Source organism: Columba livia, chromosome 2, assembly GCF_036013475.1.
Source record: "Columba livia isolate bColLiv1 breed racing homer chromosome 2, bColLiv1.pat.W.v2, whole genome shotgun sequence".
Lineage (NCBI taxonomy): Eukaryota > Metazoa > Chordata > Aves > Columbiformes > Columbidae > Columba > Columba livia.
The window spans coordinates 65,659,918-66,176,669 of NC_088603.1; the positions used below are offsets into that span (position 1 = coordinate 65,659,918).

Sequence of the window (516,752 nt, forward strand, 5' to 3'; positions counted from 1 at the left end):
GGGTCAAAGCAATAAAATGCAGGAATGCTTTCATCTGAATACTCACATATGCTCTTATATTCTAGGCTGAAACAAATGGTCAGCAAAGGTGGGATGCAAGAGACACCTGAGGCACCTTTACTACCCACCAAAGATGCTTGAGCCACAGTTTGCTGAACCTGCAACCTCCATATGCCGCAATCCATCATGTGGAAATTATATAATATAGGTCCATGTTCTGTGAAACTTTTTTGACTCAAAAAATGTTCCAATAATATTAGTTCATCTCATCTTTTTAGTACCAGGCAATACACATGGCACCAGCTTTGTACCAGATTTGCCAGCAAATATCCCCTTGACATTCCTTTTTTGAGATTCTTCTCTACCAGACTGAGTAGGAACTATCTGCAGATAGTCGTTACCTTTAGATAAATCCTGACAGGTACCAGATATCTCCAGTCACTGTACTATTTTCATTAAATGAGAAATACAAACATCCCATTTAAAAGAAAACTAATAACTTTTGAGAAAGAGGGAAGGGCTTGATGAGATGATACCATACTATAAGCTTTTGTTGTGGGCAAACAGAATCCTATAGTTCAAAGTAATTATTTCATCAAGTTCCACCTCATTAGGATTAAAACTAGACATCATAATGAACAGTGGACTAATAATTCACCAACGAGAACCTGGGTTTAGTCCAGCTTGCTATCTTTTCATGTAATATATTTGCTGGTTTCAGCTCATCACCCCAACTTCACCGGACAAGAAGACACACCTCTTCATTTTGTATTCATCATAAGCCTATGGGTGAATTAGTAAATTAGATTAAATTTCCTTTCCCAGTGCCAGAGGGGCACTTGGAAATTTGCATGAACTCCCTTCCCAGGGCACGGCGCGTGGAGAAAAGAGAGAAGCAGGAATTGTCAGAGCAAGTTCAGTTTTGCCCCCTGGACCTTCTGCATTTTTGTGGAGGAGGGCAGAATGTATCAACACACCCTCTCTTCCACTCCAAAAAGATATAGCGCTATGATGATAAGTGGGAAATCACTTCATAAATTAAAGGTGGCTACAAAATATTTTGGTACATTAAGTACTATTTGCAGCAGGACAACTCTGTTGTAGATGGGAAATGGTGGAACAGAGATTATGGAGTCATTAGTCATGCTATCACTCAGAGGATTAAATTTTAATACTTTCTTTTCCTCACTATCCTTCTCCCTGCTGTGATTTTTTTTACCCTTGCACCTGCCCTCTAGATATTAGATAACATGAACATGAAAGAGAAGAACCTTTTTGATAGTAAAGCTGAAATCCTTCTGTTTTGTCATGCATTCAAATGGGAATCAGACCAACTGAATCCTGACCTACTTATCAGACTGAAACTCCTGCTGGGAATTATCAATAAAATGGCACACTGGGAGGTCATTCAGGCTGGTCATGGTTATTATGGGAATTGTAAAAGAGAGAGTAGCTGTCCTAAGAAAAACTCATTTTTATACAGTCTTACTTTTTAAGTATTTACCTATCCAAAGTGTGATAACCTTTCATTACAGTTTAACATAAGCTTCCAGGTCAACTTCCAGTGACAATAAATAAGTCTGCTTCACTAATCAGACTAGAGCATCTAATGGACCACTTAACAGAAATTGTTTCTCTGAGGGTGGCCGAGGGTCTTCACTGCCAGTAAACACAAAACAGTAAAGGTTTACACAGTATCCTATCATGTTTATGATACTCCTTAGAGTAAGTAAAGTAATTAGAGGATTTTTTAAAAATTGTTTTCGGCCCAGGTAAGGTAAAGCAAAATAATCCCAACAGAGCCTTCACCAGTAAAGATTTGAAGCAAAGGATAAAAAACTTGCAGCTTCAATCCATCACAGAGGCAATGGATGGCAAAGCAGGTGGCTCCACACTTGCTCTCCAGCACCCGCGTTTCTGCCCAGCCTTTCCCCACCATAAGCACAGGGGAGGGAGGATTTTTCAACTTCCCTGCAAAGGGCTGAGCACCCAGCCTGCTTCTGTCTTTTTAAAATGAGCCCCGACCCAGAAGTCTCTCTCCTACATTACATTTTTGGCAATTTCTTCAGGGTGAGGCAAGTTGTTTCTCTCTGCAGGCCTCTAATCCCTCCCTGGGCTGACTTAATATGAAGTATAAACACTTCACCAGAGAGGCCCATGATGAGTTGCATGTGGAGGTCATGCTACCTTCTGCCATCCTTTCCCTCTCCCTATTTTTCTATAAGTCTATGGATCTTTTGAAATCTGAGGTCATCTCTACGGTGGTGCCAACTACAATTATAAATGCAAACTGTTTTAAATGTGTGTCTCCACACACTGACATCTTTATACATATATATACATATATATGCATATTATGGAAACAAAACATAAATTAAAATTACACCCTCTACATTTTAACAAGGAGCCAGATTCAGGCAATTGAACACGCTGGGGAATGAAAAGAAAAAAAGAAAGTAAATATGTCAATTTTTGAAATCTAGCCCAAGGGCAGGAATCACTGACTTAAAATTCTCTGGTCTGTGCTATGTAGGTAAAACTACATGGTTGTAATGGTCTCTCTTGGCCTTATATACCTATGGAAAAATATGGCACAGATTTGCTTTTGCAGCAGATAGTAGGACATTTGCTTTACCCCTCATGTTGGGAATCTGTGCCTGAAGCCTGACAGAGCAACAGATATTTTTATTAGTAATTTCAGATTTAAAATATTAAGCACAGCAGGCAACAAATTCACAGAATCATTCAGTGTTGTTTTTAAAGCCCTCGTCTATGATTTCATCGTTGCTACTACAGCCAATACTGTTTCCATGGCATTTCTCATTAACCAGTGACCCAGCTTCTAAACCGTTTAATTTTTTATTAATATAAATTTAAATGTATTTGTGATTTTTTATTAATATAAATTTAAATGTATTTGTGATTTATACCGTTTTCACCCATTTATGCTAACTAGAGCTTATTTAAAAGAAGTATCCTTCAGTTTATGAGCTGAGGGCACCGTACATGCCTCTAAGGCACAATACAACTTCCACAGCAGGAGTCCATTCTTCATAAAACACAGGTAATGTCCTACACATCCCAGCTTCTCTGTACCCCACAATACACATCTCCTTGTGGCAAAACAGGCTTAGCTGAAAATGTCCCAATAGCATCGAATGATATTTATTTTGCCTTATAATTAAAATGGTTATTTTCTGTTATGTTCTGTTCACAAGGCTGTAGGATCTAGAAACAAGAAAGGTTTTGATAGAAAATCCAAATCCAGCATATTTTCTTCCAACAAGGCTCTGGTGATATGAAATAGCACTGCTGGCTTGTGATTTGGCAATGTGATTTCTTGATTTTGAGTGATTTTAAATATAGATTACATAAAGGTTTATCAGCATTTTATGATTTATAATTTTGCACCTAATCTTAAACATCCTCCTCCACTGCACTCTGCCCCAGAGGCGTAAGCATACCACATAAAGGTAGAACTAATCAAATAGCAAGAGAAAATACCACAAGAGCATATATAAACCACAAATATAAAAGACTTTTGTGCTCGAGGGAAAGGGGAAGAAGTGGAAATGATAAGACCTGTGCAGGGGCCAATATTTAGTTTAAAACATTTTTGGCTTTCCTTTGGATTTTTAGAATTGGGAAACAATATCCAAAGCAGGTGGGCATGGGCTGTGTTATGTGAGCAACACTTTTTAAATGCGATCACTTTTTCAAGTAATTTGTTGCAGCACAAGGTAATGGAAGACATACCAGTAGTATAGTATAATCTTGAAAGAGATGGTCAAACATACTTTTTGCCTGGATCTTGGAAGGTAACATATGAGTTGCTATTAACATTTCACTCTCAGGTCAAAATTCCTTCACAGAGAGGACACATCACTTTGAGTATCTCATAATGACACCTTTGCATGAGCTTTACTTTTTGGCTATATACATATTGTCTCCTCAATCTTCTTTGTGAAATAAAGCTGATGATCATGGCAGATATTGATGTGATTTAACACTTCATCTAGCAGTATTGCCAACTTCTGGTATTCAAATATCATGAGTCAGTCTCTCAAAAAATTGTAAGATTTCACTAAATGTAGCAGGTAATTATGTTGTGGGTTTGCACTTTTTTTTATTAGTTTACTTTAAAAGAAAGGAAAAAACTCTTACATAGACACTTCACCCGTTTTTCCACGTATTTCTTGGCAACTACGAGGCAAAGAAATTTGCTTCAAAAAAATGCAAGCTAAGATCCTCATACATTTAGTTGATAGGTACTGGGACTTGGTGAAAAAGATCCTGAAGTCATCCAAGTTTGCAAGGAAATATTGATGCAGTTACAGAAGGGAATAACTACAATACTCAGTTCCTCTAAAACACCTCATCTAGCAAAGAATTCTATTTCTTCTTCTCTTTTCGCAGTTAAGTAAACCCCTAAACCCATCCTATGGGTTATGGCACTTCTGTCCCCATACAAACACCCACAGCGCTGAGATTCAAGCAAAGGGAGATGTCCCTGTTTTGCTGTTCAGAAAGCTCACTCACATTGTTAAAACAAATTTTGCAAAAATTTCTGGGAATTAGGGGTAAAACTGCAAAACCCAACAGAACTGCAGTGGCAGGGCCAGCCCAAGCTTCCCTGGCCACCATGAAGTACTACAACATTTTTATTGAGCAAAATGACTGGAGTTGCAAAGGCAAGTACACTAAAATATCCACTTAAACTGATAGCCAAAGGTGAGGACAATACAGTACATTAAAAATGACCACTCAGCACCAGGTTAATCAATGACACCTCTAAGCTGCTTATTGAGCGTGCCATAGCAGCCTTCCCAAATGGAAAGTGCAGCACATCAGTGCACAGAGAGCATCTCCTTAAAAAAAAAAAATATATATATATATATATATATATTAAAAAGACTTACTGAATTTTCTGAAGAGCCCTTGCTGAAATACTTAATTTTTGTACCTGTTTAACCAAGTTTCAGTTGAAAAGACAGCATAACATAAAAATTAACTACTAAGTACTATTAACTACTAACAGATAGGAGCAATTATAGACTACAGTTTTTAGAAAACTGCACAGTGCAGGTAGCACTTCTCCACTCACTGATTTTTTCCACAGTCTACTAACAGTAACTGGTGGCTGGTGCAGAATTTTTCAACATCTCTGGCAGACACGGTGCCTGCAAGCAGGACTTCCTTGCTAGTGCTAGGCACCAGGAAACAGGGTGTGCAAATTCATTTTGAAGACCCAAATAGCATCAGGCTAATAAGAACATATTTTAAAATTATTTTTAAAATTTCTCTGTGAATTATTAGCTAAGGAGATGGGGGAGGAAGTAATGGTACATCTTCCTCAGATAATGGAAGGATCTGGATAAGACCAGGCTGAGGCTCAAAGGAACAAAACATGATCTACTCTGCTCTCTTGAGAAGAAGACTACAACATCGAGTCACCTTTCTTACAACATGAGGTCATATATTCCAGATGTCAGAAGAACAGGGAGTCTCTGGAGGATGAAATATGCCTTACTAAGTCTACTGTAGGTGGACTTCTCCTGGGGAAACACATGACCAGGAGTACAGCCGTAACTGCTTCCTCAGCGCCGTGCCACTGAAGTAAATAGGTGAAAGACAGTTCTCTGTAGGAAACCTCAGCATTACCATCACGATGCTTCCATTTCATGGGGGAGCTGAATGAAATGGAGGGATGATGACCAGAAAGGCCATTGTAGCACGGGGAAGTCATCTTTTCAGCAATCTGAAACTGAACCACAAACCACTGTTTCAGGCCAGCTAACAGAGTGGAGGGATAGATCAGGAAAGCAGAAAATACCTAACCCAGTTTCATAGTCAGAGAAAGCCTCAGCTTTCAGAAAGAAAAGAAACGCACATCAAATCTACTGCCAGAGTGCAGGAGCAAGAAATTGGAAGCACAAATCTTAAATATTCCAAACACTAATAAATCAAAATAAAAAATTTTTATTTTTAATGCTATTTTCTTGTGATTATTGTAAGAAAGACACCATCATCTCCAAGCAAGTTGGTTTTGAACGTAGAGCATTGGCATCAATGTAGATTTAAAAAATAAAGAGAAAGGAACAAAGGTAAATTTTTCATAAGATGGCATGTTGTGTTTCTCATATATTCAAGACTGCACCTGCTTCCCAGATCAAAATGGGCATTTGCTCTCCACACTAGCTGAATCCCTGATTTGCAAAGTGTGAAAGAAACCTCAGTGAGGGCCAAATGGATCCCTGCTGGCACCTGCCTGAACACCACCCAAAAGCCTCCACTGCTGACTCCTCGTGTCCCCAGCACAGTGATGCTCCAGGTGTGAGTACCGCGTGTACATGTCACCTGCCAGGGACAGGCCCTACAGTCACTTTAACATGGTACACCATGAAATGTTCCCATCAGACATTATTATTTCGTGTGTTTCTATTTGTGAATTTGATTTGGCCTGGCTTTCAGAGTGTAAATGAAGAGCTTTGGTGGTATAAAGCCCAGCTTTTTTAACCAGGTCTGCTTCTGTTCCCCATGCCCCCTTCCTCCCTGGTTTTTATATTTATAACCACAACACTCATTTACAGTTGCATAAGTGTAAAGCAGGGTGTCTTTCTGGGTTTTCACATATCTGCCCACATGAAATCACCACATTATTAATCACCTCAAAATGCAGCAAACAGAGATTGCTTTTGCAACCTTGTTACTTCAGAATCCCTGAAGACAGTATAAAAGGATGCACACTAGTAAAACATGTTTTCCAGAAAAGGAAACTCTTTTCCTTGCATATTTCTTGCAAGAGCTTTATCACCTCCCCCATTTAGCAAAACTTAATATAGGGTAAGCACTTTGCCAATGGCCATTTTAACCTACATTGAAATATTGCATGGCTCTCACCTTGACAATAAAAATTCTTTTTGCCAGATAAGCAAAAAAAAGTTTATGTTTATCTGTTTTATTTTTCAGAGGTTTTTTAAGATACTAAGAAGCCTAACCTTTCGCTATTGCATTTCTTCTCAGTATGGCTGCAAATAACATGCAGGCTCTGATTTCTAACTTGTTTATACATACTTAACAGAGAAGAAAACGGAGGAAGAAGAAGTAAAAAAAATGATTTTCCAGGGTCACAAAAGCTGGCCACAGAAGCACAGCTGGGTGTCAGATCAGGATCTCTTGGCAGCCAGCCACAAAAGATGCACAACAGAGAAAAAACACTTCCTGTAAGGAAGCATTTGATTTTCAAAGTTGCGTGAAATGTTCACAAGAAAACCATGTAAATGCCCACCGGACTGGGGGGGAGGAGGATTTCATTAGAAACTCTCTCTTGTTTCACCAACAGATTTTCTCGTCACAAGCATTGCCAGCTAGCCTGAGGTGATTTTCATGTTTTGTATCAAAACCAAGCAAAAATTAAGTCTCTAGCAGTTTCGATGTGCATTTGCTTTGAAGTTCATTTCAATGCGACACTAGTCAAACTCCATGGATTATGAAGGATTTTAGTTCATGCAGAAAGAAGGCAATATTTTTCCCAGTCTCTGCGAAAGGAAAGGATTACTTTTTCTGAAGCGCCAGCGAGCACAGTGGTGCTGTAGATACGGAATCACATTGCACACAGCTGTAAGGGCTGAAGACACTACAGCTGCTGCTCCTCTCCCACCCCATGGCTGTTTGCTACCACCCATTGCCAGGGTTTACTGCTCCCAGGGCACATTGGCAGGTCCGCACGTGCTCCATAATCTGCAGCAGCGCACACCCACTCCAGCCAGCTTAAGCCACCAGTAAAGTTGTTTGACATAATCTGATGAACCTGCCCTGAAATATATGAGGGAGCGCTCACATCATCCTTTCCATCAGCACAGTGGTTGAGGCAGCTGCCCAGCCCTTAACTGCACTGGTTACTTTGGAAGTGCTGCGCGGTCACAGATATCTCTCCCAACACACAGCCTGGTTAGAGGTGTCCTTCAGGTGAAGTTGGTAAAATTTGCATCCTCAGGTTCCAGCATAAGCTATGTCAGATAGGAGCAGAAAGAGAAGTGGTTTCTTTTGAGTGTGGATGAGCTGAGTGTGGGTGTAAAAATACCAGCCACTCTGCTTTTCTTCTGGATTGCTTATTTCACCAGGGGGAGGGTGGCAATTTTGCAGTGTTATTTACCATATAATTCTTTGCTTTTACAGATGCGGTCCTGTTGCATAAGTATTTATTAGTGAAGTGTGTAGGAGCCCTCTTCACAGACCACATTCCCCTTGTCCTGTGTGCTGTACCTGGGCAGAACAGCAAGACAGTGCCAATCCCAAAGCATTCATGACGTGAGCGTAAAACGCTGGGTCAGTATGGCCACAGCAGGGAGTAAAATAAGACAATATCAGCTGGCACATTAGCCATACACAAAGCCTTTTAAGAGGCAATGAAGAAAGGAAAAGTCTTATCAATGGGTGCTAAGAGCCAAAAGAAGCTGCTTTGCAGAGCTTCACAGGATGCTTCTTCCAAGTATGAAGAACATTTGAAAATGGAATGAGCACTCAGAGGAGGCCAGGACTGTGTGTTACTAGAGGTGGAAGCCACCTCTTCAGTACCCAGGAGGTGATGATAAGCAGGGAGAAGACAGACCATGATAAGCCTCGAAGAAGGCTTAATTTTCTAGAGCAAGGCAATGGGAAAGCACAGAGAATAGACAACATGGTTAAACTTAAGCGTTGGGAAAGTTATCTTTGCAGGAGCACTTGGGGATGGGTAGGGTACATCTGTCAGATTTATGACGGGATGAGTGCAGTGATTGATCCATAAGATAACAAGAGCTGAAGTTATAACAGCAAAATTGGAGTTGTCTGGGTAGAGAGAAAAGAATGTATTACATAGATGGAATGTAGAATGAACTTATTAGACTAGGTCAGGGGTGTCAAACGTATTTTCACCAGGGGCCACATCAGCCTGGCGGTTGCCTTCAAAGGGCCGAATGTAATTTTAGGACTTTATAAATGCAATCTTATGACTGCATAAATAGGCCAGGCTGATGAGGCCCACTGTGAGAATATGTTTGACACCCCTGGACTAGGTTATAAATGGAATGGGCTGTCAAAAAGAGAAAGGCTAAAAGAGGAGGGGGTAATTCAGATTCACATCTTTACTAATGAAGAAGGTGCATGGTATTCTTCATGTAAAATGATAACAAGCCTTGGTTGTGCAGGCGTGGCTGTGGCTGGCCACTGGAACACAAAAGAGGCAGTGCCAAAGCAGTTCTGTGGCTGTTGTGCTGAACAGCATCCTCTGGCTTCAGTGCCCACAGGGATGAAAGAAGGATAAGGGCAGGGAATATAATGAAATACAAGATTAGAGGCAGTGTCACACAGAGGGGCATGAAAGAAAGCAGGTCAATGACCCTGTTATGGACAGTATGAGTACGGAGTTATAGCGGAGAGGTGTGGAGGATATGCAAAGGAAGGGAGGAAGATGGCACATCTGCTCACTTGCCCTTATGAGAAATTTGCAGAATCACACATGAACAAAAGACCTGGTCAAAGGGGTCAGGGTCTAAAAGACTGTCAGTAGCAAAAAAAATGCTTTGCCTGTATAATGCGATTGCAGCCCTACACTGGTAAAGTGCTCCTAAAGTAAGCTTACTTCAGCCTCTCTGCTTAGAACTACACCTACCCCAGCACACCTTTTCTGATACAGAAGAATCAATACACAGCACAGTGTACTGTAAGATGAATGTTGCAATAAAGGCAAAACTGCATCTCTTATCAACTCAGTACTGCCCCCTCCCATACTGGCCTTCTTTACACACAACCAACACACAGCCTGGTTAAATCAGAATGCTCCTCAGAGTTTTTGTCCACTTTCTGGGTATTAGTGGTACACCAGTGTCAGTCAAAAGTGGTACCGCAACAGTCCTGTTCATCTCAGACTTCTAACAACATCACTCTGCCACAGGTTTCATCCCAGCTTACCTCAGCTGTGCTGATGCCCTCACCTCCCCACGCCTCCTGTCCCACAGCGGTGTGGCCAGGCTGTGCTCTGAGAGGGCAAACGCAGGCCCTGCCATGTCTCGTTGCCTTCAGACATCCCTGGTTCTGGATGCATTATCACCAGCTCCATCATATGTGTTCCAGCCAAGCAGCTCTATTCCCGGAGGCTTGCAGGCCCCTGCGGGAACTATATACCTCAGGAGTTCATTAGTGCTGTGATTAATCAGGATGCTATGCACATGGTAGTCAGTCACATCACTATTAAGCTGAATTCCAGGGGCCTGGTTCTCTGCTTTTAAGAAACACGGTTTTCAGCAATTTCTCCTCCTCTGCTGCAATGCTGTCCCTGTTTTCCAAATCTCCCCGCCCCATGCTTACCCAGCATCTCTAGCATCATCCCAGCTAGAAAAAAAAGGAAAGGCAAAACAACAGCTTCAATGACTAAATAGTTTGGATGCAAAATAAAGAGGTGGCACAAGATTTTACTTATCTCTTGGTTGAAAAAAAAAATAAAAGCACCGGAAAAAAAAAAAGAAGGGAAAGTTTTTACCTCTTAGAAGAATTATCTGTTGATAAACCTGAATCCACACTACTCTTGGAGAGAGCACAGGCATACCTGTGTTATCTGCACCTCGGCTCATGTTTCCCCAGCAGCCAGAACCTCATTCCCCCAAGCTCTCTTGCTACCTCCTGCAGCAAAATGGCAGCAGATGACGCCTGGTTATGCCCAAGCTCTGACTTCTGCCGTGAGGCTGAGGCATGGAGTACAGCGCCAAAGGCATCGTGCTTGTGTAGGACAAGAGATCTTTCTTTTGATTGCCTTGTGTTTTTGCTGGGGTATGAAACAGAAATCTGCCCATGCCTGTTCTGCTTCCTGCTGCTAGGAGGCTGCTCAATAATTCAGTTACCTCTCCCCAAAGGAGGCTCCGCTGGCCTGCTGCAAGCTCAAGCCACTCACTGCTGCTCAGCGATGAAGTCTGAAGTGCCACAGACTTCCAGGGGCCCCCTTGGCACCAGCTCTTTTGTATTCCAGTGGCCAGCAGCAGCTCCTTAACTCTTTGGCAGCCAAAGCTCATTATCATTTTTATATAATTAAACACTGCTGCTCGTTCTCCTCATTAGATTATCACAGCAAATTGATGGTTATTTGAAGGAACTGCCACAATAGGAGACAAAACACTGGCAACAGATAAAACAAAAGGATGCACATGAAGCTCTTTAATTAAACTCTGTGAAGGGATATGAATTCTAGCAGAGATTTTAGTTACCCTGCTGAGCCCCTTTCTGATTAGCTACAATGCATCTGCTGGCTTTCCTAGTATCCATCTGTACTGCTAAAGACAAATTTATTCGAGCTACAGAAGATGACCTCTAAGACATCAGTTGTGGATAGTCTAATAGTTTCTGTATGTCGACAAAGTGCTTCCAAATTCTTCTTGATGCGTTGACATGAAGAACCATCGTCTTTCCATATAACAACGTGCTTAATATGTGCGCACACACATATGTATGTATGTGCACACAAATAATGAGAGGCTAACATGAAAACAAAACAGGCTGGAAAATTGTGAAGGAAAGGAGTCTTTCTCCACGTTGCTAAAGCTCCTTATCCCTAGAATTACTTTTTCTTTTGACGTGCATTACCTGTTCCCTGCAGCACTCTCCTTCCCTTCCGCATCCAGGTGTAGAAGTTACAGTGAAGTGTAATGGATGGGACAAGAAAAAAAAATAATAGGATATATACCATAAGGTATGTTAATAATACATTAGGCTGTTACTTTGAAGTTTGCTTTTCTTAAAAAAAATATTTTAAAAGGAAAAAAAAAAAGAAAAGAGAGAAAGAATAAGAATTGAAAACAGATCTGTCATGGAGCATTTCTAAGAGGCAGTGCCACAAAACCTTTTGGGGCTTTCCATTCAGGTCTTAAGAGATCTTGTTAAAATCACATCGGTCCTTAATCCACAGGTAATTGACAGCACAGCTCTCAATGACTCAGTGTGGTATACTGCTGCAGCGCTACTTACTACTGCAGACCTTTAATCAGTATATTTTTAGTCACTTGTGCCCTGTTGGCTCTACATAGCCTATTGAGACAATACACAATTTACACATTTATCATAATTAATTACCTGCTGACATACTAAAAGCTGTTACCATCCAGCATCCAGTTCAGAGGAATGTATTTGATGGAACGACGCCAAACTATATGGTGCACACATATAGCCTCAAAACACTCATGAGAAACAGTTGTTCCCTATGCTAAATGCTACATGGTGCAGTTTTTTTCCTCAGAGCCTGAAGAACTTGGGTGAATGAAAGACCTCTTCCTCATCCTTTATAGACCTCTGAAAATATCCCAAGTTCTCGCTAAATTATACAACCCAGTCCTCAGGGTCCTCCGAGATTGGCAATGTCCTACTGTGAAGGCTCCATTTAATCTTTTATTTATTTGTCCATAGGGGCCACTGAAAAATGTCTCCAGGTATATTTCCTTTTCCAAAGTAGGTTAAGCTAAACATGAATGAGGTCCTAACATTATTTTATATAAGGTTGCACACTTATATTTTGTCACATTACTGACAGTCTGCAGGGAGTAAGTATTCCTTGGCCTGATTTCTGACCACCTTATATGCAAGTAGGTGCACATTTGTTACACTCGTGATTTGGCAGTATTTTACATTCATGCTTTGTAATGTCAGATGCAAACAAACACAAAGTTCAAAACACCAGAGAACAAGGCATCATACCGATTGTCCCTGCATGTACCTCAGCCTCTGCTGTCCCACTGAGCAAACTGAAGTCTATGGCCAGATTTTTTTTTAAATTGTAACTGAATAGTAATTAAAAATTGAGAGTTCCAGCACAGTGTTGGCAGTGTGATATCACTTTAGCATTAAACAGTAGGTTTACTGGTAACTCAGACAACCATCCACCTAGAAAGGTATGCATTCAGGGTATGTTTCTAAAGCTTGTCTCCCTTGCAGTTTCTGTCTCCAACTTCTTATCCTTTAGTTAACTTAATTCTTGGCACCTCCTGCCTCATTAGGTATAAAAGTCCATTGTCTGAAGGAGGGATTTAGGAACTATTACTGTAAATACCTGGAAGCCAGGACTGTAAATGCCTGGAAGCCAGTATGATGTCTGGTTACTTGTATTTACTTAAAAGTGAAACTGCATAGCATCCAAAGTCTGTTGACATGGATCAGCATTGCATTCTGCAAAATGCTGTAAAAGCAAGCAGGAAGAAAGTTTCTGTTGCTGACAGCTAAATCTTTTGAACCGGGAAAGTGATAAGCTAAGTGGTACATCTCCAGGTCACAGCAACCTTCTGCAACAGCATGAATGATGAGGATAATTTTCACACATTAGGCAGCTAGAGGAAAATGAATCTGCTGCTTTATCTATTTTCAGCATTATGAAACTATCATCTAGAAATAAGCCAATAAATGTACATAGCCCACAAACATGCTTGTAATCTGGAACAGCTGAAGTATTTGATAAAAGCATCTGATGACATATGCGTAATGGAAGCAATACACTTTCCATTATAAGCTTTAAAAGTCAGCCATGCTGCTGAAACAGATAATGATGTAGATGACATACACAAGTAGTGGCCTGGGCCTTCCTCTCAGACAAATCTCTTATTGCTGTTACATATTACAAAAATCTGTGAGCTGAGAAGGACATGAATTGTCCCCGGGACCTGAGATTCTGTGGGATGCTGTTAACAAGCTAAACACATTAGGTTTTGCAAACTCTGACAAGTGGTATTGCAATGTATTAGCCTGAGAGGATTTTCCAGAAGGAGGTTTGAGCATTGCACTCCAACAGGGTCTGTAGAAAGGGTTGGCGCTGTTGTCCTGTTGGGTTATGTATCTTTCCAAGAGTGAAAGGAAGGGAGAAATTAGTTCAGAAATTATATGAAATGGTTAGTTTCTTCCAGCTATAGCACATCTGGTCTGAGTACTTTAGCTAGGTGGAAGACTGTCTGAAAAAGCACCTTTGGGACACTTGTTCAGTAAATTGTTTTTCCATGTCTTTCTGAAGAAAAGTTCCTAGTACTTCTTAAAAGTTGGCATGCAAGTCCCCAGGTATGTTGATACCTGCAGTATGTACAGCTACAAGAGCTAAGGAAGGCTTTTTTTCTATAGAAATCTGAGTACCTGAGGTAACAGCTGCTCTCTAGTTTGGAAACTAAGCAGACACTTCTGTCTGTGTTTACTCCTGAGGGAAAGTAATGTGACCATCATAAGGCTGTGAGTTGCATCAATTTTAAAAGATACTGCTTTGAATTAACAGAAAAGTGAGTAGGAAAATTTTTCCTTCTGGAAATGTAGTTCTCAGCTGATTATTTATGTGTTGATATTCATTCTTTCCAAGTAAACAATGCAATAAGCTCTTCTTATGAGCCAAGTGAATCAACATTAGTGGAATGAAAATCATTCTCTTACATAATTGTTTTTCCCCTATCAACAGACCCTTAAAAAAAAGGCCAGAAAACCCACCTTTGAAAAAAAAATCTGGCTGCAGTGACCTTATAAATGAAAACAAAAAGAGTGATAAAATGGGGAGAGAAGGATTTAATGTACAAGGTCTTGAACATGCCTTAGAAATAATCCTATATTTGATGGATGTTTGCAAAGAAAAAAATATGCAAACATGCCCCAACTGGAGGACAAAAGAAATATGAAATCAGAAGATGTATAAAAAATATGGACAAATTAATATTTAAAAATAAATAACTTTGCATGGAGTTCTGGTGCTGTCTGCATACTCCAGGAATGTAGTCGATGTAGGAATCCTTGAGTCAAATAAATCTAACTACAAAATAAGAGGGAAGTAGGCCCTTAAATCACTTTGTACACTGGAACTGAATGAGTCCACTCAGTCCTGCCTTCATCTCATTCTAACAAACATCTCCAGCAGCAACTGCTGCCTACAGGGCCTCACACTAAGTGCAGGCATCAACAAGTCACTAAGACTCATCCAACTGTATCTTAAGTAGGTGCCAAACAACCGCCACAACATTTAAGCCTGTTTGTGAGTGATTTTTCATTGTCTGCAATATAAGGGTCAATAACGGTCCCAGATATTTTTAAAGTGTCATTTATAGTAGAGACAACAACTATGAGAAGGAGGAATTCATGCTGCACAAGATGCAGGACAGCAAAGAAAACTGTTCCTCCTCCTAAGACTAAAGGCAAGGCAATTGTCCTTCCAAAACTTTACGAGATTATACAGCATCTTAAGACGCCAAAAGTTTTAGCATGGTTCTGCTCCAGGTCTATGACAGCTCATTATGAAGGACATTACACAGTGGAAGCGTGTAATTCAGGAACATCATAGGGCTTTTTATTTCCTGTATGTGGTCAGAACAACAGGCAGTGGTATAACATACATCAGGAAGATTTTTTCTTCCTTGTTAGGAACATGAGTAACTTAGGAGTTTGCCAAAACTCTCTGATCACTGCTCTTCTATGAAGAACTGTTTCAGTCTGTGCTAATGACAGCCAAAGCAAAGGTCACCAGCTCACCAGTACTCTTGTGCTCTTCTGTAATATCTGGTCAGCCTGATGGCTACTATATTAGGCCTTATGTCTACGGCAACTCCTGTTTTTAAAATGGAAATAAAAATCACCATCTTTCTAGCACTAAAAATTAAAAAACCCTATAGGCTACACTACAGCCTATCTTCAGCCCCACCCTAGGCCCAGCCTCCTGAAGAGTTTCCATACCCAGGCAACACCAGGTCACCTACAACACATGTGCACTGTGTGCACAGGGACGTAACTGTGTTTCTGCAGAATCTGCTCAAGTAAATGGCAGAAAGCTTATGGCAGCATTAGTTTTTTTGGCTGGCTGTGGAGGGGAAAATGATACCTTATCTGGCATAAAGCCTACTGGTAGAAAGTTAACTTCTTGACATATTTTGAATGAGCAGAGTGAATAGGTTTGCACAAGCTCAGTGCTTTATGTTTTTACTGTACCACCAAAACATGGGCAGAGAACACACAAGTCTTATCACTACTGACTCCTTATCTTCAAAATCTTCCACATGCATTTGATCTGGAGTTCTTTAAGCACCCACCCAGTGCGTGCAACCCTGACCTCCCAGGACCGGTGATATTTACACACCGCAGAAACAATGGAGCCATTTGTCTCGCAAGCGGGCCTGGGCACAGGGGAGGCAGCTCCCTTGCTGGACCCAGCCGGGGCATTCGTTGCAAGAAACTGAAACGACTGGATTTCAGAGCCTCAGAACAGGACACAACATCGCTTCTTTAACCTTATTTTCCTCTCCCTAAACTGACGCAAGCCTTCCGAAGCCACTGACTACAGAATAAACAGGGGAAAGACAAAAGTATACCAGAATACATAAATAAACCGTGTATATGCTCTTAAATGACTGCAAACTAATCCATGGGAAAGACTTACAAAAAAATGCAGTGTTAGAAATAGCAGAATGCCCATAATACTCCATTAAGAATACTAATGATAAACTGCTTTTTTTCTTTGTGTTTCATGATTTAAATGTCTAGTCACTTGTTTTGTACATACTTTGCAAGCAGTGGACAGAAGGCCAAGCAAAGACCATTTCTATTCTCACATATTTCCATTCAGCTCTCACTAAAGGTCATTGTTTTCTTAAATTGCTCCCAGAAACCAAATTTGCATTTAATATCAAGCCGGTGCAAGTACAGCGTTTGCACCAATTTGTTTTTTAAAGATGTTTTCATCAAATGCATGATAGAAACTTTTGGAATGCACCCCTTCAAATGTCCTGCTGAGTTTTTGCTAACATTTGGTAACAAATCTCATGAGAGCCTTTAATGGAAGTTAAAATTTTTTGCATATGTCATTCTGCAAGTCTTCAAAGCAGAAGTTTATAACAAAGTCTTAATGTGACTTTAAAGCTCCAAGTCCTTTCTAGATATCTGCTTTATGTTTGCTGACATTGCTGACTGCCCAGAATTTGGCTGGCTCTGACCAGATCTAAGCACAAAGGCAAACTGAAATGACGCAGAACTTACTTTTTCCTCCTTTGTACTTCCTTAACAAATAGAAATTTAGCAGCATGTGCATAAGGAAAGCAATGCAACAAAAGAAAAGAATCCCCAAAACCACAACCAACCAAAACCACCCACTCACATGCCAGTTGTTTTTTAAAGTGATTTCTACAGCTAACAAAAGGGACAGATTGGGAGTTCTGAAACATGAAGTCTGTTGTACCCACATAGACAGCACTTCCTGGGAGGCAACCAGACATTGTGCTTCCATTAAAAAAATAAAATAAAAAAAAAAATCATCATATTATGTACGTACTGTTAGAGATCAAAAGAAGAGTTGCTAGCCTAAGGGAAAGGACAGGTTGACAGCAACTTTATATGGCCTTTATGATCTACAAAACCTGAGTTGATCAGAACAGGCCACTCAAGTGCTGTGAAACCCTGTATTTCAGCAACATCCTGCCTGCCCCTTGGGCCGTGACCATAGTTCTGTGGTTCCTGAGCATACCTTCCCTCTGAAGCTGTGTCGAGGTCTTCAAACAACAACATTATGGCTCCACTCTACACCGCTTGCACAACAGTACTCTGTTTTCAGTCACATATTTGTGTGGCCACAGCATGCTACTGCAGCTCCATAATTGAAATAGAATGGTAGAACAAAGACCTTTCCAAAGCTGTACCAACAAGAAGCAGTCCAGCCTATAAGACTCACGCAACCCTTGTCTTTGGCCCAAAGTGTGGCTCTCTGGCAGCTCAAGCTGATGTAAATCAGCCCTTTCTTTGCAACGATGCTCATGAAATAGCAGAGCGAGCCAGTTCAGCAACACGAGCCAGCTCAGAGCGAGCCCTGTCAAAAAATTGTTTCAGTGAGATGAGCTACCTGAACTTCTCCTGAGGCAGCCTCACAGCATTACTGCTGGTGCGAGCGAGAATTGTCGACAGAAGAAGGCAGGACAGAAAGGTCACAGCCCCAGTTTAAATCTCTTTAGGCCACTGCAGCCACTCCCTGAAGCTGCCGCATTAATCCTGGTTCCTGGGAAATGAGCTTCAGCCTGTAGAAACTACTTTGACTCAAAATTTGTTTTTGTAAGAGGACCATGTGAGCTGCAGCTATCGTATTTTGAAATTAATATGTTTAATCTGCCAGGAACTGAGGGGAAACATAAGATTAAAGAAAAAGAAAAAAGAGAAAAGTGCATAAAATACTATAATGGGCCTTTTCATGGATATAACTCTTAAAATGTAGCTTACTTTAAAATTATACTGCATGACAGAATATGGTTGCTTAGTATAAACTTTTCCTTTGCTTAGGTCTTTGCGTTATTTAAAGCATGTCCCACATTGTCAATTACAAGGTATGGAAAGAACCATCTATGCCATCCCTTCTTCATAAGGCCAAATATTTGCTTTCCAGCCAACTCTGAAGAGAACAGAAAAAGAAGTTTTATGCTTGTATTTGGCCATCACACCAGCTTGCTTTTACTGCCTGAGACATGAGTGGCATGTCTAGATAATTGAACTCTGACAATTGGAAAATCAGATTAGTTAATACACTGTCATTTTTTCTAAGCAAGGAGACCTTGTCAGTTCTAACTGTCAAGTGAGTTTGGGCCAGACCGTTAAAACATTTCAGTAAAACAGAATAAAACATGTTCCCTTCATGGAGCAGATTTCCATTTACTTTCCCTCCTCATGAGCATACCATTAGAGACCACAGCGCAAGAGTGTCCACAGGACTTGACTTTATTACTGAAACTATTCAAGGTCTTCTGTTCAAGCTACTGCTGTGAATGGGAATCACTGGGATTTCAGTTTCATGGATTTCCTGGCAGATAAGACAGTATTAACAAGTTGCCTCAGCTTTCCTACATTTGCACCAATCTGAGGTACGATTGGCAGCGACCCAGTTTCATTATTCTTAGTTAGATGAGCCAATATGTGTGGAAAGAGAAATGGAATGGGCAGCTAATCAACACACACACACACACACAATCAGATATTCTGAGCCCAAGAAAGTATTTATATGCTGATGACTCAGCTTTTACAGCATGGTATGTAGCAAGAACAGGAAATATACTATTGAACCCTCTTATGAAAACAACTTTGATGTGAAAGGCCGAAATAGCTTGTTCTCCCTGCTGTGATTCAGAAAGCTGGAACTGTAATCCTGGCTTTCTGCAGAATACACTTACAAGAGCTTCTGAGCTCATTAAAGGACATCAGAGAAGACAAGGCTCCTGCAGGAGACATGGTAAGGAAGTGTCTTTCAAAGGCATGGGAAGAAACACATGTGACCACAGGCTGACCCTGGAAGCTCTGCCGTGGTTTGACGTACAGCACATGTAAGGTGCACCCACCTCTACAGCGGCGAAGTGTTGCTGCTTCAAGGTAGGGAAACTGAAGAGTTCCTCCATCCTTCTGTAATGGCATGGAAACTTACTATGTTTGATAGTGATTTTACTTCTTGTGAAACCCATTAACCCAAACATAGAGTTTAGGTTGGAATACAGCTGACAGCTATTCTAGAACAAACTTTCTGAACTCAGAAACTACAATTTGCAGCATCCTTTCATGAATATTTGTAGAGAGGCATAAGACAGCCACTTCTTTACAATGTTTAGGAACTTCCTCTTATGCTTATTGTTTTTCTTCTTGTATAGCAGAGGCTCCACGGAGGAGCTGGTGAGAGCAATGTATAATATCGCTGTCTTGTAGACAGATGCTGGGGCAATGCTATGAAATGATCTGCATGCCTGATTTTAATATCACTATAAACTGGTAGAAACTGAAAATTTGTCAGTGGATTTAGATTAGTTAGCTTCAACAATTTTCAGCATGCAATCCTGGTAAATCTGTAGACAGAGACAGTACATTTACCAAATTGACTGGCAGCTAGGCTTGATTCTTTTGATTCCCTTAGTAGTGCTCTACAGGCCAATTGAAATCTTCCAGTTTGGGTTCAAATCAATATAAAAATTACTCCCACTCCCCTACAAGTAAGGTGCCCATTGATTCAGACTCACAGGTGAGGCATCAAAACACAAACAAGCTTCATCTTAAATATAAAAGTGAATTGTTTTGTTCAGCATTATTTCAGCGTCACAAAAAATAGGTTTTGGGAAGAAAAACGTGTTTACAGAAAAAAAATCCTAAAGAAAACCAAACCAAAACAAGGAGGTCTGTCTTTTTAGAGCTGAATGAGGAGGAGATGCGGAAGTGCAGGAGGTTCAAATTTGCACCACATATTTTTTTTTCTCACAGAGCCAAAGCTGTTAAGTGCTGTTAGGCTCTGTTTTATCCTTCTGCTGAGACTGTCACTCAAATTGCCCTTTCTGCCTACTAAATAATCCAAGCAGGACAGAAGCAAATTAAGGCTGCTGCAGCATAACCAAGCTGCTACCTGTCTTTTTTTATTTCCGTAATATTACCGTAATACTTGGAGATTAAGCTGTCCCTTGAGTGGGAACATCCTTCTGTTACTGGTTATCTGTGTGGCTGACTCGGTAACTTGCTCACTTGTTTCTCCTGCTGCTTCATACTAATACTCCGCAGACCATGACACGCATGGCCCTTTGTGATTTCTTGTATAGAGATCTGGTAGTTAATGATTGCTAGATGTTGACTTTTACGGCTCATAAAGCCACTAGTGGATAGCAAATTTAATATGATCAGCTGACATCAATGATGTATTTTATCTCTTGCTTCAAAGTACTAAGTTTCTGGGATTTGCAGGATTAAAAAAAACCACATAGCACAACAGAAGAGACCTTTTAATGCTGCTTACAAGCAAATGGGAGTTCCTAACATAACCCAAAGGCTACAACAACCAGACACTACACAGGGAGAGACACTGCAACACCACAGCTTCCAAGTGCTGATATGTCTGGCAAATCAGCTCCACTGGAGAGGCAGCATTCTTGTTGTCAGGGAAACAGCCAGACTAATACCTATCCTTCTGAAGACACATCATCTTCCATAAAACAAAATGAGGTGCTGATAGCTTGGGCAAAGCAGCTGGAAGAGCAGATAAGGGAGAACACATGCTTACAGGGAAGGAACAGAGGTACTTAAAAACAAATAGTAGAAGCTTGCAACATTAAATCGCATATATTATTTACTGAATGCCATTGGACTGAGAAAGTTTCTTTGCTGGTCACAGTTAACCTGTTTTCCCTATGCTGCAATAAGAAATGTAATGCTTTGACAGAACTGGGTGACAGGTGACAACTATCTGGGGTGCCCTCCTCCATAAAACTGCATGTGCCCTGCTCGCAGTCGGAGGCCAGGTGAGCTGGATGGCTTTTCTGCAACTGTGACACTGGTGTGCAGCAGTGGGAGTGGTGAGACGGGCCACCCCGACACAGCCCAGCAAACCCAAGAGTCAGGAGCAGCTGGGGAGGGTGTCTGTGCAGCCAGCCTTTCCGAGCAGGTTATCCTATAATGAGATCCTAACTACGCAAAGTCAAGTTTCCTGTGATGTCCTGATTTCATCACACTAATTTCTCTCAGACCCCCAGCTCACACTCTGTGCCAAACAATCATGGCCCTTTTGTGTGTGTGTTCTTTTCATCTCCAAGCTTCTCCTGTAATCTGTAAGCCATTGCCAACTAACCATTTGTACACCAGCCCCCACAAATACTGGCCAGGAAGGGAGTAGACACAGCATTTTATGCTCAGTTGAGCACAACTAGCCTGTTCTCACACTCAGTGACAGATGGGACATTAAAAGCATGCAAGTCGCAGGCACAAACCCGCATCACACTGCATGGAATTTCACTCCATTACCTGCAACCAGCATTCAGCAAACCACCCAAAGCAGATTACGCTCTATAAAACATCATGTTAACACCACTTTTCAAGAAGAACAGCTATCATTGCTAAATAGTTTCCAATAAAATAAAGATTGTTGAAAAAAATACTCAAATATAATTTTTTCTCCATTCATGGGATGTGACTCACATACCCCCTCCATGAAAAAAGTGCTAAATCACCACAATCAAACAGCAGACTTTCCCTCTCTTCATCTGGTGAGGTTTTGCCAGGGGAATCTTCATCCCTCTGGAATGCAGATTAAGTACTCAGGAAAATGAAGCAAAAGGTCCACAAAAGATCTTTGGGGTGCCACTGTGTAGTATTTAGCTTGCTTCTGAACTACTAATGCATTGCCGCGATGACGCAACTAGTAAACACCCTCATATACTTAAACATAACTAATCAAGGTGGTTTCCCCACCCCCCTCCTTCCCTTCCTCTCCTATTCAATGGTATCTCTCTGTACATGTGGCAATTCTGATATCTGGAATTTGCATTTTAATAACTAGGACTCCATGAAAACCTCCAGCTGTGAATACCAGAGGTGTGTGACGTTGCACTGGCTGCTGTTTTGTTAGGACTACATATACCTGCACATCTTAGTCTACATTACAGCTGTCCTGCAATCTGCCCTGGTACGTGTAACGTAGTCACTCCGGATTTTTCCAGCAGTACATATGAACTGCAGTTTACTCTGAGTGGTAATACAAGAGAGAGCAACTAACGATTACAGGCAGAGAAAGACAAGGATGCACAAGACAGACCTTATGATAGTTTAGTTTGAAAAAGACATTTAAGATCCCCAAGTCCAACCATTACCTAGCACTGCTAAGTCCACCTCTAAAAGATGTCCCTAAGAACCTCACCTACACAACTCTTAAACACCTCCAGGGATGGTGACTCCACCACTTCTCTATGCAGCCTGTTCCAATGCCTGACAATCCTTTCCATTAAGAATTTTTTCCTAATATCCAATCTAAACCTCTCTTGGCACAACTTGAGGCTATTTCCTCTTGTCCTATCACTTGCTACTTGGGAGAAGAGACCAACATCCTCCATGCTACAACCTCCTTTCAGGAAGTTGTAGACAGTGATCAGTTCTCCCCTCAGCCTCTTTTTCTGCAGGAGAAATGATCCATTTTAGGTGATAATGTAGCTCTCATGAGTTTCTCATGCTCTTTGCTCATCACACCACCTTCATCAACTGACTTCTTACTTTCCTAAGAGGATCACATGTAAACTTAAATACATTATCTAACTGTTTCTTAAACTCTTGACATTGATAAAGCAGAATAAGAAGTTAGGGAATGGAAAGAAGCCTATGTACAGATGGTGAAAAGGCATAAAGAGAGGTCTGGGACAGAGAAACGACGAGATTTGAAGATGTCTTCTGCCATCTGCTTGACTAGCTTTTTGCCTGGAACACAGGCACTTTCATGACTTTTCAAGCACCCAACTTATCACAACATAGCACAAGTATAAATGGTCCAAATCCATAACTACAGATTCCTAAGTGAAAGCAAACAGACTTTGGGATACCAGCAGGTGCAGAGACATGACTATTTTTTACAAGATTTTTTTTTTTGGTGATTTTTTTTTTGTTTTGTTTTTGTGTTGGGCTTCTTTAAAATTTAAATCAGACTATTCATAATTCTTCTCCCCTCCAAAAGCTACTGAAGCATCTTCATTTAAAGAAAAAAGCATTCACTTCAATGTTAAATGCATGCATCAGTGAAATATGCAATTAAAAGGCATTTAATGATATCTGCACAAATACTTCCCAGCAATCATTCTAATTTTAATTATCTAGTGGATGAACCCTGACTCTGAACAAGTCAAATGGTGTTTTGCAGCCAGTCCCTAACTCCATGGGCTGTCTCTCCTAGTTCAAACCTGCTTTGCAGCTTTTGCACTAATATATTTCATTTTGCACCCTAAGTTTACAGTCTCTCAATTTTTTCCTCTGTTTTTGGTTTCTAAATGCTCTTTGTTTCTATCTATACAATCAAACACCATGCACTCAAAATAAAATGTGGGATATAAATATGCGAAAATAAAATTCGGGAAAGTTGCAAGCAATTTTTCCAGAAAAAAAATACTACATGTTCAAAAATATATAAATAAATATTTTAATAAGCCTCGCACAAGCAGGCACATGCCTACTCATTCCTCCAAATTCTCAGAGCTCTTGCATAAACCTTCTTTTATATTTTAGTCCCTGAAGTTACAAACATCTTAAAGTTAAAAAAGATAGACTTGTTAATAACACACAAATGTTCATAGACATAACATCTTTACAGACATCCTCTGTGAGCAGATCAAGCCACTCTCCATATGTATTTAAACGTAGTGGAAGGCTGGAGTTTTTAAGCTGTCAGATCTGTGCCTGGGTAAGAGGGGCTCTATTTTCACTCTTCGAGCAGCGAGAGATTAGCAGCTTGAAATCACTTTGACAGTTTCAGTTACTCTATTGCATACCACAGGGAATTTTAATTCCAACCTGTGAAATTGTAATTGCTTCTCAAGAAGAGCGAAAGGATTGTGGGTAATGGCCACAGCCAAGCTCAATGTCAGAGTTGCCACTGCTGCCACTTCACATATTACTTGCTGTTATTCAAAAATCACTCCAGCTTTCCATATGGGAAGTTGAACTGGGGAGTGAAACTAAATTAACAGAAGCTGTCAGATGTTTGGAGATGTGCAGGCAATGATGTGACAGAGGTGGATGAACTCACCTCAAAAGGTACCTTGTCCTTCTTTCTCTCTCCTGCTTTAATAGAACAAGATTTACATAAACCACTTTTTTAATTTAATCTTCTTTTTCTAAACAAATATACCATTAATAGACAGCTACAATTAAAAGATTAAATGACAAAGTCCTCCAGCATCCCAAACCATGCACAAGTAGGACATAAGAAGTGTGCTCTTAATGTTGTTCAGAAGAGATTTAAGATGTCTTTGCTATTGAAGTCTTGTGGTTTGCAAGATTCCTCACTGAAAACAGCCAGAGAGAACTTAGAGCTACCACAGACATTTAAGAAAAATAGTTGAGGCTTCCTTGGTACCAAAAGGAAATGAGATTCTTTTTTGCTTTTAAAAAAAAAGGCATTGAATGTAGATTGCTTGTTAGCAGACACATTCTCTAGTGATGAGAGTGTTCATGCACGTGTGAGATCGACTGACAGTGGGGAGATCTCATTAACCTGGAGTGCAATAGATTTCTTACCCATCCTGATGGCTTGTAAAGAGAGAACACTCGCTGGAAAGTAAGCCTCAAACATCATGCCAACGCAAAAATTCAAAATGCCACCTGGCATGGCACTTAGAGGCATTCAGGGAGCCAAATGGGAGCAAAAATCCCAGATCAAATGTGTTTGGGCCAACCCTTTCCATGAAGTAGATATTCTTGATATACTTCCACAGTTCACCCTACACTGGCTGAGGTTTCCCTGACAGCATGCGGTTTGGGTTTTGCCTGAAGGCCGCAATGAGCTTTTTGACCAGAATTGACTTGTTCAGCTCAGTGGCTTTGAAAGCTTAATTGTAAATAAACAGAAACAAATGGCAAACACTCTACTGCTCTACAACACAAAGTGTCAAAAATCCCTCTCAAAATCTAAAGGAAGACAATAAAACACTTGATAAACAACGCTTCCTACTTATCAGATTAAATCTCAGTTTAAGAACATAAGCATTTGTAGGCATCATCATTTGCAAATGTTTCTTTGGCCTCTTTCTATATATTGCATTATTTCTAAGAAAATAAGTCAGTCCCATTAAAACCAATGATGCACAGAATCTAAATCACAAGCTTTGCAAATCTCTGTAACAGCTGATGCAATGAGTCTGTAATTGCTACGATTAGATAAGCTACAGTGGCTGACAGAGAAAGTGCTAGAGGCATAGAACATATCTGCATAGTTTATTCCCATCAAATGCCCAAATTTGGCTCAGATGTGATGATTTTGTCAACTCACAGTCTTCCTGAGAATCTTGTGATATGTGGCACATTCCTGAAAATTTCAGCTCCCAGTGGGGCTTTTTTTGAGAATGATAGATTTGTTAAATATGTAAATTATTGATTGTTACATATTCTGGGTTGTAAAGAAAAGCCTGAAAAAAACCCAAACAGAAGTAAATCAAGAGCACAGGTGTTTTCTTTACTCCTCGAGTTTTGGTTCATGACCTCCAATAGTTGTAATAAGAAATATAATATTCAAGTCATTACACACCTAATTTCCTGAAGACAGCTACATTGGTTGTCATAATTTACAGGCTGTACTGAAAGCACCATGGTGGAACTTCCTAATTGTATCTATCATGAATCCTCAGTTTATACAGTACAAAGCATCCCTCCGAGGGGATTGTTCACCTGCACAATAGAGCCACTGTACCGGTTTTGACTGGGATAGAGTTAATTTTGTTCATCTTAGCTGGCATGGGGCTGATTTGGATTTGTGAACAAACCAGTGTTGACAACATGGGGATGCTGAGCAGGGCTTGCACAGAGTCAAGGCCTTTTCTGCTCCTCACGCCACCCCACCAGTGAGGAGGCTGGGGGTGCACAAGAAGTTGGGAAGGACACAGCTGGGACCGCTGACCCCAACTGACCAAAGGGATATTCCAGACCACATGATGTCACGCTTACCCATAAAAGCTGGAGGAAGGGGGGAACTTCCAGAGTCATGGTGTTTGTCTTCCCAAGTAACCATTATGCGTGATGGAGCCCTGCTGTCCTGGAGATGGCTGAACACCCGCTTGCCTGTAGCAAATACTGAATGAATCCCTTGTTTCGCGTTGCTTGTGTGCACAGCTTTTAATTTACTCATTAAACTTTGTCTCAGTCCATGAGTTTTCTCACTTTTACCCTTCTGATTCTCTTCCCCACCCCACCAGGAGAGAATGAGTGAGCAGCTCTGTGTCAGCTGGCTATCAGGGTTAAACCCCAACAGCCACATAGGCAGCTCAGCTTCGTCTGTGCTGAGTATAACACATACTTACTAAAAAAGAACCCACAAAAAAAAACCCCAAACCAACAAGTTCCCACTCTTAAGATTTTAAACAGACTTTGTAAGTGGAAGTTTGGATAAAGATCCAGAAAGGTGACAAGGCATGAACAAATGAACAATATCATGCAGCCAGCTGCTGGCAGAACTGACCACAGAGTCCAGTCTCTGACTGACCAGCACAACACAAGATGTGTGGAGATACTGTTATGACAAAAATTACTTGTAAGAAAGTAATCAAAAATTTGAAGTGTGCAAAATTTAATGTCCCCACTCACAGAGTAATATTGTCTTATATACGGCATGATCCAATGTACAGCTAAGAGATTCAAATTTAGCCCTCTGAGAATTACACTATATCTATAGAGACTGTATTAAATCCATCTTTTAACAGAACTTTATCACCAGAACCATCTTCCCATTCACTGATAAAAACCCAAGACCTTTAAAACTTTTTCCATGTAAAAAGTAATTATTGTTGTACTAACAGAGCTTAGTAGCTCATTGTGAAGTTGAGAGAGGCAAGATGGCAGGCCAAAAATTCTTTCAGACATGACAGCAAAAGCAACAGCAACAAATTACAAACTTTAATGGCCCAGCAGTTTTTGATTCTAATGTAAAAAGACACATAATGAACCATCACACTGCATTAAACAAAAGCTTTAAATATTCTGCCCATAAAATATTACCAACATCACTCAATGGCAAGATTTCTTATAAACATCACGAGTTTCCTGCATGCAATTTTACCTGCTGCAGCAGTTATGAAAAGAGTAAGCAATGCAAACATTGCATCATTTTAGAAGAAAGAAGAGGAAAGATGCAACAAACCGTTCTCCCAACCAAGGATCTAAAATTTTGGCAAGAAGACAGGTGTCCTTAGAGCTTATTAACATTCTCTCCTATGAATGACAGGAAAGGCATAGGGTGAGTACAAAATTATTGCCCAATTTATATTAGCTTTTTTTTTTTTTGGTAAAAAAAGAATTGTTGGTAAAAGTGTTTGTTTCCTTTGAAGACTCTAAAGAGCAGTTTTATTGTTTTCATAAAAGCCTCATTCAGTTCACAGTTCTGTTTTCATTCCTCCATAGTAAAACACGACAAGAACTGCGAGCAGAGCCAGGCTGACAGACAGTATCTTCAGTCCACCTCCTTCTTGTTGCCATGGGAGCTGCAAAGCCATCCATGACTGGAGCGCTGCTTTCACTGGGCTCTTGGCAGAAGGGTGTGCTTTCCAGTTTGTGCCATTCTGTGAGGCATGTCTGAACTCCTGTGAAGAAATGCACATATTAAGACTGAAACTGTGTAATGTATTTCTGATTATACATACCAAATATAAAATAAAATCTCCTCTTTATACTGAGGTTCAAATTAATATCCCTTTTCAAGACAAACAACAACTCAACCTGCACTGTATCATCATCAGACCATCAGGTTTTCATGCACAAATCTTACCAATGCCATAAAAAGTCAATCTTTCTAATGAAATTAACTGCCAGGTCAATGAAGCTGTTAGCAATAGAAACAGATCTCCAGACCCCAATGTCACCAAAGAGGGTTGTTAGATGAATATTTATTTGTTTGTTCAGCTGCTATGTCACTACTCTCCCACTTTTAGCTTCTTCAAAAGAAATGTCTAACCTGTGATAAAGGGGAACACAGCACAACAATCCTTTGCACAGCAGGGATCTTCTGAAGTCAATCATCGTCTCCTGGTGTGGTAGCTCAGTGGTGCTTGAAAATCCTCCCACAGGGCTTTTCCTTTCCCCTGACCCTCAGAAGACAGCTGTGCTAAAACACTCACCTTCTCATTCAGCATATTGCATCTGAATTCCCTGCTGTGCCTTCCATTACCCTTCTCAACCTGAACCACAAGCACCGAGATCCCCCAGAATATCAGAACTTTTAACAACAGCACAAGTTACAGACATGGAGTTGCTATTTCAGCTGAAAATCCAACTGGAAAGAATAGGAAACTCTTCTCTCTCGCACCCTTGTTCAGTTCAGCACATTAGTGTTGTAGACACTCAAAACCAAAAACATCTATTGAAACTGTAATCCGATAACATTTGCAAGAGGCCTAAGTGGTAAAGGTGCAACTGAACAATGGTGTAATGATCCTGCATCGTAAGATTCAATATTTCTGTTCATAATTTCTTTTTTTCCTCCCCCTATTTCAATAATCTCTTAGGAGCTCAGCCCTATTTTTAATTGTTTTGAAATTTTCCAGTTTAAAAAAAAAGATTTTTGATTAATCCATTTTTATTTTTTTTTTTTCCATTCACATTTCATACAAAACAAGTCAGGGACCAGAAAGCACCTATCTGGTGCTTGTATTTCCAAGCAGCTGAAACAGGGCCACATGAAAATACAGACCAGATGCCTGACCCCCTGCTTTACCAAATGCATTTCTGGGCAAACTGGAAAATCATGAAAGCTCCAAGAAAAGTGCCTGCCCATGACAGTGTGACAGCACAATTCAGACTCTGTAACTGCCTCCTGCCTTCCATTTTGGGAATCAGCTCCATCATAATAATTGTAGAAGGAAAACAATGATTTCTACTGGTTAGATAAGTAAGCATCAAAGGGACAAATGACGGCCTGGCGTGAGTACTATTCTAACATCCGAGGTATGACTTAGATCACAGTCCGCACAGGCAAAGGGTTACTGAACAAGTGACCTATGAGACGAGGGTGGCTTCTTACATATACTGCACCCAGAAGACGATCAACTGGGTAAAGAGAGGAAAAAGAAGTAGGTAAGCAAATTGGGGTGGTAGTTCTCCACAGTGTAAGGCGCAGTCACAACACCACTCCAGGACGTCAGTCTCTAATGTAGAGAAAATGCTTCATCAAAAACTAAGGAACTGCTTCATATTGTTATTAATTACAATCAATTTCTAAGGCATATGAAGTTTTAGTAACTGGCCATAGCTATTTTAGCCCCCCAAATCAAAGCTGATTAACCTTTGCCTGCAGAATAAACTGGAAATGATACAGTATTAAGGATTTTTAATATATGAATCTCAACTCATTTGCAAATTATTCTTTCTAGACATTTATAAAGCCTTTCTTTTCCTTGTGGGTCTCACAAATCCCTGCCAATCTAAGGTGCACCATCAATGGCCATGACCTGTTTTTACATGTATCATTGTTACATTAACACTAAGGCTAAAGTGATGTATAATAACCGTTAAGGCTGTAAAAATACCAATAAAACCAAAGATTGATTACTTCTGATATTTAATTTTCACCAATTCACAACTTTTCAAGTTTCTCTGACTACAATCAGGGTCTCAACAATCAGGCTCTCAACTCCTTATTAAATATTTCCACACAGCTCAATAATCAGTAAAGTCCTGAATATTTACTTGCACAAGACTAGAAAACAGATAAAATGCCCAGTTACTCATAAATGTCTTTGTAACTTTCTCCTCAATGTTTCTTCTCTACGCTCAGCCTTAGTTCGTATATACCTGTCTCTGTGAGAGTGGGTACAGCCAGCAAAACATCCCAAAAACAAGTTACAACTTGTGAAAAGTTTTGAAGGTCTTTTCTTGGTCACCTTTACTAACAGTTAAACATTTTCGAGTTTCATGCATTCATTCATGTTCCTGTGCAGCAGTTTTCAGTAGTGAATTTTCTGGCACATAATTTCTATTTTACAGTTTTTCTGTTTTCCAGCACAAAACCAAATAGTCTTGATGGTATAATTTTGGTCATGAATAGCCTCTACAGTTTTTTGGTTACCAAACTGTTTTCTTAAACCTCTATTGCAACATGCAATGCATATGCACTAGGCAGCACTGCATACTGCTACAACAGAATGGCAAAAGTGATTTTAGATGTTTTACAAAGTTCTGGTGGTGAGGAATGCCATGGCCACTTATCCAAGTAGTATTCCATCCAAGTAAGTCAGTCTGTAAAGTTGTGAGCACCATCTTCTCCCTTACTTTTTTTTTTCCTATAAATTGGATGATCATACTGATGCACTAAACCCATTTTTAAAATTTTCCTTCTGTAGATGAGATTTTCTCTTACATTTTTTTACTAATACTGTGACTTAACTGGGTTGGAGGTACAATTCTCACAGTTTCACTATGCTTTTGTTTTACTTCTATCTTGTATTTTGAACTCTGATGCACTTGTTTGTACTGACAGTCACGTGTTCTAAAATGCTCAAAACTTCCAGATTTTCACAGTATTTCTAATCATATAAGAGACTGTCAACAATTTGCACCAAAAGCTTTTCTTCCAAGAGATATACTCCTATTACCTTGCTAATCTGAATTCTTTACAATTTTTCACATGAACTGAACTGTTCTTATATGGACAAAAAGATCACAATTTGCAAAATGAACTTTTTTTTTTTAAGATGTTCCTCACAGCTGATTACTTAAAACATAACTGCATTTCTGTTTGATAATGCATATCTCTTCAGATGATCCTGCCAAATATTTTCTTTCAAGAAAAGTAATTTACATGTTAATCCAATCCATATTTTCTAAAGAATTTATTCTCTAGTTTGCTCCAAAATTCTGCAACACTGACGTATGAGTAATACCACTGGCCTCCTTGAAATTTTCTGTTGTTATTGTCAGAGAAGATGCACTTGTAAAGAAGGGTACATCTGGTTCCCAGCCACTGAAAGGCTCCTTTAGAAAATGGCAGTCTTTTGTCCCCCCGCAATTCGTACAACAGCTTTTAAAAAGAGGATAATCTCTTAGAGACACCTGCAGGTAGATGCCTCTTCCTAAGAGCCTGTTGTGCAGCTCTGTAAGACATGGCACAAAACTCTCAGAGGGAGCAGAAGAGCTCTGCTAAGCTGAGCAGGTCCTTGCGCTCTCTTAAGCCTGAGCTAAGGGCTGAGTGGCCCCCGCTGCAGCCCAGACAACCGTGAAGTGCCTCTCTAGAAAGCAATCAGTTCTTAGCAACATGCAAGTATCATGTTACCAGCTGCGCTAGTGAAAATCACTATAATATATTTTTATTTGGGCAAAAAGTCCTTCTGTAAGCTCTGTGTGAGGAACTAGTTTTCAGGCATATAGTATATATTGTAGCATACACTGCATGCCCAGAGAAGGAGGGGAGACGATGAAGTTACAGAAAGGAAGACTAAAATTAAGCCTTGTAGAGCAGGCAAGGCAAGTGACAAGAGCTTCTCTGGGCTTTCATATGAACTTCAGAGTTTGCAATACTGTAGTGCTATATTCCGAGATGCTCCTTTATGCTTTGCCTTGAAGAGCAATCCAAGATCACTGCAGAAAAGATTTTTCGTGTTTTGTGGGGATGAGAGATCTCCACAGAAAACCAAGTTTATTAGAGGTCTTCTATGTACCTTTGGTGTAAAAAACCTGGGTGAAGGTAAAGATCTCATTTGTTGAAGTAGCAGTTACCACTGGTCCTCTCCCTGTGCTCTCACTTTATAGAAGTATTAATTCTGAAAGGCCCTTATTGGCACGTCTGGATAAAATATTTGCAGTGCATTAGATTTTCAAGGAAATCTTCCAGGCATTTCTGTAATATTCTGAACTGATGTAATTGGTGATATTTACTATATACGATCACTAGTTAGAGTGCAACAGTTTCTTCAGCTGAACTCAGGAATCACATTTTTGTAGCTGCAAGACTCAGGAAGATTAGCGTAACTATTCAGTTTAGTGGAATTTAGAACTAAATCCAAAGCCTCTTTTACCTAAAAAATATTTGGAGGAAATCCTAAGGTAAAGAAGTTCCAGAAATATGTGTTTATACTAATTTAAGTTTCGATAGGCCATAAACTCCTTGGTAGACTTGTTGTTAACAAGGAGCATTGCTCTCACTAAAAAGGACCACAATGATGGCACGGTACTTTAAGATTTAAACCCATATAGCATTAATAAAAATGAGGGGAGGAAGGGAAATTATTGAACTGAAATGCAGAGACAGACACTTTGAGCAAAGCATCTTGTATTTCCATGGAGGCAGCCTTTCATCTTGTTTTGGCAGCCACAAAGTAAACACAAGACTTTGCTAATAAGGTATAATATAAATTATTAAACCATCTAGTGTATGATCAAATGCATTTCAGATTATTTTTTGAATAATTCTGCCTTGACGACTGCCAGGAGTAATATATGTTGTGTACTCTCGCACAGACCTATTGATTGCTGTCTTTCTGAAGCTCCAGTCCCAGACTTAAACTGCCGTGCATGAAAGAAATACATAATCACATCAAAACCTAAGCTTTGGCATCTGTCGATCACAGCCTAGCTTTTCATAAGATCTCACTTCATGTTAGTCAACAAAGACATGAGAGCAACTCTTTAGCTCTGAGCTGAGGTTTTAATAGATTCAAAACATTTCTTACATGCAAATTTCTTTTATGGCTCAGGGGCACTGTTAGAGCTTGAAGTGTTAGCTAACTGCTGTGAAAAACTACTTGACTGAGCATATCTCAAGATAAATTAGACTGCTGAATTTTTTAGCCCAGCCAAGTAAATCTTACACACTTGTACTACTGGGTTTAAAAATACGGACTTTTATATAATCATCCACAAGTCTGTGTGACAAATTAAAAGAAAACATGTTAAAATATGCATTACATATCCTACTGTGCCATTTGAAACTCTGGGCTATTACACTTTGGAGGCATTTTTCAGATTTAAAAAACAAACAGTTACTGAAGGTCACATAGATTACATATCCAAAAAACATGTAAATTAAATTTTATCAAATAATTCCGGAAGACACATTTAGTTCTGTAGGTATTAAGAGAGCTCCTTTGATTTATTACTCACAAAATTCTACCAGCCTTCAGCACATGTGGAATGCTGATCTTAGAGTAGAAAATAAATGGCACACAAAATATTTTTAAATGATGGAATTAACATGCTAATTCCCATAAGAAGCATCCCTGCCACCATGTATTCCAGTGAACGCACAGTGCTATGTTGTTAAGAAAAAATGCTATCTACAAGTATGCTTGTGTCAGATGTTATCAGCTGTACACCATTCCTAGGAATGCACTGATTCCAAATATGCACGGAGTTTACTTACTCACTTTAAGAAATGGGACACCTTGAAGAGAGCAGTCAGGCACTTTTGCAAAGGTATTTCATACTGTTTCTTCTTTTTGGGTGCATATACACATATGTGTTTGTATATGAGTGTGATGTATGACTGCATGCTTTAATATATAAGTGAGGGGAAAGAACTGAGCTGAAAGTAAATATAGATTTATTATTAATTTCTCAGTAAATGGTCAGAGTCTTAACCCCAAATCATTACTACTTAAGTTATAGCAAGAAAATAATTTAATGAAAGTAAATTGTAAATATCTGTAGCCACTATGACTATCTTACTGTCTGTCATAGGATAATTCAGACTACAGCTGGTCCATACTCCTGCTCCAAGGGTCAGCTATGGCCTAGTTTGCACAAGGATTTAATTAGTCAGGCTTTGAAAACCTCTAATGATGGAGACTGAACAGCCTCTATGGGCCTTCGTTCTGCTGCTTGAACATCTTCATGGGGAAAATGTTTTTCTTCATATTTAGTCTGAATCCCTTGTTTCAACTTATGCCCACTGTCTCTCGTCCTCCCACATCTACCACTGTGAAGCACTTGGCTTGATCTTCTCAATAACCTTCCCATAGACAGTGGGGGTGATTCTGTTAGGGTCTCCTGAACAAGCCTGGTCCCTCAACCTCTCCTCACAAGCCAAGTGCTCCAGGCCCTGACCATCTCTGTGACCCCAGGCTGAACTCGTTCCAGTTACCAATTCCTAATTTATAGCAAGATCACTACAAATGACCCAGTCGAGTCAGGTCAGCAATAATCCTAGCAGCTGGACCATGGTCAAATACAAACATAAAACACATTTAATAATGGGAGGATATAGAGATTGACAGATCTTAGGCTCAGCTGCATCAAATCTGACAGTTTCTTCTAGGTTTGTCACTCCTTAGGGAGATTATCTTTAACTAGGGTCTACCCTTGACCTACAGAGCAAGTCAGCAAAATTTTCTTTCTTTCTTAGTAGCACTTGCATGATTTGTCTGATTCCTTTGGTCAGAGTAGAAAAACACATTTCCCATTATTCAACTACCTCTCACCTTGATTACTATTACAATGGTCTCCTGTCTGTCCTGTTTTCCTTCTACTTCTCCCCATTTCTGTCCTGCAACATCTGAAAACATGGCCTCTCCTAATAAACAAAAGCAGAGATGCCAATAGGAACATAAATGTGGAATGACATGCCCTATCATGACTCTCTGTCCATGTCACACAGACCCACCGCTGGAACTGCCTCATCCTACATTAACATTAGATTCAAACTTTAATATTCCCATGTAAGAGTATAAAATAAATCCGTTCTCTCTCTGTAAGCTACTGCGCCTGAGCTTAAGTCTCCACTGGTATTTGTCTTGGCAGAATTCTCTCTGCTCTCTTCATTGTTCTTACCTTAGGGTAGGCTCTTGCCTACCTACTTCTTTTCCCTGCCTCAAATAGTCTTTAAGGATTATTCTCTCAAGGAGCCCTCAAAATTTATAGTGCAGTTAAAAGCTAGACAGAAGGCTGAGTAACTTGAGATTATTTAATGACTTCTTCTTTGATGTACACTTTGAGGAGGGAAACAACCAAAGAGATCAACTAACCAAAGAAACAAAAAGACGAGAAACAAACAATCAAGAAAACACAAGCCCAAAACACCTCCAAGATGTTTAAAATACAGTCTTGTGTTGCTTTCCATTACAGTCACTTGTTTTAGCTTGTTTCTTTATATTTACCTACAAATGCTTCCAAACAGGAGTTGACTCTTTTTTAACATATTTGTATTTTGTGCTGCTATTAAACTTAGCAACTTGGTATCCTCCCATTATATAAATAATGCATTGTCAAAGTAACCTGTCATTCAAAGTCAGAAGTAACATTCTGAGAAATAGTCAGTGTGATCTGCCTTTTTTTCTCCCTCCCTCAGGTGTGTGGGGTGTCAATCACTGTTCCTGAAACAAGTGACATGCAAGCCAGCATTCCAGTTAGCACTTGCAACCACAGAAGAACTGAGAGATATTTAAGCAGAAAAAATGTTTTTGATTCAAAAATCACAGTCACACAAGTAATGACTTGAAATGAAGACTGAACCTAGCAGCACGATGTGGACAAATTCAGAATGGGGATCTGTCAGTATTTATTTCCCCGTGCACAGCACAGTTTTATGAAGGAGATGGCAGGTGCTTGCTCTGGGCATTTATCTGATAATTAGTTAGCTAACAGACAAGTCTGTTTCCTAGAGATCACCAGCCCAGGCTTCATGGTTTTGAAAATACATTACAGTGTATTACAGCATGTACATTTACTTGTAATAACACCAGATAACATTTTTCAGTGTGCATACCATGGCCTGCCTTAGCAGATATCATTCCAGAGGATTCCAGCTTGCTCCTTCTTTAAAGGAACATGGGGATATTTTTCTAATAAGTATTTTAAAGTTGTGTTTATAATACAAAAATTTTCCAAGTTTATTTTGTCATATGATGAAAGAATGACAAAGAGCATGTGAATGTTCAGAGGCCATTCTACAAGTGAGGTTATTAGATGAAATACGATAGACTTTTTTATAGCACAAGCCTTCAGAGACTACCATCTTTTTGCTTTCCTTTTACATCTTGAAAAAACGATGACAATTATATGGAGGTCAACAGCAGCTACAGGCAAAGACACAAAAGGTTTCCATCAGAAAGAGTATCCTGTTAAAATGAGCAGCTAGATCTGAAAATATATATTCACACCACAAGAACCACCAATATAACTCTCTGATATTCACATATCAACAGTGAAATTAGTAATACTGCTTTTACTTGGAAGTGAACTCTGTGAATGTATATTAAAACATTACCTTTAAGAGGAATTCTATACTCCCAAATGGTAAAAAGCATAAAATATTAAAAGCCTTTCTGACCATTGTTGTTTGCAAAGAACACTGTGATAAATATCCAAGAAATATCTCAAGGGACATTCTCTTTCAAAATCAGGAAAAGCTTTTAAAGATCTTTCACATGGAGTGAAGTAGAATAAACTGATATATGTGCATATTCTTGGCCAAAGCCTTCCCCTTAATCCTAGAATATGTCATAATACTGAATTTATAGTGTTTTCTTTCATTCCTACAGAACTAAGCATTACAAATAGAATGTTCCAAGGAGACTTCATCATTGCATGATATGACAATCACAGAGACAAAGGATACAGCTCTTCTTACACTCCAACCTCAAGGATAATAAACATGGTACAAAATAAGTAATTTTAATATTTAGGAATGGTAATACCTTTCAGAGTTTCAAATTCCATACCAGTAGGTAGCTGTGGGATCTATCTGCTGCCTCCCTCATTTTACATGTAGAGAAACAAACAAAGAAGATTGAAGTGTCTCCAGTGCCATAACACAAGCCAGCAACCAGGTCTCCACAATTCCTGTCTCAGATTCCAGTTGTCACCAGAAGCCAGCCTAACCTCTCAAAACTTTTATCTCTGGCAAGTTTAAGTTTTAAATGCATTCTATAAGCTAGGCAATGCCTTAATATGTAGTCCCCTGACAATTTCTCTTACATTCATTTTCACAGACTTTTCTGCCCAGTTTTAAACTCTTCCAGTTCCTGGGACTGTAGATGCTCACCAAGCACAGCTGGAATCAGACCCTGGCAAAAAGGTTCATTTCATGCAAGCCTGACATTTAACAGCTAATGAAGTGTGACTGATCTTGACCAACTTTGTGGGTTCAGTGATAATACGAAGGTTTTCTTTTCATATCGTCGTGGCCTTTTTCTTTTTAAGTATCCTTAGTTGTTTTAGGAGGTCTCCCACAGTGCCAGTTAGCATACTTGAGAGCACCTGAGGGAATGTCTTGAAATCTGAGTCTCCTTTTTAATTTCACACTCAGTCAAGTTCAACTGCAGTTAATGGCAGACTCTCTCATGGAAACATCAAACGAGGGTTCCTTTCTGTGATTAGCAAGCCTAACTGCTCTAACTCAGTCTCTGTATCCCCAGTCTCTACAAATGATTCACCAGCCCTTCGCTACAATAAAGATTACATGAGAAAAACCTTTCTTGGCTTGCTGTGAATTTTTATGCTAGATAATCATGATAGCACCTTGGCGCTCAGTCTAAGACATCAAAGAACAGTACGGATCCAATCTACAGGCTGTAACAAATATCTGCCCTCAGGAGAGCACTTCTATGTTTTGGAGGGTGGTCTGACTTGACAACCAATTCCTAAAGGACTGAAGTGTATAAGGGTGAACTTGCACCCTATCACGCTCAAATACTGGCAATTTGCACCTCAAATGACACCCCCAGTGAATCCACTGGACCTCAGTCTTCTCCCACGGAGGTTTTACACAGTGTGCTCTACCAGGTTATGTCTGATAATTCCTAGGATTAGCTCAGGAGGAAAATACTAGATCCTTTGGAATTGACCATGAAGTAGAAAGTACTAATTTATTATTCTTCTCTGAGACTTCATATCCCGGAGTTAGTTTTTCTTGAATGCTGACCAGTCACTGCTGCAATTTGCTTGCACACACGCTACAAAATTTTGATAATTTGTAAATATCTAGTTCCAAGCATTTTAAACTGACCGCCATGAAATTTGTTCACTACGCTAACCTTCTAGCAGATACTTTGAATATGTACCTCATCTTCAGCTGTGAAATGGGAAGACAAAAGCTGCATTTCAGGAGAATAATGTAAAAATAAACTCATTACTATTTTTGAAGTGCTCAGAAATTTAGTTATGGGGTCATGGCAAAGGTCAAAAAGAAACTAATAACTCCCTTGAGAGTGAGGCTTAAACAGTATGTAGCAAATTACACCACTATTACACAATGCACAATGAAGAGGAAAAATATCCAACAATGGCTTATTAAATGAACAGTCTCAGTTCTGTGCACAGAAGGAAACAAATCTGTCTGTGTGTGTGTGTAAACAGTGCATAAGCACATTATTAAAGGCTGAAACATAATATGGCTGGCATTTACATGGAAAAGAGGAACCGAAACTTTTGAATTTCCTTAGTTCAAAGTACTTCACTTAAGACTCCAAATACTTTGTGCACATATGTATTTCTTCTTGTTATCACATTCTATAGGTCTTCAGTGTTACTGCAGTGTTACAGTTTTTTTTTTTTAATATTTTAATAAAGCATTCTTTGTTATTTTGTTGTTGCTTTTGTCTCTAGGTGAATACATGTGTTAACCTGAACTGATTCCTAAGCAATTGGTGCCCTTGATTCCATTTCATTATCTCTGCCCATCCTAGTAACTTTTGAACCTACTCACTAACTTAGGAAATTGAAGAGCAGTCCAGTAAGCTTCATGAAAGTCAAGGGCTGGTAGAAAAAAAAGGGATCTAAATCAGTGCTCCCATCGAGGTAAAGGCCAAATCTCAACCTAAACAATGTTTTTTGCCACCACCCTGCTGACCAATTTGTACTCCTAAAACTCCAAATCCCATGCAATAGTTACACAAAACACCTATAACACATTTTTTGTCCACATGGAAGGTGCGGAGAGGAAGCTGCAGTTTTTGCTGTAGAAACATGGAAGGAATCAGAGGACACAAACTATGGGAATTCAGGCTTTGTTAGTTCAACTGCTACTCACTTGTTCAATCTCTAACTTTGTGAATGCAGCTTTCTTGTACAAAGACTGTCTCTGCTTTGTGGTGCTTCCAAACTAAGTGCAAGACCAGACGAAAACTGGACAAAACATACATATGAAGGGGAGGAAGGTGGTGCTGCTTAGCACGGGGAACAGTTTTCCAACAAACTAGCTTGCTCCTGGTCACAAAGAGTCTGCAGTTCCCACTTCTCCCCACCTTTTCACAGCCAAGGGACGTATCTGATAGGGTGCTACCATTGTATAGCAATGCAGGATATGAGAATGATTTTACATAGTAAACTGTTGCAAAGGTATTTTTTTTGATTTTCAGATTTACCATGTTAGGCCTAAATACAAATGGTAATGAGTTTCTATTAAACACAGTATCAGCAGTTCTAGGCCATTTCCTTGTGAGGAAAAGTTGAGGTTCTTATGACAGATTCACAATCTCTGAAAGGAATTTCACTCACCTCTACACCACCGAAACTTATAAAATCTTTCCTAAAATTAGGCAATACACTGCTTTCATGAAAGTAAATTAAGAAAATCTGAGATAAACACAAATAAAACAGAAGACAACCTGAAAATGGCAAACATATACAAGGTGCCTACAGGGGTGAGATATACAAGGCTACAGGGTGATAACGGTGGGACTTAACTCAGCCTTTAACAAACTGATGTGTTTGGATTTTAAAATGCTTCATGTCTCCATGCTAAAGTTTAACAGCACTATAAAAAGTTTTTTATCACACAAGATACTCTCCCCAGCATAACTCTAATTCATTCCTTTCCAGCTATTAAGAGCTCCACATCTGGCTTTCCCTGTGGTTCTGTGACAAAATCTAATTATGCTAAAGAATCTTAAGCGCTCCTCTCTGAAAAAATAATGAACTAAAGTTTGACATACATGTTGAATAGTTGAAAGAGGAAAATAATTCCTGTCATTCTAAGCACTACTTCTGTTACTTTACCAAATTGAAATTTTTGTATTCAGAAAAAACTCTCTGTGTCAGAAACAGATATTCACAGCCATCCTTTTTGTATGATAATTACGTTATCTGCACTTACCAGGGATTTTGTGTGTGAGAATTGCAAAATAGATTCCATACGGATAAAGTACAGTCAGACTGACTGAAATGACTTACAATCACATATGAAGTCACATCAAAACAAGGACAAGATTTAAAAAAAACCCCAACCCTAGTCCTGATAACAAGACTCTTTCTTGAGGACCAGAAATTCATCTGTTCAATATTATGCATAGGTAGTTTTTGTATCTATGTTGTTTTGACAAAAAGAGCTTAAATGTACTGCCTACACATCTTTGTTTCATCAAAAGTATTTTCACAAAAATTTCCAAGCCACCCCAAGCCAAAATGGAGCATTTGTGAAAGTTCTCTGTCAGCATATATACAGCTATGAAGAGGAATCCATCAATTTGAAAGTTAAGATATTTTTAAAATAATTTTCTCATGTAATATTGTTTCAAGGGCCCCGTGGTTATACTGAGACTAAAGAAAAAGAATATTAATTTCCATAGGGTTTTTCCTTCTTACTTTGCATTTGACATCTGGCTCTCCAGTGAGTCATGTTTCAATCCTTTCACAATTTATCAATCACAGATCCATCTCATGTTGTAGCACATGGGGTGGTCAATCCTTTCTGACAGGCCATGAGTCTACTGAAGGTACTACCATGCCTTGCCAATCACACAACCGGACACAAATTCATCATGTGATTAATAGCTACTAGCTCTCCTTCTCCACACACCATGTATGCTCTGACACGTATGACCCTGACCTGGTAGCCATTGGAAAAGAGGGTACCAGATAGTACCTAGTGAGGCAGGTGAACTCTTCTGGTGGCTGCAGGTTGTCCCATGCTAGAGGCTGGCCATTTCTGCACTAGTATGACAATGTGCTCATGCATCTGTGGAGAGGGCTTCTTTACAGGCCAAGTCACACAAAACAGTGTTTCTACTAGTAAGGTCACGTAAAAAGGCAAAATGAAAAGCGTCATAAAGAAGACATTGATAGCACAGTAACATCAACATTCATTATGGCATTTGCCAACCTGTGTTGAGCCAGAAGCTGGGAAATAACTCTTTTCTTATGGAATGATGAGCTATGTAGGTCAACATGGTCTACCTTCAGGCCCTTAATTATTCTGCGTGATTTTCATCACTGAAACCATCTATAAATGCACATTTCTTTTTAAGAAATGTTTATCATTGACAATTTTTTAAATCCATGTTTTTATTTTACAGCTGGTTTGTCAGCCTTTCTCTACAATGAAGACTATATGAGAAAAATCCTTATTATTTCTTGCACACCTTGAGGGCTTAGATTGCCATGTATTTCAACTGTAGTTTTGACTTTACAATAGGGTATCTTAATTAAAAACGACTTCATGCCAGTACTTGTGACCTTGACAATTAAAAGCTGCAGCACGACTGAAGTACATGTATCTTCCTCGACCATAACTCCAAAGTCTCAGGTTTTTATATTATCCAGGATGGAATAAATATTTCCTAGTTTCCCCAAGATAATAATTTTATTATTATACCAAACCTGGGTTGTGGCCCTGACTCTGGTTAAATAAATGAAAGTAAATATGCTGAAATTGTAACATCTTGTGGGCTTGAATTTCAAACATGGGAAAACTGTACTTGAAGCCCTCTGACTCTTTTGGAACCTCAAATCATGAACCGTTTCTGACGCACACCTACAAATCTGTTTAGAGCAAACACCCAGTGAAAATTATGACCAAGCTTTAGAATCTGTCCTGATGAAAAAGAAAGCCATAGTACCGAAAGGACCATGCAAGAAGACTGAGTGCTAATTCTACTTTAGTGGAATTGTATATAAGATTTGGGCAATCTACACCAACTACATCAACCCACCACCACAGCCTCTCATGCTATACTGACTAGATCATTCCGTGGAATATTCCTCCTTCCTAACACTGGATTAGACATTTACATAAGATTCAGTCATACTTTTTGGATTTTAGCTAGCATGAGTGCCTTAGCTTAGCGCTGGAATAAGTCAGTGGAAAATCTTTCTTCATCTTTGGGCAGGGTTCTGACATCTGAAATAATAAAGTAGAGGTGGGGGAATCCTTCAAGTCATTTAAATACACAATGGGAAGTAGTCAGGGGAAGGTTATCAAGATTGGTGTATTGTACACTAACCACAGGTAAAGCTGCCTTTGAACAGCTTTAATGAAGTCCCTAAACAATTAGTTACTTTTCTAAATGTTTCCTTTCCTCAATGGTCTTTGATAAAGCCCACAGGAACAGCTTGCCTTGGAACTTGTTATAAATCAGAACTGAACCTAAAGTTAAAGAAATTTAAGAGTCAGGTCTCATGAAAACATTCAGCGTAATAGGCAATGAGTTTCTTAGGGGTAGAACGCAAACTTTTGAAGTGATTATTCCTCTTGTAGTTTGAGAACTCCTTTTTTAAAAAAAAAAAACTTAGATTGGGGGACAGATTGTAGGAGGGCAAGGGTTTATTTCTGTTGTTTTCTGGTCCAGTAAATCTGCAACAACATGCTTTAATGGCTAATGGCACAATCAAGACTTTGATCTGATTACATGACAAAGGATCTAGAGTGAATGTTAAACCTCATATGGAACAGTCTGTATAAACACAAAGTTATTGTATGCAGCCTTTGCAGAAGCACTAGTTTACCAAGCTTGCTTAGATACTACAACTTTCTGTGGACTGTCTTTAAGGTTACAGTCACTGTAATGTATTCAACAGGGTCACAGTAAATTCTTTGTTATTCTGGTGTAGTTAGGACTAAATTGAAGGCTCTGAATTTCACAACCACTCCACTGAAGTATAACATTTGAATATTTATCCATTTTCTCCAGCATTGCCATCAAATAGAACGTCATCCTTATTACTCAACCGTAATTTAATTTCAGTTAAAGGTAATAACCATTGTAAATCTGCCTTTGAATTTTTATATGCAAACATTCCGATACACAAAATATAATTTAATACTGATAAAAGCATAAAAAATTAGTTTCTTTCTCCTACTGAAAAGCCTTTTCTCCTTTATCTTATTACCCTTGACGCCAGAAAAAAAATCTCTGATCTTATGTTACTGACAAGCATATTAAAAACACAAACATAAATCACCATATCCTGAGTGGGAAACTATGATTATGAATGGATCTCTGTAGTCTACAACTCACAATTAATTTTAATATTGCTGGATCAGTTCAACATTGTTTTAATAGATTTGTCATAATAAAAATATTTTTGTAATGTCTTAGTACATTCTCATAATCATAAAAAGAATCAACAACATCACAAAGGATGACTTTTAGACTATTACAAAACCATCAATCTACTGAGAATCTAATAAAATTTTTGAACATGTAATAACATTAAAGGATACAGAACACCCTAATTTGCCTTTAACGTGGCTTGCTAATTTCTTTGAAATGAGATACACTTTTTAAACAGTTTTAGGTTAAAAAAGTTGAATTTCACGAGCGTAATATTCATTTGCCCTCAAAACAATCCCAAAGCAAACAAGCCCTCTTATTTCAATGGTTTTGGCAAAAAATGTATTTCTAAGAGGTGAAAGTTCAACATTCCAATACCCTGCATGCATAAAATCAAATCTCCCACTGACCTTTCATTTGGTGATGAGGAAAGCTAAACCACTCTTCTAAACCTCTATTTCCTCTCATGAGCTTCATGTGCCTTTTTCATGCTATCTCATTTAAATATTCATGTAGAAAGACTATTACGATTAGAGCTTTGATAGACAAAGTATCTGTACGAAAATACATAAATATCTCACGCCTCTGACCGTGTGTGTGCTTGCAGGGAAAGGAGAGAGAGGGAAGGAATGGAGAGACCAATTCTGCACACCTGAGCTTTTTTCTGATCTAAAGAGTAGTAATAAAAAGAAAATGGATAATTAAATACTACACGCAAAGATACAACGTATCCATTGGCTTAATATCCTTCACATACCTTTTGTGTTAAACTTTACTGGAGAGGTATAAAAGTCAAACCTACAATGACTTTTGTTGGCATGAGTTAGAAACTGATGACCTCCAAAGCAACAGAAAAACTGAGAAAAATTGTGGCTGCTGTCTTTTTTGATTTTTCCAGAAAGTCAGTTAAAGCTTAGAGAATTTATAACCCGGTATGTTAAATAATAGAGCATTACTAAACTCAAATGCCTTTTACAAAGAGTCTGTTTGATAAAGCTCTGTTCGGAAAGAAAAAATATTTTTAAATAAACTAAATTAAAAAAACTTCCAATTTGTCCCTGTGTCAAGAGAGAACAGAACCCACTCACTCACCCTGCAGTGCAGCATCAGCAGCCCAAGTACTAGAAATGATACACAAAAATGGCAGAACTATTTTAGCACTTGGAGTTTTGCTTCTGGAGGCAGGAGGAGTAGAAAATTTCTGTTTATCTTCCCTCATTCTCCAGAAAATGACTTACAGTTGAATCATACTAGTCATTACTATTTTCATTTATTGCATGCACTGCGCAGGATTAACATAATTATGCAATTAAAAGTAATCAGACAGTGACACTCAGCCAGATAACACTGTCTGTTGAGGAAATGAAAAGTAAATAAACTAAACTTCAGATCTTTTCACCTGAAATGGACTCAAGAAAGCATTTGTTTGAAAAGAGGCTACGTAATATGTGTTGGTTCAGCTGAGCTTCAATCATTATAATCGAAATTCAGCCCTGCCGAGGGACGAGCAGAAAGACAACATGCCCATTAAATTAAAGACCTCAGGATAAAACTACTCGGTGAATGTCTTATGCTGGCTCTTGGTCTTGCTGCCTCAAATCACCTCTGTGTTTTTTAACCCTTCACATAGTGCAGAAAAATGTTGTGGATCAATGAACTACCTTCTATTCCAGTTTGCTAATCATCAAATGATTGCTGGTTAAATTAAAATGTTCATAGAATTACAGAAGATAAGGCTGGAAACAGACTTAAGAGGTCACGTAGCCCATACCCATGACCAAAGGCAGCTGACCTACATCTCAGGCATTTCTCACAGATATTTGCTAAGCATGTTCCTAAAGAACAGCATTGATTAGAATTCCCCAGCCACTACAGGTGGTCCAATGCACTGCTTATCTAAACCCAGCACCAAAAATCTATTCTGCCTGTAAGAAAGAATCCATTCCAAATTTTAGATTCTAAGCTGAGAAACGCTGGGCATTCAAGCAGAAGAAAAAAAATCAAATAAACTCAAATCCCTAAATAAACAAAGCCAACATGTTGTGTGGATAATGTGTAGATCATGAAAATCAACATCTAAGGAACAGCACGTCACAAATTTTTGTCATCTTTTCAGGGACTTTTAAGTTTAAAAAAAAAAATCCATAGGTGGCATTGAGCTCCGCTTTTAGAGAGGAAATTTCTCTTTTCCTACATTAACTTTATAGTGACCTTAGTAAAATAACTGAAGAAAACATAAGAAAAAATATTAATTAAGAAGGATTTAACACCATTTTTATGACCTCTATCTAAAATCAGCAGGGAAGATGAGTAACACACTAAATTAAACAGACTAATACAGGCAAAAGCAGTAACTATTTGTATGCCTTGTATTCCAATCAACTGTTTCAGAAAGAGATTGAGATGGAGCAACTGAGCTAACAAAAGATTATGTTCCTAAGAATGCAAGAGCACCACACACTGCACTATATTTTTATTTTATCTGAAAACCTTTTCACATTGAAAATGCCTTTTTTTTTTTTCAGTATGTTTATCTTAAACAGAAACTTTCCCAATATTTCTCAAACCGCCTCTTCTTAGACATCATGATGTAAAGATCTCTTTGCAAAGTAGCTTTCCAAGAGAGGTAAAAACGTGTATTTTATCTTTCTTCTTTGGAAATTCTGATGTTTCATTAGCATTTATCACACTTTCTATAGTTTCTATTTCTTTAATTTTATGAAAGATTCCTCTCTACAGATCTCTGTGCCATTTTTTTGGACCAAAATTTGCTTCCCTATTCTCTTTTTTTCCTAAATCTCTAATCTCTAGTTCCTGGATCAGGAACCAAGTTTTCCACCACTTTGAAACTCCAACGTATGTAAAAAGTGTGCTTAATAATTACTTCAGTTTTATGCACATCTTCCACATTTCCTTCCAAGTCCTTGAAGGAAGTTTCCAACGCAGACATCTCAATTCTGCTGTGATTTCTTTCATTTCTGTTCCAGCACGAGATACTTTCTTCCCCTTTCTCCATTTTATTTGCCTGCAAGTGAAGCACCCTTTCTACCTGAGATCAGAGAGTTCCCTTTAAGCTACACTTTGTTGACTCCTCTTTCTGGCAGGCTATAAAGAAGTGTTTGATGCATGCATCTTTCCTGTTTCCTAATGTCAGAGAAAAAGGCTAGGTAATGTTTAGAGGTCATCTTCTGCTAATGTAACTAGAAAATTCTTGTGGCTTACTGGGTGACCAGGAACATCAAGCTTCTTCAGCAGTATCCAGAACGGCAGTGCTACAATAACCTAATGCAAAAAGATGAAGGCAGGATGGAGAGAAAAAGGAACAAGCAGACTGACCAAGCGATTGCTTGCTAGCTGAACATCAGTGGGTCACTCCTAATTTCTTCTGAAGATCCCAATGACTTGAATAACTGTGAGCTTAATAGGCCAACCGTGGATGTTATTACAGCCTGGGAACCACAGAGATGTGCACCAAGATCCCAGACTCAAAAAAAGAGATGTTGCAAATGGGGACTGGCACCAGGAGTCATTTGCAGGGCAAGTGTTAGACAAGGAGAATGTTATCACATGAAACAATGGAAAACAGACAACTGAAATTTGTTTGAACAGTAAGTTAGTCTTAGACGCATTACATGAACAGGAATTATGAACATAAAATCATCATGACTACATTATTAGTATCCGGTTAAAATTATTCTTTTCTTGCCTTAACTTTCCATCTGATTAAAATTTCCCACCAAAGGCCCTCAGATTTACACAGCTTTTATTCTGGCAATGCATTACGATTCTGGCAGGTAGCCAGCCTTTTATTTTTATCCTTCAGTCCTTTGGTCTCTTCTTCATATATTTCTCATCTTGCAATATTTTTTCCTTTAGTCACAGAACATATGCAAACAACTAAAATTATTTTTGGAGTACAGAAGCATAACATATTCTATTTCCGTTTCTAACAAGAGATCATATTCTTGCAGATTTTTTTTTTTTAATGCTTAGGTTTAGACAAACCTTTGTGTGTAAACAGGATATACTCATTAGGTATCTTGCTTTGTGCTGCTAAGAAACTGTCAAGATCCCTAAACATGGCTAAATAAACTTAATAAAAAGATGAAAATATTGTTTTCAAATTTAATGACGTTCAGACCATTGACACACACTGTTGACTTTTCAAAAATCTTTATTATCCATGACAATGTACTCAGAAGCATGTGCATTGCAAACTCACCTCCAAAACCTCAAAGTCTAGTTTACCAGAGCACTTAAGAACATAAGTAGACATGTTAAATTGCTTTCCTGAATCTCAAAATGCTGAAGCACATCCTTAATGCTTTGTCAACTCTAAGCCTACCTGAGTGAAAGGATAAAACATCTGCAGCATTTAGATCTTGTTTTTTTTCTTTTCCTGTGAAACTTAGTAGAACTAATTCTTGATCACAGGTTTGAAATATTTATTCACTGTTATGTGTAATCGTAGTTAGTAACTCATTATATGCTCTTGTCTGAGTGACCATTTTTAATGCTACTGTCAACACCTTTTAATGCCCAGTCGACATATATCCTATGTTAGATTTGTTAGAACCAAATAAAAAAATGCTTTTATGCTTGTGTTCATGCTATATTGATTTCAGCTTTCACCTATATATCCTCTGCTATATATCTTCTTAACATTTTATATTATTGAATCACCAACTGCACACTTAAAACCCATATAAATCTATAGTAATTTAAATTTCCTAGTTAATTGAAATTACCAAATGCATTTGACCCCCAAAATAGCCCTCCTGTAAAATCATGCAACTTGGAGACAGCATTCACTTTTGAGTGGCTCATAGAGAAAAAAAAACTCCTGGCAAACACCTGTGCATTTTAATACCTAATATGACCACTACAATCAAGAAGTCTGATCCATTTGACAGCTTTTAACCTGAGCCACTAGCTCCAACATTCCTCTGTCCTTCCTGTCCCAACCTCTCTCACACAGCCTAATGTCACTGAATGTCACCTTATTCTAGACTTAGTCACAGCTTCTTAGAAAATACAATAACTGTTAAGAAATTCCACATCATTTATAGATTAATGGATATTAGGTGTGTTTTTCATATATTGCAAAAGCATGATAAAAAGATATCCTACAAATATCCTGAATTAATTCTATCTATATTTGTCTGCTTTTTATTTGGCGCAGATATACAATACAAAAATATTTTATGAAGTCTGCAAATTGTCCTTTGTGTGACATTCTGCATTCCCCCTTTTCTGAACAGATCTGTTGATTCTACTCAGTGATCTACTTCTTGTATTTCTTTGGACAATTTGTCACCCCAATCATGCAGTCAAAAGGGTAAGAAAAAAACAGGCCTACAACGATTCCTTCGGACACACCGCGTGCTGCTTGTGGTGCTTCCTCTGAGCTTGTAAGGAAAAACTGAGGGACATGCAGCAGATGAGAAAAAGCACACGACTGCAGTAAGCTCTGATCCTTTGGAGTTGTTCCTTAGCACAGCATTTATAGAAGTTTCTTCTCAGAATGGGTTTGTGGCTTGATTTGGCATCCTCACATTATGGTGCTTTCAAATTTTATAACACTTTTATTTTTTTTTTAACCACATGAATAATTTCCTTAAAAAACTGCAGTTTTTAAAGCTTTCACTTTCTGTGAGCATTCCTCATTAGAGAGAAGTACAGCTGTGATGTATTTTGAAACATCTTTTATCATGTCCTGCACAGGCTAATGAAAATTCTGTTAATAACAGCAAGTAATGCCTAGGATACACTACAAAACCAGCATCTTAACTGCTGCAGACTGTCTACAACCTACAGCCCTGACTCAGCAATCTCTCCCTCTTCATCATAGTAAATGCTGAACTCTAACATGTGCGCTGCAGCCCCAGGAATGTACGCAGTCATTAGGAAAGAGCAAAGTGCTTTGTTGAATGAGAATGAACTGAAGCATATAAATGTTTTACTGCAGTACAGCCCATTATCCTGTTCTTTTGATCTAGATTACCTCAATCTACATTTAAATTCCCGTGCTTCTCTGCACTAGCTCTCATGCTGGACCAGCAAACACAAAACAGTCAGAGGAAGCCATACCAGACAGGGTGAGACGAGAGGTCCAGTAGAAACCTCCTGGGCACTTCAGATACATCAGCTACAGGATGTTGGTTGGTGCCTAAAAAGAGCTTCTGCCCACAGGACAGCCACATTGAGCGACAGAAACGTGCCTGGTCTTAAAAGAGCCACCTGGCAGCTGACTACCCTTCCTTTAGAGCCTGGGAAAGTAAAACAGGCACGAATTCTTGCTCATTTTTGTGCAAAGTAGGAAGGAGAAGGTCAAAGGGCCACATGTGTTTTTGGTTTTTGCTTTTATAACCTATTTTAGGTAACTCTTAATTCTCCGCATTATATAGTTTGATAGCTTGACTTCACATAAAAGTTATCCCAGGTTTTAATCTGCATGCTGCCCTTCTGAAAATCTGGCAGAGACCTTTGGCATCTTGTTGAACACCTCAGATCTTTGGTTACTTTTGAGGAAGTATCTGAATGTGTATGTTCCAAGTTGTCTCCTTCTTTCTTCGACCTGTCATCTGTGCACATAACAAGCTATATAAAGGCACACATGATATATGTTGCCCCTTTTGTCTTGCTCATAAGCATCTTTGATCACAATTACATGTCTTGAACAGATTTAGCAGGAAACATTTCCCAGTAGTCCGACCACACAAAACAACATAAAGACAATTTTTTACCCAGCTAAAAACCAACGGTGACTTTCATGACAAACTGACTTTTTTTTTTCCTTGGAACCTACAGAAAGGTCCTGATTTGCCACTTACATTTGATTTATCAGGAGGAACTTCCCCCTAACAATTTCATTTCATGTTCTATATATTACACATTGGCCAGGCATGACAAAAAGCTTTCAGCTGTAGCTTCCCCATACAAAAGATGTCCCATTTACTGATGTATTGAGATCTAGTTTTTTCCAGAGAGCAGAAGTTCCTAGCATGTTAAGTGGGCCAAACATAAATGAGATACTCCCTTGCAGGAGCACTGCCAGCCACAAAAGTCAGAAAAAGCAATTTTCCTTATCATTCGCTTGTTGTAGCTGTTTAGGTGCAGATCTGCACATCTCAATGAGTTCCTATGGAAACTATCAGTATCCTTGAATTTAACAATATTATCTCTCATTTTTAGCATACAAAATTTCAGTCAACAGTCTGCTTGCTTGTTCCCATGCTACAAGCTTCTGGTGGCGCATACTCAGCTTAATGACACACTTGGTTCTCTTCCAGAAGATTATTAAAAAAAGTCTGATGAAAAAATCAGCTGTGTTTAAATAGCTATACAGTCCAATCAGACAGTTTGAAGGTTTTGGCTGTTTTTTTGTCTTACAGACCCTTATCAGGCAAATATACACATACACAGAGACAGTATTCAAAAGCGAGTTTAGTAATGTGTTTGTGCTTATGTTTCATGATCTGCCAAACACATTACAGTAGGTGCACTATTGTTGCTCTGTGTTATCATAACCAGATTTATTCAAGAGAACAAGTGGCTTAGCTTAACACTAGTCACATAAGGTATGCATTGATTATTTCTTTTAAGAATGACTACTTAGAACTTTAACAAGGATGCATATATTCTTTAATACTTGTCATCAATTTACTGTAAAAGCAGGAAGGTGGCTGATAAACCGCCAATTATCCTCCTTCCATGTGTTAAGTTATTGGTACATACTTTTGGGGATCCTAACAACAGTGCTGAAGAAAGGACATCAAATGATGCTTAGAAATGTGATACACATTTTCATTTCACACTCCATCAGTTTTACAACTAGAGCTCCATGAAATGTATGAGAATCTTTGGCTAACAGCCATTTCTACTGAGGTGTAAAATAAGGATCACATCTCTTTGAAAAAGTCTTCACATGACTAAATCAGATGTTGACCTTTTTCCAAAATATATTGTAAATACCCTTTTCCTCTACTCATCAATTAATTTTGAATTTCTGAACTCGGTGTTGATGTGTTTCAACAGACATGTAATCAATACACATTTTTTTTGTAGAGCAAAATAAACAGATTCATCCTTCCACTAAACTAGAACTGAAATACACTGAATTATATAAATACTGGTGTTAAATCTTTTTCAATTCTAATAAGTAATTTCCTCATCTTGCACCCTGGAACAAGAAACAAGCGTATTATTGCCTTTACAGTCATTAAAGCAAAGCTATAGGCAGCAGCAAAAACATATTTTAAATTCAGATTTCAGTAAGTCAGGAAAGATTAAAGCTTCATGCATACATAAAAGGGGACTATAAAATGCTAACACATACATAGCATGGAATCATTATGCTTGAACAGCTGCTGTTTTACCAGCGTAGTAAAGCAGAAAATGTATTTTGCTCACCTCTGTTAAACCAGAAACTTCTCCTTTTGCTAACGGTCTGGTGATGGATGCAGTGTAAACTCTGGCATCTGACACTGGTTGCCCTTTCATAAAATGTTTCCCAGCTTCATAAATATTCACTTCTACCATCTTACCCATTAACAGAGGATCCTTTGGCACAAGAACCTTTCAAATAAAGATAAAGACATAGTTACTAAATACTACAAAGGACATCTGTGTCTCCAGCTTCCACACAGAAATCAGATTGTTGATAAACATCAGAGAAAATCCTAAAACTTTAAAATTTTAGTCACCAGCACAAACTGTAGCCCCCAACACACTTGACCAGTAGTATCTCCAGCTTCCATTCTTCAAGAGCTTTGCAGTGTTAGCTCGGGCCGTTTTGACTCCAGCTGATTCTGTGAGACGTATTTTTTGACTCATGAAAAAGTTGGGCCTGAGTTGCAACATCTGAATCCAGACCCAAACAGCTCCCAAGGGCACTTGCACTACACAGTTCTAATAGGTTGCTGTAAAGATTCCTATTTTCATAACTATCCCATGACACTTTTTTTTAAAAAATGTTTTTGAGTCTGTAAATGCTTCAGGATAGAAATTATGCCCTTGTTTCTGTTTGAACAAGTCCTTACTTTGTGCAGGTCCTTTGCAGCAGAGATGCATGATTAAAAATGAATGCCTGTGGAAACACATGAGTGTGTTTCCTGGGTCAGCAAGTAATGCCACCCTTCCCTGAACTTGCACAATCATGATACCTAGACAGTCCCATAAGAACTTTACAAAAAAGGATACTATATAACAGATGTTCCTAGGTCATGCAAGTTACAAAAGAAAGAGCCCAAGGTAAAGAAAGAGCCCAATGTACATTAGCAACATTTTTTTCTGGAAGTATGAGTGGAATAAAAAGGCTCTAAAAATAGAGAAGCAGTTAAAACAGAAAAGTGAAGCCGTTTCCCAATTAAACAATGAAAAACAGAATCACGGGGATTTATTTAATCACATTTACTTGAAGCTCATCCACACAAAACTGCAAGCTTTTCAAAGGTGATGAGCACCTCAAGATACTGAAATGAAGTAATTAAGGATCACTGGGCCTGTGACCTCTGTAAATCTTGGTATCCCTGTATGCAAAATGGCAGTAACTAAACATAAATCCTCCGGGACAGATAGGAGTGTGAGACTACTACTTAAGAAAGAGGTTAAATGAAAATATCTGGGAGGTACTGTAAACAACCAAGCAGCCAGGCTTGGTGTACACTCCTACATTTTTAAGACATAAGTATTTGTTAGGAAAAAAACCCTAACCATATTTCTAAGAAACAAAGTTACACCAACAGAAACCCTCATCTTGACTGTTTTTCTGGCAAAGATCCCTTTGGTCAGCTCAGAACACTTTGTTCAATGAACTTAAACTGCATCACCAAAGCCTCCACAGGCATGAGCTGTAGGTCCACCAGGACGCCTGCCAGTGTAGCTCTCGCAATGGGGCTTTATTAGCAAACTCTTTTAATAACAAAGAGCTTAATGAAGAGAAAATAAGTTTGATAACTATTTGAGTTAATGGAACATTACACCAGGACTCTGACCTTCAGCTCCTAAAGTACAACACAATATTTAGTGACTCAAGACTGGTTTTAAATTTACTATAATTAAAATCACTGTTATTAAAGTTAGTCACAAGCACCAAGTCTTGTGTTTACCTGGGCAAACAGTAGGATATTATCTTTGTCAAACATGCCACAAGTAAAATTTTTAGGGAAAAGACATTTTAATAATGGAAAGTATTTCTTCCATAATAAAATGTAAAATTACTCCCTATGTTATTATTTGTATTTTATGTATTCTTTATCAGTCCCAATCAGGAGTTGTATTAGGTGCTGTACAAACATCCCATAAAACATCAACACTTCCTTTTGCACATATTGTTTTCCCTTTAATTAATGAAACTTTCATAAAACAAGCATTGAACACTAAAAAGTCCCAAGCAATTTCTTTTAATCTCTATACGGGAAACCATGTTCCTCAAATCTGACTGATAAGCTACAAAAGCATGGAACAGCAATATACAAGACTTAGACACACGTGAAAGACGTAATGAAAGAAAAAAAGTGATTTATCAAAAAATGAACCAGATATATAATAGAAACAGATATTTCAAGAGCACTAATGTTACTTATCACTAAGCAAAAATACATAAATAAACACTGTAACATAACACGTAGCCAGAAGAACACACTATTAGTGACTATAGAAGCACAGCTATCATTAATAGCCTTTCCAGGTTTAGACAACTGAACAACCAAATGTAGCAAAAGCAAACTATGGACAGTTCAATGAAAGAAAATGAAGAACAAGCTGAAGGAAAAAGCAGAATTAAATCAGGATGATTCAGAAAAGCCAGTTTTATTGGTTTTCATTAAGCCATCTGCTTTAGAGCAAAAATAATAACTTTGTGAAATAGATGCTGTACTTGGTTCCTAGCTCAAAGATATTGCTTCTGTGTGGAAAGAATTCATTTATAGAAAGTACATAGAAGGAAATACAACATATCAGTCTGAAGTTTCTGACCCTTCCTTTCTTTGATTTTTTTCCGCCCCCCCCCCCCACAAAGTGCATTGCCTGAAAGGATTTTCTAAAAGATGTATGGAAATCATTGAGATTCACTTATTCAGAAAAGAATGCTTTGGAGACACAGAAATGAAAATTACTGCAATAATTAACAGCTTCTTAAACCATTAAAATAATGTTATTTAGATATATAGCATGTATCCTCCTCATGCTGTATACTCGAAAGAGTTGCTGTGTATTTCTTAACATAATGTCAGGTAAATTGTATTTACAACAGAGAAACCAAATACCTTGTAAACAACTCCTGATGGTCACAGCTTTCCTGGAAAGGTTTCTGACTTCTTTAGTTTTTCTTTGCCCCCTTCCCACCCCGTGGCACACTATGTTGCTGAGACTATCAGAAAGCAGTAATAAACCAAAGATATATATATATATATTTAATCTAACCATACCTGCTCATAGAAAGGATTGTGAGCAACATAGTAATTGGAATCAAAGGATTCTTCTGTTACCAGAACTCTCTGCCTCTCACCAACCTGGAAAATAAAAGACAAGAGATATGACTCAGAAAACAAAAATAATGAATTACACCCCAAAGAGAGTTGCAACTACAAACACACACTCGAAGCAGAAATAATCGAATTCTATGTCAGCAAGAAAGTGGGGCAGAGAAAGCCCTACTTCAAACTGTTTATAATTGACAGGGTTAAGAGTTAGAATTGAGGGCTAGAACTGTGGTACTGTAATGGCTTAACATGAAAACCCAGTTCAGGAATATGAACTGGTTTTACTTATTAACACAATAACAAATAAAATGTCAGATGTGCACAGACTCTGCTACAGCTTCCTCCAACTAATGAAAAAACTCCCCTTCAGCATAAAATTCTGCAATCAATCAGAGAGTAATCACCCCCAGCCCTATGACAAACGAAACAACTAGCAGCACCTGGGAGAATCAGGAAACTGTAGCACACTGCACAACTTCTAGATGCCATCAAACTAATCTATTTGCCTTCTTTTTTAAAAAAACGCCCTTGTTATTTACAATGATAGGGCATATCTTTATCCCTTCTCAGTGATTTCACTAAGCTGTACTCAGGAGATCACATCCATTCCCATGACAGTGGAGTCAACACTGCATACTACAAATGAAGAAGAGTTTTTAACAACTCATCAACACAGTGATATTAAAAGCCAAATAAACACTGGCCTAGGAAGCCCAGTGTTTCAATTATACCTCTCAGCTTCCAAATGCCCAAAGTTTCAAGGAAGCACCAAGCTGAGAACTAGTTAGATGGAAAACCCCAAGACAAATCAGTGGCATGTAGTTGCCAAGCAGATATGAATCAAAAAACTGAATTTCCTCAAAATTCAAAATCCTCCCCACAACACCTTTGAATTTGTCCACTACCGAGTTGTATAACGAAGTTTATACATTATATTAGCTATAGCCTAACTTCTGCAAACCTTGCAGGACATTTAGTCTCAGCACATATCTTTTTTTTTTTTTTTTTTTTTTTTCCCATCTAAATGTGCCCTGGATTATTTCCAAACTATTTGACAAACGCATTCTGCAAAATACAATTATTTAGGAAGTTAAATTTACTCACTGTTTTTATTGCTGTCACTATTTTGAGAATCAAAAATGGTTTCACATTTTACTCCAAACCTTTTGCATCTGTGAGCAAAGCTGCGTTCAAGACCCTGTCCCCTCCCTGAAAGCCACCACATCCCAGTGGCAGATGGTATGTAGAAGTTTTAAGGCCTCCATCATAAGGTCCATGTGAATTAGCAAGAAGATGCAGATCAGATAATAATGTTTTGATTCTTTAAGGTACAAGCGGCAAAAGATAAGATTCGGATTTTCTCTAACACCTACATTACAATATGTATACAGGGTATATATGCACATATATATATATATACAAAACTCTCCACTTGCCAAACAGAAAGACTTAATGGAACAACTCGTCTCCCCTTCCCTGTGCATGTAGCTGGAGCATTCCCAAAGAAAGCTCTGAGAGCAGGGGAGAGAGAGCGCACCCAGCTCAACTCCCCACAGGCAGACAGTGTTAATTCCCCACTACCACAAGTGTGGGGTACGCAGCAGAAGGGGAACATGTCTCGAGTTATAGACCCAGAAACAGAATCCTAATAGTAGAAAATATGTATATTTTGGCATACTTTTAAGGGTTTTTATAACACATTTAAAATTTCCATCAATGTTTCTCCAGGAAGTTTGCAATTACAAATAGCAACGGGTACAACATACTCAAATTGTAGTAACCTAAATCCAGTGTAACTGCTTGTCATTCCCCTAAACAGTAAGGTGTTATTTTCTTTCAAGAAAACGGTTATTCAATACAAATCCCCAGAGGAATTTTGCAAATACATGTCAAGAAGGCACTGGAGATAACTGTGCCAGTAATAAGATTACAGGGAACATTTTCCCTGAATGGAGAGGGTTTGTTGTTTCTGTACCATTTCAGACCATTGCTTTTAAAATCACAACTCAGTATGACACTGTAGTGCTACAGCAGAGAGTCTCAGATGTCACACAATATTACGAAAAAGAGGAGAACAAAATGTTAGATAAGCAACACTCACCCTTGGGGAAACATGTTACCAGTAAAAGCACCAAGGCCAATCACCACATCATGCCCTCGCGTTGTGTTCATTATTTACCGATATCGTAACTTAGCAAAACTGGCCCAAAGCAATACTGGGTCCGTAACTTATTCCACAACTGTCCTGTGGTTCCCTGTTTCTCTCTAGTCATACAGTTCTGCCTCCATCATCTCTATGAATCCCGCCTCTGCAGTAGTCTAAGGTATGTGTGTTATCTTCGTACTCTCAGGTGACGGAATGGCAAGCATGATATTAAAAAAAAAAAAAAAAATCAAATCAGAAGGAAGAAGAAAACACCACCTGTGTTTGATCATTTGATATAAGCAGTGATTCCTTCAGAGACACATTGCCAGTTTTTCTTATCTTTGCTTCCACAGGCAAAACCAGCTCAGGTTTCCATGTTTCAGTAGGTCAGACAGAGCTTCTGGGCTCAGAGTTTCCCAGGAATGTGAGGAAGACAAAATTTGTCACACAGCATCAAAACTGAGGCACTAAAACTGAGTGCCAGAAGTGCAGAGGTGCTGAACAGCCCATACCAATTTAAAATACATACATACACACAGTCACAAGACTAAGATGGCACACTCTAAGGAGTGCAGGTAAACCCAGTCATAGTTCACTTGCTCAAGTTACTGGACTTGTAGCCTTGGCCAAGGCTGAGCTCAGACAGAAAAATGATATTCAGCTATTACAGACTCTTTTGCCATAACAACAGAAAGTTCCATTTAATGAGTTATGCCATTGGGTATTCATGATCTACAAGACTAATTGGCTACATGCATTTGTAAGACAGAAAATTACTATCTATCCTGCATCCAAGTACAATTAAGAAGAAATCTAAGTATGCAGAATGCAGCTTTGGTATTGAAATTTGTTCAAGAAGTGGAATATGTCATCATTTCTGCAATTATTCCCCTGAGATCTCTAAGTGCCTAAGTTTCACCTCTCTCAGAAAGAATTTAAATATGCAGAAACCAGACATGATATCTAATAACAGTCATAATTATAATAACCTTTGATGATTTTTTTCAGGCATGTGCTAGCACAAGTAATTCAGTATCTTATTTTTATTCCTATTCTTTCATCTGCTTCCATAGGTATGCATGAGTTCCAGCTCTCAGTGAACTACAATTCTGACAAAGCATTGGGAACTGAGGAACCTCAGCCCTGGCATCTCACTTTGGAAGGATTCCTATAGAGCCAGGATTTTTTTTTCTTTATGGAGGAGAGCACGAAAATAAGAATGAATGGCAACAAAATCTTGCCTGGCAACCTCCTCCCTCCCAAGACAGACTGGTCACATTATTTACACAAGGAGAATTTGGTTTTCGTTGAAAATAATGCAACAAGCACTGCAATGGTTAGTTTCTAAATCTCAGCATTAGTAACCAAGTCACTTACCAACTTTTATTTCATTTTCATTTATCCTACAGGAAATTCTGATATGATAATTCCATAACTCAGTTTTTCCTTTAACAAATACCATAAAAAAGCAGTTTTTCCAGCTGGCTGATTTTCTAAAATGAATGAACGGTAAGAAATGTCAAACATTCTTCTTGGATGAAGTCAAATTAGGTTTGTTTTTTTAAACCAAAACTGACTGAATCACACAAAAGACTCATTTTTAAATTCTACAGTAGTATGGGTGCAAAAGATCGGTTGTGTTTACATGCTTTGATAGAATATTGCTACTGGATATCAACAACGGCCTACTGTAATTATGCTCAGATAATGTATGCTCCTAATGCGTTTTGTTTTGTCTTGTTTTTTTTGTTAATGAAAACTTCAATTGTTCCAGTTTGAGTCACTACTTGTTACAGCCAGGGCATGTGGCACATGATCTTTCTCGTCATTTTCCTTATTTTTCTTTTATCTGTATTTTGCTACTTTTTTATTTAAGAGACTTTGGCTGAAAAAAAAAAAAATATATATATATATATATTAGTAACTACTGTATTTCTGTACTTCTCCCACAGAAGAAGGCACACTGCACATACATCCATTTCCACTCATTCAAAGACAGTTGCCAAAGCCTCCTTTCAGGTTGACTTTAATTCATAGTGGAATCAATGAGCACCTCTCCATTTGTACTGAAAGAGGCTTGGCTTGGATTCTGACTCCTGGAAGCCACACAAAATGCTGCTTTCCTTTACTTGTTATTTAAATACGTCATAAAGCAAGCAATAAAAAAACAGACTGTCACAATTTATGGGTGTATATTTTAGTAGATTATTCTGACGTACAGAGTATTTCTGATAAACATGCTATCTTGACCTTTACCAAGTGTAACAAAGTTCAAGCAACAGCCATTTAGAAAGTGTTCATTCTACCCCAGTTTTGGTATACTTCTCTCCTGGTCTTTCAGTTGTGGTCTAGTTATTTAAAATAAATTTTAATAATTATGTAGATAATGTGTCCTTCCCTATAAAGCAGAGAAGAACTGCTGGACCTACTTTTTATGAATCACATTAATCCTTCTGTAATTAGAACCAAGATTTCTTGAAAATGATAATTAAGCATGCTCTAAGCCTTCTATTTATACACTGTAGGTGTTTTTTTTCCCTCCTGAGAGATGAGTCTAGGTGTTCCACGACCTCCATGTTAAAAAGATAAAGTTTGTAGATACTTATGACATGGTCCCATTTTGCTAATAGCAGAACACATCTCTTTCCAAAGCCTCCTTTGTGCTGCTTTTTTTCTGCTATTCAGGGCTGCTCCTCCAACACTGAGGGTTTATACACATCTCCCTTTCTGAAGGTAATACTGGGGACAAAGAATGGACATGTCAGTTTTTTGACAGAGCTGTTAGGGTTTTAAATGCAGAGATTGGAAAGCAGCAACATTAAAACAGTTCAGTTCCTGAGCAAGGCAATTTTTATGCCAGGATAAAAATACTTTCCTTGCATACAGCATAGACAGTTCCCACTTTACTAGGGCTGTCCAATGCCAGATGGGTAAGTGCCTCCTTTTCATTATGTTATGTTTAGTACATAACCCTGTATGGAGATGCAGCAGAGTGATGTTAATATTTAGAGACCTGTATACTTTATATCATCCAAGCATCAGTCAGATAAATCTTTACGACACATGTCTGGCCCATTTTACACCCAAGGAAAGAGAGAACTTGACCACTCCAGGGGTGCGGAGTGAGCAGCAGAACTCGCCGAACGGATTTCAAGTGTTCCTGCCTCTTCCTCCCAAACCCAGACAATACCGCCTCAGTCCTACAACGTCACTAATTAGCAAGGAAAAGAAAATTCTCCAGCTCTTACACATATCACAGAGCTAAGTATGAATTACAAATAAATCTCTTAAAAGACAGTGGATATTACAAGTCCTGCTATCTGCCTCCGACTGTTTTTTACTTACATTCAGTGCGGCTAAATTTTACCACTTCACACTTGCTATGAATCAGTGCTTTTCCCATACTTGCAATGCTCAGTTTTTTTGCAGCCTTGGAAACAGCATTGGGCGGTCACCTTTGCACACAGGAAAGTACTTAGTGCTTAAGTAGAGAACTCCAGAATACCAAGTGAAAAGCAGCCAACATACATCAAGGTGACTTGTTTCACTGTCAACCAATACAGCTAACTTTGTCAAACCACCACTATTACACTGCCCATCTTTAAACAAAAATGCAGGAATTTTCCTTTAGAAGGATTACATAAATAGTGCGATTTATAAAATAATATCTAAGCAAACTGCCTTTTTTTTCTGTTTTAATCACACATGCTTCAGACATACCACTCTTTCCACAGTATCATTCAAGAATTCAGAATGGACACAGGGAACAGATGTCCACAGGACAATCGCAACCCTTTTCCAGGCTGGCTTGAGGCTGTGCAAGCAGAAAAGAAGGACTAGGTATAAATTAAAGACAGCCAGTTCTAATAGTACACAATCAGCATAACAAAAAAAAGTGCTATAGACCTTCAGCAGCAGGCAATACTGCGCGTTAAAAGCAAGTGAACACCTTCTCTTTCTGTTCCCTTATGAATTTGTTGGCACAGCTATGGGGGAGGGAAAAGGTAGGGAGAGAAGGAGGTGAGAGATGGAAGTAGACTGCTTCTGCTTTCTTGGCCCATTGCTCATGCTTCAGGGTAAATAGATCCTTTCTATTACTGTGCACCTGCATCTGACTGCTTCATTCTGATTTGGTCTCCTGCTGTGAAACTGTAGCTTCTTCCAGCACATACAAACCCTGCCATGCAGCTCAGATGAAAATTATATTCAGACGTGTGAGCGGTGACCTAAAAATGACAACTGGTGCTCAAAATATCTGATTCATTTTCTCTAAGTTTGCTTTTTGCTTGTCTCTCCTTTTCATTGCCTAGAAAAGGGGTAATAAAAATAGCATGTTGACAACTCTGTCATATTACCTTTCTGAATTTTATTAGCTGTGTACAATATTAGCAAAGGAAAATAAGTTTTCTGAAATGGGAGATATATATTGCCTCTTAAAGCAGTCTCTCTTGTTTGCATCTTTCTGTTGTAAACCTGAGCTTAAGCAGTAAAAGCCAAGAATGAAGTGGCAGAATTGGGTTTTATTCTGTGTCTGGCACAGCATTGCTAAGGCACTGTAAGGCTGTTTCCTTGTGCTCTCTGAAATTCTGTTTCCACATGCACAAAATCCAATTCTGACTGTTACACAGCTCACAGAGTAGTGACCATAAACCTGGGCCAGTTGCTATAGCAATATAAAATACTATATTCAGAGCCAGTCTTTGGGACTATCATATAGCCCAAGCACTCAGGCAAATGCCTTAAAGTAATACTGGCAAAAGCCTCTCCCCTCTTTTTTTTTCAGATGATCTAAAAAACCCCATGAAACTGTGTCAAGTATCTACAGAAAAAGTCGAAATTAAAAGATCAGTCCAAAATAGGAACAAGAAACATCTGAGTAGGTAAAGTATGTTTAAGGTCTTCCTTTCATAACCACAACAGTTCACAAACAAAACAAAAAACAGTCTGCCCTTAAAAAAACTTGACATTTAAAACGTAACTATAAGAAATTATACTATTAATGCTGATCTTCTAGAATGGAAGATGGATTTTAGAGGAATCTTTTAAAAATATTTGCAACTTCCAGCCGATTTGGCAATCACATGGCTTCTGGTGGCATGAACAAACAAATATTTGTGTTCTTTAAATTTTATTTTGCCTTTTTTTAAGGTAAGCCTGTGGTGAAGTGAGGCTACCCAGCTTAAAAATACGATGGTCTTTGTTAGGAAAGGCTATCCTTTCAGCTTCTTCTCTGAAATTATTTAAAATTACTTAAGATTGGCTGTTTTTGTTGGAAGCAATTCCTTAAGATACACTGCATATTTCCGAGTGATTTAAGCACAATATGAAGTAGCAGTTGCTAAGGCAACAATATGCAATTCCTGTTTCAATGATGTCTTTTAACAGCTACATAAGCCCAGACAAGTATCAGTTATACGAGAATTTATAAATCATCTTAGTAAATACCCTACCAAATAACTTCTCCAGAAATTACTTTAGGAACTTGCAATACCAATCTGTTTTCTCAGACTAAAGTCTTGTCTGCTCTACGGAAAGAAAACCGTTCAGCAGTGGCTCTGTCAGAAAGGTGCTGATGTAGCACAGACCCATGTCATACTGTGTTCAGCACAGATTCAGCATCACCAGCTGCTGGAGAGAATTGCCAATGATAATAAAAAGCCCTAATGCAAGTGTAACTTCAGTAAATCACAGGCAGAATGGCACGTTCCTTCCTCACAGACGGGAGAAAGTAGGAAAAACCTGGGAGTAGGCAGAAATTCTGGATGCAAGAACACAGAAGACAGAATGAAGACAGCATCGATACAGGTCAGCAGTCAATACCATCTTCCCTGACATCATACTGCAATCCTTGCGGCAAGTCTGGATGCTCTTGGAATACGTCTATAGCCTGATATTTTTTAATCTCACACACCAAAAAGACTGTTCCAAAAAGCTGGGCTTGTCTCCAAAATACAAATGTAATTTTTCTGCTCATCCTACAACTGAAGCAAATGTGCTCTGTTCATGTCATCTGGGTACAAAGGAAGAGCAGATGGGACAAAACAGAAAAAACAAAGGTCCAAAGTGACCCTGTAGGCAAACACAAACCCAACTGTCACCCAAAATCCACTAGAAGCTGTATTAATAAATTTAACAATACACAAAATATGTAATATAACATTGTTGCAAGTTAATTAACTTAGAATATAAAATGGTGGCACTAACTCAAAGAGTTAAAAACCTGGGTATAAATATGTATCAGTTTTCTTTTCAAAAGAATAATAAAACTCCATTTGCATACCTGAATCACAGGCTACTAACAAAAGCATCTGAACATTGTCAGAAGCTGATAATGTTAATGAGGATAGGATAATGATATTATTTCCTTTTATTTTGAAGATAGCCAATATATGATCAAAAATTACACACTTCAGGGGTTTTCTTCAATCCAAAGTACAGTAAGACCCTAGAACTGCTGACACTTCTGGAGGCATAGCGCAGAATGACAAATCACATCAAGGGCTTACAGAGGGACCAAAGAGAATGATTCATTAAAGAGTGATAAATGTAGTGGGACTTCATGTTGTTCAGAATTTAATAGTCACTACTGTCAAACTAGTTGTGATGCATTTTACTATTTGTAAGCAGTAGGCCAATCATTTGCATATGTAAAAGGTAACCCAAAGCTGCATCTCTTTAGTGGCATACTGCAATAATAATTCTGACCAATTCCTTATTATCTATTACAAGAATTTAACAGAGATCAGGTCAAGAAAATTGAAAGATAAATTGACTGGAGGAAAAAGAAACAAAATGCTATGGACTTTCTTATGTCTTCTTTACAACCTACTCAATTCTGAAGGCTATGTATAAAGTTACCATAGAAATCTCAATTGTGTGCGGTTGTATATGGCTCAGCACACTACCTTTTGCGTGACATCAGAAATACATCAAATTAAAGGCCTCACTACTTCCTATTTTCTCTTCAACACCTAAACTACTGTGTACAACGCTCTCCTCTATAAAAGTCCTTATCTAGCCCAGATAATAAGAAATACTTAAAAACTGGAAGACACTAGGGGATTCTACAATCTTTCAAACTGAGCAGCGACATCCTATGCTGTAGTTGAATTTTAATGAGACAAAATTGAAAGAAGCTGTACAACTTAATTGCAAGTGAAATTAGTTATTGAGATGGATCAACAAGTAAAATGTTACAATCTCTAATGCAGGTGTTAAGACCATATTATGAAGCCTTCTGAAAAAATAGCTTTTACTAAAAAACTACAGCTGATGTTGATATTGTGGCTGCAGCTCTGCACATATAACTTCACTAATCAGACTATTATGTTCTCACCTAGCAGGTTTTAAATTCCAAACCAAGTGTATCAGTTACATTATCAATAACACAAATACAATCGTTTGGATACATCCACTGAAGAATACGGTAGCTAGGCAGGCCTGAAACTTCTTATGGCACAAAGTTTTTGCTAACACAAGAGCAACAGAAAAAAAAGATTCTTCAATAACTGCGTGACAGGTCTTTTTAACCCTCTGTGTGGCTATGGCAAGAAGAACGATTAGACACAAGCTTTAAGTGCCTTCAGTGTACATGAAAGTGGGGATTCAGACGGAGCTTCACACATTGCTCAACAGCCTTGAATAGTAAAGAAAGGAGCAGCTCTGCTTGTCTTCACAGTCTCTGCTGACGATCCTCAAAGGAGGTTGATGGCTGTGAAACAGGGCTTCAAAAATAAAGGATCTTCTTTCTTATGCCTCTGTGACAAAAGCCCGCATATACAAATGAATGTGCCATGTAAATATAACAATTCTCCAAAGAAAAAGTATTATTGCAAATTTCTATTTACGGTCATTCCCTTTGGTAAGTAATCTGGAATTAATCACAGTCAAAATTCAACATAAAATCTGAGGCAGAGGAAAAAAATCACAATTCATTAAAAGAAATGTATTAATTAATGGGGCACACTAGGCAGAAGTCACTGTTGTATTCCCATAACTTCTGTCAATCCTGTATTCTAATGTTTGGGAAATTTTGTTTAAATATTTACAATTGCAGAAATTTAAAACAAAAGGAAAAGGCTTATGTAACTGCTTATCCCCCCCTTATTTTTAAGATCCTCTGTTCTTCATTAAATATTACAAAAGAATGAAAGCCATAATTTCTTCCTATTTATGTTTGGACAAAGTTGATATTGCCAGAACTGAATGTCAATATTCTAGGATATATTTTAAACATTCTATGCTCCTGACTTGATTAGTGGTTGAAATAAGAAAATGGCAATAACAGGACTGGGCACCACAAAGGCTTCACATCAGTTTTGTGGAATTAAAGGGCAAACCCCACCAACCCTCATCACCATCACCAGTGAGTTCAGCAAATCATGTAACGCCACCAGCTTCAGATGCAGGGGCAACACGTTTCCATGTTGTGAGGGATATGGTAAATTTACTGCTTTGGATACCAAAGATCAGAGACCAAATTTCAGTATTGTTTGAAGCAACGTGATCAACTATGAGCATTTTCACGGTTTCTACCACCCAGGGGCACACTCAGAGATGTTCCCCACCTGATGAGAGAGACTGGTTTTAGTGAGCTGGGCTGGGAGCCGACAGCAAGAGGGCATCACAGCCGCAGACAGGACTTCTGAGGCGAGGTGGTGAGAAGAACCCATGCCATGCTTTAGAAGCCATTGTAACAGCCCCTTGAACTCAGCAGATGTTGCTGACCACCACACGCTCCAGGATAACTTTTTGCAACTTTGGTCCATTTTATGCAATTAGGGGAGGGCGATCTCTTTCCCTAGCTCTCCTGTTTCTTGCATCATTATTTAAACTACATAGGCATAGTACTTAAGTATTTACTATTTGTGTATTTTATCATTAATAAGCATGCCTGTCACAAGTGTTAGAAAATGTAGTATCAACATGAAAATGGCTTATGGCTTGGAAAGCCTACATTTCCAGCACAGCCTTAGAATTCTATATGAGTATAAATAATAAAACGGATAACTCCTGACTCTTAATATACTTGGTTCAAAGCCTATTATTAAATGAAGAGTCTCCTTGCCTAAAGAAGTCATGTAATAACAATTTTTGCCCAAACAGAAACTCCACCCAGCCTTCAAACCAACATTATAACTGTGATTATCAGCAGGTTCATCATTAATTCAGCATAAAGTTGGGCATATCCTTATATTGCTTTTTTTTTTTTTCATTTTCAATATCATAGATTAAAACAGCTTACAGACATGTTTGCCAAAAAACCCTGACATTTTATATAGTGGATTTTGCTATATTCAATTATGCTTGAATGCCAGTAGTGCTTTTGCTATATTGTTAGAGGAATACTGTCAAACTTAATCTCTGAAGAGTGCTTCTGATAAAGGAAATAACTACCATTTCATCTGTTATATATAATCAAGGACATAATTTCTTCAGGTAGTATAACTGGTCATGTTTGTATTTGAAGCGCTTTGAATATACATTTTTTAACTTTGTCATAAAAATTTTGGCCATTTCATAAATTCATCAACTATTTCTCCAAATTCCTTTAAGCTACAATGCAGGTAGATAAGCCAGAGTATGGGCCACAAGCAACCTGAACTTCCTTCTAAAGGCAAAGAAGTGTTCGCAAACCAAGAACTCAGCGTAGGTTTGTCCCAGGTTCTTAATTTCCTTTTATCAAGGCCAGATGGCAAGGCAAGCAATAAAAAGGCTCATTACTGCTTGTACCTTGCAATCCTCATACATCAGGAGCCTGAAAGTGCCTGCTGGAGTCCAGTATTTACCAAGGGCAGTAACAAGTGGGACTCCCTAAAAGAAAACAAGGGACATAATACAGGGGCAAGGAAGGTGGGGGGACCTGGTAAGTCACATAGTAATTTCTCTGTTGTATGAAGAGTCCGTTGCTAAGAAGGGGCCTTTAGGACTCACAGGTTTACCTTTTTAGATGGTTGGTACTGGTAATAATCGCTCACAGTTGATATTCCCTCTGCTCCAGGTTTGAAGAAGAGGTAATGCGTCACTTTCTAGGAAATTATTCATGACCCGGCTTCAGTGAAGAAGAGGTTAGCCTCTCAGAGAGGCTGAGTTATGTGATCCAAACTCAAGAGAGCATGAAATAAATGCAGAACCTGGGAGACAGGATATGCCATTTCATTTGCACAAAGAGAAAGGAGATCGAACAGGGAAAGAAGGCGGCAACACCAAATCTGTTTATGAAAGAAGCACATCAAGGAGAGCAGAGTATCTGGAAGGGCTTCTTTGTAAAATACAGATCAAATAGCATTATCTGCTGATACTTCAGGTTTCTCATGCATCAAGTATAAATTATTGCATGGAAGAGAACACGCTTTCCGAATCTGTTTACTGGAGAGAGCCAGGCAGAGCTAGCTGCACAGCTCGCAGAGAGAATCAGCTTTAGGCCTTGTCACATCAATGATTTATAGGGTGACACTAGGGAAATCAATTAAGTTCTCTATGCGCCCCAGTTTTCCCATCTGTAAAATAGGGGCAATCTGTTATTCAAGCAGAGTGCTTTTCCATTTTATAGCCTTTCTTCTTGTGCTTGAGCGTTCATCATTTTGCTAGTTTCTACACTAGCAAAAATATTAACCTTATGTGGATATATTTTGTATTTTAGCATTAGAACACACCTGTTCTTCATTAATTTTAACTGTTTTGTTCTTCATAACTTCATAACTAATACTATATTTTTAGCAGCAATATGAATAACATGGCACACAATGTGAAGGGAACATCCATTTTTCCTAAAACACAGATCCTTGAAGAAGCTATTAAAGAAATCTCATAGTAGGCACCGACAGAAAATCCAAAGATAACAGAGGTAGGGAACTGTGGAAGACTGCTCTTTATTTTCACTTTAGATTGTTTAACAGTTTTGCTGCATTTCACCATTCACCACTTAAAGATTCTTTGAAAAAAACACATAGAAAAAATATAATTGCCAGAATACAATCTATTCCCTTAAAGCACCATGGAAAAAACACACAGTTGTCCTTGAGCTACTTGTTTCATAAATTTTCTTTCTGTGTTCTCTGGTGTCCAGAGATTAAGAAATTTTCAAGTCAGCAGGAACATCCGAATAAACACCTTGCTGAGGTTTTAGCTTGGAAAAGGAAAATCAGTCTGGGGCAGTGGGGTAGTCTTCCTATTCCTACAAATAGATTTAAAATACACAGGCCATTTGGATATAGGCAGACCACAGTTGCCTTCATCTTTATACTACAATACACTGCTTAAAAAATGCTAAAGATAAAAAAAAAAAGCCAAAGTAGTTCAGAAGCACAAATATCTAATTATTTATGAACATCTGTCAGGAGGGCTTATATTTATACAGTGCTTTTGCCTGTACTAGGAAATTTACCCTTTTGCCCGTAGAGGCAATAATCTATTAAACTTGTAAAGTGGGAAGAAAACAGCTAAGGAAATGTTTTAAAATAGGGTTTCTCTATCAGTATCCAATTCTGCACTGTCTTCTTAGGAGGAGGCCGGTGAGAATGAGATTGGCAGATAAGGTAATAAGGATTTTTTTCTGTCCTTGCCACCTGAGCCCTCTCTTACACTGTGACTTGCATGAAGGATAATGATATAAATGTGAGGCCATCAGAGTCCCAACTCCAGCCCTTCCATGGTTTTGAAATTTCAACAGCCAGGTTCTTCAATTGTGGGAGGACTGGGAGATTAATTTAATGTGTTTAGATACTTGTCTTACCATTGCAGTTGTAATCTTCTTTCTCAGGACACACCAGCTGCCTTGGGCATTAGAAAGAAAACGATTATTCTGCTATGCATGGAGTGGTGCACAGGACATTGGTTGAAAATAAAGAGAAATGATGGTGTAGCAAACATCAGTTTGTGGTTATGTCGAATCCTTGGCAAATGGCAGATGACTCTGAACTGGCAAATCCTTTTATCGTTGCAGTTTTTACAGTAATCTCAAATCTCTCCTTTATCTGCTTGGTTTTTTTGGCTTGTTTAACACAGAGACTGATGATCAGTGAAGCAAAAGATTTAGTTTGAAGGTGTCAGCTAATATCTACAACAGAGCTGTCATTGCTCTTCAAACTGGCTTTACAGATAAGAGTTGGCTGCTCACCGGGTGGCCACAACAATGTTATTCAAGAAAATATCTTCAAGTGTTCATATTGGCAACTGGGCTACAGTATACCATGCAAGTGTCCAAAAATGTTATCTGCAGTCAGTGAGAGGTTAACAGTAAATATGCACACTTTGTAGTATGAGATACTATTGCAGGAGAACACTGGTTGGGTGGTCTGATTTAAGCAAACTGAATCTAGTCATCTATCATGGAGCTATTTTATTTTTTTTTGTTGTTTTGCTTTTTTTGTCTTTAGCACAGATAATCCTTTTAGCTTTGTTGAATATAAGGTACTTTCTGTTTTAAATCCCATGGCACTGTATTTTCAAAGGGAAGTAACAAGTCTCTAATCTTTGTAGACTTTCATTTACTTGATTTAGCCCCCTTGACTCCAGCCCTTCTTCCACAGGTTGGTCTTTTCACAAACTTCTGTGTCTATGAAATGTGCAGCACTATGAAATGTGGCTGCAGCTCATTCACACAGTGCAGCTTTATATACGAGCAGCAGGGTAAATTACAGACAAGCCAAACGAGTCTTGAATGCAATCTGGAGACCGCAAGTATGTAGTTGACCAGGCGACACTATGTGGCTGTCACCAGCTCCTGGTTACAGTGACACCGTGTTGCACCTCCGACTGCTCCAACCGAGCACTCTCTGCTCGAAGATCTGCACTAAAAGTCACCAATTATCTCTGAGCTCACTGTTAAATTAAGTTCTTAAAGTACCGTATTCTCATTCTTGTGTGTGTTACTGAAATAACAGACCACACAGTAAACCTGAGTTCACATTAGCCATTTAAGTGCCAGTAACATTTTGTCACTTAGGTAGGATAAGATGGGATAAGATATCTCAAGTAACAACAGCCAATGTTTTCACAAAACCAGCCTGAATCAAGATCAAAGCAGCACCTACTTGTTTTCACTCTCTCATTGTTTGAAACTGATTTCTATTTCTTGTGCATTTGCTTGAGGCAGTTAAAAATAAATTATCAGTTTAAATAAACCATTTCAAAAGAAAAATAGGTAGAAAGACAGCCTCAATATTCAGAACTTAAATGCATTCTGAAAAGAATTTCAGTAAATACATAGTAAACTCCACAGAATTTAAATTCATTTTAATTTTATGATAGACTGATGAAAAATCAGCAACCTTCCTGAGAATTATTTTCTTTAGAGATCATGTTTGTTGTAAAGAAGGTGTATGATACAGACAGGAAAACGGAAAGCACATACAACATTCTCAGTAGGAAATAGTAAGATTGGAGTGGTAAGACTGTTGCCTCTTTCAGTATTTTACACTGCGTACACCTGACATTTGGACTACATAGCAAATATTCACAAGCATGAGTTTACCCAAGAGGAATCTATTTAAAAACAGAAGGACATCCTATACAATTACTTGATTTTAAGGATGTTGTATTTCTCAGTACAAGCGTCCCAGAGCCGCACATAAACTCTACACATGGACACAATGGCAATAAATCAGACACAAAAATGTGACACTCAAAACCAGACATTGCTTCTTTACAAAATGTAATACCATGTATTTCCCTGCTTTCCTAGAATTCCACTGACAACTTAAAGCTTTTAGAATAATGGGTTTCACACCTTGAACACATGCCACAGAAGGCTGAGGGAGGCACTGCATGCAATTTATTATACAGGCTGGAAACCTAAACATTTGGTTGCATCATATGAAAGAAACACATGTTCAGCAGCTCCATCTGACATTTTCACACATATTTCACAGGATTTCTTCAGCTTCCTCATGATTTCAGTCTACATTTAGTTCATTACTAAGTCCTGCAATTGCAGAACTAGAATTAATCAGAATCCCATTTAGTTTCTGAAGAGCACTCAGAAGTCTATGATTTTAAATTAATTTATGCAAAGAGAAAAGCTCTTGTCTTTGTAAGTATAATTCCAAGCCATATAAATCGAAAGTGAAGCTTTAAACCCATAATGACCCCTTTTCCATCCAGTCTTAAATGGAATAATTAAGCAATAACTTCCATTCCACTTAAGTACATGCAGCAGTGACGGGTGTCTGCTTGCTGACTAAGCTCTGAAGCATTTAATTGACCTGTGGGAGATGATTACCGCACATACAGTCACACAGCATAGAAGCTATCTCCTTTCTGCTAGAAGAAATCTTTCAAAGTAATTAATAATTTTGGTAATTTAAAAAATTATGCGTAACTATTCACTATGAAGAGACTTAAGGTGCAGTCAGCAAGCCTGCTACAGATTTTTAAAGATAGTAAAATCTGTAGGTGTACTCACTTTGGATGTAAATTCGACTATTCAGTGTAACAGGACAAAAATGAGTCATTGGCCAAGGGCTCAGCCCAGAACTCGTGAATTACCTCTGGATTTTCCTGGAGAGATGGTTGGTAAGGCATCTCACACTGCCTTTGCGACAATCTGTTATTTGCTAGTTATATCCTAGTAGCAGTGTTAAGAAACTTGCTAGCTAAATTGGGTACACAAAGTGAAATTCATAAAATTACAAACAGAATACATGCTGCTTCAGATACCCTTCATAGTTACATACAAGAACGGACCAGTGCTATTAAGAGAAAAGGCAGTCTTCTTGAAGCATGTTAAAAGTAATGAGACTGCTGAGCATACAGAGAGAATATGCTCTCTATAGATAATGTAGTATAATGTATTTGCCTTGGTCAACTTCCACTGCAAACTCAAAGTCCATATTGCTGGAAAAAAGAAAGGAAAAAAAAAAAAAGAGAGGAAAAGAGTTTTCTGCAAAAAAAGTCCTGATGTGTGAGAAGAATGAATTTAGGAGACATTTGTATTTGTTTGGAAGTTCTCTTCTGTTCAAAGGACAGCAAAATAAATTCATTTTAAGTATTGTGCCCATTGCTTCTTATTACTAGATACTGCCTCCAGTACAGGGAACAAAAGCAGTTGAATGGTCTGTGCTCTCAGTGCTCACGTGATACTGAAATCCTCCTCAGCTATAAATTTAAAAACACCCAAGAAAAATGAAAAAAAGACTGGACTGTTAGGAATAATGGAAACTTTATACAGATAATTGTCCTGTAAGAAGTACTTGAAAAATTATGACTTGTAAAAAATTCACAATTAAATATCCAGTCACAATCATGGAGTGCTTAGCATATTAGAAAACTAATACTATTTGGTTTTCTACCTAATAATCATCTAAAAATTATCAAATTCTAAAACATCTTGGAAGAGAGGTGAAAACTTGGTAGTAATTTTCAATAAAGCAAGCTGCTCCTATAAAAGTCTCCTCTAAACTAAACTTTCCTCTTAAAATAGCTGAAAAAAGATGCAAAGGTCACTGAAAACCCAGTTCAACTGTCCTCAAGGGACTGCCTATCCCTTGTCACTAATGCAGACCTGCAGATGGAAACTGATCATCACAAACAGTTGCTTAACAGGACTTGGTGGAATTCAGATTATCAGAACTCATAACCTTACAGAAATGAGTGTGCTCGACTAGAAAAGCAAGCTTAGCAGCCAATTGTTTTCTTTTGACTTAGGAGTGGGATGTGGAAGGAAGGGCTATAGTGGGTACATTTGCTTATTGTGGTTTTGTTGTTTTTTTTTAACAACTATCAAAAACTGGAGGGTAAAAGAAAAGCCATAAGTACAATAAATACTTGTTCGTAAAGCACTTTTTTATTGCATAAATTTTCCTTGAAGAAGATTTTGTATATATCATTTTGGGACAAGAATATTGGCTTGTCCTGCTAATGGAAGGAGAATTGTTTATAACAGACAAGCTGCAATATCTCAGGTTTGTTGGAAGCTTCAGATGGAAAACTTCAGCTATCAGTTACACGTCCATCTTTATTTAATATATTCATACATGGGCTGGAAAGGGGAATAAGTAATATAGTACTGAAATTCACAAAGGAATTAAAATGGGGGGGATATGCAAACGCTAACAAGAGAAAACAAATTGAACTATGTACAGAAAAACAAGATCCCTGTTCTGAAAACATCAACTAATCTATTTTGAAAAATGTAATCTGAAACACAGATGCTCTCTGGGAAACTTGGAAAGCAACAATGCTGAAGAAGATTGTTGGGAGAACAGAACACTGGACATGAATTAGGAACACGATACAGTACTGGAAAATAACACAGGCCTACATTATTTCAGAATAAATACACATAGCATTTATATAACGAGTATGGCACTGAGCCCTTGAGCCTAAACATTCCTTCAGACCCCTGGAAAAAAAAAAAAGTTGTATTTTCTTACCAAAACTACTATGACTATATCACCCCCCTTGTCTTCCTTTTTAAAAGCTTTACTAAACTAGAAAGGTCTGCAATTTCCTAAGACTTATTTTGATTGCATTGAAAATGCACAGAAAAATGGACAATCAGATGTGAGCAATGTTCTGCTTTATGGTCAATGGACCTGGACCATGCTTTCCCTTCTACACATAAAATTAAAAAACAATTTTGGAATTCTGAAAACAATTCACATGTGGAGATGACAAGCAAAGAGAGATCACAGCACTGATAAAGACAAGGAAAAAAGAGTGAGAAGTAATGAGGCTGCAGAGCACCTTTGGAATACACAGGAGGGCAAAATCACCTGTCAAGGAACCTCCGTGTACGGGTCAGGCAAAATCAGGTTAAGCAAAATATTAGAAAAAAAGGTCAGTGCCACACGAACCTTCATTATTGCATGATACACCACATAGAAATAATTTTTTTCCATCTGTAGCTTCATTGTAGGATTGTTTAGTTTGAACAGGAATGACATTTAAAAAAAAAGTTCTTCTCAGCATGCATTGTAGAATTTCCTTAAAATTACTACTTACTTTGGTTACCCCTAATGTGGGTTTCTTCTGCAGTGCATCATACCTCTGTATGCCAGGTAGTGACGATGCCCCTGACAAAAAAATGTCCAATATAATCTTGAAAATCATGTAATTGGATTATATATTTTAAAGTGAAACCTTTTTTTTTTTTCTTCTTTTCTTTCTCTGTTCAGTGCCATCAACTTAACCAAGTTGCTCAGTACCTGATGGCTGTCTACCATTCTTTCTGCTTGAATTAGAAGTCTACTTGTCTTTTTTTTTTAAACCAAAATAACTTTTCTTTTTTACACTCAAGGGACACTAGATGCAATTGTTTTCATCTCCATTGGACTCTGTGTAATAATGGAGTGAATTCTGCAGAAAATACCAGTTTGTTATCCAATCTGTATGGTGTCTGGAACCACTTACGTACAAGTGATCAGAAAAAGATCTCGGAATTCTGTCCAAAAGAAAACTGGCAAAGGCTATTTTACATAGCATTAATTTTCATCACCCTTAACTTGATTTCAAGAGTTTGTTGAAAAGAATCAAATACACTTAGCACAATTCTCAGAAGTTCATTCAGGTGAGAAATGGATGCTTAATCCCAACACATTTTGATCTCTCTTGCTTAGCTTTGCAATTTATGTGGAGTGGAAAATGTCAAAAAAACTACGCTATTATGTTTAAATAACAAGCAATATCTTTTAATAACATTGCTTCACTTTTAACCATATCTTTCAAAGAAATAATCATAAATGAGGCTTGTTCTGAGTTTGCATTGCACAAATAGTTTTTCAGGTTCATATTCTCTGATGTGCTATGAATATACTGTTGGATGACAGGAGCTTTATAAGTTGTCCATCAACCAAAATGTTCCAACTTTTAGATCATATATTCATTCAGCTGCTTAGATTATAAGAGAACCAGTGGAAGAAATACATATTCTGGCATTTCTAATGCTAATTTGCTCATCTGCAGCTGCAAAAGACAACTTTCTGGATTCTGGGGTTAAAGGGAAGATCCACTCTGGCACTGTTTTACTCTCTGACATGAGCCAGCACTCAGACAACTGAAGGTTCAAGCTCTCTAGCAGCTAGAATTGCACTTTGGATTCACTGAAAGGATATTAGAAAAACTTACAAAATTTACACAAAGTATTCTGTCTCAGCTGACAACGAAGCCACCTCCCCAAGATATAATATATATTTGTATACTTTGGGGAGTAGCTAACAGTAATCTTTAATTGGCAAAAGATAGCAGCCACTCTTGGAAAGTTATTTAAGCCACAACTGGCTGTGTTTATTCTTGCCAGCTCTGCATTCATAAACTGTACTCTAGCCCATACTACAAATAAACAAAGGAATAATATGGAACTGCAATTCTGCTTGCAATTCAAATGTCTAAAAAGGCCTTACCACTAGTAAATATCAATACTATGTTGGCATTTTTCTCATTTTACAGATGGAAAAGCTGAGACATAGGCTGAAAACAAATACCTAAGATTTAAGAAAAAGAGCCAGAATAGAGCCTCCCAAGCTTTTGACTGTATAGGTGTGTTAAGCACACACAATCTTTACACCCAAGGACATTTGCTCTGTGGTGAATGTACCCAACAGAATCATACAGTAATTTGCCGTCCTGAAACACTGAATAATTTCTGAGCCTCACTACCCAAAACTTGTGTCCCAATAAACCTTTTGAAGATAAAGAAGTTCTTTCCTAGCTTTTAATATCAGTGCTTTTAGTCCATTTAATCTCAAATTACAATTACTAAAAACATTTTTAGAATATCTGATATGCAGCTGAAATTGTACTAAAGTATCTATTTACTTTGAAGGCACTGGAAAAAAATTCCACTTTGAAAGTGACATGGTAACAAAATACAACAAAAAACTTATAAGTGCTTTGATTTCTCACAATTATGTTTCTTAATGATCAAGCCTACCCGTAACATTAGGGAGACTATCTGACTACAAAGATCTTCTAGCTATAATAACAAACCCAGCATAAATCTTCCTATATTTCTTGATCCATACCCACACACTTCAATTCAGTTTGTGTCTAAAGAAGATATGTCCCTGACAGTTTACATTCACAGTTCACCCTCCTCTTTAACCTTAAAAATCTAACCAGACCTGCTAACCTCACTTCCAAGTCAACGTGTTTTTTGCTGGATCGATCTGACCCCTCTGCCTTTGACAGAACCCAGCAGCAGCTGGTTTCAGACTGCTTGAAACCTTAGAGATCAAAGCTTGATGAACCCCTGTCATTCTCCCAAAGAATTAAGGTCTGTCCGCAGGCTCAGATTTCAGAAATATAGCAACTGAAATGAACAGAATTTGTTTATTAGAAAACCATGCCGAGAATATTCAGAATGCTAGAAAAGGCATTTTCAATTAAAAAGAAACCAATATTTTCAATGAAGACGTACAGTCGTGCTCACAACAATTTAATTTGCTAGAGTCTGCAAGGCATCCGGATTCTTCACAGATAATATTGAGGGAAATTACTACTAATAGTTTACACACATAGTGTATAGATGCGCAGAGCAATGTGACAACCCACATTAAATTCAGATTTTGTAGATATATGTGAAGTGCTCTTTTCCCTTTCTAAATTATCACTCAGTATGTGGAAAACTGACATACTGGCATAAACCACATGCAATAATTTGAGGTTTCTCTTGACAGCCAGATGCTATTTATAATGTGACCTTTCAGCAGCACTCAATATACCACAGAGTTTTCTTAATAATCACTAGGTTGCCTTTCATCATTCAACAGAAAACACCTACTACCTATTTTGATTGTAACCTAACTAACCAAAAAGTATGACTGCCAGGACCTTAAACAGTCTGATAAAATAAAGAGTGAAGCAACCCCTCATAAAAGTACTTTGAGAAAAAAAAAAAAGAATCTGTGCAAACAATTCCTGCCTCTCTTATAGGAATGTTTGTAAGCAGGGTAAACATTTGTATTTATGTGTTCAGCTAGCAACAAGATGTTCCATATTTGTTTTTGCTTTTAAATGGAAAGATTCTTTGCTTTAACCCTACAATTAAGATGTTTTTTTTCTCCATCTAAATGCACTTTTTGCTATACAATGACAACAAACACAGTCCGCAGGGATTTACTGAAGTCCAAAAAATTCTTCTAGGTGATACAGTACACAATCTAATTAAGATACATAGAAGGTGATGTCAGATTTGCATCTTTAAATGCCGGATTTATACATAACCATTTTTATAAATGTAAAGTCTTTTTGTTTTCAGCTACCTTCTTCTGTGAATTAAGACATTTGTGCATGTGTGTGTACAATGATCAGGCATGAGTTGAATTTTCTCTGCCTCATATATATGTACAAACACTCACACACAGACATGCACCCTAAATCCCAACCCGACTGTGTAATTCTTCATCACGTCCATTTATTTATGATATGGTCCTGGAAGACCAATCTCTCTCCAAGGCAATTCGCATAGCATATGCAACCTCCAGTGAGAAAAAAACAAAAAACCCAAAACAAACAAAAAACCCCAAACAAACAAAAAAACCTCACTAAGAATACAAACACAAAAGCCACAAAAAGCACAATATCCTTTAAGGATGACCTTGTAGTAAAAAGCCGCAAAAGAGGAAAATGGGTGCATCAGGTTTTTGCATGCTGAATCTTACCTGAGGCCTTACTGTCCCTCCTGCACGCTGCCCAGATTCACTCACTTTAACACAAGAACAGAGTCGATTCATTGGACTGAAGAGCACATGTGAAATACCAGTTTCCTCTTCCAATACAGCTGATCTTTACAAAAAACCTGCACATACATTAGTGGACATCTGCCCCTGAGTATCTCCTCTCCATGCAACAAGTGACACACAACTCATGAGTGAGCTGTAGGAACCTGAACATCTGCAAGAGCACATGTAGTTCGTAAACACAGCACCTGATGTGTTGGCTGCTCCGTTCACACATCAGGCAATGATCGAGGGGCCTTTAGGTTGAATTTTTACTCTTTATACGAATTCCTTCAGTTAAAAGTTGAGACCATTTGCTATGGAGCACCTAAGGTCTTGGTGTCCCTTACATGATACACAATTAATTACGTTGTTTATTTTTGTTTGGTTTATATGCTGGAAAGTATTTTTTTGTGTTGCTAGCGTGCTGTGTTTTGAATAAATTCTGGAATTGGCTTCCTTGCTAAGAATCCTCAATAGATAAAAAGCAGCAAGAGCAAATCTTATCATATAAACCTTGGCAGGAAACAATTTTTAGTTCAGCATTTTCTACTCAGAGAGACACTAACAATGAAACCCTTATTCAGAATATGAAAAGTTAACATGCTAATCACTTATACTTTTTTGTCCAGTATTATTTGAAACCACCCAAATCTTCCCACTAGAGGAAAGCAACGTTTAATTTTAATAAATGTAGAAAGAAAAAATAATTATCAGTATATGCCAAATTTACTTAGCTACTTTTTAGAGTGCCAAATCACATTAAACTGTGAAATGTAAACTTCCTCTGCATTCTCACGTCCAACTACTTAATTTTATGGAGCCCAGAATTAAGAAACAAAACATTACATTTGTTGAATTATTTTCTATAACGCATTTCCCATACTGGTGTTGTCCAAGAAGTTGTACAAAGAGCAAACATAGAAAGAAGTGCATCTTTGTCATCTCTGAAATTGCTATTCCAGTGGAATAACCTCTCAGAATTTCATAAGAGAACCTTTAACATTAAAGTCAGAGCTCAGATCTCCAACTTGAACTTGTGCAGCTAGTCAGGATCCATAACAAAACGAAAACTTTTTTGTTTGTGTTGAGCACATAAGCTCAGTATCTTCAAAAATCAGGCCTAACAGTCATACTGTAATGCTGTCATGGAAATTTTAAGCTAATTCTTCAGATTCTCATCTCCAAATATGATTTTACTTCACTATTCTACGTACATAGTGAAAATACAAGAGGGTGTGTTACAGAAAAGACTCTTAGGAAGAATCCCTTTAAAAACCTTTGTAAGAATTACATGACACGTTTCTAAATCAACCTGTGTTGAAGAATAAAGTCATTATTATCAATTCCCAGTTATTTTATGCAAAGGAATTGTCTGAAACACTTGCTAACCAGCACAGGTTCCATCCAAATTCTGTTCATACTTATCCACATACAATGTGGTCATATAAGTCTGAGTAGTATATGGAAACTCCAAATTCAGCCATGCTGTCCATATTTGCATGACCAAGAACAACTTGGTAAATCCCTCAAGTCACAGATTACTGAAGTCTAGAGAAGATAAACAAGTCATCCGTGACGTGCCTTTCTGAGACTCAAAGTATTGCAGTATTTCACAAGCAACAAACACAGACAAGTTGTTGCGTGGGGATGCAGTTCAGTTTAACACTCACTGAGGCACAGGCAGTGCCTCAACGTGCCAACATTCAGGACATAAGCTCTCTATATGGCCAGCGGAGGGAGGCTGAGTCAGAGTCTCAAAGAGAACATCTAAAGAATATGATTTAGTTGTAAACCTATAATCTTAGAAGATGCTTGAAGGCATTTGTGGCTATATTTCAGGACATTTTTATAGCATAAGACCACAGAGAAGGCTATACTGCTAAAGCTGAGCATGTGCATATAGATAAATTCTGTACAACAGTAAATCAAAGTACTTTTTTAAATACATACACCCATAGTATTTTTCATTGGGTTAAAGCTACAACAACAGAGGAACTGCAATACTGTGGATTCCCACTTCTGGGTCTCAGCTTGAAGTAGAAGACAAAATGACTGAACAGATATTCCTACTAATATAATTGAAAATTAAAAAAAAAAAAGTAAAAGGTAGAATAGAGTAATACAATAAAACTGAACACTGTAAAACTGAGAATCCTTTCATAGAACTTCCACCCCTCAAAGGTTCTCTGTAGCTCTGTTAGCACATGAAAATAGTTTATGTCATCTAGAGGAAACCACTATGTAAACCTGTAAGTGCAGAGAGAGGAAGTAATATTGGTACGAGCCCAGCAAAGCCATAAAGCTTCATGCCATCGCCCTTGGGAACATTTCAGTAAAAGATGGGCAAGAACAGTCCAGCAGAAGGTCCAGGAAACCCACCAAAATGTCTGAGCGACTGAGAGGGCAGAACATGATCTCTTAAGAGCAGGCACCACTGCAACGCAGCCCCAGAAGTTACCAGTGCCTGCAGCTGTCTGGCTCGCTGCCCTCAGCACCGTTGTCTGACGGTGGTTTCCCCCTGGGTAACGCAGAGGTAGCGTATCAGGGTCCTGCAGATGCTGAGAGCTGAAGGCAACAGAAAGAAAAGCTTTGACATTCTGTCACGGAGATGACAGGACAAAACGGCCTGCAATAAACAACAGTTTGAACGGGATACTTTGATGCATTGGGTTCTTAAGCTTTTCCAGATGCAGAACTCAGCTTGGGATGTGAGATAAGGGGACAGCAATTACTTCATTGAATGGAGTGTGGTTGTGTGAAATCAAGAAAAAGGAACCTCTCTGTGAATACAGAAGAAACAACCCACCCAGCTTTTCGTTTTTTTTTTTTTTTTTTTTTTTTTGTTTGTTTTTTAAAGGGAAAAAAAAAAAAGAAACAAAAAAAAAGAAGCAAAAAAAAGAAACAAACCTTTTCCCAGTCATCAGCTTTTAAGGGACTCATGTGCAAGCCATGTGCTCTGCAGACTGAAACAATCAATGCTTCTAATCAATTTTTAATCATTTGATGTTACACTGGTGCACTGCCACTGTAAAATCAAACAAAAACTTCAAACCAAGTAAAAACCAGCAAACCTATACAGAAAAATCTGCTTCTTCTTCTGTCTTCCAATAATTGGATTTACAAAAGTAGCTTTTTAACTTCTGTGCATGTTTTTATACATATGTAAAGCCTTGGCTGTATACATCATTGTAGCAGTTTAGCATCCCTACACTCACTAATATATGAGCAGAGTTGGGCTGCTCTGGAAATTGGCCCCTTTTATTGGCAAAGAGGCAGATTCACAGGACAACTACACTGCTGGATTATTTTCCATAAATAACAACTTGTTAACCCATGCCTGTTGTTTCCAGTCCATTCTTTCTAGCTAGTTATTTAATGATATTCCACATGCAGGGAAGCTGTCCCTCTGCAATCCCAATGACAGAAAAATTGTAAGCCCCAGATTTACAGCATGCTTGAAAACATAATGAGCATCATGGGTAATTTTAGAGGTGAAAAAATGATTTTTGTCAGTCTGACAGGATTGTCTACACTCCTGCAAATAAACACCGAAGAGGCAAGGATCATCATATTGAATAGCCGGACTGGCCTCTTTATACAGAACTCGATATCTAAAATGCTTACTGATGTTTGAGTTTTCTCTTGTAATACAGAATTTTAAAGATGGTTTCCTTCTAATGCAATATGCTAATTTTAATAATTTTAATACTTATTTTATATTGTGAGTTTAATCTCAAAGGCTCTTCACATTTTTTAAGAGAAAATTAAACACATGCAGTGCAAACCGATGTTATCACTCCCTAAAAATACAGCGATCCTCTAAAGAAGCACAGCAAACATTTAACTTGATACTGTCACATTGTATTAGAATTTCAGGAGAAGAAATGAGACAGACCACATACACTTCAACAAACTCAGGGAAATATAACTGACACTAGTTGTTGTCTAAACGGCCAAACTTGAAAAATATCGAATCATAGAGTAGTTTGGGTTGGACTGGACCTTCCAAACTCATCCAGTCCAACCCCCCTGCCATGAGCAGGGACATCTACAACTAGATCAGGTTGCTCAGAGCCCTGTCCAGCCTGGCCTTGAATGTCTCCAGGGATGGGGCATCTACCACCTCTCTGGGGAACCTGAGTGTTTCACCACCGTCATTGTAAAAAAAATGTCTTCCTCATGTCTAGCCTGAATCTCCCCTCCTTTAGTTTAACATTAACATTACCTCTTGTCCTACTGATACAGGCCCTGCTAAAAAGTCTGTCCCCATCTTTCTCATAGGCCCTTTTAAAGAATAGAATGGGTGCAATAAGGTCTCCCCAGAGCCTTTTCCAGGCTGAACAATCCCAACTGTCTCAGCCTGTCCTCAGAGGAGAGGTGTTCCAGCCCTCTGATCATTTTTGTGGCCTCCTCTGGCCGCACTCCAACAGGTCCAAGTCCTGTGCTTAGGGCTCCAGAGCTGAATGCAAGACTCCAGGTGGGTCTCAGCAGAGCAGAGGGGCAGAATCACCTCTCTTGTTGGCTTGCATTAGACATCATATGAGATAAATTTAAAAAGATAACAAAGTTTTTAAAACACAAAAATATGATTTTAAAAATACTACTTGCCTAGATCTAGAAAGTCGGAATTGGTAATACCAAAACAGACAAGAATTCCATCTTGAATGGTGTCAGAATGCACAGACTCCTAGCTTTTCAAATGCTAAATATATTGGCAATAAGCATTACAACTACTTGACAGCACAAGCACAATACCATAAATCCATTTGCAACATGTTTTCCAAAATGTATTAATAATGACTGATGCCCCACAATTACTAGTCACAGTTCTCTGCCCAAAAAACTTGTTATCCACTCTTCCCGAAAGAAGCTTGCCAGAATTTCCAAAGTTTAGCGCTTGATTTAAGGTCAAATCCAGTACTGTACTTCAGAGTACTCTGAGCACAATAGTATTTGAAAATAAATTTTGTACTTCATTTGTTGGGAACATCTTGAGATGTTTTCAACACAGGAAGAGTAATTTTCTAGAGATGTTTCTTTCATCACCTCGGTTCAAAATTTCCAGGGACGGAGAAGTTACTCACAACATGAATACTCTAGGTAAGGCTATGTCCTTGCATACTAATTATTGAAGGATAACAACAGGGTCTCTTTTCTATATGGCACATATACATTCCCATGTCTCCACAGTATCACAGTATCACAGTATGTTAGGGATTGGAAGGGACCTCAAAAGATCATCTAGTCCAATCCCCCTGCTGGAGCAGGAACGCCTAGGTGAGGTCGCACAGGAACATGTCCAGGCGGGTTTTGAATGTCTCCAGAGAAGGAGACTCCACAACCTCCCTGGGCAGCCTGTTCCAGCGCTCTGTCACCCTCACTGAGAAGAAGTTTTTTCTCAAATTTAAGCGGAACCTCTTGTGTTCAAGCTTGATCCCATTACCCCTTGTCCTATCATTGTTTGCCACTGAGAAGAGCCTGGATCCATACTCATGGCACTCACCGTTTATATATTTATAAACATTAATTAGGTTCCCCCTTAGTCTCCTCTTCTCCAAACTAAAGAGACCCAGCTCCCTCAGCCTTTCTTCATAAGGGAGGTGCTCTAATCCCTTAATCATCTTTGTAGCCCTACGCTGGACCCTTGAGGGGCCCAGAACTGGACACAATATTCCAGATGGGGTCTCACCAGGGCAGAGTAGAGGGGAAGGAGAACCTCTCTCGATCTACTAACCACCCCCCTTCTAATACACCCCAGGATGCCATTGGCCTTCCTGGCCACAAGGGCACAGTGCTGGCTCATGGTCATCCTGTTGTCCACCAGGACCCCCAGGTCCATTTCCCCTACACTGCTCTCTAATATGTAATTTCCCAACCTATACTGGAACCTGGGGTTGTTCCTGCCCAGATGCAGGACTCTACACTTGCCCTTGTTAAATTTCATTAGGTTATCCCCCGCCCAACTCTCCAGCCTGTCCAGGTCTCGCTGGATGGCAGCACAGCCTTCTGGCGTGTCAGCCACACCTCCCATCTTAGTGTCATCAGCAAACTTGCTGATAGTACACTCTATTCCCTCGTCTAAATCGTTAATGAATATATTGAATAATACTGGCCCCAGTACTGACCCCTGAGGCACTCCACTAGATACTGGCCTCCAACTAGACTCCGCACCATTGACTACCACTCTCTGGCTTCTCTCCTTAAGCCAGTTTGCAACCCACCTCACTACTCTATTGTCTAGACCACACCTCCTCAACTTAGCTGTGAGGATGCTGTGGGAGACTGTGTCAAAGGCTTTACTGAAGTCAAGGTAGACCACATCCACCGCTCTGCCATCATCCATCCACCTTGTTACATTCTCATAAAAGGCTATGAGGCTGGTCAAGCATGACTTACCCTTGGTAAAGCCATGCTGACTGCCCCTAATAACCCTCTTATCCTTGATATGCCTTGAGATGACACCAAGGATAAGCTGTTCCATTACTTTCCCAGGGACAGAAGTAAGGCTGACCGGTCTATAATTACCAGGGTCCTCCTTCTTGCCCTTTTTGAAGACTCGAGTGACATTTGCTTTCGTCCAGTCCTTGGGCACCTCTCCCGTTTCCCAAGACTTGGCAAAGATGATGAAGAGCGGTCCAGCAATGACTTCAGACAGCTCCCTCAGCACTCGCAGGTGCATCCCATCTGGACCCATAGATTTATGAATGTCCAGACTATTTAATTGCTCCCTAACCCAGTCCTCATCGATTAAAGCAAACTCCTCCATTGACCTGGCTTCATCCGGGGTCTCAGGGGTACAGGGCTCCCCAGGACAGCCTCCAGCAGAGTAGACAGAGACAAAGAAGGCATTCAGTAATTCTGTCTTCTCTGTATCTTCTGCCACCAGGGCACCCACCCCATTCATCAGTGGGTCTACATTGCCTCTGGTATTATTTTTATCTGCTATGTATTTGAAAAAGTTCTTTTTGCTGTCCTTGACCCCTCTCGCCAGCTGTAATTCTAAGGAGGCCTTGGCTATCCTAGCTGCCTTCCTACATCCTCTAACAACAGCCTTATATTCTCCCCAAGTGGCCAGCCCCTGCTTCCATGACCTGTAAACTCTCCTCTTCTGCTTGAGCATACCCAACAGATCCCTATTCAACCACGCAGGCCTCCTGGCTCCCTTCCTTGACTTCCTTCGTGTGGGGATGCTCTGATCCTGAGCGTGGAAGAAGCAATCTCTGAATGCAATCCAGCTATCTTGGGCCCCTTTTCCTTCAAGCAGTCTTGCCCATGGGATTTCCCCCAGCAATTGCTTGAAAAGGCCAAAGTTAGCCCTGCTGAAGTCCAGGGTTGCAATTCTACTTGCTATTCTGTTCCTGCCACACAAGATGTTGAACTCCACCATCTCATGGTCACTGCAACCCAGGCAGCCCTCAACCTTTACTGCTTCGACCAGACCCTCCTCGTTAGTGAGGATGAGATCCAGCAGTGCTCCTCTCCTAGTCGGCTCCTCCACCATCTGCATGAGGAAGTTATCATCAATGCACTGGAGGAACCTCCTGGACTGTGGCTGGCTGGCTGAATGGTCCTTCCAGCAAACATCAGGGAAGTTAAAATCCCCCACAACAACCAGGGCCTGTGACTGTGAGGCCACTCTCAGCTGCCCATAGAAGGCCTCATCAACTTCCTCAGCCTGATCTGGTGACCTGTAACAGATGCCCACAACAGTGTCACCCCTGCCAGCCTGCCCCTTGATCCTGACTTAAAAATGCTCGCAACTAAAGAGTTTTACTGTCATTTTGCAAAACTGGTCAACCATTTCTAATGTCTCTCCTGTACTTTTTTAAAAACAGTTAAAAATAAACAAAGTATAACCTTCACATATACTTCAGGCAGTTTATATACAACAGATTATGACATAAGCAACATGGTTTGATTTATCCCCTCAGAGATCTAACATTCTATTTCAAAGGTCCAATGCCGGTCTACAAGATCCTTACTGTGCATTCAAAATTAAGATTTGAGAAACATTTTAGAGCTTTCTTAAGTGGCACATATTCTTAAAAAAAAATACTAAAAGCTTCTTTACTGTTTGTTTTAGACAAAGAGTAGTTGGACATCAGTTCAATTCATGTCACTTTTATCACCTCACTTCTTAAAATGTACAGCACTCATGCAGCTTCCCCTGGAAATGCAACATCGACAGAGGTTGCTTGGTTACCTCACATTGCTTAATTACACTAGAGAGACAAAATCAAATATTCGGAAGTTACCTAGTCCACACCATGAACAATATTCCAGGATTTAATCAAAACAACAAAATGATTCAGGATTTTCTGCTGAACTTGCCCTTCCCTAAGATCACAGCAGAGGAAAATGGTGGTGTCATTAAGGTTTTTATTTAGTAAGTATTAAAGACCTTATTTAGATATTACTGAGGTTTAACAGATGACTAACAATCATCTCATTTTCTGCCTACTCAGCAGACAAAAGTTTTCTCTTTTCTGAATGACTGACTCCCTGCCAAATGCCATTGTGACTCACTTCTGTTTCTGTAAGGAAATAATACCATTTATGCACTTATTTTATAAGAACTCATTTGGGACTGAAGTTCTTTACATTATTTTCAATTTATGAAATAGTACTCCATATACATACGCAAATACAATCTGAAAAGCAGGCTTTGGAAACCAAAAAGAGAGTATTCTTGCTCTGAGGCAATGACCTAAGGCATTTCTGTAAGGCTTGGTCATTTGATCCCCATACCTCAGACCCCTGGTTTTAGAGCAGTGATTTTCCACTAATTCACAAGTACTTGCAAAAAACTTGTGAATGCAGATGGATATGTTCATTAGAAACAGGTAGGAGACCACATGACAATAAAAGTAATGGAACAGTTCCTCATTCATTGAACACTGTGCACCCTATGCAGTATATATGATAGCATGTGATCACGTAATCAAAATACAAGCATCACAATTGAAATGTACAAGGAAGCAGAATTAAAGATTGTCAGGCAACCGTGAACTTGGTCTTGCTGATTCAGGGAATCAGACTTTGTCTAACGTACAGAACCAGCAGAGGAGGTGAACTTGCTGTATCAGTGAACACCTGAGTTGGGCATGTGTTCTCAGCGCTTTTTTCACGCATCTCACATAAAACAGAGACACACTAAACCCTGAAGGCTGCTACCCATTCAAGTGGAAGCTTGGTGAAAGAGTGGGAAGCTGGAAAAGCTGGCAAGTCGAGCTTGCCTGAAGAGAAGGAAGTCTGGGGTATTGGACTACACTTAAAAGCAGAAAAAAGCCTACGTGCTGCAGCTGGATCCTATACCTCAAGGGGCCCAAGAGACTTAGAAAGAATGCATGAGAACCAAAAGAAATAAGCAAAGCTTAGACAAGGGAGAGAAAGAGTGGGTCATACTTTTCTTGGCAAAGGTGTCCAATCCAAATGCAGAATCAAATAAAGACAAAAGCAACTTGTTAAAATCACATGAGATAAGGAGATACTTCATGAGAGGAAGAACATGGCATGCAGGAGAAGAAATGCTGCATTCAATAATGGGACTCTTCACCCAAGTGTGGTAAAGAAAATGAAGCTGTGCAATGCAGGCAGCCATTTATTAATTTGCCTAGGCTTGTGCACTACTTACGTAAAGAGTCTGGCATTTGGAACCTTTACAATGTCCATGTGCTTGTTAGATTAAAATATTGTCCAACCCTGAAGAAACAAATTTTAACAAGAAGTTGTGCAACCTGAGTATTTCTGAGCAATTAATTTAAGGCATGACAAAAGATTGGTGACATAATTTTTAGTAAGAAATGTATGTTTGTGTTTATATATGATGTTTACATAGATGTACTGAGGAAGAGAAAGAGAAAAGGTATGTTTCTCTTGGCCAAATTTATTGTACGTATAAGAAGTTCCTTGTATTTGGTATTTTTCCTCCAACCTCTCTCGGTACTGCTGCCAGGCCTCCATTTTAGGATATTATTTATGTTACTCCTTCTTACCAGAGACAACATGTAATCTGCTTTTACCTTCACAGGCTGACACCTTTTCATCCATTCTGTGCCAAAAACTCTGCCATTCCAAGGCTTTCTGTACACCCCTATCCAAATAATTTGGTTTTAATCTTTCTCCCAGCTATTCTTTTGCTTCTTCTCTTCCAGGGAACCATCATTACAAAAACACTGAAATAAAGAACAGAACTGATCTGTGTGAATTACACTACTAGAAGATGTAAACGAGGCACAATTGGGGTGAAACCGCATCAAATGACAAACTGGGAAAAAGACAAGCTTTCCAAATTCAAGTCATGACGGTGTTAATAGCTGCTATCAACCAGGTCTTTCTTCTACAGACAACTACAGAGGCAAGATATTTATCTGCAAACTAGGTATCACTCCTTCAATATGTTCTACCTTTTCCTTTCCAATTTTTGACTGTAATAGTAGGGTTCTGTCCCCCAAAGCCTAAGAAATCCCTAGACGTGATCAGATACCACACTCAAAATTTGTTTGTGATACACCAGGGTTCGAACAGAAAAATGTCATCACATCACACATGCAGGATACGAATGCTTGGCCAGTTATGACCCCTATCAATACCACACACATGCTGGCATGTCCCTTCCTTCAACCATTTCTCTTTCACTAGATTTGTAACTACTGTATTGTAATCACTTGTTGCTCTCCTTTGATTAATCTGCCAGCTTTACATAAATAATTTTTCCTAGGATCATGATGCTTTTTTTCACAGCCAGTGAGACATTAGCTATGCTGGCACCTGAAGTGTCCCACAATAGACTTAGATGAGAATGGAAGATATATCTCGCTAAGAGGTTTACACTGCTCTTTGATCTCTTGGAATAAATCTGGAGTGGCAGTAACTCCATGATAAAACCAGCTTGTGAGTAATTAAAATTTCATTTTAATTCATTTCATTTTCACTCAGAGGGAGTATTCACCCCATCTTGTACTATAAGCACCTGGTACAGCTGTATGATAAGGTGGGAGAGTTAACCATAGCAAAGCAAACAAAAATATCCTCCCACAGTTGCTTGCTAGATCTAGATCTACTGTCAGCCACCACAGAACAAACAATTTTTGTCTGCTTATTCTGCTTGCTGCATCTGGTGTCTTTTGCCAGAATATTGTATTTTACAGTGCTGCAGAGGAGAGGACCAATCTGCTAGGGAGTAAAGCTTTGAGACAACTGGGTGATACATTAGCTGGTGAACAGATGGAATCGAGTATAATGTGGACTGTCTAATTACAAATTGAAACTGATTTATCATGCAAGTTTCACCTTTGTCACTCTCCTTGTTTCTAACAAACTTCTGCACTAGTGCAACTGCCAAGGGAAGCTTTAGCAACCCTTGTCCCACCAACCCATATACTTTTTGGAAAGGATAAAGGATTCATATGAGCCTGGCCACGACAGTTTTTGAGGCCTCCTTACTATTACTGTATATTTTGGAGGAAGAGAGCACTACCCAATTACTTCAACATGTGTCTTGATGGACAAGGAAGATTAAAAAAAAAATTTTCACAAGATGTCTTTTTCCATATAAGGTTCACTTCCACCAGGGAATACTATATTTTTAGTTGTTTTTTTTTTTTGTTACAAGATTTCCGCATTTTTTTTTAATTAAAAGTACAGAAAACATTACTTTTTGTTAAGTACGAACCTATGCTTTGTATTTTTTATTTTTATTAAGTATAATCCACTGTATTCTTCTAAAACATCTGCTTGTGCATACTTTCACCAAAAATGTCATAACACTTTGAAAGCACTGGAAGAGATTTGTATACTATCTCTGTTAGTAAGGACATCACATTTATCCTACTGCCAGTTTAACAGTCACAGATTAGTCGTGCTGCAATTGAAATGACAGTATTTATTTTTAGTTCTTGCTAGTCAGAATATATTTGCTGCTGAAAAAGCACTGCAATTTGTAACAGTTATAGCAATTTACAATTTAAAAAAAAAGGCACTTGATGTCTCAAACTCTATATTTCTTCTATAAGCATGGCTCTTCTTCCCCAAATTCCTTAATGCTACATCAATGCAGTTGTGTGTTTTTCCCCATTCACAGTAAGAAAAATCACCACAAAGTGCTTATTATGATTTAATTGCTTATGCATGTATTTAATTTATATCACCATTTACCTCCCAGCTGAAATGACACAAGTCTTTCAAAGATGTAGCTACCTAACAACAACATAATTTTTCCCTAGCTGTCAGAAACCCACTCTGAAACCTGTACTGAGTGCTTCAGAGGTGCCATTATAGAGCATCTGCAATAATACACTGGGATCCATCTCTGCACTGAGGCCTTTGTTGGGATGCCCAAAGGTACCAAGGCCTGCTCCTGTCTGCTTCCCCTCAACAGACCCAGTGGAGTTTTACCAACTGCAGCCAAGCAAAGCCTTCCTGGACAGCTTTAGACTCTGGAGGGAAATTTCCTTATCAGATCACAGCGCATTTATAGTGAGAAATCGTGTATTTTATGATCATTCCCAGTTTCACTTCACAGATTATGAAAACTACTCAATGGCACCCAGCTACCAAGCTGTCAGTTTGCCAGAGGAACCCAGACTGCAAACCTTCGGCATCTGAGCCTCTGAAGTTTTCACACGGAAACTTCCCTTCCAGAACTAGGGAGGGGAATTGGAGTCAGCAACAATGGAAAGACACACGGGTGCTTCAATTCTTAGACATGCAAGAATGAAGACTCCTGTGCTGCCACGTGGAATGAAGCTTGTAAGAGCAAAGTGACAGAAATGGAGTATTTAAGCCTGCCAATGAAAAAGAGCATGGTTCATAATCGGAAGCGCAACGGTCTGCCTCAGAATATTTACATCAAAACCTTGATCTGCCATTAAATTGCTGCTGAGGCTAAAAAACAGAAAAAAAACTTAAAAAGTTCTATCTCCCCCTGTCACGAGTAATACAATAGCTCTAATTAGGAAATAACAAAAATAGCCAGAGTGGGCAATTTAGTAAAAAGATTCTTAAAATTTTGTTTCACGTTTTCCAGAATATTTCAGATGAACCTATTACAAACCCTACCAAATTACTTATCTTGAAACAATGATCCAAGCTGCTCTATCAGATTTTGTATTTAAAGGGTTTAAAGATAACAGCCATAATGTCTTATTAGACACTATGGCATCATTTCAAGGCTGTCCTATCAGCTTCATCCTGACAGCTTTTCTATTCCCCACAGCTGCCTTGCCCACTTATTCCTTAGCACACAGAAATAAAAGTATAAATCCAAGTAATGAAAACAGTCAAGCTGCTCATAAAATGTCATATTACTCTGAGACTGCACATCACTTCCCAAATAGTATCCTGTCAGTCACATGCTTATTCTTTAAGTGACAGAAGCACTGGCCTGAAACATGCTTGGAAAAAAAAAATCCACTCCAAAACCAACAAACAAAAAGCCATCAGCAGTAAAATTTACAATTTTTCCCCTTAATTCCATGCTGTGCAAGGCAGTCAATATTACTTAAAAATAATTTTTACAACAGCCAAATACAAAATGGAGTGGAGAAAAGGTGCCAAGACATCACTGTGCTGATTGTGTCACTGACAAATCAATAACTGAGATGTGGCGATATGGAGATACAGCATTTTTTTTTAGCACTATGAAGGATGGAGAATGTGACACTTCTAACAAATGTCACTGCATTCCTTCAGTAGAAATTTATGCTGTCAACTGCAGACTTCTGAAGGTTTGTTTTTTTGGGATTTTTTTGTTTGTTTGTTTGGATTTTTTTTTTTAATCTTCAGGAAAGCAGAGTTAACAAATATATAAGCGCTGCGACTGATCTGTAAGCCAACATCCCAATTTAATATCTATGGTGTTCCTAAAAAGATTTAACTTCATCGTACTTATTCAAAGCTGGCTGCTTTACTGCGAAATATGGCCTTTAAAATATTAACTTGTGTCTCTGAAAATGACATAAATCTGGTGGCACAGAAAGGCACTCTGAAAACTTGCAATATTTATGAAGCACCCCCGAATGCACTCACTGGCCACTATATAACTCTCTTCATTTTTTTTATTAGAGAAATGTACTCATTTTAAGTAGGTTCGGGGAAGGGTGCACCTGCTGGAAAGGAAGTAGCTCAGGAACCAAAAGTTACCTCTATGCATGCCTAACACAGTCACAGTTTTACAGCAATTGGCATTGTACAGATTTTGTCTTGCTGGTTTATTTTAGAAGTTGAAAATCTTAATAAAAGTAAAAGCACCTCAAAGTGAGGACCAGTCTTCAAACTAATCTCACACAACTGAAATTCACTTTTGGAATTTACACTATTAGTGAAAGAAAAATGGAAAGGCTAAAGAGAATACAAATAATCATTTGAGAACACTGAGAAGCTTCAGAGACATAACTAGAATGATGGTTCCTTGTCTTGTCCAGCCTGTAAATCTTCAAAAATATTCCCATGGTCACTGTTTTCCATGAAGTTCTGATGTTCACAGCCTACATACACACATCTGTTACAGGGAAAATTACCACTATTCTTCTCAATATCAAATATTTCAATATGGCTACTTATGTGAACTATATAATGCATATTAGAAGACGCATAATCTACTCTCCTTAATATGGCAACAAAATCTATGCTTCTGAACTGTGCTCTTTTGCAGACTTGATTTCTCACCATTAGAACTGCATTAATTAAAATCTCTCACATCTATGCAATTAAAACAAATGCTGTTAAACTCAGCAGACTGTTCTACAGCACAGTAGCCATTCTGGAAATCCACCAGCAAAAACCCTAGATTCCACCTCAGTGCTCTGACACAATTTCACTACAAAACAATAGGATATGATCCATAACAGGATGCTTATAGCTGAGGAAACGAAATGTGCCATTGTAAAACAACTGTAATGGCTAAAATCAGTGTATGGAAAGTTGAGAATTGTGATTTTAGTAGCAACAAGTAAATCGAGGCTGTAAATGCAGCCACAGCAGATGCCACATTCCTGGAACCAATTGTTTTTCCAGACAGAGCGAGGGGGCTCAACTTGATAGCTGAAGACAACAGTCAACAACATGATTGCTTAGGAAAATCAAGAAGCAGTCTTAAAAATGAAAAGCTGTTACAGAAAATGGATAGAAGTATGTGGTGTATTTTATTCATATATCTTTTATTCATCAAATCCCAACATCATCCTCAACCGAAGTTGATGCCAAAACACGGACTCAGGAATATATTCACAAGAATATCTACATACTTAACTGTTACTTAAATGCCTTGTCTTCACTAGAGTTCAGAAAGGATGAAGAAACATAAATATTTTTTAGGGCCTTAAAATTCACATTACAGACGCTTTTCAGTTTAATCTAATGTTTCCAAGTAGTGCTCATGAACTACCAGTGAACAACAAAGCATCTCTTAGTAGTCATGTGAACAGTATTTAAGAGTCAAGTGTCTGCACATGTGGTAGAGAGGAGATCCAAATATGAAAAAATACTTTTTCCTTAAGGTCTGACTGTTATCAAGAAACCTTACAGTGGGCTTTGTATATTGTCTTGCACACGTTTAAGATGATGCTTAAATGTTCTGCAGGATTAAAAATAAATGAAAACAGAAATATTGTTCTGAGCAACACATATGACTAAAATTATCATTGTGAAAAATAATCAAATGGTTTCACAGTAGCTGAGTTACCTAATTGCCACCAAATTCTTTTATTTATGAAGATGAAAAACAGGCTTTGGTAGATGACCTTGGGCTGTTTTGTTTTCCTTCCTCAATAAAACCTTAGCACTTCTCCAAAGAATGGAGTAGTTTGTCACTGAAGCAAAATATATAAAAATGAACATTAAGAATGGAATAAATGTCTCTGATGATTTTCAAAATTATCTCCCTTTTAAGATTATTACTGTTAGACGAAAGAGTCCTTTGACAGCAATGTAAAAAAAAAAAAATCCAGAGTTAAAATTTACCATTGTTAACAACTTCTCAAGATGTTTCCTTTCTCTCTTCTCCCTTTTTTTCCAGAAACCTGACCATCTATAATACTATAAAATCCACCAGGAGATGCTGATAAAGTATTTTTATTTTAGTTTCAATCTCATTTTCTATATTAACATCACTACATTCACTGCTTTATCCAACATCAATAAAGGTCTGGCAAGGTATCAGGGTAATTGCCAGTATTCCCCAGCTAACCTGCTTGTAAACTGTGAATGTGCTAATAACTTGGACAAAGCAAAAAACCCTCAAAAAAAAATCTTGCAGAAGTGTTAATCTCTTACTAAACAATGAAATTTCTGTGTTCCCGCTGCAAGATGTTTCGTAATTCACAGGAAAAATCTCAGTTCTTCAGAATAACAATCGGATTACACTGAAACAGATAGCTTCCCGCTAAAATGTGCAGAAAAAAGACATATGAAATACACATAATCACATAAAATGAGAAGATGTAAAAGCAAAAAGCGGTATCTATATAACGAAAACTGAAGTTTGCTAACAACATTCTACAAAAGAATAAATTGGGATAGCAAAATATTAATATGCTTAAGTGATCTTAATTCTACCTGCCTGTTGGGAATCCATATTCCCAATGTCTGTCACAGAAATTAAAATAAATTCATAGATCACTCTGAAGAATGCTTAGTTAATTATTATTATCAGTGTATGATATCTATAATTCTGATTACACATACACATGTAAAATTGTCTATACATTGTACATGCTGTGCACACAGACTGCACTGTTTTTATTCTAGTTCACGCATCTGCACAGTAAAAGATTTTCCTCAACAAAAGAAATCTTTGAAGAGTGAGTTTTGCAGTCTAGCAGTTAGCCATAAGACAGCTAGCCGTTTTATTTTCATTCCCTACCCCAATGAGTTACCAATGTAGACTCCACAGGCAGCAGTCAACACATCAGTGCCCAATGCTACTTTATTAGTGGCTCTGATCTGCCTTGAACCTAAGCTCCAGTAGATGGTTAGAACTGCTAAATATCTTGTAAATGGAGTGGCAGCGCATGGATGCACTGCCAGTGGTTTCCCAACACATGCAGTAATTTACAGAAGACCAGAGGGATGGAGCTGAGCCTTCATTTGGGACAGTATTTAAATAAAAAAGAGTAAGGTGATAGTTGGAAGAAAAGCAGGTAGGGATAGGAGTAAACCGTTCCCACTGTACTCTCTTCCAGTCTACTGTAAATTTACCCAATTAGTTCAAGAATATTTCCCCCCTCAATTCAAACACCTCCCTAGATCAAAATAGAAAACATTTATTAACTGATGCTTCCAACTGTGACAGAAATAACAGTCATTTTTGTAGTACAGATGGTGTAAAAATGCAATCTAAAAAAAATGATTAAAAGCTCAAAAGATGAGTAACCCAAGTTCATCTTAGAAACGGCTGTTTGGATGCTGCTAAAGAAATATATTAGGAGTTAATTAGCTTGCTTTTTATCTGTTCCTCAATTAAGAAGTTCTTACTCTCCCTTAATCATGAAACAGCCATTTAATTTCACAGATTTGCCTAGATGACCTTATATAAGAGGAATAAATTAGTTGAACACTTTTTTCTCAATAATATGAGAATGACTTTATGAAAACAATGGTAGTAGCAATGTCCTGGTCCTTGTAGACTTTGGATCACAGCAAACCAACTCCATATATGACATTTTAAATGCTTCCTGTAACTCTCATAAAATAAGTACTTTGGAACACTGTTTATGCACATACTTCCTGAGAGTAAATTAATTCTTATTCACCCTTTATAAAAAATATGAAAACAGGTGCCAATTTCTAACAAGTGAGAGAGCACACAGGGGTAAAAATGTAGTATTTTAGTTATTAAAACCAGATTGCAAAAAAATAGCACAATAGGAAAAAAAACGCTGGAAGATGTGGTGAAGACATATTCCTATATACAAAAGAAGGACCGATCCCCTCAGTGTAGTTTCCTTGAAATCCTGCTGTGTCAGAATGTTTTTTCTGTCCCCTCACCCCCCCCAGTTTTAATGTGTCAGAGTGACCCCTTTAGGACTGTCCCCTTTAGGAAGTAATTTCATATTTCTGTGCTGCACTTTCTTCACATGTGAATATGGAAATACAGAGATACCAAATTGTCCAGTGATGTTCACAGATACATGCTGCTTTCTGATGTATTTTTTCTTTCAAAGCATAGACAAATCACAACAGTAGATCTGCTGTGCCATCCTCATCCAGCTCAGAATTAATTCATTTGATTACCAGTTGAAATATTCTACTTAAACTTCAGTATTAAATAGCAAAAATGCCATATTTCATATTTTCTCAGAACTTTTTTAAAAATACACTGTGCTGACACTCTCTAGGTTTGCCAAAAATCATGAAAATACATTGTCAAAAGCTGAGAATCATACTCCCATTTATGCTATGAGGATGGTGGCAATGGAGAAAAAAAAAAGCATAGACATCCAAAACTGAATCCAAAGGTACTTTACCCAACAGGTGGGTAAGCAAAAGCTTAGATGCAGCCCATTTAGGGTGGCTCAAACAGGTTGAGACATCCCAAACTGAAGATCGGAGAAAAACTGTTTTGCACCTATTTTGTAACAAAAACATGGGTCTTGAGCTGTCCCTTAGCCACATCTGAGATTTGGTCAGAATGAAGCTTTGTCCACCATACAGCAGTAGAAAGGGTAGTTAACACTGCTTTATAACAGCAACAAAATTAACTTTCAAACACGCAGCCTAATAAAATGCTACTTTGCACCCCAAAGAAATAAGTATTTTAGGAAGCATTGGCACCAAGCCTGGTCATAAACCCGATTCAATAGTGCTGTAAAATAAGATTATCTTTACATATCCCCTAGAAGAAACAAGGTATTAAATACACATGAGAAATGAGCTGCCCTTTTATGACTGGGGTGAAATGATATAGGAAAGCATCAAGATTTTTACTTGAGATGCCTGACCTCAAGGCTAATTGAGAGTTCCTGCCATCTGTACTGTCAGCCCCAACAAAAAAAACACTGAAAAGACAATAGTAAAAAGGCATGTTACACAGACTTACAAACTTCATCTATTAAACAACTGCCCCTATTGATGTTGCCAATAAAAAACCAAGAGCACTCTTCACCCCAAAAAAACCCACAATATCATGCAGCTGCAAATGCAACTGTGCTTGGTATCAGTTATACTGCATTTGCCAGAAGGTTAAGAAAGCACAGCTTTGACAGCTCCTTGACTTGTTTCACAGCAGTTCAGCACTGCTGACTATCAAAATAATTCCTGAAACTATATGATAAAAATGAGGTGAGATTTGACCAGCTTATTTAAACCACTTTCTTTTTCTGAACCAAGTGCAGTGTCAGAAACCTGACTTTGCTCCAGTACCACCTCACTCACCAACTCAATCAACACTATTTATTTAGAAAAGTTGTTATGATATGAAAGTTCCAGTCCTTCGCATTTGATTTATCTAATTGCTATGGCATTCTGCTCTGTATATTGACATCTATTCGCAAAGAACGTGGCTGAACTGAGTTGATGTTTTGTATTCAGGGCAAGACCTTAAGATATAAAACATCTAAATCCATCTCGGCTGTGATGGTTCATGTCATCTTGGGCAGCAGAACAGCACTGGCAACCAACAGTAGTCTGAGCTCTAAGCCAATATAACTAACTTCGAAGAAATATCATTTGAAGGAGATTAATCCCACCGCATCACCACACCACTAACAACAACTTCCATTCAAAATCCCACTATGGAGGATGTTACTGGTACTATATTAAACAAATTCACAATGCCTTGGAAACACCTGGATCCAAAGGTGTTTGCAAAAGCCAGCAATTCTACAGAATTCACCTCATTTTTCTACTGTTAGTAGGAATAACTGATAAAGTGAACAGGCATGAACAGCTAAGGTCCCCTTTGCTTCCCTCTTGTAACTTGCAAGAACTGGGAGGCTACAAAGTAATGTCTCCTTTCCTTTTCAGACGGGTATGGACAGCAACAAATACAGACTGTTAATACGGGAAGACCAGTGCTGGGGACACAAGTAAGGCTGCAGACTGCTGAGTTTCAGTTCAGAGTAGATCTGCTAACTTGAAGCCCAGCAGTAATTTTTGGAAAGCAATCTTCCGATGCAGAATTTTGCTCAGTACTCTGGTTCTTTCTTTCTACTTCTCCAATGTGTCCATCCCACTTCTTTCCTCCTCCTCTTCTTTCTTATCCTCAACTCTAGGAGGGTAAGAGTAAGTTTTTGAGGAGAGGTAGATGAAAGAGATGGGAATCGTACGGGAAGACTTTCAGCCTCCAGCAGACAGAATTGTGGGACTTGCTCTCATTGCTCCTGTGCCAGGAGTGCGGGACACAAAAAATTGAGCTATGTTAGCAGTATCGCATTTCTCCTGTGCATTATTTATGCAAATGAGGGGGAAAGGAGTATATTTCTCTTACACATATTCAAGGACAAGTCCCTCCTCCAACCTTTTTTTAACGTTTCTCATGTGAACTGCTTAAAAGTCTCTTTTGAAACAAAACTAAAGCACTGAATGTTCTAAGTAATCACCCTAAATGTTCACCTTTACAGCTTCAGAAGTTGGCAAGTATGAGAGAACACACCAAAGATAAAACATATGGTTTCTACTCCAAGAAAAAAATAAAAGGTAAATCGAGCCAAGTTGTTTCTGTATTTTTCAATATGATTTAAATAACAGACCTGTTTTCTAGCCCTGGACATATCCTCCAATGCACATGCTAGTGTCATTTCCAAACTGGGGAGAGGAAGACTGTTTAAAAACTGCATTCCCTACCACGCACCCCCCTTTTGAGAGTTTCTATCTTCTTTGACCCAATGCCAACATGATAATTTCACATAAAACAGGAGTGTAGGAGGGTATTATTGGCACTAAAGCATGGGAATAACCCGGGGGAGGAAAAGCATTTTTCTTATTCCTTCCTTAAGTATAACTTCTGAAAATAAATTAGGGAGGTTTGGACAGAAGAAATGTCTTTTTTAGCACAGAAGGCAGAAGATAAGGAGGTCAGATGAGAAATAATAAAGTATAGGAGAAGTAAAATGTTTTCAAGAGGGTACCTGGAAAATTAATGAAAAGCAGGAAGTTTATCCTAAATTTAAATAAAGCAGAGTTTAATTTTTTTCCTTCCTTACCTGTAGCACGGGAATCAGATGGCCCCCAGGGATTTACAACACATGTGCTTTATGTGCATGGTGAAGGGGAGAGAGCTGTCCGGCTGCAGGAGGCGTATGGGAATGACGATTACGGAGTGTAACCAGAAGCAGCAAGAGCAAAGAGCAGCACCGCAGGCTGCCAGCTCTGCCTGGAGAACACACGTCTTTCCAGAGCCTCCAGTCACCAACACGTGAGCGGTCCCACCAGCTCGATAACAAGAGCTCAGCCCTCCAGCTTCCATGGGCTGATAAAAGGCAAGCTGAGCTACAGGGAAAAGTCTTTAATTTTGATTCTTCATTCATACTTCCTTCTACTAATGCCCAAGAATGAAACTACTAAGGGCAGGATGATATGGTGATAAAACAGAACAAGGAAGTACGGAAGGCGATTGCTGACTTTGATCCCACGTAACACTCAGTCCCGCACTTCACAGCCTGTGTCTATCTCCCATCATGTTTCATTCTAACTACCTGCACCTATTTCTTTAACAGACACCCAGAGGAGGCCGCTGCCAGCAGCACATCAGTCAGGATTTTTCCTTGGCACAGTTAATCCCCCCTCCATGGGGGATGCAGATGCTTTTACAGAAGTCTGGAAGGAGGCTGCTAAAACCAAAGCAAGGTTTTTAGGTATCTCTTAGCTTTCAGAATACCACCTGTGTATTTATACCACCCCTTCTCATTTGAAGTATTTTCATGGGAGGAAAATTCCTTACACAGAAACACGGGGAGGCTTCCTTGCCCATGTTATGAGTTTTTCCATTTAAAGGAGTATCTGGTCTAATGCGTGGGTTTTAATTAAATGCAATCATTTGTAGTTCTGAAAAACATATACAAAAGGCCATATTGAATCAACATAACTGCAGTTGGTGACATCGATAATCCACAATAAAACAATAAATTTTCCAGAATAGTATAGTTCTAAGACTAAAAGGGGGTGGGGGGGGGAAGTAATTTCAATGAGTTATGATCTGTGGTTCCTGCTGCTATTTAAAAAAAATTATATATCCTTTGATCTTTGCTATAAAGAACAAACAATACTTGTGCTGCAGTGCAAAAAAGCCTGGAATTCTATTGAGTTGAGGCTGCATTCGTTTATTAAAGAAATAAAAGGTGACCGCATGGAAACCAGTGCCATGAATCATTCCAATATTTCAGAATTATGCCACCCAGCTGCACATATCTCTTAGAACCACTTGCAAAACATTAATGTACTCAAGCAGGCAGATTAGCTCAAATAATGCTCCAGCCTAGCAAGAGAGATCTCTTTCTGTTGGCTTCAATAAGCTCATACAACTTCAAAATATGCAAAACTGAAACCAGCTTAATTGTATTTGATTGTGGGAGATGCTATGTATGACAAGAGAGAAAGTTGCTTCTATTCAGGAAAAAAGTGCCAGTTACATCTATAAATCACATTACTAGTCAAATAAACATAATCCAAATATCGCTCTGAGAAAATACCACATTAACATGCTTTCTTTGGTTAATGTTTCTGTTTCCACTTGCTTTTAAACGTTTTCCTCTCGTTATGCCACCTTCTTTTAAACTGTCTGATCCATGGTCCACCCTCAGTGTCGTAGTTCTTCCTTTTTATTATTACAAAAAGATAAAAGCTACAAAAACCTACACAAATTTGGAAGTTGATTGTATATGCTGCAATTCGGTACTTCATAAGAAAGCAGCAAGGTAGAAATCAGAGAATCCTCCTTGTTCCTTTAAAACTCAGTTTTGTCATTTTAAGCTGTAGCATAGCTCAGGAAATCCGAGATGGCTCAGAAAATTGAAGTAAATGAAATGGGTAGCAATACCCTATCTTTCTGTTGATTTAAAACGTTGGTGCTGTAACCACAATAGTCTAAGGACAGAAGAAAAGCAAAGTCCACAGTGTGTTGTTTGTGTGTTTTGCTTTTTTTTTTAACCATAAAATGATATTAGCTGATACAGTTGGGAGAAACAGAGTTTTCAATAGCCTGATCTGTCTGTTTTTTATAACAGTAGTAATTTGTCTAATAAAGAACATTATGTCTGCATACAGACTGTCTCCATGAACTCTGAAGTCAGTCTTTATCCAGAGAGCTTTCCTGAACAGCACAAAGCATGTGGCCTGACCAGGATGAAGCTGATTTAACACCAGTTCTACATCTATCAACTTCACTGGCTTTGAGGGACTTCCCCATATTTTCCATCCAAGATTTTCTTCCTGTGGAAATGTGTGAATATTGTGGGACTATTACATGTGTCCTCTGCAGTGATCCGCAACTTCATTGTGGCATTTAGCTCGGGTTTTCAGACAACTGTGACCAAACTCAGAACTATTGCTTTGACCTGCATATTTGACATTTGATGCATCACTTCAACAAACGTCCTCTTCCACGACGCTGTGTTTGTGAGCACAATCAGGGCTGTGCTGCGTTTGCACGTTCTCTGCATGAGGTTCATGAAAGGCCAGTGAACAGCTCTGGGCTTTCTCAATGAAGCAAAGGTCTGACTGCTTATTAAAATATATAGCAGTTGAACTTGGACAAGATGGTGCAGAAGAAGAAAATGGAGTTTCATGGCAATTTTTATATAAAAAGACAAAAACTCCAAGCAATGTCTTGAAAGCTTTTCTCTTGTTCAGGAGTCCTTACAGTTAAAGCAAGAGTTCACATCATATTAGTCCTAATGCAATCTTTTATTCCGATACAAAAATAAAATCAATAATTTACTGTGCATCTACAAAAAGACTTTGATTTAACCTTGCAAATATAAAACCAAAACAATTTTACCTTGTGTACGGCAGTTAACTGGAAGTGAATTTCAATTCAGAAGATAGAAATTACAATGGATTAACTGCCTGATCAAAGCAGGAATTAAAAAAAATAGTATCGAGATTAATCGATAGAACTAAGTGTACAAACAAAGTTGAAGGGCATGACAAAAATATAAACATTTGGAAATCACTGGTATGGCTTTTAGTCGATGAATTACAAGCACAGCAGGAAGCCTCCCTTTAACAATCCAAATGTGGCATGTCAGGACATCGTTAAGTGTTTTCTATTGCTTTGCAGAGGTCTGGTGCATGTAAACACGGAGATGGTTTGGAACAACTGAAATATGCCTGTGAAAAACAGGTAGAGAGATGATGATTCAAATCACATGTAATCTTCTTGGGATTTAGGATTAGGCAGAAGCAGCCAACTAATTACACTTTCTGTTTGTTTTAGCTGAAGGAACAATGAAGGTTTTACAATTGCTACATTCATCACACATTTTTCAGTGCCATGTGGCAAACAATATTTATGTCTTTCCTCCAAGTGAAGCAGACATTGAGTCTGGTAGGACTGTTTTTTCTTTTTTCAGGCATTTGTTTTTTCACTTGCTGGTTTTCTCATATATATAAGTCTCTTGAGGTATATCTGAAGGCACATTCACCTTGGTATTCATAAACAATGTTTATATGAGTTGCACCATTTACAAGGGCATTTCCCCATTCACACCACTTTTTCAGTAGAGGGGCCAGACAGTAAAAAAAGTCATATGCGTGTTTCTTATTGACTAGAAGGGTTTAATTTTTTTTTTTTTTTTTTTTTTTTTTTTTTTAATCTGACTGCATTTGCAACACTTTTCCTTTCATCACTAGCACTTTTTCTGGGGTTCCCGTACCTGGAATATCTCATTGAGAGCAGAGAGCATCTACCATATATAGACACAAGTTCTACTCTGAAGAATACTTTAAAGGAAAAGCAGTAAAAGGTGGCAAAAGCCCTTTTGTGTTTTAATAAAACTGGAGATCTAAGTGTATTAAAGGACCAATTTTTTCTCCTTTATGGATCCCAGAGGGAACCTCTCCATGGCTGGGATGTGTGCAGCATGTTGTGGGAAAAGCCATCTGGGCTCTGTCCGATGCCACACGAGCACAGGGAATTCAGCATCTGAAGGGACGTAAGATTTACTCCCTATCTCTACCCCTAAAGTGACTATTTTATTCAGCCAGCTGTTGTCAGGCCTTTTTATGGAGATGCAGAAAGGGCCCTGGACCATCTCTGCCTCTCTCTCACCCTCCCTGCTCCAGTGGGAACAGCATCTATTGTAGATACACAACTGAGCATGCAGAGCCAGAAAATCTCAGCCAAGAACTTAACTTCTGTCATTCGAAACAGTCTGTTCCCCCAGCAATTCCTGTATGAAATTCTCAAAATATTTTTTTAAATTTTAAGGAACAATAAAGGATTTATTTCATTTGTATAAGAAAAATACTTAATTATACTGGACAGACACTTTCAAGATAAAAAAGAGTCACAAAATATTCACCGAAAAACTCTAAGTGACTGAAAATGGTAATGAAGGTAATGATGCCATAATCTTATATATTTGTGCCATTACAAAAGCTTTCTTTGCTATATGTACATGCTATCTAATTTCATAAGAGAGCTTGTGTTTAGTTCTTAGTTACAGTTTGCTGTCGAATGGTACATTAAACCAAGCACCATATAATTGGGATTCATGTCTTCACACCCCGTGCTTGCATTATGCATGCTCACTGCAAACAGTTTCAGTGTGGGTATCACTTCCTTAAAATAAAGGAGGTCACCTTTTCTCAAGGCACAATGTGGTCTTTAGTTAATGCTGGAGATCCTGTACCTCTGACAGAAAGACTATGAATGCGTAGACTTCATAAAAATGCTAAAATTAAAAAGTGAAGCAGGTGCTTCAAGTTTTTGCAGAGACATGTGAAGAATTTTGCTTACAATTTTTAAGTGCCAGTTCATTAGAATCTTCAAACGACAAAGCCGTGCACAGAGCCAGGTGGCTTTCAGGTACTTTTGCTGTTGTCTAATGTATTAAACTGTGGAAGTGGTGCAGCATAATAATTCAGGGGCTGAGACCCTAAGTACAGTTAAACACTAAGAAAACTGAAGATCAGGAAAATTTTTGAAAATGCAAAATCAGCAGTAAGACAGTCAGAAAAATATTACTTCATTGGGCATTGTGAAAAAAAGCAATCTACTCTAAATGAAGGTATTTACATGGAAGAAAACAGGAAGGTTGCATTTGAAAAACTATCCACTAATTTAAAATCTTGCTATTCTGAAATTAAAAGTACCTAAAGACATTGTCCACTACATACTACCAGCAAAGAGGAGTTCAAAACACTGAAACTAAGAAAAGTCGACCTTGATTCCCCCTTACCTCCTGTGATCATCAGAGTACCTTTAAAATCTTCAATTGTGTATATATATATATGTTAAAAATAATTACTCTACTGTGGATACAAATCACTGTGCTTGTTAAAAGGACATTTTTATATAGTATGTTCATATAGAGACTTGTGTTTATGGCATAGTACAGCGCACATAGCAATAAATCTGTAATATTTATACACACACACTTAGGTGTAAGCCCAAATTTACACCCCCAGAGACAAGGGATATCACTACTAACAGAGCCTCACTTGGAATTTATCCAGCTTTTGAACTGTAGATTAAGTACTATTTTTATTTTCTTGGAGAAATAAGGTAAAATTTATCATATTCTGTCAAGAACAGAATGGCAGGGTTCACAAGACAGATGGTGTCTGAGTACCACACCAGTTGTCACTTTGTTGTTCACTGCTGAGGAAATTCAACAGAACAATGACTTCTGACTGGTATTTGACTTAGACACACAAATACATGCCAGCCAAATCTTCTCCATACATTCCTATATCCCCACATGCCTGATATTTTTCCTATGAAATGCAAATTCCTTTTTCCCTCCAAATAAGCTGATAGTGATTTTTAATCCTGGATAATTTATAGGCTTCAGCTTCAAGAAGAAAGTAGCCTAATTTCTTACTTTACTTACTTCAAATATTCCTTACTTTAAATATTTCAGTGGAACTGGGATTTTGGCAAGATTCTGAAAAGGAGACTGTTCCTCAAAAATCACAACCACCACCACAATACACACCCATAGAGATATTCATTGGTCACTAGCATTCTCTTCTCATCGGCTCTGGTTTTTTCTTTTTCTGGACTTATATTCTCAGAACCATGGAAAACTGTAGTGAAGAAAAAAAACCACACTAAAGCACAGCAGATCTCTTTCTAAAGGTAATTTTGAGAGCATTTTCAACAGAAATGACGTGCATGCATCTGATACAATGGCATATTATCTACCACTAAAGACAAAATAGCTTTCTTGGCAATAACATTATCCGATTTCCAAGATGAATGATTGTATTACTTTGATTTAGATATAAGGCATTGCAAAGGTTTTACAGTAAGTACTTTCACTTTCCTTACTTCCATGAAATGTTTTGATGTACAGGCCCAATTTCCTAGCAAACACACAGAGCTTGCAGTGTACACCATTGCCAACCATTAACAGAGAAACGCATGCTAGATACCCACAGAATACAATCGATAAAGGGTCTCCTCTCCCCTTAAAACTACACACAAGAAAAGAATTACTCAAAGACAGTTTTATAAGTAAGTTTAAAAGCAGCAAAAACCTGTATGTAGTCTCACAGAAGTAAGAATCCTTTGAAAGAATTTTGAAAATCTTCACATGAGAAAAGGAGTTTGAGGGAAGACATAATTGCTCTCTACAACTGACAGGAGGTTGTAGCGAGGTGAAGGTTGGTCTCTTTTCCCAAGTATAACAGCAAGTGATAGGACGAGAGGAAACAGCCTCAGGTTGTTCCAGGAGAGGTTCGGATTGGATATTACAAAAAAATTTCTTCATGGAAAGGGTTGTCAGGCACTGGAACAGGCTGCCCAGGGAAGTGGTGGAGTCACCATCCCTGAAGGTGTTTAAATGACGTGTAGATGTGGTGCTGAGGGACATGGTTTAGAGGTGGACTAGGCAGTGCTAGATTAATGGTTGGACTTGATGATCTTAAAGGTCTTTTCCAACTAAATGATTCTGTAATTCTACGTATGCTCTCCCAGATTAGCATTCAAATCCTGTAGATTTCTAATTACAAATAAGATTTTCTAAAAATAACTACCAATGGTATCTTTTTCAAAATATCCTTTGATACAATGTTACTAATAAACACTTCAACAGCAAAACCAGATACCAGTAAACTAAATAGCCCTGGAAATAAGTCTCTTAAAAGATTCAGTCATCCGATTTGCTGATTTGTTATTGGAAAACTTCATAAAGAATGGAATATGCATATAGAAGCTGGTAAACCTTAACAAATTGAGAAGTATTTACTCTTTATGTTTCTTTCAACATAGTGATAATAAAACTAAAAAAGAAAGTAACAAAAATTCAACCCCAAAAATACAACCCAAAATTCAACTTCCTCTGTTCTGCCTATCAAAACAGAAACAAAAGCCAGAGTCGAGATGCGATAACATGCAGCATCACTACAGCAATGCAGGGCATATTTCTACAGAATTAATCGACTGGCATTGACTTCAGGAAGCTGTCATTAAACCTGCATGGACTAAGATAAGATTGACTGGAGTTGTTCAGCTGAAAAGCGTAGGCAGGCTTTGCATTTCAGAAAATACGGTGATATAAAGTTTCTTCATACTGAGCTGCTTACTGAAAGTCATCAGATGAAAACACCAGTAGTCTGCATCTTCTGATAAAAAGTTGTTGTGGGCAATTTTACTAAGCTGGCAGGTACAACTTTGGAAAGAGATGAAAGGAGATCCACAGTATAAATGTTTCACTTTTCAGGGATTTCTCTTAACCATCCTGCAGGCCCTGAACTCACGCTTTGACACTACATCGCAGTGTCTAAATGACAATATAAATGATTTTTCAGTTCTCAGGAAGACACTTGCAAATATATTTTACCTTTTTCCTCAACGTTTTGAAACGCAACACAGGACTTCATATATCTTGTTCATATCGCACAAAGTTGAGCAGATCCTTTGCAGAATGTTACTATAAACAACTGCTATTTTCACTGCAGATCTTTGCTACCAACAAAGTCTTGTGCTGCTCCAGCCTCCACAAGAATGTGCAGTGATGCTGCTATTCCAGGTTGGAAGCTGGCTAATGAGAACACTGGGGAGCAGGAGGGTACCGAAGGCTTCTTCCGAGCTTGAGGATCCAGGCTTTTGTGAACGGCCAACAGGGAGCTCAGCAGCTCCCTGATTATGCCTGTTGGCAAGACTTTAACTTTTTAACTTTCATAATGTCTCTAAGGTAAACTGTAATTACAATGATTCAGGCAAAATAAGGTGGAAATTCTATATCCGGGAGGTGCAAGGCAAATTTACTCAAGATCAGTTGTTGATTTACTAGAGAACTGTAATTCAAACATTTGGCACAGTCTGATCAATAGTATGACCGTGAAGAATTTTTTTAAAATCCTCCTTGGCACACAAATGAAGACTGTGCTTTTGTAATAATGATTAAGCAGGTTTTGTTTATCCTATTTTTCAGCATCTATACTTAATTTAACAGAGATTATTGTTGAATTTTGATTCTCTCAACCACAGATGTCTAGTTTAGGAAGCTGTGAGGCTGTAAACAAACAAACAAGCCTTGTCTTTAAAATAAACGTACAAGAAAACGTGAACACATTAGAGGAAGACAACAGAAAATGCAGAGTCTTGCAGAAAACTGTGGAAACAAACAACATGAGACAGGGTGCTCTCAGCACCTGTACAGTGTTAGACTTTAAGGAGCTTTACATCTTTATTAAATTTAGGGATCGAATTTTCTAAACTCTTCCTCAAGAACTGTTTCTTGCTTTAGTACGTCAAACAGCTTTCTAACACGCCATTAGTTTTGAACCCTAAGTGCAGCTTTGAGTTATAAAGAATTCAGGCCAGATGTCTCAAAATAAACGCCCTCTACTCTACAGAGAGACATCATCAAGCCTGGCAGAAATAAAATGAGAATGGGAAGTTTTGCTTTAGTTGGTGGGGTTATGGACGAATGTTGCTTCACCTTCCTGCTAAGTTATACATAGAATTCTCCTGTACCTCATTCTGAAGGTATTTTCACAAGCAAAGTAGAGAGAATGAAAAAAAAAATAGTACCTGCAAGCTCTACTAATGAATGTTGAAAAAAAAAAATGAGAGAAAATGGGGAAAAAAACCAACCAACCAAAATAAACACAAAACTCACAAAAACCCCATAACAATAATCCAGTTTGTAGCTGTCAATGGAAAATTAGTGGCTGTGACACTTCCACACCATTTGATTGGTGAGGATCACCTATGAAAGTACACCCACTGTAACAAGTCAATGCCGGACTTGGGGATATTGCAAATGCACTTACTGGATTTCTCAATAAGAGTATAAAGTGTCTGCCCACCATTTCAAGGAGTGTTATATCCACAGCAGTATGGGTGGAAGGGAATCCAGGGCAGCTTCTCATCCTGTGGTCTTCGAAAATTTAAAAGGTAAAGATTAAATAGCTTCTGAAACCTAACATCCAACTCATGGCTTCAATGTGACAGGGCATACCATAGGGCATATCTTAAGTCATATTGTAAAACGTCACAGAATGAAAGCAACCTAAGGAGAAGGAGTATAGATAACTGCTTAGCTGTAAACTAGAAACCCAAATAAAATCTGGAACACTTAACTGCATGTTGTCTGATTAATTTCTGCATACATGTTGCGAGGCTATTAATTTTGCTAATCCAACAGTAAATACCTTAAATACACTGTTGTCAAACTCTATCAGAAGCCCTCAGTATGGCTGGTTACTGACCTTTGTATATTATATGTATAATTCAGACCCTTAATTTTTCCCCAAGATGTGAATTTAATGAGTTTTAAAATGTTCTACACACATAGAATTTAGAACCTCATAACATTCTGTTTCAGAAACTGTATTTACAAAGAAGCAAGGAACTTCAGCATATCACCACAGCAGCAGCAGGAGATATTTTAAGATTTACTTAAAACAACTGAGATGCAACTCAAATACTTTAGACAAATCCATTGTTCCTCACCGAAAACAATGCCCACATAAGGCAGTGACTATAAACGGCTGTTAGAAAGCAAAATAAAATAAAGTTAAAACAGTAGCAGTAAAATCAAAATAAGGGCATTTTAAAGTAGAGATTTATTTAGAGACCTATTTATCCTAATACAAACTATATTCTGGGACTGTTGCTTTCTTTCCTATGACTGGAGAGTAGAGAAATTAAATACACAAACACATATATACACACACTTTTATGTTCCACGTACATGTACTTATTAAAAAATCCTGTCTACATTTTCTTGGTTCGGAATATGATTAATGCAGCCTATCAGAAGCCAGATGGTGTAAAACCAGAGCCATCAATCAAAATGAAAAGATCACTGAGCGCTATCCAGAGCGATGTGCTCTCAGATGGAATTTCTGGTCACAGACCCTAACATGCGATGTGCAGGGGAAGCCATAAACATCGTGGCATTGCCCCCGAGGAACGCCAGAAACACATCAGCCTTTGTTAGGCAAAAAGACCTGGAGAAGTAGGACTTGCTGCTGTAGGCTCTGACTGAGAAAGGCTCTGCAAGCCAAATACATGCGCTTTAAATTAAAAAAAATAAACGCAAGTTCTTTAATGAGTTTAATAATGTTTGCTCTGATGACGGTATCTGTCAAACTGTGCACTTGCCATTTGATTTAATATGGGATTGTGCCATACATTAACAATGCAGCTGCCACTGTCTGTCTGACACGTGAACTGGTATTTAATGTCTGTTCCTGCACAAGACTTAAAAACGGTTTGTATTTTTAGGTTTATATTACACATTTTCTGCAAATATTCCAAGGAAAACAATGTTGGGGTTTGCAACACAAAACAGTGATGGCTTGTCTTGTAAGGTTTTGTACCCAGCAGGCCTTTTATATAAAAAATAAACCTGTAGAAATAAAAGGCATGAAGGAGCACAATTTGCCATACACATGCCTCATAAATGATGCTAGCAGTATTAAAGGAGATGAGAAAATGAGTAGTAGTAAGGACGCAAAGGTATTTTTTCCTGGAAAAAGCATGACAGTATGAAATAAAAGATTTGTCATCATGACTGCTTGTATTTACAACCTGAAGGGTTTTGTCACAACAACTCTTATGTGTGCTACATATATCAAATTTCACAGCAATATATTTTGGAAGAAACATCTCATGCTGTATTTTAAAGACCTTCGTCAACTACTTGCATATTCACCTCTTTTTCTATAGGGCTAGATGACTTGGTATGGCTATCATGATTGTATGACCTAAAGCAGCATTTATATGAACTAAAATTCATTTTTAAAGATCAGCCTCTTAGTTGCTTTCAATTACATTAGAAAATGCCACATTTATCACAAATAAATTCTAATGCTCCTGTTCCTTTAAGGAGATATAACCCCCCATTTTTATCCTGATGGATCACGAGATACCAAACCTTAAATTCAGCATTGGCCCCACAAGCCTCTTATACTTCAGATACTGCAAATCAAATAGAGGCAGTCTCTAGAATTACAGGAAGAAGCTACAGCTTTTTGGAAACATGATTCTTTTGAAGTTGGAATCTCGCCAAAATTTGAAATGATGAAATAAATTCCAAAGAAGATGGTGCCATACAAGGCTCTCAAGCTGGAGCCTTTCCCTCAAAAAATGCATGGAAGAATGGATAATTTATTTTATCCATCTTTGGACAAATACAAAAAAGTCTTTTTTTTTTTTTTTTTTTTTTTGGATGAAAACTATTTCATGTTCATAAAATACCAGAATACAGGGGAAAAATAATATGAAGAACATGGCATATTTAAGGGATGAAATATGCTTTGTTAGCGTGCATTTATAACAAGATCCAGGTTTGTACATCTCTTCCTACTGACAGCACCACTCCTTCCAACAGTCTAAAGCTCAAGTACAGCTGAAATTGAATAATGCGTTTTAGATCCTTTCTTCTGCCCTGAACTGGGACCTAAACCTCCATGGTATGTCTACACTGCAGGGTGAACTCAAAATCTACTGACTCTGAGCCTCCACCCTTGAACTAGATTTGGAGGTCTTTCAAGCCTACCCTAATTTACATGAGTAGAGTATACGTTAGTATCGAGGTAATTTAACTGAATGTTGCTGGTTTTACTGTAGGCATGCATACGAAATCACTGACATCCTTCAGTGTTCATCCCACAATTCTCAAAATAGATAAGCAATTGGTAAAAACCATAGGATGTGTTTCTAGTTATATCTAAACACAAACACCCTCTCCCCCCTAAGACCATGAGCCCTTCCCTCGAACACAGGCAGACCAACAGCACATTTGCTGGAAGCCCAGATTTCATGTGCAGCTAAGAGAGATGCTTTGCTGCAGGTGACAACCACTTAGATTAATGATTCAAAATCCCTATGGTTTGCTGCCAGATTCTCAGACTCCTCCTTCAGCTGCCCTTCCAAGCAGAGCACTGGAGCTCCTGCAGGGAGCGGGACGACTGCACCACGCCCTCAGGAGAACGGGTTTCCTAGGCAGAACAACCTAAAGCCCACATACTATCTGTAGTTTTACGTGGTCACTTTACTGAGACTTGTCTTTTCAATTGTACATGTAACCTTCTTCACTCTTTTAAGTGGGCTATAGTACAGAGAGGAAATGACAACAAAATAAAAACTAAAGTAGGGTTTTTAGTTCTCAGCATTTAAATGACAGCAGAAGAGGGAATCATAGCTAGTGCTGAGTTACTATGAATTGGGCAAAATGTGATCCCATCCTTCCCTGACTTACTTGGAATACACCAGATTGTTTCTGGATGATACCAGGGAATCAATCTCAAACCAACGTTTCTGTTGATGATGGGTTTTTGTGTGTGTGTGCCTGTGTGTATATGTAAGGCTACGCAGAAGAATCTTAAAAGAGGGTAAGATCAACATTTCCATACTCTTATATCAGACACGAAGCCAGAAAAACCCCACCTGCTTCACAGCTTTATATCATAGGGTCATTAAAACAAGCTTTTAAATAGGAATAATGAAGAAGAAAAGTAAATGGAGTATATTCACTCCATGTGAGAAAGTCAAAATCTTACCCAAGATTTTCAGTACCAGAAGATTATACCAAATCGTCTGGTAGTAAAAACATTGATGCCAACATTAACATCCAGAACTTTAAATAAGATGTCAAATTAATTCAAGTACACAGAAAGACTGTAGCAATTTTACAAGCAAACCAACTATTATTCTCCAGTGAGAAGACTGGGAACAGAAGGTAAAGCTAGTTTTCACATCTGTTAGCGAAGTTCCCCAAACCTGTGTCTCCGGATATGCAATCAATTAAAAGGAAGCAAGCTCAAGAGCTTGGTCATCGGAACACTTAGGTCAAAAACAAAGTATAAATCCTTGAATCATGACGAACTCTACCACCACCTCTAGGCGTGGGCTCCCATGACACTGCGCTCATGCACCGCTACACCTGCTGCACTGATGCCTTCCCCTCCAACACCAACGTTGCTTCCCAAGGCCACAGCCAAGTACGGCTGTGGAACTAAGGGGCTCCAGAAAAATACACAGGAAAAAACCCAAGAAGAATGGAAGGGCAGGGGAATTAAAGTAAATGGAGAGAGAATATGATGTTAATACCTGAAGAAGATATTACTAGAAAAATATTTAGGTAGGAAGAAACAGAATAAAGAAGGTAGACTACACAGATAATTTTTTTTTTTTTTTGGGGGGGGGGGGAGAGAAATGCAATAGAATAAAGAAAGAGGGAGGGGAAAAATGAGAGAAGATGAAAGATAACTGAGAAATCTAATCCACTACAAACTGCACAGCCACAGAGAGACAGAGGTCAAATAAGATGCTAGGGAATTGGAGAAGGAAAGATACCTGAACTTGGTCTGAACTTGGAATGACCATAGGACTATTAGTTATACAATTCAGCACATTGCCAACGCAAGATTAAAGAGCACCTGTAAGAAAGTTTAACAGGGCCAGGCTTGTTTACTTTTTGTGATGTCAAGGTTTGCCAGTAACTAGCTTTAGAAAACCCCAAATACCTTTCTTTTTCCTACTTTTATGTCAGTACAACAGTAACAATGGGCAAGGTACATAAGTGATACAAGACATGAAGCAAACGGCAATGCCTTTCTCTGGAAAATAAAAAAAGGATTAATGTGCCTCATTTAGTTTTACCAGAGTTCACATGATACATACCTCATGTCACCATAAAACTTGTTTCTCATTTTATATTTCAGTATTTTGTGAAGGTAGAAAATACTTATTTGAGGCAATGTGCTATACCAGGTAGCATGCAGCACACCAAGGGGAAAAACTGCAAAGTAAATGGCCAGTGTTTTCATGATGATTTAACTGAAAAGAATGTAGAGATGTTTTTACAAGGAGAGATGGGTTATACATGGATTACATCAGTTTCTTTCTTAAAAGTGTTCTCAAGATCATTAATTAAGATATTTCAATGTTACATTGGTACCTGTGAAACCTTGTTAAAAATCTCAGCCCATACATCATCGTATAGCATTATCTTTGTGTATAGACGCAAACTTGATTTTACAAACTATTTTAAAATGTTTTTTAGAAAGATTATTTTTAAAAGACAGAAGAAATAGTTAAAGTAAAACATGAAAAGCCTCCCTTCTGCTTAACAACTACGGTAACATCCCCGAACAATTCGGTTAGCATAAACAGGGTTAGATGCTTTAAATATGCAACTATAGCAAAAGTTATTAGCATTGAATACAGTTTCGAACAAAGTATTAAGCATCTATACACTACCTGTTTATATATATTTTAGGTTTTGTGTAAAACAAAACCAAACCATTGGTTTTACAACAATCAATTCAAGTTTTTTTGAAACTTATTTATTTTCTGGATGCAATATACTCGTCAATTAAGATTGCAAGTCCTTCAGCCCAACACTTCATCTACAGAATTAAGACAGAGCAGATATGTCTTTTTCTATACAGCCTATTCAACAGTGAAGTAACCCCTTCCATTGCATTGTTTTCCTTGTTACTTCTCCTGTTCTCTACAAAACCCTGAAACAATTCCTAGTATTTGAACAGCCATTTCTAAACAGCCTGTGTATTAGCTCACTTTGTGTTGCAGATGTCACAAACCTCAATACAGCTAAGAGTTAAGTCAAAAAAAAGCAGCAGCTTTTCAGGCCATTAGATTTTCTTCACTATCATCAAGTAATGTTGAAGTGTGCCATTAGCACAAGGCCACTGCACTGCCAAACAGAAATTGCTTTTCTCTTTCAGCAGTCTTCTTTGAAGCCTCACATCATATCAAGAGCACAAAATAGCTTTATGTAACCTCCTCCAAAAAGCAGTTCTGAACACGAAGGAAGGGAAAAGAGAAGAATGGATGTAGGTTACAATAAGAATATTTCCATAAAACGCGGTCATATCTGACATCTGAGCTATTAAATTAAACCTGAAATCTATTTTGAGGCGGGCGATAGCAAAAGTCTCTGTCTCTTCTCAGCAATAACCTAGAAATCTTTTTCATCTTACAGAAAAACAATTCAAAGCACCTGCTTCAGGAAATTCAGACTATGGCTTATATCACAGGCATTGCAACCTCACAGTTGCCTTATGATTTAGTACAATGCTGTTCCTGGAATAAATGAAAAGCAGGTCAAAAGGCTTTTTGTCATTTTCCAGAATCATATATCCAAGTCATTACCCAAAAAATGTGAAGGGTAAGACAGTATCTCACAACTGCTTGCTGTCTCACTCAAAAGTAAAACCTACACATTCATGGTGTCTCCACTGCGCATGCACAGTTTACAAAACACAGTTAATATCTAAGAAACATTACTATCCTTGGGAAAAATAACAAGAATTGCTTGTGTTTTTCAGCGGTTCTGAAACTTCCCATTTTCAGACTCCGAAGAGCATCCAATCCTGTTTTATTTTTACTTAAACATGCTAGCTGACATGCCTCATATGTAAAACAAACTGCTTCCTAATGCCAGTGGCTATAAAAGATGGCCAGCAACAAGTACAGAAATAGAAGATGGCAAAGTCTGTGAGGTCAGGAACTACTAAGAAGGTACAAACATAGATTACTGTAAAATGCAAATCTCACCTGTCAGATATATTCAATTCTGTAACTATGATTTAGTCTGTCACCAGCTTCTTTTAAGAAACTACCCTCATAGCAACACTTCCATCTCTAGAAGCGTCCAGCATTTCAACTTATGCATCTTGTCACGTAATCACCTCATACCACAGCGCAAACACATCTTCAAAAACAGTTTCCTGGATCTAATTAACAGAGTGATGCTTGCCATTAGAAAGTTAGCCAAAATCAGGCATTTTATAGTTCTCTCTTTCAGTAGACATCAGAATTTCTTTTGTTCAGTTTTACTTATTTGTGAAGGATCCACTGAATCACAGAATGTCAGGGATTGGAAGGGACCTCGAAAGATCATCCAGTCCAATCGCCCTGCCAGAGCAGGAACACCTAGATGAGGTTACACAGGAAGGTGTCCAGGCGGGTTCTGAATGTCTTCAGAGTAGGAGACTCCACAGCCCCCCTGGGCAGCCTGTTCCAGTGTTCCGTCACCCTCACTGTAAAGAAGTTTCTTCTCATATTTAAGAGGAACCTGCTGTGGTTCCCGTTTGCACCCATTGCCCCTTGTCCTATCATTGGTTGTCACTGAGAAGAGCCTGGCTCCATCCTTGTGACACTCACCCTTTACATATTTATAAACATGAATCCACAGAAGGTCCAGCTTCCCTGAACAAGGGAGAAAAAGGAAAGGAAGTAGCTCACTGGTAGAAAAACTGGTCCCAGCAGAAACATTTAACTCCCCATCTCCTCATTTCTGCTGTTCAACTAAGCAAACCTCATCATGGTGAAGATAGTTTCACTGCCTCTCAGTGTCACCACTGCACCCTCCATTGGCCAGCCACAGCCTGTGCCCCCGGAGGCCACCAGCTCCAGCACAGGGGCTGGAGGGAGTGCAGAACTTGACAGATTTTGCTACCAGAAGCCAACTGACTCCAATCCCTCATACATTACCTGGGACTTTCCACTTGCTTTTGGATACTTCATGTTTCACACAGGTGCCCATGATGATTTTCAAACAATGCCATAGTCCTGGGCATTGCTATGATTAATATTTTGTGTTATTGCCAACAAAAACCACTCAGACCATCCAGATAGAGCTACAGAGCCCAGCAGAAGAAAGAGGTATCCTACAACCACGGTTTAAGGATGCTGACATTATTTATGTTCTTTTAAATATTAGAGCAAGAGTCTGTGCACTATTGAAATAATTGGTTGAAACAAGTTATGATGGTAAGTCTCTAAGTGACAGCAGCCACTAGCACCTTAAGGACAGCCATACATGATCTTGTTATTAATCTTCCTTAAGTCAGTTATGTACACATCTACCTTTATCAAAGCAAACAAAATACAGGATATTGTCTATGGGGTTTTAGTGTTTTGACATTTTGTTTTAACATTTCCAGAACACATTAATACAGAACATTTGAAAGCATAGGGCTTTAAGATTTTACAAGTCTTTTAGTAGTATTGTATCAATTAGAGCACATTTTGAAACTAATATATTTTTCTAATCTGGCACACTTTCAATTTGGAAAAAAATCTCTCAAAAAAACTCTTTTCAAATCACATGAACATTGACTTTATTTCTTACTCGGCTGGACACAATACATGCTAACATAAATCACTAACGCTCTAAGACATGACCTTATTTTTTCACAGATCATGCCCTATTCTTGAGCAAGAGATTCAGGCTGCAAAAGGCAGAAGCGAATCCAGAGCTGAGTTTTAAGCACAAGTCTCAGAGGATTTCTCAGTGGACCGGCACGATGCTGCCACAGGCATGTACGGACATGCCCCAAGGTCTCTCTTGGGTCATTCTCTCAACAAGGCAGAGCAGCAAAACAAATAGTACTTCTGCTATACTGTGTTTACTGTACATAAAAAACATTCCTTTGCAGAGCATAAATTGAGGATTACAGTTTTAAACAACTGCTCCAGGGCTAGACTGAATACTTAACTGATCTGACAAAAAGAGAAAGAGGAACTAGGGCTCTGTGCTGCTGAATTTGGACACTTTCAGCATATTGGATCCTGAAGCTCGTATTAAGCTTCTCAGTCCTATTGTTTTGACCAGGTAACCTGCTCTCACAGCTGCCTTAAGAGCTTTCAACAAACTGGGTCACAAGTTTTAAAGGACAAATACCACTTGGGAGAAAGATACAAACAGAGTTAAATATCCATTGCAGATAGAATAAAGTCCTTGCTGTGTGCAATGTGGAACCTCACAGTGGCACACACCAAAGATTCAGCAGAAATCACTTGTGTACAAATAGAATTGTTTATTAGAGCTAGTAAAAAAACTGGTCAGATTATAGCTAAGGGTAAAAAGAGACTTCTCAACTATCTTCTTTTGAATTTTGAATTACTAAAACTGTTGCTGGTACAGCTTTAAGAGGATGTCATTTTTATCTTTTTTTTTTCTGACGATCCTAAAAAGAGATAAACTATACATATAATTGGAAGGGTTGTTCTGTTGGTAACTAGAGAAAAGTTACACAGCAGTCAGAACTCGACTCTCAAGAAAGCCAGACTATACATATTCCTACTCTATATAAACACAGGAAAAAGCAAGTATTTCAGAATAAGGAATGGCTTCGTCTACAAATAGAGTTCTATGTATTTTCACACATGCTAACTGAAATAAATTTAAATGAATGGTAAACACCCACCTGGAACTGCTTTTCATAATCAAGACAGATCTCAGAATTTCCTAAATAATTATTCAGTTGTGGAAAGAAAGACTTTTAGAAGATATTTGTTTTAACAACAACAAAAAAAAAAAAAAGAGAGAAAAATGAGTTTTCTGCATGTGTCTGACATCAGTAATTCGATATATTCACCAGACATTCGAGACTGATGCTACTACGAGCTTTGTCAGTGGCACTGTCTCTGAAAGACCCACAGTTTCCATGGCTGGAGGCTTTGCAAGCACTACAGTGACACTGGGTGAAAACAGAACAGGATCAAATCCCCCTCGATAGGAAAAGTACACAACAAAAGGGCAATTTTTGGGATTTGCTGTTGTATGGTTTTATCAGAACAACAAGGAGGGCAGCTAGATGGTAAACTATACACATTTAGACTTTAAAGAATACAGGAGCCTAACTACTCCTCCTCAGCTATCTGCAGAGGAAGAATATCTCTGACTTTTCCATCCTTTTAGCACAGAAGAATTTAAAAGATGTGTCCCCTCTACTGCTGAATTAAGGCCTCACTAGATACAAGGTAAGACTTCACACCTGGAATTGGAAGGAAAAGAAAGTCCTTGCTTTCCCCCTCCATAAAAGAGATAGCTTTTCACCTAGAAATGTAGAACCACAAACACTGAAAATGTAGCAACTTCCACTAGATAGGTAAATACATGTTGAGGTAAAATTTCCAGGAATAGCTTCTATTTCTAATAGCTATTAGTCTTCTGACCAAGCATAAATAGTAATAATGTTAGTAAGGTTAGTGTAGTTACACCAGCAAAACATTACTTTCTGGTTTAGTGAGTATAGAGCAAGCACCTTCTGATTGATTTTCCTCTTTTCTATGTGATATCCCATCACAAAAGGATGAAGCACTATCAAATCTTGGTAGACAGTCCTGTTCCAGCTACTGTAGTTCACAAGCTTCCTTTTTACACCTGTTTGAACTACTACTACCACCAAGCTCCAACTTATCCTTTAAGGATCTCTCTTTCCTACTTTAGAAAGGTTCTCAGAGAAAAACCTTTCAATCAACCAACTAAGAATAATGAAAGCCAGTAATTCACGTCATTTGTGCCATGATCCTGTAGCACCAGCTTTTTCACAAAGCCATCATAAAATCTTTCCATGCTTACTGAAAATAATCTACAAAATAGCAAACAAGCCCCCCAAAAGCCAAGCCTTCTGCTGTGTAAATCAAACAAAGCAGAACCAGAGTAGAACTAGTACAGATCTCCACTTGAAATAACTGTATTTTAACAGGTTCTAAAACAAAGATCAAAAAGGAATATATCTTAGCATTTACATTCAATTCCACATTGCCTGATGACTAATTTGTAAAGAGTGCACAAGTCTTCACAACTGAAGCCAAAATCATTTGAGGATACTTTGATATAGGGCCACAAAGGATATGGGCAGGAAGGCAGCAGGAGTTACAAATGGCCAAGCTCCATTAAAAGTGCTAATAAAAGAATAATGGAATTTCCTTGTACTATGAATAAAAAGTGTTTGGCGCAGGAGAATTTAAGACACAGAGAGGGATATCAAAGCTTCTGGTTCATCCGTTGCTTCTGCTTATTAGATCTTAATTGACTTGCTATTACATTTAACTTAAAATGCTTCAACTCAAAAAAAGCAATGATCCCATTCCAAATCTTGTCACACTAATTTCCTTTATTCTTCATGTTTCTCAATTTTCAGAGGTCCTTACTATCTGCTTTACCAGCTCTTGTAAACAATGAAAGTCTGTCTACAAAAAAATATTTTGAAGTGATGGATTTAACTTGAAATGCTATACAATCATTAAAATTATAGAATGTACATACTGTTTGACAATTTTATTTTAAACTGTAACTTTTCAAGTTGCTGGCAACTATGGAAATCTCATAGCAATAACTTACCTGATAAATTTAATTCATTGATCTTTACACAACATATTTCCTTCTCACAGACATATGTATAGTTACACACATAGACACGTGTTCAGCCATAGAAACAGGTGCACATATATACACATACACTTCTGCCACTTTCTTTCCCCAAATATAAAACCTGGGTAATTTTTCCAACGTATAGCTACTTGGTACATGGCCAGGAAAAGAAGAGGTAGAGTTCAGAACGTTCCTTTGAAACGTCTAAACTAAAAAATGTTTCAAATCTTTGTTTTTTGAAGTGGATACTTGCAAAATAACACACACTTTGCAAAACAGAAGCAGAAAAGGCAGTCGTTCTATGGCTGACAAAGTGTTAGAGGACGTAGTACACTTGCTTAAAAAGACATGTCCACAAATGCATCCAAAATACGAGGAACTCCCTGAAAATATTTACGAATCTACTTAACTGTCCTTCAATCTGCTGCTTAATGCTCTCTTTTGCATGATGTCTACAAAGACCCCATGACATAGTTATAGCACAGAAATGCTGTGATCTGCCTCCTCGTTTTCCAAAACCATCTTGTAACAGCTTTAATTCTTTATTTCACATTGTAATGTCTCTAGGGAAGTGATCTTGTCTTCTTATCCTATACTAAGGGATATAATAAATAAAGGGATTTTTTACGAGGGTTACCAGACTTTATAAACAAGGTTCAAATTATAATGATGATGTGTATTTCTTCTTCTTCCCCCAGACAACCGCCACGCTGTTAGCAAAGCAGCCTCTTCCAACGATGCTTACAGAATCAATAGATAATTCATTAGTATCATGTATCTCAGGGCCTAATTGACACAACAGGTTAAGCCAACATACTCAAGGGTAACAGTTTCTCAACAGAGAGAAAAAAAGAAGGGAATCTGATACCACATATGGTCACTTTGCAGGATTTAGTGTCAGTCTATAAATTACACTTCTATGAGGTTAATGTGAGTCATTTGTTTCACAAATCAGAAAATGCAGCTTTTCAAGCTTGGCTTGAAGAAACAAAGGAACATTTATATGATAGCATAATTTAAGTAACATGAATTCCCTAGCACTTTCAATATTATAATTTCCTCTCATTTTTGCATTAAACATGAAATCTAATTATTGTGAATGTTTGGAATTTTTAAAGCAATAAACATAGGTAGTATTTTTCTTACCTTATGATCATATGGATTGTATGAATGAAACAGCTGGGAAAGATCCTTTGTTCTCTGTTTTTTCTGAAAAGTAATATTAATAAATAAATTGTATTAGCAAAGTTAAAGGAAAAAGAAAGAGACTACTGATTGAAAAAGCTGCATGCAGGTACAAACACATTCTCTCGCACTTTGTTAATAGAACTGTAGGTATGAAGTGCAATATTAAATATCACAGGAAATAATTACCATATATAATTAACATATATATTAACAATGTTAAAAACATATCCTTAACAAATAATAAACACTAATCTATGGAACATCAGTGGAATGTGTAAACAATTCATATTTGTTCTAATTTCTGCACAATAAATCATAAATAAAGTCTTAGAATACAGATAACAAAACTTGAAGATTAGGCTCCAGTCTTGCAAAGACTTGTCTACTATTCTAGCATGTACATGCAGTCTTGCTTTATAGCATATTAGATTTAAAGGAAGTCAGTTTAAAGAAGAATCATTTATTATTTTTCAGTTTCTTTTGATGCTAATACTCTCATAGTCTTGATTATGGAAAATTAATAGATGGTATGCCATTTAATGCTATGGCAAAGGGAAAGCAACTTCTTCTGTTAAGTGCAAAGATCAAAGACAAAACCTGCTTAATCCAGCTTCTATGGAAATCAATGAAAGAGCTTTCAGTGATTTCAGCAGATGTTAACTAGAATCTCTCAGCTGCATCCTATGGAGGGAGGGCAGAGAGAGGAGAAAAACACCCTTCATCTTCAATGCAGGGATGAGTCACAAAAAAGTTCAAAGTTCTATTATGTCAAAACTGACATTGACTTATCTCATAGCTTGGGAAGGCAAAGCATTGCCTGTTGGAAAATGTGTAAAGGGGAGACAACTACAAGAACTCTTTGCTTGTAGTCTCCACCGTTGACTTATTGTAGCCATCATTTCTGCGAAATCTGTCTTCCAACCAAACTGGTAGGATCTGTTCACATTCCCAGCATGCTGGGAATGAACTAGACAGCTGCATGACTGCAGTATTTATTTTAATTTCTCGAAATTATAGGACAACTTGGCAATTTTTGATTATGAAAAATGACCTGTGTATTTATTTTTTTTACACAGTTTTTATTTTCAGTTAAATGTCTGGATGCAGCAACTTAGTCATATAAGCTATAACTTTAGTTACTAGTACAAATCCAAGACCATTGGATATTTCTGAGTCATTAAAGCTATAAGATTAATATTACTACTTCTGTAAGGTCCCCACCTAAGTTTTAGTTACGACCACTAAAGAGTCAAGAAAATAATTTTTTACTCACTGTCGCTCTTCATACATGAGCAGTAAATTTTGTTTTCACTATGAGGTTACTTCTGTCATAGACAATTCTATTTGTTTACCATAAGTAATACCTAACATGACTTGTTTCTCTGAGTTTACTAACAGGCTTTAAAACCAACAGATGTGATATTAAAGAAGACATTTCTGTCAGTATAAACTTTCTCAGAAACTGAACATGCCTTTGCCAAAGAAAAGATCTGCCTTAGTAGAGGAACCTTGGTTCTCTAGCCCCCACTAATACATCTTTTATTTCCAATGGAAAAAAACCCACTCAAGTGAAAGCATCAGGTAGCACAACCTGAATTCCATCACCACCCTACAATGACTTATTTCCTGGGAGTACAGTTAAACACTATGAAAGTGCTTAAAATAAAATAAAAAAAAAGGATTTGGAGAAATATAATGAATTGAAAAGAGACAGCAAAATTATTAAAAAAAAGGTTGCTTAAAAAACTAGTTTAATGTCGAGTGATGCAAGAAGTAGACAAAAGCATTTTAGTTTGGAATCTGGAGACCTCCACTAATTTTTCTAGGAAAAAAACGCCATAAAATCCAGAAAAAGGCTAATTCTTGCTTTTTCTACTAAAGACTATTTATCTTGTATCATTCTGACTGCACACAAAGTGATTTTGAGTATTTGTATTGAAATAGCTTTAATAACACTTAATAAAACTATATGACAGAAACCCTCCTCCTATCCTTCACCGTCTGACTCTGACCAAAATGTTATTTACACACTCAGATGGACAAGATGAAGGATGAAGATGGCTTTCCTTACACAACACATTGACATAGTCTTCCACTTTTTATTATAGGAAATTATGATTTCCTTCCTACCTTTCCATGAAAGGTAGAAGTTTTGTTTTTTGTACAAAACCACAATACTCCTGACTGAGGAAATGCTGGAAATTCATGACAGAAAATAACATGGAATGAAGCTTCTGGAGATGCACATGAAAAAATGCTGCCTCCAAATTCACAGGATGCCCTGTATGCTTAGCTCATCTAAATCTAAACAGCATTTGACTACTTTGTGGGAACTCTGAATAGATAGGGACAAAAATGTCTTGAGCACCGAGTTAAGGTTGCTTACAGGTAATTTGTGTCTTTCTAGAAAACTGAGCTCAGCTTAACTCTGATCTCTAAAAAACAGAAAGATAAAACTTCTCAAAACACAGAAACTAAGTAAAGGACAAGGAATTCATGCTGCTATAATGGTAACCTCTTGAACTCCTACACCAGGCATTAGCCACAGGGTATTAATAATAAGTTTTTTACCTGAAGAACAGGCACAGTTCCCAGCTCACCTGCAAGAAGTGTAAAGCGCAGCGTAAAGCAGGCCTCTTCATGTTGAAATGTGACAGCGGAAAAGAAGGAGCGTGAAAGCTCCTTCTCCTTCATTGTCTCCAGCGGACTATCTCGGTCTCTAAACTGCCCTGTATCTCCCCAGAATTTCTTTCCTTGATGCAGATTCATACTCCTATTTCTCTTTCCTCTGCTTAGTCCAACATCCCTTTCAAGTATTTTCTTGACCAATATAAAAATACTTTTCTTTCACCTGTCTTTTTGCTCTCTTTTGTGTTCTGATTCTCCATTCCTTTGTTCTGTACCAATAATGCTAACAAAATCACATGGTAAAAAGACAGTGAAAAAATCCTTTTGAACTTAGGCAAATGCAGCATCCCATTGTACTGTTCCACATACAGCAGCAGTACCGCTCTCTAATATCCTCACAGATCCACACAGAATATATTTAAATCTATTGTCTTTCTGAAAAAAATTCAAGAGTCTCTCCAAAGTCACCACACAAATTAGCACAAGGAATTTCCAAAAACAGAAAGATTGACAGCAGAATCAGACTAATTTCCATATTTCTCTCAGGCCTGCTGTATATATTGATGCTGTCTATCTTCAGTGACCACAACATGTTTCCTTAAATCAGGTCATTCTTGGCAGCGGGTTACTACCAATACTCAGTCTGTAGTTACCTGCTTACTCAGCCTGGCTGTGTTTAATTTTGGTGCAAGAGCATTTGACACGTAACAAGCCAGAGATGCACGATTCTTCCACAACTTTTCCGGTACTGGTTTGCCAACAGGACAGTCAGAGTCACATATCACTTGAGATAAATATCATATGACTAACCAGACCAGTAGAGCCTCGGTCTGAGAACTGTGTGCAATTTCCCACTCATGCATCAAAGTGAGCAGCGGTGTAGGAAGTCGGGGTTCTTTAAAGCACTGATAGCAGGTCACCTGGGGAACCCCAGAGCAGCACACTATGAGTACAGAAGGAGGAGCTTCTCCTGGGTGGAGGTGCTGCCTGCAGCACTGCTGGCTACAGCCAACAGTGTTGGAGTCTGTGGGAGCCCTAAATTTACAACACACAAGACTCTGGACAGGAAGTTCCCCAATGGACAGATGTATGTACGTATGTATGTGTGTGCACATGCACACTTTACAGGGGCAGAGATTTTGTTAGGTTGAAAGATTCTAATGACTCAATCATGTGCTGATTTAAATTTTAAACCCATATTCCTTAGTTTGTAGCACTTAAAGAAACATGATTAGGGATGCGAAATAGATAAAGAGATACATTCAGAAAGTATGCTAAAGTGGGCCACTAAAAATATATGCATATGACTGTAAAAACCATTTTTCACTTTTCTGTTTCAATAAGTTTTAAAAATGGCACATGAGATGGGACATACAACAAAGACATGTTTTATTTCTATCTTTAGCTGGAAAAGCATGTGAAAGCCTGATGAAAAATGGATCAGAGTGCCGCTGCAGGACTGAGTTAAATACTGTAAAATCATATATGCATGTACACATAAGTGAATCACTAAAACTGTTTAAAATATTTCTGAACAAGTTAATAATGTAGAATTTTTTATTCACTACTTCAGAAAAATAAAGCTAAACATTTTTTCCCCAAATAATGGTGTGAAAATAAAAGGTAAGGGTATCTTAACAATACATTTTTATAAACAGAAAATACTTCAGAAAAGTAAGTTTAGAAACATTGTGGGCTCACACTTGCATATTGCACTTGTTTGGTGATCCTCTTGTCATACTCAGGTGACAACTACCTGTCTTTCAGGTGATATTAATGTAGCCTAAAACTTGTTTGTTTTCCTTTCAAGCACGCTATTGTAGGTCTAATGATGTTTATTGTGAAGGAGAATTACAATATTGCTGAGATATTTTTATTACAGATTACTTAGGAGTAGCTTATATGGAATATTCTCAGTTTTTCATGTAGGAGTAAAAGGGACTAAATTACTTCCTTTAGATTCCACTTACAGTCTTAAAGAGTCTATTTTGACCTTCAAGATTCTAAACAATTTCAGTCTAATACCACAACGGATCTGCAGATTTTACCAGTTCCACTGAAGGTGTCAGGCTCAACATATTGTCAGGAAAGTTGTCCTACTTTTGTTTTCCTGCTTCCATAATTTAAAATCCCTCTCAGTAAGAGGGACCCCTATCTGTTTCCTTTCAAATATTTATTTTCCTTTATGATCACAGTGAATAGTAATGTGTGAAGGCAACCAGATGGATATCTTTATTTCCGTTCTCTTCCCTCACCTACCATTTCTCTTTTACATATTGCTGATCAGCATTAAAATTAAATCTTATTTTACCACAGGAACCTTAATTTAGAGCTTAAAAGCACCTCGCACATGTGAGCATGCTAGCAACCAATGTTTTTCATTCAAACCACATGAAACTTTGTGAGCCTAAGCAGATTTTAGCAATAACTTTGACAAACTTTGGGAAAAGAATGAAGCAGCTTTGCGAGTATTTTCTCCATTTTCTTGGAGAAATCATGGAGGCTCCAATGTAACAGACACTTGCAAGAGCGGAAACCATGACATCCGAGCTTTCTTTCCTGAAATGGCACATCTAATGCATTTTGTGTTATGGTATCCTTCATCATCAGCGACATGCATTTTCTGAGCAATAATGAAGCTGTGTCTTTCTTTTCCCTCATGTTGTATCTGTGATCGCAAAACTGCAAAGGCCTCGAGGAGCTGCAAACTCTAAACTTTTAGAAAACAGAATGGAGTTGGGAGCATCCTACCTAAAGGCACTGACTGGCCTAACTTTACTCTCCAATGAGTTACCTGGCAAAACATCGGAGAGAGAGATGTAGTTACTACTCCAACTGAGGTATATTTAAAACCCTTGCTTGGAGATTCAATCCATAAGCCTCAAATCTGTGTGCCTACAACCACAATATAGATATGAGCCAAGCCAGTGAAACTGCCATGTTATCAAAGCTGACAGATTGCTTTTTGTTCTGCAAAACTGTTTTAAAAAAAGTGATCAGAAACCAGTGAACCGTTCTCTTTGACCTTGAGTTATTCAGTACATCACCCCCTCAGAAATGATCCTGAAAAAAATGTTGTGCCCCAGCCAGATTCCTTGATAAAATCGTAACTGGTGTTCATTATGCTCTTGTGTCCATGCCCTGTAAGGTCTGAAAGGGCAGAAGTGACAATACAGGCTTGACAAGTTTTCTACTTCCTATATGCACTCACTCCTAATGATATTATTGCTGTCCTTCTGGTCATACCTGTAACAAGACACACAAAATCATTTGGGGATCAGCTAGTCTTTTTGACTTAACCTACATGAATTACTACGTTAAAATAGATTCACTGTTGTGCATTTCATTATTTAGCTAGGTTTAAGAAATTGCTTTCTAATATTTTTTTATCCATACATAGAAAATATCACTTAGTGTACAATGTGTTATATTCAGAAGTTTAACTCAATGTTACAGGATGGTGGACATATTTTCTTGCTCTAACAACATACCTATATATTCATATTTTACATACTCTTTAGTCTTTTGTGTAATCACTGATTCCTTCTAAAAAAAAACAGAACAAAGTTTTATGAGCCCATGCAATGTGTTTTTTGTCTAAAGGAGGAAAATAAAAGTAAACACACCTTTACTAACTATATTAATCTAGCAAATGACCACAAACTTTAAAGTGATCCTGTCTTCAGGATTATGGCAACAAGAATAGTCATGGTTTAGTCAATTTTACATTTTAAGTAGAGACTAGATGATCTTCAGAGGTCTCTTCCAACTCTAAGCATTCTGTGATTCTTATTTATGGAAATATGCAAACGTTTTCAAAAAACAGCATAGGATCATTATTAGATCACCTGTCAACCTAATGGAAAATTATTTATTGAAGGAGACATTTTCAACTGAACCATTGCTACCACAATTTCTTCCTTCTCACGTCCCACATAATTTCAGCTATGTAATATAGACTCTTAAAACTTATGTATTTTACAAAAATTACTGAATTGTATTCCATCTGGTACACTTGAGTTCCCTGAATTTAGTTTAGGATTAAAGTATTAAAGTTTGTTATTCCTGTCATTTTTCATAAAAAAACCTGCCCCTTAGCAGAGGATAAATTATGCAAAATTTATTCTTAAGACTTTTACAAAGAAATCCTTACTTTCAAAAGAGGCCTTCAACACTTCATCTTGAGAGTCCTTAAATTTGGTATAATTTGTAAATGCTCTGGCTCATTTATGGTAGATTTTCATGTCTGAAATTCATACTGAAATTTCATAATCTATACATGGTGGGTATTTTCTAAGGATGTCACCATAACTGATTAGTAGGACTGTTTAACTCGAGAAGATTTTGTAGAACAAGAGTATCTGACAGAAACTTGGCCAGAAGTATCAGCCACATTTCAAATTAGATTGACACTACATCAGAAATAAAGTGATTGGTCACAAGGTACAGACTGATTTTGGATATATTTCATTATTGCGCCCAGCTATGCAATTAAATAAACCAGAATGAACTGCAAACTACATTTTAGCAAGGAACTATAATTTATATATATATATATATATGTCAAGCTCAGGATATTTATAGGCTTCTGTAGATATACTCAGGACTAGCCTGTCTGCAGTACACTCTTTTCTTTTTTATGATTCGGTAAGATATCTGTGTGCTCTATTGCACAACAGCAGTTTTGAAAGCACCAGGTTTTCCAGCATTCCAGAAAGAATAAAAAGAGCAGAAGTGCTCCAGAAGGTTCAGTGTGGTACCAACAGAGAGTGGTAAACAGTACTCAAGTGCTTGCTGTGTGGGAGGGAGCACTCATGTACCCACACCACACAAATTCACTGGATGCACAGAAATTGCCCTCTCTCTTTTACCATAATCTATTATTCAGTCCTCCACTCCACTTTTCAGACATTCCATGTTCCACATGGATTTTCAGCCCAGTGACCTGAGGTGCAGGCACGGCAATGAAAACAGTGGAAGATACAAGTTCCAAAGCCATCAGTGACCTGATCGACTGTGATGGCTTTGAAGGAGTGTACTTGGATTATCAAAGACAGATGAAGTTCAAGAAAGGGTCACCAAGAACCCACCTCAGGATATTTCAGTGTCCTTTTCTTCCAAAGCACATTTAATGGGCCATCATAAATGCCATGATTTGCAAATGATGGACAAACTTAATCACCTCCATTATATATATAAAAAAAATCAAATGCTCATTAAAAAACTTTAAATGCATGCGGGAAGGTATAAAAAAATTACAAGAATTATATTGATAAATCTATAGTGGATTTTTTTCAAAAAAAAAGAAATAAATTTTAAACCAGATTTACAGCACTGGCAAATTTTATTCCTGGAGTCTAAAATAACAGATACAGATAGCCAGAAAACACACACAAGCAGAGCCTATCTATGCCAAGCAACAAATATAGTAAAGTAGTAAAACTTAAATGATTTCAGTAACATAATATCAGACCTGGATAGGTTCTTAATTTGCTATCTGTGTTAAGTCACCAACTATTAAATCTAAACCATGTTCTCATTTGAGGAAGTCGTGAATTGCCAAAGCCAAGCGGGATTTTTCTGAAACTATTATAATAGATTTTTCTGTTCTGCTGCATACATCCAATTTCAGGGATTAAGTTAAGGGCAATACCTCCTTATGCCTACAACTGCTGGCACTATTTCCAGCTCTAAGCGCACTGGTTCATAAAGTGTATTAAAATACTGAATTAGAGAAAAATTTCCAGTATTACAGAAGTTACCTAACTGTAATTCAAGAAAAAGTTACAAAAAGACACCGTTAAAACTGCTTCCATGGTTCTTCTGCTTCATTCTGAGCCAAATGAGAAGACAGAATGACCCACAGAGGTCCCTTCCTTATGAGCCTGTGTGAATGGGTTCCATAGGCCTCTATGGATTTGGATGGAGTTGTTAACAGAAAGCAGCAGGCCAAAATCAGTAACAGTATCTGCTGAAAATGTAGCATACAAAAATTTTCCAAGGACTAATAAGCTCTGGAGAGTAGTACTCATGCCAAATCTGCAATAACTAACAAGCCCGGGACAACAACGAGCTGTTCAATCTGCTCAAGGCCATCACGATCAACACCAGACAAAGAGACCCAGACCACATCCAAGCGGGTGGTGACTCCTGTGTGCAGTTGAAGACTGCAGAATTACATTTATATTAACACCTAAAAGAACAAAGATCCCTCTGAGCGACTTCCCAAGCACCCACCTCGAAGCCACAGGCCGACCCTCCATGTCTGAGGGCACAGCCTGGACCAGCCTCCAGCTGCTGCTCCACCGGGAACCACTGGTGAGCGTGCGAGTGAACACCGGAGACTAAATGAATGTGTTGTGCAAATAGCTATCTGCTTTTAACAATAATGGTTCGGTTCTACTCATAAGAGCTTAATGAGTAAAAGGTGTTTGAAAACATCTTTGTTGCTCTCTCTGCGTCACTTCAAATCCCTATCAGGGAAGATGGAATTTACAGAACAGTCCTTACACTTGCTGTACCATTCTAAATTGAAGCCCCAGATCAGAGTACATAACTCGCAAAGGAAACAGTTGCAAAATTTCAGCTGTTTTTTTTCCCTCATGACACCTGCCTTAGTGATTCAATCCTTGTAATTAACGGCAGAGGCTTCCAATATATTCCATGCTTGTGTGTATTCATGCAGTTTGTAGTGTGATTTAAATGTAACAGAAGTAAAATAAATTTCTGCACTGAATTTATCCAGATGCCATTTTATATGAAGTTCTCTTGAAGAGCAATGTCATAACCTTGAAAATTTCAATGAACTGAGTTTATGCAGGAAATACAGAAGAATGAGATACTCTTCTGCATTTTTATAAGCAATTGCAATGGATGCTAAACCATAAAAGCCTACAAAAACACATAAACAAACAAACAAACAGCAAAACAAACCTCCATGACACCACTAAACTAATTTCACTAAATTACATTTTCATTTTTTGACTTGCCGAGAAAAAGACTGATAGTGAAAGAATAAATTTACCTGAGATGCTGATTACATACATATTTATACTGGAGGTAAAAATTGTTTTCTCCCTTAAAATCAAAGACTAATCTACCTTATCTACAGAGAGTACCTTCCTTACCCTCTACTCAGCACAGGAGTATGTGGTATACAAAACTCCTGATGCTATTTCAGCTTCCTTGCAACTAAAATCTCAGAATTCCATCAAGGTTTCCAGATGGACTCAGAGGGGAAGTAGGATGTGTAATGAATGCTCACGGACGCTACAGATCTTACAGGACTACACTTTACTAAAAGTATTTCATTTTTTTTTTTATATTGGATGGCCAACATGTGGACTATACATGGCTACAAGTATCAACCCACAAAATTATATGAGATTGGAGGTGTTTTCAGAATCTTTGCAAATTCTGTAACTATCTCTGGCTTCACAGTGAAGTTTAGTAAGAACTCTGCCTCTTCGTCCACATGTATATTGTCCACATTCTATTTTCCAGTGTCTATTAATTCTTTTTTACAACAACATGGTCTAGACTGAGCGTACAGCTCTACATTTACTTCAAGATGCTCAAATTTTCAAACTCAATTTGTATAAAGTTTATGAGGAAGCTGTTGGTAATTTTCATTCCAATCAGTTTCTGCTGTAAAAACAAAATTCAAAAAAGTAGAACACCAGCTTGGTTTCCCAAGAGTATTTCCTGTCTAGCTTTGAATTTTGACTTGCTTTCTCAAGAAAGAGAGTTGTGCTCCTTGAAAGCGTAAGATTTCCTGCAGTACACACCAGATTTAAGACTTAAGAGCCACGGCTCCAGGCTGGAGTCAAAATGTTCTTGTCCTTCTTGGGGCTCTGGCTGCACAGCCCAGCTGTGACTGTGCAATTTAACTCATTCTCCAGATTCAGCTATGAACTGAATTTTCAGCAGCTCCATAGGCAGATCAATTATAGCTTTCCAAAAGGGTATCACTTATTTAAAAACCTACTGGCTCAACTGTCTCCCACAACAACAAAAACAGATTTCCATCTCACCACCTGGTCAAATAACTTAAAATGGTTTGAAATTGAGCTGAAACTAGCTCTAAAATAAAACTGTCTTTAAGCTTTTGTAAAATTCTATTTAGCAGCTTTGTCTAACCACACACACACACATAAAAATCTATTCACAGGTAATTACCCTCCTTTGAATTCATTGCACAAACCCACAGTTCTGGCTGCACACCGAACGGTGAGCACTGTGGTAGATTTAAAGATACAGTAAAAAGAAGTCAAATGTTTTAATCATGTTTAAAACAGGGAAGAAGGAAGGATCCAGCTTCTATAAGTCATCGAGTTTATATAGTTCCTGGAAAAACAGGGAGGAAAATATGCAAAACTATCTGTAAGAATCCAGAAAGCAATACAAAGAACCAAGACTGATTAGCCTCTAACCAACAGTTATATCAATCAAAATTAATCTCATCAGAGAATAACTGGGCTTGTAGATAAGAGAAATCATAGCTATCTTGATGGTTTGTAAGGCTTTCTGCAGTACCTCACACATTCTTCTCATAAAAAACATAAGGAAACACAGTGTAAATAAAACTACTAGGGAGCAAGTACAAAACTTGCTGAAAAATATTAACTTGGAATACTTAGATGATTCAGTGACAAACACAAAGGATTATATATTGATTTTTCCTTCATTGTCTGCCTCCCCCTCCGGCTTTCACATTTTTAACTCCCTAGTTCCAAACTTGCCCTAAAAGTCTTCACTCAGGTCTTCATTCTGGCAGAGTAGCAAGCAGTAAATAAAAGCACACTGCTGAAAAAACAAAGCACAGTACAGAGGTTCAGCAGTCAAACTCAGACATTAATCAGTCTTGGCTTCTCTTACACATAAAGTACATTCTGCATGTTATACCACACATCATTGCATGTGTTGGGGGGGATGTCAGGGGCCAAGCATCTTTGATACACCAGAAGCAGTTATCACAGCTGCATCTAATTCCTGGGGCATGTAACGCCAGTTAGTCACAGAACTTAACAAGGGAGCTCAAAGGCAGTGGTGGTGGACCAGAGTAGCAGTACTGTTGAATAAGGGGTATTGTTCCTTTTCCTAATCTCTTCTCCTTTTCTCCCACCTCCTGATCTTCCCAGCTCTCTTCCTTAATTTTAAAAAAAGAATATCCCTATATATTCCCACTGTATGATCTTTGGATTGTCTGCCATTTAGCTAAGGCAAGAAGTATTACTGATTCTGCTGTGCCTGTAAGTATTAGAAACAAGGCAGATGGTCCCGACCTTTCTGGGCATTTGAATCACATTAACTAAACAACATCATCCAAAGTTGCACTCTGTCACCTGCAAATACTTAACAGTGCAATTGGTTCTCTGGCATATCAGCGAGTACACGAAACTCTACAAAGTTATTTCTAAATCCATCCCAGACAGCAGACGAATACTTTCCTTGCCCTAGCTCTGACCCTGGCTTCCCTAGGCACATTGTGCCACATCACTACCCATTAACGCCTGAAGCACATGTTCAAAGGCAAAAGCAGCCCTCAGTTGCCATCTCTCCTTACTGTCTGCTCAACAGGGAGCCTACTCACTTTTTCTTTGATGGTACAACTGCAAGGTATAGCTGTGCTCCCTTTGTGAACATGACAAAAGGTGTCCCTTGCACTAGTGATGCTATTCCAGTTGCTGTCCTGTTGCTTGGAGTTGAGAAGTGCTGATAGAAGGCAGCTGATACTGCCTGATGCAGGAATGCGGTTATTTCTCAATCAGCCAGGGCCAGCTTGGTGACAGAGACCATTAGTTATTTTGAATAGGTAAGAGCACATGTGTGGCCACAGAAGATTCAACTGTTTGTGACTGGAGATTAAGAACTACAAAACTTATATCCACCCAGCAAAGGAGGAATTAAACATCATACTGTATCTGCTGGTACTCAAGAATATCTGTTTCTAGTGCCTTGTAGAATTTTAATGGTGAAGAAAGATATGAACAATCTGCAGCCAGACATGAAAGGGTGTCAGGAAAGTTCTTAGAGACCTCTGAGAAGAAGCAAAAGCAAAGAAGCTTAAGAAAAATAAGTAACCATCATAAAGGCATAAAATATAAGGTGGTTGGTTTGCTCCCACAGTAATGGTCAAACACAACTTGTCCGGCAGACAACACTGAGAAGGTGCATATGGCATTATGCTATGCTGACAGTAAAAAGTCCTTTAGTGCATTATGTCATGCTCCTACAGTTGGTAAATACAGACCTAAGTGATGATCTGATTAAATGGAGTGGGATAAAATGTCTGATCATAGATTTATTTTTTTTCTAGTAACAATGGGTACATTTAAGAGATAAAATGCCCAGTATATAGTTGGACAAGGTTTTACACTCAGGAGGAGTTTTGCCTGGGCACAATATTGGTGGGATGGACAGCAGAGGGGCAAACCACTTGCAGTGTGGTTGGATGGACACAGCATCACAGTATCACAGTATGTTTGGGATTGGAAGGGACCTCAAAAGATCATCTAGTCCAATCCCCCTGCTGGAGCAGGAACGCCTAGGTGAGGTCGCACAGGAACATGTCCAGGCGGGTTTTGAATGTCTCCAGAGAAGGAGACTCCACAACCTCCCTGGGCAGCCTGTTCCAGTGTTCTGTCACCCTTACTGAGAAGAAGTTTTTTCCTCAAATTTAAGTGGAACCTCTTGTGTTGGGCTTGATCCCATTACCCCTTGTCCTATCATTGTTTGCCACCGAGAAGAGCCTGGCTCTATCCTCATGGCACTCACCCTTTATATATTTATAAATATTAATAAGGTCCCCCCTTAGTCTCCTCTTCTCCAAACTAAAGAGACCCAGCTCCCTCAGCCTTTCTTCATAAGGGAGGTGCTCCACTCCCTTAATCATCTTCGTTGCCCTACGCTGGACCCTCTCCAGCAGTTCCCTGTCCTTCTGGAATTGAGGGGCCCAGAACTGGACACAATATTCCAGATGTGGTCTCACCAGGGCGGAGTAGAGGGGAAGGAGGACCTCTCTCGATCTACTAACCACCCCCCTTGTAATACACCCCAGGATGCCATTGGCCTTCCTTGCCACAAGGGCACAGTGCTGGCTCATGGTCATCCTGTTGTCCATCAGGACCCCCAGGTCCCTTTCCCCTACACTGCTCTCTAATATGTAATTTCCCAACCTATACTGGAACCTGGGGTTGTTCCTGCCCAGATGCAGGACTCTACACTTGCCCTTGTTAAATTTCATTAGGTTATTCCCCGCCCAACTCTTCAGCCTGTCCAGGTCCCGCTGGATGGCAGCACAGCCTTCTGGCGTGTCAGCCACACCTCCCAGCTTAGTGTCATCAGCAAACTTGCTGATAGTACACTCTATTCCCTCGTCTAAATCGTTAATGAATATATTGAATAATATTGGCCCCAGTACTGACCCCTGAGGCACTCCACTAGATACTGGCCTCCAACTAGACTCCGCACCATTGACTACCAATAGTCATGGCTTGTACATGTTTGTACAGAATATAGGCTTGTCCATCCTTGAACCAAAACCAACTGCTACGCTAGGTCAAGTGCTGCCTAGGATGAAGGCTGCTGAAAACTGAGCTTTTGGAGACTCTGTGGACATTTCAGATATGAGACAGAGTCTCATGTCTTTGTCCACCATGGACATGGCAAGCCCACCAAGCCCTTTATGTACTGAAAGACTTCAGTAACGCCCCACCATGTACTGTAAGTGAAAATAGCCTGTACCTACTTCTATTTCCAAAGCAAATTATTTTTGAGATCAAACAGTAGTTCAGTTATGAAGTTTGTAACTTGGTTATTCACCTCAGTATAGTAAGCACAGTGCTTAATACAGCTAATGCAGAGAGAAAAATTTAAGAAGATACTCTTCAGAGGAATTAAAAGACAGGTTCAGTAGCTCACTGGCAAAATTTTATAGCTGGGAGCAAGATATTTATTTGATGATATACAGAAAGAGAGAAGGAAAGTGATTGTAAGAGAAAGTGAATATAGAGTCTTTTACCTAGACATCACTTTAAAAAAATATAATAATTACACCAATAATTGAAACTTAATTGATTACATTATTGAAAATACATATAGAAAGACTGGAATCCACACTGCAGTTTCAGGCAGTGTAATTATGAAGCTGCAGTCACATTACTGCTCTCAATTCAGCTGCCATCTCCTATTCTCAGTAGAGATGAACCTAATTGTACCTTACTACAATCCCTGTTTTCAAAATAGCTACTTCTTCATGTTGTTTCCCTGTGACAGAAATCAAGCTTGTTCTGAGATGAGATGTCCATTAACGCTTTCAGAAATTGTGATGGACCAAATCTCAAGGATGGAGAGAGAAATCTCCTCAAAAGTCCCCAGACAAGTAATAGTGACCTTGAAAAAGTGAAGGACAGAGAAATTAAAATTATCAAGAACATAAGGTACTACAGATCCTTAATTTTAGAAAAAAAAAAGTAATTTTTACACTTAGAGCATTCTGATCCTTTGCAATGAAGCTAAAGGTAAAATCCCTGCCAGACACATCTAAATAATATTCTCTTACATTGCTTATTAAAATATTTCTCTGACTAGAATCTGTAATTTGAGTTATGCAGCTATCAGTACTATCACTTTTACGATTGAATGCAATTGGGAAATTGAGAAATCCAGATTAATAATAATTACCATCATAATAATCTACAAAATAGCATTTCACACTTCAGAGTGAGAATTTTCTACAGACAGACCACTGGAAAGAAGGAGCATCCAGACTCCCCTCTGAAACAATGTATTCAGCAGTAGGTGGATAAAATGGGGGTAAAAGCCAAGAAAAACAGAATTTTGGAGTAGCATTTAACTTCTGAACAATATCTTGGCTTGTTTTTCATGTACATGAGTCAGCATCAATGCAAGTGCTTATTAAAAAGCAAAATAAAACACAAACAATACACAACAAAAAACTATGACTAGTTTTGCTTAACTGTGCTCTAACTTCTCTCTGAACCGGAGACAACATTTATGGTAAGCGTAATTGATGGCTATGAAATGATGAGACCATTTAGACAGATGTCTGATTCTCCATGGACATTTTTTCTCCAGTAGAAACAAGAAAGGCCTGCAGCTTTAACTGTCTTTTCTGAATTTATGGTGGCAGAACTGTCCATCTGGATTAGTGTCATCTGCCCTTTTAGAAAAATATCAGTGCCTGTAAGGCTTTCAAAGATAAATTATCTATGTGAAGGGAAGATTCTATGTTGACCTACTGATTTTTTTTTCTATTAAGGTAAACTCAAATGAGGGTTTTCTCCAAAAAGGCAATTCTATTTTCAACTTCTGTCAAAACTATCCACTAAAAATTTAAAAGCACTAAATGATACTATGCTGAATACTCCAGAGAATATTAATTTTGGTCCCTAAAAGTCATAAGTGCTTCCTGAAAAGAGTAACTTAGAAGGAACTCACAAGGCAAATATGTAATTATTGCAGCTGTGATATTTGGGCAGACTCACTGTGGCTGTCTCGAGCCAGAGCTGGAGAAGCAGAACTCACTAAAGTGGAACAGTTTGCAAACAGCAATAGGTCCATCCATTGCAGTACTACTGCAACCCTGAAATTACATAGCAAATCCATTCGGTCTTCAGAAAAAAAAAGACAAAACCAGAAATTGTCAACTTGCTCACTGGTTCAGCATCTGTAGTTAAATAATACAGCCAAAATTATTTTCATAGAAGTAGATCCTACCAACAGATTCACTGCAGAGGATAATGTTATGAAGATCCTCTAAAAGCACAAGCTCGCAAGTTCAGGCTGGTAATATAGTGTACCCCAGGTATACTCAGGTGCTTGCACATAACAGCTGTATGTCACCTTATGTGCTATTTCTTTCCCTATGCAAATGTACTAAAATGAATTAATTAAAAGTAAGATGACACAAATAGTATTTTATTGAAGGATGAAGGGGTAAGAGAGGATAACATTGATGGCAAGGTGCTACTTAATTGTTCTAGCAGGGAAATATACACAAGTTACTCTTGGCAAGGAATGACAAGTGAAATGCCTGTCCAGCCTTGTTAACACAGGAAAGACCATCAGCTTCTGTCTAGAAGCAATGTGAATATAAACCATAAGAGATTAGCACAAGTTCTTCCTGCTCTGTTTGACTAGTTACTCTCCATTTCTACAAAGAGATAAAAGAACAAAGGATCTCATAACACAGGATTTTTGAGGGACTACAGAGAAAAAAAAAAAAAGAAACAAAATCTATTAATTACAGATTTTCACCAGCCCTGGATTAGAGGCCCCATCTTCTTTGAAGGTTCTAATTCACTGAAAGCAATAAGTACTAGCGCTACAAATACGAAGAAAGAATGTAAAACTGGGTTAAAATGACATTACCATTTTCCAAGTAACACTCCTAACCACAGAACAGCTAATGTTCTTTTAATAATTTAGCTCTTCACATACTGTCTTCCCATGGCACTCAGTTAAACAGAGGAGGGTATATTAACTTAAGCTCTTTGCACCTCCCTCCTGTGAAAATAGCACACTTAAAAACTTGTAGCTGAAAGAATGCAAACCTGAAACATAAATCAATGCTTTGATTTTTAAGCTTACTAACTTCCAAAAATTACATTTCTAGTTTGGTGGGGTTTTTTTTTGTTTTAATTTACAAAAGTTTGCAAAAAGCATTTGAAACGAATAAAAATAATTCAACAGTGTGACTTGGTTACACTAAGTAGACTATTTCTACAGCGGCTATTTATATTTGAGAACTCAGGATTTTGCATTATGAGATAGCCTACAATAAATGAGCAATCATTGCTCAAGCTCAAGTACAATAAAATAAACTGAAGAAGTCATATCTCATTTTATGCCTTCAGCAGCTGATACATTCTATGAAATTTGTGGTATACACTGAGAATAAGCAGAAATACTTTGTTTAGCTTTCAGATGTATAAGCAAAGGGATATAAGTACTGATATGTAGTTTTGACTTTGTGTTGGTGTACTAGGATATATAAATTGAAAGAAACGGCTTTTTTATTTAAACTGATTTACATTGTAGGCCTACATTCTTATACTGAAAGGAAATATAAGTGTTATTTATGCTCACAATAATGAGATAGTAATGAATTACTGCACAGGCACCAGTCTTGTATAGTTTCTTGTTGTGAGATTCAGATTACAAAAATTACAAATTCAATTTTTTAAAAAATAAATCAAAACACGCCTTCAGATGTGTTTGCTGTTGTTATTGCTCATAAATAGCTATTTATATCAAGCAAAATACAGTCAACAGCCATCTACCATCTATATCAAACTGTGTATCAGACTGTTACCATTATGGGAATCTGAGGTAACAATGCTGGTAGTCAGGAAGGGTTACACTTCTCATTTAGAAAGAAAGAAAGAAAACCTGAAAAGTGAAAGATTAAATGCCAATTTTATCATTGGCCTTTAACATGTAGGTTGAAGAAAGCCAAGTTTATAAGCAGTGTATAAGGAGAGTCTCAAGAAGAAGTTGCCTGCAAATTTAATTTTTGACAAATCAGAGATTATCTTTGCTCTATTATTAATACTTCACATAATAATTCACAATAAGCTTGAGATTGCTGGAGTCACAAAAGTTTTAAAATGGAAAAAAAAATAATATGCATAATCAATCAGCTAACACTTTTGGTACTTATTCAGCCCCAACTTGCTAGAAAGAAGACATGACTTCAGTGTAACAATTATTTTACCCTTCCTGAAATCTGAACAGTAATTTATATATGAAAATGCATTCAGTCATCTAGGTAACCTCTAAAGGCAATTTAACAATCATTTCACTTATGGGACTGAAAAAAACACTTTAACTGAATTGTAGCATAGCTCTGCAGAAAATCTACATTTTCATTACATGCTTTATATATTTAAAGACATCTGAGTGCACCATGTACAGTGGCACAAAAAAATGGATCTTACCACTGCAGCTGGAACTTGATGTAGTTTTGCAGCTGGGGTTCCTGGGCGTGGGTAAAATTGATTAATAAACAAGCTTGGAAACCTGTACTGTTCCACAAGTTTCATTGTTTCTTGAAAATCTTCATCTGTCTCTCCTGGAAAACCACAGATGATGTCTGTAGCAATTGTTATACCAGGCACTCTGTAAAGAAAGCAGAAAGGAACACTGAACTATGGAAATGGAAGAGTCTTGCTCCCTTAAAAGCTGGTGTGTGTGGACTTATAACTCTTCAACTTTACCTACAGAAATTGAGATCTAAAATGGTGTTTGGAAAAAAAAATAATGAGAATTTAATACCATTGCTTGGTAATGAAAAATGCATTTGGTACTCAGCCGAGAGCAAACGAAACAGAAGAATGATATTGCAGAAACTATTCGATTACGATTGTGACAGAAGAGTAAAACATCTGGACCAACTCCTCTTTGATTCAAATTAGAGGTGATCAGCAGAGCTTGGCAATTTATTGAATTCTGATTGCTTAATCCACAAAACTTCTAAGACTTAGTCATTAGAATTTGTAAACTACTCTATGTTTTATAAGATGCTGGTATCGAGGTAGAACAGGATATTCAAAAGAGGGGACTGACATGCCATATAACCTAGCCATTTTGAACAAAATTGGCTTTAGAGCCAATACAACATCTCTTAGTCACAAGTTAATTTCTATAACAACTCAGTATTCCATAACATCAGCATATGCCTTGCTTTAAAATGAAAACAAAATACTTAAGGTTACAAATGCATGAGCACTGAGCTCTGTTGTTATGCAGCAAGGTCAATGTTTCCTTACTGTTCCCCTCAGACTGAAAATGCAGAACCCCACACACAGCAGCTCAGGAGAGGGCAGCAAACAGAGGCCACAGGTTGTGCCGAAGGATGCACAGCAGGAGGTGACATCAGGGGGCCTCAGCTGAAGTTGTGTCACAGTAACAGTCTTAGACATGGTCGTCACACGTCACTGAGCATTTTCCCCAGCAGATGTTGGAGTGGCTGTCCCTGCTAGGGTCGAGGCTTGCACCCAGACGGAGCTTCGGACCGTGGCTGCAGCCCTCCAAGTGCAAGGCTGCAGGGAGTCCCTGCGGGCTCCCTCTGAGGCCAGGGGAGATGGCCTTCTGTCGCACAGGAGCTGTCCCTCCAAGTGGAGGAGTTATGGGAGGATGTCAACAGCCATCACAGAAGAGAGGAGGGACATAGACAGAATCTTCTCTGCAACTCAAGAGCCTGAAGACCCTCAGCCCTCATCTATGGTAGAGAAACAGGTACTGTCCACCCCCACTACCAAGGGAAGCCAAACATCTGGAGATGGAAAGGATGGAGGCAGATGACTTCTAACACCAAGAGGAAGGATCTTGCCCCACCTAAGAGCTTACAACTGCAAAACAGGTTCCATGTCCTCAAAGTCAAAGAGAAGATGTGCCGACAAGCAAAGTATCTGTTCTACCTAACCCCTAAACCACACAAGGCTAGGAAGAGGAAGAAGCAGCAAGTCATGGTAATGGGTGACTCCCTGCTGTGGGGGACACAGGTCAACCCAAACAACCATCTTGAGAGGCCTGTTGTCTGCCAGGGACCAGGATCTGGGATGTTGTGGGGCTCACTTGGCCCTCTGACTACTACTCCCTGATGTTATTTCATGCAGGCACAAATGGTAACTGTGAGTGGAAACCTGGACAGTATCAGAAGTGACTACAGAGCTCTGGGGGGCAGCAGTGAAAGGCATGGGGGCTCAGGTGGTGTGCTCCTCATCAGGAAACACTTTTTTACTGAGGGTGACTGAGCACTGGCACATGTTGCCCAGGGAGGTGGTGGAGTCTCCCTCCTTGGAGATATTGAAAAGTTGTCTGGATATGGTCTTGGGCAGCCTGCTCTAGATGGCCCTGCTTGAGCAGAGGGGTTGGACAAGATGATCTCCAGAGGTCCCAGCCAAACTCAGCCCTCCTGTGATTCTGTGACGCTGACGAGAAAAACGAGTCCTACAACCAAGAGATTACTGCATAGTATTTACAGAGCACTCTGTGGGACTCAGGAGATGTTAACTCAGTCTTCCAAATCTGACAATAACCAGCTGGATGACCAAGTGCCCTATGAGAAACTGTGAAACCACAGAACTGGTTTGTATCCAGCCTGCTGGCATAAAGTGCAAATACCGATTTAACCTCTTCGGCAGAGGCAGAAATGTCTAGTGCTCACAAGTGCTCAGTGCTCCCTACTGACACAGATGAGACTGTTTCCACAACACAGAGTTGATTCTATACTATCAGTAACAATGCTAAACTGGAGAAAATATGATTTATGAAGAAAACTAAGAACTCTATACTGGTGGTACCTGACTTAAAGCTGGCCCTGTTTCAAATGGGGGAATAGATGAGATGACTCCAAGAGGTCCCTTCCAACCTCAATAATTCTGCAGTTCTTAAGTAGGCTACAGGCAAGGGAACTGCTGGGACAGATTTTTTCAGGGTTGAATGGCATAAAGACCACTGCCACAAGAAAAGCTCACACCTGAGTTTGAGAAGGGGTCTCCAACCTAAAGAAGTGGCTTTCCTCCATCAAGACAAGAGACAGCAAAACTGTAAATACAAACACAAGGAATCCGAATGACATTTATAAAGCATTTGAATGGCCAAAGAGAACTGTAATTTCTTACTAGAGAGTACATCACTGCAGAAAAAATAATGCCGTGGTCACAGTGGGTGAAGAAACTTGAGTTTGAATAGCTGAAAGAAAAACCTCTTGCAACAATGAGTTCTACTGGAACAGGAGAATCTGTTGGCAAAAGACCCAAGAAAGGGGAAGCAGAGAATACTGTTCTTAGTAATTTGATTAGGTGCAATATTAGAGCATCCATAGTTTATACACACCACAGCCTTCATACAAACAGTGTATGGTAGTAAATATTCTTTGTGATTATTTTTTTTTAAACTTAAGAAATCTATTTTTTATCTTTGTATCAGAAATAAGCCTGTATTAAAGCAAATGTCTTAGCCTCCTTTTTACATGTCTGTATGTATAGTTAGCTGCACAAGAATTTATTAGACATTATATTATTAGAACCTTCTTTCACTTTTTCCTTACGAAAAATCCCGACAAAAGAAAACAAATTCTTTCAATTCCTTTTTGAGCTCGTTAATTCAGACTCCATCATTTAAGATGAAGTTAAAACATGGCATTTGAATGCCAAATCAGAACTAGTATTAAACGGAACATTTTCAAGGACTTGGTCCAATAATCTTAACTGGGAAACACAAGCTGAACACTGCACAAAACAGCAAAAATCCCCAGAGCTGTTGGCTAAACAGCCTCAATTACCATTGCTTTCTTAAGACTGACAAACTGCAAGGCATGAAGTTCTGCTTGATATCAAGTAACAATAAAATTTGTTAGCTTTAAGGACTGAGTGAACAGAGGATCACTGTATTCTGCAACATGATTTTGTTCACATCGCAAATATCTTCTGCAGTAATGGAAAGCTCATGGAAGAAAAAGTACACTACTTTATAAATGAATATCACATAACATCAGCTGCTATTTCTCAGAACATGAGCAGAACATTCATTACCTTTGACAAAACCATTATAACGAAGTTATTTTAACCATTTTAATGACACCATTGGCAACAGTCAAAGCATTTATTACCAATGGTAGTAGTAATACTATCCTTCATAAGGGTTTTGTTGTTTCTATAGCAACACGAATTATAAGGTCCAATCAAGCTAGATACAATAAGATATGCTCTTTTTCTCCATAACACCAGTTGTCATTCAGTTAAAAGGAAATTACATATTTTAAAAATTCATAAACTCTACAAATGTCTGAACTCCATTTGGTGATAAGGTGTTAATTATCTTAGTAATTAGATTTCTTCCTGGATGGAATTATTACAAACAAAGAAAAACTAGAGTATGAAAAGAGAATAAGGACCACAGTGTATTCAGCAACAACAATTAATTACAGTTCAATCCAGTATGACTGTCTAAAATATGACATAGAATAGTGCATTTTTATACCACTATAGGTTATGTTGTTTTAAAAATAGTTTTAAAAGGGAGAAAAGCATGAGATTTCCACTCAGAATAAGATCCAGTTACTCACAAAAATCAAGCTCTTAGCCTTTCTCATAGCACTGATGAACAACAATAAGTACAATTGGTTCCATATGTGAAACATAATTTATTAATGAAAAAAGAGAGAAAAAAAATATAATTGCAGAAAAATATAGAACACCTATACACTTGAAAATTAAAGCGAACTTTATTCTGACAGTGTGAAGGCAAGAAGTACAAAATTCCTTATTACTGTGTACAGGCAGATTATGTTTAAAAAATTGTCCCAGCTATGAAATATGATGCAAAATTATACAAGAACAATTTTTTGTGCATCGGCAAATATAAAATTATTTTTTGAAATTAGATGCAGTTTTTCTATTCTGAAGTAAACAAAGAAAAAACTGCTGAACATCCCCAGTAAGCATTTTGTAACATTTATTACATAAATGCATTTGCAGTAAGCCTAAAAATCAAATTGCAGCAAATATTTTCTAGGGTCAGCAGGGAAGCTCCAGCTCGACAACACATTGTTTAGTGAACCAAGAACATACAGTGGTCCTTATGGAAGAGAAAATTATTTTAAAAAAGCAGGAAGTTGCTTCAAACATACAGAAATCTGGATGTTCCTTATACCTCAGCTGATGGAGGTGTTCAGTCTGTTTCAATACTTCTGAGAATAAAATGACTTAAACTTTGCCAGCCATTTTAAACCCTCATAATCCTGACAAACGCCTAGAAAGACTGTGTGCAATCATTTTTCTGGGCAAACATAAATCTTGCAGGATGTTTTCTCTGAAGGCATACTATTGTCTCCATTCACTTAAAAAAAACACCAAACAACAAGAAAAAACAGAGTCCTAAGTTGACTCTCAGTTGGGACATTTTACAATAAAATTGGGGACTTTCAGAAAAATATGAATTTGAGGAATAATTAATGCCATGTATGAGACCATACAACCCTAATACTTAGGGTTCCTCAACATTCTTTCCTTTGTGTCCCTTTACATAGATAAATCCCTTCCACCTGCTCAAGCAGATTTATGATTTGTCATCCTGAACCAGCCCAGCAATACAATCACCATCATGCTGGGCAGTTCTGACCATCCAAAACCAAGCAACTGCTTCTTCTTACGGTAGAGAAGTGTCCATTTTGGTGTGATGCTGTAAGGACCAGCACACCTGGAAATGATCATTAACAAGTGCTAACGGGACAGATACCCAAAATCTCACAGAAAGGAGGAACAAATGTGTTTCAAAAGACACAGAAGAGATGCAACATCTCACCCTCTGCCTGAAGAGGAACCAAGTCAGCCTCCTGGGTCAGAGAAAACAAAAAGTTTTTCTATCTCCCAAAGGAGTGGCTGATGCCTGGAAGTAAAGTGGTGGGTAAGTACAGAATGTGCTGTGGGTAACTGCGGCCCTGAGAATTGCCTCCTCAGAGCTCACAGTCATCTGAGTCAGCTCTAAACAAGTTCAGAAGACAAAATCAGTCCGAGGTGTTTGCTTAGGTATCTTTGTTGCATATTATTAACCAGCATGCAGGGTAGGCAGATTCTCACAGTGACACGTCTCCTGTGTCTTTCTGCCCAGGGGACTTGGTTACCAATCACAGAATTACAGAATGTCCTGAGTTGGAAGGGACCCACGAGGATCATCGAGTACAACTCCTGTCCCTGCACAGGACAACCCCACAGTTCACACCAGTATTAGAGAAAAGAGAAACTGGACTGGCAGTAACAATAAAGTACAGTGGCTATTACAGTGACAGCTACCACAGACCAATCCACCAACAGAGGGAAGCTGGAGAACTCTTGATGGAATGTAAGTTGGGAGTGAAAGGCAAAATCCCTAGTAATTTGAGATAAACGTGTCAGGCTGCTAAAAATAAAACAGTAAAAACCCACCTGTTTTCACAGAGCAAGATGTCTACGAAAACCAGCAGCAAAAGCGTGAAACTTGCGAGGATTCAGGTGTTACACAGATCATTTCATGTGGCATTAGTTAAAGAAAACATTTCCTTTAGCAATAACCATTACAAATGAAATGCAATGCTCAGGGAAGAAATTATGTAAAGAAGCTAAAACTCATCAGCACTTTCACTTATTTGACCATCTGAAATTCTTTTGCATGATCACATATTCTTCCCACTTTCCTTTCAGCAATTAACACTTAAATCAAGCAATGACTTAAAGCCATCAACTCGCTCTTAAACAGGATCACTCACCTCCACCCCTTCCAGTATAACAAAATACTGGATTAGAATAAATGGCTATGTGAATAAATTTAAAACACTGTATGTTCTTACAGAAGGGTACAAGAACTCCCTGGGAAATCTAGAGTAAGGTCAAAACAAAAAAATGCAATGATCTAGCAATCTCTTGATTCATAAATTAGAAATTCGCAATGAAAAATTTTACCAAAAAAGGCAGAATTCTCATGAAAATGAAAACAGTTTTCTTTGAAATGTTATTTCAGCCTCATGTTATATTTTAGAACCTTTCTGCAGTATACTCCCATTTAGGGAAAGTGCAAATGAAAGGAAGTTAATGGATGAAATCATTTGAAGGTACCTGAGAGCTGGTGTTTCAAGCATACTTACAGAACCAAACAGGCAGCTCAATGTGCCATTTTGTGTTGGAGCTGAAGGAGATGAGGTTAGGTCCCCATGACCACACACAGTCCTTCATAAGCCTTTCACCCTGCCTTTCTTTCTTCCCTACAAGGCCTGGTCTTGTGGGATTTCTGACTTGCACTTGAATTGGTCACCAAGGAGTCACATGAGCTGGAGCGAGCACAAGAGAAACAGAGTGCCCAGCTGGAAGCGCTGCCTCTTTCAAAGGCTGGTAACAACATGAAACTTCACCCTGCCCCTCTCCCGGCTACGTGGAGAGGAGCCTGAGAATTAAGCCACGGGAAGATGTCCACACTTTTAGAGGGGGAATCAGCCAACTTCTGATCTAAAATCCTCTGTCTCTACATGGGCTATGAATGGGCCACAGCACAACAGACTCCTAATTTAGTGTCTGGACTTGGGGGAGTAAACCTGAACATAATTTCTGAAGCAGGGGGGGTTTCCATCTTTTCTAGTTTATGATTTGCCCTAAATTATGCAATGGATGAACAGACTTCTAATAAATGGATATCTACTGACAATGTTTTCCTTAGTAATCTTTTCCATATGTGTTTAAAAGCAGTCCAGGATGTACAAGTTCAAAACCTCTGTGGCAGAAAAAAAAGAGCTCTTTTAAACTCTCATATCAATTGCTCAACTGATTTACAGATGGAGTGAAACTGGAAAGTATCTCAGTTCCATGACAATAGACATTTCATTAACATTTCTGTGTGAAGCCTTTTAAATGATAACAGACCGAGCTTTATGGCTGGATATAAACTATCATTTGGTAAGGCTGCTTATCCAAATGCAGCTATATATATATATGTCATGAACATTCATATTAAGAAAATGTCGTAAGAAAACGAGCAGTACTATCAAGATCGCCACAGATCTTGCAAGTTCTTAAATGAAATTCTATCTAACACTGCCATTTCCTTTCCCAGTGTTAGTTGCTCTAGACACAATGACACCATTGAAATGATCAGGGCAAATAGTGGGAGATCTTGCAAATGTAGGGTAAGGAAGATCCAATCACAGCCTCTCAAGAAAGATTTTTAAAATAGTACTATAAAATTTAGCAATAAAAGTATTAATGGCAAGACAGGACACACATTTCACAGACTGCAATATGATCTAAAAGAGATGACCAGATATTAGAGTGAACATGGCCAAGGAGTCAAACTTCAATAAAATAAATATAAATAATGTAAAAGTAGTATCCATATCCACTCTTCTACAGTTAGTACTACTATCAAGCTTTAAGTCTGAGGGACCTTATGTTTCCTTCTATTAAGCTGTCTATCAGACTGAGCCAATTGAAAAGATGAATTCACTGCATTTTATTTGAATTTCTATTAAATGTGTAATAAACTATTGGAAAAAAACCCAAACACCTAAATGTATACTAAATCCAATAGTGTCAGATACAATCACATACTGAGAGAAATAGGAGAAAGCAGTGGCCTCACTCTCCAAAAAACCAATCTGCTTATATTCAGTGCAAGAAAAAAGTTTATTTAACAAACTATCATGCTTAAAATTTATTATTTCTAAACTGTGTTGCATACTAGTTATTCAGACCTTCTGTTTTGATTAGTTTTACCAAATTTAGACCTGTTTGCAGTGTATATATTTCTATTAAATACAATTGCATGACACTTCACTCTGGCAGGACACCCGCTAGCATCACTTACTTATGTACGTGTTCCCACTGCAAAGCAATTATATTATTTCAAATATTTCAAAATGTTCTCTATTAATATCTAACACAACTCCAGGTTGTTTCACAAATCAGTTCTCCTTCATCTCACAGTTTGCCTGCATCAAAGTGAAGATAACTTTATGTTGTCATTGTTTGTAAAAGTCTAAAATGGCTTCATTTATAAGTCAACTTACTTGTTTACTTTCACTTGACTATTGGAACACTGAATACTAGCAGATGTTTAAGTAAGTAATATTTTGTTTATGTGTGTAAAATGCATAATTTTAAGACCTTTTTTTAAAAATTGTTTTCACAGCTTGGATCCTAGTTCTCTGAAAGTGATGCCTAAGACACAACAAACCAGACAAAGAAACTGTAATGCCATAATGTTTATATGGGGTTTTTTTACATAACAAAACAGACGAAGAAAACCCAGACATGACCACAGAAAAACCCCAAGAGTATTTCTTCAGAGTATCCATGCAGATTTCCCTGAAGAAGGGTGTGTGCACATACACACATGAGAGAATAATTGGCAAGACCATAAATCCTACCATTTAATTTGGAGGTGGTCCACAGTGAAACACTTCAGATTTCAAGGGTAGCAGAAACTGCATATTAAGCCCAGCCTGACAGCTCCAGAGTCACTGCATGCACTCTGCTTTTTGCATTACACACCTTGCAGAGCACTGAAGGCGGCTTCGGTGGTGATTCCCACAGGGAACTCATTACACCTGAGCTCTGTGATCTGCAGCAGCTTCCAACTGATTTGCAAATGCACCTTAAGAGGTTGGTTTTGAACTCTGGAGTCATTAGTGTTTTTGATGCAAGTCACCCTACAAAGGGTGTAGAATAGTAGCTGTGATCATGATGCACAATCTAACAGCTCTTGGAGTTTAACGGAGAGTGAGAATGGGTATTTTTTTTGACTATTCTTTTGCAAGCCCACCTCCTGCCCCCAAAAGAGCTCTTAGAGAAACTGGGCTGAATGATACCTGGAGGCAGCTAGAACTCAACTGGAGAAGGTACAGGTATGAAGGGCACCCTGTGAGGAAGGACTGGATCTGTCCTTGTTGTCAGGGAATAGTGACCTAGATTAAAAGTATGTTTTATAATTAGCATGGCTCACTACCTGAGGATGAAAGAGTACACACAATTTTCCTCTCTTTAAACAATTATATAGAAGGTTGCTAGAGTTCCTACTAGAGGCACCCCAAGTGTTTTATAAGAAACACTGTAATCCTTCCCATTATCATTTATTTTTTTAAAACCCAAACAGTTAAGGCTTGCAGTAACTTTCTTCAAATATAAGGCGTTCTACTGTTGCCATAAATATGAAACATTTTACAGAACTTCATTACAGATTTATAACTTCAGATCATTATTGTTTTATGATTAAAAAACGAACGAGTTAAGACAAAAAGCTCAACATCCTTAAACTTCATTTCCATTCAATCTCTAATAAATACCATCTGCTGTGTACTTTAGGGATATAATACCCGTCAAAAACTCAGCCGTATTATGAGAACCGGCACCAAGTTGATCTGAAATGCATATTTGAACAGATGTGTTTAAATTACATCTCTCTGTCTATCCACACGCATAAATTCAGAATAAGCGTGTGTTGATTTAAAATGCATAAAAAAGGGATTTGGAGATGCATCAAAAGTGAACAGCATCTCAATGGATCAAGGCTCACATTACTAAAGGTCATCACTAAAAATAAAGTTTGAATTTATTAAGGTTTGCACCAGGGAACTGTTCTTGGGAACTGACTTAATGTTTGCTGCACTAAAGCAGCCATTGAAATTACACTAATTTTCTATGACCCTTCACTGTTTAACATTAGAGCTGTCAGGAATGGTCAGAAATAACCAGGATCTAGCCATGAGTAACTTAGAATATTATACACTTTTTCTCAGTCTGACACAATGCTTTTCACCAATACTAAATGTCCCAGGCTCTGAGGACTGATCCATGTCTGTTTCAGCGACAGTCATTTAGCTCTTCACTCTGACACAGAAATCAGGCAGATTAAACAAATTGATTAACATGCCTTTTTGGCATGATGAAACCAAATGAAAAAATTGCAAGCAGAGCTCCATTAACAAATGCTAATTAAAAAAAAAAATATCTGAACTTGTGCTTTTGTCCCTCTATAGCCTACAGTTCTGTAATGTTTCAGGGACTTTGAGTGTTAAATAGACCAGCCCAAAGGTCCACCTAAGCCAGTAGCCTACTGCTCGCAATGGGCAGCAGCAGAAGCCAAGGGAAGCATTTAAAATGTGGAGTCTATCAGAGTCCCTTTCTCCTTCCAACAACTGGACTTTGTCAGAGGTGCTTTTGTGAACCAGTAGCCTCTGACAGACTTCTCCATTAACTTCTCCAGTCTCCCCTTGATTCTAAACCTCTCCATATTGTAATTAATTGAAAGAGAAAAAAATTTCTCTCTCTTTCCAGAGCCTGTCACTCCTGAGACTGCAAATTCCATTTGATGTCCTCTAATTGCTACACTGGGAGAGACCAGTAACAACTCTGCTCACCTTCCCAATACTCTTCACTATCTTACGGACCGCTGTTCTAGTTCCTCTCAATTAGCACTTTTCCAGACTGAAGAATCCTTACTTTCTTTTGTGTGACAAATCTGTCATACTTCTGATAATCTCTGTTAGTCTTCACATTAACATTTCTCATTGTACCATATCCTTTTTGAGAGGGGTGTTGACAGCATTTAACAATACAGGCACGATGAGACAAAAATCTCTGAAAGTATTTCCAGAATTTCGATAAGTGGTCTGCTTTTTTAATTTTTCTATTAGGTTTGGGTTCATAGAATCATAGAATCATGGAATCATAGAATCATTTTGGTTGGAAGAGACACTCAGGATCATCAAGTCCAACCATAACCTAACTCTGGCACTAAATCATGTCCTTGTCTAAAGGCCTTTTAAACACCTCCAGGGATGGTGACTCCACCACTTCCCTGGGCAGCCTGTTCCAATGCCTGACAACCCTTTCTGTGAAGACTTTTTTCCTAATATCCAATCTGAACCTCCCCTGGCACAACTTGAGGCCATTTCTTCTCATTCTATCGCTTGTTACTTGGGAGAAGAGACCAACACCCTCCATGCTGCAACCTCCTTTCAGGTAGTTGTAGGCAGCGATCAGGTCTCCCCTCAGCCTCCTTTTCTCCAGGCTAAACAGCCCCAGCTCCCTCAGCCGCTCCTCACAAGACTTGTGCTCCAGACCCCTCACCAGCTTCGTTGCCCTTCTCTGAACTCTCTCTAGTACTTCAATGTCCTTCTTATGATGAGGGGCCCAAAACTGAACACAGTATTCAAGGTGGGACCTCACCAGCACCAAGTTTTCTAGTAAGCAGGTAGCAAAAAAGCAATGGACCTTGCAAAAGGTAAGGGACAAGAGAGAAATGCCAATGACAGTTGTTTATTTCTAGGAAAATGCAAGTACACCATTAGTAAACATTGCACACCTAGATAAATGTTACACCCCCAAATAATTAAAATTCACTACTTTTACGACAGCCTTCTTCTGAAATTTACTTTGAGAACAGAGTCTGCAACAGGGACAACAAACTGGTAAAAATTTCTTGCCGATACAATCAGAGTGAAAATTCAGGAAAAGAGGACTCACACTACTGCTTTCCCATGCTATGGGAGAACAGAAACTGCCAAATGAAAGATGGAGGCAAATTCCCTTCTCTATATAGATACAAACATCATGCTGAATCCCACTTTACCTGCTTCATAGGAGAAGCCTGGCATTACCAGCTACCTACCTTCAGCCTCTGCTTCTTTCCAAGTTATTATTTAATAGAAATTCAGAAAAACGTAACTGTCATTAAAAGAGACTGATTGATGAAAATGTTATCTCAGAAATAAAGCTCAGCAGAGAGATCTTCTCAAAAAGTCAAGGACTGTGCAGCTGACTTCACCTGGATATTAAACAGTTGGGGAGCAATAGCCCTCTCCTTATTAAATTCTTTCCCCTTAAGGCATGAATCTGATGGAAGTGAATAACTTTTTGCAGAAACACACTGCATAGGTGAAGTTTAGAAAATAAATAAGCTAGAATTGGCAACAAAAAGGAAGGCCAAGCATGTCTCAAAGACAGGCCACAGTCAGCAATGCGGGGCGGTGGGGAACTAAAGAAGCTGTCAAAGGAGTACTAGTATGACATGCTGCAAGACTTTGCCAGAGAATTTAAGACTTATATGTGAAGTAGAATCAAGAATGGATCAAAGAAGAAAATTAAGAACTACAAAATTGCCATTGGGCCAGATGTTTTATTCCAAGGTTTTGGTTCAAAATCACTTACACTAAGAACTTCTGCAGCCAAGAGAGAGGAGGCAGGCATCAAAGCAAAGCAGATTTTGAGGAAAACGTGCTCAGCTCAAATGAGTTACCCCAAAACAGCTAACAGATTTAAAAGAGACATAATTCTCTCACATCATATGCCATACAAAAAACTTGGCTGGATTTTTTTTTTTTGTCCTACGCCTTTTTGAGAAATCGTGATATGAAAAGTGTTCCAGTCACAAACATCTAGATGGGAAGGATCAAGGTTGTGATGGAAACAGCAGTTAACAACACGTGCACAATGTTCACTAAGCTTGACATAACCTCCACTCCATTTTCAAAGTACCTAACAAGATACAACTTATACCACACTAACTGAACAACTTATACCACACTAACTGAACATCCAAAACACAGCAGCTTACATGCCACATCCTCATCAACACAGTACTTACAAAAGATGTTGTTATAATTAAAAATCTGAAGCACAGATTCGGGAGAGAGCAAATGGCAGGCAAGTCAGGTGGGGGAAGGTTTTAGCAGCTGTAAGCCATTTTCTTGTACTGTATGGTAACTAAAAAGAGCTGCAGTTTTACATCAGACAGGTTTTGCAGTACATTGCTATACATTCCTTAATGTGAATTTTTTTAGAGGTAGTATCCCTCATGAAATTCAACCATCTAATTTGCAGAGATGCTTTCCCCAAACAAGTGTAGGACATTACTACCTCTGAAAACAACAGGCTTTGAATATCTGAATATAGCAGCAAAGACAGTGTACAAAGGTAATTCGATATATAAGAGGATGGACTTCTAAGTTAATATTAAAACAGGAAAATATCAAAAGAGAGGAGCATTTTGGAGGGTGATGTTACGATAGCTACAATTCTGCATTCCTATTGAGAGATGTTCATCGCTGCAGACTGAACACCTGTGGCCCAGATAGCCTTCAGGACAAACAGCTGCACAGAACATGGACAATGTTTCTAGATAGGCTTCAGATTTATGTCTTCATAAAAGGAAGATCTAGTAGGACAAAAACTTTTCCTATCACTGCTCTAACACTTTTTTTTTCTTTAAGGAACAGTATTTGTACATGACCATACAGAAAAAAAGTTGCATAGGGAACTACTGCTTCTGTGAGCAGCATAAAAAGCAAATTTGAATAACAATAATAATAAAAATTCTCCATTCTACGAGTAAGTTTAGCATTTTGCTCAAAATTTCACATATAGACCCTCCCCACCCCTTAAAGATTCAAAGCTCCTATCATGTAACTTCAAATTTTTGCAGTTTTACTCCATGCTATACTGCCAAAGGTGACAATATGGTCTTAAAACTTCAGAATGAAGTGTGACACAAGCACTGTGATGTGCTTGAAAAACAACCCTGTACAGCTTCAGAATTAGATTTTCAGAGGTAGCATTCAGACTCACAAGCAACGCTAAGTCAAAACCCATGAGCTTAACTTCAAAGAAACCTGGTGTGCTTTACTAATGAAAGCAGAACAAGATAATGTAAATTATGCTCCAAATGAACACAATGCAATCCAACACAAGTTGCATCACTGGGAAACACAGAATTTACCTTGCAAGAATTAGTTTAAAGAAATTATGAAGGAAATTTTCCAATGTGTGTGTATAAAGAATTATTCATTTGTGTAAAAACATAATTGGAATGATATACAGAAAGACCTGGGCATGGCTGTTAATGGGCATTACTGGAGTGATAGCACACAGTCTGTACTACTGTCTGTAGATCACTGTCTCATCTAATTCATGATATGTTCTGATAGCAACCTGAATTTAAAGAAATCACAGCAGAAACAATATCAATATTTATATGCAAGCATAGTTCATTCAGCTGACTGGAAGGCAGCAGAATGACTGTGAGAAGTATCTGTTTTCTCCTCAGGTACGCCAAAACAGCAGGTGAGTTCAGAATATAAAAGACTCACTTAAATGCACAGGATCAGCCCATAACAATGAAATATTATTTTATATATCAGTTAATAATACATAACTCAGAGCAAAATATTGTAGCTTCATTTCCAAATGGAGGAATGGGCTTACTCTGCTATACAGTTGAGGACACTGGGCAGAAAAAGCCACATCACCAGGATAACAAGTTTAAAATCTCCTAGTTCACCTTTCAGAAAGACGGCCTCAATTAAACAGGTTCTCACACACTTTTTGTTCTTAACAATTTAGAAACTGTTTCCCTTGTCTAGAATTGTCAGTAATTTAAGAACATTTCTTTGTAAAAGGGAAAATAATTTTGGTACTTTGGGATCTTTGCAAGTAATCAATATTAAGTATTCCTTGAAAAGTTTTGATGAAGAATGTTCAGATGCAAACATTCACACAGAAGTACACATACAGGACATCATAGGCAATATCAGAACAAGATGATATTTTAAATGTGGACAATTAGTTTGTCAATGACAAAGTTAATACAAATTCAATAGATGCTGTTGCCTCAGGGATGCTCTTACTCATTTCTCTCTGTTCAGTTCAGTGAACTCTTTCAATATGATACTAAGTTGCAGATGCCTTAAAAATTATAGTCAGCATGGTTTACAATGTCGTTATCAGGACAACAATATATTTTGTCATGTTCAAAACCTTTAAATACAGTGAAGGATTGTTAAACATATATGTTTAGTTCAGGTGCCTTTTTTTTAAAGGACTGTGATTTCGACAAGTAGTACACTGCCACAACTCTCAAAGTTCTCAAAGTACTTTAAGCATTAGCTTTGCTGTCTAAAAGTAGACTCCCTAAACAGGACAATCCAGAACATTTCAGACAAACTTAAGAGGAATAGTGCACACCAATATAAGGAGAGATATCAGTTTATTTTATCCCACAAAACCCCAAAGTTATTCATGAACTCTAAATACAATTTAGAAGTTTGAAAAGCTAAATCAAACCACCCCAGCTATTCAAACAGAAGATTGGAAGGTGGGCGCCTGTAATATTTTGGGTTTGTATGTGTCAGATGTCCTCCATTACACAGTCGAGAAGATGCAGTGCAAAGGTTTTATTAAATTTTCAAGTAAAATAGGCAGAAAATGAATATCTTAAACTCATAATGTGGAGAAATAATTATTAAGGAAACTTGACACTGTGAGCAGTTTCATGCTTTGACCTATTGGAGAACAAATATACAACTGAAGGTTAAAAGAGAATGAGCACAAAATCAACAAAATATTGTTATCATTGAAGAAACAGCAAAAACAAAATTAAAAACATGTTTTATGAAGAATTAAAAGACACGACAGCATTCCAGTTATGGGAACAAAGCTCTTTGGCATCACTATACCATTACAATTGGAATAGGTGATGCATGAAAACTCTATTTAGAGAATAAGGTTTCGGGTAAATTTAATAGCAGTGGAAGATTATTCAGATGCAGCTGAGAAGAATAATGTATTTTCTCATACATGAATGTATGCAAATAGACAAGAGACAGGTTCACTACCAATTGAGTCTACCAACTTGATTCAAAGCACAAGAGTAGTATCTGAAGATTAAGGGAAACATATTTTCTTGTACCTTGAAATGGCAAGACTGAAAGACCTGGCACATGAAATCACAGAACCTGGAGTCTCTGAGGCTCCCACAAGCAGAAGATGAGGCAGGATGACTACTATTGAAAAGGAAATGAAAATCAGCACAAAGCAGGGCAACTGCTCGAGAACTGACACCAGTCTTGTAATGAGGAACATTATAAACTTCAGGAAATTCCCAAAGAGTTGGTAAAAGTAGAAAAAACAATATTCATGAAATTTTATAGAAGAGATGAAACAGAATAGAAAAATCTCTAAAGACATCATTATAAAAGGACAACAGTGATGTCCCCAGATAAGAATATTAAACGTAATAGTTCTGATAAAGGAAAAGAAAAACAAATTTTATTACTAAAGAGACAATTACAGAAACAAAGAGAGAGTACCTTGACAGTGAGACCGACAGAGATGGAACAAACGGCATTTTTGAGGCTCCCAATAGTCTAATCAGAGAATCATAGTATAATTTGGAGGGAGGGAAAATCTTCCCCAAAACAGATTGTGACACACTTCTCCCTGGTTACTGCTAGATCAGGCTTAAGCTGCAGAATTAAACTAAATCAATACTGAAAGACCTGAAAAATGTTTCAAAAGAATGGAATGATGTTGCAAACTGAAGACAAATTTGAATTTAATAGTTACCATGAACTCTCCTTGTTAAAGTCTACTTAAATGTAATGAACTATCATACAGAGGGAGCAGAATACAAAAATGGAATCAAATCAATTTAGTGGAAAGAGGAGTGTTTGCATTCAGACCATATAACTGAAACTGGTTTTATCAAATCACATAATGTTCCACAATGGCCTTTGGGCATCAGTTAAAGAACCTGGAAAGGCAGCCAAATGCTTGCCAGGCACAACGGTTCCTTTTTGGCTCTGCAACACCAACACGAGTCATGAACAATTCCTAGGCACAAAGGCAGACTATTCACAACCAAACACTGTAAATTTCCAAGATGAAATCAGTCATCTTGGTATAACTTGGTGGGCCTAAGATGGACACTGGCTTTTCAACTTTGAGCAGAACAGGAGATATGGTATAAAAGGAGGTTTAAAGAAAGTGGCAAATGAGGATCATTGAGGAAGAAACAAGTTGTATCACAGACAATTTAAGCTCATTTATTATGTACAAAATATTGAACTACTAATGCAAAGCTGCACCTATGCACCAGCATTCCAAAAACACTTATTTCATGTGGGTGGAAGGTACAGACATGTTTTAAGTAGATAGAAAAAACATGACTATATTTAGAAATCATTTATTGATGTAAATTTGAGTCCATTTATGGAAAATGTTTCATCCTCTGTAATCCATTATAAGCCTTTATGATTCACAAAACCTCCTTTCCCCCAGTTTCAGTGCCAGTGCTGAAATTCCAGGGATTGCAGAAGACAGAGTAGTAAAGAGCACCATTTGAAAATATTGATTTCATTTTACACTTCTTGATTTCTAGGACACTTGTGTTTTCTAGAAGTTACCTCAGTCTTCAGCCTAAAAATACGCTTAAATGTTAATATTTCACACTTTAGGGGAAAACTGAATATTCAAAACAACAACAAAAAAATCTCTTTGGCATTTGGATTGGACCTCTCACTACAAGAAAGGACACTGATGTACTGCAGTGAGTTCAGAGGAGGCAACAAAGCTGGTGAGGGGCCTGGAGCACAAGTCTAATGAGGAGCAACTGAGGGAACTGGGGCTGTTTAGCCTGGAGAAAAGGAGGCTGAGGGGAGACCTGATCACTGTCTGCAACTACCTGAAAGGAGGTTGTAGCATGGAGGGTGTTGGTCTCTTCTCCCAAGTAGCAAGTAACAGGATGAGAGGAAATGGCCTCAAGTTGTGCGAGGGGAGGTTTAGATTGGATATTAGGAAACATTTATTCATGGAAGGGGTTGTCAGGCATTGGAACAGGCTGCCCAGGAAAGCGGTGGAGTCACCATCCCTGGAGGTGTTTAAAAGAAACATACACATGTGTGGTGCTGAGGGACACGGTTTGGCAGTGGACTTTGCAGTGCTGGGTTAATGGTTGGACCCAATCATCTTAAGGGTCTTTTCCAACCTAAACGATTCTGTGAATCTGTAATAACAAAGCAACCATGTTCTAGCATGAACACAAAGATCAGTTATCTACCTATATACCACTTTGAGAAGATGAGTTATCTACATGTAATCACACAGTGGTATATGCAAGCACTCTCAAGTATGATGTTCATTACAACAGCAGTATCCAAAGGAGCACCCTTCAGGCCTGTCTCTTTCTGCCAGTAGTTCATATAGTAACAGGGGGGGCTCAGTTCCCTTCAAAGACAGCATCCACAGATCAGACTTAACTCTGAGAAACACAGCTAAATTGAAGAGTTAAATGTGTAGATATTGTACCTCAAAGTAAAAACAGTTATGGGTAAGTAAATAATCTCTCTTCTTCAGCTGGTCTACCAGCAGTCACTGTAGATAATCCAAGAATATGGAAAGTCTGAAGAAAGGCACATGGGAGTCTCTAAACCCAGGCTGAAGGAGAGCTATGGCAAATGCAGCCGTCACCTAGGCAGCCTCCTCAGTAGGGCTGCACTTAGCAAAGACGGTGAAGTGAAGCTTCTATTGTCCACTTCGTATATAAAAAAATATGAAAGTATGATGCAGAGCATAGTTGTGCAGAGGTCTAACTGAAAGAGCTCTTTAAGAAGCAGCTGATCCCTATTAGTGACTTTGTAATATTCCTTTCATCTACTGTGAGACTCTGAGGAGTCTGCCAGCCTCTCTGAACTCTTCATCACTGGATACAGGGAGTTCAGGGGTTCCTCTTTAGGGTTCTTCCATAACACACAGAAGGCAAAATGCAGGCAGGATAAAAAATAAGCATCTGTAAAGGAAAGCATGAATTTTAAGAAAAGCAAGACATACTGACTTTCTTAAAATAACTGAAAGTTGGAAATCACTTTGGAAAAGGACTTCAGAAATGCTACATGGGTGACCTTGCCTTTATGGAAACAAACAACAAAAGAAGAATCAACCATGAGAGCACATCTCCTTTTTCCTTCCAGCTAAAGGATAAGTTGTCTTCACAGACAAGGATGGTAGTGAACTCCCAAAAGATACTGAAAGGTCTAAAACCCATTGTATTTGTGGACAGGTGGATAGAAAGGTGCAAGATTTTAAAATCCTATGCACCAGATTCACAGCTAATAATTTCAGAACAAACTTGTTTTGGAGGAAAAGGTAATCTTGCATTACCCACAGAAGCTTGTATTGTCCAAAAATTCAATCTCAGTATAGCCTTGGGCTATGAGCATCTATCTAACTTGCGAATATACCATTTTCCACTGTGAAAACATTTCTTTGGGCCTTCTTCAAGTCTCAGGAACTCGGCAGAAAGCTGCATAAGGAGAACACACACTCTTGTGCCTTGGGGTTGTGCCTCACCAAACCCCTCCAGTTTGGCTTTCTGTGGAGCCAGTGTACGTGCTACTGCAGTAATTGAAAACTTGGGCTGTGATTTCTTTGATAAAAAAATACACTGAATTTAAGAAGTGAAAACTCTGAAGACGCCATTGTGAGTTTCTGGCTTAGGGCTCAATCATCAGAAAGATAGGATATTTAGATGCAATGTGTTTTCCTCTCAGAAAGTAAGGCAGTTTATTTATTTTTAAAGGACTTTTCAGAAAATGAAAAAAAAAACACGTTGAGGCAAATAGGAAAAGTCAAATCTATACCAGCTCAGAAATTACATTCTTGTTTCATGGTAAAAAAAACCCAGAACGTCAGAGGACAAACCTCAGGCTAGAAATTTAAAAATGAAAGGATAAACTAATAAAAATAATTAGAAGAGGGTTTAAAGTGAATATGAAACAAATTTTTGTGCCAGAGTTAACAAGTAAAAGCAGGATGTTCTAACTTAACTGGAATTGAAGAGAAATTGAAGGAACAATTAATGACTCCGCAAACTCTATGCAAGGGATAGGAGGCTTGGAGAATATCCCATACAGATGCTGCATTACAAAACGGAATAAAACAATCCCCAGTCACTATTGCTGCATAAATATAATCATAGTTTCAATGCACATTTAGTTCTATCAATGAAACAATTTTCTATTCTAAAGAATTTGCTGAACATTTTCTTTGGGAAAAAATGTTTATTTGTATTATTAACAAAAACGTGAAAATATTATCTCACTTAAGAGATAATTACTGTACTTCACTTTAATATTGTCAAATAAAAGATGTAATTTGTGAAAACATATGTTAAAAGACACACTTCAGCTTCTGCTATTCTCGTAATGATGAAAGCCGTCAAAATACCTCAAATAATTTTGTATTCTGTAGAAAGTATGACTAAGTAATATCAGGTAGCCAAGAGGACAAAATCATGTTATGCTTTACTAATATAAGTCCATAGAATATTGAAGACATAAACAAATCAGGAACATAAATCTTAACCCAATCATGTCTGATCTTACATTAAGTTGAAACATTTATGAAGACGAAAATCAGCCAACTCAGACATTCTTTTTGTACAGCACTCTCAAATACATTGGCAAGGAACTAAATATTCTGTTCACCAAAGTGCAAAATTATTATAAATGGCAATAAGGGCTTTTTTTTTTTTCCTGCAGAAAGGAAAAATTCTATGTCATAAATCTAGAGTGATCTGGAATGGCAAATGTACAAAAATTCAGTTACTAATGGTAGAATTAAATAATTCACTGTAACTTTTGTTTACTGTGTCCATTGGATTCTGAATTAAGCCACACATGTAAACTTCCCTTCACTATGAGTATAATTTTCCATATATCCATATTTCTTATTTTTATTGTGAATGCAAAGTTTCGGAACTGTTTCAATTTGTAAGAATTGTTTTTATATCTGTAGCTCCAATTTTTTAAATGTTTTATTTATATAAATTTACCCTGCTTCCATTTAAAAACTAAATCTAATATACAGAAAAGCTGATAGAATGCTGGTGGGTAGCTGGTAAGTATGACTTGTTACCATTTTTAGAGCAGATGGACTCAATTAGATATGTACTGAATGGAGGAAAAATCCTCTTTCTAAATGAGCTTGTGTTCAGATTTAGAACTGTCGTGCTTATTAGGACAGACAAAAAATATGGAAAATTAAACAGTAAAGTTTAATCCATATTCTGTTTACATGGCATGTGCTGAGAGTGGTTAATACAAAGTCACTTAAAAAATACATGAAAATAATCATATTTCTACAAAAAGTTTCAAAGTAGTTAACTTTCAAAAAGTGCCAACAAATCTCATAATAGTTTCTTCAGGAGTTTAACAAGTATTTAATGATCACTTACCATCATAAGGACGTAAGGAAATAATGCAAACGAGTGGCAACAAGACAGCTTCTCATTTTCTTTTATCGTAAAAATTGTGCTAAAAATGATTCTCCAGGGGAAGCACAATTGTTCCCTGCTAATTTCTAATTAATGTTAACTGTTCAGGGATCACAGGCATATACCTGTGGGAGAATACAAGGCAAAAATTACGTTCTGCTGTATAAGATATAAACCCTGACTCTCAACAGTCTCCCATGTACATGGACACAGTTATGCAGGCCCTAACATAAAAACTAAGGGAAGATGATATCTGCATGCATGGGTACATGTTCAAATGTATAATGAAAACAGACAAATAAAGAAAGTGAAAAAGCAAACTATTTTGAACTTTGTTTCCCTGTTCTACGGCATCTGTGAACAACATGGATTAGGAAGTGGAATGACTCACAGTTACTTGGCTTTAATTATACCAGGTTGTCAATGCTGAAATAGTGCTCTGCACTATAAAACAGTGCTCTGCAAATTAGGGCTAGAAAATGCCTCCTTTTGTTCGAAAGATACAGAAAATAATTTTAGGTAGTATCTATTTTAGTCATTAAAATATACTTTACCATTTTGAGTAGGCTTTTAAAGTTTTGTTATAAGAGCTTCTGCACTGAGAATCCAACCTCCAAAACATTTTACCCTTCTAGCCTTAAAGAACTTCAAGCACAGTTAGTATTACTGCTTTAAGTCGTAATTTGTGACCACAGTGAAATCATTAGATGTTTAACTAAAATTAAGTGAATCTCTAATATTGCACCCAAGTATGATGCTGATAAAAGTCACAAAGCCATGCCCAAAATTTAGAGTAGATCCTTACCCTACAGGGTTTCATTTACAAGTTATTTTAAAGATATTTCTGCTGATAACTATATTGGTTAAATAAAACTTATCTCCCACAACATTTAAATTACAATGCACTGCTGCACACCAACAACGTTTGTTCTATACAATGATGCACACAAAACTAAGGCATATCTACTGTACTTAGTATATGCAATCACAAAAAAAAAAAAATAAATCCGCTTTGGTGTATTTAACTTCCAATTTTCCCTTGACTGCGTCCTCTCTTCTATTCTAATTAGCACGTACGATCATAACATACTACAGGGGAAGTAAGCTTAAGAGTCAAATTCACATGCAGACCCCAGTAGCTGATACAATGCTGTGGCAGAACTTGCAAGCCATCGTTCTTGGCTGACGGTAAAACACATTACACTACAAAGTGGCTCCAGCCTAGTACTACAAGACCTATTTAAAGGAAGATAGCACGTAGGTAAGGAAACAGGAAAGAATGAAAGATTAAAAGAAGACTTAACAGAAACTCTATTTGCTTGCCCTGGTTTTGAAACAATAAACATCTTTAAGTATCATACCATTAAAAAAAAAAGAGGAATCTCTACTGCTGTGTTTTTTCCCAGCTGTCAGGATTTTACAATCGATGTCAACAATCACACAATTACAAACTGAGTTTAACACAACTAAGCAAAGCACAGTTGTATTACACACTAAACAACAGACATAGGTATAATGAAACAGAAATCTGTTTCTTTATGTGTTCAGTGTTATAATCAGAGTCTCTAGGTATACTGTCTAGCAGAGGTGAGGGAGGTCCATGAAAATATGCTACATGGAAAAACAGTTTGCTGGCCACAGTTCAGAGCTCAGCTGGCTGCCTTACAAATTTCTAGGATTGAGTATGTGAGTCAAGCACTCCCAAAAATTTAAGTCAACAGTGTGGGAGTGGCCATCTCACCACTGCAGAGAAATCACGCCAGTCTGCTGTTCAAACCTGAACCCATGGCCCATCTGTCTGTGTCTCTGCAGTCTCTTGGAAACAGCCAGTCCCTGACAGACAGTTGATCTCTCTCCTCTCACCAAGCACTAAGGCTAAAAAAATAACTGTGAGTAGTTACTGTGGGACATACACACACACACACACACAGAGATTCAGCAGTAGATCTATAAATGACAATGCAACTCATTTTCCAGACATGGTGTTTAGCCTTTTTGTAAGTAAGTTGAAGGCTGTCAAACCTTTACTCAACAAAAATCCTTCAACCGAGATTAAATAGTTAAAACAATCTGTATTTATTTTAATACAAAGCTTTCTGTAGGAGACTGATTCAAACCTATTTGGGTTAGTAACATGCAAAAGTTATTGCCCCAGAGCTGACTGTGAGTCTGTACAAAATGGCTTTCAGGTCTCAGAAGTTGACTCTCCTGCTAAGGGTCATGGCTCATTCAAAGGCCAAGCAGGGAGGCACCTTAGCACCTTACACAGCAAGCCAGAAGACGATTAATTTCTATGACCTCTGGGTTTTGCCAATAAATATGTTATCTAGGTTTAGGAAGAAATGTAGATGCTCTGGGTTTATATTCTCCTATGCATAAGGCGTTCAGACACAATAACTTATTTTCTGACTTGAAACTGCACCTGAATCACAATTTTCTGGTAAGTGGACTGAGAAGAATTTACTTTGCTTCTTATGCCTTTACATACAAACATATTTGCAATATTGTCTTGCTGTTATAAAGTACTTTAACAGCTGTATTGTGGCAATTTCTCCTACTAAACAAAATGACAGTTCTACATCAAGAAGATAAGCAAAATATAAAACCAAAAAAAAATGCCAAGTGCAAGAGATAAGCTACTCAGTTGTGGAAAATAAACTTACGTCTGCTATAGCCACTACTTTCATGTACAAACCTTTTAAAATCTTTGATTTGCCATTAATTTGCCATATAAGAAATGAGAAGTTCACAACTATAAATGTCATTCTCTTTCTAAAGAGATGAATCATCAACTCATGTGTACGATTTACAGACCCATATAAATTGCACATGAATAAAAAATTGAGCTTCCCTGATGTAATCCACATCACAGTCCCCAAATGAATGTACCCAAAAAACTTCTGGGTAGCAGAATTATTGTGTCTCTTGCAAGCAGTGGTGTTATAATCGTACAGCTAAACTTTTAAAGAGATTTAACAACTTTTGTGTAATTCCACATAGCAGTTTGCTTTATTTAAGTAATTTAGGGTTAAAGAAAATAATTAAAGGTACTGATCAGCTATAGAAGCACTGCACTTTTTATTTCTTCTATCATTATTTGGAACATATTTTCCCTGAAAGCTTGACACAAATGTAACTCTGTTCATTTCGTATCAGCTGGCTGACCACCACCTCAATAAAAAATTCTTTTGTGCTATATTGTTCCGTATGATCAAAATAATATGGCTTATAAAATTATTACCTAGAATTCTGCCGAAGATGAGAAAATGTGCACATATAAATGAATACTTTTTTTTTCTAATGTACCAAATCTGAAAACTTAATACCATCATCAGAATTTTCACATCTGAGCACTATAAGGTGTACGCATGGTGCGTCTTGGATTTGTGTGCATACAAGAAATACTTAAGTATCTTAACATATGTTTGGATAGACTTAAAACCTCAGGAATAAATTAAAACTGAGAATTAGATGTCAAATCAATCTGTTATTAAGCAAATAAACATGAATTAGTTATTATTGTTTTAAAAACAAATTATACTCCCCCCTTGATTCCATTCTAAGTTCTGACCCAGACATTGAAACACAATGACAAAACATACACATAAAAATCAAGGAACTGATTTCAGTTATTTTGTCTTAAAATACTAGAGTAATACGGTATCTCAGTAAGTAAAATCAAGCATTTAAAACCCATAAATATTAAATGTTTTAAGAGGACTAATTTCCAATACTGCATGACGCTTACAATTCCTTCCTTTTAACCTTACTACGGAGTTTATATCATTACTTCCAAAAAACCACATTCACATGTCCCCAGGGGGAGAAAGTAGAAGAAAAAAACACCATCTTGCTATACCTAAGAAACTGGGCATTGGGTGCACATTACTAATTTCTACTCTACCATCTAACAGTACTCCCATTAGGATTTTGCAGAAGAAAACTGCAGATAAGACTGCCCAGAAAAAAGAAAGCCTAACCATGACTACATACAGAAATTATCACTCCTAACAACCTTGCTAGTTAGTTATAGTTAGTAAAAGAAGCCAGCTTCTCTGACAAGCATAATAATAAGACTAAATGCCTTTTACATTTAATAAGAGGTCCTATCTTTTCTCTAAAGGAACCATTCAAAAAAATATTCCTCCAAACTTCAGCCAAAGCAGAATATCACAGTACTTGAAGAATATCACAGACCTTGAAGAATCTGAAGTGTGAATGCTGTGTGTGCCCATTAAGCCTGCGCTCAGCAAGCTGTGCTCATCCTGGGCACTTTATTTCCCAGGCTTCACCCTCCAGTCTGTATGTCTATCTTGGGAGGGGAACAGGAGAGTCAGAAAAAAACCCAACCTTCTCATAATGATTCTCTATCTCCAGAAAAATATTGTATTATTTAGAAGAAAATTCTGTAAAACAGAAGCACCACACATCCTGCCTAAACAGGTCAGTATGCAGAAATTAATTGCTCCAGAAGGTGAAGATCAAAACTTATGGAGCACACAGAAATTTTGACATTACAGTTTCTTAAACAGTACCTTCCCAAAAAAATAAATAGGCTGAAGTTATGTTTAGTGCCATCTAATCTTCAAAGCACTCTGTAACTTCATAATTACTTTCTGTTAACATCACATTGCATGACTCAATTTGGACTTCAGTATTTTCATATGTACACCCTCGGGCTAAATGTGAACAACATGAACAACAGTCTGACAGATGCACCAGTAACAGAGTAAGCCACAGGAAAAGGGGGATTGCAGCCATACTCTTACTGCGAATTTGGGTAACGTATGGTAGCTGTAGGATACATATACACAGAAAACAAATACTCCTTTAATACAAAGGGTACTGTTATGTCCCGCACTGAAACCCCAAATCTCCTGTTCAAACAAGGCATGATCCTCTTCAACAAAGACAGCTTCTGAAAAATAAGTACTGTGAATGACAGAATAGATACCCCATGGGCTTTTACCATTATTTTACCACACACATCAGAGGTATTTTTTTCAACCCAGTTCTATCCTTCTAATTTTTGTACTACCCCTATTTAGTTATAACCATACTACAACATGTCCTATAGTCCTCCAAGTTGACTCTTAATCACATTCCTTATGGAACAGTCCTAAGCCCATGCATTTTACAATCCTATTTAAAATAGAATCCACTTGGTTAAAAGCAGCAATTGGAAGGAAGAGGTAAGCAAGGATAAGCATAACGCTGAAACATCAGAAATTTGTTTTAAAAAAAGAATAACTGACAGGAATAAAAACTTGTCTTTTATTTTAATTACAGTTATTAAGCACAGAATCCAGCGTAAAAATACTACAGAGGATTTATTCCAAACTCTTCTTGTGGGTACATGACTAAGCAAAAAATGTAAGTAACAGTAGTTTTATGAAAATGTCCTCCAAGCTACAGAGAATATGTCACACCATTACTTGTATACTCTTTAGAGTAAATAACTCCCTGTGTAATAAGACACAAAATGGTGTTCCCAGTAGGAAAATGCCACACTATTTCAAGGTAAATATTTTCTGTTGCTCTTTAGAATTCTAAAAGAAATAAAACCTGAACTGCTAGAAATCACTGTCATTAAAACCTTTGCCATACTCTCTGTGTTTTCAGAAGACTTCTGTCAAGCTAGAATTAACATAGATGAGGCTGGGTTTTTACACTCACATAGACAGAGACTTTAGTAATTTCCTTATCTATCCACACATATTAGAAAGTGAATGCTGTAAGGTGAACGAGATAAACATTCATGTTGTTCATACATGACCCACTGGTAACTCGCTCTTAATATTTTTTCTGAAGTGCCTGTAATAAAGTTATACAAATAACAAGTCTAATGCAAATTCCACTTCACCACAACTTCAGCTGCAGCTTCTAGTTCCCCTTCCAGCAAATGATGTTTTCCCTCAGCACTGTTACAGACATAGTTCATCAGTTGCAATTCACAAGGCTTCTGTGCGGTATCTGCTGAATGTGTCTCCTCCCACCCCATTTTCACTTTTGGTGCTAATTTAAAACTTTTTACAAACACTCAATTCATTTGAAACACACAAAAAAGAGACACATTTGGTAAAGTGATTAGTTCAGACTGCAATTGCAGACAAAAGACAGAGTAAAGAGTCTAGGGACTGAGGTATAAAATTACAGGTAAGTACCAAATACATTCAGCAATTCCTCAGCAGAAAACAGCACAAGGACTTTAAAGAGATATTTGCATTTACAGCAGTTAGACTGACAGAACAGACGTACTAAAATCCATTTAAAAACCCTAAATCTGAAAGACTTGTCACAGTTTGTTAGGACCATGATTTGCACATCTGCAAAATGAGCTGAATGATGTCTCTCTCCAAGAAACAAAAATGCATTTTCAGAAAGAAAGTGAAACACATTCATGCTGCAAAAAAAAAAAAAGTGTGGGAGCTGTTATAGCCTACTTAACTACCTGCATTTTGAAAGTGGCTATAAAAATGTAGGCAAAAATAGTAAATGGTTATTTTAAAATTATTCTATTTGTTGCCTTCAAATTCTAGTTTCAGTAACTGGTATGATAATGCAATAAAGACAACACTAGTGCCACAAGGCCTGGGATAGTTTCAAAACTGCAGGTTGTCTAGAATAGCTGCAAATTTGATGATGACTCATTTGGCCCTTTATATTTCAATGTGGACTTAATAACATTCAGGAGCTTACTATATGGACATATTTCAGAAGCAAATTATTTACAGAGTTCAGAATTTTTTTGACCATCCAAATAACAGTATTTAAAGGCAAGCTTTCACAAAGGTATTTCTTCACTGTTCACTATTTTGTTCAAAAATCAGCTATTAGAAAATGGAGAAGAATTTCAAGCAGAAGACTTTTGGATGGCAACATATTCATTTGCACAAGAAATAAAGACACGGACCATGGTATACTGCCCACATAAACTTTTATAGCATGTGTTATGACGCCCAGAATAAGAACAAGGTCACAAGAGAAGACTAGAACCTGGAAAACAAATGACTGCTTATGAAATTGCTCAGAAAGGTAAGAAGAGTCACACTGGAATATACCGGACAAAATTATATGGAGAAAGTGGACTAAGAAAAGTTTCATTCAGACACTCAAATATTGCTGTAAAAAACGAGACTAACATGGACATACAGCATGATGGGGAGGAGACATTGCTCCCAGCCACACTATTTTTCCCTGAGGCCGCCTGTCTAAAAATCCAAGCAGATGCAGCCTGGCTGCCACAAGAGACACAAGTCATGGCACATCAAAAGAAACATGAGACAGTCACTGCTGAATCCCCTAAAATCCCTAAAAACAGAATGAAGAGGCGGCCTAGGTAGCTGCTGAAAGTACCATTTATTGGCTTAACTCCCTGTAAAACAACAGGGCAGAAGGGAGCCTTCCTAAAGCCAGCTGTCCCAAAGGACTCTATAATACCTTATCTCAATTTGGACAATATCTCCAGTTTCCTCAGATGTTCAGCCGTTGTCTATAATTGCTGGGTAACTGAGATCTGAGTTAACACCTGAGTGATTAATCTCCTTCCAAGCTTGTGATTTACTTTCCACTGCACACCTTTACTACCTTTACTTTTGGTCCCATACTTTTTTTTTTTTTTTTTTTTTTGCAACTGCATATAATTATGGTTCTACGTATGCCAAAAAATAAAATCTTGATTACCACTAAAAGTAATGCAAGATAGAACCAGCTTGATAGTAGATCTGATTTTAATGGACATGAGAGAAATAGTGCAAAAAGAAAAGAACAGAACTTCGTGCCTGACAGAACTGTGGCCTCTCCCCTCTGGCAGCCCGACTTTGCTGCCTTTTAGACGATACTGGAAATCTCAGATGTTTCCTGGATTAATTATGAGACCTTCTCAGGTGAACAGCAGCAGCCGCCCACAGTTAGTATTACACTTCTATCTCAAAACACAAAAAAACCAAACTGTAAGGTAATTATACTATTTTCCAAACCAGAAGGGTATAGTGTTTCAGCCTAGTTCTACATTGCCCTACTTTTATTTTTCATCTGGATTTTGGTTTTACAATTCTCTTATCAAAGGGCAGTAATGGGGCAAGATTAATACAGACTTTGATGAACATCACGACTGCTTCACAAACCAGAAAGGTAAGAGAATGTAGTATGGTCAACAACAGCAAATGAGAAATCTGGAAAACACATTACCAGTCTAAGTATTTTTTAATGGGTATATAGTCATTGCTGATTATTCAAGCAATTACAGAATATGACACTCAGAACTCAGGTTTCTTTAAAATATATTTCAATTGTTTGCTTTTATCAGCAAAAGTAAATTTCAGGGGATTAAGTTTCAAAACATCGAAATAATTAAAGCAGTTGCACGCTTCTTGCAGCTAGAACTATCACCTTTCAGAAATACAATGTATGCCACATCTTGAAAGTTGAGACCACTTGAAGAGTAACTCACATTTTGATATAATGACACCACAATTAAAAGACCTTCTGATATAATACTAAATTGGTCACTGGATTAAATTTACTTAGGAGCAATTTCTAAAGGTCCTGTATTTAGTTGCAAACACATTGAAATTAATATCTCAGCCGGGAATTAGTCTTGCAAATAGTCCCTCCAGACTACTATATTAGTCCCTAAAGTCTCCAGACTAGGGGCACTAGTCTCTACAGACTGTGTACAAGTTGACCAACTTCTAAATGAATCAGCATATCGTCATTTCCTTTATGCTGTTGCTCTCTAGAATAGGTTACAAATATATTTTCAGTAAATATATATACACACATATCTGTAGATCAGCTATGGACCTATCAACTGCCATTTTGTATTCAGTTTTCAGTCTAATGGATTTGCGTTTCTGGCTTTACATTCCATATATTTTGCTACCAGTCTTCACTATAAACTAAAAATGTTGTCACCTGGCTGGGGAGAGTGGCCCTAAAAAACAAAGTGTTGCATATAAAAAGACTGAACTAGAACATTAATATTAATTTTTAAATTATCTTCTAGGGTCCCTAACTGAAGAAAGAGTCCTCAAAGAGAAGAGAAAACTGACGTGTCTAACTTCACAGTCTCAGAGAGTCCAGAATGCTCCAATCTTTTAAAAGGTGTGTTTCAACACAAAAAGTATTAATAACTGCAGTGGAGAACTCCAGCTTCTCTGTAAGGCGTTCTGTGCTGAGCAGGCTATGAAGAAATCCCCAGTCTCAGGAGATCCCTCTGCAGTCCCTCCTGGCTCTCCAGAGGAAGGAAAGGTGTTTGCTCCTTCTGGAAGAAAAAATCCCCAAAGCGTTTTGGTGGCCTGACTGATAAAAGGAAGATTCCGGAATCACTTCATATCTTTGGGGTTCTAAAACCAAAAAGATGACATGGCTCATTCTTTTTCATCTTTTCTTAATTTTTCACTTGCTGTACTTCATCTTTATTTGCTTAGATGTTTTAACTCAAGTTATTAAGGACTTAACTGATCACCACATAATTCCTTGATGTGTGGCTTTACTTCTTCAGCAGGTCAGTCTACAGAATTATTGGTTTAATAGAGTTTTACATGAAGATACTACCGGAGCAGATGTCATGTTTTAGAGATGAAGGTGCCAATTGGAGTCTACTGATAAGACCCTGCACATTTTGCATAGGAAGCTTCTAGATGACTTTATGGCCCTAGGAATAGGGAAAGGAGATATAGGAGATTCTACTTTTGTTTTATTTTTCCTTTTTGGTAAATGGAAGATGGAAATAATCCCTTCTGGCTATTGAAGTAGTTCAAACACATATTTAATTCTAGCTATTCTGGCTCTAGGATCTGGAGTTGTCTGCAGCAATGCTAAGCCCTGGCAATCTTCATGCTGAGATCTTTATGGGAATATCTGTATGGGAATGTAATAACTGGCTGCTGCCATGAGAGGAGAGACTACAAATGAAGATGCTATGCTCTTAAGTGCAAAAGAAAAAATAATACTAGTTTTACAGATGTGCACATGTTCAAATACCCAAAACATTTTCTCTGCCTTGCATAGCTTCCCCATCCTGCTGCCATATGGCACAAAGAATTTTCCGTCTTGAATTTTGGAGACTGTTTTCTAACAGGAAATACTAGATAATTCGGTAGTTTCTTAACAAGCAGGATAAAAAAAGGTTGTTATTATTATAAATAAAGCTTATTTAAAAATAAGACATCAAGCCAATTATTTTTTCCTTCTTAAGTTCACTGCACAAAAGCCCATGGAAAAAGACGTATGTCACAGATTACTGTATATTCAATGACCAGCTGTTTTAAATTTGGATATTAAGTAATTCATTCTTCTCTGTGTGCAAGAACTGAATGATTTAATAAATTCCCATATGCACCAACATGTGCCAGCTATAGTACGTTATCGAAAATCCAGCTGCTGTTATGATAATAGCTGCCAATGTGAAAACTACTGAAGAGAATAATGAATCAGCTTCAAGTCAACTAAGACATAAACTGAAACAGTTCCCAATTAAGACACATGAGAATACAATATATCTGTTAATTAAAAACTAAGACTGACCCATAGTCATATAAAAATTAAGTGCCAAGAATTATTGTGCATTGTTCAGAGTTGAAAATTAATACCCAATCAACCTGTACAAAGAGAAGCAGCTCCATTTCCATCAGTAACCCTAGATGCATAGGAACGTCCTACAAACTACACATATAGTTTGCAAAACATATTCTCTTCTGTTGCAGTTTGATTTTCTTTCTTACAAATCAGAATTCCCATGCAGCTCTTGCATGACATATTTTACATAGCTAGACACTTGGAATTTTCAATGAAAAATTATTAAAATTATTATGAACACTCGATTCTTTTATGAGCTAGTATTAGAATGCAATTTAAGAGTTAAAGGTACAACTAGACCACCTTTAAGTCATTTAAAAAAGCTCACTAACAACAAAAAAAGCAGATAAAGAGAGAAAGGAGCCAAATGAGGTGACAGAAATAATTATCTACAGACCTATGTTTAAGACAATTTGTGCAGAAATATCCATCAAAATACATCAATACTAAAATTTAAAAGCTAATAAAATACTTTCTTGGATGTTAAACTATTACTTGTAGTTACAAGAGCTTTGCAGGTGAATCTTCATCTTCAGGCCAGTGTAAGTAAATAACACATCAGAATACACACTTTTATTTCTCACAATTAACTCTGTTGTTAAGGGAAATAATTTTGAAATTATCCTAGAAATCCTCAGTCTCATAAGCAAAATTAGAGTATTACTGTATTGATGTAAATGTACGTCAGCTGTAAGACATAAAATATTACTTATCAAAAAAAAAAATCCCAGCACATTCACATTTGCTGGAGCTGGATCATCTCCAGTACACAAAGTATACAATGCTCAAAAGCCACATCAGAGAAGACTTCAACTACTTTAACTTCAAGCAGCCTATATATAGTAGTTTAAGCATAAAAAAAAGTATTATTTGAAAAAATATTAGGAATATACTGACAAATTAAAAGCATGTCATGTAGAGACTTAAGATACTTACAAAAGCTCAAGCAAAGGGGCAAACCACATCAAGAGGCTTACAGAAAATTCAAAGACTTAAGGCAGCTCATTTTTTTTTATACCTTAATTACTAAGTTGCAAGTAATTGTGTTTCCAGCCACATGCGCTTGACATTGCAAAAAAAAGAGTACTGTTATTTTCTCAAATATTAGTAGACTTACTTTTCTTTAAGGAAATCCACTACTTGTTTGAAGTCTGCCACGCAGTATTCTCTTTTCATGTCCATGAGTACACTATCAGACGCTGACTGGACAGGTATGTGCAGAAAAGCATAGACTCTTGGATGACTGAGAATCTTCGCCATTTCCTAAGAGTTATTCAAAAGGAAAAAAAAAACAAACACAAAAATTATGAAAACAATACACAAAACTTCTTTAATATATGTGGTAGGCATCAGTAGCAGTACTTCTGAAACTCAAACAACACTGAGCTGCAGTGGCCCATTTTGAAATAGTAAGGACAGGTGAAAATAATTGGATTCAATTTTGTTTAAGACAATAAGAAGAAAGCTATGGGGTTGTATTCCCTTTGAAACAGGGATGACATTCCATACATAGTATAGATTATCCAATGAACACAAAATTTTGAGGGAAAGTATTGTGAAAGTTGGTGCTTTCAGGCAGTGTGTTTTCAATTTCAGAAGATGGCAAGGGTTACCTGCTTTCTGATCAGAGTCAAATAAGTTCTCAGATACCATTATGAAAATGTCTCTAATTGGAGTATCCATAAATTTGGCCATTTGCTAATTAAGGTATATTTGGCCATTGACAAACCTGCTCCAATACTGTTCTCAAATGTTACCCGTGTTATTTCAGAGACAAGATTCCAGGAATTAAAAGTGTTTGGCTACAAAATGGATGGAATTAATCAGGGGCCAGTCAGTAGCAGAGCGACAGCTTGAAAAGAGACAGTTATACATTTTGTACAAATACAAAAGGTCAGAAAGAAAACAAAGTAAAGGTAATAGCAAAATGCAAACAAATCCCCAATTCAAAGCCTCACTAAGGCTTGGCAGGGTAAAGGAACATGAGATGGAGAATAGAACATGGTGGTGACATTTCTTTCATTTTCATTATTTACACAATTAAGGACATACAGTCTAGCAAGGAAGTTTAAGTATTTTTAAAAGTTGAGACACAACAGCATCTAGAAGTTGTGCAATGTGGTACAATACAGCCTGTTAATCTTTACCCAGCAAAAAACAAGTGGATTTGGACAAAGAACCATACTACACATACAGAGCCATGTTTTCGCTTCAGGTTTTCCCTTTCTCTCAGTACAGCGAGCACACAGGACATGGCCTGGGACCGAGCGCCGCCCGGCTGCTCTTCTGCCATGTACGTTCTGCAGCTCCAGCCAGGCTCACTCACACCATCTCTCTTGTGTTCTTCCACAGCACAGATATTCTGTCTGACAACACATGCTGCAAGATTCAGTTGTTGCAACTATTTACAAATTCTTTCCAGACCATTAATCAGCAATATTAGTCACGCATCTACATTTTCTCTCTATTTCTACGAGAGAAGGCAAACACCCTTGTGTTTTTAAACTTTCAGGTACTCACTTTCTAAAAGCACTGATTTTTAGAGCAAGAAGAAAAAAATGCTTTCAACACAGACCTTTCATCTGACAAAGATCTGCATTAAAAACCTAAGCTCTCTGAAATCACTTTTGAAAGCAGTTTTGAAAGCTTCTGTCTAATATGCTATTACAACAATGTCTAAGAGAAGTGGTTGCATTATTCAGGGGAATATCTACGCTGTATCTCAGGTATGTAAACTAAACATTACAGTAATAACTATACCGCTAATGGAGGGCACACGATTTGATGCTCAGAAGGGCTGTGTGCAGTGAACCTGGCCCTCAGTGGAAGCTGAACGTAGCTGGCTTCATGAATAAAAGAGTAAAGAAAAGGTCGCCATGTATCTACGCAAATTTTGTGTCCATTTCAAAGAGAACCATTTGCCTGTGCCCTTAACAATTTTAGATGAAACACTGTAAAACAAGTTCTTGAAAATAAAGCAACAAAATGAAGAAAACTTTCCTTCTCTTTTAAGCTTTAGCAAATACTGTAAATGTAGTTTATATGAAGCATCCTAGTAGTTTTCTGGGATCCTTTTGCTTATCAGTAATAAAATATATTTCTAAAATACGAGAAATGGCAAAAGGGCTGGAACTTAAGCTATGTACCACAAGTCTATTGTTCTGCTTATCTCTTGGTTCAGAGCACTTAATTCAATCTTCAAAAACAGATTTATGATATAAGAAACAGATAAAAGGCAAGTTTCATAACATCTTTCTGAATCTGCCAAGTTCTTAAAAATAACTCACCCTACAACACAGAAGAAAAAGTAATTCTTTCTCACTCCTCTCAAATTTGGCATCTTCTGAATAACAGCCTCTTCTGCATGTGATCAGTTTGTGAATTCTTTTTGAAGGTAATAAACTATTTATTAGAATGTCTACTTACAGAAGTGTTACTTTCTTCCAGCTTTTGTAAGGCTGAGAATCATTTGATAGGGGGGAAAAAAAACCAAACAACCAAACAATCAGATTTCTATCCCAAACAAACACAGGGAATATTATGTTTAAAAATTTCAGATTTTGTTCTTTCCTCACTGCATTCATAATAACATCTACATTTTTAATGGTTACTTTTTAGCCTTAAAATATGGCTTGATTCTTTCCAAGATAGTAGCTACTTTCAAATTGTGTACAAAACCAGCCACACTTTGCAGGTCAGCAGGAACTAACATAGAAAAAAGGCATAACTACCTGGTATTTACCTGTGTTAAAGAAACCACACATAGTAAAGCATGAGAAACTACCCTGGTTTACCACAAAGTTTCGGGTTTTGAAGTCATAAGAGAGGAAATTCTCTAGTTATATGAAAATATTGGTTTCATTTGTCTTCCTCACTTCTTTGCCTTAAGAAATGAAACTTTTGCTGCAAAGTATGAAGAGTGAAAACCAAATCCTAAAATCTAAAAAGTGTTTTGCTATCTAGAAGATCTCAAAAAAACCCCAGCCAAACCCACTATTTGCTTATCTTACAGCAACGTGCAGAATCCCACTGGTCTCACATTTGATCTCCTTCAGCGGGATGTGGCCAAGGGGGAACTTTCAACTACACTTCTGGTAAGAGGAACTACCCTGATAGCGTTCAGCAGCCATAGTGAAGCAAGACTCCAGTCAGAACAGCTTCTTCTAGTACTCCTCCATCCAAAAGAGAGAAGGCATATGGCTTTTGCAACCTCTCTTGTCAATATCTTTCAGGATTTAGAACACAATTGTTGTTCTTTAAAGAGGACACAAAATGCCTGGTATTAATTGACTGAAATTTTTACCTGTCGTGCAGTAAGAGCCATGAAGGTAAGCTCAAAACGATTACTGATCATTCCAATGCATCATTTTGTTTAAGAAAGATGCACATCAGTCCCTTAATACCAAAGAGCATGTATTCTTTAGAAAGTAAATTGCTTGTCATTTGTACCAGAAATGCATGTACAACACACACATTACAGAATCACAGAATGTTAGGACTTGGAAGGGACCTCAAAAGATCATCTAGTCCAGTCCCCACATCGGAGCAGGAACATGTGGATCAGGTTACACAATATCTGGAAACCTTAATACAGCTTAGTTATTGGAGTCACAGGTTTCAGGAGTGTTCCAGACACTCAAAGATCCTTCTAGAGAAAAGAAGGTTGCAAATAACTCTTTCTACTGTGAAGTCCTTTCTTTGCTTAATTTATGTATCTAAAGCTACACAAAATATGCTACATGCATTTTAAGCACTGACATCTAGACCTGAATCAAAGGCCCCAATGATAAACTGATTCCCCATCAAGTACTTCAGGATCACAATTATTAACTTGGTGAATTTAACAGAATACAAATTAATAACACAAACTGAACAAACACAAGCCAGAAACACCTGACGACTTACTCTTTCTGTGTTATTAGTTTCCTTAGGTATCACTAGTGCTCTTTAATTTACCTTTTAGAATGAGAAACTCTGAGCGAGCAGTTCAGAAGACAACAGAATAATGAACTAAACAAAAATTTTGCATCATTACTTCATAAACCTAGATAAACCAATCTTCCAAACTGTAAGTGTTCAGATATAAATACTATGGTCTAACCCAGAGCTTTAAGATAAGATTGTTCCAGTCTTACCTTTTAACCTCCCTACAGCTAAATGTACACTGAAGTACTTTTACCACACAGATTTGATGAAATTACAGCTACGCACTCAACAGACATACTTACTCAATGCTGACAGATTTTCCCACACCACAGATTGCACACAGAATATGGGATTTCATCACGTAATAAAACTATTAGTTAATATCCCGGAGAGAACTTGAAGGACATCATAGGCTAATGCATAATTGTACTTTACAGTGTCTCAACATTCTAAGCTTAACATCTGTTTCTGGCTGTTTTTTATAAATATATATTTTATTTTATTTTTTTACAAATTGCTTTGCATTACTAGATATAATTACATATTTCAGTTAGAAGAAAAAAAAAACAATATAGAATTTTATTTCCATCTGGAAATAATAAAGGAACAACTTTTGAAATTATACAATTGTGAAAGAAAACTTCTGTCTTTAATCATGACTGAAACAGCTGATTGCCTTTTCCCGCTATCCCCTGGAATTCAATAATGTGTATATGAATGAAGGGAAGCACTACACAAAAATGACACTTCACGTAGGAATGAAAAGGTGAAAGAGTAGCACAATTTGTCTTAAGATGAGTCTACAAAAAATAGAAGTCATCTACATTTGGAATCTAACAATGTATATGAAATATCCTTTAGGATACTGATCACATAGGAAATATTTTTTTCCAGTTCTTAGCAGCTGGAATACATCAGAACAGAAGGCACATTGCCAGAAAGATTTTTATCTAGTCAGTATGGTTTAGCCCAGCAATTACAATACACAAATTTAACCACCTAACCAGAAAATCAGTCCTTCTGTTTATAATGACACCGCACGCAACCATAGAAAATCACAAAGACAATAAACATCAATATCTGTGCATCTTTACGTCAGTACCAGCAAGCTGTTCAGACAGTGATTCCTTTCCCCTAGCATAAAGTAGGCAAAAATCCAGTATTTGAATTCTGCTTCGTGTTTGAGTCACAATGATCTGAACAACTTGCTTCTGAGCAAAAGGACTTTGTCCTCTGCCAAGAGTGAAGCCCAAAGAAATGCTCATCCATATGGAAACATGACAAAATGGCACTCCCTCAAAACTTCTTCCTCTTGTGGCAGATGTTAGTTTGGAATTTGTCACAAGCGGTGTCCACTGACTGCTGTCTTTCAGAAGCCCAGTGGTGCCACCATCAGCACGGTCTGGATAAAAATCAAGTGGCTGTGATCCATTTTATAAATTCCTCTGCTGTAGTGCAGTTCAGAAACAGATGTGATCCAGTGATGCAGGCATGGCAAGGAAGACACAGCATGATCGAGTCTGGAAAGCCCGTAACTGTTTTGCTAAAACTAACAAACAGGGAACCTTTCCCCGGCTTCCCACCCCCTGTGAGTAATGGGGCTGTAAAAAATGAACAATGTGTGGGGATGTATAATCGCATACCTCCTCAGGGATGCTGGTAGGAAGACAGTGCCTCCCCCTCAGCTGTATATGAAGTGGGGGAAATGCAATGACGCCGTCTGACGGACAGGCTTAGTGGCAACTCATACCCCACGGAATAGGACATGAGTTATGCCCAGGTCTTTATCCCGTCATTAGGATAAAGGGATGTCACTCTGGAGCAGTGAGAAGCCCACACAACTCCAACCAATGTAATTTGAACCTTAAATGCAAATCTTTGGGTTGCCAAATGGAGGGTAAAAATCTGATTTGTCATATGGGAAAAATGCCTTCTACATCACCAAACAAAAAGCTGGTATTAGCTCAGGCCACCCTTAGAAGTGGACACAAATCAGATTGCAAGCTGTGATCTGCTGATAGGAGAACAAGCCATGAGAGCCATATGCTGGGCCCTGGCTGTTCCCAGCTGTTCTCCCCGGCGTGGGATCACTCTGTTGCTTCCAACCTCATAAACCAGAGAACCCTAGCCAGCTAACCAGTAGTTTTTGTCTCCCTCATGGCTACAGAGTAAGCCTAATCCAAACCAAGCCAAACGAAAACCCTCTACATGCCTTCAAACACTTGCCATATTTTCTTTTATTAAAAATCAGGACAGGCTAACATGAATTCCTGAGAAAAAAAGTGACATTCAGATAATACTACAACACAATACTGTATTTCATAGTTCAAAGCTTCAGTTGAGGTTTATTGCATCTCTTCCCATGAGTCAGCAGGCAAACAAGGAAACTCAAAGCATCAAATACTTACTACCTGATTTTCACTTTTAAATACAGAAATATCAAGAACTCTTCTATCCAGTTAACAAGTACATATGTTTCCCTCCAAGATATGACTCAACCTGAATATACATGGTATACCCAAGACTACAAAGAGCCTCTGCAGAGTAACATTTTTTGCATTTATCTGATAAAAACAGTAATTCCCAGTCCAGATACCCTAACCAGGGTTACCAAAATACTTCACAATAAGAAAATTGGTACGCCTATCAGGGCCTGCTTCCAATATTAAAGTAGGACTTTACACTGGGTAAAATGTAAAGCATCAGCATCTACATTGGGTAGATGCTGATTGCTTATTACTCAAGTCTGTATGGAGACGTGAGCCCAAGCACAACATCTGAATCCCTGCAAGTGTCACAAAACCACATCTGATTCAGCAACACCTTCGGCATTAACAGCACCACACCGATTTCCTTCAGGAATTGTGCACATGCAGTTCCCACACCAACTGATGGAAGTTGTGTGGTTGGAAACACGCAGTAAACGGTTCAGTGCCTGCAAAGATGAAAACTGTTGCTGCTGCAGCCATCGTTACACTCCTAACAAGACTTTGTGGAGCTTCAGAGTGCTGCTTGTCCATTTTCAATAAACAGATTTTCTTTAAGGTAAAATGTACATTTAATTAACAGCTAGAGTGATGTCTTAATGACTTAAAGCCATCCAACCAAGTAGCTAATGTCAATTCTTTGTGAAATGATTAATTTTGATGTGCAAGAAAATACACACCTTTTCATTTCCTCCATGGTGCTAATTTCTCATCATTATGTACTCCCCAAATGAAATACTTTTTTTCCAGAAGTAAATTAATACTCCTCTTTGCAGTACATATTAGAAACAGATACTGGGATGTTCCCTAAAAGGGTGATTTATTTCAACAGCACACTGCTACTTTAAATAACTCTCTGTCTCAATCATATTTTATGATAATAAAACCTTGAAAAGGGTGAAATGGATTGCTAGTTTCATCCATAATATACATTTGTTCATCACTTCAAACAGGAGAATCCTGCCTGTTATAAAATAATTTATGGTTTCTGCTCAGAAGGAAGTCATAGAATGAATGGCACAGCCCACCAGAGCTCAGCTGCACCAAGAAGGATCACTGCCAAGAAGGTCACCTATTGTTTCCCTCTATTTCAAAGCAGCAAGTACAATACCTGACGTAGCATTGGCTTTAGCAGGTTACAGTGGAAGGCAAATAGTGGAAGCTTTCCAATCAAAGACTAACATTTAGGCAAGTGCAATCACTTTCTTTTGTAGATATGCAATTTGCTGAGCTAAATTTCACAGCAAAACAATGAAAAAAACATTCAAAACCATAAAGACAGGACTGATACAATAGAATTTACATTCTTTAGCAGCTCTTGCACATTTGACATAGCTAAACTAATTGAATTCAAAAACTGGGTAGAAGAGATTTTGTGTCTTTTCCTCAACTCACAATGGTACAGAAACCCAAAGCTATTTTGATGTGCAGTTTTATTAAACTTTCTAGAGCACATTGTATTTCCTTTTTCTCATTTTTAAGGACTTATCACCTCAAAAAAAAAAAGATTTGTTTTTTAAAGACATGCCAAAGCCTAATGAAGCAAGCAGTCTTACTGAAGATTATGTAGATGATGTTGCAAAGCATAGTGAATGTGACAGCTCATCTATCAAAGAAAACAAAGGGTTTATGCATCCGAACTCAATAGAAGCTTTTGGAACAGCATGGAGAGTAGTTGGTGGAACTTTACTTATTATAATACAAATAACTACGAAAGTAAGATCTTATTTGTTTTTCAATGAAGGCAGAAATACTAGAAGAAGATGGCACAGTTATCTGACAACAGCTTCTACCCCAATGCCTTGAAGTGTGTGGCAACTGCTAAAATTCCCACTTTATTCATTAATAACGCTGTTTCCCATATATGTACTACTTGTTCTTTGAACAAACTGCTCTATTAATGGCGATTTTTATTTTCTACCAATGAAGTAAGCCACAGCTCCAGAGGTCTGCTGGGATGAGGCAGTATTATAAGTAATTGACAGACGACCTGACACTCAAACCAAGACTAAGAGTGGAGCTGTCTGCATTTTAATACTCTTCATTCTTGTGATATCTAACAAGCAAGAAAAATATTCATATGAGTGAATTATAATTAAGGTACAGTTAACATGCACAGCTTTAACTGGTCAAGCAACATGCTACTTAATGTGAAACCCTTTTTGCAACACCAATCTTTATGCACAGATTATTATTAAGTACAGCACAGTACTAGATGCATGCATAAAATATTCTGTCTTGATGGAGAACTGAATCTTGCATAAATAAAAGCAGTTCCTTCTTTTTGTTTCTCAAAGCATTTTTTTCTACTCGTGTTACAAAGAACAGGAGCTTCATTCCCAGCAGCACCAATATTCCCTTCTATACTATCTGGAAGCAAACCTTTATGGCTCCTCGAAGTTCCCAATACAATAACTTTAATACGATTTTTAAGAACACCTAGGTTTCACACATACAACATAAAACCTTCAAGAAGAGTAAGACAGTTTCTTATTTTGACATTTATTAAGCCAAATCATATTCTACCAGCTGGCAGCAAACATGTCACCAAGCATTTATAGACACTAGGACCTGCTGAGTCTGAGATCTTAAAAGTCTAGATTAGAGAGAGTGGTGTGACAAAATTTATCTCAAAGCACAGCAGAGCCCTTTCCTAACCCCGTAATATCCAAAGACACATTCACTCTGTGGTGAGTTCACCACTGAAAATGTTCTCGTGACACTACGTCTTAAGGAGTAACTTCAAGGAGGCGTGCTATTTAGAAACCTCAAAGACCAAGAACACTTTCAGAGGAACAACAAGAGACATAACAGTATTTTAGTACTAAAAGAATACAAAGCTGGAATACACAAAGTAAGCCAATATGCGTGCACAGCCTCCATATGGCAAATAAACGTTTAACATAATACCAAAGGAAACAGTAAGCATGCCTGCCAGCCTTTCTTTTTTAAAAGCACAGATGCAACTGCCCCTCTTTTCCTCCCCTTAGTATCTGAAACTTCTTTCAATTTTACTGCTAGCAAGACAAACACAGTTTGCATAGAAACAAGTATGTAATTACAGCAAATGAAAGTTGCATGGTCTACCAACTATAAAACACTACACAACTCACAGTAATAAGAGGTCAGGGGCTTAAGTATTCATTTATTTAAATGTATGCCACAGTTTTCATTTTTTCCGGTCAAATCATCAGATTTTAATTGGTGCTTTCAAATGCAGCAGTCTATGAAAATGAAAAAAAAAATACTAGAAAGAAAGCAAATACACGCCCTCAAGGCCTTTTAATTCCTGAAATCACGCCGCCCTTTTATTTCCCAATGAAAAATGTGTGCATATTATTCCCTTTCTAAATACACTTCAAATCAGCTTACACTCTAGCTTATTCAAGACTTGAGTTTATTCACAATGCTCAAAAACGTTTGGTGCACTCAGAGGAAAAGAAAAAATATTGGAAAAAAGATATGGGAAAAAAAAAGTGAATTAGTAATTTTACTGTAATATGTATCTACGTGCTGTGTCAGGGCACGTTTGAGGAAGCCATCTGTAGGGTATCAGCCTCAATGAGGTTAAGGAGCATAAACACCAAGCTGACATCAAAAATCAAAGCAAAAGAGCAAAGAAATACTACTGTGACTTGTGGTACAGTATACTTGGCACTCTTTATGCATTTAAAGACGTTGCCGCCATGCAGACTCCATCTCAATGGTTGGTGCATCACTCAAATGTCCTGAATTAATAACAGAGATAAAGCCCACAGATGGCATATGGTATGGTTTGAGACAGACTCATTTTGACAGGTGACAAAGACAACTACTCATCTAGTCATGTGAAATTAAGCACTTACGGGAATGGCAGGTGTGAACTGCCTCCTTTGTACAGATTTGGAAGCGTCCCATCACTCACAGAAAGTGCTGTACTAAAATCCCAGACAACTCTGGAAGATATAGCTAGTGTTAAATCTGCAAGGGGGGTAAGCCAAAGCTGAGATGCGAGCCCCTGCCCTTTTACAGTCCCGATGATCTGCATTCTTTCTGATTTGGACACTGATATGGATACTGAACAAGAAAATGCAGTTAAAAACCCAAAGAAAAGTGAAATAAATTCAAGGCAAAAATTAGTCTCTAACACTATGTCCCTAACATTAATTCATTTCAACCTTCTATAAACTGGGTCCCACTTTTGACTTTTCAGATTACCGCCTGTTCACCGTTTATCTACTGCTACTGCTTTAATGGATTTTTCCCAACCTTGCCTCTCCATCAGCCACTGCAAGTGGAGGTAATACGCAGTGCCATGAGAGCACTAGCCAATAACTCCATAATACGATTACAATAAATGCCTGGAGGTTACTTCCAATGCAGGATGTATACCTTATGTCTCTTTTTGTACATGTTTATACTATAGGATGATAACATCTTTGCCATCTGGCAGTCTGTGTAATTTGAATGGTAGCTCTGTGCAAATACGTATGGGTAAGAGTACACAAGGTAACTGTACACATACATGTGCATTAACTGCAGGTTTTGCTAGGACTATAAAATGGATCCTGATATTAACTTTTCCTTCAGTTTTAACATTTATAACATACAAAAAGAAAATCTGAGCTAAAACATTTTTCCCTGACCAAAGTTCATGACTAAAACTTTCTGCTGTGCAGATAAAATTCCAAGTTTTCCTTGATGCCATGTGGCATCACCATATTAAGAGAGGACAGACACTGGACAATGGCACATATATCAAAATCTTGCCTTGAGACCAAACTTAAAATAAGCAAACGATATGCTTCATGATGTATACATTCAAACAGACTGTTAGGACTGTGACAGAGCACTTTGAAAAATGCAAAAGTATTTCCATTGGTTGGCCAGATTTTCTCTGAGAGGAAAAGTGAGGATTTCTTCTGCAGCTAAACTGCAAACTCCAACTTCTCTCTGTCTTAGTACCACGATTAAGAGAAACAATGTTGGGGTCTCAGGTCCTTCAACTCTTTTAAACACACCAAACAACCTGTCATGACAACAAACCCCACGCAGGAGAAGTCACACTAGCATTGGCTGTGTTCACATTCATGTCCTGCTTGAAAGCAGCAGTGAAATTGTGAAGTGCAATTTCCCCCATGTCTTTCCCAGCTATGGGTTTGTTCAGTCTGCATGGTGACTTTTGGGTGGGCAAACTAAATTCCCTTCCAAAGAAATCAGAGCAGTGGTCACACTCCAGGTTCACAGCAAATGCGCTCCAAGCCCTTGGTGGGAACAGAAGGATTCAGACCAACAATCTGCCTCTGAAACAGCTTTGGGCATGGGTGGTGGGAAAGTTTGATATGAGGGGATTAGATTTATTTTGAAGTAAAAACTCTAAAATGCCGATAATGAAGTGGCTTCACTACCTAATTCTACAATTTCCTGATATGCTCTTATTGCTCCACATTGTTCACTAATTTAAGTGCAGACATCATCTGCAGCTGAAAAAAATAGCAGATAAAAAAATTATATTTTAGATTATACCCTGAATAATTGTGATAAAGGCTCTTTCTCTAATGACTTAGCTCAGTATGCAGCATATCAAAAAGTGTTTAATATTTTGCATGACTAGAAACCACTTTATGGTTCCAAATAATTCTTTCTTTACAAACATGAAGGCCCAGCTGAATGTAGTAGTTATCATTTGAAAGCATATGGTTGCTTCTCATCCCAAAACTGCTTATAATACATGCATCTGGAAGTACACAGGCACTATTGCCACCATATTTACTGAATAAAAAACTGAAAGTCCTAAATTATCAGACCATACCACACAAGTGTAATTATAATTTTCATGAGATTAGCAGCCTCCTCTGAAATGACAAACATCTCTACAGATAGAATGACATTTACCTGACAGTATCTGAAGGCACTGGGTATGCTCAGTGTATTAAATCATGTGAAAACTGAAACTAACTTCCTACCTATAATAAACCTGAGATTGAATGACCACTGGCCCAGACATCCCAAATCTACCAAGACTTCCAGCATGAGCACCTCAAGGCCAGTCACAAGCCCCTGCAGCTTTTCTTTGCCCCCTCCTCTGCTCTGGTCCCTCCACTCCTAACCCAAGAGAGGCGGCTCTTCTCTTCCTCCTCCTCCCGTGCCAGTCTCCAGCATCAGTGGAACAGCAGAGCCGCTGGCTGGCACTTCTTGGTGGATACTAAGAGGCTGATTCCCAGATAGGCAGGCATATGGAGCACTGCTGAGGTGAGCAGCATTTCTGTCCGTCTGTTTTTATTTCCAGGGAACCTGTGCATGGGGGCATTATATTAATGAGGCAAAAGGCTCACGGGGCCGAAGTGAAGACACAGACCTGGGTGCACAGTAGAAACGTTGCCAACAGCTTCAACAGATCTCTGGTCATAATGACATCCACTAGACACCTTCTAAGCAGACAATATCTCAGAGTATGTTTATGAAATCATTTTTTTTTGAGGAAAAAAATAAGAACCTGGTACTTGCAAGGAAATTTCAAAATACAAGCAGTTTATCAAGCAGCCGATCAAAAAGTGGGCTTAATAACTTTTAATGAAGGACAAAACTATTCCACCTATATACAGAAAATACACGTATGAAAAAGTAGCATTGTTTTAGTCAGTGGATACAATCTATCTTCCTGAGAACCAGCGAGACACTAATTAATATGTAAGTGAAGTACCTCATGTCTGGCTACATCTTAATGATCCACCTGAGCAACATAAACAATATAAGCTTAACATATTTCAGAGTACTGAGGTGTGGGGTAAGGGGAGCAAAACCCAACACTCAGGATACCTCCCCCTTCTGTGGATGACTCCACCTACTGCTAGAATAGTATGAGCAACTTAGGCTTCAAGTGTAGATAAAGTAATGCATTTTTTTTATTTTTAGTCCTTTATTCGGTCACATTACTCATAGGTGCAACTTTTCCCTCATTCATTGAGGACACTGAGGTCTGAGGAATTCTTTGCTTCTACTGAAGCTGTGCCATGTAAAACTCGTGGTATTAATCTGCACATCCCTCTTCTTTTTAGTTCCAGTGTCCTCCCACTTTGACAACTGAAAGGTACAGAATCTCCAGCAAAGCGTAAAAGAAAGCTGTGAATTTCAAGCACACAATCAAGCCAGTGACCTGATGCTTTGGATGATCAGAGATTAAAAATACATGGCTATTTGAAGGAAAACAGATATTCATGAAATGTTTTTAAAACTCGTAAGTACAAAACCAGTTCTAACGACAGAGAAGTTCATACGATACTACAAATCAGTATTTTAAAAATGTACATAATATCTTTAGGAACTGGTATTTTCAAAACATTTAAGTTAGAACTGAGCGTTATTGGGGAAAGCAAATGTATTTATATAAGCTTTTACTAGCTTTGCACGTTACAAGAATAAAACAGACATAAATCTGGTATAACCTTTTACCTGCAGATAAGCTCCAATAAATATGGCAAAAACTGTAAATTAATCAAAATCATTGCTTTTAGGCTGATTCTCTAGGGAAGCTCTGTCTAGAACTTAAAATTAATTTATGCTTTTACATGACTGCTGTTGCTCTATGTCAGTTATCAGACGTGTTCATTACTGAAGTGAAAGAAATCCTTACCCAGCAGTTACATATGGACATTTGTATGCAACTGCTGAAAAACTCTGATTTTTAAAAGAGATACATGATTGGAACAACTTTTTCCTTTTTGTTGGATGTAAAAAGTGACACACAACTAGTACATCTCCTCACATAAATTTTTTTCGCAGAAAGCCCAACATCATCCTAGTTAGCAATGTGACTCCTAACAGAATAAAGTAATAAAGTGCAGCACCTTTTAAAACAATTGATGAAAGATGTTTGCAACCAGTAACACAGCTTCATACCTTTTTGAAGAGATAGCAGAACTACATCTGGATTTTATCCTAATCAACTGACATGACGGTCAATCAACTTTTCTTTCTTTTTTTTTTTTTTTAAAAAACAAATAATATTTCTACCCTTTTCTCAACTGCCAAGTTAAAAGCACATTCCCAATTAAAAGCTTATTTTGTCTGGCAAAAATGTATACAGGAGACCGCCAGCATTCCCTAGAAATCTTTCAGGTACAAGTCTGGTAAGCTTGGAAGAGGGGACTAGATAAAAGTGTAGAAGGTAAAAAAAGTATCTACAAATATAGTCCGACAAATCATCAATATCATTTCACCAAATTACACGCTCAGAAATTCTTGTTCATATGTGAAAAACAAAAATGTGATTAAATAATCCTTAAAAAAACATAATATAAACTGGAAATTGTAAGAAACATTGAAGAGGATAAGGAACAGCAGATGTTGCTATTGTACAAAGAGGCTGGTGTACACACAATGCATGTTCTGCACAGTAACATGCAAGATACACACTTTCAACAGGCTTTCATGAAATCCTCTTACTCTGCCATTACACTTAAAGACTCATTTCGTAACGAGACAAGAGTACTTTTCCTGAACATGAGTGAGGTCAAAGAGAGTCCTACCTACAGCCTTTTTTAGAAAATTTAGAAACAGGAAAATTAGAGATCATAAATCAAAACCATTCAGAGATCTGTAACATGCTCATGCTCACAAAGATGGCTACTGATTGAAAGAAAGCAATACACCTTCCACCTTGCACAGATTATAGCAAATTAAGACTACTACAGTGACCCTTAACTGGGCAGAGCAATTTCTTATTTCTAGCAACTGATTTATTTTTTTTAATCTTTTGAGAGATCTCATAAGATGAGCAGCAGTGAAAACAGTGGCTGCCTATCCAAAAACAAGTTTAATAATGTGAGTTAAAAATGAAAGCAAAGACACTAACTGTGAAAATAATGAAAAGCTTGATTTGCTTTTGTACAAGATGCTGAAAAATGTTAAAATAAAAAAAATAATAAAAACTTGTAACAGATAAGAAAGCTCAAGATGAAATGCAAAGCTCTAAGAAACACAACAAAACCACTTCCTAAAGATTTCTATTCAAGTACGTTGTTAAGACTCTTAGTATGTTAAGCCAAAGAGTCAAATAACAGCCTGGGAAATTTCTTGCGGTTTTCTGCAGCTTGTATTCTTTAGCTGGTGAAGTGAAAAACTGCTTATTCCTATTAGGATGAGATTCCTCTAGCCCATACGCTTCACTAGGGAAAGGTGCAATTACAGCAGTCTATTGAGAAAGTACTGTTCTTGATATCTTAAGAAAACATAAGTGCAGCTATTAATTCTATAATATCTTTGGGAAACCAGCATGGACATCATCTATTTATCTGGGTATTACTGATGCACATGGTTACAAAACTTACCTTAAGCTGTATCTTTCCCCGCTTTTGCCTTCTCTTTAAAGATAGGTTCTTTCTATAAACAGTTGCTATGAATTTCAACAAATTTATCTGATGAAGGAATCTAACCAAACCGATCGACCTGAGAGACAAAACTCTCACTTCCCACCCTGCATACATGACATCCTTCCACAGTCACACTGTTGTACACTTTTTTGCTTCTAATCTCATTGAACTACTTTGTTACAATTTTTTTAATAGAGATACACATTTAGAATTCCAATTTCTTATCATGGAAGCCCTAAACTCCCTCAGAATAGCATTTGACATAGGATAATGAATACATAATTGAGTGAGACTAGCATAGTGTGTTTCTGGAAACATTTGTTTGAGGTGTAGCAGGAAGACAAATTCAAGCCCATAGTCCACTGCCTGCTAATGACATTAGCTTTAGTTCCTGAAAACACTAGACACACACAAATACAACATTGCTATAACAAAGCTCAGTGACCTCAATAATACTATCATTCCAAAATGATCCGAATATCTTATTATCTCAATAACTTGCTTTGTTAGGCAAATGGCTTAAGACTATCAGTCTAATTCTATGAATGTACTTGAAGTCCATATTTTTCTAAGCTACCGCTTAAAATAAAATGTACTATACACAAGGTTCCATGCTGACTCACTCAATGAATGTCTATGCTGGCATATAAATGATTCTCTTTTCTTCCTTACCTCCAGATGCTCTAAAATATAGGGAGGGTTTGTCATGCCAAGCCTCAGCATAGCTCCCTCAGGAATAGCTTCAACCAGCTTCCACAGAAGCGTAGGGAGGTCTGTGCCAATGTCTCTGCCATAAGCCCCTGTGTCTTCACTGGTCAGCCATATCTCACAAACACCCTCTGTGAATAAAAGGAAGAGATAATTAACAAACCTGGTTTGGAGCTGTTTATTTTATCATACAGCTGCTCACTCTTTTTAATGCAGTATTTCACAAGGCTATTATGCAGCCAGACTGGGTATTCAATGGCAAGGGGGAGGGAAGGAGGAGGAAGGCTTATCCCATGGGTAGCAGTGGGTTATTAAGTTCATTTTATGAGCACAAGAGGGCTACAACAATGCTGTAAATTATCATTGCTGTGGAGTGATTAACATTCACAGCCAATGACTAATTCTGTGCTGCCTCTACAGCAAGTCAGTCAAGTCTAGTACTCTGCTCTATTTTTTGAGCCTAATTCATTAAACACCACAAACGAACAAACGACACTACCCAAGCAAAGAGTTTGCATTAACGGTTGTTATTAGCAGTTAACTTATGAACTGGTAAGCTCCCAGTAAGCAAATATAGCTCTTATGCACAGTGATTAACATTCCTCCTGGAATAACTTTTAAAAACTTGTATTCTTTAAATAATACAATTAGTTATGCAATATTAAGGTTTTGTTGAAAAGGTTAGTCACCACTGCGTGACTGAGTTATAGAGTTGGAAAACCTGTTTCCTGGCAGTTAATACTTTATTTTCCATCAATCAGGGCCTTAGGAAGTAGTATATTTGATTTGTATCATAAAGAGTAGTGACCTTGAACACTGATATTTGGTAGTAACATCCTCCTGCTCAAAGAGGGGAAAGATTGCACCACCCTTTAATAATAGTTGAAAGCAATGAGGTTTCGTGCAGCCACTTCCATCAGTCTGCCCAGCTTTCATACTTTGGCAATGCACCCATCTCCCCCTCCTCATCACCCCAAAGCAAGAAAGAGGCCACAGAAAAGAGAGTGTCTGGGAGGAAGACTCCTCTGATTCCCACTGAGATAAGATACCATTAACTCGGCGAAGAGCTAAATTTCTAATACTGATGATGAACCAGTAAAGAAAACATCCAAACACCAGAAGGCACCTAAGTCATCAAAACACTCTTTGGAATAGCAGAGAATGTATCACAAAATGCAAAAGTTTCTATAACAAATATATATTTCAGGTGAGGAAAACACGTATACAGACTTTAACTGTATGAAAAGTAATGAAAGTAGAAAAAATGAAGGTTTACAGAAATGTGAACTCAAGACTGCCAAACTCACACTCTAAGAATAAAGGCAGGTTCTCCTGCAGCATCAAAGTTATTTCTGTTTGTTCAGAAAGGTTTTCAAGGTAACTTATTATTTAGAACTAAGAAATGTTTAAAAATTAAAGGTAAATGAAGAAACTTATGACTTCTTTAGTCTTGCTTCAAGAATAACTTAGTGAGAGAGATGCATAATTCTGTTCTTCTGAGAAGCCTGGTGGAAAGTATTCCTGAAGCACTGCTCTTTGCTCATCCAGCCTGCAGTCACGGCTTTGCAGTCACACTCAAGCTGCGCTCCCCCGCGCCCCATCAGGTATGCAGAATTTGCTGACAGTATACAATCGCACCTTGGATTTCACTGCAGTTGCTAATATTTTCAGAATTCATCTCACCACAGGCAGTACCACACGACAAAACATAATCTAGGGTTTGCCGCCTGCCCTGCATTTTTCTGAGATACGGAGAAAAGAACTGAATTATACATGTTGCATTTTAAAAAATATATCAGTCTCCAATAGCCATAAGAAAACTGCAAAACAGAGTAATTTACTTGCTGAGCTTCTACCAAAACAGAGTAATTCTCATTTTAAAACTTTCCTTACAAATAGTTGAAAATGGCTGATAGAATACTGCCTTACAGTTACCAGATGAACACTGAGGAAAAAAAATAAATCCATGGCTAGGAATGGAAATAACATTGCTGTGGAAAACAACAGTGAGCTTTCAAAACTGCATAGGTGGGGACCATTAGCCCCTGATGGGCTGAAACTTCAAATTAGATCACAAGAAGAGGAAGCAGGTGTAACAGTAAATCAGCAACAACAGGAATAACTATCTCAATCTGCTCTCTGATCAGGGTGTTGAACAACAAGCAATGTGAACAGTTCATGCTGAGAGAGCCAAGGATGTATTCTTAACATGGGGGAGGGGAAGCCAGGGAACACCTGAATTTTGGGAGAATGTTTGTTTTCCAGTTTCAGGCTGACAAAATGGATCTTCAAATACTTAAAGCTGATATGAGGGCTAGGTATTTACAAGCAGGGTAAATCAACTTAATGCATAATGGTGTGTGACAGAGGTCTGGTGTCACATGTTGTTAGGCTGGTTTTTCTAGTCCTTGGCACCCTCAGTTTAAGCAATTAAACCAGGGGTGTCAAACTCATTTTCCCCGGGGGCCACATCTGCCTCGTGGTGGCCTTCAAAGGGCCAAATGTAATTTTAGGACTGTATAAATTTAATTACTCCTACATTTATACAATCCAAAAATTACCTGGTCTAAACTTTTGCCAGGTAAGAGGAGAAATCAACAGACCTTCCAAACAGTATTAATAAAGTGAACCAACGCTTCTTATATTCACTCAACTCCCTTTCCCTCCAAACTCTAGCCCTATGTAGGCACCTATTTAAATCCACTGTTTAATCACATACAGTATTTTTTTCCCTTCTTTTGCAGAGAAGCTCACTAGATCATTTACCATCCTGTCACTGGATAATTTTGCTGCTAATAAAAGCAAGGCAATTTTGTAAACAAGAAAATTGATCCAAACTACAGAGCTTGGATGTGCAAACTCAGAGCATTTGTTACAGTATTAAGGCCAATTATCATTATATTCAAGTAATTTCCAGTCTGCCTTTGGTCACAGCTCATAGTTTATTTCTCACTCTTCCATCACTACCCAGCACAAAAGAATAACCTCAACAGCTGGCTTCTGATCCCTGCTCTGCTGTAATTGGAGATGACTGAGAATGAGAAATGTTGGGAAAAGGTTCCAGGCAAATGAAGGAGCTTCTGAGCCTATTCCTTCTCCAATGCCTCAATACAAAGAAAAGAAAACAAGAAAAAAATCCCCAAGAAATCCTACAGTTGTCACTTCTACAAGATATGCATTTCTGTTTTAGAGACCACTTGAAATGATTCTTTTCTTTAATAAAAAAAATTCTAGCATTTTTAATTTTGCTTTATTTTCATGCCAATATTGTAAATACTGTTTTCAGTGACTGCACACAGCTTTTAAATTGAAGGGAAATCTACTCCACCTGAAAAAATAACTTACTTCAATCTATGAAAATGTCTGAAGATGTTAAAATATCATACACAAATCCCGCTGAAATTCTCCTATTCATTAACCTGCTGTACTTTGTACAAATGAAATTTAATCACAACATCCCCTTACTTTTTTCTTTTCCTTCCTTTCTTCTCTTTCTTGTGAGATTTGCTAATGCAAACAGAAGCAGTTTCTCCAGCAGCTCAAGTCTCTGCAGGCTGCCTTGCTGGGAGACCCCAGTGCTGACCTTCTCAGTAGCCCACATATGCTTATCCATAACTGCCTGACCTCCCTGCTTCTCCTTCTCCAACAGTGAATTCCTACGGCAACCTGCAGTGCTGTACAGACCACAGAAATACCTCTCCCACTGCACCACAGAAATCTGAAAGACCATCTGCCAAGGGGAGGTCTGACTTAAATGTCTGTCAAAAACTGCCTGCAGACTTGAGGACAATCAATCTGATGCTGGCATTCCTAATCACACCCTTAGAATTAAATCTAAAAAAAAAAATAAAAAATCACAGCCAAAGACAGAGAAAGGCTTGGAAAAAACAGATTCACTTTAAATGTGCTCTTTGTTCAGAAAGAGTTTACCCTACATAAATTCATTTTCTCTTCAGTTATCTGAGTTTTCCCTTATTTATTCAGCATGTATTTTACAGTCACTATTTACATACTTGATGCAGGGCATGTGCCAGATTACTTCACTGAATCAGTGCCTTAAATGAGAATCTATGAAGACATCTGTGCACATATCATATCAGTGTATCAACCTGAATATAATGCAAGTTTAAACAGACATTGAGATTAGGAAGAATTAAATTCCTCCTCTACTTCTGAAGTACTCTGCAAGCATTGCTTCACCATGTAAGAGCCCAGGCCACCCCTTAGAGACAGCCAGCTCAACCACAAGGACCACCACTGAAAGATCCCATTGCAGGGATGTCCTCAAAGAGTATATCAAACTGGGAGCAACTCACCAGTTCCGAAGGAGGTTTGGAAGGGTTAGTTTCCAGTACACCAAGAATTCTTTATTTGACCTGTATACACGGGGAGCTTCTACAGGAGAAAGAGAATGGACTAACAAACCTGTACAAAGACATCCTATCCCAGACTCAAAAAGTAACTCACACCTGTCACAAACTGCAGGATATCTGGCAAACAGATGATGAAAAAAGTAGAATGAAGAAAAAAGACAGGTCTAGGTAAAGAACTGGTGAAAGAGGCAAGCTGCCAGGCTATGATCTAAGCGATCACTGTTTTTTCTATACTTCGGAAAGAATGGGTCAGCTTATCATTCAGCAATGTATCATTCAGACAAATGCAGTACCGCAGCTCTGCTCACCACATACTTCATACAAACTGGTCCCATCACAGTCTCATTTTTACTTGGAGAGATAAAGCTCTAGGTAAGTGTCTCATAACCTGACCTTCTACAGGATCTTTATTATGCCCAAACATATCTCCTCTTTTCAAAAGATCTATTTTTTACCCTTCTGGACAGTCTTAAGGAAGTGAAAAACAACTGTCCTCTCCTGAAGATCTGAATGGCATCATGATTGTTGGCTGACCTACTGGAATGCAAAGCTTGGAGAAAGCATTAGATCCCCAAAACTGTTGTCAGAAGAGAAAGCCCAGCAAAAGGATGACTGGTGTAACCAACCCTTGGCAATACAGGAGGAAGCAATTGCTGGTTGAGTGGCAAGGAAAGACCATGAGCATTAGTGCACTTCAGAATGAGGAGCAGAAAAACATTTATCTGAATTTTCTCTATTAGAGTAATAATCAGTGGGTTTTAAATATCTCTTTAACAGCATAAATTACTCCAAAGTCTTGATTAGTATTACAGAAAGACCTGCTACACACAGTGACTTAATTTAAAAGCCTGAACAAATTCCGTTTTATGTGGTCATCAGGAAAGCCAAAAGGTAAGCACAATTCTGTACACACAGTGAAAACGTCTTTTCATGCGATCACAGTATAGCTTAGGTTGCAAGGGGCCTCTGCAGGTCATCTAATCCAATCTCCTGCTGAAATTAGGTCCAATCAGACAACATTGTTCAGGCCCTTGTGCGGTTGTGTTTTGAATATTTCCAAGGACAGAAATGCCACAGCCACTTCAGGCAATCTGTTCCAGTGTTTGACCACCCTCAGGGCAAAATATTTCTCTTTACACCTAACTGCAATTTCCTATGTTCCAGCTTGTCCTATTACCTCTCATCCTGTCTCTGTCTAACTACAAGACAGTCCAGCTCTGTCTTCACTAACCCTCCCATTAGTCAGTCGCAGACAACAATAAGATCTCCTCCTAGCTTTATCTTCAAAAGCTTATTTCTCATATGCCATGTGCTCCATCTTCCTAATCATTTCAGCAGTCGTCTGCTGAATTGCTGCAGTACATCAGTCAGCCTTGTCCTGGGGCACCCAAAATTAGGCAGAGCACTCTCCATGAACTCTCACACTTGCCAAATACAAGGCCCCAGTCACTCCCATGCGCCTGAGGCTGCACTCTTGCTAAAAGCATCCAGGATGCAGCTGGCAACTGCAAAGGGGTTTCACTGCTGACTCATGTCCACCAGCTTGCCCAAAAAACCTCTTAAGTTCACACAGCTGCTCTCCAGCCAGTCAACTCTCCACACCCATCGTGCAGCATGGTGTTATTTCATCTTGGATTCAGGACATTTTACTTGCCTTTGTTGAACTTCATGAAGCTACTGCCAGTCCATTTCTCCAGATGGCTGGAATATTAGCCATTAACCTCCAGCATGTCCACTAGTCCCCCAGTTTGGTATCATCTTCCATATTGCTCAAAAAGCACTCTGTCTCACTGTCCACATTGTTAATAAGCCATGGAATATCGGCCCAATCCCTTGGCAACACCATTAATAATTGCAAGCTAGACTTCATACCATGGATCACCACCCTGTGAGCCTGGCAGTCCAGCCATTTAATTCAGCCACCCTACCATCCACTTACCCAGTCCATATCTCACCAGTCTAAGAATATGGGACACTATGCTAAAGACATAACTAAATTCAAGGTAAAAAACTGCAACCCCCCCAAAAAAAATCTACCCGAACCCCCAAAAAACAAAAGCAAAAAAACAACAAACCCTCCTCCCAGGCTTCCCAAAGCAACCCCCTCAAAACACTAAAACTCCACGGTTGTCTGGTCCACCACAAAGCCAGACACCCCCTCAGAGAAATCAGTCAGATCAGACGTATGAGTTGCCATATGCAAACCTATGCCAGCTGTTCCAAATCACCCTCTTGTTCTTCACGTGCCTAGAAGTGGCTTTCAGGAGGGTTTGCCCCATGGAGAGTGAGGTTCAGCTGTCCTGTAATTCCCTAGATGCCCTTTCTTGCCCTTCCCAAAGGGCAGTGTGACATTTCCCTTTTTCCAGTCACCAAGAGTCTCCCCTGATTGTCACAACCTCTGAATGATGGGAGAGAACAGCCTCATAGTGACATGGGCTGGCCCTCTCAGCACACTTGGCTGCTTCCCATTGCAGGACTATTTCCATTACTTCTGGATGTCAGTCTGCAGCTCCAAAACCTACAGCTATGTTTTGCATGTGCTTAGTTCAGTACAAATCTTTCAAGCAGTTGCGGTTTCTGCTACCCACAGAACGAAACATGTATTAGAGTGCTTAGGAAATGAACACATTCACTTTTACGATCTACATATTTTTGAGATCAAATGTGTTTGGAAACTAATGCAAAGTGACATATAAACCAAGTTACACTGACTCAAATTATTCCACCCATGTAGGATAACATATTATTTCAAAAGTAGAATGAACACTCAACAATACCACTTTGGAAGATTCTGTTTGGCAGTGTTGTCTACTACACTTAGTAACAATTCTTGTTTTCTTTCTCTTTGTCAAGATGCTTAAGTGAATTTTTACATACACGAATGATTAAAGCTTTCATGTATTTATATACATACTACATGTTACCATATATTCATGGTATGAAATTCCCAAACTATATGGAGCCATAGTAGGAACTTGATTTAAGGATCATTTACCACAGATATGATGCAAGTACTTACAATAAATTCCTGAGCCTACAAACTAATGGAAAAATGTTTGAACTATTGCAAAATACAAAACAGAAAAATTAATCATGCCTTGGATCCCCTTAGCTCTGAAGCAGCTTTTGAATGCTGGTTAGATTAATTTATCTTTACAAAATTAAAACATGCTACCTCACTTATATAATATGTTGTAAGCATAGTTTAAATGAACTTCAATACAGAAGAGCTCAAGAAAGAGCTCAATTCTATTTCAATGCAAATGTGTTAATATATCTTACAAATTTTATGTTTTATACATTATTTCCCACAAAGTGCATTCAGATTTTTTGTGTCATTTCATGTAACTTACAGAGTCAAATCAGAGCTGGACCACAGTAAAAAAAATAAGAATCACAAGGACTGCTCAATAAAACCTTTTCTTAATTAAAGTTACAATAACAAAACATTCTGGTTTGCACAAAATTGAAAAACAAACACTATCCCTACTCTCCAACAACAAAACTTCTACTACCAGTTTTCACATTAATTTTTAGGGTAACTTTGGAGATTCTACTGAAACAACCACACACTGAAGAGTTCTGGCTCAGCCACCTATCTACTCTTTAGTAACATCAAGCTAAATTTAATGTAGGGATACTCTTCCATCCACGTTATTATTCAGATCTAAAGTCTGATAGAAGAATCTAACAGCCATAGGACTAATGCAGCTTTCCATTTTATCTTCTGTGCTTATGAAAGTGGAAGCTACAAATTGATTTATTCAGTTTTCTTTTTCAAGAGTCATGCATCTGAAAGACGAAACTAAGGAAACTGTTTAGAACATGGGTCTGCTGACTTTGCTTATTTATCTAAATTAATTGCGTAAAAGTCTCAAACCCAAAACTGCTCCTTTTGCAGCAAATACTTCACCATAAAGGAATTTACAAATTGTGATAGCTGTAGCATTTAGCAGGTTTACAATTTTTATCCAATATTTTTTCTTTTGCTCACTTCTGTGATGTTATTCATAAGCAAAGCATTTTGATATGATGAGCATTCTGGAACAAGGTATAAGAAAGCCTGTGGACAGTAGTAAAAGTTTAATTAAAATTACTCTTTGTTTCTACAGTATTAATAAACAACAACAAAAAGTTAGTTCCCAATAAAAAGCGTGCAGCAGATAGCGTGACTGATCATTAAATACCAAAGACAGCATAAGAGGTTTCTCTCTCCCACAAAGCAAACTCTTGTCCTTGCTTATAAAAGAGGTCATTCTGCCCCTATAGGGCCCTCTGTTCCTAATAGCCTCCTGCTAGAGCATAAACCAGCAGCCCTGTCTCATTCGTTTTGTAGCTATAGTGCATTAGCAAAGGGGAGAGGAAGGGGGGGAAGGAAGGGGAACAATATAATGGGTCACTTGCTGCTGCACACAGCATGAGAGCTGAACTTCTTAGGAGTCCAGTTGCATTCTGCTACAACAAGAGACACTCAGAAGGGCCTCTCAGACAGTCGGGCCACAGAAGTTTGCTCAGTGCCAACACTGCAGCGTTATGCATCTTGCTTGCAAGGAGAATTAGTGATATCATACATCATGATGATAAATTGGGTTTTGTAGCCAGTTTGAAGAGAAAGGGGAGGAAAGGATCTAAAAAAAAAAAAAAAAAAAAAAAAAAAAATTTGAGGGGAAAAAAGGGTAGTTGAATTTCATTAGTTTGTCCTATTTCTCAGGTTGAGGGATGAGGAAGTTGTTCTTTAAGAAATAAGTCTCTGCTTTTTCTACTGGCCACCTGCCTATAACCTGCCTATTTCCAGGAATGTGTGTTACCTACACATTTGCCTGTTTTGCAGGTCAGCTCTTGCACAAAGGAAAAAAAAAAATCCCCTAATCGTTACACTGGACAGTTGAAAAAAACCTAAAACTGAAATTTGTTACTCCATGTAAAGACATGCTACAAGAGTTAAGTTGTTTTTCAGAGACGGTGGACATCTATCACCTAAGTTAGTCACTGGGTTTGTTCAGCCTTGAGCAGAGTGAGGGGAGACCTCATGGCAGCTCCAGTTTCCTCAAAGTAGCCTCATGCTGTGCAAGCAAGCTCTACCCTGTCCTCAGTTTCTCTCAGCCATTGGCTGAGTTTTTTGTTTGTTTTGCGGTGTTTTTTTCAGTTAACATTTCTAGTCTTTGGTATTTCAAGTCTTTGTCCCTCCTTCACTGGCTTCAATATCTTTTTCTGATAGTCACTTTCTGATACTTGATGTACTTGACTAAGAGGAGACCTCATCACGGTCTACAGCTTCCTCACAAGGGGAGGAGGGACAGGCGCTGATGTCTTTTCTCTGGCAACCAGTGACAGAACGCAAGGGAATGGCAGGAAGATGTACCAGGGGAGGTTTAGCTTGGACATTAGAAAAAGATTCTTTCCCCAGAGGGTGGTGGACACTGGAACAGGCTCCCCAGGGAGGTGTCACGGCCCCAAGCCTGACAGTGTTCAAGAAGAGACTGGACAATGCCCTCAGACACATGGTGTGAACTGTGCGGCTGTCATATGCAGGGACAGGAGTTGGACTCAATGATCCTTGTGGGTCCCTTCCAACTCAGGGCACTCTGTGATTCTATGATCCTAAGTTAACAGAATAAAAGTCTTATTTGTATTAATGATCACAGACAGAATTAGCTGATGTTAATTTGTTCTTTGCTGAACCAAGAACGTTATTCAAGGAGCAAATTCCAAGACAGGCCATGGTACACGCATCAAGAAAATAAAACATAAAGGACTGGGTGACCACAAGTAATGGATTTTGCAAAAATTGACTTAAACACAAAGCAAAGCTATTTCAGAAAACACAGACCAGCATGAGTTTAGAGTTGTTGCTGTGCAGTCCTGTATACAGCATACAGATACGCAGGTCCCTGAAGCGTGGAATTATTGTTCTCAGCTCTATGCCTCACAAATACACTTTGTGAACCATTGATATGCTCACGTTGTTCTTGTTCTATCAGCAGAGAGAGTACTCGACCCTCCACCAGAAGGGTCAGTCTAGCACCCTGCAGAAATACTCCTTAGCTACTGAAAAAAATTTCCGTAAACTTAAAAGCTGAAGAACTGAAATTTATTCTTTCTGTGCCTATTGTGAAAACACAAATGAGAGATCTGCTTCAAACTCTGAATTCAAAACGATGCATATGAGAAATCTTGTTTATGACTTAGGAATTCATCAGGGAAAAAAAGGGAAACGTGCCACTCATTATAACATACGCTCACTGTTTTGAAACCAAAACATAGGCTATCGGTCTGCGGTACGTGAAGTATCAGATGCAAAGGGTCACACACTGCACAAATTCAAGGAAATGGTCATGAGCTGTAGGCATATTACAGGATGCAGTGCTAATTAATGGAGGCTTTTTATTGAGTATCCATCTCTGTAGTGCTAATGACTTTGGATTAATTTAAACAACATGTTTTCACGGAAACTGATTAATTCTTGGGAAGTAACATGGCATACCAAGTTTCAGTCATGACAAACATTTGTAGCCAAGCTAAATAACTCTCTGAATCTGAGTTCAGAAAGAGAATAACTTACAAAATCTACAACAGCAGCTTTTAGATATTTGACATTGAAACTCATCCTACAGAAAGCATTCTCTTGCTCAAATTTCTTGCATTTTTGAGAGCTGAATCCTACAGCTGTTTTTCATTTTTTTTTTATTTTTTTTTTCTTTAGTGAGAGTAGAAAAAAAACACATTTTAGGTATTTACAGATGGCAATTTTAAAAACAACCTGAAAATTAATTGGAAATAATTTGTTACAGCAAATTGTTGAAATTTTAAAATGGAATAAAAGAAAGAAGATATTCTAATAGCTTATGTCTGTCCTTGACTGAAAAGCTAACAGGACTAAATAAACAATTTCTGGTCTACTACCTATCCCAGGATTTGGGGAGACATCTTTTAGAGCTTCTACAGGTTCTGATAATAAAAAACCCCTCCAGAATAAAGAAGAAAGTGCTGTCACAAGTGAAAAACATTAAAGTGTCAAATGCTTTGTTTCACACTAACTTATGAGCCAAGATATAGTGTTAACCTCTAACAGCAATCTAGAAATACTTTAATAAAAAGGGGTAAGGGGTTGCTTTTTCAGCATTTCTCCTAGATATCACAGTCATTTTACCTTAAAGTATTGAATTATAAGGAAAAGACTGATTTTATTTACAATTATTCTTTGTATAAAGCGAGAAAATAGCTCAAGAATCTGGCCAACTGCTATACCATAGAGCAAAACAAAGTAGGGAAAACATTCAGCATGTGCAAGGGCAAGGCAACTGGTCGAACACGGAATGCACTTAGGGGACTCCAATTCCGCTGGCCAGCGATACAGAGGGTTAATGTGCAAATACAGTTTCCAAGGACGATAATCCTTATCTAAAGTTATCTCCTCACAATAGCACAGGTAACACCACTCATTCATTAAGAATAATACAGCTGGTATCTGCAAGTGTGTCAACTTGTTGCTGCACCTGACTGTAAGCTAAACAGTTCAGTAGCAAGTCAATAAGTAACTTCAAAACTAGAGGTGCTGCCTCTTGGGTGTTTTTTCTTTTTTTTTGTTAAGTGAGAAACAATAATCAGGAAAATATACATTAAAATTACATAGTCTACTCATAGAAATAACATAATATACAGATTTCTGTCAAATGTTCAGTATTACTTAAAATATTTTCCCAAATGGATGGTATTTTCTCTGCAACTCTAAATGGGTCAACTTGACCAAAAAGGAGAATGCTTGTATAGCACTGGTAATGTGGCTTCCGTCATTCTAAATCATGTAATTGTTTATCTGCTGAATTCTCACTGAGAACACAGAGCCTCTTAGGTGTGTAATCACCTTACTCTACACATTTATTTAAAGTATTCAGTGGCATGCCACCAAAATATATTATAATCAGAATGCAATTAAAATCTGCTGGAGACATCCACAGGGAGGTCAAAGTGAAATCATTCAAGGGTTCTGAAGGATATTAATGTATTTTTCTCATACAGATTAATAACTATTAAGGTCTCATTCTAAACATTAATTTACCTTTAGATGAACTTACTATATATCAATATAGGAACACAAACTAAATCACAATTAAGAAAGATGAACTTCTATTCACGAATCTTTATCGAAAGACTATCCGAAGTGCAATTACTGAGTCTTTTCAAGACTAGAATTCAAACAAGAGCCTATTCACTCAGAAAACAGTTTATTATTAAATGTATTTACCAAAAAAAAACATTGAGCAGATGACACTGGGAAAAAAAAATAAATTGAGATAATGTAATATTATCCTTATCTGTTAAACAGTTTTTATTTAAACACTTGCTAGACGTCTATAAATGCTATAAAAGTTTCCCTTTGTCTTCATTTAAAATTTTCTGTAATACGTTCCTTATGCCTATTAGCAAGATCTATACATTCTATATTTAGCTCTGAAAGACACAAATCCATATTGTAACTTCGGGAAAGGAATTAGAAAGACATTGAACTTCACAAATCTTACAACAGCTGCTCAGATGAATTAACTGCTAGAAAGCCATCATTAGGGAAGTCATGACAAAAAATAATACACTTGCCTTACAGACTTCTTTAATGAGTTATCCCTAACACTAGGAGATCACATTTCCCTTCAAAACAGGCATTTGTGTATCAAATACTACTTCTCTGCACGGCAGTTTTAATGGTTGAGGAATACTGCTGTTAATACATCCTTTGTTTCTCAAAATGTCTTTTCCAGTACTTTTCATCATTTCACAAAGAGTTCAGTTTTAGTAGACTCATCCAACCCGTGATGGGCATGTCAAAGATCCAGTTCACAGGTGATAAGGATAGAGCGTGTATTTGATTTTAGAAAGGCCCGGTGCAGGGAGGGAAGGTTGGGCTCTGAAGCCTGAGTGCAGCATGTGCGCAGGTGCTCCAGGAACATGTCCCTGGGGCAGGGACACACGAACACCACAGCGCTTTGGGGGCCACTTCTCCGGGCTGGTGCTCTTGCCCATCACCTCTGCTCACCAGATGTTCCAAGGGGCACAGGAAAACCAGTTTGGAGAAAAATTCTTCCAGGCAGCAGTGGTTCAGTCAGTTTTACATAAAATCTTCACAAGTCAAGCATAAAATGCAAAATCCTTTGAACAACACAGCAGTCAGGTATGTTTTTTCTGAATGAGCATGAAAATCTTGGGAATCCTCTTACTGCTAACTGCTATTTATATGATATGATTTTGCTCAGTTTGATTACAGAAGCTGCAACTGGCAGTGATACGAGGAAAGCAATTCATTGCAAATAGGTTTCCAGGCCAAAGAGTCAGAAGTACTGAGGGAGGTTTTTCTTTTGTTGTCACTACTATTTTAATGCAGCTTCTTAAAAGCAAAGGCATGCTTAAGAAGCTGTATTAAAATTTAAATATTCATCCTTTCAACACTTACCATAATATTAGCACAACATATCCATGACTAATCCACTTAATAGTAGCACTGCAATCAAGCCATAGAAGTCTATGACTGATACATAGCTTCAAAGTTCCACAAATAAATTATCTTTAGAGGACCTTAAAGAATTATTTTCTTTCAGGATCCTATAGGCCCTGAAGATGAATTCCAACCTAAAGTTTTTAGAGGAATCACAAATCAAACACAAACATTATTCAAAAATGCTCCTCATTTTTCTGAAATAAATACAATCCAACAGCTAAAGGAGTACTTTTTTTGCATACGTTTGTATTTTCTGATAATGATAGATGGGATATATTGCAGAGCAGTTTTACTAAACGTGCCAAAATGCATTTCACTAAGTTGGATAAAGAAATAGAACAAATGCAATGCACTACAAAGTCATCAAATATCTAACCCAAAGTATGCCTCAAAACCCAAAAATGTATATTATCAACTACTCTGCACTGTCGCAGAGGAAAGATGCTATGTATACATATGCCATTTGTCTTTTCTAGATACAGAAACAAGCTTCAGCAATGCTACAAACAAGAAGAAACTTATTGAAAGGTCTGTTCTGCCCCTGTTTTAGAAATAGGAGAAATTTCATTTCCTACACAGCCAATAATTTGTTTTTAACAACATGAGCTTTAGCCCTGGGTCATGTGCTGTGATTTCCAAATAATCTAATAAAGGCTTGCAGTGACTCCTCAGTCATCACATAACACATCTTTTTGTCCCTACACAACAATAACAACCATTTGGCTGCAACTTAGAACGTTAAATACTTTTTTTTTTTTTTTTTTTTTTTACCCTAGGAAGGGAAACAGTTGGTTAATAAGGATGGGAACAAAGTAGCTTTCTGAGTTTACCATTTTTTCACAAAGATTCATTTCTAGTACTTCCTCTCTCCTATCTCTACCCTCCACTGAAACAGAGAAAGCAATGATCTATTTCAATATTTTGCCTCAAAGTAAAACTAAAAGTATGCCGTAAATTCAAAATAAGCATCACAGACTGCAGTGAAAGATGTAAGTATAGTATCAAAAATTATGCACCACATGAAAACACTTCTCTGAAACCTTCAGAGAACCTCTACATATGTATGTGCAGTATCTCAGCTCAGCCATGGGAACGAAGTTTTCTAAGAATGAGCAAGAACACATGAATGCAAACAGAAATCAGAAACAAGCAAAACTGACCGTGTTAAATAACACCACAAAGTATTAACTACAGATTGGTCCAGAAAAATAAACTGAAATCTCTTAAAAGAAAATTTTCAAAATAAATACATTCCTTTCCTCTAGTTGAACAAAATATCAAGTCATGCAATTACAATGAAGTTTTGCCCTCATTTATTTAGGTTTAGAGTTACTAGTCCAACAAGGGTTTTTGTGCGATTCTTACTTACACATTGATTTGTATGAATATAGAAGAATGGACAAGTTAAAGCTTCTATTTTTTGAAACAACTTATGTTCTACATTTACTAAGAATTGAGTTACTAGGTCCCAATTCTGTTAACTGAATCCTGCTATTCAGGTCTCCACTGTGGACTCAGATTCCTTGAACTTGTATTTAAGAAACACATCTCTTATCAGGATATGTAAGAAAACAAGGCCTGCATGATCATGGTGTGCATGTATAATTCTATTCCAGTAACTTCTGAACTCATTGGCCAATTTCCATCCAATGTGACAGAAAACTAGAAATCTCAACAATAGTAAGTTCCCATCAGTTTCACGAACACTAGTAACTGGGGAAGCACGGCCCAAACTTAGGGCCATTTAGGGGAAGGCAGGCAGGACTCTGTGACTCCCCAGGTTATCTGGCTGCAGCCACCAGGCCAGATTAGCTACAACCCCTCCAGGGCAGGGTTAACACAGGCTCCACCAGGAAGGCAGCGAGGTTCATACTGTTGGAGAAGAGTATCAGCATTACAGGGCACCAAACTTCAAGAAAGCAGGCTTCTAGCACATTACAAAAGAGATGGTCTCCAAATAAATACCGTAAACATTGCATAGGTAAAAGTACAGACTCACAAGAATTTGTAACGTGTAATTACAATTACTTGTCTGACTACTTTAGTCTACTTCTGCTTATACCTAAAGAATAGTATGCAACAATAATCAATAGTATGGGACAGTTAAATGATTCTCTGTCTTCAGGTTGTTAATATTCTTTATCACTAGGGCTCCAAGCAATTCATCATACCATATGGTTGAATGCAAGCCACTGAAGCAATAGTTTCCCTGAATATTCTCTGTGTGTATGTTTCTATGCATGAGAGAACAAATATTAAGAGTATCTGACAGTCTCCATTTTATTTTGCAGGTCTGTTCCAACACATTTAACCACAATGCTTATCTCCTCTCTTTCCTCCCCTTCAACCTGCCCTGTCAGTGACCTTAAACCCAATTTAAATGAACCACCCTCTGCTAGTAATGAGAAATAATTCAGCCTCAATGATGGTTTGTTAAAGCCTCCCTCATAAAAGAAATCACACATATCTTTTCAATCATTTTGAATCATATGAAGACTTTTTTGCTTTAAAAAATCATTCACTAGTGACGTTAGGCAGGCTGGATGTCAGTGAAAGTTCAAAGTAAAATAATTTATTTGTTCCAGACCTTAATTATAGATTTAACATAAGGGAATCATAGACTGAGAGATTTCTGTGCCACAGTTTGAGAATGACTAAGTTTTGCTGCTCTCCCAGACTGAGAGGAAGGATTTAATAATTCTCCCCACTGCATATTCATGTCTTTTTTTTCCTCTGTAGAATGGCACACAAAATACACAAAATTAACAGCAGAAGTTACACAAAAGAACCCATGAAATTCACTTGTAAATAAGTCCAATAAGGACATTATATATCAAACTTTTCTCATGCACTTTGAAATGGTTACAGACGGATCTACAAATGGATTCAGGCTCCCAGCTTCCACTGATACTCCAGAGCACTGATCCTTACGTTACAAAGGTATTTAAACACCTCTGTGCTCATTTTGGGGATATATGAACAGGGAACTGGGTTAGCACATTTTGCAGGGAGTCCAAAATGATTCTTCTGCTCTACATAGACCTTCCAATACAGAATTATATGATAGACTGAAATTCTGGATAAGAAGCAAAGACTTGCAAAAATTGATTCCACTTTAGCACAGATAAACAGTATAACATGTAGTGATCCCAATGTAAAAGTGTTATTGATATAGAGAAGAAGAATTCATATGAAAGTGTCTACCTCATTAAAAACAGGATCATAAAACAAAAAGTTCTGTGCTGCTAGACACGAACTGTATTGTGTCTTGTAGGAGTGTCAAGTCCTGGCAGACATCCAGTTGCTGAAACACTGCCAGGCACATCAGATATATATTAATGCAGGATAATCTGTAAGAAAAGCATTCTTTCATAAACATTTTTTTCTTTGTAAAACCATCAATCAACTTCCTAGCAGAGCACCATGTGGCTCAGCTTAAGAGACCCTCAGAAATGCTTCAGTGTCTATAAACCACTGACTGACTTCACCAGCCTCGGTGCCTTTCCGTGTCCATTGTCCTCAGTATTGGCTGAAGTGATTTAGCTGGTTGGCAGCAGCTAATTCTCATTTGTAACTTGGGAAACCAGCAGTGGGAGGTCGCTCAGACCTGACTGGTGACATCCTCAGCACCAATTAGCCAAGGTGCAGGCTGCCAGTAAAGAATGTTTTGAAGTTCAAATTGTTTTATAGGAAGAACGGGAACACACAGGACCACCTAAAGATCTGTCAGTAAAAGAACTAATGCAGGCATCTTATTATCTGGCCCACCTCAAACTGCACAGAGAAGCAAAATGATACATGTTTTTCTTCAAAAGTTCTATTTCCTAATAAAGACATATTCTAACAAATACAATTCCATTGGCATTTCAAGAGACAGGTACTGTAAAAATAAAATTAAGTACAAAGTTTCCAGAGAAATCTTACTACGGAACAGTAATTTTACATCAATTATAAGGACTAAGCTTGACTATCCAGAAAAAAAATACACTGAAAGAATGGTCGAAACCATTTCTACACATAAAAGAACGCTACTCACATTACGTGGAGCTTGTAGAATCCATCTCAAAATTTTAATCCCTGCCTCTCTATTCCATAGGAAAACATTATTTTACTTAAGAATCAGATCTTCAGGAGAGGAAAGGTTGCTCACTGATTTCTAATCCAAAGCATTCCAATGTCATAATTTAAAATGTGTGTTCCAATTTTGTAACATATATTAAAGATCTGTTATTTCTACATAATTTCACAAGAGTCAGGATGAGGAAATTAGTGTTGTTTGAATCAGTGGGAGAAAATATAAACAACTTCACTATAGCTGTAACAACTGGATTAATTTCTTGCAATCAGATTTATGAAACATGAGGAACTGGATGACTCCATGTAATGGCAATAATGTGTTTCATCTCAAACCCAGTAGTAACTTGAACATAATCCAATTTAGAGGTGACTAAAAACCTAAAAGATTTTTGATGGCTTGTATATCATCACTGTCCCGCCTGTGTCAAGTTCTAAGCGAAGTCTTAGTTTGAAAAAATAATACAAACTAATGCATACATAGCGCATTATTGCTTCAGCTTGGGCAAGTCCACACGAACTGGCTTGAAGCAGCTGTCCCAGGCACTTCTTTATAGGGGAACATGAACGGCACAGAACTCAGCAGAAACCTGCTAGAGAACCTCAACAAATATTCTGGTAACCTGAAGTTATAGTACTACTAATAAAGTGTCTTATTTCAAGCTACATTGTGGATGCTTACATGAGTTACAACCAGAGCTGTGCCTGTAGTGTGGTCATACTTAATTTCTCTAAAAATGGTTCTTTAGAAAGAGTCACATCACACTCTAACTTATTGATGCCTGAATTATCTCAGTAAATAAATAACATCCATCTTATGCTAGAAGGAGCACTTAATTAGCTCTCTTCTAAACTGCAAATACTCCATGGCTATGTCATCCATTGGAGATATGGTTTTTATTTCAAATAATGAATGCATTTTAGAATGAGAAAATAAAGTATTTTTTAAAAGAGTGCACTTTACCTTGTTTCTGTTTATGTACCTAAATTCAGTAGATAATCAGTTCTTAGATGGTAGGAATCAATATGAACCTACACAGTGCCAGGTACTCTGTAAACATCAACCCAATGCATCTTTTCTAAAAATCCTGCTCTTAAGTAATTAGTTTGGATATTGGAAATGAAAAGCATAAACCTGATAGCTCTCAACAGACACATCTGTCTGGAGTAGTTATTTCTTGAGAGATTTCTCCTTCATCTCTTCCTTCTAAGCTACCGTTATAGACTGAAATTATGACACATAAATTTCAGTACTGCTTCAGCCTAAAGGCAAGTCTTGGTAGACACCCCTTCATTGACCACCAAGACCCCTTTGCAGACAGTGCCTGACAATCAAATCTGCTTGCGTTGCCAAGTATGTTTTGCTTCGTCCAAGCCCTTATTTTGCTTCTAAGGGTCTTGTCCTACAAGAAACTTAAGAGAATCTCTGCTGGATCTATAATGGTCACACTCTCCTATCTGCTGCATGTTTTTCTTTCCTAACTTACATCTGCACAAAAACAGCAAGCTAAGAAGCCTGTTGTTGTTTGGTTTTCCTTCTTAATTATTAATTTTCTGTTGAAAAATCTCATCCCAAAGTGGCCTTCTGTTAGGCTGCTCAAAAAGCAATGGAATCAGAGAAGGTAGGTGGAAGGATGAGCATGTGGCAGTGGACGGACAGCCCTAACACTGACCGATGTAAACTGCAGCAGATGACCACCCTTAGAAAGAACCAGAAGATGTATGCAGAGAAAAAGAAAAACAATGACAAAAACAAACCAAAAGAGGATGGCATCTTAAATAGTCACAACTTTCCTCCAGCCACCCATTTTTCTTCCCTTTCATTCGGCAGCGAAAACGATAAAGAAGCTCATTAACGCTGGTAAGGCTACTTCTAACCCAGAGTAGGTCTCCAGATGTTCACAGAGCAGCCATATAGCTCATCGTGTTAGGGGAGAGGGCAGTATAGGAGCCAGCACAAAGTGCCAGGTGTGAGAGTAGACAGAAGCTGCCTCCTTGAGCCCACTGCTAGCTTCTCTGAGCTTTGAAAGCAAAACTTCACATTTTGCCTGTTCATTTTAAGGCTTCTTTCCTCTTAAATCAACCTCAAATTGTCCCAGACTAGGTCAGTAGCTGTCCAACAACAGAAGCAGCGACTGTGTTCCACTTACTCCAAAATTTCAGTTGTCACAAGTGCTGCAAAGTGTTTTCCATTATACATACAAAGTTGATAAAAAGGATCTAGGAAAAGTTCTGTCATAGCTACCATTACAAGTTCAAACCTAGATGGCAAAAATCAAATCAGCCCTGCACTATCATGAAGGACGTGAATGATATTTAACTTCTCAATTTCTGATGTAAAAGTACAAGACCTATAGAGTTTTAGCATAGTTTGTTTTAATAAATGATAAGCTGTAAAAACATTCTGCATAAAGAATGCAACTATTAAGTATTTAAACTAAGTATTTAAAATTAAGTATTAAAGATACTATGAAGAATTTAAAACATAAGAGATTAAATACCTTTGAGCCCAAAATTGCATGCTATATGCAGGTAAGTCTTAGAGTTCATTCTGGTACCATTATATCCACATTCTTAACGAAACTCCCTGCTGGATTTACAACAACTGGTATTTTTGTCAATGTTAACTACATCTCCTTATGCCTATGTGAATACACACAGTTTACTATACTTTTTTTTTCAAAATTCAGTCAACATAGATACGAAACAGTGCATATGGTTTTCCAAACAGTTCTCAAATGTCCTTCATCGATAACTTTTAGAGAAAGTAATGTCTCATAGGATAGAGGGGCTGATGCCTCTTGTGAATTGCCTTGCTACAGAGAGGAGGCCATTGTTAGGAATAAATTGGTGATGACATAAAATTATCCATAGGAAGTCAAAACTAAGTTCACTGTAACAACTTGAAGAAACTATACTGAATTAAGAGGTGACAATAATACAGCCAATGAAAACCTATAATAAGATAATCACAAATAAGATAATCCCAATAAGATAATCACAAAATATCACACCATTTAAGAAAAATAAATAAAAGGAAAAAAAAAGGAAAAACAAAAAAGCAAGCCCTGAAAAGCTCAAAATGATGTACCACAGCCTGGATAAGGAAGATAAATTTTTCTCTAGAGATTTTTTGAAAGCATTATCTGACTAATTAGCACCGATCAAAATTTGGCAGAATGTTAACACTGAATAAAGAAAGAATACAGAGCTAAGAAGGAAGCCGATGCTATGCCTCTTCACACATCCTTGGTATTCCAAACTTCTGAATTCTATCATGACATTTTTTTCATAAAAGTTATCATGAAGAAGACTGTAATAAAGCTGGCACAAGAAAACGGACCAAATAATCCACAACCCAGTTTGAGGAGGGCAGAGGTGAAGAAGAATTCAACAAAGAGCTACAAAACCATGAACTTGTGGAAAAGATGATCAGGAAAATGACTATGCACTTCTTTTCACTATCCAGGAATCCAAACCAAAATGCAACCAGCGAGTCTCTCAGGCAGTAGCCTTTAAGTAAAAAGAAAAGTTTTCACACGGTATGTGATTATTGGTTACAGAAACTGAAACTCACTGTTACAGGCTGCTGCAGAGATTGGAACTGTATGAGTCTATATGCAAATTTACGGAAGAAGAGGCTATTAAACATGATCTTCAGGCTGCAACCTCTGGCACGGGAGGGCCTTAGAAGCGGGGAGGCTGTGCAGGGCTTAAGCTAAGCCTCATCTTGAGCTGCCTCACTTCCTTCACTGTTCCCAAAGCATCTGGTACTGACCATCACTGGAGAAAAGCAGAACAAACTTACTGCATGTTCATGACGGTTCACTGGCACGACAGAGCGATGTGTATCGCTAGCTACTTCAGTCATTTGTTACGGTGTAAATGAGGAAGGATAAAGTGCCAAGCTAACTGACTACAGATGAATCCATGATTTTATAATAAAAGATAGTGTACTGAATAAGATGACTACAATTTTCATATGCTTGCTATTCAATGCTTTTGTCTTGATTCAAGGAAAATCTGGGCTTAGATAAGACATGCTGGGGAATCATGTATTCTAAGGCAAAAACAAGTATAGACATGGAGTGAGATTTTCCTTAGACACCTTGTCAAGCTGAAAACATAAACCAACTTGAAGCCAGACTGGAGTGTCGCATTAGGAGAAAGTCAAATTGAGAGAGCTCTATCTGAGCACATACTAACAAAGCCTTATCCAAACTACATCACTCTTCCTAACAGAAGGAAATCTTTATATTTCAAGTATTAAAATATTTGCACTTGAAAAGCTGAGGCATACACAGACATGCCATTAAGATGCATAAATGTTGGTCTTTGAATTCAGTCTAGTGACATGTATCTGAATGTCATTAGGCATCTGAACAGAATACAAACACGCAAAATCACTGAGAATGATGTGTCACAGAGCGTGACATGATGCAAGCACAGCAGACAGCAACAGTGGTCAGCGCAGACAGCTGTGCCACCTGGATTCGGGCTATCGGGTGACCACCATTTTGTTTTACCCCAAGGAAAAAGAACTGCCAAAAAAGAAGAGGTCTGGCCTTGCTTAAAAAATACTCATCCAACTGGGATGATTTTAGATGAAAGACAATGGGAACGGTGTAATTATATACAGTTACCTTGACAAATAGAAAGCAATCTGTGATTAGAACATAGTAATTAGTTACAAAATGCTTCCCATGGATTTAATTACCCATCAGTCTACACGTTTCTTAATTACTTTTATCTCATTGCATCAGTAAAAGTTTCTGCCTGGGGCAACTGCCACTCACTTATTTACACAGCTTCTAGTTTTTCACAGTGAATATATTATAGCAACATAGCCAAACAATGCTAGAATTACAGTTTAAATATCATGCATGAGGAATTTCTCCCTCAATTTTGTACGGAAATTATTTTCTTAAGTTTGAATTCAGACCTAACTTTATTATCTACGTGTTCAGGAAGTTTCAAAACACCCAATACGTCATTTCAAAGAAATTCAAAGCAAAAGCCACAAGTTCTTCAGTTAAAAAAAAACAAACCAAACCAACAAACAAACAAAAAAAAAGCCAAAACAAACAAACCAATCTACGTTCATACAACTGAAAACATGGTCGATAGGCAAATCCGTAAATCTAGTATATACTTTAAATTTTCAGAGAAATGTATGAGATTTCCACATTTGAATCAAATCATAGGACCACAGAATGGTTTGGGTTGGAAGATAATCTAGTCCAACCCCATTGCCACGTGCAGGGGCACACTAGACCATCCAACCTGGCCTTTTGAACACTTGTAGAGATGGACCACAATTTTTCTGGGCAGCATATTCAGTGCCTCACCACCCTCATGGCGAAGAGTTTCTTCCTTACACCTAATCTAAATCTTCCCCCTTTCAGTTTTAAGACCTTGCCCTGTCACTACATCTCATTGTCAAAAGTCCCTCTCCAGCTTTCGTGTAGGTCCCCTTTAGGTACTGGAAGACTACTGTAAGGTCTCCCTGGAGCCTTCTCTTCTCCAGGCTGAACAACCCCAACTCTCTCAGCCTGTCACCACAGGAGAGGTGCTCCAGCCCTCTGATCACCTGTGTGGCCTCCTCTGGACTCACTCCAACAGGTCCGCCTACTCCTTATGTTAGGGGCCTTATGAGGGGCAGAATCACCTTCCTCGACCTGCTGGCCACGCTTCTTTCGATGCAGCCCAGGATATTGTTGCCCTTCTAGGCTGCAAGCGCACATTCCTGGGTCATGTTGAGCTTCTCATCAACCAACACCCCAAGTCCTTCTCCTCAGGGCTGCTCTCAGTCCATTCTCTGTAAAGTCTGTATTTGTGCCTCAATGAAAATCTTAACTTCTGAGGGACTATAACTGACTCAAAAACTGCTTTATTACAAATAACTGCTTCCATCATGAGCACGTCCTCTTTGGCACCAGTACTAGTTAAGGTCAAGAGATACGCTTAAGACACCCAACCTGCACAGAGTATCTGTTGTGATAATTCACATGAACAAAGAATGACAGAATAATTTCTTAAAATGTATAGTTGTAGAAGTAATAAGAATATCTAATTTGTCTACATAAACCCAGGAAGAGCTGAATCATTTGCTTGCATTTTGAAGTACTTTGGGTATAGTTACTTTTCCTCAAGTGGCATGCTCTTTGCTGTAAGAACAGATTCTCTGCAGAAATAACTTTATCTTTTTGTCTACCCATGAAGTGATGGCTACAATACTCCTGATATGTAATGAATAACCACTACACCTTGCATGCATTTTTATAAGGTAATGCTTAGTGACATTTTTTCATACTTGAGCTTTTCAGAATTTACAAATAGCAAAAGCATAAACATAGTTTAAGTGTAAAATATCAAAAATACAAATGATAAAAATAAATACACTTTGCAATGGGAAAACAGGAGAATTATTTTAGCAAAGAAGGTAGGTTCCTCTAGATGGTAATACATTACTTATAATATTTTTCCCAAAAAAACTTTCCTAAATGGCATGCTATTGTCAAGTAGCTTGATTAAAACAATACCTTCTCTAATGAAGCTGTTTGTTTATTTGCTTTTAAAATGTGATGAATATATCCTAATGGACTTTATCTGTGTCTCGGTGTACTAGGTACTTCTGTTATTTCTCTTCCATCTTATTATTTCAGATACCATCAATTTCATATCACATTTGCATGTGCTTATGAATTAAGGAACATAACAAAAACATCAAAAAATCAAAAAATTGGTCATCAAATGCTATCTTGCTGCATGCTTTCCTAAATGTCTACTATTTTAACAGTTTAAATATTTTTTTTGAAAAATAAAGTTGTGATCAAAAAAACACAACGCAAAATATGCCTTTAGTCATATGAAATCAAGCGTGTGTAAAAGACTGCATTCCTTATGCTACATTTTTATTTCTAAAAAATAAATAATTTTAGATTTATTTTCTCACGTATGTAGGTAATGAAAACGGTACTATAAGAGTAAAGCCAAAGGGGCTGGAGTACAAGCTTCTAGCAAGAAACTTGGTTGTGGTTTTGCAGTCATCACTGCAAGTAGCTCATGATCAAAGGCAGTAAAAAAATCAAGGAAAAATATATACAAATGTGATTTTGACATCAAGTCATATGAATTAAAATCACCAGCTACGTACTTGATTAACTAGTGAAATTCACAAGTATTAAATGAAACGTGTTTGCAAATCAGTCTTTGCACATCAGCAGAGATGCTCACGGCATCTTTTGGAGAAAAAGCAATGTAAAGGAGTAAGGTCAGCTCGCCGAGGTGAGGCAGTCGCCACCAGTATCTGCCCTCTTTGAGGACCTGGGACACCTGCCTGCCTGACATCTCAGCATCCCTCTGCCTGGCTCCCTTCACACCTGGACAGCAAAAATCTCAGGTTACTGGTGTGGGTCTGAACATACACGTCTCAACCGGTCTGTCATCAAAAGCCAGATTTTCCACTTAGCTTTAGTAGTTAAAAACCAATGAGTAAAGTAATCTTAATGTGCAAAAGTCACAGGTCTGTTGAATTATTAATAAGCAATACAACTGTAAATGCTTTTGTTCACCATTCTTCAGTGCACTTGCAAATGATTTCAGAATGAAAGGTGCTGAAGCATGAAGATTGTAGGCAGCCATTGCTTTTTGAAATAACAGTGCAGGGAATTGGTGGAATTCTTGCCTGCCCGGGTTATAATCAGACATTGTGAACTTTCCTTGAAAGCAGACTTCGAATTCACAGGGGTCCCCAGCCTTCAATCAAGAAAATGCTTGAAACGACCTCCATCTGCCATTTTAATGTATTCTTCCCAAAGACTTCCATAAATATTTAATATAAGAAATGCACTGTTTAAATACAATGAATAGCTTGTGAAATTAAAGTTGGCTGACGGATTACAAGACATAAGACACAGTAAACAGTGGTAGAGAAACCATAGGCAGAGCCACATGCTTTTCTTCTGCTCTGCAGATAAATGAATCAGAAAGGAATGTGAAGGCGAACTTCACGATACTCTTATTTAAGATATAACAAGATAGTACAACAGCCTTAATACAGAGCATGTTCCTAATCTTGCAAGTGCATGGGCACACAACAGACACTTGCCTGTCAGCTGTAGAGAAGACATATACATAACCTTTCTCTGAATTGCTTCTTTGCAAGCCAGTACAGCGTTCCTCCCCAGCCTCTTCAAAGAGCTACAATGATAAAGCGGGGAAGACAAAGCTCTGCCCAAGATTTTAAGTTGGGGCTTAAAACAGTGTGTAATTAAATGACTCAATTTTGAAAAACGCTAGAGACCATATAACACTAAAAGCACAGCAAATGTTTTGCAGGCTGCCCAAGGTACAGCTTCAACCAACACACACTGAGACAACCGCACTAGCAAATGAGTCAGCAAAGCACATCCCAGCATTGCGGTCACAAATTTGCACCACATACAGCTGCAGTTTTCTGGAAAAGCAGTTTTATTAATTTATGAAATTCCCAAATTTAAACATTCACAACGAGTTTAGCAAGGCACTCAGCCTCCTCTGTGTGCCTGTGTTTTATATTAATATAAAGATACATATACACACCCATACAGGAAAATATGTATGTTCATGTACACTACCGCATTTACTATTTAAACCCCTTATAATATCTGAAACTTCTAAATATAAAAGCATAAGTATTACAAATACTTGTATGTTTTCACTCCAAAATAACCCCTTTTAGTTTTTTTTAAATGCATCCCTCGTATATAAGCTCAGAATGTACTTTTCCACTTCAAAACAGAGTATTGGTTTATAAGTAAATGACAAGCGAGTATTTGCTCCTGTAAAAAAAATGTTTCTTTTGTAGAAAACATTCCTGACCTTTCTTGAGGACAGAAAAAACCCCAGGACATGTATGAAAACAAGTCTTAATTCTAAATGGAAATGTAAATCTAGACAAGGCTTAAGCCTATGAAGACACAAATACTGGAATTCACTGAAGAAATCAACCTTAACATTACACTTACATATGTTCGTGTCACATGTACATACATAAATTGTTTTGAAAATGACTCAAATCCAACATCTCATAATTCTGTGAAAATACCAATAAAAACACACATACAGTAGTAAAAGACTGTAATTGCAGTCCTAATTTTTATGGTAACCTTATATATTTTTCTTTAAATGGACCAAAAATGATTTATAAAGCATATTAATTTTAGGATAACTAATTGTTGTATCAGCAATAATAATAATAATAATAATAATAATAATAATAATAATAATGCTTGCCTGCAGTATCAGAGGAGGCTCCTGTCTCATTTTTAAAACTCAGACCATGAATGCTCTATAAACAAGCAACCAAATTTTATTTAAAAAAAAAATTACAGACCAAACTGACACCTAAGCATTGCCAAACTCAGGTCTTTCCACTTAAACTATCCAGATCTAATGTCTTTAAACTATCATCCATTATAATATTTAGATACATTTCTAAATCTTAGTACAATTCATTTATTCAAAAATTCACAAAATTTGACAAAAATTCACTTTACTCTTCCCCACTCTCTCTCTGGACACATACATACCTGCTTCTAAAAAAGTTCATTTACTGAGATTATTATATCAAACCTATTTTCTGTACAGTACCCAAACAAGAGTCTTCAAAACTAGGTGGATCATCATAGATCAGGAACATAAAAACAAAACAAAAAATCCTACTAAAGATACTTTGAAAATGATTCCTGGTTTCCTTACACATACAACCCCATATACAACATTTATGCATGTAGAGATATGCATGACAATACACATCTTCAATAGCCGGCAGTTGCTCGGACACAGATGAATGTCTGACAGGGCTCAAGAAGATAATCAAGACAGCGTTTTAAATCCCTTTCCAAATTTCAGTCCAGCCTGAAGTGGCAGTAGATTCTAATACAATACAGTATGGAATACAATACAATATGGAATGATTGGAAATGTGTGTTCTTCACAGTTTTAATCACAAGCATGTATTTATGGGTTGTTGGTCATGAAAGGGAAAAGGGAAAAAGGGAGAAAATCTTATTACTCTTTGGAAGGAGGAGAATAAAAAAGAATAACCTGAACATGCAGAAAATTTGAGAAAAACAGCAGGAGGCATGCAAAAGTCACAGAATAACAAAGGTTATGATTCTGGTGTTTTGGAGTGGCTCAGAGTACTAAATCTGAATTTACTGTTGACCCTGGAAAGTAAAAATATTCCCCAGCTGTTCAGACCCATCAAACAGATCATAAAAATTAAGATCTATAGAGATGCTCCTACTTTAAAGGGCAACTGCTCTTTATCATGTTCACTGCAATTAATTCAAAATATTTAAAGAAGTCCATGAACTAGGAAATTACTGCTTTCAAGAACAGATTACAATATTAGATAGCAGTGGCTTAATTTGAATTGCTGACAAGCAAATCCAGAATACTCATTAATTTTACAACAGATCCAACTCCTCATTTCATTAACTTGTTAACATTTTTTTCTTTCTGCTTAATGTCTTCTTCTTGGAAGCAGAGTCTTGTTTTTCTCTTATCTAAACATAATGATCTGGTCTAACAAAACTATTGAGTTACATTCATTTGGGATGAGCTTCCTGCAAGCTGACAATAAATAACATATATACCTACAACTACTAATATACTGACATTCAAAAAATATACAAGTGTTTAATATCAAAGAATAACACTTATATCTTGCTTCTTTTTCAAGATATTTGTAAATCAGTCAATAATTTAAGTGCCAGAAATGATCAAATGATGTTTTATTTAAAAAGTTACACTGCCCAAATACTTGTTAACTTTTCTTTCCTTGCAAGTGATATCAATACACATCATCTTGTAAAGCCATTATATTATTTACAAAAATTAATAGGCAACCCAAACAAAGCTCCCAAATGACTGACTCACATTCAAATTGCAAAGTAGGTCTGTTCTCCTGCTGCTAGAAATCTTCCATTTTGAGAGAGATGAAGAATAATGGGCAGGGGGGCCACGAAGTTCAGCATCCTTACAGCTGGCAGCATAGGCAAGTTAGAGAAGTGGTGCTCAATAATGGCTGCTTTAAATAAGTAGTGCCTGTAGACAATGGTTTACAGAAAAAGTAATGCTTAAACACTAAGTTGCAGTTAACTTTATGCCAAGCTAGAGGAAAACAGCTGGACATTATTTCCATTAAAAAGACATAGCCATCAGAAGTGAGTACATACCATAACTGCACCCTTACGAATTCTGCCTGTTCAAAGAATTTACAAACACTATGTTCTAGATCATAAAGTGTGAATTCTTCCTTTTATAAGAAATCAGAAAAAAAACAAACAAACAAACAGATTCAGCGGTGAATCTGGGGACAGAAAGCACCTAGGTATGTAGTGCTATGCTGAAGATTGTGTACCTGTCTTCCAAGAAGCCCAAAATTCACCAAAAAAAAGTCAACAAGTCTCAAATAAATGCTTGTTTCTGAAAAATCACCAATACTGATAAAATTAAAAATGGTACTGAAGAACAAGACAGCAAAATACCAAGAATGTTAAAGGCAAAGGCCTTTGTTGGTATTCTTGACATCCAAAATGTATTACATCTATCTCTGAGTAACTAGAAAAACACATATATTCTGAAAGCATTTCTGGCCTGAATAATATAAGGTGTCTATTAAATTTTGCTGACTTATGAATCAAAGTCTATCTTTTCCCTTCAGGTCAACATCCAGTTCAGAAACGTTTTATCTGATTTGTGGAGTAGTGGGGCTCCTCAACAGACCTATAAATTCACAATACTTAGTACCATGAAATGATATATACTGTAAACGAAAGTGATGCTAATAAAATAAATTTCCCAAGACACTTGGGAATAATCATCAATAAATGAAACTGAAACACAGTAACTTAAAAAAAAAATTCTTTATTAATAAAGTTGCTACTGAATAACTTGTTGGTTTCTCCCTGATAAATTTTAAAATAGTTCTGAGCAGGGTCTCCCCTCCCTCCTTCTTTTTAATTAATGTTTTCAATTTACCACTCACTTGGAAAAGTGACCTTACTTTTACCCTGCATCTCCCTCTTCTGGTTTTCTTTTCTGTTTATTTAGAAGCAATTGTATTAAGTAGATTCTTCTTGCCTTATTCTAAAGCAAACCAGAGTCATAATTTTCAATTATTTTCATCTCCTCCTCCTTTCACTACAGCTAAACTAACTCAACTAAACTAAGGCTGCCTAACATGACTCTCCTCCCCCCAGTGCCACCGCCAAGCCTTCTTTATTGTTTCTCTGCCTCTTTTGTCTGGCCACTTCATCCTTCAGCCATACCCATGAAAATCCATCAGCTTTCTCAGACAGGGAACTAGCAGGACTACAGAAAGTGCTCTTCAGACGTACAAACACCTATGCTCTCTAAAACACTGTAAGTATTTCCTTAAATATCGACGTTACTATGGTTGCCTTCCAACGAATTTGCATTACTGGGATGTACAAACCCAGATTGCTGGCACTCCCATAAACTGGAGAGGTTGGACACTTACATACGAGGAAAAACCTCACAGATCTACAACAAAACATGCCATTTTTACTAATGCAGACAGAAGGAGAGATGTTGGAGGTAACAGCTTGTAACAGACTGAATGAGCTGCTAACAGATTTCTGAAGGATGTCAACATGTTTGCTGAACTAATCTACAGCCACACACACACACCTGTAATGCAACATGGAAACCTCAACTAGCATCGAAAACATTTTCCTACAACAAATAAAATCACCAAATTGTGCATGTGACTATCAAATTTGCTACCTGCCATGTTTCTTTACCTTGACTGTTTATGGTGTTTGTCCTTATAGTGGTCATTTTTCCACCACTATTTTTCATACATAGAATATTCTTATCAACTTCTGATGCTTTTTGAACTTCAGAGGAATAAAGCCAAAGTTTTGAACGATACAGGGTAACATTTTGAGAGGCTCTCTTGTACTTACACACTTTTAAAGTATTAATGGCGTAAGCTAATAAGCCATTACAGATGGTTCTGAAAATTTTATCCAATACCTAATTTTCCTTAACTTTGTTATACTAAGATTATTTGCTTTTCGTAACACATGTAAATAGCTCCTAGCACTGAAGAGTCACTTTAGATATGTTAAACCATCCCTCAGGGGCCTGCACAGCAGTAGGGAGCAGAAACCACTGCTGCAGCAAAAAAGGAAATATTCTAGAATGATAGATGAGGAACTAACCAAACAAGTTGTTTCAACTCAACAAAAAACATGCAGGGAAAATATTCACCCAGTGGAAAATAAGAGCTTTCCAGGCTTCAGAAAAATACGGTAAATAATGGCCGCAAAAATAAAACGCGTTGAAATGACTACACAATGTCCTTACAAATGATATGTAATATTAGCACTATCCTCCCCTCGCTTTTTTACTCCTGAGACACTCGTCAGCTTGCCAGAGAAGCATCAATCATCAGGCAAGAGAAAAACATAAAACCTATCAAACCGTAGGGTGGTCTTTTCTCAGGAAAAATGTCAGAGCATTCTGCTTTGATCTTTTATATTTTTCCCCCCTCTTTCAGAAACAGACCAGGAAAACTTCTCCACCCTATAAAAATAATAAAGCACAAAGGCACACAACTTTCCAGTACAGAAAATAATGTCCAATGAATACTGCTTCATTCCAGTGGCACCAAGTGACAAATTAACATTAAAAATGCTGGATCACAAATGTTATCTTCATAAACACATCTGAAAGCAGGAATTTCTGCTTTTATCATTGATCAGTAAGGAAAAGGAAATACTTTTCTAATAATGACACTAATAGACTGATTATACATCTAATTTTCAGTGTCTAAAACTGCTACAGACTACATTTTGTCATGTCCAGAAGCCTGTAAATTTAATATAATCAACACTATTATTAAGACTTAAAAATAATTTCTATTGTAATAGTTTGTCTTCAGTAATTAATTACTTTCCAGGAAAAATCACCTTCTGGGATTAAACGTCCTTTTCACTTGGGAAAAAAAATGCAACACACACAAGCACTCTACATATTTTTATGTGAGTGTATAGGTACCACATAGAAAATAGATTTCTCCTGAAAGTTTTTCTAAGCTGAAAAGCAGAATATGATCCAGTAATTTCTTAGCAGCATGTGAACATGTTACATTTTAGTAAGAGACTTGTCACTGTTACATTTTAGTAAGGAACTTGCCACAGTTTTCCAAAGAGAGAACACTCTGCTGAGTAGAAACCTGGAACGTCAGCACTCACTTCTGGAAAGCACAACTAAACTTAAAAAATAACTGATCAGAAATACAAGTCAGAATACACGTTTTCAACAAAGCGCCCAGGCTTGGCTGTGATGTGCAAAGTTTCAATTTTTTAACAAAAGTCAAGACTTTCCCTGAAGGTTTTTACGCAAATTAGATGATCATCAGCATTTTAGAGCAAGAAGTCAGTGCTAAAAAACAAGTGTTCCTGAATCCTTACATGCCTGCAGTGAACTGAGAGAGCAAACCTCTCACTGTGTGAGTCTATGGAACATCTGCATGCTAAGACATAGATTGAAATCCAATTATAATATTATTTCTATGTCTATATTTTGATGTAGGCATTGAAGTAAATGGGTAATAGATTTGGAGCATAAAAATGACCAAACAGAAACCGCTTTTCAAACATCTGTATGCTAACTCTAATGTTGCCTGCTAAGTACTTACAGCACCTCACAAAAATACTCTTCCCCGCCAGAGGAAAAAAAAAAACAGAAAAGAAGGAGAGAGAGAGAGAGCTTAAATCTAAAATTTGAAAAAAATTATTGTCTTCATATTAGAACACAGACAGACAAGCATAAGAATTACTTGTTATAAAAAACTGCAAGCAAAACTGTTTTCTCCCTGTTCCTTCCTTTAGCAAATAAAAATCAAAGTTAAGTAAGTAAACTGGAGCATGGGTAATGACTCAATATTGAATGAAATTTCCCTATTTGAAATACATAGTTTTTAGAAGTCCCGATACTATAGTAGTAGTAAATGTATCTGGAAAATAAATTTTCACAAGAATTAATCTTGGCATAACATTTCCTTCTATATGGAAAATACTTTTATTGTTGGGACTATTAAAAGAGCCTGTCAGTCGTGCACAACGACTGATCTATTATATAAAGGTATTCAACCACCTGGTTTCAGTGAAATTAAAAAGCAGTTGCACCTGTACAGGCATCTAAATGCCTTTGCAGGCCACGGCCTTAAGTATTTGCTTGTTACTAGACAAAGCTACGCTAATTTCTTTACACTGAAGGTGCATAAAACCTGCAAAGCAAGTAAAGGAGGCCTGAAAGGTAACTAAAAATGTTAGTCTAATTATGGATCCAATCCATATATATATTTTTTTTGCCTACCCAAGCTAAGATACAAACTGCCAACTTAAACCTCGGATCAAGGTGAATATGGACAAGAACATCCAGTTTTATTGGTTTTCCACTCTTCCTTTCCGATGGAAGGAATCCAGTTCCACACAGCTGAGGCCCTATGTTCAGGTTCAGTGGGGAGAGGGGAATCCCCTACACAATTGATATATCGGCCTCATTAGGGCTTTTTTAGAGAGCCCTTTGAAACTGCAGAACCAACTTGGCAAGAGCCGATTGGATTTAATAGCTAAACTCTGATTAAAGGAATTCTGTGCAACATAAGCAATATGAAAAGCAGCACATCAATATCCAGTCTTAAAGAAGGTTCTTGCTGAATGAGACTCAAGTCTGACATACTTTACATACAAATACGGCAGAATTATAAAAATATGTATTTTGGAAAATCTACCAGCTCAGCAGATCTGTATGAAGAAGTCTTTTATACTTATGCCTCAAGCATTTTTAATTCTAGCAGGGTGAATAATTATCAGATCCAGATGACAGAGTTTACATAGGCAGAAACAGAAAACTGCAGAAAAAAAAAAAAGTAATTTCAAGAAGTCCTTTATACTTGAACAACAAGCCCACAAAACTGCTCAGACAGCTCTACAGCCGGCCGTGCAGTCGCATGAGCTCTTGATTATTTTCTCGAAACTTAAAAAAACCCCTCTAGAATTCAGAAGGGGCAGGAGATCCATTTCTGAGCCAGGCAATCTTCAAGCAGACTCACAGCGCTTCAGTAGAAACCCTCCTGCTGCTACTCAGAAAGAAAAAGAAAAATTGCCTGAAAAGGAAAATTTAGAAACTAAAAGCCTGTGGAAATTGCAGTTGGAAAACCAGTAAACTGGACAGTGGTACAATCACCATGCATTATGTGCAGATGCAGAAAGTCCCGGACTGCACAAAAACAAGGAAAGATAGAGCAGAATCTGGGACATACGAAAATAAAAAAACTCCCACAAAAAGGAGCCACAGATCCATGTTTGAGCAGTTTATGACCATAAAAGATACAATTTTTCTGTCATCTGTTCTGTATATTCTTATCAAAGTTGCAGTTACTTTCCAAAAATCAAGATTTTACTATTTTGAACCAGCAGGGAAGGCTACAACATATAAAGCTTTTTGGAAAATTTTTGATGTTCATTGAAAAAGTTCTAAATGCCATCAGTATTTGCAATTCTGAGCAAAGAAACTCATTTATCATTGCAGTATATAAGTAAATGAAATTGACCGTGTATGTGCTCTGCCAGGACTCAGACAAATATCAGTTACCACATCAGCTGTAATCTTCACTTGTGAGAAGTCAGTCCAAGGCAAAAGCAAGTTAATTCAGTTTAGCTTTATCTGCAACAGGACAGTCTGATTCCTCTATCTGCCTATACTGCAGTGAAGTTCTAGTCTATTCACAGATGTAAAACTAATACATTTATGAAGAACCATCAAAAAAAATGCTATATCAACCCCTTCTTATGGAAACAGAAATGTTAAATCAATAGATTAAATATAAAACTTGAACACATGAATTATATCAAGTTTATAATATGGGAAAATGGAAAATACTATATATTACATACACTATGCTTTTCTTACGCTTATACAGTCTTACATTCACTGCAATTAAATCTTTCAAGGCAATAATGGTAAAATTGTGATTTACTCTAATAAGTACACTAGTGTTAGATACCTAAGAGGATCATGCAGGGCTGAAGTCTTCAATAGTAATGACTGGTTTATACTGAAGCTGAAGCTTTTTATTGCTGTTTCTATCAAAATCACATTTGTATGTTTTTGTATGAACAGGTTTGGGTTTTTTGGTGCAGCCAAAGAAATCTGGGATCGATTTGTTTTTAACAGCGTAGACAGGAGACTGACAAGGACTTTTTACATCAGTCCAAAGGACACAATAAAACCTTTAAAAGGCAGATAAAGACAGACTGCCTCTGGAGAGTCAAAATAGTACACTGAAAAACTATTAGCCATTACAAAGTCTACCCTATGACAGAAAACAGATGATGGATTTAAGTCCTATATACTCTACTTTCTCCTATAGTTTTATGCTGTTTTGTCCAAAAGCATCACTTGCCAGTAAACAGTATCAACAACTACCTTCTCATATGAAAATGTGGGGAAAAAAGACTGGCTAATGATTATTTTAAATCTAAATGTTTTCAAAATATGTTTAACATGAAGCTCACTGTATAAAATCTAAATACTTCAATTTAGTTGGTAACTTTTTAAACAAGGTATAAAGTGATGTCTTTTGCTAAAGAAGTACTACCTAAAATGTTTCTGCAAACCCCAACTGCTTTCACTGTATTAATCAGTCACTGTAAAAAGTCATACAGTAAAGAACCTTCCTATGGTATACCAATGCAACTAAAATAAAAAGGTCTGTATTGTACCACCTGCAATGGTAGCAAAGAACATAGTGTCAGGGAAAGCATGCCAATACGGGGAGGGAGGGGTTGAAAAACCCGCACAACTTTCAGTGAAACCATATTCTTAAGCCCAAGGTTCACGGGTAACAAAAAAAGCTGCCTGGACAAGAAACGCAAACCAAACCAAACCAACACAACAAACCATCAAAAAACTTGCCAACAACTTTGCAGCACCCTAAACCACGGCAATTTAAGTACTGTCACACCATAAACCAAAACAGTAAATTTTTTGCACCTGACCTGCAGCAGAGTTATTCACAATTTACCTTATGAGCAGTGAAATTTATTTATATGGCTGCTGTCTAAGACAAAAGGGAAGAGATTCAATTTTCCATATATTTTCCAGCACTTAAAGAGTTCAATTATAGATCATCTCTCTTTCTTTCTACCAGAGGGCTCATTTCTTCAGGTCTAAGGACATATGGATACAATGGAACTTCAGTATATATTTGAACAATTGCCTGTGTTTTATGTTAGACAGTGTGCATGATCCTTGGGTAGCTTAATACATTTTAAAGTTTGGATAAAATAAATTTGCACCTACAAATGGATTGTTTTAGATGCTAAGCCCTGCAGCTACGCCCCAACAAACACCTCACAATGAGTTTTAGCATTTGCACAGGGAGATTATCACAGTATGCTCCTTGACACAGCAGAGCTCACAGTGACAGAAAACAAAACGTGCCTTCCCTATCTCCCTGGGGGTGCGCTGGATTCTGAACCATTAGCAAATACAACTCCATTATATGGGAAGGAAGTGGGAAATGGTTGTGCTCTGCAGGTGTTCAAAAATACATTTTCAGTAAGGGAGCAGATGCTTAGAAACACAATTCAAGTAACCACATGGCACCATAATCAGTCTTACTACTGTACTTGAAAGCAACTGTCTTCCTCACAAATACACAAGTTACTCAGTTTTGGCATAAGACATATTTGTTGCACCTGCAAATGCTTGAATATATTACATTTCCACATTTCAATGTACATTTTTTTAAAGCAATGGGACACAACAGATCATGAACAATGATGAACAAATTACTGTCCTGGTCACAATAAACTTTGAGAATTCATGTGGCACAGGGAGTTGCCTAAAATTAATTTTAATTTTCAGTCTTTAAGACCATTAATATATACAGAATTAGATGCAATAAAATGTTGCTACCTTCATTTTCGATGTTTCTGCTACCTTACTTTGCCAGACAAAACTTGCTTACTACTATATGCTGAATATGTGAAACATCTATTGTTACAAAACATCTTGTTTCAGTTTGTCTTGAGGAACCAACTAGCCCAGATAGTGCCAAAGTGTATTTCTTCATAAATAACTCTAAGGAAAACGAAGGTCTTTCACTGCAAATGGAAACCCAGCGAAAACAGGTTCATTCAAAAGGTGTTGAGTAAAACCAATTTCCCTTAAGCAGAAAACCTGAAATAAAATCATGACTTAAGCGGATGAATTTTCTCACTAGCTTCAATTAGCAGTGTGTTTTTCTTTTACACATAGACAGGACTTAAAGTTTACAGGACAGCACTGTGCATGAGTACTGTCTTAATAGAGTTTCATTTTCTTCCGAAAACTAGAACTTCTCAATAAGGCATTGAGAACCTGTGACCAAATCCTGTTACCATTAAAGGCATCTAAAGAGCACCTAAACCTGTTGATTATTTAATGATCTAGAACTGGCGCAGGTCCAGCTGATGCACCAAGAACTGAACAGGTCAGGGACTGAACTATCGTCTCTCTGTTTCCAAACAGCCTTTGCAGGTGAAGAGAGAAGGATACAATCTGCCCCTTGTCATGGCGAACCCACGCTTAAGGAGAGACACCAATCTCCAACCGTTATTCTGATACCTCTCATTAATATCAGATTGTTATTTCTTCTTTTGTTTTGCTTTTTTAAACTGCTTAATGAATTTCATAAAAAAGCAATTTTGAACTACCTTAAAATCTGCTTATTATTTCACTCTTTGTAAGCAAAACATTTTCTGTGCTTGCATATATGTAGCTTCTTTGCACTAAAAAGCCCCACATTTTGTCCTCCTCAGACAGTACATCCTATCTGGGCATGTACATGCCTTTATGTTAATAAAAATCAATTTTAACTTGAACCGGTTCCTCCTTACTTTTCTACTTAGACTGACAAAATAACCCCAAATGGAAAGTTTAACTTCCTTATTCTTCCCTTTCTATTTTTCTCCAGGTCCTCTGGGGACTCTCTCTCTCCATCATGGCTGTTTCCTGGAGTAAAAATCAATGTATGAGCAGCTGTTTCTGTCATTTATTTGAATCTCAAACATCCTAAACCATTTTTACTATACACTGATTGTTCAGATCTATTTCCAATAGGCCTGCAAATAAGACTACCAACTTTGAGAGTGACTACAGTACTCTTTTCCAACCTGTTAGGCTACGAAATTGATATTGTGAGACCAAATCTAACTTTCAGTAAGTTCCAACCATATTACAGCAGTGACAACATTTTCATAGGTCCATACTCTAATTTCAAGAAATTCTGTTTCAAAATTCAGGATAGCTGTTGGTTTTTCCAGATCACTGTTCTAATCTGTCTAGGTTCTTTACTTGCATCAGCCACTGGCATTTACTCTACTCAGGATCACAGTCTCCCTCAGACTTTATGCATATTCTGAAGGAGATCATAACAAAGACACCACACAGGTTTAATAGGCTATTCACTGCTGGTTGCTTTAAAATTCTCCATTTACAGTGCTCTCAGAAGTTCCAGAGAGAGACAGTTTGTTTTGACTTACATTTTTTCTCATTCTAGCTGATTACAGTTATAGGTCCTTTACCATATTCATGACACACAAAAACCTGAAGAGTCCTAATGATAAAGAAAGTAAAATTAGAAAGCTGAAACATAATGAGTTCTGTGGTTTACCTGCTCTCTTTGGTTGGTTCTTCCCTAAACAGTACTATTGATGCATAAACACTTTGTACACAACTATGTTTTTTTAAAAAAAAGTTGTAAAAAGAGTATGCCCTTTAAAAGTAAACATTTACTATGCCATGGTACTGACCTACAGTGGTATTCCCAATGGTTAGTACACATAGTGCACTGATATATTTGTATCTTAAATTTTCCACTGTAAATGTTTATTATTAATGTACTTCTGTTTCATAAAAGAAGGTAACTGCAAGAAAGTCTCTTTCCGTAATTCAGTATTGATAACAGAACAATCATAGTCCTTTATAAAAATAATAAAGCAGTATTACTTTCTATTCTATTCTCTTTACCCTTCAACTTATTGCTACACTGTCGCAAGCCACACAAAGAAGTTAATGTTTTCCAAGTTAAACAACGGGCTGTCTCCTTATCTGAAAACTTAACTGTGGTGCAACTTCCAGCTACCTTAGAGCAAGCGCAATGCCTAGCAACCCTGCAAACCCTGAGAGCTCCAGATTTAGGCCCTGTCGCATGTGTTAGCGTGAATGTTTCCAGTCTGAGTAGGCATTGCCAGCACCCTTCCCCCCCACCGCCTGCTTGCACTGTCAACTGCGGTTCAAAACAGCTAATAAAGCCAAGCTGCATAAGGAAGCAAAGAAACGGGAAAAAAAAAAAGCGCACATATTTGGGCCAGGTCCAGGCCCACCTACCGGATAATCCCGGTTTACGTCCGACAGCTGTTTATACTTACCTGATGTGCAGCAGGTGCAGGACAAAAGGCTCACACAGCCCCGCACCTGCCGCCTCCACCCCGGCTCAGGCCAGAGGGCAGTGCCTGGCGCCTCAGCCGCCTCCTGGCAGCCGGCCCTGGGGAGCAGGGGCCCCGGGGAGCAGGACCCGCCACCCTGGCCCCGGGCTGCCCGGCTCTGCGCCTCCGAGGCGGGGAGGCCATGCAGGGAGCAGCCGCACGCTGTCTGTCCTCAGCTGGCCAGGTGCAGCAGCCAGCTGGAGAGGCGGCCTGCAACACCTGGCCCATGCCTGGGACACCCGGCCCACAGGGGTCAGTCAGCTGCCCTGGTTCCTGCCACCGGCCTGGGGATGAGGCACATCCCCCTCTCACCAGCAGGCGCCTCCACCCCATGGGCCAGCTCTGCACACTCTTCGCCAGCCATTGGCACACGGGAATAACCAGCCCGCCATATCCCCTCAATACACACTCTGAAACGCACTCAGAGAATCACTGCGTTTGGAGGGGCAGCCAGCTGCTGGTGCTCACGCATTTCCTTTGGCCCTGTCTTAAAAAACACAGAGTTTTTTGGTTTTCCTATGTCAGAAGTGCACAAGAGAGCGCAGTTTCCAGAGCAAGCCCTCAGGAAAAAACAATAATAATTCAGGTGCACCAGTCAGAGGGCTGGAGATGCCACCATTCCTTGTTCAAAGCCATCCATTTAATCATCATTTTGCTGTGCTCACTTTGGTGCCCCTTTAATGCACTGTCTGCCCAAACATTTATTTTTACAGTGCTGCTGGTAATGCTATTTCAGAGCCAATATTACTTTCAAATATTTTCCAGGGAGCCATGATAAAGAGCCCTTGATGTACACACTGACACGCTTTTTTACCCTTTCACAGGTAAACCAGAAATGTACAGGAAAGGGAAAAATAGTGAAACGAATGACCAGGCCTAAACACTACAAGGTGCAGGACTAAGGCAATACACAGGCCTAGGAAGGAGGAAGAAAAAGAGGGGAAAAAAAAAATTCATACCAGACATTATGGCCACAAGTGCTACTTTTATATATAGCTCCATGGGATGATGTTTTCATGTATGTCACTTAAGGAACTAAATTGACTTCACATATAGCTCTGAACATTTTCATTTGCCCGAAAGTCCAGGAGCTCATTTTTTCTGCAGGTAACTGAATAAAGCCCTCAGTTTTGATAAAGGGGAATCACAGGGCAAGTTTGTCCAGATTAAGAAAGAGAACCAGGGTCCTTTGGTGTAATGTTACACACTGCTGGTTTTAAAACAAAACACAAAGCAAAGCTCCCTAAAAATTGAGCTCCTAAGAATCCTCTCCATCCTCAGAACTATTTATGAGTTTTGCAAAAGAAGAGGGAGCATTAAGTGCTCACACCTGGAGGTTGGGCAGCACATGTCATTCTGGGAAAGTGGTAAAGACAGAGATGCTAAATCCTGCCTACTCTGCAGTGCCTTTGACCAGCTTCTCAGGTGTGTTAATACAGCCATTTTAATTAGTCTCAGACCCAAAACACACAAGGTAAATCATTCCACAATTGATATTCCAGAGAAAAAAAACACACATACCAAAAGAAAAAAAAAAAAAAGGAAAAAAACATGTGGAAGCACAAGAACACTGTGGATACCAAATAAACCTCACTTAAGTACAAAGAAAGATTTCTACTGTTAGAGAATGCTATTAATCAAAGCCTAAACAAAAACACTTGGAACACAAGGAGAGGCAGCGTCTTTATTATGGTGTTAAAAATATGACACCTACCTAGTTCAAGAACATAAATTAATCCAAACAGTGTAATCAGTAACAATACCACATTGAGTCTTCTGTGATTCCAGGAAATAAAATTCTCCTAGCTTTCACATAAGAAAATGTGACATCAGCTCAGGTGTTATTTCAATTTTGGCAGGATGCTACAAAGGTAGAACTATATATACTTTCATCTATAAGTTATGCTAGGAAATTTCCTGACTATTTTGAGGAAAACAGGTGTATTCAAATCAATTTTGAGTATCTCATTCAGGTGTGTAAATAAGGAGATTATTTCTTTATAGAGTCAGTGGAGATCGGACTTTAGTTCTTAGCTCCTGAAAATCTCAGATAGGTAAGCAAAGTATATAGTATACTAAAAGAAGATGGAAAGCAATTCTCTTCTTTCTTGGAACAAACCAGCTCATTTAAAAAAAAAATGAATCTATGGAAAACAACTTCCAAGGTGTTTGAAATCCTGTTTTCTTGTACCATTTTCTGTCAGTTTGATGAAAAGCTTAAGAAACTCTGCAAGATACAGACTTACACACATCAAGCCAAAGTTGCTCAATTACACATCTGAAGTCAAATAAATGCATCTTTAAAACTGAAGCCCACAGAATCAGATGAAGCCTATTGACATTATCTCATACTTCCAGACTCTTTTGATAGAAAGAATTTCAACTTGCATCTCTGTGTTCAGAATAAAAAAACAAACCACTATTCTCATTAGAAGAGCAAGACTCAGAGAACAGTAGAAACATTTATCTAAGCCTTGCTTGGATTTTACAGGATTTAATTAAAAGCTGCAAGACATACTTACGGATATGCCTTTTTAAAAGAATTCATGCCTTTGGCATGTAGTAATATATGAGACTTCAGCCACTCAATAGTTCCTTGTATTAGTGCCCAGTTTGTCTTACTGTGCATATATTATGGTTAATATGAAATGATTTAATCTTCAGTGGGTAGCTGGGTTGGAGGGGCTGCCCACTGGGAGGAGCTTTTGTGCCATACTGACACGTATTTCTGCCTTCTGCAGCCTTGTCTGCACCAGAAATCTGGAATCAGAAATTCCCCATAAGTAATCATGAGAACGGCTGACACAATAACCTGGCTTAGGTACTCTTAAACGATGCTGTCATCCTAACATCTTCAAAGATTTCTTGATTTCTAAATTTCCCCTTAGTCATGTCTTAGTCAAGATTGACACAGGGCTAGGACCGTCTAGCCAGGAAGAAGCACAGATAATTACACATACCCAAACAATAGAAGGCTAAGTTTGTACTTCTTTTTCTAGCGGGCATACCCAATAGCAACCTGGATGTATAGTGCTATTTAACAATGGCACATTAACATGCATTGTGCACCACATTCAGGAAACTATTAAGGATACTAATCAGCACACAGACTAGTTTAAAATTATCATATTAGGAGAAGCCCTCTGGTGTGTTCAGACAGTGAGTCAGCGTCTAAAACCAGAACAGAAGCAGCTAATACAAACAAAATGCTAATTTTTCCCCAGATGGTGAAGCAACACCCTCTGCATATTCCAGTTTTTTGTAGTGTGTGAATATTTGGGTTTATTCCCTCTGACTACAGAACAGCATGGGCCCTTGAACAGCTTTTGGCTATTTCTTTTCTGTCTGAACCAGCACCAGGAAAAAAGAAGGTTCAACCTTTACATTTCCACAAGTGTAATTGTATACAAGATGTACATTTCCCACAACTCTTAGTGCCCACACATTGCTAATGCCATAAAAATAGTTGCAGTTATTCTTCAGATGTTCTCTCAGCACCAAAATAAGCCACGCAGACTTGTTTGTCTGTCTCCTCTTCCCCCTCACTTGCAAAAACTGTATCAGCACTTCAGAGTGTCAAGAAGAAACTCTGTTCTATAATAAGAATATGTGGGACATCACCTTCCTCAACAGACCTATTTTCCTGTACATACAGAAAATGCATTGAAACTATTCCTCTCCCCTTATACTACCTCTTAGAACATGCTCCAAAAAGAAGACACCACTTTTTTCCGACAACTGATGCATTGTCAAAAAGAATCAATTATATACTCCGGTACATTTGTGCAATACATTAGTGTTTTCACAGTCACATTCTGATGACAGTAACATTGTTAAAATACAACACATGTGGCCAGCATAACTTACTGCTTACAACGTATTAATCAAAAAGTACTCAGCTTGCTGCTCAGTTCCCTGAAATGAATACGATTGTGACAACTAGGAAATTAAAGATTTTATTCTGAATCATTATTCAGACACAGTAAAGCCAAAAATTACCACAACATCTTAAAATCATTTTTTCATACTAGAAATACATGTTAAAGAGAAAAAGTCAGCAGGTCCTCTACATGTACTTCTTCAAGTTAATACCTTTTGGCAGGAAGAAGCTGTTCAAAGAAATATAACTGAAATAATAAGCACTGCAGTGCTATTACAGACTTTTTTCATGTTACTTATCTTAAAGTCTGCCCACTAAATTAGCAAAGCACATACATGTGACTTACCGGCAAAACAGCAAAAGGAAGATAATTGAGTCAAAATTATTTTTTTATAGCATTGCTGCCCTCTTCTGGTTAAATTTCTCATCCTCCATACTTCATATACTAACTAATCCACCTCAGCTAATGATACTAAATTCACATAGAACCTGTTCAGAATCAATAAATTAATTTAGTCTAATTCACAAGCAATTCTGGCATGCTAAGAGTCACACATACCTTTAAGTGTTATCATTTGAGAGTTGTGGATTAAAATCTATTATTAAAATTGATTGCTAGAATCATTAAAAAAAATTATCTGTTGATCTACAGTACAGGATTCAACTTTGACGTCGTGACAGATGTCAATGTAAGGATATCAAGAAAACAGAAAAGTAACAAAAGAATTTGAAAGTGCTTATTCACAAAGGTATAGGGAGAAGACAGAATAAAATTTTATATCTACTCAGTTTATACCAGTCCTGTTACATGAATAAATGCAACAAATTTAATTCAATATAAACGCAGTAATTCACAACTAAAAGATCATCATTTTATTGTCAACTAAGCACTTTTAATATTGCCAAGATCCAGAAAACCAAGCTGACATAAATAATAATAATACCTTTCTTTCCTGCCAAAATATCTAACATCTCAGTACAGAACTCCAAAATAAAAACAGTGAGTACAAGTTCACGTACTGTTCAAGGGCTCGAACAATTCAGCATATCCTGTCTTCATGATGCACTTAGCACTTTGCTCCTAACAGCAGGCTTAAAGAACAACATACCACAAAAGTTCATCTTGGTTTTGTGTCTAGCTCCAAACTCAAGAGAGCCCTGTGTTTCAGATTTAAAATCACCTCTTTTAGTACTTCTTTCTCCTCTAAAGTGGATGACAACGGTTTCACTCCATATTGTCAGGTTGTTTCATGAGCTTTATTTGTGGTATTCATGTAATTATTCTACTGAAGATAGAAAAATGTAAATGCATTCAAATACAAAATAAATTTATTATAGCTTCTCTACTAACACCACCAAGTATTTAGAACAATCAAACCATTGACTCACACAGAGAAGCTGTATAAGAATGGCTATTTCACGTGTGACGATGTACAGATTTTAGACAAAAATAAATCTCCTTTCTTTTGCTGCATGCAAGTTAAATCTCTCTTGTTGAACCTTTTCAATATAACAGCTGTTTCCATCCTAAGAATACAAATTATACAAGTGAAAGCCACTACTAGCATTTTGCCTAGAATCAACCGTCTTTTGAAGCTCTGCTTTTGTTTCAGTTCATTTGTTTGTTTTTGTTGGCTCTCTCATCAGCTGTTATAGAGTTAAAGGATTCATCTTGATCTTTAAAAACATAGTATATATATTTTGGAGAATGGAGAAGGGTAAGAGACATCCCCAGAGTTTGAGAGCTGCCATTTAACTTGGAAACGCCATTGCTACTGACAGTTGCCACCTTGTATCACACGCAAAGATGAGGCCAGCAGAAACTCTACCACAGGCTCATGCCTGCAAGGACAAAATAAACTTTTTTTCCAAAGACAGGCACGTGTATATAGGCAAGTATGTCAGTGAGGATTGAGGTAGAGGCAGAAACTGTGTTTAAAAGACCAAAAAAACCCCATAATAAATTCTTGCCAACTAAGGTCTTTTCTGAGATTAATACTCCTATTTTTCCTCCATCTGTCTAAAGCCGGTAGAATAAAATTGAACTTCACATGACTTAGCACAGAAACACTTAAGATATTTCTTGCCTAGTAGTAAGCACTTCACTAGTAAAGCTTTCTACCAAAAAAATCCCAAACAAACAAACCCAAACACAACCAAAACCAAACAAAACCAAAGCTTTTACATTTCAATTGCTGATTAAAAAACACAATTGCACTCCCCACCCCCAAACTACTTCTAAGCTGAAGTTCCTAAACAGAACGCACTTGGCCTTCCGCACTGGGAATGAAATTGTCAGAAAGAAGGAGGAACAACTAATTGAACACTAAGTTCACATCAGGCATCAACATTTTCTATTCTAAGGGCAGTTTATGGGGACAGTTAAAATGCCACCATTGTTCTCAGTCCCTGAAGTTATGATCAACAGCATAACAATGTAGATAAGCTCCAGAGTTCTTGTAAGAATATGCAGCATGCACTTGTACGTTACAGCATCACCAGCTCCAATGCCCACTTTAAGACATTCTTAGCAGCAGTGCATATGTCTCTTGGTTGCTGTCAGACAGAGAAACATGTTCATGAGAATCATCTCGGACACCACACCCTGAACAGAGAGAAAACATATGTGGCAGTAAGACAAACAAAACAAACCCCACGTGAATGTTCACTGCTTTCCTTGAGTGTTACAAAATGTTCCACCTTAGTAAGTTCTATGGGATAAACACTATACTCCAGTACTCTAATCAAAAGAACTATTTCAAGTATAGGAAGAGCAGCACATCCAGATTTGTACAGTGTCTGAGGTCACAGGCTGCAGAGGTAATTTATCCACTAGGCCAGGAGACATTGATGCATTCCTCCGATAAATTCCCTCTGATAAAGGACTGTGGTTAAATTAATTCTAAAAAATGGATCATTCATGTTTTCATTCTTCAAGGGTTCCCAGAAGTGACATAAAGGCCTTCATAATGTTCAGAATTGACTGGTTTTTGTCAAGGTGACAAAATTGAATGGTGTTGCCACCCATAGATACTTTTTCTATTCAAAGTTTACAGTGATTAAACTTCTGTGTTCTCTGAATATGCAGCACAGCTTATCATCCTAATTGCACACACATCTATTTGTAAGATTTCTGTCATTTCTCTAACGTATTCAGTTTATAATGTGATTTTTTTTCCTGTTTATGTCCATAAATCAACATTAGCTTCTATTAATCAGAATTAACTTCCAAAATCTGGGTTTGTTTGGTAACTTATGCTGAACAGCTACCAGGAGCCATCTCAGAAATACAGAATTGTTTTTACACCTAGACAGATCTCATAGTAATTTTTTTAAAACACTGTAACAGGGCAGGCTTCAATTAAAACTTGGATGCTTTAGTAAAAGTTGGGTGAAATTTATCCAAGGTATTACTCCATTGACTTCCCTGCAGTTACATCAAGTATGGGCCTGACCCTGAAACACACTATTAAAAAAGTCAGATTCAGCAATGTTCTTTTTTTATTAGGGAACAAACAGTGAAAATTTTATAATGACCTACATTCTCAGCAGGGAAAAAACTGAGATTAATAAAAATGTCAAAGATGTATAAAAGATGCATTATAACAGAAAAGCTATATAAATTACAAAACATTTCACAATAATACAATCTGACTACAGCCATCAGCACAGAAATTGCTTTGAAAACACTGCTTTTTGTAGCTGTGCTGGTTTGGCTGGGATGAAGTTATTTTTTTCTTTCTGGTGGCTGGGCTGTGTTTTGGAGTTGGTATGGGGGGAAAGTGGGGATTCGCTGATGGTCTGGCTGTTGCTGCAGAGACCAGGGGATTTTTGGCTTTCCAGCTGTGGGTGCATGTGGTGGCTGGGAGGGACCATGGCAGGAAAGCACCTGGACTGATGTCTGGGCTTGCCAGTGAGATATTCCCTACCACTGGCATCATGCTCCATGTACAGCTGGAGCCAGCTTTTTCAGCTTCTTCTTCTTATGGGACCGGCTGTTCTGTGTGATCGTGTTCAAGCACAAACTGTTGTCGGGGTCTCTGCTCTTCCAGTATTGGCTGTATGGGACTAGTGTTCATGATCACTGCTTAGGGGATCACTGCTCGGGAGCAGGCTGGGCACCATTTTCCCAGGTTGGTGAGCGATTGCATTGTGTATCCCTTAACTTGTATGTCCTTTTATTGTCGTTGTTTATCTCTTCCCGTGCTGTTCTGTTAAAGTGTTTTTATCCCAACCACCAAGTTTTATCTTGTTTTTCCCAATTCTCTTCCCTATCCCACCAGCGCATAGGGTAAGGAGGAGTGAGCAAGTGGCTGTGTGGTCCTAGTTGCTGGCTGGGGGGAAACCACAACCGTAGCACACTCCCAGACAAGTAAATGCACATACACAGATTAGCTATCAACAAGTAGAGATGAATACAGGCATCTGAGATACATTAAACCTACTCTACATGAGATGTGCAGCCAAACTGCCTGTGTGGTATATCTACCACATTTGAGACATTTGGTGTGCTTGTGTGAACAGTGTCCCTGGAGGCACCAGGCTCCTATTCCTTTTTTTAAATTTAAAAATACACTTTCTCATTTCATGCAGCAATTACCACAAATGAATGACAATATGTATTTCTTGTTTTTCAGTTTTCACAGTGATCCCATGGAGCAAAAGATACTTGTAGCATTTTCAACTACCAACCATTTATTCCCATTACTTAGAAGGAATGCAAGCAGCTTAAGGCTCACAGATTTCCAGTGAAGTAAACAGAAAGTACAAATACCTGTCTGGAAGAATTCTTAATATTTTTTATTACCCATTTAAGACATATCCATAAAGTATATACAACCAATACATGCAGAACATCTTAAAATATTAGTGAATGCCTTAAAATAGAACAAGAACAGATTTTACTACAAGGCATTTTGAGAGAAGATTAAAGAAAAGTATGCAGCATATGTCTCAGAGACCTCTAGTAGGGTGTATAAATATGTTCTACTCAGAAGAGCTGCCATTTTGCACCACGTCCACTCCAGTGTTTGGGGCTATCCCCAGCTAGAAGGAGAGGAGATAATGAACAGTCCAAGTGCTGATCAAAGTCAGTGCAGTCCAGGCTTGGGGTATAGAAGAATTAATGAGGAAATGAGAAAAAAGCAGATGGTGCGGCACTACTTCTTCCTGCATATCCGCTACCTCAAGTGGTTTCTATACATGCAAAGCCCTGGGGCCCCACCTGGTAGCAATATAATTACCCTAAATGTGCACTTATGTTTCATTACACCTTAACCATCACTATGCACACTGATTACAAGTATCAATCCATTTCATTTTCATACACCTCTGCAGTTGTACGGCATTCAACTGTGAAAATTCAGCACTCTCGTCACTTCTAAAACAAGGCCCATGCTGATAAACAGCAGTGGGCAAATTATTTGTCACTCTGTAGGGTGCCAGAAGGGCTTGATAAGGATGACATCACTCCCATTTTACCAATAACAATGACACTAACAAGAACATGTAATCAGCGAGCCTCAGTGCTTGGTGTAGCCGTGGCAGGTGCAACTCTTTTTATGCTAGAAGCCAGCCAGCATTAGCTTCCAGCACAAGTACGAAACTATTTCTTTTATCAGAACGTTAAGCAGAACTTGGCTTCCACAAGGCACTGCAGCTGCTGTCGCTGCTTCTACAGATGCTTTCATTAATTTTATCAAGGACATACTGAAGCAAGTGCTTGATCAGCACAATGGCTATTTAGGAACAGCTGGAGAAATGAAACAATTAACTTAAGGAGACTATGCAAGCCCAATATGCAACATAAAATAATTAAATACCAAAGAATACATTAAAACAGATGTAAGAACTGAGTACAAATCTTTGTAAAGCAAGAGTTGCAGTTCTTTACAAAGCGGGGAAGTGGCCGAGAAAGATAAGCTTCAGAGCTCTAAGTTTATCACATCTAAATAAAATTCCTTTAACCTGTAAAATTTCTGTGACATGGATAATTTTAACATTACAATCTCTACTCTATGCTCAGATACTGTCAAAATTAAGTTACAGTGAAGGATATTGCAGTTTATAATAACCAAGCATAAAAGCAACTTTAAAATTCTCATAGAACTTTTATTATTTTTTGCCACCAAATACTAGAAATGTAAAAATTTTACTTCTATTATGGCAACTTTGCTGCTTGGAATATTTAAAGGACTGAACACTGTACTTAATATATGGGATACAGATTACGTTTTATTTATCTGTCTTCAAAAAAAACCTTAATGCTGTGCACTAACAAAGCTTTAAAAAAATCCATTTGCTTACTCCTGTTTATTCAAACTCTCATGGATAAGCAAACACTGATATCTGGTTGATTAAACCTTAAAGAGAAAGTCTATCTCTATGTTTGTCAAGAACTTTCCACCTAACAGTGGAAGCTGAGCAGTTGAAGTTTCATCTCCATGCATCTTCAGGTCCATGCAGCTACCACTCCTCACAGAGTTATGAAAGAGCAGCAACAGAGAATTAATGGTAGCTTTATTAGCCTCTCTGCTTCTGCTCAGGATACTAAGGGTTTTCTGCAACGTTATTATTCTATCTTATTGTGGCAGCCTGGGAAAAATACGAGCAGATGCAGGTAACAGCATATTAACAAAGAACGAAAAAGAAACAGTCCTGGGGAACAAGAAAATAATAGAGTATCCTTCCCCTGTTCATAGTTAGTGGAAGATCTGGGGCAGTACAACAATAATTATATTTGTAAAAGTGCTCCATGTAATTTTACTGAAGTCAGCTTAGAGGGATGTGGTTTGCCCGCTGCAGGTGGGACAGACCAGCCTAGATGCTGTTTGCTGCCTTCAGTGTGGGGTACAGTGGTGGTATGCTGCAGCAGACATGCCCAAAGAAATCACTCCCATGACGTGAGTAAATTTTATCCGGACATGCCGTTCAAATATCTCTCCTTTCTATACCCAAGAACAATAAGAAGTTCCTTAATTCAAGAATTGCTTCAAAAGCTCAGTACACCAAGTACAAAACTGTCATTATTTAGGCTGTTCTCCATTACGGTTTCAGACAGCCGAGCTCATGTCCATTTCACAGTGAATTTCAGTGCTAAAGGACAGGAGTTTACACACAAACAAGACAATAATCCATGTAACTGTAACACATGGGTCTCCAGCAGCACTTCAGGGAATATATGCCCCTTACATTTGCTTAGCCCTCAAACACAGGAGCTGAACTTGTTTCCAAGACAAGCTGGATTAGCATTTTAGTATCATTTTTTCTAAGTAATTTTTGAAAGAGAAAATAAAAAATTGGAAGAGGGAAGAAAGCAATATCCATGCATGACAAACACACAATTTTTACAATAGCGACCTATAAGTAATGATAATTTTCTCACATCCTTTGCACTTAGTATATCTCTGGTATTTAAGGGACAATTATGAGGGGACTTTTTAATGTTTTTTGAGTGTTGTGTTTTTTTTTCTTTCCTTTTTTTTTTCCTTTTTTTTCTTTTTTTTTTTGGGGGGGGGGGTGGTGTTTCACCAGTAGGACAGCTTCTGAGAAACTAACTTGACAGTGAAATACTAAAATAAAGTATCTCTGCTAAGAAGTTTGCATTCAACTGATATACACTGAATTCAGAGCTGAAAAATTATGTAAAAATACATTCCAGACAATCTGAAAAAAAAAATCTATGTGTACAGAAGCACATGAAGTTCATAGTTTGCTATGTACACACAATTTTTCTAATGTTGTACAAAATCAATGCAACAATCATAAACCTTCATCACTATTATCTACTAATACAGCAGACTGAAAGAGACATAACAAAATCCCTATTTGTTTTTATGAGCATAAACTCTCCTCACATATTTTTTATTAAGAATCGAGGCTAATGAAATTAGTTCCAGTGTGGAAATAACTGAATGTATAAAACCAATTTGATTTTCACCTACAAAGCAAATAAGCTTTTGTGTATCTTAATGCAGCAAAAAGTTCATGGTTCTTGAATATTTTACATTAGATGCTCTCTCCCCTTTTGATTGGCTAAATGTTAGTTTTGTAAAAACACTGAGAAAAAAAAATCCCTGTCCAGAATGCCTAGCAGCATGGCCACAGAGTATAAACACTTTCCAATTTTGAGTACCTCTGATATTTGACAGCTATACGAGCACTTGAACATCATTTATCATGTTTATTTTTAATAGCTCTCCCTGGGCACAGCTGCCTTGGATGCCAATCTTCTTTTCTTTTGCCTCCTGTAAATATTTGAAATAGCTATTCATTAACAGTTGCAGATTTATTCAGCACTGTTGTACTGCTTGTGAACTGGAAATAGCTTTTATTTTTCTCTCCCTATCTTTTGGCTGATCTGAAAAAAGCCCGCTGTTTAAGTTCAGTCTCTCAGGATTTAAATTATGCTCCAGCTGAGAGCTAATCAAGGGTATGTGACCTGGTTTACAAATAAACTAGGAACAAGAGTGTTATTTTTCTTTTTTCTTTGGGGTATTGGGCCTATACATGAAAACAAACCATGAAGAGGTCACAAATACAAGTACCTTAAACAAAAGCAGAAACAACTGGTCTTCACAGGTAAACGAGGTATCTTCCCAAACATACTGGAGTCTCACAAACCTTCATTGACAGCTCTTAGACGTGGCTTATATGCAATATTTGAATTTCAGATTTCAGTATTTTAACACAATGTGCACATCATTAAAAAAGGCATATATTTAAGCTACCAAGACAACCTGGTGCGCACATCAGGAGTCCCGCATATCTGTACAAATCACAGCTCTTATTTTCATGGGGCGATACTTCAGAAACAATTTTTCTGCATCATCTGACATGATTACTCCTAATCTATTTCTACATAGAACCAAACTGTGTATAAAAGCCATCTCTCTAACACCTGAACTTAGCAACTTGTACAAAAGTCTTGCAACACGCACTTTAAGATCTATTTGCTTTGGATTTAGAATAGAGAGGCTACAGAACTCTCTAAAACATACAGGTGCCAATTTTACCTGAATTATCACTTCTGTAGCACTTTAATAACAAGATTAAATTTTTTTACATCAGACATTAGGTCACATGAGAGAGTTTGAAGACAAAAAAACCCCAAACCTGCAGCTGTGCCTTGTCTAATGAAAGAAAAAAGAAGTCATTAATTGGTCTATACAATATAAGTAGCTTCTCTCGGAAGGCTGTCAAAAGCTATATAATAAATTATTTTTAAATAAAGTGTTTACCAACCAGTCTGACTTTGTATTAAATGCTATGAATAACGCCAGGACAGCATGAAAGTAATGTTTTCTTCTACCTAGTCCTAAACTGTTATTTCACAAGCAATCACAGTCACCGTAGCACTGTATCTAAAGCTGACTCCAAAAATACTTTAACTTATATTAACTTTTGTCTCACCATAGTAGGAAATACTCGAGGGAAGGTGAAAAAAGCAGGGACAACAACTAACCATGAGAGAGGTCAACCAAATGTCTAGGACCAAGCATGTAAATTTCTTTTTTCGTAAGATACATTTAGTATTCTATCAGCATTTTCTTACTGTCACAACTGGGCTTGTCATCACCCAGAGTTTTCCTCTCACTATGACTTCAGTGAATACAACATGAAAGATTAGACAATTTCTTTTTATAACTTACAGATTGTTTATACTTGACATATGCTGTGAGTTGAGCTCTTTGTTGTTGAAGTCTCTTGCTTCTGTAAACGGTACCTTTTCATTTAATCCTCTAGCACTTTTAAAGGACTTTGGAAGAACATTAGCTCAGACTTGATCACGTGAGCTCTTAGTTTCCTATTGAATTAATTTTAAAAGTTTCAATCTTATAGTAGCATTAGATATGGAGGTAATACGGACTTGAAGTCACAATGGTATTGTACAACATAACAACAGGATGCAAAAAACGACCTAAACACAGAAGGTAAGCTCTCACTGCAAAAGGTGGTAGAGAGCAACACCTAAAGGATGATGCACACTTTGGATAAAGTAAAAGAGAGGGAAATTAGGTATTTGCTGAAATATAGCTTAAAAAAAAGCCATGAGTAAGACCACTAGTCAGTTAAGCCTGCTGTGCTCTCCCAAAGGATGCTTAATGAAAAGCATAAATACAGGTAGCATAAAGTATTTGCTGAGTATTGTGCAAATTGCAACACTCCCTGTAAGACTTGTTCCTATTTAAAGAAAATGGATTATTCTTCCATGCATCTGTCCTATCTCTTACAAACATGTAAACTTTCTCTGTGGCCCATGCTAGGGAGTTCCTCAGCTTTAACCACATTCTACTTTGTTCTGAACCTCACCTCTGCTAGTTTCACTGAATGCCATGAAACCTTGTATGGGATGAGATATCTAACATTACTTTTCATTTTGAGAAGGAGCTGGCACACCAGTCGGCTTGCTCTGGAAGGGGCAGTGGGGCATGCATGACATGACTTATTTTGCCCACAAAGAGAAAAAACACAGCAAAGTAGCATGCAAACTTCATGCTGAGAGATTCCAGTTCTATTAACTCTTATTCTCCAAGAAAAAGTACTCTCCTTCATATCCCCGCAGCCAAGACAGAAAGTTTAGCAGAACACACCACCTTTAGTAGCCTTGTGAGTTGGATGTTTCAGTGGCACAGAATAACTAACACTTGTTCCCCCAGAAGGCCAGACTATCCAGGAGAAGACTATTCTGATAAATTACTTCTGGACATAATAACGATGACCTATCCTGTACTTGGCAGGTGGCTGGTGCAACACAGTGCATCTGACGTGTTAAATTAACAATAAGGATTCTGGTCACTGTAACTGTTCTACAGTAGGAACTGCTCATGATATTTTCACAGGCATAATGGAAAGATCCAAGTAGCTGAGTGCTGCACAATATGAAAGGCTGCCTATCATAATACTCTTAGGATGCTTTGAAAATACTTCTAGTCCAGGTTTTACAAAACCAGCAGTAAATACAGGAGTAGAACAAGTATTACCAACAAAGAAACACAAGTTCCCATAGCTGAACAAATATTTACAAGGAGTGAAAAAAAACAGTGAAAAAACTCCAGTGCCCCTGTGGCTAAGAAGCCACATAAACCAACCGAAACATTTATTTTCAAACAAAATTAAAGATGTGATTTTTTTTTTCCTGAAAGTAAAATGATACACTGTACTTTAATTTGAACTACTTTTAAATTCAATGCTAAATACACACAAAACCAAATTAATCTGTCTGGTAAAGACTTCAACTACTGGCTGTGGCATTATTAAACCTCATGTTTTACAATCCATTTCAAGTAATGCATACTTATGAAACACATTTATAAATACAATTAACAAACAAGCAATGTCATCCAGTTTTCCCCTGCTGCTGTTCCACTTAATAAGTGTGGAAAGCATATAACATACACTACACTGGTACAAAATAAACAAGTCTTTTAAAAAAGACAATATTTTAAAGCAAACCTCAGATCGAATACCTCTTCTGAGGATGCCCTAGGCCAGCCAAATGTTCTATTAAAAAGCGTCAAGAATCTTCATCTAGTACATATTACAAGCTTTTAAGTTCTTTCCTCAGCAGGTCTACTAAACAGTGAACTACATTTTTGAGGCATTACAATTGACAACAAAAGTGAAAGTGGCACAGAACTGGCTGACAACACTTTAAAAGAAGTAAAAACTCTCCTACCTATAATCTAAGCACGAGCTCAAAGTAAAAAACCACAAGAGAAATGTATTGGCAATAGGGTGAGTTCAATTAAAACCATGGTAAGTACCGATCCATTTGCATTTGTGAGATTTTTAATACAACAGCAACCTTAGTGCTTACCCTTTGTTCTAAAAAGACACAGCTATGGATGGTAATTACCTTTCCTCTAAGAATGTACATTCTTACAATATACCATTTAATAACATGATTCAAAAGTATCTTGAAGGTGCTGTTTATAATGGTAAAATTACTAACAGTATTAAACAGCAAGAAGACAACCACAGCTAGAGTGTATATTCCTGTGTCTGCCAGAACAACACCCACCTGGTCATTACTGTCTTGCTACAGCACACACGAGCTGCATGAACTTCCTTTGCACAGATAATGTGGACTTGATACCCTTACGTTTCAAATACGTTGTGACTTGCACTTGAACTTCAATTTTGTTTCCAGTGTCCCACTACCACAGCATTTACAGGCACCAAGCAAGAATTGAAAGTTCCTTTTATTTTTTAACAATTAGAGATCAGCAGTTTTCTTCCTTTAGAATTTAGCAGCAACTTGTATTATATTGTAGTGAAAATACCATAAAACCATGGAAAAGACCTTTAAGATCACTGAGTCCAACTGTAGGTGGAAAGAAGAAATCTTATATTTCTAAGGAAGTCTGTTTCAAGACGGATGAACAAAATGTATAGATAAGCACAAATTATTTTGATATTTGAAAAGCATAAAATTTTAAGAGGCTTAGAAGATCATATTGCTTTATTCCATAGTGGACTGGCATGATATCACTGTAACTCTAACATATGCAATATCAAATGATTAAATAACCCCTGAACAGTAGTCTTGTGCCCTGCCTTCCTCTGCCTTGAGGAGTCCAATCTAGTCTTGCTAAGTGCGTTGTAACTCCCTCTTCTCCCCTTCCTGCAGTGTCTGAAAATCTTCACTTCAGAGTTTGGAAGGGTTGGAGGTGAACTCTGCTTCCCCCCTCCTTAGTGATCATCTTTTCTCTTATCTCTTCACTAAAACACCAGAAGACACTAGTGTCACAATGCACACGAGGCTCATGGAAATCTGTGCATCTCCTAGCAAGTTGTTGAAGGGAAGAGTTAAGCTGAAACAGGTATCTCATGCCCTCAGAAAATGAAAGAAGACACCCCAGCACGTATGGTATCAGCTAACGTCTTGTAGAGCCACTTGTTATCCCACAAGCTAGATAAGCTTGTGTAGGAAACGGTAGCTCAGTGATGAGAAGAGCCTGGGCAGATTGCTACATCTAAGTTTCCTGACATCTCTCCAGTCCTTTGCTCTGAAGGTCTAGTACCACTGCAGAATTGTGGTACTTCTGTGTCATCAGTACCCTGGAAGATGCAAATTGTATCACTTATTACTTTCACACTTTGACTTTTCTAAAAGCACAGAAATAGTCTCCTTCCAGCTCTCTACTGTGCAGGACATTTCATTTGAAAATACAATAAAATTATGTGCTGAAAAACAGAATTTCATGGAAACTAGAAGGACAGATTTCACAATCTCTAATCACAAAGGTGTGTGCAGGCATGTAATACTTACAAAAGGACAGGTGCACAACTCTGCACCCTTTCCCAGAAACCAAGATCTGATCATTCTCTCGGTCCAGTTTCTCTCACACTTTTCAAGCAGCATAAGCCAACAATGATGGTGAGAGAATCTTTCCCATCTTCTGTGGCCTTCAGTTGCTTATTCCCTACATCACACATACAGTTTTCTCCACATTGTGCCAACCCAAGTGTTTATGGGGTCCTGAAGTAAACCAGACAGGAGAACCAATCTAAGGTAAAATGGGGAGGTGGCTGGTTTTGGCTGGGGGGCAGAAGGGAGAGAAGTGGGGAGAAGAGCAGACATTCAGCTTTTCAGCTTTACCACAGATCAGCTCCCCAGGCTTCACACAAGAACTCATTCCCAGCAAGAAAGCAGGTGCCCTGAGGAAAGGCCAACCAACCAACCAAAAAAATGGGGGGGGGGGGGGGGGGGGGGGGGGGAATATGGCAAAGAAATGCTACTTTTAGTTGAAGTGTTTGCCTTAAGTATAGCTGAAACTATAGCTTGAGGCTGATCATCAAGTATTATTTTTAATTGCAGACATCTCTGCTTTGGATCTAATAAACTTTTATTTTAAACAAAAATAAAAACTATCTTTTTCATAAAAATGCAAAATTAAACAGTTTTGTTGTCATTCAAGGATTTAAATAGCACAAATGCAAATATTTGAGGAGGAAAATAAAAAGGAATGAGAAGACTGTACTATACAGAGCAAATGTGACCGAAACTCATGCTTTTTTCCGTTAAAGAAATAAACAGAACCTTTGTTAAGCAGACTTCTCTGGTTCCTTAAAGTGCCAAAGCTAAGAGATCAGCGGAGTCTTGCTGTCTGTAGAAGTCTTAGTCAGTCAGAAACACTTTATAAAACAGCAAACATTAACAAACTGAGTTTGATGGAGACAAAAAGGTAATCTGCTCATGCTATAAGAAATGTCGGCAATAGCGTCAATGCATCTGGCAAGTTATCCTCTGGACAATGCTTAGGTACCTCTGACAACAATTTTCAGAGAAGACAGCATCCTAAACCAACAATTGTCTGGATTTTCAGCAAATATGCACTTCATTTCATACTACAGCCTTAATGGGTTTTATATTTTGGAATGGACAACCATGACACGAACAACATTCCAAAGCATCCAAGGAATCAATTTCAAGCTATTCAAACTTACTATAATAATCCTCATTGAGAAGAAACTACTACTTTCAAAAACAAAAGCCAGCATATGCAGACTTTGACTTCTGATGAAAATCTTGAGGGGAACATAAAGTTTTGCAAACTTTAGTGGGATAGCTCCTCTCCAAATGAATGGTCATCCCTTGCTACTGTTTTCTTCCAGTCTTTCCTAAATAACAACCTTTCTTCTGTCATCCCATTCAAGACCCTGGACAATGTCTTGGTAGTAAACACAGCGAACAACCGCTTATTATCTTGAATGCAATCACACGTTATTCTACTGTATTTCTCTTCAATTGTTGACATCACAACGTTATAAGCTCTTCAGGGCCACTACTTTTTTTTTTTTCAAAGGTACACAGTATTTGAACAGTAGAACACCAGTTCTACAAACAGTAAACAGTGTCTAAGCGGTTTTCCTTGCAAGTGAAGGGCCCTCTTACAATTTTGCATGTTATACTGCATACTTGCAAAATCTAGTGTCATTCTTTTTGTGTCCTAAATGTGGCATGGACAAGATTTTTTTAGCCAATTAACTGTTATGGCCTGTTTGTTGTATAAGGTTGCAACGTGGACAATTCAACAGATTGACCAGACTAAAACCTATCAATGCAAGAAGAAGGCATTAACACAAGGAGCAAAAGAGAAAGAGGTTCCCCTTCCTCATTTCTGATGTTGAGTAACACAGCATACCTGGCAATAAGGCAAAAAAAAAACAACAGCAAAAACGACCATGAAATCAGCCGAAGGTATGGAACGTGCCTATATAATCGAACAGCCAAATTCTACTGAGCCTACATAACGCCTATGTGACTCAAGCACTTTTTATTTTTTTAAATAAAGTGACCTGAGACAACATATCTACCAGACCAAGGCACGAAGGCCTCTGTAACTTTTCAATAAGGAAAGTTTTTCTTGTTTCTAAGCTTCTCTCGAAAAATGGCTTTTCCCTAAGATAATTCTTGCAAGTAGTTAAACGACTATAACCAGAAATATTAATTAGTTTGCCATAGCAGTAAGGAATGGAATCAAGATTACAGTGCTGAAAGTTCTTTGCAACTATAAAATTAGAATATGACATGATTTACACTCTTAATGAAACCATTAACAATATTTTAAACTAAATCTGAGCCTTCTGCTCATTCTTAGCATTTCTGTGAAAAACAGTGGCATGTTGTGAATCCCAGAATCCTTTGTGGCCACAAGGCAGAAAGATGATCAGTATGTTTAATATTGTGATGACAACATCAAACACAATGCAAGTGCACTGGAGAGTCATCAGCCTTTGGCAACACATCTTAAAACACCAAATTTATTCTGCATGAGTCTATCACCTATAGAGCATATCCAATAGATTTGAAGCTTTCTGCAGCAGTGGACTGACACTACAAATGCACAAGAATGGCTCCATGGCTTTTTTATCAAAGTCAGGTCACATCTGGCCATCTCAGAAGAAGACTTCAACTCTAACCGCTAAAGACCAAGTAAAAACATGAAAAAAAACCAAAAACATGCAGAGATGTATTTCAATAATAATCAAAGGTCATAATGATATGAACGGAGGAAAGTATGTCTTCATTAAAGCTAGGTGCAGGAATACACAGAACCAGAAACTCACTGTATAGCAAACAGGACTGTAAATATACTGTCATTTTATAGGAGTAATGAGAAAATACAAAAGAGAAACTTTAAAAAAAACTTATAAATGGTATGTGTATTATTGCTAAAATATGCCTGAAATGGAGAGAAAACTCACTTCCGTAATGCAGTTTTGAGAAATTCTGGAGGGGACAGGAGGAGAAACACCTTTGATCAGACCAGAAGAAACTGTTCGGCTCAGTCATTCAATGGAATATATATGACTTTATCTTGAATCAAACTTGCCTAAAAGTTTCTATAACTATGCAGTTAGATGAATGTTTTCCCACATAGAAGGAGCAAGCGTGGATCTCTGCTCAGGGATTGTCATGCGTAAGTTCAGAATGCAGTAAGCCAAACAAGCTAGAATAGAATTGAAGAGCTGAGTTGGAAGGGACCTACAACGATCATCAAGTCCAACTACCTGACTACTTCACGACTGGCCAAAGGCTAAAGCATGGTCTTAAGGGCGTTGTTCAAAGGCCTCTTCAACAGCAACCAGCATGGGACATCGACCATCCCATCAGGAAAACTACTCCAGGGCTTGACCACCCTTTTCTCAGTCAAGAAACATTTGCTCATGTCAAGGCCAAACCTCCCCTGGCGGGCACAGCTTTGATCCATTGCTGCCCACCCTGGCACTGGGTACCAGGGAGAAGAGCGCAGCACCTCCATCTCCACTTGCCCTCCTCAGGAACCTGGAGAGAGCAGTGAGGAAAACAGGCAGACACCAATAATTTAGTTTAACTGCTACTGCATTTCTCAAGTGAAATTAAGTATAATGCAAAGGAACCTTTTATGCAACAAGACATGTTGAAGACAATAGAAAGAAGTTTAACATGTTGGTAAACTTGACCGTATAAAAGAAACACACCAACAACACTATAGGGGATTTGTTTCTGAGCCAAGAGGAAGCACTAAACTTTTTAATTTTTTTACTCAAATGAAGTTTGAAAATACCAACAATTTTGTAATTTACTACTGAAAACACATCTTTTAATCCTTTTAAATATCTCTTTGCTGCACAATGTTGGTTATGTGTGTTTAAATACATTACACAGCAGTTTTTACATACCTGAAGGCACTGCTTCTAACCACTACTGACGGCATGTAATTAGAACGTTTTTCTTTCAGGATCATTGGAAAATGTTACATGGGGCCAGGAAAAGCTAATTCATTATGCTATGTCATATAATGCTAAGAAACAACAGGCTGCTACCAAAATATTTATCTTGGCCTATGTATTCTGTGAATTAGCAAAGTCAGCAAGAAAAACTCAAAACATTCAGAAGACACAAAAGACAATACAGCAAGAACTTTAATAAACTTAATAACAAGAAAAATCTAGCTCTTTAACTATAGCCAAAAAGCACAGAAGAACACAGAGAAGTTGTTTATCAAAGTATCTCAAATATAGTAGGACAAACTCCCTGGAATGCAACTTCAAATTATACTACAGGAACAATATTAAAATAAAGTCTATTCTTGCTAAAAGTCAGTAAAAGGCTGACAAAAGAGGTTTACCTTAGAAAGACACTGTCACTATTCTCCACCTTCCCCTCAAAATAAAACAACAACCACCACCACCACCACCACCAACATAAGGAAACTATGCATAGCAAAGCTAGGTATGAATCAAGATTATCTGTGATATGGAAAATTCTGCTCTCCCAAAAAACTTTATTGGAAAGGATTTGGAAAACAGTATGGGGGTTGGGTTTTTGTTTTGTTTGTTGTTTTTGTTTTGTTGTTGTTTGAAGTTTTTTGTGTACTTTTTGTTCCCCCCTCGCCTTTGGTTGGTTGGGTTTTTAAAGCTGAAGTGCGTTTCTTAGAAAACGGTATTCCTGTCTTATATATGTTATAATTGATCCATCAAGGAAATTTTTATTCCATAAAATAGAAAATACAGAAACAAAAGCATTTTGGAAAAGAAGATTCGAAAGCACTAAATTATACAATGCTAAATGGAACACTTTTTCTACAAATTTTTGTTGTTGAGTTCAAGATATACCTTTAAAAATTCAGCATTTTGAGAATTTGTCTATTCTTATAGAAAGGTATTCCATAAGACACTTTAAAACAAATTCTAATGGGGACGGACTTCATACTTTCACAAGGTCATTCGTGCTCCTGAAGAGCAAATTGAAGCCAATATATGCTACACCTTCAACATTTCATTTTCTGATGGATATTCAGTATGGAGTTTTTTCCCTCTGCCATTTTTATGGGGCAATACATAGTGTGACTTAAGTATGGGAGAACTCAAGAAACAGCCAAGCCGCACCAAAGCCTCATGTTTCTTGATCCCATTCACCTTACAAGAAATTGTTATTTGGCTCTTGCAACACCTTTTGAAGGTGATTAAAGTGTACTAGCACTTGCTTTCTCACTCTCAAGCTTGTGGTCTGCATTTACAGGTAAAACCTGCCTTTATCTTTGCTTCCTTTTTGCTATAGAGGACAAAGAGAGAAGAAGTGCCTTGAGCCTAACTTTCTTAATTTTATACACAACTTTCTGTTATGCTGCCCTGGGCAATGACTGGTAAATAATACTAAAAGTTTTGCTTTTCTAAAGCTGTTCTTGCTCAACAGAAACAGACATTTGCCAAAGTTCGACTTACAGATTTTGGGAAACAAGCACCATTTCTGAAACTATCAAACTTTCAAACGGAAAGAAAACTTTAAAAAATTATCAGAATTTCAAAATGCTGAAGTATTTCACACGTAATAAAAGTGAAATGTTTCAGTGTAAACATTTTCCACAATAAACCATTCTCTTAAAAAAAATATCACCCCATTCACAAATGTTATATTTGCTTTCTGAGTTGACCTATATTTTGAAAGTCACGGGGCACTCTGAAAACCAAACAAAACATTCTAGTTGATCTAAATATTTATTTCAATCCAAAATGAAACAAACCCTTTTGTTCTGAGAACAGCCAAGCAAAAATATTTCAGTTCTATACAAAGCAGATTTCCTAATATTTCCAAATGACAATTAAAAAACAAAACCCACAGAAACAACACTCCCCCCCCAAAAAAAACCCCAAACCAACAAAAAAATCCCCACCAAAAAAAAACAAAACCAAAACACTCCCCCCAAAGAAAACAAAAACAAAAACAACCAAACCTCAAACTCAAGTAAACAAACAAATAAACAAACCAAACACCTTTCAAAAGAATGTCCATCTAATTCCACTAATTGGTTATCTGGGATAGAGTTGAGTTTTTCTTGGTATGTAACCATATACATATAAAGATGAGTTTTTCTTTCCCACACAAAGCATATCCCAATCTATCTTTACAATAGCATGCATAACTCCAACAGAAATGTACTGACAGACATAAAATCAACACCAAGTATCAGTTTGTACGTTGTCAGGATGTGAGTTTATATGAATGACGGAAACTCAGTTCCCAGATATCCATGGGTAACATCAGTGCACTTTTCTTTGTATTCAATTTGTTATCCAACAGGTTTCTCAACAAAGTCTCTTCAACATGTGGCTAGTACGGAAGAAGAGTTGCCTTTCTTGCAGGACCACTGCAGAAATTGCTGAATAAAATTCACAGCAAAGAAGCACAAGAAAATGCTTGACTTCTGATAATGCTGCCAGGCTACAGAAGAAAAACATCAGTGTAGGTATAATAGATACATATACTTATTTGACAGAACACTGACACTACTAGGAGGGCAAAAATATCAGTGAGCAAAAAATTAAAATTAGTTAATAAAGCTTTCCCGGGACATACTTGGGGTCATTTCCAAAGGCCACGTTGAAACAACTAAGGCAGCTTATTCACTCCTGGGCGAGACCTGCACGTACAACAACCACTCTACTATAGTCTCAGTTTCACCCCCAGAACGACCCTGAGTACACAGACCAGTTCTCCATCTGGGTGACTGGGCACTCAGCTCCTCACAGCATGTTCAAAGACCAAATCCACTACTGAGGTGACATATCCTAAGCATCCTCATTTGGTAGTCCTGCCAACTGATGGGAAACCAAAAACACTGCCAACACTATATTTGTCTTTTCATGAATGGCAGCTGCCCTCAAAACATACAGAGAACTTCCTGGTAGTGGTACAGGAAGATAAACAGTTACCAATTAATAAAGCAGAATATCTTGACAGCACTTAATCAGAACTACTAAAACCAGAGATCCTTAGCAAAGCTCACAGTGATCTGAAAAGCTCTGGAAACAAGTCACATTATATAAAATGAATCCTTATCATTATGTATAAACATCTGTTTACAGTAATACTTGTAGAGAGAGAAATATTTAACATTAATCTCTTTTAAACTCTCTACACTTCAAAATCTACAAGATTAGGGATAATTGCTAAAGACGACTAGCAAAAGTCAAGACTCAGAATCTTCTTTTAGATAGCGCCTCTGCTTTGTAATGCTACATTTTGTCCAAGATTTCCTAAACAGAAATGTTATTCAGAATTCAACACCAAGCATGCCAGTGAACCACCATGCAAATAATGGAATAAAAATAAATTATATTTTGCCACTGCAATTATTCATCCAGAAACAATTGTTCCACATAGCTTGAGGATATGAGAACAACGCTTCCCAACAGGACTTGACTTTCATTTGAGCTCCCTGGTTGCTACCATAAAATAAGCTAATATAGTGGTAATTATACAGTGTATATTTCAACAGCAGTATACTCCCTGCCATCTGCAACAGGCATGCAATGCTAAAGAAGCCTAATTTTGTATTGGTAAATGCAGAAGTTTTTCATTCTAAACTAGAAGGAAACAACAGCTAATTCCATAGAACTATACATACTTTTAAGTTAGTTTGCTGAACCGGCAAATATTGTTGGCAATATAAAGTTCTATCTTTGTCCAGGAAGTCTCTCACAACATGTAGAGTTTACATCACCAGGTAGCATTTTATATCTTTTTACGGTCACTAAAGCGCCATTAAAAGAAAAAAAAAAATCAACTTAAAGTCCTGCAATCAAGCCAAAGCAGGACATCACTTCACACAACATTCAAAGCACAGGCTTGTTTAACTTCTATGTCTCCTTGGAACACTGTTCAGCAACGGCAGTTACCTCAGCCTTCCACTTCGTATACTAAGCAGAAACACATTGTTGTACATAAAGTAGCTTTTGGAAGGGAAGAAAGAGCTCTCTCATTACTGCAAATGAGATTTCCTAAAACACAAGCATTGAACATGATACAGAAAAATTTGAAAAAAATGTACTACTAAACGGATGACACAAAGAAAGTGCTGTACTATCAGCTATAGAAAACCTCTTTGCATAAACATCCTTACAGTAGACATTTTTTCTCTACTCAAAGACCACTTTACTACATTTCGCAATATTCTGTCTTTTACTAGCTGTCTTACAGAAGTCTGCTATACAACATGATTGGACAAGGCTGTCCATGTAAAAAAAAAATGCTACAACTACTTACTAAAAGTTGCAATTTGTGAGAAAAACCCATGAAATTTAAAAAAGCAAAAACCTCAATAGCCCACTTTCAACTTCTGATAGATGATTTTGTTAAAGAAATTTTGTGAATTATTGAAGTTGATGTCAGTCATAACTTCAGAACTGCCAGGAAGGTCAGACAGGAGACATAAATCCATATAAAGCATGCAAACAAACACAGTTTCAGTGCACCTTAACAGCTGATCCAATGCGTTATGAAAGTAGGCAGCATGTACTAGAAACCTGCACCACACTTAGATTTTGTGCACATTATGTTGAAGACACTAATTGAATTTAATTAATTGAATTTAATATATCCACTATGAAGGTGGTAAGGCAGTGGAACAGGCTGCCCAGAGAAGCTGTGGATGCCCTATCCCTAGAAGTGTTCAAGGCCAGGTTGGATGGGGCTTTGAGCAACCTGGTCTGGTGGAAGGTGTCCCTGCACATGGTACGGGGGTTGGAAAAAGATGATCTTTAAGGTCCCTTCCAGTCCAAACCATTCTATGATTCCATGAAAACAAAATACAACAGACAAATTGTTTATTTCAGAGGCAAGATATAGGCTGATATCTGTTCAGTAATGATTATTTCAGCCATCTCTTTAATCAGTTGATTGAAGTAAATTTTATGCTTACACAAATAATCTGAACACACATGTAAATTATTACAGTGTTGTCATCTGCTGTCATCTAGTTACCACTCTCAGCATTGTATTAAATTTTGTTATTAAAAAAATGTAATATAGACCAAAAAGATCAAGGTTTGGACACTGAAATAAACATCTACTTATCTATACCAAGTAAGAAAAACTCTCAAAAAAACAGCAGCTCAAGTCAGTCACAGTGCTAAATTTTGACTAAAAAGTCTAAGAGTTTCAGAAATCTTCAGATGCCATCTTAGAGACAAATATAAAAAAGTAATGACTGTCAGACACCACTTTTCAGCTGCTGTCACACAGATACATTATTTTATACTATATTATTATTATATTATTATATTATTATTAGACTGCTCCACTAACTACTTAAAATGGTTTGCAGCCCAGTAATCCAGCATTGACATATTTGATATGTACAGACATCCTACCCAGGGGCTGCAGTACAGAAGTGACTCAAATAAAATTGGGGGTATCTGATCACAACACTAAAGCCTGTCCTGGCCATATACTGCTGCTAAAAATACTTTTTCTGTATGTCAACTGCAATCTTGTCAAAGTACAATTGCCTGAATAAAGCATTTTAGAGAGCTTATTTGTGCTGAGATTTAAGGACCTGTAAGAACACATCCTTCAATACAGCACTTCTAATCTAATTTTCAGTGTGCTCCACAATAGAAACAATCCACCTGTGGGGCCTATCCCATTGTGTACTGGAAAAACATACACATGCAAACCACTGCAAATGACACCAATCTCCCCTTTCTTACATGACTTGATCATGCGGTTATACAAAATCATCACGTACTGTTTTGCTGCTGTTCTTCTAAGACACCTCAGTTCTTACATGAAGTGGAAAATCTTTTCATCACACTTCTATACCTCTCTGTATTTTTCACTAGATCTTCAGCAACACATCTTCTGAGAAAACAGACGTGATTTCTGAAGAGATTTGGCTCAGTAACTCAGCAAGCACTTTAATAATGACTTCGAATTGCTTAAATCTTTCACTGGACTCATGAAGAGTTTCTGCAGCCCAGCTGCAGCAAGCTGGCAGTAATAAATTCTCCATACACTGCAAACTAAGTATCTGACTACTTCATGTCTAAGTATGTGAAAGCTGGAGGCAAAGCTTGTCATTTTACAACTCAGTACTTGTTTCTTTCCCTATGTCCTCTAACAAAGGTACTAGTGTAAGTCCAAATAAGAACACAACTCCCTGGAGATGCCTGCTGTGAGACACGTCATAGCATTTCTTCAAGAAATTTCAAAACAATGGCTTAAGGGCAAGTTTTTCCATAAGAAATCAAATTGCTATGAAAGAGCAAATTTTTATAATAGAGGCCACAGTACAACAGATGAATTGAATTACTCAATTTTCAGTCCAAATGTACAATATTTCAAATTCAAAATACTTTCCAAAATTTCACATCCATTGTCTGCAAAGACAAAACTCCAGAGTTTTCTTGTTATGTCAAGCAAATCCACCTTTATGTTAATTTAATGTGAGTTTCATGACATTTAAAAACAAACATAACAGGACAGACAGGTCTGCTATTTTTCTTTCCATACATACAATGAATCTAAATAGAATTTAAATAGTTAACCTATTTAAGTCCATAATCCTGACTGTATTGCCCATATCTTGTCTTTGCCATATTCTCTTTAAAGTCTCTGTAGAACATTTCAACTATAAGCTATATAGTGCTATCAGAATAACACTATTCCTAGACTTCTCATAATACAAGAGTTCTTCATAGTCACATCACAACGACAGGAAAAGAAGAAAAAGAATTTCTACCTACATGTCTTGCTATCACTAGGCATTTACTTGTATCTGGCAATTATTGCTTAATAATAACCATAAGTATCAAATGGCAGCTTTTTTTCTGCACAGTGACTACTTACTGATTTTAAAATCACCTGTCTTGTACAACTGAAAACTTCTAGCTTTCTGAAACATATTTTCTGAACTGCTTCTCCGCAAAAATAATAAGTGCATTTATACATCTTGTACTTCAGCTCCTGCACTTCATAAGATGCATACAGGTTTTAAAAACTTGTCCTACTGAAACAAGAAAACTGAGACACCACATCTGTCTGTCGTAACACACAATCCAATTCACAGCAACCACAGCGCTAATTATACAGACCTAAGCAGTAGGAGAAGTTTTGTTGAAATTACAGATGAGATTCATGGAATAAAAAAGCAAAAGAAAATGATATTTACAATCTTAAGTGAGAACTTTCTGTGCAGATGATGTAGAATTTGAAATTTGCCAACATGGGCTTTGATTAGGAAAAGGACTCTTCCTTTCATACTACTGATAGGAGTAGCAAGCAGCTCATCACTGACCTATATCGGGTTCATTAGGGACTCCTAACTAAGCATAGATTGAAAAACACATTGAATCATTGGAGACTTTTTACTAAAACATTTGTAATACTCAGAGTCACAAGTGAAACTCAAACCATGTACTGTTTGTACATACACAGAGGATGTGACATCACGTGTATTTACTGCTTTATTTTTGATTAAAAGTATTTGATACAAAGATGGAAGATGACACAGCTGAATTACCTCAGTATTTTTCACTACACATTTAATCATTCAACATGGCACACAGACACAAAAAACACCACCTGTGCCTTCACAGAGATTGCATTGGAAATGAATATCTGCATTATTCTATACTTTTGAAATACCAGAAAAATTTAGATATCAAGAAGAAATAGTGAGGTACAATAAAGCTATCATAACTACCAGACGCACAAGAGTTTTAGGCAGATACTGGCACAGAGTACTGTACTGCAGGAAAAACTTTTGATGTTTGATTGGATCCATATGACATTACAAATATCTACTGAACTTAAAAGCTGATAAGCTCTTAAAAGCTGATATGGCTCTCAGAAACATCCCAAATCTCCTGCAGGAAATCAATTGCCAGAAAAAGCAATGTATCTTTACACAAGGTTTTAAGAATCCTAGAGGGGTTCATGAAAGCCACTTTTATTGTTGAGTGAAAAAGTTATTGTCTTCCTCTTTAAGAAACCAGAGATAGAACAGAATGACCAAATATTACAGCTTCCTCATCATCATGAGGAAACGCTTGCACAGAACTTCAGTTGAGCGAGCCTAAAATCAACATGAAATAAATTTTGCAAATAGTGGCACACAACACAGTGAAAACATGACATTCTACTGCAAAGGTACCATCAGACACAGTTATGACTACTAAGAACACCAATTATTTTATTAGAGCCATACTGTAGGACGATCATTACACGTAAAAATAAGACCTGGTACACCTCAGAGACTGACTTTTACTGTAGTGATAAGACCCCTTACCTTGAAAAGATTGTTTGGCTCTGTCCACTAGTTCTTCAATTGGATAACTTGCTAGATCTCCTCTGGCATGCTTAGTTTTGCAATAGGTACATGCATTGAGACACCTGTTTAGAAAACGAAAATATTCAATTTCTAGCCAAGAAAGCCTTTAAATGCACAGCCATATTTATTAAATACACCTGGCAAAATAAGCTTTGATATTTACAATGAGAAAATAGTAGTATTCTGTTTTAAAATCAATAAAGTACAGGCCATTTCAAAAAGATGGACCCAATATCAAGTCCTCCTACCTTCTTAAAGTATCTTTCATATCTATACAAAAGGTTGAAAAAAAGATCAATGGAAACAACATACAAAATCCAAGAGTGGGAATTTAAGTATTTTTATAAAGCTATAATAAGGTTAATAATTGTCCATCACTAAATATCAATGTCCAGGCTTCCAATCCCACTGTTACATAATGAATTCCAACCTGATCAAGGAAATAAAGAAAAAAAAGTCCTGAAAGACTAAAAGAAGATTTTAAAGCCAGTGTGTATTCTTGAAAACACATTTGCATTAATTTTTCCTTCTTTCATTTGGCTTGTCTAAACAAAACAAATAACATAATGAAGACAGAATCACCAATTAGAAAGACAGCTTGGCAAAGGCTGGGTAGGTAATGAAACATTCCTGTAAGAAAATGAAGGAACAATGTGAATGCTTTTAATTTACCTGACAATCTAGTAAAGGCAGACAATTCAAAGTAGAAGAATGGAAAGATCAAAATAAACAAATAAAAACTACCACTTGTTGCATGTTTTTCTTGGATTAACCTTGGGATCCTGGCAGTGCCATGAATGTAATAAGCAGGACATTAACATGAGTTTGTCGCACTTTTTTTCCCTCCTCCCTCCCTTTTTAAAGCTGATGTTGCCCTATAGCTTTTTATAGGCTAAAACATTTAAACCTCTAAAAAACCCACAAAACCAAAAAAAACAAATTACAAATATTTATCTTGTTTGTGGTTACTAGAACACCTTAAATTCTGTCCATTTTCACAATCAAAAAAAAGCACAGTTTCAATACAATACAACATTTGGGTGCCAGAAAAGACTAGTGCTCAAACTACAGGAGTACTAAGATAGAGCTTTCAAAACAATAATGAAAAGGCAAAGATAGCACCAGGTGGTTCCTACAGAAGTCACCACTTAAAAGATTGTGTTTACTACTTGGATATATCTTATCTTCCATTACAATTTTTGACAGCTCCATGTCTATGTAATTACCGCTTCGCAAATTCTACAGCCTTTCCATCACAAAAGATTCCCCTCATGCTTTAATGACACCTTGTTTGCACAAGCAGTGGATCACAAGTGCAGAACATTGCACAGAATGTTTCCTCAGGTGTCCTCCTGCCCCTGCACATTATCTTGGCCCTGAGACCTTCTCCACCAACCAAACCTTAATTTCTGCCAGAGGACATCTAGAGAGTTCGTGATTCCCTCTGCTAGACTGGATGTTGAAAATTGTATATCATCTTATTTACATAAATTATTTTTCCTGCCTATCAGACCCAAGCATCGGATTTTAGCATCCATTTTAGATGAGAAAACTGAGAGATACTGCTTAACCACAGCAATGAGACTGTTCTATTAAGAACTAAAAATGTATATGAAATAAGTTGCCATTCAGTAAAATGCACAATCGTCTAATAGAAAAAAATACCTAAATTTGAACTTTTACAACCTGCTGCAAATAAGTGATTCATTTCCACCCAAAGACAGCTCATCAGATGTGAAACCATTTTTATGTATCTCATCTTTCTTCTGCAAATCAAAAGTTTTTCATTGTGCAAGATCTAAAGCATGTTTACAAGAGTAGCATTTGAAATCAAGTGAGTAGAAGCAGACAATTGGTTTATACTTTGTAACCTATTTAGCAAACTAAAATGTATTCTACTAGGTCAAGGGCTACCTAAAGTATTCTGTACAGGGCCTTCCCTCACAGCCCGGGGCGTAATCATTTCTCTCTCTGCTTCCCATCCGTGACTCTTTTAAACTCCTTCAGTTCTTACAGGGTTGCATAGCATGTATCCCTATTTTTTCCTTCTTTTTGTTGTTGTTGTTTTGTTTTTCTTTTTATTCGATTGTTTGATTTTGTTTGTTTTCAAGAACAACTATCCATTTAACTGAACATTTTATTTCCAAGCAGTCACGCTCCTTCTGTCTACATCATTTCCTAAGCCAGCTTTCTTCCACAGTTACACAAACGCAGAGTAACGGATGGGTGATGCATATTGTCACGTCCTGAAGAGCAACACCAATCCTGCCTTTGGTGTCCCGGTGTGGTGTGATGAGCGGCTAGCAGCCAGACTGCCTCTTCTCAGCAGGACGGGGGCAGCCAACAGGCAGAAGGGGAGCAAGGAGGCTCGTGGGTCTAGAGCGAGACGAGATCAGGAACTGACTTAGGTCATGGACAAAACACACTGAACTCAGTGAAAATTAACATATTGACAGCCAAAATAAAAACGTAATTGCAAATTCAGGTAGCAGTAAACAACGAGACAAACATTTAACCAGAGTCTTTCCTCCCAGCTTAACTTCACTGCTTCACTCCAGAACCTTCTACCCACATCCTGCCCACAGCCAGCCAGAGCCAGCCATGACCATCAAGAGGTAGATAAGGCCTCTCAGAGGTCCCTGCAGCATCCCCCCGCCAGAGCCCCACACACAGGTCTGCAAAGCACTGAAAGAAAATCCTGCAATGGCAAAATATCGTAGGCAAACTCCCACACCTTGACAAGGGCACCTTACAGGAAACGCGGTCAAGGCCGGTGTTACAGTGACAGGCCAACGCGTGAGATTGGCAGCGCAAGATGTGTCAGTCACTGCCCCCCAGCACCTGAGGGACATGTGAAGGGAGCATTAAAGTCAGCGGACATCACCGCTCCTCCCGTGGTGCAGATGGAAATCCTCCAGCAGATAGATAACCATGTTCATGAGAAGAGAAGAGAGAGGAGTAAAGAGAGTAAAGAAAAGTAATTACTTGTCATCGTTACTTGCACCTGGAATCCTGTGCTCAGTTTTGGGCCCCTCACCACAAGAAGCACACTGAGGTGCTGGAGCAAATTCAGAGAAGGGCAATGAAGCTGGTGAGGGGCCTGGAGCACAAGTCTGATGAGGAGCAGCTGAGGGAACCAGGGCTGTTTAGCCTGGAGAAAAGGAGGCTGAGGGGAGACCTGATCACTGTCTACAACTACCTGAAAGGAGATTGTAGCATGGAGGGTGTTGGTCTCTTCTCCCAAGTAGCAAGTGATAGGACAAGAGGAAATGGCCTCAAGTTGTGCCAGGGGATGCTTAGATTGGATATTAGGAAAAAATTCTTCACAGAAAGGGTTGTCAGACATTGGAACAGGCTGCCCAGGGAAGTGGTTGAGTCACCATCCCTGGAGGTGTTTAAAAGGCATTTAGATGAGGTTTCTTAGCGACATGGTTTAGTGTCGGAAATAGGTTAGTGGTTGGACTCAATCTTGAGGGTATCTTGCAACCAAAATGATTCTAAGATTCTATCTATAGGTTGACCCACAGATTTTGGTTTCAGTTCTGAATTTTTTTTTTTTTTTTTCAATTTTGCTTTCAAGGAAACACATGACCAGTTTCGTAGTGGATATGCCTGTTCTTTTATAACCAACATACTAGGGTGTGGTTTACATTTATGATATTCGTACTAATCTTTGTTTTCTCCAAAGAAAATATCATTACCAGCTATTTTATCAATTTTCTTAGGTCATCAAAAAGAGATTTAACTTGCAACAATCCTACCTGATGACCCCAAATTAAACTTGTTAATGTACTTTGAATTATTTACATTTTGCTTTGAACTATTAACCTTTAATCAGCTATGAGCCCAATACACAGAACTATTTCACAGCAAGGTAAAATATTATCCACAGATAAATTACTACCATGTGGCTAATTAAAAACTTTTTGAACATGTTACCAAAATGAACGCCAAATTTTGTGGCAGATATAGAAAATAGTGGTCTTCACATTTCTGAACTAGTATGTGCTCATGTTGTGCGTTAAATTTAGCAGATTCTTCATTTTCAAAACAGTAATATTCCGCATAAAACACACACTTAACATGAAAGGCTACCCCTCACAGATGGAACTAATTATGATTAAGAATAGTTACGACACAGCAGACAAATAAAGACTTCAGTGGAACTAATCAGTGGGTTTCAGCAGCAGATGAGAATGAGAGTACAGACATGAGGAGGAAAATGCTGGTTCCTCTTAACAGGACTTGTGCCACTAAGTTTAGCGAAGACAGGATTCCACCCTCAGATATGAGAAGTATAAAACATCTTTCATTCAAGGACCAGATAACAGGCCAATTTCAGACTGCAGTGTGCCATTAGTGTGCCAGTCACTCACATTTAATGTGATTGACCAAGAGCAGACATCTGTGAGCAAGATGGGAGAGCCAAAGACTGCAACAGTGTCAGCAGATCCCTAATGCTCTGCAGGTGGTTAATTTGGGGGAAGGGGGCTGGCACTGCCCCCTTAATTTCAAAAAAAATCCAGTAAATTCTTGCTTGGTATCAACATAATGAGCTGGTAAAACAACAACCAACAACAACAACCAAAACCCAGTCCTGAGGCGGTGTTCTCTCAAACTAGGTATTTGCAAAAATAAAGTAAAATATCACTAATGACAATTCAGTCTAAACACTAATATCCACCCTTGTGAGATCTAGTTATACAAATTCAAAACTTTATAAAGTTTGTCCTATTAAAACAAAACAAAACAAAAATCTGCCAGCAGTGCAGTGCCCCAAACATCACAGCAGTGCAAATATAGAAAGATTGCTCATCAGTCAGCCACACCATCTCTGCACCTATCGGACTTCCCTAGAGTGTCTCAATAATTCCAGCCCAAGAATATTTTGCATTAGTAAACTGTGGTTTTCCTGAAACGGGAGAATGATTAGCTTGTTTCAAAATACAGCATGCAGAGAGATTTAGGCTTTTGTAAGATACGTTTAGAGTTTCTGTCAAATGTAATTTTGATAAAAATGCTCTGTAGCGTGAGTATAGAGAAAACCCCCTTGAGTAAGCAAAAGAAATACCAGAAATATATAGTGCCAGCAGATGAAAAGAATATGGATACTATTCACAACTTGCTAAACAAGAGCTAGCAATATTTTACAAATATTTTTCACCTTAGGATACAAAGTTTAGTAAAACTAACAGCACTTAGGCTACTTTTATAGGTAAATACCATACTATATTTATAGATTTAAGTGCCATGAATATTTCCTAGTATTTTACCTCTCTAAATGTTACTTTTCACTTCCAAAATTTCTAAATCCTGTCAAACTGAACTGCAATGGATCAGGAAAAAAAAATAAATAAAAGGTAGTTTACAGAAAATAAAACATGTCTAATATGCCTGTTTTGTTTTCAGGAAACTGTTCTTTTGATTGAAGTTAGGACATTTTACAATAAAGCTTTTCAACCCACTATGACAGGGGAGGTAATTTCCTGTAAAAATTTGGGGCATGGGAGGTTGTTTTCGCTTCAGAAAAAGTCAGGATTTAAAATCCTTTTGGAACAGTGGCAAGCTATTTCTCATCAAGGCTAATTAGTCTAGGCAGCAAACCACATTATGACAGAAATACTGTTTCTAGTTTACCAGCTTGTTCAGACTGAGCTTGGACATCAGCCACAGGGGCTGCGCTACAGAGATGCACGCAACGTTACAACACCTTCTATACGTTATAAACACGATTTCTCTGAAATCATATTTGTAGCTGTTTTAGAAACTGCTCTGCAACTGCAACACCAACTTAAAAAGAAAAAGCTTTTCAAAAAAGTTTTAGCAGAAAATAGGATGAACCTTCAAGAAACATTATGCAGTGTATGAGACTGCATGTGTTTTTATTCAAAGCAGGATGCAACTATGGCACATCATTTGTTAATTCTGCAACTCATTCCATGCTCAGCAAAATGGGAATAAAGTGCATTAAAATTTGTTCTTCCAAAGACCTTTAAAGCCAGTGTTTTATTTTGTTATGTTTCACTAGTTACTAATAAAAAAGAATTTGCAGAGAAGGCAGCTCAGTTAGTTTGATAAGCTATAATATGATTTGATTTTGTACTTCAAATATTTGCATTTTGTGAAATTGAATTCCTATAGTCAAGTACAGGTCATTCAAAGGTCACAGCTATGCAGTTAGATCATCATATTTTCAACTTGCTCACTTTAAGGCCAATGACTTGACATCAGCAAAATCAAGTGCATCAATGGCACTTCTTAGTGTTTGTCTAAAGAACTTCTTGATTAATCATTCTGCCTACACAGTTCTGCAATTGTTTGAATTAATTCAGGCATTCTAAATTGAAGTTACAAGTTAAAAGGTTCCCTTGCTAAACTGCATAGATCTGTGTTCCCCACCCTGACCCAAAATAGTGCGCTGCTAGATGCTTGTTGGAAACTTCAATGACTTTTTTCCCCCATAATTCAAACCAAAGCTATAAGATTCACAGAAACATAAATTATTCTAGAAGCATTTCCAAATAGCTGCTTGGCTATGCAGATGGGGGACAGATCATGACAGTCATTAATATCAATAAAGTGACTCAGCTGAAATAGCACAGGTAGATAAATTAGGTTGTTTGGCAGAAAATGCCACGGCATTGTAACTACAACTAATCAAATCTTTCAACAATTCATAAAGAGCAACAATATTTGGAAGAAAATTACTCTTGGTCTCAGTGAAATAGCAGCAATGAAGGTGGTAGAAACAGAGTTGTGACAGGAAAACCCTAGAAATTTTCTGAGAAATATGCTCACATCTAATCCCAGACACGCAGTGGCAGAACACCCCACAACATCACTATTTCAGCATGCATAAGCAACAATTATTCTCAGAACCAACCTAATGAACAGTGGTGATTGGAAAACGACCTCTGAGAACAGGATTCTTGGAGGCTTGCTTTAATTTACAATGTTTTAGAGAGCTTTGAATTCGCAAATGCTTTAGTATAGTAAAATTTTATTAAGAGAATGTACTGGGGGCAGATGACTTAGCATAACATATACATAATGTGCTGCAAAACCTAATTGTGCTGGTAATGAACAATTCAATAAGCTTTAAAAATTACAGTCTTCAAAGTTTTTTAGCAAAATAGTAAGGATTAAATTAAAACTGATTTCTACATAGCAGGAGGGAGATGATGAGTGCATTTAAAGTTTCGTTTGAGGAACAAAGCACCTCAGCAGATTTCCACGAGTGGAAGGAGAAGGGTGAGAGATGTCAAGTATCTTTCTACAAGTGATCCACTTCATTTACCATGCATCTTCACAACAAGAGCAGCTCCTGAATCACCCACCCAGAAAACATGGTTGAAAAGTAGACCAACTGCCTCTGATAAGAGCTATTGTTTTTATTTCCTGAATGGCTTTTCGAACAGACCGTTTTAGAGTGGTGAAATCTCACAGGAAACATTAGGCTGCAGTTAATTCTGTAACATACAGCAGGTACCACACAGATTCTTGGGATAAAAGGTATTGTTTTTGTCCTGGTCAAAACATCCTGGGGGGGAAAAAAAAAGAAGTTACATTTCAGCAGCACTAAAACTACCAAGCTTAATTTAGAATTTATCTGACATTGCCATCAGACTAAAATGTCTGTGGGAAAGTGGATCTGAATTGTCTGGGTAAAATAATGGAAATAAGTGCATAATAAAAACAAACTCAACATTTATAACCTAGAAAGAAACCCTTCCCAGTGATTTTGCCTACACAAAGCTTTCTGTCCCAAAATGTCCAACTGGTTGTGACAGTAGAAATGTTAAAAGCTCCAATGTGGACAAGGATCTAATAAGTACTATCTACAATCAGTACTATGTTGTTGCTCTTAAATGTCATCTCTGTCTTGAGACAAATTGGTTGGTCTTGCTGAAAAAAAATGTGTTATGTGCAGCAGCAGAGACAGACACACTTCAAGTACATACTCTTCCTTGTGTATTAATTTGTCAACTTGAAATCAAAGAAGACCACACATTTCAACATAATTTCCCAATCCTAAATCTGTCTGAGATTTTCCAAGCAATTTAATGGACTGATTTACACAGTTATTCAAGAATCCAGTGGTTGATGTCGTTTAAAAATAGAAATTTAAACCAGGGGCCTTATATCTGCCTTTAAGATTCTCCAAGGGGATTTTCAGAACTACACAGTTACGGAGCTCAGTCAGTCAGATTACCTTCATGGACATATCTTCCTTACTGCCCATGTACTTCTTAAAGAAAATGAAATTTAAGGTACTTTTAAATAATTAGGGAAACTAATTTGAATAATTAGGCAAACATTTATAAACTATTTTCTTTTCATTATTTATAATGCTTTACAGAATCTAACAGCATAGTGACAGTGCAGAAAAACAGGAAGTAGTAGCCTTTTGTTACTGAACTACTGATACTCAACTTTTCCAGCTGCTTTACTTCTCTAAAATTTTCCCCTTCTAATGAATCCTCAGGTCTTTTCCTCTATTTTACTCCCCTCACACCCCCTGCCATTTTCAAAACTTTTTCCTGTTGTCTTGTCTTGAATTCAGTGACCATTGTGCTTGTAACTCTCCCGTGGTGTCCTCATGTACCAGTGACTGGAATGGTCTGACTTTCTTCCAAGCTAGTTAGCCAGTGTTTGCATGCTTTGATTTCCTTCTTAACCACTCAAGTCTGTGGTGAGTCTGAAACTTTTCCAGTTCAACTGCTGTCAGCTCTGACAGAAACCATAACTTGCTTGATTTTTTTTCTTTTTTTTTAAAAAAAAAAGCACAAAGAGAGACAACTAGTTTTCATCTGGTCAGCCTTCAGTTGATGGGTTGGTTGGTTGGTTGTTTTTGCCACCTCCATTTCAACTCAGACAGTTATGGTCAGTCATTTAAAGGAAAATTGGAAAGACCACGACTAAAGCACTTAATGCACAAATCGGAGCATTAAAAACAGAGCACAGAATCCCTTGGGGATTCAGGATCTAAACAGCCTTCTAGACATTACAGGCTGGAAAATCCACAAGAGGCAGCTCTAGTCATCAAAAGCAAGACTTAACAATAAAATAGAATGGACAGACAAAACATGAAGTAGCTCAGCATACAGGCCTTAGTCAACACTTTAACTTAAGTTTTCTTCACATTTCAACGGCTACATTTGGCCAAAACGTTATCTTTGCAATGGTTGACTTGAAAAAGTTTTTTAACGTTACAAAAGTTCTTAAAAAGACCCAACCTCTTGGACCATGGGGGTTTTGCACCACCTGCACATGGGCTGTTTCACTGCCCCAACAAGCCAATGTGCCAACAAACACCAATATTTCATTCAGCAAGCATCACATAACTTCCTGCAGAAATGCTTTCACCAATACGGTTGGTGACATCATACTATATTTCTTTGCTTTTAGAAACATGACTTAAAATGGCTGGCTCACGGTTAAGATGAGGAGATCTGACTGCTATCTACAAACATCTGATGGGAACATACAGGGAAGACACAGACAGGCTGTTCTTGGAGGTTCAAGGTCATAGGATTAGAAGCAATGGACACAAGTTGTAACACAGAAAACTGCCACAGTATCACAGCATGTTTGGGATTGGAAGGGACCTCAAAAGATCATCTAGTCCGATCCCCCTGCTGGAGCAGGAACGCCTAGGTGAGGTCGCACAGGAACATGTCCAGGCGGGTTTTGAATGTCTCCAGAGAAGGAGACTCCACAACCTCCCTGGGCAGCCTGTTCCAGAGCTCTGTCACCCTCACTGAGAAGTTTTTTCTCAAATTTAAGCGGAACCTCTTGTGTTCCAGCTTGATCCCATTACCCCTTGTCCTATCATTGTTTGCCACCGAGAAGAGCCTGGCTCCATCCTCATGGCACTCACCCTTTATATATTTATAAACATTGATAAGGTCCCCCCTTAGTCTCCTCTTTCCCAAACTAAAGAGACCCAGCTCCCTCAGCCTTTCTTCATAAGGGAGGTGCTCCACCCCTTTAATCATCTTCGTTGCTGGACCCTCTCCAGCAGTTCCCTGTCCTTCTTGAACTGAGGGGCCCAGAACTGGACACAATATTCCAGACGTGGTCTCACCAGGGCGGAGTAGAGGGGAAGGAGGACCTCTCTCGATCTACTAACCACCCCCCTTCTAATACACCCCAGGATGCCATTGGCCTTCCTGGCCACAAGGGCACAGTGCTGGCTCATGGTCATCCTGTTGTCCACCAGGACCCCCAGGTCCCTTTCCCCTACACTGCTCTCTAATATGTAATTTCCCAACCTATACTGGAACCTGGGGTTGTTCCTGCCCAGATGCAGGACTCTACACTTTCCCTTGTTAAATTTCATCAGGTTATTCCCCGCCCAACTCTCCAGCCTGTCCAGGTCCCGCTGGATGGCAGCACAGCCTTCTGGCGTGTCAGCCACACCTCCCAGCTTAGTGTCATCAGCAAACTTGCTGATAGTACACTCTATTCCCTCGTCTAAATCGTTAATGAATATATTGAATAATATTGGCCCCAGTATTGCCCTTAGACTGAAGAAATTATTTTACCATAACAGTGGTCAAGTACTAGAACAGGCTGCACCACAGCTGACTTCATCTCTCTGAGATGCTGGAACCCAACACCACCACTGTTCATTTCTAGAGCACAAAGACCTGCTCTGCTCCAGGATTACATGAGTCTACATGGATGAGTGTGCGCACACTTATGTGGACCAGAGACACACACACAGAAGCACAGCATGCTTTCAACACCACAGGATACTTAGGTTCAACTACAGGAGTAAGAAAAGCTAGAAGATGAAAAATCAATGCAGAGAAGGACCAAATCTGGCCTGCACATGGAGAACAAGAGAAGAACATTAAATGAAGATACCACAAATAGTATCAACATTTAATAATTTTATCTCAATTTGTTATCAAATACATTTAGAGTGTGATACTAATGTGATACTCACATGCTGTCCGTAAGTACACCACAGCACTTTGAGGGCTAACATCAACAGGGAAACAAGTATTGCAGATTTTTTGGAGCAGAAAACCAAAATATTAGAACATTCTGATTTTAGAGATGACAGAGAAAATCAGTTTTCTGCAGATTAGGTTTCCACTTTCACCATGCTCCTCCACAGGACAAAAAAACACCGGGAAATGGCATTGTATCCATACACTGGACATGCAGAAAGCAGATGTATGGGAATTCTTCCACATCCATGGAGCTATGAACTGCCATTTAAAATTGCACTTTGTTCCCTTTACCTTTGTGCAACATTAATCAATATGCCTTTAATTTTTATAGAGAGTCATACAAATAGTAACTGTGCAAAGCACATCGAGACCGCTGACTGGAGTACATTTGTGCTTCTCCATCTTCCTTTGAAATGTTCAAATCAGCCCAAACTGTAAACAAGTCTTACAAAAAAAAAGTGAAATTTGTCAGTTCTGTGATGAGTTACATTCGACCACATTTATACTCGTGAACTCATTTAACTTGAATTCACTTAAGTATCCTAAACTTTCTCCTAAAACACACCTCCAAAACATGTAAAAGAAACTGAAGGGGGGAAAAAAACCTGAATGTACTGTATAAACTACATAGAAAAGTCCCTCAGTGAACAGATGTGCAACAAGCTGTTATGTGTGCTCATGTCTAAGGCAGTTCACACAAAGTATAGAAACCAAGTTTCTAGTCTCTCTAGGCAAGAAGGAGATAGGTCTCTCTTCATGCTTTGGTTTTCAGAAGAGCATTTTTCCCTTTAGAAAATAAAGCCATTCAGATGATCTAGTCTAACATAAAAAAGGCACTGTATTTGTTGAGTATATATGGCATTACTTTCATAATTTCATTTCAAAAGGGACTATTACTTTTATCCACATATTGATCACATAAGAAAATAATTGAACATTTAATATTTAACAATATTCATAAAATATTCAACATAGCTCTAAGATAAACCATAGACACTCCTAAAGAAAGAAGAGCAGGAGGACAGCAGACACCAGTGTTGTAAGTGGAGTTAAGTATAGCAATATTACTTCTATAAGACATTACTAGCAGTGTTATAAAAAAAAATACATAAATTAGGTACCTATCACTTTGACAAGAATATCTTCCCATGTAAGTCTTGTAAGCATTATATATTCAATTCCTTTTATTAAAAACATGAAGAATATACATAACCACAGAATGGTTGCAGTTAGAAGGGACCTCTGGGGATCATCTAAAGCTGCTAAAGCAGGTTCACCCAGAGCAGATTGCACAGGAATGTGTCCAGGCGGGTTTTGAATGTCCCTTTTCTCCTCAGGTTTAGACAGAACCTCCTGTGCTCAAGTCTGTGCCCATTGCCTCTCATTCTATTGTTGAGAACCACTGAAAGGAGTCTGGTCCCATCCTCTTGACACCCACCCTTAAAATATTTATAAACATTTACGAGATCCCCTCTCAGACTTCCCTTCTCCAGGCTGAACAGACACAGCTCTCTCAGTCTCTCTTCATAAGAAATCTTTCCAGACCCCTAATCATCTTTGTAGCCCTCTGCTGGACTCCCTCCAGTAATTCCTTGTCCTTCTTAAACTGAGCAGCCCAGAACTAGACAGAGTGCTCCAGATGCGGCCTCACCAGGGCAGAGTAGACAGGGAGGATCACCTCTCCTGTCCTGCTGGTCACACTCTTCTTAATGCATCCCAGGATACCCTTGGGCTTATTGGCCACAAGGGCACATTGTTGACTCATGGTCGACCTGCTGTCAACCACAACTACCAAGTCCTTCTCTGTAGTGCTGCTTTCCAGCAGGTCTGCCCCTAACCTGTACTGGTGCCTGGGGTTACTCCTCCCCAGGTGCAGGACTCTACACTTGCCCTTGTTGATTTTCATCAGGTTCTTCTCTGCCCAGTCCTCCAGCCTGTCCAGGTCTCACTGAACGGCAGCACAGCCTTCTGGTATGTTGGCCCTTCGTCCCATTTTGGTATCATCAGCAAACTTGCTGAGGGTGCACTCAGTCTCTTCATTCAGGTCATTGATTAAAAGGTTGAACAGGGCTGGACCTAATACTGACCCCTGGGGAACCCCACTAGCTGCAGGCCTCCAACCAGACTCTGCACGGTTGTTCACAACCCTCTGAGCTCTGCCATCCAGCCAGTTCATGATCCATCTCACCATGCATTCATCCAGCCTATACTTCCTGAGCTTGCCTTATGAGGAGGTTGTGAGGGATGGTGTCAAAAGCCTTGCTCATGTCAAGGTAGACAACATCCACTACTCTTCCTTCATCTACCCAGCCAGTCATACCATCTCAGAAGGCTATCAGGTTGGTCAAACATGATTTCCCTTTGGTGAACCCATGCTGACTACTCTCAATAACCTTATTTTCCTCCACATGCTTGGAGATGACAACCAAAATGAGCTGTTCCATCACCTTTCCAGGGATGGAGGTGAGGCTGACTGGCCTGTAGTTTCCTGGGTGTCCTTCTTGCCCTTTTTGAAGACTGGAGTGACATTCCTTTCTTCCTGTCCACAGCCACCTCTCCTGTTCTCCAAGACCTTTCAAAGATGATGGAGAGTGGCTTAGCAATAATATCTGCCAACTCTTTCAGCACTCATGGGTGCATCCCATCAGGGTCCATGGGTCTGTGGAAGTCCAGTTTGCCTAAATTATGTCTAACAGGATCCTACTCAAACAAGTGAAAGTCTTCCTTTGTCCAGGCTTTCTCTCCTACCTCCAGGGTCTGGGATTCCTGTAAAGATGGAAGCGAAGAAGGCATACAGTAACTCTGCCTTCTCTGTATCCTCTGTCACCAGGGCAACCAACTCACTCAGCAGTGGACTTACATTTTCCTTAATCTTCCTTTTGCCGCTGATATACTTGAAGAAGCCAAATCTTATTCTTTCTTATTTTGCAGAAGTGATCAGAAACTGGACCAACCTATGCAGCTGAATATCCTAAAAGCAAAATGTCATTGTACCAAATATGAACACCCAGGAAATCTGAAATACAGCTAGAGAAACAAAACCAGTGAGCACTGAAAAATCTCAATCCTAGTATTTTCAAAACTGTCAGACAGAGCAAGTCTTATTCTCTCACAAAGATGCATTTCTCTTACACAGGAAACACACAAATCTACTTTGGCTGGTTGTGTTTCTGCACTGTTTTCATACAATGTACTGGTGAGCACTACAGCCTATGCACTATTTCACAGCAAGAATATCTTTATTTTTGTAGAATCTGAAATTCAGTTGGCAGGTTTGAGGGCATTTTTTCCAACCACAAGCAGTTTTGGAACTTTTTTCAACAATGTTATGTTCAAACAAAAGTTTTCAGCTTCAAATCCTAAGAAAAAATGCTGCTTAAAATGTGCTTCTTTTACCTTTGTTAATTGTATACGCATATGCTTATCTCATCCAGCCATTCTGCTCCTCCTAATAGATGGGATTTTTGATATTTAAGGCAGTTTAGATACAGGTTGCGTTTAAATTAACAGTATTTAGAGAAAAAGGGCCAAGAAAATTAACTCTAATCCACCACTATCATGTTCAGAAGAGACTGCGAAAGGAGAATGAAGATATCATAGTAAAACACAATCCTTCAGACCGTACCTTTTGCCATCACAGAAACATAGCATCTAAAAGGACACCTCACAGCAGGTACCACCATCTCATACCTACTTCAATTTTTCAAAATGTTTTTATAGCGTCCCACAAACTTCCTGTTCTTTTTAGCTGACTGCTATTTTATTAAGAGGTATGGCTTTACTGCTGTATTTGACTTTAACACTACAAATTATGCCTCCTCACTGTACTTTGACTCAAAGAAGAAACAGTTGTAAAGCACATAAACTGCCAGAATGAACTGGTAATATAGGAATAGGGCCTAGTTTCATGATTAAAACTTCCATTACATTCTCTGCAGTGAATTCAGCAGCTGTCTAAATCACAAAGAATGTGTATGTTAGACATCAGCTGGTTATAAAGCGTGTGCCCTATCTTGGCTATCAGTGCAGGTGCAAGGCGTGTACACCTAGTACACAAGGTGAACGTTTATACAGGAAGGGAACCTATACAAACAAGGATAGGAACTAAACACCACTTAGGGTAAGTTCTATATTACTTTGGTGCCTTTACATATACATATTTCTAAATTTGGAGTACACGACCTGTTTCCACAAAAAATTGGTAGATTAGGATTTGAACATGTCCAAGAAACACTTCTCAGATCAGCTGCTGATACAGCAAGACTCCTTTGCAAACTTACTATTTACCTGCAAACTACAGATACAAACCAATAAGTACAAAATTAGGTTAGTTTCTGTTCAAGCAAAATAGACAGGCCTAGCAGAGACATCACTACTAACCCTTTAGTCAGAATTCAAAGGCTATTTAAATGTTTATGGTGTACTTAGTGAACAGACATCACTGTACTATTGTGAATTACAGAACTGTAAGTTAATTCATTAAACAGAGCTGAACTATACAGCTGAACTTTCCTAAAGATGTTGATACTTACATAAATATTTTAAGCTGTAATAACATTTTCCCTCTATTACTTTGAACTTTCATTGATAGCATTCCTCATTTAAGAGGTAAATTAAAATCAAAACTCCAAAAGTTACTATATTTTACTTTATTGAAGAATTGTTCTGAAAACAAAATTGTATCTGACCAATTATATTAAGCAACTGATGTACTGTTTCAGAAAGAGAAAATAATAATAACAACAACAAAAATAATAATATCATCTTTTTAAAAAGCTAATTTGCATTAAAAAAACAACAACAACAACCTCTACACCAGTAGTAAATGGAGTTCTTTAAGCTCTTTAACAAATGATTTAAACCAAACTGCTGGAACACAGGAATGTGAATGACTAAACAAACCCTTCAGTAAACATTCCTAATCTGCAGTTTTCAGCCTAACACTACATTAAAATGTGGAGACTTCATCTACCTTCTGCAAAATGATTAAACTTCAGGAGCACAGCAACATTATGTGATATACATGATTCACAAACGTGCTCACTGAAAACAAAAACCACTAGACATTTATTTCTTAAAAACAAAAAAAGACACCAAGTCTGGCACCAGTCTGCAATGCAAGAAAGACCATGTGATACTTAGACACTTGTGCATTAGTTTAAAAATAAGCTAGATAAGCATGTGATGAGTGACAATTTTGTACTTGACCTTTGCTTAAATAGCTCCTTTTCACAAAGTCCACACACATAAAAATTTCTAAAAAACAAAACAAACCAAACAAATAAACAAACCCTAAACCCCTACATCTCATCCAGTGCCTTGAAAATAAGCTCTAAAAGCAAATTTTTACATTGTTACTTCAGGAAAAAATAAAAACCATTTGTTTTACAAGAGGAACTCAGAAATTTAAAAAAAAAAAAAAAAAAAAAGCATTGATGTTTTCTTGTAAATCAAGCTGATGAAATTCAACGTGCTAAGTTACTGAGACAGAAGCTTGGGGTGTATATTTCCAGTGGGAATATTTCCCTCTGCCTAGCAGGCAAGGAATTTGGAAATAGAGTTCCTCTTTCCTGAGGCTGAACAGACCTCAAGGATACCAGAGGAAATGCTTTCAAGTCAGGAAATGGGGATGCATCCTGCATGGATGGGGAGCCCTTACTTTAGGGCATTACTTTTCTAAGTGTCAAACCACAACACTTACCTCTGGAGTGACGGTCTCCACCTGTATTAAAACAACTGCACTAAGATTCATTGTGCTTGTCTCTAAATTCTTGTGGGTTTTTCTGTTTCTGTTTATATTTAAATATCAGAGAATCACAGAGTACCTGAGGTGGGGTGAAGCCTCTGGAGATCATCTAGTGCAAGACTCCACTGCTCAAAGCAGTGGCAACTAGAGCAGGTTGCTCAGTACCATGTTGAGACAGCTTTTTGAGTATCACCGAGGATGGATACTCCACACCTTCTGCGGGGAACCTGTTCCACTGTTCAATCACCTCTACTGTAAAAAAGTTTGTTCTTGTGTTTCAATACAATTTCTTGGATTTCAGTTTCTGCCCACTACCTCTTGTCCCGGGGCACCATTGAGAAGAGCCTCTCTCTGTTCTCTTCACTCCCCCCACAAACCAGGTATTTATACACATTGGGAAGCTGCCCCCAAGCTTACTCTTATCCAGGCTGAACAGTCCCAGCTCTCAGTCTCTCCTCGTATGACAGATGCTTCAAGCCATTAATCACCCTCATGGCCCTTCACTGGACCTGGCTCAGTCTCTCTATGCCTCCCTCTTATTGGGGAGCCCAGCACTGGACCCAGCACTCCAGCTGTCTCACCAGGGCTGAGCAGAGGGGCAGGATCACCTCCCTCCACCGCTGGAGATTCTCTCTGCTGGTGCAGCTGAGGACGCTGCGGGGCACATTTGCCGCAAGGGCACATCACTGGCTCGTATTCACCAGGTACTTTCATTTGTGAAAACAAGCCTCAAAAACGTGTTCTGCACATTTTTAACAGAACGTAACGAAACGTGTGCAACACCGTTTCACATTTTAGGCTTATTTCACCATAAGTTTTGTGCTTTACCTAAACACTTTTGATCATGTCAGTGGGTAATATTAGGCTCGGGGCAATGCTGTTAACCATATTCCTAGTAGCCCAAAGAATTCTTTCAGGCATTTGCCTCCCTTTCATTCAGTGTATTCAAGATGCAGAGTAAAGACTTAACATCCCCAGCCATCCCTGATATACAGACTGAATATCTCCATAAAAAGGGGCAATCAACAGTAATGCTGGAGAGAGTAACAAATCATTGTTACTAACCATGACCAAAGGAGGTTAAAAATGGAAAAAATTAATTTTTACTTCCTACCACCAACTCCTCCAAGAGTGACCATTCTTTTTCTTGAAATCAAACCCAAATATTGCAATTCTCTCTACCCCAAAAATGTCAGACAACTAAACTCAATTTGTAAGGATAAATCCCGCTTTAAGCAACACTGACACAATCCCATCAACAGCTGGGTTTCTCGACTCCTTGGCAATGATATACAAACAGGAAAGCACAGCTTTCAGATGTGCAGTTGTGTCTGTAAGAAAGGAAACAAAAAGGAATCACACACACACAGCTCCACTTTTCATCACATGAGCACATGCTGCCAGGGGGATTTCATCTGGATTCACATTCTTGCTGTACAAGACAACAAGATGAGTCCCTGAAGATCGAAATAAAGTCAAAGGAAAAAGAATAAATGGAGGTCTAAGGACCTACCTCCTTGACACAGTGATACACACGAGCTGATATACATTGTTGACTATCATGTTTAGGCTTGATCCATATAGACTTTCGATGTTTGTAGGGATGTTTAATGGAATTACAGGTCAGGAGCTCCATCGGACTTGTGATAGACAGGTACAGTACTGGAGATACTAATGGCAGTTTTTACCTTCATGAGTTTCATAGACTATTGACCGGCTTCATAGAGATACAGAGAAATACCAGATCTTATTCTTCTAGACACATCACTCGGCGCTCATTTGACGGAAGCCTTCTGCACATCTTATGCTACCACTATGCACCAGAGCAGAAGGGAATACAGAACATTTGTACAAGCCTCACTCCACACTCCTCAACACAGCTTAATGAGTACGAGCACACTGACAAAAATTATACAAGTATTCATATTTTTTGTTACAGTCTGAGCATGAATCCAAAGACCTTATTTCACCACTTCTTTATGCTTTCTCTAACTTGACTCTGGACTTAAAAACAAGGATAAATTGAATAAGGGAACTGATGGGCGAGCTCAGTAAAAAGTGAGAGAACATGTGAAAGATGGTCAGTGAATGAATCTCCTTCACTTAATCCCAAATATGACTATGCATCAGTCAGGGTGTAACTGTCTCCAGGCACTTCTCAAGTCTTCACTTCTCTATTTATATTCTTCTACTGGAAAAGAAACCATCTTTAGATAAAAACCCCAAACAGACATGGTTCTCCATGCCATCAATGGCAGGCCAATGGCGTCCTGGGGTGTATTACAAGGGGGGTGGTTAGTAGGTCGAGAGAGGTTCTCCTCCCCCTCTGCCCTGGTGAGACCACATCTGGAATATTGTGTCCTGTTGTGGGCCCCTCAGTTCAAGAAGGACAGGGAACTGCTGGAGAGAGTCCAGCACAGGGCAACAAAGATGATAAAGGGAGTGGAGCATCTCCCTTATGAGGAAAGGCTGAGGGAGCTGGGTCTCTTTAGCTTGGAGGAGACTGACGGGTGACCTCATTAATGTTTACAGATATATAAAGGGTGAGTGTCACGAGGACTGAACCAGGCTCTTCTCAGTGACAACCAATGGTAGGACAAGGGGTAATGGGTACAAACTGGAACACAAAAGGTTCCACTTAAATTTGAGAAGAAACTTCTTCTCAGTGAGGGTGCCAGAGCACTGGAACAGGCTGCCCAGGGAGGTTGTGGAGTCTCCTTCTCTGGAGACATTAAAAACCCGCCTGGACACCTTCCTGTGTAACCTCATCTGGGTGTTCCTGCTCCGGCAGGGGGATTGGACTAGATGATCCTTCGAGGTCCCTTCCAAGCCCTGACATTCTGTGATTCTGTGATCACTTAATCGGTATCCAGTTGACAGAGGAAAGAATTACCTTTTCTTTGTCATTATTCCCACCCCCCCTCCGCCCCATCTTCCCATTTAGTGAATTATTACTGCATGGTGCTCTGCAGGATAGGAATGCAGCAACACCTCAGCATTTTGTGGAATCTACTGAGTACCCTCAATTCCTATACCAGCAACATGCAGAGAAATATGCTGATCCTGAAGGGACAAGAAACTCAGGAGTACCTCATTTGTACTAGCAGATACGTAGTAAAACATACATTTGATTTATTGGATAAGATTGGTCTTGGTGCAATGGAAAAGCTAGAACAAGTAGTCAAAATAAAATGTAAAGCAAATATTTCAACAGCTTTTTGTTAAGCCACTCTGCTGGAGAAAAAGTTGTGTGGCCACAAAAATTTGCAATTTTATTGCCTAAATTCCACAACTGGGGGTAGAGGATCCTTCAAGTGCCTCTTTTAAACTTATTTATTCTTGTTATAAACACTAACTCTTCTAACATGTATCTTGTAGCAAAAGCAAAAGGAGCAGCACATAAACCTGCTCTGAGCATTTTACATTCTTTTAGACTATTTGAAGTGCAAATAAAACTATTACTCAGTTCAGTGTAACTTTTTTTTACAATTAGGAGTTTCTTTTTTTATTTTTTTTCAATTATATCACATTTCAAGAGTGCCAGTCAAGAATAATAATGCAGAAAAATAAGCAAATTGTGAGACATTTCAATAGTATCAACACAAAACTTTTCAATTTTCAATGAGGAAAATTTCAACTCACCCCAGAAACCCAAATTTCAAAATATATTTGCTATACAAACAGATAAAGGAAGATATATTGCAATTATAACACAAATAACGTAAATTATCGTAAAAATAAGGACCTTGCAAGCTAACAGGTAAAAAAAACCTCAGCTTATTATAGAGTATTAAGTTTAAAGTTTTTTCTTCCCCACACAAAGAAGCCACAAAAACAAAGGTAATACCACATACAAAACACTTGGAACGTGTTACATCGGATTTTGTGCCACCTATATTTTCTGCCAAGCACAATCTTAATACTCAACTCTCTGCTATTATTTGTTTGAGTTTTTTTAAAAGTAGCTTTACTACAGTGATTTTGCTGTTATGTCACATACTGATGGATCACAGCTAAAATGCCCTGTTCCTCCCTATTTTTCAAATCTTATGAATTCACACGAGTCAATGAGAATATTGTAAAAACATGCCTTTGTGTGCTTTGATAGATAATGCAAAATATAATTTTTTAAAGCTCACCCATCTTACTCAGGGAAAACTATTTTTCCATTAAAATTACCTCTAGGTCAAATATAAGAACAAATTTAAGTACAAGATGTTTCCCAATTCTGATTCTTCTTTTTACACATCCCTTAAACACATTTCCCTGTTAGGTCTCCAAAAAAAATTCCACCTTAACCTAAAAGGGCACAAGAGACAATCCAGTCAGAGCCTTTGACGTGTTGTTTACAGTTTTAGTCACATTTAAGAAGTCATACCAACACAAGCAGAAGAGGTTGTTATTATTATTAAGCAACTAAAAGTTATCTGATTCTGCTGATGAGTAGTAAAGACATGGGCACTTTGCTTTAAGCACTTACGTTGTATAAGACTTGAAAATAGGCCATCAAGACCTCCAGAATTATGAGTATGTAAAAGTACAGACATTTCTCAAACTAACATTCATCAAGATAGTATTTTTTCAAAACAATGGCTTCTCTTGTCTTGTTTTTCTAGTTTTGGGCTTTTTATTTGAAAAGCTGGGACTACAAGCAACACAATATCAATTATAAGTATGACATATGAGGTTATTTCTCAGTAGTTACTGTAATCTGAGAAATGAATAAAATGTTTCTCAGGATTCTGTCCAGATTTCCCTTAGGAAATACGTATGTGGGCGTTAAGAGAAGGGACGCAAATGAATGCTCTTCTCAACAAGGAGGAATTTATCTCCAACCTCAGAAAGCACATTGATGTCAGAATTACAGCTATATGAAATTGCAAACAACTTCAAAATGATCTCTTCTCGTTCAAGCAGACTAGAACATGTAGCTTGTTCTGTGATCCAAAACCACTTCTGCAAGCGAGTATCTGCCCACAAAAGGCAGGCAGGAAGTTGTCTTACAATGTTGCGTGCTAACCTGTAATTGGGTTCCAGTATTTTAAAGCTGTCTCATTTTCTGGATCAATCTATCTTCAAAATAATCAGGAATGCAGCATTGAAAGGAATCATCTGAAACCACGGGAAACTACATATCATAGTTACACAAGATGAAATCACGCTTGTTTCCCCCACACCACCTTTTCCCCACAGAGTTTAACTTGAAAACAGAGGATGGCATTAAATTCTGGTGATCTTCCTCGGGTTCACAAAGTCGCAGAACTGTGCAGTGTGGGAAGCCACCTAGTGACGAAGGAGCACAAATATGCCTGAAGCTGCCCAAAGTTTTAATAAGATGACGCAGCTGGAGCATGTGATTGCTGCTGTTTTTCTCACTGACTCGCAAGTTTTGTGGTGCACTGGAGTTCAGAGAATTGCACAGTGATTTCTGGCAACTTTCATGAGTCTTCCTGAATCTTGCAAATGAACTGTGAAATAGCAAGTTTTCTGCAGACGAGATGTACAAGAACAAACGAAAATGTACCAAAATGTATAAGGAGATGTGATAGAAAATTTAAACTCATGATGGCACTATATGCAGAAATAGCTTAAATTTGTGAGGCTGGGAGACAATAACCTAAGGGAGGCAAATGTGCAAAAATGGAAACAACCAAAACAAACTATTTTCTTCTAACTCAGTGCAGAATTTATTCAGCAGACTCAAAAGAGGAAGCTTTCATGAATCAGAAAAAAACAGCTGTAGAACTTATGTGTACTTAAACAGCATTTCTCATGTCTCAAAATCTGAGAGCTCAAAAAATAGCATGAACACAAAACACTGCACAGCAAGAATTAAAGGCCAGTAATACCTGGTGGGTACAATGTTTCGTAATGATTTTTGCCTATGGCAAAGAACTTTACCAACCTGCACCTCCTGACTCCACTAAAAAAACTCACTGCATGTGAACAGCATATGATTGAACTACATAAAGAGCCAAGTGGATGATGCAGATTAGACACCAATTTACTTGGACATGTCGGCAAACTGTACCACCGAAGAAACAGGCACAAAATACACTGTCAGAAGAACAGGGGAATGAAAAATATGTGTTGCAGTACAATTGGCAGTATTAGCAGATAGTATGGAATTGCCATTGTATGTTATTTTGAGCAGCAGAATAATGCCAAAAAAAGAACTATTTACTGGAATAATTCTTAGGTGTCATATGTCAGCAAACTTAATGAAGGACTGGCTGAGTGTTTCTTGGAATAAGTCACAACATATGCTGTTCATTAGAAACGTGCTTGTCCTAGATTCATTCAAGCGGCATTTAACACCAGCAGTGAAAAATACAATCTGAGACATGAATACTAGTCTTCAAGTCATACCACAAATGATGTCACAACTGCAGGTATCTGATGTGCTAGTGAAAAAGTCCCTTAAAGACCCTTTGAACTTTTCAAATACTTTTTCTCTCTAAATGACTCTTGGCAGAGGATCATCCTCTAATCCCTATAGGGAAAGTAAAGAAGCCCAGTTCAGGATTATTTTGTCATCAAATTAAGACTGCATGACATCAGAGAAATTCAATGTTTTAGCTAAAGGGTTTCACAAGTTCTGTACTTTAAATCCCATGGATAGAACTGAAGTTCAAAGAAGTGAATTCAAGCAGTGAAGACTCTAAAAATGAGAAAGCAGCAGAAAGGGTAAGAGTGGCAGAAATCATGAAATTGTGTGCAAATTTGAAAGACAACAGTCATAAAGCATAAAACAAAAAATAACCTTCTTTCAGACAAATACTTAGTGAAAAGTTTATACCCTAGTTATATACTGAATACAGGTAGGTAATAAACTTTTTGTGTATAAATATCTTTCTTTTTGTGAGGGATCATCTGAAATTCAAGGTTGTCTTCCTTTCAGGTTAGCACAGTAGCAAACATTTACTCTAGAAGAACCTGCAAAACATCTATATGCAAAAAGTTCAATCTTGTATAACACAGATCAGCACAAATGGCAGAACTGCCACACGTAACAGTGAGAGAAGTTGAAGACATCAACAGCTTCTACCTTCTCAGCAGCAGAAGGGAATTCATGATACCGAACTCCAGAGAGTCCAACAAAGTTGACCAGGCCTAACATAACTGAGGAAAGAAAAGGACCATAGTGGCCTCAACCAATATAACCAAAGGGGTAGCTCCTCCTGCCCTCAACTGCTGAATTCAATGATCAGCTCTCATTAATGGACACCAGAGGTTGTTTTTTTAGCACTGAAGGAAGTACAGGTCTATCCTGCAAAATCAGCTGTAGCAAGTCTTGATGTTTGGGGCAAGACAGAAATCAAGCTATTCAGGAGGGAGGAAACAGGTATTTCCTGGCCCCAACACAACTATTTTTTTTTCTGCTTTCTTAAAATTATGTTTCTACATAAGCTGCTCAAGGAAACTAACCAGTAAGATGCAACGCTTCTCACTTATTCTGCACGAGGAAGCATAGGGGAAGAGGCATATTCTCAGCAAATGTGGACAGAGAACAAGACACAGACAACAGAACAAGACACAGACAACAGAAATGACTACAAGCACAACAGTTGGGAGATGAGAATGTGAGACATAATGATATATCATCTCTTTATGATAAACAATTTTTTCCATGTTCTCAGTGGAATTGTTCTCATGTAACACCTAGAGATTTTGTAGCAGACGATTATAAATAATTTTATATTCCATTCTTCAAATGTGAATTTTTATAATTGCAAGAAATGAGTAATAACTGAAAAAAACAATCTTTCAGAGTGTCATCAATATGCTATTTAGATATCTAATTAGAAAAGAATGACCTTGGATGTGAGTTACAGTAAGTTCCAGTGGAAAGAGACCTTAGGCAAAAAAGTAGACTGTTAAAATTCTCTGCTGTAAACAACTGCTTTTTCCTTTTCCTTCTGTCACAGCAGTGTAGTTTCTGCAAGCTTTGGAATACTAGCTTTTCAGATTTCACGGTTAAACTGCCTTTCATATAGACAGACACAACTGTGCCATCTATCATTTTCCCTGTGTAAATTATTTTGTGAAGTGTACCAAAGCAGATTGATATCTGGTACATGTATGGTTGAAATACATGCTTAGTATATAGTACACCTAGAACTGAAATACATGTACGTGCAAATATTGATTAAAAATATAAACAGAAGAGCCTAATGCAGAGATTTCCTTTCAAAAACATGTATATCATCTTTCCAGACTTTCTGCTTTCTCTGATGGTATCTGACATGATAGGCTTTGGCATGTCATAGATGTTTGAGCTAAGTATTTATGAAAAGTATCCATTTAAATATTATAAGCTATGGTAGGGCCAAAATAATTGTATCACTTCATGTTCCCTGGGGAGATCACTCTAAGCCAGGGGTGTCAAACTCATTTTCACCGAGGGGGCAAATGAGCCCTGCCGTTGCCTTCAAGGGACTGAATGTAATTTTAGGACTGTATAAATGTAGCAGTCGTTACATTTTTACAGTCTGAAAATTACATTTGACCCTTTGAAGGCAGCTGCAGGGCTCATTTGCCCCCACTGGTGAAAATGAGTTTGACACCCCTGCTCTAAGCATTTAGCTTGAATTCAAGTAAAAATAAATATATGATAATATAATCTGTAATGATATAATAAGTATATTATTATAATAGAAGAAATACTATTTTGCCTCTCCAAGCATAATATTGAATGCAAATCAAAACATATATTCATCTTGTATTATAAAATAAAAATCTTATTTAAATTGCAGTAACACATGAGTAAAGCATTAAAAAACTAAAAAGTTAAACATTAAAATACAGAAAATCTGTGTTATTCATGGACAAACTAAATCAAGTAAACTGGAAAACATGGAATTAATCCTTGTAAGTATTCAGTCAATGATTTTTACAAAATATGAACAGATTTGTACTTCAGACTCACTATTCATTCAAGATAGGAACAGCAATATTTTAGGAGAAGATGGAGATGTTGAAAACATTGTGGCATAGTTGGATATAACTATATAAGCAGTTGCCAAAAAAAAAAAAGCCTATCACTGTCAAACAGTAGGTAATCTAATTTTTCACATACTGCAAAGATTTCCATTTTCCACCTCTCTCTACATTTTTATTTTTATAACATTGTACTAGGGAAGAGATTTGAGTTCACATCAGTTAACACAGAACGCCAAAGAAATAGTGGTTGTTCTGGTGAAGTGATGAAGTTATTACTGAAATATCCTACTCATTTCAGCACAGGAGGGCAAGGGCTTCATACGCTCTCAGACACTTCAACGACAACATCCTTTCCTAAGCAAAGATATTTTGATACGGTTTCAAGATGGTGCGTCCAGAAAACTCAGCCCAGTTATGAAGGAGTCAGATTATGTGAATGCACCAAGTATTTTCAAAGGTGGACTCACAGGTGTAGATGATGTAGATCATGCCACAAAAAATGTGGAAATCTTGGTCAGTCAGGTCAATTAGCTAAAAATTTGGACAGGCAACACAGGCCTGTCAAAACCAAAACAAACAAAAAAAAAAAAGGAAGACAGACCCTAAATTGCATCGTATCAGTCTCTCAACTTCATGTTCAACAGGGTTCAGTTCTATGTCATGTGCCCCTGGGACCCTGAGTCTACACCTGAGCCTGGTCAACACCAGCCTTCCTGCTGCACTGTCAGATTAATAACCAGATGCGTGTTTCACTGATAAGAACTGCAGCATCCTCAAGCGCTCTCAAGGATCTCAGTATCTCTCCCTGGAGCAAAGGAATAAACACTGTTCTAACAGGACCCTACACATCTGCCAGTGTACTGGCATCAAACAATTCCAAACCAATAACTATCCCTCCATCAGAAGAGGCAAATAAAGCCACATGCCTCTCTTCCTGATCTTTTTGTTCATAAACACCTTGTTTCTCAGATGATGCCACTGCCTCCCAACCTACTGTCATACGGCAGAAGCCACTGATATTTCTTGTTCATGAGACACCGCAATCTACCGCAGCAAAGAGACAGAATACGATCTGCTTTTATTACTGAAAACCACCTGAAATACGTGCTGATTCAATGAAGAATACCTATAGCAAAATTAAACCTTGCATACCAAAGACTATCCAGACCTCTTACCAGCGTTACTTTGCAATTTTTTGTAACCTAATACCTCACAGGTCCTTAGGTATTAACCACATAAAGGAAGCAAGGAGAAAACCATCTAGCGCTGATAAGTTTTAGAATGTGACAAAAGTTAACTAAACCAAATATTTCAGACATCCAGATTAAAAAATACAAACACACACACACACACACAAAAAACAAAAAACAAAACAAAACAAACAAACAAAAAAAAAACACACAAAAAACCAACCAAACAAACAAAAAAAAAAAAAAGGAAAACAAAAACAAAAACCAAAACAATACCCCAAAAAAAACCCAAAAACCAAAACAATACCGAAAAAAACCCACCAGCTTATAGAGTTGAATGTATTTAAGTTTCTGTCCTCTTTTTTTTTGGCACAATTTAAAAACAAAACCAGCATTACTTACACTTTCATGGACATATGACTCCAGGGTATTTTATATACTCAATCCTAAACAAATGCTGAAATGCAATATACAGAAAGACTACTATGAGACTGCACATAAAATCGAAATGCAACTCTTGAAGAAAATCCAATCCTCATGCTCCTGAATTAATTATAAAACTATTATTAAAACTCTGCTTAAAACATAAAATTATGAAAGAATAATATTTTAGCGTTTCACATTCATAACCAGGGAAACATTCCTGCCTGGTAACATCTGGACTGACAATGTAACTCTATAGCTTATTTTTTTATGGTGAATTTTTGGTTACTTGATTCGTAAAACAAACCAAGTACTATACATGGAACTACCTTTTTTAAAATTATTTTGCTAGATTCAGATCCATCAGCAGCTTACAAACATTCTTAAAAAATACCGCTACAGAACTTCAGAATATAGCCTGAAAAACCCTGAAAAATGAGCAAAAAGCAGCAAGGACTTCTAAATAAAGTCCTAAGCACTACTATTTATGTTCACTCTCAACAGAAAGCTACCAGTGACTGTTCCATTAGAAGAAAGTTCGTATTTCTTCAACACTGAGAGTACTAAGTTTGAAGTGTTATACCTTAATTAGTATTTAAGAGTCAAAAGCAGATCTGAAATTTTTGTTTCAGATAAAGTACCATACTGATCTTCTGCAAGACGCTCCAGTACTACAGAAATAATCTATCAGGCTTGGTTGGATGTGTAATTTTAATTTACTTTTCATTTTAATATAGCTTTTAAAAGCCCTTCTCCCAAAAGAAAACATACACAGATGTGCAGATTGAGAAACCGCCAGCACTTCCACTGAATTACACAGTCCTCTTGGTACAGCTCCCTCAGAACCTCAGATGCTCAGTTTGCTGGGCTGAATCTCAAACATCTGCCTGTCTTCTGAGTAGCTTAAATGTAGGATCTAGAAAAGTAACAAGAGAATGAGACTATATGGGATTCATACAGTGTCTTCACAGGAGGGAGAACAACAGGAAAACTTGGACAGAGACTTTCCCCTTTGGGTATGTTCATACTGCAAATCTAACATGATCTGCACGAGATTTCAGCTCCCAAGACAGTCTAATGCATGCATGCACACTGCTATGTTCCTTTTGGATTTGAATCCTCTGTATAATGTGTGTTTAAATTTCTCCTCTAGACAGCCACAGCAGCAGTACAATAACTTGTGCGCTCCAGAAGGAAAAAGAGAGGCAGAATCTTCAGAAAGAGTACAGAAAGCACTTCAGTGAACCTACGTGCAAACCCACCTAACAGTGAGTTCTAGTGTGGGCTGATATTCAGCTCGTACTGGGCTCCTCTCATGCTTCCCAAGGCATCCAGGCAGAGCACAAACAAAACAGTCTTCAAAATGTATGTGAGTGGTGGCAACTCAGATATAAGGGAGCTCTGGTGATGGCACAACCACAGACATGTCAGTAATACTCAAAACTACAAAGCAGAGAGTTCAGGATACAGAATTACATAATTAAAAGGTGGAAGACCAAGTCTTGATCCCATTAAAGAGAGTTAGGTGGCTACATAGGTTATGAGACTGGCACTAATGAAGATTAGACCACCAGGGTAAAAGGTTTTTCCCTAGACCAAAATGAAGCTGTAACGCAGAACAGATTTGAGAACATTTCTCTTACTTCAAACTAACAGACAGAATAATCACATCAGGAGATTAGTGAACAACTTTATGCCTTTTTTCCAAACAGCATTTAATATGCTTTTCTACTACTACTACCTCACTTGTTCTGCTAAGATGACTTGTACAATACATGCCTAGGACATAAATAAAAGTGAGAGATTTAACCAAATGCCCTTAATTCAAAAAAGAAAAATATTTTGGAGGACAGGGACAGATCTCTGTTTCTAGGTTCAGATCTACTAGTATCACTGCAGAACTTACTACAATAGATACTGAGACAACGATCCAAGTTCTGCTGGAATCACTGCTTTTTATTAAATGTCTATTCTATAGAAAAAAATAATTAATAATTGATTTGAAAAATGTTTTCTAAGTGATAACAGAGAAAGAAAACAACATAGGCAGAAATGGTCACTTATTCCTTGGGGAAAATTAGAGGTCAACCTACAGCTTGTGTGGGATACTGGGATGGTAAGGATTCCTTATGTATTTGGCACTTGGAAAAAGTAAGATTCACTAACATATCTTTGTGTGTCAGAGACATCTGCAAAGTCTCTCGTGCCCCTGCTCTGGTACTCATCATGGCCTCTGAACATACTTGGAACCTCCAAAACATGTTGCTCCTGGGATGGAAGGTTTTCTCTAGAGTCACAGTCTGTTGACAGAAAACACGAACTGCCATGGTAAATTAAACAGATAAAGATAGCTTCAATTTCTAAATGAGAAAAATGCAAACCTCATGGCAACCAATATTAATAGTACAAAGAAATTGTCCATTACTTCTGAAAAAAAGGCAAACATCGAACAAGATCCAGCTCCCTCTAAGGGCACAGCAACACCTTTTTAGGGACAAAATTGCCACCATGTGAAAGCTCTGAGGTGGCTCACAACAGCCAGAAGCAGCACTTGCCTTCACAGATATATTCCATACCCAACGGGGTTTTGTTTTGGTTTGTTTCAAATTATTACTGCATGCTGTAGTGGAGACACACTATGTTCGTCCCTGGGTAGAGCCGACTTGATTCATGCCAAGGAACAGCTGAGGAGGCTCCTGTACAGCAGCAGTCTGGGGATAACAAATGCAGAGGGATGTGTGCATAAATAGGAGTGCACTTGTGCATGGGCAAGTAGGGACAAAGTTCACGGTTATACAAAAACCAAACCCTTCAGAACAGGAAGATTTTTCTCCTCCATGTCTGAGAGAAGAGGCAATCGATCACAAGAAGCCCCAAGTCAAAATTACTGAAGAGAATGTAACACCGTCTTGTGTTAAGAAACAAATCTTATTCTACAGTGTTGCATTTCAATTGCACCTACATTCTCAGACATGGCTGTATAAGAATGAGAGATATCTTAACAACCAGCATGTCTGAAGACTCCTGAAAATAAACTGGTCATACTAATAGTTCCAGCTGGCAGGTGTTCACGTACATGAAGGTATTTGTGCTACTGGAGAGAGAAAGGGGTTAGTGTGAGCTGCCAAAGGCTCCAACAAGCCTTTTTTCTTCTCCCACAGAATCATAGAAGAGGCCAAGAGTTCATTAAGATCCCATATGTAAATATAATATCCACCACTTGTCACTGCCCTGTGGGCACCAGCAGGCCCTAAGTGACCTGATCAGCCTCAGCCGCTGTCTCCACCAGCCCCCTCTGGGCCATGAGCCCCAGCTAAGCTCAAGGCTGTGTGCCCGGTCCTGGCTTGAGCTTAAATATCATGCCTGCCTCACACCCTGTGCTCACCTCCAGGGTGGGCCTCAAAGTGGCATTATATGTGGCCTTCTCCCCAGGCCTGTCTCCAGTTCATTTCCTTTTGATCCCAAATTGAGCCCCTGGTAGACCCAGGCCCTGGTTGACCATTTGCCATGTCTAGGACTGCTGATGGGTCCCTCCTACCAGCCGCCAGCTTTGCCCACAGTGTTCAGGCCCGTGGCACCACGTGTCCCGCTGGTGCGGGCACAGTCTCTGCTGGTGGCACCCTCGGGTCCCCTCTTGTCCTCCCTCACGGAGCAGCCCTGCTCGTGCTGCTCCCAGACACTATCGCTCAACAGCATCAAAAAACCTATTTCCAAAGAGGAAATAATTATTTTTAGTGAAATATTTCTTACTATTTTGAGACCTTCCAGTCTGATCCAAACGCATCTGTCAATAAAGAGCACTGCAGTAAAAATAATCTTCAAAGTTCTCTCCAGTCTTGACAAAAAAAACCCAAAAAACAGCTCAGATCAAACGTGGTGTTAGTATAAAAACTACCATTAGCCAGACTACTAAGGCAAAGTTGATAAAATGAACACAGTCAAGTCACAGTAACACATAATGTACCTTGTTCTTCAATGATTATATTTTTAAATTTTCAGAGAGTGTTGAGCACTGCTGCCTTTGTAAAGCTATGTTTTAATTTTCAAAGCCAGAGCAGTAATTAAAAAAGTCACCTGCAATACACAGGTGGAGAGGTTGGGGAGGGGGAAGCAGAAGAGAAGGACAGGAAAACACAATAACATGTATTTCAAGAGAGACAGGATTCCTCGAGCATGAGATGTGACATAGATCGGGACCCTAGTTAATTTAGATCTTATACAACTGACTTTTTTGTCTGAGGTTTTAAGAATACTCTGGTCTTATCAAGTCATATTTGACTTTATTCTCTATGAAATAGATATATTTTTGTGGTGTCTAGTATTTTTCAGATTATCCTATGGTATAAAATACATATTTATACAGTCCTAAAATGATATTTGGCCCTTTGAAGGCAACCACGAGGCTGACGTGGCCCCCAGTGAAAATTAGTTTGGCACCCCTTCTCTAGGGAGATGTTAATTGTCTGCAATTTGATTAACTTGAGAGGATTTTTTTTTTTTTAAATCTAGTAAGAAAATACATATGTTCAAAATATTTAAAAAAATAATTCAAAGGGTTCAGCCACCTCATGTCAAGTGAATATACCCTACAGTACCCTCCTTGTATTAACCTCCATAACCTGGCGTTAGAAATAGCAATACATTTTACCATCTTAAATGCTCTACTACAAATCAAAAGACACGTAAACAAGACCATGGCTCGATTACTTTACAACCTTGACAACATTTACAACTAGAAAGGTATTATAATATTAGATTGTGATATTAATGGAGAAGAAAAATTTTTACCATCTGAAACTTAGAACAAAATGTAAAAGAATGCTTTGCTTATTTTAAGTCACAAAAAGGATTTTGATCATGTGGGCACAAACAAGATATTGACGGGAAAGACAGTAAGTGAAATAACTTAGATTGCTTAAAGTAACTGTATCAGAAGAGCTCATATCAAGACTTCAAAAACAAACAATGCATGAAACTGCAGTTTAAAAAGGTATTGTAATTCAGCAATATGACAAAATGTCACCCATTTGTTTACCATAAGTCAGAGGAAAAACAGAGTAACCACACTAAGCCGTGAACTGGTATTCTGACCTAAACAGTCCACTAGGTTTTACAGGAAATTATGAAGGCAAGATTAAAGCCTAGGAAAAGAGAAAGAGGATAGTAGTAAAACTCTTTTATGAAATGTTTATGAAATTGCTAGACTAAACTCAAAACAAAGAGAGCTAAGATCCACCACATTTTTTTTTCTCTAGGCAGTAAGTTCACACCTACCTGGGATGCCTAGAGCAATACATTTTATATTTTACCATATAGGAAATTACTATCTAAACTGGAGAAGATGGAAAGATTGGAAGAGGACTTGTGAGGGGTTCTTTTGTTTTGTTTGGGAAACTGACTAAATGGGAGATGAACAAGGAGTGCTGAGAAGTATCCAGGAAAGGAAGATTAAAATAGAATTCCTCAAAGTAGAAACACAGGACAGAAAAATGCTTGTAGTCTTATGGAGAAATGGGCATCCAGACTTGCTTCGTAGGCAGAGGGCAGCTTATTCAAACAAAGAAAAGCACAAAATATAAGCATGGTAACTCTTCACAAACGTATTAGAGGGGCAAGAACCAAATAACTATATCTAATTCAGCCATTACCACATCCAGGCTGGTCATCAGGTGCTTACAGATCTTAACAAGTTACTAATAGTGTTCTGGAGCTGCCTTCTTAGAAAATAGCACAGGAAAAACAAAAACAAAAACACAAAACAAAACCTCTAAATGTTTACTTCTGGTCCAATTTTCTTACAATTTTTTCATTTCAGAAAGTATTAGATGAACTTAAAAGAGGACTGCATGACTGTATGCATCCCTGGACCAGCAGAAGTCTTGTACCCAAATAAACAGGGATCTATTTTCCAGAAAGAATGACATCGCATTTTTTTTACTATTTAAAATCGGTCATCCTGCTTTCTTCTGCGTAACTTCGGAATAATATACCAGGCCTGCAAAAAGAGATAAATTGGATACCTCAGCAGTACTGAACATTTTATAACTTCAGAAGATTCTTACCCAGTATTGATGGAAATTATTTCTATCAGCGGATTCTTCCTAATCTTTGGCAAATCCAGTCGTGCTCCCCCCAAACGTTTTCCATTATCCTTTTTCTGACCCAGCAGTCTCACAGAATGACCTTCAAATGAAGCACAAAAAACCAGTCAATACCAAGCACAAGACCCATCACATTTGTTTTGATTTGCTCTTCTTCACAAGTAGTGTTTATACTTCAAAGATTCAAAATGAGAATGAGATGTAATAATTTATTTTCCCCAGCTGGAGCATTTAAAAAGAGACACTGACAGTTAAAATAAATCATGTTAAGATGAATAAATAATTTCATCCAATTATCTTTTCACACTTGCATTTTCTGGTTTATTCAATTAAAATTATCTAAGCACTTTCATTTTCAGATTCTCAAGCAAATATCAACATAGCAATTTTTAAATAAGTTGTATGGCAGGATTAAAATATTTTTCCCCAAAATTCCATTCAAGCCTAAATTAGTAGGTAATAAAAAACTAAATATTTTTTAGCTAATTATACTGGAGAACCAACACATTTCAGTCAAAGGTACCTGACTGTGTAAGTCTGCAGGAAAATGCTGTGAAGCACATCCTGGTATCATGTTTGTGGCTAAGCTGTCTACCAAGACTTATGTATATTCCTCCCACTCCAAGGAGGCTGCAGGTCAGAAAACAGCCTCAAAACTCCTCTCCTGAAGCCAGGAATATTCAGAGAGTAAAATACAAATACAATCATCCAACAGCCCGCAACAGTACGTCAGTCATACCACATCAACTCCTGCAATTAAAGAGCAGAAGTGACAGGGTTCGCTAATATTCAGAAGCAAGATCTAGCAATTAAGAATAAAAGCAATTAGGTGTATATTACTGCAAGAGGTAGTGTAAAATGTGCCCCAAGTTATAAACATAAGACTTACATCATCTATTTCACAAAGCCTAGAATAGGGAGGCGAGAGACATTAAGGGAAAGCTAAGGCTAGATAACTGAAAAGAGGTGGAAAGGAACCACTCTTTGGAGTGGAGGAAAGACAGAAAGCCTTAACTATTGAAGCTGGGAAAACTCTTTGATAGTACATGAAACGGCAACTACAATCTGTCAAATATTTCAGAAAAGGAAAAAAAAACTAACATAAAACAAGGAAAGGCTGGGGGGGGCAGAAGTGGCAAAAGGAAAGCATGAAACTGTAAAGTACTACCTGAGCTACAGCTCGCACGGCAAAGCAGATAACCAATTCAGATCATCACAAACCACGTTTAACCACACCTCCTAACTTACACTACCAGCAGCTATTTACAAAACTAATCCATCAGTTAAAGTCCTTCTCCACTACCTGTTTTGAAGAGTCATTAATTATGTTTTTAATAATGTAGTATTCACACTCTGGATTTATTTCTGTGATATGGCAACAACCACCTAGAAAGAAAAAACTACTTCTGGCATACCACCTTTCCCAGGTTTGCTAAGATACATAAAAATTCTCACTCAAAAATGTCATCTAATGAAGAAGTGAGCAGAACTGGCCTAATATCATAAAGGTTAATACTGAAAGAAGACGTCACCATGTCAACAGGAATTAAAAGGCATTATTTTTGCAGCTACACCTGACAAAAATTTCATTACATCCTGCTGTGAATTCAGTAATATGGTACTTGTGCTATTAACATTTGCTAAATTTTTCGCTTCTACCTTTTTTATGACAATAACAGCAATATCTTTGTCTCACAATACAATCAGTTATTTTCCAATCTAGTGTTTCACTAAGGAGTCATAAGCATGGTACCATTTTATGTACTTGTATAACAAAAGTGATTGCATAACGGTAGGCATAAAAATTAAACTAGAAGCAGACAACATTCCTTTACATATTTCCTAATACTTTGGTTTCTCTGGAATAAACCAGTGTATCAATTTTTAAAATACTCAATTTCATGACCATACTAAAAATGTATTTCAATTTATGGCTGAAAATATAGTGGAAAAATTCACAGCATTCTTAAAACAATCAGGCTTAAGAGAATAACAAGCTACCCAAAATTTAAAATTCATACCTTTAGAATTGGGGTCCAACCACCATTCTAAAATTTAAAAAACAAACCCAAAACAATAAATCACAAAAACACCTGCCCCCTGAAGTAATATCTCATAGTACAGAATCAGTGAAGTTTGATCTCCTCTGACGTCGCACAAACAGCCACCTGAATTACTGCCCTCTAGCAATAACTTAGCTCCTGCTCGCCCTTTCTCATACTGAGAGCACTAATCAAAAAGGCAAATCTTTTAGTGGAACTTATGGAAAGAGAGTACCCTTTAGACTACAGAACTTGTCACAAAGCTGAAATCTGTCAAAGGATTAAAAACTAGTAAGGATGGAGGGCAATGGCAATAATGACAGACCTGTGGAGGAGGCACAACTTAATAATCCATGTTTTCTCAGGAAAACAGGAAAAAAAAAAATCAACACCATAGTAGTCTAGAAAATCTTGTCAACCAAAGTGCTACTTCTACCTTCTTATACATCTTTGTCTTTCAGATGCCAGGCAGGTTACCTTACACATTAGAAAAAAATACTTAGGACACTTAAATGAAGAATATAACTCATATGGAATGTAAGACCCAGCCTCTCTTACCCTCACAGACTTTCTTAACTCAGAAAAAATAAACAAAACAGTGATGTGATCACCCTCCACGTGTTTACTGGACATGACCACCCACCCCAAACTCACACCTCAGCTGAGGGGATCTATGGCCTGGCAACCACATATGGCAGCTTCTTTTCACATGGCCACAGTTTTTCCCATATTCTTACCACATGACACTAAGGCTGAAGTTAATATGAGGCTTACACAACCTGTGTGGCACTCAAGAAAGGGAGCAGCCCTGTGCTTTTCACTCCAGACACCGAAGGAGAGAAGATTTAAAATCAGGAGATGAGTTTGAGCAGAAAGTTCAACACTTCAAGAAAGCAAGTAGTAAATGCATATGCAACTACTGCAATTTGTGCTGCAGGAACACTTAATTTTATATATATATTTTTTAAGAAAATAACCTCTCAATTACAGTATTCGTGACCTTAAATCCTTTTTCCCCTACTCCATACAAGGACTATTTTGTTTCATTTTAAGTAATCACTAAAGCATCTGTTTACAGCATTGTTGCTATTAATAAAACATAACTTGATAAACACTGATTCATATTTTTCACATGCTGTAGATCTTTCTTTGCCCAAACTTATTTCAAGAAAACTTAAAAATAAATATTATTGTTTTCAATAAGGAAAAGGCAAAGCAACATTTTTTAAACCGTCTAACCAGCATTATTAAGCCCACACCAATGTCAAGCATAACAGACATGGCAGTAATTTTAAATCTCATTTATGACCTCCTTTCAAAGCGGAGAATGGAGCAAAACATTGAAATCGAGTTTTACTTCTAAAGCATTTTATCTGATAAAGTTACATCTCTCTGACTTTACAGGTTGGATAGCACCTTAACTGAGCAAAACAGGTGTCCCAAGCTTAAAAGAAGTCTGAAGAAAAAAAAAAGAAAAAAGAAAGAAAAAAGCAAAGTCTGCTGCAACATTTTTTAAAACCGAGTTAATCGCACTTCCAAAACCGTGAGTGCTCTATCTCAGATACCAAACAAAAACCACTCCTTTTTGATGGCTCACTGGCAGATGCAAGCTTTGAAACACAGCTTAATGACAAAAAGATCTAGTCAGGTTGTATTTGACAGCCTAAACAGAGAATCTAGTCTTATAAACCTCTTCTGCCATACAGATAACTTCTCTACTTTCACATAGTCTACCAGCAGACAAAATTGTATTTAAAAATACTCAAAGTGTTAAGGTCATGCTTCAGAGCAGTTTTTTACTAATTAATAATTAATGCAGACTACAATGCAACAGTAGTACTAACCAAGTTCAGCGAGGAAGCTTACAGAGCAGAATCACTCACCAAAGTGTAAATGAATTCAAGCTAGAAACAATTTAAAAATTACTCAGAGCTCTCTAGTTTTCAGAACTGGCTGTTTAAAATTAAACTTGTCTTTACATACAAGTCAGTAGATGCAACTCACATTACTTGGCATTGCTCACAGAAAGTATGAGGATGGAATGAATTTATCAGGATATTAAATCATACTGTTAGTCTAAAAAAGGTCTTTTAAATGTGTCAGTGTGTACCATGTGTCAGTGTCAGTGTGTACAATGAAAGTATTTTCAAGGCATTTATTTTCATTTGTTAAAAAACAATTCAAGTGACATAATATTAATGCTATGTATATACATCTTTAATCATGTTATATGTGCTTCAGGACTGTGACAGAGAATGCCTGATCTTGAAATAAAAATGTATGAAGGGAACAGGTAACGGAATTTCTTTGCTGTAAGATTACAACAACATTAAATGTGCTGTGAACCTCAAGCTATCGTCAGACCCTGTGACCCAGACCCCCAGAAACACGCTAACAAGATTAGAGCAAACAGATGCAAATTGCACTGGTATTTTGCTAGTTTGAAACAAGGGTAAGTGAGGGCTTAGTCATAAGTTAACTTTAACAACTGCCTATCAGGATTGCAAATATCTATCAGATATCACTAGGTCTACTGCATTTCCAAAAAATAGCCGGCTTCACTCCATCCACAGGCTGGCACCTCTCAGTACCTGCTGGGAAACAACATGTGAAAAACATGTGAAAGCTGGAAGAGGGCCCCCAGTGGGGGTCCCTCCCCACCCCGGCAGAACGTGCTGCCGAAACACAGCTCCCCATAGACGCAGAGCGGTATTCCTCAGCTGTTAGCTTCAAAGTTCAGCACAGATCTCTCAAGCAGTTCTAAAACTCGAGTTGAAAGAAAATCATTAAAGATGCAGGAAGCCCCAGCCTTGGCAGCAACAATTTCTATTGTTTTCAGCTTGTTCTGTTACCCATTCTTTCCCTTTTCCAGTCACATCATTATACTTAGAGGTTATTCACCTTTTCCTGAAAGACACTTTTTTCCTCACAACAAGGCTGCCAATGCACAGTCTTGTACTTCCCAGCTGTCTCACCAATCTGCCTGATCTTCTCCAGCATCTTCAGGGAAAAGGATTAAGCACTATTTCACGTACTCTTGCGCACACTTCCTTCCACCCTTATTCGCTTCTTAATGAATACAGAGCTTCCCTTCCCGAAGGCTAACACCAGAAAAAATGGCACATGGGAGCAGTGTAGTAGCTAAGGAAGGCAAAGCCATATGAAGGGAAAACAAAGCAGTAAATTTCTCCAAAGAAAAACAAAAGGAAGAAGTGTAAAGAACCAAACGCTGTGACAAAGACTGAAAGGAGCATCAAATAAATACAAAAGGTGAAAATAATTAGAAAACTTAAGAGAAAGTAACAAAATCAGTCAAGAACATATTCAAGACAAAGAAGATCAAGCCTAAGAAGATCAAATTAAAAAAAATATGTGTAAAGGCAGAAGAGGCTAATCAGAAGCTGTTATAAAATCTTAATATTAGATTTATTTCCAGAGTTATGTTCTTCTGTGTAACTACTGGGTAAAAACAAGCGTCTAAACAAGCTATTTTGGATCTCAGAATCACAGAATAGTTCAGGTTGGAAGGGACCTTCCAAGCTCATCTAGGCCAACCCCCCTGTCATGAGAGCAGGGACATCTGTAACTGGATCAGGTTGCTCAGAGCCCTGTCCAGCCTGATCTGGAATGTTTCCAGGGATGGGGCATCTACCACCTCTCTGGGCAACCCGAGTGTTTCACCACCGTCATTGTAAAAAAATGTCTTCCTCATGTCTAGCCTCAATCTCCTCTCCTTTAAAACCACTACCCCCTGTCCCCTCACAACAAAATAGCATCTGAGATGTAAATATGCAACACAAATTGCCTAACACACTGTGCAGCAAACCTGGACTGTTCCTCATATTTAAGCCCAAACCTCTCCAATTTGGAGATGCTTCAAACCCAGAGCTGGTGAGCTCGCAGGGGACAGAGCTCCAGCCCTGGCCTATCCCTGCTGGAAACAGCCCACGTGTGGCAAGGGCAGGCCCTGAGCTCCTCTCCCACCATCTCTCCCTGCCCTGCAGCACAAACAAATTGTCCCACAGCAGACATGACTGATTGTAAAGGAATCCCTGAGCTCCCCAGAGCAATCACGTGCTGCCAGACACACCGAAGTGCAGAAACAGCAAGGACACGAATCGGCTTAGGGCTTGGCTGTGTGAGTGCTCCCCCCAAACCAACCCCAGCTGGCCAGCAGCACCTCAGCTATGCAGTGAAGGCATCCCAAGTGTCATCTGTGGGATTTCCTGGCTCAAGTAAATACAGAGAGGAAAGAAAAAACAAACCTAAGTGGAAGATACATGCCCTGCTCCTGGCCAACCAACTAATAAATTATTCTTCCTCTAGACTGGCAAAGGTGGGAATGTTGTGTAACAGTCTAACTCCTTCAATTGGTGCAAGCAGGAACTGGGTCCATTACAAGACAGGGAATAATTCAGACAAACTCTGTCAGAATTACTGATCTTTCCCTGTGTGTCACAGGAATAGGCAGGCCCTGGGTCAGGCAACGTGTCCCATCAGGTTGTTGACAGTGGGTGGTATGTTTGGCCCAGTCTCTGCAATTCAGAGCTCTCTCATAAAAAGAATGTCTTCCACCCTATACCAACTCAAAAAAAGCTTCAGACAAAGGGCAGGTATTACTATGCATACGGTATGTATTTCATTATCTTAAAATATATACCTCTACTATGCCTTGCACTTGGAATTAGCATCCAACAACAATTCTGTTTTGGAAGACTCCAGAATGTCAGTGCACATGGGTGAAGACAGGGGCTTTTTAAAGTTCCTTTTATGTAATTTCAAAAACAAGATATGCAATATAGTGAGGCAGTTCACAAACTTCAGAAAAAAGCTCTGCAGGTGGCGCAGATTGCTAAAATTCATACATCACTTTCTCTCCATTAAACATACAATACTTTATTCTTGGTATTTCTCCAATGTACCATTCAATCAAAGCAATATCTGTTAGCACTTACACAGTAGAGTACAACAAGTAAAACGGAAAAGGAGATAATTATTAACAAGGAATTACTGTTCATATAAAAATGTCATAGAGTTCTATTAAAAATATGCATATAGATATTCAAGAACATTTTTGACATATCCACAGTACTTTCCTCTCTCAGAATAAGAGCACTTGAAATGCCCTAGTAAGGCACTATTATTTTTTTCTGAATTCAATAGCTTCACCCTACTTATTTTGAGATCATGTGATGTTATTGTCTTTCTGAAAGAGTGACTAAACATTAAATCTGCTGTGAACTGAAAATGCTGGCTACAAATTGGCAGCTCAGAAGGACAATACTAAGAACTGACTACAGGAAGAGTTCCCCTGACCCTTCATCCTCACCTCTCCGTGAAGAAATTTATTTGATCAGGATCAAAAATGCTGCTCAAAACCTTGGGAGATTTTCAATAGAAACTTTCAAGGAAAATAAATTTTGAATCAGATGAAACAGGCCGTGTTCTGAGGGAAGGAAATGCTGAAGGGTGGATTGTCAGAGCCAGCTGCAGCAGTACAAGTAACTTGCCCAGTGTTTTGAGGTGTGCAGGTCGAACAGAACAAATTTAGCCTTACAGTGAAACGCTGAGCTCAACCTATCACTGTACACCAAAGCAAGCTTTTACTTCCATCTCTACTCCTCTGCCATCTATTTGTACTCTTCCTACGGATAACTAAATTGCACTGATTTGAACAAGGTGCACTGCATTTACCAGCCATGAGGATTTTCTAACAGAACTAAACCCAACTGAGTCTAGCCAATGTGAACAGGACAGAAAAATAGGGATGCTACGAGATGGTCGTTCATTGCAGGTGCGGAAAAGAGCACATATGGGTCTGGAAGAAAACTCTGTTCCATGCACATCACAGGCTCATTTAACAACAAGCAATCACAATTTTGCTACTAAGATTTTCAGTCTGTTTCCCTCCCATTGCTTGTTTCCTTTTTCTGTAGCACTATTTATCGCCCATTCAGTTTCTGTGAGGCACTTAGAAAACAAAGCTACAACAATGACAGTCATAACAGGGATAGTCAGTCCTAACAGTTGTCTAAACAAAATCAATTAAATAACTACATGGAGAAAAATAATTAGAAGACCCACCTAAAACCCTGGATTGTCTCACACACCTAATAGTCACTGCATGCGCAAAGCATTTGACCAGGTACAGCAAAAGCTGCAATAAACTTTGGTGTAAGAACAGAAAGCAGTTGATGGCAATGTAGATCTCTTGCCCCAGCAGATAGGATTTTTACATTAAGCCACGTGATTAATGACGTTTTACAAAAGCAATTAAAATCTATCTTTGCAGAAACAGTTTCTCTATAATTACTTTGTATTCCTTATTGTGCCCTACCGGTTTCTTTCAATTATAGTCTACAAAGCTAAACTCCCAGAATTGATACTGGCACAGATAAAAGAATTACTATTTTGGACTCATTACTTCAGTACATCACACTATTCCTAAGCAGTCAGGAACAGGCAATCTAATGCAGTCTGGTGCTCTTGTTAAACTGTGTTCAGCTGAATGAGAACGCCTTCATTTAAAAACTGTAAGGTGAGATACTGTCCTTCAGGGCCTTCATAAGCCAATGCTTGTTGTCAAAGTCGTTCTCAAATCAACAGAAGAAAAAGAATGGTACTGGTTTTGGTAATGATACTCTTTCCACACATAAAGCCATTTGCTTAGAAGACAACAAAAATCTGCAATTATTTTAGTTTAAACAGGAATAGCTCCAAAACTTCCAATCCAAGGACATAAGAAAGGGGCCAGGAGCGCCATGTAACACATTACGCTGTTCACCTCAGTGATTAACGCATACAAATAGGGGATGCAGAATCTTCTAAGCATGGTCATTTCACCAAGGTACTGATGAGCTGCAGTTCTGTATATTGCCTATTGAAAACCTGATCCCAATCTCCCCTTTTTTTTTTGGCCTGGCAAATCTAAATAGCCCCTTACATAATCTTTTCCAGTATTATCTTTACTTTTCAATAATCTCTGTTTAAAAGGCGACTCTGCTATCTAGAAATACTGTCAATGGAAGCAGCAGTGTGACCGGGGTGTCTGTGGTGAGTGGCTGGCAGCAGAGGCTGCATGGCAGCCCCTGTGAGGAGAGGCCGGGGCTGCCCCGCGCTGGGCACAGCCGGTTCCAACCAGCCCCAGGGCACGGCTGAGCCCCCCAGCCACTGGGGGGACCTCGGGGAAAGCCTGAGTAACGAAGGGCAAAACGCCGCGAGGAAAAAGTGTGAAGAACAGCCCTGTGAGCACCAAGTGGAAAGGGAGGAGGTGCTGCAGGCAAGCTGGGAAGAAGAGAAGGGGGAAGGTAGTTTTAGTTTTCTCTTTGTTTCTCACCATCCTACTCTATTTTTACTCGGCAATAAATTAAATTAAATTTCCCCAAGTCAAGTCTGTTTTTCCAGTGACAGTAACCGGTAAGTGATCTCCCTGTCCTTATCATGACCCACGAGCTTTTCCATCTTATTTCCTCCCCTGTCCTGTTGAGGAGGGGGAGCAAGAGAGAGGCTGGGTGGGGGTCTGGCAGCCACCACACCGTGAAATAAATAAAACAAACCACCCAAAACTGTCCCCCGTTTCTATGTCCTTTCAAAGGATGTAGAAACAGAAACAGGGACTCCGTGAGGCCACTACCCTCCCTTCGACCCCCTCAAGCTGCACTTTGACATAAACAGTTTCCTGACTGGGAGCCAAATTATAGTTTTCCTCAAAAAGAAACCCCTGACTCTTCCAATTTTTATTCTTCATTTGGCTTGTCATCAGCTTCTTAAGTCATGTCTGCTCTTCGCGCAATCACAGAAATTAAAAAGAGAGTATTTTATCTACTATTATGAGCAGATTATAATGAAATCAAGCAGCACGTACAAATACCATTTAATATGTTTACATTCACATACATTCATATAAAAACACACACTCACTCTCAGGTAGGCAAATCCAGGGTAAATTCTACATTTTACCATTAAAAAAATAATAATAATAATTAAAAATATATATATATATATATATAATATAACATAGGTACCATTTATCTTCCCACTTTCATAGAGAATGACACTGCAACTACCAGCAATCCATAATTACTAACCACATTAGGACAATTTATCACTTAGTAAATATTGGTTAATGTTTAAACTGGGAATGGATGGGCAACTTCACCAGACAGGTCAACGTGACTGAAACCAAGAAAGGTTACGTGAAGTATAAAAGGCTCAACCCTGAAGTAATTTCCTTTGGTTGTTTTTTACAATCAAGTCTAATGACCCATTGTAAAACTATGTTTTGTGAGAGCACTAGACAGGCACAATGTGGACTAAATTCAACCTGCGTCCCTCATCTCCCTAAGGTCTAAGCTAAAAGCAGATTGTACACAAATACTCTGGTTCCATGCCTCCCGCCCTCAGAAAGCTTCAGTATCATGGGATTTGAGAACTAGCATGTCTAGAAAGCGAGGAAAGACCCAAATCTCTGAAGACATGAATTCAAGAAAACAAGAATTTCTACATTAAGCAGTTACAATTTCTCCTTTAAGTTACAGAATAAATGTATTAACTTACCTACTGTAAACTGTTTATATTCAAGCTTGTACACCTACAATGTATGTTTTTTTTTTTTAAAGACAACTTTTAAAGTAGTTGATAAAATGCTGACTTGAGCAGTCACCATAAAGACATTCTGTGGTTCCCATCAAAAACAAATCATCTTATTGAGACATGCTATAACGACTGATCAGCCCAAACAGTTTTTAAATTCTGTACAGGAACTTTACTTAATGATGGAACATATATCAATTACACCCTGTTTTCTCCTATCTCACAGACACTGCAACTCCTTAGCAATACTTTCTTAACATACTAAGTCATCACAACATGATACTGGAAAACTGAGCAGGAGAGTGGAAACGGGTGCCCCAAAGATGTAAAAAATTGCTATAATCCAGTCTTACAATTTGAGTAATGTGCAGATGAAGGAAGATTTTCTACACTGTTAAAGAAGCGCCTTTGCATAATGAACCTGTTCTGTATATCAGGAAGACTGACAAACTGGCTACACGATGGTGGCTGACACTTTGAGAAACCTAGTTCTGAGACTGAGATCTAATTACTTTGCCCAGCTCCTAGCAGGGAGCACAGAGGTTTCAAATTATAAATTACAAGATCATAGTAGAAGTACCTGAAGATGCCTCTAGTTAAAATACCTCTTGGGACACAGTGTAAATATTAATCAGAGATGACCTGCATACAAACACTGTGCAGTTATTGAAGATCACTTCTGGAAATGACAGTTTACCTGATAATTAGGAAATTTCAAAGTTCCATAAAACTCATGGTAAAAGTCAGGTGATCTAAAAAATGAGACATCACAAGGTCTCTTAAAAATTCTGTCTCTCTTTTGGCTGTTATTGCGATAACAAACATAAGTATGCTTCTTTTCCATTTTCTGATTAAGAAGGATAAAAAGATAAAGTCAAATAAAAAGTGTTTATGAGAATTATCTCAATGAGAGTTGAGAACTGGCAATTACACTGTTTTCAGATGGATGAGTTGAAGGCCACCATAAAGATCTACCTGTTGAAACCATATCTTGAACCAGCAGAATGACACTGTTCTGAAGAGGGTTTCCTGACAATGCCCTTAGGATGGAGAAATAAAGCTAGAAAAAACTCCTTCATATTTTATACAAAGAGTTCTAAATAATTCCAAGACACTAGTTTTCCTTGGGAGTACAGTAAGCTTCCAACCAAATCAAACAGGGGAGCCATTTTCCTGGAAAACTAGAAAGAAGACTATTAGAGAAAACAAAAGAAAAAAAGAGAGAAGGCACATTCTTTTTACAAAGTTTCCTGTATTGTAAACTGTGCACTACAAAATTCAGGCATCCAATAAAAATCTAAGGTACCCCTTAAGAAAGGGGAACTCAAGTAAAGTCAAACTTTTAAACTTAAAACTGGCAACTAGGATAATGACCTTGCAATCTGCACAGAAAATCAAGACAACTTAGTTAAGCCAACCAATCTACAGACACAGCTGCCCTACAGAGTGCAGACACAATGCAGGTAAAACTTAATTCAATTTAAATAGTCAGTCAAAACATTTTTAAACCTTCAATATATAGTATTTTTTAAACTTTCAATATATATATATATATAGATAGCCACACTACAATAGTATACCACTCATGAAACCTTTCGATTTTCTTTTAAAAAAATAGGTGAAGAAAACTGTATCATACAACTATGGCTGATATCCAAATTAAAACTTAAAAAATATAAGCTGTCTCTGTATTCAGAATTTGTATTTAATCCCCTGTCCCATAACACTGCTGCCTCCTGAACCCATCTGGCACTTCAGAAGTTGTTACCAATGATCTATGAAGACAGAGGGTTACATTTCATCTCTTTTGCGTACATGAACTTAAGCTTCTACCATGTATCTACTTCATAGTATAAAATATTCTTAACCAACAGTCTTGTAAGCTACAGTATTTCACTTCACTTAGATAATGAAAGTTCACTGTCAGACACATAAAGCACAGTGAAAAACAGCTTCACATTCTTCTCCGTTAGTGGAAGATGATTCCCCAATACATAACTTAATGCAGTATCTTTAAACAAATTTAAATGAAAGAAACGTAATTATAAGTACAAACTCCTACTTTTCTGGTTGGCTTTTGCAAAAGTAAACCATTATTGTACGTAAGACCCCTGTCAATTCATCAATTCTCTTTCCAGTTGAAATACTATTTTCACAGAAGGGCTGAGGTTGGCAGGGACCTCTGAAAGTCACCTGGTACCACCTCCCTGCTCAAGCAGGGCCACCTAGAGCCAACTGGCCAGGACCATGTCCAGACAGATCCAGGGATGGCATTTCCACAACCTCCCTGGCAACCTATGCCAGTGTTCAGTCACACTCACAGTGAAAAAGTTTTTCCTGATGTTCAGAGGAACCTCCTGTGTTTGTGCTTGTTGCCTGCTGGCCTGTCACTGGGCACCACTGAGAAGGGCCTGGCTCTGTCCTCTTTGCATCTTCCCTTTGGGTATCTATAGACACTGATGAGATTCCCCCAGAGCCTTCTCTTCTCCAGGCTGAAATGTCCCAGCTCTCCTATGAGAGGAGACGCTTCATTCTCAGTCTCAACCATCTTCATTGAACTCTCTCCAGTATCTCCATGTGTCTCTTGCACTGAAGAGCCACTTTTGTTCATTTTTTCTAATAAAACTTCAAAAATCTTGTGTTCCATTACCTTGGAAGAAATCCCTGAAGGAGCTGGCACTACATATGGAATTCAGCAGCCCAGTTACTCCTTTTTTTTTCCTGCAGATCACTTATAGGAAGCTAGAATTAAAATCTTTCCCAAAATTCATGCTTTTTAAAGCCTAACAGTTCCTTAATGTTTCTGTGAATATTATTTTCCAGAATTACATCAATATGTAAAATCCTAGAGTCAATTCAATGAAAAGTATGACTTTAACAATTGCTAATACATCATTTGTTTTCTTCCTAGTCTTATAATATTCAGTCACAATAACCCGAGTAACTATGTTATCCAAAAAGCAGTAACGACTGCGGTCAGTATAAATATTACAAATCCCATTTTCGTAAAGGGAGGGCATGCTGACCTAGGTTACCATCTTACTCCCTTAAGAATAAACAAAATTCAGGAAAAACAGATAGAGATCTGAAATACTGGGCTGTTGTAAAAAATCAAGAAGCATCCCTTCTTCTAACGCAGTGTCATAAACACCATGATGCTTCTGGAAAAAGAGTTTGGCTTTTTTTAGTAACAAGTACGAATACATTGAGTATGTTTCTTCTTTGTATTGTACAGTAGGTTGTACAGTAGGTTGTACAGTAGGTTGTACAGTAGGTTGTACTCCCACAAAACAGACGTCACAAATTGGGAAAAGTTTTGGTTGGAAGTACATGAGCCTACAGGTTTCATTTTTGAAAGCGTTTGAAGCAATAGGAAATCTTAACGTCTTCAAACCACAAGTTCTAGAAGCCTTACACAGCACTACACTATTTCCTGGGAGAAGCTTTTTTCTTTTAAAATTTTGCACTGCTTCTACATTTTCATGCTGTATTTCAAAAGCATCATACTCCAGCATTAAAGTTACAGGCAATGTCTTGTGGACCAGACTCTTGTTTATATTGGAAGTACAACCAATTAAACTCAACCTTGTAATTTAAAGCTTCATGGAACAGTGATTTTTATGGCCTGATAAGTAATGGAGACAAACTTAGGTAACCCAGAAAGACCCAGACAAATATATTTATTCAATGGCAAATGTTTACTAGTCAGACTGCAGAAACAATACTGTCTTTTCCCCGCTTCACTGCAAAGTACTGCGTGTACACACACATGAACACAGCCAGAAAGAACAAGGGACACAGTTACCAAAGAACACTAAACTAGTGGATAATTTATCTGTCCTGCTGAGGAAGTCCAGGGAAGTGAGCAAAAACATCTGAAAAGAAAAAAGAACACCCACGAGAGGACTAAACATAAGAAAGTAAAGATATAGCACTGAATTAAGATGGTGCAGAAACTTTAAACAGTACTCTACACCCACCTACATAGATGCAACTTAAATTATTGAAGTCTCCCCTGAAGCATTTACCTATGAATCCAACAGGCCACAGAGCTCCTGCCAGAAAATATCTCTGAAATTACCACTTACATAAAGCAAAGTGTAGCACTGATCAAACATTTAGCCAGAAGACAAAGCAAGCATTAGGCTGATAAAGAACACAACAGCTGCACTTGTGCTAGGTAATGCTTATGTCTTTCAGACTAGCTGCTATTATTTCAAGTGTGATGCTTACCTTTTATAGTTTCCTCCACAACTTCTACTACACGATCTATCTGCTGAACCTAAAAAAAGTCAGAAGGTCAATATCCAAGTAGTCAACAACTGGATATACTTAATATAAACTCCTCTTTCAAAAGTGTGTTCTTCTGGATTAAGGGGGAGTAAAGAGTTTGGGGCTATATTTTTAGTCTTTTTTTTTTTTTTTCTGTGCATCTTGCTTCAGCTGCCAAATGTAACCTTAAAACTCACCACCTAACTTAAACCAAATTTTGTCCTGTATGTTTGGCAAAAATCACCAGATGATTAGAAAAGTGGGACGCTAGAAAATAGTTCAGGCCTTAACTGCTGCTTGTGGTCTCTGAAAGGCCACGGTCACCCAGGCTGTCACCACCTGGGCAGCTCAAACAGCCCCCATGGGCTCCCTCTCCCCACTCTAAACTCCAAAATAGTAGACGGTAGAGAACATAACGAGAAGCTGAGGATACTGTGAGGGTGGATATAGTGGGAAAAAATAAGGAAGTATTGCAGGGGAAAGAGACTGGAATATGGGAAGAAATTGAAAACACTGTGGTGAAATTCAAGGGAAGAAGACCTTGTCCTGGACTTACTCGTGGTACTGGTTGGAAATGGAAGGAGTTATAGCGTTACACTTGCCAAAATTCACCCATAACATGAAAAATAGTTAGTTATTTCTTACTAGAAAAAGTTACGGGTCCATACACTATAGATATTTTGGTATATTAAGTAGAAGGCATCAGCATTACCAGTCAAATTCTGAAAGCTGAGATTCTTCCTTCAACTTCCATGCAAAGTGTATATTCTATGTAATGTCTAACTATAAACATGCATATATGCTTACATATATTGCAGGAAAGCCAAATACAGAAAGTCCTACTTTGCACACATCAGTCCATAATTTTTCCACAATATTCCTTTTTAAACACTGCTTCTCTAAGCTGTACATTATATGAAATCGATTCAGTATGATTTTTGCAGTCATTTCTTTTGCGGTTTGCCTCAAGAGCAAGCACAAAAGCACAAGTTGCAGGGGCTTCAAAAGCAGAACCTGGTCTGCAACGAGGAGCCTGGAACTTGGATCTTTTGCATCAAAGCCACTAAATCTCTGTGCCCTTAAACCACCAAGTTTGTAATTTCCTGTAAACAAACCTCTGCACAATCATCTATATTTCACATTCATTTTCCAATCAGTCTAATAGCAGCTTAAAAAAACCAAAAAAAGCTCATCTGTAGTTGGTGTCTGATCTAGAGTTCCTAACTAAAGTCAGTGGGAGTCTGTTCCTTTCCTTGTCTGGATGTTGGATTAAGTCCATGTAACACAACTTCTTTTTTTCCTTAAACCTTTTGAAATACAGCCTTTTCTAAACCCAAATCTCTGCCACTTCAGGTTTCTGAATACAGCATATTACTTATGAATCCTAGAAATTATGTTATTTAAAGTATCATTACTATTGACATTTTAATAATCTTATAAATATATATATATATATTTAAATCATTTTATGCATTACAAGCATTCATATGACAGATATACGTCAGTATTTAGCAATCTACTTGTAAAGAAAGCACACATTAGCATTTGTGTGGAACACGTGTATTTAAGCACTTGCATACACATCCCTTAAAGATAGGGGTTAAAAAATAATGACTTGAGATACTTGCATATAGACTTTCTACTTATTTTTTTAAAAATAAAAAAAATGCAACTTGAAAACGGAAGTATACAAATTTACAACTATAGACAGAAAACACAGTCTGTGCCAAATATATTGCCTAAAATATCACTGCTACAAATCTCAATACTAAACTGTTTAAGTTCATCATCATTTTAAAACAAGAGAAACCTGGTTGGTTCCTAACCTGAACGACAATTACATTTTCTTGGGTATACAGAGGCCTGCAGGATTCTCTTCTCCACACCTCACTAACCTTACAGGTATTTCTGTTCTGGAGCAGTATCAAAGGCATCTGCAAACCTTCTTGACCAGAGACCCAATAATATCTCCACCAGGTATCAGGAAGCCCATGAAGCACAAAGACTTAAGAGTTCTTAGTGGTGTATGAAGGGAAAAAGACACCATTCCTCAATGTTTCTCTGGAATGAACCTGAATAAACCAAACCTTCAGGACTTACAGCACGTACACTACTGCTGGATGTAGTTTGAGCACCATACTTGGCTTCATGGATCTTGTGAGATCTTGTTTCTAGTATAAGCATGTACCATGGTGGACATTTTATCCACGACAAATCATTCTCCATTAGGGCCTGGATGGAGCAAAAGCTAAGGGCAGACTGGAGGAGGCAGCTGAGCAAGACTACAGAAAACAAACAAATAAACGAGACATGACAAATCAGGGGTGATGCAGAAATCTGGGCTGACATGGACGTAGGACAAAAGCACAAGCCAGGCCCATGGGATGGAGAAACCAAAGCAGGTAACTGGCTGGTCAAAAAGCAAGGAAAAAGAAGAGAGCTGTATCAAAGCATGAAGCCTGAGTTAAAACAAAGACCAGGAAAAAAAAATCTTTGAGCCTTCCTGGTGGGATCAGAGCTCAAATCCTGTGCATCCAGCCCTTTCACATGCAAGAAAGACATGAGGCAATCCACACCGCGGCTGAAGCTGCAGGTCACTCCTGAACACACAAGTTTCAAACCAAGCACCTCCCAGGACAGCCCAGCACTCCCCTGGGGGACAGAAGCCCTGAGCTCTCCAAATACGCACAGTAATTAGCAAGAGGATTACCAAAATGCACACATAGGTCATTTGTCATCAAAGTCCCCCAGATCCCTTTGTACTGTCACTATCATGTTCAACAGACGACTGGTGGGTGTAAACAGTCCAAAGACAGGCCTATGATGTGCTACGTCTGACGTCTCACCCAAGGTGATCTGTGAGTGCAGACAGACGTGCATGTCGAGGATGGTCACACAAATTCTTCCAAGCTCTCAGACATGATCCAAGTTGCCTCAGAATCAGTATTACCATCCTGAAAGCATTTAGCATGAGATGGACTCCAGAAAAAAACAACAACATAACCCCTAAGAGAGCTGCTATAAACTCTGAATACTCCTAGCAAGCAGTTAAGTGAGAGGGTGCACATTTATTTACCCTGAGATTTTGTACACTGTAGAAGTCAGCGAGGCTCAGACCAAAGAAAACTATCTAGAAAAATGCATCCGTGAACCTACCATGAAAATAAGAGAAACTTTCTGACATTCTCTTCAGGGAAGCACCAAGACCTCTGCAAAGACCCTGCACTGTCATCTGGGAAGACAAAACCTTGTACAAGATTCACAATTAAATAAATATACTTTCAGTTTGTTGTGTCCACTGAAATATAGAGAGAAGAATTTTGTGGGTAAAGATATTTGGACCAATCTCTTTCTGAAGTGATAGGATCAACACAAAACAAGAGAGATGGTCTTCAGATGTCCCTTACAATTAAAGCAAGGTAAAAAGTGCTAAATGTCCCAGAAGCAAACAGTTAGCTCTTTATAGTGAAGACATCAAATGACTTAATGGTCTTTTCTGAGAGAGTAGCCTCTGTGTCCTTCTCTTTGTGGCTGCAGCCATGATAAGAAAATAGAGGGTGGTTGTAAAAACAAGCAGTTCATGAACACCCAGTGTTTTCTGGAGAACACAGACTGCCTTTTAATGGAGTCTGCTATCTGAGCATCTGAGACACCCCAGAAAAGCTGTTTGGTTCAAGCTGCACCACTGAAAAGGCTGAGGAATGATCTGGCCCAACAATGTATTACAAAAAAGGTGGGAATGTGTAAGGCTTCCTGGTAGTCTATGAGATATTCACTTTCTCTCCTTTTGATACAGCCCAGCGATAATTTCTGATGGAGTCAGGGCAGGCAGCATACCAACACCAGGGGGACACGGCCCTTTGACAGCTCTGCTACAGCACTCGTGTTTTCTGGACTTATACCACTGCCTGTTAGATAATGGCTATTCTGGTCCTATTTGAAGACGATTAAATCCTATAAAGCGAGCATTTCAATTTCTTCAGAAAATACCTCCTTATACTGTGACTTGAACTTTATTCTCAGAAGACAGTGCCTCCCAGGTGATGAAAAATCACTGGAGGAGTCAGGAAACATCTTGACATTCAAATCAGCAGTTTCCTTCAAGTTACCTTTTGCTTCTTAGCACAGTGATACCTCAACACATGTGAGTGCAGAATACATCACACTCTTTGCTGTCTCCAAATCATAAGATTGCAGAATTATTCCTGCATCTGACATGCCATTTTTTTAAGTGTTCACAAGGGATCCACATCGCCTGGCTGGCAACTGTTGTTTCTGCTGGGTGACTGAGATTAACCTGGCAGAATCAGCAGCAAATAAAAACAAATCAGAGACAAAGCATGAGATCTCTGACACTTGCCACTAGTGACTGTCTTTTGGCCAAGAAGTTTGTGGTTACACCCTGTGATGAGTTTCAGCTCTCAAAACCACTGACACAGTTACCACCACTGGCTAAAAATGGCAGCCAGGTACTCCTCACAACCAGGCTTCTCAGGAACCCTCCCCAAAGCAAATGCAGTTGCTCCCCACACTCAGCTACCTTCCAGCATGGAAGGAAACATCTTTCCACCACAGAAGGTCTGAAGGTTGAAGCTTCCCTGATGCTGACAGGACAGTGACAACTCTCCCAAGGAATCACCCCCAGAGCCTCCCCGTCGGTCCTTCCCCTGGCACAATGACTGAGCTACCCAGAGACAGAAATTTCTCAGGGGGTAACACAAGCAATGTGTAAGCATAGAATCACAGAATGTCCTGAGTTGGAAGGGACCCACAAGGATCATTGAGTCCAAACTCCTGTCCCTGCGTGTGACAACCCCACAGTTCACACCATGTGTCAGAGGGTGTTGTCCAGTCTCTTCTTGAACACCGTGAGGCTTGCGGCTGTGACACCTCCCTGGGGAGCCTGTTCCAGTGTCCACCACCCTCTGGGGGAAGAACCTTTTCCTCATGTCCAAGCTAAACCTCCCCTGGCACATCTTCCTGACATTCCCACGGGTTCTGTCACTGGTCACCAGAGAGAAGAGACCAGCACCTGCCCCTCCTGCTCCCCTTGTGAGGAAGCTGTAGCCCCATGAGGTCTCCTCTTAGTCAAGTACATCAAGTATCAGAAAGTGACTATCAAAAAAAGATATTGAAGCCAGTGAAGGAGGGAAAAAACTTGAAATACCAAAGACTAGAAATGTTAACTGAAAAAAACACCGCAAAACAAACAAAAAACTCAGCCAATGCCTGAGAGAAACAGAGGACATGGTAGAGTTGCTTCCACAGCATGAGGCCACTGTCAAAGCAAATGTCAGCACTCAGCCGCTTATGAACACCCTTGTCATGAGCATACCTACACATTCATAACTACGTGAAGCAAAGCAATCTTTTTTTCTCATCTAGGGAAAATCCTACCCATCTTTGGTTTTCATTCACATACATAACAAACAAATTGGTTACTACACAGATAAATTAATCTTAGATTACTACAACCCCCTACTAGTAATCCTACAGATTATAAATCCAGTTCACTAACTCACAGTTTCATCTCACCTCCTGTAGGCAGCTCTGTCATATGTTAAAAGCCTACTCAGCCAATCCCCTCACTAAAGCCAGTAAAAGGGAAATATACGGCTTCAAAAGTCACTTCAGATCTTCTAAAAATCTAAGTTATCTTAGAGATCATTATCTTCCTTGACCATTAAGGGAGCTGAGCAAAACAGACTCTCAAATTACAGTACACTTAGGCAGCATAAATCCAGGCCTTAATACGTAACTTCAAAAGGCATGTGACTAGACACTTTGGCTTCAGAGGGATAACATCTGTGTTTAAAACCCTTGCTGACAACAGTGACCATAGTAATGGGCCATATTCTGGTTTAAGAAGGTATTCTGAGAGTAGGCTCTACACAAACTTCAAAGGGAAGGAGGCTGCCCCAGAAAAGCCCATGAACAACCGATTTTTATTGCTAAACACTGACACAGCTTTAGTATAATTCTTATCTAAATTAATTCCTACACCTTTTGATTCATAAGACAGTACATAACTGCTGTGGAAAAGAATAGTTTCTGTTCGCATGTCCAGTTTTCAGTTTAAAAGCAGGTGCTTAACTGCAATTCTTCCCCGACTTCCTAGGTTAAAGTGTCATATCTGAATATTAGCATGGCAATTCAAAAGTCGACGTCAACCGAGTGGTACTGACAGCCTGAATTTTGCACAAAAACATTCTTGGCTGTAAGTTACAGAAGAACAGTGTGCACCTGTTCCCAGGCTTTCAGCACACTTTCCAAGAAGCTCTGCTAATTCACATCATTCAAAATAAAATTCCATCAAATTTGTCTTTCATGAAGTACACACTGGATATTTGCATTTATGCAAGGCTCCAGTTCAAGGGCAGCAGAGAGGCTTGCAATCTTTAACGCAGTCTGACCTTACAAACACTGCAAGGTATGGAAGTATCATTATCTCTGTTTTGCAAACACCATTGAAACTCTTATGAATAGAACATCAGAAATATCATACATCATCCTCATTTAGGACACCAAAGCAGTAGAGATGTACAGGCGTTTGGCATGTTGCTAAGATTACACTGATTTTCTTTCACAGTGGCACTGCTAAAGCTCTGCTCACTAAATGGTTTTACAAATGCAAAACTAAGGCGCATTACATTTAAAAGCGTATACTAGTTATAGACGTACAGTTTGAGAAGTCAAATGCCTGGGGTTTTTAATGTACTTAGCATGTTTTATACTGAACCATTTACTTTACAGCAGTGCTCCTAGGGTTAACATGCTGCTACTGGGACTGCTCAGCACTTCCACTAATCACACTCCACTGTTTCAAACTGGATATAAAAAAAAAAAAAAAAAAACCTCAAGCTTGCCTCAGAGTAGAGCAGCCACAGAAAAAGGTTATTTGGAGGTCAGGGGAATGCAGGGAGCCCCTGCAGAGAGGTTTTCATGGCTATATGTTTCTCCTAGAAGCAATGATTTCAGGCCCAACTCTGGCCAAGGAATCTGCAGTAACTCTACCATGCACAGGACCTGCACCTTCTGACCTGGAGTGCAGCAGCACACAGAGGGATTACAGCCTTGGTGACACTGGATATATTTTGCTCAGATGAAAGAATGGGCTGAAATTCTTCCCTTGGGAAATGGGTGTACAGCAGAGATGACAGACAACTGGTCTTCGATGCTGTGTGTTACAACAGGAAAGACAGGGAAGGAAGGAGAATTAGGGTTGACATTCCCCTTCAGGAAGTCAAGAGATTCACTCGTCTGTAGAGCTGTTGTATGCCTTTGATGGGATACATATGTATGTCCACTAAGTCTGATGATTTCAAAGTACAGATACATGGTGCTCATGAAGCATCTTAAGGCCCACGAACCCTTAGCCAACTGGCCAGGGGTTCCAACACACAGCATCATTTGGACACCAAATACTTTAAAATGTCAGGCAAGTGTCAAAGAAACAAAACTTCTAATCTGATTCCAATGGTTCAGTTTACCAGGCGGAAAAATGGTTTTGCGTGTCTTTGTATGGAACTCAGGAAGCGAGGAAACATTACAACTACCTACATCCATTCATGAGTCCCAGAACATAACCTGTCTGCTAAATCTTTAATTCCCCCTAGTCCTTCCCTATAATCCCCTCAAAATAATCAGCACAAAGTCACATATCCTTTTTTTAGGAACTACCTACTACTTAAAGCTTCTCTCTTCCTGAAAACATCTTCTTCACCTTGCCATGTTATGTTATGGTTTGCCTCATATCCCGCCTATGGCAACCCACATTATTTTTAAAAAGTGGCAATGACTCTAAAGAAACAGAAAAGCACAGTAACATCACAAACGGTTATAGGGATATGAAGCTGCCCTTCCTGCCTTTCTGTCCAAATCAAGTAATAAATACAGAACAGTGTAAGTCCTCTGTTTCTCAAGTACGGATCAAAACAACTCGAGTTCTCTGGTAGTTGCATCACAACTTCCTCCTCTGTCATAACAAGATGAGCCGAAGAGCCCCCTGACACACTCTGACTACTTCAGAAAGCCACCCCAAGGGAGTTGTAATTACTGGTAAATAACCACATTCTCAGACAACACTGTCCTAAAGAAAAAAAAAAAGGCAAGCAGAGCTTACCTAAGCAACAGTAAATCAACTCTATCTCTCAGACAAGTTGAAGAGGAGACCAAGCTGGTGGTGAAGCAAGATTTCCAAAACTGTACTCTTAATGCTTAAAATTTTAAAGCAGAATCAATATCCTACTGCCAACAGAACATTTTCTATTTCTCAATTCTGTCAAAACTGCCTTTCAAAAATGTTTTGCAATGGTCAGATAAAAACTCTTATCCTTTAATTACAGCCACCCCGTGACATACAGTTTTTGTAAAATGAGAAGAAAATCTTAAATATACAACCTGAAAACATGGGCAATATCTGCTCTTTCCTTTGCTTCTGTTAATAGTTACGCCTAAAGTTTAGGACCTTTCTGAGCTGAAGCATCTGTTACTTAAAGAACAGTAAGTTTTACCACAGCAATGACATTTAGAAGACAGTGTCCTTGCTGCAAAGATCACATTTCAATATTTTCACATCCAATTCAAAAGTACCTGGGAACACTGCATTAACAGCCTAATTGAACTCCTAGCAGAAATCTTTCTGTAATAAATACAAAACTACAGATATTTTGACTAAACACTGGTTCTAGGTACCAAAATGAAGAGGCTAATTTTCAGAAATCACGTGTTACCTGTTTTACTTCTAAATTACTTAGAACAACTGTGTCTTGTACAATCTTCTAATGAAAGAGAAAGCTTTGGAACACTTTTGTTGATTTTGTTCCTACAAAATCTTAGTTTCAAGTTGAGTTCGTGACACTGAAGTGGAAACATGTCGACCTCTTTAGAATTTTAACGCAGCAATGATGCTGCACAGTCATCTGCTCTAACTTAAATGTCATACAGGACAGTTCACCGTAATTCTCACACACTGGATCCAGTGGCAGTGCTTCAACTCAAAGATGCCTTTTACAAATTCAACCAGTTTCACTCTAAAGGCTTGAACAAAGAAGAAACTGTCAGCTTGTGCTTTGACTCCTGGATTTTCATGATTATTTTACAAAAGTGATTCAATTATACAGCAGTACTTCATCTCAAAGGATACTGAAGGCATTTTACTAACCGAATTAAGTCAAAAACTCTCTGGTTACCGATGCAATGTAAAGCTTGGTAACTGTTTAACAACTCAGTCACTGGTGGATTTAACTCTTCAGACTCCCACAATTTAGACAAAATAATCATTGCTATTTGCCATTCTGCTTAATAGCATGAAGTAAAAAAAACACCGCTAAGCTGGGCCCGTGTAATTTATATGCTCTTGTCTTTTAACACTTCTTCCACTGATTTTAACAAAGAGTGTATTCCTTCTTTTTAAAGCAAATAAACTGTGATATTTTAAAAGAATATGGCAATGGATATCTTCATCATGATGGATGATGCCTGGATGTTTTCAGGCTACAAATGGCACTGGTACTCAGTTCCACCAACAGTATCACTTTCCTTTTCCCCTTGTACCACAATCAAACCAAATCACTCTGGATGCATGAAGTCTTAAGTGCTGTACAACGCAAGAAGACTAACAGGGGAGGTACCAAGCTTCTCTGCTGCTTTTTCCAACAGAAAGTCAATAAAGCCTATATATGGACACTGACCTACTGAAAACATTTATGAAAACCTTTGATTTCTAACTGATAAAGATACATACCCCTATAATACTCAAGCCTTTCAGGTAGTCCTGACGAGGTTGGGCTTGTGGAACACACCCTGCTAAAACCACTTTCTTCTTCCCTTCTTGGGCTTTCCTAAAGAGGGACAGACAGATGGTATGTTAGTATTTTGAAAACTGATCATTTTCAACAAGCAGTCATATTGTGCATGTGACACAGGAAAGCAACCACAATTAAAACATTCCCAGACTGGAAGCAGCTTGTAGATGTTTGAACCTCAAACAAACCAAAACACCAAAAGAAGCCACTATGAAACTCCCAGGCTACAGCACACGTGGCTCAGTATGGGGAGTGTCTACAGAGGCCATTTCCACTGTGCACCTTGGACAAAAGTACAATCTTGAAAGCCCTAATTGAGTTCAGTTAACTTTTATTTTCCACGATAGCAGAGAAGCTGGGTCCAGAAGAACGGGGCAGAGTTATTAAGTGCAGTTCAAGAAAAGTTACACCAAATGCAAGGGACAGCTGATGCAGACAGGACCTGGTAGCCTACAACATAAGCATTTATGTAGTACCAGTCAGAAACAAGCAGTTACATCAGTGTTCTGAGGTTTACTTTGGAATGTTTAATTTTAAATGTCCACTTACTTAAAAATATTTAAGTACATGTTTATTTAAAAACATATCGAGCATTTTCAAGCTTTAACTGCTTGCCTTTGGCAGAGAAACATTTGTCTGGATGCTAATTTACATGACTCCTTAGCTTTAATGCTACCTTAGCACCAAGCAGGAAACCAAAACACTAAGATTAAATGGTTAACACTGCTCGTTTCATTAGTAATATTTTTACTCACTTTGAATTCAATACTGAATACCAAGCTGTCACTGAATCTTGAAACTACAGGGAGCCCTGCACAAAACTATTAGCTCCATACAAAACTGTGAGATGCAAAACGTGCTTATGTCCATTAAACTTTGAAGATCATCCATTAACACATTAACCCAACATGACTACTGCATTATAATGTGCAAAACAGTAGAGAAGCACTGAATGACTTTAGCAGATTTGCTAGGTCTGACATATTATGGCTTGCTCTAAGAACGATATTTCACACTTGCATGGTGTATCATAACCTCCTGGCAAAACTTGTATCAAACTGGAACCTTGTAAATCCATATTTTCTCAAGCAATATATGGATTCATGAAGTGTTGCCTGTTATGTTGGAACAGGCTAAGACATGTCATAACATTTTTCAGAAAAATTATCTTATCCAAAATGCACAATTGTTTCAGCAGTTTTATACTTTTCAGCTTGCTTGAGCTGTCCACAAACTGAATTCCCTCGAGAAAGTGGCATCCAACAAGCTCAAGGATGCTGCCCTAAGTATCTGGAGATATCCAGCAAATGCAAGTTTAACAAAAAAATCCCACCAGACTGGTACCACACACAGTTCCACTACTCACAATTTTTACTTCATACGCATAATAGGGACAAATTTACTTGCAAATTATAGCTCAAATGAAATCTCACAAGAACACACAAACTGTAATATTAAAGGAGAGCACAGGCCATCTTGCCAAATACCTTGTGTTGGCTGCTGCACTAAAATGAGGTATTTGGAAAGAAAATATTAATTATCCTACACACAGACAAGTGTGAAATAACAGGAAAATGTATTGTGCCTATTACCTCATACCGAATATAAATGCAGCAAATCTCTATAAAATATTCAATTTTGTTTTAGTGGGGCTTTCAGGAAATCTTCAGGTATTCATCATACAGAGACTCATTGGTCCTCTACTTGCATGCTAAGCTGTATAATACAAATACAAATCCTTTTGTCTCTTCCTTGATAATATTTCTGTAGATAAAGAACTACAATGAAAAGCTAATTTAGTATATTTCTTAGGCAGGGAACCTAGCAACACGTCTCTTAAATCTGCAATCTTCTTTTCTTTCAGTGGTAAATATTTAAGAGTTTTGCAAAACTTCAATAGAGGTCACCTACTTCTACATAACCAGTAAAAAAAAAATTAAAAAAAAAAAAATCCTACTTCATGCGTTACCAAAAATGTCATATAGCACCATGTGAGACTCCAGTAACTCAGAGGATAAAAATCACTACTTATATAGTCTAAGAGACTCAACCTAATGCCTTGAGGCAAGACAGTAAGACCTGTCTCCAGCAAACAAAGTACACATCCCTGGGCAACTCTGCATCTGGTATAATCTGCTGCGAGCAACAGCCGTCTCTATCCATTTGAAAACCTGTGAGTACTACAGAAGAAAAGGCTTTTATTCTAGTCTTTTTATCTGAGGGGAAAAAAAAGTTTCCCTTGACACATTAAATGGCATTTTAATGTTATTTCACAGCTGTAACATTTTGCTGTATCTTCTGGGACTATGACTGGAGCTAGGGGGAAAAAAGTTAAACTGAATATTCTTCATATTAAGCATTGCGTTCACTTAACTTTTATAAAAGTTGTACAGGTCTCTACAGAATGAAGAATTTTGTACACTGAGATTGTTTTTCCTTTAAAATGCAATTAAGTGAAAATGTCAGAACTAAATTTTCAATCATAGTCAATTTTGATTACATACATAATACACTGTACAGTCTGTCGTGAAGCCCACCATACATGAAAAAACATTGTAAGGAAATTATGACATTTTTTGCCTCATTTTCAAGAAACCACTTCTCAAACTATGCATTCTAGTACTATATTGTCAGCTCCTTTTGATATTGTTTAATGAGCCCTCCTCATATTAACAAAAGCTGACAAAAATTATTCTTCAGAAATCTAGTTAGCACGGCAACGGTGTTAGAAAAGCCTTTATCCTTCAAAAACATGAACAGTAATGAGAAAAATACTTCACGGAATCCAGTAGGTAGTATGAATATATACATCTTCCTTTTTATACACCCTTTATATTGTTCAGTTACATGAACCTTATCTTGAACTTTCAATTTAATCAACTCGGGAAATATTTTCTAGAAATACACACCTTTCTAAAATCTACCTGTAAGATACACATCTGAATGGAAATGTAATTAACGCAATTCTTTTTCAAAGAGAGAAATCATTTGAGCTACTTCCTAAGTAACAGGTGGGGAATAAAAAACAAAGGAGGAACAACAGCGGCATGAACAAAAGTACTACATACAATAGAGGACTCATGCAAGATCCATAGTGAGATCACAGATTATACTCCATTGCAACGCCATTGCACAGATATAGCCAATGCAACTATAACTGCACTACCAAACTTAATAAGTTCCATGTATTCTGCTTTTTACAAAGCAAATTTGAGAATGCAACTAGGATGGGGAGAAATTTCTGCCTTGCTTATGTGCACTTTATTTTGTTAGGAACCTGCTCAAACTTGAAGATTCTGCTCACAATTTTACATGACCTGTTGTTGCACGATTCCTCTGCTTTTCTGAGCTCCAAGAAAATTTGGTCAGCAACACAACAAAGATAAAGAAATGCCCTCATCCTCCAAAAAAAGCCCCTACAGGCCTTTGCTACATCAGCCCTGTGTGTATAGCGATGCTGCCAGAACTGTGTCAGCCAGCGCAGGATGCTCTACCACTTTTTCACGACTCACACAGCTACTCAAGATGGAATCAACACAGGAAAAAAATTAGGGGGCTTTCCCAGAGGGTCAAATCTAAGGGAAGCAATTTTTTTTAAAAAAAGTGAAAGTATATAAGATGGGCTAATTCCAATGGAAGGCAGTGACCTTGAAAGTAATTGCTAACTTGCTCTTCGCTAGAAAGAGACAAGAGAAGCCAGATCACTGCTCACCCACTCACTTTGCTTTCCACAGAGCTGCCCGTGGGACTTTTATAAGCTGTGAACTCTTATGTGAATGACTCTCGGCTTTCAGAGAGCCGCTGTTACTGCTCACCGAGGTGTCCCAGCTGCACGGGAAGGCATGGAAGACATCTGAAATCAAAAGCAGTCTGTTCTGCAGTGGGCAAAGCTGGCGAACTACAGACTGGTCAGCAGGAAACACGCAATTCATAAGGTATTGCCTGAGCACCAGACATATGAAACCAACCCACTCAATTTTCTTCCTCCAAAACCAATTGCTGGTGGAATTAAATAATGAAGAAGCATTTACACAGTGAGCAAAAGGCTGTTTGCAGCAGAACGACTAAGTATCAGTCAAATATAAGTAAGAAAAGAAGCATGAGCAGAATTTTCATCAAAAGCAACAGATTAGGGGAGAAAGTGCTTTACAGTGAGCTTGTTAAGCTTTGCACTGTTTGTAGTTGGGAAATGTTCATAAAATAATAAGAGGAACTATTTCTAATGCTAAAGTAAACCAGGGAGTATCTTTCTTGTCTGAAATGAATATGCAAGTATTTCAACCAGAATCCTACTAGGTAGAACAACTGACCACACTGTCGAATAAGTTTTTACATCAATGAGTTATTTCTACCAAATACAGTTTTCATCTCCACATTGTTATACCAGCACAAACCTGGAGACTTTCACATTGAGATGTATATAGCTAAATGGAATTGAGCAATGCACCAGTGTAGTCTATTCATGCAATTCTCATGACCTTCCATTACACAAAATCCACAACACCCCATACCAGGTATTTTGGAAAGCTGTGAAGCCATAAATCAACATGTGTCTAGAAATGTTAGTGTATATGAAAAAGTTCTGCTGAGGCAGCTCTAGCTGAATATAGTATGAGCTGTGTATCTGATGAGATCAGGCTGCCAAAGGTTGTAAAAAGTAAAATTGGGGGGATACTACTTCCCAGGTTGTAGGAATGTCATCATGATGTCTCTGGGGAAAAAGAAATGTTATTTGGCTAAAGATTCAAATGTGTGAAAGACCTTTCAACTGCCTCATCTGCTGAATTAATCAGCAGGAAGCCACAAGTTTTAAAGAGAGCACACCATCCCTGGAATGAAGAGATGGTGCCTATATAGCATCTGCAATACATTCCTGAAAATCCATAAAAACACATAGCTATTCTCTGTTTGAAAAAACTACAAATGGTAACTTAAACTGTGGCTTTACAGGCCCTGAGCCAATCTAATATCTCATTACTACCTCAAAGGCTTGCTTCCCATCCTCCCTGTCTGCTATTGCTGCTCCTACTTCAACTCCAACTCCTTGATTTTCTTATTTCTGGCCACCTGGTATCACTCCTCCTCTGCTCTAAGCTCTACAGCTCACTGGACCCTTCCAGGGCCCTGTTTAACTCACTCATAAAGAAGAAACTTACTGAGCCAAATTTGGAGTTTTCATACCATTTTATTCCACTAAGTTAGCTCATGGGAGAATGGCTACAGTAGAGCCAAAACAAAGGTCAAGAGAAAACTCTTGGGAAGGAAACAGAAAGACATGGGAACTCCACATTTCATCTATAGTGAGCTCAACGAGTCTCGTGAAACCTTTGAGGTCACAGGGTTGCTCTCAGTCCCTTCATGCCCCAGCCTGTATTGATACTGGAGGTTGACCTGACCCAGGTGCAGGACTTTGCACTTGGCCTTGTTGAACCTCATGAGCTTCACATGGGCCCACTTCTCAAGCTTGTCCAGGTCCCTCTGGATGGCATCACATCCCTCAGGCGTGTCAACCATACAACTCAGCTTTGTGTCATCCGCAAACTTGCTGAGGGTGCCCTCAATCCCACTGTCTATGTCATTGATGAAGATATTAAACAATACTGGTCCCAGTACAGACCCCTGAGGGACACCACTTGTCACCAATGTCCACCCAGACATTGTGCCATTGACCACTACTCTCTGGGTGTGACCATCCAGCCAGTTCCTCATCTACCAAACAGTCCACCCATCAAATCCATATTCTACAATTTAGAGAGAAGAGTGTTGGGGGGATGGCGTCAAAGGTTTTATAGAAGCCCAGAGAGATGACATCTGTAGCCCTTTCTTTGTCCACTGATGTAGTTACTCCATCATAGAAGGCCACTAGGTTGGTCAGGCAGGACATGCCCTTGGTAAAGTTGTGCTGGCTGTTTCAAATCACCTCTGTGTCCTCCACGTGCCTTAGCACAGCTTCTAGGAGGATTTGTTCCATGACCTTCCCAGGCACAGAGGTGACACTGACAGGTCAGTAGTTCCTGGGGTCCTCCTTTCTACCCTTTGTAATAATGGGTGTGAAGTTTCTCTTTTTCCATTCACCAGGGACTTCACCTGACTGACATGACTTCTCAAATATCATGAAGAGTGGCTTGGCAACCACATCAGCCAATTCCTTCGGGACTCTGACCTGCATCTCGCCAGGTCCCATGGACTTATATATGTACAGGGTCCTCAAGTGGTCAACAACCCGATCTTCTCTTACAGTGGGAGAGACTTTGCTCCTCCAGTCCCTGTCTTGCAGTTCATTCATTCAAGAGGACTGGCAAGAGAGCCTGACAGTGAAGACTCAGGCAACAGAGTTGTTGAGTACCTCAGTCTTCTCATCCATTGTTACCAGTTTGTCAGTAGTGTTTCTTTGGGGAGGTGGGGGAGCAGGGGTGGAGTAGATGGGTACACCTTCTTTGACCATCCTTTTCTGGCTGACATACCAGTGGAAGCCCTTATTATTATTCTTTGTCCCCTGTCAAGTTCAGATGCAGTTGTGCCTTGGCCCTCCTGACCCCATCCCTACACAACTGGGCAGCAGCCCTACACTCCTCCCAGGAAACAGTGAATCAAAAAAATACCACCCTAGACTGAAGTTTTTCTTGATCAATGCATGTAGATAACTATTAAAATTAAATATACTCCATTCTTCAAATGAAATATTCACAACTCTTTAGATTCTTACCTACTCACTAAAGCTAAATCACTGAAGACCACAATTAGGCAAATGCCTAGTTACTGTCTTAGGTAAGGTTGTCTTCCTGCAGTAGGCCCTTTATTACTGAGTCTCCATTCAAAACCTTTAACATACTTCAGTAAAATCTGAAAAAAAAAAAACCCATCTCTTTCCTTGAACTTTGTTCAAGGCAAATACTAAACACCAAACATCTATCAAGACACTCCTAATCAGACATGCTAAACTAGATTATGTCTCCATTTGTGACCAAGTCAGATGTACAATTGAGTTCAGCAGGTTGATTGGTCTTCTGATAATTCCTGCAAGTTTAAGTGTAGCACAAAAATAATATCTAAGATGACAATGTTTTCCATAATTAATATTTCATTTATCTACTTGTGGGATTGAAGAAAGGAGAAATTATTAATTATTTTCCTACTACTACTAGTTTAAAGTACATGTATGAAACCCAAAGTGTGCACCAGCAAACCCCACAGAACTTCAGCCAGCCCCAGCACTGGCTGTCTTTTCTTCCCCTCCTACTTTCACTTTTGATCTTTAGCTCTCTGCTGACAGCATGAGTAACTAACTCTGAACTTCTTTGAGGCACAGAGTACCAGATATACTGAAGGTCTGGCAATGCAGCCCTGCAAAAGCAGAGGCTGCTGGTAGCCAGACCACCAGAGAAGAGCTGCAGGTGCCAAAAGCTGGAATTACCTTTAATAAAACCAAAACAAAAGAGTTTCTGCATATCCCTGAAGCTTTATGTCCTTTAGAATGGACATGACAGTTTGTAGTAAGGTTCTAAAAATATCATCCTGTCTTCCTACATCTTCAGTTTCGTGCTAGCATTTCTTCAGCAAGGATCTAAGGAAATCAGAGTGCTGAGAGAATTTTCGGAAGCAGCAGAAATAGCACCAAATCTAGAGTAGCAATTTTGTCCTTTCTCTTTACCTTCTACCACTACTTTCCTCCTTCAAGTGCAAGGAGAGGGTGGTGAAGCACTGGAACAGGCTCCTCAGGGAGGTGTCACGGCCCCAAGCCTGACAGTGTTCAAGAAGAGACTGGACAACACCCTCAGACACATGGTGTGACCTGTGGGGTTGTCCTGTGCAGGGACAGGAGTTGGACTCAGCGATCCTTGTGGGTCCCTTCCAACTCAGGACATTCTGTGATTCCTCTGTTCTTTCTACAGATACTCCTGAAGGACTCTAATATTCTATCATAGCATTTATGTCATATCGCTCCTTTATGTTTTTTTAACTGACTGTTTATTCTACTTTACCTTCCCAATCTTCACATTTGTAGTTCATCTCTTTAAACATAAAAGAAGTGTAGTTTAGACCATACTTTTATTATAATTAATATGTGAAATACTACACTGCTTCTCAGGTTCAAAGTCCTGGCAGGCTTCAAGTTATACACATGCATGGCCACTGGCTGTAATATAAAACCTGTTGATACAATGGCTAAAAAAAGAAATTAGTGTTGAACAAAAATTAAATAATCTGATTTTTTTCCCCAGATGTCTAGAGGTGTAATACGCTTCTCAGTAACAGACTAACTACAAAATTAAAAAAGGATCATCAAGTGAGACCAAGAGGCTGCTGTCCTAGAAACTATTACAAGTACTTTTCTCCTTTTTTTTTTTAACTTCCCTCTCCATAAATATAATACACCAGGTTCTACCAGGTAAGGAAGGTGAAGTCCAAAAAAAAAAGTGTGCAGAATTTACATGGACTAAACAGACAGAGCACTATGTGGTATAGACACCATTGTTCTACTGAGTCATCACAACAAAACCCCTCAAGGTTTCTATGCTGCATCTGACATGGGACATTCTGATAAAAAGTCAAGGATAACAAAGGAACCAAGAACCAACTCATTTTCTCTTGAACACTGTCAGAGCAGCTGAGGAAGAAAAGCCATAGACCTGAAAGGCAGCCAAAATTCTGACCATCAAGGCTTTTTTGTTACTCAATATCAGGTAGCTATGACTACTACATGAAAGAAAAAAAAAATAAAAAAGAAAGAAAATGAAACCACTAAAATCTTGTCAAGAGACAACAAATATAGTTTTCATCATATATGCACAGAAGACTGTCAGAAGCTATTCAACAAAGGGAACAAAATTCAATGAAGTAATTTTTCAACACAGTAAGATGTCTGTACTTTTTTCCTTTCTGGAAATGTTATGTGACCAACCACACTGTGCCTATTTATTGTCAGGAATTCTGCAATTGTTAAGGACTATAGCATGGCATGATGAAAGAGAAATGAGCAACAAAGAATGGAGCAGAAACAAAAAAGGAGGTTTAGCTCCCAAATACTAGAACCTTCATTCACTGCATCACATTCTTACTAACCTTTTACTCTGTTTTAATTCACTAAGCTCTTCCAGTAAAGCCCGGCCAACTCTTCCTAATCTAAAGAGATGAGGACTGTTGTATTTAATTCCTGTTCTTTATCATAGTATCTGAACAGTAGTAGAAGTCATAAACTATACAACACACTATCTCTTATCCTTCCTGTTTAAACTTGTCTTTACAGAATCAGGGAAATGTACGTTGGAAAGGACTTCTAGAGGTCATTTAGCCTAACCTCCCACTCTCAGGTGGACCACTGACAACCTCATTACACAGACGAGGCTGGAAATCTTCCTGCCACTTGTTACGTCTTCTGGTCCACTCAAGAGGAGCTTGGTTCCATCACCTTTGCAGTTGCCTTTCAAGCTATTACAGACTGGTGTTAGGTTATCCACTAGCCTCCTATGTGCTTGACTTATGACATTCATGTTCCTTGGTCCTCACCACACATCTCATATTCTCTGCAGCGGGCTACTTAGCCAACAACCTAATCCCAACAGATTATGAAGCTATGTTAACTAAGTCTTCATTAACATCTTTAATTTTTCATTGTTCTATACCACACCTAAAAGAACGGTAAAGATTCAAACAATTCTCCATGGACCACATTTTGGCATACACGTTTGAAGGATGGAAAAATCTTGTTTCTGTATTGGTAGAAAATCTTAGTGCTTCTACACTCACACAAATTCATCACGGCTCCTGAAAGCAACATACTCCTACACTGCTTTAACTTGACGTTTCAGAAGGGCTTTGCACCACACGCTACAATACAAACTGAAGAGAGATTACTATTTTATTTTCTTAAGAGACTAAAGCTTTGAGTCTGTGGTTACATGTACAGATTCAATAGTGTACGACAATTAGTTAAGAACCTAATCAAACTTCAAGAGAAGAAACATGATTTTGTCTTTTTCTACTCAGGCATTTTTAATCACACTATCAAAACCAAAACAAAAATGAAATTCCCAGGTGACCTGAACGATGACTGCACTTTGCTTGTGCCTGTACACTGCTGGAAAAATTCTCCACTTGGTTGTTGTCACTGATGGTTAAGCATGGGAAGGGAGAAGATGCTATTAGAAACCAAGAAGCTCAAGAGTGCATCAAGCAGGGTACGATGGTTTTAGTGCACTCCCACTGTGAAGTGGCACTGATCTGAGCAGCTATATCTGCTTGTCACTAACAATTTATGCAGCACACTTGCTTCCATTCTGGTTTAGGCTTTTTGATGTGTATGGTTGGGAAAACATTTGCAGGGAGGGTGCTGAGAGAAGGCAGAGAAAGAGACAAGCCCTAGAAGTAGCTCTGAGAGATTAATACCATTTTAGTCATGTAAATTTAGTTCAAAATGTATTATTTAAAGAGCTAAAAATTGTAACTTCTGTCAGAGTTGAAGGGGTAATTTCTCTAAGCATATTAGCTTGTCTAAGAATGCTTCCTAAAATAACCAAGACATCATTCTACAAGTTTTCACAATAGATAATATTCTAGAAGTTTAATATACTGCCAGGCATCTATGAAATGAGACAATAATAAATGCATGGGCTCATGAAAGTTTTAGGTCACATGCATATCTGAAAGGTCAGAACACTTTAAAGGATTTGAGCAACAAACGTTAGCTCTTATGTCTTAACACTAAACATTTTTAACAAAGAGCAATCCCGTGTGGCTTGGATATAAATACATGCCCATGAGAACTACTACTTTACTCCCAAAGCTCTATTTTCTTTTCCTTTTCTTCCAGATTTCCCATAAGCCTTAATTCTCATAGATTAACAGTACCATCTTCATAGCACCTCTTTACCTGCACATACATACAGAAGGAATATTCTATTTTTGAAGAATAAGCAGGGTCTAATACTACACAGTACTAAGTTCATAGCATATAATCAGTGGTAGTATCTATTTGAGCATAGTAAACCACATAAAACAATTTACCAGGATTTCACAGTTTTATTTCCCATCCCAGTTACCAGTAATGTCAGGAGAAAGGCCTCATTGCAGTATGTTATTGATCAGTGGCTCTTTAAAGATAATAATGTGTCATGAGAGTACTGAATAATTTTTAAAGGTTAATTTGCAAGTCCTGTGCAAAATGAGGTAGGTGCTTTACAGACAAAGTTTCTGTAACCTTTTTCTCAGTCCCGTTTCTGACGAGTGATCACGCACAGGTCTGTACAAGGAAACAGAGGCACATTCTGGCTGCATGTTCTGGGGCTCCCAAATCTTTGTACAATAGATTCATGCCCTTATTAATGATTTAATGAAAAAGGCCCTCAGTGTCAAAGCTCTCTTCCCTGGACTTCATACATATAGTAAATTCATGCAAAAGCTGTAAAATTCAAGTTTCTCTGTGACATATAAACAGATACTAATACTAATATCACCGACCTTTAAATACCTCTAAGTAACACTAATTGCTCAAGCTGCATTTGCTATGCAACCAGTTAATATTTCTAATTTCTTTCTATTTTTAATACAATACACATCTCTGCAGACTTCAAGACACCTTACATCAGGAAATGATACTAAATAATGCAATGCTCTGCATTAAGCCCACTTAATGCAGCCCAGAATTCTACTGAATCTCACTGGAAATTATCATCCTGTCATGAAACTTTGGAAAAGAAATCCATCTGCTCCTACTAGGAGTTTCAAAGAAATCTTGTTCTGCAGTTCTCAAACACCACAGAATAACGAGAGGATGGGAAAAATGCTAACTGCACAACTCATGCCTCTGGAATCCGCTTTAAAGATTTCTCATCCTTTTCTTCCAAATTTCCATAGTGACTCAAGTACATTTTTCAGACTGATTGCACTTAAGTATGCAATATGTTTTCTTTGAAATACTGCTTAGTTAATAAACATCATTATTTTTTCTACCATAGCCTATATACAAAGATTCAAAGTGTTAAATAGGTAATTTTTACAGTGATTGAGCCTTCATTCGTAACAGTCTACGCACAGGAAGACCTTCCCCTGTCATCAAGCAGGAATTTGCTTTTAAACAGGTGGCAGGGAGAATCAGAACTTTCTTTTTAAATAAAGCTCAGATTGGGAAATTGAGCACTGTGCTCCCTGAAGCTGCTTTCAAAATCTGAGCCCCATTCATCAACTTTTCACATCTCTTGCTATCAGACAACACATTACAGGTTTCTCAGCACTTGGAGGAGCAAAGTGCATGTTAACCCTATTTAAGATTATACAAAACTCTGTATCTGTAGGATATGGGCCTACCTGTATCAGCAGAAGGGAGGTTAAATTCTTCAGTAAGGGACAGTAAGCATGTACTTAAATACACTATATGCATACTTATCTCAAAATACACTACACAATTACAGAAGGAAAAGGTACGTTCTGCATCGCTGTTACTAGCAGCAAAACCTGATGGATTTTTTTTTTTTTTTTTTTTTAAGGAATCCTAGATTTAACAGTATAAAACACTATAGGAACAAACATCTTAGGTTGCTCAGCTGGTTTTAATAATCACTTTCCATAAAGGTAGACAGTGCCGCACTGCTTACTTTCCCTGTTATTTAATTATTTTTTTAAATCAAACTCTTCCCCTGTTCTATGCTCTGATCATGGGTCAACTGAAGGCCAGATCTACTCTGATGACCTCCAGAAGACTTGAGGGCCCTCAGTTCCAATGCACTCTCCTTAAAATGCTGTTACAGCTGCATTCTCCCTCCCTACTCCCATGAGCATACAAAAAATTACTCTTTCTGCCTCCATTCACAATATATATCAACTTACAGAATACCCACTTATTCTATGATTTCTTCCAGTATTTACTACTTCCTGAAAAAGTTTTCTGATTTTATATGCAAGAGCATCTTTCCTCAACAGGAATTGGGCAGACTCAGACAAGACCCTATGTATAAAGCAAGGTCAGCTTAAAGAGATATTGCACTACCATACTAACTTTCTTAATTATTTCCCCATGGAAACAGTTGTATCTAAAACAACACTGAGATGGATAAACTGTGTTTCCACCCAGTTTGAAATGTCTTCAGTATCAGAAAATTAGTGTCAACAGTACAGATACCAAATTAGAAAACACAAAAATACAAAAGAATCATTCGCTACAGCAAGCTTATATCAAACTGTGCCTATAACATCTTTTGCTTTAAGAAGAAACCCAGAAGACAAAGTAAGCAGATAAATATTTTACTATTCATACATTAGCTTTATCAATTTTAAAGCACAAAACCAGAGCAAGTGTGGTGTTCACAACAAGTTATAATATTCAAAAGGACTGCTCAAGCTCTAAAAGGACATGAATAATTCGAGAGTTTGCACATAACTCTCAAAAGTTATAAATTTTAAAATTCCAACTCCTTCATTTCATGTTCTGTATTCTAAACCATGTGCATTTGATCTTGACATCAAAATTGGCAAAAATGTCTCCAGATTTTTTACATACTATGCAGTTTAATTCTACAAACCATTCCCACTCTACTGGTATTCCCACTCCAGTTACTAAGAGAATTGCCAGCACATTTATTGGATTTAATATTGACCAATACAACCCAAAATGTTCTGGTTTTTATTATGAATTTTCTTTCTGCAGAACTGGATATCATAAAAGGGATGCATAACTGGAAAAGAAACTACTGAAAATGCCAGCAGTTTCCCCCGAATGGTGTTTGCTGTATGTTACTACTAAAGGAAGTCATATAGTGCTAATTTAGAGGAATTAGAGGCTATGGACTATAATCAGTATCTAATCTAACCATCTTCTTCCAGAATTTATCCAATCCATACAACAGTGGTGTTCCCCAGAGCTCAGTACTGGGGCCAGTTCTGTTTAATCTCTTTATCAATGATCTGGATCAGGGGATTGAGTGCATCCTCAGTAAATTTGCAGATGACACCAAGGTAGGAAGGCTCTACAGAGGGATCTGGACCAGCTGGATCACTGGGCTGAGGCCGATTATATGAGGTTCAACAAGGCCAAGTGCCGGGTCCTCCACTTGGGTCACAACAACCCCAGGCAGCGCTACAGGCTCAGGGAAGAGTGGCTGGAAAGCTGCCTGGCAGAAAAAGGACAGCAGCACCCTGGCTTGTGTCAGGACTAGAGAAGCGATTGTGCTCAGCACTGGTGAGGCCCCACCTTGAATCCTGTGTTCAGTTTTGAGCCCCTCATCATAAGGAAATTGAGGTGCTGGAGAGGGTTCAGAGAAGGGGAATGAAGCTGGTGAGGGGTCTGGAGCACAAGTCTGATGAGGAGCAGCTGAGGGAACTGGGGCTGTTTAACCTGGAGAAAAGGAGGCTGAGGGGAGACCTGATCGCTGTCTACAACTACCTGAAAGGAGGTTGTAGCATGGAGGGGGCTGGTCTCTTCTCCCAAGTAGCAAGTGATAGGACAAGAGGAAATTGCCTAAAGTTGTGCCAGGGGAGGTTCAGATTGGATATTAGGAAAAAAATTTTAACGGGAAGGGTTGTCAGGCATTGGAACAGGCTGCCCAGGGAAGTGGTGGAGTCACCATCCCTGAAGGTGTTTAAAAGGCGTTTAGACAAGGTTCTTAGGGACATGGTTTAGTGCCAGAGTTAGGTTATGGTTGGACTCAATGATCCTGAGTGTCTCTTCCAACCGAAACGATTCTGTGATTCTAACACACACGTCAATCTGCAACCATACCACAAAAAGCGCTTGTGAGCTGTTTTAAGTTGTATATTATCTTTCCTGTTGCTCTCAGACTTCCCAGCTGTATGTACCCTCCCTCCTGTGAATGCAGAACTCCACCTGCCACTCAACCATTGGCCAGTATTTCTGAAAGAGCATAAATAGCAGACTGGCAGTTCTGTACAAGCCCAAACAACACTGGATGCTTTTTCTGTGATTATCAACAACTCTTTCCTCTATGGACTATAAATTATGCTCTCATATCTCGTGCCTAGCATACAGTTCTCTTTAGGATAAAGAGAGCTTCTGATTAAATTAACAGGCTGGAGCATCATACTTAGTTGTTGGTATTGTTTCTTTTAGTACTGACCCAATATTAGCATTCTCTTGGTCTGATGCCATTTTCTCAGCATTCCAAGATTTGTTAAATTTGGCATCCCCAATTATTACCACAGCCTATGGCATTTTTACAAAGCTAGCAGATTTATAAGCTTTCTATAAATATGTATATTAGTGCCACTTCAAAATTGGTAGGATCTCTCTTTTCAGTTCTAAGGTACCTAGCATTCCCCTTATCCTTACAGCTCCCTACCACAGATATTCACTTGATAATGTTAGCTTCTCTTTGCTAAAAATCTAGGCTTCATTTTGTATCATTTTACACTTTTTCCCTTCATTTCCTACATATACCTGAAAAATATCTGCCCTATCATCTAATTAGGCCTTTATTCCATATTCCCCACCTTCCTTGAGAACACAATTGTGGACTATCTAAGGAACTGTTCCCACACACATCTCAATTTAGGTAAGGTTATCTGAGAAGATAAATGTGGACTGTTTGTTTAGTTCTTTTTGAATGTTAAACACATTATTTACTGATATAATCTCCACTGAAGAGAATCAGCTCTGCACAGTCACTAATCCTTATCCAACTATCCATTTGAAATCCATTTATGATTTCATCTTTACCCAACACAGTTCAAGAATAAATGTCATCTCACTTTGGGTAGAACGATGTTTATGGTTAAAATATAGACACACTTAAATGGGATGTTCAAAGTTCTCTGGAAAACACTGCTCAGTTGGGAAACCAGATGAACACTCCAAACAGGTCAGAGGGACAAACAGTTGCGTAGGAAGGCACCTTGTTACACTGAACTTCCATTTGTCAAGCAGATTTCCCTCCAGCACAAGTTGCCCATCTGTTGTGTACAAAAATAGCAAAACCAGTTTGTTTGCATTCCCAGTAAAAGCTCATCAATGGCAGGGGGGAGCAAGATACATCTCTGTTTACAAGCAGGATTCCTGGAAGAGTGAAGTAGAAGTGACTCTGGACAAGGACTCCTCGCCACCCATAGTGGGAGGGAGGCAGGGGAGAGAAGGAGAGCTCCCCAGTTCTACTGGCAGTCGCCACTGTTTGCTACGATAACAGCACAAAAATAGTGAGGGGCATACCAAATTCACTGAAAGAGCTGTATCAAAAACCAGATCATATGATATGAATTTAATAAATTCTCATCAAATCACCACAGATCATGGCTTTACTTGAAGACAGAAGAAAATCTCTCTCTCTCTAGAAGCTCAGGAAACCACTGTTTGTCCAAGGTTTTTTTTTAAAAAAAAAAAAAGTGTTCTTGGTAAAGAACAAAACTAATGGAATTACAGACTGATAGTTCGGTTGCTCTGTTTCAGTTATTTAACAAGTAATTTACTTTGCAAGAAAAACAATCAGATTTTTCCCTTAAAAATTATGTGCCTGAGAAACTAACTGGCTAAATATTCCCAGCGGCTTCCAATGCACATCTAACAAGTACTGTTTTGAAAATATTCCAAAGACACTATACCATTTCACAAGAAATACAAACACCATTTTATGGTATTAAGAATTTTTAAGCACCACCTGCAGCAACCAGAAGCAGTGGAGCAGCAAAGTTTCTAATTACCTGCTTTAAAAAAATGCACAAAACTTGAAATTGTCCCAGGTAGTAAACCCCAAAAGCTCGTCTTTTTGTTACTTCTGTTACCCCAAACCAGTTTAAATTGATGATCTAACACAGTCAAATGGCAAATACAACATTAATGACTCCGCATTCTAAAGAATCAACAACCATTCCTAGAATAGAGCAATTACCAACAATCGTCTGAACATTATTAGTTCACACTGTTCCTCTCAAAAACCTGGGGTTATTGATGCAGGATTTCAGACACCATTACCTCCACAAAGACTTCTGATAGAGCAAACTTATCTCAAGCAGGCGAAGTAAAAGCTGGAAAGTCAGTCCACATAAAACACAGAAATCTAACTCTTGTACTGGGAGCCTCTGGAAAATCTGGCCTCGTTTCTATCCAGGCAGTATTTACAATAAATTGAATGTGCTGAATAGAGCAAAGACTCCTGACAGAGATCAGATGATCTTGAACTGTGGTTATGAAGGTCAACATTTGATCTTGAACTCTGCTATTAGAAGATATCATCATCAAAACAAAAGCTCCTAAGTACCAGAACAACAGAGATTCACTAACGGGTATTGCTCTCTAAATAAGAATCAAACTGAGCTCTGAGAAATCTAAGGAAGCACGAATATACTACCACATTAAAAAAACAATTCATGGCATATGTAAAGTTTTAGTTATAAAATGTAGCAGATAACGGAAATCTTCCTTTTGCCAAGTTTATTATGTGCATGCACACTTTCATGAGCATGAAGAGTGAAAAAGAGAGAAGTAACTTCTTCATACGAACACATTATCTAATTTAGAACGAGTATAATGTTCTATGTACTCAATTAATAACTGCAAGAAACACAGCAAAAGCTGAAATAAATTTGTAGTTTGCCAGAAAGACCTTTTAAACAATGAGCAATCAATTCCCTTCTTATTCTGAATGCAAATTTTCAGCATTTTTGTTCTTCTTCCCCAAGACCTGTGATACATTAGCACTGAACTGTTGTAGAAACTAATTTATGCCAATTTGCTTTAGAACTGAGGCCTCAAAGGTGAAGCTTTCTGGGGGCGCTAACTGACTGTGTCCTGGCTGTAGAATTCACATAAGCCAGTCAGAATTCCTTACTTCACAACGAAGTGGATCTGTCAGTACTAAACAATTTCACAATTTGCAATAGTAACATGGAAGGAGGCAATCCCACACCTTGGCCGCAAGGTGGACAGCTGCTGAAACACTGCTCACCAGCTCACACCTGGAAGCATTTACATGTGAAACCCACTGTGAGCTGGGAACCCTTTCATCAGATTCATTGCCCAGAGAGGTGGTAGATGCCCCATCCTTGGAAACGTTCCAGGCCAGGCTGGATGGGGCTCTGAGCAACCTGATCTAATTGAAGATGTCCCTGCTCATTGCAGGGGATTGGACTAGATGAGCTTTAAGATCCCTTCCAACCAAACCATTCTGTGATTCTGTGATTAGACATTAAGCAAGAACTAACTTTGTACACGGAATAGAAAAGTACTTTAGGAAGTGTTATATGAAAACGAAACAAAGAATCATAGCCTCTCTTAACAGGATTGTATTAATATATATTAGCAAGCCTCAGACAAAAAAATTCTAAGATCAACTGGTAAAACTAAGTAAGAGGTCATGTCAGTCTACATTTGCATGCTTAGTATGTTCTCATGTCAAACACACTATGATCTGATTTATTATCTTAAATTTATTAGACAAATTTAAGAGACCTTGAACTCTTCCTGTACTAATTAAGAGCACCTGCTTTATCTGAATTGTGTTTTTTCTCACACGTTCTCCTTCACCTTGAAATAGGGTCTTAAGTACTCATGAGCAGCTTGAGAAAGGAATGACAAACAAAAAACCCTCAATAAGCAAGTAACACAAATAAAAGCCTTTGTAATGCTGTGTACAGAATCCACCTACAGGGACATAGCTAGTACAGCCACCAAATGCCTTCTGTAACAGTGTATTATTTTACACCTTCAACATCCTACAACTGGGGTGAGGTAAACACTATGACCATTAAAACATTACTTTTCCAGTAGCAATAGAGTATGTTTAATTAAGACCTAATACCTTTCACTTCAATTTTCAAGTGCCTTTTAAAATACAAAATCTCCTCATACCTACCTGGTTAGTTACTATCCACTTCTTACAGTAGCACATATCTAGATAAAGACCAAGTGGGCTGAAGGGGCAGTAAAAGAATTATTATACTTTAAGTCTTTACTGTGAATCCTTTAACCTTCCTAGTTAACAGCATTCTTCGTTACCACATCTGATCTGCATTCCAACCCTTCAAACATTTAATCCACTTTTACACCGAAGGAAGAAAAGAAGGAAGGAACAAAACTCCCCAGATCCAAATAAGTTGCTGTTCTAAATTAATCTAGCATTACTGATACAAAACAAAACATGTTTTTGTATAATAGGGCATATAAACATGTGCTGGTAGTTGGATGAAAGACCATCTCAAGCATTTTTCATTTTTATTCAAAAAGCTATTTGTTATGCTAACTTCAATAAAGATGATGTAACTATTAAGTAAAAGCCTAATTAATTTATTAAATGAAAGCTGAAACTCAGAGGGGACTTCTCATTCAACCATTTTTCATTAAAAAGTCCATATTTAGAAAGACTTTAGCACTTCAAGTCACTCATTCTGGGTTGCCCTTTTTCTTTGTTCCCCATTCCCAGCAGCAGAGATTGCATGAACATTTCCAAAGAACGCTTCAAAGACTAGTTCAGGCACTTTTGCTACAAGTTCAGCACTTTATTGTTTTACTTCTGAATTGCTTTACACAGCTAGAAGGCTAGTCAAACCTACCCTTGCTGTTAGTGTGCCAGGTGCGAAGACACTTAACAAAGAATCTTCAGTACTCTGTGTCAGAGTGCTGTCCTTTTAGAGCAAGATTTTTGTGCATTGTATTTTCCTGAGATTTCTTTTTTTTGAGGTGGATGAGGAAGGGAGCATCATTGAAATATAATAATAATAATAATAATAATAATAATAATAATAATAATAATAATAATAATAATAATAATAATAATAATAATAATAATAATAATAATAATAATAAACAACCATCAAATAGTATGTTGACAGAGGTTGGTCTGTCAGCCACTACCAGCACTCTGGTGCTCCAGGCGAAGAAAGGGAAAACAGAGCACACCGGGGTGAGCCAGAAGCAGCAGGTGATACAGGAACGAGTAGAGCAGAAGGGATGTGAAGAAGGATGGCCAGGAAGGCAAGGTATGGGGGGTAAACAAGATTACATGAAATGTTTAGTGATATGCCAATGTCCAGGAGATCTGGCACTCTGCCTTCAAGTCTCACAAGTGCTACTGGAACCCATTCCCAACAGGCTGCCAACCTGGGATGACTCAAGACGACTGAATTACAGTACTGTACACGCTGACTTCCTAAATGCTCTCCCAAGAGAACCTGAAGCTGGTTTCCCCCACTGCAGATCACCATCATCAGCTTTCCGCTTAACACCAAAAAACAGAGCAGGCAGTTATTACGCTGTTTTAAGAATACACGAGTGGAAAAATCACAGGTCTCCTCTGAGGAAGCAACTCATCATATTTCAACAGATGTACATAAAATCATCTACAGGCATACTGAAACACTACAAAACTCAGCCTAGGTATACGATGGATTATGACTGATTTATTATCACTGTGACATTTAGTAATGTAAAATAATTCAAAAATAAAAGAAGTTGCATAACATTATTTCCTGGAGAGCAGGACAGACACCCTCAGCACAAAGCAACAATTCCAGGGTGTATCTCACACATTCACTTAGACTACAGTGTGATAATTGTATGCAAATAATCCCCAAACTTGACATAGTTCTCGTGACACATACATTCAAACCACAGTATAACGAGTGCTCTAAATTTCCCATTTCACTAAATATAAAGAATTTAACATTCTTTGAGATTGCAGTATGCAGAACTACAACTACCACCAAAATTATTAAGACCATGTACATGTTATTTTAGAGTTGTGTATTATATGCTCCAAGCTTGATTTTAAACATTTTAATTTACAATGTTTGTGTTTTCACTAAGTGGTCATGTGGTCTAGATCTGTCAGCAATTATTTATCACTCTTTTAACCCTGCAAGTAAGTTCAATCAACAGATAGCATTTTTCCAAGTTACATATCAAACTACAAAAAAGAAGAAAAGGGTGTGATAAGTGACAATTTACATGAACTAAGGTAAACAGAGCAGGACTTCTCATGTATGTATTGAGTAAGGCACTAACATTTTACAGAACTTTATTACATAAAAGCAGTGCTGCTAGAAAAAAAAATAAGCCCTGCAAAGAAAAATTTTACAGAACAATTAAATTACTATGTATTTGTTTATCTCAAAGCATAAGGACGCTGTGCAAGTTATCAATTTCTCAAAATCCATTTTGCCTGTACCTATTAAATAAATCTAAAGGGTCTGCCCAATAGTATTCCTGCTCTAATGCCACACATTCAGCAAGGCAACCAAAAGCAGACTGTATTTCATTCCTGCAATTCATTACTGTTTCCCACAGAGCACAAACTGCCTGAATACCCTGGTCTTATTACTTCTTTCCTTCACCCCAGTTTTTTACTTCCCCTACCTGTGCCAACTGGAAGAACCGCACAGTGTTAAATGCTGTCTGCCCTTGAACAGGGAGATATATTTACTCCCATGTCTGCTTTGTGCTGGGGGTTGCTTTTCTGCACAGGAGCCGGCCCGGTCCTGAGCTACGTCTGTGGGTGCTCCACTCCATCGAGAAAACAATGCAGCTCAGTGCAAAATACAAACAAGTAGAGACTACGAACAGATGTCTAATGGGGGATTCTACTGAAAGGGGAACCATGAATTGATAAAATTCAAAGAAAGAGTGGCCAGCGTTACTCCTTTTTGAACCCATCAGCAGGCATGGTTTCATTTGTTTTTAACTTTGAGAAATGCAGATTTTTGTGCAGTCACTAACTTCTCTGTCATAAGTTCACCTCCTACCATCTCTTCACTCCCATTCGAAAGCAGCCAAAATTTATAATTATGTTGTAAGCAAGCAATTAAATATGAGTGAAGCTACACTCACCATTGTGTGAAGTCAGTGCACCACTGGAGCATATATAAACCTGAAGTTTCCAGTGGGGACAGCTGCTGAGAGTCATATGCAGCAGTGACCATTTCCAAATAGATCATGTTTGTTATTTGTGTTGCTTGAAAACAACCTATACAAGAAAGATTTCAGGTGAAGAGCATAATTACTCATCACCACCATAAAAATCTGTGCCTAACTTGGAATGTGTAAGTGCTTAAATTTTGACCTGCAAACATGAAAAGCTGGCCTCTAGAGAGCTGCATTTCTAGAGTTCATGGATTATCATTAAGGAGAAAGCGGATGGAATAAAAGAAAAAAAAAAAAAAAAAAAAAAAAAGAGGTATTTTAGATTACTCCCATGAAGTGTGAACTTCTCTTTTCATTTCCCAGAGGTCAGCTAGGCAGTAAATAGAAGACCCATCAAGCAACACACATGACGTGGAGAGATGGCACAGGCAGAACAGGGCAAAATTAATTTCTAGACCGTAAGCAAGCAACTCTGGCTTGCAAAATGGAAGGGTGACCAACAGATCAATGGTCAGTTCACATCTCTGGCTACATGTGCATGGGTCATCTTCTGGATGTATTTGCTTTTACACGCTGAAGTAACAGCCAAGCCGGAATCTTAACATCAGGTTCAACAAGGATTCAATTTTCTTATTCATTGGGTTCTCTGAAACTCTAGCTCAAACTCTACAACCTGCTAAGTGTTATTAATATCGGTGAAGAAAAGAAGTACAGTAATAGTAACAATTTAAAATTCCTATAATTGTTCACAGTGAAAGTTTTGATACAGAGTCATCATTGTAGCTGCAACTTTCACCAGACTTATTCTACATATGCAGAGAAGCCACACAGATAATCTCGATACAAAAATCCCTAATATTGATGTTCTATGCCCAGTTTAATAGTTGAGCATTACAGAATACAAGTATATTAATGAAAGTTATGAACTTTTCATTTTAAAAGAGTTAATAAATTCAAATTTCAACAGTAAGACAGATGGGGAGACTGCTAAGCTACCATAAAACTGCATATTTCAAAGGCTCTTTTCTGGCATGATAACAAAAAAAAGATAAATCTGCCAGAAACCATGCCAGAGGCAAACAGAAATATAAACAAGTCAGCACCTGAAAAGCCCACCTTCTGAAGGGTATTTGCTCTGTTCCCAAGCAAGCAGCTATAATTATCTTCTCAACTACCTAGAGCATGCTGTGAAGTTTAATGAATTCTGTTTGTAAAAGAGTTAACTGCTGCACAGTAAGAGTTACTATGTTCCTCAAGTTTAAAAACAACAACAACAACAAAACAAACAAAAAAACCCCAAACAAAACCACCACACCACACAAATATCCCTTGACCAGATACCCTCCTGACTCAGCGAGACCCCCACCAGCAGGCTTCGCGTCAAGCTGTACACAGAAGCTAACCTGGTAACCATACATAGCAGACAGATGTTTCAGCATGCCATGATATGCTAGAGCTGACTATCCCATTGCACGCTAGAATCATCTTGCTTGCTATTAAACATAAAAAAAAAAAAAAAGGCTCAGAATAATCCTGCTTTGCATTTTACCTACCACATTTCATCCAAGGATCATAAATCCTTCCTTTTGTCCAAGAACCATTTTTCTAACCCCGTATCTACAAGGTAGACGTACTTCTTTATCACAATTTTACAAACCCAGAATTAGAGTGTGACTTGTTCAAAGTCACTCAATCAGTAAAAACAAAACCATGTTCCAAAATCCAGACCACCATGCTGTTGTCAAAATTTAGCTGGCCTCACATGGCGGGAAACAAGAGACAGACTGGCTATGACTTTTTCCAGTTCAGCGGACAAAGCTCCCCCTTTAAGTGTGTTACAACACTGGAGCCACCAGAGCCAAAAAACTGCCTAAGATAAAATGAACCACATTCAGACTTTCACTCCCCGAGTGTTGCACAAACCTTCGGTCCCAGAAAGACGACTGGCAAACATTCAAAGTGATGAGTAAACCAACCTCCCTGAATACACCGCTTCTGATATGGCGCGAGGGGCAAACAAAGCTCTTTGCGTTTAAGAGCGAGCGAGTTTGATTTTAAATAACTTGGACTTCAGTTTACCTGCCTGACATGGCTGATTTAATGTTGCACGGCTAAATCAAAGAACCATTTTAGGAATTAACAGTGCCACAGAAGTTTCTCTTCCAGAGAAAATATCAGAAATCTGGAAGAGAGCAAAGGAGTTGCTAACTGTCTGGCTATAGCAAATTGGCAAATCATATCTCCAAGGCCAGACTTTAAGCTCATTAAGTCCGAGATGGAAAACTCACAACTAACCAAGGCAAAACTCAGAGAAGCACCCAGAAAACAGACAGGCATGCTCTCCTTCCCAAGTCCACGTGGCAACAACTCCATGAAGCTTATAAATGATGTTTACGCACCCAAACAGTTCAGCTGAGCCCAGCCACGCTGCTTGTGCTCTTCCCAGGGTGGTTTAGATAAATTGACCATGGACTCTCCAATAGTAAATTATCCTGAAAGATGCTGAGCATGTATCAAACATACAGTCTTCATATGCATACAGCTCCAATGAAGACTGTGGATTTAATTTCACTCAGGCATTTTGAGGACGTTGGGATCAAAAGGAAGAGCCTGCACCATTATTTCTTTTTCCTCAAAATAATCAGCTAGATATTTTTAAACTCGAGTTACAGTTCAGCCCTAGAGAACCAAGGCATGGGCCTGTGTTCTCAAATTGTTAATAATCTTTGTGTTAGCAAGTACTTGCAATTGAAGTAAAGCACTTTTTTCCAAGTCCATCCCAGTGCACTCCAAGTGCACTTTAGATATATTTCTCTGACTTAAACAATCCTTAGTGCACAGGGGGTTCTCCAACAAGTAATTTCAGAAAATTATAAATTTTTCTACTAACAGAAGTGTTAGCTGCCTGCATCTTAATATGTTAGTATCTTACTCATACGATGCTTCTACTGCACCTATCTGTACTCATGGATTACAAAACACAACTACTACCAGAAAAACTTCTTTCTTGTTTGAACATATTCGCAATTTTCATTTTAAGGAAAACTGATGAGTTCAAGCTGTGAGAAATGGAGTTCAGTTCAGATTTATTTCCACAACATTTAGCTGCTTTTAGTGCACTCAAGTTCCTAATGTGAAACTTACCATTCTTCAAATCACAGGGGCTGCAGAGGCCACGCTCTCGTGATGGTTACAAAAAGTGAGGCAAGTGATGCCTTGAAGGAGCTACAGCAGGTACTGGAAGCAGCCCAACCATACCCTCAACAGGCTCCATATGCACTAAATTATCTTGAGAAGCAGGGCAGGACTTTGCTGCAACTCCTTTTGAAACAAGCCGAGGCACCACTGGCTACACCGCCTTGTGTTACAAAAGACAGCCCTACAGAGTAATTTAGTTAGCAGCTGATGAGCTGTAATAATTCAAGGTATATCATTTCTACCGCTGAAATAGTGTAACACTGCTGACACACTGGAGTGTCAAAAGGCCATTGTCACAGATACTTATTTCACCCGCTGCTTCCGAAACCTGGGAAACAGGGTGCACAGCAGGAACACAGGCAAGGGGCAAAATCTTGATCTAACTAACAAATGTCATACTTCCAAACCTCTAATGAGCAATTTATGAAATGCCTTGACATCCTATGCAAGCCTAACACATTATTTGCTTATGTAATCCGTATCCACACGAGGGCCGAAAGCTACTTAAATGCCCACCAGTTCAGTGCAGACAGAACTGACTCAAGCAGATTCCAAGATGTGTCAGATAATGTTGAAAACAAGAATACAAGGGCCCAGAATTTGTCAGTTGACAAGCTGACACAGGAATGCATTTTTTATAGTTGCTCAACACATAATTTCTTTTTTATATTTTTTTAAGTATCTAATTTTGGTCCTTGTAAGCAAGAACTCATACCCAAAAAAAAAAAAAAAAAAACCCACACAAAACCCAAACCAAAACACCAGCACCACAATGAAAAAAAACCAACCAAACACAAAACCAAACCAAATCAAACCAAACAAACAAACAAAAAATAAAACACAAAAACCCCACACAACAACAATTAAAAAAACCCAACACACACACCACTGGTTTGCTGCTGCATTAAAATTACAGAAATCTGTCAGTAATGCACTTTTAAAAATCACAACAGTGAATAAGTTTTCAAATGGCAATAGGTATATGTATTGTTTCTGACCGCATTTCCTAGGAAAAGCATCCATAGTGAAAAATAACAATGTTTTTGTAGCCTAAAAGACAACTACATGACTCATTTCGCATTATCAGGATATGAATATAGGCTGCAAAATACTGCCAGTGTACTTCAAAACCAAAATATTAGGTTGAAATTAGTTGTGTTATTTACTGCGATTGAATGATTTCAGGTGTATATACTTTTCCTTCAGTGCTTATTTTGCAGTAAATGGTTTCACCATTCTTAATATATTTAAACTTAGCAAGCTACAAAAAAAAACCCAACCTAATTTACATCTTATTTAAAAGTTTCCAGCAAATTACATAGTGTGGTGCTTCTTCCCACCCATCCTTTGGCTTTCTAACCAGTACTCAACCTCAAAAAACAAAAAAAAATTGTGAAAAAACGGAATGTACTGTTAAAAAAAAATTAGGAATGTATTAACTTTTAAATAATTCCCACATTCATTTCCCACATTACTGGGTGCACCAAAACTTGCCTGTGAAAGAATAAAGTGAGGGTTACATCGGCAGACTGCAGCTGCCAGGTCCAGGCTGGGTTTTTCATCCAAATGACTTGATGAAGACACCTCTTGCCCTGAGCTGAGCCTAGTCCAAACACCCCAAAACAGCACCCAGATACTCCTGCACTTCCCCGTGACCCCAGCAATACAGTTCCAGAGGGTACAAGTAGCGGGTGCTGGTGCAGCATTAGGAATCACTTTACCTGAGGGTAGTACTGTCTTTTTACTTTAAAGATTAGCAAAACAAGTAAGTTACCCCATGACAAACTTATAGATTCCCCATATGTGACAGAAACACAGTGATGCATTTTTGTGATCACTGAGAACAAACAAACAAACAAACCTGAGGACTTTGGGGTTTTTTTTGCATTGAAGGGGCCAGTAGCCAAGCACCCCCTGCCTGCCCAGCCCAGCCGGTCTGCAGCTCTCCTGGCTGGTTCCTAACACACCCCACAAATAAAAGCACCGAAGCACCGCAGCCACTTGCCAGGTTGCCAGAAGAACAAAAGTACAGCAGGTGGCCATCCACGACTCCAAATTAAATCATAGGCTGCTCAGAACTTTATACCAATCCTTGTGTAGTGTTGTATCTGTTTCATGTTACTCTCCATCCTCAATTTTCAAAATGAAAAGGAAATGGGTTTTAGTGACACACTAACCATTGAAGGCGACAATGATCCAAACGGCATTATTCAGCACTCAATAAAACCAGGAAAAAACTGCTGCATCTCTTTCCCCCTCTTCTCCACTTTTTACCCTTTCAATATTTATTAAGCAAACCAGTGCTTATCTGGAATAAATCCCGAGGCTCAGTGAAACACCAGGTGGTAGACTGGGGTAGTTTTTCTAGCAACAGATGGCTCAGGCATTTTATGACAAACAGACATGGGACTATCGCTAGTCAGACCATCCTTCAGCTACTTCTTTACACAACACAATGGCAACTGACCCGGGGAGCCCTGACAGCCGCTCACCGGAGCCAGGGGGGTCCCCACCGCCCCAGCAAGGCAGCGGCAGGAGCCCCCAGCCCGGTCTCCCGGGGGGCTTTACCCCGGGAGCCGACGTGGGGCTCTGGGAGAAAACCCAATGCTTGCCACTTCAGGCAACAAACTCGGGAGACACCGGGTCTAGAGAAAAGCTACAAAGTGCAATCTAGGCCTCATATGTTAAAATACGGTATCTTTTAATTACTTTTACCTGCCCATTGTCTCATCTGTCTGCATTCAAAGCAGCTGTGATCAGCTACTTTTAACCTTAAATAGGAAAATAATTTTTTTGGCTGACACACTTTGCTGTGCACCATCAACGAAGATCACTTGGTTACCCTGAAGAAAAACATTCAGTCATGACAATTACTCTAGCCTTAATACACAGGAAGAGGGAACTAACCAGCAAAAGAAGCACTAAAATGCATTTCTCACTGTTAATGTAATTCCAATAGACTTGCACCTGAAATGCAGGCTGTAATGCTCCGTGCCATGTCACTGGAGAGGAGGCAGGGACGGTGCAGAGGCCACCGCAGCCACAGCCACACTGCAGTTGCCATCTTCTACCTCCAGGAGTTCTCAGAGAGAGACTCGGGAAAAACATCTTCCAGCCCCATGCTAGCATTATTATTTTGAAATCATGAGTTAGCATTTTGGATCTAATTTTCACAGGTTAATAGCATGCTTGTAATCTTTTTTAGTGACATGTCATCGCTGAACTGATGTGACAAGAGTCAGATATGCCTAAAAATAAGCTCAACCCCCAGTTACAAGGTACCATTTGCTCTGTGGGTTTTTTTTATTCATTTTTGTTTCTCTTATTTATTTATTTTTAAATAAAGGGCATCACCGCTTGCAAAAGCGAAAAGGCCATGATCTAAAAAGCTTACTACCTAGGAAAAAAGGCTAACGGATGGAAAACCAGAGGCAGAAGCTTGAAATCTTTTTACACCTCTAAAAAGACATTAACTTTTGGTTTTCGTGTTTTTTTTTTCTTTTCCTAATTTAGCAATCTGAAACCAGGAGAAACTTGTTTCATATGCAGAGACACTAAGAATTTGTAAAATTACATGGCATCAGAAAAAGAACATTGTTACCAGCATTTTGTATTGGTTTTGATGCCTTTAATCTGTTGCTTTCCTCTTGCAATACTACTAATTTCCTTTCCTCTTGTTGTATTAACTACCTATTTCAACAGAAGATGCATCAGCTCAGAAAGATAATTAAAATTAGTTGCATAATCTACTTGATATTTAATAAATAGAAATGTATAATACATGAGTACTGTTGAAATAATGAATCACTGTACTAAACCAGATTATGTTCTTCCTCACCTGTTGCAGATAAAATATTTATATACATTTCAGTTGTTATTTTAATTAAAAATTTGTATCCCAGTTTCATTATCCAGACCCTCGCTACAGCATTTTTAACAGTGCAGTATAGTAAAATTGAACATTATAAAATGTTTGTCACATTAAGACACCACCACACTCCTCTGATCAGATGCACAAACCAAGTCTAAAAAAGACTGTACTTACTTCAACTCAGATGGCACTTCCCTTTCTTCAAGACAAAAAATTTAAAAAGAACACCAGTTAAGGCCAAGTGGTTTTCTCTTGTCAAGCAATTAATATCTCCATGTTTCACGGGTACATCTAGGATTGTTACTTATGCAGTAGCTTCCAGGTAACTTGGAGAAATTGTACAAGAAAGTCTATAAAATAAAGGTTGCAAAAGGAATGTGGGAACAAAAAGGACATATTTCTGCTGTCCTAACTATGAATGCAGCAAAAGCCCTGGTCCTTCCTCCACAATCCTTAGTCTGGGAGCCAGGCAAGGAGGACCTAAGACAGCTGAAAGGAAGATGCTCTGAGGACACCTCACCTTCATGAACTTTTAGAGCCCACCCTTGTAATGCTGAGGTAGGAGGAAGGAGGTGACAGATGGATGCTCGTGCTTACCAGGAGTAAGTAACTCATCCCTATTTCACTGCTTCCACATATTTGATGAAAAACAGAAAAGTACCAGCTCTGTGAAGCTAATAGTAACACTGAATCACAATGTATTTACACACTGCCCAGGACCAGCCTGTAGCAGTTGTCAAAACTTAGCTGCAGGGGTAAACAATTCAATTCTTGCATTTCTTAAGCCATAGAAAGGGTCATTTTTCCCCAAGTCCACTAGTCATAGCATGACAAAACTTCAGTGGATATAGCATATGCACTAGTGTTTATTCAACATAGGTTTTCTCAATCTTATATTGAGGTGGGGTGGGCCTGCAGTTTGTTAGCTAGTTGGTCTTCCTGCCTCCCCGCCCCCGCCCCCCTCCCAAAAAGAATAAAAATCACCCTGTTTTTAACAGTGATCAGCCAGCCTACCTATTACATGATAGTTAACGTGGTGTTATACATGTTACGCTACAATGTAGTTTTCCGGGGAAAACAAATACTTTGAGTAGTGAAGGATTCAGATTGCAGCAGAGTAAGCAAACACTGTGTTTGCACACCTGTGCAGATTCAGCCCAATGTTGCCTTTGACCACCTGCAGCTGTAAGGATGGACATGCACCAGTTCGACAAAAAACAGGAGGACACTTGCTCACAAGACACAGGGCTTAAAATTGCTTGCCTAGATTGTAGCTTGAGGTGCACATAAATATCTTTATTTGATTCTGAAAAGGAATTTTTAACTGTGTTCTGTAGATATGCTTTAATAAGCCATACAAGTGCCCAGAGACATTGTAGCAAAGCATTTTCATGCACAAACATATGGGGGGTGGGGGGAAGAGAAACATCATAGTAACTTTAGCAATATTTAGTCCAGACAGGAAAAAAAAACGAGTGTCTGTCTCACATATGCTCTACATTTTCAAGTGACTCATATCCCTACACCTCTGTGAGGGACATTTGTGCAGGCTGGGGCACAGCTGCTTTCAGGTTTCAGCCTCAGGACAAGCTTGTCAGTCACTCACTGCATTTAAACCATTAAGTGCATGTCAGATCAGATCAGCCACCTGTCCTTGAGGGCTGGATACACAAATACACACCAGCTTTTTTCCTTTTAAGTCTTATTTTTTAAGCACCAAAAAATGGAGGAGGAACAGACATAAACATCTAAGTTGTTCTTGAGTAAGACCCTCTGTAGACATCACTCCACAACACAGAACCCAACGCCAAGAGCCACTAACATTCCAGACGCACAGGAGCTTTCCTTGAGGTAATGCTCAAAGACAAGGTGGCACAATCCTTGACGCAGAAAAGAGAAGGGAATGGGTATCATAAAACCCACCAACCTCACTAAGAGCTTTCATACCTGTTAAAATTTAAGGAAACAAATTCTCTAGCCATGGAGGCATAAAATTATAAAGCTAATAAAAATAAGCTTATAAAAGGCTAAAAATGTATTTAATATCTTAGAATAGTTCAGTTGGAAGGGACCTGCAGTGACCATCTAGTCCAACTGCCTCATTCAGAGCCACTACTTACTGTCTCTTCCAATACTGGGACGGAAAGTGGTTGAACATTCAAGACATAAAAATCTCACAACAGTAAACTGACAAATTATTCTCCAAAATTCCTGCTTTAAGAACTAAGTAACTTAATTTTAGAAATTGTATGTTTTGGAAGAAAATGTCCATAAACAGTTAACAATTATCTTGTTTACTGACCCTGCTCCCTTTTTTTTTTTTAATTACCTTTTTTCGTTTTTACCATCGTGCCTCCTAGCCAGCATTATAAGCACTCTGGCTTCACTCAAAAGCATTTGAAAGTGAATATGCTTCTATGCTACTACCCTCTTTTCTTAAGAAAAGGACAAAGACAGTATTTACAAATATCTGGACTTTTGCACAAAAACAAACAAGGGAACAGCAGTGCTCCAGACTGGCTGTGTGAGCAAACAAGTAGTTTGTCACTGAGAGCATTTCCATTTGTAACAGCATTGTTTTCCAAACCAGCTCTTGTTGGCTCTGCTCTTTGACATCAGAGAAGCCGAAAGAAAACAAAAAATCCCTCTCCTGTTCACAGTCAACTAAGCTCTTCCTCAAAAAAATCACTTGAAATTTTATTTATTTATATATATATATATATATATATATATATATACACGCACTCCAGAGCTAGATGGGCACAGTCTCCTAGCCTCAAAAAACATTTTTTTCTTTTTGGTGTCTTGGGATACAACAGGTTAATACAGTCATATTAAAAAAAAGTCTTCAAAGCCCCTTCATCAGCAAAGTAGCTGCATAGAACTGTAGAAACAGTCAGATGGGATCTCCAGAGAGCTCTTTAACTCCCCATCTAGTTCCAACACCTGCTCAAAGCTCATCTGATTTGAAAGTTCAATAATGCAACCCAAAGCTGCCCAGTTGAGTTTCGAGCACATCTGAGGATAGAGACTCCTAAAGATGGATACCAGCCTCTCTGAGCAACTGCCGCTGCTACTCACCTCCTCTTGCCTCGAATGCCTTTTTTATTTTCTCTTCTTTATAACCAGTCAGAGCTACAATAAAGTCATTACTCTCATTTTTCCCATTACGACCCCAAGGTCTTGCTGTCAGACCGCTGCCTCCTGTCCTACCACTGGGCTCCTCTGAAAAAAAATGGGTTCCATTTTCTTTGTAGCTACAAATTAGGCAGTTGAAGACAGCAATGAGATCTCTTCAGCCTTTCAGACATCTCAGCAGCCATTTGATAAATTCCCTCCAGCTAGTGGATATCTGTTTGTCTTCACAAGTCCCAAATTGGGCAGTTTTCCAGCTCCTTTCTCCTAAATAATAAGCAAGAATAATCACTTCCATCAGTTCGCTTGCTACACTCTTGCTAATGCAGCTGATTCTTTGGCCTTTATTATTGAAAGGGTACACTGCTGCCTCAACCTGGTGTCCACTAAGTTTATTTTCTTTTCTAAACAAACAAACAAACAAGAACAAACACAAACAAACAAAACACACACACACAAAGCTGCTCCTGTAGCAAACAGTTCCCAGCCCATGTTGTTTATTCAAGGTACACATATCTTCCTTCACTGAACCTCACAAGGTTCTGTTGGCCCACTCCTCCAGCTTCCTGAGGTCTCACCTAATCACAAGCCACTGTGCCAAACACGCTCCTTCCCTCGGTGTCATCTGCAAACCTGGTAAGGATGCTCTTCATCCCATCATCCCCATCAGTAAAAGAAATGTCAAGTAGTATTAACACCCAAGAAACCCCACTAAGACATGCACTATGACCGTGCACTTTCAAAGAACTACTTAAGAGTGACAAGGCTGTCACTATGAATTAAAAAACTAGCAAACAAAGTAAGGTTTACTGCAAGTAGTGTGTCTTTGACTAAGCACACAGAATTGAAAGGTCCGATACCGTTACAAGTATGGAAGATTAGACTAGCTGACTATGATGTTAAATTCTCTGTGTAAAAAACAGGTAGCAAACAGCCAGACATGAAGTGTTCAACACCTTAAGTTCAAAATTAATAACCTTCAACAGATATTTATTATCTGTATAATCAAAAATTGTAGTTCAGTGCAGTGAGAGTGTCAGTAGGCAAGCCAGGCTGCCCTGTTATTTCTGTAACACAGGGATGCTGCACATGGTCCTAAAACAAGGACTGGGGAGAAGAAAGCTTCACCCATATCTAACTGAAAGTATGGTCATAGATTTGGATAAACTGTTTAACACTGAAATACTAAATCTATGGAGAAGGGGTACAATTTTGACCCATGTTTGATTTCTCTAACATAACAATATTACAAGTCAACCAGGGATGATGAGGAGATTAAAGGTGATGTGGCTTCACACCTCAGAGTCTTAAAAACATGACTGGATTCAGCTGCAAGCTCTGGCATACAGAAGAGTAAAAAAACCTTAATGCTGCTGGATTAAGCATTGCAGTGGGACTTAATTAAGCTGGGTCCATTTCCCAGCTCAGCTACCAGCTGCCTATGGGTCGTCAGTTCTCCTAATTCCTGGATTCTCTTAAAACAAAATTGATGATACCTTTCTTCTTCACAGAGCAGATTAATTTCATCAATATTTGTTAGACGCTGATTATACAAAATGCAATTAAGCACATAAGCACAGTTTTCTTTCTCAAGCTCTCGCATAATTCTATCAGTATCCACATTTTTAAAACTTCTGCTAGCTTCGAATATAAACTACTCTATGGAAGATGCCCCAAGAGGTCTACCAGAAAAAGCCACAGCCAGGCACTGAGGCAGAAGACCTGTGATTCCAGAGTCTTGAACATTTTCCTTGTTCCCAAATCACCTATAGCTGGGTCTTTTGCAGCTAAAAACCCTTTAGGGAGCACAGCTGCCCTTCTCCTCATGTCCTGTCAAAACAGCCAAAACATAGTTTACTTTCTGTGTCCATCCTAGAAGTCAGGCTTTCCAAGATACAGTAAGAACTCCATGTGGAAAGCCAATATTTACTGGGCCACTTCACTTTAGGGGTCCCAGGTTTCCTCAGACCTCCTAAACAGATGTTTCATTACTTACTCAAATACTGTAATTTTCCATAGAAAAAAGGCAAGCCCTAGTGAAGGTAGGAGCAGTAACAACTTCTTTCCATGCTAAACCCTGATGCAGTTTACTACTGCCTTGTCTGGTGTGGGCACCAGATTTATCACACAATTTCACTTTTTTTGTGTCTTTAAATAATGAAAACTACAAGGATCCTAAAACTACCTGTATTGACCAAGGAAATACAAAATTAGTTACACAAGAAGCTTAACATAAAAATGAATCATCAGGATAAAGTTTAAGCTGGTGCAAACATATGCCTTAACCAAGGACTCCTGGGGGTAATTCAGCTTTCAGTCCCACCACATGTAAATTAGTATCAGTCCTACCATTTCAAGCTTTAGATTTTCTTTCACTACTAATCGGTACTGCAATTTGGCATTTGCCAACTGACATAGAAACTTCTGGAAATCACAAAACTTTTTATCTTTAAAAATCTTACAAATTAGGGCTGAACTAAACCATAAGCAGCATTCAAATTCCAGTGTCTCTATTTTTTTTTTTCTCAATTCTGAAGCACTCAGTAATGGATTTCTAGTAATGTGAAGCACCACAAGGCTAATTAATTTCAGCAAAACAAGGCAGCCAATTCACGTCTACAAAAAAAACAACACGTTACTGTGTAATTTACTCATCCCTTTTACATGAGAGTGGAGAAAAAAACCTATAATTTTCCTGACATGCCCCATGACTGTGGCAGGAGGCTGCAAGCCCTGAAGATGTACCCGAGGGAGGGTCTGTGAGGGGAGAGGCTGCCTGTTATGAGACCAGCTGAGATGGCTGGAAAATACACTTTTAGCTGTATTCACCTCCAGTTCCAGCGAGGCTTTCACCACCTCCCACTGGAGTGCCAACTCCCTCGTGACTGCTTTGGCTCTTCCCGCCCAGAGCAAACACCACACCTGTATCCCGCAGGTTCCAGATGATAAAACACGTCTCAACTTTGCACACCAAAAGCTCCGTCTTCCTCAACCCAGGTACCTGCATATACCCGACACGCTGGGCTTGGCAGCTGCTGTACAGCTTGTGTTTGGGGTTTTTTGCTTTAGAACAGCAGTTATTTGCAGCACTTGACAGGTGCAAAGCTAAGAAATGTCTTTTTTTTCCTCCGTGTCTGTAGATAGTTAACCCTCGCTGTTTAAACTTTAACTCGTGAAAGGTGAGACAGATTTTTCTTTCATTGTTCGAGCTCAGTGAGCCTTCCACACCAAAGTGCAACTGAAGCAGAAAAAGACCAAAACATATTAAATGTTGTCCATACAACTACTGAGATAAGTGTATCAAGTACTACTTAATTTTTCTGAATAAACCTGACCCGTACCTGTCAGTTTAATTCGCAAAGTGGCAGCGAAGGCACTGGGAGTGCTTCTCAATTTCAGCCTTAAAATAATATGATGGTTTTAAATGGTCAGAGTAATGCTAGAACCATTTGTTAATCTACGAGGACCATAAAATATAGCTCTGCAGGTGCACTTCAAGTCACTGTGGCTGTAGTTGCTCCTGAGCAATGTGAGTTAGCTGGCCTACTAATTAGTCATAACTGAGGCAGCACTTAAAAACGCAATCTGTTGAGCCTGAACTTATACAACTCCACTCCAGAAGGCAGAGAGTTACTTCCTTAAGAAACCATTAACGTTTGGTAAACAAAGGGTATCTCGTAACTCTTCCTCCACCTGCCGGAAAATCCCCACAGCCCTGGTAACCTCCCTCCACCCCCCACCAAGGGGTTGGGTGCCCAGTTTGCTGGGCTGGAGGTGGCGACAGGAGAGGCGGATGGAGGGACCCCGACACTTCCGCACCTTGAGGCCTCATGTCTGCAAGAACCGGTACTGGGCAGAGTGACACGGGCTTCACACCCCACCGCTTCTCGCTCCCAGGCACACCTCCTGCAATCCACCTAAATATGCTCAGAACTCACCCCCTCAGATAAGTCTACACCAACCAGTTGCAAAAGATTTACTAATTTCTGTAATTTACTCTTCAGGTCATTTTTTTTTGAGCCTGAATTGTTTAAGGCTAGTTACGTCTTGTTTATCAAAATCACCTGACATGCAGTGCTATGTACTTCAATATTTTTCGTTGTAGAAATATAAGTGGTTTATTATTTGTAATTTTAAAACAATCTAAAGTAGGCACTACTGAGCTGCTGCACTCATTAGATCGCTTGCACAAAGTCTATTCCAGCAATTGGCCAATACCTTATTTTTCAGCTCAAAACCCCTCCCATCCAGCAAGCTGAAATTAGATTCTAAAGTATCTAATTAGTTATGGAAACTTCAGCATGAAATCGTAACTCTCCAGAAACCAACCTCTCTTCCAAGAATATGACTGAAGATTCAGTCCAATGATACACAGTGTTTTGCCAAAGATTGTTAAAGTCTGGATGACTTTTTTTAATAGCGAAATTTCAAGATGGCCAACCAAACAAGTTTTCATGACAGGCATGCCTTCTGCCAACACAATGTAAAAAAGCTCATATTTGGCCACCTTACAGGCCTCTGAAAAACTGCAGGTACATTAGCTCAGCAGAAGGCACAGATTTTAACCACATCCTTCAGAGATTCTGACCGCCCCAAGCACAAGGCCAGGATGCAGCATCCCGACTACACAACCAGAAAGCAGAGAGCCTCTACCTCCTCTGCTGTCACTCAGTCAAGATGACCTTAGTCCCTCACTCTACAAACTTTAATTCCCTTTACTTTATTGGATTTTATGGAAGACTAGAGAACTGCTTAGAAGAATTGAAGAAAACTTTAAGAAAATTTAATATGGACTTTTTGACTGCTAATTCTGCTTTAAGTGCAATAATGCGCAGTTTAGAAGTAATGGCATCTTAAACATCAGAGCTGGTTTTGATGTGCTAGGAACTAACAATTTGACTGAAGCCATCAGTTCAACAGACTCCAGGCAAAATGGCCATGTTACAGTGGAACACTACAAGAATAAAACAAAATTACTTTGGTTTGTGGGTTTTTTCTCTCCTCCTCAGTCATTCTATATCTAAATAAGCAGCCATTAACATTCCTATTTCCGATTCACTCTCCTGTTTTCCTGTGTTTTTACATACTGGCTTTTGTATTGTTTCAATAGCTCTCCTATGACATAACAGAAGGCAAATAGAAAAGAAACATTTGTATTAAACTGTTTATTCACACTTCATTTTTTTTTAATCTGTTAAATATTTATCTAGAGATCATTTACTGGTAAAAACTTGCCTCTGAACAAATTTTGTGGGAACAGTTACAAGAAAAAAAATCACCTTCTCCCAATTAGAAGAATTTGTGATGACATACTTAAATAACAAAAAAAAAACAAAACCAAAACTTTTACCAATATATCAAGGGTAGGAATTGGTTCTTATTCTGATATCCATCATCTGTTTGAATGAAGAAACTGATCCTCAGAGAACTGCACAGAGGTTTAGAGATTTTACATATTCCATGTAAAGCAGAAATTCGTCCCCCTAAGCCTACTGCACATGCAAAATTTGCCAAAAAATTGTGCAATTTCTAACAAAAGGGAGTGAGGTTTCGAAAGATAATCTGATATTTCCTAAGTAATTAGTTCCACAGAAGATACTATCACGATCTCCTTAGTATTTCTGTTAAAATGCATGTTTCATAGCTGCTTTTTACACAAAAAAAGGAGAACTTTGCAGTGGAGACCCAACATTTCCCACATAAATCTGTTCCCTGGGATCATCTGACATCTGTCACCTTGGCATGAGCTAAACACTGATAAACAAGGGTGTTTGCTTCACCTTCTACAAACCAGAAATGATCTCTGCTTTTAATCTGACAAGACAGTTTACACTGGTTTTGCCAATGTTTCTAGATTACTAACACCCATGGGAACTTAGGAGTTAAGGAAAAGGTGATTTGTTAAGTTTGCACCTTTTGAGGAAATTTTACCTTGAGATCAAAGTTAAGTTCTGAACTCTGGAAATGAAGTTGTTAAATACATCAGTGATTTACACACTGAGATCACTTCATACCAAGAAGTAAGCTTGTATCAGAGGCCTATCTAGAAACAACTGAATGGGGATTTTTCAATTACTTTCTTCCAGTCTTTAGTAAGAAACATCTGTAAGCTATTTGGGATTCCTTTTCAAAGTGAGCAAACAGGATGGAGGCAGTTCAATGCCAAGAAATCTCATTAGCGGTTTTCAAACATTAAGAATATCAAATATTAAATCAACACAGAGTAACACTTCAATTCAGCATCAAGCCATGCTTGTAGTACTTTCCATTGGACTTTGTATCTACCTTATCGGTATTCCTTCCCCTCCGTATTTGTGATGCATTTTCAGCTGAGAGTTAAGCAAGGATGCAAATTTTGTCATATCTCCCCAGGTGGTAACCCCTAACAACAGAAATTGTGCACATGTTTATGGGAAAAATATTTTGAGTATTAAACTAACCTGTAATTTACGACTCATGCATGACTTCCTCTGGAAATTGCCATAACAAATAGATAATCATAACCACTGACAAAGCTACCTGTGCTTCCTACTGCTGTGGCTCTAATCACCCAAAACCTCGCTCTGTAAAGCCAGCAGGTAAGTCTGGAAGGCACAACAGGAAGTCACTTTAATTTGCTCTTCTCTAACAACTCATTAGGGTAGAGGAAGACCACATTCAAGATAATACATTGTGTTTCATGCTGACTACAGTCAGAGTTCCAGATTCATAGGAAACAGGAGCAGGGAACAGAAACCACCACTTTGCTTAAGAGTTTAATTCCTTAATCCTTCCCAATGATATAATTTTTGATAAACAAAGTAAAATTTTGCTCTCAAAGAGATATCTGACAACATCCTCAGGTGATATAAAGCTAGCATATAATCAGGAACCTTGATGTATCGATCACACTCACACACACACACACACACACACACACACACACACACGGGGCAGGAGATATATATACAATGTGTCTTTTATATCTCCAATGTTTGTAAGTTATATAAAAAGCTCCAGCACTTGATGTAGCAGTATTTATTTTGATTGCTATATTACAAGTCCAGGAAGAAGGGGTGGTTTGTTTGTTGTTTAGGTTTTTTTGGGGGTTCGGGATTTTTTTCTTGTTGTTTTGCTTTTGTTTGTGTGTTTTTTGTTTGTTTTCCAACTGCTAAATGCTGTGCACCTCTGCAGACAACCATGGACATCACAAATGCACAGACCATCACCACCAGCCTGTGCTTACATGCAGCATAAAGCAATGAATAAATGAGGCTGCTTAAACTACAGGGAATATGGATAATCAACAAAGTCCAGTACTATTATACCTAGAATTGTGCCACAGGAGGCGGATGCAGATCATTATGAGGAGGGACTGTTTGTGTCAGCCATTGCCTCACTATGGGGGCCTGCTCAGAACCCAGCTAACCCAGATAAGGAAAACAGACAAGGGACCTTAGGAATGACTGATAAAGATCCCCACTTATATGTTCCTGTTGTACTTATTTAACTCCTCAACCTGCATGGATGCTAATATCTATAAACAAAATAATTTAACATACCAACTAACAAAACTATAAACAAACATGTTTTGTTTAAGTTAATGTAAAAGGAAGATTTAAACAGCTTCAGGAATTTGATTAAAGCAATTTGTTTAAACACAGCAGAGAAAGCAATGGTCCTATGCTATTTTTGAGTATTCTCACTTTCCATCTACGATACAAATTCCCAGCAATCCAGATTTAACCTAAGCCTACCTAATACCCAGGTATTATTCAGCTTGTAAAGCTTTGAGAATCCTAGGAAACAAAGTATTAGAAACTATGTTAGGGTATTTAAAAACGCATATCATCCAAGTACAGCTGCCTCTGAACTTCAGATGTTCTCAGCTCTCCCCTCAATCACAAGGACAGGTTACACAGGATGACAGAGACCACGGCCTTGTGAAACAGCTCAGTGAGAGGTCCAGGAGCACACACAGAGCTGCTCACCTGTGGGTATAGGGGGCTGTTGGCAATGAAGATAGCTGCTTTATTTCCACAGCTGTCTCCAAATTCTTGAACAGTTACTGTGATGGACAAACACACATACACTCATCTTCACTGCTGCTGCAATTCAAGTTCACCAAACCCAGTTAATAATACTACTTTTTTTTTTCCTCTCACCTGCAGGGGAAATAGCTCAGCTGATATAGATTTAAACCAGGGATTAGAAAACTAGGACAGACACTTAAAACCATGCCTAGGTAGGCAAGACGATACCACCTGGTCACCCCTGATCAGCATGGGACCTCACAGAAATCCAGGAGGTTATTTTAATGTTGGCACTATACCAGTTTTCAGCAGACACAATATTTCAAGCAAAAACAGGCAACTAAACTTCATGATTGCAACAAAAATAAACCTAAAATGTACTGCTTTTCCTGGGTTTCTGAGTGTTACATGAGGAAGACGGTTAAGATGTTTAACAACCCATGCCTCAGAGGCAAAAGCAATGGGATTTGATTGAAGGCATTACTCATTACTCACAAACAAAAATAACAGGTTTTGCTTGTTGACATTTTTGAAAAGAATGAAAAAAATACCAGATTGTTATTCTGAAATTCATCTCATGGTAGTATCAGTAGCCTGTCACTAAAGGTAAGCAGGCGGACAGGGAAGACAGAATGTAACCTTCCAGTAACTCTTCACAAAGTTACAAGTGATGTACAGAGCTCTGATCTGAGCGGTGTGACTTGCAGGAGACATCTCGTCACTCAGTGTCAACTCCACTGAAAGAAAATTCTCTCTTATCTCATGTTACTTCCAGGAACTTGGTGCATCAGATTTCAAACATTGAGATATTGCACATATAACAACAATGGTCCTGACCAGGTAACTGCAGTGAAAGTAACTGATTTACATTTGGTGAGTTTGTTCTACCTCAGTAGCAGCCTGTATTATACAAAATATCTATTTAATTCAGAAAATACATATTTAAATTAATTGAACACAAGTTTTAAATGTGGTAATGGAAAACTCAGAATAACATTAAAACACACTCGTCCTTGGTCAAGTATCTTTTTACTGCAGTCTGTTTTTGAGATTTGTGATGAAAACATTACGACTGGTATGATTAGTGAACGAATGTGGCTGCAGAGTGGTGGAAGATTCAGAAGGGATAGTAGAAGGAGGGACACAAAAAGACCCATATTGACAGCACAGGAATTGGCAGGGGAGCCAGATCATAGCCCCTCTGTACGCAGCTTCTCAGGACACGGTGGCAGGAAAGCAAGTGGCAGCCTAGAACAACATAATAACATACAGTCGACACCCAAAGTAAAACAAAAACTTAGGCCACTAGGAGACGATGGCAGGAAGATGAAGTGAATCAGTGAAGCTTTAAGATGCCCCAGATAAGCAGCCAGAAGCAGACCAAGTGAACCCTAACACTTGCAGGCATCGCATAGGAAAGGAAAAAACAAAGATTCTAACCTGCTGGGTACACTGCAGAATATGAAAGGAACATAAAAAGCTAACTTAAGAACAAAGGAGGCATTCCTCTTGTGATCCCGTGAATACATACGCCATGGTAGCTGAATGCTGAACACAACACAGACACGTTTCGTTGCTTGTGAGCATGCAGCTATGAAACTGTAGGAATTTTATCAAAATGTAAACCTCTTCCCCTGGAAGGTCTTCCACTGGTTTTGCTGCACTATTGCTACAATACTGCACCATTAATTCCTGCAGAGGGTCCAGTGTCATAGTCAAAGATAAAGTGGAATTACTCCTCTAATGAGAGGCTCTGCAAACAACCTCAACTTCAATTTCTGGTTCATTCAACTCAGAAGCAATCCCTCCTGTCTCTTATAATAAAAGCAAAAACAAAGAGAAACATGATACAACTAACAGATCAGCTTGTAGTATCGACAAGTCATGCCCCTCTTCCATGTGCATTCACATATCAGTATATGTTTTTCCTTCTATAAGCATAACTCTAGAATTCTTATGCATACAAGCTCCACTTCATGGATAAAATTAGTGTTCTAAACACGTGGGGGCAGAATTCATATTCCCACAGTGCAAAGTGAATGAACATGATCTTTAAAAGGGAAAGCAAGCACTACATTGCCTATTCTCACAGACTAATGTAAAGTAAATCCCTTTGTAGCTTAACAAAGATGGCTTACTAGATTAGTCAGTGGCTCAGTGTGTCCACATCACTGCAGAAGATAAGATTCCTTATAAAAAAATAAAGAAAAAAAAAAAAACACAACAAAAAACACACCAACAAATTTACTGTGGCTCAGCAACAAAACACCCTATTGAGCAACTTCAGATCTCAATGCTGAGGAAAAGGTAACCTCATTAAAACTTAGTAGAAGCTTATCATTATCATTCAAGTCAGGCAAAGTAGGAAAAAAATTGTCACTCCCTATAGTAAACATATTGAAATTAGAAACCAAGGAAAAACACAGAGAAAAGCATTACAAGTCAGCACTGGAGAAGTAAACAAACTGCTTGCATACTGCTGTAATGATTTCCTAATTTTATTCAAACATCTGGATACCCCAAATCCTCAGGACAGTCAGCAAAGGTTAACAAAAGAGCACCAAAGCTGTGTTATTTCAACAGCTTGTCCCTTCTGGGGAATCATAGAATGTCCTGAGTTGGAAGGGACCCGCAAGGATCATTGAGCCCAATTCCTGCTCACACCATGTGTCTGAGGGCATTGTCCAGTCTCTTCTTGAACACTGTCAGGCTTGGGGCCGTGACACCTCCCTGGGGAGCCTGTTCCAGTGTCCACCACCCTCTGGGAGAAGAACCTTTTCCTCGTGTCCAATCTAAACCTCCTCGGCACATTTTCCTGTCATTCCCTTGGGTTCTGTCATTGGTCACCAGAGAGAAGAGACCAGCGCCTGCCCCTCCTGCTCCCCTTGTGAGGAAGCTGTAGCCCCATGAGGTCTCCCCTCAGTCTCCTCCAGGCTGAAGGTAAATGCAGGAAAGGAGTATGTCACACCAATGACAGCTAAAGTTACTTGAAACGTGTTCTGAGAAGACAAAATAGAGCTGAACCCTCTACCCTACCACCTGCCAGTTGCTCCTGAAGCCCCTAGGCATGGCCACACCTTCGGCAAGGGGTGAAGCTGGAAGCGGCTGCACCACAGGGACATTTCTAGCGGGGAGCAGGGGAAAGAGGAGGGAAACGGGGCAACTCCATCTGTTGTCTTCTCTTCCCATGGAAATACTGCATCAAGCAAGGGACTCCAGCTGGAAACATCATTATGCAAGTAATGTAATTTAGGATGTCAGAGGAAGTCAGTTACAGCCCATCTACTCAATAGAAACATACTCCCTGACAATTTTCTTATGGATGTGACAATGTAACCTTAGCATGTGGTTTCTGAGCAGTCACAAGAAATTCCAGCAAGACACACTGCATCGCAACCACAGCATCAGTAAAGAATGACAACAACAGAGTGCGCAATACCTGGCTCATTCTAATTAAATGTCCTTCCTCCAACAATCGTAAAATGCTGAGTACCATTTCACAACAGCTTAACTTAAAAATTTTGCAACAAACATATTTAACTGGTATCTTTTGTGAAACAGAAATGGAAACCACAAACTGAAGAGCATGTACTGCTTGCTGTAAAAATTATGAACTGTTGACTTAAAAAACATGTTGCTCAAGAGATATTTTAACATTGTATTTAATTCCTATTATGCTATTAACACCAAAAACCAATATATTTCAAATATGAAGCAAATAATCCTCTTCCTTATGAACACATCTGTTAGTGGAACAAAGGAATAAAGCCAGTAGGAATTGAGCTGCCATTTCAATTTCTACATTATAAAAAAAGGAGATGTGTTAATGTCATTAGACAAGAGATTAAAAAGTTTGTGAGTTTCTTTCTTAATGTCTACAATAGGCCAGCACCACCAGCAGTGTCATCTTCTAGTCCTTTGGATCCTTAGAGATCTCCATCTAAATTGCATTGGGGAGCCGCCAGCTTCATGACTGCACATCATTTCCACAGTAAATACTAGAAATTATTTTCCCATTGCAATAACATTTAGAAATTATGTTGATTTTTCCACTCAGCCCCTCATCCCAACTCCATTTCAAGGGATGTCCATGAACTACCAAACACCGTAACAAAACCAAGCATTTCACCACACCACCTGCATCTTCATTTTTTTGGAGTTATAGGTATCAATCAACAGGTATACAGAGAAAAATTTCTCATTTGACAACTAGTATAAGGTAAATACATACAAACTCAAAGGCTATTACAGAAACAGACTAGTTTAAGGGTACAGTTTTCATTTAAAAGTATGGGAAAAAAAAATCACAAAAACAAACAAACAAACTGGAGACATATTTCATTTTTATAAGAAAAATCCATGCTACCCACTATGATGAGAGATATTCACAAATTGCTCCTATAGTGAATTTCGCTATATTTTAGCCAATATTATTTAACATTCTTCTTTTGTAAAAAAACAAGCCTCTGCATCTTCACTACTAAGTTTCCCTTGAGATCATGCTAATGAACTACAACACACTCAAGAAAAACAACAGGCTTTTTCCTATCTGGAGCAAATCTGTATACAGTTGTTGGTTAGTATTTGTGCTATGTTGGTAGCTGGAGGCACTAATGAGGGTCATTTTCCATTGTGCTGCGAGCTGTAAAACAATATGTGAAAAACATTGATTATTTATCCTGTTAAGAGCAGTTATTAGATATTATCTCTATAGGAAAGTTTCAAATTCAAACACATACATGGAATGAAACAATTCCACGGTCAACTGTTTCTTGCTGTTAGCCTGTGCTTCTGCTGTTTCTTCAGGAAAGTTTCAGATGTTTACAAGTAAGAGGAAGTGTTGGATGAATAGTTAAATTCAAAAGAAATAATTGTCTATCATAAACCCTGCCAGCATTAGAGGATGTTCAAGTCCCTCACATAAGCACAGTGCACTGGGGTTCAAGACAGCAGCTGAGGTGTTCAATGCCAAATGTTAACTGCTTTTTTTCATTGGCAATATCCCAAACCTGCCTTGACTAAATACGCCAAAATAAAAACCTCAGTACCGTCACAGCCTGTGCATTACATGTGTATTAGAAAGACACATTACAACAAAACTCAGTGTGAAAAAGCAAAAGCTTTGTTGAATACAGACAAAACAGAAAACTCCCCAATGTGATTTCTGCCCTTCCTGAGTCAGTGTCTAACAGAACCACATGCCGACACCCTTGCAGAAGTATGTGAGAGGATGCTTTTTTCACTCAAGCTCACCCAAACAAGCAACCATTCTCTAGTTTAGGACAAACACGCGTTAAGTATTAGCAGATTTTTTTTGATCCAAAACCAAATAAAACCCATACTCGTCAGTAAGGACAAGTTTAGATCACGTTGACTTCTGCATTAATCCTGCTAAAGCAAGTTTCTGCATGTTTTCCTGTGCTCCCTCCCTAGGAAAAGTCAGGCCTGCTAGAACAGCAGCCAACATGCAGTTAATTAGATAAATATTCAAACCTATCAACCACCTGCTTGCAGCACTCAAGGCATTAACCTTTTCTGCTCAGTTCATCTGCCCTGAGCTGGTAAAACAAAACACCTGTTAACTTAGAGGATCATATAATATGCAAAACACTGATTTTCTAAAGCTCATATAAGCCATCTAAAAGCTAGTTAATAAATACTCTGCTTTCTGCTACTGAAACTTTTGTCACTCTAATAGTCATCACACACATTTTTAATATACACATGTGGGCAAAGATCTTTGGGTTTTTCCCCCCTCTTAAAGAGAACTCCCAATCACCATTTCTCACTAGGACTTTCATGATGAAACTTCTAAAACAGCAATGATCACTTCGTGTGGAAGTTTTATTTTCAATTTTGCCCAACACCTGTCCCACTGAAAAGTAAAAAGCCTTACTGGAACCAAAAATCCTTTTTAAAAGGGAAGCAGAATCAATTTACTCTTTTTCAGCAGCTCGTGGAAAATATTCTGATCTACTAGATACAAACTCAGAAAAGAAGTCTTCAGAATCCACTTTCTGTGTGCAGGTAAAGCAAAGTAAAGGTCTGTCCTAATCCTGTCCTACATCATTCCCATGGACCTCAATTAATAGTATGTCCTCTCTCAGCAATGCTATTACATATTTGAGGTAAATCTAAAATGTCTTAGTCTCTCCTGCACTTTTTAGTGCTGGAGCAATTGACTTGGCTACCTCCCATGAGAAAGAAGGAAGAAATCCCTCAACAGAAGGGAGATGAATGTCAGGTGGCAGAGGCAGCAAGAACCCCCACTGCACACCCCTGAATGGATTGCAAGCCAGAAAGTTCAGCTAAAGTAGCCCACTACTGGCCATGGTCTGCTTGGGTAAGTCACATCTATTTTTCTGAGGAAAAAACATCCAGCCTACTGTTTGAAGTCACAAAAACCCACACACTGCAATGTCTCAAGCTGCTTCCATTTCCAGTGGTCCTCTGCAATCTCACCACCCCACGAACCACAAGGTCTTAGCAAATTGTCTCCAGCTTTCTTTGCCTCATCAAATTCAGCAGGAGCCTTTTCCACCTGCAGCCATGCTGAATTCAATACAAACTGTTAATCTTCTAATCCCAACCCACCATCCACATTCCTTAAATTCACATAGACAGAGGCAGACTTTATTCTTTTTCACACCATAACACAAAACAGATTTTTTTAAAGTTTTTATTTAGTAGCCTGTGTTTTCAACTGCAAACAAACAGAAAACACTCTGACTAGTAAGGACAAGCTAGAGGTCAACCTGCTAACCTGACATGTGAGTTTAATCGAGGGAGGAACTTTAACCAATGCATTAGAAATTCAGCACTAATGTATTCAGAATGAGGCCTCCTCTTGTGAGAAAAGATCATTGTTCTCATCCTGTTGAAACAGGTGAGACATTTTCAAATAGCTTTTAACATGTTCTTCATGGAAATGCCCATAATGTGAGACCAAGAATAGTTTTGTCTGAATTTCTCCAATCCCTCAAAAAGGCTCTTCTGTAAAGCCTTCGATTAAGTAAGAAACCAAACGTAAAACTTCTAGCCCAAAATGGTGCCTCCATCTTCCTGATCATTTATTTCTATTGAATCTGACCCTGGTCTAGGCAAAGAGAGGGGCACTGAGAGCCCAAGGGGAACGTCACATCCCTGATGCAAGCACATGGCAGAACAGCATAAGAAACACTGAGAAAGCCCGGTACTTACTTTTGCTAATTTTATTAAACCTCATTGGTTGGAGAGGTTTCCTAAAATTAGGCAATTAGACCAAGTCTGAGAGGAGGGAGAGCTGTTTTGTCTTTCAACTAATGATAACATCAGCAATGCAGTCTAAAGAGAATGAGATCCCCTTTTCAGTGTTGCTTGTCTTCTTCAAACAGGTTTCAGAAGGTTATACGTGCATGCAAGTTCTTGTTCTAAAATGCTGACAAAAGACGAAGTGCAGCTCTGTGCCCCTTTCGGCTGAGGAGAAAGGTGCAAGTGTTACTCCATTAGCCACCTGGGCAGCTCTACTTCCCAAATCAGAAGCCTTCCTTGTTCACCCATATCACTGAAACGTCATAGTTTTGCACTAGTTTGCAAAGAAAAGTGTATCTTGTATATTTAGCAATGAAGTTAACTGCTTTTGAAATGTCTGTAAACACTGCTTGTAACACAGCAGCGCTCCAGGAGCCTACGTATCTGAGGACCTGTAACTAGAGCCCAACCAAAAAATTCAAATACAGATCTATGAAGTCATGAAACAGAATTGGCCTCTCATGCCCTAGAAATATTTTCTTATTTAAAATGGCAATCAAACCTACATCAGTTTCCAATGATCTGTCTCAAGGCTTAAAAGACTGTCTAAAAGCTAATTAGCCCCCTAAAGCATCTGAGGCTTAATAAGCTGTGTAGAACTAAGGCCACTGCGCTCTCTAACCTCTCAAAGCATCAATATCACAGAGTACTTAAAATAGTCCCAAACGTGTTCATGATAAAGTCAAAATGATACCCAGAATAGTGTTTAAAATTTGAATTTAACAGGCCCTGTTCTTGGACTTTTTTTTTTTTTAACCTTGTTAAATATTAAAGTGCACACAAGTTTATAACCCAGGCTTTTGCAAATCTCCTTTGCAAAATGCAGCCAGGTAACACACGTAATCACAAGCAGTCCATAATCCTTTTATCTTCTAAACACTATACAATGGAAAACAGTTCTATATGGTCTGCTTTTCCTCTGCTTTTTATAACATCACGTCAAGCAGCTTTTAACATTCTCTCTCATGGCAGACATGTGTACACGAAAAGGAATGCACTCAAATGCAGAAAAAAACCCTTCCACTAACAAACATAATTTAAATCACAGAATCCTTGACCAACAGCTATGTTTTCCATCAATGTAAGACAATAAAAACACAAATGACAATACTCAATAAGTTAAAAAAAAAAATAATAAAAAAAACCTTACCAGATCAGTAAGTTTTTAAATGAAGACTGCCAGTTGAATAACATTTTTGTTCTAAGCATATAACATCCTTCTGCAGCATCTCTAAGCCAGAGAGCGCAACACTATGCTTCACAGTAAAGCTTAACCATCTATTTAACTGTGAAACTGCTATTGCTCAAGCTGAGAAATGTTAACTAGTAAAATGAACATAAATATAAAAATAAAACTGATTGAAGTGTTTTGCAGTACAGATGAGCCATCACGATATGAAAACAGAAATATCAAATACTGAAGCTGAAAACCCTTCTAGGAAATTTTTCCCAGAAAAATTCTGAACTTTAAAATACACACAAGAAAAGTATTCAGTGTTTTCATCTAACTAATTTGTACACTTTATATCAAAGATTCAAGTGCTTTCTAAGAAATTTTATTTATTTATTAAACAGAATGACTCATGCTACAGAACTAATTTTAGAATTAATTCTGGTTAATGATGTGTGATTGCCGAGATCTTTACAGATCTCCCATGACTGCAGAAATGTAAGCATTGCGCACAAATCTATCCCAATAAAGGCTTTGATGAAGCCCAAGTGCAGCAGTCATATAAGGTTCTCTGGTTGTTTTTAGAACAGTGACTTAAAATTCTAGTTAACCGATTCATAGCCTCCATCGAAAACTAAGTACTCATATTATCTGAGGAAAATGTTTCTTTTGCACAGCACGTATAGTATATATCTTTTGAATACAAGCATTTCCTCAATCTGTGAGCATGTAAGCCTTTCATTGTGGCAAAATGATAGATTTTCATTGATGTTATCTAGACTAATTTAGGAGGTCTAAGCAAGAAATAATATTATTGGCAACTTCTCCTAAAAAAAAAAATAAAATAAAAAAATCAAGCGCCAAGTTTCCTTCCACCCAATGAAGCTTGTTCCACAGATACTTTTACTTCAGAGAATCCAGCTCTTCCCCAATTTTCTTCAATACAAGAGCAGCTGAAAATAGCAGTACTCCTGCCTACAGTTCCTAGAGCTGTCCTGTACTCTGACACAAAGCGAGGCAACGTAAGATTTCTATAAAATGCAATGAATAGCAAGGCTATGACACTCAGCTCAAATGCAGTAGAAGTGATCTTCTTATGCTAACAGGATCTATAAAATAAACAGCTTTGAAAGACTTACGTTTCCAGAGGTATTTCACAGCTTAAACTTTCCTGTATAAACAAGTGTAAATCAAAGTCTTCTCTTACACTGGAAATTTATTAGGAAAACCAAAAGGCTTAAAGCTTTAAAGAAAGTGATAACACTTTATTTCGTTTTAAAAGTCAGATATTGGGGTTTTTTTCATAATTTGCAAACTGCATTATATAAGTTACATTCACAAACATTAATAAACAAAGAAAAAGTCTTCCAGGGTTATTTTCACTTGCAAAAATAATAAGCAGTAGGAAGTTGTTCTTATCTCTTATCTTTGACCAAGCTTCTGTGTTTCTTAAAGAACAACCTCCAACATCAACACAACTGCACTCAGCAAACAGAAATTCTACAGCATCCAGAGGTATTTTTACTTCTTCAACTTAGTCCACTTGGTCCTGAGAGCCTTAAACAATTTGGTCTAAGATCAAAGTCCCAATAAACTACAATTTCAACAAACTCTGCCGGTTTTGATATTCCTTCCAGCATAGAAGCGAGATCCCATATACAGTGTTTATTCATGAACTGGTGCAAACTGAAGCAAGGAGAGAACTGGAAGCCACACAGTGCTACTTCAGCACTAAAAGCCCCCACATTTCTGTCACAACCCATAGCTACCACAAAGAAAAAGGTTGAATGCACACCAGAGTGTGCCTTAAAATGAATGCAGTAACAGATATGCAAGAGAGTATATGTTAATGTTATATATTAATTGTATATATTATTTTCAACGTTGAACATTATTATAGTGGGTCAAACTTAGTCCACAACCATGAGACAAACCATGAACACCTCAACAGCATAACCATTCCGTACTCCCCAAATGGCACCATCCTAGCTGTTTCAATCAGATTTTGTGTGTGTCCCTATCCATAATACTTCAATCAGCAAGAGAACTCCTTAAGTCCAAGTCCCTGAATGCACGAATGACTGTTCCCAGCACTCAGGAAAGGATCACGCAAGGGGGAAGATGGCTACCCAGAAACACGCAGCAGCCTCAGAATTGTCAGAGGTTATTAGGAAATGTGCGTTATGTATCTGAGATATAACAGTCAAAAAAAAGAGTATCAGACCACACGTGGATCAGTGAAGCGTGACACCAAAGAACAGAGTAACTTCATTTTAAAAAAAGTGAGTTCCTCTAGAACATGCTCTCATGCCTATTTCTCTTCAAACAGACTTAATAGAGTCAGAGTGGTTTATGTAAGTTGAGATCAGTAGCTTACTTATTGAATGCTTATTCTTGCTGTTGTTAACAGCCAAGTTTTAAGCAAGCTATTCTTGAACAAGATAAATGGTAGCAGAAAACATGAGTCAACAACCTTCTGCCATTGAAAAAAAAAGTCTAAGGAAACACCCCGAAGTGAACGATCATAGAACTACCCATCATCACAAAAACGTCCGAATAAATATAGTAACGTCATCTGGAAGGACATGATGATATTTTACTTATACTTTATTATTTGTACTGCTTATTTATAAAACATCTATATACATACATGAGTTGGTTACACTGACAAAAGATAAGGTCCAGAGCAAAGATATAATACCCAAACATGATCAGGAAAAAGGGTTAGAATTAAGTGTAGACTGTAAGTTACCTTTAAAAAAGTGTTTTGAAATCCTAAATTTTAAAACAACATAAAGTCAACTTCACAAAATATTATCAGCAAATATTTAAGTCCTGCCCTTGGGGAGGAATTACCCCAGTCAGCAGGCCAGGCTGGGGCTGACCCAGCTGGAAAGCAGCTTGGCAGGACAGGCCCTGGGGTCCTGGTGAACACCAAGTTGACCATGAGCCAGCAATTAGTCCATGCGGGAAAGACCACCACCAGCCTCCTGGGCTGCTCTGTGCACTGAATCTCCAGCAGATGAGGGAAGAGGATTTTTCTCCTCTGCTCAGCCATGGTGAGACACACCTAGAGAACTGGGTCCAGTGCTGGGCTCCCCAGTACAGGTGAAACAGGGACAAACTGGAAGGAGTGCAGGGAAGGGCCACAAAGGTAACCAAAGGTGCGGAGCATCTGACATACAAGCAGAGGCTGAGAGGGCTGGAACTGTTCAACCTGGAGAAGAAAGGGGTCTGAGGAACCCCATCAATGTGTACAAACACCTGATGAGGAGGAGGATGCGAGAGAGAGGGGATGACAGAGCCTGGTATTTCACAGTGGTGTCCAGTGACAGCACAAAAGGCAACAAACAATTTGAAATATGAGATATGAAGTTTAAACCTAAGACAATTCCTTTTTACTATTAATATAAGGATGGTCAAGCACTGGAACAGGTTGCCCAGAGCATTTGTGTCTCTTGAAGATGCTCAAAAATCACCTGCACACAGCCCTCAGCCACCTGCTCCAGCTTTTCCTGCTTTGAGCAGGGTTGAACAAGACAGTCTTCAGAAGTCCCCAACAAGCTTTGCCGCTCTGTGGTTCTGTGTATATAATACTGCCTATACTACACTTTTGCACTGTAGGGATATAGAAAGAGACATAATTCATTAATCTCTACATATGCCATGTGATAAGTGACTGCTCATCGACAGCAAAAGTAATACCATACACCCACACTAGCTCCTCTGCCCTTGTCTTCCTTTCTCCCCTGTACCCCTGCTCCCGCTTCCCCCTTCCCAGAAAAACATGTTCTCATTTCATAACAGCTGCAAATTGGAGCCATTTAAACCACAGACCATCTCCTGCTTCTCTTATCCTGAGGTAGGATCCTGCCAAAACCCTCCTCAGACATTCCTCTTATTTTAAGATTAACCAACTGAGAATTAAATCTGCACAGGAAAGGCTCTAAATTCCCATCCACAAGTTAATGGTCTTTAAGCAACTCTTTGCCCTCCACATCATCACCCTGGCTCAGCAGCTTCAACTTTACTGATATAGAAGAGCAGCAGACTACTTCTAAGAACTACACAAAAAGGCACAGAGACTATACTGTCAGTTGACTTGTATCAGCTCTACACATCCAATGGAAAGGTTTGGACAGTTTGGAAGTGGTTTGGTTTTGTTTTTAAAAGAACATCAGATCAAAACCAGTTGAACTTTCAGAACGTGGGTTCTGACACATTGTCTGGCACACGGTATTAGTGAGGGATCAGCTTCTCAGACAGTCATTCTTCAACCACCATTGTGAGCACACTACTGCTGGTTTGAATGTTTTGAAGTCATATATGCAAAGAAAGCATTCTGGTTTCATCTGGGATAATTTTCTTCCTAGTAGCTGGTATAGTGCTTTGGTTTGGATTTAGTATGAGAATAGTGTTGATAACACATTGATGTTTTAGCTGTTGCCACGCAGTCAAGGACTTTTCAGCTTCTTACACTGTGCCAAGTGCACAAGCTGGGAGGGGACACAGACGAGACAGCTGACTGCAACTGGCCAAAGGGATATTCCATACCATATGACGTCATGCTCAGTATTTAAAGCTGGGGCAAGAAGAAGGACGGGGGGAGGACCTTCAGAGTGACAGCATTTGTCTTCCACAGTAACCTTTATGTGTGATGGAGCCCACCTTTCCTGAACATGGCTGAACACCTGCCTGCCCGTGGGAAGGGGTGAATGAATCTCTTGTTTGGCTTTGCTTGTGTGCATGGCTTTTCCTTTACTTATTAAACTACCTTTATCTCAACCCATGAGTTTCCTCACCTTTACTCTTGTGATTCTCTCCCTCATCCCACCAGCAGTGACTGAGTGAGTGGTTGCGTGGTGCTCATTTTCCAGGTGGGGTTAAACCATGACAGAAAGTTATGCAGCAGAAACTGTTGCGGAGGGTAGAGAATAAACAAACAGAAATACTCCTCCCATGTGACATTCATGATGCTATGTAACACCTTCAGCCTGAAAAATTTTTAATTCGACAGAATCTTACTGTGCTGAGTATTAATTTTTCCATTCAGAGTATGTTTGCTTTGACAATCCACATACCACATGTTTAATTCATCACTCAACCAAGAAAAACAAAGATCCCCATAGCTACCAACAAGTTGTTATGACAGGATATAATGGCAGTTCGTTTTGTATCACCTGCACTGGGTTTGTTGCTGTAAGAAATTTAGATGTATTTGAGCAAAGTTGTGTTCTTTAGAGATATAACCTTTCTTCACTGTTTTAAAACACAAATACAGCTGTTGCTGCTCTTTTCTGAGATGGAGGAAGTTTAATCTTTCAGTTTGAAGTCCAATGAAAGAGAACTCACGTATGGTTCTCTCACCTATGTCTAATGAACATTATTAAAAATGATCAGAAACAACAAGAAAAGTTCTCCATAATTAGGAACTGCCATGATCTGAGAGAATGACTGATGCTACAGGAAAGGAGTGCTTCTCAGCACACAGGGGAAATGAAGAACAACCAGGGTACCCATGTGTCAAAACAGAAAGAGTATAGGGATAAGTAATGAAGAAGAGGAATAAACCCAGGCTACAAATAACATCAGGCTCATTAATAGAGCAGCAACAGAAACATGAAGTTCAAAGAAATATTTACAGTCATTTGCTTTTAGTTAGACCCTCTTTCTTAACCAACTCTTATTCTGCTGGTTAAAGGACACACACCACACCACATCAATTCTGGCACGGGATTAGTAAAAAAGAAAGATGACCACAACTGAACGGGAAAAAGATCTTGTCATCCGTTTTGCTGGCCAACACATTAATTGGAAGTATTCTGAAACCAGCTTTTTTTTTGTTTGGCAACAGTAAAAAAAGAGCCAAAAAAGCCAGTCTCATCACCAAGCACAACACCAGCAGTCAGGAAATGAAGCCCCTCCGAGGGGTGGAGAAACTTTCAGCTGTGCCACATCCTGCATGCAGACGGATTCTGTTCCCGGTCCCAGCCACGGGATGCTGTCAGCATCTCCAGCGCCGCAGGCAGACAGGTCATATCCAGCTTCTCTCTCCTCCCTGCCCTCCTGAGCGTGCCAACTGCTCACCATGAACTATATTTTTCTAACCAAAATGGATTTCAACAAACAGTCCGTCCCCCAAGCACCACACTAAAGGAATGACTGCATAAACAGCCACACTTGTTTACCAAAGGTACTAAAGGTGAATTCTCCAGGAACTTCACCACAATATTTATTTATATTGGGCAATGGCACCTGTAACAGTACAGGTTATCCAGATACTCTTATCACAACTACACTTCTGCAGAAGTCAGAGGTAGAAATTGCTATCATATCATTTTTTTCAAAATCATAGGAATACCAGAGAAATAAAATGCATTCTCCACAAGACTTCTATTATAGGCTAATCAGTTCATCTTTTAAGGTAATATATAGTGAAATAGGTAGTTTTAAGTATGTACCTGATACCCTTTTAATTAGAAAGGCCCGATCATGTAAAATTAAGTAGAGGAAAAAAGAAACAGCCTAATAATTCACACCTTAGAAAAAAGAAAAAATTCAACTCTTCAGAAGAATATTATAACACTGTCCTGAAAAGTGATATAGAAGCCCCTACCTAAACAGATCAGCAGTTCTCCTAAATAAGTGTATTGATAATCATTTGCCAGTTAAAGCTAGTTAAAAAAATTCACTACACCTTATAAATCCGTTCTAGGGAATTAAAGACTGTAACATTTAAACTCAGCACACTTCTTTTTGTTCTGCTAACATACAGAATTACTTCTATATTGATGAAGCTTTTAAAATTAAAACCCATGATATTCATTAATAATTAGTTATGTTTTTAGGGAAACAACTTACTTGATTGAGTTTCTGAAGTGGTCCTCAGCAGGATTTTTTACTGTACAACTGTTCAGCAACCATAAATCTGCTTCAGCAGAGTTGTCTAGAAGACACAAAGATACAAATCTGTGTTAAGAATCATTCATCAGCTCCTACTTTATATCATATATAAAAAGACTAAACTTAGCCATTATTGCTAAATTGGCTATTTAAAAACTTACTTTATATTCCACATTTAAAACACTTACATTCTTGGAAGCATTTTTTTGTTTGTTCATTCTTTGTTGGTTTGTGGTTAAAAAAACAAACGAAGAAACAACAAAAAAACCCACACCATAACACCACACACAAGAACTTCCATGGTACAAGTTTTGTTGTTGTTGTTGTTTGTTTGTTTGGGGTTTTTTTGCAAAAGAAGGATGAACAGTTCTCACGTATCAGCTGAGATGCCACTAGGTTGCAAATCACAAAAACCAAAGTTAGGAAAAAATGGTCACTACTCATAAGAATGCATAGTCCCCATAAGATCCGGCCTACACAAAGGCAGAAAGATCACCAAAATCCACAGAGGTGCTTTTTAAATGAATTAAGTGGTCAACAAAACCAGGTTACACCAATTAAAAAAAAATTTAAATCCCTGCTTCAGCTCTGTTGTGTATTACTATTACAGAAGAGACAGATCAGAATTTAAGAAGCATGAAGTCAATGTAACTAATTTGGAAAGAAACAGGCATATTTCTGGTTTAGATTACATCTTAATTATGGTATAATTATAGTTCAGCAATTTTCAGACAAAAATACTCATGCAATGAATACCTGCCTCCATTCAGATAAGTATGTAATTTTCTTCAAGAACTAAACCTTTCTGAATGTTCACAACCTACTGATATCTAAACGCATTAACAGAACTGAGTCCCAGAGTTATTTGCAGAAGCACGTATATAAACTCTAATCCTATAAAACATGACCTACAGTACAGAATTACTAGCATAGTTATTTTTCTTCTGAAGTTACAGCTTTTTTCAAATAAAGGAATGAAGATAATCCATCTCAAATATTCCAGTGCTCTAGAATTCATCAGAAAGCTTGCATCAGTTTGGATAAGAAAATTTGCATCGCTCTTGCTACTATTCAGTACATCCCGAGTGCTGAAGTATTGAATGAAGTATCTTTAAATAACATAAGCCAATGAAAAATTAATAGAGCTAAAACATAATTTTTAGAATGCTTTATTTGAATTGACATCCTGCTAAAGCAGAAGGAAGCCTGCAAAAATTTGAACAAGTTTACATATGCCCTCATCATTAATGTATCTACATTAGCATGCAAATCCTTTTCCCCTATACACATACTTAGGACTTTAAGCGCTAAAGTAGAAAAATATTTCCCATCTCCATTGCAATCTACTCCAAAGAAATGATGCTTTATAACTAACTATTAGTCACTTAACCTAGGAAGGAGGTAAAATGAAAATAACATATCAACACCAACCAAAGGACATACCTATATTAAATAAGAGAAAACATTCAAAAGGTTTCTAATCTTTGTTGACAGAGATTACACCATTAACTTGAATCAAACACTGGCCTCTTTCACGACAGGGAAAGGCTACAAAGAAGTCATCAAAAATAACCTTCAGACCTTTATCTATTTTAAATATAAAGCAAATGTACCAACATCTGACCCTGGAAACGCAACAAAGAATCTCCCCTCCAACCCAGGCTGCATGAAAACATGATTTTTAGACTAATAAACATAATATCACTGTTAGAAAGACAACTATAGATAAAATTTGGTTAGGAATTATACACAGAAAAGCAAGGGAAGGTATAGTTTCAAAAATCGGAAAAAGAGTGAACTCTTGGCCTAGTTAAATCCACAACGTATGGCAACAAACACATTTTTAAAACAGCTTTCCTATAACACTGCCAAAACTTTGTATTTCTTATTCCTTTCAGCAGCACAAAATGTTTATAAATTCCGCTCCACACCCATAACACACCCACTCAAGAATCAGAGAGTACTATATAACAGGAGGCTGACATCATAAGTATGTGGACAAGAGTTCCAGTAGCAGCCATACATCATGGCAAGGCAGAACAATTTTCAAGTAAGATAGGCAGACAAATGTCTTTATTCAGAGGAGAGGGGCCTTTATGCAGAGAACTGCAATTCTGGGCTTGGTTTCAGTCCCATGCCGTGGTCTCCACGTACGAAGGACGCGACAGCCTCGCCGTGACAATGCTTCTCTCTGAAGCTAAAGCAAAGCCCCCTCCTTCGAAAGAGCACTGGAAGAACTAACGCATTTAAGTTTAGAAAGACCTTACACACTCACCCAGCAGGAACCTTTCATACAGCAACTTGGATTCCAGGCTATTAATAGATTAGCTCCCTGCTTGAGAGTCTAAGGGACAATAACCACAACACTTGCACATATTTTACACAGAGGAAAAAAAATATATATATCCCAAGTACATTCAAATTGATTCCTCCAAGGTTTCACATTCTGCAGAACAGAGGGTGTAGAATAAAGCCTTCTGCAGAACAGAATCTTCTGAGCAGTTTCAGGATATGATGTTTCATTAATCTAGGTATTAAAAAAATCATTTAAGAAACACTGAAGTGAAGCAGAAGCTTGTGCTCTCTTCACAGCAATCAGAATCGTTGTTTTATCATATTTAGCTGTTCTCTTCTTGTATTTATTTTTTAATAATTTTTATTAACTCTCATTCTCTCTTGTACCACTATCTTATATATACATATACACATATAAAAATTATTTATGTGTTGTAGGATTTTACTAATAAGAGTTCACACCACAACCCTTCAAAACGATAGCTGAATTTTCTTAGTTTCTACTGTGATGTTCATGCATAAAGGAATTACACGCACTGGTGTAGATTCATTCTGATCTACTGTATTTTCTCAAGCAAAGTTCAGTTTAAAAAAAAACTTACACACAGGGCATTTTTGTATCAGGTTGCAGAAAATGACACAAGTTTACAACATTGTGGGGACAAGCGGTCCTTGCCTAAAGAACATCTAATGCACTGATGCTAAAGACAAGGCCTTGATGGACATGTTGAAACAAACATGGACCAAAACACCAGATGGGAGTTGGCACGTATCAACAAGATCTTGAGGCTTCATAATTACTAAATATCAAGCAACACCAAGGGGTAAGGGTTCCTTATGCAGGGTGAGGGCATTGGAGGGACTGGCTATACAGATATATATAGAGATATAAAGATATGTAGATATACAGATATATATACACATATATTAATCAGTGTTCTGGCATGAGTAGTCACTAGTAGTCAACAACAGAGTAAAACAGCTCTGACAAATAAGCTCAGGCTTCTAAGCACATGCCTGCAGGGGCAGACACACGGATGTCAAGTATTTAGGTCTGGATGGAAAACCCCATAAGAATGTAGTGCCGTCCCTACTCAGGCAGCCCATTGGAAGGTCTCCACCTGCCACCCTTTCCAACCCCAGCCTCCGCCTTGTAAGGTCACAGTGAAGCTGGGATTCATTCATTCAGCAGGCTGATGCCCATAATCCTCAGAAGCCTCCATAAGGTTTTGGAGAAACCTCCAAAATTTCAGTGAAGAACAGAGGCCTGCATGTGGGAACTCTCACAGATCTGACTGAAGAGGACAATCTAACCTTTACAGAGGACTTCGTAGCAAGGCATACATACTGTTACAGACAAAACTGCAGCAAGAACCATAAGCACAGTGAACATCAATTACAATAGCAAAAACGAGATATAGGTGCACATTTCTATATCCTGAAACAAACTTCTCTACGAAGGGGATTTTCTTTCTTTGACTTTCATTTTTCCATATATTTAGCCTAATGATAATTTTTAAATTATGATATTTTGCTGCTGACCATTTTTTGATGAGCTTCTTAAAACAGTTTCCTATATGTTAATACATTTTTTGAAAGAAAAGAAAAAAAAAAAAAAAGTCATGTCAAATAACCATTGTATTAAGTGCTCAAAAACACAACTCAAAACCATGGCCTTTTTGCATTGTGACATCTTTTCCATAAAAGAAAGGCTACACTGGAAGTAAACCACAAAGTCTATCATAGTCCCTGCAAAACAACATAGAGTACAAAGAAACCTAAAGGTCATGGAAACTTCTGAACACTTAACTTAATTGGGAAGCTCTGGAAAACATGAATTGGCTGCATTATGCAATACTAAGAGGGTAAAAAGGCAAGAGTCTGAAACATCAGTATACCTACAGAGGAAAACAATATTTACAATTCTTTTCTAACTAGCATTTTTGGGTTTGTTATCATCTTACAAATCATAAATCAGCATAACTTCTTAAGAAGACTGTAGTAATACTATCAGTTGAAAATTAAACAATTGACTTGGTTTTGCCTTGGTGTTTGAGTCTTTTTTCTTCTCTGTTTTCAAAACTTTATTTTCTTACAAACCCCTCCAAAATACATCTCTTTTAACTCCCCCCAACCTCCCCCCAAGCACTGACGAAGAAAAAACAGAGACAGTGAAGCCCTAAAAGAACAGCCCTTCTTCACTTTCTTCAGCGCATCACTTCTCTCAGCACTGAAACCACTACCAGATTTGCTCAGCACTGTCTTCCTCCTCGCCCTTCCTGATTTTCTGCTCCTTCTGACTTTCTTGCATAAGATACCCCAGTTTCTCTGTTTCCATCTGCTGTATTCTAGCCTCTGTTCCCATTTATGGACCTCTCCAGCATCGCTTCGTCCTTTGTGTTCTCACTTCCAAAACAGCTCTGCCCGCTTCCCTTGATCCCCTGCTTGGCATTTTATGTTCCAGAACCAGACCCAGTAACACCAAGTTATGCATGTGGAGCATGTGCTCACAACTGGATTCCATGTGAATCATCTCCACCCAAAAGACACAAAAATCTAAGCGTGAGGACAACTCAAAACCAATTACTAAAGTCATCCAGCATCTTGACTAGAACAAAGTTACCAAACTTCTCATTTTCTTTCAACATCCCGGTGTCACAGAAACCCACTCTTACACCCTGGGTTACTGAAATTAGGTGCTGGGTAATTTAATGATTTCTTGGGCCACTGGGCGCTGAGGGACCTCACCAAGTATTGGGAAAGAATCTCTTTCGTAAATATCAGCTCAGAAACATCACAAGTCATCAGTGCAGAAGGAAGGTACATCTTCCACTGGGGAGATCAGGTTCAGTTATTTGGTTTTAGACAACAGGCTTTGCTTGGCAGAGGAAAAACACAAAACCAGGTTGGGACGAACAGGAGAGGGCAAATTTTTCTTTTTGCTTTTTACTTTCCAGACCTTGCTTTGGCACACAAAATCCTTAAGTTACCCATGTGCTAGTTCTCAATACTTCAAATCACATACAGTTAACTATCAACCTTCATATAACACATCTTAAAGAAAAGATTCCAAACAAGTGCCTTCCCCTTGCCTGCTCCCTCAACAGCAACTACAAATCAAAACCAGAAGTTAGCATGAACTTCCAGATGGCATCGGTTTGGAATCTCAGAGCCACATTATCAGTTCCCACCTCCTAAGACCTACCACACACTTACCAATGATAGAAAACATTCAAACACACGATGAAAGTATTAACTTTGCAGATCAAAAACAGTCTCACTTGCCTGTTATCAGGAGTATTAGGATGCAAAATATAAAACTATCAACTCAATTTCAATATGACTTCTGTTTTCCCCTTGAGCTTTTGAGACACTCTGTTCACAACAAATAACTTCGTCCACAATTAATGTAAACACAACAACTTGGTTCATCCTGAGAACATTTTATTTAAAGCTCCACAAAGAAAGACAGGCTGCTTATCAAATCAGTAATACAGATAGGTCTTCATTTAAAAAAAAAAAAATAATTCTCCCATCATGCCTTTTGCCCTAATTTAAACCGCAAATATGTAAAGTTGCTGTTTTTATTCTCCATTACTATTTCCATTACTGAGCTAATTGTGCAAGTAAGCTTTTCTGTTTTTTCCTGTTTTTAAGAAACTGAGTATTTTTAGTAAATTGATTGTTGAGTGTGTAGACATCCCAACAGCAGCTACTGCTGGACTACAGACAGATTTTATAAAGCCTTCCAGACCAGGATGCTGTGGCTGCTATCACAGGACTTTTCTCTCTGTCCAGCACCAGAACAGAGATGCACAGGGGCTGTCCACTGAAGACATCAGATGAGTAGGAACTGAGCATGTTTGAACACATAAGATCTAACTAGTTCAACTAAAGGGAGGAGGGAAAAAAATAGAAACCAATAATACACTATTGACTGGATTCAAAATACTACCTATTAAATCCTCGCCTCTCCTCATTTCAGTATGACAGACTCCATTTACTTATACATGCTTTCAGGTCTGTCTATGACTTTTTACCAAAGTAGTGTTATATTTGCAGTCACCCCTGAAAGCCCGTTCCTAAATAACAACCATACAGTAACACACCCCTCTTTGCAGCTGTATAGGTGGTAGCGTGCAGCTACTGGGACAAACTACTGAAATACCAGTTGGTGTCCCATTCAGTCTATTCATGACCAGTAACCTTGCCTTATATCTCTCTCCAAACAACAAACTCCTTCAAAGTATAGAAAGTTTGTGGCTGGAGTTTTTCAAGGCCAGCAGAACAGCTTATCAAGTCTGCTGTTATCACTGGAACTAAAAGCAACTTTGAGGTTACTCAGAAGGCATCATTTAACTAGGAGCTGAAAAAATACAATAGCTGAACACTTAAACTAATGTATTTATAAAAAGTACAGACAACGTAATCTGTATTTCAGAGCATGCACATCCATGGAATCCTTCAGGCCTGTGACAGGTATACCAAACACAGGACACAGCACAGAAAAGGCACATAAAAGAACAAATTTTGCTTCAAAACATCAACTACGATGAACTTCACATTCCCCTTCTAGTGCATGACCATCAGTAACACACAGTGTTACTTACATTGGGATTTTGAAGTGAGTAATCCATTATCTACCTTCCATCTCTGCTCTACACAGCACAGGTTGCAGCCTGGGTCCCAGATGATCCTTGGAGTGAGACACCTTTTTGCCTCACTTCCTACACTCTTACAGGCTTACAGGCTACTCCAGCTGTATTCCTGCTTGGAGCAGCCCAGGGTCTGTGCTGCAGCACACAGAGCTGGATAGGAAGGCTTCAGCCCATCCACCCTTCACAACACCTAAACTGCACAAAGCCACGAACAGGAGATTTAAGCATACTTTAAAGATTTACCTCATAACAGTGTCAAGAGTCCAATCAGACTATAATTTTCATTTCAACTCCTCCTACAATGTCCAGATGATTTTTCCACCTGTTTACCCAGCACAGACAATGGGAATTGACAGTTACTTTACTATTTTGTTCATCTTCCATCAGCAACTAAATTTTCCATGCACTCAACTAAGGACACTTGAAGTTGTGAAAAGATTTAGGTTTACAAAGACTAAAGCTAGAAATGTTTATTTTTGAAAAGCTACAGGTGCTAAATTCTAAAATTTCAGTACCCATAGGGCATTTTAGTGATTTCCCCACTCAAACATTAACCTTCCTAAGCCCACAGCTGCCACCACATCTGCAGCCAGTGACCACCTCATACTTCTTCCAATCAAGAAAGAGACTGACCATTTCCACATCTTATCTCCTTGCTATCTCTATTGATCAGAACAAAACACATAGTTCAGTTACATCCATCTTCAACCTGGGTACAGTGCCATGTGCCACAAACATTGGAATTTGTGCTAGATTTTATTCTACATTGTACAGCTCTACTTGTTTTGTCAAACACCCCCCAGACACACACCTTAACGGACAAGTCCCCTCTCTATGAGTGTAGATCCATGAACATGTCCTAAACAAAGCTTCTTCCAACATGACATGAGTTTATGGGCTGCCTTTTTCCCATGGCTCTTTGTTGATATCAAGTAGTCAATAGTCTTCCTGCACATAGTGTTATACGCCAAAGGTGGAAAAGGAAGCCTGAATTTTAGCTCGTTCCTTCAAAATAAACACTTCACAGCTTTGAGAAGAGTGGATAACACAACTATTCATTGTACAAAACAAGACCTTAAAACAAGAGAGGAGAAATCTCACTGCTAGCTTAGAGGTGAGCTAGCAGAAAGCCAAAGCACAGCCAGGGTCTGTGCAGCATGAGACCACCTAATGCTGAGGCTCCCAAATTATTCTGGGTAGCAGGAGAGGCAGGTGCCATCGCACGGTGCCCTAAGGTGGACATTCCATCCTGCTCTTTAGCACAAGTGCCATCTCAGTGCATTCTAACAGTCCAGTGCTGCTTTCCCTTCACTGAAGACTTATGATCAGTGTTAATAATTTCAATATGAAGAGTACTAATGAGTGATTTATCAATGTCACAGGGAAAGTCCCACTACATTAGAAACAAGGTCAAGTAGCCTGTTTTAGCCAGGCTCCACTACAACAACATACAAATAACTCCAACGACTCATTCTGATGATTAACACGCGTAGAATTTGTTTTGTTGACAGAATTTGGAAAAATCCCAGCAACTCCTCCTCCTCCTCTAAGTTTTAAGCCTGCTTGATCTTCCAGAAATAGCACACAGTATGATTCAGTGCTTTTTTGTCTCTTTGTACTCCTCACACAGCTTCATAGGTAAAACACAAGAGTTATCCAAATGAGCAAATACAGACTGATTGCTCCTATCTTAGTCACCAAGTCTGAAGTCAACCACCAACAAAAGTCTTGCACAATACCATGCAACTAAAATTTCAAAACACATTGCAAATATTAACTGATTTACCTTCAACACACACATATTAAATATGCACCCAGCCTCACACCAATTCCTTTTAATCTTATAACTGTAGCCACGTAGTTTCAGAGTTTCTGTAATTCGATCAAACTACACTGGATATCTATGCAAATAAGCCAGGACCCTAGCCATGTTGTTTCTGACTGCAGGCCTATTCCTGAACACAAAGCCATTGCCTAGATCCATATACACATGCTATTTTAGCCTGCATAATTTACAGGCCAGATAATTAAGTTTTTTACAACAAGTTTTAAAGCATCCCCAAAAAACAGCCCTTCAGCAACTTGGGTAGCATAGCAAATCAGCAGAAAACACGGAACATCAGAATAAATAGAATATTTTCTATGGGATAAGGTTAAAAACAAACAAACAAACAAAACAATAGTTCTACAAACTCACCATGAGCACTCAAGCACAACTCTTGCAGATGTGTCTTAGAGCATCTACTTAAGTCTAACTGCCGCCTTGGAAGATGACAGCTGATGTGCCAGCCTGAGAAGAAGCTCTAGTTTTCACAGGGCTGACTGAAAAAACAACTGTGTTCTCCTTTTCTGTAAAACACTTTAGAAATCTCCACTTGCTTTATCTATAGTCTCAGAAGAAAGCTTACTTATGACTAAGTAATTAAGAGGATTTTATTATGTTTTACAGGTCAAAGTTTCTAAATAACTGGTAAAACTTAAGTGAAACTGAAGCTGTTGAGATTTGCAAGACAATGTAAAGCAGAAATGTTTCCTAAACTATTTATTTGGAAAAATCACGCACTGTAATGTATGTTAAGGTACTGAAAAACACAGTAGTCAAGCATAAACAGCTAATTTCGTATGCTGACAGCAAAAACCACAGGTGAGGGAAAAAAGAAAATTTTATGGTTTTCTGTACATGTCATATGATTCCATATGAATTTGCTGTAAACCATAATAAATATTTCAGAATCAAGGACTGACTGGAATCTGCCCCAGGAAGATCATTTTAATCTCCCTCAGGTGTCACGCTCTGACAAGCCTCACTTAAATGTTTCTATCTGCAGAGCTAATTAAATGTTAACAGCTCCCTCACTATGTCTCTGGGGAACAAAGAAGGAAATATAAATTGAGGGTTGCTTCAGTCCTATCACGCACCCACGTAACAACCTGCTGGGCTAGCCACAGCAGACAGAAACCAAAGGTCTTTAAAAATATGCAATAGCATCACTTTAATTACCTACTCGGTGAAGCTTCTTGCACTTCTAGCCCATGCAAGCCACAAGTATGTCCAACCAAAGGAAGCCCAATGCAGTGAAGAAGATGATTCTCAAGTAAAGCAAAAATCCCATGCAAATGAGAAAGAACCTTTCCTTCATTTCAGGTGTAATATAAAACAGATCTTAGGTAACTGAATCCCTTCAATGAGACCATAAATGCATAATGTTAACCTAGAGAGCAGCTTTGCTCCACATTTTCTTACTCTTTCAGTACACCTATTCCTGTTCAAGTTGGCCTACGGCACTGAACTTTCTCGCTGCTGTAACTTCCTGATCTCCATTCATTTTCACAAGAGCCAGGATTAGGGTTTTGCTGTAGTCTGCAAATTAAAGCTAAATTTTATTCCTGTATCTATTTCACAATCTTTTTTTCTCTAAACTCTGTTTGCATTAATTTGTACCTAGAAGCAATTTATTGATTGCAAATGCCTTGCTTCCACTTATTTCTCCTGATACCTAATGCCACAGGGAATATGGATTTAAGTTCCATTTATCACTTTTAAGAGAGTTAAAATATATAAGCTATTTGAGCCAGATATGTCCAAACACTTATTAAATTGTAGCTTCTGGCTATTTATTGACTTTCTCAGAACTACCTTCGCACCTCATCTATTTGCTACTTTATCAGTTTTCTGAAAAGTAGGAGATATGGGCTTAAGGTACCATGCCCAGCAGCCAGATAAGCCTTTGCTGTGGTTAATTCGCAGCCATCATCCCCAGCTCAGATTATCAACAGAATTTAGTGCTTGTGAAAGATCCAGACTGAGCACAGCGGAAATTAAAGTTCACTCTTCACACACACCATAGGCAGATGCAGCACAGCAATCAGCAGTGCAAGCTTCTTCACAAAATCCCACGAAGAGGTTTCCATTATGCTTTGCCTACAAGCCTGGAAGACAAACCAACAGTTCCACCTCTTGGCTTGTTTGTCCAGAATAGGAAGGAATCCTGTTCATGGGAGAAGAAAGCGAAGATGCACCAGGAAAAAAATGAAAGACTGAGGAGAAGCAGATGTGAGGATATGCATCCCAGCCCCTCCTGCCCTTTCTCCATGCCCTGGCTCCTACTGAACAGACACATCAGCCCATGCAGCTACTATGGTAGTTATGGGCCCCTGTGCTGTCTCACTATCCATTCACTCCATTACGTTTTACCTGCCTACGCACCTGAAGTATCTAACAACATCTAACTACATGAAGAGGTGAGGACAGACAAAAACCATGACACCAGCCACTCGGAGCAGTCCCTTAAAGAGGTTGAGTATCTCTGTACCAATACAGAGATATTCATTACAGCCTCACACATGATTTTTTTCTATACTGTCTCTCCCCAATTTTGGTTGCAAGGTTTAACTACTATTCTTGCAAGAGTGCAAGTTTTGTTAGGCTCCTAAAAAAAAAAAACAACAAAACCACACTACACAGAAGATATTCTTTCATTACTAATAAGGCTGCATAGACTGAGACAAGCCTATTTTGAAACTTTCAACAGCATTTCCAAATGCCAGCAGTTGAAGTGTACCAGTTTTGCATAGAGAATTGTAGCTTTCTGGCCCCAGAGTGGTCTGATTTCATCAAGCACAAATGAGTCAAACACTAGAGTCTGAGACACCTTGCATGTATTATCTGATGGAACAGCAGCTCCCCAAAATAAAAAAGTGATCATTTAGACAAACAAGAGAAGGTAGGTGTGTGTGAGGATCCATTTTCTCATCTTATTTGGAAGCGATAACTCAAGGTTTCAAGCACTGTCACAAGAAGCGATGGTGACGTGTTATGGCAGGGGGAGCTGCACTCTCAGAGTGCACAGTTGCTGTCCAGAAGTTCTCCATTGCCTTCAAGCAAAACGCAGGGGATGAGCTGGAAGAGCCCCATAGGCCAACACCATAAGGAGTCATTTTTTGGGGGCTGTCATCTTCTCCTCTGCCCCAGGCTCCACACTGGGAATGTTCTTCTTTTGGCTGGGTTTACCTTTATCTTTTCTACTTTGAAGGCAAGGTAAAGAATAACAGAACATCTCCATGTCACTACACAGCTCAAAATAGCAAAGATATTCAGAAGGCATTTTTATGTTTCTACTTTCAATAGACTGAGGATACTTCATTATCTTACTTTTAAGACTTCAAGGTCTGTAGTTATCCCCAATTTATTTTACATTTGTGTACTGTGAGAGGCATCTTCACACAAATTTCTCTTTTTCCATGTTGATGGCTTAAGTTTCATCTGGTATCTCCCATGATCAGTATCTTTGTATATCTTATTACTTCACTGTCTTTACAGCTGTTTTCATTTAGCACATAGTTTCTAATTTACCTTTTCTCTGCTTTCAAAAATGAATTTTAAAAATAGCATACTGAGTTCATACAAGTCACACAATCCACCCAACTCTGGCACATTATCCACTCAACTGCCTGATACTGACATCACTTTTTAGAAAGCTTTTGGTGAACCCTAGTGGTAAACCTTAAGAGAAAAAAAAAGCCAAAACCCAAAAGCAAGCAACATTTTTTTTATACTGTTAATATACAAAAGCAAAAATGTTCACGGTCATAACCACCATTTGCTAAAGAGTAATGGTCACATCCAAGAGGAGAAGACATAAGCTATTTGATCTCTTCAACATTTCAGAAGGGCAAGGCCTAATAGAAATGAATAAAACATTGCTAGATACAAAGGGAAGTGGTACAGTGGCAAGAGGACACCAGAATGTCCATAATTACATGGGAAGCTTGGACCACCTACTTCTAATTCATGAAGGTGCAGGGTATTGGTTTGTAACTAGTCTTATTTATTTCATTCGGCCTTGAAACAGTAACTCGAAGAAAACAGCACAACCTACAAGCACATTAACAGACCTCTCTGGGTGAGGAGAAGAAATAAAACATCACCTGTGAATGACACCTTGTCAGGATGTGTTCAGCAAGACACAGAAATACAGGTATTGACTCAGCTTTAGGGTCATCAGCACAGCTTAGCAGTCAGGATCTTTCTAAATTGAAATCCAGTCTGGTAATTCAGCCCACAAACACAGCACGGATCACACACCCCAGGGCCCCAGCTACAAAACACGTGGAACCACCAAGTTCCCCCACAAGCACAGGCCGAGCAGACAGCCCCCAGGCTTTCACCTACCATTTCAGGGTCATCCATACATCAACCTGTATAAAGCACAAAAGTTAACCACCAAAGCACTAAAGGTCCTGCTCTAAGCCCTTCCTACTAAAATTAAACTCAGATGAAACCATTTACTACTGTTCTACTTCCAAAACCAGGAGGACAAAGTCACGACGAGTCGACAATAAGTTCACATTTCCACCTTGCCCTCATCCCCAGTCACACCAGCCCTCTGCCAACATCTACTTAAAGCTCTGTTGACAGAGAATTTAGCCACCAAGGCTGCAATTTGAAGTGAAGCTCTATATACATAAGCTCAATACAGCTAAGTTCTTTTTTAATGTTTAGTATGTATAGCAATATAAACAGCACCCTGCCTACTGCTCAAATGGCCATTCTCTTATAGAAAATAAATGATGACAGTGAAGTTACAAGTACTTCAAATATCCAGCAGCGACTCATCTTCTAACTGTGGGGAAAAAAAGGCTGCATCCTCGTTTTCTTTTAAAGGTAAGTGCAGCAATTAACATGCTTGATGTAAAACAAAATTTAAAATTGAATTTCTTCCAAATGCCAGAGAAAAGAAACCTCACAACATCCTTTATTTTTATTTAACTCTGATTCATAAGAACACTATTACATGAAAAACCGTTACAATTACCATAGAATTTCATCTGACAGCAAGTACTCTGGGAGACATCACGATGCTTTCGGACAGATCCAGTTAAGAGAACACTCCTCCTCTCCTGGCCGAGGAATCGCAGAGGCTGGAGTGAGCTGTATGAAGTGTATGGACAACTGACTGATACCCACACAGAAAGAAGTGTCTGGTTGTACTTTAAAATATTAACCACAGACTTGCATCAATAGATATCTAGAGTCACTTTTGATAATTTATTTCACAAACCGAACAAACAGTATAAGCACTGACCTCCACAGTTAAAACTGATGCAATGACGGAGAGAGGGTACATACACGTAACAGTGAGGAAGGGGCAACTGTAATGAAGAGGGAACAAAAGCACTGACAGAAAATCCAGGAAATAAAATCACTAAAAGCACTACCACCCCAGGACTAATCCAACTGTACTTTTTCCTATTTGAGAAGCACAGTATTTGTTATATTCTGGATATAATCTGTCAATGTTTCTTGTTAAAGATAACAGGCCTTTTATCACCAAAAGAAAAAAAAAAAGTTTGTTTGAAATTCCCTAGTTTCCATGAAGTATGGATTAAAAAGAGAAAAAAGATCTGTTTCCAAACTTACATTAATTGTATATTAACAAAATAGACACCACAGCACTTCATCTGTTACAGGCTTTTAGTAGCTATTAATCATCAGTGGGCCTTGCAAACACACGGAATGTATTTTCCATTAATCATCTGGCACTTAACACACAATGCTGGAAGTGGCTTTGAAAAGATATATTTTGCCAAAATCTACTAGCTGTAAAACTGCAAAAAGCATCCAATTGACTGCAGAGGTTCCTGTACTTTTGCCACTCCAAAGCTTCCTTTATCAGGTCACCCATCTAAAACCCACGTGCTTTCAGGGCGCACCACCCCACAACAACCCAACCGTGCCAGGGCTCCCACCGTCTCCTGGTAAGAAATCCCACTTTCGGTTCCGAGAGCATCAGCAGACTTTGAGAACTTCTAGTCCAAGCTCCATGTCTGAAACTCAGATCTTGGGAGCCCTGAGATAAGCCCCAAATATTTGCAGCTCTGAGACTGCCCCAGACAAAGTGATCTCAGTTCCCCTGGACTCTCCAGACAACCCATATCCCCAGCCAGAAGGTAAAGCCACCAGCTGCCCCCAAACCCAGAAGCCTGCACAGCCTGGGACCCTCTGGGCAGCCCAGCCGCCAAGAGGGAGACTTGGGGGCCCCATCTGGTCAATGACAGCCAATTCCCAATTTCACACCAAAGCTGCCAGTCCAGTGTAACCACTAATTTGGGAACCACCCCCTAGTGGTGTTTTCTGAACAACTTCTGCTTTACTTGCAAGGGGAAAAAAAAATTGAAAATACAGCTTTTGCCCCAACTGGGTTCAAACCAAGTAGGATTTTTCTTTTACCTTTCTTACAAACAGAGAATGATCTACAGCAGATCCATTTTCACAGCACTACAAATGCTCATTCTAGTGAATTGCTATGCTTTGGTTTAAAATGAACTGAATTTTATTTGTATTCCTCATGCTGAGCCATATATATTTGCCACATTCTGTATAATCCTTAAATTCTCAATTGGTGCAGGATCATTAAAATAATTACTACAGTTGCTGTATTTTATTTTTAATCTGCACACAGTCTGAACTCCCCAATAAATGTGATTACTTACACACATGAAGCACAATTAAATCCTCCGACCAAAGCAAACACTCAAGATAACAGACATAATGTCCTGAAGAATGTCCTATCCAAAAGCATATTAATTATTCACAAGTAAGCTCATGTAATGAAGTAGAAACAAGATCATTCTACAACAGACAGATTGAAGAAATCAAGCTTTTGGACACTGGAAAAAAATGCAAAAACAGACAAACAAACAAACTACTTAAAACCAAATGTTTGCAGCTCCTAACAGAGTCAAGATTCTTATAACACACTCTTTTTCCTAAGGAACTTGAGATCCAGCATTACACTTACTTTCAAAAGCAGTACTCAGCACTTATGACAAATAAATTATTAGACTCTGAATGACTTCCTCTCTTTCTGTTCCCCACTCTATTTTTACAGCATAACATATACTTAACTTTTTTCCTTAAAAAAAAAAATCTCATATTAAAGCTAGAACCTTACTAAGTGTCAGAAAATAAACAGCTGACTTTTTTTTCACTTTCTGAACACACAGCATTTTTGAAGTTCTATCGGTAATTACTACAGATGTGCTTCTTCTGCGTTTTTAAACAATATTTCGAGACACTTAATGGCTAATCAAAAGATCTAGCTGTTTGACGAAGTTTATTGAAGGCCTCTGTTCTTTCAGACAGGCCATAACTTCAAGAAATTCTTTCAAGGTTTAAACTACTCAGAAAGTTAAGGCATGCACTAAAAAGGTACAGATCTTTCATCATTACACTCAGGCAGAAGATTTAAATTAAGTATGGGCAGTAACTGTGTGTCAAAAATACATCAAAGATGACACCAACAGCCTCTGAATTTTCGCAGGACCCCTGTTTGAAATTATGAAGGAAGAAGACTCAGCTTAAAACAAGGTTTAGGAAGCACACAATAGAACCACGGAGGGGTACACTTCTTTAATCATGTTACTATCTGCAATAAAACCTGCACAAAATTAAAGACTAGAAAAAGTGGCACTAGAATAAATAAACAGGCATGCTTACTGACCAATCCATTTGAAACAGATGATTAGTGAAACAGATAGTTAAGTGGCAGAATTTAATATTACTTAAATCCATTTACTAAAGCAAGCAAAGGTCAAGCATAATATTCCCCTTCCACTGACACACAGGAGTCTTCTGTGAAGTATGAAGGGTTGGGTATTTGCTAGCAAACTGAAGTCCATAAGATCTCTGTCAAATCCAACTATTCTGTACATCACACCCTTGGTTTCACTGGAAGATTTCAGTTTCAACATACACATAAGTGCTTTCTATTGTACTACAGAAGCAAAAGTGATACGCACTATTAGGATGACTACATCAAATAAGAAAAATTATTACATCTCTTTCAAGCAGGTGCATATTTAACACTAATGCCTCTGAAAAAACAGTGTCATTTGTTCCTTCAAAAAGTCACTATTCACGAATGTTTACTACTTAATTTTAATAATACACTGCAAATCATATGATACCAAAGTCTTCCAGTTGCTTTTGGTTCCCTATTTATTTGGTAATTGCATGTTCAGTGTCTTTTTACCATGCCTGAAAATATTAACAGAATTTTACTAAACAGAAGTAATCCTAGCCAAGTCATCAATTATTTTATATTTGTTGCCTATACATGGAAATAATAATAATATAAGCACAAATAATCAACATGACAGTGTAGATGTAAACTCCAATATAAGCTGTAGGGTCATTTTCAGTTGGGTTTGGTTATTTTGTTGTGGGGTTTTTTTTTGTTTTGGCTTGGTTTTTTATCCCTTAAAAGAAGCTGCAACTGCATTTAAAAGAAAAATTCTAGAGGAAGTCCTTAAATCCTTCCTTATTTTTATGCAAGTATTGCCACACCAGAGACAACCATTCGCCAGAGTATTGTCTTCGGTTAGTTTTATATTATTTTCCGATGCATTAAATAATTCTGCAAAAAGACTGAAAATATGTGCAGCTTATATTTTTCAGTACATTGGTTTTGCTCGAAGTGTATCCTAACACACAGCACCAAGTTTAGTGTTCCCAGCCTCCTAATACAAAGCACTACCATAAAGACTTTGCAGAACTACACTACAAATATATGGACAACTAGGGGACAACTTATGCATTATCGCTGTAGTTAAGAACTAATGATGAACAACTGAATGTGGTAGTGTTTAAAATATGCAAGACCAATGGGAAATTTCACCTAAGGAATCAATAGATGTGTACTTGCAAAAATAGTCCTGCCACTGAGGATACAGTAAGAGGGACAGAAAGATCTGCAAGAAAACGGGAAATTAATTCTTTGACCACCAGACCTCTCAAGAAATTGAATAAACACAAACGAATATAAAGCACATGGGTTTCACAAATCTAAGAAGTACCTTATATGGGGAAGTATTACGTGGAGGAATGGCAAGATACAGATTACTAAAAACAGAGTTTGCAGGAATTCCCTCAGGAAGCAAGTTTCTGAGAATTTTTTAAGAACTAAGGACTTTTAGCACCCCCAAGAATCAGCAGACTCTTCAAAAAAGTCCTAAAACTCTATTTCATCACCACATTGAGCTACCTAGCATCCAGCAATATTTCCAGAGATTTAAAACAGAACTGTTGGCCAGCAATGCCTGTCTAACAGAGTATCCTTGCACACTGCAGAAAAGCCAAACCAGCCACCCCACTGCACCTTGTAACCACACCCAGGTGGGACAGCTCATCAGCTTTGAAGCCAGATCAGACACCATCCAAGTCCCCAAGTCCTCCATTTCTATTTACCTATTTCAGAGCTTGCATCTGTATATCCAAAAGCACATCTGCTTCCTCAACTACACTTCATTGTCTAATATAACAGTATTAGCCTTACCCATAAATGTTGTACGGATTATTAAGAGTTCTACGGGGTGTATCTTCCAAATTAGCACTTCAAAGGTGATTAACCACGTTGGAACCAAAATAAAAATAGGAACAGCCACCAAGACTCCTCACAAAACAAGTAGTTTCATCTGGTCAGGGTGAACAAAAAACTCATCAAGTCAGAAAGCATCCTAAAAAGATACAGCAGCCTTTAAAAATGTACGAAATATGATTAGATTAAAACCAGTGTTTAGCTATTTATACATGAAAATGAGGAACTGTCTCAGACATAATGTTAAAACCTTATTCCTATTCTCGTTGCCATTCTGTCATTTGAAATTAATATTTAAGGTGCTAGAGAGCTGCTGAGATAGGAGTACGCGGTTCGGTTGATTAATGAACCAGCTCACAAATGTCAAGAACAGGTTGGTATTTGCTGCAGATAATCTGTCCCCTGCCCCCCAAATACATGACATCAGGTTATAATACATTACAGAATAATGTGTGACAGAAGTCAAGGATACACTTTACAAATCAAATGATATTACTTCTGACAACATAAATGGCTTCTTGAATCCCAAAACAAATATTTGCCTTTCTGTCCCCCAACAAATGGAAGAGCTAATGGGCATAAGACAAGAAACATATCCTTGGGTTTAAATGAAAAGATTTCTAAGTCATATATACCAAGCTCGTGTCACATAAGTGCATACCAACTTTAGAGCAAACTGCAAAAGTTAAACTCTTAGATTCAGACCAAAGCTATAATACACTGAATACTAAAGTTCAAGTTGCCATTTGCTAGGTAAGTATTCTTCATCAACATTCTTTCTTTCCCATAGCAATCATATACAAATAGAACATTCCTGGTTTAGATGCTTGTCAAAGATCCCAGGACAGGTGTAGCACACTAACAATACATCGAACACTTGGTAGTTAGAGTCTCTCCGCTGCCTAAGATTTTTGTAGGAAAAATACATAAATGCTTCCACATGCACCTCATTACAAACATTGCCATTTTACCCAAATATGACAGCATTCTGCCACAGTGAGACATCTAAGGGGTTAAAAGGAACCAAAACCCCTATGTCAGAAAAAACCTGATCAGTACAGGAAACAAAAGATTGTCACTGGCTGGTTACGTGATGTTGTAGCATACACTGCTCCAAAATAGAACAAGGGCTGCAAAATACACACTTCAAATCAGTTGATGAAACCATGTGTTTTTTTAAAGCATACTTAAAACATCACTAAAGAACAGAATAAAAAAAATCTAAATCTGCAGTAATGGGGGAACCTAATAAAAAATACTGATCAGTACTAAGACTTGAAAGGAAAAGGCACAATGGGAAGTTTTGCTGAAATAAAGTTTACTTTTCGCTGTAGAATATATTTGCTGTAGGATATTTTGAGCATGTTTTGCAGAACTATTTCCACTTTATTATAATACATGGCTAAAATATTCAGAGAAAATTGCTTTCATGACAAGCATGACCAGAGCTCAAAATTGACCGGGCCAAGTCTTGCACTGTTCTTCCTAAGACTATAAATACAAGGTTGTACAGACCACTCAACTACCATTAACCCAGCTACTTCAGAGGCCTGAGAAGGCTGGCCACACCATTGCATAAATCACAGGGAGCTCAATTACCACACAATACTTGGACTAGTTTACAGTGGTTACTTTGACAGAGCATAAACAGATCTTTCAATCTCAATTCCATATTATGAAGCAGCAATGTTTGAAGAACCAGCATAAGAACTTGCCCCATGGCTAAACACTAGCTAAAATCACAAAGGCCAGAGATCAGCAGGGACCTCTGGAGGTCACTTGGTGCAAGCCCCTCTCCTCAAGCAGGGCCACCTAGAACCAGTTGGCCAGGATCACATCCAGACGGCTTTTGAACATCTCCAAGAAGGGAGATTCCACAACCCCTCTGGGCAACCTGTGCCAGTGCTCAGTTCCCCTCACAGGCAAAAAGTGTTTCATGATGCTCTGATGGAACCTCTGGTGTTTCCATTTATGCCCATTGCCTCTGGTACTGTCACCAGGCACTACTGAAAAGAGCCTGGCTCTGTCTTCTTTGCACCCTCCCTTCAGGTATTTATAAACATTAACAAGATCCCCCTTGAGCCTTCTCCAGGCTGAGTCGTCCCTCCCAGCTCTCTCAGCCATTCCTCATAGGAGAAACACTCCAGTACCTTAAACATCTTTGTGGTCCATTGTGGGATTCTCTCCACTATGTCCATGTCTATCTTGTACTGGGGAGCCCAGAACTGGACACAGCACAACAGGTGAGGCCTCACTAGTGATCACCATAGGGATCACCTCCATTGACCTACTGGCAACACTTTGTCTAATACAGCCCAGGTTACCATTAGCCTTCTTTGCTGCAAAGGTCCACTGCACAGCCATTCAGCCAGTTCTAAATGCACTTCACTGCCTGCATACTTAGCCCATGCTTCCATCAGCTTCTCCATGAGGATACTATAGGAGTGTCAAAAGCCTCACTGAGGCCTGAGTAAACAATATCTACCATTCTCCCCTCATTCACCAAGCTAGTCATTTAATTGTAGAAGGTTATCAGGTTGGTCAAGCATGACTTCTCCTTTGGTGGAACCACACTGACTACTCCAAATCACCATTTTGTCCTCCATATGCCTGAAAACAGCTTCCAGGATGCTGCTCCATCACCTTCCCAGGGATCAAGGTGAGGCTGACTGGCCTGTAGTTCCCTGGGTCCCCCTTCTTGAAGACAGAAGTGGCATTTGCTTTTCTCCAGTCATTGGGCACCTCTCCCAATTGCCACAGTCTTTCAAAGATTACTGAGAGAGACCTTGCTATGACATCAGCCAGCCCCCTCAGCACTTGTGAATGCATCCCATCAGGGCCATGGGCTTATGTACATCCAGTGATCAGTGCAGGCAGGCAGTTTGCAGCTGGGGGAATGTGGGACAACTGTTTACCAAACTGAGATTGGCTTAGATTGTCATAGGCAATGAATTTTCCATGAAGACTGTATCACAGATGCAAGTTAGAAAGCAGATCTAGAAATAGATCTCCCAGTCAAGGAGATGTAAACCCAAGCAGAAAAGGATGGAGAGACACAAGTACGTAGCCTGCTGCCATCAGAAAATTGATGTGCAGCTACATTAGCCAACAGTAAAACACTGAAGTTGCAGAAACTCATTTGGCCATAGATGAAGTTGTGCTAACGTACACCATACATTATAAACCACGTAAGAAACTCTTCATTTCAAAATTAATTACCTATACGTTAGAGGGTTATAAGCATGAGCGGTTAGAGTAATACTTAAATAATACTTTCAATTACATCTCTACAATGTAAAACAAGCCTTAAAAGCTATAGAACTGATTAAAAGATAGTTGCAATCATATACCTATAATAAAAAACAGAACAGCTAGTTAGCCTCAAGGAGAAGATGGTAAACACCACTGAAAAAAGCAAATCTCAGTCACAGGGTTCTGACTCAGAGAGATAACATATACAGAGACAGCCTTCAAGGGTACTGTTACTCTCTTCCCACAGTCTGGATGTCCAAGTTGCTTGTAAAACAGATCCCAGACAGCCCAGTATTTTAAAACAAAACCACCTACAAACACAACACATGTTGCCTCTGCTCTTGCACCAGAGTCATCAGCCAGAAACCAGATATCCTTCAGTAGACTGAGGTGTCTGTAACGCTCACAAAGCCACGTTCAGCCACAGCATGACACAGGAGATGATTATTTGTATCTTTCTCACTCCACAAGAGAAATGAGCTGTAACACTAAAATACACAATACATGTTTGGTCTATGTGGTGAAGATGAAGTCACCTACCTAATTAACTTTAAAAATCCTGCTCAGTTTCTCTGCCATCAGATTTAAAATTTTACACAGTACAAGAGAGTAAAAGAGAGCTTGCCACATCTTCTAAAAGGTGAGACAACTTTTAATTCCTAGGACAGTATTCAGACAAGGAAGCAGTATACAAGGAAGATTGGTACAGGTCCTTGTCCCTCATCTTCTATCGACACTTTGCACCACCATAGTTCAAGAATGCCAAGATGACAGCATAGGTAAGGAAGCATGAACCAGCTCCCAAAACACTACCTGAGTACAGCTGTGATGTCCAGAGGCTTTAAACACAAAGCCTACAGGCACCTGAGAAGAAATTTAAAGCAAGGTCTATTCCAAAGAATACCGTCACTATTAAAGACAGAGCTTTGTGTTTATGCTGATCCTGCTGTTGTCAAATGTTGCCTTCTATGACACCATTCAATCTGCCTCTATTTAAAGATACTGTGTAAATGTATTAATAACTGTCCCAAACCAAATAAATCCACCAAACGCATAGTATCTAGCTCTTTTGGGTATGGCCCTTTTCCCGTGCTCACAGAACGGAAAAGGAAGCAGCCTGGTCATGGTTACTAACAGGAGTCACTCGAGGAAACCAGTAGAAATTATGAATTTTGGTCAGTTTTCTCATTCACTGTTGTAATTATTTTTAGTACAACCAAGACAACGAAACATTTTTCAACACTCCCTTCAGATAACATCTTTTAGACATACTGTCTTCATGTGACCAGGAACACTGCTATCCAACCACTAAAAATGGTTATCAATCTGTACAAAAGTAATTCCTAAATGTGAGCAGTTAAATTTCAGACTTATTCCCAAAGCATTTTTACTACAGATATGACACCTAATTCTGAAATCATTAATAATGACTTAGATACAGAAGTTAAAGAATTTAACTTGGAGAAAATGCATATTTATCTCTCTTGAAATAAGTTTCAAAACACATTTGCCCTTCAAGGTACACCAACAGACTACATAATATACTTTTTCCTGCATAATCAGATCTACTTTGAATTTCTGATGTTCATACAGTGTTGACATCAAATAATGTAATGAAAAAGTTATTATTTACTCCTGTTAATCACCTAAATAGGGATAATAAATTCATAAGATTTCAATAGAAGTTACTTTCTTTGAGCTTACTCTTATGAACTCTAAGTACGCTTTCAAATATAAAATATGCAAACCGCAGGCAAAACTCAGGTTTATAAGTGCAGCTTATTGTTCTGCCTAGTGCAGCGTGTTAAGCTAAAGACATATGAAGCCATCACCACCGGCAGTAAATCATTGTGAAAAAACAGCAATTTCATTCATTACAGAAGTGCTTCAGTCCTGTCCCAGCAGCACAGTGGCAGGCCAGTTCTGGCAAACAGACACAAGTTGCAGCTAATTAACACAGGGAACAGACTTAGGGCACAGCTTTATGAAGCTTCCCTTTAGTAGCAGTCCAAGCTCTAGCAGCTCTCCACTCTTTCTCTGTGATCCTCTCCCTGGAATGACACAATTGTTGGAGGCTGCACGATTAGCCAAATAACTGACCTAGGATTAAAAATATATATATATATTAAAAAAATACACCAGACAAAAAGATAACCTGTCAGTAGAGAACTGACACAGGCAGCAGGTCTGCCCTGGAACAGCTGAGGAAGGGGGCACGGGGGAAACACAACAGCAGCTGCTCATGCTGGTGTCATAGCCTGTGTTATGTGGTATTTAGTGACAGAACACCAAGTGACACAACTGGGACCATCCCTGACGTTCAGGGATGAAGAAGGAGGGTCTCCGGGTTCTTTTTCCTTAGCATTTGTCTGCTGCTATCCATATTAACAGGACCACAAAATCATTTATGTTGGAAGAGACCCTCAAGATCATCCAGTCCAACCATAACCTAACTCTGACACTAAACCATGTACCTAAGAACCTTGTCTATACATCTTTCAAACACCTCCAGGGATAGTAACTAGGTAGCCTGTTCCAATACCTGACAACCCTTTCCATTAAGAATTTTTCCTAATATCCAATCTAACCCTTACGTGGCACATCTTGAGGCCATTTTCTCTCATCTTATCACTTGTTACTTAATAAACCAACACCCTCCATGCTACAACCTCCTTTCAGGTAGTTGTAGACAGCAATCAGGTCTCCCCTCAGCCTCCTTTTCTCCAGGCTGAACAGCCCCAGTTCCCTCAGCTGCTCCTCATCAGACTTGTGCTCCAGACCCCTCACCAGCTTCATTGCCCTTCTCTGAACTTGCTCCAGCACCTCAATGTCTTTCCTGAGGTGAAGGGTCCAAAACTGAACACGGGATTCAAGGTGTGGCCTCACCAGTGCCAAATACAGGGAGAAAAAAATATTTAAATACTAAGACCCCAAAATCCATTTAATATAAAGTCCTCTCATCAAGGATGTATCAGATATTAAACTGATAAGAACAGATATGACGCTTGATTCAAACACAACTTGCAGTGTGAATCAGATGCTCCAGATTTCTGAGACAACTAAATACTTCTACTTTAGATCAGGTTTTCATACCTCCATTTTACATATGAATAGAACTATGAGGCAGTGATGAAACTTAGTAGTAGCATAAAACTATAAGGATGTCAATTTCATTTCATAAAAAATCAAGGGGAGGTATTGTAATTTCTGTTTTCAGAAACTGCAATAGATTTTATCTTTGCACAGCTCCCTTGTGTTGACCCGCTCTGATCATGGAAAAATACAAGCAGACAGAGCAGTGGAAATCACCTACTCATGCCATGAAGATGTAGGTAAGGACATTAGGACCTATGAAAATGCTTAAAAAAAAAAACAAAAACAAAACAACAACACATGAATATGCCAAAATCAGTTACTGTTTAACAAGTGTACTTGAAATTAACAAAGTAATAAAGTTACCACAACTTACAATTGACTGAAAGCAACTTCAGTTCAAAAAGTGTGACTAGTCACACACACATGTTGGATTATTTTGATGCACAGAGGTGGGAGTTTTACACACATGCTGTGGAACTACAGAGCACCTCACAGTAAAATGCGTTAGTGGCTACTGACAGTCAGGCTCAGAGTACAATTGTTGTCATATACTAGGGGAATAAGTGCAGGATTTTATTAACTTTTCAAGGATTTGATTAATCTCAATTCAAGCCTGTAGATCTTAAAGAACAATGAATATTGATTATGCTTCAGAAGGAAGCCAAAATTAATATACTAGCAAATATTCTGTACACGAATGGCAATTTACTCTCAGGAGCACAATAAATTGACAGCTCATGCTATCAATCATGAAAGCGGCAACAGATCAGTGCACCAAAAACACTAAGAAGCTTGTGCAAAAATGAATAAAAGAATTGAAGGAAGAAAAAAAAGAAAAAACACACAAATGGCACAACAAATCAATCTGTCCCCTGTATCTCTTTTTCTGCATCTGCTGTGAAGATTACTCTTCAAATGTAAGTCCTTTGTAGGGCACAAATGACATCAAATCTGGAAACACGCCACTCAGCACACATACATGTTACTGAAATGTCTTAATTGACAGAGGTACTTCACAGTCATAGTCCCCTTCTAAATCCTACATTTGTCACAAAATGCTAAGTAGTACTAGATTATTTTTTTCAAGTGCCTTCTACCCAGTAACAGGTCATTGGGAAAAAAAAAAGGTTAATACACTGAATTCTGTGTAAAACTTATTTCACTGAACAAAAAGCAAATCATATGCAAATTTCTTAACTGCAAGTATAGTGCAGAGCTAATAAGCACATGAATGCTTCACTATGCAAAATCCATGCAAATACCTGTGAAAGATTTTGACCTGGGAATAGTCAATATTCAAAATGCATGCAAATACCTCTGAAAGATTTTAACCTGGGAACACTGCCTGTCACACTACCTTTCTGTCTTTTGTGCACACTGTAATATTTTTCATATCCATAACATCTGCACTTCTGACGATACGAAACACTAAGTGATTCAAGCAGTTAGGCAAATTCTAAAAAATGCTTTGAGAAACATAAAGCAACAATAAAGGAGGTCATATTTATTTAACAAAAATTGTTTGCATATGAATATAAGTTTGCATGGGCTGGTCAACCAGAAGCACTCAGAAAAGAAGCTTCCTCCAAGAGAATGTACTCATGCTGGAACTGAGGTTTGTTAGACTGTTTGTACTGAACACATCGTTTTTCTCAAAATGAAGCACATGTAACATCCCCTCTTGAAGTCCTTGTAAACAATGTAACTTGAATACACAGTGCAATAAGAAGTACATCACCACAAGACAGCACATGAAAAAAATATATCCCTGAAATTCCGTGCAAGCCTCAAATTAGCAGGCTTACTGTGGCACCAGGTAGCATTGCAGTTACTGAAATATCAGTGTATGAATCATTTTCTCAAGTGCAATGATTTTTAGATTAAAAAAATATATAAATAGATTTAATTTATTTGGCATTTAGTATCGGAGTTCCCATATGTTAACACATATGAAAACACTGTTTCTGTTTTAAGCAATTACAAATCGGTAACCGAGACTTCTTCCGTAAATACTGACAAGGAAGGATGGAACTATCCTGAAGCAGAAGGGTTTAATGAGACTCAACATACAATAACATATTCTCACCAAAAGAGGAATAATCACCCTGTGACTAACAAAATGGCGGACTTCTTTTAATTAGCTTCCAGTAAAAAAAAAACAAAACAAACAAAAAACAACAAACTAGAATTACAGACTTTGATTTCACTAAATTTTCCTTACATTTGTCATGTCCCATCTCATCTCCTGCTTGAGAGGAATAATGCAATTGCCTTCCAGTGTTGTAAGTCAGAAAATAAGGAGATATATGTTTAATATCTAAGAGAGCAAACCAGACTGAATAAAGCTTAAAATCTGTGAAATGATGAAAATTTAAAAAAAAAAAAAAAAAAAAAAAATCAGAAGTATTAGAATATTAACCATTTAGACCAGTATTTACAGATTAATCCTGAAGTCATACATTTACTATTATGAGTTTCTTACACAATTTTGAATGCACTTCACATTTACCTTCTCCCATGACATGAGATATCTGTCATGACTGACTTCCGATTTGCCAAGATGTGCTATGCAGGCAATACGATGAACTTACAAATAATGTAGGCTGCAAGTGTATCATTGTTTTTAAAATGATGACCTACTTTTAGTCCCTGGTGTAAAGATCACAAAAGCCAGTATCAGCTATAGTACTGTGAAGTTCCAGTGACGAGGATAATATCGGCTTCTGCAAAAGCGCACTGGACTGTAAAGTTCGAAATAAAATCTGATACCAAACTGTCCTGATTCCTCAAAGGCTCTTCTGCTTTGTGTCATTCTTCACTGTATTTTGCTTAACAGTTCTTGTTAGAAGGCTGTAATTCAGCACTCCTTCCTACAAATGCATGCTGTTCCAAACACAAATGAGCAAATTTTATTTAAGGATGCTATATGCGTGTACTTTTGTTTGGCTGCATACCTACTGTTTAGTATTGACTAATTAGGAATAAAAGTACAGTTTTTCTTTATCATTAATACATCTGACGATTTGATGCATGCTTAAATGGGTTGGTTTTTTTGTCTGTCTGGTATTTTTTTTGTTTCGTTCGCTGCCTGGTTTTTTTTGTTTGTTTTTGTTTTGTTTCTTCCTCTGCTACTAAATAGTACAAAACTTAGACATCTTTGAGCCCCAACCTCCATTCAAGAGAAATTTAAGTCATTTACTAACAAACTTTTGAACTTCTTTCATTCTTTATTTTTGATATCCAAAAGGCCCAGAAATCAATACCGTACTGGCCTTTCACACTAGTCACATAAAAGTCAGTCATATCTCACGAACCCTAACAGCCTTAGAGCCACCTCACCTGCATATGAATACTTTTCTGATTTGAGAAAAAGGCGTGAGATATATAAAGGAAAACATGCCTGAGGGACACTGTCTTGGTTTTGTTAAAAACAAGACCAGTTCTCTTCTAGTGATTTTTCCTTTCGGCTAAGTTCTTCTAAGTGCCTTCTAAGTAACTGCACATTTTTTTCTTGGACACTGTGCTCGGTGCTGATAAGATGACCAATGGAATGCTGAAGAAGCTCATGTTTAGATTTATTGCTATGACAGCAAAGAATTCTGATAACGTCCCATAATTGAGAGGGGTGTGTTTGAGAAGGGGTGGACAGAACAGGTGACTAAAACTGACCAACTGAGTATTCCATCCCATAATCATCATACATTCTATAGAAGAGGGAGATAACAAGGGTCTTGCTCTCTTCGACCATGGCCGACATCTAGAGATCTAGTCTCTCTTCCTTCCTATCTAAAGAAGAGGGCGGGCAGAGGGTGAGGGGGTAACAGAGATCATCTGCCAAAGTTTAGTGTTGCCTTGCTTTAAACCTTGACAGACATCTGCATCTCTGCCAGCTATTCACATCACAATAATACAACATTTGCATCTCTGCCAGCCATGGCTGCATCACCTATTGAGGAGGCAACAACGCTCTCATAAAAAAGGCTGTTGCGCTAAGCAAGCCTAGTTTAGCCCACAGAGGGCTTTCCTCTAACAAATAAAAATAGACATACAGAGTTAAAAACAGTTGTTGTCAATGAAGTTGACAAAAAAGAATAGTATATCTTGCCCTTCTCATCATGGCCGTGCTGCCCAAACCAAGCAGGCCGGTAAGAGAGGCCCAAGAGCCACGTCCCAGAGCTGCCCCTCTCAGCCAGGCACAGCAGGGCAGGGCCAAGAGCAGGTTTATACTCCTGCTTAGAGGACAAATGACTCGCTAAGTCCAGTACCAGATTTTCCATTCACTTCAGCTCCTTTTATTAATACTTCACAAGGAGCTGTCGGTCAAGCCTCAAAGGAGGCTTTCTCACTATTGTGTAAATCTGCCTGTATTGCCCAAGACCTCCAAAACTTCAACAAATCAGTCTAGCTATGAATAACCAGGAGACTGAAATCTATGAATATGAGGAGATATTTTTATCCAGTAAACGAACTGCATTTGTGCAACGCTAAGGTAAAGAGAATAGTTTCCATTATAACAGTATGAATAGAAGCCTTTTTCTTTAGGCTGGTAACTTGCCAAGTGGAAACCATAACCCCCATGTCTTATTAAGGATTTGGAATAAAGCCAACATCTGTTATACCTTAATGTCAAAATGCAATCTCAAAACTGCACTTGAAACTTTTCAAACTTAACTATATACCCTCTCCCATTGATAACTGATTCACTGAAGGTGCCATCTCACCTTCAATGCTATTTACAAAGAATAAACGATACACAAAAACAGATTATGGGCAATAAAGCCATACGTCAATAGGCAGCACGGACACGTTCCCCAGCTTGTGCACCACTGCAGTTCAAGCCAGTGTTTTAAATATGTTTGCTGCAGGCAAGCATGCAGGAACATTACTCTAGCTCAGTTTCCAATGGTAAGTCATTAAAGCACAGGAATTCTAGCAGATCTCTGAGTACAAGAACCACCTCATCAATCAGCTGGCACAATTTCAAATTATTTTATATCAAGTCTGCACTAGCAAGTTGTTTACCTCATGGTACTGTAAGTTTAATTTCTCTTTACTTAAAAACAATGAAAAAAAATCTACTTATGCTTCAAATGGCTTCATTTTCAAATTCAGTGCTAACATATTTCAAACACATCAATACTGAAGCTCAACAGAAGGTCTATCATCTTCCATTTGACAAAAATACAGCAACCAGAACACTCACAATTTCATTAATTTCACTTCACAAAAAAGTGAAAAAGATCCTTACAGTGTTACAAACTATACTTTTAACACTTCTAAACAGATTTTTTTTTCCCCCCTTTTATGTTATAATCAATAGTAAATGTTTAAAAAAAAACTCACTAAACGTCACAATGGAAATGTTTCAAGTTACTAATTTATTTTGAAGGAAAAAAGATCAATTTTTCTCCATCATTCCTAACTGGAACTATGAACCTGACTATCTCCCATTCCAATCTTACTGTTCCATTAATTTGGAACTAATAGCTTGATTAAGCTGAAAAACGGCCCAAAACACATTAAAAAACTTAAATTAACGCTTCATTGAAGAAGAATGGATATCCCCCTTCTTTGACTAAAGCCTGTATTTCTCTTCCAGCCAAGTTGCAATATTTGACATAATGGAACATTTCAGTCAGAACAAAAAATGCTAAAAATGAAATTTTTTGGGTTTTTATTTAAAAAATGTTAATTGTAAACAGTATCTTCTGACAAAACAGTCTGAAGTAACATGCTGAAGTTTATGCCATTGCAGAAATAGCAGCAAAATCTTAATCATTTCAGTCTTTCAACAACAGTAGCCACAAAGCATGTTACGACTTCAACACTTGCAAACATTTAATGCTATCTTTAGGATAACTCTGCTGCTTTGAAGCAGCTTTGAATATCAGATTGGTTTGAAAACCAAGACAGCAAGGATCCAAGGTTAAGCAGTTACATTAAGCTACTTGCTTTCTGTTTTACTGTAGTGGAGAAGCACAACTTAAAACCAAACTTCCAACTCGTGTAATAAAATAAGAGCTCACTTTAAAATCTCAGTTTCAAAAGAAGTTATAACCTCTATACCAAAATCCTACTTTGCTCACTGTAAAACATACTTTATGTGCTTAAACAGTTGTGCAGCTTTTACACAGACTTCTGCAGATGCTTAATTTTCACATTTTCATGCATTAAGAATCATTGCTAACTATTTTTGGTTACCAACTAATTAATGGTTAACTTTTCATTTGTCATTTATGTAAATCTGTATTTTGGATTGAAACCAAAGGAGGCCACAAGGAACTATGCATGGAAAAGCCTCTACTTCCTCCTCCCTTCACCTGAGTACTTCTAGGAAGAGGACCTACCCCTGTGTTGCCATCATCTTTCATTCCTCAAGCTTCTGGTACACCAAGAAGTATCAACAGTCTCATTTGGTATTAAAAACTTATTTTTAAAAAGGTTAGAAACTATACCCAACAGTAGGGTTTTTCTTCTAGGTAGCGCAGTCCCATTTCCCTACACCAGACCACGTGGCAGTTGGAAATTACTTCTATACGAAACACAGACTACACTTAGATTCACTACCTTAAATTTTACTGAATAGTATTTTCATTCTAAGAGGTACAGGTACAAAGCATAAAATGAAAGAGATCTGCAAACCTCTTTGTCTAGCAGACTTCGGGATCAGGCCAGTGGCAATGCAAGTGCACTGTATTTTACACACAGTTACATCTTTTAGGACTAGAAAAGCCAAAAATTTTAGTCCAACACCTAGCTATGGAATGAAGAAATTAAAAACAGTAGAGCATAAAACAGGGGCTTGTGTGCAGCTTGCGAATATTAAACATTATGAAGAGCTTTAACTTCTTCTCAACAGTCATGTGTTACATTTATGGAAGTTACAGAAATAATTGTGAAACTGTCCAACAAGTACTTAGTCTCCATGAAGAAAATACATTTTCTTATGAATTTTCACACAAGAAAACATGGTATTTTGTTACTCAGTATTATCGCTCTTTATTAAAACCCTGTGATTTGATAAAATAGGCATTTCTTTGTTCTCCAAAACTGAAAACTGCAAAAATTATAAGAATATTACCATAATAACCGCCCTTACAACTCCTTCCACATAATCTCTGGACAGTTAATGGATGCCAAAAAAAAGAAAAAAAAAAAAAAAAAAAAAAGGAAAAGGAGCTTTTCCTAGTACACCGATATGCTGATCACAGCCCATCTCTCTCATCCAGCAGCGGGGCACACAGGGTTTTTTTTAGAAGGTATCAAATGCAAGAGCAAGTGTATTACAGAGGAAGCTGCTTCTAGAGACACAGGTAATGATGTCGCACCTAATTTGGGAGATCGGAAAACTTTCTGTAATTTCTCTCTTTTCAGAATTTATTTTCAGTGCCTGATACGCCACATATTTTGTTATTTATGAACACAGAAATCTATGCCTGAATCTCTGGCCTTGGAGACACATCCAGCAATAGATTTCAGGAGCTACATTTTATAGCACATACAAAAGTTTTGTATAGTACATTTTACCTTTTTGTGTTTTTATCTTAGTTGCCTGCCACAATAGTCACAACAGAATTGCATAACAAGTCATATTCCTTCCAATGCCACAGTACAAGGCAAAACCTTCATTTTTAAATATTTTCTCACTGATCATTCTCTACATCAAACCACTTCATTCTCACAACTCCCTTTATTAGCCGTGCCTGTCCAATAACTCAAAAAACACTGCTTATACCACCATTTAATAATAGGGACTTCTTTAAATTAAAAAAGAGAGCATTCACTGAACCACAAAAGCACCACAAAAGACTTAGTCATTTCTCATCAACAGTGAGCCACATGCTCTAATAACAGAAAATAATGAAATGCAATTTAACTATAAATGCAAATGACTACACACAAACCACCATACAGATGTGATTTTTAATTATTATTTTACAGGGAAGGAAAAACTAGCTTTTTAGCTTGGGTAATCCTGGTCCTTGTGATACTATAATGCAAAAGAAAAAGAAAACGAAATTTTTAAGAAGGCTTTGCTATTTTTCTTTCACCATATTTTGAGACAAAGACAGACACATTCAACAAAAACAATCATTTTCAGACACTTGATCAGTGCGAAGTGAACACTCCTCTTGAGCATGCTTCTCCCCCTACGCTCACCCAAACAATCCCATAACTTTATTCGAAACAAGACCTGACATGTTGCCTATGCAACTTCTGTCTGAATATACTAAGGACACCACCCAACAAAAACAAGAGTTGTCAAAAAAAAAAATAACTAACACTCTCTTGAGAATTTATCTAGAGTAAATTAAGATATCACTGCCTCCAACTGATCTCCCAGTCTTCACAGCAAGTCAACAGACCACATGGCATTATTTTGTGTATTCTCCCTCTCCTTTTCTTCTTACTCTGCACCATGGGAAGGCAGATGATGGCACCTAAGCCACCTTTGGTGAAGGACTATTTCAGTGCTCTTCTCACGGGCCACAAACAAACACAGCAGAGAGCTCTGGCAGAAACAGTCATCTCTGCTCAGGCAAGGCAGCAGGCTGGGTGGACAGTGCTGAAGGCCACCGCTGGACCACCTCGTCCATGGAAGCAGTTCAAGTGCTGCTCTCACAAGCCAGTTGTACGAACATGCATGGAAAATACTCTACACGTGTACACACAACAGCCATTCCCCTGCCTCTGAACGCTACAGCCAAGGGGACAGAGATGGAAAGCGCTATTTCCTTACAGCATCCCCCCTCGGGCAGGCCACCCCCTCTCTGCAGGTCATCATAAACTTCACCTATTTATACGCCTCACTCGCTGTACGTTACATGAGAAGATTCCTGCTCCACAGAAATATGCCGAGGCAGACCCCGTGTTCCTGGAGAGCATCCCAAAACACATAGGGCATGAGCCTTTCCTCCAACACCAAGCCCTGCAGCCCAGCAGCTGGCTGGCACAGCTGGCATGCAGGGAGGCCACTGCTCTCCTCTTACTACTCCCTTGTATTCGGATGCCTTAACTAGGAAGAGAAGAAATATTTCATCCTGTTACCTCAGGGCTTATTAATCCAGAAGAAAACAAATTGAGTAAAACTCTCTTGTGCTTAGGATACCTTGCAGGATAAGCCCTGCAGATAAACAGTAGCTTTGTTTAATAATTTAAAAAAATGGATAAATAATAGCAAACAAAGAGCATTTACTTACGATAGAATAAACAGTGGATTTTTTTTAAAGGCACATGAAATGAATTATTTTAGAACTCAAATGATTAAATGCAGCAAAATAAAACTGGTTTGTGACAGCCTCTAGACAGACAGTATCTCACAGTAAAATTTGTAATGTAAACAGTTAACATTCAACATTTCAGGGAATATTACCTATTTAGCAATGAAAACCTCTGTCCTACCTGACATAAAAAAAAAAAAGAAAAGCCATCTAGCCATGGAAAAACTCAGAGATGTGCACATCTCAAAAAAAAAAAAAAAAAAAAAAAAAAAAAAAAAAAAAAATCAATACTCGCTTCAAAATTCAGAGGACAGGCAGAATTGCTTCAGTAATTAATAACTTCGGTAGCCTGACAACTGAAAACCTAAGAATAGAATTTTTTTCCATTAATTGTTAGTGCATTAGGAAACTAGATTTTCAATAGTCTATTAAAATTTATTTCATTAAACCTTAGAAAATGTGTTCAAAATTCACTCAAACAGCAAATGCTTTCAGAATTGGAAACTACAAGACTGAAATTCTCATTGCAACAATCATCATCTGATTTTAGAGCCATTCATTATTTAACTTTTCAAAAAACAAAGTTCAGACAACATGCACTAAAAATGAACTCTCCAAAATGGTAAGTCTCCTGATGCTGCTTTGTTATTTAAGTAATGATTTTTTTTCATATAAGGAAGTTAGTTTATTATACATTTATTAAAAAAAACACATTTAAATCTTTGCATGGCATTGCTAAAGACAGACTCCCCACTAAGCTGCCTAAGGCATTAACTGGAAAGAAGCAAATCCTGTGGCATAATCTAAGGTTTGGTGCATAATTGATAGAAATTGTGCAATTTCAGAAGACACTTGTCATATATTATATATAAATATACAAGTAAAAGCGCTAAAATGGAAGTCTGCCCTCTTAAACATTGCTCAGCTCCCACAAAAACTGCCACTCCCAGGAAGATCTCAAATCCCAGCTACCAGTGCAGACTGTAATAACAATGGGTTTGAGTGAATCTTCTGTCTAGGTTTTTGTTTGCTCTAAATCTGCGCTTACACTATACAGAAGAAAAACACGAGACAGAGGTCTTCAAGAGTCAGAAATAAAAGTCTGAAAGATGTGTGTACACCTTATCTTTCAAAAAATGCTTAAATAGGTCCTTGTAAGCTTAGCTTTATGCAATCTACAGCTTCATGGTCAAAAGAAATCCCATCATAGATCACAGAAGTCTTTTCTTTTTGTCCCCTGTCTTTTATTTATCATTCAGGCAGACTGAGAAACGAAGACCACATTTAATTACAGTTGTCACCACCTCTGCCATCCCAGCATGGCTGGTAGGCTTGGGAGAGTCCAAGTCAATGTCCAAAAACTCAGCGAGGTTTTTGTGTGCCGGCCTTAGAAGCTCAGCTGAGGCTACAAGGCATTATAGATGGTGAGACTGGATGTATCTGGTGGATATTAACCATGGAGTTGTGACACTGCAACGGCCGTGTGGCAAGGTGAGTATGCAGGAGGTACAAGTCTTTCACGCTGTGTCATGCATCACCACATTCCGTCTGGTACTGTCGTTAATACTTGTTTACTACTTTCTAATTTCAAGTTATACAATTGGCTTTCAGAAGACACTCGCATGTCATCTGTCTTTAAAACAAGGTGCTGAATAATCTAGTTAAAAGGGCTGGGAGGGAATTCAGGCAGACAGTAACTGACTTCTCCCTCACTGATGATGTGCTGTCAAATACTTAAAGCACTTTTAAATCATTATGCAAGCACTTTTCAGAATTAAATTACAAGCATGACATATGGCATGAAATGAAGGATCCAGACCACAATGCTGTCATTACTGTTAAAATCCTGTATCATTCAAAACGTGAACAAAGGAGTTATGCCACAGCTTTTAAGAAGCGGTACATTCTGAAACCGTAACATCTAAAGTTATGCTTTTGGTATCATGCAGCCCACCGTTTAAGTGAAGTTCTTGTGCACTGGTAGGACTGTGCTGGTACAAGAGCAGGTGATGCTGGCAGTGCTGGAGCACTCCAAGGTGCATAAACCCAGCACCAGATCCTGCTCTATAGGACTGTAACTACCTGAAATACCTATTCTGGCACTCAGAAATGACAAAACTATGGTTGTCCTGTGCATATCACCAACTATAAATAGCATATATACCTTTAACAGTCTACAAAATGGTAAAGCATTTTATTTTGTCTTCAAATGGGTAAGTATACTCATATAACAACATTACATTATCTTTCCATTGAATCATATGTACCTAAAAGAAGTGGTTCAAGTGCGGCAGAAAAAAAAAAAAAATAAGGACACAATCCATATTGTGCAATTCATTCTCAGACCTCTTCCCATCCCAAGTGTGCTGTTCCTTTTTCTTTCTCCCCTCCAGAAGCCTTTTCCACATGAAAACAGCCCATATTGCCCCCCTTAGAGAAAGAACTCTTCCATTGCCCAGTCACAGCCACCTTCTTCCCCTCACCTCCTCCTGTTCCCCAAATCAGATTTGTGCCACTGCCCACACAATCTCCCACGAAAGGCTCCCACAAACAGTCTGCTCAAACTGACAGCCAGAACAGCGCTGCCCCGTTTTCAGCTGCAAACAGCAATCACCAAACTCACGCTCCCATTCCCACAAAAACAGTAAACATTTAAAAAGAAGAACCCTTCTTACCCATTTTTTTTTTACCCGTAAAATAAAACTTCTAGTCAAACATTGCTAAATTTTGGTTTAGGAAACTATCCATTGTGGTAGACCGTGGATAAAAGATTAATCACGCTCTCTGCACTGCTGTTTAATTAAGACAACGATCAGACAAATTGTTTTCCAGATACTGGGCAATGTATTCTAAAGCTCTTCTATATTTTCAAGCAAATGGGAGAAGATACTTTAAGCCTTAAAAGGAACAGCAAAACTGCTTCCGTGTGTTTCAGTCAAGATCATGGGACCTTATGTGCCCTGTTGATCCATCTACCTCACAGAACACAGAGACCTATATTCTAGAACAAAAATAGGTTTCCCAGATACTTTCTTTGTATTCTAAGAAGGCTGAAGATAACAAGACCAATGGTTAAAAATAAGCACTGCTTCCTAGCTTTTGGGGGCCTGACACCCATGAACAGTTTGATAACTGTTACTCTTTAAAATTGGTTTATCTATAAAGGCTTCTTCAGTCTGTCTTAAACCAATGAATAACATTTTGTGATATCTTTCAAACACCAATTTTTAAAGCCAGCACAAATAAACAATGACTTGAAAGAGGAAAGAATATCAATAAAAAGAGCCATCCTAAAGATTATTTCTCCATCAGTCCACATTCCTCTCTATTCATACACCACTCCATCACTCAAGTCAGGCAAAGACATGAAGTCTTTCCACACACATATGATTCAGCTTTAAGACAACTTATATTGTCAGAATATTCCAGGTATACAGCAGGTTGACAGATACCATTCACTTGGAAATTACTTTTAATGGAAACAAAATTAATTAGTTCTAACAGCAAAAACGACACTCTTTAAATTTTAATTAGGTTTATTAGTTGAAGCAGCAAATCTCAGAACAACTGAAGAAACTGTGCAAAAGAGCAAACAAAAAGCAGAACATTGAAACTACCCACAGGTCTCCAATACATTAAATAACCCTGGAAAAGTTACATTTACTGCTTCAAGTGAGAAAGAGTATACAGAAGCTTGAGTGCAGGTTTCAGCTAATACATTAGCTTCCAATACGTTGTTTCAAAATATGAAAAGAATACAACATAAATAAGACAGATGTTTTTAAGAAGAAACAAGCATCTAACATATGCTATTGCATATAAACAGACTTTCAAACCCACTACAAAAGCTTAAGAGTCCATAACAGATCAGATTGAAAAAGAAAATAGCTGCATTTGTCTGGCACTTAATGTTTTAATGCAGCAGACTACAGAGGACAGATTCAAAATACTGTTTTATCTATATGAAACAAAATCCATTGTTTCATACTACATGGAATTTCAAGAAAATAAGAAGAAAATACTAAGTGAAGATGAAGTTATAGCAAAAGAAAGTGTTACGGAACACATACAGTAGATGACACAGGCATCACCTGTAAAATAACTCCATAGTTAACTCAGCTTGTAAATGCTTTTTATCACTCAATCTAATTGTGTAAGAATTATTAAAATATCATTAATTAAAACATCAATTTATTCATATGTATGTACATGCAGTTAAGCAGAATCTCATTAATTTAAAGCATTTATATTTCTAATATCCTAAGGAGGATACCAGATGTTCACTGATGAGGAAGAATATGCTAAATTAGCATTTTAAACAAAATGTAGAAATACATCCACATAATTCATCTTGTTCATATGACAAGGAGGTACCCACTCAAGTTCTCTGGGTCACATTTCCTGCACCTGATCTAAACTTACTCTTTTTACATGGATAAGACCAGCAGTGAGCTATTTCCTACACATCCTCTACAACAAAGACAAGCTCTTTATATCTTTTTCTTGCAACATCCAAGAGGAGCTAGCAAATCCTACCACCTAGCAAGTATCCCATTAATTCCAGTCAAAGTCCTGTGTGAGGAACCTTACACAAGGAACTCTTTCAGCAAAGTACAACATTCCACCAAAATTAGAGTGGTTAAGAGTATAACTAAGCCCTGACAATAAAAAGTGAAGGTGCCTACACAAAGAAGGAAAAAGGCTGTCAGGAAAAGATGAAAATCTTCACAAATTGAGAACAGTATAAAAGAAACATCAATTGGTTTAATAAAGAGAAGGTGTTGCATTCAGAGTCTTGAAAGTTTATTTTTAAGAAGCACTTTATGCTCAGTTTGAGTCCTTTCTTGTCCCTCAATAGTATTTCACACATAAGTTATCTTTGAGCCTGAACGCAAAGAATAAAAATATTGAAGGAACTCTTCCAACTGGTATCTCATTTCTAAAGTTTTGATCATAGTTTCCATTATAGGTAATGGTAACACAACTACATTTCCCCTTACTAGTACTAGGACTTGGGCAGTTTCATTAAAAAAAAAAAAAAGGTGATAAACACAGCAGCACTAGGTTAGTACAGAACTCACCTGTGTAAGCACTACCCACAAATGAGTTAGAAACACTTTTCATTGGACAAAGGAAGGTGATGTGAATTTCTCCTCTACTTTCTCCCCCATTTCCTACAAGTGCAAGAAAACGTTCTGCCCTCCTCCACAAGAGAAGTAAAGACACCTTGTCAAACCCTAGTAAACTGAGTGCAGACCCACAGACGGAAAAACAACAGAGATACAAACACCAAACAAAACTTCGGGAAGAAGCTAACCAAAAGAAAGACAGCCATTGACTCAGCTGGCTTCATATAGCAAGAAAAAAAAGTCCTTTTTTCCCCCCTCCTCAACATCTTCCTCCTTCTTATTAAGGATAGCTTCTGAACCTTACAGGTTTTTGTAGACTCAAGAGTGGCTGAGGTGGGAAGGGACCTCTGGAGATCATCTAGTCCAACCACTACCCTCAAAGTAGGGGCAACTAGAGCAGGTTGCTCAAGGCTATGGCCAGTTGGGTTGTGAAAGTCTTTAAGGATGGAGACTCCACACCTCAACAGACATGTTACAGCATTTGATCAATCTCCCATTAAAAAAAAAAAAAAAGCCTTTCTGTATGTTTGAACAGAATTTCTTGTATTTCAATTTGTGCCCACTGCCTCTTGTTCCATCACCAGGCACCATGGAGAAGCATTAGACATAAATCTTATCATATACTGACAATATGTACTTGCATGTGCAACAGGGAAATCAGTTAGCCCAGCACAGAAATGTCTGCAATCATTCAGAGAAAGCAGCATATATATTTTAAACAGGGCTATTATAAACCTGCTGCCAGATCCCAAAGTTAGGAAAATATTATATCTATATTATTACTGGCTCACTAATAACCAATATAAATATTCACATCTTTTATAGTCACCAGAAAGTAAACTGACCCAAGGGCCAGCCATGCTTAAACATTTTTTTTAAATTTATTTGACAATTCCCTTCTTTTCCATAAAGGTCTGAGTGCCCCTGCCTCTACTTTTTCTTCCCACATACAGATCCCAGCTTCCAGCCCATTCCAAACCTCTGCACCTCAAATTCCAGGCACCAACCCTTTCACAGAGGGCAATAGTTCATAGTAACCCTTCCTCCCCAAAGGAGTAACACCACGTACCTGTTGGCCAACATCCACCCACGCTAACTCTCCCCAAATGCAGCATATCACATTCCAGCAGTTCGCAAGGTGAAGGTATTGCCACCTCTTCAGTTCCCACACGTAATCACTGACTGAAAGGAATCATTACCTCCTCCATATAGCTACTAGGGAGGAGAGTTTGTGTGATGGAAAGGGAGACAGTCCTGGACAGCTTGTCACCCTCTCTTTCCCACAGAACATTACGTGCTATCTTCCCAAAAAGGTTTGCCCCTAGTAGCTGTTAGAGATGGCTGCAGGAATCTTAGTAGCAAAAGCCTCATAACATTAACCAAGAAGACTCCAAGTTGTGCATATATTTCCTCAAAGCCAATATCGTAAGTATCCAGAAACTCACTGGTGAACAGTCTATTTTTAATGCAAACCCCCCTGCCATTTTCCAGTACTTCAGTCACCATACAAGAAAACAGTGGCCCCAATACAGAAATTTAAACTGGAACTAGCTACTTTTAGAGGGCTTTAGTAACAAATGTGTGCCTGAGTCCAAGCAGCTCTAAGGTTCTTCGGTACACGCAGCATGCTCTGCACTGCAGGCGGACTGGCAGCCAGCCACACACCCGCACCCCGCCCTGCTGGAACCAGCACCCCAGGTGTGACTCCAACAAGAGGCTCCAGAACCCTCCCCTCCCCCTCCACCCATACACACACTTCCACAGGCAATCTGTTTCTATTTCATTTCTCCAAGGGTCAAAGATATACATGTCAAATTGAGTTCTGCTACAGACACCTGTGGCCAGGTGAGTAGTCAGCAATCTTCTCCAATCATTTCTATCCATATGGGCCCGTCTATTGTGCCAGGAGACCACCTGGCTATTTCCTCCCCAAAAATCAAACACTGTATATCTATACCAGTCATTCTTCAAATCTTTGTCTGGTTTTGCTGATTAAGCACTAATTGAAACAGCTAGTGAAGGTTTCTAAAACACGAAAAAAGTGTCAGTATTACATAAATCCACCACAGCTCATGCATATTTTCTGTTTGTAGAAGTTCCAAAAAATCAGAAGAAAGCTACAGAAGTTAGTCCAAAGGCAAACTCATGCTAATAAACTGCATCTGGAGTTTCAGATTAAATACATCTCTCCCTTGCTTGACCGACTTTAAGTCCCCCGACTTTCTAAGGCTGTTATCAACCCAAATCCAAATCGTACATATGTCTCCCTGAGCAGGGCCTGCCTTTTTTTGTGGTACCTCTGTTTACACAGCTTATCCCTTATCACACTGACAACACTGGGAACCACAGCAGATGGTCCCCTCAGACACAACTCTAACAGGTTCTCTCCACTCCCCCATTCCACTTTTTTTTTTTGTGCAAACAACTGATAAGGAAGGCTGCTGCAATGATTTACTGATATCTGAAGTTGAAAATTGACAATACGCAAACGGCTTTTGTTTCCCCCCTCCCCTCCCGTGAACTGCTTAACCTCTTAACTACTAAGCAACACAGATAAAGAGTATTAATAATTGTACAAACCATACAGTCTGTTGGATTAGCATTTCAAACACAAGCAGTATTGGTTAATGTAAAGATCATTACTGCCTTTAAAAGTTATGTCAGTTACAGCAACCAGCCTCCTACTACTAAAGCAGAAAACATGAGGTGGCCTCCTTTACTATTAAAAATACACCCTCACTGGTTTGAGAAATGCCTTTAAATTATATTCAAAACCATTTCCAACAGGCTACTGAAAACAGACTCAAGCAGAATTCGGGATACAGACTGGACATTGCATATGTAAATAAACATTTACTTTCATCTAACAACCCAGACCAACCTCAAGCTCAATGACCAAAAAAAAAAAAATAAAAATGCTCTGAATATTGCTATCAGAAAGACAGAAAGATGCTTAAAACTAAACTCCACGTGAATTCTATTAAGCAAGTCAGGCTCTTACTACTGGAGAGCATGAATTTGCAAAACCGCAATACCAAAATGTTGCAAAAACCTAGAAACTGGCAAAAGCATCTCAACTAACCACCCATGAAGAAGCATGTGCAAGTAGACAGTAATGAATCAGACAGACCCAGAGGGCTTTCTTAAATGTAGGTCATGCCTGTCAGACCATAGCAAAAGGCACAGGAACATTTGCTGAAGAGAACCCCAAGTTATTATTGCACACAAAAATTTACTCTGTAGACACTAATGGTTACATGTTTGTGATGATCACTGCCTGATGCTTAAAAGGAACAGGAGTGAAAAGCTGCACCAAAGACAGTTGTATTGAATTTAAGAATAAGAGACATAAAACATTCCTTATTAACACTTCACAGCTTACACGCTTTTCTCTTCATAAAGCTGTCACACGGAAGAAAAATTTCTGTTTAAATGTGATGTTTGTTTTACACCAGAGGTTGGCAGAGGAGAAGTAGACACAAAAGGTGGTTTAGAAACAGTAATTTCTGCTGATTTATGCCATATTAAGCTGAAGACTTGAATTACCTAATTACTGAGATGAGAAACAGTTAAAACCTTGAGTATTATTACTCCAGATATCGGCAGTGTTCTGTTTCCTTGATTCATGTTTTCAGGCTGTGATTCTGGTATTTTTTTGTTAGAACAAAAATCCCATATAAAAAGATTGTCTAGTAACTTAAGATCTGGATACAGAAAGAAGAACATGAAATGGCATAATAGAAGCACTTGTATCAATAGGCTGATCCTTGGCTGTTGAGGTTTTTTAATCATTATTTTAATAATTATTTTACTATTACTAATGTAACTACTATATTAATTTAATAATTATTACCTATAAAAGTAACATAGCAAAAGACTATAAATTTTAAGAAAAATTAGTGACAGACAAGAAGGTCAGCAGATTAGAAATGCAGCTAGCTTTTCACCTGAAGACCTTAAAATTACATGGTTAAAAATAAGTATTTCAAAACATAAAACCATGAAGAAGACATTAGCCAAAAATACTTGGCTCTACAATCGCACACATGCATATTCTGACGTAAAAATCAGGGAGACAAATCAGTATTTCTTTCTTTCTAGAGGCAGGTAAGAAGAGAAAAAGTGAGAAACCTCTTTTTGCCATTCAGACTGCTTAAAAACAAGATTCACAGTCAAAAATGAACCAAGAAAAAGTGCTGTTAAGATTCACCACAGCTGAGTCTTTCTGGAAGGAAGGTATCAGATGAACCCACCAACTTTAAACAGGACACAGTAAAGGACTGGAATAGATCATTTAACAATAAATCTGCATACTCAAGAAAATCTGTGATTAGACACAGTAAAACACAAACTCAAACTAGCAAGTTATCTAATGAAGGAATGATCAAGAAGTATGAGAAATCTATTTGCTCGTTCTTTGATTACCAGCAGTCATCAATCATGAGTTCAAAAGAAGAAAAAAAAAGATTCCTCACTGGTCAACAGCTAAATGCCCCATTCAGAGCTCAGTTATTACGGGTTATCAGTGTTCACGTTTCTTTCTGTGAATCTACAAAGATAACACCAACAAAAAACAGTACTAGGACGACACCTCTTTCAGATTCAAACACAATCCACATGCGAATGCAGTTACAGCACCACAAACATTTTTATATTCATTTAAAATTCCGTCTAGATTAGGGTGTTTTTTTGGGGATGGAGTGGTCTTTTTTCAACTTGTACAAATTTATGTCCTGGATAACTTTCAGATTTAAAACCACTGTCCACTTCTCTGAACTACTTAGACCTGAACACAGCTCTACAGGTAATAACTTTGGGCCTAGGTTCATTATAGTCTTAACATGAGAAATAAGATAGATAATGTACCAATAGGCTTTTCAGTCTTATAATCAGTGAACATGACCTCCATTAATCACCAGGGTTATTTATTAATTTTTAACACACAAAAGAAAAATCACTGGGAAGATTTTCCACTATCACATTATCGAAAAAAGTAATTGACACAGTTCTATATCAAAAGTATTTATCACTTAACTTTCTTGCCAATAATTGTCATTACTGCAGACACATGTATGAATTTCAGTATGACAACATTTGAAAGTTCTTTATCCTGACTGAGCAGCACTTCAGCGCCTGAACTTTACTTGACTTACAGTCAAAAAAGAATGAGTATAAAAATGTTAGTGCTATTGCTGTCTGTAAGAGCGTGCTCTATTTTAAACATACAAGCTAAAAATCATTTTGATGTAGTGTGATCAGGTCTGGATTGAATGGCAGGATTTAGACTAATTACCTTCTTCTGGGAGCTTTAAGAATACATAGCTTAAATTAAGGGAGGGAATATTGTGGTCACAATTAAATCTCTGAAAGGTCATGATGCTGTTCATTGGAAAACATTTTTCTGAGACAGAAGAGCAGTTTTTTGGCTGACCACAAAATGTACAATGACAGACCTTCCTGTAACAAAATAATAATTTCTAAGACTAATTGCACGTATATACTCCAGTAGAAAAAACAAAGTTGAAATCCATTGTTCAAGACACACGAAAAACCACACAGTGCACACTGAACCTTATAACTGAACTGTTTTAAAGGCTTTTAATAAACACTGTTCATGAATTGGAGGAAAACAAGTCAATATAATTAACTTATCTATTAATACCACAAATTTTACCTGTACATGCTGTAAATAAAGAATAAAAAAGCACCAAGCATTTCTACTTAAACTTGTCTGAAGATAATTACAAATGCACACTCTGGCTGAAGTTCAAGCATTCAGATTTTAAACATTAATTTACTTTGACTATGTGCATGTCAAAATGAAAGACTGCTGTCTGGATCCAGACATGCAGTATTAATACTGAACACGTGCATTCATTTCAGGTCAGCAGACGTTCCAACTCCAATTCAGCAGGTGGTAGGAGCAGCACGCTAATTAAAATCTATAGTAAAAGGTTCACTATGGGCCAACAGCTCCCATACAGAAACATCACCTCAACCTAGGCACACAGACCACCTTGACTCAAGTTTGAAGAAAACTGAACTGCCCCTCACATAAACCAGTAGTTATGCCCATTTCTGAACAAGAACTACTTTTTCATCCTACCTCCAGATTTTTCAAGGCAGACCACCAAAGCTTTCATGACCTTGGCTTAGATACTAAGAGAAGTGCCAACTTACTTCTTCAAAGTAATCTCACATTTAGATATTAAAGTAATGAAAAAAGTTAAGCTAGTTCATTCCCTATTAGATTTTTGCCCCTGGTCACTTCAGAAACTGAGTGCCTTTCGTAAGTGATACATCTGAGAACAGTGTAAACAAAGTCAAGGTAGTCTCAGCCCAGATTACCTGATAAGGTAGTGATGTAGTCACGGTTTTACAGTAAACAAGAACTTGTGTGTGGTTTCAATTCAACATTTTAATATAACAGTTTCAAGAGCAGGCTTTTTCATTTCTAGTCAATATGTACTAGACTGAAGCTCAGAAATAACCTGATATTTTACAATGCAAAACATGCTTCAGGCCACAGTATTTCTTAGAAAACAGCAGGCAGCATAAGCTGTCTGTACCACCACACAGACGTACAGTTCACCTACAGGCCTCAGTACTAGTACCTCATTCCTGCTGCTCAATGAGACCATCAGGCTGAATGCAAGCAAAAGCCTGAACTTTATGGCAACCACAGCAAGTGGTTGGGAAATACTCAAGAACCCCAAAAGGCAACATTTAAAACACACTTTTCAACAGTGACTGCATTTTATTCTTCAAGTGCAACTGATAATTGCATTAAATGCTTTCCAAGAAAACAGTGATATTGGTCTTTTAACTCAGGAAAAAAAACTTCCTTTTTCTTCTTCAGATTTGAAGGAGGCTAGGGATAACGAACAGCAAGAACAGATTATTATTATCATTATTATTATCATAGAGGCACTAAACTTCACCACAAGGAACATCAAGGTCATGACACCGCAAAAATATTCTCTCTCCATATTCCAGAAACCACCTGTTTCCCCACACTCACACTGAGGCCCCAGGAAGGGAAATTTAAAGTGTGGCCTAATCCCTTCTCTCTTGAAAACCACCCACAGCAGACACCCTTAGACCTCTTTCACCCTTTTACTGGCCAACAAGGTCAGATTAAACTGATGCACATTCTACCCAAGCACAAACAAAGAATGTTACATCCCACACAGAATTTATTATATTTAATGAGCCTCCTGTGTGTATGTGGCACAAGTTTGAATTGCACACGCTCACCAAACAGTACTGGATGGCACCTTAATAACAGATGCTGCTGTAGAAGTATAAATTCAAAAACTATACACAAAGAGAAATGACACCTGAGTTTAAGCTTTTCCTATACTAGCTGCTCATTTTAGATGCCTGTAAAGTTTTCCCCACACAGAGAAATTAATCTTTGCAAGCGTAAGCAGAATTAAACAAGCATTTTGCTTCCTTGGGTTCAATATCTTGTTGTTCTCATTTGTGGCACTATGTCATTATACTTCGTTTTAACTAAACCAGCTCAGATACTCACGTTTGTCTACTGCAAAGCTAAAAACATATCTAAGTATATTCGACTTGCTTCTTTTTCCTAGTAACATAAAATCTTAGCATGCACTTTATTTTAAATCATTTTGGTTCCTAGTGAGAAAGATCCAATGCAAAACAGCAAGAAAATCTAACTACAATGGTTATTAACATATATTGCATTGAATTTTGGTTACAAAGCAGCACATTTATCATATCTATTAATTTACAGTATGAAAGCATCCTGTCAATATACCTCCAACACACAGGAACCTCATTAAGAATATTTAAAATTCACCATATTAGTGAAAAATTTTAATAGGATTTTTTTTTTTTTTCCACCAGACACAAAAAGAAAGCGTTTGTGAATTTTAACATCCTGGATTGAATTCAGTGAAATAGAGCACCAGTTTACAAGAGAAACATGTTCACAACACCATCGCACAGCAACACAATATGAGATTCGTGTCATCGCACCATGTATTTCTTGAAACTTTTCTTTTAGTTTGGGGTTTTTGTTTGTTGGGGGTTTGTTTTGTTTTGGCGGTTGGTTTGGGTGCTTGGGTTGGGTTTGTTTGGGGGGGTGTTTTGGTGCATTTTTTGTTTGTTTGGGGTTTCTGCTGTCTTAATTTTTTGGTGTTGGTTCTTTGGGCGGGGTGGTTTTGCTTTGTTGGTTTTTAGGTTCTTCTGTTTGTTTTGTTTGTGGGTTTTTTATTGTTTCGTTGGGGTTTGTTTTATTTTGGGTTTGTTTTTTTTAGCATATAGGATACTACTCAATGTAGAAATATTGTTACCAAACTGGGCTGAATCTGTGTCTTTCCAGACAAAGACAGTATTTTAACAGCAGCTGGCAAGACAGACCAATAAGTAGTTACTATCTATTATCAGAAGCACGGACAACTCTACAGCAACAAAGTTTATAGGATGTGTCAACTGTGTACCTGCTTCTCTGTTTTAATGGTGATCTACGGATCCTAAAATAAAATTACTATGTAAGGCATGTCAGAAAGGCACAGCAATTACACTTGCTAAAATAGAACTGGATCAAGAACCATTTTACCAACTAATTCATGGTTAGCTAAGTACACTGCAGAAGCACTGAACTCGAAACAAAATCCTGAGCCCTTCTAACAAATAGAGTCTCAACTAACGAGAAATACAAAACCTGAAAGTTCAGCTGAACTTGAAATTATGTTGTTAGCCTGAGCACGTGACTTTCTACTGTAACTGATTAACGCACTTCACGTGCTTACCCATACTCACAGAACCCTGAAGAACTCTAATGCTGACTAAACATTGAAGGGATTTATGCAATTTGAGGGAAGATAAGAGTAAAAAAATAAATAAATAACAATTTTTTAAAAAATGACATGGTCTTACTGCATTAGTAACTAGGGTAGAAAGAATGAAGGTATTCATAGCAATGAGACTGTACCTTTCCTAGGTGTCTGAGTTAGGACTAGAACTCCTCGTATAATCAAAGGAAAAAAAGCCTGAACTACTGAACTCCTTACCTGAGAGGGTGCTTCAGGAAAGCCCGTCTCTTTTCACTTCGCTAATTAGACTTCACTTAGGAACCCAAACTAAAGATGCATGGTAAAAACACTTTTTGAACACCTATTTGGATAAATATTTGAGCGTTCCCTAGGTAGTCCTTTGCTTATCATCACTTTGATGTGGCAGCTAAAACATATCTTTAAACAGGGACGGGAAGTCTCACTGTAACAGTTGTTTGGTTGAGTTTTTTGCCAAAGAAGCCTCTTCATTGTTTATTCCAGAATGACACTTTAAAAGACACAGTTCTTTTTTCAAGGGATAACTAGAAAAACATTTGTGAAACAATGCTTGAGAAAGTGATGCCAAAAATCAATAGACTCTAGAGGTTAAAAAAAAAAATTACTATATAGAAAGATGTCCAAGTAGCTTCATTTAAAACACATCTTAAATCTAACTCATTCATCAGGCTTTAAATCTTTCATCTTAGGAATCAGTTTATTGCGAATATGGTTTGCAACATAGATGGCACATGTGTTTCCAATACTGAAATGTGTCTAAATAATTGGGTACAACTTAGTATCAAATACCACACAGTTTGTTTCTGAAGTCACACACGCCTTGATGTTAGCAAGATATTAACTAGTTCCATGCTTTCCATACATCAAAGTGTATTCTTGATTTAGTTCCTAGTACCTGAAGTAGGTGATAACGGGAATGGAATTGCTTTTACAAAAAGCTAGACTATATTAATGAAAAGGAAAAAAATACATCTATGAAAGCTTAAAGTTTTATATTGATGAGCTACTGATTAGCAGGCATTTCTCAGTGCCTTGGATCTCACAAAAACAACATACCCAATCCGAGTTCACATGAGTTTTCAACTTTTTTTTTTCCTGAAGCTTAGAAACATGTTTCCAGTTTGTATTAGTCTTCCTTTGAGTGTCCATTAACAGCATGGATAAGAAAGGCAGACCCTTTAAATCACAAATAGCTTCTTGCATAACAATTTGTTTACAGGTCTAGAAAAAAAGAAAAAAAAGAGTCCTTCGACAGGTTGTTTTGTTGAACGAATAAGAACCTATAAATCAGCTCATACAAAAACATTATTTTCGTTATTAAACTATCTTCTTGCAGAACCAAATTATTCAAGATACGGGATGTGAGATCTCAACTTGAAACTACTACATGTTACTAATTCATCCTAGAAGCTGCCTTACTGCTTCAAACCAAAGGCTGGGAAAACCTGCAAAATAAGGAGTTATATTAAACTAATTCTTTCCCATCTTAAACTGAAACTTAACTACTTTAGAATCACTGCACAACGATCAGGGGCCAGCAGCTACGCGTACATGTAATTACAGCTATGTAGTTTTTCTAAACTGAGGAAACTTTCACTTGGGACAACAGATCTTCTTAGCTTTTCCATTGCTCTCAGATGCAAACATCTTACATTCGCTGTCCAGCCCCAGGTAACAAACTATTTCAGATTGTCGTGATTTCAGTGTCTTGAAAATTATATAAGGCTAGAAACCATTTTATGTTTCCTTCTGGTATACAGCCTTGGTAAGAACATTTCTTCAATGTGAATGGGGTTTTCTGAAAAACTCAATTAAAAAAAATGCTTTTAATAAAGTTTTACAACTAAAGAACGCAAAAGTAACTGCTAAATATTTTCCCGGAATCTTCCTATAAGAAAGTCCCTGTGCCGATATCTGTTAATATTTTTCATTTGTTTCGGTTTTTTATAAGAATCAAGTGCCATGCTAAATCTTCCCATTTTCTCTTTAGTGTGTGCCAGGTAGCACACCTGGAACTCCAAGTACAAATTTACCAAGGGATTTCAATCAGTGCCAGGAAGGTGAGTCAAACTATAAATGTTGTATACACGCAATGCAAATAATCATCAAAACACAAGTACAAATGTGAGCAAAGACAGTAAACAGCAAGATTTCAGGAAGTAAATGAAGAATATATCCTAACAATTAAATAAATCCAGTTACAGTAAGAGACAACTGCAGCATTCAGCAAACACATCTCTTCCCCCTTCCCAAAAAAAACAAGTAAAATACATTTAACAATACAAAAAAATAATCATACATGCATATGGAAAACATGCAGTCTGGTAAAATAAATGCCATTTTTGCATTTCACAGACCCTTTGGAGGTTTGTTTCGTTGTTGTTTTTTTTTAATGACATAGCATAAGCTGCAGCTGAAGCCAACTTTCTTCTTTCGTTGGAAGAATCCACATCTTAAAGAGATGCAAACTTTCCTGATGTACGTACCTGAGAACCATGCAAATCTGCCTTGCCAAAATTTCTAAAATGTTTTTAACCATTACAGTATAAGAAACGGACCACTTAGTGTATCGTACTTTCCGCACAGTGAAAACCACTTGCTAATGCTGATTACTATGGAAAAACCTTACACCGTCCTGATTGGCCACGGAAAGCCCCAGCTGCATCCCACTGCAAGCGTCTCAGCACCACACCCATCAGCTTTATTTGGACATGATTTTTTCCATGAATGAACAACTTCTGTGCCGATAATAGTATAGCACAGTCACTCGGAAGCCAAAAATCCAATTTTAGAGAGAGAAAAAAAAAAGTTACAACAAGGTTTCCTAGCTAAAAAATCTGAAAATAAAGCGTTTGTTTAACTAGCACAAACATAGACAGATGATGATCAATTAAGACAAAAATCATACAAATCCCTCTAACCTCAAAAGACTTTTATACCAATCATTGCTTCATTTCCTTTGTGACCATATTAGATCTGACAACGGATCTCATTCTTTCTGAATAATCTTCTAGGATATTTACAAAAACCTAAGGTATGCAGTGCTTCTGCATTATTAATAATTGCATGGGAAAAGCAGGAAAATGTTAACTCACTTGCTAGAGCTGCCTCTGAACTTTTGAGTCCTTTCAAATAATGCAAAATAAGTCCCTGAGCCAAGAGATGATTTGTAGTGGGATCAATTAAGTGACTAAATTGAAAATAAAATTCAATAAAATGCCATTTTTAACCTAAATGTTAATTTAAACGGTTGTCAAAAACAGGTTTCCAAGAATTATTTTGGTGAAAGCACAGTTACACAGTGCCATCTAGCAGTGACTTACAGTACAGCAGTTACTATGATACTAAGTTTGACACATTAAATAGTCTGTAAAGTCCTTACTAATTTAAGCAAACTCAAAGAAACCAGTAAAGAAACCCATAAAATTGCTATATGCAAACCTGAAGTTTAAACTTTACAGATTGTATCTACAGCAACTACTATAATTATCTTTCTATTGACCCAAACTCTGGCCTCATAAAAGACAGGGAGAGAGGTTTAAAACACCTTTCTTTGATAGACTATTACTTCTGCAAAAAAACTTTCTAAAAATGTTCTGGAGAAGGTAGGTAAGCATTAGCAGAACTCTCACCATAATGGATCCCTGTATAGCTCTTCTCACAAGACTGATACCAAGACTAAATTTTGATCCAACGTTTCTATAAAGATTTTTCTTGACTAAATTGAAGTGGTCAAGGTTTCTCTGCTTGTCATGGCTGCTGAAACATCTGAAGTTACATTCACCAATTAACTCAAATTTTCTAACATACTGAAGGGAGAAAAATAAAAAAAAAAAAAAAAAGGAAAGTGTGCTTAAAGGCCCAAAAGATTGGTATCAAAATTAATTCTTTACCACATCACGTTGTACATAATACCTGCAGAAATCAATCACTGCATGAAACACTAAAATAAAGTGTTCCAAGCTATAGTTTCACAAGCACATACTTTAACTCAGCATAAGTAAGCCATAGTGCTAAATGAAAGATGAGCTCTGACACAGTCCTTTTAACGCTCTGCCCCCTTCCTTACACCATGTCATAATACCTATGCACAGATGCTTCCAAAGATTTGTCCAACTTCGCAGTAAATCAAATCCAGGAACTAATCTGGTTTTAGACTAAAATGGCCAATAAATAAAGCAAATGTTGCCAGAGTGTTTCTGAAATTACAGCAGAAAAAAAAAAAAAATCCATGGCAAACAACAGAAATGTGATGACAATCTCTGGCTCAGCAATTCAGAGTTTATTTTAGAAAGCTAGAATAGTGTCATTATGAACAACAGCAGCATCCACTATGAGCCACAAGAGTGAATCCTTAAAAACTGTGGAGCTCTATAAATCAGTAGCTTTCAGTTCAGATACATGAAAAAAAAAAAAACCAACAGATGCAGAGAAGCAAGGTATTCTGTTCAGGATAGTATAACAAGCTCACACCAAGACTTCAACTTCCCCCTCTTGAATGGCTTTATTCTAAAACCATTCCCCAGATTTTTCTACATAAGTGTATTTCGGTATTTCTCATTTTACTTTAAAAAAGAAAAAAAAAAAATCAATTACAACAGAGTTATTCTCTTGATCCAGATTTAAGCTGTCCTGGGACTTAAATTTGAAGGTTTCATAAACGATATTTTGAATAAGGCATCAAAAATCCATCTACTACCCACTTATCAGAATTGTACAGGCTAGAAAAACAGAAAAATGCACTTGAAGATTGATGCAAATAAACTGGATGAAGTCCAGAGAAGAACAAGAAGGGTCAGAGATGTAGAGAACCTGACCTATGAGAGAAGCTTTCAGGAATTAGGTCTATTTAGCCTAGACACAAAACGCCTATGGGGAGAAGTGATAACAGTATTCAAATATGTGAAAGGTCGCTGTGAAGGAGAAAAGAATCAGATGTTCTCCATACCCACTAAAGAAAAAACAGGCAGCTATAGGCCTGGACTGTGCTAAAAGACTAAGATTACACATTTGGAAACACTTGATTACACATTTGGAAACACACTTCAACCAGAAAGGTAGTTAATTACCCAAAAGGGGTTACGAATCCTCCACCATTGGAGGTTTTCAACAACCAGCTAAAACAAATGTCAGCAAATGGCCCAGCCCTGGGAAGAAAAGCTCAGCCAGGCACATGTCTTTTGTCCCATGATCTATGATAGACCGCAGCAGTTTAAGAGAAGGCTCTGCCCATCATGAACCCAAACTTACAAGCTTCTCCTCACAGGTGGTCAGAGAAAACAATCTTAAAATTCCTCTCCCAGGTCCCCTCTGCATTGGTTTACACCCCAGAAATAAACTCCTCTCCCTGTACCCAGTGGCTGCCAGCAGGTGAGCAGCATCACATGAAGGTGCTGCTCGACTATGAGAATTTCTCCCCAGCTCCCTGAACAGCAGGGGTGATGCTCACAGCCCCCTCCGTCCCTCCGTTTAAATGTACCTCTGCCAGTCAAGTAAGGAACTACTGACAGCACTGAAAAGCTACAGCTGCAACTGAACTGTCAACACCTACAGAAGAAAATGCTGGTTTTCTGCTGTGCTGTGTTTGTAGTCGGAAAATCGTGGACAGACCCAAAGACAATTCAGAAAACACATTAGTTTTCCAACAAGGCTTTTTTTTTTTTTTTTTTTTTCCCACAAAAAGCACAAGTGTCTCACCAGAAAAACTCTAAAAGCTCTTCCATCATCCTATAAGTTTCCACCAAAAAAAACACTTTAACAATATCTTTCTCCTTTAACAAAACATTTGATTAGTGTTTTTCCCTATCCTACCATAATGTTAACAAAGAATATTTGGAACTGTTCAAAATATAACAAGGTGAGTAGCTCAGACTTAAACTCTTTTTATTTTCTAGCTAGCAGACTTCCAAAGCATATTCAATTGATATTCTCCTTTCATCACAACCAGCCATGAGGATCAAACTTCTAGATAAATAAATACTGGATGCTCAGCTTTACTCTGATGGTTCACATCTTTACATTCACAAAGGAAGACTAACATTCACCCACGTAACCGAATTTTTCAAAGCATGATAAAGTCAAACAGAAAAGTGCCAACCTGTAAACAAACAACAGAATTTCAAAAGTAAACTGTCACTTAGGGAATAAATTACAAACAAGCACACTTTTACCCTTAAAGCCCAGCCAACAAAAGCTGAGGGTCCAAAATGCCTAATAAAATCAGCAGCCAAGTGATCTGTCTTCTGTTAAGTCACAAGCCAAAAAACTCACTTCTCTATACACCAGTGTCTTGTACCAATCAACAGCAATTCAGTTTTGGCACGATTAACTCAAAGCCTATTTATAGTCACCCAAGACAAAATTTCTGCTTAGTTTCTTTCTGTAAGCAAATTCCAAAGTCAGGGATTTGACACACAAGACAAATGCTAATGTCTTCTGCTTAAACAGATGAAGCCTGTTCCTCAGCCCCAACATTTAACGTGTTAACTCCAACTGGTAGCACACAAACGCTACAAGACTCTCAGAAGCGCATACAAAATTCCCAGATGTGCATTTCTGCAAACACATCGTACCCTGGCTAAGCACGACTGCTGTAGCAACTGCACCAGCTGAGTCAATTAAGGTCCCCACAGGTGTGAGGCTGTTTGGTCACAGCATCCATCCCAGGTTCCACAAGTGTTTGAAATGAGCAAAAAACAAAAGCCACCACCCATACGCACAGAAACTGGCTAGGATGAGGTTGAAATTTCCTAAGAACTGCAGAAATAGGTTATGACAATATGAAATACTCTAAAACACAGTTTTATGATGCAATAAAGCAGTTTCTCTGCATCTCTGAGATGCAGAGTAGCTTATCATTTTGCTCAGAGTGAAAGGGATCTGTCAACAGTGTTGAAGAGCCCAAATAATTACTTACTTTCTACAAAATATTAAGAGCCTGTGTACAAGTTGCTTAATTGCAAAATAGTCTTTTGAGTATGACATAAGGACTGAAAATCCAATGGTTATTCCATACTCGCCACCAGAAGAATATAAATATCATGAGAGTCTATATGCTCACTGACAACAAATAATAAAAAAAAGTAGCCACACAAACCCTAAGCTAACTACACAAAATTCACAAGCTAATTACATAGCTAGGCCTCACCCACATTCAACTCAGGATGTTAATTCACAGCAAGTTGCACTTTAATGAAAAAAAAAAATTTAAAAAAAAAAAAAATCATATCCTGTATATTATTTAGAATTTGCTTGAAAAAGTGAAAAACCTCATTTTGGAAACTACGGATAGCACTGCACTAATGACAATAGTTACCACCTGCCTGAAATGCTAGCCTCAGTAAGCTGTAACAACTAATTATTGACGTTCAAGCTGAACACGATCTGCCTTTATACTACTAGGTAAACTCATGGTTTTACTTACGCTGTAGTTATGCATTTCAACAGATAGCATTTGTTCAGTGGTCCTTACTATTTTCAGTGTGTTGGTGTACTAGACACTGTTAGTCTAGTTAAAATTCTTAAAATTTAACAAAAATTTAAAATCATTCCTTAATGAAAATAAACAAGGGGTCATATTGAACATTGTAAGCAAAATCCTCAATTAATGTTTCAAAGAGAAGTCCTTATGTAAAATTAAACCAACCCTCCCAAAGCAACAAACATGAAGCAGAAAGGGGCTTCCAAATGGAACAGTTCATAAAAAAAAGGTTAATATAGAAATTATGATACTTCATGAATCTTAAACGCATACAACAGACTCTTTGGAAGGGAAAATAATGAGTCCAACACAAAGCCTAACTTAAGCTAAAAAGTGGTAACTGTGAGACAAAACAGAAATACAAAACATAAGATCAGAATGATGGCAAATAATTTAAATTAAAGCCATTTAAAGGCACATAACTGCACTTCAAATTTGAATAATAATCCCGTATCCCTAAATTAAATCAGTACTACGGCTCAACAGCCACGAAAAGGTTAGGGGAGGTGAGATTCTGGCTAGACATGAGGAAGAAATGTTTTACAATGAAGGTGCTGAAACACTGGCCCAGGTTGCCCAGAGAGGTGGTAGATGCCCCATCCCTGGAGACATTCCAGGCCAGGCTGGACGGGGCTCTGAGCAACCTGATCTAGTTGAAGATGTCCCTGCTCATGGCAGGAGGGTTGGGCTAGATGAGGTTTGAAGGTCCCTTCCAACCCAAACTACTCTATGATTCTAGGTGACCTCCTGACCAAGGAACAGAGGAGAGCTCCCAGGCAGGGCAGGAGCAGCACAGCCCCAGCCCAGCACTATTTAGCCAACCCTGCCACCTTTTGGCTCCCACCGACACAGCACCCAGCCTCAGCCTCAAAGCTTTGTTTAGAGCTTTTATTTATTGGAACATACACAAATTGTGAACTGTCCTCAGCTGAAAAAGTTACAACTACTTCATACATAACCATATCCAGATTTATTTTTCTGTGTCTACTGCACAACTGTAAAACATCAGAAAAATCAGAAGGGTCCATCTGAACTTGCCCATGTCAGCCTACTGGGGGAGATACAATGCTGTATTATTAAAAAGAAAAAAAAAAAGAAGAAAAAAGAGGAAAAAGGCATTAACAAAAAGCACAGACAATCTAAAAAAGCAACAGATACACTCCAAGAATGAGACAGGATTCTGGGAAGAGATTAAAAATACCTATATGCATTTTTACTTGTCTACTCAGACACAGGACCTGTTTTTACACCTGGTAGCCACTGAAACACCAGGCTTGTATGAACATAACCCACATTGGCCATGAAGAAGGAAACAGAAATTACACTCAACTCTGTTAGGGAGGGAAGGGGAAGGAAAGAAAAAAGAAAAAAAAAAAAAAAGAAAAAAAAAAGTACTTTATTTGCTCCCATCAATGAGGAAAAACACCAAAACCAATTTGTGTCTCTTATCTGTTTAGTGAATTTCTACTGTCTCCAGCCAGCCTCCATAATCACATGGCAGTCTTGTCTCTTAACATACCCTCAGGCCTGACAGAAAGAGAACAATATAGGTTAATGCTCTCTATTTGGAGACACAGCACAGTTCAAGATCAGTTGTGCTACATTTGAAATTCCCATCAGCAAAAAGCCAGGCACTCACTCAGGCTTCCATTGCCTCAGTAGAATAACATGAAGCAATAGCAGCTCACACATGCACAGGTACCCACCCTGCAACTGTCAAAAAAGCTCTCCCAAAATATATTAAAAAGCATCTTAATGCATAGTTGCATAGCAAAGACTGACCACAGCAAGCTTACAGAACTTCATCCTGATCAGCAATTTCTCAAAAAGAAGAAACTCAGAGAAAATCTCCATCTTTCCTAGCAAATGAACCTGTTGCCAAATTCTAGCAAGAGCCAGCAGCAAACATTAACCCTCCTCCACTACTCTTCAGTCACTCAGGGTATCAAGCAAGTCTTTGTCAGGTGCTACTGCAAGTGGTCTGGATCAAAATATGGTCTTCCTCCTACCTCTGAGAGCACACAGTCAAAAATCTCTTTAGGTTATAAAAATCCGGTCTATTCTCCCAATAGCTTTGATAAATCTTCTATAAATTACTTATAGCACAAAGAACCACGAGATATGTGAAAACATGTCAGTAGAGCACTCTACAAAGCTCCACATCACCTGTATGTCTATGTTGAATTCACTTTACCACTGCTATTTATGCTTCATTTACTGATTGCTTAACCACCTGCTACAGGGACACATTCCAGATATGAGAACATGCATTGCCAGAAGTTAAAATTTACCTTTAATGGTTCAATCCTTTTCAAACTCATTCTTCTGGATTACATGAAGCTCAGTGCTTCCAGAACTGAATCCTATTGCACAGCCATAAGAGCATGCAGCCAATTGCTTTGCCACTAGAATTAACCCTAAACATGTAGGCATGCTTAAATTTGCCTATGTAACCTCTCTACAAGTGTATCTGATGATGCTGTCCACGTAGGATTTATTCAGGCCTGCTCCCAACTTTCAATTGCCAGCTCTGTGACTGAAAGAAAAACACTAGAAGAAAACAAAGAAATCAATGCAATTTAGATGGACTGAAAAACAAGAGATTTTAAATGGGATAAAGAAAACAGCACATACTTGTAGATCAGGCTCTAATGGCAGTGACGTAGGAAGCCATTATGAGGGGAAAACACACACTAGTTCTTTCTAGTTGCCCCATAAACAGGGGAAATATTTCCCAGGTAAAGAATTAGAGGAGTTCTATCCTGCAACAGACACATCCTCAAAGCTAGATACTCCACTTACCAGAAAGTTGCCTAAGGGGAATAAGAAGTTGATGCTGAGGAAGCTGAGGTAGGAAAAACTCACTGCAAAGAGGTCATGTATCTTGCACTGTGCTGGAAGTCAGGGATAACAAATAACAGGACTGGAGCCACACACACACTAGGAAGTTTCACAGGGAACACAGGGGCAGTAATAATGCAATACACAGCTGCCAAAAACCACAGTTACATGTAAGTTTACAGAGACCTGGGGAACACGTGCACTGCAGATGAGTCACAGCATACTGTTGCATTAACTCCACACTGCAAGAAAGCACCCCAGCAACATGCAAACCCATCACCTCGCTCATTGCCTTACAGGACACTCCAGGCTGCACTGGGCATACCTGTATTCCTCCCAAAGAACTGTGACATCGTCAACATCTACATTCATGCAATCCCATGTATTCCATCCCATGAATATCACCTTTCATTTTTCTTCTATGTTCCATTTCACCCCCTCTCCTCATCCTTTTAACCATCTCACCAAAAAAGTTTCAGATTCTAAACAGACAACAAGAGCTCTTATATCTCCTTGGAAGATAGCTCATGATATGTCCAGGTATAACAACTATTTCAGCAACAGAGACAAAATGAGACTAAACATAACAAAAACCACCACACTCCATCCCAAGCTTTCACATCACTAACTGCGCAGGACAGAGCAGGGTTTTCAGGCCAAGGAACCAAAACACAAAGCAAACTGGCGACAAGCAGCAACTTGGACCTTCTGAAAGCAGGAGACCATATAGCGGGAATTATTAAGACAATTATCTCACTTTAACAACAGGTACAGAAATAAGTTACTGCCTCTCTCATCAACAAAAACCAAAAGCTTTCATGTCCAGATTATGCCAGTTTGAATTTGAAAAAGAAACCTGTGACATGAGTAGTTATGCAGGTGTGTAAGGTTATCAAGCAATGCAAAAATAATACAGGATTATGATTCTACAACTTATGGACAGAGGAATTCTTCAGCAAGGGTATAAAACATCACAGCATTTACACCTTGGTTCACTTTTCTCCATTGCTCAGCCACTACACAAAGAACAGCAGTTTCAAGACTGCAGTGTTGTCAGAGCAAACAGAAATGCCTCTCATCACCAGAAAAGTAGTTCAGATTATTTTGTGTATTTAACACCATCCCCCCACCTCAAAAAAAAAAAAAAAGGTTGAAAATTTATCTTTTTTTTCTAAATTGGCGATGCAATCTCAACCATTTCAAAAGCACAAATCTAAAAGCAAAGACTAAACTTGAATTCTGTAGGTGATAAGGCTAAATATCAAACACTTCATGAGCAGCTAATAAAGATTTGTCTTTCAGCTTAGAAATAAATACTAAAAATATCTCACAACGAGTATGGCTCATAGCACCACAAAATTACACAGTAATCACTACTGTTTAAGTGATATTTATGAAGCAACAAAGAAGCATCATCAGCAGGGTGGAGAGAGAAAAATGGAAAGACCAACTGCTGATTCTGAGCACCTAAAAGCATACACCAGAAGAAACTTTAGTCAAAATATTGACAAAGTTCAACCACTAGACAGGCTGCAGAGAGTTAATTTTCCAATAATAAATTGTAAAGATTACAGTAATCTATTCAGGAGACCTGTACCTTAGCACAACAAATTGAGATCTAAAATTATTAAAATTGTATTGTGCTGTGGTAAAGTACGTTTAAAATGGCACTTAAAAGAAAGCACTAGAATGTGAATTGAGATTCAGGAACTGAATCAATACATATACAACCTTAGTCGTCTTTATTTTCCACTTAGATGAATAAAACAGATGCTGCAGCACACTTTACTGTATCTCTATGGGGATGACCAAGTGTAAGGAAGCACCATTTAGGCAACACAGCACTAGGCAATACCTTGCAACACTGAAGTCTACCTTAGTTTGTAGCACCTCATCTGCTTTTTCAACAGCAGACTAAGCATGTTTTCTTCTACATCTGTCTTATTTTCAACATGAGGGCTTAGGTAGATCAAAGCTTTTGTTCTTCCTTGTCTTTTTCCTTCTTCTAGTCAAATTTACTGTTTCAGCAGATGGACAGCCTCAAGGATACCTCAGCTACATCCATGGGTAAACAAAACTGAGAAGTGTTTAGAAAATTAGTAAGTAGAAGAGGCAATATAAACCAGACCATTTCTTCAATATTATTTCAAAACATTATTTGAGATTTGCTTTATAGAAATGCACAACACACTGCACAATGAATTTTCAAAGTCATAAGACATATAACATGGACTATAAGCATCAAGTTTCAATAAAAATACAGCATCTTTCCATCCAACATACTTGCAGACAAATTGTGTGAGATAATAAAAAGGATGACTGAGCAAAGATTAAACTAAAACTGCACAATTAAAACGGAGGGTCTACAATATAACCTAGTTTCTGTGTGCTAAATCAAAGCCAAGCTCACTTAATGAACAACAAAACAATTCCACCCCGTTTTGCTTCTGGAATCCCCTACTACAGGAAGAAAAAAAGTTCCACGCTAGTATTTGTTTCTTAAAAAAATGTAGCGCAGATAAGCTGTTACTGGTTTAGTTTTGCTGAATGTTTATTAATAACAGTTTTTGCTTCCTCTTAATAAAAATATACGTTATTGTTCATTCTTCTGGTATTTTTAAGTCATTAGGAACATCTTCCCCCAGAATGTTTTACAACGACCGAGGAGGGAATGCTTTGGACCTGAACAGCTTCAAGCCAAAAGCAATTATCAAAAAATAACAAGCATTCTCAACTGCCTGATCCACCAAAATGCATTCAGGAAAGCTGGGCCAAAAACCATTCATTCTACACAATCAGAAACCTATAGATGCAAACAAATGGTCATAAAACTACCTGCTTCAGAAGCCAATTTCTTCTATGTCTGACTATACACGCTCAGTTCCATTTTTCAGAGACAAAGTCCTGTTAAGTGGCACACATACTGAATTCCCTTCCCAAACAAACATCTGGTTCCCAGCATTTGAGGGCTCCCAGCCCAGCCACTTCTTTTCCACAGTCAGGGCTACTTTTCTGTACCAGTAGAGTTCCTTCCTCCAGGGTGTATCTCAAGGGCAGCACTCTTAGTAGGTCTGCAGGCATTTCCAAACTATACAGCATGGTGTGCTGCCAAGAAACCAGTTTTAGAAACAGTAAAGCCTCCATCAGCTACACTGTTTCCTGAACTTGAACAGGTACCACGGTACAGCCCTACACTGAGAGCAGCTCAGACTAACAAAGGAGCTTTGTGTTCCCACAGGACGGCATGCAAGATTTGTTCAGAATACTGCCTACCTTCATATTGCAAAAGCAGACACAAAAATAGGTTCAGCTCTTCTGCTGCTTTCCCTTTGCCCTTTTTTAAGCTGATGCAGTTCCTGATTTTTAACGAGCATTGCTGTTATTGCAATATCTGCATATCGCCGATCCACACTGCACTCTCTCCCCAGACAGAGGTAGTCTTTGCTACGAGAAACTGCAGCACAGTCCTCGGTTTTCACCTTTGGATATACCCACTCCTGAAAGCAACAAAGGGTACTTGTACAGAAATAACATTTTTTAAACAGATGAAAGGCAGGCAGGAAGAAAAATAACAAAGAAAAAAAGACTTCTACATCTCCTGAACAGAGTTCAAATCAAGAACAGGGTGGAAACCATGCAATAAACAAGGATAAGAAATAGTACTGGAATAATATTTTTGTATTAAGTAATGAAATTTATTTCTATAAATAGAAGACATCATTATATCAATGGTCAGTTTCTGCAAGGACAACTTATAAGGCAGGTTGTATTGTTACAACATCTAGTTACCAACAAAAAGCTGTCTGATACTGCTTCTATTCCTTCTATTTTTTTCCTATCTCTCATATAGATAGAAGACACTAGAAACAGTACTTGACCATCTCCCTTATAATGAAGAAAGAAGTAGAAGTGACATTTTATTTCCTAGAACCTGAAGTTTATTCCAGCATCTCTTCAATAAGTGTTTTTGATTCAAAAACATAGGAAACAGGCTAGTCAAACACTTAAGTAATACCTGTCCAAAATGCTGCGACAATAGATAATTTTTCACCTTAGTGAATATTTCTATATTTTCCTCAAGTTCAAAACAGTTTTACATTAAACTTGTTGTTGCTGTTTTTTCTTACAATGTAAACAATATTTAATTTCAACAAATGTTTGAAATTCAGATTATGTTAAGCAATACTTACTACTACTGAGTAACTACTTCACTGTATAGCATAAAAGATTAAATCCCTTCTTGACATTTTATCTGAACTTACCAGATAACTTACTACTAAAAATAAAAAAAAAAAAAAAAGCTTATTTTAAAAAGGATTGATGAGAGATGCTCAAAAATGTCGGGAAAGTTTACAGAAACTTTACTTGCTGAAGGTACATTACATCCTGTCTTCCAAGTCCATTAAAGACATTTAAATAGACCAGTCCCAGTGTGAAACCCTGAGAGGCATTGCCAGAAATCCAAGCAGTAACACACCACTTTCATATGCACTTGTCACCAGAAGCATCACTATACTAAGCAGAAAGACAGCAGCCCTCTTCACCACCTTGTACTCTCACACACCGCTACCATACTTGTAACACTCGCATTCAGTTCCAGCTTCATTAACAGCCTATAAAGGAGAATATTCAACAGATGGATTTGTAAAAATTTACATTAGCCAGACTTTGTAGACAATATTTTTGTTCTGCTGAAAAGAAGGTCCAGAGGTCCGTTAATATATCATCTTATAGAGAAGTTACTTAAATTCACAAATAAGAAACCACATGGGGCAATTTCTGCCTACCACCTTCAGCATTGGCTGCTTTTTTGTTAAATATTCATATATACATACAAACAAAATAACTATTTTAGTTCTCAGTTTCAGATTCTAGACATAGACTTATTTCTATTCTAAAGTTATGAGCACTTCATTTTCTAAACCAAGAAGGTATCAAAAATTCCTTCTCCAACACTGCATCTTTCCTACATTTCTCGCAATAAAATTCCAAAAGCACAGGCCCACCACCCAAATCCTGACAAGCCAGAAGTAGCTTCTTAAACACTACAGAGAAATTAAGGTAAAGAGAAGTTAAACTGAAAAAAGCCAAAAGAAGAAGGCAAAAATGAGATCTCATTTGTAGTCTTAAACAAACAGCTGTCACAAATAAGGCTTTTTGGACCACTACTCCACTTGTCTGTGAAGAGAGTATACCTACTCCAGAGTTGCACTACTAATCAATCACCTGTGTTCCCTAAAATGCTAGTTCAACACTTGAATAATTCAGTATCTAGTTTCTACTTAGACAAATACAGAAAGATCAACTGAAAAAAAAGGAAAATGAGATGTAACTGTTCAACAGTATAATGAGATGTTCACAAAATGAAACAAGCATTTTGTGAAATCAGGAATTAAATACTTCTAGCAAAGTGTCAGGAAAGACAACTTTGCAGTCTTTCAGTAAGAGCAAGATGCAAGTTTTAATGCAAGACAGACCAAAACTTGAATTAACTAATCAAGCATAAATTTTTATTTTGAGTAGTCATAACCTACATAAAAGTATTCTGATAATAATTCTCCATTGAAAAACAACATCAATCAATCTTTCCAGCTTTCTATAGCTTTTCTTTCAACACGTTTTCCGGTAAGGAGATGAAATGTGATCAGTACAACCACAAGTTCAGGTTTTTTGTTTAGGGTTGGGGAGGCAGAAGATGATGAACAGGGAGTGCTTTGAAGTATTTGGAAAGAAAGGAGAATGTACAAGACACAATCCTATACCATACAACCCCCATTATACTGATGATCCCTCCTGAAACAAATGACCATTCACATGAAGCAGTTCACCTCTGCTCCACCAGCAAACACACATATCACTAAGTGACAACTCACTTCCTTTCTCTCTGTCTTTCTCACTTGGGTCCCACCAATTACAATCAGACAACCAGCTAGTTTCTGCCCAAGAATTAATATGTCTCCCTTCCACTCTTACGAAAACTTTTAATTAAGTTTAAGCAAGCAAAATGCCCACAAAAGGCAAAGTATGACATCTGTTAGATGGTTGCCCTGTCAGGAAAACCTAAGCATTCTGAAAGCACTCCTCTTGTAATCATTAATTTGCCTAATCCGAGAAAAACACTTTACCTCCTCACCTTCAAAACAGAAAGAGAGGGTTTTGTTTTTTTTAAGTGTAATTATGACTAAAAACATCTGACGTCAGTTTGACAGCTCTGAACATCCACCCCCAAAAAAAAACCTGAATTATGAGACCTGTCTGATATTGTTACCTGTAATTTTGTATCCATAGGCAGCCAGTTGTCCAGCCATATATTCACCATCTGAATTATTGTGAGAACATCCCCATGTACGAATCCAGATTTTCTGCACACCAGGAATAATGCTGTTAAGTAAAAGTGAATGAAAAAAGCAAGATAAAAGACAAGCAAGATTCCTTTTTAAGCCCACTGAACAGAGTCAAATAACTGTAATTCCCTAAATATAAAATAAGCATCACAAACAGTAACAACTCTAGAACAGCTGGGGAAAAAACATTGTAATTACATGATTTTTAGCATAGCGGGTACTAGGTCTGACTGGGATAGAGTTAACTTTCTTCATAGCAACTGGTACAGTGCTGTTTTGTATTTGTGATGAAAACAGTATTAATAACACACCTGTGTTTTAGCTATTGCTGAACAGTTCTTGAACAGCATCAAAACTTCTTTTCCCCCTGTCCACAAGCAGGCTGGGGATAGGTAACAGGCTGGGAGGGAACGCAGCTGGGATAACTGACTCAAATTGACCAAAAGGTTAATCCATACCAGATAACATCCTGCCCAGCAATATAAACTGGGGGTTTTGTCTTTCCAATGTAGCCATTGTTCTTAGACTGGCTGGGCAGTCTGCTTCTGGGAGGTGGTGAGTACTTGCTTTTGCATCACTTGGGGTTTTTTTACCCCCTACTCTTTCCCTCACTTAAACTGTCTTTATCTCAACCCACAAGTTTTCTCACTTTTGCTCTTAAAATTCTCTCCTGCAGCCTACTGGGAGGAAGGGTGAGCAACCAACAGGCTGGGTGCTCCGCTGCTGGCCAGGGTCAATACACCACAAGCAGCAAGAAAAGAGTTTTAGAATGCAGAAGGCACTGGAGCTATAGGGTAAGAAGAGATTCAGTGCACTGCAGTTATGTTAAAAAAAACAACCTAACTTTCTGAAAACTATCGTATCATTAACAAATGATCTTCAGATGAATGCAGAGATATTAGGGCACTAGCAACCGTTAGAACTAAACTGCGACCTCTTGATATTATGGCACCCGTTGGTTTCCTCCATAAAAGCCATCTTTATAAATTCTTAACTTAAGCCTGCCACCAGCCACAGTAATATCTGACCCAACCTTTCTGTGCTACAGAAGCAGCATGGGAGATCTGCGCTGTGGAGCCAGCACACACCATAGTTTCAGAACCAACAAGAAGCTTTCTGCAAGAAGCTTTCATTGAAACTCCTGGGATAACTGCCTAATGAGCTAAAAACGTCACTACAAGAATGACACACATCCTGGAACACAATCCTTTGCCTGGACCACATCATTTTGTGCCCACCTGCCCCCTGTTTTTGTTAAAGGTACTTCTGACAGCTAGAAACAATAATTTGTTGATGGAAGATTAATGATCATAAGTAGACATAACCAACACATGTTGCACATGTGCAATGTATTTAGACCTCCTACTGTCTGAACAACATTCTTCTTGAATGACAGAAAAAAAAAAAAAGTACATGGTCAATGGAAGCAAGGTCAGGTGTCATGGGAGAACTACCGAGATGCTGCTCACCACTGGAGGGAGGAAATTTGTGTGGCCAAACTTAATTTAGAATTGAAGCTGGTCAGTATTGTAAGGGACAATAAAAACAGCTTTTTCAAATGTGTTAATGGCAAAAGACTAACTAGAAATAACATTGGCCTATTACTTGATAAGCATGGTGACCTTATGAACAAGGACTCGGACAAAGCTCAGACGCTTAATGCTTTCTTCGTCTTGGTCTTCAACACCAAAGACTGGGCCCAAACACTGGGCTAGAAAACCATGGCTGTGAGAACAATAGACTCCCAATCAGTCCAGAACCTGTGAGGGATTTGCTACTCCAGCCAGATCCCTACAAGTTGATGGGGCCTGATGGGATTCATTCAAGGGTACTTAAAGAGCTGGCTGATCCTAATGATCCTAATGATCCTATGATCCTAATCATTCAATGAGCTTTCTTATGTCAAAATTGCTAAAAGCAGGCTGTTAGATAATATACAGTACCTGAATACTTAGGAGAATGGGGCGCTAGCGTGAGATATCTACAGACCACCCAGCTCAGCTGTACATAAACTTCTGGCAGAATGAACCTTTATGGTGCCTCACATAAAGATGCGTTGTTATGCCTCTAAAATCTCTTTTGAATACAAATTAAACAGGAAAACTGAATTTTCTGTGCATTCCATACATACTTTATTTTCATCTTTCTAATGCGCGTAAATTTTATCCCCCAGCTTGAAATTAATGGGGGGGGAAAAAAATCCCCAAAATCCAGATCTCTGCACTGCAATACGAACTAGAATCAATAACTGAGTTCACCTATACGTTGCTTAATTCCTCTGCAGCAGAATGTTGATTCTGTTCTCACGTGAATCACAAAAAGTAAAAGTGAAAAAATATGTTCCATAGTAATTGCATACCATTTCCACTGAAGTAAACGAGTAAGTTCTAAAGAAGTTTCACTATATCACTTGCAGCATGTACACACAAAAAGTACAGCCTTTGGACAGCCCAGGTTCCAGAAACCAGGTGGAAAGACTGAAGCAATGAAGATGTACCCATGGTGGGAGAGGATGAGGTCAAGAAATACTTCAGCAAACTAGACGTACATAAGTCCCTGGGCCCTGATGGGATGCACCCACAAGAGAGACATGAACATACTGGAGACAGTCCAACAAAGGGCCATAAAGATGATTAAAGGACTAGAGCATCTCTTACAAGAGGAAAGGATGAGCGAGCTAGGACTGTTCAGCCTGGAAAAAAAGGAGGTTCACGGCAGATCTTATCAATGTTTATAAACGCCTGAAGGGAAGGTGCTAAGAGGACAGAGCCAGGCTCCATTGGTGCCCACTGACAGGACCAGAGGCAACAGGCACAAACTGAAACACCGGAGGTTCCCTCTGAACTTCAGGAAACACTTTCAACTGTGAGGGTGACAAAACACTGGCACAGGTTGCTCAGAGAGGTTGTGGAATTTCCCTCTTCAGAGACATTCAATGAACTACCTAGGCATGATCCTGGCCAACCGGTTCTAGGTGGCCCTGCTTGAGCAGAGCAATCAGACCAGGTGACCTTCAGAGGTTACTTCCAACCTAAACCCTTTTGATTCTCAGAATTCTGTCTATATTTCTCATTCCAGATGTCAAAAGGCTACTCCCAGACCGCATTTTGAAAAGCTCAGCTTCTATTTAGGCAATTAAGGTGAAGCAGACAATTTTTGAGAAATGCTAAACACATTAAAGCTCAAGCACTATTTTTCCAGTCTGATTACTTCACTAGTCAATATCTCAGTCATAACTGATTTCTACAGAAAGCTGGTCTAGTACAACAAATTTGCTTAGGAGTTATCATTCATTATCACTACATTTTATCAACACTACTTTACTCATTTTTAACTTGTATTCTGATTTTACATTGAGATAATGAGAATTTCCACCTAATTTTTAGAAGTTGCCAGTGTACACAAGATATGAGAAAAGCAACAAGATAGGGTTGATGCAAGAATTTACCTGTCACTTGGTGGATCATCATCTGTCTGAATATTTTTTTGTGAGTTGCGTTTTCGCACTTTTGGAAAAATATTCTTTCTTACAAACTGCCGATCATGTGGCTTCAAATCTTCTGCTGACACAATATCTTCAATATCTTCAAGCACTGAATCACAGGCAGCAGGCATCTTGAAGAAGCGTTAGAGAAGACCGGTATTAGCAAGCATGTGAATACAAAACCAAGGCCTAGTATCTACTGCATATGTTCTCATAAAGAAAGGTCAGATATATTTCTGTATATGCCTGCAATATATCATACAGATGAGGGATACTGAGCACATAAAGACAATCAACTATCCAGAGATATTGAATGATGCCCTCTTCCCCCGAGATGCCTCAAACACTGGCAGTGAAAAAGTCACCAACCACATAGATTATTTTTTTGTTGTACCTTATCATCTTCTAATTCAAAAACTCCACAGTTTCTCTGATGTGACATAACCAAGACACTAGTATTCTTAATCATGTCAGGAGTCATAGCAAAATAATGAGTTCACGTTACATGATAGATATACTTCCACTCACATCACAGGAGAAGAATGAAAGATATAGCAGTCAAGTGCCTGCTTCAGAGGCTGTTCTGGCTCTTTTATTTGTGTGATGAAAACAAGTGCACAGTATTTCAATATGTCTTCATAGTCCTTTTGAAAACAAACCATACTATTCCTAGAATTCCTGATCCCACAGACCTTTCATTTACTTCATTCACCAGGAAAGAAGAATAAAAATTCCTGTCCTCAGGTAAAAGATATTAAACAACCTAGCTAGCATAAAACAGATTATCATCTGCCTCATACAATATACTAGAAGATTATTGAAACAGAACTATATTTTCCACGATAAAATATATACGCATATATCCCTCCCAGCAGATCTCAAGATCCAGACCAGTTTTTACAAACAGGAAAAAAAGCTATTTGGTAAAGGAGACTATAAAAAAAAGTTACTGCATTAATCACACACCTCAGACTGTGCTGTGTGTAATTCTTAATCAGAATAAAGTCTGATTTACCATTGGAAACTTGGTTTTATACGTGTCTCAACAGTTTACTACGGAAATCACACAAGGGCATTTCACAGAGTTTACAGGGAAAATACACCACTTTCCTAACTGACAGTGAAGAACAAAACAAACAAGACTTTAATTTCTTTTAAAACCAGACTTCAGGAACAGAAAATTCAGACTATTGGCATACAAAATACCTTCAGAGGTTGCATTTGAATTATTCAAGAACATAAGAAGATAAACACCTGTCCATTTTCCCCATATGAGTCCTTCAGTCAAAACTGTAAAGCATACTTAAAAATAAAACTTCATATAAACTGAACCATTACACGTGCATTTAAGTTAAAAAGGAATATAATGCTATCACAAAGAGGATATGTCTGTATTTAAGCTTTTAGGATTCTTCTAGATATAAAAAAAATCTCAGGATTGATAAAAAAATGCAGCAAAGGATGAACAAAAATAAAAATATGTGAAAAGTCTAATAATAAAGAATATTGTGAGGGAAGTGACATCCCTTACATTACTTCATACCACTAGTAGTATGTACAAATAGGTAAAGTTTTCAACTCAATACAGGGAAGGAAAAAAGTGTTCAATTTGTTGTTTTTTCTCTATTCCAGGAAAATATCTGATATAATGGAGCAGCTGGCAAAACAAATAAGCTTAGTTTATTTCAGTGGCCTACATAAGAACAAATACAGACAAATGAAAATTCATACCTTTTTAAGCAAAGTCTAAACCCTCTTGGATAATAAACCTGGGGGGAAAAAAAATAAAAGAAAGAAAGAAAAACCAGATGGTATTAACAAGCAGAAACAGCAGACAGAAAACCATGAGTTAATGTTACTGTCCCACAAGCTTAGTCCTCCCTTTGCAGAAACAGGCTTCTTGCTCAGTTTGACTTCATTAAGAACGGGGACACACGCTGACTGGCTGACAAGGTGGAACAGTCACTACATTTTCCCTGTCCTTCCCTGAACAGAAGCACTAGTCTTCTTGTCCTTCTTTTATGAGTTGTTTTTGTCAAAGTCTGATGTATTTAAGTTCTTTCAGACCTCCTCTAGATTTCTCTCTTCAATCGGGAGTTTAAAATTTTGAATGAAAGGAAAGAGATTAACTATAAGTTTTACCTAAAGACATTCACAACTTTTTAATTACGAACATGTAAGGTTTTTTTTAGAACAGATTACTTGATATCTGCAGTAGTTCCGCACGCATACATGAAATCTTCACAAGCAAATAAATACAGATTCCTTCAGCTATTCTGACCAACTGACTGAAATAAGAGGCAATAAGAAAATTAGAAGTTAACATATTCTTTTTATACTGTGAAGTTGTACATACAGATCTTTAGGTTTCTGTTTAAAAAATGAATGTTAGTAAATAAAAAACCAATAGCAGCATCTTCAATGTCAACACAAACAAAGCCTTCTTTGCCACAGTCTATTTCGGCTGCTACTCCTTGATTTTATTGCATGTAGGATCATAGAATAATTTGGGTTGGAAGGGACTTTCAGAGGTCATCTAGTCCAACCCCCTGTAAAGAGCAGGGACATCTTTAACTGGATAGCAAGGAGTGCTTCCTTCCACACAGAAAACTTCCATCCATGTGGAAGAGAGCTGCTCTTTCCTCTATTTACCAACAGGTGTCTCCGGTAAAGCCCCGGGCGTTTATCCCCAGGCTTACACAGAGGAGAAGAAAATCGTAGCGTTAACACGACACCAGACGGCCCCACGGCCCGGCCTGGTCCCCTCCGGGCCCCAGAACAAGCTCGTTCTGTGCCCGCGGGCGAGCGGCAGCCTGGCCGCGCCTGACCCGCCCCGCAGCCCGGCCTGGCCTCGGCCCCACACCGGGCTCCCATCCCGCCGACAGCACCCGACCTCCGAACCGCCACCCGGCCGCCTAAGCCTCCCGAGGGGCCATCTCTCCCTCCCGGCTTCAACGCGGGGCCCAGGGGAGGCCCCGCGGCGGGTGGGAGCATCGCATGGGCAGGACACCGGCAGAGTCGGGCGGGAGTGGGGGGAACTCGGCCATTCGTGCCACTATGGGGCAGGGAAAAAGGGCGGGGAGCTGAAGGGCGAGCCCCGACACTCACCTCGGCCGGGCGCCCCGCCGCCTCACCTGGGCTCCACCATCGCTGCCGCCGCGCCCCGCCCCCAGCCACCGCGCAGCGCGGCAGCGCCGCGACGGCAGCCGGCAGCGGCCAGAAGAGTCCATGGTGCTCCGCGGCGCTGCGTCGCCAGAGTGAGCGCGGCTGCGCCACCCGGCGGGGCGGGGCGGGGCCGGGACAGCGCAGCGCGGTGGCATCGGGGCCGTCGGCAGAGCAGGGCTGCTGGCCCCGCGGAGAGAACGCCCGGGTGCTTGACAGCCAGGCCGGCGCCCCCGCTCCTTTCGCCGATGGACTGCCGTACGTGGGGGAAGGGCAGAGCTGAGGCCAAGCCGAAGCTGGGGGCAGCGGCCGTTAGAGCCGTTGAAGCCGTAACGGCTCTTCACTTGGCCGCTGCTCCGGGCAGCCCTGGCTCTCAGCGGGGAGGGGCGGGAGGAACAGGTCGCAGCGTCGCTTCCTCCGCTCCGGGGAAAAAAATGGGGGGTGCAGCGGGGCGCGGCCCGGCCTTCCTACCCTGGCAGCCGGTAACGGGCTTGGCTGGGCCGGCCGCGGGGCACGGAGCCGGGAGGCAGGTGATCCGGGGTTGTCTCTTCGCCGTCCCCGCCGCCCTCACGAATAAGAGGCTGCCCCGTAGGTCCGTCAGCGCCCCCGGGCAGAGTCCCGCTGCTTTGTCCCGGGCGCTCGGGCCGGTTTTCGGAAGCTGCGCTCCAGAAACGTGGCTGTACGGACGCGGGAGCTGCGATCCGCACGGCGTCGGGTTGCCAAACTGCTGCTGCCGTTACCCCGGGAACATCAAATGCTGCGAGGCTGAAGGGGAAGTCGTGGGGCCGAAAATGGGATTTCCTCCAGCAGTGCACGGTGTCGGCGTTTGAAATGCAAATAACCAGCGGCAGGGCATCTGCTCGGCACCGGGGCCGCACGTCCTCTCCTCGAGTTTCCCAAATCCTTGGAGATTCGCCTTTATTTTAATTGAAAATTAGGTCCAGCAATACGTATCCAGTTAAAGCAGTTGGATTCTGATATATCTGGTCCAAAGGAATGATGAACTATTTATTCCTGTTATGGCCACAAAACTTTTTTATTTTTAATAATTAATTTCATCAAAATACAATGCTAGTAGCAACTTTTCTGCTTAGTCTGGAAGACATTGGTAAAAATATTTAATATTAGATGGCTAAAGTTTCTGGCATTGTTTTCCTCCAGTTTAGGGCTAGTAGCAACTTTTCTGATTTATATTTTGGAAAACATTAGTCTGGATGTTTAAACTTGGATGGCTAGAGCTAGGGCTCTAAGCAGACAGGTTGCTGAGTGTATAGCGTCATTGTTGATCAAAGTGCTGTAGAAGGTGAGCATAATGTTATTGCTTTGTTTTTAACATACACAGTTACAGTTTTAATATACACCTAAAAAGATTATTTATATTGTATCTTTAACATATTTAGAGTATAAAAATCACCCTTTCATTTTGCACATTAAGTTACTGTCTTTAAAAGGTGCCTCTGGAATAATTATTTTATCCTCCAGGTAGCATATTATAGTCTCGCTCAAACTGGAGGGAAAGTGAATGAAAGCCCTGAGTGTATTTCATAATAGGCCTATTGGTCTGCTAGCAGATAAAACTTGGCAACTTCTGCCTATGGATATCACTTCCCCTTCCTTTCCTTTTTCTTAAAAACTGGTGCTTATTTTATGTCACGGTTATCTGACAATGTTCACAGAAAGATGGGGGAAAAAAAAAAGGATAAGAATGAGAACAAAGTAACAGAAGAGGTTTGAAGAGGAGCGTTTGGACAGAAAGAAACAAGTACTTCGTTTAAATCAGTCTTTAAGAACAAATCATTTTAGGCAGGAGTAAGCACTATTAATATCACCCTGGCCTCATGATAGAGTCGTTGTTACAGCTTAAGACACATTTGCTTTGTGATTGGTCTTTTTTTAAGCACACAAGTGCTTTTTACAGAGATTCACAGTGAGGCACTGAGTGATGTGTAATTCATTATTTTTGCAGCATTTTTAACCCAGAAGAGAATGAAGGAATTTTCAAATCAGCAGTTGCATTAATCTAGTTCAGACATCCTCCTTCATAGTACAGTGTAAGTAGTCCTTAGTTTGTCAATAAGTAGTTATATATATATTACCATCAGTATTTTAACTGCTTCCTGATAAGGTTAGCAATTCTCTTCCTTTTCCGTTTCCTGTACTCAGTTTGCAGTCCTTTAATTAAACTTCTGTCTTCTGGGAGCACTGTACTTTACAACCCCACAGTTATCTTGACTAGCCAAGTGTCATCTCTCTGGTTAAACAAATGGGGCAGACATCAGTGCTGGTTTATGGTTGACTAAAAGAGCAAAGCACAGAGGGGCTGCAAGACATCTCCAAAAATCTCCAGGTGGCCAGGATTGACAAAACAGTACTCATTAAGAGGAGGCAGCGAGGACCAACAGCAGCTCCCAGGCAGGAATAACCCATGAGTCCCATGCCTGGTGATTGGTTTCAGCATGATCCAGCAGAGTCCTTACTTTGTCCCGCTGCCAAGAATTCATAATATCAAGAAGCACTTGTGCCAGCACAGTCCTATTCAGTCCTAGGTTGTAGCCACAACATGGTAGTGTACCCTTTAAGTGCTTTCGAAGCTCACAAGTCTAAATTGCTTTGTAGCATATTCATAATAACAAATAAAGCTGTACACAGACTGCTGGTAGTGCAGCAGGTAGCATGGGAAATAGGTGATTCCCCACTGCCTCTTGACTACAGGGAAAAAGCTTATCTGTGCTCACCTGGGCAAACTGGGCAGTACAAGTGCCAGTACTGGCCTTCTATGTACTGGCAATATACATGCTCCAGTTCCTTGAATGTCCAGGGAATGAGTTTCCAAGTTGCCTGCTCACCTTACTTCCTACTCTTCAGGGGTGGTAAACTCGAAGACACCAGACTCAGGCTGGCTTACCATCTTCAGTCATTACAGGTTTTGCAGGAGTAGGTAGTTGGAAGATATAAAACCTACTAGGAAAATAAAATACAAATCTCAGATATAGCTTATGGCTGGTAGAAGACCCATCCTTAGTTATTTTAGAGCATCTCAACTAACATTGTTAGGGAAGGGAAACAGCCAGGGAAGTGAGGGCCCAATTTTTACATTACAAGCTTATTTTCTGATAATTAACATGCAGTTCTGGGTGGAAAAGCAAGTGGGAAGGCATGCAGGGAAAAAATTGAGAGTCCTAAGCTTGCATACAAGAAATTAGATTTCTTCTTCTACTCCTGCTGTATAGGAGAACCTGACTGGTCATTTCTCAGCAACATTCAGTGCCATTAAGAAATGATAACAACCTGTTTTCTGTTAGATATGACACTTTCTCTCTGTTAAGTTTTAGAAAGAAACAAGTGGGTAAAGAAACTCACATGTGTAATAAAGGCAAAACATTCAGCTGATCTTTGCTTAGCTGTAGTATCCAGGCAGATCTTGCTTCAGCAAGAAAAGCACAATGAGGAGATGAGTTCTACTTGTTTATGCCTTTGTTGATATCACTCAATTGACTATGCTATACAGGCTCTTGGTTCACTTAGTCTTGAGAATTGTTAGCTCCAGGAACACTAATGGCACTGTGCATTAACTATGTTACATACAGACAAAAATTATAACATCCTGCTAAATTGGGTGCTTCTAAATGTGTAGCAATCTCATGTTACAAAAAGTACCTTACAAATCTTTCATTCTTTCTACAACAAAAATGGCCATGTCTGTATCAAGACAAAGGTGTAATTTACTCCTCTTTCAGGTATAAGCCAAAAACAGTACAAAGGGATGGTGTCTGTCATTTTTTTTTTTAAGTTCCTCTCCTAAGTGTAAAGGAGTGCATAGTTGTTGCCTATCATTCAGGCTGGTTTTGATAGATTTCTCAATCCTTTTCCATCTGCTGGCAGCCAAGGAATGCAGCACATACAGGCCCAAATAAAACCTCCCTGAAACTAGTATTTGTACACTGAATAATGGTGAGGTACACTGTGCGAGCTCAGGAGAGCAGAATTAAGTAGTTCAACTGGCTGTTGGTTTTTTTTTTCTCCTCTGCAACTCAGAATATCCCAATTTCACAAAGCAGATAGAGAAAGCAAAAGGAAAAGGAGAGAAATTTACATGAAAACTGGCAGTCAGTAGCAGATTCTAGGGGCAAATAAAATGCTTATGGCAGCTAGAGAACAGAGAGACTGAGAACAGGCTAGGGAGCTAGGAGGACAGAAAGAAGACACTGTCATCTCTGCTTCAAAGGGACATCAGAGAACACAGTCCTCTAGCCCTCCTTTATTTATTGGGAAAGACTAGTGACAGGTGCATGAAGAGATAAAACAGCCTTCTTGTGTGCAGGGAAAATGACAAGACACATATGACAAGACACATATGACTTGCTCAGAAATGTAACATTTAAGCAAACAACCATATTACCACAATTTTATTATCCTGATAGTTTTCACTTTCAGTAACTGATGACTGTGCATCTAGAAAGGTGCTGCACCAAGACCAGAAAGGGAGTACAAGTTTGTAAATGCCCATCTGGTGCAAGAGACTATTGAAGATAACATGAGTAAACAGAACTCCTTTTCAAAGCTACTATTAGGAGACCTCTGGAGAAGCATCAGTAAGGTTGAACAGATCCTCAGCAATTGCTTTCATGTCATTTAATCCTAGAATAACCCAGCTTCTGTGAAGTTTGCAATAAGTCTGCTCATCATTCATATGGAGGGGGCATAAATGAAAATGTATGCATCCCAACCTCTAGATCTACTATGTCTCTTTACATGTGCTTTTTATTCTTGCTTCACTCTGACTTAAAAAAAAAAAACCCACTGAACTTATTGTTAGCATAATAAAAAAATGGCATTGAAACATATCTGGTATCAAATGAGTCTAAGTGCTACTAATGAAAATGATAACAGCTAGGTTGCAGGAATCAGCATGACAGGCACCAAAAGTAAGAAAAATTTAAATAGCCATATACAAATCTAAACTCTTTAAAAAATCTGTTTTATTGATTCATTACCATACAAAATTTATCCAAATTACATCCATCTGAAGTGGTAAGATCAAAGCTAGGGAACAGGTCATCCTTTAATAAATCTATTTACAAAACTCACCATAAGAGCTTTTTTTGTTGTTTTTGTTGTTTGTTTTTTTACAGTATTTTACAGAGGTGTTTTTTTTTTTAAACTAGCATACAATGCAAAGCTGAATTAGATTAGTATTTTGCTCACACACATTGGGACAAGTGTTTAATTTGTACAAAAAAAAAGGTGGTCTGCTTTCGTCTATGTTCTCTTCCCCCACAAAAGTGCCCCTTTGTCTCACAAATCTTCATGCTCACAAAACTTTTACTTTCCTCTTCCACAAGATGAAAACTTTAAATACTACAATTTTATTTACAGATCCACATCTAAAAAAAACTCTTAAAAAATTACAAACCAGTTAGAAAATATTCTGGCAGTGTTTACAAATTAATTCTATTGTACAAAACTGCTAGATAACTAAAGTGTGAGTTGAGAACATCAACTTAAATACAACTGCTGAATCTATGCACACATTTGTACATATAAACACACACTTAACACTGTTTAACAGTTCTTTATGTGTTGCCCTTTATACATTTGTTATATTCCAAAACTCACACAGTCATACAGTTTTTTTATTAGTACTGTGACTTCTTGCCTTTTCATGTGTGAGCTTTCATAGCAGCAACTCAATGGTACCAGAAAACCTACATACATAATATTCTACTACAGTACAAATAGTACTAATTTTCTGAGTATGACAGAGAAGCACAACAGTAATGCAAACAAAAGGTTTATATGGGCATCATCTAATCAACATTTCATTAAGTTAGCCCAGAACATGGCAACATATTTTACACTAAAAAAAAGTTATTTAAGACTTCTTAGAATTCCTCTCACGTTCAAAAAATAAATATTGGTACTATACTATACTACCAAAGATCTTCAAAAAATAAATGCAATTCAGTTGATGTGGTACTTACAGCTATGTACTTTGGAAAATAATTAGTTCCATTTTGCTGGCGAAGAGAATTATAAAAAGCTGTAAGCAGAGGAAGCAAACCCACTGAGATAAATATGATATATTGAACAAAGCTTGGCATAAGTGTTTTCCATAGAGGGAAAAACCCACAGTGCATCTCTAGTAGGCACTTAACACAAAGCCCCACTTAGTACCACAAAAAGTCATGTACCAGTTCTAATGCACACTGGGGGCAGTAAAATTGAACTGTGCATCTTCGTTCTAGTTTAAAAAAACAATCCACAAAAACTACTTTCACACACACACACAAGCATTTTTAAAAATCTGTGATTACTACGAGAAGTGGCAGAACTTTATACTTTTCAATATTTGCAATATACACTACATTTACAGTGTATTTTTTTATTAAAAGCTTTAAGGACATAAGTATTTGACCTCACAATGAGACATTTACACAGCTCAAAATGAGCATGACAGCAATTTAAACATTCCCACAAGTAGCTGAAGAATCCCATTTCACACATTTGCATTACTTCATATTTATGATTCACCGCAGGTACAACCCATGTTGTGACACTCAAAAGACATGCATTCTCTGCAGAAGGCACGACCTGAAATACTATTATAAAATGGTTATTTAGGACTAAACCGGTTCACGGAGCCCTTCTCCATAAGCCCACTTGTCACAGTAAGCAGAGACTGGGGGAGTGTGAAGACAAAACATTTTATGGTCACCAGCTTGTACTTGCTGACTCAACAAGGTGCTGGAGCTCAGGATCAAGGAGAAGGCCTTGCTGTTAACGCCTTCACTTGTTCTTTATAGTATTTTAGCGAGTATTTCATTAAAATATCAGCACTGTTTGAGAGCCTAGTTTATTAAATAATGCTCTTCTATAGTAAGTAGGGGACAAATCTGATGGCAGGTTTTTCAATTCCATTAAAAACGATTTAGATAGGGACAGCATTTAAGAGAATCAGCTGTATATAAATTCATCCACCAGTGAAGGAAGCTTCTCTAAATCATAAGCATCAAAGAGGTCACTGATGCCTTCTTCATCCCCAAGGCTCAGCAAATAATCTTCCTGAAGCAGAGGAGGCAGCAAATTCACAAACGGTCCTTCCAAGTTTGAGGGAATTTGGTCCTCGGTCTGTTGGAGAAGGTTGGCTGGAGAAGCCAGTGGAGAGATTGTTGCCATATTTACTGAGCAGTCACCTTGTCCTGAGTTAGCAGAAGCCACTTCTGTTAGAGGAGGGAGAGAAAAAACAGATGGCACAATTAATCTAACTCAAAATGTTAGACACAGATCAAACAAAGTAACCACTGCATAAGGAGCCTTTCAAAGTTTCATTTCAACAAAAAATGGCCTCTGTGTAGTTTCCAGCTTGATTTTCATACATTACAAAGGGCTTCTCAAAAATACTCTTGTTGCTATCGCCACTGACTTTTCTACTAAAAATTATTTCACAATGTTTAAAAAACTACTGGGGCAAAAAAGACAGATCAAGATATGCCCATTTTTCTGTGGAATTCATAGTCAAAGTAAAAACTTTCTAGGCAACAGATGTCGTCAGTGACCCTGTGTAGCTGCATATACCCATATGCAGAGATTTCTGCCTCTTGTGTTCAGGTGAATCTTTGCTGCTACTGTCCTATTTGAAAACACAAAAGGAACAAAATTGTTTATTCAATACTGCATAAGCTTTAGTTACATATGATATGCAACTAGGAAACTTATTTTAAACAACTGATGTAGAGGAAAACATGTTTTCCCCTATACACACTAGAAAGCCACAGTGGAAAATGGAAAATAAAAGAATAAAGCCATAAAATAAGAGCTGGATATCTGAAGTTCAAAATGAAATCTTGAATGAGAGCATGAAGGAAGGCCATTAGCATTACGAAGAAAAAAATTACCTTTGGAAATGGTTTTGGAAATATTTCCATTGTGGTCCTGACTATAGGCTTTCATGGGACTGAGGGCATCATTTTCCTCTGGGCACAGATAAACTTCAATAGGTCCTTGAGTACTAGATAAATGGATCAATGCACTCTGCTAACAAAACACATGTCAGCAAGATGTTACACCAATGAACACAACAGAATACTGCTGATACAGAGTAAGTTCTTTTCTAGAGGTGTGAGTGTTTAAATACATTTTTTACTAATCAAAAGAACCTGAGATCTCCCCTGCCCTTTTTTTTGAAGCTGTGAAAGGCTTGGCTGATGTGTCTTGTAGACTGGCTGAAAACATAAAAGCTTTTCCCACTGTCTGTAGGGCACAAATCTCAGAAGCCCCTCATTTTATGTGTTGTATCATAGCCAGAGAGGTATAAAGGATTGAACTAACATTTTCTTACAAGCACAATAACCTGGAGCATTCTGATGGAATGGAATTATGGGATGCAAGTCACAGGTTTTGTTGTTATTCATAACAATATTAGACATATTTGTGTAAATGTTTCTGCTTTAAAAGAATGCCAAAATGTCCTTCTCACTCACCCAAAAACATTTCAGCACGAACTCACGCTGAATTCAAACAGCTGTATGTAAATTCCCATGTGTATCAGGGAAGTTTTTCCAAATAACAAAGAAAATACATATTATTGTCTTCACTCAAACTTGCTTATGTAAGTCCTTCTGCCCCCTCAAGGCAGCAGCAATAATTTTGATGGTGTTTCTGAATAACAGGAACTTTTAATTAACCTCAAGAAATAATCTGTTTTTAACCTTCACACTACTGATGCAATACAGCAAGATGACACATACAGACAGAAAATCTGCAAAGCTGCTCTTAGTGTTATGATGGAAAATCATAAATGACCCTGGTTATAAATAAACCTGCTCCAGCTGTATTGCATTAATAGTTTTAAAAGGCATGAATACAGGCATTACCTACCTCTTTGCAGACTTCTTTCAAACACATTTTATTGTGCCCTGTTCTGACTTTTATGTAGCACAATAGTGTTTACAAATATGAAGAACAACTACTGAACAGGGATAGCCCAGGGCACAGGAAACAGGAGTACTTAGGAAAGAAAGCTACAGATAATTAGAAAAAAGCAGATGGGAAGAGCAGGATTTGGGGAAGGTACTGTTGAGTGACTGAGATATGCTAAAAAGACACTGAACTGCAACTGAAAATGCAGGAAAGAAACAGGACTTCTACTGCTGAAGCTGAAAATTAAATGAGTAAGTTTGGTATAGGGGATAAGGAAGGTCTAGGCACTAGTTTGAACAGTCATGTGCATTGCCCTCTACCCACCCGATTTCACTGAATTAAAAACCAAAGCATAGTGCCTAAGGTAAAGCAACAGGAAAGCAAGCAATGATAACAGCATATATTTATGGACACTGATAAAAGATATCCCTTCCTCACTGCAGCAAAATGATTTATTCTTACAAAACCTGCACCAAGGTTCAAAGGGGAAATGGGCCACTTGATTAAGTGAAGAATGATCTTAGGAAAAGAAGTGACAGGGAATCTGGAGTCTGCTCCTGCCCACCTGACAGCAGGTAGCCCTGGGCTCAGTGGAACCAGCCCCAACAAGAGTGATGAAGGAATAATGTGGAGTATGAAAGCCTGCCCAGGAGGTTTGTGTTAGCTCTGTCCCTAATTGCTCCTTGAGAGAGGAAATCAGGTACACTTTTTAAATCTCTGAAGCACTGGCTTGTGCAAATTATTTATGTTCGCCTGATACACTTGGATCTGTTGTAGCAACTGGGAACTGTAAAGCAGCTCACTTGTACCATCACGAGATAAAAATCCCAGGAACAGCTGAACCATGTGGTTTTTGAACCAGGGGAGAAGTGAAGAACAGTAAAGCTACTCCCTAAGGATAACTTCAAAGGAAAGCCACTCAAAGCATTTTTCTCTGTAATTGTGACATAAGTTAAAGAAGCAGCTAAGTTACCTGAGACACCTACCTGAGATAAGGAAACGAAACAAAAAGAGGGTGAAGGAATGAGAGCCAGACATCTCATACACAAAAGCTAGCACTCAGAGAGAGACTGTGCCTTGAGTAGCAAGGGGCAACAGAGGAGGGACACAGATGAACACAGACAACTTCAGAAATAGAAGTACTCATAATAAAATATGAAGGGAATTCCCCATCCCCTATGGACTTCAGAAGGGCAAACTAAAAGCGCACTAGCAGAATGTACGAAGTTTTACATATATATGTACAATCAGTGTCAATGAGGCAAAGAAGATGACAGGAGAAGGAAGGGTGAGAATGGATTCCAGGAGTAAAACACAGGTTTCTACAATAACTTTAATACTTGAGCAAAGAAAATCCTCCATGAAAACACATGTCTCAATAAATTAGGATATCAGTAATAGGAGTCATCAGGATGCTTAAAGCATTGAGTTATCCATGAACTTTATGACAAAAACTACATAAAGCTAAAAAAATGAAGAGCTGAGTATTTTAAGAGAAAGATTTTACATGGTTTCTAATGGGAAATTTCAACTGTCAAAGAAGAGCTGTCCTTTACATGTATGACAAAAGAGGATAGTGTGGATTACTCTGAAGTACTGCTAGAATTGAGAGAAAAGTAACAAATAATTATTGCCCTGTGAAAATTGATTTTTAAATTTTCTCTTTCCTTTAAAAAACTCTCTAAAGTTCATAAGACAGATAAATATAGGACTGTATGCCAATATAATCCTACTTGGGCATCAGTTTACCACAGTAAGACTCAACAACACACTTGCTTCATCTATAGAAAAATCGTATATAACCTGGAAGGAAAAGCCAGGCTCTCCTTACCTCCACTGGGTCAGGCACTTCAAGTCTTGTTTCTGGAGGAGCTTTCACAACTATAACAGTTTGGTCTTTAAGGCCACTAATTTTTCGAATATCTTGATATGTCACATAAGCTAATGTAATCGCTGTCAAGGACTTCTCCAACTCAGGTTACAATATATTCAGACAATCAGAAGAGGCAGATGTCTTTGAATTATTTTTCCATTTTCTCATGGCTATGTTGCTCTTAGCCCAAAGTTTCCCATTCTCTACACTGGTTGCGATTGCAGTGAAACTGTGTGAGAATTTGCCTTTGATCTCAGAGCTGGGACCGCTACTAAGTGACAAACAGGATTCTCCGTGCTGAGTCCTCCTATTCTTCTTTACATGCATAGGGCTACATAAGCTAAAGCTCAACAACTCGCCATCACTCACGGACTGCAGGAAGAAATGTTTTTAGACACTTGCAATCAAAATGCAAAGAACTGAAATCCTAGAAAAAGTGTAAAAGGAATTTACAGATGAATATTATTTCCAGTATAACATCATAAATACAACAATAATTTCAGGGTTTGTAAACTTTTATATATTCATATATGTATATTTTAATTTATATTATATAAAATAATATAAAACCTGTTTAAGCAACTACTTTAAACAGCATTGCAGAAAGTTGATTTCTGTATAAGCACAGAATGAAGATGAATATTTTGCTGTTCAACCTGAATCTGTCTAAATCAACACGTGTGTTTTGGTGGGTTATTGCACAGTGGTGTTTCACGTACTGACCTGCATAACCAAGGTGTCACAGAGCTTGTGGTCATGACCTGCAAAACAGCCACGATTGCATGCAAATGGCTCCAGCTCTCTAGTTTTGTCATCTGTGAGCTAACTAGCATAATATTAATGCCATACAAATAAAGAGCCTAATTTATTATTATACCTTATTCTATATTATTATACTCTTGGGAGGATATAAATGTGAACAATTTTGGTAAACGTCTACTGTTACCACACAGTAAAACAAACTGCCCAAGCTCAAAATGCCAATACAAAGAACATATGACTTGGACAAAATGCAAAGTAACAAGTCGGGGGCAAAATGACAGGTCAGCTTTCAGGCAAATAGCTTTTATCAAGGCTTCTACCACTCCTTTAGTGAGGTTTAGTAAGGTTTGCAGAGTGCCAATTACAGCAACAGCAGCTGTCATGGTACCAACCAAGGAAAGGATTGCATGGTTTTCAAATAAAACAACATTCTTCATTGCTGTAGCTGAAGGCTCCCTGCATTAATGCTGGGCATATTTCAAAACGTTCAAGGTAGCAATCAGTTACTATCTGATTCTATTTAAGGGAAAGGAGGAAGCACACAACTGGGGCACAAACAATGTTTTGGCACTACCTAATCATGAGGGAAAAGAAAAACATTTTCAAAAGCAGAAGCTTTGCCTTCAGAGGCGAAGCAAAAGAAGAAAGAGGCTTCTCAGTTCTGTGAGTGTTGAGTGGGTCACCTCATGTCAGACTTCAGTGAGGTGAGTGAAACACCACACTGGGATGGATTCAGATTCATCCCCAGGCTTCACACTTCTAGATTCCTTCCTCAGTAATCACCAGTACTTGCTGTCACGGAAGGATTTGAGGAATATACTCTGCTAAATCCAAAAACATGAGGCCAACACGATGCTAATGCTGATCCCTCCTCACCCATATCCCCATAGGAGCCAGCAACAGCAGGGCTGGGATCTCCACCACAGCACTAGAAAAACAGAATTGTCATGCTCAGTTTTGCTTTGCTTAAAATCTCTTCGTGGATCAAGGCAGCACTGATCCTACTTCCTATGCCACTCAGGGGTCTTGCTTTAACACACATTTTGAAATGCAAGCAAACTCAAAAGACAATATTGACACAGTTCACACTACTTTTTGCTGACACTCCCATAGTTATTTCCTATCCTTCAAAACAAGTCCTCCTTATTCGATGCTCTTTAAGAATTACTTACTATTTAAAGTAACAGAAGTTTTCACATCGGCATTTTATAAAATGCTTTCTTCTGTTGCTAATAGGTAGGAAATCCAGTGAAAATGGGAACTGGTTACTTACAAGGAGTAGTAGCAGCAAAAATACCACACGTCATATGAACCTTATGCAATTGAGTGTTGTTACATTAAATAATTTGAGAGCTCATAAAACCTTTATCTGTGATATTCTATTATACATTCCCTAACCAGAGAAATCTAAAAATTTGTTGCAAGTTTCAGAGTAAACTGACTCCAAAATTAATTTTCCTCTGGGTATCTATAATTTATATATGCATCACTTTAATGTAAAAAAAAAAAAAAAAAAAAAAAAAAAGTACGTACACAATTCTTTGTTACCTTAGCAAAGACTTTGTCTGCTTGCCTTTATGTTCTCCGCAGACATAAAAATGGGGTTTGCTCTGGGGTCAAAATAGTTGAAAAAGCAGAGAGTTTAAGATGTTGTCACTCATTAACCACCTGAATTCTTGGTTCTACTCTATGTGAACATGGATGCTAGTGGGCTCCTTCACACACCACCTTCTTTTTTTTTGTTTTTGACATTCCAGAAGCATTACAGGTGCAAGTAGCTTAAGTAACTTCTACGTAGAACTATGTTAAAACCCATTATCCAGCTTCTGGAAATTTCTGACACTTCATATCACATTACTTAGAGAAATTCTCCTAATATTATGAGGCACAGCAAGGAGCCTGACCACCTTTGAGATTCTGGCAAAAAGGATATCTCTGATTCTCCGAGTCCTCTGTCAGTAGCTTGAGGTCCAGGGTGCAGTTTTGGATTAGCTCATCCAGTTTCTTCTCTTCCTGAGTCAGTTCGGTCACCTCCTTCGTGAGGCCTTGACGCTGTGCCAGCATGCCACCATCCTCTGATAGGCTGCAGCCCCTACGCGTACAGAGGAGGAAGATGCTCTTTCAGCATTTGTAAAACTAGACACCGTGCTATGGGAAAGGGAAGAGGCAGGCTTTTACAGAGCAGATCAAGTCCTCAGCTCCTTCTCCCTAAACCTGCCCATAGCAAGTCACCATAAACTAAGTTTTCCAGAAAAAAAAGCATCTTTTTATCATGACAACACATTTTGGATCTACCACCAAAATAGAGAAGATGAACATTTCTAAGTTCTTCCAAAATTTTGTTTGTAATTCCCCTTCTGACCACACCCTGGAAAAGACTGAGGAAGGCAGTAGGTAGCGATGTATACCTCAAAGCTTACTCCGCTTGCAAAAGAGTTAATCCAGTCTTCAGACAAAATGCTTGTTTCTAATTCCCCTGACAAATGCTGTTTATACACTGAAAACTTGTCTTAACAGAAGAAGAAAGCTTTATTGTGATAGAAGGCGTTTTGGATGATTGCTTGGAGCAAAGCGTCAGAATGGGGAAGGTGAAAGAAAAAAAAACACTGCTGCTCTGTGACAGTGAAATCAGCCAACAGGAATGGAAAAGGATAATGAATACTCACATCCACTGAATGTTGTTTTTGGATTTTTTCTTAATGAGATGGATGCCTTCCAGTACATTGGTGATATCATAAATCCTCCTTTTTTGTACCTTGAGGACCTCTGCCGCTCTATTCAAATCTAAGACCCCATCAGGAGACTGACTCAGCAACTGAATGAACTTCTTTGTAAGAAGGCCAAGTGATGTATCATACCGAGTCTTTTCTGAAGGAGACTTTGGAGCTTGGTAAGAAAAGGGAAAAAAACAAACAAACAAACAGACAAAAAAAACCACAAAATAGATAAATGAGAAAACTGATTTAGGTTCCAAAAGCAGGATACACATTACAAATATTTATTTCATTTTTACTGAAGAAACCTCTCAAACCTCTGCATTAAGACACAGTTTACCAGTGGGTATTTATTTGTATTTCAAGATGTACTTTTCCAAAAGTCACAGGTACATGAGCAAATATGTTCTTTTTTTTAATGCAAATATTTCCATTAGCCTGATGGATACATATAGCAATATTCTACTTAGGCTTTCACTATGTGATTTTTTTAACAGTATTTTTAGCATCTATTTATCCTGGCAGCAATACCAAAAATTCCCCTGACTTTCCTTCAATAGGCTGATAGCCAGCTTTCAGCAGGGTTTGATTTTCCCCTCTTGTAAGATAAGTGTTTCACATGCAATGAAGCAGGACTTAGGTGTACTTCAGTGGGTGAACACAATGACGGATTCCATCAGCGTCAGACTCCACGGCTTACAGAAAACTCAAGTGAATTAGAGGAGATTGACGCAAGATACAATTTACAATCATCATTTCTCCATAACCAAACAATGCTCAAACTGGGCAAGAGTATCCACTTATTTTAAATTAGAAGTCAGCAAACAGCTTGGATTTAACTAGACAACTCGCTGTTTTAACGCACAAAGGTAGCATCTATACACTTAATAGATGTACTTTTAAGAATTTTAATACATAGATTAGAACAATTTCTAATTCTAAACATTCAAGGCCTTCGTGTCAAGGAAAACAAGCCAGCCATTATTAGAAGTCTGCTAGGCTGGAACATCTCAAACCTTACATTTGCTTTAAGTATTATTATGCAGGATGGATCTTAGGCTGATCTGGTGGTCATTTGCATGTTTTCAAGGTTCACAATCCCTGCTTAATGGCAGAAATCAGTTAAAATTTAAATTCTACCTGAAAGCAAACCTTTAGACTACCCTGAAATGTTTTGAAGGATATGATGGCTTTTTAATAAAAAACAATTAATTGCTAGCTGGCAAAGAGAACCTGCTGTATCTCATTCTTTGGTAGATTCAGAGCCTGTCTGCACTGGGAAATGGAAGGAAATTCATATCAATTAGGTAACCTTGTGAATTTAGAACAGGGTGGGGTTTTTTTGTTTTTGTTTGTTTGTTTTTTGCTTTTATTTGGGATTTGGAAAAGAATAAGATCTGAGTGAGAAGGGCAAGAAGCTATTTGCCCCCCACCTAAAATGGCATGCACTCCTGATCACGCAGAAAGGAACAGCCCCATCACAGCAGCAGCATCCTATGCTCTGAATGGTAGTGAACTTCTGGGAGAATGCACTTCAATCTAAAATGGACTTAATTTATCTTAATGAAGTTTAGTTTAATTAAAACAACTGTAGTAGTTTAACTTGTCTGCTTTCAGTTCATATCTTCAGCTAATTTAACTTTTCCCATCTGCCTCAGTAGAAACAAGACCTAGTGAGGAGGGACAAGTACCCTTTCACATCTCTTGCTCTCCCTTCACTACCACTGCTGCCCCAGTCCTCCTTTTTCCCCCATTTCCCTCCCTCTGAAAGCCTAATTTTCCTGCTGAAATCCCCCAAACAAGATGGCAAGGCTACATCCCACAACTCCTGTTGCAAGAAACCTACTGCCCAAGGCAATACAGATGTGCAAAAATAAATACCTGCAGCAAATAAGCAGTGGCAGTAATAATCCAGCCATATTGCAGGGAGAGAAGGCAGCCCACAAAAAGCATTTAGCGTGCAATGCTACTGGGGCACAGCTACCATGCTGTGCAAACCCCTGCCTGGGGGATAGAGGCCTGACAATCATCTGCTGAAGCTTCAGCAGGGAAGGAGGAATGCTGGCCTGATTAGCCTTTCCTAATAACTGAGCATCTGAACACATCGTAATATCTTGATTCCTCAGCCTCCCCAGCTGCTAGAGCAATGAAGATGAAGGGAGTGGAGCATCTCCCTTATGAGGAAAGGTTGAGGGAGCTGGGTCTCTTTAGCTTGGAGGAGACTGAGGGGCGACCTCTTTAGTGTTTATAAATATGTAAAGGGTGAGTGTCACAAGGATGGAACCAGACTCTTCTCTGTGACAACCAATGATAGGACAAGGGGCAACGGATACAAACTGGAACACAGAAGGTTCCACTTAAATATGAGCAGCTTCTGCAACCCATCAGCAGCTCTGCACCAAAGCCACGCATGCTGTAAACACCTTGTGTGCTGCCTGGCTGCAGGGCTGAGTATCTTAACACATACATCCAGGTGAGGACAGTAATAAACACAGTTTTTTAGCTAGGTAACACAGCCTGTTGTATGGGTTCACTCCGATCTCCAGACAGTAAAATCAAAAACTCTGTGCCATACAGGGTATTAGAAGTTTCCTTACTTTTTGGGCTATCTGGACTTCTCGTTGCAGCTCTTCCTTTCCCCTTTGGAGTCTTTAGCCCTTCAGCAAGATACTGGTGGCCACTTTCGCCTAGCTCGAGCCTTCGTTTTGCCTGTTAAAAAAAAAAAAAAAAAAAAGTTGAGGTGTTTGGTTTTTTTTTAAACTGATGGATTGTTAGGAAGCGTATTTCACTTAATTGAACACGATACTGGGGTTCCAGGAAAGCCAGGCAGCAGTGAACTTTCCACAGCAAGGCTCTGTATCAGTACAGGTTCATACTCTGTATTCATCACAAGGGCATCTGGATATTTATAGGAATCCTAAGGTGGACTTCAATATTTCATTCTCTAAGACTAGGTTGATGGTTTTGTTTGGAAAATTCAGCCTTTTTTTTTTCATTTGAAACGCTAGATGATAGTCACCTGACCTGCTTCAGTTTAGTCTGGACCTTCTTAAAATATATATGAAAGATTGCTACCTCCACTTGAGTTGAGAACATTTCAGTTAAAAAAAAAAAAAAACAAACAGTCAATCACACAGGCATGCACCCATAAAAGTACATTTCTTTTGAAAAATTCCTTATAAGTTCGTGCACAGGTAGTACCAGTGCAAGTCTCATTTTTCCTTTGCCATTTGAAAGGATGGTTTTGAAAGGACCAGTAACTGCCACTACTATAAGCTTTTCTTCAATGAAATCGGAGACACTACATCAAGAGCAGCATTGGACAACTCTTCTCCTCTGCTTGTCAACAATTTTTGTCCTCATTGAATATACAACCACTACATCTATTTCACATTAACTAGCATGTTTGCATTAAAGCTGTTGCATTCAGCTCAAAGGAAGGATGTTTACATCTTGAAAAATAAAAATAAATCAATGACATTGTTAAACTATGCAACACACAGACAAACTGCAATGGAAACCACCGCCAATATGATTTTTGTTCCTTGACAGAAACACAATCTACTGTCTTTGGAAATAATTCTATACCCTGGCATGCTACTCAGGTTACTGAAATTAAATCGGGGGATACTTGTTATCCTAACAATAGAAAGAACATTACCTGGAAAGACACAGGAAAAAGAAGATAAAGAAGTTTTACATCTAATGAAGCTTAGCCCAACAACTTTTTCCAAAGAATGTTGTTTATGTAATTAGGTAGAATAATTCAGAGTATTTTATTTGCTTGCACTTTAGACTTGCCCCAAAGGGGTTGGATCATATTCTGCTCTTCAGTGAACCAAGATAAAATAATGCATTCTGCTATGGAGTTGTAGGCAGATATTTCTGTATTATGGATTTAGTTTATGCGTTTTACTTGGGGTCTGTGACCAACAGAAGGCTTTAAATAAATGAATATATATGCATTTATGTATGGATAGCTAACTAACATCTTTGTACTGGACTCTGAGTGCTAAAGCCACTCTTTTCTATATTTTGTAAAAAGGAGCAAGGCACTAATTCACCAATGACAGAGCAAAACTGAATTAACTGCACCTGCAGCTTCTGATGACATGAATACCTCTGCTCCTCTCCCTGAGAAATCAGCTCTGTAATCCAAGGACACAGACTTTAAAAAGGTCAACTGTTAACAACAGCATCCAGCTAATGTGTTTAGCCAATGTAATTGGATTAAATTATGATTACAGCTATTCCACAAGGAGAAATACATTTCGCACTTGTTCTAAGTAAGCGTTTTTCCACCCTGAGAACTGTAAGAGAAAAGGAAGGAGGGGTGAAAAGGGAACAATCCAGGGCGTGGGAAGACTAGGCTAAAGGGATACAATTAAAGATAAAAGAGAATCTCAAAACCAGGTGTGAGAAGGAGGAGGAATGCTAAAGACCTAAAATCCAGAGATTTGCAGCAGCTCCTCCATCAGAAGACAAACTCCGGTTTGGACTACACATCAAAACTTTGTCTCAACTTGTTTGCAAGACACAAACAATGGTATTTTGCCCCTGCTTCTGTGGTTAAACACTTACAACTTTCTCCTGTGAACTTCAAATAATCAGGATTGGTAGTGAGAGAACATAAATAGTGTCCTTTGGCTGTACCCAGCAGCACAAGCCCCTCCACGTGTGCTGGTGGGTGTCACAAAGAACACGATCTTGTGGGTCTCACCAGCTTGCCCCATACCCAGGGGCAGCACAGGAGTATTGACTGGCTTCTGGGAAAACACCAAACAGCAAAGACAGCACTATAAGATAGTTATTTTGTAGGGCGCGAAGCACACAGAAAACCAGAGAAAGATAGGGAGGAAAATATTTTAGAAGAATTTAAAAGATCTTGGTGGAGTCACTGAGGCAATTTTAGAGCAAACCCTGGGGAATGTTGAGTTTCTGGCCAGATGTTACATGTCACTCAGCAAATGCTTTCTTCCCCTTCCTGTTTTACAAACTTCATAACTGATAAAATGCAGCACTGAAGTGGTATATTCTCTCAATTTCTTCTTCCCTGACTTATAAACCAAGGATTTTCTAGTGCACTAGAGATTTTCCTTTGCACTAGAGATTCCAAGTGACTCTCAGTTTCTCTCTCTCATCTCCAAAATTATTCACAGTGCTTTCTGATATCAGACTTCCCTTGAGAAATCACAGGATCTGTGTTCAGCAATCAACAATCAGTTGATATTTGCATATTTGTTTCTGCAATATTTGCATAACTTGTTTCTGCTACTGTGCTACATTTATTGTTTGCAGTATTTGTACATGGTTTTCTACAAATTTTGTATTGTCTTTATTTACATTATGTGATCAATCACAGCATGCAGAATCTGCTGGGATCTGCTAAGAAATACAAAGCCAAAGGAACACCAGCACAAAGCATCCCAGTGACAGGGAAAGGTAGGAAGCATAGAGACAAAGAAACATGAAACTTTAGTGCAATATATGAAAGTCAGATTCCTCAGATAGATGGTGAAAGAATCATAAAGCACATTGGGCTATGAGACATGTAAAGTCACAAATTGATACATCCAGCAAGAGGCAGAAAAGTCACACGACAGCATCCTGTTGATCTGAACCAGACACCTATCTAGCCCCTTACTGGAGAGATAGAAAATTGTGGCATCAACTGGTCTTATTCAATTTTTTCTTCCAATACTATAAGCAATTCCTGACATAGATACAACTGTGGATCCACTGTTCAAGGCAGACCACTAAAAACAGGTGGCACCTCAACTCCTGTTTAGTTTGTCCTTTTAGCTTCAATTCCACCCCCCCCCCCCTTTTTTTAAAATAAAATAAAATAAACCCACATGGCTACAACAGTCAACATCGGAGCAAACTTGCAAGAATGTCTTCATAAGGACGTTTATCTCTATAGGAAAATAGTTTAAAAACTACTAGGATAAGCTAAGTATTTTCAAGTAGGCAGAATCTGATGCAATTCACTTTCAAATACCCAGTCTCAGAGTTTAACTTTCAATAACAGGTTGAAGGCACACTACAGAAGGCTGGAAAAAGAGCAAATGTAGCTTATTACAGATTGAAAAAAAGAGGTGGAAGAAGTGCAATCAGGAAATTACAGCCCATTCCCCTTAATGGACTGTTTTGACTTCACAGCTGCCTGGGTCTAACAGGTCGCTGCCACCACTGCTTCTGTGTCCTCCCTCCACCCCTGTGCTCTCCCTGCTCCTCTGGTGTGGGCAGCATCTGACCAATGGGTCCTCATCAGACCCTGCAGGGAGGTGGCTCAAGGGATCACAATCAGCAGAAACCTAACCCTCCTCCAAAACAGAAGTGAGGAGTTTTCTGCCAGGTTCTCTCTTGTGGGTGACTTATCTGCACCCAGAGCTGTGGAACACCCCTCGTGCCCCTTGCAGCATCAGCTTGGCATTGGAGTGGCTTTGCTTTCATGTCACAAAGCAACCTACTTCAGTTCTTGAGGAAAGAAACTGGCACCAATTAAAAAGAAAAAAAATAAAAAAGTGTTACCTTGTATGAGCTGAACAGAGTGCATTAGGCAACAGCCAGCACTGGGTTTTGTCAAGACAGAGAGGGAAGTGCCATGGTGGAGGATGGCCAGCATCGGTTTTTGAAAACTGCACAGAGTCCAACCAAAGCCTCATTTTTGATGAGGCTCGTATTTTTAAGTTTGAGGGAAGAAGCAATAAAACATCCTTTCATTCTTTCCAGTGATAGAATCATGGAGCATAACTTTGCCAAACTATGTGCATTAAAATTTTTCCTGCTAGATGTCTCCCTCAGCTTTATGACTGGGCACAAGACAGTTGCACTGTTTGCAAGAGACAGATCTAAGAAAAATTATGTTACCTGTGCTACCTTCTGAAAAACCTTTGTCTGAATTATTCCTGCACACCTTATGCTTTAGGAGATACATAAAATTTACCAGAAGGATGATCTGAGTTGGCCATATTCTATTTCCTCAAAATCTCAAATTTAAAAACGCTTGGAAAAGCACAGCTGGTACATTTTCAATATAAACATTAACAGCCAAACTCCATTTTAAACTGCAAGCGCCACAGCTCTTGGGGCCTGCCCAGGCTATGCATGTGCCACCTCCTGGGAGGTCTCGTCCAGGATGAGATGTATCTATGACCCCCACTCCCCTAGCAGGAATTCAGAGTATATGAGAGCAGCAGCAGCAGCCTGATTTAAATACTAAGGGACAAAAGTTGAACTCTGAATGAGAACGAAAGCAACTTGGGACAAAGCCTGCTGAGATGGGGACAGAAGATAAAATAATCTATTCCAAAAAACTGGCATGAGAGGCTGGAAAAGAAACTCCAGCTTAAGGTTGACTGGGCAGGAAAAATAGGAAGACTGGAAATGACCAAGCATAGCAAGGAATAAATTGTGTGTATTAAGTGATAGTTGACAGCAAACCAAGAAGCCAGAGAAATGTGCCATTGGGCTCAGCTGTGTCTCCATCCATGTCTCAGAGGGAGGACTAAGTTGAGCAAGTTAAGCCAGGGCAGATGACTAAGCCCAGCATAGTCTCTTGAAGATATCAAAATTGCTAGGGGCAGATAAAAAAACAGCTTTTCTCTGTGACACCACAATACTGATATTACTGGGGAGGGGATGCAACCCTGTGCAGGGAGCACAGATAAATTTTGGCTGCAGCAAGGAAGCCATAGCACAGACTCTTCAACAATCCCCAGATACTTTCCACAGGCTTTCCTCCATGTTTTCAAAATTAAGCAGCCACTTAAAAACACAATTTAAAAGCTGAGGTTCTGAGGCATGACCTCCAGAAAGCTGCAGAGTCAAGAAGAAAGCAAAACACCTTACATGAAAGCGTAAATTAAGCTGGAGCTTGATGAGGGAGGAATACAAGAGAAGCGGCAAAGAAAAATAGACACCTTGAGGTGAATGCACGGAAATATTCATACGCTAAGGAAATTCTTCCACTGAATGAGGTGATCCAGGTTGAGCCTTTTGAACATGCTCAACTGAACAAGCTCTGGTATGCAGAGAGCCCTAAGTGCCTGCCAGAGGGCTGTACCCAGCTGAGGGCATGGCAAACACTACGGCCAACACCAAGAGAGACCAAAAAATGGGGAGAGGTGCAGAGAGGAAGGTGGAGGAGCTCTCCGCAGGGAAGGGGTTGAGCTCTGCAGCTCAGCTCACAAGTGAGGAAACACTTGAGGTCAGAAAAAAGATGCAAGAGGACAAGCATAGTTCCTGTCTTTGGACTCCTAGTGAGAACTCTTTTCATACCTATTTCTGCTGAGAAATTAGGAGATAAATTTGCAGTCCAGACTCTTGAAGGGAGAGAGATTCCAGTATTCCATGAAGAAATATTTACCCCAGAGGTCTAAACACAGATACCAAAAGAATAGGAAGATAAAGAAAAAACTGGGAATTAAACTACTTGCACGTACAAGACAATAAACTAAGTATGTTCTTAAAAGGGGGGGTTCCACAAGTCCTCTCAACTCTTCTCAAAATATGACTTCTCTGTCAAAAGTATGCATGCCCCACCACCCTCCACAGAGGAACAATACCAGGAATCACACTTTAATGAAAACATGACCTCAAAATTAAGTTTTACGTGTAGCTCATTCATTAGACTGCTGTAAAAGCATATAAAAAAAGATACACAAACAAGAGTGTCTTGAAAATGAAATAAACTGTAAAACCAACAATGAGAAGAACAGGAGTCTGAAATATCACTGCTTACTAGTTAGGATTGTTAGTTCAATGGTATTTAAAAATAACCTTCAAAGAAGTATTTTAAAGCAAATGAAAACACAGCTTACAGAAATCATCCTGATCAACCTACTCTAACACAAAAGCCCCGAATTTTCTTCTCAGAAAATGGCAACTGTAGTAAAATAACTGAATAAAAAAAAAAATCCTTTCCACCATACCAATTTGTATTTTCTAAACTATTGGCTTATTTTTCAGCTTATCAGGTATCATCTTATTATAGTTTCACCTGAGGGAATTTCTTTTCTGGCTCCTATATTGAAATTATTCATTCAGCTACAGTCGAATTGCTGAATAAATGAATATTAAAAAAATCTCCTTTGTATGTCTTCAATCAGGTTTATCATTCAATAAAAGGCACCTCACAATTATAAAATTAAATTACATTCTAATCATCTGCAGCCCCTCCTCATTAGACACTTGATCAGGAGAGTTAAAGGCTGATACTGCTACTCTGGTGAAGTTTCTTTCAAGGCCAAATAAAACCATTTTATTTCCATCGATTTTCCATTTTCACAATTCCCTCAGAAGTACTGCGAGAGTCAAGGAAGCCACAAACTGTAAGCGCTTAAACATCAAACAGTAAGACTTACATTTAGCTCAAGAAAGTTAAAATGTGGGTGGCCAAGTTTCACCAGCAGGTTCTTGTTTGAAAGTATGACCCAAGCTAGAAGAACCTAGTGATGGCTTCTCTTTCTCAGATTGAATATGCAGAAAGAAGTAATGCAAGTGTCATGAGTGGCTCTCAGTCACGACTGCAGAAGTATCACAAAATGCCATTTTTAACACCCGCTGAAAGGTATACAATGGCTTCCAAGTACACTCAACAGCTGGAGCGCAGATACCTTGCTCCCGTGTTAGTGGTGCTGAGCATTGATGCCCTGTGTCTCACCCCCAACTGGCAGCTCACACTTCTCTCATCTCAGTCCTGTCTGAACAGACGAACATTTTCAACTGCTTTTAAATGAAACACAATGACCTGAACCAAAACAAGAAAGTAGCAAAACACAGCAATGAAAAATGGTGGTTTCTTCCTAGACCTATGGCAGGTCATTTTTTCTGAGGGAGGATCATAATCTCAAGGTACTAATTCCTTCTGTTTTTCATCCTGATATCTTGTAGAAAGCTGACTTGTCAGAAGGTCAGAGTACCCAGGGTCACCCACCATTGCCAATGTAACCCAGGCACTGAGGCAAGTGGACAACCCATTTTCTGCTCATCGTTCTACTTAGATGTGATGGGATCAGCCCATGCCCTATCAGGCTTGCACTCTGTGTAGCAGCCACTGCTAAAATGTGCAGCTTATCTTGGTCTCCTACACTGGTACAGTACTTCACATTTCCTTTGCACTAGAAGGGGAAGGACATTACAACAGTTGTGCAAGAAATCAACCAAAGCGTAAGCCTCAAACCAAAAGAATTACACCTATGCTGCATAGGAAATGAATCATCTGAGATCTTTCAATTGCAATTTTTTCCAACCAAATATGAAACAATTACTTCTTACGGGAAGCAATGGTTTTGCACTGTCCTAAGCTTGAAGGCTCCAGTTACCACTTCATGTTGAAATACTAAAAGTTATTTTCAGGAAACTGCATCCACTTTTTATCTCAACTGTTAAACTGCCCAAGGTGAGGAGCACACGTGTCTCTCAGCAGTCCTGAAAACGGCTTCACGTAACAGCTGCTCCCTCATCCCAACAGCTGCTGGAGGCTGAGCTGCACCTGCCCATTCCAGGTGCAAGCACTGGAGACAAAACTGCCAGACAAGGTACTGACAAAACAGCAAGGACTCCACGCAGACACACAAGCAAGATCAACCAGCATCTATGGGGGAATCCTGACTGCAGGTTCACAGGGTGGCTGGGTGCAGCAGGACAGTTTCCCTTGCTGGTTAGCATGGCCAAGGCCATGGTGGCCAGGCTAGCCCTGCCACCAGCAAGCTTAACCACCAGCCTGGTCCTACAAACCCATGTCAAAGCTACTGGCCGTTCACCTATCCCCGTTCCCAAAGATAGCACTTCAGCAAGGCTGCTGCCTCCAGAGCAAAGCTTGAGGGTTTTCACTCGCAGTTCATGTCAGTAATTTCTCACCACAGACATCCTTTGAAGAAAACAAGACTGTCATAAAACGGGCCTGATGCTGAACTTTCAAACTGATGGCAAGCGGGTGAGGAGGCAGGACATGATGACAGACTGGTCACATAAGAGACTTCTTGGTGCAATTTCTATGTATGGCATATACATGTAACAATTACACTGACACAGGTCCACTTTTAACATTACCCACCAAGATCAGTGCAAACCAAATAAGAAAGCGATAGTTTAAATTCATACAGTGTGTTATAGAGTAGCAAATCTTTACATCAGAGCTGCTTGTGATGCTTCAGCCCTCCAGGGAGCTTCCAGGCTCCTGACTGGTGAGGCTAAAACTCAACTGGAGAGAGGGAAATAAAACTTCCCTATCTTTTTAAGGTTGTCCCCAAGGAAAAAAACATTGTAAAGCAGTCAGTCTCAAAATATATCCAAGCGATTATTTTGTCTTTTGTATTTAAGGGCTATTTTTAAAAGCACTCTTTAATATGATCGTGATTGGATTAGTTCCAGTGAGTGGCTTCCACTCTATGTGTAGAAACTGGCACAGCTACTCAAAGAAAAACTTTCAAACGCTGTCAGTTGTCTGCCAAATTGTCTACTAAACAAACGAGCCCTGGGAGGGGGGAGGAAGGACCTTAAAAAGGAGTTGGAGAATAGGAAAGGATGAACTTCCTTGGAGGAAATGCCAGTAAATGCCGAAGTATAAGATACACGGGTTAAAAGCTAAAGTAGTAGTATACTGGGCACATACAGCAACATAGGAATCGGGAGGAGAGTTACTCCTTTACTTACAGAACACGTAGAACAGATTCAGAAAAATCTCTAGGAAGATGCAATAAATACGATCTGCTATGTACGAAGCGAAAAGGGAGGAGGAGCACTCGCAAAGCCACACCAGCGCTCTCTCAGTGTATGTGCACTGCAATGATGCAAGACTGGGCTTGCATCACAAAGTTTGCTCACTAAATTGCCAGCCTAAGCCACAGCATCTTGAGCTTTGTTTTCCTTGGATATGGGACACCTACAAGAAAGGATGGCATCTGTGGAATTACACCCATGAAGTTTCTGGAGTGCAAGTTTTCTTGTCTGCACAGGTCTGTGGTTTGAGATTTCCCACCCTGACACCCCAAACCTTCCTGCACTCCATTTAAAACACCCATAACCGAGTCATACCAGAGCAATGCCAAGGGACCGCATCGTTTCACTTGCTGATGGGTGATTCACGCATCAGCACACAGGGAAACAAGTAACTTGTATATTCTTTCAAAAATTATTGACAAAGAGGATCCATATGCAAACATTTCAAAAACTACGTCACAGACCTACAAACTAGCAGGCAGTAAGTTTTAAATACTCAGGCGTTCATGAATGTTAGGGTTGGATATTCGTGCTCCCAAAGGAGGAGAAATCATTCTTAAGAAAAAATTCAACACCAATCTCAATGCTGTATTTTTAATTCACTGCCTGAGGCATAATGGTTCTTACATCTAACTACTTGTTTAATTCATGTAATTAGTTTTGAGAAGTCAGATCTAAAGTAGTAAACCTTTTATTTTTTAAATACTTCCTTAACCTAGTTTCATACAAGTATAAAAACATACAGCTGGATTTCTCCGAAGTAATAAATGTACTTTGAATCCATTTAGAGTGATAAAAATATTATATAGATTCCAAAGGACATTATGAAAGTTGACAAAAAACTTTCAGGAGACAACCAGACCCATTTGAGATGCAATGATTTGCACTTATAGAGCCAGATGATGAAAAATAACATAGGGTCCTAAGCATTTACTGTAATACAGGGTAGTTCTGTGAGTTTTGTAAACAGTGTTTTTGTTTGTTTGTTTGTTTTTTAGTTGTGTTTTTTTTTTTTTTTTTTTAGTTTTTGCACCTACAAGTTACTAAAATGTTGACTTTGCATAGAGAGATCAATGTAACATTTGCAAGCAGTTAATTAGGTATGGTTTTGAAAATTGAACTACTAGCATAACATTAAAAAAAATACTTACTAACCTTGAAGAAGTTAACACAATAACCTCCACATACCAAACCTCAGAGTAACAAAAATAAATAACAAGTGCCCAAGAAACAGGAAACATAGTTTACATATCCAAAAGCAACTATTCCCAGAAGCAGTAGGAAAGGAGGCTCCAAATCAGCAGAAACAGATAAAGAACATGTAAGAAAAGAGAGAGGTAGAGAGCCACAGAGAGCCAGGGCCTAGAGACACCATGTATGGCTGACAGCCCCCTCCATCCTTGATGAGGAGCTGGTTCTGCCATCAGAAGGTTTCTTCACAGCATGTTTCTTTGACTACAAACTGAACCTGATTTCCACCTAACCTGGGTTGCTAAACTCTAAGGACCAATTATTTCCTCCCTCCCCACATCAAGGTAGGCAGCTGTTGGACATACTCTTATTTCACCAGTCAGTTTGGCAGCACACAGCTTATGTGGCTGAAGTGGCACAAAGATAGCCAAGTTCTTAGTGTTTTAAATTCTGTGTAATTTCACAAAGAACAACTAATCCACTGAGTTTTTGCTGTGCATCCTGCCTGGTCAGTATTTTATCACTCCATCAGCCACATCATGGAGCAGAACAACCTGAGAGTGCTGGCAAAATGAAGATGAATTACTTGTTTCAAATGGCAAGATTTACTTATTCTCAGTGACAGAATGCCAATGAAAACTAGACAAAAAGACAAACAACAGTTCATGAAAAAAAGCTAATGGGCCTTGGTAGACTAAATAATTTTCTTTTTCACATGTAAGTAAGTTCTGTCATCCCACACAGTAATCTAAAAAGCTGATGTGATAGCCTAATTTACAAGACAACATCCAAAGTAGATGTGTCATCTCAGAGAATAAATTTTTAGGGGAAAAGAGAAGAAAGTTGTTGGTCTCTCTCATGTTATGAGGTGTATTTTGGAAAAGTATCCATTTTGGCTCTGGTGAAGTAGAACATCTCAGGTCACAGAGTCAAGTAAGGACTTTACTATGTCAAAATTGACTCACACTGGACACAATCTCTCCATTTCGCTTTATGTTCTTTATTATGTATTCCCTTAACTAAATACTTTGAGATGAGTTCTTCATAAAAATGAATACTACCTTCAAGTCCCAAATTTTAAAATTATATAAATTCACATTTTTCCTCTCTAACCCACCCTTTGATCAAATAAAAGAATCTGACTTTCTAATATGACTTCCTACCTACCACAGACTTCCACATTTCCCCTAGTTGTTATGCAATTAGTAACATTAAACTATCTTGTAGCCAAGGATTGGAAAACATTGCCATGCAATTTTAGAATGTCTGTTATGAGAAAGTTAAACGAGCAAGCACCTGTCACAAAGGACCATAAACACTGTTGCTCCCACCCACCAAAAAACAGGCAGATGGACTTGCTGACCTCAAGGCTGTTCAGAGGTGAAATTAGAGAGCATAACTCCGCAAAGAAATTACAGAGCAAAACATTCATTCTGTCAAAACTTGAAAGTATCAACTCATTATTACTTTACTCTCACTTAAAAAAAAAAAAAAAACATACAACAACACACCAAAACACAAACTCTAATTTCCACTTTGAGTTTACATTGTTTCAGCTTTCAACAGTAAACTCTTGATATGCTCAAATTCAACAAAGTCCTTGAACACCAGAATAATCTCACAGAGAGCTGAGGTAGGAAAGAACCACTGGAGATCATCTACTCCACCCCCCACTGCTCACAGCAGGGACAACTAGAGCAGGATGCTTATGGCTGTGTCCAGTTGGGTTTTTAACATCTCAGATTAAGGAAATTCCACAACCTAAGTCACCTTTTCCAGTATTTGATCATCCTCACTGTAAAATCCTATGTTTAAATGGGATTTCTTGCATCTTAATTTTCACTGATTGCCTTTTGTCCTCAGCCACCACTGAGAAGAGTCTGGCTCCATCTTCAATCCCTCCCATCAGGTGTTTATTCACCTTCTCTCCTCCAGGCTCAACAGTCCCAGCTCTCTCAGCTTCTGCTTGTATATCAGATGGTCCAAGGTCTTAACCACCTTCATGACCCTTCACTGGACCTATTCCAGTATGTCCATGTCTCTCATACTGGATAGCCCACAACAGGACCCAGCACACCAGATGTGTCTCACCAGGGCTGAACAGAGAGGAAGGATCATCTCCTTGGACCTGCTGGCAACACCTAATGCAGCCAGGCAGGTCACAGGTGGGCTTTGCCATAAGAGTGTGCTGCTGGCTCATGGTCAATTTGATGTTCACCAGGACCCTCAGGTCTCTTTTCACAGATCTGCTTTCCAGCAGGTTGGCTCCAGCGTGACCTGGCGCACAGAGTTGTTCCTCCCCAGGGGCAGGACTTTGCACTTCCCTTCGCTGAACTTCATGAGGTTCTTGTCAGCCCACTTCTCTGGCCCATCAAGGTCTCTCTGGATGGCAGTGCAACCATCAGTTATATCAACTACCCCTCTCAATTCTGTATCTTGCATATCAATCAAGCCATCCCTTAAATAAGCAAAATATTGCTTAAGTCATGCTGTAGGGCATTTCCTTCAGACCTTGTGTAATTTTTGCTGCCCTATTTAACATCATCTTCCATTTTCGACATTTTCCCTTTACAAGCACTAGCAGTGAATTATCTATGTTATTTTGAGTATCAGCTGCACCAAAACTGTTCACTGAAGCAAAAGTATCCCCTCTCCTATTCCTTTTTTTGTACATGCCAGGATGCAAGCCGCAGAGCCAATGCTCCTTGGCATCACGCTGGAAGCTGGTTTGCAGTTGCTTGTCCACTACAGACTTCTTAGAAGTGCTGCTTTCCAGGATACAGGCTTTCTTTCATAAGGCATAGCTTGCATTCCCTGTTCTCTGGCATACAACTTTGCCTTTGGCTGTATTAAAGACGCAGTGTGTTTGAATGTGCCCACAGAGCACGTTGTAAGAGCTCCATTATCATTTGCTATTCTGCTAGCAATTACTATCAGTAACAGTTTTTTTGTTTACTTCTGGGACAACTATGAAAGTGATGAAAGATGCATAGTATTTGGATTGGTGCAAATAGTCACGGGAATCAAGAGGACCCTTTTCCCATTACTTAACCAATTTTTAATCCAATGCTATACTGACAGTTGGAGGCTTTTTTTAATCAAGATGCTTTATGAAATCAAACATCTTTTCTATCAGCCTTATTCACATGTTGGACAGCTACACCTTATCTTTTAGCTTTTAGTTGGTGGGAAGAAGGCAGGAAAAGGGTGAAAGTGGGAAGGGCTGGCTGTTGGATACTTCTGGTAAACATTTTAGGAAACACCACAAGCACTTTTCACAGTGCTGTATAAGAAGAACTTCATGCTTACAATTGCACACTACTTAAACTCTACAGAACTGATTACTTCAAGACAGTTGGATGTCTCAAGTTTTGGAGAAGTTTTATGGATGCCAAAGTGAGAAGAGCAGAATATTAGCAGAGAGGTAGAAGAGACAACACCTAGGATGAAAGCAGAAACTCAGGTGTTTATTCCTATTTATTACAATCTAAATTTCAGAGAAAGCCCATTCGGCTTCTTGCACTCCTGCCTTCACTCTCCTTACCTTCCTGCTACCTGTCTTGCTGTGTAACTGTGCAGTTATAAGAACTATCCCATAGGCAATGGACAGCCAAATGGGAATTTTCCAGAAGCCTGGAGAAGTCTTCCAGTGGAATCTAGCACTAAAATACTAAAATATCACCTATTCAAGGCTGCACTAAAAATGCCTTTCTTTAAATAGATTTCTTCTCCCTTAAAAATTAGCTACTCAATTCCACCTCATGGATTCTTCTACAAATGTGCATGTCTGTTCAGAAGATAAAATGACCATATCATTTAATCATGCCTTCACAAAATACATAACTTTCTCTTATTATTAGTATACTTTAATCCTTTACACTTCAAATCCAGTCCCACTTATGAGTCATCATTCCTTCCTCTCATGCACATATGCACTTTTCAGTCTCTCTTCATCTTTTGCCTCTTGTTTTAGTAAAAGCTGTAGGTAGGACAAACTAAAATAGCAAGTTTCACTACTGGACATGAGACATCCTTAAATTTAGATCAAACAAGCCCTTTCAAAGTACACTGGCTCTTTCCACCCAGACAGATTTATAAAAGCTACATATAATTAGAAAAAGGAATAAGATCAAAAATAGCCTGTGTATGATGGCCTTTCTCAACAGTATTGGATAGGAAGAAGGACAGCCTTATTCTCTTAGCAGCAGCAGGAAGGGTAGGATAATTCAGGGCAGTCAAGGGAAACTCCCACCAGTCTGTAGGCTTCCTAGATTGCTAAAAAGCCTAGAACGTGGTTGGTTCTCAAAAAAACCCTAATTTTTTACACTAGTTTTCACAATCCTGATTCCAAACTATATCAAACCATAAAGCCAAGATTACCCGAGAAAACTTGACTACATTTTACTATCTGAGGTTGCAGGTTCTCTTATCCAAGGTGAAGCAAAAGTACTTTAAAGGTAGTCTTGGAAGAAACCTGCTTTGCCAGTCATACATTCATCTTGGAAGTATAAAACTCAAAAAAACACCCAAAACTTATTGTCTTGCCTCAACATCCCTAACTTCCGCCCTTTCAACAAGTGCTTGTTGATGATAGCAGCGAGACTCCTCTTACTCCTGACTTCCCTCCCACACTTTGCACTGGCAAGAAGCCCTCACTCACTCTGCAGTAACTTGGAACCAGCGCAGCTCTGCACTTTCCACAGCAAACTGGAAATTTTGTGTCCGCTTCAGGTAAATACATTTTATTGAGTTAAATACAAGAAAGTAAATATGGCAGAGTTACAGTGTTCCTTGTGCAAAAAACTGAATTCCAAAATAAACAAGAATGCTACACAGGTTTCACATTTTACTATCCTGCAAATGTTTCAGTGCACAACGGTGCTAAAGAAAGTATCAGGAGAAGGACGGAAATTTTGGCAGCTGCTGTGGGGAGACCTGAGGCTCCTGGCAGCGGGCAATGTGTGAAAGGATTGCGAGATAAACACATTTGAAGCTTTTTGCTGAAGTAATCAATAACAAAATAGTTACCTTCAAAATTAGGCAATGGATTAAAGTGATAACTTGTTTTGCATGCCTACTAGTTACAGGCTGTCTCCAGAGTTAATTAGTTAGTGCCGCACTAGTTGAGTTTATATGTGGAGGTTTCCTTATAACCACAATGATATACCTCCTTTTAGGCTGAAGCGAAAATTCAGCAGTGTATTTTGGTCACAAGAGCCGAATTCTGCAGCAGTGTGGAATAAGCAGGGCACTGGTTTCTCTTGCCACCACACAGGCTGGCTTCACCTCTCCACCAGAGGGGCAGAAAGGAGACTTCGCTCTGAGTACAGTCACAAAACCCAGCCTTCCTTGATGAACCTTCCATGTGACTACTGTTAATTACCTAACCAGAAGCTCTAGAAGCCTTCCCATGCTCATAACCCAACACAAGATAAGCCCCCCAGCTGTGGTTATCAGCAGTAAAAGTTTTCCCAATTGCTATCTCCAGGGATTCTGTGACCTCTCATGCAATACCATGACACCTGTACTTTCGTCTGTTAAAAATCAGTCTTGTTAAAGCCCTGCTGAGACCAACTGTACCTGTCAAAGCAGCAGAGCCTGTCCTTCCTCAGGAGGTATTAGGAAATACAGCAACAATTTGCGAGAAGGCCTCCAGTATTACAAGCTCACTCTACACACATAACTTCCAGGCACACATTACATTTATATCTTTACGTACTTCAACACCAGCCATCAGAATGTAATTAAATTACATGTAGCCTGGGAGCCTTGGTCAGCAACTGGAAGCCGAGTGTACGTGGCACAGTACAAACACAACTCTGAGAAAATGCAGATTCTCAGTTTAAGCAACTGTGGATTTCCCCCGGGAATTGAGGACATATTCAGCCATGTTTTCTCCTCGATGTGCTCACAAAACCCGAAAGCTGCCTCTGAGCCTTTAAAAAGTTGCAAGCTGGAGACGGGGAGAGCATGCAAGTTCCCTCAGCCCTTGGGCACCAGCGGCTGCACACACTGGGTAACCCAATCAGCACATAGAGGCACAAAAGCTGCAGATTTCTGTACAGAGCCATCTGTTATGTTTTCATTATGCACAACTCCACTGGCTCCCAGGCGATGCTAAGGTCACGCAGGCAGCAAGGCTCTGGGTCTGTTGCCGCACTGAGTGAGGGGTCCCAGGCCCAGGGAGAGCACCCTGGTGCACTGGGGGTCCAGCCTCCCTGGGGGGCAGGCACTGCCAGCCGCCCCCACCACACAGCCAGCTGGGCCGGGGAGCTGGCTGGACTGAAAGCTAATCGCCCATCCAGTGTCAGCTTTCAGCTGGAGCAGGTCCCCAGGCTGGCCAAGGAGATGGGACAGCCTGAGGGAGGGCAGCATGACCCCGTTAGTGGTGGCACCGACTCAGATCACCGTAAGCTGACTGTGAAACCACATCCCCAAAGTGTCTCCCTAGGATGGTTCCAGGAAATCCCCTCCATCATAGGAAGCACTCCCAGCAGCACAGACCCGATCCCTAATTCACCTCTTCCTTCCCGCACCAGCAGGCAATTAAGGTTACCCTGACTATGATAGGATTGCATTTCATTTCCAAGAACATGCAGATAGGAAACAGAATATTTTAATTTCCAAGACAAACAGCCATTCCCATGCTGCTGAAGCAAACAGATCTAACATGTTGGTCTGAGGCACGATGGTGAGAAGCAACAGGAAGACCTTTGCCCCTCATTCACCTACTGCAGATACCCGCCACAACTGCATTGCTTTGTGTTTCAGTCCCCACATTAAGCTACTTGAACACCTGAATGATCTTGACAGGTATTTAATCCTCTTCTATGTTATCGTCTTCAGAGGTACTGAATAGTTTAGCAAGTAGCACGACCATTTAATAATAGCACGTGAGTACTGAATTTAACATGCTGAAAGCAAGTCTTGTCATACCTACGCTGAAAGAGTGTCTTCAAAGTGCAACACGGAAGAAACTGGAACAGTCAGTAACATTTTCACTTTTTTCTCACAGCCAGAGCTGCATCCATCAGATGGACTGCAGAAAACAAGGAGAACAAAGCTAATCAAATACTACCACCTTTCTTCCTCTCCATTATTGCCTCTCCCAAGACTGACCACATTTGTGGTTAAATGCAGGGAGTCAAACTTCCTATAAGCAGTGTCGTTATGGTTCCAGATTTCCACTGTGGTTCAGCCATATCACAGCTCTGGAAAGGCATACTGGCATATGTTCAAACCGCTGCCTTCGCTAGTTAAGGTGAAAAAATTCCCTCTTGCAACTGTAAAATGTTCTTACCTGAATCACCTCATTGACTTGCCTTCTCAAAGATCCTAATATTAAATGTAAAATAAAATAGAATTTCTAAAAGATCACTTTGTTGAAATTGGGAGTCTGGATAAAAACACTTAGTGATGGGACTGAGGTAATTGCACCATGCCAGAGAAGATGCAAGCAGCTAGCTAAACTAGAGAAGCGGAAGCCCAGCTCCTCAGGATCCCCAGTGCACATCTTGTTCCACTGCTCCTGAGGATTCCTGCTCAGCCCTCGCAAGACCTATGGCGATATAGGCCCTATCTTTTTGTCCAAGCAATCCAATACCTTCATCAGTTCTTTCACAATTTGAAGCTCACATCACTGAGACAAATAGTCCAATCTCAGCTGTAACCAAGATGCTAGATGCAGCTGCCATATCCAGTGGCAGGACTAGCAGTTTGTCCCCTCAGAAAGCAAGTCCAAAGATGACACAATCTTCACAAACTCACAGGTACTCCAAGCACCTGCTGGTAAGTGTAGCTCCTCACAATAAGAGAAACTCATAAGTTTGTCTTCAAAAAGGGATCAGCTCATTGCAAAACAAACAGAGTAAAGCATGCTGGTTTTTGGAACCTTACCCTGAAAAATCAGATCAGGATACCAAAACCCTGTGTTGGTAGTCAAAGTAGATCTAAGAAAGTAAAGAGTTTCAACTCTGCCTCTGAAAGCAATAGGAAGCAAAGTGAAAGCTGAAGTTTCTCCACTCTATGCAGTAACACACAAGAACAAGAAAGCAACTAGTTGCTGCCCTGATCAATATTACTACCCAAGTTCCAGTCTTGCATGCGTGGACCTGTAGTGACATGTGCATGAAGATCTCCCCCATGTAAGTGTGCCGCTGCATCAGTCCTGACCTGCATGACCACTTCAGTTCAGGTTAATACACCTAGTAAGTTACACTCCACATTTTTCCTCAGAGAGGAGTGGACCGTGTACCTTCCCATGCTCTTAATTCAAGATACTCTTAATTCAAAATTCTAGTTGGGAAGATCATTGCACCTGCTCCAAGCTGGGGCTCACTCCCCACAATCCCCGCAGTCACAGAGGGGCACTCAAACACAAGGCAGAGCGACAAAGAGGACAAAAAACACAGTCTCTGGCATTCAGGGAGAGATTAAATACTTGCAGAAGGTGTCCAGCACTACTCTGCAGAAGAAGAGAGATACATTTTCCTACGATTCATGTAACATTAATCAAAGACTGAATCTAGACAAAGTATCTGAGAGCAGTTTTCCAAGAGGAAAGCAACCCTTCCAGGGCCATTCCAGCTGCTAGCAGGCAGGCTGTCCCTCATGTTCTAGGCATGCCACACTTGCATGCCCAGTGAGAGAGCTGGGGCTGCCCTGATGGGCTAGTAAACTTGCTGGGAACTTTATGCCACTTTTACACAAAGTTCAAGAAGTTTAAAACTGTTCCAGATGCATTAGCTCTTTCCATTTCAAGAAGGGATCACCATCAAACAAGTCAATAAGCAAGCTCAAGTATCTGATATTTTTAGCTAGATAGCATCTCACAGATGCATAGAGTTTTCTCCCTGAAAGATCTTAAGAAGATTCCTCCCTTCTTAACTGCCAGTCAAGCAGAGTTTGGGGGCTGCTCTTCATACACTGAGGTAACCAAACCCTTGAAATTGCTGGGAAAACCACATTTCTCCACTTTAAATGAAGTACTAGCAACAGATATAATGCCTGCCTGGTACAACCAGTGCTGCTTCCCCCCTTTCGGAGGAAGTAGAGAAATGTGTTCAAAATGGCACTGACGCCATTGCAAGAGGTAAAAGGTAGTCAAGAAAGCAAGGCAAATCTGAAGGTGAAAACAAACAGGCTGAAATTCTGATCGTTTCTTAACTAAGCATGGAATGATTTGATAACTCCTGATTCTCTTGGAGGAAAAAATACCTGATTTTGGCCTGAAAGAAAGAGTCAGTCTTAGCCTCTGCATTGCAGATGAGAACAATCACATTTTTGCTTGTTCTGACTTATTGCTAAATTGATTATTCTCCAGGACTGAGAAAGAAGGAGAAAGGCAGGAGATGGTAATCACCCTTATAAAATTATTTAAGAGGGTGAAAGAATTGAATGTGTCTTGCTTTTCCTAGCAACCTTCTTTCCAAATTCTGAAGAAAATAAACCACACTAAGGATAGTAACCTGAACATATGGCTCTCTCTGAATAAGGGGAATTTGCCTGCCTACAAGCTTGCTGCTTTTTTTTTTTTTTTTAATTAAATATGTCAGTATCTGGAATCCCCTACATGGCAAAATGGATTTCTGCCCCACAAAAAAAAATACGTAATTAACTTCTGTCCACAGAAGGCTCTACCTAAGCTTAATATCTAGCCAATGGCATGCAACCTGTTCACTACTGTTGCATTCACTTCCCACACATTCAGCGAAAGCATGATGTTACCACAATGAGAAAAGGGAAGGACTTTGGTGCCCCAAGGTAAGCAGAGCAACCTTGGAGAATGGATGACAAGCAAACAATGTTGGAAGTCTCCAAATGATCTTGAACCTTTCTCAACCATCTCTCACCTGCAAAGCACATTGCGCCAAGTGCAGCAACTCATGGGATGTCCTTTTATTTTGCCACTCTGTGTTGCATGGTCTGGACTCTGAATGCTCCCCAGTCCTTCTGTAGAGCAGCTGAAGCAGAGGACCACTGGGAGGGATGCTGCTGACCCCCAGATCTGGAAGAGGGGCCTTGCAGGCTCTCAGTTGCAAAGTAGATGTTGCGAGAGCCCCAAGAAGGGAAAAATACCCCCTGAAGTTCCTCACTCCCCACCTGCAATCCAAGAAGGCAGCTGGCAGCAGCGTGCAGAAGACAATCACAGAGAAATTTACCAACAAGCATGAAAGGGTAACGAGGATGCCAAAAGGTAAAGGTCTGCATTTTTTTTTTTTCAAGCAACAAATAAAAACCAGCAACAAAAATGTGACTAGCAATTGAAAGCAGAAATGAAATTGAAGTAACTTTATAGAAAGAAGTGTGAACTAAAGTCACACCAAAAGCCACCTAAATTTCTCTCTGACTATCATATGCAGTTTCCCATGTTCATTTGTCATCTTCACAGTGTCACTTTTCAAGAGAACAGTTCTCAGCTCAGCACAACAGAGCAGTAATGCCAGTGGGCATGCAGAACATTAGCATGTTATAAATAAACTGCTAATTTAAGGTGGGAAAAAACCATCAAGGCAGCTTCTATGATTAAGAACCAGAGAAAGAAAATGAGCAACTTGCTTATGCTTTCAAGACATCATCTTTTTGTAAAAGAGCTTTTCCTAACTCCCAGTTCCTGAGAGGAAAAAAAAAAAAAAAATAAAATAAAGCCAGTGAAATACCCACTGAGAAGACAAAGCAGCCACTGAAAATGCTATTATCCCTGTCCCCACATTGAGTAGTAAGTTGTCTTTTCTAACAGCTCAAGAGGTTTGTGCTTAAAAAGAATACTACAGCAGAGTTGTGAAGCTTCGGCTTCCTCTCACCCGACTCGCAGTTTTACGTAACTCTCAAGAGGCGTTTTTAGGCTACAGATACCACGCAGCTGAAAAAAGAAAGAACGAGGTGCAGAACTATTGTACAGCAATTTGGATCTGGGTTACTTGGTGCCGCTCGATAAAAGTCTTACCATGAAAAGTAGAACTTTATTCCGCTGAGCCACCAGCCAGGATCATCCGTGCTTGTGATAGCCCCGATCACCACCCTCCGTCTGCCCCGTGCGGGGTTCCCTTCCCACCCCGTCCCCGGTCTGCAAGGACAGATAACGCCCCGGCACAGCACAGCTGCCACTTCGGGTATTATTTCTGTACCACTCCGGCATTGTCACTCCTTACCAGTGTGCCACTTACTAAGCAATATTATAAAAGTTTCTGTGAGTATCTATGTTTGCCATGAGCTACGATAATGGCCTCATTGCAATAGCCTTGATAAAAGCTCCAACAAGACAGCTTTCAGATATCACCACACAAAAGCCTTCTGTGAGAGCTGTGACCAACATCAATTCCCGCTATGCGAAGACATTAGACAAAGTGTGAACTAGCTTACTGTACAGGGACAAAAAACCGACTGTCCATGTGTGGGACCAACACTGTCTAAAAACACTCCACTGGCAAGGCAAAATAACACCAGCCTATATACATGGTAATTGCCATTTAATTCCAGAGTTAGCAGCACAAGAAAACAAGTACTGAAGTCACTATTAGGTTACTAGCATCACTCAAGGCATTTTCATTCCACATAATTCTATTTCTAGACTTTCTGACTGGCAAATGACCTTAAAACCAGCAGATGTTTAAAAAGCCCAAACAGAACCTGAAGGAAAGCCCAGTTGCCACTACAGAAGCAGTCGGAGAACACAGCAAACCTCCCAGACCTGCTCCTTAAAGCATATATTTTCCAGTACACTGTAGACAATCTGATATACGGGAACCGCTGTTCTGCATATGGTACAAGATTAAACCCTTTCTGCACATCATTTTATATTTTTACATTTCTACTTACACTGTGGTAGCACCGAAAAAGGCAGAAGCCTACTGACAGCATAAATGGACCATACCAATATAAATGCCAGGCCAAGAAGTTACTTTTTTTTACTTCCAAACCTGAAATTTGCTGGATGACACCTCTTAAATGGGAGTCTAGGCAGAAGGGATGTAAGCAAGTCTACACGTCCATTTGTTTCTGAACAACATGCAAGGCAAATTTGAAAGCAAAGTTTTATAGAGAGCATAGTAAAGTCGCTCTGTGGCAAAGTGTTTCCCTCTAAAATTAGACTCGTACTTTAAAATGTGTAAAAATCATAAAGTCCTATGGTGCAGATTCAATGTCTTGCAGCAAAAAAAGAATATATCTGTTACTGCACTCCAGTTCTAGTAAGATTTTGTAACTAACAGGCAGAACCAAAATTAAGACAAAGTCATACTTAGAGAGAACTAGTAGCATCAACCAATAAGCCTGACACAATATCTAAGAATTCAACCCTTGCACCGGACGGTGACAGCCACCATCGAGTCCTAAACCAGAGACTTTTAATGTCACTTTAACAAGGAAGGACATTTGCCAATGAGTTTCTTCCCCCACCCCACTTTCTAGCAGTAAATTATGCAATATGCAACAACCTTTGAACCAGCAACTGTACAACAACCAAAAAACACAAAACCAGAATAGCCCTGTAAAAAGAAGAAAGTCTTTCAAGAAGTTCATTAATGAAAATTACTTCTAGAATATATACACATATACCAACACACACATACCACAACATGGCCCAGGACTGCTGAAGCAGCCAGGACAAGCGGACACCTCTTGTTACTCAGTTTCCCAATACAATTTATTTTTACTGAAAATAGTTGTTTACATGTTTTCTATGAGTTTTTACAGATCTTTGTGAAACAACTAGTGGCTTGCAATGTCTGTGTGATGAGACTCTAAAATCTTGTTGTGAAAGTATAGAAATGAAAGCCAAAATAATAGCAGCTGCCTCTTCTAACAGTGGTTCATATAAAGCTTGAAATACCAAGGACCCAACATCTGCAGTACTGCAACTGAACATCACAGGAAGCATCCAATATTCTCCCAAAAATCAGTTTCTAGACGCATGAAGTAGGGTACCTGAAAGTGTCATCAGCCATAGGTAGTGGACACTTCTAGGCCTAGATGCAGCCACATACAAGTTGGATGAAATTTTGAAAGTAGATGCAGGTGATCAAATTAAGTCTCTTACTTAAAGTGATGAAATGGGGTACTGGTTTTTCTTCTAGAGGTAGGAATAAACAAAAGCCATACTTGCCCACTTAAGTCAGTGCAGTCACAGAAAAGATGCCAACTGATTCTGAAAAGGCGATCTTCAATGCCCCACCCTTCCTCCCTAGCTTAGTCCCAGGCAAAAGACCACTGGCACAAAAGCCTGAAAGCTGGAGGGCACAAATGTACCGTGGTGGCAGAGTTAGCCTGTTGGTCTTCACACTGTAATGGGTCAGGTCAACAACTGTTCACACTCTTCAGTAGGACAGGAGAGACGCAACACATGCCATTAACCTTAGGCAAGTTCAGTTTGCAAGCAACTACCAACGCATTTGTGAAATATTCAGATATGTATAAAAAGGCAGGCTAAAATGCATGAAGTAGAATGCTTCTACCAGATAGCATAGGCCATTTTCAGTATGTTCCAGCTACATCAACATCTAATCAGACTCTTCTCTCTTTACAGGGCTTGCAGACAAATATTTACCACAGCTCACCTTGAGCCCACAAGGCATTAAGAACTCCACAAATGCCATAAGAACCAGCAAACAGCAGCACCATCCAAGCAGACAGCACTGGAGACACCCCTGCCAGGCATAGCACTTCCAAGTGTGGTTTTGGACCAACTTACTTGATGAAAACAGAAGTGAAACAGTTCCCTTTTAAAGATGTGATAAATTGGGCAATTTTGCCAAGTCTGTCTTCAAAAAGAACTGAAATTGAAACTGAGTCCAAATACTTCATCAGCAGCACCTCAAGCATGGCAGCAGCCCCATCCTGGAGCCACCAGCAGCCTCTCTCCCACTGCGCCCCCTGCCCCTGGGCACATGAAGGGGGTTTCTTCTCCCAGTAGCAGCAAACACAATTCTGCTCTTGGAAAACAATGCAGGAAATTATTAACTCTGCCAGCCAAAACAAAAGCCCGAAGTCCAACTTAGTCATTTGTAAGGATGAGAGTTGCCACCATATATACACACACTCAGTGCTGCCAGCTGTAAATGAGATTATTTGCAGAAACTGTTAAAACCTGGAGATTCAGTTATACTACTAAGAACTTTTCATTTGCTGAAGCCTCGCTCTGGACAGGGCTAAATCTACGTTACCAGCATCGGTGCAAGAAGCCCATCTGAACTGAAGCCATGGTCTCCAACCCATACCCTTAGCCAGCAGCTCCTCCAGCAGCCAGGATTAAAGCCCAAGCCACCTTCCCACCCCTCCACAATGAGCCCTACCACCAAAGCCATGGCCATTGGCCCAGTACACACCTTCAGAAGCAAAGCCTGAAGGTTTGAAAGGTCACATACTTGAAGATGTAAGCTTTTCTTAGTAGCTTCATTTCTTATCCAGTCCTCCTCTCAGTGCTCCAGATGGGCGGAGTGGTCTGGACTTGTCTCCCACAGGCACACCAGACCTACTGGACTGCACTGGACAGGGGGTCCAAAGAGGAATGGTGCTGCTTCATTTTCCTTTTTGCAACCCCCACTTTGCAATAAGCCTTTCACACAGCAGTTGGGAACACTCAGACCCTCTGGTCCATATCTCTTGTTTCAACCCCAAGGCCAAGTTAAGACCTCGTGAAACAAGCTGTCTCTGAAAGGGTCTCTAGTTCCTTCTAGGCCAGCAAAGTGGGTTTACCATGTCTTCAAAGTATCTTTCAAAGCTGCCAATCCCCAAAAGCTTCACAAGTAAAAACTCACAACTAACAGATGTATTTGTTCTCACGGCCTTTTATAAACAGACACTATTATTTTAACATTAATGGCTTTCATTTCAGGAGAAATTAGATGGTCTAGCACTCTTCAACATGGAGAAGACAACTGAAGACAGCAGATAAAGTATCATAAATTCTGTAGAGAAACATATGAGAAAACCACTTTCACCTACCACAATATCTAGGAAAAAAAAATCAATAACACTATAGACTGCAAGTTGAAAATGAAGAAAAAAAGGAAAAGGTGAAACCAAGGAAAATTTTTTTTCTTCCATACAAGATAACTAAATCATAGATAGAATTTGTTGCTACATAAGGTCAGAATTACAACTAGATTCAAACAGGGATTAGGCAAAAATCACAGGCCTTTGGTAGCTATAAAACTCATTGGAACTCCAAAACAAGGAAGTGCTCTCTCAAAGCAAGTAAGAGAAAGGCTGTCCTGTGGAAGCACTCTTCTTGTGGTCCTTCCTCAAACACTTTCCACAGCCATAGTCAGAGCTGTAGTGGGAGAACCCTTCACCTTGCAAGGTACAGGTACAGCTATTCCTAAATTTCAATATTTATTTTTTTTTAAATACTTACACTCACAAACGAGCATGCTTTAAAAATTAACAGAGCAGCACCAACATACCTGGGACAAAACAAGGGGAAAGAAAATGCCTTGAATTGCTCAATCAGTGGAAGCAGCCTCTACAGAAGAATAAAATAGCTGTAATATAGGCCCCATGAAGCCTTTGACAGGCTGGTGGCACAAGGAAAATAGCTTCATGGTGAGAACAGGCAAGACCAACTACTAACAACTGAGGCTTGGTGAGCTGATTTAACACCTCAACACCACTGCATGGGAACGCTCCTGTCTCCTTCCTTCATCTCACTCATCCCACCTTGGGCCACATATGCCCAATACCTACCACATGCCAGACTTAATGCTTATCAGACCCAGCTATTTTACCTTGTTGAAGCAGTGGAAAACGGAACCACCAGCACAAGTGAATGCTCCTCAAGCACAGAGGGGAGAGAAGAGTACTGCAACACCAGGGGTAGGGTGAAAGAGATACTACAGAGGAGATGGTAAGGGAGAAGCAAGACTACTCCTTCCAGCAACAGTGAAGCCTTTGAGTGGCTCAGCTGCTCATGGAAACCTGCCAGACATCCTTATCATCATGGGGAAACAAACCTACTGTGCTTCAGTAGTTTTGGTGCCACACCAGCATAGCTGTGCTCTGCGTGAGGACAGCAAAGCCACCACCAGCCAGCACAGCAAGCTACCGGTTACTCCTGTACAGTTTTATTAGGATGCCTGCTTTCCACTAGGTGCTTGTTGGCACAGTTGGGCAGTCAGGATTTATACCTCTTCAAACTCTCCTCAGGCAGCTGTACCAAAGGACTATGTGGTACCTCCTTGGGCTCAGCAGCAGCCTGTCACTCGAGGAGATGGATTTAAACCAAAGAAACTCCTTTAAGTGATATTTAAAAACTGAAGGCTCCAGACTCATGCTAGCATTCACTCCTAGTAACACAAGCTATCAGGCAAAGAAATATGAAAACAGCTCTGAATATGAAAACACCTATCTCTTCTAGACACATAAAACTTGCTATTCCTGCAAAATAAAGTTCCTAATTAAACCCACAAGTTGTAAAAAGGAAGTGTGTAGTTTTATCCTGTAGTTTAAATCCTTGTTCAATATTTACATCATATTTGGCCTGCTCCTTCACCTAAAACCTAGGAGAAGTATTTTGCATTACCCCATTTTTTCCCCTTCCAGCTGTGACTTGCTGAGGAGGAAGAGGTGCTTTCTAAAACACCAGAAAAATGAGAGAGGTGCTAAGTATTCGGTTTGGAAATGTAAATCCTCCCACCCCCTTCTGAAGTATGCCGAACCAGGCTCTCCAGAGCTCATGTCATCTAAAGGCCACAGGAGTTCTCTAAAGATATTCTTGTTAAGAGGATTTAGCCCCTTTTAAAAAGGACTTAACATGTGGGTGGTGTCTCCATTTAAGCATTTTCTCATGGCTAAGAAAATGGCCCTCTTCTTAAAGGCTTATCTTCATAACCCAAAGACAGTAAGAAATTCTCCACTATTTGAATTAGAAACATTTTGAGCAGCTTGCTTTTATAGCAGCCCCATTTTTAAGTACTGGGATTTGCAAAAGGTAGTGACTTTCTCACACCAAGCGAGAAGCCAACACTAGTGAGAAAGGATTTGGAGTACATCAAACATTAATTTCCCCCACATTTTCATAAGGAGCCAAGCTGATTTGGAATCTCACTGCCACCAAAATGGCATGGTGTCACTAGTCCTGTGCCCTCTCCCTGGCCACCGCCTTCCCTTGATGGTCCCTGGCACTTATCAGACCTTCCATTAGCTGGTTCCACCTGCCTGCCCAGCCGAAACCCTTTATTTATTTTGGTTGGGGTTAATTTTCCATCCTGGGAAGCCTGAGCTTCCAGAAGGGAAGAAGTGGCACCAGCCCCTGGCAGGGCACAGGAGAGGATTCAGGATCACCTGCCTCTTGCAGCAGCACTTGACCCCATCTCCAGATGCTCAGGCTTTCCACAGGAGCTCAAGCCAACAGTTGCTTTGCAAGTGTTAATTCTTCATTACCATTTGTGTTTAAGCCATGGCAGGGGTTGAGATCTGCTCTGTAACACTTTCTATTAACTCTGCAGGAATTGTGAAAAAGCTCCTCAAGTTGAAAGGGCAGGCAGACTGGGCCAAAGCCTCCCAGAGCCTGGGCTCAGCAAGGTCCAAAAGCCTGGTTAGCAACCCTCACAGGAGCCTCTGTGACAGAGCAAGGAACAGGCTTTGGGCAGTATCAGGAAACCTGCTTGAGAGATGGAGGAGTGTGCAAACTCTCGTCTCTCCAGGGCTGGAGCCACCTGTTGTTGTGGAATAGGCTACCTTTCAAGGCTTTTTCCAGCACAGTTACACTTAGACAACCATAGATAAAGTAGCTAATGAATTCCCAGGGGGGGTGGGAAAAAAGCGTAGTTTGGAAAAAAAATAACTTTTTATTTTGCTGGTACAGCCAAGCACCTCCCTGAAGAGCCTAAACTGTACTGCTACACTGACTCTTCCATTTACACCGTAGCTCATATTTGGAAGTGATGAGTGGGTTGCCAGTGCAGTTACACCTGCAAAGATAGAGTATTTTCATAACCATAACCAAAGCAGGTGTGCAGGCCAAATTTTACACTTTTCCCTACAGTCTTTTGCATAGTAGGGCCTTGTTTTCAGATGGGGGGGTCTCAGTCTCCATGTGCTACCTGCAACTCAAGTAACGCAGCACTAAATTTATATCGGTGCTGCTCGACTGTGCTTGCTGCCTCAACTACCCAGAATTTTCTTGCTCCTCTTACTGGGCTTTGACATCAGTTTCTCAAAAATGCTCATCTAGGAGCCAACTGGGAAAATACTCTTGCCTTCCCATCCCAGAAAATCCTCTTCAAGTTTTGGAGAAAACTAGGTGGGAGCTGGAGAACTACAGAAGGGCTGTGTCATCTCCTCACTGAGCTGTTCAAGGAGCAGAAAGAAAGGCAGAGCACTGAGGCACTTCAGCGTTACTTCCCAAAAGATGGTCTGCAGCAAACCAGCACGGCTCCACATGGGCACAAGCTGTCAGGGTAGAGCGGGATGCGCAGCCCCTTTCCTGGCACATGTCACGGATGGCTTATCGCCCTAGGAGGGTGCCAGCCAGAGCCCATAGATACCACCGGCCTGACTGCTCTCTTCCTCCCCCATCCCACATCTCTCCCAAAAGTAAACATGGGAGCTGAGAGCATACAACAAACTCACCTACAACTTGCGTTGGGACTTGTTTGCAGGCAGAGCCCAAAATTGCCTTCCTGCTTCCAAGCCTTTAAGGGGGGAAGAAGCCTTCCTAGAGTTTTATGGACAGGAGTTCCTCCCATTAGAGAGGTGAAATTAGAGAGATGAATGCTATACCAAAAAAAAAAAAAAAAAAGGCACTAAATTCATATTTAAAAGGCTTGTAGCACCCATTAAGGAGAAATTTTAGGAGTTCCCTTTGACAACACCATCCCTCCCACAGAGCCAAAATATCCAATACACTTACTCTCCCAGAATCATCCCGTAACATATACTCTTCTTTGTATTCACTTAACAGCACCTTCTAGGAATCAAACCTTTGCGTAAGACAGACAAATATTTACAAAGCATCCTGAAACAGCCTGTTTGACACCCATCACTGTTAGGGTATGCTGAAGACCAGGGGCCCTGAGAAATCAAGTATCTTTTACAGCAAAGACACTTACTTAAAAAAAAAAAAAAAGGTTTGGATGGGATTTGAAACTTCCATAACTATCTCAGCAACCAACACCTGCAGAAACCCATGCAAAAAGCAGCTCCTGCCATCCTCACAGTCTCTCAGCTGCACGAAGGCACAAATGTTGCTCTTGCAAAAGTATTTCAGAATTAGGGCAGCATCCAATACCTGGACCATCATCGACTGCATGTGGGGTGAAGGGGCGGGAAGGGGTGTTAAAACCCCTTTTGCCCTCGCAGGGGCGCACCGGAACAGGAGGGGAAGGGGTGAGAGGTAGTTCAGCGATTCCACGCCACGGGGCGGGGGTCGTGGGCACTGGAGTGGGGGGGGAGGGGGCGGCTCCCACGACCTTCGCCCGGTGGGGATGCCCTGCGTCCTCCCCCACTCTCCAACCCGGCGGAGCCCACGAGGGCCGAGCGCGCACCCGAAAACAGAGAGGACAAAGAAAATCCCATGAGTGAGGGGGCGGATTTTTTTTTTGGGGGGAGGGGGGAAGCAGATATTTGGGGGGGCGCAGAATTGGGGGGGACAGAATGAGGGGGGCGGGGGGAAGGGGTCGGGCGCGCCGCCGCCCCACGAGTCACTGACCTGCTGCAGGGGCATTTCCGAGAGCGGCGGGGGCCGGGGGCGGCCAGCCGGCGGTCGGGCTGTCCCAGGCCAGACGGAGGAGGAGGAGGAGGAGGAGGAAGCGGCGTCCCCCTCCCCGCCCGCCCCGGCTCCCAGTCACAGCCGCGGCCTCCGCGCACGTGTGCCAGACGTCACCGGCGGCTCCGGGGGTGAAGCGGAGACACCGGCGGGGCACGGCCCGGCCCGGCCCCCCGCCCCGGGGGAAGCGGGGCCCTTCCCCGCCGCCGGCTTCTCGCTCTTTTGCACCCGTACAACGGGACGTGGCGGGGGATTTTTCTTTTCTCCTTTTTTTTTTTTTTCTTCCTTTTAAATAAGACCCGGCAGCTGGGGGTGGGAAGAAGGCAGGAAAGTTTATTGCAACAAAGCGCTGCCTCCGCCTTTCCTGCCCTCCCCCCCTCACCCGCCCGCCCCCGGGCCCGGACGGCGGCGGGGAGAGGGCCTGCCTGACGCTGATCCCCCACCGTCCCCTTCACCCTCCCGCGGGGACGGGGAAAAAAAAATTACCGGGGGGCGGCCTCCGCCTCCGCCGAGAGCGGGCTGCAGCAGCGCCGTCCTGCCGGCGGGTCCGTGGGGGGTGCAGTACAGCGAGCTGCCAGCGGGCTGGCCCCCATCCGCCGCCGGGGCAAAGGCACCGGGAGCCTGGGAAGCAGCAGCGGAGGAGGAGACAACACAGGGCGCCCCCGCCGCCGCGCCGGTGCTGCGAATCTGGATGAAGGTGCCGGCGGCAAAGCGGGCCGGGAAGCCGGCGGGGGCTGCTCTGAAGTCCGTGGACGGTGCGGGCGACGGTGCTGCCGGGGCCGGCGGCTGGAGTCCCCTTCTCATCCTTCCCTCCGGGTCTGTCCCCGCAGCCGCGTCTCCTCCTCCCCCCGTCCCTCCCCCCCCGGCCTTCCCAGCTCCTTTCCTCCTCGATGCCGAGGCCCCGCGTAAAATACTGGGGGCTGCGGGTGCTGGGGGGGCCCCGGCTGCAGGATGCGGGGTGCCGGGGGGGGACGGAGGCGGCAGAGCGGGCAGATGCGGCGGATGGAGCGGGGCCGCTCCCGCTGTGTGGGGCCGGCTGGAAAATGGCTCCAGGAAGCGGCGGCTGCTGACAATGAATGAAGGGAAAGGAGACGGGTTACGCGCCAAGGGCCTCCCGCGAAACTCGGATTTCCCGCCCTCTTTTCAAACCAAATTTGCATGGCCCCGCCCCCGAGGTGCGCCCCTCCCGCCTCGCCGCCTCATTGGCCCCCGCTGCCCTCCCCGCCGTCCAACGGGGCGCCGCCTCCCCGCCCCTCTCCCTTTCCACTGGCCCACCGCCTCCCGGTGCGGCCGCGATTTGCATATCGCCCGCCGATTGGCTGCGGGGGCGAGGCTGGGGGATTCCCCCTGCGAGGAGCCGGGATCCCGGTTCGCCCGCTCCCTGACAGTGACAGCTGCGGCGGCGCCTGCCGCAACGTGCCCGCCGGAGGGGCCACCCCGACGCGGGGCGGGCGGGCGGGAGGGAGCGCGCCCGGGACACGCCCCTCGGCGCCGCTCCGCCCCTCGGCGTGGCCGGACCGGGCCCACCGGGCTCCCCCGGGGCCGGAGGCGGGGGTCGCCGGTTTGCAGCCCCGGGAAGGCGCTGACCCGGCCGGCGTGCGGAACCCCCGCCGCTCCGGAGCGGCTGGAAGGTGCGTGGGGCGCGGGACTGGCGCCCCCCCTGCCCGGCGCCTCAGGGGTCACCTGAGTTCTCGCCCTGGTTTGCTCGACCCGCCTGTGCGGGGGAAGCTTTCAGGGGAGGTGTTTAAAGGCGTCCCGACGCGGGATTCCACGCTCCAGCAGTCAAAGAAGCACTTTCCGTCCTCTTCATACTTCTGCACCCACAAATCATCAAACCAGCCTGTTTGAGACATTTCCTTTTTTACTTTTTTTTTTCCCCCCCACGAAAAGAGACCACCCATCAAATTATTCCTTTTCCTTCCCTTACGCTCTGTATTACTTCCAAAAAGTAAACCACTGTGACTATGTCCACCAGCTGTTTCCACTTTCTGGGCAGCATCTTCACATATTAAATGCCACCTAAACTGAAGTACCCCATCAACTTCTTAAATCCTTCTACCCCACCCTACCCAGCACCCACTAGCCATGTCAAATTTTCCTATGGTTTGTTTCCCCGCCCATGCCACCAGAGCTCTGGACAGACAGGCTGCATGTCCAGGCTGACACTGCTGACTTGGGCAGATGGAGACCCTTTCCCTTGGTAATATTCCCCATTTCCAGCTCCAGCAGGTATACAAACAAGTTGCTCCATCCAGCCTGTGACCCTGCTCAAACCCCTGGCCTGACCCCAGCTCAAACAGAGCAGATGCCCACGGCGTGATGTTGTTGCACATAAAACAAGGGCATCTTCCTTTCTGGGCATGGCTTACATCAAAGGAGGAAATTCTGCTTCATTTGTCATTGGAGACGCCTTGATTAAGCTACTACATGGAATTCTGGGCACTGTACATTAAGGAAGACACAGCCTGGAGTGAATCCACAGGAAAACAGAATAAAAAAACATGCTCAGAACAATGTTTCCTGCTACAAAGGTTGGCTTTTTTTTTTTTTTTGACAGGGTGAAAAGCAGGGGAAGAGGACATGGCAGTGGTGATCCGACAAAGTCACAAAGAGATTGCTCCTCCTCCATAGGAAGGGTAATGGACTTTTAAGCAACATTAGATTCAATTTAGATAATTGGGGATCAATAGATGCTAGAGCGAGAAAAACCTGCAGCAGCCTACCCAAGGATACCAGAGGGTCTTTAGTAGATGAGGAAGACTTCTTTTAGGGGTGATGCAAGTTTGTGCTGGGCACCCAGGACCTTCCCAAGTCTAAAAGCCTTTCCAAATCTTCATCATGGTCCTTCCAGACCAGGCAGGATCAGGGCTGGGCTGAAAGATTTCATGTTCTTCTGCAGAACCTTAGCATTGTCTAAAATTTTATCTAAATCTGCAGTTCTGCTACAGTGGACCACCCTTCAGGAGTCAGTTAGCAATGTCCAACCTTGTGGCCATGCACAGCGTGAAGCTGCTGAGACTTGTGCTCCCCATGCCTTGGCCACGGCAGGTATAGCAGCACCTCGCTGCCCAGGTCAAGCGTATCCTCAGCAGAAGTGAGGAGAAACACAGATCTCTCACCATCACAGAGTTACCCGCCAGTTTTCTTCTGGCATGTCTTTTATGGTTTTATCTGCCATTACGAGCTAACTACCCATCATGCAAGGGCACCCCATTCCGGGACTCACTGCCTCATTGCGAGAGGAGGTTACTGGGGCACATCCAAGGGCCAAAGCAGGGCAGCAACTGAGGAGTGAGGACAGCAGCTGAAGGGGGAGGGAAAGGTCCAGATACAGAGAAATGTGTGGGCAGGTGGGCAGTAAGCTTCCTTATACTTCAAAATAGAGATTTATTTTTTTTCCCCACATATGGAAATGGTAACACTACATTGCTTTTGCTCATCTTAGAGGAAAGGGACTGGAAATGACAGGAAAGAATGGTAACCATGGGCAGCTGTGAAAGGAGTAATGGCAACTCTTAAGGAAAATGGAGAGGGGACGGGAGGGGATGAGAAGGGAGGGGAGGAAAAGGGAAGGGAAGGGAAGGGAAGGGAAGGGAAGGGAAGGGAAGGGAAGGGAAGGGAAGGGAAGGGAAGGGAAGGGAAGGGAAGGGAAGGGAAGGGAAGGGAAGGGAAGGGAAGGGAAGGGAAGGGAAGGGAAGGGAAGGGAAGGGAAGGGAAGGGAAGGGAAGGGAAGGTATATCTGGGAAACAATGTGGATAGAGACAACAGAATTAAAACAAAAACGGGGGGGGGGGACACAATATGAAATTATCAAAGATCCTGCAAGATTAAGAGAAGACGCATGGGCCATGATGTTACATCATAGGGAAAGAAAAGCAATAAAGAAACAAGGTACAAATACAGCAAAGTGACAGCAAGAGAGTCCTTAGAGCAGACCTTTAAAGTGAAAGAACAGAGAAAGGCTAAAGTATGAAAAGAGCCATGTAGATATAGTAGAAACAGGAGGATCCCAGGAGCAGAAACAAAACACAGGCAAACAGAGGGAGGAAAAGAGGCAGTGCACAGGCTAAGGCATGGTACACTTCAGAATTCACTTTTGTATGTTGATTCCTTCATTATCTAAGTTTCTAGTAGCTCATTACTCTGTAAAGGGCATAGGTCAAGCAGTTGAAATAAAGCTAAAATATTTACAATTAAATCCTATATTGTTTTTTTGTGTGTTGTTTTTCATTGTGATGGAAAAGGGTCTGGCTTAATGCATAAGAAAGGTTAAAAGTTTCAAGAAACAAACAAAACCCTGTTACACTCAGGGCACTTTAACTGAATTATAACAAATCCAGAAAGACAACATCTATTTTTACCCAACAAAAATAAGAGAAAATAAATCCTTACCTCAGCAGAAGAATAAACTCTGTCAGGGAGCATTTCCCTGTAACCAGATGTAAAAAGCTAGTCCCAGAAATGCACACCAGCCAAGTGGGATGGCTGGGAGACACGGCCCTTGTTGTCTGAATGGGAAGGTGGTACGTCCCTGCCTTCTGGAAGCAGAGTTGTACTGTGACTGTGATGACGCTGGTGGAGAAACTTCAAAGAAAAGCATGGGGTTCATCTGAAAAGCAACTTTGCCCACCTGTGCAGAAAACACTGGAAGAACAGGTGTGTTTTCTTCAAACACGATTCTGTACCAGATAGTTCGGCTTGCAGCAGGGCCTATTAAACATACAATTCACTTCCTAGAGCTAATGGAAAGTGGAAAGTGAAACATACTAACAAGTGTACAGAGAGCTACACAAAGGAAGATAACTGCAGGCCCAAGAACCTCTGTTGATCTATAAAAAACAAGTTGCTGCCTACTGGGATGTCATCATCCAGGTACTTGTTGCAGAGAAAATACCCTCCAGAACAAAAAGGCTTAGGAGATACTATAATTAAGACTGATGCACAGCTGTGATTTACCTTTCCTTGTGAGCATGGTACTATGGGACAATAACACTGTCCTTTTGAGGATGGCCTTTATCTACATGGCGATATGCAATTCTACCCACACAGTATAATTTAGGGAAAATGCTGCATTTGTCCTGAAAATGGATGGACCTGTGTAATGAGGATTGCCTTCTTTGGGATTTTGACTGTTGATGCAGGTAGTGGAATAAACAATGGAGTTTAAGCTTTGCCTCAAAGTTAAAATGGTTAAAAGCTGCCCTGGAGACTTGGATTCTCCTGTGACTTCTCCCATGATGAAGATTCTAGACAATGTAAAACTGAAGACTGCAAAAAAGTTCCTGATTTAAAAAAAAAAAAAAATGTCTCTAAGAAAGTTTTTAATAGTAACAGATGGTAAATAAAATACTGAACAGTTACTTACTACATAAGTCCTGCCCAAGGGGCAGAACTAAGATGATACAAAAAATAATTTTCCTAATTATTAACCTTTAAGAACCCATTTTTTTCAATTTTGGAGCTTGACTTCAGAACAATCCAAGAAAGAGTGGAGAAGGGAGGGATGGGATGATGTACTTGTAATCACACATCTGGAACACATCTTGCATGAGAGTAAATGGGCAGCTGGAAGGAGTAGTGAGAGTGGTGGAATATGTGCTTCCTGCTGTCACTGAAAGTGTGACATTCCATCATCCAAGTCTTTAAAGAGGATGTCAAACACTGTGGGCCCCCGTGTTGACACCCACCAGACACCACTAATGTCTGGCCTACAGATGGACCTTGTGCTGTTGTTGATGAGAAACCTTTGGGCCCCACAGTTCAGCCAGTTTTCAGTCCACTTCACTGTCCACCTTACATAGCCCACACTTCATCCATTTGTCTGTGAGGATATTACAGAAGTCACTGTCAAAAGCCTCACTGAAGCCAAGATAAACATCATCCACTGCTCTCCCCTCATCGACTGAACGAGTCAGTCTCCCTGTAGAAGGCTATCACGTTGGTCAAGCTTATCTTTGTCTTAAAAAATCCAGGATGACTATTCCAAATCACTTTCCTGTCCTTCATGTGCTTGGAAATGGTTTCAGGATAATTTGTTCCATCACCTTCTCAGGGACTGAGGTGAGCCTGACAGATCTGTAGTTCCTCATTCCTCCTTCTTGACCTTCTTGAAGACAGGATTGACATTTGCTTTCTTCTAGTCATCGAGAACTTCTCCCAGTCACTATGACCTTTCACAGATTGGTCAGCTCCTTCAGCACTCATGGGTACATCCTGCCAGGTCCCATGAACTTGTGTGTGTCCAGATTGTTTAAATATTCCCCAGCTTGATCCTTCTCTTCCTGGGGTAAATCTGCCTTTCTCTAGACCTTCCAAGCTGTCTCTCAGGACCTGAGATTCCCGAAGGTAAATCTTACCATAAAGTCTGAGCCAAGGAAGGCATTCTGTACCTCAGCCTTTCCCATGTCCTTTGTCTTCAAGTCCCTCTCCCCATTCAGCAGCAGGCCCACATTTTCCCTCATCTTCCTTTTGCTGCTGATGTACTTAGAGAAGCCGCTCTTCTTACCTTTCACATCCCTCTCAAGATTCAACTGCAGGTGGACTTCGGCTTTCCTAACCCCAGCCATGCATGACTGGACAGCATCTCCATATTATTGCCAGGTCACTTGTCCCTGCATCCACCTCTTACATGTTTCCTTCTTGCACGTGAGTTTTGTCAGGAGTTTCTTGCTCATCCATGCCAGCATCTTGCTACTGCCTTTGCTTATTTCTAGCTCATTGGGATGGGCCAGTCTTTAGTGTGAAGGAGGTCATCTCTGAAAAACATCTTATGGTCTCCTCTCCAGGATCATCTCCCACGGAATTCTACCAGGCAGAAACCTGAAAAAGCCAAAGTCTGCTCTTTTCCAGTCTGGGTTGTGATCCTACTTTTTACCTTGTTCCCTCCACTCATGATTGCCATCTTAGGATGACATCTTCTGAAGCAGCTACGGAGCATTAGTGAATCTTTGCTAAACAACTTCAAGCTGTGAGTTTCACTTTTCAGAAAAAAATCATTTTCAGAAAAATAGTGTTAGAGCTGTCCTTGACAAAATGTCAAGGCTTTCCTTCAAAGAAAAGCCTGCCAGATTTTTTAATGACAGCTTGTGTTCCTTCACCTTGTTTCTCAAGTAGTTTAATAGTTCTGGCCAAAAATGTCAAGCTGAGGCCACAATCTTTGTGAAATTTCAGTTCAAATAATTTAGTGTTTAGAAGATGACAGATGATTGAAGAATTTCGTCTCAGAATGAGAAATGTTGGATAACCTTAAATTTAGGCATGCCTACCTTCCCAGAGAATAAAATACAGGAATCCCATCTGGAGAACAATTTGAGGATAAAGATGATGGAGCTGCAGTAAAGTAACAGGAAATTCTGCTTTTTTCAAGGAGATGGATATTTGGGATATCACTGGAAATAATCTAATATGGTCACGAGTGGCGCTCCCCAGGGCTCAGTATTGGGGCCAGTTCTGTTTAATCCCTTTATCTATGATCTGGATGAGGGGATTGAGTGCATCCTCAATAAGTTTGCAGATGACACCAAATTGGGTGGGAGTGCTGATCGGCTGGAGGGTAGGAAGGCCATACAGAGGGATCTGGACTAGCTGGATCATTGGGCTGAGGCAAATTTTATGAGATTCAACAAGGCCAAATCCTGAACTTGGGTCATAACAACTCCATGCAACACTACAGGCTTGAGGAAGAGTGTCTGGAAAGTTGCCTGGTGGAAAAGGATCTGGAGATGTTGATTGACAGCCAATGAATATGAGCCAGCAGTGTGCCCTGGTGGCCAAAAACGCCAACAGAATCCTGGCTTATATCAAGAACAGAGTGACCAGCAGGACTAGAAAAGTGATTGTGCCACTGTACTCAGTGCTGGTGAGGCCCCACCTTGAATCCTGTGTTCAGTTTCGGGCCCCTCACCTCAGGAAAGACACTGAGGTGCTGAAGAGAGTTCAGAGAAGGGCAATGAAGCTGGGAAGGGTCTGGAACACAAGTCTGATGAGGAGTGGCTGGGGGAACTGGGGCACTTTAGCCTGGAGAAAAGGAAGCTGAGGAGAGACTTTATTGCTGTTTACAACTACCTGAAAGGAGATTGTAGCACAGAGGGTTGTGCTGGTTGGAATAAAAATGGGTTAATTTTCTTCATGCAGTTAGAAACCTTTCTTTTTCATAGCTAGTGCACTCATTATTTGAACTTCGTTTGAGAACAAGCAGATAACACCCTGGCACAGAGCTAATGTTTTTAATTGCTCTGTTCTGAGAGCCAAGGACGTTCTGAGCTCTGCCCACAAGTGTGAGACATTGAGGAAGGGGGGGCAGAGATGATGCAAAGCTTGACTGACATTCAGACTGATCAATAAGAGTATTCCATCCATTAGCATCATACTAACTTTTAAGGAGAGCTGGGACCTTCTGTTTTGGCTCTTCCATTCTCTCTGGCTCTTCCGCTCTTCTCGCTTGCTCTATGATGCAGCCAGGGGAGATTTTGGTGTAGGACGTTAGTCCAGCTTTTGCCATTTTGTAGAGGCCTCTGGGCTTTTCTGCCTTTTTCCTCTTTCTTCTCTCTTTGGGATCAGATATTTTGGGACTAGGGTGTTGCTTTGCTGGGACTGGCTGCTCAATTGTGAACAGTTTGTGAGGAATTGCCTTGAGTATCTTTTATTTCTATTTTATATATATTCATTTACTAGCAGTGTATTAGTATTTTATTATTTTATTAACCTGTGTTTATCTCAATCCAAGTTTCTCCCTTCACTTTTGATTCTCCCCCCTGTTGAGGGGGGCTGGGGGAGAGGGTGAGTGAGTGGCTATCATGGTTGTATTGCTAGATCGAGTTAAACTACGACAAGGATGTTGCTCAAGTAACAAGGGATAGGACAAGAGGAAATGGCCTCAAGTTGTGCCAGGGGAGGTTCAGATTGGATATTAGGAAAAATCTCTTCTCAGAAAGAGTTGTCAGGCATTGGAACAGGCTGCCCAGGGAAGTGGTTGAGTCACCATCCCTGGAGGTGTTTAAAAGGTGTTTAGATGAGGTTCTTAGAGACATGGTTTAGTGCCAGAGTTAGGTTATGGCTGTACTCATTGATCTTAAGAGTCTCTTCCAACCAAAATGATTGTATGATTCTCTGATTCTATGATTCCACAACTTTTGAACACTGTTTATGTCATTGGACCCTTTTTCTCTTCGTTGAAACTCAGAGTTAAAAGCAAACATCCAACTAACCAACTAAAAAAAATGCGACCATGAAATAATAGAATTTTCAATACTCAGAGATGCAGGGAGAACCATTAACAAAACCTCTACGCTGGACTTCCGGAGGGCAGATTTTTGCCTATTCAGAAGTCTAGTTCAGAGCATACCCTGGGAAACAATGCTTAAAAACAAGGGGGCCCAGGAGGGTTGGACATGCTTCAAGCAGGTGGTTTTGAGTGCACAGGAACAGGCTATACCAGTGTGCCGAAAGGCTAGCCGGCACGGAAGACAACCGGCTTGGCTAAACAGGGAGATTTTGAATGAAATCAGAAATAAAAAGAGACTTTACCGACTGTGAAAAAAAGGGCTGGCTACTTATGAAGAATTTATGGAAATAGCTAGATCATGCAGAAAAAAGATCAGGGAAACAAAAGTGCAATTTGAAGTTAACTTGGCCAATTCTGTCAGGGATAATAAAAAGTCCTTCTTCAAATATGTTAATAACAAAAGGAGGGGCAAGGAAAACCTCCATTCTCTGTTGGACTCTGAAGGAAATATAGTTAACAAAGATGAGGAGAAAGCTGAGGTACTTAATACCTACTTTGCCTCAGTTTTTACCAGTAAGACAGGTGGCCCTCAGGACAACTCATCTCTGGAGGTGGTTGACAGAGATAGAAAGCCAAATAGGCCCCTTGTATTCCAGGAGGAAATAGTTGGTGATTTACTGAGCCATCTGGATCCTCACAAGTCTATGGGACCAGATGGGATCCATCCTAGGGTGATGAGGGAGCTAGCAGAAGAACTTGCCAAGCCACTCTCCATCATCTTCCAACAGTCCTGGCTCACTGGGGAGGTCCCATATGATTGGAAATTGGCCAATGTTACCCCAGTCCACAAAAAGGGCTGCAGAGCTGACCCTGGCAACTACAGGCCTGTCAGCCTGACCTCGGTGCCTGGCAGGGTTATGGAGCAGATCATCCTGAATGGAATCACACAGCACCTTCAGGATGGACAAAGGATCAGACCCAGCCAGCATGGGTTTAGGAGGGGCAGGTCCTGTCTGACCAACCTGATCTCCTTTTATGATCAGGTGACTCACCTGGTGGATGAGGGGAAAGCTGTGGATGTGGTCTATCTGGACTTCAGCAAGGCCTTTGACACTGTCTCCCATAATATACTCTTGCAAAAGCTGGTAGCCCATGGCTTGGACAAGTGTACTCTACGCTGGGTTAAGAACTGGCTGGAGGGCCGGGCCCAGAGAGTGCTGGTGAATGGGGCTGCATCCAGCTGGCGGCCAGTCACTAGTGGTGTTCCCCAGGGGTCAGTGTTGGGTCCAGTCCTGTTTAACATCTTTATTGATGATTTAGATGAGGGGATTGAGACCATCATCAGCAAATTTGCTGATGACACCAAGCTGGGAGGGAGTGTCGACCTGCTGGAAGGCAGGAGGGCTCTGCAGAGGGATCTGGATAGACTGGAAAAATGGGCTGATTCCAATGGGATGAAGTTCAATAAGGCCAAATGCCGGGTGCTGCACTTTGGTCACAACAACCCCCTGCAGCGCTACAGGCTGGGCGCAGAGTGGCTGGAGAGCAGTCAGACAGAAAGGGACCTGGGGGTACTAATTGACAGGAAGCTCAACATGAGCCAACATTGTGCCCAGGTGGCCAAGAAGGCCAACGGTATCCTGTCCTGTATCAAAAACAGTGTGGTCAGCAGGACAAGGGAAGTGATCCTTCCCCTGTACTCTGCATTGGTGAGGCCACACCTGGAGTATTGTGTTCAGTTCTGGGCCCCTCAGTTCAGGAAAGACATTGAAGTGCTGGAGCAGGTCCAGAGAAGAGCAACACGACTGGTGAAGGGACTTGAACATAAGACCTATGAGGAGAGGCTGAGGGAGCTGGGGTTGTTTAGTCTAGAGAAGAGGAGGCTTAGAGGTGACCTCATCACTCTCTATAACTACCTGAAGGGAAGTTATAGCCAGGTGGGGATTGGTCTCTTCTCCCAGGCAGTTAGCAATAGGACAAGGGGGCATGGGCTTAAACTCTACCAGGGGAAATTTAGGCTGGATATTAGAAAGAAATTCTTTACAGAGAGAGTGATCAGGCATTGGAATGGCCTGCCCAGGGAGGTAGTGGACTCGCCGTCCCTAGAGGTTTTTAAACTGAGATTGGACATGGCACTTAGTGCCATGATCTAGTAAATGGACTAGAGTTGGACCAAGGGTTGGGCTCGATGATCTCTGAGGTCTTTTCCAACCCAGTCGATTCTGTGATTCTGTGATTCTGTGAAACTTTGTAAAGCAAATGCCTAAAACTTGGGCAAATTCATGAATTGTGTTTACACTTACAAAATTGTGCTGGTTTGAATGAAAATGGGTTAATTTCCTTCACGCAGTTAGAAACCTTTGTTTTCCATAGCTAGAACACTCATTATTTGGACTTTGAGAACAAGAGATAACACCCCAGCAGAGAGCTAATGTTTTTAATTGCTCTGGTCTGAGAACCAAGGATGTTCTGAGCTCTGCCCACAGGTGTGAGGCATCGAGGAAGCAGGACATGGATGAGGCAGAGCTTGACTGACATGCAGATCGATCAGTAAGAGTATTCCATCCCATTAGTGTCATGCTTCGTATATAAGGAGAGTTGGCAGCCTCTGGTTGGTTCTTCTTTTCCACTCTTTCTCGCTCTTGCTTGGTCTGGGGTGCAGATGGGGGAGTTTGGATTGGGAGTTTTAGTTTGGCCTTTTGCCATTTTGCAGAGGCCTCTGAGCCTTTCTGGCTTTTTCCTCTCTTTTCTCTCTTTGGGACCAGGTGCTGTTTCCTGGAACTGCCTGCTCAATGTGTTCATGAGGAATTGCCTTGAGTACCTTTTATTTACATTTTATATATATATATATATTTACTAGTAGTGTACTCATACCTTATTATTTTATTAAACTGTGTTTATCTCAATCCAAGTTTCTCCCTTCCCTTTTGATTCTTTCCCCTATTGAGGGTGGGGTGGGGGAGGAGGTGAGTGAGTGGCTATTGTGATTGTATTGCTAGCTCAAGGTAAACCACAACAAAAACTTACAGGGATTAGTATTATATTTTCTAGAATAGAGACCAAATTTCAAAAAACAAAGAAATGAAACTAAACAAATTAACTGACTTCCTCATTCTGTAATTTCTATTAAGAAGGTGTTCTGAGAATCTGGGAGTGAAATGACTCCTATGAGCAGCATGTGGTCTATTTAACTGTTTCTGGAGACATTTACAGGACTATCAGCCCTAAATTTTCAAAAGGCATCAAACTTGAAATATCACTATGAGCCATCCCTCCCATATAAGCAGTTTCAGGGAAAACACGAGACCACCTAACTAAAGCAAGGGCATACAGTATGCATTATAAATTCTGTTTGTCAGCATAGTTCTGCTTTAGGGAGGATTTTAGTGAGGAAGGTCAAGTCTGACTATCTGAGACGATGGTAGAGGGTGCTACACCCCTATCATGGAAAGACAAACATACACTTAACCTTATGCAGGCTAGTTATCACAAGGTAACTTTAAGTGTCTGTGTATTGCCGGATTAGGGGATTGGCTACTTGCTAGACTATTGGTCTTTCTGCAGCAACTTTCTGTCTTTCCTGCTGTGGGATTATAGCACACCTCATAGTTGTCACTCCCTGAGAACTTGGCCCTGTACAAGGGGTTTCACTAGGAGCGAAAAGAGACATGGGGTCTGTTGCTCTGTGGCCAGTTTTGTTAGTTTAGTCCAGCTGAATGGAATTAATGTCCAATGGAGTTAATGTCCATAGTAGCCTCCTACACTGTCCTCCTGTCCTCACGCAGCAATCAATTGAAACCTTGCTCATTTTGATCAAGTGCTATTTAAAACACAAAGCAACCTAAAATAAAGCTGCTCTCAAGCCATCCAACCCTCTTAAGTCTACTGCTCAGACCTTCAGTCTTTAAGTTCTTTCAGCCTTTGTGTGACTGATCACCTTCCAAAAGACCGAACAATCCCCTTGGAATAATCAAGCCTAAACAACTGTTTGTGAAGAAATTCTGCACCCAGAGGGAGTTGCTTTGCCTCAGCTCCTGGCCTCTGAAACATGCAGAACTCTGTGGGACAGCTCTCCATGCAGGCCCTGAACCCCATATGTTCTTAAGTTCAGGTGAAGAACTGGCTTCAAAGGGTTATTACAATCAGATATAATATTGATAATATATGTTTTGTTATTTTTTTGTGTGTATTTTCATCTTCAAGACTTTCTTTTTAAAGAGCAGGTTATTTAGGGACTTTTTGGGTGAGAGACAGTTCCAGGGCATGCTGATAGGAATCTGCTTCAATTTCATCTTCTGGAATTTTGTCTAGTTTTCTTCATTGGGGCAAGGGCTGCAAGCCGAGTCTCTGAATCAATCACTTGAAATCATTTGCTGAGGAACTGCTCTGACAGGGGTCAGGCCCACACTGGAACAGCTCTACTGGAGGGTGCCCACAGCGTTGTGGACTCTCCTAGGCAGAGATGTATGTTCAAAACCATTTTACAGAGCAGGCAGAAGACAAATTTGAACCTGGGCCTCCAATATCCCTTGTTCTGGGCAAACAAGGAGAGAAAATCTCAGCTTTCGCTCAGTAAGTAACTTGCTGGGAAGAGCTGCAGCAAGGACCCTTCTGAAGCTTCCTGTTAATTTTGGGTTTCATGATTTTGGGGGGATTTTTGAGGGTGGAAGGCTAGCTCTTAATCTTGGGTGTCTGTTTCCATCCATGCACTGGATAGGAAGAGCTTGTGTGTTTTGTTCACACCCGTATGTTTTCCAAGACAGCACAGGAATGGGTGCTGAGCACACAGCTGGATGGCAGGAGGTTGGGCAGGTGGCAGAGCAAGGAAGAGCATCAGTGGCTGATGGCTGGGGGATTGTTTCCTTCCCTGTCCTACGAGACAGGCACCACAGTGCTCAGCTTATATTGTCTCCATCAATCCAGCTCGAAATTACCCTCCTATTAGAGGAGACAGAAGCAGAACTACTTTATTAGGGTGCTATCTCTTCTGTAACTAGAAGATTTTAATCTCTGTGTACACAAAGTCTCCTTTATCCTTCTTTAACTAGCGGGCTTGTTGTAGGAAAGTTACACTAGTGGAATGTCTTAATTCAATCCAGGTTTGTTAAGTTCCTTTTCCAACATTCATCCAGATCAGATAATTCGCATGCTGTATTTACTTTTTTGAATGCTTGCCTAAAGAGTCTATGCACTGAGGTTGTTTCTCATGATGTGCTGACTTTTGGAACCGCCTCTTTATTTACAGGCTTTGGCAAAATGGTTGGATTTATTATTTATTAACCAGAAAGACAACAGCCCTTTATTTTAGAAAGGTACATAGTTGCACAATGTATACTGTGCTACCAAAATTACAAGTTTCATTCCGGATTGTTTCAGAATTCCTATTATCTCTGATTTTATAGGTATTTTTGGAGATGGAAATGCTTTTCTTCCTTTCCTTTCATTTTCAGACTTCCCTAACATTTCATGAACGCTCGTTGCACCAAGAATCTTTGTAAAGTTTGCTTTGAGATCATAGATTTTTCCATGGCTGATGAAGAGACATTTCTTTACTGTGCTTTAAAAAATTTTCTTAAATAAATCCACCTTTCACTTCACAGTGGGTTTCTATAGGTAGAGTTATATTCATCCTTATCTTTCTCTTTACTATGACTTGATATAGCATCAGTTAGCATTTCTTCGGTTTGAATGATTTTGTGAATATAGCTTTTGCAGAAATATGGCCTTTCTTCTCCAATGCCTGGCAGCTTGTCCAAAATCTCATACCTAGTCATCACAGGAGTGTTAACTGTGAGACATGCATTTTGGAGACATAAGAGGTATTTACAACAAACAATAACACTTTCAAATAATGCTTGAATATTATTTCAACATGTAAAGTTTTCAGAAACCCATTCTACTTAGACTACAGTTGAAACCAAGTTAGCAAGAGCCAAAGGTGGAAACCTGTGGTCAGAACTATTCCTGTGGGACTATCTTCTGTCTTTCTGTCAGAAGCTAGGTGCTAATAGAGCATGATGCTAATGAAGACATATGGGGAATTCCTGCTTTCTGACTTCTGGCCTTCTCTTTTGTCCAGAGCTGTTCAAATTAGGTACCTTTTGGAGAAACAAGAATATGGGGTACAGGAAGAGCAATCCAACATTGCTCAAACATCATCCATAGCTGATTCAGGCTTAAGCATTTACCCTAAGAACCTCTGCTCTTAAGCTGTAGTTGCCTGCACAAACTTAAGCAGGCAGAAGCTGTCACTGACGCCAGAAGATGAAGTCTTGCCTTCCACTTATCATTTGTTCGTGTTCCTGTGCTACCCCTCCCTTTGCTTGTGGCTAGGGAACTGATCCGAGTTAGAGCCAACTATTATTTGGGCTGGGTTACTCTTAGCTTGTATCAGTTCCTGATCTGTTTCACTGCAGGGCTGCACACAATATTTTGTACCAACAATAAGGGAGTGGACAACATGGAGGCAGGGATGACCCAGGCACCTGGAAAAAAGGAGCTGAGATGTCACCAGCTCAAAGAGTTCAGGAAACTCCAGCCATTTTCTTGATTGTGCTTTGCAGGAGTTCAGTTAATGCGGTCAGTTGAATTTTTTCTGTTTTGCCATGTTTCAATTGTTTCTCATCCATCTCTGCATAATGTGTGATGTACACCACTTCTCATACCTCTGTGCTTCTCTTACCATTCCTGCTTTCTGAGGTGTGACACTGGGAGCAGTGAGTTCTGTGAAGATGTGGCTGTCACAGCTGCATACATCCCAGGCAGGACAGTGGAGTCTGGTGGTCAAAGAGAAAATTGCAACCAACGAGATGTCACCTTCCACCCTTGAGATCTTTGGCAAGCAGCTTTGGCCTAACAGCTTCTGCTCCATCGGCACAACAACAGCCTCAAATAGGCCTCCTCTTGGCTGAACCAGAGCTGGACAAACTGCTTAACACCGTACATTCCTCATAGCAGTCTCTGCACTGTGTTGACTGTAGACAGAATCTTAAGAGGGCTGATGCTTTCTCTGGTTGCTGTGGCTCTGGGCTGTGTTTGGTTTGTTGGAGTGCAGCTGTAGATCCAAGTTTCCTCAAACATGGCAGTAAAAGCTGATGTAGTAGAGACCAGCTGGCATTGTCTCACTCTTCAGGACTCTTCTCCATAAAATGCTCCTAGGGGTGATACCATGTGCCCCCAAGCTCAAGGGAAGGACCAGCTGCAGATGCAGCTGGGACAAACAGCTACAGAAGCAGCTGTTGATCAGCCTCTTAATCTCAGTTTTAATGCACACCTATCATTAGCACGGTCCCATTTGCCTACTTTTCTCATTATTTACTTAGGTTGGCCTTTCTCAGAACCTCCTCCCACCAAACCATGCCATTTCCTGCCTCCACTTCCTTGCAGTTGACTTTGCTTTGATCTCACCAGTCTTTGTCTCATTAAAATAAAAATAATCTCCTTATAACCAAGTGTCATTACACTCTGAGTTCCATCACAAGGACAAGAATTATAAGTATCAGAGTGGTTGGCTGTTGAGGTTGTGAGTGGTAGTGGTGAGATGGGAGGGACTCTGAATAATATCACAAAGATGAGCAAATCTTTCTCCCTGTCAGATGCAAAAATGGGGGTGCTATGATGTGGTGATCAAAGTCTAAGAAAACGATGAAGCTTGTGGAATGGACAATTGTGAGATAAGACACTAAAGTAAATTACTCTGTATTTCTAGTAGGCAATAGTGTCTGTTGTGATGCAGTTCTTGCCCACAAGGAAAACCTCTTGTCAGGTTTTCTGGTCCTATGTTTCCCCAAGTTTGAGCACAATCTGGTCATGCATAAAGATCATAGGATTCAGTTCTCGAAATGATCAGTCTTGCTATGCATCTTTTACAAAAACAAAGGAATTGAAGTCCATGAAAATCCTCATTAGCCAGACAAATATTCTGAGACTAAAGAGAGTAGCTGTTGAAAGAAGCATATACTTGCAAAATGTATTGTTTTTTATCAAAGTGAACAGAAGGGAAATGCTTCTCTGATCCTAGCTCTTTTTTTAAAAATTTTGAGTAAAATATTTTTCTTATTATAATCAGAACAAAGGTAATTCATGCCTCAGATTTAAATTCTAAACTTAGCAGAATAGAAAACAGAGGCTTGTGCTCTGTTTTTCAGAAACAATTCAGCATTTCAATTTCAGAAAATGTATGATGTGAGTTGAGTTAGCTGTGCTGGGGTATAAATGCATTCTTGTTTTGGTCCTCAGTTCACTTTTATGTCTGACTCATCTGGGAAGGTCTTGTCATTCTGAGAAAGAGATGGCAGTGAATCAGTCGAGAAACAGCAGGTTTCTTCAGATCTCACATTCATCTGATTTTGCAGTATGCCTTTTCTAAGCTTGTGAGACAGATGGGAAACCTTAGGAGCTTGGAAACTTTGGAGACTTGCACTGAGATTAGTGAGATCTTCATGAACTAATCAACAAGTTCATCAGTGGTGTATCAAATGTTATGTCTCTTTGCATTCCAGAAAGCACCATGGGTAAATATGCAGTCTCTCAGAGGTACAAGAAATACCAATTTTGAGGTAAATGGAAGCAAAGACAACAGGATAATTGCATACTCCTGATTTAGACAGTGGGGCAGCACGACTGAAATACACAAAAAGTCTGAGGACTGTTATGAAAGGTGCTGCCTGAAGATGGCTTTCTTATATCTAAGGACTTCCAGAAGCCTCTGAAAGGGTGTCATGTTGCAGAACAAAGAGTTAAGCATCCTGTGCATGTACTTGACAAGTTCATGTGCTAGTGGTGGAGGATACCTGCCTTAACTTAGCAGAAAGGTGTAGAAGCAGAGAAGGCTGCCAGGACACATGATGTTCTCTTGCTTGAAGCTGAACTATTGCCTCACTAGATCAAGTCAGATGTGACCTGAAACTGGAAGTGTCATGACAGACAGCAAGGACCATCCCCTGATTATCCGCTCCCCGAGAACAAACTGCAGATTTTTTCTTCCAGATGCATTGGTACTTACCTTACCCACACACACTGCCTCAGTTCACTGACAAATATCTGTTCTCTACCAAATTATAAAGTCCTACTCACCTACCAAAAAACTCCATGCAAAATGGCAACAAGCAAACAAAAAGATACATATCCAGGTCTTCTCAACTATTGCTCAGAATCCCTTTCCACCCACTAGCTGTTTACAATTGGTTTAAATTACTGTGTACTTAGGGAAGCAAGGATTGCTACTGAGAAAATACTTACAAACCAAATAACTAAGTGCACTCAAGCTTTTTTAATAGCTATGTTTCCTTGGTGGTGCCTATTTAGGCTGATTGCGATTTAAGTTTTAGAAAAATCAGCTATGCTAGTACGAGTTCAGAGTAATTCAGTGAATACTGATTTCACAGGAATGCCAGTAGAGTATGTTAATAGAATCAATGCTGAGCAATACAGCTCACTTGTGCCTGCCATTGAGGCCCTTTGTCCAAAGCAGGGCTGTCTGTTTGAAGAGCAGCTTCTTGTGCTCATTGAAATGATAACAAAAACTTAGAACTGTTACTGCACCTGCTCATTCCTAGGCATCTGAAGAGAGTCTCTGACAATGTTAAAATGAAGTTACCCTTCATACAGAATTAATTGGTTACATCAAACTGACATACAAGCATTAATAGTTTACATTGGGATGTAAATGAAAAAAATAGCAGAAGCAACCCTGCTGTTAACAGACAGGGAAGGGGGTGCAGGCTAAGGAACAAAAATATCTATTTCTGAGTTTCAATATTCCCCCATCTTTTGTTTCAACAAGACTCATTTAGGTTCAGATGATGGCCATCTTGAGATCTTTTGGCACCAGGTATGCAACATTAACCATCTGAGCAGGGTACATTTTGAAAGCAGGGCTTGGAAGCTATTGGGACGGAAGATTCTTCTTCCTCTTCTTCTTCTTCTTCTTCTTCTTCTTCTTCTTCTTCTTTTTATTTCTTCTTCTTTTCTTTGTCTTCTTTTTTTCTTTTTTTTTTATTTTATTCTTTTCTTCTTTTCTTCTTCTTCTTCTTCTTCTTCTCTTCTTCTTCTCTTTTTTTCTTCTTCTTTTATTCTTCTTCTTTTCTTCTTCCTTTCCTGTGGAGGGGTGGTTGGCTGGAGATGGGCCCAAAGAAGCTAGGATGAGGGTTGTGGGTGGGTTAATTCAGTATTCTGTACTCATAAGCTGTCCTGTTCAGTAATTCTTTCCCCTGATTTTTGTCTATCTTACAGTTTTGCTGAGGAAGAGCTTAATTTTTGTGTGCTATCGAATCATGTGGCATTGCACCTTAATTCCTCCAGACATGAATTTTAAAAATGGCCTAGTTTGTGACTTCTTCTGTAAGAAACAGATAAATAAACAAAGAAACCTAGAATCAAAAATCTCAAGTGAGCTTATTTGTCCAGAGACTTATGTGTTACTAAGAAATTAAAGAGCATCAGGGAACACTTATTGACATGGATTTTTGTTTGTTTTTAAACTTTTGAATTATTAGAACAGTTTTTGGCATGGTTTTGGTCCAGGCTAAATGCTGTTCTCCCTAACAGTTCTGGGCATATTTCAGGAGTCACTGCAGGCCCAGGACCATTCCTGGCAAACCCCTTGAATGTGGCCACCCTGTTTTGGAGGATACTACGGTGTCCTAAATTTCACTAGTTCACCCAATGGCTTGTGTTTTATTAGAATACTAAACTGCAGTTTCTGGAAAGAAATGAAACTTTAATATCAAAAGAGATGGAACATTCCCCACTTTTTCTTTTTTTTTTTTTTTTTTAAGAATTTATTCCTCTCAATCACTTGCGCTTACTGCCTGTGTTTCGAAGTACAGGGCTCTAATTCCCAGTCACTGATTGTTATTTTAATTCTCTTCTCCCTTCCCTTCCCTTCCCTTCCCTTCCCTTCCCTTCCCTTCCCTTCCCTTCCCTTCCCTTCCCTTCCCTTCCCTTCCCTTCCCTTCCCTTCCCTTCCCTTCCCTTCCCTTCCCTTCCCTTCCCTTCCCTTCCCTTCCCTTCCCTTCCCTTCCCTTCCTTTCCCCTTCCCCTTCCCCTTCCCTTTCCCTTTCCCTTTCCCTTTCCCTTTCCCTTTCCCTTTCCCTTTCCCTTTCCCTTTCCCTCTCCTCCCCTCCCCTCTCCTTTTCCTATAGTCATTCAGTATTTTCTTCTTCAGAAGATACTTGCATACTGTAATCAAACCTGAACTTTGTAACAGATTGTGTTTTTCAGGTCTCTGTTCACAAGGCATTTTCTACAGCTCTGTAATAAATACTGCTGCTCTCTTCTGTATCAACACCCATTTTCAATGCCCTTTAAAATAAGGGCAGCTAATGCAGTTATGCAGACTTCTAGTGCAGTCCTAGTTCTCAGCTCGCTCCTCCCCACCATTTCTCTCCGCATTATTTTCCAAGCCGTGCCAACTCTCAGTGTTGCACTTGCAGACTTTGCTCATCTCCTCTTTCCCGCACTTCCTCCCAGCATCGCTGCTGGCCAGCCGACAGCCTCCCGTGTTCTGGTCACAGCCTCTGCTTCTTGTGCAACTGTGTGTTTCACTACAACTTGTTAGAAAAGGTCCAGGTCATCTCAGAATGACTCAGATTGCTCTGTAAGTGTGCCCTGTCTGCTCAAGTAACTCTAACCAGGCAAATCTGTTTTGTCCACAAATGTTATGGGAAGTGGTATTTACAGCCTTGAAACAATTTTGCCATCTTCATTTAATAATAACCACAAATAAAGATGTCAGACTAACAGGGACCTACAAAAGTATAATTCTATCAATAGCAATTCATTGACTTTTGTTTCCTTATTTATTTACTTATTATTCTACATTGTGTTGCTATGTCTTCATCCATTTTCCAGTTATTAAGCATTTATTTAAATACCATCCATTTTGTTGTTAATATGGGATCGTTTCTTAAGAAAAAAAATATTCATCATATATTTAAGGAGCTGCTACAAATGAGATGCTTAATGATGACATTCAGACTTCAGCATGATATTCCTTGGGACAGATTTCTGTGAGTGTGGAGTGGTTTCTCAAGACTACAAAAGCCTTAATAAGGGAATGTCCTGAACTGGTTCCATTGTGAACTACATGGAGCTATCTGGCAACAAAAATGTTTGAAAATGCAGATAGTATTGTGGAGATGCTTTCGCCTGGTAAATTCTGTATTCTCACCATAGTCTTTTATAAAGTATCCATCTAGCTTGAAAAAGCAATGTTTTAGACAAAACAAATGAACAAAAAAAACCCCAAACCAAAATGGCAAACAATTTAACATAAGTAGCAGTTGATGAATGTGACTGGTTGTAAATCTGGAGTAAAGTCTGATTGTAAGTCTGGTGTAAAGTAGAAGTTAAAACTTTCATCTCATCTGTTCTCATATATCAAACACACAGTAGAGCTTTCCATCAAGTTCAAGGTTCTGAAATTTCCTTAGGCTGAAGACATACACATAGTTTACAAAGTCAAAATCAACAATTAGCACAGCTTTTGAAAAATGGCTGATCCGTTTCTATCTGTTATTAGCCCAGCTGGTCAATTATTTGCTTCTCAGCATGCCTGCTCACCATCTACAGGTTTCTACTGTTATACTTCTGACCACGTATAACATAACAATGTTCACTTCTAACTATTTACAATAGACTTTTCTCTTTACACTTTAGCTGTTAAATAGGCTCTTGAAATATTTGCTTGTAGAAATAAGTATTTTCAAGCATGCACTTTTTTGCTCTTCCTGTTCACAGTCTGGAATTTAGAAATGAAAAAGCCATTCAGTTTTACTTTTCAGCAGTAAATAATGTAGGCTATCTCCTAAGATACAGAAGTTTGCACTGTATAAAATGTAAGCCAAACACAATCTTCAAGTATAGTCATATACTTTGGAAATAATTGCTAGCATTTCCTTGTAAGTATGAAGCAGTAGCTGGGTTCTTTTTGTGCTCAGCGGTCTCAGGCTGAGGAACCCCAAAGATGGTGCCAGAAACTTGCAAGCTGTTCACTGATGCACGGGGCAGCCCCAGACACATCCTGCAGAGGTAAAGGATGGTTCATGTATCCACCAGGAATATTCCTGCCAGTAAATTTATTGCACTTTGCAAATGGCAATGAGTATGTCATGCAAGAGACACTTAGTATTATACCTACTGAAAGGACCCCACTTTTAGGAACAGTGTGATTTTTGGATCCACAACTTGTTCAGAATCCTTAGTGAGCTGGAATAGCTTTACAGCACAACACATCTTCTAATCATTTGGTGGTTTTCATTTTCTTGTTTTCTTTCCACTACATCCCTTGGAAATTTTAGAATGATCTTTGTGTTTTGCAGCCTTTGCCATATTCAAAAATGAAGATGAAAGCTATATCTTCAGTGATCTTAAAGCAACTAATTTGGACTTTGTGATAGAATTTTTTTATTTCATTATACCAGCATGTGTCAGAAACCAAAAGTCTAATGTATAATTCTAGGACACTGTTGCCAACCTGGCCTTCCAATCCCATGTGCAGAAAAACCTTGCAGGAGGAAAAATCACTGTGCAAAGCTGTGGTTTGACAATGCAGACAGGAAAATTAGCCTTGATTTTTCGTCCCTCTCCCAGATTCAAATCCACAGTGTAGGGCCACATGGAAAAGTTGCCAAATCCAATGGAATGGGGAAGCAGGAGCTGCTGAGCAGGGACACTCAGAATTAATGTATTTTCAGCAGTATTTTCTGTCAGACCCTATTGTTTTCTTGTGCGTGTCACAGCAGTCAGAGTGCCTTGTGGGGAGAGTCAAGCCATGACAGCAGAGTCACTGAAGAAGCTCTTCTGCAGCGGTTGAGGAGAGGGCTTTGCCTGTGTATGTGGGCCTTTGGGACTGGAGTCCTGAAGATTGCTCTTTTTCAGCTACTGTCCCACTACGTCTTCATTTAACTGGTCCCACAGCCTGGGTGTGGGAAGGGTGCTTCCCGCTGGTAGACACAGTGGAGTAGAGGAGCTGGAACCACTCTTTGTCTTTTTCAAGACAAAAAACACTTGGATGCATCCCTTCATTTGCACGGTAGACATAAACTGCGATCCTCTATGGTTTGAATTTAAACCAAAATCATAACACCACTTGATTTCAAGACATCTCTCCCTAAATACCTCAGGCCAGGCCCCTAAAATCAGTAGTGGCATTTGAAAAAACCCACGTAGCTAGACTCTTTGTCATCCACAGTGGCACTCGGCAGTGAGAGCAGCAAACTATGAGATATATCTGCAGCCTAGCTAGGAAAGATAAATCCAGGTTGGACCAGAAGCCTAAAGGGTTCCTCATAGGGATAACTCAGGCAAGCAGCAGGCTACAATGGAAACTACAGGAGTTCAATAGCTATGAGATTGCAATCACCCTCACTGTCAACCTTGGCTACACATGGGATGAAAAGGAGCTCTTTCATTAACCACATAGGAGGCTGTCACTACAGCAGATCCTTATCATACTCTGTCAAGTAGAATGCAACTTGCCAGTTCCTGTGTAGCAAATTATGATGATATCCATTTAAAAACACATTTGCAAGCAGTCAGTTGGCAAGTGCATTGTACACTGGCCCATCTGTTACCACAGTAATTGGGTCACCAACTTCAGAAGAAGCTGTTTTGCCCGTGTAGTGTCAGAAGCAATGACCTCATATGAAGAAACCCTGTATCTGACCAGGAATTCTAACAGTGGGGTAAAGAAAATATTTCTATGGAACCAACTGGAAACAGCAGAACCTCATTAGGCATGTGATCAGCTGAGGCTCTGGAGCAGGTCTAACTGCACCTCAGAAATTATGCTGAAGGGAAACAAAGAAAAAGGTTCTGAAAGTTATCCTTACAGAGGGGACTGTAACCTACCTAAAGACAGGGTTGTCAGGAGTAGCTGTCTTCCTGTCCCACACCACAGATCACCAGCTTCAGCACCCTTCTGTTAGCACCAGGTACTACTAATGTGAAAATATGATACTTGGAAGTGTATTTTAAATTTTTAGGCTGGCAATTTTAATTTGGAGTTTCCTTTTCAGTAAAAGTTAATGACAGAGTTGGTTTCTGATTTAAAGGTAATCAGGTTTTTGATTACAAAATTTACAAAGTTTTAACTCCTATTTTACCTGTTCATGACAGGAGAATCAGGTCTTCCTCTACATTAAGTATTCATTTTTCTCTTCTCTGTCTCTCAGAGCAATTATTCATTAGAATAATTTTGCTAGGATTTGTGTATCTTCTCTATCCCTAGCAATTTTAAAAGCTAGAGTACCTGCCTTTTTTAAAGTTAGGCCCTAGACTGAACAGGAGACAATTGTTCCAAAAAGCTTATGTTACCTCATCAGAGTGGATTTTTTTTTCAGTCTTTAACCCTTGAACCTTTCAATTTTCTCTCCTGAGACAAGCTCCATTACTATGTGTACAGAATGAGTTTCTGAGAGTTCAGGTGTTCATGATGCCTTAGGCACCTTTACAGTACAAAGTCTGGTAAGATATATAGAAAACATGTAAAACAAATCTAGAAACTAAGCAAAACTTCTCCTCAAATGGAAGGGAAGCATTTTACAGCTTGGAGATTAAGCACCAAAAATATATACATATTCTCTGCATGAATATCCAAAACTGATTTAGTGGAAAGAAAGCTAAAGTAGGAAGACAAAAGGAAAGCTGAATTCTAAAATGAAGCTTCCTACATTGTATTCTCCCACTAGTTGAGACTTTGTGACCACCAGGATCACTTCTGCTTTTGTAGCCACTGAATCTCTACTGCCAGCAATGTGTGAGTGGAACTTTCAGCTACATCAGCCATTTCCATCACTTCTTTCACACTGGACTTTAAAATTCCCTGAAGTATTTAACAGAGTCATCAGTTGAACAAGACAATAGTTACTGAAACTCACTAACGTTTGATTTACTCTAGCAAACTGCATCACTGCACATCAACTAATTTCTTAATGACCCTGTAAAATACACAGTGAAAAACATCCAGCCAAGACAAGCTCATCACATTTCTGCCAGCTTGGGCAGAGGGCTTGTTGCTAGTGGTAAGGGAGCTGACTTCTGAAAGAGCAACTAAATGGTAAGGCTGAGGCAGGCAGGGTAATATTCAAACATCTTTTCAATACATAAGATCGTGTTATCCATGGTACATCAAGTCCCTCAGTGCATATAATCTTTGTCTACTCTTCTGTTCCACTGTTTGGATGGCACTTGGAGAACCAGTTTTCTATGTATCTGCACCATCTTAGCCTTGTGGGAAAAGCATGCTGTATTACGAGATGGGTTTACTTGGACCACTAATAAAAATGAACACTTATTTGGATGCCCAGCTTCATAGTAGGGCAGATGATTATTTTTTATGTTCCCACACTGTTAAGAAGCCTGGAATTTGTTCACGCACAGTCACTTAATACTGCAGGCATGATAGTCTTTCTGAGCAGCTGCTAAAGCAGACAATGCTCAACTTCATCAAAATTGTTTTCCTTACCCAGGTCTCCTTTTTCCTACAGAAGCAGCCTCACACCTACAGGACTGCCAGAAGGTGTGCCAAGATCCACGGTAAGTTTATAAAATATCTGCTGACAGATGTGATTGACAGGAGACTTTGAAGGTGAAGGTCTCAGTTTTTCCTCCATGTAGTATCCACAACCTTTCTTTGATGATCTTGGCTTGAGGCAGAGGTGCAAACTGATCCACCCAGGAGGGTCTGTGAAGTGGCTGCCTTTAAAACAAACCTCATCAATGTTTTACAGATCAATCAGCAGGGGTCCTGCCTTTGCCAGCGATGAAAATACACTTCAAGGTCTCATTGTTAATTGGGTCATGTTCTTTCTGGGGGAGCTTACTGGGTGTTGAATTCAGTCATTTCCCCCACGCATATAAATATTATACTCATAATAATAATCACAGCAGTAATACATTTATCATCTTTATTATCACTGCACCAAGCAGCTGTATTAATGGAGGAAGACCATGTCCTGCTGGATGTTATACAAGTCCAGAATAAAGCAGGCAGCCCCAGCTGAAGGGTCTAATGATCCAAGTAGGAGGCAGAATTCAAAGCTGGATATAGACCAGCTGGCGTAGGAGGCCAAGGAAACAATAAGACAGCACTAATCAGTGAATATGCCGTGATCTCAGCATAACAATTCTCTGTTGACAAGCTTTCAGCAAAAAAAAGCATTTTTACCCCCTTGAAACAATAAGAAAAGTTTAAAGAAGTAATTAAAAAGAGGATAGTATACTAATCTTATTGGGGTCAACTCCTAATTGTAAAAGGGCAAGCTCAGAAGAAAACCCAGGAGTGCTTGTTTGAAAATCTAACAGAAGGGCTAACGCTTGACTTAGGGTGGATGGATAGATAATGGGAACCTAGAAAAGGAAGAATGATATAAGGTGGAGCAAAACAGAGTATGTAAACATAGGAGTGACATGTTCAAAAAGGTGAATCTGGGAAATACACTTCGGAGTAACATTCTGATTGGACAAGGGTAAATTTACCAATGCTGCAGGAAAAAAATATTTCAGTAATCAAAACAAGAGACAATGAAAGCCTGGATGAGATTTTAGCTGAGCATGTGCTGACTAGATGTCTACATGTATTCACTCAAATAGAGTAACAAATTACCAATTCAAAGTAGAAAAAGGCAATTCTATGAAACAAATATATTAGAAAATATTTACAATCCAGAACTTCTAGTAGTTATATAATTAACAACTTGGTTGTATTAAATAACACTCATCAGCTTCAAATCATACTTATCCCTAATTTCTGTCTTCCTTTGGACATTATTTGAAAAACTCCTGACTATCCACAACTGGAGTAGTAGTACACACAATCAGACCTCTTTAACAGTGTAGTGTAGGACAAAGTGTTCAGTTAGCACTGGT

General features: G+C 38.9%; 2 protein-coding genes and 1 pseudogene across 9 annotated transcripts; all 3 read right to left on the reverse strand.

The window, feature by feature from the left end:
- Positions 1 to 27,360: 27,360 nt before the first annotated feature.
- Positions 27,361 to 443,496, reverse strand: CDKAL1 (CDK5 regulatory subunit associated protein 1 like 1). Of its 4 annotated transcripts, none has more exons than XM_065055192.1 (16): positions 443,242 to 443,496; positions 441,340 to 441,377; positions 439,573 to 439,739; positions 436,049 to 436,161; positions 371,564 to 371,648; positions 316,175 to 316,271; positions 306,391 to 306,439; positions 291,485 to 291,605; positions 258,115 to 258,218; positions 189,143 to 189,309; positions 172,826 to 172,971; positions 139,494 to 139,674; positions 120,862 to 120,924; positions 55,106 to 55,189; positions 52,089 to 52,253; positions 27,361 to 28,064 (listed from the first exon to the last, which is right to left on the reverse strand). In XM_065055192.1, the coding sequence occupies exons 3-16, from the start codon at positions 439,737 to 439,739 to the stop codon at positions 27,858 to 27,860; spliced, it is 1,749 nt and encodes a 582-aa protein (XP_064911264.1). In that variant the 5' UTR covers positions 441,340 to 441,377; positions 443,242 to 443,496; the 3' UTR covers positions 27,361 to 27,857. The 4 variants fall into 4 exon arrangements, with proteins under 4 accessions (XP_064911264.1, XP_064911263.1, XP_064911265.1 ...); XM_065055191.1 differs by lacking the exon at positions 443,242 to 443,496 and adding an exon at positions 442,717 to 442,836; XM_065055193.1 differs by lacking the exon at positions 443,242 to 443,496 and adding an exon at positions 442,717 to 442,783 and having other exon boundaries at positions 436,049 to 436,142.
- On the reverse strand, positions 396,060 to 396,227 carry LOC135578902 (U2 spliceosomal RNA; annotated as a pseudogene).
- A 4,231-nt stretch (positions 443,497 to 447,727) lies between the features above and the next one.
- Positions 447,728 to 490,785, reverse strand: E2F3 (E2F transcription factor 3). 5 transcript variants are annotated; one of them, XM_065055198.1, is made up of 7 exons: positions 490,145 to 490,785; positions 459,636 to 459,747; positions 456,991 to 457,210; positions 456,258 to 456,416; positions 453,521 to 453,635; positions 450,666 to 450,801; positions 447,728 to 449,990 (listed from the first exon to the last, which is right to left on the reverse strand). In XM_065055198.1, exons 1-7 carry the CDS (start codon positions 490,460 to 490,462, stop codon positions 449,725 to 449,727), a joined length of 1,326 nt encoding a protein of 441 aa, XP_064911270.1. In that variant the 5' UTR covers positions 490,463 to 490,785; the 3' UTR covers positions 447,728 to 449,724. The 5 variants fall into 5 exon arrangements, with proteins under 5 accessions (XP_064911270.1, XP_064911268.1, XP_064911272.1 ...); XM_065055196.1 differs by having other exon boundaries at positions 450,666 to 450,804; positions 490,145 to 490,750; XM_065055200.1 differs by lacking the exon at positions 490,145 to 490,785 and adding an exon at positions 489,602 to 490,000.
- Positions 490,786 to 516,752: the final 25,967 nt, after the last annotated feature.

Excerpts from the sequence above, each read along its gene's own strand:
- E2F3 (XM_065055196.1), bottom strand. The coding sequence starts at position 490,462 with ATGAGAAGGGGACTCCAGCCGCCGGCCCCGGCAGCACCGTCGCCCGCA. Across the intron at positions 459,748-490,144 it reads GAGGCGGAGGCCGCCCCCCG|GCAAAACGAAGGCTCGAGCT; the intron begins GTAATTTTTTTT and ends TTTTTTTAACAG. Across the intron at positions 457,211-459,635 it reads AAGTCCAGATAGCCCAAAAA|CTCCAAAGTCTCCTTCAGAA; the intron begins GTAAGGAAACTT and ends TTTCTTACCAAG.
- CDKAL1 (XM_065055192.1), bottom strand. The coding sequence starts at position 439,739 with ATGCCTGCTGCCTGTGATTCAGTGCTTGAAGATATTGAAGATATTGTG. Across the intron at positions 258,219-291,484 it reads ATAATTTCCATCAATACTGG|GTGTCTCAATGCATGTACCT; the intron begins GTAAGAATCTTC and ends TTTTCTAAACAG. Across the intron at positions 120,925-139,493 it reads ATCAAGTTCCAGCTGCAGTG|AAAAAACAGAGAACAAAGGA; the intron begins GTAAGATCCATT and ends ATTACTTTTCAG.